The sequence below is a fragment of the Oryctolagus cuniculus genome, chromosome 2 (assembly GCF_051225735.1).
Source record: "Oryctolagus cuniculus isolate XC-2025 breed Fujian yellow rabbit chromosome 2, ASM5122573v1, whole genome shotgun sequence".
Lineage (NCBI taxonomy): Eukaryota > Metazoa > Chordata > Mammalia > Lagomorpha > Leporidae > Oryctolagus > Oryctolagus cuniculus.
Window position 1 is genome coordinate 36,106,602 of NC_142868.1, and position 576,716 is coordinate 36,683,317.

The window sequence follows — 576,716 nt, forward strand, 5'->3', positions numbered from 1 at the left end:
CATAATTTCTCAGCTTCCTGTAACAATTTCCTTGCTATTTCTTCAGCCCTGTCTGCATCCTGGGCCCAAAGCCAATACCACATATTTCAGGAATTTGTTTTGGTACCAATTTCTGTGAAGGTTTGATATCGCCGCACAACAAACCGCCCCAAAACTCATGCCTTAAAACAATCATTTTGGATGATCACTCTGTCCGTGGGTTGGTTGGGGTTCGGCTGATAAGCTGGGTGGCTCAGTTCAGAACATGGTGACATCACTGGCTCTGCTTGTCACTGTAAGCCAGCGGGTTTGTCAGAGTGGCCCCTTTCCATGTATCTCACCTCTCCCTTCAACCTGTGGTTAAGTCGGGACACATTCTTCTGGCAAAGGTGCAAGAAGGCAAGTGGAAATCCATGCTGCTTAAGTCCTTGGCTCAGAACTGACCCACTGTCACTTCTGACCCCATGCTGTTGGCAAAAGCAAGTCACGTGATCAAGCCTGAAGCAAGGGGACCCATGATAAAGCCATGACAAAGGTGTGGATGCCTGGAGGCTAAAACATTGGGAAAACATTTCATTCTCGAATTCCTTCCAGGAATCGCTTCTATGTGTGGCCCTAGCTTCTAAAATGTCCCCTCGAGAATGTTTGCATCATTGTCTTCTTTCTCCATGTGATTAATTAGACTAAGGGGCAGAAGAGCAGGGGTCGTATCACTGTTGTGCCTCCAGAGTCCAGACAGTGCCTGATACACAGTAGATGTTTAATAAAGGCACGTTGAACATGCAAATGACTAGATAAAGGAATGATACTTTCCTGATGGATAGCTCTGCAAGTTAGATCTCTTGGGACTAGGAAGGCAGTGTTGATCTGGAATCCCACTCTCTGTGGGATATCTTCTTAGGAAGAGAAAAGCTTTACCTCTGTGTTTGGACTTCCTGGGAGCAAACCGATGCTTAAGCATTTGGAATGCACCATAAATCGAAAAAGACTAATCAAAGGAAACAAAATGAACCGAGGGAAATTGTTGGGAGGGAAGAGCTTATGAAATACCTGTGGGGGTTCTCACGCTACTCGCTTTTCTCATACTCTTCCTTTAACAGGGACGCGTGAGGGAGTTCTCAGTGGCTGTCCCCGGGGTGCTCAGTCTGTCATTGCCTGCGTTTTGTAATCATAGCCAAGAATCAGTTGGGGAGGGGACAGGGGTGCAGTGAAACCTCCCTGAAGAATCTTGGCAGGCGTGTGACAGCCTCAGGGAACCTCGTGGGACGGTCTGACGGCGGCTGGGCCTGTTTGCACCTTCCTCCTGTCTGTTTGCAGGCTGGCTACCGCTGCACATCATAGCGGCACTGTTTGTCCCCTTCAGGACCCACTTTTCTGCTCTGCTCTTTCGGAGTTTTATTTTTTACTTCTGTTTGTTTTGTGTGTGTGTTTTGCTTTTTTTTTTTTTTATTTATATAAGGTGAACAAATGTCATGTAGTTCATATATACAGATTTAGGAGCATAGTGATACTTTCCTCCCTGTGCACCCACCCTCCTGTCGCCATCCTTTCCTATTCTTTTAATTTCTACAGTGACATACTTTCAGTTTATTTTATAATCGTAAGATTAACCCTCCACTAAGAATTTAACAAAGGGCCAGCGCTGTGGCGTAGTAGGCTAAGCCTCCATCTTGGCGCTGTCATCCCATGTAGACACCAGTTTGCTCTCCACTAATGGCCTGGGAAAGCAGTGGAAGACGGCCCAAGTGCTTGGGCCCCTGCACCTGTGTGGAAGACCCCGAACAAGCTCCTGGCTCCTGGCTCCAATTGGCCCAGCTCTGGCCATTGCAACCATTTGGGGAGTGAACCAGTGGATGGAAGACCTTTCTCTCTGTCTCTCCCTCTCTCTGTAACTCTGCCTCTCAAATAAATAAGTAAAATCTTTTTTAAAAAAAGAATTAAACAGTAGTTTTTTTGTCTGTTCTACTTAATATGACTGGTTTAATTCTGTAATTAATACACAGTTATTCTTAAGTGTTGAAAATTAACTGAAATGTGATCCCTGTTAAACATAAGAGTGGGAATAAGAGAGGGAAGAGATGTATAATTTGGGACATGCTCAAGCTGACTTGCCCCAAATGGTAGAGTTAGAAACATACCAGGGGATTCCAATTCAATCCCATCAAGGTGGCATGTACCAATGCCATCTCACTATTCCAAGTGATCAATTTCAGTTCACAATTGATCATAATGAAAGGACTAAGAGTCAAAGGGAGCACATAAACAAGTCTAGTACCTGCTAACACTAACCGATGGAATAAATAAAGGGGAGAGTGATCCAACATGGGAAGTGAGATACTCAGCAGACTCATAGAATGGCAGATGTCCTAAATAGCACTCTGGCCTCAGAATCAGCCCTAAAGGCATTCGGATCTGGCTGAAAAGCCCATGAGAGTATTTCAGGCATGGAAAGCCAAGACACTCTGGCAAAAGATCTCTGCGAGTGAGATCCCAGTGGAAAGAACAGGTCTTCAAAGAAGGAGGTACCTTTCTCTGAAGGGAGGAGAGAACCTCCACTTTGACTATGACCTTGTCTAAACAAGATAAGAATCGGAGATCTCAGAGGGCTTCCATAGCCTTGGAAACTCATGACTGGAGCATAGGGAGACTACTGATGCCATAGACAGGAGTGTCAATTGGTAAAGTCAACAACAGGAGTCACTGTGCACTTACTCCTCATGTAGGATCTCTGTCCTTAATGTGCTGTGCATTGAGATTTAATGCTATAACGAGTACTCAAACAATATATTTCACTTTGTGTTTCCATGGGGGTGCAAACTGTTGAAATCTTTACTTAATGTATACTAAACTGATCCTCTGTAAAAAAAAAAAAAAAAAAAAGAAAAAAGAAATTATCAACTCCCAACTTGACTCTCACTGGGATTAAACATGATAATAGGTCTGATCTGATTTCATCATCACTTAAAAAAAATCATCTATTATTTTTCACTTTATGTTTCTGTGTGAGAGCAAACTGTTGAAATCCTTACTTAATGTATACTAAGCTGATCTTCTGTATATTAAGATAATCAAAAATGAATCTTGATGTGAATGGAAGGGGAGAGGGAGTGGGAAAGGGGAGGGTAGTGGGTGGGAGGGACGGTATGTGGGGGAAGCCATTGTAATCCATAAATCGTACTTTGGAAATTTATATTCATTAAATAAAAGTTAAAAAAAAGAATTAAACAAATATTAGAAAGAAAACACTGTTCCTCAACAGTAGAGAAAAATAAATCTGTAAACAATAATCAATTCCCAAAATGTCAATTTCACTCATATACTTTTTTTTTGTATTCTGTTAGTTACCACAGATCACAGATCAGGGAAAACGTAAGGTATTTGTCTTTTTTTTTTTTTTTTTTTTCATGGAGAGTTATAGACAGCAGTGAGAGAGAGAGACAGAGAGAAAGGTCTTCCTTCTGTTGGTTCACCCCCCAAATGTCCGCTACGGCTGGTGCTGTGCCGATCCGAAGCCAGGAGCCAGGTGCTTCTTCCTGGTCTCCCATGCGGGTGCAGGAGCCCAAGCACTTGGGCCATCCTCCACTGCCCTCTCGGGCTACAGCAGAGAGCTGGACTGGAAGAGGAGCAACTGGGACTAGAACCTGGGGCCCATAAGGGATGCTGGTGCTGCAGGCGGGGATTAACCAAGTGAGCCATGGTGCCAGCCCCATGTATTTGTCTTCTTGGGACTGGTTTATTTCATTAAGTATAATGGCTTCCAGTTGCATTCATTTTGTTTCAAAAGACTGGATTTCATTAATTTTTATGGCTGAGTAGTATTCTGTAGTGTATATATATGTATATATATGACTTTTTCTTAACCCACTCATTGTATCTTAGCTATTGTGAACTGAGCTGAGGTAGGGTACAGATATCTCTTTCATATTGCTGATTTCATCCTCCTTGGATAAATTCCCAGGAGTGGTATGGCTGTGTCATATGGTAGATCCGTTTTCAGATTTCTGAGGAATCTCCATGCTGTCTTTCACAATGACTGTTGTAGTTTGCATTCCCACCAACAGTGGATTAGGGTAATTTTTTCCCCCACATCTTCACCAGCATTTATTGTTTGTTGATTTCTGTATGAGAGCCATTCTAATTGGGGTGAGGTGAAACCTCATTGTGGTTTTGATTTGCATTTCCCTGTTGGTTAGTGATCCTGAGCATTTTTTCATGGGTCTGTTGGCCATTTGAATTTCCTCTTTTGAAAAATGCCTGTTTAAGTCCTTTGCCCATTTCATAACTGGGCTGTTTGTTTTGTTATTGTTGAATTTCTTGAGCTCTTCGTAGATTCTGGATATTAATCTTTTATCAGTTTCATAGTTTACAAATATTTTCTCCCATTCTGTCGGTTGCCTCTTCACTTTGTTGAATGTTTATTTTTAAATTTACTTATTGAAGAGTTAGAAGGATGGGAGAGAGAGAGAGAGAGGTTTTCCCATTTGCTTTTTCACTCCCCAAATGTCTGTAATGGCTAGGGCTTGGTTCACTCCCAAATGGCCTCAACAGCCAAACTTAGGTTTGTTCCTGTGACATGTTTTAATTTAGTGTCTGCCAGGTGCCAGGATGGTTAATCCATCTTCTGGACCCTGATGAACAAGACAGAAAAAAATCAAACAAGGGCAGCATTTGGTGCAGCAATTAATTCCTGCTCATGTGCCCTCTGGGAAGCAGCAGATAACAGCTCAAGTACTTGGGTCCCTGATCCCAAGTGGGAGACTTGATATCTGGGCTCTTGGCTCAGGCCTGGCCCACCCCTGGCTGTTTGCAAGCATTTGGGGAGCGAACCAGTGGATGGAAATCTCTCTCACTGTTTCTGTTTCTTTGCTTTTAAAGTAAAGTGAAAATAAATAAATTTCACAAATGGCTAAAATGGTAAATTTGATGTTGTGATTAAAGTAGTTATGTGTATTTTACCACATAAAGAAAGAAAAGGGAAGGAAGGCTGGAAGGAAGAAAGAAAAGAAAGATGCTGAGGTACAACAGGGATAACCTGCTCCTTGGCTGCTCTGCTTCCAATCCAGCTTCCTGCTAATGCATCCTGGGAGGCAGCAGATGATGGCCCAAGTACTTGGGTCCCTGCACCCAGGTGGGAGATCTGGATGGAATATCTGGTTCCTGGCTTCTGCCTGGCCCAGCTCTGGCTTTTGGGGGCCATTGGGGGAGCGAAACAAAAAAATAGAAGACTTCCTTTCCTTCCTTCCTTCCTTCCTTCCTTCCTTCCTTCCTTCCTTCCTTCCTTCCTTCCTTCCTTCCTTCCTTTCTCTTTCTGTCTGTCTGTGTGTCTGTCTGTGTCTGCTGCTCTTTCAAGTAGATGGAATTGCAGAGAGCTCTGGATGGTGCCTCCTGCGAGCTGGGAGCCGAGCCAGGGTGATCTGCCCTCCTCCTACCCCCGTGTGCAGGCCGCCCAGAGCTCTTCCACGGACCTGAGGTCTGGGCCCAGGGGCGGGTGTAAAGTCAATGTGGAAACAGCCTCTGGCCGCCGCCCTGCGCTTGTGTTCCTTCCCGTGTCAGCGCAGCTGGAACTCAAGAGCCGGGGTCTCCGCTCCGCAGAGGCCCAGCTTTCCAGAGTCAGGAGGTTGGAGGGTGATGAGAAGTCGTTAATCTCGGGCAGTGACTTTTTCCCGCCGAAGTGAAGAAATGCTCATTTGCTACCCAGACGAGGGAGCGGAGCACTCTTCCAGGTGGTCGGGCCGGGCCGGATAAGGGCTGTCGGCGGGAGCACCTGACGAGTGCGAGTGAAGGGAGGAGGGACTTGGGGGTCAAGGGTGGGCCCTTGGCCTTCCCAGAGATCACAGCCACGCCCCGGAGGTGGTCCCTGAAACCACAGGCTAGGGGGCCGCTGGCTTTCACAGTCCCCGGTTCTCCTTCAAGACGCGATGCACATTGTGAGGGTTAGAATGAGGAGGGGTTTGGAGGAAACAGCCTCTTGGTATAAAGCATCAAGCCTGAGATCCAAGTTGTCCACCATCCATGGAGAAGGCAGCTCCTCCTTCAGGCTTGAGGGCTGCACTTCAAGCACAGGGCCTCTGCCTCAGTGGGTGCCAAGTTCTAGACCAAGTGTTGCCCCTAAGGACTCTCTAGGACTGAGGAGAGTTTTTGTTTTGTTTGAGAGGCAGAGGGAGAGATGGTGAGAGAGAGACAGGCATTCCTAATAGCTAGCACACTCCCCAGATGTCTGCAGCTTCTAGGACTGGGAAGGGCCAGAGCCAGGGCCTGGAACTGTGTGGGTCTCACCCATGGGTGACAGGAACCCAACCACGTGCTTCCTAGGGCTGCACTGGCAGGAGGCTGGAGTCAGGAGCCGAGGCGGAGCTTGGGCCCAGTTACTCAGACACAGGACACGGGCGTCTTAACCACAGGCCCATGCCTGCCCCTGAAGAGAGTTTTGATGACAGATCACACAGTCTGAGAGTGCAAGATACTCCCACTGTCACGGCAGCTTGTTCCCAGGTTTATGCGTATTTTATTTAACCAGTCCTACCTAGCAGGCCCTTCCCTAAGTGCGTTACACATTCCAACTCTCTCTCTCTCTCTCTCTTTTTTTTTTTTTTTTTTTACAGGCAGAGTGGACAGAGAGAGAGAGAGAGAGAGAAAGGTCTTCCTTTGCCATTGGTTCACCCTCCAATGGCCGCCGCGCTGCAGCCGGTGCACCAAACTGATCCGAAGGCAGGAGCCAGGTGCTTCTCCTGGTCTCCCATGGGGTGCAGGGCCCAAGCACTTGGGCCATCCTCCACTGCACTCCCTGGCCACAGCAGAGAGCTGGCCTGGAAGAGGGGCAACCAGGACAGAATCCGGCGCCCCGACCAGGACTAGAACCCGGTGTGCCGGCGCCGCTAGGCGGAGGATTAGCCTATTGAGCCGCGGTGCCAGCCCTCCTATAAATCTCTTAACAGCCTTTGGAGGAACCTGTCCCATTGTACAGATAAAGAAGCAGAGGCACAGAGGTAAGTGACTTGCCCAAGGAGACCCAGCTTGAAAGAAGAGGCAGGGCCGGGCCGGCTTGTGTCAAATCTGTTCTCCCAATCAGCAGGCTGTGCTGCTTTCCATGATTACAACTGGGCATAACAAGGAAAAACACATGGAAAGGCCAACAGAGGTCCTTCTGTGGCTCTGTCTTGGAGAATTGCAACGTTGGTGCCACCTGCCGTGTGCACTGGGAATTACAACAGCAGCTGCACAACCGGCTCACGTTTCTGAGGCTCAACATGCCCTACGTCCTCCTTAGAAAAAGGGTGCCAGGCACATTTGGATTTGGTCACTTTATGTGAGCAAAGACCTAAGCATCTTGGAATGGGTGAGTTGTATAAGGACACTTTGAAAAGCCCATGAATGGGGCAGACATTTGGCACCGTGCTTACAATGCTGGTTGGGATGCCCACATCCCATAGGGGAGTGCCTGGGCTTAAGCCTTGGCACTGCTTCCTAATTCCAGTTTCCTTTTAGTGCTCACTCTGGGGGGCAGTTGGCTCAAGTGGTTGGGTTCCTGCCACCCACATGAGACACCCAGATTGAGTTCCCAGCTCCTGTCTTCAGCCTGGCCTACCTCTGGCCTTTTGGGGGAGTGAACTAGGAGATGGGAGTTCTCTCTGTCTGTGTCTGACTCGCAAATACAAATCAGTAATTAAAAAAAAAATTCATGGTGGTCAGCATTGTGATGTAACATTGGCATCCTGTATGAATGCCAGTTCAAATCCTGGCGGCTTCACTTCTGACTCAGTTCCCTGCTGACATGCCTGGGAAATCAGCAGAAGATGACGCAAGTGCTTGGATCCCTGAACTGACATGCGGGACCCAGATGGAGTTCCAGGCTCCTGGCTGTGGCCTGGTCTAGCCTCAGCTGTTGTGGCCATTTGGGGAGGGAACCAGCAGATGGAAGTTCTCTGTAACTCTGCCTTCCAAATACACACATACATACACACATACATACATACATAATCTTTAACCAAAATAAAAGGTAAAAACTTCATGGAAAACATGGTGTTAAAAGATAGGTCTATTTTGGTGCAAAAAATTCTGAAATCCACGCATAGATTTTCGTTATACGCATTTTTCCATGAATGTTTTGAAGTTGCTCCTGTCTGCAGGGATGCCTGGCATGGGACTAGCACAAACGTGCAACGTGAACCCCCAGATGGCAAATATGTGATTAATGCTCAGAATGCGCAAAGGAATTCCTCGATTTCTTGCAAAAGGGGATTCGTGATGAAAAGAAGACAAGTTTGTGAGCTAGAAGCCCAGCAGTGCTGTGAGGATATGACTTTATCCTTCCAAGCCTGGCATGGCGAATGGAGCAGATGACACTTTCTTAGAGGGTGTTTGCACAGACTAGAAGAGGTAGTTTATGACTGCATGGGTCAGTCAACTGAGAGAGATGACATTCTCAGAACAATCAGGACGTGTGTTCTGGGATGGAAACATTTCCTTAAGAGTCCAAGAAGCTTTCTCCTAGCTGGGTGATGTAGCAGAAGGACCAGGGACATAGGAGCTAGCCGGTGCAGGTTCAACTCCTAGCTCCATTACCTCCTGATGACCTTGAAGCATCACCTAAGCTTCCTAAATTCAGTTTTTTCTAATTATTGGTAGATTAGTACTGGTATATTAATCTCCTTGGAATTGCAAAATTTTACAGTACATAGAGGATGTTAAACAATGGTAGCTTTCTTCAGCCCCACAGATATGCCAGTAAGAGTTAATATCCATCTCACAAGCTTTGCAACAGACAAGCATCTATCCCAGTCTCCGTTACACCTACTGCTGCTGCTGTTTGGCCAAAGCCAGAAGGCAGTCACAAACCGTGGCCAGATTCTCCATTTCCCCTACTGTCAAAGTCACTCTTACATGTCCTTGGCAAACACTTAACCTTTGTACTGTAAAAGGGTGCCTGAATTTTGAAGAGGATAAAGTTTTGTCCAAGGAAGTCTCTCCCATCTTTCTCTCCATAGAATCACTTCTTGATGATATTCTCCAGTTTTGACCCAACTGTGGGGGTACTTTTGTTTCAAGAATCACTAGTGGATCCATTGATGGGTTTAAAATGGGGTCTGCGAACCCCCAAAGTGTTTTCCATTTAACCCATCCTCCTCCATTAAGGGGAAGCAACACTGTTCCTAGAGAAGATGGGGCAGAAATGTTGCTGCATTTGGGCCTGAGTTTATGTCTGCCAAAGCGTAGAAGGCAGAGGTCATTGGACTTTCTCTGCTCTCTTTAATACAGAAGTTGTAGCAGTAAAAATGTTTTGTGCAGTTTCTTTCCCCGATGTGTTTGTTTTTGCTCTCGAGGGAGGAAGTCCCGAGTCTTTGGCCCAGTAGACCCCAACCCTGGACTTGCCCACAGAGCAGGTAAACTTGCCTTTTCTGGGAGACCTCTGTCCTTGAAACCCTTAACTCAGTGATGAATGTTGTCATTAAAAGTCCACAGCCCAACAGAGGCCCTGCTGGACCCTGAGTTATTGAGTCTCCTGCCTCTGTGATGATGATCAGGTAGGTGGCTTGGGGTGAGCCTGTGGACTTCTCTCTCTCCTGAGAACAGCCTGGTCCAACATGCATGAGCACCAGATGGGCCATGTAAAGAGATTGCTTCTTTTTTAGCTTCTAGAGGATCTTAATTTGCGGCTTTTAAAGTAATTTGGCCCCAAACGACCACCGTAGACTGATTGACTCTCTTGGGCATTCGTTTCCCATAAATCCAGCCCAGCTTAGGTGAGCCTTGGCTTGGACTGGAAAGGGAATTTGTTTAGTTATGCTGGGCTGTAGGCACTAAATTGGGCTGTATTGTCACTTCTCTTGGTAATATAAACAAAGCCCACAGACTGCTCAGCCCTCGTCGCTGACTGTAATCGGTCAAGTCTGCCTGCTGTGCTATAACTCAGAAGGAAAAAGTCCGATAACTTAGTCTGAGCTTCACCTTTCATGAGCCATCAGTTCATCCATCACCCGTGACATAAAAAGGGCTTCATTCCCACAGCGTTCACCCCAGAAGATTTTTCCCGGTGTTAAGTTCTTAAAAATAGCATCTGTGCTGAGGACATTATTCTCCAAAATTTTACACAAGTGCCAATGATTCTAGTAAATCAGGCTTGCAGGGTAATTCCTCAGGGCTCCTTCTGTTTATTTAGGCCAGAGTGAATATTCAGGAAAGTCATATATCGCAGGTCAACCTTTTATTGCTCCACCCAGCCTACGCTGTGTTCTACACCTTGAACAGTGTTGACGGGACTCTGGGTGCAGGTTCACCTGCTTGTCATTTAGAACACTGATCATGTGACACTCACTTATTGAGCACGTACTCAGGGCCAGAAATGGAGTCAGATATGGGGACTATAGCAGGGAAGAGGTGCTTGGGCTTCTGAGGTTCAGATTTGTATGGAGAAGACGCTGTAAGCAACCACGTTAAATGACTATGAATAGGTAATGGAACCGGGAAGGAAATAGCCAGGATGATGTAATCAATAATAATGAAGAGAGGGGAGGACAAGGAAGTGTCTCTGAGAGAAGACGTTCATTTCTGCCGAGCCTGAGGGATAAGGGGCCAGCTGGGCCAGAGGAGAGCTGGGACGCCAGCAGAGGACCCCGGCGTCATCTTGGGACTGTTGGATGACAATTGCTCATAGTGTCCTTATCCACTGGATTTTTAGAAACCTGAACTTTTGCCTCCCTTAAAACTTTGCTTGAAACTAGTGAGTTGTGTTGTTTTGAGATTCAAGATGTCATCCTAAGAAAGCCAGCGGCTTTCCTTCAGACGACCCCCTCCGTAGACCCCCTGCTGGGGCCTGCAGCCCTGGGAGAGCACCAGGAAGGAGCTTTGTTGCTATGGGTCTCCCGGTGGAGAAATTACTTCCTGGTTGTAAATGAGTCACCAGGGGGACTTGGTTTTCCTTGCCGAGGTCAGGCGTGCTGTGCAGCGCCTTGGTTCCCAACCTCGGGAGAGCGTCATTTGTTAGGTTTTGTGATGACCTCACCCCCTGACAGAGCTACAAGGCATATGTGCTGGTTGGAAATATTTAACTGGATATAAAATTCATTTCACTTTGAGGACTTTTGAGAAATTGATGAAACCCCAGATGTTGCAGAACTGTTGTTAGGAACTGAATCATACAGTGAGCCGTGCGTTCCGAGAGCACAGCTAAGTTTCTTTAAGATGCTTCCGTTGCTCGGGACGGCAGGCAATCTAATGATGTGAAACAAGGCAGAAAAAGGTGGAGGCTTCCATCCGGAGCTCTCTTTGGGTAAACTGGTGGATGCTTGCCTTAACTTTTGAGATGTCTGGTTCCAGAGTTTCACACCACCACACCTGGATCGCACCCAGAGCTGCTGCTCTTCGAGGACGGCAGTGGCTGCCCCAGAGCCCTTTTCCTCCGTCCATGGACCTGGTGTTGCAGGATGTCCTCTTCCACTCCTTCCTGAAGCCTGTCCTGGAGATGCACTGTGACATTTTTCAAAAGATGTTGAAGTCCTGACCCCCCACCAGTTGTGCATGTGCCCTTCTTTGGAAAGAGCGTCTTTGCAGATGATCAAGTTCAGATGAGATGATTAGGCTGGGCCCTAACCCAGTAGGACGGAGTTCTTAGAGTTGGCAGAGCACATCTGGCCCAGCTGCGACACTTACAATTAGTCCTACATTGGAGTGCATGGGTTTGATACCCGGTTCCAGCTTCTTGCTAATGAATTAACAGAACAAAATGTTTCAACGAACTGTTGAAATCAATGCCTAGTTTTTTCATAAAGCGTGTTTTCCGTAAACTCACTATGCATTTTCTCAATGAATACAGTGGAAACACTTATCCCTTTCTTTATCCTGGTGCAGAGGGACTAGAACTGCAAAGTCTCTGTTGTTACCCTCATAGTCATTTTCACTATTTATTCTATTTCAAGTTCTGTATTAAATGTGTTACACCCATTATTTCATTTATTCCTTAATGTTGCTCCCCCTCTTCGTGGAGGAACGACACAGGACCCTGCGCTGTTCTTTTGTCTGCTCGGCCCTTCCCGGGTTTGCTGCTGGTTCTTCCCGGGTTGGCTGCCGTCCCTCCACCTCCGTGGAGGGGCGGGCCCCCTGCCACTTTCCCCACTTCCGCGGGGGAGCGGCACACCACCAGCCGGCTCTCTCGGGGGCTGCTCAGATGTTCCTCAGGTGTTCCTCTTAGATGTTCCTGGTGCATGTTGTCTCTCTCCTCCTTTATAGTTCTCTTCCACCAATCCCAATTCTGCTACCCACACGCCGAGTACGCTGCTCTCCTCCAATCAGGAGCAGGATCAGCTCCTGCAGGTCATCACTCAAGTTGGCGAGAGGCAGCTGTGTAGAAGTTGTTTACTCCCTTCTCAGTGCCATATTGTGGGAGAGCAGATGCATAGAATAAGTCTTAATTACAGTAACTTAGTCTAGTCCGAGTTGCTCCCCACACTTAAAAGGTAGATATCAATATACACATTTTACAGGAGAGTAAATTGAGATCACCCAGTTGATGGGACTTGGGTTTTAACTGTTACACTAGGGGACTCAGGACCTTGGTGTAGGGGCTTTTGATGGACTGAACACTATTAGACATTCAGAGGTAGAGCTTCTTCTAGTAATCACTATTTTCAATTTGAGACATATATATGTGATTATTTTTAACTTTTGTATATGAGAGGAAACAGGAAATATTTGTCTATGTTTGATCTTCACATAAGATCTTTAGTTCCATCCATTTTGCTCCAAAGTTAAGATTTCTTTTTCTTTTCTTTCTTTTTTTTTTTTTTGACAGGCAGAGTGGACAGTGAGAGAGAGAGACAGAGAGAAAGGTCTTCCTTTGCCGTTGGTTCACCCTCCAATGGCCGCCGCGGCGGCGTGCTGCAGCCAGCACACCACGCTGATCCGATGGCGGGAGCCAGGTACTTATCCTGGTCTCCCATGGGGTGCAGGGCCTAAGCACTTGGGCCATCCTCCACTGCACTCCCTGGCCACAGCAGAGAGCTGGCCTGGAAGAGGGACAACCGGGACAGAATCCGGCGCCCCAACCGGGACTAGAACTCGGTGTGCCGGCGCCGCAAGGCGGAGGATTAGCTTAGTGAGCCGCGGCGCTGGCCTCCAAAGTTAAGATTTCATTCTTTTAGTACTCCATTGTGTATACATTTTCTGTGTCCATCCATTCGGTGAGTACTAGAGGCAGGGAAGGGTAGTGAGATGGTGAAGGTAAAATTGGGCACTAAAACACGATGTTTCGCAGTTTGGTGGGGTGACTGTGGGTCCTGATGATGTATGATATTCTGTGTAAAGAACACAGCTGAGGAGCTGGCAGAAGCCAGATGCAGAGAAAGAAAAGGAAATGGAAAGCTTAGTTGCCTGGCATGGTCAGTTTAAGCTGTGGATATGTGTTAAAATGTGGCATTGTACTGCTTCAAAATGTGCAAGTGGTACATGTTAATCCAAAATTTAAAAATAAATTTAGGGGCTAGTATTGTGGCACTGTGGGTTAAGCTGCAGCTTGCTATGCCAGCTTTCCCTAGCAGAGTGCTGATTTGAGTCCTGGCTTCTCTGCTACCAATCTAGCTTCCTTCTAATGTGTACCTTGGGAGATGGTTTAAGTAGCTGGTCTGTGACATCCATGCAGGAGCGTTAGATTGAGTTCTGGGCTCCTAACTTTGGCCAGGTCCAGTTCCAGCTATTGGGGGTAATCCAGGGAGTGAATCAGTGGATGGGAGAGCTCTATCGTCCTTTCAAATAGCTAAATAAAAATCTAAAATATATACCAAGGTATCAGTAGGGCTACTTGATCACAGACTAGCAGGGTGAGACCTAAATTGAGGGGAAAATAATAAATGAGAGGGGACAGTACTGTGGCATAATGGGTAAAGCCGCTGCCTGCAGTGCTGGCTTCCCATATGGACGCTAGTTCAAGTCCTGGCTGTTCTACTTCCAATCTAGCTCTCTGCTATGGCTTGGGAAAGCAGTAGAAGATGGCCCAAGTACTAGGGTCCCTGCACCCACAGGGAGGACCTGGAAGAAGCTCCTGGCTCCTGGCTTCTGATCAGCTCCAGCTGCTGTGGCCATTTGGGGAGTGAACCCACAGATGAAAGATCACTCTCTGCCTCTGCCTCTCTGTGACTATGCCTTTGAAATAAATAAATAAATGTACTTTAAAATACTGAGAGGGAGAAAAACTTTATATTTTATTACAAGTGAATACTTTTATAAGTTAAAAGTAGGGATGATGATAGAAAATTTCCAAGAAATCAAATAACCACACTTCTGGGACTGATGCCGATGGGCCTCTCCACTCCCTCTTCTTGCTGTAAACAATTTATTCAGCATAAGGAACATAGAATAAAATGGTATGTAGAGTATACATTTAAAAAAATTCCTTAACTTCAGAAAATTATAATACAAAATCATGTATAAACTAGTTTATTTATTTTAAACATTTATTTATTTATTTGAAAGAGTGACAAAGAGAGAAGAGAAAGACAGAGAGAGAGAGAGGTCTTCCATCCATTGGTTCACTCCCCAGATGGCCAAGTCTAGGCCACGCCAAAGCCAGGAGCCAGGAGCTTCCTCCAAGTCTCCTATGCAGGTGCAAGGGCTCAAGCACTTGGGCCATCCTCTGCTGCTTTCCCAGGTGCATTAGGGTGCTGGATCAGAAGTGGAGCAACCAGGACATGAACTGGTGTCCATATGGGATGTCAGCATCACAGGAGGAGGTCTTACCCTCTACACAACAGCACTGGCCCCATACTGATGTATTAAAAAGTTACTTTAGTGCCAATGTTGTGGCATACTGGGTAAAGCCACCTAGAGAATTGGTGTTTGAAATGTAGATACTGGGCTGCACCTGGGAGATCGTGGAAGATTGTCAGGCAGAAGGGGTGGGGACCTCCACCTGGCAGGTTATCAGGTAGAAGGAGGCAGGGCAGGGCAGGATGTGAATACCAGGCTGCCCCTGAAACACCATTGGGATGACCTTGAGATGCAGCATATGCTGGACATAGATGTCTTCTCTTTAGGCCTTTATGTCACACACACATAAGCTCATAACTGACTTCCTACCTAACATTCCCCCCTCAAGAGGCAATACCCAAAATTCTTCTTTGGGATTATGGATGGAGTTCCGTTTTCTGTAACTTCTTCAAAGCTGGCATATGGGCGTCAAGGGGGGGTTGGGTATTTCCTCTTGCTATCTGTCTTATGGTGTGCAACAGTGGCCTTGGAAAGGCTGTGCTGCTCAGTCCAGAGGACTGCTCAGGTCATCCCATGGAATGGGCTGGAAGCCTTGTCTGACGACCACTTAGAGTTCGACAGCTTTTAGTCTGTTGGAGACAAAAATGAACAAGGGCATTAAAAACACATGGTCCAAAGAGAAGCATCAAGATTACAGAAGTTATTGGGCCAAGGAGAGGAAATAGCCAGGATTTCCGTGACCAGATGTCAGGCCAGAAATCCCAGCCCTGCTTGGCCTGGTCCTGGAGCTGTTTGGCTTTGTCCAGGAAGAGTATGAATTTGGATTTGTACCTGTCTAGTCTGATTGACCCAGAGACAACATTCTTCCTGGAACATGGCACAGATACCCCCTGGAGCAGCAATTTGCATGTCCAATATTTCTTTCTTTCATAACCTTTTGTGACTTCCACACACCCTCTTCAACTTACTTGAAACATTCCATCATTTCCATTGCAGTCTAGAGTAAACTAGCCATCCGGATTCTTACAAACCATATCCTTTCCTTATTTAAAAAGCTCTTTCCTTTTTAACCCTTTTTACCAACAACACTCCTTCCTTCTAAACCTTTCTTACCAAGCACACAATTCTATTCTTGTGATGTTTTCCATAGAGCCTGGTTGGCTCTTTCTACCTTACCGGAAGACTGAGGTCTCCATGCAGAGTGAAGGTGCCTTGCAAATCCCTTGTGTGATCTAGAGCTCTGGTTAAGGCAATCAGTTCTGCTAATGAGCAAAAGTTCCTGAGGGCAGAGCACGCTTCAATAATGTGCCATGCTGTAACTGTTGCATACCCTGAGAAGCAGGTCCTGTCTGACAAAACTGTTTCTGTCTGTGAACCAAACCTCATCTCGTTAGTCAGGGGGCTGTCTCTTGGGTCCCTTCTGCTGGCATAGATCAAGTCTATAGTCTCAGTACAGGAGTGGAGGGGACCACTTTCCCCTGAAACTGGCATTAAAGTAGCCGGGTTTAGAGTAGAGCAATGTCTTATTTTTACCTGAGGGTTTTCTAGAAGGAGAACCTGATACATTAGTATCCTGCTACCTGTGAGCCAGTGAGAGCCCTTTTGCTCTAATAGAGAATTTATTTTATGTGAGGTATAAAGGGCGATATTTTGCCCCAATGTCATTTTAGATACCTCCTCTGTCAGCAAGGCAGTTGCTGCTATCATCCTTAGGCAGTTGAGGCCATCCTTGTGCAACCATGTCTAAGGTTTTAGAAAGGTAGCCCACAGGTTGCTTAACAGGTCCCAGATCCTGAGTTGACACTCCTAAGGTGACTCCTTGCCTCCCAGTGAAGTACAGCTGGGAGGGTCTCTCTGGGTTTGGCAGTCCTAGCACAGGGGCTTTAGTCATACATTCTTTAGATGAGCAAAGGCTGTGGTTTGCTCTTTCCCCCAAAGGAGGGGGCTCTGGTTTGGCTGCCTGTCGAGAGCCTGGTTTAGGAACTGTGCTGTTTCCCTATATCTAGGAACCTGTAACCTGATAGAGAAAAGCTGGGACTGCCTGAAGTTTGCAGAAGTAGGAATTTGCTGTATGGCCCATATCCTCTCTGGGGCTGGTTTTCTCTCCCCAGGAGTGAGGATAAGGGTTAAATAATTAACAATCTAATGGACTGGCTATGCTTTTTTTCCTCTGGATATCTAGTAGCTAATTTTGCTAGGAAGTTAAGCCAATGTACAAGACTAGAGTCTCAGGCTGGGAAAAGAGACAAACCAACAAATCATTTACATTTAACCATCTGCATTATGGATTGTTGTGCACCCCCCTCAAGAGATAGGCCCTTTAAGTCCTCAGTGAGGACCCGTACAAATAGGTGCAGGACTATCTGAGTTAGCTGTTACTGAAAGCCCTGTTTTTAGGAACTGGCAGAGAGGGCTTTCTAAGCTTAATACTATTGGATAGACTTTTAGGGCCTGGCTGGGTGTGTGAGGCCCAGACCTATCCATGGGGTGCTGGAAGAGAATTGAAAGGGATACAAATCTCCTTTAAGGGAGGCACCCTGTTGACTTACATTACATGGCTGGACTAGGAGGAGAGCTGATTAGGAGACTGATAGAAATAGGCAAATTGCATGTCACTGACCCTAGGCCATCCCCTCAATAGCAGTGGCTGGAGCTGGAAGCTGGGCAGAGGCTGGGCAGAGCCAAAGGCTTTTTAGCTCGGGGCCACAGGGTCTGTGGTTCTGAACCAGGAGTCCTTCGACACCCAGGGCAATTCCGTGTCCAGTGGCCTTGCTCTTGGCAGAGCTGACAGAAGGCAGTTGCTGTCACAACAGCTGCTTGCCCAATGCCCTGGCTCCTTATATCAGCAAATTTGGGGTGCACTGGCCTTGCTGGGTCTTCTTGATGGCAGATCACTGTGTAAAGCAGCCATTGATTGGCCTGTTGCCTATCCTCTGCTGCTAGCTTGCTCCTCGTTCTCCTGGTCTCTAATAAAGTAGACCATGGAGGCAGCCTCTATGATGCCAGTCAAGGGGGTGCTCAACCCAGCCCTGATTTCTGAAGCTTTCTTCTAATATCAGGGGCGGCTTGAGTTAGGAACCTATCCCCTAATATGGCATTTCCTACAGCAGAATCAGGATCTAAATCAGTATACTTATCAAGACCCTCTTTGAGCCTTTCTAGAAAGGCAGCTGGATTTTCCTGTGGCCCCTGTTCTATCATTGATAGCTTGTTAAAGTTCTTCGGTCTTGCCTTACTGGCTGCCCTTAGACCTGCTAAAGGACAAGCCAGCATGTGGTCCCTACTTTTTCTTCCCTCAGGGGTATTATAGTTCCATGAAGGTTCCTTAATTGGGATTGCTGCCTCCAAGATTGGGTGTCCCTCATCCTGTCTATGCAAGGCGTTTGCATAATCATTGGCATGCTGGGACACCATTTGCTTTTCCCCATGAGTTAGGGTAGTATTTAGAAATTTTTCAAATATTTTGCTGAGGGCAGATAAAACCCTTGAGGTTGATAGGAGACAATGGAAAGGACATAGAAATGGGGGTCAGGAAATCTGAGTCTGGTTTTCTGCCTCCTTTGAAGCTGTTCTAAAAGGTGATGCCATTGATGGAGGCAGAAAGTACAGGAGGAAGAAGAATGGTGCACCCCCACAAGCAGTGTGTCTACACTTCCCTGTCATTTCCATTTGAGGGCAAGTTGTGCTCCTTGAGTTAACGACACTGAAGGAGTTTGTGGTAACATTTGACTGACTCACTCTTTAAAATTTGTTTTAAATTTACTTTTTCATTTTGTTTGAAAGGCACACACACAGGGACCTTCCATCCACTAGTTCACCCCCAAAATGCTCTCAGTAGCCAAGGTTAGGTCAGGCTGAAGCCAAGAGCCAGGAACTCCCATCTGGGTCTCCCACATGGGTGGCATGGATCCAAGTGGGCGGCGCATCTGCTGCCTCCCAAGTGTTCATTAGCAGCAAGCTGGATCAGAAGTGGAGTAGCCAAGACTCGAACCTAGCACTCTGATTTGAGATCTGAATGTCTCAAGCCGCGACCTAAATGTTGCACCAAATGCTTGCCCCTCTGCTCTTGTGCTCAGTCAGTGATAATCAGAGAAAAATATAATGATTCCCTCAATAATTATACCCATCGCCAGTTACCACGGAACCAATGCCCATTCCTGTGTGTTTGTGGTGGTTTTAGTACTCAGCAGCCTCGGATCACTTTTTTTTTTTTTAAAGATACATTTTTATTTTTTGAAAGACAGAGTTACAGAGAGAGCTAGAGCTAGAGCTAGAGCTAGAGCTAGAGCTAGAGCTAGAGCTAAAGAGAGAGAGAGAGGTCTTTCATCCACAGGTTTACTCCCCAAATGACCACAATGGCCAGAGCTTAGCTGATCCGAAGCCAGGAGCCAGGAGCTTCTTCTGGGTCTCCCACGTGGGTCCAAGAACTTGGGCCATCTTCTACTGCTTTCCCAGGCCATAGCAGAGAGCTGGGTCATAAGAGGAGCAGCCAGGACTCGAACTGGTGACTGTACGGGATGTCGGCACTGCAGGCCAGGGCTTTAGCCCACTGTGCCACAGCGCCAGCCCAGATCACTTGGGTTTTGATGAGGACTCTGACCTGATTGAGGCCTTCTGAGTAGAAAGCATGTGGTAGCTTCTGATATATTGGTCTCAGTCAGGACTGAGATCATCAGTCCATCGGTTTTGCCTCCTCCTGATAATGAAGGCTGAGATTTAAAGTCTAAATTATGTTGGAGCGTGCGCCATGGCTCACTGTGTTAATCCTCCACTTGCAGCGCCGGCATCCCATTTGGGCTCCGGGTTCTAGTCCTGGTTGCTCCTCTTCCAGTCCAGCTCTGTGCTGTGGCCCGGGAGGGCAGTGGAGGATGGCCCAAGTGCTTGGGCCCTGCACCCACATGGGAGACTAGGAGAAGCACCTGGCTCCTGGCTTTGGATCAGCCCAGCACTCCGGCCGTGGCAGCCATTTGGGGGGTGAACCAACGGAAGGAAGACCTTTCTCTCTGTCTCTCTCCCACTGTCAAACTTTGCCTGTCAAAAATAAATAAATAAATAAATAAATAAAGTCTAAATTATTTTTCTCCAAGTCATGCTTGGGAAATCTATGCAGGCATATGCATAGTTGTTGAAAATAAATGCTGCCCAGCTTTGCTCATGATTAAGCGTCCAAGTCCTCAGTGACAATGGTAAAGTTCCCAAATCCACCACTGGGCCAGTAATGACCCAAAGTCCAGCAGAAATATCCTTTTATATTTGTTTTCAGTGTCAAAAATTCTTTGGAGTTGGCAAGTGTGATGCTGATGAGAAGGGCTGGTAGGGTCCTTTTTTTTTTTTAAGATTTTTATTTATTTATTTAACAGATAGAGTTACAGACAGTGAGAGAGAGAGACAGAGAGAAAGCTCTTCCTTCCTTTGGTTCACTCCCCAAATGGCCGCTATGGCCGGTGCTGCGCCGATCCGAAGCCAGGAGCCGGGTGCTTCTTCCTGGTCTCCCATGCAGGTGCAGGGCCCAAGCACTTGGGCCATCCTCCACTGCCTTCCCGGGCCACAGCAGAGAGCTGGACTGGAAGAGGAGCAACTGGGACTAGAACCCGGCACCCATATGGGATGCCGGTGCCGCAGGTGGAGGATTAACCTACTGTGACACCATGCTGGCCCCTAGTAGGTACCTACACAGTTCACTGCAGTGTGGTTTGTGATCTGGGCTTGTGATCTGGCTTGTGATCTGGCCATTTCTTGGCCCGCTCTGGCGCCAGCAGATTGTACAGAATTTCAGAGTCAACAGTACTGCTAACAATGGCAAAAGCCCAAATTGGGCTGACAGAAAATAAAAAAGCTCAAAGCCCGCAGTAGGATGCAGATATTATGATTGCTCTGAGGGAGGGGTAATGGGGGCATGTGCTAAGACCATGATGTTGAAAGAGTACACAAAATTCTCTTATTTCTTCTCTCTGGAAGTCAGATGGCTGTATCTTATAGTCTTGTTCCTTTTTTCTGATCTTGCCCCAAGAGCCTGTTCCAATACTACAGTGTGCTCCCTAAACAGGGTACAAGGGTAGAAGGAGACTATAGCTGGAATGATGTTCACAGGAGTTTTAGTCCTGCCTAACACTTATGAGCTGTGTGACTTTGAGCCACTTATTTGCAAAATGGGAGAGATGTTATCCAACATCCCACGTGGTTATTATGGGTATCAAATGAAATTATGTATGAGAAATGCTTTTAAAATGGAAAGCACTGAACAAGTACCACTTGCTGTTGCTGCTGTACTTGCAATGAAAAATGGTTCTATGCACAGTTCAACCTCCTGTCCATGGTTTTACATCTGTAGATTCAACCAACCTGAAAAAAAAATTGCATCTGTACTGAACAGGTTCAGAATTTTATATCATTATTCCATACAGTATAACAACTACTTATATATCATTTACATTGTAGTAAGTATTATAAGTAATCTGGAGATGATTTAAACTATACAGGAAGATGTGCATACATTATATGCAAACACTACCCCATTTTATATAAAGAACTTGAGCGTGCACAGATTTGGGTCCCTGGGGATGTTCTGTAACTAATTTCCCCTGGATACCAAGGGGCAACTGTACATCAATCCCATTGGCTTTCTTGACCTCTCCTTTGGAACCACTAACTGCTGGTAGCCACTGCAAGGTGTGTCCAAGCCCAGACAGAATCTCGTCATCACCTGCCACAGAAACAGTGTGAGAGCCCTCGGGCCCTCATGGACACATTTGTAGTTGAGTTTCTGGGCTTCGCATCAAGTTGAGAACTCATGTCAAAAGACCTGTGCTTGACCAAACTGCTTTTTCTCGCTCTTTCCAGTACCTAAAAAGGATCATATAGTCCTAATTAGGCCTAGAGAGGCCCACAAAAGAAGCTTGTTTCCAAGAGCTTTGGATTTATGGACTGAAAACTGTAGGCTACTGTGTATTTTAATATATTCAGAGAGACAATTAAGATAACTTTAGTTATGGTTTTCAAAAACAGTCTGGGCAGCGTTCAACTGAACATATAGCCCTTTGCTGTCAAAAACCAAACCAAAATGACATTTTTGGAATCAACTCACTCTCTTAAAAGCAACCAGCCATCTGAAAACACTCAATGAATTGGAATAAAGTTGTACAAAGTTTTGTGATCCTCAGGAGAGGAACAAAAGTTTGGAAGACAGGTTCTCTGCCAAACTGCAGACCTAGAAATTCATGAGGAAGGGGGTTCAGTGGCCTCCCATGCGTGAAAAAAATGCTCAGTTTCACTGAACCGAAAATGTCGTTGAAGCAACAACAAAATGTCATTAACAGAGACAAAATCCCAGCTATCAAGGTCGGCCAGGATCTGAAGAATTGGGCTTGCATCTACCCTGTGGGGGCTAATGTCGATTGGTATAACCTTTGTGGATAGCGTTTTGGCAAGATCTGAAGTGAAACTTAAATTTGTAACTTTGTTTTCAGAAATTTGTTCTAAGATATTTATCATAGATTAAAAAAATGATGAATGAGGGTGTTCATTGTAATTTTAGCGACCGTCCATAAAGAAAGTTGGAAAAACCTGAACTCTCAGCAAAGGAGGTGTATATTGGGGCATAATATGCCTATAAAATGAAAATGTTATGCAGCCATTAAATTTTCTCGTTTTGAAATTTCCTTAATGATTTGAAGATTCTAGCTCTAGAACGTTAGTTATAAAGACGCATACAAAACTGCACAGAGAATGCTTATCTGGGAAATCTGTGTGCTGACAAAGAGTGAAAGAGAGTGTAATAAAATGTCAATGATAGTTACCATTGTATGGTATTCTGTTTTTTTTAAAGTTTTTTTTTTGTTTGTTTGTTTGAAAAAGCAGAGTGACAAACCGAAAGAAGTAGAGGAATGAGAGAGAGGCAGAGAGAGAGAGAGATTCCATCCTCTGGTTCACTCACTGAGTGGCTACAATGACCAGGGCTGGGCCAGATCAAAGCCAGGATTCAGGAAGTCCATCTGGATTTCCACATGGATAGTGGCAGGAGCCCAAGGATTTGGACCATCTTCTGCTTTCTCAGGTGCATTAGCAGGGAGCTGGATCACAAATAGATCAAGCTGGGACTCGAACCAGCGTTTCCAATACAGGATGCCGGTGTTGCAGGTGGTAGCTTAAGGTGTTGCACCACAACCCTGGCCCTCATTGTGTGCTATTCTATTTTCTTCTTTGTATATTTTTGTATTTTGAAAATTAGATATAATTAACATATATAATTATTTTAACAATGAGTAAAATGGAATTCTAAAAAGAGTAAATATTGGGTGTCCTCCCAAAGCTTTCAACTGAGCCAGCTTTGACTGAAAATGGAGGCCCTGATGCCCAGCAGGGAGTTCAGGTCCCTTGCACCCCTGCTCCTTTCTCCCAGAGATTCCAGCTGGAGCAGGAGAGGCCTCATCACTGGGAGCACACAGGAAGTCGTGGTCTGTCAACCATCAACCATCAGAGTGTTCTGCAGGAAGCATAAGAATTTAAAAAAGTCTTCTTAGAATATTTCTGTTCTTTTTCAGGTTTTCACATTTTCCCTCCCCTTAGTTTAAGTTCTGTTAAGCGTTATCTTTACATTCTGCTCAATTGATAATCTGAAAATGAAGATGAAGAGAGTGAAGCAGTCAGAGCTTTGCCAATAAAGTGAGTTAAAATGGCACGTGGAAGGCATGGATTGAAACCATTTTGATTTAGGTTTCAGAAGGAGCTGTGTATTTTCAGGGCTTAGAGGCACACTGCTGAGTCTACTTGTTTCTAGTTTTGCTGATTTAAAAAAAAAAGGTTTCTCCTTCTGATCAAGTCTGATCAAATCTTGTGCGTTTCCTCTAAAAGAGCTGGTTGACATCTCTGCTGGGTGTCGGCTGTTTGACCTTTGAGACACACTTTGCATCCCTGACCCTACTTCCTATCCAAGACTATTATGGGCTGCATCTGTAGTCCTTGCCCTCTGATTTTGCGCCCCTGAATCTGGTGCCTGGAGGCACAAGCAGGAGAAGGGGAAAGAACTTAAAGTATTTACCCCCTGGCTCATTGCCTGTGTCTATCGCTGTGTCTGGATTCCAGACACAGTGACTGTGACTGGTTCCACGCCCTCCCCTGCAAGGTGAGCGAAGTTGTTAGCAGTGGCTCTCAGTTGGTGCTGGGGTCCTGGATGCTTTCATATCTCTTGTTGCTTCCTCTTAAACCAGCACAAGCCTTTTAAATAGTGCTTTTTATCAAACTCTCTTCCATCTCTCCTTTTGAATTTGCCATCTCTTTCCTATGAAGACCTCGAACTTTAAGACACCTTTTTTTTTAAAATGCAGTTTCATTCTGTGTTGTGACTATTCATGACAATATTCTGATGCCACACTTTGCAGATTCTTTGTACAAATATTGTGGTGAGTAGAAGAGATTGGGGTACCCCACAGTGTGACAATGATCAGATTGTAAGACCTTAAGTTCTTTAACAGTGGATCTTAGAAACTGAGATTTACAAAAAAAACCAATGTGTCAACAAAGGTATGCTGTAACAAAGAACTGAATTTTGCACTACAAATAAATGAGCAAGAGTAGTTGATTTTATAGTAATGCCATTTTTACTCACAGACACCCCAGTATGCTTTCTTGAGACACAGGAATAGTGGCTAGGGAGTTCCAGCAAAAGCATCAGAAATTGCAATGTGTATGACTCCTTATCTGTGTGCCAGTCCACAGGAATGGCCTGGGAGAATGTCCCGCATGGGACAGCATCCATCTTTTAAAAAAAAATTAAATTTTTAATATTGATAGTTTTATTTTTATTTATTTAATTTTTATTTCTTTACATTCTTTATTTTGAAAGATACACACCTATACCTCAGTACATAATGTCTGTCAGTTACTTGGCATATGTCAAAATAAAATAGCTTCTAAAATAATTTTCTCTCTTCTCTCCTTTCATAATATGATTTCAGTCACTATTTCTTTTTTTCTTTTTTATAGAAAGCTTTAGTTTAATAAATATGAATTTCATAAGTACAACTTTGGGATTATAGCGGTTCTTCCCCCCATACCCGTCCTCCCACCCCCAAACTATCCCACTTCCTACTCCCTCTCCCATCCCATTCTTCATTAAGATTCACTTTTAATTATATTTATATACAAAAGATCAACTCTATATTAAGTAAATATTTCAACAGTTTGCACCCACATAGACATGCCAAATTAAAGTACTGTTTGAAGACTAGTTTTACCGTTAATTCTCATAGTACAACACATTGAGGACAGAGGTCCTACATGGGGAACAAGTGCACAGTGACACAGCACCCATCTTACACGTACTGGAGGAAAAAGGCGGAGAATGCTGTAGTTTTGGATAAGACAGCAATGTGTTAAGCATATTCCTTTGACTCAGCAGCACTTGCCACTCAATTTTCTCAACAGTTTGTGTAATAATACAATTATTGTTGTTATTAATATTTTTATTAAATTCCACCAATAAATGCCTTAGTTGCATCATCTTATTTCTTATTAAAAAGCTTTTTTTAAAAAAAGTTTATTTATATTTATTTGAAAAGCACAGAGAGAGAGAGACAGAGAGATATTCCATCAGTTGACTCACTCCTCAAATGCCTGCAACAGCTGGGGCTGGGCCAGGACAAAGCCAGGAACCAGGAGTCAGGAACTTCATGTGGCAGAGACCCATGTCCTTGGGTGATCATTAGCTACTTTCCAGTGTGCACTTTAACAGGAAGTTGGATCAAAAGTAGAGCCAAGGTTTGAGCCTGGCACTTGATCTGGGATACAGGTATCCCAGGCAGCGACTTGACCACTCCTCCAAATGACCATACCCCATTTGTACCAACTCAGAGTGGTTCATGAATAGGCTGAAAGAGAGAACAGCTGTTTAGTGCGTTACATATTTTCATCAAGGAATACTTTTTTTGGTCTCTTGGGATGAACATGAACCAGGTGATCAATATACATTCCACTGCTTCTTCCTGAGACCACGACTAACAGAAAAAAAGAAAATTCAGCTCTCTCCTCTGGTCAGTTTAACTCAAACTTCTAAATCTTGAAGATACTGAGATGAATGAAATAGTTCTGCTGTTCCAGGAATCTGAAGCCTAGTTGGTAGGCAGAGATACCCACAAGTAAGGATAGAATTATAATAAAATGTAATTAAAATTATAATAGCAATGTGCTTAAAATTGATGGAAAATGGAAAAGGGGACAATTCTTTGAGAGTTAGAGGGATCTCATGAAAAATTAGGTGCCCAGGTGACAGTTAAGCTCGATCCTGAGGAGAGTCTAGGAGTTCAACAGTAAAAGTGGTGGAGGAAGAGGTGTAACGGCAAACCCTCGTAGCGGTCTTCTCATTCTTGCCAAAGGCTTGAAGTATCCAACTGTTTTAGGTCCCCCTTGCTTTTTAGCTTGTACTGCCTACAATCTGTCTAGATCTTTCATTCAGTCCTCTTTGAGTGTAAAGAATTAAAGTGCTGTTGGAGAAGATGCATCAGGTAAAAGGACTGCTGGCTGGCTTGTAGTAAAGTCCAACCAGTGATCTTGTTATCAGTAGCACCGTGTACCACCCTTGTGAGGAAACCAACCAGAGACCCCGAGTCTGAAATCACACAGATACATAGGTCTGTCTGCCTCTAACCTGGTTGTGCAAAGCACCCTGGAGACAACTATCTATCAGAGATTCCTGTAGAGTTCAGATCATGAAAGTATGAGGGAGATATTCGGAAAGGAGAATTTATAGTAGGGATTTATGAACTCAATACTATTACTCATAAGCATACTGTATTATATCAGACCAAGTGGAGGAAAGTGGATTTAGAAGATTGTCTAAGATGTCACAAAGATTGATAGAGTTTACTTGATGGGGAAAAACAGACCAGTTAAATCTGATTTCAGATTTTTCAGTATGTGAGTTCTGTAACTTCTTATCTTTGCCCCTAGACATGTGTGAATTCTTTCTTGCTAAGACCTGAAGCCTTATTCACCACTGTCTTATGTCATCTTGTTTTCAAGCCTAGACCTGCTATTGTCTCCCCTTTTCAATATGGTCAATAGAAATACAGTCAGATCCTGACTAAGGGACACAGAACCAGGAAAGAGACAACAGAACGGGCATGGGCAAGAAGACTGCAGATTACTTTTTATTTAGCGGCAGAGATCAAATGTCTGGATCAGGTTGACTTCAAAAAGCAACTGGAAATAGCAACAAGAATGGTACAGTACCTAAGTATACATTTAACAACAAATGTGCAGATTTTATATGGAGAAAAATAAAACTTTAAAACGCTCCTGAAAGACATAAAAGTAGACGAAGTGGACATAAAAAGTAGACAAACAAATGGAACGACATCCCTGTTCTTCGACAGGTTGACTTAGTGTCCTATGTATCATAAAGATACCAATGCTTCTTGTGTTAATGCAGTCCCCACAAGCTACCAACCAACCTTGTTCTGGTGCCAAACTGATACTAAAGTTCATACAGGAACACAATCAGACATTCAAGAGCAGTTGGAAAAACACTGGAGCAAAAGAGCCACTTACCAGTGAAAGCCTCTAGCATTCAGAGTGTCATCCTGTACGTGATGCACAATCAGACCAAACTGATTAGAATAAACAGCCCAAAAGCAGGCCCTAATGTTGTGGCAATTGCATACATGATAAAGGTGGTGTCTCCAATCACTGGGGCAAAAGCATTAGTAAATGGTGTGAGGACCACCAGATAACAAGATATAAAAATAAACTGTAAACTAAACCCACTAGGATTAAGAGAAAATATGGATGTCTTTCTCTATAGTGTAAGTGTGAGGCAATGCTTTCTAAATGCAACTCAAAATCCAGATGTAACAAAAGACAAGACTCATAATTTGAACTACCTAAAAATGGAACATAGTAGCATTGAGGGGGAAAAATCATTGCAGAGGTGGGCATTGTGGTACAGAAGCTTAAGCCACCACCTGGGAACCTGCATCCCATACTGGAAAGCCTGGGATCAAGCCCTCTCTCTATCTCAACTTCTGATCCAGCTAGTGCACATGAGAAGTGGCAGATGATAATCCAAGTACTTGAGTCCCTGCCAACCTTGTGGGAGGCTTTGCTGGAGTTCTTGGCTCCTGGCTTTGGTCTTTGCCTATCCCTAGCTGCTGTGGGCATTTGGGAAGTGAACCAGCAGATGGAAGATCTCTCTCTCTCTCTCTGTCTCCGTGTGTGTGTGTGTGTGTGTGTGTGTGTGTGTGTTCCTCCCTCTCTGTCATTATGCCTTCAAGTAAATAAATTAAAAAATTGAAAAAAATCATGGCAAAGTCATCAGGGAACTGAAAACTGAAAAAAATTTTGCAACATAGGTCACGGTTAAAGGGCCATTTTAACATCTAATATGTTGAAGTTGATGTGATGGGGGAGGTGAGAATGCTTCTGGAGCTTTTTCCTAGCTTATCATTCAGTCTTCACCTTGGCTATTCTATGGAGGCCACTGTAATTAGCTTGCTGTTTTGCTCTTCTGAATCAATGTTTCACGGTCACTTTGCTGTTAGTTTTTGCTAACTTGTACTTTCACTCCCTAGGACTTGCTTGATTTATAAGTGTTTTCCCCGTTCACATTCTGCCCTGGGCCTTGCACCTGGTGTTTCCCCAAGGCCAGCAGCAATGACTGGTTTGCTGGACTCTTACTGCACTGAGGGTTCCCGGTGGGACAGCTCCTGTGTGGGTGGCAGGAGCTCAGGGAAGGGGGTTGGATCCAGGAGATCCCCTTAGCAGAGATTAATCCAAGGCAAAAACCACTTAGTTTATAGTCATGGGGATTTCCAGGTGTTATTATTACAGACAGAGGGCCTTTTATTGTGTCCCAACAGGAATGGGGGTTTTCAAAGTTTTCAAAGAAGGGGGTAAAACAAATAAGTCTTAGCTTATGGATATCTAAACTGAATCTTCATTTTCATCTTTATTATTTGAGGAATCATACTTGAGTGCACACAGACTAAATTTCATTATCTTCAAATTCATTAAAGTGTCATGAATGGACAGCAGGAAATAATGATGTTCTGGAGTGAGGGAATGTTCTGGAACATTAAGGGAATAGTGCCCAAACTGCCTCTCAGGCTCCTTCCTCCCGCTGTGTCACTGGGGAGCAGCTGCTACCAGAGATTCATGTATACATGGGGACAGATGGATGCATTTCCTGAAGTACATTCTTGTGGAAATTTGATCTGGATTTTGAACTAGATCCATTCACATTTGGCCTGTAAATGCTTCTATAACAGCATTTTGTCCTAATGAGGACTTTTTGCTCTTTGAAAGCCTTTCTTCATCACTCGTCTTGTTTGATCTCCATGTGGTACGAGAAACAGGATCAGATATTGCTGTTCCCATTTTGCAGATGAGATCCCAGGAACTGAGAAAGATTAAGAGGTGGGGAGATGGCCAAAGGTAGGACTCTGGATTCAAAACCAAGGCACCTGGGATAGATGCAACCTGGCCATTAGCCAGATAAGGTGTCTTGAGCAAGCAAATTACATGAAGCTTCCGAACTTCCACTCTAGCTTCAATTAAATGAGAAGTTTGTCCAAGATGGTCCCTGGGGGGCCTCCAGAGTTGCTGTTGTAGGCTTTGACTACTTGCCCGACTTCACCAGGAATTCCTCAGTAGATCTACAGCAGTATACCAGACCCCTGAGCTGAAAAATCCTCCCCTTGTGCCCCGCACAGTGCAGAACCAAGACTCACTTGAGATGAGGGTAGATATTTTCCTTCTGCAGGCTACAGATGTAAGGAGTGGGCTTTCTTGTCTGATTACAAGAAATTTCTTAAGTTCATTTTATTTTCTGTTAATTTTCAAATCTTCTATTGGCATTTCTTCATTAATATATTCCAGCTTTATTGAAGTGTATTTACATACCATAAAAATTACCCAATGCAACTGGGTGAATTCAACACTTCAATTTGTAGAGTTCTACAACCATCATCACAATCCAGGTTTTGGATCTTTTCTTTCTTTTCCAAAAAGTTTTTTCGTGCCCATTTCCTTCAGGTGCCATCTCTGCCTCTGGCCCCAGGGAGCCCAGTTCTGCTTTCTGTCTCCATCACTTTTCTGGATATCTCATATACAGCACTTCATATGATATGTAGTCTTTTCCATTGGATTCTTAAAGTTAGCACAGTGTGTTTAAGGTTCATCCATATTGTAGCGTGTGTCAACACTTTATTCCTTTTTATGGTCCAACAATACTCTATTGTATGGATATACTGTATTTGGTTTATCTGGGTATCAATTTATGGTTAGATGTTTGTTTTTGTCCTGCACATTTTAGCTGTTATGATGTACACTGCTAAAACATTTAAGTACACATAATTTCTCCTGGGTAAATTTTTTTTTTTATTTGACAGGTAGAGTTATAGACAGTGAGAGAGAAACAGAGAGAAAGGTCTTCCCTCTGTTGGTTCACCCCCCAAATGGCCGCTACAGCTGGCACGCTGCACCGATCCAAAGCCAGGATCCTCCTGGTCTCCCATACGGGTGCAGGAGCTCAAGCACTTGGGCCATCCTCCACTGCCCTCCCAGGCCACAGCAGAGAGCTGGACCGGAAGAGGAGCAACCAGGACTAGAATCCGGTGCCCATACGGGATGCCAGCGCCGAAGGCGGAGGATTAACCAATTGAGCCACGGCACTGGCCCCAAATTCTTTTTTTTTTTTTTTTCAAGATTTATTTATTTATTTGAAAGTCAGAGTTACACAGAAAGAGGAGAAGCAGAGAGACAGAGATCTTCCTCTGATGGTTCACTCTCCAGTTGGTCACAACGGCTGGAGCTGCACCGATCCAAAGCCAGGAGCCAGGAGCCAGGAACTTCTTCACCCATGTGGGTGCCAGGGCCAAAGGACTTGGGCCATCCTCCACTGCTCTCCCAGACCACAGCAGAGAGCTGAATGATAAGTGGAGCCAGGTCTCGAACCGACGCCCACATGGGATGCTGGCCCTTCAGTCTAGGGTGTTAACCCACTGCGCCACAGTGCCAGTCCCCTGGGTAAATTCTTAAGAGTAGAAATGCAGACTTGTTTTCTTTCTTTTTAAGTATTATTAACTAATTAATTAGTTAATTTAAAAACTGAGGGAGAGAGAGAGAAAGAGAGAGAAGACTTGGGTCATCTGCTGATTCACTACCCAAATGCCCACAATGGTTGGGGGTGGACTAGAACTGAAGGCAGGAGCCAGGAACCCAGTCTGGGTCTACTACTTGGACGGGTGTCAGGGACCCAACTAGTTTAGCCATCATCAGTGCCTCAGGGTCTGCATTGGCAGGAAGTTGGAGGCAGGAGCCGGAGTTGGGACTTAAAGCCAAGTACTTGGAAGTAAAACATCTAGGCAGCTAGGCATCTGGGCTAAACACCTGCCCCCAGGGTTGCTTTCTTAAAGTCTTATGCAGTGAGGCCGGCGCTGTGGCATAGTGGGTAAAGCTGCTGCCTGCAGTGCCAACATCCCATATGGGCTCTGGTTCGAGTCCCAGCTGCTCCACTTCCAGTCCAACTTTCTGCTATGGCCTGGGAAAGCAGTGGAAGATGGCCCAAGACCTTGGACCCTGTACCCGCGTGGGAGACCCAGAAGAAGCTCCCAGCTCCTGGCTTCGGACTGGTGCAGCTCCAGCCTTTGTGGCCATTTGGGGAGTGAACCAGCAGATGAAAGACCTGTGTGTGTGTGTGTGTGTCTTTCTCTGCCTATGAATCTAACTCTGCATTTCAAGTAAATAAATAAATAAATAAATCTTTTAAAAAAAGGTCTTATGCAGTGTTTGAAACTCTGCGTTTTACATAGAAAAATATGTGGGATAGTAAATGTGTAATCTGTGTTAATAAGCTTTCTTGTCATGTTTTGTAGCTTTTAAAAAAGCTACCTTAGGGCAAGAATCTACAGTTTATAATCATATAGAACAAGGATCTGTCGTGGTCTGAATTGTGTTCCCTCCCTCCAAACTCGTAGGTAATACCCCCAATACCTCAGAATGTGGCTGTATTTGGAAATTCGCCCTTTGAAGAGTTAATCAAGGTTAAATGAGGTCATTGGGCGGGCCCTAGTCCAGTAGAACTGGTGTCCTCATTTGAAGAGGAAGAGACCTGAGCGGTGTATGCGCACACAGGCAAGACCATTCGAGGACACAGCAGGAAGGCAGCCACCTGCAAGCCAAGGAGAGAGGCCTCAGGAGAAACCAGCTGGCCACACCCTGATCTTGGACTTCAGCCCCAGAATTGTGAGAAACGAATATTTGTTGTTTAAGCTCCTAGACTGGTATTTTGTGATGGCAATCCTAGTTTAAGAAATTTGCTTTTCCATGCCCTTGACAGAGTGTTCGATCATATTGATCCCCTCCACACGTGGCACTTACTGTTCAGTTGGCCAAATCCTCTGCTGTCTTTCGTGGATCCTTCTGCAGCTGCCTTTATTCTGTTCCCTTCACGTGGGTGGCCTTCTCCCTGCAGTAGTTCATGGTCGCATCTCTAATTACTCCCACAGCAGCCCCAAGACACTTCCTCTGCAAACACCTCCTTCCTCTTGGCAAGGATGCTCCTCCACCCTCCCTCCCCAGCCATCTATTTATCTGTGCATTTCTGTAGCCCGGGCTCTTCCATCCGGTCTGCCAGCCATTGAGTGCAGCTCATCCCTCATGCTAGGCTAAGAATCCTCTGGCCACGGCCAGTGAGGTGCGGATGTGTTGTCCTCCTAAGCTATGCTCTGGCTCAATGTTTAGTACAAAGTTAAAATTGTTTTAATTAAATTAAAAAAAAAAAACCAGCAACTCAAAATATCAAAATATTTTAAAAGTTTCAGAACTTGGGGAATAGAATGCCAAAAGTGAAATAGTGGGTAGAAAAGGCTTGGCTACAAATGCAAGAGCAGCAGAGAGAACACACACTGGGAAGTCACTGCTGGTGACCACCTGCCAAGTCACTTCCTGGCTCCAAACCTCAGCTTTCTTACCCCTGGGTAAAAGAGTTCATACAGCAAAGGGCTGCTTTATGACTAACATTACATATTTCCGTGGCTGTGAGTTCCGCGGGATTCCTCTTTTTTGAAGTGCCTGCCTGATTATATGGCTGGCAGAAGACATTCGAAGTCTAAATTACACTGCAAGTCAAAAAAATAAGCATAAAGCAAGTTGAGTTTCTGTTTTCCATGTAGAGCTCTTTCCAGCGTAGGGAATTTAGAAGTGCTACTCAATGTCTTCTGGGTGTCCAAACCCTCAAAAGGGAAAAAAGTTTCAGGAAGTCAAGTCACTCATCTTTGACAATGAACAGTTTTAAAGTAATGCATTCACTCACACATAAGCACACATGACGGATCTTCAAAAAGTTTATGGAAAATGCATGTTATGAAAAAGCTTTGCATGGATTTCAACTTTTTTTTGCACCAAAATAAACTTACCTTTTACTTCCTTTTTTCATGAACTTTTGGAAGTGCCCTCATGTGATTACACACACTAGCTCAGAATCACAGAGCGTTATTTTCCAATCAGCCTCCACCGGGAGAATGGGTTGTATGGGAATTACTCTATAAAGCAAAATGCAAAAATTCCCCAAATGACAAGAAAAAATGAGCTTGTGTGGTAAACAACCCCAGAAGGGGCAAATACTTCTGCATAAATGGTCTTTGACTTTCTTGGCTAGAATTTTCACTTCTCCTTTGGGGTTTTCTTTAACTGTTTCTTTCACCCTCCCTACCACACACAGTCTCCAGGGATTTGTAGATCTTTGTTTCTTTAGGCTGAGACATAGACACAAACACTGTTCTTTTCCTCCTCTCATTCAGCAAAATTTTGAAAAAAAAAAAAAAAAAAGGCTGGGAGAAACCAAGGAGGGGGAGAGGGGAAGAAGGGTTCATGAGCACCCGGTCTGAGCATCAGTGTGCAAGTCTCTGATCAGAGGCTGCTTGCTCATCCAGACCCCAGGCTGGCTGGTACTACGCTGCAGGCAGGCCCGTAGAACCTGGCACTTTTCTCCCTACTCCTGCCTGCTGCCATCTGGAACACCACCTCCTGGGTGAGAGATCAGTCCACCTAATTATCCAGAACCATTAATGGCAGAGAAAGGCCAATTGTGTGGTCTTCAGGAAGTTCGCTAATCTTCTGGGACCTCCTATTTGACTGTGTTTTCACTTCTAGTTATAAGCTCTTGTTTCATTCACTGAGCATCAATAGTTGATCCTTCTCGAGCCTATCAACTTGTTTCTTATTTCCATCCCAGGTTAGAAGTTCTAGCTCATCAGTGATGGAAAGGAGCAGATTTCCAGCCATGATGGTCACAAAAACTTGACTTCCTTTTCCCCTTACCCTGCTTTTCTTCCTCCTCTTAGATCTGATGGAAAAGACCTCTTTGGTAGAGTAGAACATCTGGGATTTTATTAGTACAATAGCACATTGACTTGCAAATAAATACATAGTCATTATTAGCAGAGGACAAGCTGGGCTGGCTTAGTAGACAGTGCTGGTGATTCTCCCGCATCTGCAAGAATGGGTCCCAAACCAGCAGCTTCAGCATCTCCTGGGGGCTTGTGGGACAGGCCAGATCTCAGGATCCGCCTCAGACCACTCAGTCAAAAGCTCAGGACATAACACTGTTTTATTTATAATTTTTTTAAATTAAAAAATTTCTTTTTATTTACTTGGAAATCAGAGAGAGAGAGAGAGAGAGAGAGCGAGCAGACATACAGCTTTCATCTGCTGGTTCACTCCCCAAATGCCACCAACAGCCAAGGCGGCTGGGCCTGGCTAAAGTTAGGAGCTCAGAATTCAATTTAGATCTCCCATCTGGGTGGTAGGAACCATCACCTGCTGTCTCAGAGTGAGCATTAGCAGAGAGCTGGAATAGAAAGCAGAGCCAGAACTCCAACCCAGGTACCCCCACATGGGATCCGGACATTCCAAGCAGCATCTTAACTGCTATGCTAAACACAAGCCCCAACACTCTGTTCTAATAAGCCCTCCAGAACTTTCTGATGCCTGATCTGGTTATACAGAATCAGTTCTTCTCCCTCTCTTCTCTCTCTCATAGTGATAGAACACTGATTTATTCAAGGCAGCAATGTTCCCAGCTGAAAGACATCTCTTCTTTGCCTTGCAGATGGGATTGGCCAATGGGGTGTGAGCAGAAGTCAGTAGTTGAGGCTTCTGGAGAATCTCATTGGCTGACTCCACTAGTGGGAAGATCCTTATTTTCTTTGCCCTCTTCCTTCTATTCCCTGTGAGGAACCAAAGGCCCAGCAGCCAACTTGGACCAAGAGGTGACCTGGAGGATTGTCTCCGTCTTGTGCAGCTGTAACAGGATACCTGAGTCTGGGTAATTGTAAAGACCAGAGATCTGTTTCTTACAGTTCTGGAGTCTGGACAGTCCAAGCTCAAGGGGTCCACAGGTGGCAGCAGCCTTCCTGCTGTCTCACCCCTTGGTGAAAGACAGAGGGAGAAAAAGCACATGTGAGAGAGAGGAAGAGGGGAAGGCAATAGATCCCTTTGTTTGCTCTGGAATCCACTCCCTCAATAACTAGCCTCACCTGACATATGGCGTTAGTCCTTTCATGAGGCCAGAACCCTCAAGGCCTCATCACCATGGAAAGGTTCCGCCTCTCAACATTGTTGTACCAGGGACTCAGCCACTGACATATGAACTCTGAGGGCAACGCACAAGCTGTAGTGAGGATGGAAGAGACAAACTGAGGACAGTGGATTTAGAAATTGAAGGAGGCCAGTGCCGGGGCTCACTAGGCTAATCATCCGCCTTGTGGCGCCGGCACACCGGGTTCTAGTCCCGGTCAGGGCGCCGGATTCTGTCCTGGTTGCCCCTCTTCCAGGCCAGCTCTCTGCTGTGGCCAGGGAGTGCAGTGGAGGATGGCCCAAGTGCTTGGGTCCTGCACCCCATGGGAGACCAGGAGAAGTACCTGGCTCCTGCCATTGGATCAGGCGTGATGCGCTGGCCGCAGCGCGTCGGCCGCGGCGGCCATTGGAGGGTGAACCAACGGCAAAGGAAGACCTTTCTCTCTGTCTCTCTCTCTCACTGTCCTCTCTGCCTGTCAAAAGAAAAAAAAGAAAAAAAAAAAAAAGAAATTGAAGGAGACTTGGTCCCTCATAAGGTGCACTCTTTTTATCAGTCCTGGACCTCCTTCCGAAAGCTTCTTTATTAAAACAAAGAGAGAGAAAGAGAGAGAAATAGATCTCTGTCTTATTTAAGCCATTGTGAGATTTTATGTTCCATGCAGTTAAAACCAATCCTAATACATTTTGTAAGTACTCTATCTGGAAAAACTTTTAGAGCTAAAAGCCTATTCCTGCAACACATGATGACAGTGGGTATCATTCTTCAGGGCAAGACGTTTACCTGAAGAAAGGCTGAGGGGGGCAAAAGACAGAAAGGACAATGGAGAGAATCATGGCTGCAGGGGTGAGACCAGAGTCACAGTGTCAATCTGACGCCCATCCAGGAGGGGTCCTTCATGGACTGATAAGTTTACTCTGTAACAAGCAAACAAAAAGTTCTCACCATCCTCTGGCCTTTGTTTGTGTCAGCTAATAATAAAAGTTGGGGGAGTAGGCATTTGGCATAGTGGTTAAGATGCTGCTTGGGACACCCGTATGCCATATCAGAGTGCCTATGTTCAAGTCCCAGTGCTGCTCCTGATTCCAGTTTCCTGCTAATGTGTACCCTGTGAGGTAGTAGGTGATGGCTTAAGTAGCAAGAACTCTACCACCTGTGAGAGACCTGGAATTATATATATATAAAATATACCTCTATCCTAGGGATTGCGATGGGGCAATAGATATATGCTGTAAAGTTTGCTTTTGAGAAACTCAAGACTAAAATAAAAGAATATAAATATATGCCCAGTAAGAGAAAAATCCTTGTATTCTATAGTTGCTCAGAGACTTGTTTTCAAAGAGTTTAATATTTTTTTCTTTTTTCTTCTAGGCTAAGGGCAGTGCTCTAGCTTGCTAAGGTTGATCTCCAGGGTTTCCCATGAATGACTTATGAGTTATTTTATGAGGGTGGTTAACAAAAGTGGCTAGATGTGAGCGCTCTGTGTTGGACGGCTGATTCGATCTATGATCCAAGTCAATTTCCTTCATTAAGGAAATAATCCAGGGATTGTTTCATTTTGTCCTTCTAAGTTTTCCTTGGGGTGGCTTCTCCCGCACCTGACCTCAGAAATAGCCCTCCTTAGAGCTCTTGCTGAAGTGAACTCAGGGCAGGAAAGAGCTCCTCTAAACAGCTTGGTGCATTGGGCCCCTCTGGAGAGAATAGTCATTCCTTCAGTCACTAAACAAATGTTTATTGAGTGCCTCTTACTTGGCAGGTGTTATCCTCAGAGCTGTGAATTGAACTGGCAAGGTCCAGACCTGCTTTCAGAGTTCACAGTCAGAGTAGAGAGACAGATGAGAAAAAAAGCAAAGACAAAGGACAAGGGAAATTAAGGAAAATGGCACAAAATGTCACATGGGCCATGAAGGAAACACACAGGATGCTAACAGAAAAGCCAGGGTGAGGGGCACAGATCTTGTATGGCTGCCAGGAAGGGCTACCGGAGGAGGCAACGTTTGAGTTGAAGCTTAAAGATGGAGAAGGAGCCACGTTGGGAGCTGGTGTTTAGGGGAAAGTTAGGGAGTCCCAGGGAGCGAAAGAAAGACAGTGCGCAGGGGTCGTGGGGAGGGGTTGTGGGAGGGCAGCAGGGAGAGTGGCTTTCACCGTGGAAGCCTGAATGTTAAGCACCGGCTGTCCCCGGCAGTAGGGCTGCTGCCTAAGCAGTTAGGTAAATTGCTGGAAGGCTGGGAGTTGCATCTGATTTGTTTTTCTCCAGCCCCCTGTACTTTCCCCTTTCAATTTGGTTTCAGGTAAGCTGATTAAAACTTGTTGAAGGATCTTGAAGAGCACACATGGGTAACAAAGGATGAAAAAGATAATCGGAGATGAAGAGAGAAGGCAGGCCAGGATAACTGGCACCAGGAGGCTCATAGCTTCCGTCTTAGAGAAATCACAACACTCAGCCTTTGAAAGTAGACAAGGTATAAATCTTATTTTATGATTTTACTTTTTAAAAGCTCAATTTATAAAGTAAGCAATTAAAGTGTTCAAATTGAAAAGCCAAAGTAAATCACAATTATGTATCAGATCTTTTAAAAAAAATAAGGCTTATTTATTTATTTAAAAGGCAGAGTTTATAGAGAGAGTAAGAGAAAGACCCTCCATTCACTGGTTTGCTCCCCAAATGGCCACAGTGGCCCTGAGCTGGTCTGGTCTGAAGCCAGGAACCACAAGCTTCCTTTGGGTCTCCCAAGTGAATGCAAGGACCCAAGGATTTGGGCCATCTTGCGCTGCTTTCCCAGCCACATTAGCAGGGAGCTGGATCAGAAGTGGAACAGCCAGGACTCGAACCAGCACTCCTATGGGATGCTGGCATTGTGGGTGGCAGCTTTACTGGCTACACCACAATGCTTGGCCCCACGTGTCGGCTCTTAATCAACTTAGATATTTTTCCCTCTCCCTCAAAATGAAGCCTCCACTGGAATCCCAGCAACAAGATTGCCCTCCATAGAATTGGAGACAGAAAGGGGTCTTATCACATGATGTCCCCTCAGCGTGAATCTTGAAAAGGTCCAGCATAAAGCCATGCATAAATGCACATACATTTCGGAGAAGTTCTCAAATCGATTCCAGCAGTACGAGAAAGGAAGTTATCATGAAAAGGGAATCTTCCCTTAAGTGAGATACTCAGCAGACTCATAGAATGGCAGATGTCCTAAATAGCACTCTGGCCTCAGAATCAGCCCTAAAGGCATTCGGATCTGGCTGAAAAGCCCATGAGAGTATTTCAGGCATGGAAAGCCAAGACACTCTGGCAAAAAGATCTCTGTGAGTGAGATCCCAGTGGAAAGAACAGGTCTTCAAAGAAGGAGGTACCTTTCTCTGAAGGGAGGAGAGAACCTCCACTTTGACTATGACCTTGTCTAAACAAGATAAGAGTCGGAGAACTCAAGGGGCTTCCATAGCCTTGGAAACTCATGACTGGTGCATAGGGAGATTACTGATGCCATAAACAGGAGTGTCAATTTGTAAAGTCAACAACAGGAGTCACTGTGCACTTACTCCTCATGTAGGATCTCTGTCCTTAATGTGCTGTACATTGAGGCTTAATGCTATAACGAGTACTCAAACAGTATATTTCACTTTGTGTTTCTATGGGGGTGCAAACTGTTGAAATCTTTACTTAATGTATACTAAACTGATCTTCTGTAAAAAAAAAAAAAAAAAAGAAATTATCAATTCCCAACTTGACTCTCACTGGGATTAAACATGACAATAGGTCTGATCTGATTTCATCATCATTTAAAAAAAATCATCTATTATTTTTCACTTTATGTTTCTGTGTGGGAGCAAACTGTTGAAATCCTTACTTAATGTATACTAAGCTGATCTTCTGTATATTAAGATAATCGAAAATGAATCTTGATGTGAATGGAAGGGGAGAGGGAGTGGGAAAGGGGAGGGTTGTGGGTGGGAGGGACGGTATGGGGGGGAAGCCATTGTGATCCATAAGTCGTACTTTGGAAATTTATATTCATTAAATAAAAGTTAAAAAAAAAAAAGGGAATCTTCCCTTGATTGATGGCAAGATGCCAGTCGCGTGACTTGTCAAATCTGAAAACAAACAGTGCAAGTCCTCTCTGAAAGGTTATGATGTCGTGAATTCAAATTGCCAGGGGCAGATGCAAGGCCTAGGTGGAAGAGGAGAGCATTCCACCATTGGCCCAGGAGGGGAAGAAGTAAGGCTTTCTACTCCAGTCTAGCCTTATCCAGCTGCTGACTGCCCAGATGCAAATACAGGAAGGAAATTGCAAACCGTCCCTTTCCACACCCAGTCTCCCCTGTGGTTGTTAATACCAGACAACAGCCCAGGGAGGACCAGCGTGACTCAAGTGAGAATCAGGGATTCCCCAAGCCCTGCCTTTCTATGTCTTTCCACCAGGATCAAGCTGGAGGCTGGCCGGCCGGCAGAATCCTGTCACCTGCAGCATTGCAAGATCCTCTTGACTTAAATTTCTAAAAGTCCTTTTAATCAAGCCAAATTCTCAAAAGCTGCACACTTAGACTATATTGGCTTCCACTGCACTGTTCTAATTAAACTGTTTTAATTAAATTTCTCACCATCTTAAAGTATGTGTTCTGGGAGTCAGATTTAATTTGATTTCTTAAAATAGTATGATGTTGGCCGGCGCCGCGGCTCACTAGGCTAATCCTCCGCCTTGCGGCGCCGGCACACCGGGTTCTAGTCCCGGTCGGGGCGCCGGATTCTGTCCCGGTTGCCCCTCTTCCAGGCCAGCTCTCTGCTATGGCCCGGGAGTGCAGTGGAGGATGGCCCAAGTGCTTGGGCCCTGCACCCCATGGGAGACCAGGAGAAGCACCTGGCTCCTGCCTTCCGATCAGCGTGGTGCGCCGGCCGCAGCATGCTGGCCGCAGCGCGCTGGCTGCGGTGGCCATTGGAGGGTGAACCAAGGGCAAAGGAAGACCTTTCTCTCTGTCTCTCTCTCTCACTGTCACTCTGCCTGTCAAAAAAAAAAAAAAATAGTATGATGTTGAGGAAATTCATACCTGTGTCATTAAGTGTGTTTGTAGACGGTTCACCCTGCAGTCTGATGAGGAGGAGACTTTTCCTTCATTTTTAGCTCACAAGTATAGGTTATGTAACTTGCTGCTCTAGTATTTTATTTTATTTTTTAAAATTTTGTGTATTTTAAAGGGGGAGAGAGAGAGAGAGAGCAAGAGAGAGCATCTACTTGCTGGTATACTCCCCAAATGTCTGCAATAGCCATGGGTGGGCCAAGCTGAAGACAGGAGCTGATCTGGGTCTCCTGTGTAGGTGGCAGGAGCCTTCACCTGTTACCTCCCACCATCTGCATTGGCAAGAAGCTGAAATCAGTAGCAGAGCTTGGACTGGAAACGAGGCACTCTGATAAGGGATGTGTAGGTATCACAAGTAACATGTTAACTACTGGGCCAAGCACCTGCCCCTGCTACAGCTTCATTTAAAGATTTATTTTTATTTATTTGAAAGGCAGAGTCGGCCGGCACCGTGGCTCAATAGGCTAATCCTCCGCCTTGCGGCGCCAGCACACCGGGTTCTAGTCCCGGTCGGGGTGCCGGATTCTGTCCCGGTTGCCCCTCTTCCAGGCCAGCTCTCTGCTATGGCCCGGGAGTGCAGTGGAGGATGGCCCAAGTGCTTGGGCCCTGCACCCCATGGGAGACCAGAATAAATACCTGGCTCCTGGCTTCGGATCAGTGCGATGAGCTGGCTGCAGCGCGCCGGCCACGGCGGCCATTAGAGGGTGAACCAACGGCAAAAAGGAAGACCTTTCTCTCTGTCTCTCTCTCTCACTGTCCACTCTGCCTGTCAAAAAAAAAAAAAAAAAAAAAAAAAAGTTAAAAAAAAAAAGAAAGGCAGAGTCACAGAGAAAGGGGCGGGGGGAGAGACAGACATTCACTGGTTCACTCTCCAAATGGCCACCAAGACCAGGGCTGGGCTAGGCCAAAGCCAGGAGCCAGGAGCTTTTTCTGGGTCCCCCACATGGGTACAGGGGCCTAAGGACTTGGGCCATCTTCCACTGCTTTCCCAGGCGCATTAGCAGGGAACTGGATCAGGAGTGGAGGAGCTGAGATTTGAACCACTGCCCATATGGGATGTTGACATCACAGGTGACAGCTTGACCATTATGCCACAATGCCAGCCCCTGCTCCAGCTTCAATAGGAGGAAACGCCAAAAGAAAGCCAAAGAAAGAAGAAGGGGGAGGAAAAGGAGACAGAAGAAAGGGTAGGGATGAGGAAGAGGCTGGAGATGGGAAAGATGGAGGAGAAAGAGAAGGGCCAGGAATGGAAAAGAACCCAAAAGACCAAAGGGACTACGGAGGGAGAAAAAGAGTGGGGAAACCAAGTTAGGCTCAGACACGAAGCACTGAAAACTTTTCCACCACTTTCTTGGTTTTGTCTGTAGGCTGAGCATCTTGTAGTAGGATTGTCTGCTAACGGCTTAGATGTTCCCAGCCTTACAGCCATAGTATGACACTGGGTCATATTTCAATGTCTAGATCTGGGAGGGTGGGAGCTATTGTCATGCTCTCCATTGTTTCCCCGTATGTGTTTGACTTCTTATAGTCTTCATTTGGCTCTTTTAGCTCAGCAGCCCTGGTGGCAGGAAACACCATTCTTTCAATATCCATCTTGTAGCTCCAGAGATATATTTTAGTTGACCTTCCTTGGGAATCCAGAAACAACAGCTCCCACGCCATTGCAAACAATGAGGACACTGATTAGTCTGGGAGGTTGTGGGGAGTAAAATGAATTGAGTTGTATAGTATCAGAGAATGGAGGATGAAAAGTGTTGGCTGCTAGCAGTAGACAACATGGGAAGTTCTAACCAGGAAGGAGCCAGGATAAAAGGGTGGATGCTGACGAAAGTCATTTCAGCAGAAATGTGCATATTTTATTAGAGGGAGAAATAGTTGCATGTCCCTATGCAAAAAAATGAAGCTTGACCCATGCATCTCACTTTATACACAAATTAACTACAAATGTAAAACCTAAGGCTAACATTTCTGGAGGAAAACACAGGAAAAAACTTATATGGCCTTGTGTTATGCAGATTTCTTAATCATGACACCAAAAATAAGAACAGAAGAAAAAGAAAAATTGATACTAAACTTTTGTCAAATTAAAAAATGCTCAATTTCACTAATCATCAGAGAAATGCAAATCAAAACCACAATGAGATATCATCACACACCAGTTAGAATGGCTATAATCAAAAAGCTGGCAAGATTTCAGAACAAGGGGAAACTTCACATACTGTTGGGAGGAATGTAAATTAGTACAGCCATTGGGGAAAGAAGTATGTAGAAATAGATCTAGTGTATGGTCCAGCAGTCCCACTACTGAATATATTTCTGAATGAAATGAAATTAATTACATTGAAGAGATACCTGCATGCCCATGTTTATTGTAGCATTGCTCACAATAGCCAAGACATGGAATTCAACTAGGTGTTCATCCCTGGATGAGTGGATAAATAAAATGTGGAACAATGTATACAATGGTATATTACTCAGCCATAAAAAAGAATGAAATCTTGTCATTCCTGGCAACATGGGTAAGCCTGGAGGACACTGTGTTGAGTGAAACAAGTCAGGAGCAGAAAGACAAATACTGCATGTTCTCACTCATATGTGGAAGCCAAACTATTGATTTTATAAAAGTAGCAAGAAGAATAGTAGGTACCAGAGACTGGGGAGCTGGGGCAGGGGGAGAGGTGGGTAACAGGGACAGGAGGAAGAGCTTCTGTTGTCTGTAGTGCAGCAGGATAACTATGATTGGCCATAATTAAGCTAGTGGAGAGGATTTTTATCTTCCCAATACAAATAATTGATAAATGTTTGAGGTGATATGTATCCAATTACTCTGCTTTGATGTGTAAACACATTGTAAACATGTATTCAAATATCACACCAAATCTCCAAAATACATATAATTATTAAGTGCCAATAACAAATATAAACATGTTAAGAAAATATATAATTTGAAGCTAAAATAATTAATACAGTATAATACTAGCTTATAAATGGACAAACTAATCAATTGAATTTAAAAATATAAAAATAATACTCCCAAATATAGTAAGGTTTAGTGAAGATGTTATGAATAATTTATTATATCACAATGAGATAATTTGGTATCCATCTGGAAAAAGTGGATTATTACTTCACATATAACTTCAAAATAATTCTAGATAAATCAGAGTTTAACAAACAAAAACAATAGCAACAACCCCAAATATAATAGAAAATTATACACAAAATATGTATGCACAGCTTATACATACACACATGTATGATAAGGCGTAAATGAAAGACATTCACTCATAATAAAAATAACAGTGACAAAGATCATTTTGCTTGTTGACATTTGTAGTTCTGGAAAGTTGAATATATTTAGTTATTTATATGCTAGGTATACTTTGGCTTACCAGCTTCCAAAATGTATTCTGTGGAACTTTAGCCATACAAGATGCCCTGAGAAAAGAGGGTTTCAGAACAAGATAAAATATGAAATCTATTAAGAAAAAAACCTTCTGCTTTACAAAAGATACTGCTAAGAGAATGAAAAACAAGTCAGTCACAGACTTTGAGATAGTACTGCTTTTGCAAAATAAATATCTGACAAAAGACTGGAACTCATAATATATACAAAGTTCTCAAAACTCAAAAAGAAAAAAATAAGCAATAAAAATGGTAAAAGATTTATCGAACACTTTACCAAGGAGACATAAAGATATTAAATTGATAAATATGTTCATCATCATTAATCATTGGGGGAATGCAAATTAAAACCAAAGTGGGAAACTGCTACACATCTATCAGAATGTCATAAAAGAAAAAAAGTGAGAAAAATCCCAACAATAAATCTGCCGATGAAGAAAAGGAGCAATTGAAATGCTCATCCATTTCTGGTATCCATGTGAAATAGTCTGGTCACTTTGGGGGACAGTTTGACATTTTTGGTTTTGGAAGGAGAGAAACATAAGGCATCAAGATCCACTGTGCAACTGCAGGAACAGTGAATGGCTGGCTGAGGAACAAATAAATATAAGACTCACAGAAGTAAAAATTGATGGGACTTGTTGGTTGGTTGGTTGGTAGTGATGATGAAGGAGAAAAAAATAGGAGTTAGATTAAATTATTGTTTGGCAGATATTCACCCCTTTCTTCTTCTTTCCTGGGGGAAGAGAGACATGAATTTTCTTGTCTTGCTGATCCTGGGGATGGCTTTGTGACTAGTTCCAGATGGAGGCTTTTTAGGTACACTCCTGAACCTTCCATCCTGTGCCATGAGAGGAGCGTGCTCCAGGGAGGGAGCTGTTATTTCTTTACTCTGGGTCCAAAAATGATCTGTGGAGTAGATCTAAATCCAATTGAAAATGCAGATGAACCCAGCTCATCCCAGATGAGATCAACAGAGCTGAAACTCACTGGCAGACCCAGTGAATAAATGCTTTTTATAAACTGTTGAAATTTGGGGATGTTTGTTACATAGATTATTACAGAAGAAATCAGACTAATACAGAAAGATTGGGATCAGGAATTATAACTTGGATTACCGAGGGGAAATAGAGAGTTGGAAAAGAGAAAAAAAGCAAATCTGGGGCACAAGAAGAACAGTATGTTTTTGTTTTGCTTTGCTCCGCTTTAGTTCGCCATGACTTAGCAGTGATTGGATAGAGTCCTTATCTCAGATTTTTGCTGGGCCGCTGTCAGCCTTTCAAAGTGCTGACATAGTATACTTTGGTCAGCCCTGTGTCTCTGGGGCCCAGCACAGTATGTGACACCTCACAGGCATGCAACAAATGTTGGTTAAGTAAATGAGTAAGAGAAATGTGAGATGATAGGGTTTTTAGGAGGACGTTTTCTAAACAGAAACATGAATCAGAACTCAGGTGAAAGCACTGAGCTTAGATCATGGACTCAGGGTGAAGAAGATGGCTGAAGCTGGGAAAGGCTGTGCGTCTGGAAGAAGTGTAGGGACTGAGTAGCAAAAGGTCAAGACAGCCCCTGGAGTGGTGTAGCATTAGAGTTCGGGAGGATTAAGAGGGGGTTGTGGAGGAGACAGAAGGAGAATGATTGAAGAGGAAGGAGGAGAGGTAGGACCTTGTAGGGTCATGCAAGCCAAGGGAGGAAGGACTGGGTTTCCAGAAGGAGGGAAGCGGCAATGGGATCGATTGCAGTAGAAGGTTCAAGAAGAATGAGACTGGGTGAACTTAGGGATAAATGCTTTCCACCATGTGTGAAATTTCTGTGAGCATCAGACAGAAAATAAAGAGAGGTAGTTGAAACAGAAAACAGAAATGAATCAGCTGTAGGGTCAGGCCTCTGTTGATTTAAGGCACCAAACGTAACTGAGAGCAAACTTAGGTTTCTAGGGTCACTGTCAAGAAAATGTCATATGAAACTTCATAAGCAAAAATTATTTTGGAAATAGAAAATAACTGATGCTGTCACCTTACTCAAAAACTCTGTGTACTTTCTTTTTCATTCTTTTCCCTTGGGAAACTAAGAAAGCAGATACGGAGAATTCTAGCATGGAAGAGATATATTTTTGTCAAAGTCAAGTACTTGGAAAGCAGAGGATATCTAGGCTAGGTTAACAGTGCATTAATTCACAACAGCAACAGCCTTTATAAATAAATAATAGCTGTATATCAAGAAGAACTCCTGACACAAACTAGAACTTAGATAACAAGTTGATAGTGCAGAAATAAAATTTGTTAGTGAAAATGAACCTGGGATTCCACTTTAAATAAGAATGATTTAGTTGGTCAAATGAAGTAATTAACCCAAGAGTGATTATGGAGTCTAAGGGATTCATTTATTTGATAGGGTAAGAGGACAAGGTTCACTGAATTTTGTGATAGATGCTAAGGAAGTGATAAGAATGCCTGTGTTTGCAAGCAAACTGATACCCTACTGTCTTAGTGAGCTGCCAACTTTAGATATACAACCAGAAGACTCTGGGAAAGGATGCTGTTGAAACAACAGTGAGAAATCTAACAGCATAATAAGTACCACAGGGAGAGAGGAGTGAGAAGTAGTGATAGTTTAAAGTTCAATTATAATAAAATTATTAGTAACTTAATAGTAATAGGGAAGGAAACAAAACAGTAACTCCTTAAAATGATTGCCTAAAATATCCCAGAAGAGTAATATAAAATGCCCATTTGTTTTTTGGCTTCTTATCATCCATATAAATGATGGACTATCAAAGCAACAGCAAATCCATTAATCAAGACTGTAAACAATTAAAATCTTTCTCCAGATCCGGGAAAGCATCAGAATTATCAAGACGGTGCCAAAAAAAGAAACATAAATTTCAGCCAGCTCTTTGGATCTGGGAAGTGTTTAGGCTACCCAGCCAAAAAGTCAGAGAGCAAAAAGTCTAAACTAAGCTGATAACGACTGATCATTAATTAGAACTGAAGCCAACTATCTCACTCGAGAGAAATATCTTGGCTACTCAGCTAAGAGCCAGAAAGCCAAGGGTCCAAGTTGGGTTCAGGATAATTAATCATAAGCAGAGCCACTGCCCAGAAACCCCTAGCAGTGAAGGGGTGCCTTTGAGAAGAAGCAGCCCCAAAATAATCTGCAGGAATACTTCTGGGGGGAAGTGAAGCAAAGATGGAGAAGCTCTATCCTCTTTGCTTAGAGCCTCAGACCTAAGACTGGAGCCCCTGGGATTAATCACACAGAACAGATCCTAGCATTAGGAGATGAACTGCGCATCTGATAACTTGCCTTTACTGTCATGATTTAAAAAGAGAGAGAGAGAACGAGACTCTGGTCCTTGAATACCCTTGAAATAGGAAGAAGAAGGTACTGCTAGAGCTAGAGCACGAGAGTAATAATTGAGCTTATTTAAATAAAAGGTGTTCAAAGGGGAATTAAATGTTGATGACACCAAAAATCAGTCACCAAATGGAACATGAAAAATGACAGTGCCTATGGGAAATGACTACTTATGGATAGTTTAGAGGAGATTTGAGAATTGGATGCCATTTATAAGTTTATGCCTACTGATATTCAAATTTATTTCTGCATCCATAAAAACATTTTTCTATCTAATCAGAGAAGGCACTAAGTGCCTTTTTATGCATACATCCATTTTTCTTATAATAATATAGTTTTTCGCAGATTCTAGACTGCACATTATTTTCACGTTTTGACATCTTTGAAGTCAGAATGTATAATAAAAATCAATGACATGTCATGGCATAACCGGAAGTATTTCTATTATTGGTTTCTAAAATCATGACTTTCTTATAATTGATGCCATTTAGATGCGATGTAGTTAGTTCACAAACAGCTCTCACTTATTCAGTAGTTACTGTCACGGGGTCAGGTTGTGCCACTGGGTACAGCAGAACATAGGAGTTGCTAAGGTGAAAATGCAGGTAAGCACCATCGGGGGAGAGACCAATGGGTGACTCAGGTCTACAACAAGGTACAACACTTCCACCAGGCTGAGTTGGTACCAGGTTCACTTAGAGCAAGAAGAGAGAGTGTGTGTACATGATCAGTTCCTTGCAATGTGGCAGTCCTGCATGGCTAGCAGATCCATTCCACATTTCTATTTGAAATACAGAGAGCTGGGGGTGTGCCTGAGGGCTGTGGAAGCTTGCATGGCTAAGTAGTTCCAAGAAAGGTTTGCATGTGCCAGACACAAAGGCAACAGGGATGTACTGGCTGTGCTCCGAGCTCTTCGCATGCAATGTGCTTGTGCTTGACAGTGCGTCTTGTATCAAGCTCAAGGCCCTCCTTGGGATCAGATGGGAGGCATCTGGCTACTTTGTGCTAACGACTCATTAAAGCCTTCTGTCAACACAAGAGTGAGGTTGGCACTGTTTCGTCTTCCCCATTCCACAGATAAGGAAATTGAGACTCAAGGGTAAGTAGCCTGCCCGAGGTCACACTGCTATTAAGTGTGGAGGCCAGGATCCAAACTCGGGCCCATTGTGCTTCAGAGCTCATGCAGTCAATCAGTGCACTCACATCGTTTCCTCTTCCAAGCAGATAGTCTTTGGAGAAGAAAGGATATTGGTGATTTATTTGGACAGAATGAGAGAAGAGAAGATGGAGGAGAACAGAGAAAACTTATTTTGAGCAAGAGGAGAGTCACAGGTAAGGAGGATGCTCACTATTGAACTGTTTTTTTTTTTTTTCTTTAAGATTTTGAAAGGCAGATTTGGAGAGAGAGAGAGAGACTTCCATCCACTGGTTCACTCCCCAAATGGCTGCAATAGCTGGAGCTGGGCCGATCCGAAGCCAGGAGCCAGGAGCTTCTTTTGGGTTTCCCACCTAGGTGCAGGAGTCCAAGGACTTGGGCCATCTTCTTTTTTTTTTTTTTTTCTTTCACATTTTAAGCTTTATTTAGTGAGAAAGATGCATAGAAGAGTGAGAGCTTTATTAAGGGAGAGAGGTAAATCTGGGTTCATACTGAGCACCAGGAACCAGCCACGTGGAGGAGCATCTAGGCCAGGAAGCCTAGGGCAGGTGGCCTGAAGGCCACATGTCCTGGAGGTGCAGGGCTACAGCAAGCCCCCTCCTGGAAAGAGGCCAGGGCTGAAGAGAAGGGCCGGACACACCGTGTCCCAGGCTTTCAACCCACCTCCAAAGGGGAGCAGTCAATCAATCCGATTGGCTGGTGGGCACCCAGGTGTGGGACTTGGGCCATCTTCTACTGCTTTCCAGAGAGCTGGATTGGAAGTGGAACAGCCAGGACTTGAACCGGTGCCTGTATGGGATGCCAGCACTGCAGGTGGAGGCTTTACCTGTTATACCACAGCACCGGCCCCCACTATTGAGCTTTGATACCATCTACAATTGAGGGTGTTCATTCCAAAAAGATGACTTTGTGGATGGTGGTATCAGTATCTCCAAGCCCACCCCTTCTATGTCCTTCTATATAGGCCTCAGGAACCTGAATGAATAAGTCCCAGGGGTTCAGACAGTGTGTAATAAAACTGGTGTCCCTTTTGCTGCTACCAATAGTTGCATGTTTTATTCCTGAAAAAGATGATTAAAATCCTCAGTGTCTTAATCACCCGAAGAAGGAATCTCACAAACACTATATGGAAATCTGAACTCTGAACTCTGTGTGTGTATGATGTAGAGTGAGTATGTGTGTGTGTTTAGAGCTACATTCCATTTTAAAAACTGCAAGACATAATTACTTGGGTAAACTTTGAACATGTGTGATACTTCACGAATACCAGTCTGATATATCTAGGGCATGTTTACATATTTTAAAACATATTAGGGTAATTTCCATTGGAAAAGAATGTGTATTTCCCCCAAATTCTATGTAAATGGCAATTTTGAATGCATAAGTACATTTTTGGTTAAAGGGAGCATCATCATTTAATATATTACTGGAGATATACACAGATGTTGTTTATATTTGTGTCTTATGTAAATTGCCTTTCAGTGGAGAAGAAGTGTATACATGAGATTTAAATTTGTTATTTTTCACATATTTCGTTTTTGTGGTTTGTTTATATTTCACAGACAGCAAATATAGGAAAGCAAATAGAGACTAGCATATTGTGTCAGACTTTCTGATCTTTCTAAATTAAATGACCTGAATTGGTAGCCTTTAGAAATGCTGAGAAATTATGGAACAATTTGGGCAGAGTGTATCTTCCATGAGCTCCATGTATACCAGTTTCATCAGCAATCTGCCTGTTGAATGTTCCTTGCATGCACAGGCATTCTGCCATCCTTTCTTGGTTCATGATGGCTCCTCAGACCCCATTCCCATTTCAGAACATTCTTTCATGGCCTCATCCTATCGGAATCTGTGGGTGAGCAGATTTGCTCTCTGTGGGGCCCCTTACTTCTTCCAACTTTAGGTTACGGCAAGCCGTCTTTGACGTGTGGCTATGTCACTCCGATCCCTGTCTTCATGGCTTGGTCTCACCTCTTCTGGCTGTATAATCTCCTTCGTCTTGTTTTCCCCAAAATGTTTTCACCTGCTCATTACTGATCCAACTTACTAGTACACAGCATATATATATAAAAGAAGAGAGACAAAATCATACCTCCCAATAAAACATTTCTCACTGTCCAGAGAGTAGTGGCCTCTTCAGTTTGCTATGGTGAGCTTATAGTGACCTTGATACAACATAGGCAATCATGTCATGTGCAAGTCCTTAGAGACCCAGCTTGGTTCTTCTCCAAGGTCTCCTCTTGGAGTTTTACCTGATTTTATTACCGATTCTCATCCTAATCTATTGAACAATAGGACAGTTTTGGAACTCTTGATCCTGAAAGTCTTGGGAGAAGACATAGAGAGGAAAGGAATCAGGCACACTCAGCACAATGGCAGAGAAAAGCAGCGAGGGAACAGCAGGTCTCTGCCTCTCCCTTACAAGACTCTTGTGATTGGATTAGGTGCCGACTCAGCTAATTCACGACGATGTCCGCATGTCAGGATCCTCAGGAACTGAATGCATCTCCCCCCAGACTCATATTAAAACTCTAATCTCCATTGTGATGGTATTTTGAAGTGGGACCTTTGGGAGATAATTAGGGTTAGACGAGACCATCAAGGTGAGGTTAGTGCCCCTAAAAAGAGAGAAAGAGGGGAGCCGGCACTGTGGCGTAGTGGGTAAAGCAGCCACCCACAATGCTGGCATCCCATACGGATGCTGTTTCAAGTCCCAGCTGCTCTATTTCCAATCCAGCTTTCTGCTATAGCCTAGGAGAGCAGTAGAAGATGGTCCAAGGCCTTGGGCGCCTGCATCTGTTTGGGAGACCTGGAAGAAGCTCCTGGCTTCGGATCGATGCAGCTCCGGCCATTGCAGCCATCTGGGGAGTGAACCAGTGGATAGAAGACCTCTCTTTCTCTCTCTCTCTGCCACTGCCTCTCTGTAACTCTGCCTTCCAAATATAAGTAAATCTTAAAAAAAAAAAAAAAAAAAGAGCAAGAGAGAGAGAAAGAGGAAGAATACATTGAGAAGGTGGTTATTGGCAACTAGGAAGATAGATCCCTCATCAGACACCAACTCTGCCAGCACTTTGACCTTGGACTTCCAACTTTCAAAATGATGAGAAGTAAATGTTTAAGCCAGCCAGTATATGGTATTTTGTCACAGTAGCCCAAATGAAGACAAGCCTTGATCATATCTACAAAGACTATTTTTTCTTATGAGATACAGTACAGGTTCCAGGGATTAGGACTGGGTATCTTTGGGTGGCTGTTTTTCAACCTACTTTGCTATCGGTTCACCTAACCACTTTCAAATTTTACGTTTTCCATGAAGAAAAGAAGTGGGAAAAGCACTAATCTAGGAACCAGAAGAGCTAAGCTCTGTTTTAACTTAGAACTTAGAACTAACTAGCTGTGTTAACCCCGAGCCTTTCACTTCTTTGGCCTTCCATATCCTAGACTGTGAAATAGATGAGCTAGATGAGATTTTGTCAATAGGACTGCCTTGGTATTTTGGATGAGATAAGCCTTTGTTGTAAAGGACTTTAGTACTCTTAGGATGCCTGACCCTAAGTGCCAATATGGATCCCAGTCAATGTGACAGTCCCCACCCACGTTTCCCAGTGTCCTGGGGTTGGGGGAGCCAATATTTCTCAAACTGAGAGCCACTGGAATAGAACATCTCTAAGATCCTATTACTAAAAAGTGATATATTTATTGATGGTATTTCTCCAGTTTTAGAAATCATACATCATGCCTATTAAAACATATTGAAAAATGGTTTAAGTATCAACAAGAAAGAAAACCGGGGCCAGTCTTGGAGTGCAGCAGGTTAATCCAACACATGCAATGCTGTCATCCCATAAGGCACTGGTTTGAGACCCAGTTGCTTCACTTCCAGTTCAGCTTCCTGATAATGTGCCTGAGAAAGTAGCAGAAGATGGGCCGAGTGCTTGGTCCCCTGCACCTACGCGGGAGACCTGGAGGAAGCTCCTAGCTCCTGGCTTCAGCCTGGCCCAGTCCTGGCTGTTGTGACCAACTAGGGAATACACCGGCAGATAGAAGATCTCTTACTCTGTCTCTCCCTCTTTCTCTTTGTAACTCTGCCTTACAGAAAAATAAATCTTTAAAGGAAAGAAAACCACCCATGATAATTGCTGTAAGCATTTAGATGTTATCTCTACAGTCTTTTTTCATACATTTCTTTATGATTTAAGATTCGAATTGGAGTTTGCATTCTGTTTCATAATTTGCTTGTCCCTCTAAATAATGTCATGAGTATTCTTTCATATGAGAAAATTTTCTTTCATGAGATGATTTTTAATGAAACTTAACACTTCACATCAGTCATTGACATAAAGCATTGTAAGCCACACCATCCTGACCCATGTAAAACTATGCATTTTTTTCTTGTTTTTTTTTTTTCATAGAATATTTTTGGTAGCAAAGTATGTTCTACATTTTTTTTAAGATCATAAAATCCCTGAGAGAATATGCTGGGAAACTGATCATTTCAATCAATTAAATGTTGAACATTATAAAATAATAAATACTTCCTCTCTAAATGGACACTCTTTCCCCTATTCTGTTCTATCCTGAAGGTGAAGATATCAGTCTCAATAGTGACTAACCATAACGATAATTAATATTTAAGAGTTTGACATATATTAACTCCTCAAATCCTAACAGTAAGTGTATGAGGCAGGTGCTTTTAAGTGGAAACTGAAGCATAGAGAGACCAAGTAACTGCCTACATCCACAGAGCTTTTATGTGTCAGAGACAGCTTAGGTAGGGTAGCTCCTCATGTCTGTACTCTTAAGCACAATACTGTATTGACTCATAGAAGGGCACAAAGGAGAAATGGGGGTGGTGTAGAAGAAGCCCTGCTATCTTGAAAACTCTCTCTCTCTCTCTCTTTCTCTCCCTCTCCTCTCTCTCTCTCTGTTCTAGAGTTAAGTCAGTCTGCGTCATAGGGGAGATGGGTTAACCCTGGCTTGCTTTCCAGTGGAAATTCTTTAGGCTACACTGGGTTAGACAAGATCGACAAAGAATGCTCTTAAATGTCTATCCTAGAACATTATTTTTCCTGAGGAAAGTGGATAAATATGCTTTACTGGTTAGGTATGGAGTCTTGTGTGCAGACCTGAGTTATCTGGCACCTTTGCTTCTGAATTGCTGTTGTTGACGTTTTGGTACCCTCTAAAGATTATCACCCCAGGCGCCATGCAGCTGGTTGGCAGTTAGTCTGACCCTGTTTAGAAGCTGGGGCACAGTGGTATTTCCTTGACTGCCTGTAGCATCTGTTCAGGAATGGTCATTTTTCCTTCCTGCGTCATCAGCTGTTGATGGATATGAGGGGTGACATTTTCCAAACCAGAGGAATGATCAGATCAGATTTATTTAAATGCTGATAAAATGACTCAAAATAGGAATAATTTACATATGGACTCAACTCTTGGCTCTAGCTGCTGATCCCAGCTTCCTACTGATACAGACCCTGGGAGGTAGCAGTGATAAGTAGCTGGGTTCCTGCTTACCATGTGGGAGTCCTGGATTGAGTTTCTAGGCTGTTGCAACCCTGACTGTTGTGGGCGTCTGGGAAGTGAACCACTAAATAGGAGTTCTCTGTCTCTCAAATAAATAAATGAATAAATAAAATCTAAAAATTTTATTCATGTCATTGTATGAGGTATTTCAATAAGTCATAGAAAATGAATTTAAAAGATAAGTTTATTTTAATGCAAAAATTGAAAATCCATACATGATATTCTCATAGCGTGCATTTTTGTTGAATATTTCAAAATCCCTTTTATGTAATTTAAATATTATTCATGAATAATTATTTATGCAATAATTATTGAGAGATTCCAAATGCCTGGCATGTTTCTCTGTGTGAGACCATGTTAAATAAACAAATGAGCTGGGGTGCTGTGCTGTAGTGGGCTAAGCCTCTGCCTATGGTTCAGACATCCCATATGGGTGCCAGTTCTGGTCCCAGCTGCTCCTCTTCCAATCCAGCTCTCTGCTTATGGCCTGGGAAAGCAGTGGAGGATGGCCCAAGTGCTTGGGCTCCTGTGCCCAGGTGGGAGACCCAGAAGAAGCTCCTGACTCCTGGCTTTGGATCGACTCAGCTCTGGCCATTGCAGCCATTTGGGAATGAACCAGCAGATGGAAGATCTTTCTCTCTGTCTCTCCCTCTGTCTGTAACTCTACCTCTCAAACAAGTAAGTAAAGAAACTTTAAAAAAAAATGAGCTAAAGAAACATTCTAAGTTCTGCTCTCTTGGTGTTTACCCTCTAGAAAAGAAGCCAGACCAAAACCAGACAAATACAAGCTAGCCTCTCAGGTAGTGATGGCATCAGGAAGGAAAATGAAGTGGTGGCAAGAGGACTGAATGGATTGGGATAGGGACTAAGGAGATAGTCTATATGGGTAGGATGGCTGTGCCATGTGAACAGAGCCTGGGAGGGATAAGCCACACATACATCTGAGGTCTAAGGAAAGAGATTTCCAGGCTGTGGGAAGGGCATGAGTTAGGTGTGACCTAGAAAGCCAGAGTGACCCAAAAGGAATGGGTAAGGAGCAAAGTGAACAGAAATGAGACTAGAAATGAAGACAGAGGAAGATCGTGCAGGACCCAAACATGTCTAAAGCAGGATAGAAAATAGTGATGGATTTGGGGTAGGATGAGATATGATTTGATATTTGATTTTTGTGTTCAAGACCCATAATGGTGCCATGTGGGCGGTGGATTGTAGGATGACAGGGCTTCCATCACCTGGTTCACTCCTCAAAATGTCTGCAACAGCTGGGGCCAAAGCTGGAAGCCAAGAATGCAATCCAGTTCTCTCATATAGGCAGCAGGAACCCAATTACTTGAGCCATCACCTGCAGCCTCCTGGGGTACACGGTAACAGAAAGCTGGAAGTGGTAGTGGAGCGAGAACCCAAGTACAGGTACTCCGACAAGGGCTGTGGGTGTCAAGTAGCAACTTAAACACCAGGCCAAATGCCTGCCTCTGTTAAGCTTTTGATCTAAGTAAATCACTCTGCAAATATCTAGTATTTAGCAGGATGATTCTAATTTTATTTCATCGGAATGAAGGAATGCTAAGAATTTTAAAGGAGTACCTTGTTTGGTTTGGCCCACAAAATCATTGTGGAAAAAGAGATCTAGTATTGCCAAATCTGATTTTAGGCTTACTAAAGTGATTAGCTCAATGGATTTCCCATAGTTCCCTAAAATGTCGAACTATGACACTATTTTTGCTGCAGTACAATTGTGGGAAATTCTTGACTTAGGAATAGAATATGCATGCCAAACTTCTTAAATTAAGGTTTGATTGGTCATCAGGTTTATTTATCTTAATAATAGTGTGGTTCTTGGCACATAGTAACTGCTTAATATAATTGAATGAAAGAACATGGATAATCTCAACATTAAAATACTAAAGAGACGAGCAATATCCAAGAATTCACCAACAGATGGCATCATGCTGTTTCCTATATGAGCTTCCACAGTGACAATGTTAATACAACATTCAGTTTTTAATTTCAAGTGCTGTTTAAAGGTAGGAAAATATTTTGCTACTTCAAATTTTATAATTGAATTACTAAAACATGTTCATATGTACTATTCAGTACAAATGTCTAAATTATTACTCTAAGTTAGCCCCTTTCCTTAAGTCAGATTTTAAAGGAAAGGAAATGAGTGGTAAAGGAGAAAATAGACACAGGCCATCATTATTAAAGAACTTGTATGAGAGCAGTGTTTGGTCTAGTAGTTAAGATGCCAGTTGGGATGCACTCATATTGAAGTACCTGGGTTTGATTCTCAGGTCCAATTCTTTTTTTTTTTTTTTAAAGATTTTATTTATTTACTTGAGAGGTAGAGTTACAGACACTGAGAGGGAGAGACAGAGAGAAAGGTCTTCCTTCCGTTGATTCACTCCCCAAATGGCCACAACTGCCGGAGCTGTGGCGATCTGAAGCCAGGAGCCAGGCGCTTCTTCCCAAGCACTTGGGCCATCCTCCACTGCCTTCCCAGGTCACAGCAGAGAGCTGGATTGGAAGAGGGGCAGCCGGGACTAGAACCCGTGCCCATTTGGGATGCCGGCAGAGGATTAACCTGCTGCACCACAGTGCCGGCCCTAGGTCCAACTCTTGATTCTAGCTTCCTGCTGATGCAGGCACTGGGAGGCAGCAGGTAACATCACCCACATGGGAGATGTGGGTTGAGTTCCCAGCTCATATTTTGGTCTGGTCCAGTCCTGGCTGTTGTGCGCATTTCAGAAGTTAAGCAGCAGACAGGAATTCTGTCTGTCTGTCTGTCTCTGTCTCTGCCTTGCAAATAAATGTTTAAAATGTTTGTGAATACTAAGATGCTGAGGTGCTAATTCATTCTCCCTAAGAAATTAATATCCTTCAGTGGCAGTAAAAACAAAGATGTTTTGCACACAGTAAGGTACTGGCATGACGCTTCAGAGGGTAAATGCTGCATTTTGCAGTTGCAGTGTGTCAGACTTAAAGTGACAAAGACTGACTTCAACACACAGTGCGCTAAAAAGCAATCGACCCAATATGGTCTGCACATACCAAGTGGAAAATACTCACTGACGTGCTGTATGTCAGCTCTGCTCCCACAGTCACAGCCATTGCTTTACTTTCTGCAGAACTGGTTGTAATGTTCACCATTTCCTTCACCAATGATTTCCATGCAGCTCTGAGAGTGGACAGATGTATTTTCAGACAACAGTGTGGTGAAAAGGCCATAGCTTAGTAGCATCTGTGGACATGGAGGTCATAAACAGGACAGACAGAAGAGACAAGAGCAATGACAGGAACAATCTCATAGTACTCATCATTTCCCTAAAATTTGAGAAGAGTGGTTGCTGCCACAATATGCTTGTGCACATGTACACACACATACATCACATCACATCACATCACATCACATCACATCACATCATCACATCACATCACATCATCACATCACATCTGAAGAAGTCTCCACCTCAGATGTAGCTACATCCTGCAGATAAGTGCAAGAGGTCAAAGGTAAGAAAACAGGTGCTTTTGAGTTACCTGGGTCCTACTGGTACAGCAAACCAGGTTCCTAATGCTCAGCCTGCTCTCTACTCCTCTGTGAGTCTGATGGCTGAGGTTTCATGAAGAGACAAGCAGGACTAGTCTGGCCCTTCTGGAAGGTTAGTAAGATCCAACCAGGGTCTGGTACATTAGATATAGCAAATATCTTACTAGTGAGGTTAGCAGTGAGTTTCTTGAAAATCATACCACTATAATTTTCAAGTATATGCACATAAATTATGAAATATTTATTTTCAAAATTTGTATTTGTTTGAAATAGGAGAGGGGTATTTGAAGTGGACAGGAGAGGAGAGGAGAGGAGAGGAGAGAAGAGGAGAAGGGAAGGGAGGGGAGGGGAGGGGAGGGAAGAAGAGAGAGAATCTCATCTGCTGAATTATTCCCTAAATGTTCTGCAATGGCCAGAACTCTGAGCCAAAGCCAGAAGTTGAGAACTTAATCCAGGTCTCGCATGTGGGTTGGCAGGAACCCAGCTGCTTGAACCATTCCCACTGTTTTCCAGGGCCCATTAGCCGGAAGATGGAGTCAGGAGCTGGAAAGAAGATGGAACCCTGACACTCTGATGTAGAATGCAGTTGCTTAACCTCTACATCAAATGCCTGTCCAAATGACTAAATATTTGTGTCACATGTTAGATAGTCTCTCCAATAACTCTATGGTCTCTTCTACACAGCAGTGCACCCCTCGATCTTTTTTAGATTTCTTCCATCCTTCTGTAATTGTGGACTCACCCAGGACTTAGTCTCCAGGCTACACACTCTGCCTATGTAACTCCACCATTGGCTTACTTACTACCTGGAAGGTGTTAGACTCCTTTCTTGAGCTCCAGACTCCCTTCTCTGCTGTCTGCACCTCTCTTCCTGAATGTTCCTTTATGTCTCAAATGCAGCGTATCGGGGGGAAGACCCACCTTCTTAGCCTCATCCCAAACCTGCTACTCTTCTCCATTCATCTTTGGTGTGCATGCATATAGAAGGTTTTCAGTGTAATAGTTGATATCCAACAAAAGAACAAGTTATGTAACTGAAGAAGTGCAAAAGGCCTTGTGAAGCCACCACTGAACTTTTACACGAGCCCATGAATCAATACGAGTGCATCTGGGCAGAACTGCACTCTTGCAGCCTCTTAGCTTTCTCATAGTGTATTCATTTTCTGTTGCTGCAGTAACAAATTGCCACAAATCTAGCAAGCTTAACACAGTGCACATTTATTATCTTAGGTTTCTGGAGTCAGAGGGCTGTATGTGTCTCCCGGGGACTCCAGGGAAGAAGCCATTTCCTTGCCTTTTCTGCCTTTGGGAGGCTTAACCATTCCTTGGCTCATTGTCCTTCCTCCATCTTCAAAGCCAGCAGCACAACATCTTCCAACCTCTCTTTCTGGAATCTTTGCTTCCATCACCCTATCTCTTGTCTGACAAGTCTTTCTCATTCTTATAAGGATCCCTGTGATGACAGTGGGCTCACACATATATCCAGGATGGCGTTTGCATCTCAAGATTCTTACCTGAATTAATCTGCGAAGTCCCTTTTGCCATGGTAAGGTAATATATATATATATACAGTTTCTGAGGATTTGGGCCTGGATGTCTTTGGATATCTGTACATGAATGACAGTCCTAAACTGTGTTGTGATTTCTTCATTTAAGATAGCATCAACAAACACATTGTATCCTAAACATTTTATTATTAAATTGTTGATTTAGAACAACAGTGTTCTGTTTGATCTAGAATTTCATAAAAATAGGAAAGTATATTTGAGTTTTCAGTTATATTTTACTTAATATTATGATTTTAAGTTTCACCCAAGTTATATGTAATTCATTTATTTTTATTACTTTAATGCTTTTTGTTTTTACTATACTTAAAATTATTCTTCCATTCTGTAGTTGATGCAAATAGTGTTACTATGAACATTTTTGTCTCCTGGTGCAAGAATGTGCATGGGTTTCTTTACAGTTTATATTTAGGAATGGGGTATCTAGATTATAGGATTTATTTTGGGGTAAAATAATGGTAAATAATTGTTGAAATTATTTTACATTCCCACCAAAAGTGAATAAATATTACAGGTAAGTTTTTTAAAGAGTATTCATATTCTTGAAAGTGCTTTAAAAATTTTGTTTATTTTCATTTTATTTGAAAGGCAGAGGGGTATAGAGACAGACGGAGAGAGATCGTCCTTTAGCTGGTTTACTACCCAGATGCCCACGCCATCCATGCCAAAGCCAGGAGCCAGAATCTCAGTCTGGGTTTCTCACCTGGGTGGCAGGGACCCAAGAGCTTGAGCCATCACCTGTGCCTTCCAGATGTGCATTAGCAGGAAGCTGGGATCAGAAGCAGAGGAGCTGGGATTCAACCCCAACACTTTGGTATGGGATATGGGCATCCTAAGTGGTGACTTAACTACTGTACCAAATACCCACCCAAAGGCTAGAATTTCTCTTTAACTCTGCCAGCAACCAATATGGCGAGTCTTGAAGGGCATTTCCTCATGCTTTTGACCAGAAATTTTCTAGTTTACTTGTAAGCATGAGCATCTTTTTCTGATCTTGGTCTACTGTGAAACCTCTTTAGTTTGCCCCTTACAGGACTTCTTATCTAATCAGCAGATTAATCCTTTGTTGATTGGATGCACTATGAATAAACTCTGCCAGGTTATGGCTTGCCCTGTTATTTGCTTTATTACGTCTGGGATAGCACAGAGGGTCACACTGTGAAATCAGACTCGCATGAATCAGAGAAGTGCCCTTATTAGCTTTGCTAAAAAATTAAGGCGCCTGTGAAGCAGGGGCGCTGTGGACCCTCGGTGTTGCTTTTCAGATTCTTGCAATACCGGCTGACTCTGGGTTCAGATTAATACACGATGTCTCAAAGCCACGAGTGAGAGTCACACCTCCCATCCAGAAGGTCCATCCATGCACTGTAAATTCATAGATCTCATGTTTATCCAGCATGATTGATTTTAGGTTACTAGATAGATCCTGCTAAAAAGCATCCCATAGGTAAAGACTGTTCCATTCACAAATGTCATCATTTTCCCCAGATGTCTATCAGTAGCATGTAAACAAGATTAGAGCGTGTTCTTTCTTTCATTAGGTCTTTGCTCCCCGTTCCCCAGTGCAGGGCAGGAATTACAGCCCAAGTGCAGAACCATTTCTTTTTTCTTTTTTTTTAATTTAATTCTTTAAAATTTATTTTTAAGGAATACAAATTTCATAAGTACAACTTTCCGAATATGGTTAGTCTTCCCACCATAGCAGCCCTCCCTCCCACACGCTCACCCCTCCTCATCCCCCCTCCGCCTTACCAGTCCCATTTTCCATTAAGATTCATTTCAGGTAACTTTGTACACAGAAGACCAAGTCTGTACTAAGTAAAGATTTCAATAATTTGCACACACACACACACACACACAAACTATTTGAGAACTGGTTTTACTGTTAACTCTCAATACAACTCGTTGAGGACAGAGGTCCTGCATGGGGAGTTAGTGCACAGTGACTATTGTTAACAATTAAAACTCTTATGTATGATATCAGTGACCACCCGAGGCTCTTGAAATGAGATGCCTAGGCTATGGAAGACTTTAGAACCACTTATTTTCCATTGTCCATGATATGTGTGGTGTAAGGTAAGAATCAGTTTATTTTTTCTCCATATGGAAGACCAGCACATTTATTGAAATTTTTTTTCGCAGACTATAATCAATATGATACTTAGTCTTCAAAATATGCAGCATGTGGGGCTTACTTTATGAATTGCTATGTGACCAAGTTTTGAAATATGTGTTGGAGAAAATTATTTTTTAAAAAAATAATGGTTTTATTTTTAAATTGACATTAAAATTGTATATAACTATGGAGATAGAGCATGATGTTTTGAAATATGTGTACAATAGGAAATGACTAGAGCAAACTAATTAACATATGTTACCTCACCCGCTTATGATTTTTTTTGTGGTGTGAGGACTACAAATCTTCTCTCTCAGCAGTTTCCAAGTATATGATACACTGTTATCATCTGCAGTCACTGTGTTGTACAATAGATCTCTTGAAGTTTGTGTATTCTTTTTTTTTAAGATTTATTTATTTGAAAGTCAGAGTTACACAGAGAGAGGAGACGCAGAGAGGGAGAGAGAGAGAGAGAGAGAGAGAGAGGTGTCTTCCATCCACTGATTCACTCCTCAATTGGCCGCAATAGCCAAGCTACGCCGATCCGAAGACAGGGACCAGGAGCTTCTTCCAGGTCTCCCACTTGGGTGCAGGGGCCCAAGGACTTGGGCCATCTTCTACTGCTTTTGCAGGCCATAATAGAGAGCTGGATGGGAAGTGGAGTAGCTGGGACTTGAACGGGCACCCATATGGGGTGCAGGCACTGCAGGCAGCAGCTTTATCCCCTACACCACAGCGCTGGCACCGAAGTTTGTGTATTCTTTAACTGCTAGAGGTAGGGTTCTGTAATTGTCTAATAAATCAACTGATCATTTTATATTCAATTTTTACTTCATGAATCTTCACGAGGACTTATTGTGTTCTTGGATTATAAATAATTGTTTAGATTTATTTAAATCTTAAAATATGTTGAATGTGAATGTAATATTAATGTGCATGGGTTTATTTTTATATCCAGGGTAGAATTTTGGGCTCTTAGGTAAATTACAGAGTCAAATAGTAGCCCATGGTAAGTTACTTTGCCTAGTAGTTAAGACGATGATTAAGATCACGTGCCATGTTGGAGTGCCTGGACTTCTGGTGGCTTCTGACTCCTGCCAGTGCAGACCCTAGGAGGCAGCAGGTGATGGCTCAGGTAACTGGGTTCCAGCTACCCATGTGGGGGATCCAGATTGAGTTCCCAGCTTCTAGCTTAGGCCTGGCCCTAGCTGTTGTGGTATTTCAGAAGTGAGCCAGTAAATGGGTGCACTTTCTTTCTCTCTCCCTTTCCCTCTCTCTCTCCCCTACACACTTCAAAATAAATAAATACTAGAAAGCACATTCCTAGGTATTTTGAGGATTGCCTTGTTTTCTTGACTTTTTTTCTTGCAATTGATTATTGGTGTATGGAAAGCCAACTAACTTTGGTATCTTGGTTTTATACCCTACAACTTTAAAAAAAAAAAAAAGATTTATTTTATTTATTTGAAAGCGTTACAGAGAGAGGTAGAGCCAGAGAGAGAGAGTCTTCCATCCACTGGTTCACTCCCCAAATGACTGCAACATCTGGAACTGAGTTGATCCGAAGCCAGGAGCCAGGAGCTTCTTCCGGATCTCTCATGCAGGTGCAGGGGCCCAAGGACTTGGGCCAACTTCTACTTCTTTCCCAGGCTATAACAGAGAACTGGGTAGGAAGTGGAGCAGCCAGGACTTGAACCGGCGTCCATGTGTGATGCTGGCGTTGCAGGCTGGGACTTTAACCTGCTGTGACACAGCGCCGGCCCCTTATACCCTACAACTTTTCTGAAGTGTTACTTATCAGTCCTAAACTTTTTTTCTTTGCTAAATCTTCAGGGTTTCTTTTTTTTTTTAAATGAACTCTGTTGCTATTCTTTAGTCAGTATGTTGAAATATTATTATTCAAATTTAGCAAGTATTAGTAATATGGACAAAATGCATGTCTTAACCCCTTTCCTGAAAGCTAAAATCAGATTAGGGCATTTTAACTCCAGTCACTTAATTTTCTTCTTTTTCCATGATATCTTGATGTTTCCTTATTTTATTTTTTATTTCTTAATTTTTTCCCAGAATGGCTTTAAATTCGCAAAATAAAAGTTGTGTGGAATGAGTTTTAATATAGCCTACATGCAGCTTTTTCTGTTGTTAATATCTTACGTTAGTATGTCATATCAAGCAGCCCCAACTTTTGAAATACAGTATTTGCGGACTACAGAATTATGGCTCTCTCTCTGTATCACTGAGATTGCATTTTTCTGTGCCTTGTCTTTCGTTATTGCCATTGAGAAGCTGCCTCTTCGTCACTTATGATTCTCCTTGCAGGTTCTCTGTTTTCGTCTCTCTGCCCACTTTTCAGCTCACCTGTTTTTACTTTATGTTCTACAGCACTATTCCTGCATGTATTAACATGAGTTTCTGTTTATTTATTCTGCTTGCTACATGTCGTATTTTCCATTCATGTGAACTTTGAAATTCTCATCTTTTATATACTTTTTCCTGTTCATCATTTCTAGTTTTTCTTTCTGCAACTCAAAATGGGCTGTATAAGATCTCTCACTCTACCTTCAATATCTCTGAATTTTTGGTTCATATTTTCAACTTATCCCTCTATCCTACATTCTGAAAAAGTTTTTTTTAAAGTTTTATTTATTTATTTATTTGAAAGAGTTACAGAAAGAGAGAAGGAGAGACAGAAAGGTCTACCATCTGCTGGTTCACTCCCCAGGTGGCCACAACTTTCAGAGCTGGGCGGATCTGAAGCCAGGAGCTTCTTCTGGGTCTCCCATGTGGGTGCAGGGGCCCAAGCACTTGGACCATCTTCCACTGCTTTCCCAGGCCATAGTGGAGATCCAGATTGGAAGAGGAGCAGCTGGGACACGTACTGGAATCCATATGGGATGCCAGCGCTGCAGGTGGAGGCTTAGCCTATTATGCCACAGTGCCAGCCTCCTGAAAACTGTTTTAAAATGCGTCTTCCATTTTCTTTCTTCCAATTTCTCTCTTCATCTGTGTCTAATCCACTATATAAGTAACACATTTTATATATTTTTTATTTCAACAATTATAATCTTAGTTTTAGAAAGTTATATTTGGGCCGGTGCCGCGGCTCACTAGACTAATCCTCCACTTGCGGCGCCGGCACACCGGGTTCTAGTCCCGGTCCGGGTGCCAGATTCTGTCCCGGTTGCTCCTCTTCCAGTCCAGCTCTCTGCTGTGGCCCGGGAAGGCAGTGGAGGATGGCCCAGGTCCTTGGGCCCTGCACCCCATGGGAGACCAGGAGGAAGCACCTGGTTCCTGGCTTCGGATTGGCGCAGCATGGCGGTTATAACAGCCACTTGGGGGGTGAACCAACAGAAGGAAGACCTTTCTCTCTGTCTCTCTCTCTTGCTGTCTAACTCTGCCTGTCAAAAAAAAGTTATATTTGATTATTTGTTACATTTACCTGGTAATTCTTAATATGCTTTGCTCTTCTTACATGCCCATTTTTTGGTCCAACCTTCCTTTTGTTAAGCCCAAAATATGTAACTTTTTAATATTCTGTATCAGATAACTCCAAATTCCAAAGTCTTGGGAGACTAAATTTATATTTTGTTATGCCCACTGTCTCTCACTTATGTCATCCTTCCTCAGTGTATCTGTTTAAAAGCTTGAGGCATCACCATACCAGATTTCAAGACATATTACAGGGCAGTTATAATCAAAACAGCCTGGTACTGGCACAAAAATAGATATACAGACCAACAGAACAGGATAAAAACTCCAGAAATCAACCCACACATCTAAAACCAACTTATCTTTGACAATGGAGCTAAAATCAATCCTTGAAGAAAGGAGAGTCTCTTTAACATATGGTGCAGGAAAAATTGGATCTATGTATGCAGAAGTATAAAACAAGACCCCTACCTTACTATATCTTATACAAAAATCAATTCAAAATGCATCAAGGATCTGAACTAGGACTTGATACCATCAAATTACCAGAGAGGAACATTGGGGAAGCTCCGTAACACATTGGCATAGGCAAAGACTTCTTAGAAAAGACCTCAGAAACACAGGTGACCAATGCTAAAATAGACAAATGAGATTACAGTAAGCCAAGAAACTCCTGCCCTGCAAAAGAAATAATCAGCAAAGAGGCAACCGACCGAAAGTATTTGCAAACTATGACACTGATAAAGAATCAATATCCAGAATCTATGAGGAGCTCAAGAAACTGAACAACAACAACAACAAAAACAATGCAGTTAAGAAATGGGCAAAGGACTTGGACAGGCATTTTTCAAAAGAGAAAACTCAAATGGCCAACTGACACATGAAAAAATGATCAGGATCACTAGTCATCAGGAAAATGCAAATCAAAACCACAATGAGGTTTCACCTCACCCCAGTTATAATGGCTCTCATACAGAAATCAGCCAACAATAAATGCTGGTGGGTTGTGAAAAAAGGGTACCCTAATCCACGTTGGTGGGAATGTAAACTGTTGCAGTCATTATGGAAGACAGTATGGAGAGACCTCAGAAAGCTGAAAATAGATCTACCACGACCCAGCCATCTCACTCCTGGGAATTTACCCAAGGGAAATGCAATCAGCAGATGAAAGAGTTATATGTACTCCTATGTTTACTGCAGCTCAATTTGCAATAGCTAAGGTATGGAATCCACCCAGATGCCCATCAACTGATGACTAGATAAAGAAATTTTGGTATATATACACTACGGAATAGTATTCAGCTATAAAAAAAGAATAAAATCCGTCTTTTGCAACAAAATGGATGCAACTGGAAACCATTATACTTACTGAAATAAGTCAGTCCCAAAAAGACAAATACCATATGTTTTCTTTGATCTGTGGTAACTAATTGAGTACCTAAAATGTAATGTATAGGAGTGAAATTGACATTTTGAGCTTTGGTGATTGTTTACAGCCGTAAACAGTGGTTGTTCTTTTTTTTTTTTTCTCCTTCTTTCTTGCTATTTGTTGAACTCTTTACTTAGTGTGGGGTTAATCTTATGCTTATAAAGTAAACTGTGGCATAGTGAGTAAAGCCACCACCTGCAGTGCCAGCATCCCATATGGGCACCGGTTTGAGTCCTGGCTGCTCCACTTCCAATCCAGCTCTCTGCTATGGCCTGGGAAAGCAGTAGAAGATGGCCCAAGTCCTTGGGCCCCTGTACCCATGTGGAAAGACCCAGAGGAAGCTCCAGGCTTTTGGCTTTGGATCAGCGCGGCTCTGACCATTGTGGCCATCTGGGGAGTGAACCAGCAGATGGAAGATCTCTCTGTCTGCCTCTCCTCCCTCTATGTAACTCTGACTTTCAAATAAAATAAATAAATCTTTTAAAAAAGGAAAGTAGGTCATTGTAAAAATTAAGTGTGGGATTAGGAGAGAGAAGAAGAGGAAGGGTGGGAGTATGGACGGGAGGGAGGGTGGGGTGGGAAGTATCCCTTATGTTCCTAAATCTGTATACATGAAATGCATGAAATTTGTATAATTTAAACAAAATTTTAAGAAGAGGAAAAAAAGCGTTTGTTTATCTTTGATTGTGAGTTCATTTTTGTTTGAAAGCTTGAATTCTAAGAAGATACATATTTGCCTTTTTCACTTGCCAGGGGTCTAAAGTACCTGTGACAATTTAGCCCTTCCCCGTTTTTTTTTTTTTTTTTTTTTTCCTGGCCTGTTGTGAGAGAGTCAGGACTTCTGGGTAAGTTTTACATGTGTTTACTGCTAACATTTTCTTTTTTTTTTTTTTAATTTTTTTTTAATTTTTATTTTTTTTATTTTTTGACAGGCAGAGTGGACAGTGAGAGAGAGAGACAGAGAGAAAGGTCTTCCTTTGCCGTTGGTTCACCCTCCAATGGCCGCCTTGGCCAGCGCGCTGCGGCCGGCACACCGCGCTGATCCGATGGCAGGAGCCAGGATCCAGGTGCTTTTCCTGGTCTCCCATGGGGTGCAGGGCCCAAGCACCTGGGCCATCCTCCACTGCACTCCCTGGCCACAGCAGAGAGCTGGCCTGGAAGAGGGGCAGCCGGGACAGAATCCGGCGCCCCAACCGGGACTAGAACCCGGTGTGCCGGCGCCGCTAGGCGGAGGATTAGCCTAGTGAGCCGCGGCGCCGGCCCTACTGCTAACATTTTCTTTCCTTTTTGAGCATTGTCCTTCAGCCTGAGATCCCAGTAATGATGGAAAAGTTTGTTTTTGTGTATTTTTTTGTTTGTGTGTAGTGGAGAACTTTGCGGAGAATTTAGCACTCTGCAAAGGACATGAGCTTGCATTTTCTTTCCCAGGAAAGACCACTAAATAGACATGGATGCTATCCTAAAAACCTTGCAAACACATCCTCCTAAGTCTTTCTAGGTCTGGTGTGAGGGGTTTATCTTAAATTGCTCAAAATCGCCCATCAGTTCCATTTCTCAGACTCCATATCTCTAATGTCGCCTCTAGAAAACACTAGGCTGGCCGCATCGTGCCATTTCCCTGATAAACATTATGACAAGTCCCCAGCATGCTCTGCAGGTCTCCATCACTTTCCCTCTTGCTTCCCGGGTGTCCTGATGCACTCCTTGCTCCAGTATCACCAACTTCATGGCCTTGTCAGTGTGTTTTCTGCCCTCTTCCAGGACAAAGTAATTTCTCACTAGCTATAAGTTATTGTATTGTTTTGCTCAGAAGTCTGTTCATTTTTTTTTCCGTAAGTAATGAATCTGCTGCAGAGGCCAATTATTTTTAACCTACAATATTTAGTGAGAGCCAAATATTACACAAGTGGGAATGAAAGAAGAAATCCCCAAAGTCAATTTTAATATACTGTATAACCAATCTACTGCTGAAAAAAAGTTAATTGCAGAAAGAACTATCCAAGGATGAAATCATAATTAGGTTGTGATCTTTGAAATCTGAGCTTTTCAATAATAATAATAAAAAAAAGGTATCATGGGATGACACTTCCTCCAGCAGTAACACATCTACACTGTCAGCCAGGCTAAGGTGTGGGTTATGCTTGGTGCGAGGAGGTTGTTGGCGATGCCTAATTCCTTAGCCTGACTGCACATCTATCAAGTGACGTAAAAACTGCATGAAGGCCTGAGCTCCCCATGTAGAAGCTAATCAGTATATTAAATTTGAAACCATGTTGAGTTAATTGGACAAAACCAAGAAAGATTATTTATTGAGAAAAATCTATCAGCTGGAGTTTTTGTTACCACATCAATAAGACAACCCATTGATTGGTTATTTCCTTGTTGTTAGCATTGTGCTGCAGCCTCAATGAATAGACAATTTGGGGGATGGACTGAGACCCTGAAGTGGATGACAACATGAGTGCAGGCTTGGGCCAATGACCTTGGATAACTCTACTTGTGTTCTAAGTTTCTCACATGGTTGATGTGATGATTAAACAAGTGAACATACAGCAAACATCTACCATTGTATTTATTCTTAAAGACCTTCCACACTCAAGAGTATAATGTAAAATTAACTGCCATTTTATGACCTTTATATTCAGAAAAATCATTTTTCCTAACCTGTAGAAACAACTTGAATAGAAGCAAATAAAAATGTGGTCATAAAATTACCTTTAGTGAATCAAGAACTCCAATGTTCACTAATTGTCACCATTTTATATGAAGTTCTCTTAAAGGGTGTTTCTTGTGTGAATAATTTATTTTTCTTTCTTATAATGAAACCTCTAAGGTCTAGCTATACCTTCAAAATATTGGAATATTTTCATTCAATTAATTTAAATTATGTAATGTGAAAATGAATGATGGCCAGGAGTCAGGGACGGTGTAATTCTGGTGAGGATTTATATTTCACACATTGTTTATTTAGTTAGAATTTTCTTTGGGTAATAAAAATAGTGTTATATAGAAGTTTGTGGTATCTAACCTCACACATACTGCCATGAATGACTCTTCCAAATCCTATACACGGTGCGACAGTGACAAGCCCTGCAGAAGGCAACTTTACGGCAAAGCTTGGCTAGTCCAGATCCACTGGGAATGAGTTGTTGTGTAGGTTCCAGATAGCTGTTTTAAAATAGAAAAATAATTAATATTTTAATGACTTGTATTGGAATGTTTTTTCAACTTCAATATGTTTTAATTAAAACTTTTTAATCGATATTTGGAAGACAGGGAAAGAGTGGTAGCCACCAAGAAACAGAGAGAGACCTTCCAATCACTGACTCACTCCCCAAATGCCTGCAGCAACTGGGGATGGACCAGGCCAAAGCCAGGAGCTGGGAACTCATTCTGAGTCTCCCATACCAGTGCTACTTGAGCCATCATTGCCTGCTGCCTCCCAATGTACACCTTACCAAGAATCCGGAATCAGGAGTGGAGCCAGGAGTTGAACCAAGGCATGCTCAATGAGATATGGGCTTCCCAATGACATCTTAACTGCTATGCCTAATGCATGTCCCAGATTTATTATTATTATTATTATTATTATATTAATTTATTTTTTGAAAGGCAGACCCCAGAGAGAGAAGGAGGGACAGAGAAAGATCTTCCATTTGCTGGTTCACTCCCCAAAGGCCACAACAGCTGGGCCTGGGACAGGTCAAAGCAAGGAGCCAGGAGCTTCTTCCAGGTCTCCCACATGGGTGCAGAGGCCCAAGGACCTGGGCCATCTGAAGTGGAGCAGCTGGGACTCAAACCAGCGTCCATATGGGATGCTGCCACAGGTGGCGGCCCAACTCCCTACACCAGTGCCAGCCCTCCAGATTTTTAATTGATTCAGTAATCACATATATTTATAGGGTACAGTGTGACAATTTAATACATGTCTATAATACAATGTGAATGATAAAGTCAGGGTAAATGATTAAACATTTATCATTTCTTTGTGTTGGGAACATTCGGAATCCTTTCTACTAGCTATTTTGAAATAAACAGTTGTTGGGGCAGGCGTTGTGGTGCAGCAGGGAAAGCCACCGCCTGCAATGCTGGTGTCCCGTATGGGCGCCAGTTTGAGTCCCGGCTGCTCCGCTTCCAATCCAGCTCCCTGCCTGGGAAAAGCAGCAGAAGATGGCCCACGTGCTTTGCCCTGCCACCAGTGTGGGAGACCTAGAAGAGCCTCCTGCCTCCTGCTTTGCCTGGCCCAGGCCTGGCTGCTGCAGCCATCTGGGGAGTGAACCAGCAGATGGAAGATCTCTCTCTGTCTCTCCTTGTCTCTCTGTAACTTTTTCAAATAAATAAATATTTAAAAAAGGAATATACAGTTGCCAATCGTAGTTATCCTACTGTGTCCTATAGAATGTTAGAATGATTCCATCTATGATTGGAACATTATCTAATTGTATCATGTATTTGGTTTTTTCTTAAATGGATCGTATATGGAACTTTCCTGAATGACTCATGATGTATGCCTCTATGGCCTAGATACTTAGGAATCAGAGCTGGATCTCAGTATTTAAATATCCATAAATACAGCTTCATTGGAACCCAGCCATGTCTGTGCATGTGTATATATGTGGTCAAGCAGTTAAATATTATTTATTTTAAAGGTAGAGGGACAGAGAGAGGCAGACATACACACACAAACACACAGAGAAGAGCTCCCATGACCTGGTTCACTCTCCAAATGCCCACAATGGCTAGGACTGGGCCAGGAGGCAGGTGTTCAATCCAGGTCTCTCACATGGGTGGCAGGAACCCAACTGCTTGAGCCATCAGTACTGTCTCCCAGGGTCCTCACTGGGAGGAAGTTGGAGCCAGGAATCAAACCTCAGGACTCTGATGTGGAGTGTGGGCATCTTACCAGGGGCCTTAACTCCTAGGTCAAAGGCCCTCCACCTGGCACCAAGCATTTTTTAAAAAAGCATGTTTCAAGCTGATACCACATGTAATAATTATGAACACAAACTACTGTTTGAAAAGGATAGTATTTGGATGATTATGTCAATAATTTTCACAATGCAGATCAAGGTTTTAACCTTCTCCCAGTCAACCAAGGGCGTTCATTTACCTCAAGGTATTCAGAATTTGTTGAAATAGGAGAAAAGAAGGAAAGGGTTGATACCCAGGTTTTGCCTACCAATATGAGGTGTTTTTGTTTGTTAGCTTAAATTCATACAAACACAATGGTCTTGAGACTTTTAAGAATTTTCTAAACTTCTTAAGTAAATCATTTCTGACGCCCCTGGAATGTGAGGTCTTCTCTTGCCCGAGAGTGGAGCAAGCTGTTCCCCGCCCTACCCCTTATTCCCGAGGGAAGGCCAGGGACAAACAGCTCTGATAAACGAACTGTGCACCAGCTCAATGATAACTCCAACAAAAAAGCTTTAGACGAGAAGAGCCTGAGTCTCTTAATTAACCACTTAAATTCTAAGCACTAGTCCTACTCATCTCTCCTACACAGGCATGCCTAGCTAGGTAGGAACAAAATATCAGTTAAGAAAATAGAGTCCTGGCCTGCGCCTCGGCTCAGTAGGCTAATCCTCTGCCTGCGGCGCCGGCACACCGGGTTCTAGTCCTGGTCGGGGTGCTGGTTCTGTCCCGGTTGCTCCTCTTCCAGTCATGCTCTCTGCTGTGGCCCGGGGAGGGCAGTGAAGGATGGCCCAAGTGCTTGGGCCCTGCACCCCATGGGAGACCAGGAGAAGCACCTGGCTCCTGCCTTCGGAACAGCGCAGCGCGCCAGCCGTGGTGGCCATTTGGGGGGTGAACCAACGGAAGGAAGACCTTTCTCTCTGTCTCTCTCTCTCACTGTCTAACTCTGCCTGTCAAAAAAAAAAAAAAAAAAGAAAAGAAAAGAAAATATAGTCCTTTTCTTAGAATATATGAAGAGTAATGTGCTGTTTTTTACTTTTCTTCTATATTCAATCATGTGAAGCAGTTTTCTTTTAAGCAGTGACTTCCAAATGTCTTGATCGTACCCCTGAGTAAAACATATATTTTACATCATTATCAAGAACATTTCTAGTTATGCATGTGCTTGAAATAAGATGTCATGAAATGGGCAGGGTGTTTGGCCAAGTGATTAAGATGTCCTCATCCCAAGAACCTAGCTTTCAGTCCCAAGTCTGCTTCTGGCTCCAGCTTCCTGCCACGGCAGCAGTGATGGCTCAAGTAATTGGGTTTCTGTCAACCATGTGGGAAACCTCTACTAAGTTCCTGGTGGCTTCAGGCCTGGCCCAGCTGCTTTGGGCATTTGGAGAGTGAACTAGTGGATGGGAAATATCCCTCTCATTCTGTCTGTCTGTCTCTATGTGTGTGTGTGCGTGTGTAAACAAATAAATACATAACCACCCTTTACAAGTCAGGAGATAAAATTACCTTTACTCTGTATGATGTACTGTGTATTTTCTGTGCTTAAAAAAAGGTCACTCACATGCAACTAAATTTATTTCATGACCCACGTGATACTCCATGACTGATAACTTGAAATATACTTCCCTAAAGGCCTAATGAGGCGAATAAAACCTTTGTCCCTTCATGGTATAGCTCCAGATGCTGCACTTTCACATCGTTCTGTTTTGATAGCTCTACTAACCCCACAGTTGCAGGAAGCAATCAATTATTAAGGCTATCTCCATAATATTTATAGTAGAAGTTAAGATGCTTTCAGTTGCATTTTATCAAAACCCAATCCAAACTTAAAGTGAAAAGTATGGTCTCGTGTAACAGGGAAAACCAGGATAATGTTAACTTCAAGCATAGCTGTATACAGGGACTAAGATGTTTTTATTTCTTCTCTCACCTCTGTGCGTTGTCTTATTTTCATTGAGACCTACTCTACTAGGTAGGGATCATGTCCCTGACTCTCCCAAACAAGAATCCCCACAGTTCACAATGTAAAGGGGTGAAAAGTGCTGCTCCCTCTCACTGTCCAGATGAAATCTCATGGAAGCATTCTGATTGGCCATGCTCTAGTCATGTACTCCCCCTTGAACCCATCACAAAGTCCAGATACATAAAGGAACTTTGCTTCATTATGATCTCATGCTCAGCCCTTGACCTGGAATGCAACAGCAGATTGACAGTACCTCCAGGCCCACATGGAAGGGGGAAAGTGAGCTAGTTATCAAAATAAGGGAGGGTGCATTTTGCTCAGACCAGTAGAAAAATCAAGGGAGATAGATAGGTAGACAAATTGATAGTGGTACATATAGAAAGATAAGCCTTGTGTGGAAGTATAAATAACTCTCTTATCAATCAAGTCAATGTAGTACCAGACTTTGTGACATTCTATACCCTTTTAGGAAGAAAAGGGGAGGAATGTGGCAGATAAACTAAAATAGTGAATCCTGGCTTTTGATATGCTAAATTGGTATAACATTGCAGGCAGCTTCAACAGTGGTTGCTCCTTCAAGGCAGAATCAAGTAAAGAAGCTGAGAACGATGCCAAGGACAACTTTTCTTTTTGTCTTTGATTACAAAAAGTATGTTAAAGAAATATAATCTGCAATGCACAATTCTGATAGGACAAAGGGCATGTGAGTACCAGGTAGTAAGTGCTATGATAGCCATTTACGAGGATAACACTAACAACCATTTGCTGTAGGAGTGAATAACATTGAGTCCATTTTCCATACTGCATAGTTGATTGTGTCTCTTACATCCAAGCTCTTCGGCTGATGCCTTCAAATAACTCACAGCAGGTGTTCTTAAACCAAGGTCAAGTATGGATCCTGTATTTCTGAGACAGAGGAAACTTAGTTGACCCACAGGGGTAGAAATCAAGATCTTTGCCTCATTGGTCCCTTACGGTACCCTGGAGCTAACTAAACACAGACCATTTGAGAAGGAAAAAAAATTAAATAAAAGATACCTTTGACAGCAATTATATAGCAGCTTTTGAAAGAATTCCATATGATTCACAAACTTTCAAGGTAGTTTTTCAAAACATTCTCTTCTGGCTGGTAAAGGTGAGAGGGGAGTAAGAAGACAGAAATGAGACAAGAACCCTCTGTTTTCTTTCTCTCCTAAAAGCCTTTCCTTCATCGGAGGAACACATGGCCGCCGAGCAGCAGCTTGCCATTTTTCCAGGGTCAGTTCACTTTTCGTGCTGCTCTAAACCCTGCTGAAAGCCAGCTCCTTGGGGAGCCCCGGCTGTTGGGGCTGGCCCCTCTTCAGTCTGCACGCACTCAGAAAGAAATGCCCCTTGCTGAGAAGGCAGTGGTGTTGGGGGAGAATCCATCTACTGTCAAGGAAGTTTCAATTAAATGTGGATGCCAATTAATTTAATTTATATTTCTGCATGAAAAATGTCATTCCATTATACATGCACTGGAAGGATGCCAGGAGCCCAGGTTAATAAATTACATCTCTACTGACATCATATAGAATCACAAACTAATCGGATACTTATTAAATGCCCACCTGTGCTTGGGGCTATACCTTGCAGAAATCCAGTTGAAATAAGGTCTGTCCAGTAGGGCCTGTGCCTACCCTGTGATCATCTGACACACACCCTTGTCCTCCTCTTCTCCTAGCTTTAGGCCTGTCTCCTGGGAGCTACTCTAAAAATGAATAATCAATATTCAATTACCAGTGGTTCTGAACGGCTTCACTGGATAAATCAGGGAGTGGACATTGAGGAAGTATACATAATCTCCACTTAATCAGGGAATTGGTCTGTTCCAGTTAACAAGTTCCCTGCCATGATTGTTCTACAATGGATTCATATCAGCTGGTGGAGGGATGAAGGTGATGAAGCTCCTACTATGTGCCAGACTTGCTGTGTGTTTGATTTAGAAACCTTATGAAATCTGTCAAGGTGGGGATTATTCTCTCACCCTGCTCCACCCCTGTTTTATTTTTATTTATTTACTTATTTTAAAAGATTTGTTTATTTGAAAGGCAAAGTGTCAGACAGAGACACATACACAGAGAGAGAGAGAGGGAGAGACAGAGAGAACTTCTATCCACTGGTTACAGTATACACTAATGAAAAGGAGGTCAAACCAATGGAGGAACAGTCACCCTAACACAAAATTACAATGCGTTGTGTTAAGTGCTATGGAATTACCAAGGGAAGGCATTCATTTTGTCATTTATGCACTCATTCATCTGTTCCCTCTAGGAATACTTACAGGGTCTCCATGATGTGCTAGGCAGCAGCCCATTCTGACCTTGGTGAGCCAGGGCAGGAATTGACAAGGAAGCCACAAGTCTGAGTCTGTCCTCCCACTCTGCCACCTGTCTTGCCATCCCTGACTCCATCTTGCACTGTGGGGGCCTTTCATAAACTCTGTGTTTGGACTCGCCAGCATGCGTGTACAAGTCTCCAATTATCTTTTCCTAGAACTTCTTATAATCAAAAAGAGGTTTCTGTAGATGCTAGAAACAATTTGTGGCCTGTTTGATTAGGGAGTGCTGGGATCCAGGGTCCAGAGAGTGGAACAGAAAAGGAGGAAACAGGCTTTGAACAGGCAGAGCTGTTTGGCTTCATTCCCGCCTTCTCCTGTGGCTGGGGACAAAGGCAGCGGAAGGCCACAGGGGCTCAGAGTTTGGGCCTCAAACCTGTAGCTTTGGCATCATCTGGGAGTTTTTAGAAATGCAGAATCCTAGGCCCCATTACAGATCCTGTGAGTCAAAATATGTATTTTGGGGCAGGCATTGTGTGGGAGTGGGTTAGGCTACTGTTTGGTATGTCGGCATCCCATATAGCAGTGCACAAGATCAAGTCCACCTCCACTCCAATCCAGCTTCCTGCTAATGCACCTTCAAGGCAGCAGATGATGACCCGGTGCTTGGGTTCCCGCCACCCAGGTGGAAGATCCTGATGGGGTGGGTTCCTAGCTCCTGGCTTTGGCCTGGCCCAGCCTTGGCTGCTGAGGGCATTTGGAAAGTGAACCAGCAGATGCGCAGTCTCTGTCCATCATCAGCCTTTCAAATGTAAAAACAAAAGTAACTCGACAAAACCATCACACACGCAATACAAATTCTTTAACAAGACCCCAAGTGGTTTGTGAGCACACTACTGTTTGAGAAACTGCTCTGAGAGGCCTACACGAACCTTTTATTCTAAGTGGAGAAACTTTGGCTGCCTAAGGCTTAGAGCAGGAGGAATGGCCTGGCTTGCCTAGGTTGGACAGCACAATTTTGGGTACTTTGCTACTCCCTAGTTGTGACCATGTGCCAAAGCCAGCTTAAGAGAAAAATACCTTTTGAGTAACTCAGATTGACTGGGGCCTGAAGTAAGAAATTTACCGTGAGTGATCCAAGGACAAGAATTGCATTAAGTAACAGGCAAAATAATTGAAGGAAATCAAGTGATAACAAATCATTCCAGCAAAGGAGCTTGAAGAACTGTTGAGAAAAAATTTTTTTTTTTTTTTGGTTTTCTGTTTTGTTTCTGGGCCCAATGCAAATGAGTGTTGGGGTTGGTTTGTTTGTTTAAGTTCATACAAATACCATGATCTTGAGGCTCCATGGCCAAAGTTAATTGTTCTTTTTACTCCCTTTCCTTAGTCCATTTAAGTTCCCGACCCTTTCTGACACATCCTTGTTGTTCTATTTCTCTTCAATTCTTTGCTTCTGCTTTTCTCAAATTATTCACTCTGCCCCAAAGACTATAGAACAAAGAGAGAAGTGAGCAGGGCAAGTTTTAAAAATATGGTACATAGCACAGAGGGTGACTATAGAGCACAGTAATGTATATTATATTCTGTGTAAAAAACTGGGAGAGAGGTTCCAAGCACACACAAAAAGGATATGGACAGTCTGGTAGCCTGATTTGATTGGTTTGGGCTGTGTATATGTATTAAAGTACTGTACTGAATCACATAAAACTGTCCAAGCGTTACATAATAATAAAAACACTTTTGAAACAATGTAAGAAAAAAAAATTTGAAAGGTGTTTATAGGACCATATAATACGTAAGTATGTAGGTCTGATTGCTTTTTATTTGCAAACAACTCCCCATATGGCACCTGATGCGCATTGTGGAATTGTACATTTATCACTGTGGTTCTTTTATTCTGACTTCGTTCAGGCACTATGCATAAGTGCTGGGCTCAGGGCACAGCCACAGCCTGGGAAGATGGGCTGTTTTCCTCTGTACTGCTTCCCTTCTGAAGAAATCACAGCCATTTTGGATGGCAGCAAATATATAACAATTAAAGTATAGGTCAGAGCTTCTTTCATGTTGCCATCACATTGATCCCATTGATTAGTTACAAAAAGAGCCTTTCACTATGTAACCGTTACACATATGTAAACACAGAGTATGTAAAATGTAAAAATACCGGCATTGCAATTTTGCAAGTTCCTGTGACCCAGTTGTAATGATCAACAGGGCCCTGGCTTTGCTGTTTCCTCTACCCCCGTTCCTCATCTCTGGTGCTTTCTCTCTCTTCTTTTTCCCTCACCTCCCCTCACCGGTGTTTATTAAAGCAAATCCCAGACATCATATCATTTAATGCATTTCCTACAGAATTTCCTGCAGGCAAGGCCACGGGAGAGGGTAGCCTGGGGAAATGATCTCTTAGCATTGTGCTCTTCACCAAAATATGGAATTTGTGTTACTGAGATAAGGAAAAAGATAGAATTTCTAAAACGTCTACAGAATACGCCAGATTGTATAGATTGGATTTTCCATCTCTGCATGTCTGCCCCTTGAGTCTTTGAAAGGGGTCTCCGAGGGCTTTTTAAGTCTTCTTCCTTTACTACTAATTAGTGACGCAAGCACAGAAAGTTCGGATGCTTATAAACTAGTGCATATTCCCTCACTGTTGGCAAAGAGCATTCTCAGAGCATGTTTGAAGGTAAAGTTCAAGGAGAGCTTCCATGATAAGAAATCAAACACGTATCTTCCTCCTGTGTGACCCCATCCCCCCTCTAAACACACACACACACACACACACACACACAGCTGATTATTGTACAGTTTTAAAGCAACTTTAGACCAGGACCTAGATGGGAAAGCAAGGCACACAGATGTTTTCATGTTCATACACGTCAGATCTATGGAGTATCAAGTAATTTGGAGGTTTGATATTTTCCACTAGTAAATATCATCCAACCGAATTCGGGTAAAATGCCCTTTGAGTAAGTCGCATAGACAGGGGCTTTGAATGGGGGAATTAATTATAGCCGGTGTCTCAAGGAAAAGAATCCCACCGTGGCAGGGAGAATGTAATTAATGGGAGGTAAGCGGCAACAAATCACTCCCTAAAATATTAATGCTATCAAAGAACAGCTGGGTAATGAGAGAAACTTGACCCTTGGGGACTGCAGAGGCTGCTGCCGCAGAACTCGATGTACTTGTGATGTAATGAAATTCCTCTCCATGTTAACAACAATAACACTAAGAGGTGTGGTTCTGGGAAAGTTATTAGCAGTAAATATGTCTTTGTAGTTTTAGCATCTTATTGTAATTATTCCATCTCACCTTTGCTGTGATTCCAAATTACTTTTCCCCTTCAGTGCTTAGGATATATTTACAACACTAATAACACTCCTAAAAACAAACTAGGGTAAAAAAAAAAAAAACTCATTAAGCGTGGCAAGAACACTTTTTTTTTTTTTTTTGGTAAATAAAGACCCAGTACCTAAAAAATTTCTGCAAAACAATTTTCTATGTGTTTAAATTCTTTAAAGCAATATAAAGTGTCCCAAGAGTTGTTGGTTGATTTAAAAAGAAAAGCCCTAACTTAATTTTATTTTACTGAATAGCTTTTTAATGTCCCAAGAAACATCTATTTCTAAGAGAATAAAGTTAAATATTTACAGTCCTACTGAACATGTTAAATGTGTTGGACATTTAGTATTACAGGGCTATAAACCAAAGGATAATCCCAGTATTTAAAAATTAGAAGTCAGAAGTAATTATTTAGTTGGAGTACACTTTAGCTTAGATTTTGTAAAAGCAGCCGTTTTATTCGGAGGGTTTTTTTTTTTTCTCTTTTTTTAAAAAGTATCTAGAACAGACTGGACCATCGCGAAGCTGCAGGTGCGACAGACACGCATGCTGGCATCGCTAGTGCAGAGCCCATTTGGTTTCACTCACTTTGCCAGCATCTGCATGAGGGACACGGGTACTCAGCGTGTTTGACAAATAGACGGAGCCACGCCGAACACATTCACACATCCCCATAAACGATGAGAGGAAGCTCAGGGTGCAGTAAAAATAAATTCTTGAGTTTGGCCCAGGTTTCACATAACACCAGCTCATAAGGCACTTACGCCGCTAAAGGAGCAGTGCCCCTGCAAATAGCACACGGGGGACACATCATTTAAAGAAATGTGTTTCTTTGCCCGAACAGAAGTTCAGATCTGCTCAATTATCATTCATTTTGTTCTTTTATGTCCTTTGCGGGCGCGAACCGCGAAGTCACGCCCTCTGAGTTCGGGCGCGCGAGCCTCGGCTGGCGAAGGGGAGCGGAGGCGCTCAGCCTAGGGCGGGCGAGGGGGCGAGGGGGTGTGAACGTGGGAATACCGGCCCTTTCTCCCGGGAACCGCGGCGACGCAGGTGGAAACTCAGTGCTAACGTTGGCGACCCGTAAATATCGTGTTGTGAGTCCCAAACCCCGAGAATCGGTGTCCCAGGAACGAAGAGAGAGAAGATCCGACAAACTTCAGTCACCGCGCCGACGCGCGTGGACACACGTGGAACCCCGCAGCCTGACCTCTGCGCGCGCTTGTCTGGGCTGGGTGAGGGCTGGGGTGTGTGCGGGGGAGGGCCCGGTCCCGCAGGTTTAGCGTCGGGTCCTGGGGGAGCGCGATGGGCGGGGGTGGCAGGGGTAGGCGGCGGACCGCGCGCGAACCAGAGTGCGCAGAGGCCCCGCAGCGCGCGCCGCGCCCGCTGTGATTAGCTCCAACCGCGACACCCGGGAGGGCGGACTCTCTCTTCACCCTCGTCGTCTCCTCCTCCCTCTTCTCCCTCTTCCTTTTTAAGGGACGCCTCGCTGGCAGAGCTGTCAGCAGCCGGGAGGCCGTTTGCACTTGGCCGCGGCCAGGCTGACTCCGGCTCCCGTGACAGGCAAGGGCGGGGGCTGGGCAGCCGCACGTGGGGGACAAATTCTGCCTCCTCGGGGCTCCTCTCGGGACCCGGCTACAGCCACAAGTCGGGACGCCTTGTGGTCCTGGACTTGGCAGCCCCCGCCCGACGCGATGGCTCCCGTGAGGAGTGGGGAGGGAGGTGGCCGGGGGATCCGCGCGCCCCTCGCGTGATGAGCCTGGCAAAGGGCGGCAGCAGCAGCAGCCTCTGCCAGCACCTCCCGTGGTCCCTCGCCAACTCGCTCCCGCGCACCATGCAGACCCCCGGCCTGCCGAGCCCTCAGCGCAGCCCCTGTCGCCTCTCCGGCCACCGCTAGCCTCCGCGGGAGCGGTCCGCCGCCCGTGCCGTGCCCCAAGGGAGGCGGAACTGCGGTGCCGGGAGTCCCAGCTCAGCCCTTCGCTCTCCAGCTGCGTGCGTCCCCTTCCCCGCCGCCCAGGCTTCCAGCGGCGATGGGGGCGCTGCTGGCGCTCTGCCTCCTGGGCTGGCTGCGCTGGGGCCCGGCGGGTGCCCAGCAGTCCGGCGAGTACTGCCACGGCTGGGTGGACGTGCAGGGCAACTATCACGAGGGCTTCCAATGCCCGGAGGACTTCGACACATTGGACGCCACCATCTGCTGCGGCTCCTGCGCGCTCCGCTACTGCTGCGCCGCGGCCGACGCCAGGCTGGAGCAAGGCGGTTGCACGAACGACCGCGGCGAGCTGGAGCACCCGGGCATCACCGCGCGTAAGTGCCAAGCCCTGGGGAGAAGTCCCGCGCAGACACGCCGCGGGCGTCCGAGTGCTCCCGGGCGGGATGAGCAGGCCTCCCAGGGTCTGTGCGCAGAGTGCACGCAGCAGCCAGGTGTGGGGGAATCAAGGGAGGAGTGGGTGGTCGCGTTTTCGGGTCAGGGGGCCTTGTTCCTTTGCAGTCCCTCTTCCCGCCACAGGCGGTCCCCGCGAGTCCGCGCCAGTGAAAGTTGGCTAGGGACAGCGAGCACCGGGAGTTTGCACCTGATGGTCCTGGGGAGGACGCTGGAGGTCCGGGGAGAAGGGCCGTCGGGGTAGCACTAGACTACGCGCGGCTTTCGGGGCGGCGAGGGGCCACCGTGGTGCCAAGGGAGGGGCAGCGCGACTGTGGGCCCGCTGCGCTAAGCAACTTCAACCTTTCTTCCTCTCTTTTTCTTTTCTTTCTCCTCCCTCCCTCTCTCCTTCCTTCCTTCCTTCCTTCCTTCCTTCCTTCCTTCCTTCCTTCCTTCCTTCCTTCCTTCCTTCCTTCCTCCCTCCCTTCCTCCCTCCCTCCCTCCCTCCTTCCTTTTCTCCCACCGTCCCTGTAGCATTTTTAAGCCGCTGCTCCACTCTCCCGACTTCCTTTCATTTCTCTGCATCGATTTACTCTCCCCTGCCCACCCCCTATTGTCACGCCTTTCAGCAACACCCAGGACTTGGAGGTTGAGATTTAGAAACCGGGGTCGAAGGGGCTTCCCCGCCCCCTATTCTCACGTCGGAAAACATGGGTCAAATTTCCGCTCACTTCAGAGGGGAATAAATCACGACCCCAGCAGAGGAAATTTACACCTTGGAAAAAAAAAAAAATGTTTCCACCTGAATCGGACCGTCAGGGGAACCCCTCAGCGCTCCAGGCGACGGCTTTACGGTCCGGAAACCCGAGAAGCGGGCGGAGCCCGGAGCGGGGCGGCGCGGGGAGGGGGGCGAGGGAGGGTCGCAGGGGCCGCAGCCCGACGCCGGCCGGGGAGGGTCCCGGGGAAGGCTGGCGGCCTCGCTGAGGAGGCCCTCCTCCCCAGTTGCTGCCCTCGAGGAAAGCCGAGCCTGCCCTATGCGGGTCCACCAGGCTCTCAAGGGAGTGAATTGCGGGAGTCTGGGGGTCCAATCTGGAGGATTTGGAGAGTGGTTTCTGGAGAAAAGGTGCTCAGCGGAAAGTAGGGGACTCCGGTGGCTCTGCCCTGTTAGAAAACCGCAGCGGCTCCGCCTGGGTCGGTGGGCAGCGCGTTCCTCCCCGCAGAGGGGAGCTGCCGGGTTTGCAGCCGGACTCCCTCCGGGGCCTCCCCTCTCTCCGAGGCGGGAGAGACAGCAGGGAAGAGGAGCGGTTTCCCTCTCCCCGAGGCTGGGATCAGGCGCCCAGAGGGTCTGTCGCTTGCCAAGGGTGTAACCTTGGGCAAGTTTCTTCGCTGGCCCGGGCCTGCTTGTTGATGAGATGAGTGTGTGAGTGCTTGGCGGGGCGCGCCGTGAGGGCCGGCAGTCACCTCCCTTGCCTTGCTCCCCAGGGCCGTTAACCGCGGGAGAGTGGGTGGCCGGCAAGGGCTTAGACCCGGGAGTCCCCCGAGGTTGTAGGCTACCTGTCAGCCGCTGGCTGTGTTTTTGGAAAAGTCAAAAACCCATGGGTAAGCCAGCTTAGCGTGTCCTTTTAACAGGTTCTCCGTGGCACTTGAGTCAGATCATGAAAGAGCCAGGTGCACAGTAGGGCTGAGTCAATGCAGCTTTTCTCTTCTCCCTGAGCTGGAGGCTGCATCCCATCGTGGCTCTATCAGAAGGGGAGAGACATGGAGAACTGAACCGGGTCGGGGTGGGGGTGGGAAATGTCTGTCTAGTAGAGAAAGGGAAATGCTCTCAGCTGTGGGAGCCTGGGCTGCCGACACCAAGAACTCTCTGCAGTTCAGCCTGGCTTTCCCAGACTGTGGGTGTGCAGGCAGAGACAGAGGCATGGCAGGTGGAACAGGCATCCCAAATCGTGCTCAAAGAAGGAAGGAAGAGCTGACAATTTATGATGCAACAGGAGACACAGTGAATTGGAGCCTCTGTGGCTTTCCTTATGTTGTTATTTTTAGAGTCTTTTAAAACCCTGGAGGGGGATCTCTAACAAGGCCTGAGTGTCCGGGCTTGGCTTGGAGATCTTGGACAGGAGATGGATGGCCAGCCTGAGAGATGGGTCAAAACCCCAGGTGCCCCACCATGACAAAACTACTAAACTCCCGGATTCAGTCCCATAGTTATAGTAACCCCCTCCAGGGCATGAACAAGAGGACAGATTCTGTGCCTTTCTGACTTCCAGATGTGTGGTGTGGTGGCTAATTGCTAACAGAGGCTACAGTGTCAGTTTGCTTCCTCCCTGCTAGCGTAGTGAGAATATTCTGTCATCACAGCTTGTACTTCCGAGGTTAGCAGTAATAGGCTCTGAAAAGTTGAGCTGATGACAGTGGTAATACTGAGCCTCCTCCTCCCTCCCCTCAGTTGCCCAGGCAGAGCCCAGGCTTGGGAGACCCTGATGCAAACACTTGTGTGTCTGTTTTTGCCTTGTAGAGCCGGTCTACGTCCCCTTCCTCATCGTCGGCTCCATCTTCATTGCATTCATCATCCTGGGCTCTTTAGTGGCTATCTATTGTTGCACCTGTTTGAGACCCAAGGAGCCCTCGCAGCAGCCAATCCGCTTCTCACTCCGCAGCTATCAGACAGAGACCCTGCCCATGATCTTGACCTCCACGAGCCTCAGGACACCTTCCAGACAGTCCAGCACAGCCACCAGCTCCAGCTCCACAGGTGGCTCCATCCGCAGATTCTCCTTCGCCAGGGCGGAGCCCAGCTGCCTGGTGCCCTCACCTCCCCCGCCTTACACCACAGGCCACCCAATCCACCTGACACAGCCATCCGGTTTCCTGGTGTCACCTCAGTATTTCGCTTACCCCCTTCAGCAGGAGCCCCCGCTGCCTGGGAAGAGCTGTCCAGACTTCAGCTCCAGTTGACAGGTCATGGCCATGAATCCAGCATGTAGTAAAGTGGCAGACAGGTAGAGTGATGCTTCCAATGTCAAGTGCTTTGCTGAAGAAATTTCTCATGTAACTGACCAACGTCATGGCGGAAAGTGGTAAGAAAACACAGCGCTTTCTAGTCTTGAGGTTCCTGGCTACAATCACAGGATGTCTGGCTTGGCAGATGTTGTGACTATTACATTTCAACCCATGCTACTTCTATTCAAAATATGCAACAGTTTGACTTTGAAGTTACAAATTGACTGAAAATGTTTTACTCGACAATTTAGCAGCATAGTGCTTAGGAAAGGGCTACATGATCCTTTTTCACATCAGTTGTTTATGGAGTTATAATACAAATATACATAAATGAGTAAAGAAAAATACCTAATTGTGATTATCAAAGGATCAGTTAAAAATTAACTATGAAGTAAACTTGAGAAGTCAGTGAATAACCTATTTATATCTTTTGGAGTAACCTAATAATATTAGCATGTTGGGAACATTAACTTTTTAAATTAACTAAATTTTGTTTCAAATATTAAAGTTTTCTTTCAATAATTCAAAGTTTCAGTAACCACAGGAGGAGCTTCAAGTTTTATGCATTCTTATATATTCATTCATTGCAACACAGTTTCTATGTAAAGTCATTTCCCCAACCCACCTGAGGGAATATTTATTGCAGACTTTTTGTTCAGCAACATTTAGTGTTTAAATGAAAGTTGGACAGTTGGGTCTTAAAACATTTATTTGTAAAATGAGTTATGTACAAATGTAAAAATTGGTAATTTAATGTATTTACTACACTGACAGTACTAATTATTTAGTAGTCACACTGTAATTTCTCTGTTAATGATAATGGTGGAGATCAAAGTCCAGCTATTGGTGTAATCATCTAATATTACCTATCTCAAGGGCCACTGAATTTCATGCCCTATGATAATGTATGTATTTGGGCAAATATCCTGCTGGGTTAGAATAAATAAAATATGTTTTTATGAACTCTATTTGAATTTCAAATCAAAGCACTTCATTTTATCTCTTTAGTGATACTGTTTGTTATTCAATAAAAAGAAATGTCTTTACCTCATATCTTGAGATTAATTTTTTGTCTCCAGCAGGGCTTAGGAGAGCAGCAGAGGAATCGCCATTTTCAAGCTGGCTGAGGGTTGTACGCAGCCCTTGCACAAGTCCTTTGGCCCATAGAGTTTTAGCAAAGCGACACTGCTTGGAAGAGTCTGGATTTCTGGCTTGTGACATGCAGAAGGGTGGCATGGTGTGTCCTTCTCTGCCATGGGGTCAAGCCAACCCTCTGCAGACAGGGCACCGCCTGCCGCTGGCTGGCTTCCTGCTGGCCTTCCCCTGCCTGGCCCACCTGGCCCCTGCAGCGTGGTCTGGGAGTGCAGGTTTACACGAATTCGTACTATCACATGTCTCCCTCAGTGGTTCTTTCTGAGCACAACCGGGCAAAGGTTGAACTTGGATCTCAGAGAGTTGCATGGCCCTGCTTTGTTTTCCACATGAGGAAACAAGTTCAAAGATTTGCTCAGTCTAATGGCTCTGACTTCCAGTCTCTTGCTTTCCTGCACGTCCACACGGGGCCTTGTTCCCAGGTATCTCAAATTACTCCAGATAATTCAGGAAGGAAATGGTGGGGTGAGAGGGTGGCCACACTCCTATACCATCAGACTGATTTCATCTGTTTGCTGTGTACTGCTTGTTCTTTCAGTTTTAAGTTCACCTTTATTGAGCTCTTATAATGGGCTGAGCACTCTTCTAATTATTTACATGTACTAACTTATCCCCCAAACAACCTCAGCAGGGTGGGATTATAATTCCTATTGTACAGATTTGGAAATTGAGGCAGAGAGAAATAGGTCCCACAGTTAGTCCCTCCTGGAGTTGGTACGCAAAAACAGAATCAAACATCAAGAGGAAACTCTTGCTTTGAGATTCTGACCTCTCTGTACACAAAATCCACTGCAGAGGACGAGTGTGAGTTAAAGCCTCCAAGGCAGTGATTCTCAGCCCTGCCGACCCAAGGAGCTCTCCTTGGAACAAACATTCTGTGACATCCTTTAACTCTCCTAAAATGAAACTCACAACCTAACACATAATTATAATAGTGTTGGTAAATAGAAAGGAGCAAGAAAAGGAAAGTAACTTGTTTCAAAATCGAACAACTCGAGCAGACTCAAAGAGCTCAGAGGCTAACTCCTTGTGCAGAGTCACAGGGGTGTAGCAGCTCCGAATCCATCACTGCAGGTGTGTGAGATGGGCAGCTCAACACTGTTGCCCTGCTGCTGTTACTGTGACTTTTCAAACAAAGCAAAGGTTGAACCTCCTTTGACTTTCATAATAGTTGTATACCTGGGAAATTCGGTATATATGAAGATGAGTATGTTCTTTATAGGTACAATGGGATTAATTTTGTATGCCAATAGGAATGGTGGGACATTCCAAAGTCCTGGTCCTGGACATAGAGCCTTTATTGTGCAGGTTGCTTCAATCATTGCAGTATCTCTGTAATAACCAAGTTCCACCCAGTGAATGCCAGTAGCACACCCACCTCTGTCCTCAAGCATTCTAATACCACAGGTGTCCCCCTGCAGTTCCACAGTGTCCTCCAGAGGGTGGAACCACACCCAGTAGAACCATCAGGTTCAGCCGGTTTCTTCTGTGACTGTACTTTTGCCAACCGTTTGGAGAGCAGTTATGTCCACCAGGCTGATGAACACTAAGGAATTCATAGAGAGCTCACATCTGCAGATTTCCCTTCCTTAGTAGGATGTCCCAGTCTGTTAACTGGCCATATATCATTTAAAATTAGGGAGATAATGCTACCTCATTAGACATCCAGTGATACTGAATCACATCACATTCTTACGTACTTGGTGGCATAGTGCATGTCTTTGACCTTCTATCTAGAAGCTACATAGCTGGTGATATTATTATTCACAATCTTAGGGTAACAAGGCCATCCTGTGACAGAATTCCAGATGCGTCCTATTCAACCAGCTTTTTTGGAACAACACCTGTGAGGCACTGTAATAGGGCTTGAGAATCCCAAGATAAATGATAAGCTGCACCTCTAACTCAAGGAGCCACTATTTCACAGGGACTTGTGGTAAATGGTATAGGTGCTTTATGAAAGAATCTTGTTACCTTTTGGGCTCTCTAGGAACTCACAGTCAGACAAGGGAGGAGGAACTCATAAACCAACACTTGAACTGCCTTGAGCTAACTGTGATGGTTGCAGGGGAGTACAGCATGCCCAGGCAGCATGGACAAAGGGCGTTCATGCAGCCTGGAAGGGTTAAATTTGGACTTGAGCCTTGAGATATGCCTGGAATTTGAATGAAGGAGTCCAGGGGTGGTTGGGGAGAGGGGAGGAGGAAGAGGTAGAGGAAGAGAACATGGATGGAAATAAGGGGATGCGCATATTACAGAAGTATCCATGGGCATGAAACAACAAGAATATTCTGGAAAGTAGACACAGAATCTAAAAGACGAGTGAGGGTGGAGAGATCCTGAATGCTAGGTTGGTGGCTGAGAAATGCACCAGTTGCAAGACAGACCTTGAAGGGTTTTACAGAGGGCAGTGGCTTTATCACGTCTTCATCTTGGGAAGATTAGACAGCAGGGGTCAACACAAATCACTTGGTTTTCCACAGGGATATTCACCGTAACCTGCCACAACACCAGATTGCAGCAAACACTTCAATGCTTTTGTTACTTTCACACACACACAAACATAAAAGTGAGCCTCAACATCTTCAAACCATGGTTATTGTTAACAGTGAAAGCTCTATACCCTAAAAGATGCTTATGTCAATAATGAATAACATTTATTAAGCCCATGTATATTCTGAGTGCTTTATGGATTGTACTGTTTCATCTTCACAACCCTGAAACAGGGGCTATCCTGCCTGTTTTGCAGATGAAATCAAGACAGGAAGGTTAATCACCACGTCCAAGGGCAGATAATAGTAGGAGAGCCCAGATTGGAACCCAGGCAGTCTGCTTTGAAACTACAATTTTTATGACATTAGGCTTAGAAGGCCTACATTTTTCAGGAAAATATATCCATCCTAATTTCAGAAAATCTGTGGGAGAGGCTTTCTGCTGTGGCCCGGGAGGGCAGTGGAGGATGGCCCAAGTGCTTGGGCCCTGCACCCGCATGGGAGACCAGGAGAAGCACCTGGCTCCTGGCTTCGGATCGGTGCAGCGTGCCGGTTGTAGCAGCCATTTGGGGGTGAACCAATGGAAGGAAGACCTTTCTCTCTGTCTCTCTGTCTACTGTCTAACTCTGCCTATCAAAAAAAAAAAAAAAAAAAAAGAAAAAGAAAGAAAATCTGTGGGAGGAACATTAATTGTGTAATATTACATCCTACAAATATCAGGGGTTTGAAATAAGTAAAGTTTGTGCTATATTATGAGCACACAGAATACAAAAAAAGCTTGAATAGAGGTACTAGATGATAAATGTTTCTCTCCATACGCATGTGAGACACAGGGCACAAAAGGTTGGTTTAGCTTTTAATTAATTTATTTGAAAGGCAGAGAGACAGAAAATTTCTGTTGACTTGTTCAGTCCTCAAATGCCCACAACAGCTGGGGCTGGGCCCACGTAGGTGACAGGAACCCTATTTCTCGAATCATCACTGCTCCTAGGTGTATTAGCAGGAAGCTGGAATCCTAAAAGGGCCAGACCTCAAACCCAGGCACTCTGATGTGGTTTGTGGGCATTGTAAGCCAGTGTCTCAACTGGTGCCTCAAATGTCTACCCTTAGCATGGATTTTGAGCTTTTGAGTTTTCTGGCTCTGTCTCTTAAAAGAGGAGTAGCTTTTGAGTATTCCTCTCTTTCTCCCCCTCCCTCTTTTTGAAAAAAAAAAAAAAAAAATTTTATTTATTTGAAAGGCAGAGTTACAGAGGGAGGGAGGGAGAGCGAGCGAGTGAGCGGGAGTGAGCTTCCATCTGCTGGTTCACTCCCCAAATGGCTGCAATGGCCAGGGCTGGGCCATACCGAAGCCAGGAGCCAGAGCTTCTTCTGGGTCTCCCACATGGGTCAGGGGTCCAACCACTTGGGCCATTTTCTGCTGCTTTTCCCAAGCTATAAGTAGGGAGCTGGATTGGAAGCAGAGCAGCCAGGACTTGAACTGTCACCAACATGGGATTCTGGCGTCTCAGCTGGTGGTTTAACCTGCTACGCCACAAGGTCAACCCCTTGGCTATTTTCTTAACTGCCTTTTTCAAAAAAATTTATTTGCATGCATTTCACAAACACAACATTGGAAACATAGTAATTTTTCCCACTGTACTTGCCCTCCTCCCACCCACTCTCCCACCCCTCCTCTCCTCCTCCCCCCCCCCTTTTTTTTTTACCAAGATTCATTTTCATTGAACTTTATATACAGAGGATTAACTCTATTCTAGGTAATGACTTCGCTGCATTTATCTGTTTTCTCATCTGTAAAGTGGAGCTATTAGGAGCACCTTACTGCTCAGGGTTGTCCTGAGAAGTGAGAGGCATCCTCTCAAGTAATTAACATTCCAGTGGCGAGGGAACTGTGCAACACATCAGCACTAAATAGCGGGGAGCAGATGGAATATTCTAGAATAAAAATGAAAGGTCCAGTACTGTGGAAGGCAGATGTGTCAGTCAGGAGCAGGGAACAGAGAAAATGGCCAACAGTTTGATGCTCTTGGTAACCACAGTTCCCCTTTGATACCGAGGTTGGCCAACTTCCCATTATTGCCCGGGGTAGGGCTGCCTCCCACCATGTTGGGAACTCATGTCTATAAATTTGTTTTACTACTTGCTTTAAAAAAACATTTAAAATGGTAAGTTTGCTTTAACATGGTTATGCATTCGAAAGACAACGGATTGGATTTTTAAACGTCCAAATGGAGAGATTGTTTCTTCTTTTTTTCCTACCTCTTTATTCTTTGTTAGTGTTTCTTTTAGCTACTCCTTAGGATGGAGAATTTACTAGATTGACTTAAATCCATAGGACATTTTCCCTATAAAATGAAATAACCAAAAAGATTTCTGAAAGTATACTCAAAGGTACTTTCAAAAGTTAGTGGAAATATGAAATTAAGATAAATTTATTTTGCTGCAAAAATTTTGAAATCTATGAATAGTTTTTTTCCTAAAATACATTTTTCATTTTGAAACCCCTTCATATGGTCACAACTGAAAATCTGATACATTTCATTGAGTTGGGATCACTTTTTCTGCATAACCTAAAAGGTTTATTTAGTATATATACAGGAAAAATAAGCCCTTCTAGTCATGTTAAACTACTAAGGGAGCAAACATTTTTATTTGTGCATGGTTATTTTAAACTTTCAATGAAACATTTGTTATTAATGAAATTATTCTGACAGGGAATTCTTACTTGAATCACTAGTTACATTTTATACTTGAAAGTCGTAAGAACTGAATGGTAAAAAATATTGGATATTTTCCAGCTATTTTTATTAGCTTACTTGTGCCACTGTCCAGGTAAGAAAGACCCTTCTTTGTTAAAATGAAGTGGTTGTGTGGTACTGAAATGGAGCTTTAGGTTCGAGATGTGATATGCTTGTAAAAACAGTAAGTGGGGATGACATTGAATTTATGGGAATACACGTGTTTCAAGTTTGCCGTTTCCTTCTGGTAGCATCGGAAGGCACCTTCTGACTACAGGGTCAGTGTAGACACCGTGTTTATTTGAAAGGGAATAGGGCTGAATGTGTATAGTACTTAATAGAATTCACAGATAGCTTTTCTGTGGGTTGTTTTGCTATGGTTTTGCACAGAGACTCATGCCCAATGGTTGACCCTGAGAAGACGGTGGGAGGACACGGAACTCTAGACAGCTAAGCAAGCGTGGTCTCCATCTAATAAGATCAGAGACTCCTCAGTTGCTCCACACACACACACACACACACACACACCCACCCATAGGATGCTTGTTTGTGAAACAGCTAGTGTTCTCATTTCTGATGTCTCCTTTACTTTAACCTCATGTGTTCAGTTTTAGGATTTACTTCTTTCAAATGTTAAACTCGGCCACTATCATAAATTAGTGAAATAAGACTCCCAAAAGACAAGTGTTTCTCTGATTTGTGGTAGCCTATATAGAGTACAAAAAACACCCTTACTGAGTCCGAATGAAGCTGACGTCTTGTGATTTTTGTGATTTGAGGATTGTTTAGAACACTCTGCATTCCTATGCAGCAGTGGTCTTTCAGCTTTTTACTTGTGGATCAGTTCATTTAGAGGAGCATTAATAGCCTGTGTTACAAAGTAAACTGAAAGTGTGAATCGCAAAAATTAAAAGAAAAAAAGATGGGGGGGGGAGGGCGGAGGGAGGGAGGAGAGTATGGTTATACTCTCAGAATCAAAGCTATGAAATACATGAAGTCTGTTCTCTTTATATCAATAAATGAAAAATATAAAAAAAATCAAGAAATTCATCCACCATGAGAGGATGGAGCCATGAATTAGCTGTTTACTTGACAAGCTGATTTAAATACATAATGGGGACAATCCTGGCGGGGAGGGGCTGCTGACAGAAGAGTCAAAATGCAATGATTTTATAATAGAAGTTCATCACTCACCAAAACTACTTCTCTTACGAGATTAGGGCTAACACACTTCATCTCATATTTCACGGAGCTGGATTAAAACAAAGTGATATTTTGCATATCACTGGAGTTGTAAACAAAATGTATTATAAGCCATTAGATGGAAGTACCTTCCTAGACGGTAGTTACTATGGATTCGGGGGTTTTATAAAGCAATATAATTTCTAAAACTAGCAATCAAAACTTCAACACTTTTCTTTATGTAATGGTAAATTTTATTTCATTTTAATAACAATTAGAGGACAAAATGTTTGAAATCTGTTGTTTAAAACATGCACATTCACAAAAGGCCAATGACACGTAACACTGCATAGAAATGAATGTTACTCAACTTTAATAACTATTTATAAAACACAGTGCACTGAACATCAAGATAAACAAACCTGAGAGAACGACGATGATCACAGATTCCCCACTCATGCAGTGTCACAATCTCTACAGCAGTTTCAGCAGGAATGGTTTCACGTGGAGCCGAGAACACTAATTTGTACTGAAAACTGCAGTTTTCCATGGTAGCTGCCTTCCAGGGCTGCCTCTTTTTATTTTAACCATATAAATTAGAAAATGTGAAAAATGAAACTTGAAATAGTTAAGCAACAGTTTTTTTTTTTTTTAAAAAACTGCATTTATGGCTTCTATTCTAGAACCAATGAACATAAAAGTATTTATTTACTTAATATCTTACTCACATATCTGCAAGAGCCGACTTCAACTAGAGAGAGCTGCTGTTAATTCAAAGTAAGCAAATAGGAGATGTAGGTTTTTACTACTTAAGGGAGATTTATTTGCTGAGAAGTTTTGTGAGCTTTGTTAAGAAAAGTTCTTAGAGGTGAGTTAAACAAAAGATTCGATTAAATTTGTTCAATTTTGTGTGTAAAATAATCTATTTATGAAAAAAGTTGTGTAGGGGACCAATTAATTTGTCCACTGACCACTAAATTCCAGGTAGGCAATGATAGAATTTTATAAGGCAGAAATAAACATTAAGATTTACAGCAATAGCCATGCATTGGCCTGGATCACTTTAAATATTAATTCATGCAAACCATAAACCTATCAAAAACACAGCTGCTCTCATACAGAAAATAAATCATGATGAAAATGGAAAACATTTATTTCATTTCCTTCAAAATCTAACTTACATTCCATTTTAATAGCTGTTGAAGGTTAATTAAAATGCAGCAAAGTATAACCAAGCTCCACAACTGACTACAGTTTTTTTAATGTGAGAAAAATCAGACTATGTTCTCTTTAAGAGGCATTATAGAAATTTTCATCCTTAAAAAGCATTTCTTATAGGCACTGAACTGTATGGTGTTACGGTAAGTAATTCACCAAAAGAATTCCATGATGATGTGGATGGGCTGGTCATTTCTTGATAAATTTTATAGATGATTATTTATAAGATTTTAGATTTACTTAATGAAATAGGTTTACAAACTAGGAACTATCAAAGGACAACTGCATGAAAATAAACACCAATGACTATTAAGCTTTTTAGTAATTATGAGTTATAAATAAAAATTATGAAATATACATCTATGACTTTCTACCTAGCACTCATTTCCTGAATGAACCTTTTAAATGACAGGTTGTAAGTATTGGACAATGCACACAAGGTAGAATAAATTATACCATGATTTTCATGTTGGCTATTTACAGTGTTGAACTGCAAAATGAAAATATAAAATTAATAGTCAGAATAAATGCTGATTGATATCTTAGAATTCATTTTTCCCCCTGGAAATTCAGAGACATCTTCGAGTCCAGTCCATGACTACACATACATGTAAGTGGCTCGCCTGTTTAGCAGAGTACACATTCACCTGACTTCATCAGAAAAGGTTTCCCAGCCACGCTGCTCACGCCGGCTCACAGCACAGCACAGAGTGGAGACGGGAGGACCAGAAGTTCTTCTGTCACTTGAAACCTACTACGTTCTTGAGAAGCACTGTTTTCCTGGGAATAACTGCTACAATATAGAGTCTGTCTGGGTGTGAGCCATCAATACATTTTTCTAAGTCTATATAAAATGTTTAGAAAGTCTTTGCTTGGTACTGGACTGTGTGCTATTTGACGTTAAAGAAGCAACTCCCCCCCCTTTCAATGTTAAAAGGATGAGGATTTTGTACTATAAGTAGTATTTTCTGAATTGTAAACACTGTAAAACAACTGTGTTAGCATCTGCCCGAGTCTCTGTAGGGACTTTTAAGTGAAGAGTGTTGTCCTTTATTTCAGAAAATACATGTTCAAAGTCATTTCCACTGCTCATTTGAATCCTAGTAAAACTATGTGAGTTTTTTTTTTCCATTAAGGAAGTTTAAAAATATCAGAGCATTTTTCTGTAATTTAACATTATAAAGTCAATGCAATTGCAATGATGTATTTTAAATTTTTACCAAGGAGGTCATGCCCCACTTCCTACCCTGACCCAAGAAGCAAAGAGGTTGACTTAATTCCGATAATTCAAAAATAGGACCTCAGGACAAAAAGGCCTAAATGAGGCCCATTTCACATTTGAGTTCACAATGTCATGCACTAAATTATCACCCAGCAGGAATCTTACATTCCCCCAGTTCAAGATCAAAATAGAACTTTGCTTCCATGTTTTAGTCAGAAAATCCAGTTCTTCTCTGTTTGTAACACTTTGATACTCAAGTCTTGGAGGCAGTGGTCACTGGTCCCCTGGAGGGAAAGGGACACAGCCCTTCTCTGGGACTGCTGTGCAATGTTTCTGCGAGGGGTGCCCTTCAGTCTTGCTTTCTGAGTTTCGTGGTTTGACCTCAGCTCTCACCACTGGGAGGCCCCGGAAAGGCCACCCTGAATGTCCCTTCAGAGGACGGCTTTGGAGTCTTAATGACGACCTTGGACTCTACACCTGTGGTCTTACTAGATGTTATGATTCACGACTCTCTCACCCTGAGTCCTGCACAGGAAGGGTCTGGGAAGAGGAGGATGTGAACCCCTTGTTCCCTGTAGGTTAGAATTATGTCTGTATGTTATAACCTCTTATTTGTTGAAAACGTAGAGGCACACTGGGAGCTAAATAACTGAAAATACAGAGAAGGAAATGATATACACCCTAATTCTAAATCTAGATTGAGCAAAAAGGCAAAAAGAATGGGAGATGATTAAACTCAAGGGGTGATTCGGACAATCTCCTTTCTTTTCAGTTCTTGCTGATTTTCTTTTTCTTTTCTTTTTTTTTTTTTTAAGAGGAAGTTTACCTATTTTGCTGGTTAAGTCCACTTAAAGGCAAACAGGCTTCTGAAGGAAAGGCAAACAGTTTGCTTAAGCCTCCAAAATGTATCTGAAAACTAGAATTCTTTTTTTCCTTTTTAATTGAAAGCATTACTTTAAAAATAGTGTAGAAAGCTGGTTGTGGTTTTTAAATAGCCCATCATCATTTACTGTTGGTAGCAAAAGAGGCATTTCCAGGAGATGTCTGGGAAATGCTGAAAATAAACTGAACACACATCTTCATACATCTGAATGGAATCTACTTCTGAAAAGTGTTCTTTGGAAAGTTACAGGCTGAGTAAGATAAGTGTTTTTAAAATGGGGAAAATGCACTGGTTTGTCCCAACAATCAGCCTGTGACTCATTTTAGGAACTGCTTGCTAAGTGAATTGTGAAATAATTTTGAGTCTTAAGTACTGGAACAGTGACCGGAACACTAAGTATGCTACACAGGACAGCAGGCATCCCCAGCCGTAAGAACCAAGACGGTTACAAGGGCCGAGCCTATGCACATGACAGAAGCCCATGCACTCACCCGACACATTACCCAACACCTACACAGAAGCTTTGGAAAGCCCACATAAATAGGGAAGCCTGTTTTTTTCTTTTTAAGGGGGGAAAACTTGAAGACAAAATGACATTACTCAATCTACAGCAGAAGCCAAATTTTCAAGAAAAATCTAAAAAGTGAAGAAATCTCATCAGAAGTGACAGAGACATTAACACAAGTTTGAAGATAAGTATTGTTAACAACAGAGTCACATTTACACTTGTGCCCTCTAGCAAGTCAACAAGACAGACAACAAAGAAGCATTTGTAAGGCCAAAGGTGCAACATCACAGATTTGAGTAGCAAATGCCTTGAGACAGTCATTTTGCAAATCACTCTTACATTGGAAAAGTCAAGCATGCAGATCTCACAGCAGAACTGGAAGTAAACTTTCTCTTAAATTTCTGGGCAGATGACTACTGGATGAGAAATACACTTACTGAACTTCTTTGGCAAACATTTATCAAGACAATGTTTGACACGAACACTTATTAATGCCTTGTTGCGAGATGCTCAGTAAGGTGAGTCCGTTCCTTAATGCTGGTTTGTTTCAGCATGCCCTGCCATCTACGCCTGGATGTCGAGTCCCTGTTAACTTCACACCACTTCGGAGTTGTTTTAATGGTTGGTCACCACGTGGCAGAGCCAGTAAACTGATAGTCATAGTCCCAGAGTTAACGGCATAAGAACGCTGACCTATTGCAAGATACAAGATCATTTTCAATTGCTGTTTACAAAGACTTAGCAAATACTTTAAAAAATCTGAGAGAGATGGTGTTACAGTCTAGTCGCACAGTGCTTATGTCTATGATGTACACGAATCTGAGGCTCCAGCTGTGAGAGGAGCTCAGATCCACCTTTCCTCCCCGTGGGCCAGGCTGGAAGTGGTCAGCAGACTGCGGTGTTGACCTGTAGCTCTCCTAAGAGGCGGAGCAGGGCCTGCCCCCTGCCCCTTGTCATCACCACTCTTCGGGCCTCTGTTTCGTGGTATCATATGCTCTAATCACTTCGGACTGTGAAACGATCCCATTCTCATCTTGAGAGAAAGCGTACCCATCTGCAGTGAATGACAACACGGATCATCATCACGAAGTTGCCAGGAATCACTGTTAGTCCAATTTTTGAACATTTTCTTTTTTTAAAATTTACCATTTTAACTATTTAAAAATATTTATTTCCTTAATTTATTTGAAAGGCGGGGGCAGGGAGAGGGAGTAAGGGGGAGGGAGGAAAGGAGTGGGAGTGGGAGTGGGAGTGGGAGTGGGAGTGGGAGAGGGAGAGGGAGAGGGAGAGGGAGAGGGAGAGGGAGAGGGAGAGGGAGAGGGACTTCCATCTGCTGGTTCACTCTTCAAATGCAGACAACAGCCAGAGCTGAGCCAGGCTAAAGCCAGGAGCTTAACCCTGAGTCTTCCACATGGGTGGCAGGAACTCAAGTACTTAAGTCATCACCTGCCTCCTCTCAGGGCGAACGTTAGCAGGAAGCAGGAATCGGGTAGAGACAGGACTCGAACTTGGCTCTCTGATACAGGATATGGGTGTCACTAGCACTGTCCTAATTGCTGTGCCAAATGTCTGTCCCTTGAGGACTTTTTTCCTAACCCGAAGAGCTCAAGCATGTGTTTCACCTTCAAAGGCACAGACACTGATTTATCACGTCTGGTAAAGACAGATTCAAGCTGAAGATGAACTGTGGGATGATCGTAGGCTGTGCTTTTGCGTCTACGAATTCTGCTCCCTGGAAGACTGAGCAGACACTCTCCAGCCCCTTAATCCTCAGTCTCTGAAGTTCAACTCCCCTAACTTTTACTCCACCACCATGAGAGAGGGTGAGGGAGTGAAGTGGGCACGTGCATTTCCATACAGGTCAGGTGCATGAGAGGGAAGGCCAAGGACCCATGGGTGAGGGGAGGACTTCGGCAAGCAGTTGATTTAATCATTCCATAGTGTCTGCACACATCACTGCCTCACACTGCGCCACATAACCCATACACTTATTATTTGATGATTAAAAAGATGCAGGAGGGGGAAATGAAAGCAAGCAGCTGCTAATGGGGGCAAAGCAGTCTCCATCCCTCACTCGACATCCTCCTGGCTCACGACATCTGCAGATAAACTCAGAGATGCCGCAACGTGGGTGGACAGGGCGTGGGGATAAGAAATGACCCCCAAGGGGATCACATTTCTAGAAAAGGCCTCTTGAAATATAACAAGAAAAAGCATTAAGCATGAGGATATCTAAATGAAAGTAAATCACAGATGGAAACAACATGAAACAAAAGCTACATTACAAATACAAATTTACTACGGGGCTTTATATATTATATTCTCCTTTAGATCCTTGAAATGCTAAGAGGGCAAAATGCCTAATAATTTCTCACAAGTCTAAATATTCATAAATATTTTTGAAGGGGAAAATATATGTCTCCTTGTGCTGCTTAAAAGCTGAAGAGACTCTTGGAAAGTTATTCAAGTAGAAAAGATAACAACACAGTGGTAGCTCTTAAGAGAAGATTTACTTTACTGGTTCTTTTTAAGATTTAAGGAAGCAAAGAATGTGAAAATATTATTGCTTTTCTTTAAGCAAGATTTTAAAATGCTCTTTTTCATTAAAAGCAAGATGATTGTGCCCGGTGGATTCTAACCATGTTAGTTACATCACATGTTGCAAACATGGAAAATCTGTTTTAAGTGTTAATTTTAAATGGTTAAATATCCCCAAGTCAAAATGCTACTCTGATAGATGCTATGATACATAATGGCAGATAATCTATCTAAAATAAACACTCGAATACTCACGGAGCAGGTTTTGTTGCAGCGACTCAGACCGGTACAGGTTCACGTGGTTCTTCTTAAAGACGTTCTTGAGCAGCTGTGCTCTCTCGGTGAGGCTGCGGAGCAGGTGCAAACGTGAGAAAGGAATCCTTAGCTCGGCAGAGCCCGAGTGTGCCCACAGGACCACCAGAGAGAGTCAGACTTAAACAAAAGATCGCTCGAGACCTCTGTGGCCTTTCGCTTCTTTTTATTCTATTTTCTCAAATAGCAAATGAGATTTCAAATATTTTCGACAGGTCATTTTTCCTATAGCAAAGGAGGAGCATTGTCCTAATAATCCAATAAAAAGTTGGATTTCTCACCCCCTACTTATATTTAAGTCAAATGAAGATACAGAACCTGCACAATACAATTAATAAAAAAAAGAAATCACTTGATAGTATTAGTTTCTAAAAACTTGGTTGACATACTACATGGATTCTAAGCATGGCATTTGTAGAGTTAAAAATTAGATCATTACTATATGCTTTTCATATTTTAGATGTATTTTGGTGCCAAATGGTATTTTCTGTTATGTTAAAGAAATCTTAAAAGCTACAAGAAGAAAATTTTATAGATTTTTTATTAGAAAAATTTCATTACTGCTCTAATATGGCATAAAAGTATTTCTTAGTTTCATTTTAAAATAAAGAACATTTTCAGAATATAATTATAACAGGTAAATAACAAGGAAAAATATTTATTCATTCTCCAAAGATACAAATCTATATAATTAATTGTGCAATTGCTAGAAGCACACTGTAAACAATAATCATCTTTTTGCCCACTGTACATAGGATTGTGTCTTACGTAGTAGGAACTCAAATATTTGTTGAATTAATAAATTTGAGTAATTCTGAAATGTACTTATAAGCCCTAGGATCAATAATCCTAATCATGCCACTTCCCTATTGCTTTGCTTTGCTACAAAGAACGTAATAAGCATGAGGAGCAAATAAGTCATCCACATGTGTTGCAGCAAATGTTTATGCAATTTTGTTTTAATAACTGGAACTGATTCAGTTGAAAAGTTTCCATCTTATGCTTTTCTCACTATAAAAGCTTTAGTGAAGTTGCTGTAAATTGTTAGTTCTATATTTTGCCAATTTTTGGAGTCTCTGAAATGAAACAATCTTTATCATATACAAAAAAAGGGTCGTCCAAATGAATTCACTGCGTAAATGAACTACACAAACATTTAGGCAGAAACTGAAGGGAAAATATTTATAACTGCTGACATGTGCAGTAATCTTCCACACATTTTTTTAAAGCCTAGGGATGGTAACTAGTACTTATTAGGCATATTTTATTGTCATAGGGAATAAGCTACATTAAGGCGAGAAAATGAATCTAAGATTCCAGTGGTTCTGCAACGAGATGTAAAACTTATTTCTGACAGTGAGATAAACAGATAAGGGGAATGTGAAGGGACCCTTTTGACCAAGTCACTTTTCTTTCCCCATTCTTCTCTAAATGATCTAACATTACAGACCCCCGGGGCCCTGAGGGATACTAAAGTATGTAACTGCTTTGGGGAAGTCTGCAGCCTGAGTGGCAGGTGGTCTGATTTAGTTAGCAGGGCTTCAGCGGACGGGGTGCTGGGCAGTCCCTGGTGCTCAGAGCTGGAATGACTGCAGAAGACAAGCAGAGGGCAATGCATCCCTGTGCAGCCTCTCCCCCCCCCCCCCACATTTTCCAGGTTTCAGGCCCACCTCCCTAATGCCTGGCACTTCAATATTACTACACTCAGTGTGAAGAAGGCAGACAGAAGGATTTTATCTTTCCTATTATGAGAATTGAAATTGTCTAACTTTGTTCTGTAATGGTTCTTATAAGGCTCTCTCTCACTTAGCTATTACATCTAGTTAATGTCTGTGTGTGTGCCCGTGTGTGTGTGTGCACGTGTGTGCGCGTGCGCACTGTGAAACAATAAGAAAGTCTCTTTCTTGGTACAAAGTAGCACACTACACAGCAGAGTACAGGCTCTGGCATCTTCTTTGGTCTGACTCTGAGTCTGCTGCGTGCTAGCCTCTCAGCTGGGTCACCATAGGCAAACCTCTCTCTGTCGTCTCCTATGTAATAGGAGGACAGTACTCAACTCCGGGGCAGACTGCGAGTTCGAGCAGTTGTTAGCACGAGTGACACACCAAATGCTGGTCCCTCCTACTAGTATCCCCCAGAGTCTAAGGAATCCAACTATAACAGAGATCACCACAAAACAAAAGGTACTTTGCAAGAGTCACTTTTTAAAAGTTGCTAGTAAGCCTTTACAATTTTTATTTATATGAGATGGCGGGAAGGAGAGAGAGAGGGAGAGAGAAGGAGGGGGGAAGGGTGAAGGGGAAGGGAGAGAGGGAGGGGGGTGAGAGGGAAAAGGACAGAGAGGAGAGGGAGAGGGAGAGACAGTGAGGGAGAAGAGACGGGGAGAAAAGGGGAGAGGGAGACAGACAGACAGACAGACTCGAATCCTCTGGTTCACTGCTCAAACGGTTGCAGCAGCTGGGACTGGGCCAGGATGAAGCTAGAAAGCAGGGACTCAGTCCAGGTCTCCCACAAGGGTGACATGGCCCAAATACTGGAGCGATTACTTGCTGCCTCCTACGGTGCTCACAGGAAGGATGCCACAGTCAAGAGCGGATCTGGGACTTGGATTCAGGCACTCTGGCATGTGGGCATTCCATGCAGCGTCCTAATTACTGGCCAAACATCCACCCCAGATCATTTTGATGCCTTAGTTTATATTCAATCTGACCTCAATGCAAGATGCCTATTGCTACACGTGAGTTTGAATTTGTAATGCCCTCCTCCCATCTACTTAGTAAGAAAACTACTAGGTCTTCTGTTGTGGAGGCCTTGTTTTTCCTTAGCTACTTTGAACTTTTTGCTTTTGTCTTGGTAGAGCAAAGTCCCTGCTTCAGAATACAAATAGCACTCACGGGAGAGTACTTAACAAATAATAAGTGATAGTGTAGTTGTATTTCTATAGACTTTTCCTATCTTTGGGGAACTACTCATCATTTCAAAATGTATGCAATTTTGTGTACTGATGTTTATGGATACTGATATTACAAGTCATATTCCAAAGTATACTGGTAACATTAACATTAAAAGTTGTTTCTTTTTAAACATCTTAACACAGTGTCAGAAGAAAAACAAAACTATGATATCTTCTTAATAAAACCACACCTTATTCGCAATTCTTGCCTAGCAGTTTTACAGAATCTTGTACAGTCTTTCATTTATATACCCAGCTATGCAAATTCTGAGTTTGTTTAATGCAGTTACACAATAACTAGCCCTTAAATATTTCTTCCTTATTTCTAAACCCACCAAAATATTGCAACTTAGATATTTGGTGGAGGTGAGTAAAAAGAGATTGTGTTTAAAAATAATATCTCATTTATAAAAACCCATTTACAGATCCAGAATGTGTTAGAATGTGTTAAAATACGGTATTTTCAGTGATCTTTGAAGAGTGGTAAATTTGCATTTGCCTGCATATTGGGCTGGGTAAGTTATTTTGGTGGGTGCATTTAACTGAATCTATAGAAAGTAAAGAACCACTAACTTATGGGATGTTTAATGTGTAGCATGCGATGGCTGTTCTGTACTAGGTAGTGGTGGTGGCAGGATGATAAAAGAACACATCAGGCCTGATCTCTATACTGAAGGGGATCACAGTTCATCGTTCTGTCACTTGTCTACCAATATTGGACAGAACCATTATTTCAGTACTAAGAAAAGACTGGGGGAAAACATTTGATATAGTCCTCTGTCCTCAACTCCCCACTAAGGTAGTTATGCGATACTGATATAAAATTCAGAGTGAAAATTGAGAAACATAATTTCTTGTCCATTAGATTTGGGTCAATGTTAAAACTGCTTTTCATGACGATGAGCAACGCCAGGAAAAGCCGAGAGGGAGCATCGTCACCACCTGCATGGCCGCATTATCAGACACCCCATGTCCTGCTCTCTTCTTTCCTACTGAGGCCATGGGTCAAACAAGAGGACTGGCCTCACAGTCTAGACTCAGATTGTGTTGAGGAATGGTGATGAAGATATGCTGCTAACATCTGTGGTGAGGAATACAAATTATGAGAATTACCATATTTGCCTGTCTATAAGATGCATCACTTCCCATACATGCCAGTGAAACCCCAAAGCAACTGCCATGCTTCCAATGAACCCACAGTATCCATAATTTCATTTTTAAAAATATTTGTGTTTTTGAATTCACATGTTTTTGGTCTTGTTTTAGAAATAGTAATTACTTATATATGTAATACTAGATGGGGTTGGGAAACCCATATTCAAAAAAACTCAATATATCTGCCACAAAATGTATAAATCTTTACAATGTGAAATATGTAAACACTATAATTGTCCTTACAGTTATTGGACAAATGGTTCTTGTTTTCTTGCCAATGTTTCACTCAAACATAGAGAGAATAAATTTTTGAATTTCAGATTTTGGAACTGTTATGGTACTGTTCCCTAGTGTTGGAGTTTGTCCACATAAAAATTAGGGAAAGAACAGGGTTTTACTTCTCATGACTACTTTTCTCAGTTAAAAATAAGAAGTCACTGGCTACATGGCTGATTTGGAGTAAGGTTTGGGTTATTTTTCCAACATTTTAGACTTAAATTGATTCCTACTATAATCCATGGCTCAGAGCGATATATTTAGACTGAAGAAATGTACTTTTCCTCCTAAAGCTTTATGGAATGTATCTAATTATATGGATACTACAAGCACTATACTATTTATACTAAAAATGACTATTTTAAGCAAGTTGTTTTAATTTTTTGCGAATGGAAAAATATGTAAATACACAATGCTTACAATGTAAGTTACTCTGACACATACATTTTATATATAACTTGAGCTTAACAGTACTTAGTAAAGACTAAAAAAATTGGAGCTGATCAAATCACATGACTTTTCTTAAGTAAAGAACTTCATCATTCTACAACAAATGAGTGAACAATTGCTTGCTTGACACTGCCTAATTTGGGACGTATAGCTTAAGTAATTCTGTTTTAGGTCCACTGCCAACAAACCAACCATCCTTCCAGCTGCCCTTTCATTCATGCCTTAGTTCATTTCCTTGACCACTCAATACATATTTAACAAATGCTTGGGGTTGGGTTGCAATATGATTAAAACATAGCCTACCCTTAGCTGGTAGGGAAACCACAGCACACACAGTAAACAAACACATTAGGATGCAACGCAATAAATGCAACAACAGAAGTTTACCTAAGGTAAACAGATAATGGGTTAAGAATTCATTCACTTTACATGTGGGAAGTAGGAGAAATTGCATTTTATACTGGGTTTTGCAAAGAGTAATGTAAGAGGAATACCAGGTAAGAAGGGAATGGCATGGATGAAGACTGGGAGGCATCCAGTAACATGGTGTTTTTGAACCGAAGGACATCTGAGAGGGCTGGAATGTACACACTGCAGGTTCTCTCCTCTTGACGATGCAGGTAAAATGTACTAACCTTTTGAAATTTGAATCACCCTCATTCTCCAAGATTCCTAAAATAATGCTGGCAGTAAAATCAACCTGACAATTCTTTAACTGCCTTTGAGTGTAATTACTTGAGCATGGAAACGTGCACACCCAGTTGCTATCTTCCTCTTCTCTCAGCTCCTTTCTCTCCCCAGCCCTCCAGCTGTGATCCAGCAGGCAGTCATCATGGTTACCCGGCTTACTGGCTGTCTGATCACACCAGTGGGCAACAAGGGCCACGGAACGTGTGCTGTCCCAGGGGTTTCGGTGAGCAGCGTTGAGCCAATAGCGCACTTGTCCCTGAGCACTTGGAAAAAGCTGAATAGCTACTTTAGGCAACTGAGCTAGGCAGCAGCAGGGAATTTGATGCATTTTTCTACAGAGAAGTTGGAAGTCATTTATGGTGGAATTCACTTCTTTTCTTTTTAGGTTCTTGGACTGATTTTGCTTTATGGAAGAAGCTACATAGATTGCAGCTGCCCTCAATGTTTATGACCTGCATGCAGTCCTCATAATGAACCCTCGGACTGATGAACATTGTTGAGGTTACTACAAAGCAGACAAGCGAGTTTCCCATGCAAGGGCTTGCTGTAGGGTTTTAAGACATACTTATAAACAGGAGACATTTCCTCGAAGGATAGTAGTACTATTATCAGTGGCTTTTCACTAGTGAATGTTGATAAACAATTTTGTGAGCTGGAACTCATAGCACACTCTTTTTGCCAGGAGAGAGAAACAGATAAAAAAAACACTGACAAACTGCTGGAGTTGGGCAATGGAACAGATATTTTCATACTATGAACTCTGTAATGCTTTTACATATTTAGTATTAAGATTTGTTTATTTGAGATGCAGAGCAGGAAGAGAGAGAGAAATATCTTCCTCTGCTGGTTCACTCCCCAGATGGTCACAATGGCCAGGGCTGGGCCAGGCCAGAGCCAGGAGCCAGGAGCCCCATCTGGGTCTCCCACAAGGGTGGCAGGGACCCAAGCATTTGGAACATCAGCTGCTGCTTTCTGAGGTGCGTTAGCAGGGAGCTGGTTTGGAAGCAGAGGAGCCAGGCCCAACCGGTACAACAGTACCGGACGCCAGCATCTCAAGTGGGAGCTTCCCGCATTGTGCTACGGCGCTGGTCCCCACCATGACGGGCATTTTTCAGTGATGGGGAAGATGGAGGGAAGAGAATGCCTACCACCTCAAAAGCAGGTTTTATCATTCCCATTGAATACACAGGAACATCAGTTTAGGGAGGTGGCTGTGAAATACCACATTCTTGAAAAAGCAGCCAAAGGAGGCAGAAGCTCTGGATCAACTGTCATGGCTCAAGGTCAAGCTCTGTTACTTCCACTCTTGGGGATTTAGTCTAAGTCAGGGGTGGGAACCTTTTTTTCTGCCAAGGGTCCTTTGGATATTTACACCACCATTTGTAAGCCATACAACGTTAACAACCTAACAAGGAGCCTGCTATAGATTTAATGAGTTTCGAGTCCCACCTGTGGTTGCCTTGGCAGGGCCAGAGCCAGTGATTTCACAGGCCTTACCTTGGCCCTGGGGCAGGACACGCCCCATCCCGGCTTTCAGTCCTACTCATCCCATCTGGGAAAAAACAGCGATGATCAGTCTGGACAGGGTCTCAGTGAGACAGGGCATATGAAAAGTGGGTGAAGCTCCTGGCCCAGAGTGAGGGCTCACACAGGTCAGTGCTGCAGAGAGGCACACACTGGTGTGTGAACGGGAGCTGAAGGTCAAGGTCTCCGCCTGGGTTCCCAGTCTGACACCTACTCCACTGCGCCAACCTGAGTATCACCAGTGAACTGTGATTAGGGTGACATATACCTGGGGAAAACATTTCCTGTGGGTTAGACAAATCTTTAGGTCACTTTAGTATGATAAAAGAGAAAAAAACAGAACAAGTCTCTGTCACTATCATGTTTTTTCTTTTTTAAATTATGGACTGCTTTCAAATATTTTAAATTCTTTTTAGAAGGCTTTATGAGTTTATTAAATTTGATTAGCTTTCTAATTTTTTTTTGGAGGTGGAGGAATGGTGGTGGTGAGGAAGGAAACTTGGAAGACACTTGGTATACGATATACATTTAGGTCAGTTCCTAATAATGTGCTAAATCATAATAACCATAGGGTGATCTGCTATACGGCTAACTATGATTTTGATGACACATTATTTTAGATGCTGTTTCAAGCTAAGAGTCTTTTCATTCCCTTTTAACTTAATAATGATATTTATGACAATCCTTTGTTTAATGCTCATGGAGCACAGGCAATATGCTCTGTGTTTTGTGATATTTTATTCACTTCTTACAACCAACCATGAAGTAGGCATTATCACCTCCATTTTATTGAGGGAGAAATGGAGCCCAGTAGCATTAAGCCGCTTGGCTGAGGTTATACATCACTTAGTGATAGAATATCTCAGATTCCCAAATCTGTCAACAACATTGACAGCCGCATGTCAGCTAATAAATGCAAATTTTATTGTTTACTTCCAAACACCAGTAGAAGACAACCTTAAAGTTCACTTGGAAAAGAACTATTCAGTGTGTTTTACCTTTTCCCCAGCACAACGGCTCCTGGGTCTTGAGATTTCGCCTCCAGTTCCTGAACTTCATCTACTAACGTCTTAAAAGCGGTCCTCTTGATACTGCAGGAAACATAAAAGGGATTTGCACGGAAACACTTGCGTGAACTGAGCTCTGGGTTATTATCAGGCTGTCCGTAAGCACAAAAGTGACCAGAGCCCAAGCAGTTTTCCAACAGAATCTAAGACGTGACAGTAGGTTTGAGCACCAATATAATGACAGGGACACTAATCTTAAAAGAATAAATGGTTTAGGTTTATAATATTACAACTCATAGTTACTAAATAAACATCATAGAATGACCTCTAATGGAACATTTTTTGGTAGAAAGAGATAAAATTCTAAATTCATAATCCTTAAGAAAAAACAGTACAGTTTTCATTTCTTCCATATTCTATTTTACATGTATCTAGAAACAGGCAAGCAATTTATTTTTGCAACTATTAATAAAGATGTATTTGGAGATAGCAGAATTTTTTTTTCTTCTACTCTGTATGGGTTTTCAAGATAATTTCTAAAAAAAAAATGAATTCCTTAGTGTAATTTTTCTCCCATGCAATGAATGCAGTTCTTGGGGTTTTAATTGAGACAACTTGCTTTATTTTTCATTTGGTCTTTTAAATAATTTAGTTTTCTGGTTCTTGAATCACTCTTTTTTTCTTTATTTGTGTAAAATTAAGTAACACGTACTTTCCATGAACTTCGAAAACTTCATGGAAAAATCTGTATTTTGAAAAATTATAGATGGATTTAAAATTTTGCTTGCATTGAAATAAATTTATCTTTTAATTCCAAAAAAAATAAAAAAGTAATATTACTAGTTTCTATTCTGCCAACTCGACATGCTTGAGTTGGTGTTACAACTAGTGAAATCCAGGATTAACATGCACCTACGGCTTTTGGTATGTAGCCGAGTACATACTTACACCTTGTATGCCACATCAAGAAGCAAAGACGCCACAGGAATGAACAACAAACCCGTCCAAAAGACTCCGGAGCTAAACAACATGGCTGCCTGCAAAAGTCAGCACAAACAATGTTATTTTAAAATCCAAGAAGTGCATTATTTATGTTTAGTTTTCCAATGACTTTTAAGTAAAATAATGTTAAGACTATAATTCTGTAAAAGAATATATAATAAATCTGAATCAAACTTACGAAACATTTGGAATTCAAAGCAAAATGTGTTAAAAAGTACACTTAGTAAATATTTTTCCCTCAGGTTCCTGTCATAGCAAAGTTTTGTCATGTCCCCAGTCTTTTCATATTTTCATGTGAAATTTTCATAATTGTGGTCATGAATACATGGAGTAATAAACCTTGACTTTCTTTTACAACTTGGAAAATCAAAGTCAATCTTTTTTAATAAACTGAAAATATACTCTGGATTAAATTTCTTTATAATAATAAGATAATATAAAATAAATACTAGTTAGGAACTAAATTTACTTTTTCTGGAAAGTGAAAAAATTACTTTTGCAAAAATTACTGGATATTAAAAATCATCCAGATAAATCATGACTATACCATAATCAAGTTAGGATATTTATGAAAATAATAATCTGATTATTTTTATCTAAGGTAGGAGGAATCTTAATTTTTGTTCAGTGATTTATATAACCTGTATTTATATATACCTGTTATTGCTAAGGTCAAACTAAATATTTTATATAAAACCTAAATAAAAGCATATTAAAACCAACAATACTTTGTACTGAATTCCAAGTTGCTGTATCAGAGCCTTTTGGTTTGGAAAAAAACAATCCTATAAATTTAAAAAGTAATAAGTTCTATTTGTTGCTTGCAATTATAATAAAAAATAGTTTTGTAACAGATTACAGCGTAAAATGAATAGTGTTATAGAATAAAGGAATAGTGTTGTAAAATTAAACCAAAAGAAGGATTTGGTTTCGCTTTTTTGCTAAGAGTAAATTTACACCACCCAAGTCCATAAATGCATTGTTACGCTCCTGCTATAACACAGCCTGCAACACATGCACATCTGCATCCTACACACAGCACATTTCTTCCTTTCTTTTCACATTGTTTTAAACTAGATAAAGTTTGGGAATTGAAAATGATACGCAGGTCAATTTTCCTAGGCAGTTTCACAATTACACAAAACTAGTCCTAATAAGCAATCAAACACAACAGTTACCAGTTTTAAATTAAAGTTCTGATTACCTATTTATTTGGACTCTCAACTGAGCACCAGGAACTGCTTATGGGTTTTCCAACATTGGCTCATCGATACCGACTGTGGGTTCAAGGTTGCTAAGGGTATTTTGCTCCTTAGGATTGAGGAGTTCTGACTACATTTAAAATACAAACATGCTATTATGAAACGATTTTCCCCAAACAAATTTTGCACATGGTTTCTGTGGATAGCACCCATATCATAGACACCAAAAAGATGAAAAATATTCACATAAAAGTCACTTTATTTAATAAGCAAAACATGATCTTCCTCATGTTTGCTGACATCCTCAATAGTGAAAACCAACACCGACTGTGTAATAGGAAATGTCCATCAAGGCAGTGGGTTTTGTTTCCATTGAAGCAAGATTTCTAGTAAGGTAATAACAGAAAAAAACCACATTTCTCTTTCCTTCTAGGGGAAAAGGTAAGATAAGATTCCAAGGCATGTATGGAAAATACCACATTTGCTTGGCTTAATTTTCATATATTTTAATTTGGGAGGCCAGAGAAGAAAGATTTATTCTTGTCCTCGCCGCCACCTTGTGTTAAATGTCCCCGGTGGAAAAGGCAAAAGTGGTGGAGAGACTGGAGGCTGCTAATTCTGGGCATTGTGATGCTAACGATGAAAGGAGAAGCAAGTGGCGCCCACTATTCAGTGCCCCAGCCTTTGGCTTTACAAATGAACAACACGCATTGAGGGGAAAAAAGTTTTCTGCGTCATATCTGAAAGCCTGTCAGATTTTTTTTTCTTTTGCAGAGTTAATCCAAACCTAAAAGATTTAAAGCCGACATTCGCATTAAAGACAGAGAGTCTCTTTGTATTTTTTGGATGAAGAGGGGGGAAAAAATAAAATCCCACAGAGGTATTTCCTTCCTTTCTGTACAAGAAAGCTGGCCTCCTCTTGCAGAAACCAGTTTTGTCTCTAACTTTTCACATTCTGCACTTGCAGGCAGGTCAGCTGGGAAAAGGCGAACCACCCGCAGACAATGGTGGTCACAGGGGCGGCCAGTGCAGGGCTGGGCTGGGCTCCCTCCCAGAGCGGTTTGCAAATTGCTCCTAGAGTGGGAGACTGCGGGGCCAAGCCAAGTGGGCCCGGCCGCCCCTCCTCAGGGGCCGCCTGTGAAACCTAATGGAATCTGCCACAAAAGTGGCTCCCGGGGGACTTGAGATGGGATCAACGCAGGGAGCTGCAAAGCTGGCAAACCAGAGGGCACAGCCCCGTGTGGGGAACAAGCAACTGCTTGTCTCTGCAGGGCGATGCTGGCTCCATGAGGCTTCAGAACTAAACCACTGCCTGAAACGCAACTTGCGGCTGAGGAATTGTTCTGCAATTTCCATGCGACCTTGTAGAGAAAGAATGTTTGAGAAAATAAGAGCTGGTGTGCTTTGGCTAAGCCAACGGACCTGCCTGGATAAGAGGGTCTTGCCTCCTGACCCACAGTGCGGGGATTGGTCTGCACTACATTCCCACACCAGAGAGGAGCAATTTCTCACCTCCAACGTACCCAAGTCCAGTCTTGTAGGAGACAGAATTCAAAATGCCATCCGCCTATTTATCTTTGGTGATGTGGATCTTAAGTTGAATACTACTTTTATTCTACAAATGAGAGTGGTGTGGCATAACCTTTACTCTTAGATAATATACAGACACTATCTGAAAAAGAGGGTCCCTTGGGGACTCTACGCTGTCACTGCCCCCCAACTGGAGCAGGTCTGGTGATAAAGGGCCCTGGAGGTGGCCTGTTCTACCCTTCCGGCCGTCAGACTCCACCCAAGTGATTCCTCTGTCCTGGCTGCCTGGGCTGGGACATGGATTGTAAGCATTAAACTTGATAATGTTGAGAAAGTGGCTGAAGTGGCTGCTTTTATTATTAACACGGATTCTGAACAAATTTTCCTTTCTGGTTCTTCAAGTGATTTCCCCAGGAGCTTCAAGAAAGGACCTTTTATCATAATATCAAATTAAGCTGTAAGTCAGCTTATACTTTTCATGGTTTGCATCATAGTAATAGCACAATCTATGCCTGTCTCATCCAGTAGTTGAAATGCAATTGTGAAACAAGCTGAAGTAACTAATCATGAATGAAGTGCCCTTCGTGTCAATTTGCTAATTTAGGAAATGGAGATAAATTATTTTTTTCATAGAAATTATTATCCATGGCACAGGCATAATATATTACTTTGGAAAGGGAAAATTATTCAAAAAAACAGCGCTACAAAATTTGGTTAGTTATTTTTTGGGAGCAGAGTGAAGTAAGAGAAATTAAATTTTAAAAGGGTTAAGAGTTAACATCAGCAACAACAAACCAAGAAGTGATTATTTGTTAAGGGTCTGAATAAAGCTTTATATAAGGGTTTTTTTAAAGCTCAAAAATGGTGAAAAAACTACAAAAGGAAATACTGTAGAGAACTCACAGGCATGAAGAACGTCCACATGTTCAAAAAGAACACAACTGAAAAATTAAATGGGAAACAAGACATTGGGAAAAATAAGTGCTATCAACACATGAAATTCTGTGTTAATGTCAGATCATAAGAACTGCCTATTTCTCTTCATAGGGACAGCTGAGATCCCAAAAGGCAAGCCAAAGATCTGGGAAGGAATTCACAAGAGCAGCAGTACGTAGTCAAGAACATGAAAAAAAGCCTGAGGCTCACTGCAGTCCTAGAAACACCGCTACATTAGATCAATCAGAAAATGCACCATCACAGCTGTTGGGAGGCGTGGTGGGACAGGTACTTGTAACCATTTATATTCCCATCAGTGACAAAGTACTCGGCAATATTCACTCAGGACTCAAATTCCTGTTAATTTGATCCTTCAACTTCTGAACTATGTGATAAAGTTACATGAAGTTTTGCTTATTGTTAGCATCTCATGAAACTGCTCTGTGGCCGCGCCCCCTGAGGGTACCCTCTCTCCCTCCCCAAAGAAGGGCCCCTGGCCTGAGGTTTAGTTACAGTGCAAAGCTCAGCAGCCCTCTTGGAGAGCCACAGCATGGAGAAGCACAGGCAAGGCTTCCTGAAACCAAAGTGCAGAACCATACTAAAAAGTTTTTTTTAAAGAAAATATTGACTTATTTATTGGAAAGGTTGGGGGAGCTCAATCTTCAATCTGCTGGTTAACTGGGGCCAGTGTTGTGGCATAGCAGATTAAGCTGCCACCTGAGAAGCCGGCATCCCACTAAATCACTTCTGATCCAGCTCCCTGCTAATGGCCTGGGAAAGCTGCAGAGGACGGCCCAGGTACCTGGGTCCCTGCACCCAGGTGGGAGACCTGGAAGAAGCTCCTAGCTTCTGGCTTTGACCTGGCCCTGTCCTGGCCATTGCAGCCACTTGGGGAGTGAACCAGCAGATGGAAGAGCTCTCTGTCTCTCCCTCCCCACCCCTTCCTCTCCCACTCCCTCTCTAAATTTGCCTTTCAAATAAATAAATAAATAAATAAGACCTAAAAAAAAAAAAAAAAAAGTCTGCTTGTTCACTTCCCAAATAGCCACAACATCCAGAGCCGGGCCAGGCTGAAGCCAGGAGCCAGGAGCCAGGAATTCTAGCTGTGTCTTCCATATGAAGTGGAGGGAGGCAGGGGCCCAAACACTTGGGCCATCATGCAGTGTCTTCCTAGGCCTATTAGCAGGAAGCTGGATCAGAAGCAGAACAGCCAGGCACTCTGATTCAGGATGCTGGCATTGCATGGGCGGCTTAACCTGCTGTGACACAACACTGGCCCCCTAAAGAGTTTTTTAACCCAAGGTATTAACTCTAAGGAATGCAAATGTTCATTGTCACTGTGGGTTCTTTCACCAACAAAGTATCAACCAAAGCTAACAGGACAGCTGTAGCTGGTTAAGGAAAGGCATAACCATGAGAGAGTACTTCCTAAGCTCTTAAAGATGCTGTTCTCAGAGTGTAATGGTTAGAAAATGGAGCTTTAGAAGAGCCCTGACGAAAGGGGAAGGGAAAGTACTCTGGCATTTTCTCAGGAGCCTGGGCTGCTGTATAACCCCCCTATTATCACCTATGCAGGGATCAGCCACAAATCCCCACCTTGGCTTAGGTCTCTTGCTTCTACAAGGGTACTTCAAAAAGTGTTTACTTTGGTGCTAAAATTTCAAAATCCATGCACAGATTTTTCATAATATGCATTTCCTATGATCTTTTTCAGACCCCTCCTCTTCAGTCACAGACTACCCAGCAGCACAACGGAATCTTGTACAGGGTTCCCACATCCACCACATCCCAAATTGTCTTCCCCTAGAGCCTGCTCTTCCTCTGCACCAGCCATGCAGGGAAGCAGCAGCAGCAGCAGCTGCCCAAGCAGGCCCTGGCCACATGCCTGAATCGCCTCTTCATACCACATGCACACTACACCACCAGGTTCACTGGGCTTTGGGATCTTTGTACCGACCCACCTCTTGACAACCACCCTGCCATCGTCCTAGTCTTGCATGTCCTCCTGCAATGGCCTCCTTGTTGGACTGACTCCACTACTGCTGTGTTTCTAGCTATTCACAACGCACTCACTGGGACATTTTCACAGTGCAGATTTAATCTGAGCACTTCCTGGATTCGATGCTACCAATGGTTTCACTTCACTATGATGACAGAAAACAAAATCTTTAACATGATCTCAATACTGACCCTGACTTCTGACTGCTTCTCCAATACCATCTCTCAAGCCAGCTTGCATCTCTAGGTACACACTGGTCCCCATTCCTAGGTGACCATGCTTGCTCTTGCACGTGGGCCCTTGCATCTGTGACTCCCACTTCAATGTTCACTTCAGATGTCACTGCCTTCCTTGAATAGGGTCAACTGACCCTACTTTGGGCTTCCGTTATTTTGGAACTTGGCACTTGTTTTCTAGCTACTCCTCTGTCTTCCTGTTAGACTAAAATCTCTGGAAGGGGAAGAAATATATCTTGACTAATTTTCACAACTAAAGCACTTAACCACCAAGCAGATGTTCAATAAATAATTGTTGGATAAATAAGCTCTTACAACCTAGTGTTTGGAGAGATTAAGTCAAAACCACGAGAGCCCTGGGACTCTGTTTGTGAGCTGTGCCGGTTAGTTTGCTTCATTTTCTTATGTTCTGGCATGGAGTTAGTGCTAGATATTTATGTGTTTTGGAGAGATGGGAGAAGAGGATGATCCAACTTCCTAACCATATTTTTCCAAAACACTTTTTTTTCCTGTTAACAAAAGTGGAGTCATATGCATAAAAAGTGAAGTATGCTAAACTATCTCTGCCCTTTCCCCCAGTCGACAGACATTTCAGTGAATCCAAGGGAAGATGTCTTGGTAGTAATATGTTCGGTTTTTGTTTTAGTTTTAAGGGGTGGCAAAGAAGGGATGTAGAATGGGCAGGCAAAGAAGGCAGGCTTCATACCAGCATTAATGAAGATTTTTATTACTATCCAGCATGAATACTTCACTATATTCAATGAAAGGAAGCAGAACAAGAAACCCCAGTCTTCCTCAACACAGCAAAAATACACTTTAATCTTTCAGCTGTTCTGGCCAGAAAATACAGAGGTCACCCTTTATCTCCTCCCTTTCTCTCAAACTGCACATTCAATCCACTGGGCGATCTTATCTGCCCTACTTGAAAAATTCACACGGGAATGTTCATAGCAGTGCTATTCACAATAACCAGAGGGGAAAGCAACATCAGCAGATGGGGGTAAGCACGGCGCGGTACATGCATGTGATGGAACACCAGCCTTAGAAAGGAAGGGCATTTTGACACGTGCTGCAACAGAGCTGAACCTTGAGGACAGCACGCTAAGGGAAGTAAGTCGGACACAAAGGGACACATATTGTGCGATTCTACTTGTACACAGTGCCTACAACAGTCAAGTTCAGGGAAAATAGAACGGCAGGAGCCAGAAGCCGGGTGCAGGGTGGGGTGTGGGTAAGAGGACAGGAATGAACTGTTTTGTGGGTGTGGAGCTTCAGCTGTGAGGAAGAAGTTCTGGAGATGGAGAGCGAAGATGACTGTACAACACTGAATGCAACGAATGCCACCCAATCACATGCTTAAAAATTGCTAACGTGCTACATTTGTCAGGTATGTTCTACCACGGTAAATACTTTAAGTAAAACATGACTAAGGACTACCTGTCTTGCCCACTTCTGCCATGCCCAAATCCAGAATGTTCCCACCTCACACTTTCCACTGTGCCTTCTCTCCAGAGCCTGTGATGACAGCCTTCTGTGCGGGCCTCTTGCCTTGGTCCCTGTTTCCTCTACACTACACCCAGAGCAATCATGTAACAGTGACACGATGACTCTCCAGTCACTCTCCAGGGACCTGGAGGAAGAGTGCGCATCGTCACCATGGCTCCCAGCCCTGCCTCCCGGCCCCTTGTCTCAGCCTCTTGGGAGGCTTCCTCTCTCCTCCTTCCCTCGCCGCCTTCCTCTGCTCTGCCACTCTGTCCTCTGCAGGCTCTCCACAAATTTTCCATCTGGAATTCTCTTCCTGCAGGAAGCCACAGGTCCTGCTCGTGAACTGTCAGGCTTTTGCTCAGAGGTCATCTTTCCAGAGGGCCCTCATGACTCGCTCCCTGCTCCCCTCCAGTAAAACCGTACTGGTCACACCCAGTCCTGCCCGCCCACCCCACCCTAGCACTTGCTGCCACCACACGGTCTGCTGTATGCTTGTTTTTCTGGGTTTCTTCTCAAGATAATAAGCTCTGGAGGGCAGGATTTTTCTTTCTTGTCCACAGCTGTGTCCCCAGCAACTAGAAAGAGGCTCTGACATGTCTATGTTGAAAAGAATCAATTGCTGAACCAGAAAAGTATATAAATTAAGAGTTGGAAAAGACTAATAGTGATTATCTTTAGGTAAAGGGCTGGTTTTCCTTCTTTCCCCCTATTCTCCAAAGTTTAGTCAATGGCTCTAAATTACGTTATGAACAGATTTTTATTATGAATTTTAATGTTAAAGAAGAAAAAACAAAATCCAAGTCAGGCATTGTGGTGCCAGGGGCAGAGTGGCTGCGGCCTCAGATGCCTCTGTCCCACATGAGAGTGCCCAGCTGGAGTTTTGTTTACTCCGTGCTTCTGAGCCAACTTCCTGCTAATGCCCCTGGGAGGCAGCAGATGATGGCCCAGGTACTTGAATTTGTGTCATCCACATGGGAGACCTGGATGGAGTTCTTGGTCCCCAGCTCTCCTCTGTCACTCCGCCTTTCAAACCAATCAATAAAAATATTTTTTAAAAAGCAGAAATATTAACTTTCATTGACATCAGAAAGAGTCAAAACAATCATGTAAAACCATTATTCTGAGTCAGACTCTGAGCTCTTTTGCTCCATTTAAATTATTTTCCTAGGCTAGATGACAGTCACGATGAGAAAACATATTTAAAAAGATTTTTGCTCCTTGAATTTACCCTTCACTAGCAGGGAAGAGCTGACAATTCAGTAGTGATTCTCCTAGTTGTAGAATGATATGCTTATTTGTTCAATTCATTTTTAAAGTATTTCTCTACTTTTGTCAATTTTTCAAGTTTCCTTCCTATTAACCATACACATGTCTGACCAAAGTTCTTCTTATTCTTGCTGTCAATGGACACTTTCATGTTTTTTTGGTGTAGGAGTGCTAGTTTGTCTTTGAAGATTTAGGGCTTTTCTAAGGGAGTTAACAAACTAGAGGAAACCCCAAAAGCAAACCTATCATGTGTTTCCCAGGATTTGGACTCATAATGAGCAAGCTGGACCCACGTGGTTGTTTCTGGCTACAATTCCAGTGAAACACCCTGGTGGAGCTACTCTTCAGAGGTGGTTTGCACAAGGGTCTTCAGAAAATACTATGAAATACTTTATGAAAATACTATGCATATACTAGGAAAACACTGTGCCTAATACTATACTATGCATGGCTTTCAAATTTTCTTGTACTCTAACAAGTTTATCTTTTAATTTGATTTCCATGAAGTTTTAAGTTATATGTACTATAAGTGATGATTCCCCAATACTTTGCAAGCCCCATGTTTTTGGTTTTTAAAACTATTTTCCATGTCAGGAGATCACTAAATGTTTCCAGTTTCCTCCTGTGTCTCAGTTAATCTTTCTGCTCTCATGAGCAAGTACCTTTTCATTAAATCATCACCATCCAAAAAAAATAAAAAAATTCAGTGCTCAACTTAAAGTTCACAGACATTGTTCCTTTTCATGCAGATTTTCAAGATTTTCCCAAACAAATACGGCTCTTTGCTCCCTGCTGCTCTTCAATGTTCCTTTTTTTTCTCCCTACACTCTATTAGGTAGATATTTATTTGGAAAAGACAGACTTGGTGTTACTCTGCCCCAATTTCAGTGCCATCTCCTCCAATCTTGGTTACCTATGGGGGACTTTAATCTTGGCATTTCCTTTCTAAGTCATCCAATCTCAGTGGACTGAAAAGATCTGATTCTCTGAATCTGAGACACAAAGATATCCTTTGTAACCTGCTGAAATCTACAACTTTAACATATAGATTTTTATGGCAAAATAGAAACAGAATGCTAAGTGCCCATTCCCGGCAATGCTACCACGGATTTGTTGGGGCTTCACACCAGCTCACCAAAATCAACCCTTTCAGAGTGAAAAGTTGCATTATTTGAATTTAAACTTGAGAACACTTCTGAGAGTGTCATTGTGTTCCTGGCCCTTGAAACACCCTGGTGTGACACTGCAAAGGCCTCTAAGTGGTTTGACCCTTTCCCAGGGGCCCGTGCTGTCTGAATCCATTAGGTCCTTGGCCATGGGGTTAACATCAGGGTGCACAAGCATCTCTGGGCCAGCACTAAGTGGAGAATTTGCCTCCTGGCACTTAGACAAATTCCAAGCTCATAAGAACTTTGGCTTGAAGATGTGAACTTCCACTAAGATTCTACAGTGGTCGTGTGCCTCGGCGAGTCTGGCACAACACCTCCGTCTGAGGAACCCTAAGGAAGATGCCAGTGCCAAGACAGCTTTGATGTCTCTTGTTTTAGCTGAAAACACTTCTTGCAAAGTACCAAATATATGATGTGTATTCATGTCAGAATATACTTTTTCATGATTTATTTATCACTACCATTACCAATCATTTCTTCTGACCCAAATATTTATTCTATAGCCCAGAAACATTTTGGAATACTGTGTATTCCACAAGGAAGAGCTATTTACCACAGCTGAAAGTTAACAGTGTCAGTGACATTCAGATAACTTTCGGTGACCTAATCTTTGTCTATTTCTAGCTCCAAACATTTTCTGTTTTAGCAACACCAAATATTTCTTTGCTTGGGTTGTCCTCTACTCAGAATGTTGTTCTCATATTTGGCTTTCTGGACATCTCAGGTAACAGCAGGAGGGAGAAAGCTTCCCGAACAATGGCCTGGGGGTCAAGCGCACTTCCTTCTCTTAGCACCTGTGCTCCTGACCACAGTGGATAGCATCATGAATTCTAATTATCTCTGTTTATTCCACGAGACATATGCTCCTCAAAATGGACTTTAGACTTTTGATCTGCTGACACCCAGCATAGGCCCTGTCTCAGCTGAACTGAGCTGTATAGGCTCTTAAACAGGGTGAATTACCACTACTTTCTCCATAAAAATAGGGCAGAACACCCAGAGAATAAGGAGAGAGAAGGGTGTTTCGGATAAACCCCAATATGTTTGCAATTATTTCCAGCAGCTCTTGATTACTCAGAGACAAAGAAAACCTTGGCTTGGGTAATCCCAAACAAACAAAACAAATCTTAGAAACTATGCTAATTAGATACCAGTCCACAGCATTTAGGAGTCCCTTCCCCCTGGACGTTCCCAGGGGGTGGTGAGGGCTGAAGGAAGGGTGCTGCCAGTGGGATTCAGAATCAACATTCGGTCTAACAGGAGGCAATGAGAAATCTTTGTGTCCTCACTCTCTGGCAAGGGGAGCAGTGAAACAAAGGATTATAAAAGAGTTCAGAGGAAAAGAAGAAGAGCTAGTTGGGGTTGGGATCAATCAGAAATTAGTTTTTTTTCCAAGAATAGTGACCTTTGACTCTCAATGTATACTGAGAGGCAAACAGGCAAAAGAAAATAATCTTTCTAAAAAGGCATCAAGTGCGCTAGGAAATGTGTGCTTCTGAAACATTATTTTCTAGAAATATAGTTCCCAGAATAGTAAAAATAATTAAGAACAGAAAGTGTGTTGTTTCATTTTATTTTAATCTTCTTTAGTATGCTATTTAAAAACTTAAAAGTGACAGAAAAATGAGGACAGAATTAGCAACAAAATATTTTTTTATTATGAGAAATACAATTTTAAAATGTTATGATTAAGTTGTATAGAAAAAGTACATTATCTCAATGCTCAATATATTTGCTTGTCATATCATTCCTACAAGTTTTTATAATTCTATAATGCTTCTGTATTTCATCTTTTTATTTATTTATTTGAAAGTCAGAGTTACGCAGAGAGGAGAGGCAGAGAGAGAGAGAGAGAGAGGTCTTCCATCCACTGGTTCACTCCCCTGTTGGCTGCAACGACTGGAGCTGCACCGATCCAAAGCCAGGAGCCAGGAGCTTCTTCCGGGTCTCCCACATGGGTGCAGGGGACCAAGGACTTGGGCCATCTTCTACTGCTTTCCCAGGCCATAGCAGAGAGCTGGATTGGAAGTGGAGCAGCCAGGACTAGAACTAGCAACCATATGGGATGCTGGCACTTTAGGCCAGGGCGTTAACCCGCTGCACCACAGCACCGCCCCCCTGTATTTCATCTTTTTAAAAACCATCTCATTGGGGCTGGTGCCATGGTGCAGTATTTTAATCCTCCCCTGTGGCACCAGCATCACATATGGGCGCCAGTTCTAGTCCCAGTTGCTCTTCTTCCTATCCAGCATTCTGCTGATGGCCTGGGAAAGCAGAAGGAGATGGCCCAAGTCCTTGGGTCTCTGCACCCATGTGGGAGACCCAGAAGAAGCTCTTGGCTCCCGGCTTTGGATTGGTGCAGCTCTGGCTGTTGTGGCAAGTTGGGGAGTAAACCAGTGGATGGAAGACCTGTCTCTCTCTCTCTCCCTCTGTCTGTAACTCTACCTCTCAAATAAATAAATAAAATCTTAAAAAATTTTAAAAAAATCTCATAAAGTATTGATTGATTATTAGTAATTCAATCTGTAATACACAATGACCTGTATCTCAATACTAAAGGAAATGATTTTTCAAAAACAGTTTTATTTGAAAGGCAGAGAGACAAGTGGGGAGGGAAGGAAGGAGAAAGAGATATCTTTCATCTACTAGTTTACCTCCTGAATTCCTGCAACAGCTAGGGCTGGGCCAGGCTGAAGACAGAAGCCTGGAACTCCATCTAGCTATCCCATATGGATGGCAGGGATCCAAATACTTTGGGCCAGCACCTGCTGCCTTCCAGATACATTAGTAGGGAAGCTGGACTGAAAGCAGAGGTGAGACTTGAACCCAGGCAGTTGGCTATGGGATGCTGATGTTCCAAGAGAAGGCTTAAACACCCCCCACTACATGCTGTTTAAACATTTCAAAACTTCAGAAAGCACTTGGCTATATACATGAGAAGACTTTAAAAAGTTCATGGACAAGAAGGATTAAAAGGTAAAAATACAAAATAGACATGGGGCCAATGTTGTGGCACAGAGGTAAAACTACTAATGCTTGTGACACCGGCATCCCATATGGGTGCTGATTCACATCCCAGCTGCTCCACTTCCAATCCAGCTCCCTGCTAATGTCCCTGGAAACGCAGCAGCAGATGGCCCACGTGCTTGGGCTGCTGCATTCCCTGGGAGATCTGGGTGGAGTTCCTGGCTCCCAGCTTCAGCCCGGCTCAATGCTGTACATTTCAGCCGTCTAGGAAGTAAACCAGTGGACGGAAGACCTCTCTTTTTCTGTCTCTCCTGCTCTCTAACACTGACTTCCCAATAAATACAATTAATAAAAATGTAAACCATACCTTCAACACAAGTTCCATCAAGGTCAAGACACGCTTGTAAGCAATGGCACCAGATATTTATTCCATCTCTAAGAACTGAGGGTACTGGGAATCCAGCCACACCCCATTTTTTATTATTATTAATTAGAGAGAAAAATGGGTGCCTTCTGAAGACATTTTAAACATTAGGAAACCAAAAGAAGCCAGAAAAAGCCAAAGTGGATGCCTCATGGTTTCTCATTGAAACTTATAAAACTGTCACTGGTTGCTGAGAGGAAAGATCAGGAGCATTGTGGTGAAGGAATCTGGGGAGAAGCTTTCCTGGGTGTCTGTCTCTGAAGCTCTGGCTCACTTTCTTAAAATACTCTCCTGGTAGGTAGATGCATTGCTCTTTGGACCTCCAGAATGTCAACACGCAAAATGCCCTCAGCATCTCCAGAAATGACTGTCATGACCTTTGCTCCTGACTGGTCCACTTTTGCTTTGACTGGACCAATTCCACCTCTTGTTTTGATTGTGGTTTGTTTTCAGGATTGTATTAGCAAAGTCATTTTTTATCTCCTGTTATGATTCTTCTGAGCAATGCATCAGAGTCTTGATCCGATTTGTTTAAAATCCCTATTGAAAGCTATGCTATTAACTACAGCTGATCTGGGTGCAATGCTTCTGACAGCTAGTGAGCAGAAAGTTTGCTCCACTTTCAGTTTTCAGGCACATTTGTGTATCGAGGTGCCTAACGTGTTGGCTACTCTTTTTGCTATTAACTGTTGGTCCTCTTCAATTAGGGCATGGACAAGATTAATTTTTTCAAACTGATGTGGATGGTCTGCATTGAAGGATCCATCTTCAACACTGTCACATCTCTTCTTAAAATCAGTTATCCATTTGGAAACTGTTATTTATTTGAGACACTATCCCCATAAACTTAAACATTTTTTATTTGAGAGAGAGAGTGAGAAAAATATTTCAGCTGGTTCACTTTCCAAGTGCTTACAACAACTCAGGCTGAGCCAGGCTGAAGCCAGGAGCCAGGTCTCCCACAGTGGGATCAGGGACCTACCACTTAGGCTATCACTTGTGTCTCCCAGGGCATTAGCAGGAAGCTGGAATCAGGAGAAGCAAAGCCAGGACTTCAACCGAGGCACTGTGATATAGGATACAGCCATCCCAAGTGGCATCCTAAGTGCTGTACCAAACACCTGCCCCCCAACCCCCATAACCTTTTCATAAAGCATCAGTGATTTCACCATTCTTCCACCCAAGCTTTGCCAGAAATTTGATGTTTGTTCTTGCTTCAATTTTAGAATTCATGTTGCACTGATAAGGGCTCTTTTCAGACTGATGTCTTCTCCTTCTCATTGCCTCAAATTAGATCCTATTCAGACATGTTATAATAAGTCAGAACAAGTTTATTTTGGTGCAAAAATTTTTGAAATCTGTGCACAGTTTTTCATAATATACAATTCCCATGAACTCTTTGAAGATTTCTTGTATAAAAGCTGAAATGTGTCTTATATAGAGAAATTATTGACTTCCATGGCTGAGACTTGTAGTTACTCCCCAGTCTATCCCTTTTCCTATCTTCTTTAGATGAAATGGCATTGATCCTTGCCTATAAACCAGCTCAAAGAGTATATTCCTCTGGCGCTCTTTTTGCACCTAGTTGGGGATTTTGTTTATGTTTTGGCCAATGTGATCTGATTTGGAAAGGACGGAGCCTTACAGAGGAAGGGCTCATCTTTCTTCCTTCTCTTCTTGGCTGGAAGGTTGGTAATGCAGCAAGACAGAAGACACTGGTCTCTCATGACTGTGCAGCTGCTATGCCAGCTGTGGAATGCCTGTCTCCCACTTGACTCTTAGATGGGAATGAAGTGAAGTTTTTATTTTGGTCAGCCCATAGTTAATACATAGCTACTCTTCTCCCCTGACACTAGGAAAATACACCATCACCATAAAATAACTTAGTTTGGATGGTATACGGTAGGGAGCTTAAGTGATAACTTAGAATAATGCAGCTTTGGACTACTCAGACCCTTTTATCTTACTATATCACAGAACACAAGCATTATGCCTGTTATGAGCGTTTTGGAAACAGATGGCACAGTACCATCCATAGTTTCTTTTGTATTTCTGGTAGAATCGCTGGCAGGCAATTCAAACACAAAGTGTGGTCATCCCATGAGCTAGCATGCAGGCTCTGCAGAGGAGCCACCCTCTATTCACCTTGCTGAACCTAACTCATAGCGGGTGCTCTTTCCAGCCCTCTTCATTGAAGCCACACTGGCCTTTTCTTTGAACGGAAAGGCTCACTCCTATCTTAGAACGTGTGCACCTGCTGTTTCTTGAATCTGAGTAGTTCTTCAGACAACAGGTGAACGTGCATCATTTAAGTTTCATCTTAATTGTCCTGTCTTCACAAAGACCTTCCCAGAACTCCCATTACAGCTGTCTCCTTTCATACTACTCTTTTTCCTGTCACTTTGTAAAATTATCTTTACTCATTTGTCATTTAGTAGCTGGTTACCTGGTTTAGTGACTGTTTCTCTTTTCCATCCCCTGGTCTTCTTAATCTGAATTGCAATGGGGATGCTGCTCAATTAACGTGGATCAGTGCTGGGCACTGATTAAAACCTTGACACACATTTGTGGAGTCAATGAATGACTGTGATGATGAATTGACTCTACGGGAGAACAGCTGAAGCTCTGTCATATCAAGAGCAGGCTTTGCTCAGCTTTCTTGCCCACCCCACTGCTATACCATCTGGGCACATCATGACATCTGTCACATCTATGGACATCAATGCTCCCTTCTAGCAATGAGACCCTAAGGGCCAGAACCAATTCCACTCATCACTGCATCCTCTAGTGCCCAACATAGAGCCTGGCACATGTTAGATACTCAATATACATTTGGTGCACACTGTAGGAAAGGATGTTCTGCCCTTGGGGCCTAACATTGTGGCACAGTGGGTAAAGCTGCCACCTGTGATGCCAGCATGCCATATGGGTGCCGGTTTGAGTCCCGGCTGCTTCACTTCCAATCCATCTCCCTGCTAATGGCCTGGATAAACAGTGGAAGATGGCCCAAGTACTTGAGCCCCTGCCACCCACGTGGAAGACCTGAATGAAGCCCTTGGCTCCTGGCTTTGGCCTGGCCCAGCCCTAACCACTGTGGCCATCTGGGGAGTGAACCAGTGGATGGAAGACCTCTCTCTCTCTCTCTCTTTCCCCCTGTAACTCTGCCTTTCAAATTGTCGCTCCCCCTCTTCGTGGAGGAACGACACAGGACCCTGCGCTGTTCTTTCGTCCGCTCGGCCCTCCCCGGGTTTGCTGCTGGTTCTTCCCGGGTTGGCCACCATCCCTTCCACCTCCGTGGAAGGGCAGCTCCCCCCGGCCGCACTCCCCACTTCCGCAGGGGAGCGGCACACCGCCGGCCGGCTTTCTCAGGGGCTGCACGGGTTCCCTTAGATGTTCCCCATAGATGTTCCCGATGCATGCCGTCTCTCTCCTCCTTTATAGTCCTCCTCCGCCAATCCCAACTCGGCTGCCCACACGCCGAGTACGCTGCTCTCCTCCAATCAGCAGCAAGTCCTACAGTTTATTAGTTGAACTGGAGGCAGCTGCGCGGAAGCTGTTTACTTCTCTCCCAGCGCCATATTGTGGGAGAGCAGATGCATAGAATAAGTCTTAATTCGAGTAACTTAGTCTAGTCCAGATTGCTCCCCACAGATCCCCCTTTCTTTTTATTTTTTTGGCGTTGATACGCGCCTGTCTTCGGTGTCCTGCGGCACACACTCTGCTCTACTTGCTAGAGTTGCCACAGGCTCTTACAAGTCCTATCAGGCAGACCGAATCCGGGTCCTCTCTTCGCCATGTTGTGAGGAGGTTTTTAGGCGCTGATGCGTGCCTGTGTTCGGTGCCCTGCAGCGCATGCTCTGCTCTGCCTGCAGGGGCTTACAAGCTCTATCAGGCAAACCGAATCCAAGCCTTCTCATTGCCTTATTGTGGGGGAGACTTATTAGTGTTGGTTCGTGCCTATCTTCGGTGACCTGCAGCTCATACTCTGGTCGAGCTGCTTGCTGGCGCTTACCGCCTTAAATCAGGCAGACTGAATCCAAGCCTCCTAATTGTTGCATTGTGGGGAAGCCTTACTGATGTTAATTCGTGCCTGTCTTCGGTGACCTGCGGCGCATAAGCTGCTAGCCGCCCAGGTGCTCATCGCCTCACTCAATCAGGCAGACCGAATCCAAACTTTCTCATTGCCATGTTGAGGGGAGGCCTTTCTATTTCTCTATTTCTCTATCTCCGGGCATTCCTATTTCTCCCATTTTATTTCTATCTCCCAGCATTCTTATTTCTCTCATTTTATTTCTAAACTTCTATTTCTCTTATCCCTGCAGCTTCCCGGCGCCTCGCGCTGCCGGCAGCTTCACGGCTCCGCGCAGCTTCAGCCCGCGCCTCATCTGCGCGGCTCGGCTTTGCGCGGCTTGGCTTCGTGCGCTCCGCGGTCTCGCACTTAACCCTTTCGCGTCTGAACCACGGCCTCGCCAGCCCCGTTCCCTATCTACTTGTGCCCCGCACGCTCTCTCTGCACGCGGCGGCTTCCGCGAGTAACACAGCGTAGCTTACGTGTCCGCCACTAGCATTCAATCTAAGTTCCCCGGGCTAGCCTGGCGAATTCAACCCAGCATACGTCTCCGCCCCACGGTTTGGCTTCCCGTCCTTTGCTCCCCGGGCTAATCAGACGGATCCCAACCAGGCTCACGTTTCAGCTTCTGGTTTCAACTTTTCGCCCCCCATTCCCGGGCTAACTTGAGAATCCCAAAGTGGCTTTCGTATCCGCCTCGGCCTGCCCCCCGCGGCTTCAATTTCCCTAACACTTTTCTCTACCCGGTATATTTCCCCAAGCTTTCCTCCAACAATACTCCTCCCTCATTTCTCCTGGCCTCTCCCCACAGTCCGCATCCGAGTCTGTTTGTTCTAGCTTTCACTTTCGCTTTCGACCTTAGAGATTTCTCCCAGCTTCCCCCCGTAGTCCGTATCCGAGTCTATGCCTAGGCTTTCAATAGCTTCTTCCGGCACCCTTTTTCGTCCGGCTTTTCCCTAGGCTGTTTGCTAGTCTCTCTCTCCGGTAATTTCCCACTTCTTCCCGTTTCTTCCCTCTTAAGTTTGCTATCCGTCCTAGGTTTCCTATCCGAGCTAGGTTTCCTAATCCGAGTCACGGCACCATTATGTCGCTCCCCCTCTTCGTGGAGGAGCGACACTAAACCCTGCGCTGTTCTTTCGTCCGCTCGGCCCTCCCCGGGTTTGCTGCTGGTTCTTCCCGGGTTGGCCACCATCCCTTCCACCTCCGTGGAAGGGCAGCTCCCACCGGCCGCACTCCCCACTTCCGCAGGGGAGCGGCACACTGCCGGCCGGCTTTCTCAGGGGCTGCACGGGTTCCCTTAGATGTTCCCCATAGATGTTCCCGATGCATGCCGTCTCTCTCCTCCTTTATAGTCCTCCTCCGCCAATCCCAACTCGGCTGCCCACACGCCGAGTACGCTGCTCTCCTCCAATCAGTAGCAAGTCCTACAGTTTATTAGTTGAACTGGAGGCAGCTGCGCGGAAGCTGTTTACTTCTCTCCCAGCGCCATATTGTGGGAGAGCAGATGCATAGAATAAGTCTTAATTCGAGTAACTTAGTCTAGTCCGGATTGCTCCCCACACAAATAAATAAATCTTAAAAAAAAAAAAAAAAAAAAGATGCTCTGTCCACAAAAAAGCAATGTTGGTTCTCGTAGTGACTCTAAAGAGACCGCTGACTTTAAAATGTGTGCAAATGTCCTGATTCATGTTTACATTTGTCGTATCACATCCCTCTTACGTCTCAGCATTTTTCTATAGGCTTCTCTTTACAACGTGGGCTTGGGAGTGGCTGTCAGCCTGCTTCTTTAAGAACTGTGAAGTCTACCTGTCTCATTTACTGTCAGGGGCAGGAGGACTGCTACCAACGGCATGTTTTATGGGCTGGGCTTCCGATCTTGGCTCACTGGCTCATTGCAGGACATCTGATAGAGGTTAGGGCAGCTGTTCCCTCTAGGCTACCTGGCTAAATGCAGTCATCGTGGCTGAAACTCCATCCTATCCTAACACTGCCCCACCCCATGCACAAAGGCTGGTCTTAGGACCAATAAATTATTACATGCTATTTAGGTAACTAGAAGTGGATCCATTGATAAAGACTATTTTAACCAGGAAATTTCTTATATGAAAAGTCATTTATGATATTGGATAAAATAGGAAACAGCACTGCTTAGGAAAAAAGAAATCACATCACAAATGCAGTTTATTAATGCCTTTGCTACGGGGGGTGACTCCAAAGGGTTCGACAAAGATTTTTATTGTTTCTCAGACAGACTTTACCAACCTCAATCAAGAGATCTGAAATTCTGTAAAACACATGCTCGCTCCCTCGCTTCAATTTCCTTCAGTAGTTTTATGGATCCCTGAGGCCAGGGCGAGCAGAAACAGATGGCGCTTGGAGGTCTTTACGGTATGTGTCTGCAATGCCACGACGAATTCGAAAGTTTTGCTGATACTAAGCTTCTGGTATTAATCCTGACATGAAATGATCTTTGATTTAGCTTGTTTTTTATTTTTTAATCTAGTTTATTAATCATATTGGCTGAAAGATTTTCTTCTGGAAATTAAAAAAAAAAAAAATACCCAGGACCCTCACTCAGACGAGGCGGACAAGCAAGCCGGCATGTGTTTATTCAACATAGCCATTTTCCCCAGGGCCTACCCTGCCTCATAAATTGTTGTAGTGGTGTGAAAAAATACAAGTCAGGTCTGAAAGAAAGTTCTCCTCTTAAATCACAACCATATTTGTGAGAGGGGAGGAAGCTCGTCACACTCTTTATTTTCCTTTCCTAAATAATTTCTGGTTGTATTTTCCAATGAATCGTCTGTCTCCCCTTCATACAGCCCTCTCCTCCCTCTCCCTATTTGAACAGTTAAATAGCGCAGTAATTTGTGGCACAGGGATACTTGTTAATCGTTCCGATTTGGATCATTATTGTGGGCAGAGATGTAGAATCACTGTAATGGAAACAAAGTGAAAAACTCTAGGAAGGAATGTTTTCCAAATGGGAACGCCCTGCCCACCAACGGCGGCGGGAACCACGGAGCCTGGCTGTGGCTGTAGCAATTGCAGTATACACCACGATCCCAGTCCTGGAGGGACCAGCTTTCTGCTAACTTCAGGCCAGCACAGTGAGTTGGAGTAAAGGTGGGGAAGCCACCCGGAGGTATGGACAGAGCCCCTGATCTGTGACAAACACGGTGGAAGACAGCAGCTGAAGATGGAAATAAGTGTATGTAGATAATGGACTGGTAACTTTACCAACCAGACGGAAATGGGTACTTTGCTTGACCACACTGACACTAAAAATGCTTTAAACCTTGAAGACTGATCAGGCTGGGAGAAAAGCCATCGTGGAGGGGGAAAGAGAGGTGAGAGAAGAAACACAAAAGGAACAGACAGCAGCGGATCAGGGGCAGACTCGACTCGGCTCAAGTACTTGTTAAATTTGCGTGTTACAGATACTTGCAACTTGTGTGACCTCTAGAAACTGACTTCACCATTGTGCGGCTGAGAGCTGTGGAACAGGACCTACCTCCCGGTGCAGCTGTGAATGCTAAGTGAACGAACACATGAACAGTGTCTCTAACACTCACTGCCACGGCTGGTCTTCAGTCAATGGGGTCCTACTCTAGCTGAGCCGCAGCCTACCTTCTCTGCCCATATGGGATGACTGGGTTTTCTATTTCATGTTTAAATATGACAGATACTACTCATGCTAATATTGTTATTAAGAGGCAAGAAGCTAAGATACGAAATGAGATGGAACCTCTGTAAATGTAGTCAAGGGAATTAGTTGGGTGTTGTAAATAATAAAAAAAATGGCCATTTTTAAAAAAATGGGTTTTAATTTTTATTTAAGAGGGAGAGGATGCATGAGATTGAGAGCACACATGTACGCACTCCCATCTTCTGGTTCACTTCCCAGATGTCTGCAACAGCCAGAAATGGATTATCCTGAAGCCAGGAACTCAATCTGGGTCTCCCACATGAGTGCAGGAACCCAGCTACTTGAACCTGAAGCCAGGGACTCAAGCCAGGACTCCCACATAGGTGTAGGAACCCAATTACTTGAGCCATCACCTGCTGCCTTCCAGGGTGTGCATTAGCAGGAAGCCAGAGTCAGGAGCTCGAGGCAACCATCAAATCTGGGTATTTTGATGAGGGACACAGGGATCACAACCAATGACCCAACTGCCAGGCCAAATGCCTGCCCCTCAGGACACATGTGCAAAGAGATGGGAGCACTTGTACATTTGTCTACCATACAGAGATTGATCAGGGCCCTAGGTAAGCTGGGAAATAGCAGAACAGTCGAATTCCAGGAAAATGGCTGCTAGTCCACAAGAGAGAAAGGAAAAGCAATGGGTCCTACAGAGAAGGTATTGAATTGCCCAGGCTGTTATTGGAAACTAGTGAGGTTTCCAAAGAAATCTGCCTGGAATTCTCTAGCTCCCTGGCTATTGTTCTGCTTACCACAAAGGTCTGCAACGTGGATTTACTCAATACAAGGAGACCTGGAATCAAAACAGTGCCCAAGGAACACACAGTGGGTGCACAGTAAGTGCTGCTTCTCTTCCCTCCTCTTCTAGGTGAGGATTTTCTTTCAACATGCGAGAAACAGTTTTGTCTTCAGACGAGGACTGCAGAGATGAACCAGGAGGACTATGAAATCTTGATCTACTTGTGAATCTGCGTCAGGCTGAATATAGCAACGTGGACTTGTACCTGTTAAGTTGCCTAATCTGTATAATTTACACCCAGAAATCTTGTTAACTAGGGCAAAACAGTTTGCTCCCTTTCAGCGCTGAAGCTGTTGCTCCTAGGAGAACAGAGTTGAGAAAGAACCTGAGAATACAGTTAAGGAAGAGTCTAAGAGAATCTCCATCTTAGGGACAAGAGGCCACCCTCAGAGGCACAGAATAGATAAAGCACTGCGCAAGTGTTGCTGGTGGCAAGAGCCCATGCCCAGCCAACAGAGGAAGGACTAGCGAAATGCAACCAGCATCCCGCTGTGCCATGGGAAGCCTTTACATTCAGGGCAGAGAGCAGCATGGAAGACCAGCCATCTAAGTAAGTAGCAGAGATTAAATTGGACTATTAGTGGGATATCAGACAAGGTATTGAGCTTCTCTCTGCCTCAACTTCCTCTTCTGTAAAATGGTTTTTTGAACCAGTTTACTGTGAGGATCAAGTGAGTTAATGACAAGCACATCTTCCTGATGCCCAGGGCAATTTCCTTGTCTTCTCCGTCCTCACATCCACACTGTCAGGACGTCCTGGTGGCTTTACCTCCAAGCTACCTTCAGAACCTGACCAGGCTTCACACTGCTGCTCTCCTGGCCCAAGACGCCACACCGCCTCTGAGTTTATTGCAAAAATCCAAGTGCTTTGCCACACAACAGAGTCCCATGGAGGAGGTGTGAGTCTGATCATGACACGTCTCTCTGAGGCCCCTCTGCTGTTTATCTGACCATGAGCAGAAGCTCCGAGGCTCTGTGGGACACCCAAGTGGTTCCCCCCGCCTGCTGGACCCTGCTCTTTGGCACTTACATCCCTCCATAGGTCTCACTTAGTTACTTGGTCAGTCTCCTTCCACCAGAACAGTGAGCTGAAGGCGGGCATGTGGAATTCTGCCTACTTTGTTCAGTACTGAATCCCCCAACCCGGGAACAGGGCTTGCCATCTGGAAGGACCTCAACAAATGGTTTCAAATGTACACAAAGTACTTAGAGAAGTTCCTGGGATGTGCCTTAGGTACGATCACTGTGACTGTTCTTCCCAGATATGCTGTCTTCCTGAGTAACTCCTCTACTCATTCCATGCCCCCATGAAGCCACACGGCCCCCACTCTCTAGGAAACCTCCTGCGGCAGTGCGGAAGAGACTGGGGCTGCTATTTTCAGTCTACTTCACTTCTACGCTGCACCATTCTGGATGTCCTTATTAAGCTTCTAGGCAACCAAACATCCTTACAGACATAATTAGTAAATTATTTAGTTTTGGAGGAATTACTGCCAAATCAATACAGGAAAGCAGTGGATCCACAGATACGTTGTCTGGATTAGACCCTTGCGACTTGTTAATGGTGGTGACAGAGTTACCTGCTCTCCACATTGGAAATCCTGTGGCATAGCAAGTTCTGGGGGCTGCCTTGGCTATGTTTCATTATGTGGATCACATAAAACATGTCAATGCAGTGGATTTACACTTATTTATAAGCATTTATCCTTACATTAGTTTTACAACAATACAGTACTACATAACATATATGTAACATATATTACAATAACATATTGCTCTGAGAGTTAATAGATGAATAAGTGAACTTCATTTAATATGGATGGCCAATTATATACATATATACATTTTACATATACATACACACACACATAATTCAAAAACTTTGTGGAAAGTGGAATTCAAAGATAAGCTTGTGGTGGGCATTTTACCTAGTGGTAAGTGGGAAGATGCGTGCATCCCATATTGGAGTACCTAGGGTGGTATTTTACATACAAATTCCAGTTCCCAATTCTAGCTTCCTGCTAATGTAGACACTGGGAAGCAGCAGATGGTGGCTCAAGTAGTTGGGTCCCTGCCACCTACATGGAAGACCTGGATTGAATTCCTGGCTCTCAGCTTTTGCCTGGTCCAGCCCTGACTCTTGCCGGCATTTGGAGAGTGAACCAGTGTATGGGAGTTCTCTGTTTATTGTCTGCTTCTGTCTCTCTGCCTCTCAAATAATATAAAAATAGTTTGATACAAAAGTTCTTTAAATTCATGCATAGTTTCTTCATAATGTGCATTTCCATGAAGTTTTTTAAGACCCCTCACAGCACAGATCCAAATACTGCACACAGATCAATTTGTCATATATGTAAATATGTGTGTATGTGTATGGTTATATATGTGTGTATCTATGTGTGCACCTGCTAATACTCTTAACTGAAACATAGAATTTTAAGGGTAAAAGATCATAAACCTAAGGGTAGTCACTTCTTTCTACAACTGATGGGGTTGTAAACCTATTGATTCTACAACAGAAACAAAAATGTTAGAAACTATTACCATACTTCCCAAGAAACTGTAAATGGAAATGATCTGTCCTCAAGAATTTGAGGGACATTCTTAGTAAACTCTTATTTTGGAGTTCTTTTGAGGCTTATTTACACACACACTTCCCAAAATGCTTTGCAAGCACTAAAGTACTACACAAATGTAAAGTATTATTATTTCCTGTGAATAAGTTAAAAGATACATTCCAAGACAAGGTTATAAAGTTTACAGCTCTTTAAATTCATTCTTCAGATTTTCAATGGAACACCAGCTATTTAAACACTACTTTCAAAGTAGTACTAGTAGTAGTAATAATAAAACAACAAGAAACAGAGCCTCTGTTAGCACTTTCCACTATACATGAAGTGAGCAGAAATGTGATGGAGTACTGACATTCATTTCACTTTGAATTAAACACAGCATCACCACAAGTCCCAAGAGGTAGTATTAAGTTTTGTGTTTGGGTAATACTGGGAATTCTACAGGCAAGGGTAGAATTATATTTGGTTGGCAAAAAGCCAGTTCAACTTCACACTTGTCCTAAAAGTAGGTGGTCAAAAAATCTGCTCTTGTCATCAGACCTATTGACATAGTTGCTTAAACTATCTGGGTTTCAAAATCTTTTGTGCTATTCATTTTAAAGATAAAATAAACCTTAAGAAATGAGATAAAATGAGGCAAAGATTCATGTCTAATGAAAAAGACATTAGGCAGAATTCACCTTGGGGAAAAGTCAGCTCAATCAGGCAGAGCACATCAAATAAAAACAAAGAATGAAACTGGGTTTTCCAAATGTTTTCATCTGATAGTTGATGCGCGCTCTCTCTCTCTCTCTCTCTCTCTCACACACACACACACACACTCTCTCTCTCTCTCACACACACACACACACACACACACACACTTCTCTCTCTCTCTCTCACACACACACACACTCTCTCTCTCTCTCTCTCACACACACACACACATAATCAGCTCTCCGTATCACCGGGTTTGGCATCCAAAGATTCAACCAACAGCAGATTGTACTACACACATGCAGACTTTCCCCCATCGTCATTATTCCCTAAGCCACACAATATAACAATTATTTACAGAGCATTTACACTGCATTAGGTATTATAAGTAATCTGGAACAAATTTGAAGTCTATGGGAAGTTGTGTAGGTGGTATGTGAACACACCTTCATTTTGTGAGACTTGACTGTCCTCAGAGTTGGGCATTCTCAAGGTGTCCTGGAACCAATCTCCCCAGGACACTCAGGGACAAGTGTGTATATATGTGTGTATTTATTTATTCTTTGATTTTATTTCTTCAGGACAAAAGGACCCAAAAATCAAGGTAAGGAGGAGATGCACTCACAGCTCTCTCTCTGTTCCCTCTAAAATTCCTGCTGTGAATTTTCTAGAATTCACAGTACATGTTTCAAAAGAAGCCTTCACTTTTGGTGAATGGAAGTCCATGCTCCCTGATTTGTCTGGTTTTGTTGTAATAGTATATAATGCCTCTCTAATAAATGTAACCACAAACATTTTTAAAAATGTGTCTGCACTCTGCTAATTTATAAAAAGCAGGATGCTGTCAGATAAAATTTCATGAAAATGATCTATAAACCAGACTGTCTAAAGTGAAAGGTACTCAGGCGGTACTTAGGGGCAACAAATACATGGAAAGCACTGGCAAGGCTTCCAGTGACTGTGGTGAAACAATGGCTGCAACGGAGCTCACATTCCCTGGATTTGCAAGCGACTGTGAGGTCACAGGAAATCCCGAAATGCTTTCCACATTTTCTTTTATACATTTTATGTCAAATTTCCTGCAATTGAAATCACAAACCAGCCTACTGCTGGAATCTCTTCTGAAGGCAAGGCGATCTTGTGACACTCCCCCATGAGCACCCAATAACTCAATTCCTGCAAGTGTAACAAGAGACTACCAATGGACTGCGTGCGATAAGGCTGAACCGTCAGATGCTCTAATTCTGCCAAAATGAAAACCAAACCTATGTCTTCAAGAGAGCATGGAAAGTGCACTTCGTCCTGTGACAGCAGGCTTCTCTGTAGTGTAAGAGATAACAGAAGGCAGAAACTCACCGTTCCCTAGTGTTCTCATGCAGAGTGTATTTGAGGGTTTACAGTCCGATTCTGAAATGGCATCTTCCCTACAAGTATTCTTATGTGACTCAACCCTGGACCACCACATTTTATTGTCCCAGCTATATTTAAGAAAGAATAAGTAAAATGTTCAGGTTTAAACTATTCTCTCAAGATTTATCACTCCCCCCGGTGGAATCTGAAAACAGCTTTTATATGGTCAAGCACGATGCTGCTGTAAAGCAACAACATGGAAACTCATGGCAGCTGATTACAGTTTCTAATGAGCACTCATCTCCAACGTGGTGCTGGACCACGAGGTACAGGCGTACATTACCTCTCCCGACATGTCTGGGGCCATCGGGACGGCCGGCCACAGTGATGAGTAGATCCCAAAAAACACCACCCAGAGCGCGATGCTGCCCCAGATCGCTATGTGGCTGAACTGTGGAGGAGAAAATATCTGTCAAAGGCCTCTTGGTGGACTGAGGACACTAATCCTAGTGGAACACCCACGGAATCCCTCTTTATTTATTAGACTCATAAAAGCATTATCCACAGGATTTTCTGCATAATCTCTGTAGAATTCTGTAATTGCGTGTGCATTTTTAAAGACAAACTAGGTCTTTTATTAAGTGCCAATCTCTTCCACAATGGTTAGAGTGTTTGTGGTTCTGGAATTTACAACTAAGTCTTCTTTCTCTGTCTCCTTAGATGATTCTCTCCTCTTATTTTTATCTTTTGTGTCTCCCAATTCCTTTAAGCCTACTTTAGTTTTGCTATGCATGCTCTCATTAAAAGATTTTAGACACCTGGGAAAATATTATCTCTATGCCGATGATTGCCAACTCCGAATTTCTTGTGCCAATCTTTACCCTGAGCATTAAACTTCTTTTTGTTTGCTGGGTCTCTATACCTGGATGTGGACATACTGCAAAACAACCATCTCTAAAAATGAAACTTGTTTTATCCAGACTGGGTATTTATAAGTATATGAGGACAAAACTTTTGCTAATATTGTTAGTCTTCAGAATGAGTTTTCAACGAATTTTTTGAAGAATGCCAGTCCTGGGCCATCTCTAAAAAGAGATTTGTAGTCAAGTAAGTTTGAAGGTCTTCCTATCTCCTGGGATATTCACAACATATAATAACATATTAAAGGCTCTGAGAAGTCCTGTAGTAATAAACTTTAAGTTTGTTTAACCCTGTACTTTTGCACTAAAATCTCCATTTAACACTCTTCCACCCCCAGTACCCTATAATTAATGACTTGTGGACTACGATAAAGGGACAAATTAATTTAGGATAAAAAAGAACCAAAAATTTGGATAGAACGTATAAGCAAATGTGATATTTCCTGGTCATGATTAAGAATACTCTTACCCAGGTCCAATATGATGTCTCTAATCCAGCTTTCAAACACACCGTTATCACCACAAACTGAAACAGAAGAGAAAAGTGTTACTTTATTTCATAAATATTATAGTTGATCAAATGACTGAAGGATACATATATAAAGAACAGGCAGCTTTGAATGAAGCTGTGGGAGCAGTGGATTATTCTCTGCTTGCTCAGTGTGGCCAACAAGCACAGAAGCAGGTGGGTTGGCTGGGAGGTCCCATCACGCCTGGGAGCACTAACTGCCCACTCACAGCATGGCACTCCCACCGCCCTCTGGGCTTCTCCTCATCTTAGCGTGAGTCCATCCATGAAGCCCCTGACTCTGCGTCAGCCTGCTTTTTGTACAATTCATGAATAGTAGCAGAAAGCCTGTGTCTGCATTCACTTGGCTTTTCAAGCTTGCTTCAACTTTATTTTAAACCATCTTTCAAAGGATAAGTCCAACTTTCTGAATTTCAAAGATATATTATAAAATAATTGAATATTTAGAAATCTCAATGCTCCAGAACCTTACTTAGTGGATACCCTGCCAAGTAGACTAGGAATCTCTCACTCCTGTATGATACACACACTCACTGGCGACTGTGCTAGCGATTCTGAAAGAGGGGGCAGGGACTGGCTGGGCTTCTCTATGCTTCCTGACTGGTGAAATGCACCTGCTTTGTGGTTAGACTATCTGTGTGCAAGACTCTATCACGTATTAGCTCTCTCTGTTAACAAACAAGCTATTTCACCTCTCTGTGCCTCAGCTCCTTCTTCTGTAAGCTGGGACCGATACAGTTTACCAACATCACACAGTGGTTACTTTACTTGTTTATTGTTCAAGAACACAATGCTGGACAGAAGACACCGGAAGAGTGCTTAGCACTGCAGCATTACCTCTTGTGGTCTATTTATAACTAATGATAAACTTCTAACTAATGTTAGTAGTCAAGGGATCTCTGGGCACTTTCAGTGGTCTCTGGAGATGGAAATCTGATGTTTGCTTAGCACGTCTACATCAGTAGACGTCTGACATGCCCAGTCCTACTTCCAGGCAGTTTAAGAGTCTGCACCCTGTATTTGCTGAGACACTGCCCAGTGAGGTTGTAAACTTATGTTCAAGTGAGATGGCTGAGATTTCTCAGCAGGATATCCAGTGGTAAGTCTGGGTTCTTATCTGCAGAAATAAAACTGGTATTAAAATGTAAATACTAATTACCACAAACTATATAAAAATTTCTAAAATAAGAGATGCACTTTAACATAAAATTAAATAAAAAGGCCCCCCTGAGACCTGAGTCCCATAAAGTGTGCATAGGATACCTTGGTGATGTATGCTGTGGCTTATTTCTACCTGTTATGCTAGGATTTACTTCCTCTGTTTTTGTATTTATGCTATGTGAGAGCTATCAGCTATCAGCTCCTCAAACATAGTTCTACTTTTCTTTTACTACTTCAGTAGGTTGATGTCAAAGGAAAAACGAGTCGCAGATTTGCCAAAACCTTAATCCTCTGACACTTAATGGCCTTAATTTCCTATCATTCAGATCCATTTGGCCAAGTGATTAAGACACTGGTGACTCCTGCCTGGGTTTGATGACTGATTCTGCTCCCAACTCCAGTTTCCCATTAATGCAGACTCTGGGAGGCAGCAGCAATGGCCTGAGTAGTTGGGTCCCTGCCATGAACATGACAGGCCTGGAATGAGTTCACAGTTTAGATCCAGGCCCCACCCTGACCACAGCGGGCATCTGGGGAGTGACCCAGCAGGTGGGAGATCTCTGTATTTCTCTCTCTCTTTCTTGCTGTCTCTATGCCTCTCAAATAAATTGACAAAAAAAAAAAAAAAAAAAAAAAAAAAAAAAAAAAAAGCCCAAACTGAAAAACCCACTTGATATTGCTACAGCGTATTACAGTTTTTCTATCAGTTGAGTTGGCCATACCGATAGCCGCTCGCGATTTAGAACAATTTTCTTCCTACCCAGGCTGTAGTGAGGCACAGGAGGGGGAGGGAGAACACCGGTCTGACAATTCAAAGGTGAGAGTTAGAGTAAGTTTTTATCAGAAACCAAATGTGTGACCTCAGGCATCAGAATTCACACAGTGCTTTTGACTTCTCAGGGAAAATGGTTTGCAAACATTTTCAGGTCTTTAATGTTGGTGAGGAACGCTTGAATATCTGGAGATTATCATGGTGCTCAGTGCAGTGACCCCGCAGTGGGCCCAGGCCTCGTGTGGGATAAATGCATCTAAGGCTGAAGGTTCTCTTTTTAATTACCAGGAAGCCTCTGGAACCATTACTGGCCACACATTCAAGATTAGATTGATAATATTTGTCATCAAGTCAGAAAAGCGAGAAAATACTCATAATGGTGGTAACGTAAAACTTAGGGGGAAAGGGAAAAGGAAAAATAAAAGGGAAAACAGGGCAATAAAAGAGGGAATATTGAAAACAACACTAACTCACGTCCTTTAAAAGTCAGTAAATCTAAAGGGTATTTTAAAAACCTTAACAGTCAAAACATCTTATTTCATTCTTAAAGGGAACTGTAAGCAACCCTTAAATCAAGAAATACACACACTGAAATCGGAAAACAACACGAGCAGAAATGAAGGGCTTTGACTTGTGTGCAGTGGGGTAGGCATCGTGCACTCACAGTGTAAACAAAGTTGCCCAGCAGTAGATAATCGGAGGTTTTCCCATTTCCAAACACAGTACCTGTATGAGAAGAAGAGAGGCTGTCAGAGAGCAAAATGGCAGGATGCTCTCAGAACCCCAAGATAAATCAACTTTCAAATATTGAACAAAAAAGGTAAGCCAGGGACATTCAGTGGAGCAGTGAGGTTGATTTGAAAAATGCTGCAAGAAGCTGCACAAGTTTCCATAAAGACAGGATATAAACTGCAGAAAACTCCTAAGAGCCAACACGAAGAAGGAAATCAGACTGCTAATCAGTTCTTCTTTCCCAAGATTACAAACAAAAATCAAACTAGTTATTCCAGCAAAACTTAAATATATGGCCTTTACGACAACAGAAGCTATTCTGAACTCTAATAGAGAACTGTGCTAACTTTGTGAGGATGAGGTGTTAGGATCCTTCTTGCAATTTCTCCATAAAATCACTGGAACTGAACCAAAAAGGGATTCATAAAACCAACTCACAGAGGGCCAAGAGCACCAAGCGGAGTTCAAAAACTGAGTCTTCAGATGAAAGAAGCGACAGCTAGCAAACAAAAATGTCTTTTACTGATAAAAAGTAAAAGTAACTGAATAAATGATTGGCACTGTAGAAATACTTCAAATTCCATGTTTTGTGTAGCATGGCATTTTATTTATGCACATGTACAAGAACATTTATTCAAATTCTAATCTGTAAGTGCAATATACAGATATGTTAGAATAAAGGACAGGATGAGATAGGGAGAGTGGTGGTGGGGAGCTCTGGGAGCACACGCAGGCTGAGTTCTGTCACAAGCTGTGTCATCCTGGGTTATTTATAATGAGTCCCCATGGAACCCAGTTTCTTTACCTAACAGAGGGAGTGCAACTACCTGCCTTTGGAACGGTTTGGAGGTTAAGGTGAGGAGACATATAAAGCACCACGCACGGTGTCCGGTGCACGGCCGGTGCAGCACACGACTCTGGTAAATCATTCATTCTCACACTGTCTGGTCTCTGCATCTCTTATGCTGAAAAATCACTGAAGATCCCCAAATGCTTTTGCGTACATGGTTTATTTCTATCAATATTTACCAAATTAGAAATTAAAACAAAAACAAAAAATGTCCTGATTTATCTAAAAATAACAGTAATAAATCCAAGAGATGGTAACATAAACAACATGTTTTAGGAGAAATAGCTATTTTCCCAAATAAAAAAAAAGCTAGTGAGAAAATTGGCATTGTTTTACATTTTTACAATCTCCTTAATGTCTGGTTTAATAGAAAGCAGCTGGATTCTCATATGTTGCTTTGCCTCACATACAAGTGTATGAGGGAAATCTAGCTTCACAGAGACATGAAATTATAAAGGAGGGGAGGGTATTCTTTGATATATCAAAACTCTAGCAGTTTCTTCAAGATGAGAGTACTCTCTTAAAAGTCTTGCCAGTGTGGAACCTGAATCTATTAATGAACATTTTGTATCTGATTACATCAAAATCCACTGGCCTGCTTTGCACTTGATCTTTTCCCGGTGTAAGATTCTGTAACCTCCTCCAAGTAAGTAGTTCAGCTCACAACTCAAGCAACCCTCAGGACACTGTTCCTGGAGACGGCCACTGCCTCACGATAAGCAGAAGTGCTTTATGCACACTCCCCCTTTTGTCAAGCGGAAAATTCTGAATGTGCAAACCAAGCTTCAAGATTTCATAAAAGCATTAGTTTTATGGCTTTTTCAAGGACTTTCCTAAGGGAAAAGGGCAGGCAGCAGTGACGAATACAAGGACTACTGGTACAGCAGTTACCTGCAAATTCCTTTCAAACCCCATGATTGCCAAGGTGGTTTGGATGTTTGCTGGATTGAGCTATTTTTAACATTAAGTTTATTTTTTTTTCTGATTTAGAATGGGGAAATAGTAGTTTAAGAGACTTGATATGCCCTGCCGCCTAAACCTACATTGATTTTGTATTTTGAAAATAAACTTTAATTGGAGAATGTGACTAAGGCCCAGGGTATCCTGAATTATACCCTGGACTTCAATATCCCTCTTCTCCAAAAACTGAAATAAATACAAATGTCCATCAACTGATGGACGGATAAACACAAGGTGGTATATATGTATGGTAGAATATTATTCAGCCTAGAAAAGCAATGAAATACTGATTCCATGCTGCAACATGGGTGAACCAAGGTCACTTGTGACATAATTGCATTTATATGAAATGTTCAGAATAGGAAAATCCACAGAAATAGAAAATTCAGTGTTTGCCAAAGGCTAAGGTGGGGGGAGGGTGGGGAAAACTAAGGAGTGATTACTAATAGGTATGGGTGTCTTTTTTACAGATAAAAAATTACTTGCTAGTTTACTTCAGAGTCACACACACCTACCCACCCACAGTGCTTCCTGTCTACTGATTCACTCCCCAAATCCCACAACAGCTCTGTGTCAGGCTGGGGGCTGAAGCTGGGTGGCAGAAACCAAACCCCCTGCAGTGTCACCACAGCCTCTGAGGGTGTGCATTAGCAGGAAGCTGGAGCTGGATTGGGAATTGAATCCAGGCACTCCTAACTGATGGCTTAACTCCTAGGTCACTAACTGCACTGATACAGGCTTTCTTTATAGGGTGGTGAAAATGTTCTGGCTTTAGATATTGGTGACATTTGCACAATTCTGTGAGTATCCTGAAAACCCTTGAGTTGTATAGGCTAAAAGGGTGAATTTTATGGTGTGTAAATTATATCTCAAAAACAGACAAACTCATTGTATTTATCCTGGCCCACTGGGTCAATACTCTTATATTTAGATGTTCTAACCACACTCATTCCCATGACCTAGAACCTGAGAAATATTTGCTGCTATAATTTACTGAGTAATTGCTGCACACAGGAGATTTAAATCTCTGCTAGGACATGACCTACGTCTTCTCTGTAATTCACGTGCTCTTGGAATTCATGCACAGTTTACCGAGTGCCTAAGCGCAGAGAGGCGCTGTTGTAAGCCCTGCAAATACAACTCAGCTGACCCACTCCTCACCCTGCTGGAGCTCTGGTCCCAACAGAGGCGGCGGCCAGCACGAAGGAAATGGACGCAGTGCACCCTGACAGGCAATTGCGTGAGGACACAGGAGGAGGACAAGGGCACAGAGCGCAAGGGTGAGTGTGGCAGGTGTTGGTGGCTCTGTGGGATGAGTGATCTTGAAGGGCCCTTCTGAGCAGAGCCCGGAGGGAGGGGACCACCTGGGGAAGACTGAGGAGGGGTACAGTGGTGGGGGCTTTGTTCTAAATGTTCTTTGTGGGTTTCTGGGGAAAGAGGCACCTGGCTTGATTTACGTTTTCCAAGGATGGCTCTGGCTACTGCAGGTGGGCCTGAGCTGGCCAGCAGCACTCTCTGCTGTGGGCACAGTGGGCCTGGCCTATACTCAGGAGAAGATGGACAGTCCCTCGGGCGGAGCGTGTGTCATGTCTGTTAATTACTGCAGTTCTGGAGCAGAGGCATTGAATGGTTGAGAGTTCTCCCCAAGATCTCAAGGCCAGGTCTGCTCTGGGACACAGTAGCCCAATCGCAAGTGTTGCAGGGGGCTGGTCTCGAAGGTGGCTGTGGGATCATTTTTATGTGTGTAGGAAATAAACCACAATCCTGTCTCTCGAAGCGGACAGAATAAAATCACTCCCACAGAATGAGCAGAGAAAAAGTTTACCCGCCGAGATGAACATAAAACCATTAGAAATCTCATCCAGAACAGCAGCACAAGCACACTTGAAAATGCTAGCCTGTCTGATTAGGTCCAGTATAAAGCACTCAGTACATGCCTCCCAGGTATAATAAAGAGACTACATAAAACATTAGCACTTATTGTCTTCCAGCTATCCATCAACAGAGAGGGGGGGAAGGGCCTTAAAATTTAACTCTCTGCAAGTATGGAAAACATGGGAGGGAAAGAAGAAAGGCTTTGCATATATTAAATCACTTTGCTCCCAAAGGAATAATAAAAGTCTTTAAAGTGTGTACAGCATTGGGATGCATGCATTTTAGGTTTAGGAAAATATCGTAAAATGAAACACTGACATTGCTGTAATTTTTAGCATATATTGACAATGAGTTATTTTTCTAAAAAAGTAAAAAGTCACCTCTTACCATTCATATCCTTTCTACTTACCATACTGAAGGGCTTTTAGTGGAAACCAAAACAGAATAACTGAGTGGAAGAGGCCATTTAAACAATGAACCCAGAAAACCTGAGGGAAAACAAAAATCCATGAGAACCATGTGCGATAAACTAGCGCTGTGAACTCTGCCCTTGCTTTTTATCTATGAGCTAGATTCACAAAACGTGTTTCTGTCGGGCCACCACTGTGAATTAATAGAATTGACAGACACTTTCTGCCTCTTAGACTTTCATGGGTCATTTATTTATTTTTATGTTTCTCAAAATGTTTTTTCAGCTTCACTTTAATTTTTTTGCCCGCTTTTTACAAACCAAGTTTCAAGCGTTTAAATTTCTGCCTGAAAAACAGAAATTCTTCAAGTGAGACTATTTTCATAATTCCAGAAGAATGGCTTTTAAGAAGATTGTAATTTGGGGAAATCTCTTTCTCTTATGTGAAATGCAACTGCAAACTTTTCTATGGTAAAGATCTCATACTTTTCTCTCTCTCCATACATAGAAACAAATACACATACATTTTATTTAAAATGGTAAGTATAACATTTCAGTGTGTAGTCATTATAGCATTGTGAATGTGACTGAATTCTTTTCTGAACACTGCTAAATATCAAGTTTCCTAACCTATAACATCACTGAATAGTTACTACTTTTTATGTCTGCTGTATTTTAAGAACGAGTATCAATGGTAGTTTCTTTGTAACATGGAAGTAAAAGATTAAGTTATAGAAAAAACTGTTTAGAATTCTTGTGGCCTTCTGAACAGTTGCAGTTTTGTCATTTAAAAGTGCTTCCTGCAAACAACACTGATGCTAAATCAAATTGGCATGTATTAATAGTTTTAAGCTGTTCAAACAACAGAAATTAAGTTGCCTGCCTCCCAAAATTTTCCACTGTGATCTCAATCTCCTTTGTTAGTTCACCCAGCCACACTGGATTGTATGATCCAATTTACGCTCCAATACATTACACATTTGAACTTGTGTTACTCATTAACCTTTGTCTCTTCTCCTCACTATGTCATTAACACAAGTTTTTATTTGACAGAAAGCACAGGTGGGTGCAAGAAAAATTAGTTCTACTTTTCCATTTTCCTGACCAATACTTATTGTCACATGCTAATCCTTTAACCCCGGTCGTGACCTCGGAGCCTCCGACCCTTTTTACCATAACAAACGTAAGCATCCTCATTCAAGGCAACAAGGCTTCTCCACTGTGGACCCACAGCAACTGCTGTGTACACAACTACGCATTTTGTAGTCATTTGTCCCTGCATTTGAAAACACTTTATGGGAGTTAATCACAGAATTCTCACAGAAAATCGAAAGATCCTACAAAAAACGGCCAGCAACTTGTGTATGCAAACCAAAAATATTCAAATAGATATGGCAACTGTATAACCTATTTGGGTTGATGTGGTGAGTTTGGTAAAAGTATAGACTAAGCCGATAGTCAAATACTTCTGCAGCAACAAAGGATACAAAGGATGATGTATCCACAGTGAAACTAGCTACCACCAGCTACACCTTTTTCCTGGCCACAAAATCGTGTCCAAGTTCCCATGTACAAAGGGCACAAAAGGATGTAGCTTTGCAGAATGACTTTCGGTAATCCCATGAGAAATAAGTTATGTTGTTAAGCAAGAGTGAGATGGCCAAGTTTGTGGCTGGGAAGTTAACTCTTGAGATGGTAGCACAGAATCTGAGCTGGGGCAGATGGGGGCCTGTGGTCGATGCCACTGCCTGAGTTGATGAGAATTACTGTGCTTTCCTAGCTCACAGGTTACCTTTCAGGGAAGTAAGAGCTCCTGTTTCTTGTATCCGCCCTGATTGTGGCTTCCCGTCATTTGCAAATGTCCACTACAGGCAGCAAAAAGCATTATAGCAATGCAGTGGGGATTAAATACAAACTGGATGTCATAAATAAATTTTAAAAGTCCCAAATAAAACATTCAAAAATGAAATCATAGATAAAACTTATTACAAACAGTGACAGCTTTAAAAGAGACTATTAGAGACACTTTCCAGAACTAGTGTGTTCTTTTATTTACTGACTTCAATGATTTTAAACAGTGCCATCCAGTTGTATGTGAGAGCACAAATGTACACACACACAGCATGTTTGTGAAGATCAAATCTCAGAATAACCTCTGGGCTATAAATTTAGCTCTACCATTGATGGTGTGAGGTTAGAGGTGCCAAGACACCTGCTTCACTTTATTTCCTTGGCCAGAGAATAACCATCACTGGAGAGCAATATGAATTAATAAGCATTAAAAATATCCTGTATTAACTATCTGAAACTCAAGACACTGAATTAAAGTTATATCTAATTGTCAGTAACATGCTAATAAAAACGGACTCTATTAAATGAAAATAATTCTGTGAAGATGGATTGTATTTGTTGCTTTTATAATATGAACCACAAAATTTTTATTTTTAAAATGGCGCCAACATTGATTGTTACAATCTCAATTTTTCCTTCCTCACTTTCACTAAACAGAAATCTGAAATACCAATGAATACCAATGGAAATACTTCAGAACATGAAGATACTTTAAAAATTTCATGGAAAAATAGTAATTTAAAGATAAATTAATTTTTGTCCACAAAATTTTTGAAATCCAAAATAAATCATCTTTTAATTCTATTTTCTGTGAACTTTTTTTTTATAGTATTTCGTGTATATTAGCAGGATAGTAAACTATGCAGAAAATGATACCTTTTATTGGTTGTTGTTGCTGGGATGGATCACAAGAGATGACAATAGCCTATGGCTTCTTATGCAGAACGTAAACCCAGAAGGTGATTTTTAGATAAAATACTGAGTATTTTATCTTATATTTTTAGTTTCATGGCTTGGGAATACTGGGTATCATGATTAAGTGACTTACTTCCCAGAGACTATAATTTTAATGTCTGGTACCATCAATCTAAAATTCTAATGAGGACGAAGTTATTTCACAGACTGAGAATGAGTAGACTGATACAATGACGCCCACCCCTTTACATGTGTGAAGCCGGCCCCTGTCAGCCCTGGAAGGCTGGCCCCATGAAGAGTGATCTTTTCCCCACAACACGGCCGAGACAGAAGCCAGAGGACAAAAAAGACCACGGCTTCTGTGTGCTAGACCGGCATACTGCTCCCTACAAACTCTCATGAACTATGCTGATGTCTGAATTTCATGTCACAAAATAGCCAAACCAAACCAACTAACCAAACCCCTTCCTAGCCATATCAGAACATAAGAAATAATTGGCCATGGCTGGCACCCTGGCGTTAGCCGAGACTGGCATCTCCTTGCCTTTGGAAAACGAGATGCCCCAAGGAATAACAGCAGGAAATCAGCCCACATGGAACATGCACCAGGGAACTGTGCCCTACCTTGGTGTTGAAGTCCAGGGCATTCTGAGACGTTTTGTATAACTCAGGGTACTTCAACATGTTCTCCTTCCTGCACGACCTCTCAAATATTCCAAGAGTTAAGGGAGGCATTGCTGTAAACATCTAAATGGACAAATTGGTCGGTAAGGCCAGCAGCCAGACACAGGTTGAACCCTTATCCCAAATATTCAATAAAACAGGAATTATCAAATATCAGAAACTTACCACATTATAGAGACCTATACACCATCTTTCAAAGAGGATCTGTCCAGAGAAACCATTAACAAAGGCAAACCAGATCTAGGAAGAAAACAGTCCAAAATTCCCCAAATTAGAGCACAAGACCAGAAATGCAGTGCTTAGAATTTCTTCCTATGCAACCATACGCAGCAGCAGCAAGCCTGTTTTCTAGATTCTGTTGAAAATGGCATCGCTTAGCTCCTCTTTTTAATTTCAAGGCATGCTTGCATAAGATATCTGTTGCTTATGTCATAACTGGTTCTGCTTGGAGGAAGGATCAAAACAGAACTATATGAATAGGCCATCAGATTTTTAAAAATAAATATAATCTTGTTTCTAAAATCATTGTGACTAATATAGGAGGGTACTTTAAAGTACTTGTGGAAAAATGGAAAAGATAAGCTTATTGGGGTGCACAAACTTCTGAAATGCATGCATAGGTTTTTCACAGTATTCATTCCTATGAACTTTTTGAAGACCTGTTGTGTTTCTATGCCATTAAGTTTTTGGCTTTAATTTCCTTCTTTTTTTTCCCCCCCAAAGAAACCTTTTATTTAATGAACACAAATTTCTTAAGTACAACTTTTTAATTCCCTTCAAAAATGCTTATTTGGACACAATTGAAAAGTATTTTAAAATTACAATGGTAACACTTGTTTATTTAGGAAATAATTTTCTGCAATAATACAGTCACTGCTTTCTTCCCTGTTGGTTGCTCGCCTTCACAGAGTTCAGTTAAAAACATCTGCAAATTTAACTTAGGGGAAACCTGTTGCTTATAGTGTCCTTGCTTGCCCTTTCCTCTTTACCATCTGTAACTTGCATTTTCTTAAGTTGCTATATATCCTTGAAAATACTAAAGGATACACTCTACAGTGCAGATAACACTATTTTGGACATTTACTCCACTTCCAGTTTTTGTTAGGCAATTCTGAACTGAAATCCTACATATCTTTTTTATCCCTAGGATGAATTCTTTGAGTAGAATTAAGGGATCAAAGTACATGAGTTTTTAGTTTTTAAAGTTCTTAATAATTACTGTTATCGAAAAGTTCAATTTGAATTTATAAATTAAAAATATTTCTAACAGATTTTAATAAAATCAAATCTTTAGCTACTAGTGCACAATGTTCTTATATAATTTCCAATTCATTTTAAATCAGAAACTTTAACTTTGGAAACAAAATTAGGGGGCAATAGAGAGAAGTTTTTCTCCATCATGTATAAAAATATGGAAAATTAAAGTGCTTACCAGTAAATCAACAGTACATATATACTTTTTTTTTTAAAAAGCAGACCTAAATTATATTAAAAATTAAGTTGACCTGGGAGGATAAAAAACCCAGTTACATAAACACAAAAACAAAGCATAATTACAACTACAAAAAACTAGGAGAGCAGTCCTGACATGCAGCTCACAAGCAAGTTCATCAATGGCATTTGCAGGGACTTTGCCACACTTCACGTTTCATTTAACCTCATTACAGAACCATGCATTGCTACAAATTCACCATTTATCAATATGTACCCAGGCTGGCCTCCCCATGGACAGTCTGTGGACCCACACTGGTCTTCCACTGCATAGTGCAAAGGGATGTTTGAGTGAATATAAAAACGAGTGTCTGACTCATGAGACGGAAGAGGAAGCAAGGCCAACAGCAGCACAGGAGAAATGGGAGGGCTCTCACACCCGGGCAACAACAGCAGCAAAGACACAGGAATCTGAGGCAAATCCACAATTCTTACTTGCTTTGCTATATGTATTTACAGAAAAAATTGTAACATTTGCCCTTAGCCAAGTCTTCTGTGCATGCAAGCCTTACGAGAACTTGGCATTTTTATGGAAGCTCAGCGTAGTCTGTCTTTCTTGCGAGTATAACACAAGTTGGTAAAACAGACTGTAACGCTCTCTATTGTGTTTTTGCATCTGGCCTTTTAGAGATGTGGACTTTATAAATATGTTTGTGAAACTCCGGGTGATGGTAGTATTTTCCCTGAAGGCAACTGTGATCTACCGTAGCAAAACATTTTAATAAGCTCTTTCAGATTTCGTAGGGTATAATGGAAATACAGGGCTTTTTTTTTTTTAACACAAACTTTCAATTATGGCCTCCTTAGTCTATGAAGATACTGGGTAATCTTAATGGGTCTGAAGACAGCGGAGGCTCTCTGATATTACATTCATCTAATGGGCATGACTTGAATCAAAGGCTATATTTCTAAATGCATTTGCACTCATCATACTGTGAGATATGAGAAGTTAATGTTAATAAATTTGTATGAGTAAAGATTTTTAAATGTGAACATCCCCCTGGATTCTTTGTGCATAATATTCGGTCTGATTCAAAGTCTACTATGAACTTCAAATTTAAGACCTTCCCACAAATCAAGGAATCTTTACAGAAAATTTCAGTTTCAAAAGAATGTGCAAATAGGCCAACTTAGCTGAGTTCAGAGTTTAAGGTCATAAATTGATTGCATTATGGCAAAAATTTATAGGAAAGTTAACTTTCTTTGCTATTTTATTTTGTTACTGAAATGTAGGTAAACATGCTTATAGAAATTTACTTCTTGCATTTAATACAGTTAACAGTTGAGCTTCTTTTTCAACAAGAGGAAGATATCAGCAGATAAGAACAGAAGCTTTCAATACAATACCCTACATATTCACTGAAATATTTTGGTATTCAAGTTTGCATATTTTAAAGGAGAAAGGAGGGTCCTGATCAGTGAAGTCTCCTGGCAGAGGGCTGTCAGGGGTCAATCTGACATCTAAAGTTATATTATATATATTATATTATGTATCTTACAAACAGATCCCGGGCTAAATAAAACAACACCTACATTACCATAAGCACATCAAAATCCCTCCAGAAAACAGTCAAAACCAAAGATGCAGAAAGAAAACATTAGTCTCTCTGGGGGTGTCTAGATTATTTAAATTCACAGAGAATCCATCTCTCAGCACAATTTACTGGGAAAGCATCAACCTGTTGACTTTACTCAAGCTTCTAGAAATTAAAAACATGACATTGTGTTGGGATCTTCCCATCAAAACTGGATGTGACTAACTGTTTGAAAGAAAAGGTCTTATTTGCCAGGAAGGAGTCAGATATTTCAGAAGAAAAAAAAGTCTCTTTAGAAAGAGCCAATAATTTAAATGAATACCTAGAGCTGCTGCTAGCAGTATAAAGTCAGAGTTTTACAGACCACCTGCCAGATCTGTATGTATTTGTTTGCCTGTAACTTATGGCAATGAAATAGCCAGATAGCGAGATTCCTGGCAATACAATGATGGGAAAGCAGGTTGTGTAGATAATCTATAAAACCCATAGTGTCCAAGACTGTTCCTTTAGCAGCAAAGAAACCTCAGACCTGCTTCTCCTGGTATTATTTTCTACATTCCACCTCCCAGCAGAGGCGTGGCAGCTAAAGCCTCACAGACATTTTCCTGATGGAGCATTTCTGCATATTAAACAGCAGCTTACAAACAGTCAATGAGTCCTCTGCTCCCACGCCTGATCAGCACAAAAAACTGAAAGGAGAGATTGGAGACTGGCAGTTGTCCTCACTAGAGACATTCAATGATGTGTTTTCTGTCTATTCATTCACAGTATTGGCATAAGCCATTAACATCTGCAGAACTTGTTTTAGCTGGCAAAAGTCGGGTATCTGGGAATTGATTTAAAAGGTCAATTTGTTTCCAAGACAGTTGAATTATATTCCAAATACATTTCCATAGAGTGCTAAAAGAAAAATAAAAATGAGATTTCCAGTAATGTTTAGAATTCACTTCCTTTTTGACGTGTAAAGAATTTGATCAGTGTTAAGCATCTCATGAAGGGGCTTGAAGTTCAGAGCCAAGTGAAAGTCAGGCCTAATCAACCACAAATCACATACTTCTGGATTTGAAACAGAACGTGCAGATTTAGTTTTGATTTGAGTTTAATATATTTTATTTTCCCCATTGGTACATAAATCTTGCCCATTTTATTGTTGGTTGCCAACTCATCTAGGTTTTAAATGTGGCAAGTTGACTACTCTCATTTCATTTTTATACAATTATGCTTTTATAAGCAGATTTTAAACTTCTGGTATCTTCAAAAGTCTATGCAAATAAACTGCGTGAGTTAGCATTCCTTTGAATGTCTGGGTTTGGGATGAGAACACGTCATTAGAAAAACCAGACACATAGAGAGGACTGAGAATCAAAGAAAGTATCTTAGAAAAGAATCATAAATTGATATGTATCACAAATAATTTATTTGTTGGAGCTTATAAGCTATTTTGAAAGCAAATTTTCCTTCAAACATGACCACTTCAGGTCAAATTTAGCAATATTCAAGTTCATGGATATTTCCAAATATTTGGTTATTTTTTTCTAATTACAGATTTTTTAATGACCAATAAATGAAACTGCCCATAACACTTCAAAATAAAGTTTGCATTTTATTAACATGACTCATCACGAGAACTGTGCTTAGTCATTCATTTTTACAAGGAGATAAGCATTTGGACAGAGGCAGAGAAAATAACTGACCCAAACATACAAAAGCCCGTTACTAATGTGTCAACACGGGTAGATGTGGAATCTTTTTTTTTTTTTTTTGGTTATAGTACTACTTTGCTGGTATAAAGTAGGAGATATTATCTCTATGTAGTAAATGGGTAGGTCCTGTGTTTTCTGAAAGATGTGCAGAAAGAGTCAGTAAGAGGGCAAGATGCACTGACAGATTTATGGTAGCCTCTGGCTATGGGGGGCTCTTGAATGCTTGACGTCTAACTAGTCCAAACGGGGATGTTCTGTAAATGTAAAACACACACCAGATTCTGAGCACCCAACAAAAGAATCGAAAGTATCTCACTAATTTTTATATACTGATTACATGTTAAAATAATACTTTTCATATGTTGAACTATATCAAAATCAAATTAAAACCAATTTGGGTTTTACTTTTTGCATTCTGCTAATGTGGCTTCTGGAATATCTGTGATTTGTGTGGCTTCTATTGTATTTCTCTTGGCAAGCTCCCACAGGACAGGAACTACACTGGATTTCCTTTGTAGTTGCTGGATTAAGCCTGGTGCCTAAATCCCTGCAGGTGCTTCAGTTCTTTTAGAAGTGGCATTCCTCACCCAGGTTTTCATTTCTAAAATGATGTTATGTTGTCAGTGTCATCCATGACATTTCAGTCAATGACATATTACATATATGATGGTAGTGTGAAAGATATCACCCAGTGACATCATAGCCATCTTAGTTGATGAAAATACTATACTTCATGATGTTTGCACAATGAGGAAATTACCTAACACATTTCTCAGAACATGTCCCTGTTAAGCAACACACAACTGTATTTGATACACAAAAAGGATGACAGACACCCCTTGCTATGCAGGCCCAGGGAACAAATATTCTGAAATTATTACACAAAGTTCTCATTATCTGAATTCATGACACTCATCAAACTAAGAAATCCAAACAGACCTGGATAGCAAGGGCAACTTCTCCTGTAACTGAGCCCTCCATTTTGAAACACAGGCAAATTATCAGATCACCAGTACTGGCAACAGCACGGGTATACCCTTTTAGATCCACGCCTTCACTTCCCCCCAGAACTACAAGCACAAGCCCCAGCTTTGTGTCTACTGCTGTCTTGCTTTTCTTTCTAAATACAGTTTTCCAAATGTTTATTAGCCCTCAACAGCATACTACTTTTTTTCATAGGATTTTGAGCTTCACAGAAATGCAGCAGTTTGCAGTCTTTTAAAAACTGAAAACATTATTTCATGAACAATTCTAATTCAACATATCTTACCAAAGCAACATGACAATTTTGGCCAGAATTTAAACATCCATGGCCCATAAACTGTTTGCTCTGACACAGTAGGAAGTCATAAAAAGTTAAGTGGATAAATGAATTATTATTAATTAAAACACTGAGAAGGCCGGCGCCGCGGCTCACCGGGTTCTAGTCCCGGTCGGGGCGCCGGATTCTGTCCCGGTTGCCCCTCTTCCAGGCCAGCTCTCTGCTGTGGCCAGGGAGTGCAGTGGAGGATGGCCCAAGTGCTTGGGCCCTGCACCCCATGGGAGACCAGGAGAAGCACCTGGCTCCTGCCATTGGATCAGCGCAGCGCGCTGGCCGCGGCGGCCATTGGAGGGTGAACCAACGGCAAAAGGAAGACCTTTCTCTCTGTCTCTCTCTCTCACTGTCCACTCTGCATGTCAAAAAATAAAAATAAAAAAGAATTAAAAAAAAAACACTGAGAAAATATCTTCAGAAAGAAAACTTCTTTAAATATATAGGTAAATGGTAAGTATTTTATATTTAACCTGCTATTACCTCGATAATGTAGAGGACAATGTTCTTGTAGAAGCAATACAAGATGCACTTGGAGACTCGATTATAGTTCCAGGCACCATGAACCATCAATAAATTCTTCAAATACTTGAACTAAAAAAAGAGAGGGAAAAGTTAGTGTCTCCTCTTTGTAACGGTGGCTGATGGAGAGGAATGGTATGTCTTGCAGACACTACCTGAGCGATGGAGTAATCAGAGGAATTGGCTGCCTGCAGGCCTTCATTGCCACTTATCCCTACTCCAACATGCGCTGTCTGTATCATGCTCACATCATTTGCTCCATCACCGATTGCAAGTGTTATGACTTTCACTTGTTTCTTCACCATATCCACAACTTCAGATTTTTGAAGAGGAGAAACCCTTAAATTAGAACAGGTTATCAATGATCTGTTTTTTGAAAAGTCATTGTCTTGAAGGATAAAAAAGCAAAAGATCCAAATGCATGGTCCTCTGAATGACCATAATGGAGAAGTCTTAGGTTTACAAATATTTAGTTCTCTGTTAATCAGGTTCTCACTTTAAGGGAAACTAGGGGTGGGGGGGTTGGGGGACATGTCTGAAAAGCTAACCCCTAGCTGACAGCTAGAACACATAATGCTTTGTTGAACAGCAAACATTTGAGTTCAGAAATTCCATTACTTCCCTAAACAACATCAGAATTTCTAGTTCTTTATATTTGAATGAAAAAGGTCATACAGGTTGTTGCATGGTAGTTCAAACACTAACATAGTGCCTGGAAATAAAAGTGTTGAGTTTTTGCATCTTGTCTTTTTGTCCTATACACTCAAAACAACTTAAAAATCAAGTTAATAGTGGAAACTGGATATCCTTTGTCCTGTTCTCAGATACCATGGTGAATCTCTACCAAAGTAAACAGCAAGAACTTGGTTATTATTTATTTATTATTATTCAAATAGTCAAGTATAAATCAAGCAACTGTTTATACAGATGAGTCAGAACAGAAAATACCAGAATCTGTACTAAAATCAAATTTCATATTAAATTTGAAGTAAATTTTCTCAGATTTTAAGGATACTTTTAAGAAATAAACCCCAAGATAATGATAGAAAGGTTCAAAGACAGGTATTGCATAATTACCTAATGTTTCCCACACTAAATTGGATATTATACAGAAAGACAGGGAACTGGTAGTGTGGCCTGGTGGGTTAAGCTGCTGCTAGGCATCCCATATGGGCACTGGTTTGAGTACTGGCTGTTCCACTTCTGACCTAGCTCCCTGCTAATGAGGCTGGGAAAGCAGCAGAAGAAAAATCAAGTGCTTGGGTCCCTGCCACTGTTGTGGGAGACCCAGATGGAGTTCTAGGCTCTTGGCTTCAGCCTTGCCCAGCCCTAGCTGTTGCAGCTATTTGGGGACTGAAACAGCAGATGGAATCTCTCTCTCTCTCTCTGTGCCCCTACCCATCACTCTCCTGGTCAAATAAATAAATAGATATTTTTTCTTTAAAAAAAAAGATTTTTATTTATTTGAAAGGCAGAGTTACAAAGAGGCAGAGGCAGAGGCAGAGGCAGAGAGAGAGAGAGAGAGAGAGAGAGAGAGAGAGAGGTCTTTCATCTGCTGGTTCACTTCCCAAATGGCTGCAATGGTTGGAGCTGGGCTGATCCAAAGCCAGGAGTCAAGAGCTTCTTTTGTGTCTCCCCCATGGGTGCAGGGGCCCAAGGACTTGGCCCATCTTCCACTGCTTTCCCAGACCACAGCAGAGAGCTGGATCAGACTGATCTTCTGTATATAAAGAGAATAGAAAATGAATCTTGATGTGAATGGAAGGGGAGAGGGAGTGGATAAGGGGAGGGTTGCGGGTGGGAGGGACGTTATGGGGGGGAAGCCATTGTAATCCATATTCTGTACTTTGGAAATTTATATTCATTAAATAAAAGTTAAAAAAAAAAAGAAGTGGAGCAGCTGAGATGTGAACTGGTGCCCACAAGGGATGTGGGCACTGGAGGCAGTGTCTTTACCAGCTACCCTACAGTGCTGGCCCCTGTAAATTAAAATCTTAAAACAACAACAACAAAAAGACAGGAATATCAAACCAGAATTGGTCTAGTAGTTATATAGTAATTAAACAATAGAAAAAAACATACACAAGGTTAATAGACAAGAAAAATCTCACTCTTTATAAAATGTAAATCGAATAGATACGTAATAAATATCTGTTGAAAAATCTGGTCAATCATGTATTATCTATTTACAAATGAAGGCCATTACCCTGAAAGAATGGATATATTTTTGCCCAGTCTCCTGATTATTTCTGTGGGAAACATTCCAGCCGTAATACTCTGCACAAACATGTGCCTTCAGGAGCCCTCTCTGCCTTCTGAATGGCTCCAGCCAGAATAACCCTGGCTTTTATTTCAAGTTTGAGAATCATTGCATCAGACAGTGAGTTTGCTTGCATAGTCAATGAGACTTCTCTGCTCTGTATTCTTGGTGCCTGATCCAGAATGGGCACTCAATCAATGGTTGCTATAGGAAAGAATTATTTTTAATTTTTTCTTTGGATTTCCTTTCAGTGTCTGGCAATAGTACAAAATGACACAACTGTGAACTCAGCAAAGGAATGAATATCAGCCTACTAATGGGCTATTTCAATGTTAGCCCCCATTTTTCTTTGAAACAATTTTCATATTTTATTTAGTGTTTCTTAGCAGGCTAATAGAAATTGGTGAGCCCACTGGCTCCAGGTCAGTGTTTAAATAAGGACTACAGCTGATATTTAGTCAACGTCTAAGAATAATGCTAAGAAATGATCTAGAAGGCAAATGGGAAATGGGCATGAAAAGAGAAGCATTTGAAAACATTGAACAAATTCCCTTTAACAGGCTAACAGGTGAAATCACACCATAGGAACAACGGGACTAGGAAACTGGAAGACTTTCTTCATAAGCTGAACTTTTCTCCAGATTGTCTTTCTTTTTATGGCCGTATTGTCACCTCTTAAAGGGCTACTCCTTCCCTCGTCAAAGTCTACTTATGTTGGTGACTTTTGTATACTTGTACAATTTTCTTAACAGCCTAGAACAACCTTCCCACATGAGTTAATTTGCCCTGGTATCCATCAAAAACCACATTTCCATAGCTGAGAATATCTAAAGCTGAACCAGTAATGATCTAATGTATAATGTGGAAACATCATAAAGAGTTGTTTTCTTCCCCCTCTTGCGGGTTTGCATCAAGATTTAAATTTTTCACAATTTTTTTCTTCTCTTCCATTGTTGCCTATTCTTCTTTGGGAGAAGAGAAATCTATGAAAAAATACTAAGTATCTAGTAAATGTCTGGTTTTCTTTCCTGTGGCTCCACAAACAGAGGGTGGTCCTTCGCGATACAACCTAGAAGTACACTGAGTGCAATATGCTTTTCCGATATTATTTTGGCTGTGGACTCTGCATATGTTATTCATTATTTTTCTTATTTGCTATGTAGTAACTCTTACTGCCCTGTGAACATTAGATCAGAGCACCGGAAATTTTTACCATTTAAATGAAGGAGCATATAGGTGGTCCATCTTATATGAGCCTTGTTTTGCACCCTTTTAATGGGATTAGCTACATGAACTGCCTTTCTAAATGGAATATAGATAAAGATTATATGTACATGGATACATACAGACAAAAATAATACTTTAAGAGACTTGTTATGGGTAGCCAAAAGGAGTACAATAATTTCTTCTACTGGACTGTGTTTTAGGGTTAACAACCTAAAAAATTATCATACAGATGCTTAAAATTATACCAATAATAATATATTATCTCAAAGATTTACAGGGTGAACTTAAAAGTTACTTTAATGTTGCCTTTAGAAGGCAAATCTAGAAACATGGGGGAACCCAGTATTTCTTAATTATCCTGCGTGTTTTATATAGTAACCAAGCTGAGGTATTTGCTAAGCTTGAGGTCTGCTCGTGGTGTATTTAGAGGTCAGGATTATTAGTGGGGGATCTGCTGTACTTTCTTTTGCAATAAACTTCCTAAGATTTCTCCTGTGAATATCAATTTATTCCCTATGGAGCCATATTCTGCTGACTAATAAAACAATAACAAAAAGAGAAAAATCGAACTTATGAGATCTTACTTGATTCTTAACTAAAATTTGTTAGGTTCATTTGAAAAGTTTTAAATTGAGAAGGAATTAAACGACAACTGAAAAAAAATCTGTATTACATGTACCAAAAATACATAAATATTAAAACTCTTCTAGAAATTCATCAGGAATTTACTACCAGAATGAAAACAGCAGCTTACATAAGAAATCCTAAAAAACGATCCTTAACATATGGTACACAATGAAACATTCAACCACTTCTAGGTTAAGAGAATTGTGCTATTCAAATGACTGATGAGTGAGCGCTCTCCTCGCCTCCAAAACCAACATTTGTTGATACCCTGTGCAGTCACAGGCATCAAAGAGACCTTACAATATAGGGTCTCAGTCTGCAGAAATACTGGTCTAACACAGGCAGCTTTTCCACTGGACAGAAAAGGAAAATAATTCTAAGACACATTTTCTTTCTGCAGTGTAGTTTAGATACAAAATTTCTGTTTTGTGGAATTTATAGATAATTTATAGTTATAGGTAAACTACTACTGCCTCTAATTTCAATGGTTCAGATAATATTTTAAGCAGAGATTGTTTATAATGGTAGTATGTATTTAAATATGAATTATGTCTATGTGTGCACAGATACTCCCAACTACTAACTAGCCAATATACCTTACAAAAGGCACTAGAAAAACCCTGTTCATATTAGAAGTTATGATAGTGTGCACACTAGAGAACTTATATCTACATTGCTGGTGCTCATTTTCTTTTAAAAAATTCTCTAGCTATATTGAAACTAGCACAATACCCAACATAGGAGCAGGTATAAAAATAGTAGTGGAACTGAATAAATGACACTTTTATAGGAAAGAAAAAAATCATCTCATTGTCCCATGATACTAACATTACAATTCTTACTCATTTCTGACTGTTCACTTTTAGGCAGCAAATTTGTTTGATCTGCTCTGTCCCTAGAATAAAAGAGGAGTTCTGTAAAGGATATTAGATTTTCTAGACTTTCTCCCCTGGATAGTAAAGACAGGCAAAAAATTGCTAGGTGCAGAAGGAAACATCCACTTCTTCCATGGAAAGTGTGTATATTCGGCATGTACTAGAGCCGGATGACTTACCTGCACGTCATGATTATTTTCACCGTTAAGCTAGCTCTAAGCAACAGATGTTAAAAGCTCTTGAGAACAAAGAGCAAAAAAAAAGTGGAACAATGCCTAAAAATATTAATTTGGATTGCTTAAAAGATGTTTCATATAGTGGAGGACCTGACTTAGGGTAAGGGTAATGAAAATGGAAAGAAAGGACACAGTGGAGGGTGCAAGGGTCTGAAGAAAGGCAGTTTCAAAGACAGCTCGGAGGTTGTCAACTTGGGAGCTGGAGGCTGTGGTCCAACTATAAACAGGAGGAGTATCACGGCAGTTCTAGACACTCAGATGCAGAGAGCAGTGGGACAGCCTCGTGGAACCGCTTACGTATCCTGACTGAAAAGCCAGAATTGAGCCTGGAGAAGCACGTGGAGCTAAGGATGTGCAATTAGGTGCCATTCATTCATCAAGTAACGGATTCAGTACTTACTAATCCTCTAATATGTGATGAGATTTCTATGGAAGAATATAAGGAGGAGAAATTAGATCTCAGGACCCTCCTTTTCCCCCTAAACATTATCCTAAAAAATATTTTAATTATATGTATTAAGGGGTACAGTGTGATAACTCAATGGATGTATTCAATGGACAGTGATCGTTTGTTTTGTCAGCATTTCTAACTTAGACATTAAAAAAATTTGATTAACAATTGCACATATCCAAGGGATACAGTGTGATATTTCAACAAAAGTATACAATGTGTACCAATAAAATCAAAGCTACCAATATATGCTTCTCCCTGTCAACACTCTATGTCTTCGAATACTACTGATGACTTTTTATTGAGCTGCTGTCCCAGGAGTTCACTAGCAAGAGGCTCTACGACAGCAGTCTCTCTGCAGAGTGCTGCTCTAAGGAGAGAGGAGTGGTACAGAGACATTGCTCCTTCATGGAACAAAGCCCAGCTTCCCCTCTCTGCCCGGGACTGGTGTGCTCCCCACTGGGAAGTGCCTGTTGTCAAGAAGGCCTACAACACTTTCCTCCCATCTCTGACCTTTCATGGCTTTGCTCTCAGAGTGGTAAGACCTACGCTCCACCTCTTCCCATTCCTAGTATCCGACTGGAGTCCACAGCCTGGGGCTCTCTTCCCTAGACTCATGACTCAGGGTACATAAGGAAAGACTGGAAGCAAATCAGCTCACCCTTCCTTCCCTCCCTGCTCCATGATTTCCTATTTAAAAAAGTTCTTTCCTATGTGGATTGGTTTCTCCAACAAACCTCCTCTGATATTAGGGGGCTGGTGTGGTGGGGCAGTAGGTTAAGCCATGTTTGGGATGCCCACATTCTATATCAGTGTTGGTTCAAATCCTGGCTGCTCTGCTTCTGATCCAGCTTCCTGCTAATTGTGCCTGGGAAGACAGAGGAAGATGGCCCAAGTGCTTGGGCCCCTGCTACCCATGTGAGAGATTTTGATGGAGTTCCTGGCTCCTAGATTCAGCCTGGCTCAGCTGTGGCTGTTGTGGCCATTTGGGGAGTGAACCAATGGATGGAAAATCTTTCTCTCTTCTCTCTTTCAAAAATACCCAGTGGAAGACAGAACAACTGGTAGCACAAGCTATTTTTTTTTTTAATATTTCTTTATTTATTTGAATGGGAGGGACAGGGAGAGAGAGAGATATCAATCTTCTGTCTGCTGGTTCACTCCCCTAATGGCTACAATAGTCATGGCTAGGCTAGGTTGAAGGTAGGAGCTTAGAGCTCCATCCTGGTTTCCCTTGTGGGAGGCAGGGGCCCAAGTACTTGTGCTATTCTCTGCTGCCTTCCCAGTATGTTAGCAGGGAGCTGGATTGGAAGAGCAGCAGCCAGGACTTCAAGCATTGCTCTAATATGTGATGTCAGTATTGCAGGCAGCTGCTTAGCTCATGGTGCCACAATGCCAGCCCCCAGCACAAGCTGCTGATAGAAACTGACACACAATCCTGAAGAGGCTTGGAGTTAGCAAAGGAAGCCAGTAAACTTTTGGGTCACAAATATCAACACAATCTGTAGAAACCTGAGGGGGAGACAGGAAGTGGTGACTACCTGTCAGAAGCTAAGTGGCAGGGACCACGAATAGATGGGGAAAGCTTCCTGGCTGGACCTTTCCCTCTCCCTGGCACCTTGTGTGGGGCCAGGAAGACCAGTGTGATGGGGGTGAGAAAGGACTGGATGGTACTAAGGAACTCTCCTCTCACCACAACTATGAAGTTTGGCTTGGGCTTAGAACTCACGAAAACTCCAAGTCCCCAAATAACACCTTTATAAAACACACAAAACACTTTAATTACAAGAGTACACCCTAGCACTCTAAAGCTAAGAGTACTGGAAAAATTTCTACTTTATGTCTTAGAACAGGAAAGCCTGAACTTTCTGGTCAACCTATGGACAAAGAGCCAGCCAGTAACACGGGTATGCTGGCTGACCCTTATATGCTACCTAAGCCAAGGAATTTCTCCAGACTATGTTGAAAATGTGGATTCATTCACTTAAATTCAGTCCTGCCTCCAGGTAGGACCAAGCTTTCATCCTTCCCCTAAAAGATGCTAATCCCTACTAGGGCCAATGGAGAAAAATGGTTTCATGGAGAAAACTTTTAAGACAAATGAGGAACAGGAGTACAAAAAGATACAATGGCTCACAAGAAAGTAGGACTAGTAGAACTATACATATTGAGATTGAAAAAAAGCATGGCAAAGAACCTTGGACACCTACAGGAGAACACTAGAAGCCAATTATGATGGATGGGGAACCAGATGAAAATAGTCTTAAAATATGACTGCGAGGGGCCAGCATTGTGGCACAGCAGGCTAAGCTGCTGCCTGTGATGCCAGCATCCCATATGAGCACTGGTTTGAGTCCTGGTTGCTCCTCTTCCAATCCAATTCCATGCTAATACACCTGGGAAGGCAGCTGATGATGGCCTAAGTGCTTGAGCCCCTGCTACCCATGTAGGGAGACCCAGATGGAATTCCTAGCTTCTGGGTTTGGCCTGGCCCAGCCCTGACCATTGTGACCATTTTGGGAATAAACCAGTAGGTGGAGGATCTCTCTCTGTCTCTTCCTCTCTCTCTAACCATGCCTTTCAAATAATAGGAGACCAGGATAAGTACCTGGCTCCTGCCATCGGATCAGCACGGTGCGCCGGCTGCAGCGCGCCGGCCGTGGCAGCCATTGAAGGGTGAACCAATGGCAAAGGAAGACCTTTCTCTCTGTCTCTCTCACTGTCCACTCTGCCTGTCAAAAAAAAAAAAAAAAGTAACAGAATTACGGGGCTGGTGATGTGGCGCAGTGCGTTAAAGCCCTTGCCTGACGCGCTGGCATCCCATATGGGCACCGGTTCTAGTCCCGGCTACTCCTTTTCGATCCAGCTCTCTGCTGTGGCCTGGGATAGCAGTGGAGGATGGCCCAAGTCCTTGGGCCCCTGCACCCACATGGAAGACCAGGAAGAAACTCCTGGCTCCTGGCTTCGGAATGGCACAGCTCCAGCTGTCATATGTGTTCAAAGTTGCATATTACCTTTTGTGCAAAATGCCCATCTAGAGAGAAATGTTTTTATATATATGTTTATATGGTCCTCCTACCAGAAATACTTAATTAGGCCATATAAAAGAAAATCAGGGGGCCAGTACTGTGGTGTAGTAGGCTAATCTCTGTCCGTGGCACTGGCATCCTATATGGGCACCAGTTCGTGTCCCAGCTGCTCCTCTTCTGATCCAGCACTCTGCTAATGGCTTGGGAAAGCATGCACCTGAGGAAGCAGCTGGCAATGGCCCAAATGCTTGGGCCCCTGCATCCACATGGGAGATCCAGATGAAGCTCCTGGCTTCTTCCTCCAGCCTAGCCCAGTTCCTGCCATTGTGGCCATTTGGGGAGTGACCCAGCGGATGGAAGGTCGGTCTCTCTCTCTCTCTCTCTCTTTGTGTATCTCCTTTTCTCTGTAACTCTGCCTTTCAAATAAAAGAAATAGATCTGTTTTTAGAAAATGAAGACATATAGCCAGAGAATTGAAGTGGTTTGTCACTCAGCTCCTAAGAGCTAGAGCCTAGATTCTGGTAGGATTGGCCCCTGGGCCTGAGGGCCACAGCTCCTGTGGCATTGCAAGCAGAGGGGGAAGCAGGGGCTTGTTTAAGAAGTGGCCATGGGAGAACTTGTTCACTGTGTAGCAAAGAATAACATAAGACCCCTCCTCCTTCACACTGCATCAAAATAAATTCCATACAGATAAAGACCTATTTGGAAAGTTGTAAAGTTAACAGAAGAAAATTGTGAGGGACATCCTCATTATCCAAAAAGCATAGAGCATAGGAATTGTTTTTAAGTGTATGAATGGAATTTGGCTATGTTGAAGACAAGGATTTCTGTGCAAGGGAGAACTCCCCAGGCCGTATTAATAAGGGAGACAGGCTAGAAAACATGTGTCTTATATAATAATAAACAAAGAATCAATATCCAGAGTCTATCCACATAAAGCAGAAGAAAAGACAGGAAAGCCAGCAGAGTGTTCAGCAACATTACCAGTGACTTTACAGAGGTCTGATATATTCAGTTGTTACCATTCACACACACACACACACATACAGCAATTACTGTTTTTTTTTTTTTTTTTTGAATATTTGTGTAGCTACCTCATGAAGGCAGGGACTATTTTTTTCTGTTGTTCACTGTCCTCTTTCTAGCAATTGCAAAGGTACCACACATATAGTAGATTCTTGAAAAAAATCTGTTGAATGAAATAAGTTGAGTAAATAAGTATGAGTAAATGAATGAACTTTAAAAGCAGAAATTGAGAAGTACTCATATGAAGAGAAACTCAATCTTCTTAGTAATCAGAAACATGAAAATCAAAACAAGGTACCATTTTACCAGCATCAAATTGGCCAAGTTATAAATTCAGGAATGCTAAGTGTTGGTGTTAAGGTAAGGAAACAGCATCCGTTTTGCATGGCTCTGGGAGAATACATCACTTAGCTGTTTTGGAGCAATTTGACAACTCTTATACTGAAATGAAAAATACATAGATTCCATTCAAACATTCCCATTCCTCATTCTCATTCTCATTCTCTCTGCGTATTTCCTAGAAGACTCTCGCATGTGTACATGGAGAGAATATTCACTGTAGCACTTTCCCTGGTAACAGAGATCCAGAGATTAGCTCTGTGACTATCACTACGGGAAGGGGTAAATTAAATAATGTATATGTATTAGTATTATAGCCAGCAATGGTCAGAAAAAATAATTTTTCATATGTTGACATAGATACCTCTCAAAAACATGTAAAAGGAAATGGAAAAAGACACTGGAATATCATTATAAACAGATGCGTATCCTTCAATACAATATAAATATAGTAATTTTTTTATGGATACACACATTTACAGGTAAAGTATGGAGGGTGGATGGGAACATATTAAGTACTTGACAATGTTTTCTGAGGGTGGAGGAAAGAGAAGGATCGGAGACAACAAAATGTATAAAAATACACAATAATCAAAGCAGCAGCTGCTGTAGGTCAAGGCTCTGGGATGACCTGTGCTTGGGGCGGTGGCTGCTGCACACACCCTCCTGTCTGATACCTTGCAGTTCACCTCCCCTAGAACTGCAGGGAGACACTGTGTCTGAGAGTTGCTGATGGTCCTGGGTTCCTCATTTCTCTCCTGCTGTGATATGTAAGTAACTACTGACAATTTTCAAACACACTGGCTTCTGGAAATATCTACTCATATTTTAAAGGTTTTCCTTAGATTCAAAGGCACAGGGAAATTTAACGGGGCCAACAGACACTGCAGCTGTATCACAGAAAGAATTTCCATCTTTTTTTGGGGGGAGTCAGAGAGAAAGGGACACAAATCAGAAAAGGAAAGGACCAGTCTGGCAGTTACCCTTCAAGGAAGAGAATGGAAGCGCATCAGCGGCTCAGGAAAGCTCTCTGAGAACCAGCTCCCCCCGTGGAGGCTACAGATGGGTGGGCAACTACGGCCCAGGGATAAATCCAGGCCGCAGGCGGTTTTCCTACCTACAGCCTTCCTAGAACATGGCCACATCTGTTAACTGCATATCATGTAGAGTTGCTTCTGAGCTAGGGGCGCTGTCGGAGTGGCTGTGACAGAGGCTGCAGAGTGGGCAAAGCCCAAGGTACTTTCTATCTGGTCCTCTGTAGGGAAAATGTGCCCACACCTCCTCCACAGAACACTCCCTTCCTGCTGGAGGATGTTACCTGGACCAACTCCTCCTGCACGCCGCCACTTAGAACCTGAGAAACACCTACCTCCTGCCTCTGTGGCCTTGGTAATGTGCCTTCCCCCCGGATGTTTTCCCCTTTCTCTTCTCTCCATGCCCTACTCTCCTACCTGTGTGGTTCAAAACTTCAAACCTTTCTTTAACTTGCCTTAAGTGGGTGGCCAGACAGGCTTATTAAAAAGAAGATACTCACTGGAAACCATCATGGGTTCATGAGAACCAGTTACACCAAACTAACTCCGCTTCACGTGGTTTGCCACACAATAGGGTCAATAGCTGGACAGACAGGGAAGTGCCACAGCTCCTGTATGTCATGTCTACAGCAAATCAGCACTGCAAAGCGATCTTCTAGATTTTCATGTGACTGAATGCTGATTTATTTATTCAGGGAGGTCTTTAGTGGGAAGCTACAGAGCACCATATTAAAAATCACTGAAGAGAAAAGAATCGTTAAGAATTTGAAAGTAGTTGTGAAAGATATATATGCTTATTTGAAGTTAGCAAAACACAAAATAGAAACAGAATAAAATGAATAGTGATAAAAATCAAGGATGTATGATAACTAAAGGGCACCCAAGGACACTCTGGGGTGCTGGTGGCATTTGGGTGCTTGATATAGGAATGGACGCACTCAGAAAACTCACTGAGCTGTGTACTTTCATTCTACATACTTTTCCAGAATCACATAATCTGCAGTTCTGACTGGGGTGTGAGAACATGTACAAGTACTGGGGAGGGTAGTTTAGCTACAAGGAGTCACGTGTGCTTGTGAGTCTGTAGCCTTTATATTTCTCTCATGTTTTTAAATCTTTTTCTATCAACCAAGGACTTCCCTGGTGGGTCCCCTCAGAATTGGCTACTACACCATGGTATAGCCATGCTGTTCCGTCATCACCACTTAGTAGATGTGGAATAACAGAAGAGATGGGCAGGGCTGGGCAGATGATTATTATGTGAAAGCAAAACATGGGCATTTTATGAAGTCATAAAATGTATCCAGAGTGTCCTCTCCCAGGCACACAAGTATGAAAGAAGTACTCTCATTATTTCCAACATCTTATTCAGATTTCCTTGGAAGCGAGCATAGAGTTGATATTCATTAACAGTTTGCAAGTCTTTTCAAAGCTAAACATCTGCATGGCATCCGATGATGTTCACAATTTTTTTCTTTAAAGGAATGTCTGTTGTGCATTTATTAGCTTCATTTATGCTTTATGGTTACCTTTTAAGTAAACCATTTATGCAGAGAAATCCTTAATGCTACGGACAATCCTGACATCTTCGAGGGCTAGCTCTGCCTTCACTCTCTATTTCATATACTTATGCTGTGACAGAAATATTCACAGCGTCCCCTTAGGCCTCTTCTTGGAGGACCCCTTGATCGGCACTGGGTGAAAGGTTTCTCTTGGAATGCCACTCCCAAGCGACAACACGCACTGAAGTCAAGTGCTTTTTTATACATCATAGGGCGAATGGCCTAAAAGGGGGCTAAGCTTTGATTAGAGATGTTGCAAGTGGGGAAAAATGCTTACTTCAATTTAACTTCTGCTTTCAGAAGACATGAGTACATAAATTATGTAGAAGAACGGTGATTACTAGACAGTCTAAAAGCTGGAGGCTCTAAGCCAATTTTCAACCAACTGTCACAGAACATAAGTTTCAAAATATGTTTAAACTAAACTGACAACTGCAGAAAAAATGTAAAATTCTTTGAAGGCTTGGTTATGTGAACTGATGAGGACCTCAGAAACCACATGCTAGTTAATGCACAGCAATACTTCACTGTAACATTCCCACTCCCTTCTGGAGGGAATATTAAAAGGGGTAGTACAGATGCTTCCCCAAATTAAGATCTTCTAAGTGGAAGAAAGACTATTTCCAGCACAGAGTGGGCAACAGAAGTAAGTTCATCCAAAATCTAAAAGGGCTCTGCATGATCCTCTGGCCCAAATGGCTTCTAGCTGGGACGAGATAATCCCGGAAAGGTGTCTGTGCCTGTGTATTTCCACTTTCTTTATCAGAGCAGCTCTACTCTCAGCTGCTCTGCATCTAGGTGCCCTGGAGGACTGGAATTACTGCTTGTATTCCAACCTCTTTATAGCTCACAAAGCCAAGACCAGGGAGATTGCACTATGGATCCAAAGTGCCAGAAAGATAGAGGTAGAACAAGCGTTCTGTGAATTCCCCGCTAAAATGCCATCGTACCAGTTACAGAGACTGTAGAATCTCAATTGTCCTAAAGCATTGGTAATTAAGATCAGGAATTATCTATCTGGCACAGTTACTTCTCAGGACAGCTCTCGCTTTCACCTATGTCACAAATTCCCATGATTCTTAGAGCAAGCTTTTTCCACCCCCTACCTATCCGAGGAATAGGAGTCGCTGAACACCCTAAGATGGTGCATGCACTTCTACATGTTTGTATCCATGTGTATTTCTTTTGGAGATGATCTGCAGATTTTACCTCTTCTTCAGAAATATCTGCGATCAGAGTCAGTGCACTTGAGCAAGGGAATAAAAAGGAGGAACCACAACAAAAGATCACTTAGGTTTATAACCGAAAAACTTTTCAGAAACTACCTCTGAACTAGAAGCATGTTTCCCATTCCATGACTCGGCTAAAGTGCACAAAGGTAAAAGCAAAAGATCCACAGTATTTGTGAACATTCAGTCCCTGCTAGACAGACAGAGATTTCATTCTAGTTCATGGATTTCACATACTTTGAGAAAAATTGAGGTAAGACATACAACCTACACCCTGGGAACCGAAACCACGGCTCTGAAGACCCAAACAATTTGGGGTGAGGGGATTAGTTCTGTCTCTGAACCTTCCCTTCAGAAAACAGTGGTGAGTGAGAGACTTGCTGACAACTGACGGAGAACAACTGCTTCTTTCCATTCAGCTGGAGACTCCTGAGGGAAAAAAACTCATCTTCATAACTGTGCCAATTAGGCAGACCCTAAACACTGCCTTTGCCTCTGCCGCTGATAACGTGGGGGAAGGGTGGCTGATGTAATCCTGAAGCTGGAGTGGATGCGGAGCCTCATGACCCCTGACGGGCAAGCTTCCCCTTCTCCATGCGCCCTAGCTGCGCCAAAAGAGGAGAATGCAGAGGAAGACCAGCCCAGAATTATCTTTCTGTGCACGGAATGACAAGCGAGAGACTGGAAAATAGTTCACATTGGAGGGAAAACCCCAAGAAACCAGCATGAACATAAATGAGTCTGGACAACAATTCTGCACTGTATTTTGAAATAATATTCGGTATTTATCTGGAGCATCCATCTTGTAATGGAGTGAAATTGAGAATTTCCTGAGGCTGGGAGACTGTAATCATCTGAGAAACGTGGAGTGACACTTGGGTTTAATTGTAAGGAATGATACCCAGATTGGCCCATCTAGCCCTCTGCAGAGCTAGAAGCACTATCATGGAAATTACACCTCGAGGTCAGTGAGGGGAATGACAAGATGTTGTGCGCCAGCAGTTTAAATGCCAGGGGGCACCAGGCCAAGAAGGTGCAGCAGTGGCACTGATGCAATTCTAGGCTTAGGCCAATTCTCACGGCAAGCCGGAAGCTGAACACAGACCAGGAGGGAAAAGACAGAGTATGAAGTTCATTAGAAGAAAAAAAACAGAGGAAAGATGTTTTACTAAAAAAAAAAAAAAAAAAAAATCCAAATACCCTAAAACCCTAAATAAAACTCCGTGTCTGTGGAGGGACTTCCCAGCCCTGCAGCGTGCATAAAGCTGAGCCCAGGGAGCATGGGGCCACACACGTCTTTATGTGCTCCGTTCCGGAGCCGAGCTGCACGTGCACGGCAGAACGCGCTTCCCTCCCTGTGGCCCGGGGCCTGGAGGAGCTCCGAGGGCCATGTGACGTGTGAGCTTCCAGAACGTGGATCTCGGGAGGGAATTTCACAAGCACACAACATACTTGTTCTCCCTCGACTCTGCTTTCTAGTTTTTCTCTCCCTCTGCTCTTGTTTAATTTTGTGGTTCAACTTTTTGAAGAATGGTGGGAGGTACTGCATGAGGCAATGCTCGGAGAATGAGACTCAGCTGCAAGGATTGCGTGATGCAAGCTGGCCCCCCACGTCTTTCAAACTCGCTGTGATTCTGCTTGCTGCGGAGACACAGGAAGCAAGTTCTACTCATCCTCGCATGTGCCGTGTCTGTGCCCGGCGCACAGCAGGCTCGGCACACGTGCTGAGTCAGGGGAACTGGCTGCTTTATCTAAACAGTTCTGCGTTCTTTTCTGCGGTTTGTTTCCGAACGGGAGCCAACAGTCACATCGCTTATGTGCTTTTGAGCAATCGCTTGTTGATCCTTATGAGCCCATTAGTGAAAGTTGTTTAATGACCGAATTTGGCACAAAATTATCCTGATGGGAGAGTGTCAGAGCAGATTAGTAAGACTGTGTCAAGATACCAGCAAGGAACTGAGAAAAGTCACTGTGTAAGCAGATTTGTAAAAGTATGAGGACAACAAAATAAAATGAGTCAAAAATAATTTCCAGCTCTTTCTTCAGGGGTAAGCAAAGAGCCTGATTATTGCTAACATCACACATCTATACTGTGTATGATCCAAGAGCTTTATACAATTATTTATTAATACGTGCCACAGAGAAGAAAAAGAAATTTTATGACTAAAATAAGTAGATTCCTGGGAATAATAAGCAACTCTTAATTCTCTGAGTAAGATATAGTTTTATAGGCTGTATGTAAATGATACTTACTAAGCATGGTTTAAGTTATGTTTCAGAAATTACATTTCAATAAAAATTTAGGAAACAATTACAAAGCATCATTTATAAGTTCAGAAATAACATCATATTCAGGATATTTACATGAATAAACTCTCTACCCCCCAAACAGCTTAGGACGCATAACATTGCTTTATTAGAGAGGATATTTTTAAAGAAAACAAATAAAAGCAAATATAACAGTTTTGAAGATAGTGTCAGAAGCACAGATTCAGAGAAATTCTTCAGACATCCTAAGAACATTGTTTCTCCTAGGTAAGGAAAGCAACATGAGAAAATGCTACCCTGAACCTAGTCTAACGAGCTGGTAAGACTCCATATGCAGATGACAAAGAGAAATCCTTGGATTTCATGGTGATCAGAAGGGAGGAGACTGGGCACAGTCAGGGACATGCCTTGGACTTTAGAAAGGCAGAGTGTAAGCAATTCAGACAAAGAGCTGGGGAGGCTCCCTCAACAAGAAAGTTGGGAGCGAATGGAGCTAAGCAGTCTACAAAAACACAGTCCTATGGGTCAGGTCTTGAGAACCCAAAACTGATTTTAATTTAGGATAAAGGCAATAGTATAACTCAGAGGGCAAGGGACTGAGTATGGTCAACAAATAACCCTCAGAAAAATGTCCAGCTGCTTGGAAAATGATTCAATTTACATCTCCCGTCATGCCATTTCCCCAAAATAAGTCCTCACAGTAGGATCAAACATTTAAGTGTAGAAAACAGAACCATTTCAGGAATAGCCACAGATAAAAATGCAAGTAAACAACTGACTATTGATGCAGTAATGGAAAGGAACCTGTCATTCAGATTCAGAACAGTACTTACTCACGATGGTTAGGACTCTCAAAAACTTGAATAAATTCTATCCCAGTTCCTGAACTTTTACTCTTGAGTGAATGAATGAATAAGTAACCCAGCATTTACAAATTCTGGATAAGATGACTTCAAGGACACTGAAAAACCAAGAACTTCAAATCACGTCCCTCTTTACAGAAATCTGACAGTGTCAGGAGAACTTACCTGCAACAAATGACAGCTTTGCAAGACAAAGCTAAGTCCAGGAAATACTGTCTTACTCCGAAGGTTAAGGCATACTTGAGGGTTTTCCCATCAATTATAAGAGCAAAGTCATTCTCTTTCCGAAGAGCATCACCAAGAGTAGTGCAGTGACGACTGAGGGTTTCCCTTGTGCCCTGCAATATGAAACAAATGCCATCAACATTCACTCCCTCTGTTCTACTGAGATGCCTTAAGGATGGTTGGCGGCTACAGTTAGCTACACTGAACGCTTTTTATGCTTCCAATCGTTTCCACACACTTACACTCGTTTCATTCTCACAACAGCCCCTCAGGGGGACTGGACAAGCGTTATCAGAAAAGCTTCATGGAAGTGACATATCTGTTGCCAGCAGGGCTGGGACCAGACTACAAGTCACCTACTCCTTGGCTGGCTTGGTAGACTTGGCTCATTATCCTGACCACACAATTACAAGACTGAAAAAAAAATCTTCACTAAATTATCTTGTTAAGAAAAAAAAATCATTCTAATTTATGAACTAGTCAGAATTTCTTTGCCATGAGTCAAAAGAAAAAGTTGGGGGAAATATAACTTAAATAATTTATGGATATTCGTTTGAAACTACTCAACACCATTGGAATATAATTCCTGGTAACGGAGAGGAAGAAATGCAGGACCTGTAATCTCTTTCCCTTCATGAACTGACTTCTATAACTTTAATCATGATTTCATGATGCTGTATTTTAGTTGAGGATGGTGACATGTGGCTTGGTAATCTTGATGGAACAAATAAAAGAACCCCTTCCGCCAATAAATAGTTCACTTTCAGGCACAATAAAAACCTTTCGTGTCAAGGAAAGGTTTTTGTTCACTTCAGCCACACAGAAGGGACGTATTTGTCTCCTTCTTTCAACAACTGTTTTCCCAGCTCTTCAAAAGCAAAAGGTTTCAGGACATTCAGTTTTTCTCCCCAAATCCTACAGACTCTTCCGCGACTTAGGGAGCCAACGTCCCGCTTCTCAAGAGCCCTAGCGTCGTGAAGAAGCATAAGCCTGGCCCTGCACAAGGAAACATGAGGAACCGTTCCCTTCCTAGTAGGTTTTTGTGGTAGGTGCTAAGCTTGCCATTATCCAGATACTACTTACGACATACATTTACATAAGAGAATACAGCCACAACAGAAATACACTTATATATCAATTTTTATGTCATTCATGGGAGTATAATATAGTTCTGATTTAAAGATGCTGTTTAAACATTTTGCATTTATTTCACAAAGAGGGAAGCAAGGGCATAGGTAATTAACATTTTATATTGGGGATTTTTGAAGTTATTTCTGCATTTCACATTCTTCTCTGGAATTTCAGAATCTGTTTATCAAATATCAGAATTATGTCGTATTGTAAAGTAGGAGTGACCAACTGTCCCAGTCCTGGAATCCACGTAGCAGTTCCTCCACTGCCGTCTATACCCAGTGACACAGAAGACCACCAAACAGCAGCATTCTTTGCAAAATTTTCTGTTCACACTTTACATTGGAGTAAGTAGCTGTTTTAATTTACAGTCCTCACACTCCCATTTCCTGCTGGAAATTGTTGGCCCAAGAGGAATTAACAGGAGGTGAAAAATGTCAGTAAATTTTTGCAGGCAAAATTTACTAATGACAATCTGGAGTAGATTAACTTGATTGTCTTAAGGTAATTTCATACAGATTAAATGGACAAATTAGTCTATGAATTGATAAAAATAAAAATTATACAATATTTAGCATGTACTGCACTCCAGGCAGAGTTTCAAGGGCTATACATACAGAGCCAACATTGAAACTATCATCTACTACTACGCTGAGCTGGAGGCAATACTGTTAACTCCATTCCGCAGATGAGAAGGAACACATGGGTACAAGGGCTGGTGTGTGGTGCCCTGTGTTAAACTGTTTCTTGTGATACCAGCTTCCCATCCCAAATCAGAGTGCTGGTTTGAGTCCTGCCTACTTTGCTTGCAGTGTAGCTTCCTGTTCCTATGCCTGGGAAGGCAGTGAAAGAGTGCCTGAGTCCTTGTCACCCTGTGGGAGACCGGGATGGAGTTCCTGACTCCTGGCTTCAGCCTAGTGAAGCCCTGGCATTTACAGCCATTCAGGCAGTGAACCAAGCGATGAAAGACTGATGGAAGACTTCTTTCTCTTTCCTTGTCTCCTTCTGTTGTTCTGCCTTTTAAAATAAATCAATACATCCTAAAAGATATTGAATGAGATATCAACATTCAAACTTGTATATACAATGTCATGACTGTAAAAAATAAGGAATACATGGCTGCTATGGTCACTATGGTACTGTTATAAAGATACACACAAGCCAATGTAAAAATACAGAGAATTCAGAGATAAATCCAAGTATTTACAGTCAACTAATTTTCAACAAAGGCAGCATATACATTGGATATAGAACAGTCAACTAATGGTGTGGGGAAAGCCAGGCATGCACACGTGGAGAGAGGACTGGATCTGTCTCTCACCACAGGCAAACATCAGCCAAAAGTGGCTCACACACCTGAAATGTAAAAAGTGAAATTTTGAAGCTACTAGAAGAAAATATATAGAAAATGCTTAGGACATTCATCTGGGCAAAGATTATTTGGATCAGACCCCAAAGGCACAGACAAAAAAAGCAAAAATTGACAAATGGGATTATATCAAACTAGAAAGCTTCTGTACAACAAAAGAAACAATCACACTACAGAATGGGAGAAAATAATTGCAAACTGCTCATTCAACAAGGGGTTAATTTCCAGCACACACACACACACACACACACACACACCTCAAACAACTCAACAACAAAAAACCCAAAACCAAAACCAAAACTAAGCCAAAAATAAGGCTAGCAATCTGATTAAAAAAAGTCAATGACCTAAATAGACATTTCTCAAAAGAGGACATACAAGTAGCCAACATAGAATATGAAAACCACAATGAGATATCATCTCACCTCAGTTAGAATGGCTGTTAACAAAAAGATAAAAAATAACAAATGCTGGTAAGGATGCAGAGAGAGAACTCTTATATTCTGTTGGTGGGAATGCAAATCAGTACATCCATCATAGAAAGCAGTACAGAAGTTCCTCAGAGACTAGAAATAAAATTGCCGTCTGATCCAGCAATCCCACTACTGGGAACATAGCTAATGGCAATAAAACTAGTATGTGGAGAAGAGCTCATACTTCCATACTCACTATAGCACTGTTCCCAATAGCTAAGATACGGAGTCAAGCTGGGTGTTCATTAATAAAGAAACTGCTAGGGACTGGTGCTGTGGCACAGCGGGTAAAGCTGCCACCTGCAGTGCCGGCATCCCATATGGGCACCAGTTTGAGTCCCGGCTGCTCCACTTCCAATCCAGCTCTCTGCTGTGGCCTGGGTAAGCAGTGGCAGATGGTCCAAGTCCTTGGGCCCCTGCACCTGCATGGGAGGACCTGGAGGAAGCTCCTGGCTCCTGGCTTCGATAGGTGCAGCTCCAGCTGTTGCAGCCAATTGGGGAGTGAACCAGCGGATAGATGACTTCTCTCTGCCTCTCCTTCTCTTTCTGTGTTAACTCTTTCAAATAAATAAATAAATAAATTAAAAAAAAAATAAACTATGGGCTGGTGTTGTGGCTCACTTGGCTAATCTTCCGCCTGTGGCGCCAGAATCCCATATGGGCCCTGGGTTCTAGTCCTGGTTGCCCCTCTTCCAGTCCAGCTCTCTGCTGTGGCCTGGGAAGGCAGTGGAGGATGGCCCAAGTGCTTGGGCACCTGCACCCGCATGGGAGACCAGGAAGAAGCGCCTGGCTCCTGGCTTCAGATCGGCGTAGCTCCGGCCGTAGCGGCCATTTGGGGGGTGAACCAACAGAAGGAAGCCCTTTCTCTCTGTCTCTTCCTCTCACTGTCTGTAACTTACCTCTTAAATAAATAAATAAAAATCTTTAAAAAAATAAAAAAGAATACTTCAAAATAGTTAAAAGAATTTTGAATGTTCCTAACACATGTCTGAGGTGACAGATATGCCAAATGCCACGATCTGATCATTACACATCATATACACATATTGAAATGTCACACTGTGCCCCATAATTAGGTATGGTTACTATTTGTCAATTTAGAAATATATAAAATATGTACATTTATATATATTTTATGTAACATATAAATATATATATATATTTTAAAAAAGAACACACTAAAAGCTCAAAAAGATTTTAAAAAACTACATGGCTTCTAAGTTAGTGAATTGAAATTCAGAATTAAATTTCTGTGCTAGCTCGTGTTTCTTTGCATAATCCAGAAGAAACCAAACTTTAGACAGTACGAGACACAGTGGATATACATGGCACGCCCACTCCGTTTGCTTGTTTCCCTGGAGCCATCATCATCTGTCTCTCATCTCGTCTTTGCCGCCAACAGAGATTTCTCTTTATAAAACACAAATCATAGCTCTTCTTGCTTTACAGTCATTTTGAGGCTTTCTTCTCCTAGCATGACAAAGTCCAAACTCCTTTAAGTGACACTGAGGGCTTTCCACAACCCAAGCCCAGTAAGTCTCCCCTCCCGGAGCCCATCCCACTCAACACAGCTGCATTTCCGTCTCTCTGCAATGCTCTTTCCCCCAGGGGACAGTCCCTGCCTACCACCAGGCCTCCCAGGCTGATCCGTGCCACCATGTGTAGCTGCCTTGGAGCTAGAAAGCCCCTGCTCCCTTGAGAGGAGAGACCACATTAACCTGTTTCCCAGCAACAGAGGCAGGGCTTGCAATTACAGATGCCCAGAAAATACATATTTATTCAGTGAGAGCACTGATAAATTCTGATTTCATTCTACTGGCAGCATTCTACTTCCTTCTTATTATCACTTTGGATCTCTCTCTCTCTCACACACACACACGTGTGTGCACACAGAGGAGAGAGAGAGAGACCAGTTTTCTCTTCTCTGTTCCCTATTTGTTCTAGGGAGCAAATAATCCACTACTTCAACAGTCTTTCAAACAAAGGCACTGCTCACTAACACGCCTCTGTATTTTTTAACCAATTGTCTAAGTGACTTCTGGGCTGAAAACCTGAAATGAAACCTGAGATGGACCTCAGGATCTGAAAGATCAGCTTCAAAGCAGGAGGGAAAGTGAACTGCCCTCATTCCCCACTCTGTGGGGTGCAGTTGTGTGCTCCCCACTCTCCCTTCTGTCTCAGGCCTGCGCAAACACCTCAACATCTGTTAAAAACTCTATTTGTGGCATCCGCACCCCTGGGTTTCCTTGGTGATTATCACAGATCTTCAGCAAATCTGAATGTGTCAGGAGACAGCCGGGGTGTTCTAGAAGGTGAGCGTGAACCTTCCCCGCAGGGAACTCTGGTCAGCCCACCGTGGGTGCGAGGCGACGACCAGAATCCTGCAGGCGTGTTCTGATTTCAGTTTATAGTTTTCTTTGGTAGGCAACCTCTGTTGCTGGCTGGGTGCTGTTATAAGTTATATTTTTTCCTTATTTGCTGTGGGGAGTATTTCAAAATTCTTTTATTTATGAAAGTTTATTGGCTTCTCCCCTAAGCCTGGGAACCCTACTTTATGGCCATATTGCACTGAAGCTTATCTCCTGTAGCTAAAGATAAATTTATTACTATATTAGCTATTGCTTTGTTTTCTCTTTGGCTACCGAAGGGGGAAATGTTTAAACATTTAAACTCAGTGAGTTGTGAGAGTGAAAAGGCATAAGCGAGACGCTAAATCAGAGGGCGGATCAAAGAGCGCGGAGCACAGCACCATACAAGGTTCATAGCTCCTTCTCCTGTAGGTTTTAACTCGTGGGCTGAAAGGAACATCAGGGACACTCAGAGGTAAAGGTGATTTGCAGGGGAGAGGGGAGAGGGGAGAGGGGAGAGGGGAGAGGCCTAGTCCAGCTAGGTAAGGAGGGAGCATGCTCTTCCTGTGGCCATCTTGGTCACCATCAACTAGACTCCCCCTGCACAGGGGCGCTGCTCCTGGCCGAGCCCGCTCTGGAAGCCCCTGGTCCGCAGCCTCCTACCTGTCAGACTGACCACGCAGGCCACCACTAATACCAGGTCTCCACTTCAGCGCTGGTGACACAGAAACAAAAAAAAATGACCTTGCTGTGAGGTGAGGGCCGGCTCCTCCTCCGCAGCTCTCTTATTACTTGGGTGCCCTTGCTTGATGACAGAGACTTTGATCCATGCCTAGTGGATTCCACTTTGGCCACAGGCTACTCCAGACCTTTTCTTCTCTCCTCAAGATTCCAAATTTGGCCCTATTAGGTCAGCAAGCATCCACCTGGTTCACTGAGAACACTCAGAAACAGGCACAGAGAGAGACCTCCTGTTTGCTGGTTCATTCCCTGAGTGCTGGGAGCCTGGAACTAAATTTAGGTCTCCCATGTGGGTGGCAGGGAACCAATCACTGAGCCATCTCTGCTGCCCTCCATGGTGCGTGTGAGTGAGAAGCTGGTGTCAGAAGCTGAAGCTAGGACCTGAACCCAGGCACTCCAACGTGGAGCACAGGCATCTTAATTGGCATTGTTTTTTTATTCTTTAAATATTTATTTATACAAAAGGAAGAATGATGAGGGGTGATATCTATCTAGCTATCTCTCCACTGGTTCACTCCTCAAATGGCTGCAACAGCCAGGTGTGAGTCAGCCCAAAGCCAGGATGCCAGGAACTCTATCTTGGCCTCCCACATGAGAGGCAGGGGCCCAAGTACTTGGGCCATCATCTGCTGCCCTACCAGGCACATTAGCAGGACAGCCTGATCAGGAATTGAGCAGGTGGGATATGAACAGGTGCTTTGATACCGGATGACAGCACTGCAAGTGATGGCTTAACCAGCTGCACCACAACACTGGCCCTTAATGAACATTTAACTGCTAGGCCAAATACCACAACACCCCCAAATCCTGAGTGGAGGAACCACTGATTTCTCCTCTTGTCTCTTTCCCCCTCATTTGTGTTTGCATCTTTATTCCCCCACCATAGGCAGTATTCTTCCCCCCTTCAGTCCTACACACAAGGTCATACTTTTCTTAGCTACTTAGTGATCATGCCAGGTTGTATAATAGTGGGCAAGGGAGAAGTAAACAATATTTATTTGGCTATAAAACACATGCTTGGAAAAGCAAGAAAGAACAACAGAAGAAACATGCATGGCAGACAACTTGGCCATGTAGAATTCCTTGCAAAAATAATGGTGACCAGAAACTTTAAAGGAATCCCTTTTGAATCTTTAGACCACAGCCAGGCCATACAGATATGTTCACGAAACACCCTCAAATAAAATAAAATGACACACAGTAACCTTCAAGAAATCAGAGACCAGCAGTTTTATGGCAATCTTTTTCACTACTTTTACATGACCTGTAGCAAGGAAACTCTTAATAAAAATCACAAAGGGTGCCCTACACAATGAAATCTGAGGCAGCTTTGCAGAGAAATACATTGAAACCCTGATTTATTTGGAAGATATCACAGCACACACATCGCCATTTTCATTGTGGCAAAACTCTGGTTGGAAAAGTCAGAAGAGCCCGCAGGCCAGATTTTCAGGGAACAAGCTAGGCCACCTAAGAACTATGTTTCTGATGGCCCAAGATGTAATGTTGCAGATAGCACCTGCATAAAAGTGGCTCTTTTCAGCTTCTAGTCCTTTTTTTTTTTTTTTTTTCCCCTGATTCCTTTCAGGAAAGAGTCTTGGTTAGGAACAAATCCAAGGAACACCCTAGTAGAGAACGTGGAAATATCCCCAAGGAAAGGAAAGGAAAAGTCTATAGCTTCCGGCAAGAGGCCTGGCTGGCCATCGGTTCACAGGGTGGAGATGAGGTGAGCATTATGGAAAACAGGTCCAACAAGCAACACCTGACAGCTGTGGCGTCCACACCTTTCCTGGGGCCACAGTTAATTACTTGCAGTGACAGTAAATAATGCGTGATCACTCACTTATCTCAATCAGCAAGGCTAAAGCCAAACATAAAAAGTAAAGGAAAAAAGCCTCCCTATGTGGATTTATTCATAGTCATGTTTGGGTTCCATACAAACAAGTGCCTGGCTTTAGACTTATTCCTAAGAATCTGTTAAATGTGTACAGGTTAAATGGTAAGCTTATGTTATAAGGTAGATTCTACATCCAAAAAGGAAAACATTAACATTTTTTCTTTAAAACTCATTTTAATTTGAAAGGCAGAGACTGAGAGACAGAGACAAAGACCTTTCATCCACCTACTGTTTTACTCTCCACATGCCTACAACAGCTGGGACTGGGCCAGGTTGAAACCAGGAACTTAATCTGGGTCTCTCATGTGGATAGCAATTGAGCTATTACCTATTGCCTCCAGGGGTGCACACCAGCGGGAAGTTGGAATCCGAAGCAGAGCCAGACTCGAACACTGCTATGGGATGTGGGCATTCCCACGCTGTGTTGTAACTACTGTACCAAACACCTGCTCCAATATATACAAATTCTGAATTATAGTGTGACACAAGATAAATATTTAACAGTGTACTTTCTGTTACAGAATGAATGCATTCTCCTCAAATTCATATGTCGAAATCCCAACTCCTACTATGAAGGCAGCAGAAGGTGCAGCCTTTGGGCGGTCACTGAATCAGGAGGGTGCAGAGCCCAGGCATGGGATGGGGGTTCTCAGAGCAGAGATGCTGGAGCACCCCCTTCCGCTTCTGCACGTCAAGAGGAGTCTGTGAGCCACAGTGAGTTCCATCGCCTCTGGAACTGGGCGACACAGATGTTTGCTGTGTAAGCCACTCAGACCAAGGTAACTCTGTTTCAGCAGCCAGACTGAACTAAGACAATTTTGTGGTCCTTGGATTTGTTCTTTTGCTTCATGAATTCACCACCAGTTAGAATATACCCATTCACTCAGTCTTGAAAGAAAACAACTTTCACCATTGTCAGAACGCATTTACATTTAGGAAGCCTCCACTTCCTACTATAGTATCAGCAACACAGCTTTCTGTTTTCACTTTTTTTTTTTTTTAGGTTTATTTATTTATTTGAAAGAGTTACGCACACAGAGAAGGAGAGGCACAGAGAAAGAGAGAGAGGCCTTCCGTCTGCTGGTTCACTCCCCAGTTGGCTGCAATGGCCGGAGCTGAGCCGATCTAAAGCCAGGAACCAGGAGCTGCTTCTGGGTCTCCCATGCAGGTGCAGGGGCCCAAGGACTTGGGCCATCTTCTACTGCTTTCCCAGGCCATAGCAGAGAGCTGGATTGGAAGTGTAGCAGCTGGAACTCAAACCGGTGCCCATATGGGATGCCAGTACTGCAGGTGGCGGCTTTATCAGCTATGCCACAGCACTGGCCCCTCACCTAACTTTCCTTAAAAATAGCAACATGCAACAGAATGTTACAAACTCGCTGTAGGAATCTGGATGAACCAAGAACTTGAGGAAGCATTAGCTTTTTCCTACGTTTGACATAATCCTTTCTAGGACTCTCAGCCTCTTCTAGAACTATGATCCGACTGGAAGAAGAGAACTAACTGGCTCAAGGCTGGGCCACTGTGCAAAACAACTCCAATACTTGCTGGCAGATGTGCAAGGACCAATTGTGCAGACACTAGTCATACATATACACAGGATGCACAAATGAGCAGCCAGGTAAATGTGGGGCAGGACAAAGTTGAGGCTGACCCGAGGGGGTGCACACGATGCGTTGGAACCCTGGGTAACCCTTGCCACAAATGATGCTTACACATACCCTAGGGTTCAGAACTCAAGGTCTGTCTCCACTGCAGGGAGCTGTGCACTGTACGGTAAAGACAAGGTGATTAAACATTTTTCTTCTTTTTTGAAAAGGAAAATTTAAATATTTTGGAAAAAACCCTTAATGAAGGGCCAAAATTAAATGAAAAATAAACAATGGTTTCAACCACTGACTTAAGAGCCCAAGAACTCCAGAACTCTTCTGGACCAGGTAGCTAGAAAAGGCTCAACTTTCTGGACAGGACTGCATCACACATTTTAGGATACAGTGTCATGGCTAAGTCCATTCCACGGTCTACCAGGGGTATACTTGTCCGTGTATTCTTGTCTACCATCTCAGGATTTGATTTATATTTTTTTGGCTGGCTGACTCTGGAAGGCCATAATGTGGTATCAGAAAGGCTTGAGCTGAATCCTTGCTCTGTCACTTACTAGCTCTCTCCTGAGGCAGGCTGGTTCTTGGAATCACAGTTGTCTCATTAATTAGACTGGGAGGCAAAAAAATCTTTAATTTTGATAAGGATCTACTTATCTACTTAAGTTATCTACTTAAAATCTATAGAAGTTAAATTGAAAGTCAACTAAGAGAGCACACAAGGGCACTTCAAAAAGTCTGTGGAGGGGGCCAGCACTGTTACACAACAGGTTAAAGTAGCCGAAGTTTCAGCATCTCATACAGGTGCTGGTTCAAGTCCCGGCCACTCCACTTTCAATGCAACTCCCTGCTAATGCGCCTGGGAAGGCAACTGATGACCCAAGTTCTTGGGCTCCTGACAACCACATGGGAGACCTAGAAGAAGCTTCTGGTTCCTGGCTTTGGCCTGGCCCAGCCCTGGTCATTGTGGCCATTTGGGGAGTAAACCACTGGATAGAAGACCTCTCTCTGTTTTTCCTTCTCTCTCTCCCTCAACTAACTGAATAAATACTTAAAAAGAAAAAGTTTGTGGAAAAATGGAATTAAAAGGTTATTTTGTGGCAAAAATTTTTGAAGCCCATATATAGGTTTTCAAAATATGAATTTTTCACATACTTTTTGAAGACCCTTCACATACACTAATTTCAAATTTTTTACACCATAAGAAAGTGATTTTTTTAATTCTCATTTTCTGTGAACTTTCTGGAGAACTCTTATACATAAGAACCTTAAAATAACACCTATTTTATTAGCTGTTTTGGTGGTTTGCGGCCCCACCTAATCATCATTTAAGACATGAGGTTTTTACAAATTTATGGTCAAATAATGTTTCATTATTTCTCTGCTTTTACACTCTCCAAATGTTCACACCCTAAAATTGCAAATTAACGGAACATTCCAAGAACATTCTTAAATAATGCATTATGACCATATGAAGTATGGACGATGTTAGCACGTTCTTAAAGAGTGAGTTATGACTCCCATAATAACAACACGGGTAAACCTTTGGGTATTACTAATTTTTCTACAATGTGTTACTGATTCAGTGGAACACTGGACATTCCATATACTCCCATGCAATGCATATATCAACTCTTCCTCCAGTTAGTTAGGTAGTAGTAAAGGAAAGCTGTTGGGCATAGCAGTTAAGAATGTCTTGGCGCAAGTCTTGGCTCCACTCCTCATTGTAGCTTCATGCTAATGCACACATCCTGGGAGGCAGTGGTGATGACGCAAGTGGTTGGGTCCTTGCCACCCATGTGGAAGAACTGGATTGAATTCCAGGCTCCTGGCTTCAGCCTGGCCCAGTGGCAGCTATTATAGATACTTGGGGGAGTCAACCAGTGGATGGAATATCTTTGTCTATCTGTGTCTGTTTTTCAAACAAACAAAATTTTAAATATAAAGAACAAATGCCAGAGTAGGAAGAAACCACATTTACATACAATTGATATGCTTAGTATTCATATTCCACTCAAAATCACTTGTTCTCTGTGAGTAGCTTTTCTTCAAAAAGCTGTGATGTTTTTAAGCTCCTAGCCTAAATACTAGCATACAACTCTTAAAAACATACACATTTGGAACCCATCCGATATAAAGCAATTTTTCTAAAATGGGTACGGTCAGGCAGAAGGTGAATTCATTAAAAACATATGGTCACGGAGGTCCTTCTAAAACAGCTTAGTGGCAGGCAGTCAAATGAACATGTTTAATCAATACATATTGCTAAAAATACTGGGGAAAGGGAAAGGGAAGAAAACAGAATTCTCTGCTTTGTTGATACCCAGATATGGGTTTTTCAGGTCGAGAGTAGATATAAAACACAGTAATTGAGGAAATGGCCCAGTCTCCCAGAAGGGACATGCCATCGGAGGAAGGTCAAGGGTCAAAATGGAAGCGGGTAAGAGGAGGAAGTTGCAACCCTGGATAAATTGCTTTTGGCTCTCAGTAGAGGTTTGGGATTTGGGACTATGATGGGTTCCATCAGGCAAATAACTCCTAGTGAGGTGTCTAGTCTCACTTAAGGTACAACAGAGAGGCAGAGAAGTGTTGAATCTGTGTCCAGTTTAGGTTTCAGGTTGGGGTGGGAGCCTATACCAGAGAAAGACAAATCCAGGGGAAGGAAGGAAGAGTGAGGCAGGGGATATAATTATATAATTTAAATAGTTTTGTGGATCAAGGCTTTTATCAACAACCCTGCTTCTGGTAATTATTTTAAACCACTACTGAAAGCCTCCTGAACATTTATTTTGAACTTGGTATTAAATATTCTCCATCTGTGAGTCAAATGCAGGAGGAAGTGCTGTATCTGGGAGGAGCTGCCCCAGCAGACATCCAAGCACTCCTGTTGCCTCCCATTCAGCCAGGAGTAGGCTGCCCAGATCATACAGCTGCCTTGCTAAATCCAAGCAAATTACCAAATCAATGGTTTAGGGAAGGTAAGAACCAGGGCTTGTGAGAAATTGTTACCTATAAACAAGGAGAAAGTAACAGTGGGTCCATTTTCTTAATGATTTGAATTAATCACCACAGGACCCAAAGTGTGGAGGACCTCAACTGCTTAAGCCATAGCAGGTTAAGCCACTGCCTGTAATGCTGGCATCCCGAGCCTCTTGCTAATGTGCCTGGGAAAACAGTGAAAATATGCTCCAAGTGCTTGGGCCCCTGTACTAACATGGGAGATCTGAAAGTAGCTCCTGGCTCTTTGCCTTAGCCTATCTTAGCTTCTGCCATTGTGGCCATTTGGGGAGTGAACAGTGGATAGAAAGACCTCTCTCTCCCTCCCTCCCTTGCTTCCTCTCTCTCTCTCTCAAAGGTAAATTGATTTTGGTGCCCCAAAATTTTGAGATCCATGCATATGAAGGGTCTTCCAAAAGTTCATGAAAAATGCATGTTATGAAAATGGCATGCATAGTTTTAAAATATTTGTGGCAACAAAATAAAACTTATCTTTGAAGCTCACTTTCCACATACTTGCTGAAGTACTCTTGTATACATTCAATAAAATCTTATATACAATTTTTGTTTTGGTAAAACTGAATATAAAGTCTGCCTTCAAGTCTACAAATGCCAAGTGCCCAAACCTCTCCATGTTCTAGGGTAGCATGGCTCATTCAGCTACTCTAAGGCCCTAGTGATGAATGGGAGGGGAGGTTAACCAAGTTAGAAAGTTTGGGATATGCCTCAGGGAATGCTTCCTTCTATGACTGAGTAGCTGCTGTCGCTAGAGAAGGTGTGGTCATTTAAAAACAAAACCACAAACAAGTAGAACATCAGCTCTGGACTTGGAGCAACTGAGCTGTGAATTTAGGGTCTGACACTTGCTACCTATGGGGACGCCAAGTCTCCATCTGTAATGAGACAATCAGCACCAGCCCTACAGGAATGGAGGATTACGCATGGAGTTACTCACAGGAAGGTTCCTACAAAACTGTTGTTTCATGGTCACTCTGGCTTACCAAAGGTATGGGGGGCAGAGAGGCAAAGATGGCCCCCAGCATGGCTTGCTTCCATCAGAAATATCAACAAGCTTCTTAGGGAATGGCAAAGGGGCAGACTGATTAGAAAGCATTTACTTCTAATTCTAGGTCTTAGGGAGCTCTTGGGAGAGTTCAGACGTTTTGCCGAAAGCAAGGCAGAGAATATTCAGGCCCACATGGAGGAAGAATTTGTCAAAACAGAAACACTATGCATGTATGAACAGTATCACTTAGGGTTTTGCACACAAGCCGGGCTCACTGAACTTTGTTTTAAAGAAGGGGACACATTTAGTTCTTTGAGACCAAACAATGGTTTGTTCAACCACACACTTTGGCTTGCAGCAGACTCTGCCTTAAACCAAGCGAAAGGAGAACAGATTATTTGTTTATATGTTATTTTCATTTTTTTGCCATGTTTACATTTTTCCTAACCCATTTCTTTCAAATGCAATGAAGCTGGCTTTCTTCACTGACAGCTACTTGGAATAAGCCCTGTGCCAACAGTATTTGAACAGTCTTCCTCCAGTGGGATATCTTAGGAAAGTATCCTTGCTTCTGATAGGGATACATTAACACCTCAAAAGTTAAACTAAGCTCTTAAAATTTCAAGCCAAAGAGCTGAAACAGCTTTGCTAATGGTAAAAGAAAATTGACAGTGTTAAAGCGCCAACACTGGCACAGGAGGAAAAGTCAGAGTGGTTTAAAACCTGCCTAAACTATTTTTCAAAGCAATACAAAATATATTGTATTAGACTCAGGGGACATATCAAAACAAAACCTGAAGTAGCCCAAATTCTCTTTTTTCCCCTTTTTTCTGGAGTCAAGTCAATAACTTGCTTATTCTGGATTTCTTTCAGAAGCTATTCAACAGTGGCTGGTTCCCAAAACAATGAGGTTTGTCTGCATAATACATATAAGTTGAGCTTAAAAGGGTCCAGATGACAATTTCAGCATTTATGCCCTGAAAGTCCATAATTTATAGCTAAAACTTACATGGTATTAGGAAGTCAAATTCAGCTAGAAAATATTAGCAATTCCATAAAGGGTTTTCTTTTACCACAGTGTTGAAAAATATATATTCTAATGCTTGTTAACTTAATATTCAATGTGGCTAACAAGTCATTTTCTGTAAAAAATATCAGTGAGGGGAAACATTGGTATCCATATTCAGACCCATGGCTGGTTCGGGGTCATATTCGCAAATTAAGCAGAAAAATTTAGGTAATTTAAGAGCAGAGCAGTTGTTTAAAGTCATCATTCAGAGCAGCTGGCAATGAAGACCTGTTCTCCCAAGGAATTACAATGCTAAAAGGAATAATAATGGTGATGATCTTAATAACAATTGATGTTTCTTCAGTGCCTACTACATGCCTGGCATTGCTTCTTAGTATTTACAGACACTACTATACTGAGTCCTCACCACACCATTCTATGGCATGGATATTTTCAGGACTCTTGTTTCACAAACATAGCAGCTAAGGGCAAGAAATCCTTACTTATCTAATGCATTCTGGAATCAAATGACTTAGGTCTCCACTTAGCTTTCTGTGTCTGGTCAAGTTACCCTTTCTAGGTTTCTCATCCATACAATGGACATAAGAATATCTGTCTACTAGTACTTTCAGGTGCACATGTGATTGTCCCTGCAGACTCCATGGTGGAGTACCTGGTGCAAAATAAGCACCTAATACAGGTAAGCTATTGATTTGGTTGTGACTGCAATAGCGATGCACAGACTCCTGCAGAGACAGCAGAGTTCCCTTCCCACAGAGCCAGAAAGTTGCACTTTCCTGCGGGATTGCTACCCTGTTGGCCATGCGGGGTGTGTGTGTGTGTGTGTGTGTGTGTGTGTGTGTGTGTGGCTCCCGAGCAGGCAACAGCAAAGACAATCCAGGAACACTGTGTCCTAGGATCAGTGGGCAGGTTACACTTGGGAACACTCGGAGGCTTTGACTTTAAGTGGAAGAAATTTATTTCTCCAAACATCATTCCTGTTAATTTGATAGTGTGTAGTGGATATTTTCCCTCCTTACTCTCCTTATTTCCTAGGAAAACCAGGCAGTAGAAAGGAGGAGGAAAAGCAGTATGAATGGATTTAAGATCTTGCTCTACCTCCTGACAGATCCCACAACTCCTCACACACAAAGATGCTAGGAAAGGCGGGGCCAAGTGTAAGGGGACGTCAATAAAGATTCAAGAAGGATATTTTGGCACCTATGAGAAATCTGTTTCTTTAAGTCATGCGGTTAGCACTGTAAGAAATTATGGCCTGCCCCACCCGCATTGGACTTGACAGATGAAAATGTGGTGAAACCCTGAACTATCTCAATGACATGTCTCCATAATTTTTCTACTGTGTAGAAGAAACTTAGATCAAATCAACCTGAAAAATATTTTGAGTTGTCTGAAAGTATTTCTAGAAGATTTATCTATTTATTTGAAAGGCAGAGTTACAGAGAGGTGGAGGCAGAGGCAGAGGCAGAGTGAGTGTGAGTAAGAGGGAGTGGGAGGGAGGGAGAGGGGGAGGTATATTCCATCCGCTGGTTCACTCTCAAACCTGTGTCCATATAGGATACCTGTACTGCAGGCAGCAGCTTTACCTGCTATGCCACAGTGCTGGCCCCAGATGTCTCCAGTTTTAATAAACTTAAAACATATTACATTATGACAAAGCGAAAGATAAAGAAGACATGGATAAAAGATCCCTGGCTGCAGGTAATTAAGTAGAAGGAGTTTCTACTTAACAAAGTCTGAGTGTATTTCTTTGGTACTGCTGTGGAGTTAGGGCAGAAGTGCAGTATACTCTCCATGCTGGCAGCTTGAAATTCCTGCCTTTTCAGATACTCAAGGAAATTTCTCAGATCAAGAGTCTAATCAGAACTCATAATAAAGTGGCTCAAAGTAGCATGACAAAACATTATCAAAATTATCTCTTCATTACAAATACATAATAAGTTTTGATTAACTTGAGATAATTCTTTTTTTTTTTTTATCTTTTATTTAATGAATATAAATTTCCAAAGTACGACTCATGGGTTACAATGGCTTCCCCTCCCATACCGTCCCTCCCACCAACAACCCTCCCCTTTCCCACTCCCTCTCCCCTTCCATTCACATCAAGATTCATTTTCGATTATCTTAATATACAGAAGATCAGCTTAGTATACCTTAAGTAAGTATTTCAACAGTTTGCTCCCACACAGAAACATAAAGTGAAAAATAATAGATGATTTTTTTTAAATGATGATGAAATCAGATCAGACCTATTGTCATGTTTAATCCCAGTGAGAGTCAAGTTGGGAATTGAAAATTTCTTTCTTTCTTTCTTTCTTTTTTTTTTTTTTTTTTTTTTTTACAGAAGATCAGTTTAGTGTACATTAAGTAAAGATTTCAGTCGTTTGCACCCCCATAGAAACACAAAGTGAAATATACTGTTTGAGTACTCGTTATAGCATTAAGCCTCAGTGTACAGCATGTTAAGGACCGAGATCCTACATGAGGAGTAAGTGCACAGTGACTCCTGTTGTTGACTTTACCAATTGACACTCCTGTTTATGGCATCAGTAATCTCCCTATGCACCAGTTATGAGTTTCCAAGGCTATGGAAGCCCCTTGAGTTCTCCGACTCTTATCTTGTTTAGACACGGTCATAGTCAAAGTGGAGGTTCTCTCCTCCCTTCAGAGAAAGGCACCTCCCTCTTTGAAGACCTGTTCTTTCCACTGGGATCTCACTCACAGAGATCTTTTTGCCAGAGTGTCTTGGCTTTCCATGCCTGAAATACTAACTTGAGATAATTCTTAATGTCACTTGCCCATAAGATTCTTACTAAGTTGAAATAAACAAACCCAGCCTTTCTGCTGCTGGGGCCAGAACACGATACCCGAGGCACGGTGCCTTGGCCTGCGGAAGGAAAAGGATACCAAAAGCAAGATCTTTCTGATCTTCTTCTGCCTTTCTTTTCCCTGCTCCTTTTTCCCCCACAAGACAATCCACAGAATTTACATTCCTCTTTTTCAAGATGGATCATAGAACCTAGAACCGCATTCTCCCAAAGCCAGTCATAAAGCTGAGAAATACAACTCTAGGGGCTGGCGTTGTGGTATAGCAAGTAAAGCCACCGCTTAGAATGCCGGCATCTCATTGTGGGCAATGGTGGGTGTCCCGGCTGCTTCACTTCCCATCCAGCTCCCTGCTAATGGCTTGGAAAATGCAGCAGAAGATGGCTCAAGTGCTTGGGACCCTGCCACCCATGTGGGAGACTGGATGAAGCTCCTGGCCCCTGGCTTTGGCCGGGCTCAGCCCTGGCCATTGGAGCAACTTGAGCAGTGAACCAGTGGATGGAAGCTCTGAGTCACAGCAACTCTGACTTTCAACTAAATAAACAAATCAACAAATGAATAATCTTACAACTCCAACTTTCCCCTTTCTCTGTACGAGCTGGCCATACAGAAATTCTCCAACCCGTGTTGTCTGACAGATTCTAAGGCTCTCATTCCGGAGGGGATCCTGTCTGATCTGCAGGAAGGAGGGCCACGCAGAGAGGCTCAGCAGAATCTGGACAGGCCTATCCGAGTTTCCCCTCCCAGTCTATTACCATTAGGTCATACTCTTTTCATCCAGTTACATTTCTACACAGCTGTTGAACCTAAACATAAAAAGTTTTCCCAGGATGCTTGCATCTGCATTTCTCAAGGCTCTTGGGTAATATAAAGTTTTGATGAAATAAAGCTGATATGCATTTCTCTTGTTAATCTTTTATCACAGGCTTATTGACCATGACCTTTATGATGGGTGAGAAAAGGCATTGATACAGTGGAAACAGGCAAGAAGCTGAGTGGAACAGAGGAGCTGAAAGATTTTTCATAATTTCTGCACAGCCCTGCATTATAACTCCACACCTTCTCTGTCAATCCAGTATGCCCACTTTCCCATGATGCACTTGTTTCTACACCAGGAAGGAAAAGATCCATGATGGTCAGGTGCAAGTTAAACTCTATGTGGAGGTGCCATAATCCCAGAAAGACTCAAACACACCAAACCCAACCTAAACTCCTCCCCTGTATTCAATTAGGGAACCAATCCCTCTCCATAAAAGAGACTGTTACACAGGTGATTGGCCCTGTTTGCTTTTGGCTTCTGGCTCTTGCTGGTTCCTGTTCCTTCTCTGGCCTCCTCCCATACTCTCTCCTCACAGGCAACCTCTGGCCTACTCACGATGGGTATTGCTCAGTGTGGGTGGCCCACACGCATATGTGAATGTATATTCACCCTCTCATTTTAAATAAACCAATAAATCCTGCTCTAATTTGTGCACCCTACTTATGCCTCTGCTTTGAATTCTTATCTCTGTGAAGGCAAGAACTTGGAATATGAAAACTGGGACACATATTCCCATAACAGCATCACACCTTTGCAGCCCTACACCTGAAGAGACTTTCCTGTTGACACTGACAAGAGCCTGGCAGGTAACTGGGTGAGAACACCCAGCTCTGCTTAGCAGAGAGGCTGCCCTGGCTGTGAAAGGCATTGGGAATGAAGAGGCAGAACACCTGTTCCACCTTGGCTCAGGAGAGCAAGGGTCCCATTCTGTTCCTGTGTATTTTCAATCGGAGTCTGGTTTCATGTGTTTCTTTACAAATTGTTAGAAATGCTGAAGAATAATATTTTTGAGGACAATCATACTGAAATTTGAAAAGCGAAGATGAAAAATCTTAATGGTATTTTTTGGGTGATGACTGAGATGATGGGAAGACAAAGGTTTCTACTGCCCTGCTCACCCAGAGAAATGATTTTCTTGATATTTTAAGAGCCTCAAATAGGTACTTTATAAAAAGTCAACATGAGAAAAAAATATGGCATTTAACAATATTAGGAACAACAGTTTGGTGGAAAATCTGAACATTTATTTCATAGTAATATGTCTCAGTTGGACATATATGATAACATGTTAGTTATAATTTAGAAACTTAGAAAAAAATTGAAAGATGAAAAATCTTTTATATCACAAGTAATAATGCAAAACAACCTGCAGACTACTGAAATCTTCTTTCTAGAAAATGTCACAATATTTGCTTTTCACATATGCTGTGCTAGCCATCCCAACTCTATAGTCAAAGGTAACGTTCTTATTTTACAGGCAGTAAAGCTGTGGCTCAGAAATGTTGACTTCGTGAGTACACTTTTAAAAATATGTGAAAAATGGAATTAAAAGATGCTCATTTTGGTGCAAAGAAATTTTGAAATCATCCATAGTTTTTCATAACACACATTTTCTATGACCTTTTTCTGAAGACTACTCATAAACATGGATTTCAAAATAAACTTATACTTTAATTTCATTCTTCCACAAACTTTCTGAAGTACTCTCATAATTTGCTGAGGATACTACAGTTGAGAGGAGTAGAACTGCGCTTTTAACCACTGTGATATTTTACAGAGAAACCAGAGTACACTCATTAAAACCGCTGCTTGACAAAACACAATTTATTTCCTAAGACATTTTGTTCCAAAGTTTATTATGCAAATGTGTTGCTGGAATGATAATCCAATATATTCTTAATACCTTTCAGTAGAATTTGAACACTGATAGGATACTTTTCTTTTCCACCTCAATGAAACAATAAATAATGATTTACCCACAGGCATGCTAGAACATCTCATGATTTGCCTGACATGCTAGCCCTGGATTTTATGACAGACGATCCAGATCGGAAGGAGCTATGCAAAGTGATGTTTCCTTTTCCTGCTGAGAAACAAATGAGCACACCCCAGTGGGTCTGACCCTAAACAACCAGCCTTGTAAAGTCACCACTTAACTCCCTGGGAGAAAAACAATCCCTAAACAGCAGTGCTAGGATGCTTGGCCATCCGGAGCTGGACAAATTAGTGTTCCTCCTTTCAGCACCATGTTTGCCTGTGATCTTCTACACCACCCTGTCACTCAAATGGTCAAGGAGATTTTTAACTACTTTTTAATTTTTTTAAATTTATTTTTGGAAGCTTTATTTAATAAATACACATTTCATACATATAGCTTTTGGATTATAGCCATTCTTCTCCCCATACCCACACTGCTACCTCCACTTCCTTCCCACCTCCTATTCCCTCTCCCATCTCAGTCTTCATTAAGATTCATTTTTAATTATCTTTATATACAGAAGATCAACTCTATATTAAGTAAAGATTTCAACAGTTTGCACCCACACAGATACACGAAGTATAAAATACTGTTTGAGTACTAGTTTTACCATTAATTCTCACAGTACAACTCATTAAGGACAGAGGACCTACATGAGGAGCAAATGCACAGTGACTCCTGTTGTTGATTTAACAATTGACACTTTTATTTATGACATCACTGATTACTCGAGGCTCTTGTCACGAGTTGCCAAGGCTAGGGAAGCCTCTTGAGTTCACAAACTCTAACATTATTTAGACAGGGCCATAAGCAAAGTGGAAGTTCTCTCCTCCCTCCAGAGAAAGGTACCTCCTTCTTTGATGGCCCCTTCTTTCCACTGGGATCTCATTCACAGAGATCTTTCATGTAGGTCATTTTTTTGCCACAGTGTCTTGGCTTTCCCAGCCTGAAATGCTCTCATGGGCTTTTCAGACAGATCCCAATGCCGTAAGGGCTGATTCTGAGGACAGAGTGCTGTTTAGGGTTGTTTGTCATTCTGTGAGTCTGCCCCACTTCCCATGTTGGATTGTTCTCTCCTTTTAAAAATTCTATCAGTTAGTATTAGCAGAGACTTGGTTTCATTTATGTGATCCCTTTGACCCTTAATCCATATTTGCATGGTGAAAATTTTCTTTAAAATTTTTATTTAATGAATATAAATTTCCAAAGTACAGAATATGGATTACAATGGCTTCCCCCCATAACGTCCCTCCCACCCGCAACCCTCCCCTTATCCACTCCCTCTCCCCTTCCATTCACATCAAGATTCATTTTCGATTCTCTTTATATACAGAAGATCAGTTGAGCATACATTAAGTAAAGATTTCAACAGTTTGCTCCCACACAGAAACATAAAGTGAAAAATACTGTTTGAGTACTAGTTATAGCATTAAATCTCAATGTACAGCACACTAAGGACAAAGATCCTACATGGGGAGTAAGTGCACAGTGACTCCTGTTGTTGACTTAACAAATTGACACTCCTGTCTATGGCATCAGTAGTCTCCCTAGGCTCTTGTCATGAGCTGCCAAGGCTATGGAAGCCCCCTGAGTTCACTGACTCTGATCATATTTAGACAAGGCCATGGTCAAAGTGGAAGTTCTCTCCTCCCTTCAGAGAAAGGTACCTCCTTCTTTGATGACCCATTCTTTCCACTGGGATCTCACTCGTGGAGATCTTTCATTTAGGTTTTTTTTTTTCCCCCCCCAGAGTGTTTGGCTTTCCATGCCTGAAATACTCTCATGGGCATTTCAGCCAGATCCACATGCCTTAAGGGCTGATTATGAGGCCAGAGTGCTTTTAGGACATTTGCCATTCTATGGGTCTGCTGTGTATCTCACTTCCCATGTTGGATCATTCTCTCCCTTTTTGCTTCTATCAGCTAGTATTTGCAGACACTATTCTTGTTTATGTGATCCCTTTGGTTCTTAGTCTTATCATTACGATCAATTGTGAACAGAAATTGATCACTGGGACTAGTGAGATGGGATTGGTACATGCCACCTCGATGGGATTGAATTTGAATCCCCTGGTATGTTTCTAACTCTACCGTTTGAGGTAAGTCAGCTTGAATACTGTAATCAATACACAATTCTTCTTAAGTGCTGAAACTTAACTGAAAAATGATCACTGTAAAATATAAGAGTGGGAATAAGAGAGGGAAGAGATGTGCAATTCGGGACATGCTCAAGCTGACTTACCTCAAGCATGGTGAAAATTTAAAAAAAATTAAAAAACTATTTGAGAGGCAGAGAGGGGGCACAGGGGAAGGGGAGAGTAAGAGCTTGCCTTCTCTCTCTCTCTGCTGGTTCACTCACCAGTGCTCCTGATGTCAGTCCAGGTATTCTACATGTAGAGGTCAGTAGGAGCCCAACTACTTGGGCCATCCCTGCTGCTGCTGGCAGGAAGCTGGAATCAGGAGGCAGAGCTGGAATCCAGGCACTCTGGGGTGGGCTAAGGGTATCCTAATCATTAGGACAAATTGTCTGTCCCAACAACCTTTTTTATACATCTCAGATATGACTGTTTACCATCAAATTTAAAGCCGATGTATTTTCTTTTAAAACATAAGCCCTTAGTGTAAAATCACAAATATTGTGGTACTTACTATGTGCTAGGTGTTTCGCTGGGCACGGGGAGAGAATGGTAAGCTGGAACATGGGGACACAGTCTCTGTTTTCACTAAAACCGAGTATTCACTTGGAACTCTTATTCATGTTTGCTCCAGTACAAAGGAAACCTTTGAGGTGCTTACTAATTTTGAGTTACTACCTTAGGAACACTAAAATGAAAATAAATACCACTGTACTAAACAATACACTGACACAGTACACTGCATATTTTTGGTATTTCATTCCTCTTATTTTTCCTGAGATTATTCCTTGCACTGCTTGATAAGCTCTTCAAGAACTTGCTTATTCAGGAACTGGAAAAAATGATTGAATAGAATAAAAGAAAAGGAACAATGCTACCGCACGCTACAAGGTGAAAGCCTAAGTTGAGATGAAATGGATGCACGTCACAAGCTCCTCTTGATGCAGTGTCAGCATCACAGGTCCTATGCTTGACTTCATCCAAGTGGAAGAAAAACCTTGCACCACGTTTAACTCATGCTACCGACAGAGGCACAAACACCATCAGGGAGGGTGGTGTTCAGAACACCGTGAGTAACCGTAGCGATGCGCTAGACCCACCCTGGATGGCTCATTTCCAGGACCACGGGGCACAAGTCTGGATTTCATTCACACTCACTTCTTTTTACTTTTTTATTCCATCCCTTGCCTACCCACCCTTCTAAACCTGCCTATGCACAACAGTGCCCTCACATTCTACCTCTTAAAGCCCAGTGCCTTTGAATGTGTTCCTCTTGCTTTGGAAGCACATTCTCAAATCTGGCCCAGCCTTCCCCCTAGATTAGATTTTTGGTTTTAACTCGATACTTTCACTATAGGTAACTGATAAACACTGCGCCACCATTAGAAAAAAATTAGGTCAATATGTATATACATTTACAGAACAATTGCTAAGCTGTATTAAGTGAGAAAAACAAAGTAAGCAGTGTATATAATATGCAATGATTTGTTTATGTCAACAAAGATACACCAACCCCTCTGAAAGGCAGAACAGCTCTGGATGGAAACACAGGAACTAGAACTAGTGGCCATCTCTAGGGGTGTAGAACAGGTAGTTCAGATAGAATAGAAGGATATTTAGATTCTACCATTGGTTCTTCTCCTTTTTCATAACTTAAATTTTATATGTTATTATATTCATGCAGACAATACTGAAAAAACCTTCTTATGTTCAAGTTTCATTTCCTTTTTTTATGCACTGAATATGCCTGGAATTTGAAAATTACTTGCAATAGCTTTTTCCACTTGTATGCTCCCTCCCTCCACTTAGCTAAATGGCACTTACTTTATGCTGTCCTAAAAGTCACAATGCCTTCACAGCAAACTACCTACCTTACTACATGTCTGCTTTCCCCTACTGCTTTTGGTTTTTGTACTGTTTATACACATTTTACTTCCCTTATTATCTGTGAGTTTTTAGAGTGCAGCACTTAGTCATAATTTTTTCCCTAGAACAACTTGGATGTAATAACCCAACATTAATAGGAGGGAGCAGTGGAGAATGGAGGCCACAGTGAGTTATGCTGCAGACCCCTGGTTTCTAGTTTATGGTGGGTTCTCGGTGCTTAGCAGAGGGGCTGATGAATGACTATGAAGGTAAAACTTCCCACCACGGCTGGGGTTCTTTTGGTTTGTGGTTCACAGAAAGCACCCCCGTAATAAAGAAAGGTGTAAACAACCCCTATGATTACAAAATCATCTATGAGGGGTCTTACAGCAAAAACATGGGTTTCCATTTAATTCAATTTCTTTCTGCCAATGCTTTGACTCACCCTGGTATTATATTTGTGAGGCTACAGGCAGCTCAAAGATTTCCCAAGAAAGGGAAAAGAGCCTTAAGAATCGTTTGAAGGATGAATATTTATAAAATCATTAGTCCAATCTAAAAATCTGAAGTTGAATGCTTCTTAACTGCACTTTCTCCTCCACAGCTGACTCCTAAACAAATGCCTCATCATTCACCTCCACACCAGCCCATCTACACGTCTGGTCTCTCAGCGTCACCAACACCCCAAATTGCCAGGTTTTCTCTGCTCTGCGTCACAGTGACTATTTCAAGCAGTTGTATAATCACCTCCCCTGTTCTGTCTTCCACCTTAAATTACAAACAGTCACCTCTAAAATATTTACAGTTCATCTGACCTACATGCTATTTTCTTAACTTCTGTTTACACTGGATTCCTAACCAGTCTTTCCCCTCTTCCAACATAGAACACTAAGTGATCAGAGCCATGAAAAATACACCCTAGGAATTTAGATTTCATCTTCAAAGTTAGGACATTAAAAGAAAAGTATTTCCTATCAGGAATGATTATTTTGTGTTGTTCAATCAGTTTCCCTATCTACCTACCTATCCTCAATCATATATCATCTACCTACCTACCTATCCTAGATCATGTATCACCTATCTACTTATCCTAGATCATGTATCACCTATCTACCTATCCTAGATCATGTATCACCTATCTGTCTACCTATCCTAGATCATGTATCACCTATCTCTATCTGAGAGGCAGAGAGAGATAGACAGCGAGCTTTCATCTGTCAGTTCACACCCCAGATTTCCACAACAGGTGAGATGGGGGCCAGGCTGAAAGAAGCTGAGAGCTGAGAATCTCAATCCAGGTCTCCCATGTGGACATGTCAGTGTCCTTGAGCCATCACCTGCTGCCTCTCGGGGTCCACAGTTAGTAGGATGCTGGAGTCAGGAGCCAGAGCTGGCAATCAGACTCAGATAAATTGGGTGATACAGGTGTCTTAACCTGTTTAATTAATTGTTAGGTCTAATACCACAACCATATTTTTAAAGAAGCAACATACATATATATATATATATATATATATATAACAAATATAATATATATCTGCTTATATAAAAATATATTATATATAAATATAATACATAAAATATATTATATCTGCTTTATATAAAAAGCAGATATAATGGGCTCAACATGGAGCTGCATCCCATATGGGCACTTGTTCATATCCTAGCTCTTCCACTTCCTATCCAGCTCCGTGCTAATGGCTTGGGAGAAGCAGCAGAGGATGGTCCAACTGTTTGGGCCCCTGCTACTCAACATGGGAGACCTGGATAGAGCTCTGGCTTTGGCTTAGACCATCCCTAGCTGTTGCAGCCATCTGGGGAGTGAGTTAGGGAATGGAAGATCTCTCTCTCTTCTCTCCCTCTCTGTAACTCTTTCAAAATCAATCTTAAAAATAAATTGTTCAACCTTCAAAACGGTCAGCTGTGAATAAGCTACAGTCATTCAGCAATGCCTGGACACAGTGCTTTCATAAAGCAACCTTTGCCACCTCCCCAAAATTAAGTTAATCATTTAGAATTTGTTTCCATCTGTCATAGACACAAAGCTTGAATAAATGTACATTAATGTGGTTCAGAGCAGAGTACTTTGTGTTAAAGCAGAACAATAGTGATAAGGAGCCCTTCAGCTTCAGGAAGATAAAATATTTTCATAGCTATATGAATACATAATAAAATACAAGATGATTAACTTATTAAAAGAATTTTTAAAGATCATTATTTTACTTACATCCAATGAGCCTTCATTTATAACAATCATTCCCATGTTCTTCTTCAGAAGTTTGCAGGAGTGTCCTGTGTCCAAACATACAGTAAATCTATTGATACAATTTTTCCACAGAGAAGAGGCAATGACACTAAAGTACTGCTACCATCAGAATATTGGCAGTCAGCTGTTTTCCAGGTTTATAGGCGTTAAAAAGGAAATGCTCTTCCTTGAGACTGGAGGGATATGAAACAAGGACAACATCTGGCCTGTGAAGGCCGTCTTGATACACAAGTGTGGGGAGTGCTGGGGGGAAGAATTCCCAATGACCTGAGCTCTGAATGGCTGTGAACACCCTTCCTAACGACCAGCGTGAAGGGCAAAAGCTGGTGCACCTTTGCTCCCAGAGGAGGCTGCAGGTGGATAGACTGCCTGGCCTTGAATCCACTGACACCACATTTCCTTGGCCTGGACAGCGATGGCGTCCTCCCCTTTCCTGCCCTTCTTGCTTTGTTGTATCTGCAGCAGGGCAAAAGCACTCCCTGTTGAACCTACCTTTGACTGTTCTGTACCTGCTTGCTGTAGCTGAGCATAGCCAGGCAGCTCTCACTAAAGAAACAATACGATCCCATTCAAGATACCATCTACACTCACTCCCACTGAGGTCTCATTCCAGCTCACGGTTTCAAACATCTAAATGTTGACCATTCTGAAACTTGTATCTCTCACTCAGACCTCTCTCCCAGACTCCTGACTCTTATCCAAGGGCCTACTGAACATCAGACACTCAGGTATACAGCAGGCATCCCAAACTTAGCACACGAAGGAATCAGGTCCCTGACCTTTCCCCTAGAAACCACACTATCTCTTCGGGCTTCTCTCTGGTAAAGGCAACTCTCTCCTGCCTCTGAGGCACAGTGATTCCTGTCTTCCTTGGACACCCTACGTCTAATCTATCAGTCCATTTTGTTGGTTCTACTTTGAAAACACATGGAGTACTGAACCACTTCTTCCTGTCTCCACCCAACATTTTCCCTAGATTAATGCCACAGCCTCCTCACTGGTCTCCCTGCTTCATCAGACACTAAATTTGCTGGTGTTTTGACCTTGGACTTCACAGCTTCCAGAACTGTGAGATGTAAGCTTCTGCTGTTTCTAAGCCACTTAGTTTATGGTATTTTATTATAGAAGCCCAAAAGGACTAGGCCAAGGACTTAGGCAAGAGGACTGGTGTCCTTCTAAGAACAGGAAAACACCAGGAACGCCCATGCTGGGTGGAAAGGCGGGGGGAGGACAGGGTCAGGAGGTGGCTGTGTGCAAGCCAGCAAGAGGCCTTACCAGAAATTAACCCTACAGGCACCTTGGTCTTAGACCTGGATTTCCAGAGCTATGAGAAAATAAAAGTTGTTGAAGCCACCCAGTCTGTGGTATTCTGTTATGATGGCCCAAGCTGATACAATCTGTTCCCCCAAAATTTACTCATCTGTAGAATGAGTGTGAATTGGCAACTTCTTCCTTCCTTTCTCAGAAATAACCTTTGGTCATAAGAACAAGTGGAGTACACAAGCCTGCCACGAGTCCAAACTCCGGATTTGCACAATCAGTTGTGCAAAAGCTATCTGCATGTGTCCCTGATGGAGGGAGGGAGGGAGGAAGGCTGTCAGCAGATGCAGGGTGAGAGAGGGCATTTAGTGGTTGCAAGAGCTAAGTTGCGACTGTATATAAAATCACTGAAATGTCAGAGGAGTTTTGGGGCCATAAGTAAACACATTAGCCTAAAATGCTCATTAGTAGAAATCCAAAATCTTGAAATATCAAATCTTTCAAGTCTTGATATGTCTCAAACTTATCTTCTAAAATATATCAAATTGTTAAGAAGTACCAAGATATAAGTTAAGTGATTTACCAATGTTAATGGCAGTTTCTTGCTTGTCCCCTGTAAGGATCCAAATTTTGATGTCTGCTTTCATTAGGGTTTCTATGGTTTCAGGCACTTGATCTTGCAATTTATCCTCAATGGCCGTAGCTCCAAGTAGCTGAAGATTCTGGAGAAAATGAGTAGTAAAAGCTTTAATAAAAAAACAAGTTCAGATTCTTGAAGAACAAAAAATGGAAGTACATGTCTGTGTTAAAATCAAGAGATTAAATGATAATTAATGGACCTAATCCCAGAGATTTCTCTCTTAGGGATCTTCAACTTCATCCAGTTCTTTTTGCAGGACACTGAGATTTCCTGAGGCTTTCAGCCATCACTCCTCTCTGAAAAATGTAACTGATTCTAAAAACTACACATTGTTGGGGTGGGGAGGAGGCAGCAAGAAAACTCAGTTAAAAAGGAGTAGGCAGCTGCTAAAAACAAATCAAGAAGAATCCATAGAAGATTACCACAGTGAAACAGCAATCTTGCTGACCTATTTGGAAAAAAGTAAGGCTACAGGCTACTATTATTAAATTGTAGTGTAACACAGTGTCAGGAAATGCACACACGATAGAATTAGAAATAGTGAAGGAGAAAGCAGTACACCAAGAGGCAGCATCAGTCTCTGTAAGAAACAGCAGCTCCAGTTTCCCACACTGTTCCCTAATTTTTTAAGAAACCTTTTATTTAATGAATACAAATTTCCTAATTACAACTTTAGGAACATGGTGGTTCTTCCCCTCCATGCCCACTGTCTCACCCCCACTCTCATCTCACCTCCTCCTCCCTCTCCCATCCCATTCTTCATTAAGATTCATTTTTAATTAACTTTATATACAGAAGACCAACTCTATACTAAGTAAAGATTTCAACAATTTGTACTGTCCATTACACACAAATTATAAAAAATTGGTTGAGAACAACTTTAACAATTAACTTTTTTTTTTTTTTTTTTTTTTGGACAGGCAGAGTGGACAGTGAGAGAGAGACAGACAGACAAAGGTCTTCCTTTTCCGTTGGTTCACCCCCAATGGCTGCTGCGGCCGGTGCACCGTGCTGATCTGAAGCCAGGAGACAGGTGCTTCTTCTGGTCTCCCATGCGGGTGCAGGGCCCAAGGAATTGGGCCATCCTCCACTGCACTCCCGGGCCACAGCAGAGAGCTGGACTGGAAGAGGGGCAACCGGGATAGAATCTGGCACCCTGACCTGGACTAGAACCTGGTGTGCCGGTGCTGCAGGCGGAGGATTAGCCTATTGAGCCGTGGCACCGGCCAACTCTTATAGTACAAATATAATATAGTCCTGTATGGGGAATAAGTGCACAGCGACTCCTGTTGTTAATTTAACAGTTAACACTCTTATGTATGACATCAGTGATCACCCAAGGCTCTTGACATGAACTGCTAAGCCTATGGAAGCCTTCTGAGTCCACGATCTCCATCAGTGTTCAGAAAGAACCATAAGCAAAGTGGAAGTTCTCTCCTCCCTTCAGAGAAAAGTAGTAGTGAAGTAGGCAGCTATGGACATTAGAATGGTGACGCAACCATATTCAACTCATTCCTCAGATCTTTCTCAATATCTTAAAGTGGATGTCACCAGTATGTTATGACAACTATGCAGAAATCAAGAATCAGGACGTAATATCAACTGTGTCTATCTCTTCTTTGAAAAGCAAATGTGTCCCAAGGCCCTCAGCATATTTCCATAAATGGTAACTGTCCAGACTGTATTACATGGCTATCCCTAACTATTAGTATTTAGCTTTCTCAGCCTCCACAGTGGAGGCATCCAGGCAAAAGGGGGATGGGATTGAGAATGAAATCAGCCAGTCAATATTCTCTGCAACAACAGGCACATATCGGGCATGCATATGCATAGAGTTTGCAGGCATTTATAGAAGTATGTATGTCTATAAATAGATACACCCACACATTCTCCCACTGCCTTGCCTAATGAAACCTGGCTCACCCCATGAAGCCAAACTCAAAAGGTATTCCTTTTAAAGGTTTCCTTTACTTCTTAGAACAGGTTTTCCCCTTCACTGTGCTTTGATAGAACTTTGCTCATCTTTACACATCTTATTATATTGAGATTAGCTGTTTCAATGGAAGAATGGTAGGACTGCTCAAAAACAGGATGTATGTCTTGTTCATTTTTATATTTCTATATTATTAGGAGTCAGCAATCAGTTTGTTTCTTATGTGGGCAAATGACAAGCAAAACAAAAGAAAAATCCAAGTGTTAGAAAATATTTACTGCAATTTAGATCGTTTTCAGCATCTTCCAAATAATGTGGACAGAGATGAGGTACACTTAATGCATGACTCCTTAGTATGCAAAACACAAAACAGGAAGGCGACTTTCCTTCTTTAAGAAGACAGTATACTTTATTACCTTTAATGGGAAGCAGATTTGAAATCTTTCGTAATCTCATGAATAATTTTCATCAGGAAAGAAAAGGAAGAATAATTCAGCATCAATGATGCCAGCATTAAAAAATGCTGTATTTCCATGTTTAGACCATGATTCTATTAATTCTTTCAATTACTTTTAGGTCACTTCCAGTTAAGCCATTCTGGTTTATATCCCATCAGGATGTAGCTGTGTTCAAATTAAAAATATTTTACAGAAGGCATCATAAGGGTTTTTAATGATCATGGAGATAGTTCAATAATATAAATTATCAAATTTTTCTAAGCAAAAAAATTTTTTTGGTAATATGTTTCACAAAACACTGGGTAACTAGATAATGTGAGAGCTATAATGTTAGAAATATACACGCAAATATGCCTGTATACTTTCTGGCTTTAAGGATAAAAATAATCTCAGAAAGTAGAATGTACATTCCCACACACATACCTATAAAAGTAAAATGACCTTACTGAGGAGATCACATTTAAATCATATGTGAAAGAAGGAAAACATCTGTTTTTATGTAGATTAAAGGGAAAACATTTAACAAACCAGCCAAAAATAACATGTGGGTTCTTCAAAAAGTTCGAGGAAAATGGTACTAAAAGTTAAGTTTATTCTGTGCGAAATTTTTAAATTATTCTACTAGAGGTCTTCAAGAAATCTCCTGAAAAAATGTGTATCATGAGAAAAACTATGCATGAATTTCAAGTTGCTTGCACTAAAAGAAATGTTTTAATACCATGTTCCTAGAACTTTTTAAAGTGTTCTTGCCAAAGACCAAAGACTGTAGTGCCAGGAAGGTATGCTGAGAAAAGTTATAAATAGGTTAACATGAAGTGTGTTGGTAGCTATGCTAACAGGAATTTCTAGGATGCTGGCATTGTGGCAAGTAGGTTAAGCCTCTGCCTGTGTGATCCCAGCATCCTATATGAGCGTTGGTTCCAGTCTTGGCTGCACCACTTCTGATCCAGCTTCCTGCTGAATAAAAGCAATGGAAGATGGCCCAAGTCCTTGGGTCCCTGCCACCCATGTGGGAGACCTGGATGGAGTTCCAGGCTCCTGGTTTTAGTCTAGTGCAGCCCCGCTGTTGCAGACATTTGGGGAATTAATCAGCAGATGGAAGATCTCTCTCTCCCTCCCTCTCCCTCTCTCTCTTGTAACTCTTTCAAATAAATCTTTAAAAAAGGGTAATAAAACATTTCTGGATATCTAGGAAAACTGCGATGGGTCCACTTTGATGTCTATTAAGGAAACATTGCACTCCACAAGCTGTTAACTTTCCCTTTATCCTCAGCGCTCCCTGAGAACTTCCTAATGTTAGTGGAAGGCTCTGCAGACTCCTTTCCTCTTGCCCTGGTGTCATTTATTGTAAGATTAGGATCTTGACTGATTGGTTGTTCTGCCTTTGGAAATTAATATCTTCAGCTACAGAATGGTCATTAGAAAAAAAGATTTGAACTATGCGTGCTTTTCCCGATGCTAACCCAAGAGTGAGTAGGCTGTAATCAATTTCATCCCAAATATGTATTACCTTACACAGATGGCCTCTAATGGGCACTATGGGAATTACATATTCAGCAAGCGCTGAAACGTGATAAAATTCCCATGGTATTTGCAGAACTGAAAAAATCCAATGACTAATTTTACTTTCAAAATGTCATCATGCCAAAAGTTATAAAGGTTTTAGGTTGATGATTCTTTGACATAATATTAGTTATCACTGAAAAATCATGAAATAATATTTATTCACTTAGAAAAGCCCACAAAAAGCTAATTTTCTCTTTCAGATGTTTTCAGGGAATGCAGAAGTTTAAAAAAGGCATATAAACATAAAATTTCAACTCCAGTGAAGATAAGATGTTTCACATAAAAGTACTTAAAAATTTCATGTAGGGCCAGGTAAAATGTATTATGGCAGATCTGGGTATTGTGTTTTTTTTCCAGTACATGTTTATTTTACTAAATAATAAATCTTAGCACAACCTATTTCTATATTAGCAAAATTTTGTGTTTAGATGGTACCTTTTTAAAAATTTGTGTTATGTTCCCAAGTAAGTATAATAATCTTAGTGATATCAATTTAGGCTTAAGATTACAATAAGGACTACTTGGTAGGGGTTTCCTTAAGACAAATAAAGAAACAATATTGATAAAGCAAGATTTTACCACTGGTGTAAATATGACAAAAGACTAGGAATATTTAGTAGATCTTACTTCAATATGACGTAAGATATGATTAGGAAGGTGAAAAACCATCTAACATTTCCTGAGCAGGCTGAGCTATGATGGCAAGAACAAAACACCAAGAATCAATGCAGACCCAACAGGAGCGAATGGGACGTAAAACTGAGATGAAATAAAAGTGAGAATTTTACACAAATCATTTGTCTCTGTTCTTTAGTTGTTTTCTTTTTTAACATTTATTTACTTGAAAAGCAGAATAACAGGAAGAAAAGGAGAGCTCTTTCATCCATTGGTTTCGTCTCCAAATGCTTGTAACAGCCAGGGTTGGAGCAGGCTGAAACCAGGAGACAGGAACTCCATCTGGGTCTTCTTCGTGGGTGGCAGGGACCCATGTACTTGGGCCACCATCTGCTACCGCCCATGTGCATTAGCAGGAAGCTGGATTGGGTGCAGAGCTGGGACTCATCCCAGGTACCCTGAAATGGGATTTGGGCACCACAATGCTTGCCCTTGTTCTTAAATCTTTAATAACATGAGTACTTTGTTTCCACGAGTGGGTCTCAGCCTCAGTCCTGAGCCACCCCACCAAGTGTACTTAATTCCCTCTTCCTCCTTGCAGGCCTCAGATTCACATTTTGGGATTAGCTCCTTTACAAGTACACATGCATGCCTACTTTTCATTAATTCATTCACAAATACACACTGAGTAGGCAATTCTGGGCAAGAATTCAGGGCTACAATAGTGGGTTCCTTCCTGAATGGGATGTGCCTCTCAGTAGGAATGAGAGACCCTTCCTTTGGATGTCCTCCTGTCTTGTTACCAACTGCACCTCCTCATCTTTGACTCTGACTCTCTTCAAGCCCAAGCAACGAAGAAAGGCTCAGGAATCTAGAGTGGTGCTTTGCAACTCCAGCACCACCAGACACCTGTAGGGCCTCTCACTCACAGTGTCTCACTGGATAGGTATTAAGGGGAGCTTGGAAATGTGCAGTGTTTACAATGCTGCTGGTTTGAGTACTGCTGATCTAGAACAGGGTTGGCAACCTTTTTCTGCAAAAGGACAAATGGTAGATATTTTAAGGTTTGAGTGTCATAATTCTCGGGGCCAAGTACTCGATTTTGTTGTTAGAACTTGAAAACAGAGAAAATAGGCAAACAAATGGAAGTGGCCTTGTTCCAATAAAACTTTATTTACAAAAATACGTAGTGGGTGGATTTTGCCCTTGGGCTGCCTGCAGACCCCTGCTGAAGAATCCCTGTGAGCATCCCATCTATGCACCTGGATCCACCCTGATTGGTTGCTCTGGATAATTCTTTGTCTGACTCCCGCCCTTCTGCATTTATTCTCTTTATTCTTCTTGTAATCCCAAATTACAAAGAAAGCCTATTTAGTATGACACAGGATTATCATCAGAGTGAGATAGAGCTGATAATTACATCATTATACCCTACCTTTAAAATGTTATGTGAGTTACTGTACATGATACACTATAGGTGTACTTTCATATAGACTCAAAGGAAAAACATAGGAAAGACGTATCTTCATCTGATGGCTCAAAAAAACCTATCCAACATGAGTTAAAAGTTGGCCTTGAATCTTAATGAATTTAAGATTTAGCCACACAATCACGAGAGGTGGAGGGAATAAAAGAGGAGACAATATCAAACAGAAGAAATCACAAGCAATTAGCACAGCCAGTAGGATGATGTTTGGAATACCTGCATCCTACATTGGAATGCCTGGGTTCAAGACCTAGTTCTGCTCCCAGTTCCAACTCCCTGCCAACATACACCCTTGGGGGTAAGAGATGGCCCAAGTAACTGGGTTCCTGTCATCCACATGGGAGACCAGGATTAAGGTCCCAGTTTCTCACTTCTGCCTGACCCAGCCCTGGCTGTTGTAGGCATTTGCAGACTTAACTAGCAGATGGGAGATCCCTCCCTGATTGCCTTTCAAGAGAAAGAAAAAAAAAAAAGAAAGAAAAGGAAAGAAATGAGAGAAAGGACAGTCACCTGTGCAAAGACAGAGGCATGAAAAAGGATATGTTAGAGAAATTGCCATTTATTCAATATGGAAATCCCAAGTGAGGTGAGGTGAGGTGTGGTGATGGGGAATGTGAGGCTGGGAATGAAGCAGAAGGGTCTGTGTGTTATGCTGAGTGTAGGAGGAACAAAGAACATCTGGTATGGGGCCAGCACTGTGGCACAGCAGGTTAATGCCCTGGCCTGAAGCACCAGCATCCCATATGGGCGCCGGTTCTAGTCCTGGCTGTTCCTCTTCCCATCCAGCTCTCTGCTATGGCCTGGTAAAACAGTAGAAGATGGCCCAAGTGCTTGGGCCCCTGCATCCATGTGGAAGACCTAAAGAAGTGCTTGGCTCCTGGCTTTGGATCAGCGCAGCTCCGGCCGTTGCAGCCATCTGGGGAGTGAACCAATGGATGGAAGACCTCTCTCTCTCTGTCTCTACCTCTGTAACTCTGTCTTTCAAATAAATAAATCTTAAAAAAAAAAAATCTGGTGAAGGATTTTCAACAGGGGGGAGGGGAAGATCAGATTTATAGTCCAGCAAGGTCACCAGGGAACAACTGGAGATGGGCAGGAAGAACGGTGGATACAAGACTAGTTAAGAGGCCACAGCAGTCATCCTCTTCTTTGGCTTCACGTATGGTCAAAGCTGGGGTTTGTGCCATGGGATTCTCATTCCACAGTGCTAGTTCTCAAAGACAGCTGAGGTCCTCTCTCCTCCATCCCACTGGGCAGCATTCACACTCATGCTGTTTCTTCTCAACGTCTTTAAGCACACAATGATGTGGTTTTATTTAACAGAAGGACGCCGCCTTTCTTTCATTTTGATCTGGACTATAGTACTAAGAGCATTAAACCATTTGGATGACTCATTTGCCTGTCTGTGGAGAAATTACGCAACTGGTTAATTTTTCCAAGGCCGAGAAACAGGTTTTTAACTTAGTGCTTTTCGAACTGTAGAAATCACATTTGAAAATCACAAAGCCAAGAGCTTGGCAAATAAGGCCAGAATTCACACACCCAGCTGAAAGGAATCAGGATTTGAGATGCGATTGGGTGTAACTTGCAAAAATAACACATCCATCTTATCTGAGTCAGGAGACAGCAATACTCAATGTGGAAAGTCTACCACAAAGAGCTTTGAAGAAGGAATTTCTCATGCCAGAAACAGGAGCATGTGATTACAGACCAACGAGATTCTTCAGTATTCTAAATAAGAAGATCCTGAAGATGCATTGAGAAAATAATGAAAAACAGTTTCTCACCCTCTTTTTAAGGAATACAAAGTGCCTCTCAAAGGGCACACAGAGGCTGCCTCATTTACTAAGTTGACAAGCCCCACACACGTCAATGCTCTCCCCATTCCAAATGCTGATCTAGTGATTATGCAACTCCGCACTTGATTACATTTTATGTTTCAAGTCTGCAATATTCTACACACATTGCCGCCTACTTCTAAACCAAGTCAGCAGCACAACATATGGATTATTAACATAGGATTTGGAACTAAGACAGAACTGGGATTTGAATCCCTGCCCTGCCAACCACCGGATATGCACCCTTCAGCAAAGTAACTTACCTTACCTAAGAATCAGTTTCCACAACAGCAAGATAAGCTTAACCACGTTGACGTAACAGGGCTGTTCTGTGGGTGAAATTAGATCAGTAGTCCCAAACATCTTTTGAGTAGTAAATTAGGAAAAAAAGTTGAGTACCTACGTATGGCATAGCTATATTTTTGTATGACCTATTTAGTCTGTTAACAATAAATTACATACATTATAAAATGCAAAACCAGAAGCTATAGGAAGGATGGGATAAACAGAAGTTCTAAGATTTTCTTGCTTACCCCAGTGGATCATCCTGTGCACCCCATTTTAAAGGCCCATGAACTAATCAAGGCAATCAGTAGAAGACTCAGGGTTTAGTAAATGCAGAAAAAGTGGCAGATTTTATTAATAGATGAGCCAAGTGCAAATGCTCTTAAGCAAACAGTTAAACAGGAAACTACTGGAATTTTAAACCACGAAATCACCAGTACATCATGTAAATTTTCATCTAGTTTTTAGACAAATGAAAGTGATATTTGCAGCTACTAAGAATAGATTCGGTAGTTTTATCTGAAAAAGCGTTCCATTCTAATACAGAAGTTACTGTGAACTTGGCAGTCAGACATGCTCAAGAAAAGTCCTGTTTTCTATTAAGTTTTATATTTCTCTGGGAATCTGAAAACCATTAGTTACCACACGGTGCAAAGGCGCTAACCTGTTGTTTTTAGTCACATTGAGTGGAATGGTTGGTCTGCACTACACCACACCAAGGTCGACTTCTAACATCTCAGAAATGTCCACTATATTTTGGGGAGCAGTAAAGGAAGTAATGTAAAAAAAACCATCATGTCTTCACTGTCTTTAGTGTGTAACTCAGTGCCCAGGGCACTAAACCCTGTCTGGAATGACAGCTTTGGTTTTCAGGTTATTGCCTACCTTCCCTCACCGAAGCAAAAACAGATTCTTCTGTCCCTCTCCCCTGCTCTGCACCTAGAACAGCTCTGTCATGCAGCCTGGCTCAGACAGCAACTGTTCAGTCTTTCCATCTATGTCCTTCTCCTATTTACATATAACCAACTTGAACACAGGCTTTTTAAATGAATGAGTCTAACCTTCTAAACAATGCGTTTTGTAAAATTATTAGCTCTGTTTTTCACATATCCTTAAATTAATCTTTTTTTTTTTTTTTGACAGGCAGAGTGGACAGTGAGAGAGAGAGACAGAGAGAAAGGTCTTCCTTTGCCGTTGGTTCAAGCCACAATGGCCGCTACGGCCAGCGCACTGTGCTGATCCAAAGCCAGGAGCCAGGTGCTTCTCCTTGTCTCCCATGCGGGTGCAGGGCCCAAGCACTTGGGCCATTCTCCACTGCTCCCGGGCCACAGCAGAGAGCTGGACCGGAAGAGGAGCGACCGGGACAGATTCTGGCGCCCCGACCAGGACTAGAACCCGGTGTGCTGGCGCTGCAGGTAGAGGATTAGACTATTGAGCCGGTGCTGGCCTTAAATTAATCTTAAGTGACAACAGATTTGACATCAATATGTTTGCTGCATGGAAAGCATGAAGTATATTCATTACCGGGGCAGGCTTTTCTTAAGCAAGTGCTTATGAAGCTCCAGCTTCTGAATAAATGATTGCGCTGGCGCTACGGCATCTCATCTGGGCACGGGTTTGAGACATGGTTGCTCCATTTCTGATCCAGCTCTCTGCTGATGACCTGGGATAGCAGTAGAAAATGGCTCCAGTGCTTGGGCCCCTGCATCCATATAGGAGACCTGGAAGAAGCTTCTGGCTCCTGGCTTCAGATCAGCCCAGCTCCAGCTGTTGTGGCCATTTGGGGAGTGAACCAGCAGATGAAAGACCCCTCTCTGTCTCTAAATCTGCCTCTCAAGTAAATAAATCAATTTAAAAAAATGAATGATTTAATAGAATAACTCATTCATTCATCAACTATTTATGAAATGATTACCAATAAGCCAAACACTTGAGACAGTGATGAACATAACACACACAATTTCTCCTCTCATGAAGTTTTAAGCCAGTGTAGTATATACATTAATCACACAACATTGCTATCTCATCAAAGGAGAGCTAGATTAGATGATGCTAACATCACAGTGTTCTGATTTTACTGTTAAACTCAGAAATGGTCCCCAACCTTTAATCTGTTTTTTGAAAAAGACAGATAAGAGTTTGATACATTTTCAATTTTTTAAAACCATATTTCTCAATCCATGCTTCATAACAAAAGAACAATTTCATCACCAGAGAAATATTGCTTTAATCAATGCTCAATCTAGACAGATATTGGATCTTGTACTATTTTCTATAATGCTCTAGATAAACGATTTGCTTTTGTAACACAGAAGCTATTAGTAGGTAATCTATGCACTGCTAAAGATATAATTGGATTTTTCTATTGAAGCAAATAGATAGACAAAATTTTCAAAAGACTGTGTTTCCCACCAAGGCACATCATCATAGTTTAACCAATGGTTTAATTATAAAATAACTAAGAAAGTAACATCAGAGACCTCTGTTCTATTCATTTTCAAAGGAATCCAGCAGCACAGGAGAATATGAAGCAAAAATAATTTATGTGCCTTAGAAATATGTTGGAATAAAATTAAAGCGACAGATCAAAGATGAGAAATTTTAGAATGACACATAAAGCTTCATAATTACTCAGTCGTTGGTAATTCTTCCTGAGCAACTGCAAATACATGCAATTGTTTTATTTTAAAACTCTAATTTAAAAAAATGTAGACTAACATTATAAGTAGTTTCATAACCTAAAATTACGAATCCAAATATGTTGTCATTTAAAATAAAAAGGTCAAGGAAGACAAAACAAACAGGTCAAGATTGTCATCTCAAGAAATGAGACAACTGTAAACTCTCTCAAGAGGTGATGAACAAAGACCAGCAGGTGCACCATCCACAAGACCCAGACTGAAGCTGCAATTCTTCTCAAAGTGGGTCAGGACAACTGATGGATTCGGCATGGTTCAATGGTTCCTTCTGCAGTCTATCTACCTGAAGTTTCTGGTTCCTGAACAAGCCAGGTCTTCTATGTCACCTTTTGGTCCATATTTAGTAACAGATTGTTAAAAAGATGAATCAGTGGTTGATCCTTGATGTAACTCATATAATTAGAATTAATTTTAAAATATCCTCAAAAGTTCACCATATAAATGTGCCAGAGCATAAAGGGTACAGTTTTATAGCAGAGATGACTCTAGTTTATAGTTGGATTCCAAAGGCCCAAATGCTTCCCCTAATAGTAATTGCCCATAGGGAAAACAACATCCAGAGGCCTTCTGCAAACCTCCCAGGTCTTTCCTCCTTTAGGGTCCCTGGGGAAGCTGAAGGTAGTGCATCCTTGTGCTCAGGTGTGCTGGGAAGAAAAGCAACAAAGCACTGAGCCAAAGGAGAATCGTATGTATCTTCCTGGATGTTCTTGGACTATAGGATGTTTTTTCCAGCTTATACCAGGAGTTATCATGTCCAAAGGGGTAAAGCTTTAACTGAATTTAAAAAATGGAATTACTGCTAATTTGAGCCAAACATTGGAGTGATCAGAGAGCGAGTGAGCAGGGTTTAAAAGCCCAATCTTAGCTGTATTGTAAAGTCTTCACTTATTTTGTAACATATTAAAAATATTTGTGTTTCCAGGAAAAGTTCTATAAATCTTTCACATTTTAGAGTCTTTATTGTAACACTACCATCAGTATGTCAATGGCATTTGGTGTCGCCAGGTCCAGTGTGCTCAGACACAGCTAGTACATGAGCACAATGATGCTCTGATCTTTTGAGAAGCACATTTTACAAAAAGTTCACACATAGATGTGGTAATATACAGCTTCCAGTCTGTGCTTGGTGGAGCCGTGAAGAGCCCCTCACAGACCACCATGAGGGCAAAGTGGGGGCCAAGAGAGAGCCAGTTAGGGGCTCCTGTCTGCACCAGCACTGTAACCAGGGCAGTTTTGCTTCTACGTTATGTATATCATGAGTCAAGCAATGTTTTGTTTGAAAAATCAGCTTTGTCTGCTTTAAAAAGAAAAGATTTGAAAACCACACTCCATTGAAAAAATTCACTGTCATGTTCTAAGTCCAGTATTATGGCCTACATAAAAATAGACTTCAATCACATAAAAAAACAGGCTCAGTGACAGTAGTGGAGAAAGAAGCCAAAACAGATGAACCCTACGACCGTGGCAATGAAATTTAAAGTCAGGGCAGCACACAGCAGCTTCTGCGGTCCGATCAGTTGAAATCTGCCTCACTGGGGTAGCCGTAAAGCAGTCAACCGCAGCTTCTGCTGAACACTGACTCCAGCTGATTTTTACCATAGACGCTCAGACAAGGAATTAAGTGCTATCACCCGGGCTTTGGAGATATAAAAACGCCGGCTCCTCGAAGGATCGGACTTGGCAGAAGCACTGGCTGAGCAATCGCTCAGGCACAGAGACTGCTGTGTCAGTCTATTCTGTTTCTCTCAAAACACTTCTGCTATATTCCACCTTGGTGAATTCATCTTTTGAGGCCCATTTCAAAAGTTAGCACCAAGTGTGTGGGTCACTCCCCTGGCTCCACCCGATTTCTTCACCTAACAATCTATTCAGACCCTGCACCCAGAGGGCCGTGGGCTGGTCTTCCTCATCTGCTTGTGCACCCCTGATAGTACTAACCATGTAGAGAAAGTTACTTAAATGAATCATTGAATGAAACTCTGGTTTTGGGAGTAGGGATGAACACAGAAACCCAGTCCTGAGACAGGTGTTTGACAGAGCAGCTAAGACACGGCTCAGGACACCTGCATCCCACATTGGACTGCCTACGGTCAAGTCCTGGTTCTGCACACCCTGGGAGACCGCAGGTGATGGCTCAAGCACTTGGGTTCCTGCCACCCATGCAGGAGACCTGGATTGAGTTCCGGTCTTCCAGCTTCAGCCTGGCCAAGCCCTCACCACCATGAGCATTGCGGCCTGAACCATTGGATGGGAGATTAGTTTCTCTCTGTCACTCTGTCTTTTAAATAAAAAATAAAGTACAAAAAGAAACAAAAGAAAACCAGTGCTTATTAGGAATAGACTGATTGAATAAGGGACCCAACTTTTCCCCCTTTCTGCGTTTAGATTTTTCAACAGAGGTTAGAGAACATGGCTTTCCTTTCTCATGTGTTTAATTCAAGAGGCAGTCATAACAGAGATTTCTGCATTTGTACACTTAAAAAAATACATACATTTTTAATTGATTTCCCTAGGCAACTTAAATTTCAATGTAACTCATGATCGCCATCTGCTGACAAAAGGCTGAACTTGTATTTCAGTTAAAAGCTAGAATTCACAAGGTTTTTTTTAAAGATATCAAAAAACAAAAATATAAAGCTGTTAATTATAGAAAATCTATAAACTCTAGGACACTCAGAGTAACAATGCTATCTATACACACTAAACATCCAGAATTTTCTCTACTTTGTTTCAAGTGGATACAGTATGTTCAGAATCCATTTTCAAAAATGTTTGTCCCTCTATATTAATTCTATCTGATCAGCATCAATATTTTGCTCAAGCTGTATATTAAAGGAGAAAAAGAATCATCTCCACTTGATCTTAGCCAAAAGGCCGAGAAGCGATAAAAAAAATCTCTAAACAAAGAAAGAATATAAAAACTGTTAGAAGAATAATAAAATTAAAAATCAGTATTAATTAAAAATTAGTGCTTTGGTTGGAAATCTTGAAAGACATTATGCTTACAGCTTCAGATTACTTTATTTCACCACATAATACCCCCAAAACATAGTCATTTATAAATGTGTTAGAACACACAAAGTGTGCACGAGCAAGAGAGAGAGAGAGAGAGATTCAGTATGTCAGCTGATAACAAGCTCCTTGCTGTGTGCACATCTGTAAACCTGGCAGGTGGGATGTGTCATGTTGGAAGATACCGCACGCACGATTTCATGTATTCTTAGATGTGATAAAAATTAAGTTCAAATATAAGGGGAAATACCTTGATATCCACATATCTACAGTTATCTGATTATATAATCTGTAACCATGTGGCTATCTCCTGCTTATAAAACAATACAAGTGATAGATAATATATAATATGGAAAACAGACCATGTTCCCTAACATGATTAGAATCTATTGAGGAGACACGACAGTAATATCTAGGGTTACAAATGGCAGCTGTATGTGACACAGAAAACCACCTGCAGTGAGAACAGGATATTATCCTGGGTTACACCAGGGAGGGCGCACGTGGAGCAGAGGGAACAGTCTGGGAGGTGTCAGCAGTGCTGCCACCCGTCAAAACAGGAAGAACCATGAAGAACATTGCTTGACAGAGAGGAAGAAGGAAAACCATTGTCAGCCATTACTTAGCTGGAGGCAAGACCAAGTGATCTGCGTCTATAACAAGCTAGTTTGACTCTGTGCTGTGCAAACATGAAGGAGGCAGGTAATGGCAGCATTATTTAATGGAGAATTAAGGGACAGAATGAAGACATTTAGGTGCTTCAGAGCACAAACACTGCATGAGAGTGAGAATTCCAGTCCACTTTTGTAGGAAGTGCATAATCATGGCCAAATTATTAACCATTCTGTTGCCTTGATTTCTTCACCTGTAACACAGGGCTAATAATGTCACAAAGGGCTGGGGCGAGGATTCCACATAAGTTAACAGATGAAAAGGCTGTGTAGGAACAGCACCTGCACACACTAAGGACTACACAAAACCATTTGCCACTCTTAAGGAAGCAAGACTTCTTGCTATGCATACCACATCCATCACATGTACTCATCACTTTCAGGCTGAATAGCCTAGTTCATTTGTAAAATGAAGACATTTTTAGTTGTGAGTGAATGATAGAAGTGTGTGAGGTTAGCACAATGAGTGGCTGGGGGTAAGCACCGGCCTGCTCTTTTTTTTTTTATTTTTTATTTTTTATGTTTTGACAGGCAGAGTGGACAGTGAGAGAGAGAGACAGAGAGAAAGGTCTTCCTTTTGCCATTGGTTCAACCTCCAATGGCCACTGCGGCCGGCGCACTGCGCTGATCCGATGGCAGGAGCCAGGTACTTATCCTGGTCTCCCATGGGGTGCAGGGCCCAAAGACTTGGGCCATCCTCCACTGCACTCCCTGGCCACAGCAGAGAGCTGGCCTGGAAGAGGGGCAACCGGGACAGAATCCGGTGCCCCGGCCGGGACTAGAACCTGGTGTGCCGGCGCCGTAAGGCGGAGGATTAGCCTAGTGAGCCGTGGCGCCGGCCCGGCCTGCTCTCTTACCTGTCATTTATCATGGGCTACTGATTCACACAAGCTGTGTCATTATGATGCTATTTTATATCACACGCTATTCATATTTGTTAGTCTCAGGCACACATGTGCTGCTGTGAGCTCGCTTCACGTCCTTAGTGATACTGAAGCAACACACGGAAGATGCTGGCAAGAACATGGCCAGACTGGCCAGACCTTGCTCCCAAAGTGTGAAAAGAGAGAAGAGCTATGCAAAGCAGTGTCTCATCCCAAAGACTCTGAACCCACATTAAGATCTCTGAACGCTCAGGCAATGAGATGAAATTCAACAGGTAAATACATGTCAAGATATCTTGGTTGTTTTTATTCCATTGGTTCCTTAAGTAAAGACTGACGCTTTCTGGAAATGAAACTGTGTAGGATCGAGAGAGCAGTCCACGCACCTTCTCAATGAGCTCGTAGCTCTCTTCAAGCTTGAGCAGTCTGTTCTGCACAGAGGTAGACGCTCGCTGGTACACGGTGCGCCACTCCTGAAAGTCGCTCTCCGAAATCTCGGCCACAGCGAAACACAGAGTTCTGAGCCCTGAAAAAGAGCACACCCCCCACCCCAACACCCCAGAGAAGATCTGATGCAGAAGACAGCAGTGTCCAGTTTTGGTGAACAAAATATCATCTTGAAAAGACTAACTGTATCCTGACAACATGCTGACACATGCTGGTCACCGTTCCTCCACCCCCCTTCTCTGTCGGCTGGCCTTGCATCTCCTTTAAGACTCGGCTCTCATGATCGCTGCTTTGAAGCTACCTCAACCTCCCCTCCTCCAGGATCCCTTAGGCAGAAACGCTCAAACACTTAAGTGTGGGACAAACAGTGTTTCACACTTTTCATTGTGGGTCTCCTCGATTCCATTAAAGCTCCTGGAGTGCAGGGACCCACGGTTCTTCATGTGCACACCTCCAGTGCCATGCACAGTGGCTGACTCCTAACAGCGGCTGTGTAGATGTTCAGGGAGGAAGGAAGGGAGAGAGTTCAGTGGGGTGTACTGGGGCTGGAGGAACCTTCCTCCTACTGTGACCCCTGATGGTATTTATTGCTGCTCATTACCACTGTAACTTTGTGTAAAAAAAAAAAGTCTTAGTTGAGAGTTAATAGCAAAAAAGGATAGCCATCAGGTGGGCCCTGGGAAAGTGGTCAAGGCTGATGCTGCAGGTGATGCCCAGCGCTCAGAGTTGTAACTCATTTCACCTTTAGAGAAAAGGAGATGGACTGGAAGAAGGATAAGGCAAGAGCATTATTCAGCCATGCAAGGAGGCAGTTAGCTCATATCCTAAGTGTATGGTAGGACCAGGCTCTATTCTTGTGGTTGCAACTCAAATAATAAGTGCTTGCACAAAAACGTCAGGTTTAACAAGCAAACAGCATAGGACATAAAATACCCAGAGGACTCTACTTTCCAAGAAAGCAGGAAGGTTATCTGTTGCCAGATCACTGAGAATGGAACTTGGGTCTTGGGGCTGTAGGAGGGGATGTTTTTCTCTCTTGGCAACTTGGCTGGGCTGCCATAGAGTACAAGAATCATTTAACCCGGAGCCAGAAACAACAGGGTGGAGGCCGGGGCTGCGCCAGTTCAAATCTGTCTGAGGGCTGGAGTGCCTTCACCATCTTATAGAGGAGAAATCTGTCCCCTGACCTCCACAAAGGAACACATAGCCTGTGCTGAATGCTGGGTAGGCTGCCCCACGACTGCCAGTTAAGGCAGGGCCTTCGGGAATGCGAATGCCATGGACATGCGTGTGTGTATGCTCCTGCATCTTGGAGAATTGGGAGAAGTTTCTTAGTATCTTTGCTTTTCAAAGTTTAGCTGTTTGTTTTTGTCTAGAGTTTTTCAAAAACATTCCTATCTTTTCTCAGCCTGGACTAAGAGGAAGAGGAAGGAGTTGGAGGTCTGGACGGGGGCCACTGGTGACATTCCAGCCGAAGGCCACAGGAGTGAAAAGGCAGTTGGGAGAGCAGGCCCCAGCTGTGACCACTGCTGTCAAGTCTGGAGATAAGACCAGACATTCCTGCAGTAACTGCCCCTAATGCTTCACAAGTCCCGCTGCCTTCCATCTTATCTGACCCTCTCTGCAGACCATGTGCTGCCTGGTCTCGGTGTGGTGGGCACTTTGCGAGGACGGGGGGCAGCACTAAGCTTGGTTACCAGGGTTCACAGGCCACACACACAGTGTGTGGAAGGGACTTGTTAAAACGTCTTGAGTTGTAACTAGATGTAGTAACTATTTCCATAAGTTTTCAATACAAAGTCTTGAGTTAAAACTAAATTCAGTAACATTTTTAATAGCTCTATAAGTTTATTTATTTCTTCTCTTACTCAGCCTAGAACATTTCAGCTCTTTGACTCTTGCTTCTTTTGCTAAAGAACTGTTTGAGAGGTAAAGTAGTTATTATTTATTTATTGGACAGAAAGAGAGACATACACATACACAGGGAGAGGGAGATGGAGAAAGGGAGAGAGAGAAGAGTGGCTAGGTCCAGCCAAACTCAGGAGCCTGGAACTCAATCCAGATCTCTCATGTGGCTGGTAGAGTGATCACTGCTGCCTCCCAGGGGCTGCATCAGCAGGAGTCAGGAGTCAGGCGCTGGAGCTGAGAGCTGAACATAGGCACTCTGATATGGGATGTGGGCATCTTAACTGCTAGGCCAAATGCCTGCCCTCTCTTTTTACTTAATCATACTGTATTGCTATTACACTCACCTTCTGTAGCAAACTGTTCCAAATGTTTTAAAGTGATTTCTTTGTACTTTGAAGTCTCTGCCAGTCGCTCATAAATTACAGTGTCCTGGAAAGTAGACAGAAGGTACAATGTACTTAAGCAAGCATTCTGAGTTTAATGCAGTTGATGCTGGCAACATTACTGGCTGCAAGTCAGTATAAAAACAAGCAATCGCTTTTAGCACTGGTTTTGTTTGTCTACTAACACTGCTTCCTCACTGACAGCTCAGACACAGAGAGCCTCCTGTACATGAAGGTTCTTCATCCATGCAGTCAGCCAACCTTGGAGCATAAGAGAAGGGAGGCCTCTGATGGCCGCATCTGTACTGTACACACACAGACTTCGTTTTTGGTCTCTATTCCCTGCGTCATACAGTAGAACAACCATTTACATGGCATTTACAGTGGACTAGGTATTAGAGGTGATCTAGAGAGGAATGAAAGTATACGGGAGGATGTGCCTGCGTTACATGCACTTAGCCCCCATTTTATATAAGGGACCTGAGCATCTGCGGATTCCGGGGTCCTGGCGGCGCCCTGGATCGGTCCCCTGCAGACCTCAAGGGACAATGGTAAAGTTCTAGACCTGCTTCTTTCCAAGCACACCTCTACCACTCCAGTGTTCACAACCTCATTCTAGCAACACCTCGCTCACTTCCCACAGGCAGCAAGATTGCCCCCATCCCTGAAGGTTTTTTTTTTCTCCTTTTTACACTTTTTTTATGTATTTTTAGTTTTTATTATAAAGAAAAAAGATTTCACATTATTTCATAGACACAATTCTCAAAAGCTAAGCATACTTCCCTCCCTGGCTCAGTCTCCATTCCTCCCTTCCTCCCCTTTTTTGCCAACAACATACTTCCAATTTATAAGCACAGGCTTAATGCACCAGAAACCATAATGTTCAATAAGTAAAAAGTAGAAAGATCACTGTTCCACAGGAAATAGACAAGCTTATAGACAATAACCAAATCATAAAGTATCAGTTTCATACTTTTTTTTTAATTTTGTATTAGGTATCACATACCAGAGTTGCAGGATTCAAGAGTTGCTACAAAGGGGCACAGTCCAGAGACTGTTTCAAGAAACAGGTTGGGGAGCTCGACTGGACAAAGCCCAGGATCTTGTGGCCCTGCTGCAGTACCTGTCAGGACTTTACAATGCCAGCGTGCACAGGGGATCCCTAGGGAGTGTAACAGCATTGGGGCACAGAACCTTCTAGGGCTTAGAGTGTCTTTATGGGATTTCTGCTCAGACTTCAAGAAGTACAGGACTAAATCTGGTATAGTGGGGAGAACCTGGGGCAAACTTCAAAACTGTCCGAAATGGCAGAATATTTCTCTGGGTGTCACTTCAGCTTTAAGACTCAGTTTACTTTATCTGTAAAATTCGACTACTGGATTATTTTTAAAGTCCCTTTAACTTTGGCTTTACGAGCCACTTATGTTTCTCTAGTTTTTGCACCTCTGTCATTTGCTTGCTGCTTCTTTAGTTGCTCTCCAGCTTTGGTTTAATGTTTTTACGAGTTTTACTATTTAGTTCTTGATGGTTTTATTAGACCAGGAAACAATAAATCATTTACCTGCAATTTCTTTCTCAGTGGTATAACCCATTTTGGGAACCCTAGTCTCAGGGCTGAGATCTGGAAGGAGACTAATGGTGTATGATTTAGAACCCTTGAGAGAAACAGAACTTAGTGACCTCAAACCAGATGGAATATTCCAGGCCTCAACTACGAATTTCTTTTCATTTTTTCAGTGGCAGAATCAGAAGGGGGCAAAGCAGAAGGAAATGATCATTTCCCCTCATGGCACCTTCCTGAGATTGAAATGTGTAACTTATGAATTCTAGTGTTTTTCCAGAAGCTCATGAGATTGTCAGTGAAATTCAAATAGGTCACTTTACCATCAAGAAAACTCTTCCTTAAATTTAAAATCAGGAAAACAAAAGTGATAAGTAACATGGTTAGGAAGAATAAATCCTGCAGTGTATCCAAACCTTGGTGGAAGATACTGATACTTGGAACCCAGGAAACTAATTCCCCACCTTTCCCCTCAGCACGGAGAAAGGCAGGAGCAGAATGTGGCCTCCGCATTACGCAGTGCTTCCAGATGAGGATCTCAGTGGGCCATGTTACAAGTGAAAAACAAATACACACCTATCCTTTTACACCCATCCTGCCACTGCTTTATTCGGAGGGTTAAAGCAGGAATTCGGCACACTGCCAGGTACCGAGAGAGGTATCTTCCCAGGACCTGAAGCACAAGCATGCCCTAGGAGAGCACCTGCAGCCTCTGGGGTCACACGCAGGGAAAATCCTTGCCAGAGCTACTTATCTGGTGTCCAGGTCCTGTGTAAGGGAAACCAGACAGCCAGGACTGCTGCTGTGGGAGCTGCATGGCAGAGTAGACTCACAAGTAAAGAGCCTTGGGTTTCAAAGAAGCTTAGCCTCATGATTAATCATCCTCTTTGGGGAGTTTTCATTCAAAAAGCTAAATTTTCCTATTCCTCTTTTAGACTGAGGTTCTCTATGCCTTGGTAGGTGTTAGAAATTTTGTTAATAAGAAGATAGCAGTGGAGAAAAAAGAACAGCAATCAATATTGGAATTATCTGGGAAATCTTGATATAAATTAGTCTATTTCCATCAAGGAATTTGCTCTTGCTGTCAAGTGAAACAGCAAGGCAGGGCTGACCTGCTATAGGAAGCCTGGGCCCCTTTGCACAGGGACACCTGCCAAAGACATGAGGCACACCCAGATTTACACCCAAGTACCACAAGGATTTTCTGTGTGTGTGTGTGCAGTTCAGAATGATCTGCACTCTGCCTCTGAGGTGGTACTGAGCTGCTAAAAATAGCTACCTTCAGATGTGGTTGGTTTGTCATGGTATAGAATTTAAGAGATACCCAGTTTGAACTTTTCATCACTCTAAGGCTCCAACAGTATTACCCTTATTAGCCAAGTTTCTAATTCTTCCTCTGGTATGTAAGTTTTTTAGCAGGAGTCTTACTTTCTTGAATAAATTTTTACTCACATAAATGTAACTTCCTGGGGCCAGCGCTGTGGCTCGGCGGGTTGAAGCCCTGGCCTGAAGCGCTGGCATCCCATATGGGCGCTGGTTCTAGTCCTGGCTGCTCCTCTTCCCATCCAGCTCTCTGCTATGGCCTGGGAAAGCAGTGGAAGAGGGCCCAAGTCCTTGGGACCCTGCACCCACATGGGAGACCTGGAGGAAGCTCCTGGCTTCAGATCGGCGCAGCTCTGGCCGTTGCGGCCATCTGGGGAGTGAACCAGTGGATGGAAGACCTTTCTCTCTGTCTCTACCTCTCTCTGTACCTCTGTCTTTCAAATAAATAAAATCTTAAAAAAAATGTAACTTCCTAAGTTGCTTATTTTCATGGATATAAAGGGAATATTGAGTACTTCTTTTTTTTTTTAAATTTAAAAATTGGGGCTGGTGCTGTGGCATGGCGGGTGGGGCTACTACCTGCAGTGCCGGCATCCCATATGGGCTCTGATTCGAGTCCTGGTTGCTCCTGTCTGTCTCTCTGCTGTGGCCTGGGAAAGTGGTGGAGGATGGCCCAAGCCCTTGGGCCCTAGTACCCATGTTGGAGACCTGGAGGAAGGTCCTGGCTCCTGGCTTCGGCTTGCCACAACTCCGGCCATTGTGGCCGATTGGGGAGTGGGCCAGCGGATGGAGGACCTCTCTCTCTCTGCCTCTCCTTCTCTCTCTGTGTAGCTCTTTCAAGTAAAATAATAAATCTTTAAAAAAAATTAAAAATTAATAAAGCAATTCAACTTTATCGTAGAAAATTCGGAAAGATCAGAAAAAAATAAGTCGTCCATACACACATACCTACAGACATATGCACACACACAGGGTCATTATATTGTGATGTGGTCAAGTCAGCACTGTATTCCAGATCACTAACTCTGTCTCTACCCCTTCAATTGTGTATAATATAAAATTTATCCCATTTCTTGATCTAAAAAATTTATATTTAATTTATAAGTTAAATTATATAATTATGTAATTTATCTTACATGTATCTTTATATTCCCTCCTAATTTCTTTTTGATTAAAAATAGTTGGAATTTATATATTTGTCTTTTTTTTTTCCACCTCTAAACATCCTCTGTGAGACTGGTCTATACAGCCGAAATAATCTTGAGTCAATCCATTTCCATTTGTTGACGTTGCTCATTACCACCCTTGGTATGAAATTTTCTTGTGTGCCTCCAAGCTTTGCTCCTTCTGAGCCCCTCTTTGCACGCATGCCAATCTCGTGGCTTTGCACGTGTACAACCCCTGCAGCGGTTGGCATGAGCTTTCCTCAGCCTCTTTCCATAACTGGGGAAGCTCGCCACTGTCAGGCATCGGAGCAGGGAGGCTGGCTCCCATAAGCATTTTACAAGCAGAACTGTTTGCTCACATACTCCCACAGAAGCCAAATTCCAGCCAATCCTGCATGCTCCCCACCCCACCTGGCTCAAGAACTTCAAGGAATCTCTCTGGTTTTCCATTTGATCTACAAAGACATTTATCTTGCTTTTGAGCCAGGATTTTATCTTTCAAATTTCTCTTTATACTATCTCCATTGTTGCCATGTTTTGGATTAGAGAAGGTACATCAAAGTAGGAACACACTGGGCTATCTTGACTGGACAATGTTAATGATGAATTCTCAGTGCACTCTGCTTAGGTTTTCTGCTGTTCTTATCACCTGCTGATCACTCTACCATGGACTCAACAGTTTAAGTTCTCCAAACTTCAATGTCCCTTCCTGGTTCTCTACTTCCCTTTTATACACACTACTTTCTTCACATAAGATCTCTTCAATCCCTTGCTTTTAATTTCCAATCACATATGTGAATAAATAAAACTAAACACCCTGGACTCCTTCCCCTGTGAAATCCAGGCATCCCTGCCTGATGGCCCGGATGTAGATCCCAAGTTTCTATTTTGGTAAGTGGTCCTAGATAGTTGACTCAGTTAGGCAAGAGAAATCCAATAATAATCCTAGATAATCTTTCCCTTCACCCCCATGCAATCAATTACTAAGTTCTAAATCTTTTTCCTATCGTCTTCTCTGCAACTGTACTGGTTCATTCCTACCAACTGTTGCCTGGTCTTTGTTAATGGCCTGAACTGGTAGCTAGCTCTCTGTATACATCTTTTTTGAGCTTTAAATCCTGTTCCCAAATGACAAGGAAAAAAAAGCACAAATTCTTGAGCATGAAAAAAAAAATGACCTGACTCACATCCATATTTCCAGGCAAACTGGAAGTAGTTTCCAAACTTTCCTTGCTGTTTTACATATTAATGTCTCTTTACTACTTAACCACATTTCATAGCTAATTTGGGAGTGACAGGAAACAATGGAATAAGTTAATAAATGCAAGCTATCTCTGCAGCTATTAAAAAAAGAAGTTTGGTGTTTTTTGCATTCAAGGCTTTTCCTCCCCAAAGTTTCTAGCTACAAAACTATTCAAAGCTAAAAAAGGAAGTGTGTGCTTTGGGTGTTGTAAACTGAACATACACCAACCACTTCAAGTGAGAGGTCTTAAAGGCTCCTCATTAGTCCCTTATCACTGCATATTACCTCCAGGATGTGAAAAATTTTCTTTACAATATACCCTTATGCTGTAAGGGCACACACACACACACACACACACGCATATATACACATTTCCATGGCTGGTTAAGCTCCTGACAAGTCTTAGGTGTTATGCTTATATCTCCAAAAATTCAGTTCAAAGTCCAGGGATAAAAATATATATAAATAATAAATGCTGGATGTTTGAATCTATAAGAATACAAAACCAAAAGAATTCTAAAACTAATTCATACGACATCATGAACTAATTCTAACAAAATATTTGAAAACTAAGGGTTCATTCAAGTTTCATTTCAATGCTTTCAAAGCAAAGGTTGAACATTCTCAATATGAATTTAAAAAGTAGACTTGGACTTCTTAAATTCAGTTTCCAAATGATAAAGCCAGGTTGTTAATTATAGTTAAATTGGAAAAGTACAAGTTGATGAGTTTATAAACTAGTGACTGGGAAAGTGCAATTCAGAAGGAAAACATCGACTGATTTTAATGTCAAAGGCGTTAATTAGTAATTTCTCATTTTTCCATGAATGTAAACATATTTTAACTAGGAAAGTTCAATTAGAATGACATATTATTGTTTCTGTCAATATAACCTGCCAATCTTCCAAAGCCAACCAGTAGTCAGAAATTCTGTTATAATTATAACAACGCAAGACAAATAGCAATCACCAAATGAAAAAATGATAGCAGTCATTGTGATCCAATTCCCTCCATCTCCCAATTCTGTGGTCTTTTAAAAAATAGATTCCAACTGGAGTGGATCACTATATATCATAAACTTTTAAGATACTTTCTTAATTGAGTTGTTTCTAACATAGTTTATATAACATAAACCTCAAATATTATGTATAAATATTGAATTATAAAAATAACCTAGGCCAAACATTTTCTGAGCACCAAATTTACCCACAGAAGGAATTCTACATTTCACCAGGACAGTATTACTATAAAACTCCAACAGAAGTGGGTGTCAGCAGCTTCATGCTAAACATCTGTGTTACGTTTCCATAGCAGAATGCCTACCACATACACGGTAAATCATTATAAATCAAAACTTTTAAAAATAAAAATAAAAACTTACAGCTCCTTTGCAGTAAAGTCGTAACTTCCCGGATGGAGTGCGAACAATCACTGACATTCTTTTCCTGGCGCTGAAAGAAAGGTTTTCCATAAAGTGTCATCACACAGAGGATGCACATATATGTGTTTGTCATGCTTCACATCTTTTAATACTCACAGTGAAGAAATAAATTGGGCCAAATTATGAACCTTATTCTTTCACACCCATAGACTATGCCCTTGGGATACAGTTGAAAATTACGCTGTGTTCTTTAAGGCACCATTGACTGCCCTGGAGGAGTTATTTCCAAAATAGCTCCCAAAAAATCTGCAAGAGTGAGTACCCAACAGACTGGAGTCCTAGTTTAATATTCTGAGGTTTGAAAACATATTTAATTAAGCCAGTATCTTAGAAGATAAATTGTATGTTACAGTTTTTATAAAAAGCAGAATACTCATCAATTTTAAGTCCATACCAAGTCACACAGAAAGACAAATACTAGTGCTTTAAAACAACTTACTGGGGCCAGTGCTGGGCCACAGTGGGTTAAGCCACTGCCTGCAATGCTGGCATCTCATAAGGTACCCTGATCTACCAGCTCCTTGCTAATGCTCCTGGGAAAGCAGTGGAGGATGGCCTAAGAGCTTGGGCTCCTACACCTATGTTCCAGGCTCTGGGTCTGGCCCAGCCCAATCTGTTGCAGCCATATGGGGAATGAACCAACAAATGATGATTTCTCTCTCTGAATCAGTGGATGGAATATCTCTCCCTCTTTCTCTCTCATTCAGCCACTGAAGTAAATAAATCCATTAAAAAAAAAAACCTTAGGTTCCCACAACCATTGTTTTCAATCATTAATAGCTAACCACTGGCATCATAGATGCACACACACACACACAAAACCCCCAAAACCTGAGCTACACTGATGGGCACAGACCTCTTAACATGGAGTTGGTGACTTAAGCAGTTTAATAAAAACTGAGTCCAAAGTACAACCTCCCTCAACACATTGTTACAGAGGCAGCTAACAACAGTGAACACAATGAACCAGTACAGCATCCTATAGAACTCATTCAAGAGTGTATGGGCATTCTTGGCAGAACTGAATGCATCTTTATTTCACCATACAGTACACCACTGCTAAAAGAAAAGGAAATGAATTCAATTAAGAGAGGCAGTCATGCTAATGTAGCCAATGGCCAGAAGTTTCTTTTAGAGGCATTTAGAAATATCTAAGTTCTCTGTTTCTACATCCATAACCACTATGATATTACTGCCCTATTCTCTACTCCACTCTTGTACTTTAGGAATATATTTATTTGAGCCTCCTTTATTGTTCCTATCATAGCCTTTCTTGTTTCACGCCCCTCTTAATCCAGCTTTGATAATGTTGTCCCAAACTCATCCAGTTCCTTTATCTTCTCCTGGTAAGATCCCCCAATCCTGGGTGAGCTGGAGCCCTCTTCTTTATTTAAAAAATTTTTATTTGCATATATTTATTTGAGAGGCAGAGAGACAGAGTTAGACAGAGGTAGAGAGACCTTCCATTTGTGGGTTCACTCCACAATTGGCTCCATCAGGTGAGATCAGGCCAAGGTCAGGAGACTGGAACCCAATCCAGGTCTCCCATATAAGGGCAAGGACCCATGTAACTGAACCAGCACCTGCTGCTTCCCAGGGTGTACACCGGCAGGAAGATGGAATTAGTGGCACATCAGAGTAAGTTGACATTGCTAGAGAAAAGGCACCCAGCCACAGAGATTAGAAAATATGTGATATGCAACACCAACTTGGTGCTTTGTACAGCTAATGACTAATGAGTCCATACATCTCTCTAAGCAGCCTGCTCTCTCACCCTTTACAGGATTATGGGATACTTTCTCCATTCTCCCAATCTCCTACATTCCCCCCGCCCAACTCTGGATCCTCTGAATTTTTGCAATTTACATTGATGGAAGCCTCAGGTAAGAAATCCCTTTTCTTTCTGCTATTGTATCCTACGTGTCAGAGTGGGCATTTAGTCCACTGGTGAGGATGCCTCTGTCCCATATTGAATTACATGAGTTTGATGCTTAGAGCCAGCTCCTGACTTCAGCTTCCTGCTAATTATGGACTAGTGGGCAATGCGGATGGCTACAACTGGGTTCCTGCCCTCCCCATGGGAGACCTGGTTTGAGTTCCTGGTTTCCAGCTTCAATTCCAGCCCAGCCCTGGACATTGCAGGCATTTGGGGAGTGAACCAGCAAATGGCAGCACACGTTCTCTCTCCCTTTCCCCTTATGTTATTTCTCAAATAAATAAAATTTTTAAAAAGACCCTCTATGTGTAGCTACATGGGCAGCATCTTTTTTTTTTTTTTCCTGTTACAGTGGAGGAAATGTTTCTTGGGTTCTCACTGGCCTTCCTTCCACTTGTCTTTGAGCACTCTTTCATTCCCCTTTCTCATTAACTTCACTCCAAAAGTCACACTGATCTGTCCTGAATCTGCATCTCTCCTTCTGTGAAGGATGGACCTATTAATCTGTGTGCACCGAGCTCTAGTTTCTCCCCTATGAAACTCACCCCAACCACGCCCTCTCCACCAAGCCACATCTCCTTTCAAGTCTTTCCTCACTCCTCCTCAGGGCTTAATTTCTCCAATCCATCATTATACAAAGTCTCTACTTACTGCCTGTTCATTCCTAATCTTTGCCAACTCACTTCTTTCCTCTCCCTTCCAACCAATGGCCACATCTAGCATAACCTGCACAGTCTCTGGCACAGATGGCTACCCTCTCCCTACCCCACTTCCCTTGGCTCTGTGGTATCTGGCATCCCCTCTCTGTCCTCTACGTTTCTAGCAACGGAGTGGTCTCCTTTGCGGATTCCTTTCAAATCTAATCAAACCTTACAAATTAAGAGTTGCTCATGGCTCAGTTGCCAGCTTTCCACTTTCCCTTCACTTAAAATTTTATTTCCAGGAAATTTCATCCATTTTCATGGCTTTAAATATCATTCACAGAGCAATGACTACAAAACTGGCACTTCAGCCATCAGTCTCCCTTTTTATGATTCAGGTACTTATATCCAACTGCCTATCTGCCTCTTCTACTTGTATATCGTGCAGGCATCTAAAATCCAGCAATCCCAGACATCTACTCTTACTCCACTTCTGTCCTCTATGTAAAGTCGTACTTCCATCTGCCCGGTTATATATGCCAGGAACCCTAACTCTTCCCTGCTTCCCCCCTCCATATTCATTCCTCAAAGTTTCATAGAAATCCCTCCAAAGACATGTGGATTCATCAACTCCCCTGTAATTTCACTGTTCTCATCCTCATGTAAACCCCTTTTAAAGATTTTATTTTATTTGAGAGGTAGAGTTACAGACAGTGAGAGGGAGAGACAGAGAGAAAGGTCATCCTTCCACTGGTCCATTCCCCAAATGGCCGCAACTGAACCGGTCCGAAGCCAGGAGCCAGGTGCTTCTTCCCGGTCTCCCACGTGGGTGCAGGGGCCCAGGGACTTGGGCCATCTTCTACTGCTTTTCCAGACCATAGCAGAGAGCTGGATTGGAAGTAGAGCAGCCGGGACTAGAACCGGCATCCATATGGGAATGTGGCACTGCAGGCAGAGGATTAACCTACTATGCCACAGCGCCGGCCCCTCCAGAGAGTATTTTAACAGCACCAGATTCACTTTTCCTAGTTCCTTTCTTAAACTCATTTGCCTCACAGCATCCTGGAAGAACCAAAACTCCTGACTGCTTTATTTTTCTTCATGACACTTAAGATAGTACTTTCCAAGTGTGTGTTTAAAAAACATATACAAATACCAATGAATATACTATTTATAATATATCAGATATAATACAAGTTGGCTTATAAGAAACAATCATTGTTGTTGACACAATGTACTTTGGGAATACTCTACTCTAGTTCATCTTGCAGCTTCTTACTTATTCTCTTTAGAGACTTTCGGACCACAGAGGGAAAGAAGACAGGATTTACCTAATAAATTGGACAGACCTCATTATGTTTTTGTTATTAACTATGGGACTGTGGTCACTACCAAGCAAGACAGAAACCAAGGGGATGGCGCTCTGGTGTAGCGGGTAAAGCCACCGCCTGCAATGCCAGCATCCCATATGTGTTCCAGTTCGAGTTCTGGCTACTCCACTTCTGATCCAGCTCTCTGCTATGGTCTGGGAAAGCAGAAGATGGCCCAAGTCCTTGGGCCCCTGCCCCCACACCCGTGTGGAAGACTTGGAGGAAGATCCTGGCTCCAGGCTTCTGATCATTGCAGCTCCAGCCATTGTGGCCAGCTGGAGAGTGAACCAGTGGCTGGAAGACCTCTCTCTCTCTCTCTCTCTCTGCCTCTCCTTCTCTCTCTGTGTAACTATTTCAAATACATTTAAAAAAAAAAAAAAAGACAGCAATCAAAGGTGGCATAGAAAAGGAAGTGCCTCTCCAAGGCAGTGTACATATGTGCCTTCTTCCATGGAGAGAGTTCCAGGAAAAAAAAAAAAAAAGATGGGTACATATTTCCTTGGAGAGCGGCACTACTTCCTAATGGACTTGACACTGAAAGTCTCCTGTGACTGGTGATGCAATCTTTAAAGATCATGCTATGAGAAGGTCGGCTGGCTGGAAAACTACACAGTCATGTGGGAGTGAAAAACCAAAACCTCACTGACTGTAGCTGAGGGCCTCTATTATTTGGCCTTAAGGAGTAAAGTAAGTAGGATAACCACTTTGTTTTCTGTTCTTTCCTACTGGATGGTAACTGGTCTTATGCAAGGATACTCAAAATGTTTCTAGAAAAGGAATTAAAAGATAAGCTTATTTTAGCATGACAATTTTGAAACCTATGCTTGCATTTCTTTACTTTTTTTTTTTTTTGACAGGCAGAGTGGACAGTGAGAGAGACAGACAGAGAGAAAGGTCTTCCTTTTTTCCGTTGGTTCACCCCTCAATGGCTGCTGTGGGCGGCGCATAGTGCTGAGCCAAAGCCAGGAGCCAGGTGCTTCTCCTGGTCTCCCATGCAGGTGCAGGGCCCAAGGACTTGGGCCATCCTCCACTGCACTCCCGGGCCACAGCAGAGGGCTGGACTGGAAGAGGAGCAACCAGGACAGAATCCAGCACCCCGACCAGGACTAGAACCCGGGGTGCTGGCACCGCAGGGGGAGGATTAGCCTAGTGAGCCGTGGCGCCAGCTGTATGCTCTCATTTCTAACACAAAGATGGATATAGTTCTCCAAATCTCAAAGATAATCAGATACAACAAGTACATAGTAAGAATCAGTGCTTCCCAATTCATCTCTACTCCACATAAACCTTGGTGCCTCTAACTATGTTTTCAGATCATTAGCCATAGACTCCTGGTCCTATACAGAAGTCTTCTGAATCAGAGAGTGGTGTTTCAGAAAGATTTCTGAACTTTCATGAGGACTCACAGATTGCAACACTTTGTGAAAACTGTCATGATTTATCCACATACATTGCAGTTAAAAACATACTGAAGATTTTAACATTTTTTCTGAAAAAACTTAAATAAAAACAAAGCACACTTTCTAGTTATTTAAGAGAGAAAAAATAAACAAGGGAGAAAATTATCATATCTATACAAATCGTAGAGTAGGTGTTTTACCTGGTGAACTCCAGGACATTGAGTAATTCGTATCTTTCTTCCTGCCCCAGCTATGAAGAAATGGAATATATGAGTACATATAGTTGGAAATCACTTAGGCTTCTTGGACATATATACTGGCCATAAAGTTTTATTATAAAAATGTCAACATGAACAGAAGAGAACTTACTAACTTTCAGGTTAATTAAGATATAGGAAACAGAAAGTCCAGAACAGGAGAAAACCAAAAGGAAATCCAAGTACCACAGAGGCAGACTTCAGAGCAAAACCAGCCCAGACAGAGAATGGAGGGCTTCGCCACCGGCCAGATTATCTGGAACGGCTGGACTGAGAGCACTAGGGAGGTATGGGGAACAATTAGTAACAGAAAGAAAATGAAGCTATTAAAAGAATACTGAGGTATTTACCTTAAGGAAATAAAGGGGAAAATTTTTATTTAGGAAGTAATTTTGTGTCAGGAAACACAAAATTAAAAAAAAGAAAATAATTACTGCCTACAACAATATTCACCTATAAATGCTATAGATACAATATAAATATTAAGTGATTCTTAAATGAGATATAATTTACATATAATAAAATGCAGAGACCTTCGATGTATAGTTCAATAAAAATCATATAGTTTGACAAAGGTATACTGTGTATACCCACCACCCAATCAAGATGTGGAACACCCCATCAACATCTCTGTGTGCTTCTCCCATCAATCTCCCTGCCCTGAGGCACCACTGTCGTGGTTTCTATCACCATAAACCACTTCTCAGCTGCATATAAATGAAGTGAAACGGGATGCACTGTTATGTCTCAGGCATTTATTCTGCTCAACATAATGCTTTTGAGATTCATCAATCAATAACTCATTTTTATTGTTTAGATACTTCATGGTAGAAATATCTCACGATTTGTGATTGGTTTTCTATTGATGGGCATTTGGCTAATTCCAGTTTTTGGCAGTTATGACTAAAGCTGCTGTGAACAGTTCTCCACCAGTCTTTTTGTGGACGTAAACTTTCACTCCTGTGGGATAACTAGTGTACAGTCATTGCGGGCAGATGTAAGTTCCCTTTCAAGAGAAAATATTAGAAGCTTTTCTGAATGGACTGTGTACTCTACTCAACTACTAGAAATATGTGATTGCTCCACTTGTCCTATACTCTAATATCTGGAGGTGACAATGTTTGTAACGTCAGCCTTCTTGGTGAGTGTGTAGGGGGATCTTTTTGTGTTTTTAAATCTGCATTTCCTCAATGACTAACAATTTTTTTATGTCATTCACATATCTTATTTTGTGAAAACTCAGGTTAACTTTTTGGAGCCTAATTTTGGAGCCTGTGGAAGCCTGCTGGGACCAGAACTTCTCAAAGGCAGCTATGTCTAGAAGACTGTGGTGCAAGGCCATTTTTTGCCGCCTATAAGCGAGGTCTCTTTTGCTGGCTATAAGCGTGCTCTCCAAAGGGTGCACACAGAGGCTCTTAAAATTGCAAATGTCTATGTTCAAGATGAAACTGAATTCTACTTGGGCAAGGCATGTGCCCATGTGTACAAAGAACAACACAGTGACTCCTGGTGGCAAACCTGAGTAACCTGGGGAAGGGTCCCCCGTGCTCAGGGAAACGGTGGCATGCTTCATGCAGAATTCCGAGACAACCCTGCTGCAAACACCGTTCGATACAGAACCCATGTGATACTTGTACCCCTCAAGGCTTTAAACTACTGAAAAGTAAATAAAAAGAAATGGAACCATTTTCTTTGAAAAGAAAGTTGGCCCTAATACTTGCTTAACCCAACACTGAAATAGAGTAATATTGAGAATATGGGGTGGGTTAAGCAAAAGGGAGCAGGTTCAGGAGAGATACCCCCTCAATGCGCAACACAGAAATTCAACAGACAGACCTAAAACTGATGAATGAAACACAGATCAAGAATCGTGCATTTTTTTTTAAATAAGACATGTATAAATGACTAAGGAAATGGCCAAAAAGACAGAAAATGGTTGCTTCTGGGATGGGGGCTTCTATTTCAAATAAGCCTACTGGTTCCTTTTTGAATCTAGGCATGTGTATTACTTTGGTTAAAATGAAACTTAAAAAAAATAACTTACTGAATCTATAATCACTGAGTCAGGTGTTCTTCCAGTGAAAACAAAATTCAATTGCTTGGCTGCTCTGACCAACGCACCCTCATCTGTTTCAGGAAAACAAGTGAAAGCAAATATATAATGGGAAAAATTATTCCAAATACAATAGAAAGATATTTATTTAATGCAGTTTTGTTTAAATTCTTTTTATTCTATCTTCTGTTACTGAAGCCCATTTCTTTTTCAATTACATGGTAATGCTGAAGGAATGAAGAAACAATCTTACATGCCTGAGACACGTAGATGTCAGAGTAGTATTTGCGAACATTAAGTCTGTTAGTCATTCCTTCCTAAGGATAATGTAACTGTGCTGCTTTGTCCAGCATATTCTCTATAAAATCTTTCTAAAATGCCTTGTTTTATTCTTTTCCACCAAAAAGTTAAATATAGATAACTAATACTACCAATTGAGGAATTCACATATGTTTAAATGCTTTATATATATGTTTCATACATGTTAATTACTTCTGTCATGGCAGTGTATAAAACTTTCCTTTGCTGAGGTGGGTATGGAATAAGAAAACATTTACTTAGTTCCTGTTTGCATGGTTTCTAGTCTAAACATATGAGAAGTAACATTTCTTAGGCTTTCTAGGAATTTGGCATAATCTACAAGTCACAGGTACTAACTAGTTTAGAATGTGGTTTAGAAGCATTTGCATGTAACAAATTTCTCCAAAGTTTTTTCCTTCTTTCCTAAAATTTTACAATGGTCAAATTGATAATCTACCCAACTTCATACAGAAAATATTTAAAACTAAGCCTAAATATTAAATAAGTGTAATTATATTGATACGTGTACTAACAAATATTTTATTAAATTCCTTTAAATACGTCAAACTTTCCTCACTCAACAAAAAGCTCCATATCATTTTCAAAGGGTAAGCCAAACTGTGTTCTGAAGCCACAGATGAGGGTGCCTCAAAAAATTCATGGGAAATGTAGCTACAAGACAAGTTTGTTTTCATACAAAAAACCTTTGCAAGCCGTGCACAGTTGTTTTGCAATGCACAGTTCCATGAACTTACTGAAGATCACATACACACTCATTATTTTTAGGTGAACAGATCTTCCTTTTCCAGTATGCCTGCCTTCACACACAGTTTATGACTGACAGCTTATGTTTAATTATTTACAAGGAAGAGAAAAATTACGCTTAAATAAAATATCCCTTTTTCCACTTGTGTGAATTTTATTATTCAAATTCCTATATAACTTATGTTCCACGCCAGCAATTACACATACAAATCTATGTATTTAAACATATGTTTTTCATCTGGAAAGTCAAAGTTTTTCTAATAAAACATTTTTAAATCTAAAAGTCATAATCAATTTGGCTATCTTACTTTTTCAAATTAAATCGAATTTTTCTAGCAGTCCTGAATGTTGCAACGATTTTCCCCAGAAACATATTTCACAATTGCTTTCTTTGTACCTGGAGATGCTGCTTGATAAATAATCTTCTCCCCCTCACGCTCAGGGACTGCTGTGTGACACACTGCCATCATTGTGAGAAATTCACAGATGATAGGTGCAGTTGGCTGAGAAACACACATTAGTTTAGCCTTTTCATGTAAATGTTTTGACATCAATGATAACAATATTACATCATGTACAACTATTAAGAACGTAGCTGTTAGAAATTGGGATATGGGGTAATAGCCAACTCAGAAGCAAAAATCAGTTATGAAGAAAACATTTTTACTCAAATTATTCATTTGTGTACTTTCTCATTCACTTTTTCAACATTTATACAATCATGAATACATGCTGGACAAGTAAAAAGAATTTTGTAGCAACAGATATTGATAATTATTAAAAATGATCATGAAAGTAAAAAATATATAAACCTGAAAGACAATTCAGAGTAACATTCATTAGTTTTCATTCATTACTAAACAGATATTAGTTTTATGCTGCTTACATGGTTATTTTGGAGATTTTCCAGCAAGGATGAGTCACTAAATGTTTTTTCATCTCCAAACTGTGAGCTCTGCCTAGGGGTAAAAAAATGAAGCAAACTTGGTTCACTTATATACAAGTCTTCTGATGTATTTATAACTTGATTTTAAAGTAAATTGTTTTACCTGCAAACTTTTAGTCAATCAAACACAATTTAAACAAAAAGTTTTTAATTGTAATTTTTATAGGTTACAAAGAATCTCATCAAGGTCCACGTGTCAAATATCAAGACCTTCATATTTTAAAGTCAGAACCCTTGAGAAGAATGAATAGTGAAAGAGAATAGAATTTGAAACAACAGAACACATGAAGTATTGTCAATGAAATATTTCTCCCAAAAGTCAAAGAAGCTTAAACATTTATAATAAAATACATCTTAATTTGCATGCAATAATTTAGTCTGTTACTTCTCAGAAGTATAATAAAATATATATTTCTTAGCATGCAATAATTAGTATTCTCAAAATATCACCTGTAGGCAGTTGAACACATCATCATCATTACTACTATGGCTCTGGTTTCAAAGACGGAGGAAAAAAACCTAAAAACTTTTAAATGATTTATCAATGGGTAGACAGAAAAAAATTAAATTTCTCCTCCAATTGTTATCATTTATTAAAAATAGATTATCGCTTTGAACTTTATAAAAATTTTTATTATTAAAACACATTCATTGGGGACAGTATTGTGGTGCAGCAGGTTAAGCTGCTGCCTAAAATGGCATCTCTTATGAGCACTGGTTTGATTTCTGGCTGCTCTACCTCCAATCAAGCTCCCTATTAATATACCTGGGAAAGCACAGGTGATGGTCCAAGTACTTGGGCCCATGCCACTCATGCGGCAGACCCAGACTGAGTTCCAGGCTCCTGGCTTCAGCCTGGCCCTGCCCTGGCAATTGTGGCCATTTGGGGTGTGTACTGGGAGACAGAAGATCTCTCTCTAACTCTGCCTTTTAAATAAATAAAATCTTTTTTTTTTTCCTTTTTTTTTTTTTTTTGGACAGGCAGAGTAGACAGAGACAGAGACAGAGAAAGGTCTTCCTTTTCCGTTGGTTCACCCCCAATGGCCGCCACGGCCAGCGCACCATGCTGATCCGAAGCCAGGAGCCAAGTGCTTCTCCTGGTCTCCCATGTGGGTGCAGGGCCCAAGCACTTGGGCCATCCTCCACTGCCTTCCCGGGCCACAGCAGAGAGCTGGACTGGAAGAGGAGCAACCGGAACAGAATCTGGCACCCTGGCCGGGACTAGAACCTGGGGTGCTGGCGCCGCAGGTGGAGGATTAGCCTATTGAGCCGCAGTGCTGGCCATAAATAAAATCTTGAAAGTATTTATTAATAGTTCATAGTTATACTACCTTACTTATTTGTACTACACTTGATCATAGCCAAAAGGCCGAGAAGCGATACCTTATTTATTTGCTAGATAAACTGATATGTCAAAGATATTAACAGTAACATTTTGTATGAGGAAGTCTATTTCATTCCACAGACTTCCAGACTAAAAGCCTTAATAAACCTAAACATGCCTTATTAATCTCATCAGTAACTTTCATTTCATAAATCAGTTAACATAACTGACACAACTTTCAAATGTTTTTATAATTGAGAAATTCTAGATATGCAATTGAAATATTTACATGAACATCTTCCACTTTCTGTTCCCCAATGAAGGTTTCCACAAATGATGATGATAAATATAAGAATTCTCCCAAAAAGTAGCTTCTTTTCCAAGATCATAAAAAAACATAAGTCATCCTCTAATCAGACAGCTGGGCTTGGTGAACTAGGAATGGAGCTCCCACCACCACACTCAGCAATCTCATGGAGCAGTTACTTGTCATAAAAATAAACAAATAAAGCTAGGAAGCTCATGTCATTAAAAATAAGAACCAGCTGTATTAAAAGTAAAAACAATAAACTGTCAGTTGACAAAAGTGCACGAATTTAAAAACTATTTACATATAAAATATAAGCCAACATCAGCACTTATCAAAATTTTCATAGAAATTTCTAAGTGGCACATTGTTCACAAAGAGACAGAGACATTGTGGTGTTTCCCAAGAAGCAATAAGGCAGGGCATGTGACTGTTAAGCAGAGGAACAATGAACATGGAAGCCCACAAAGCCATAACATTATAGCTTCTTGAGCGGCTGGGTCTAGCGGTTGAGGTGTCCATGTCCCACATCCGAGTGCCTGAGTTCAATTCCTGGCTCTAGCCCCTGACCCTAGCTACCTGCTAATGCAGAGAGACCCTGGGAGACTGGGGTGATGACTCACGTTATTGGGTTCCTAGTACCCATGTGGGAGACCTGGATGGAGGCTCCTGGCTTTGGCTCAATCCAGTCCCTGCCACTGCTGGCATTAAAGGAATGAATCAACAGATGAGAACTTTCTTGTTCTCTTTTCTGCTTCTCAAATACAGAAATAAAATATTCAAAAAAGCTATGATACATTGCAAGTAATTACTTTCTGATAATTATTCTTCAAAAATGAAGAATCCGACAGCAAAAACATCAAGAGAAAATCCATTAAGTTATGACTGAATTAGTAATAGTAGCCTGCATACATTATAGTACAGATCACAAAATTTTTAAAACTCAAGGTTCTTGTCTATATGACAGCCATCAGAAAAAAGGAAAATGAAAATTGGATCCATACTTTCCACTTTAAACCAAAATAAACTCCAAATGGATCAAAAATTTAATAAAAGTATTAAAGATATAGGGAAATTGAAAGAAATCATTTGGGAGTGAAAAAGGTATCATATATAAGGGTCTTTACACCAGACACAGAAAGACAAATACTGCATGTTCTCCCTTATATGTGGGAGCTGAAATTAAAGAAAAGAAAAAAAAATCAAAAGCAAAAAACCAAGAAGTAAAGAAAGGCCTGTGTGTATCAGTACTGCTGCAAAAAAGTTTTGTGAAACTTCGCTTTATATCTTTGTCAAACCAATGGTTAAGAATGTTACGCTACTATAGTTTTAATGATCTGCAATTACTTAAAAATTTATTGTATACGGTGAAACGGTCATTTTTCCATTCAATCATTGTTTATAACTGTTCCCTATATTCCCATTAAACTAGGATCTTTTATCTTTCTTCTTGTTAAACTTCTTATTTGGTGAAGCCCTTTTACTGTAATATAAATTTAAACTATGTTATCTCAAAAACTAAGAAAGGAAAGAAAGGGAGGGAGGAAGGGAGGGAAAGTAGAGAGGGAAAAGGAGGGTGGGAAGGAATATCATTATAGTCTTAGAATTATATCTAAGGCCCATGAGAGTCTCACAGGCATGGAAAGCCATGACATGGTGGCAAAGACAATCTATATGAAAGATCCTGGTGAACAAGACCCCAGCAGAAGGAACAGGCCATCAAGGAGGGAGGCGCCTTTCTCGGAAGGGAGGGAGGTGCCTTTCTCGGAAGGGAGGAAGGAACCTCCACTGTGATACGGCCTTGACTAAACAAGTTCAGAGTTGGTGAACTCAAGGGGCTTCCATAGCCTAGACAGCTCATGGCAAGAGACTCGGGTGACTGCTGACTTCATCAATAAGAGTGCCAATTGTTAAATCAACAACGGGAGTCACTGGGCACATGCTCCCCACGTAGGATCTCTGTCCTTAATGTGTTTTACTATGAAACTTAAAAACAACACTACTAGTCAAACAATACACTATACCTTGTGCGGTTGTGTGAGGGCAGCCTGTTGAAATCCTTGCTTAGTGTATACTAAGTTGATCTTCTGTATATGAAGGTAATTGAAAATGAAACTCGATGAAGGGCGGGATGGGAGAGGGAGTGGGAGAGGGGAGGGCCACGGGAGGGAGGGAGGTTGGAGGGGGAAGCCATAATAATACAAAAGCTGCACTTTGTAAATTCACATTTATTAAATAAAAAAAAGAAATAAAAAAAGCCACTCTTCCTAATAAATTCCATTCTAACAAAAAAAAAAAAAAGAATTATATCTATGAACAATATTGAATCTGTCAAAAACATTTTTTAAAAAGTTCATGGAAGAAAGAATCTAAAGATAAGCTTATTTTGGTGAAAAAAAGTTGAATGTAAATGAGGTGTTTTTTGTAAAGTTTATGTAGAATACATACTATGAAAAAAATGTGAAGTAAAAATCTTTTGTACCAAAACAGACATCTTTTAATTCCATTTTCTATGAACTCTTTGAAGAACCCTCATGTAACTTAGAAAACAAAATAGTTAAATCTTACCAAATAAGTAATTCTGCATGGAAAAAGCTACTGCAAGCAAAGTGAGAGTCAAATGACAAGCTGGGAAATAACATTTCCAACTTATAAAGATTAATTCCCATGACTTAAAAGGAACTCATACAATTCAATTAAAATAATGATAGTACAGTAGAAAATGAACAACTTTTATAAACACAGTTCAACAGAAGGAGCACAAATGGCTTTACATGTATAGTCCATCTTACAAAAAGAGAAGTGAAATATAAACTTATCAATATAATGAAACTAAACTTTGACAATCTGTGTTGCTTTGCAAACAGTGAAGACATATTACTGGTGAGACCGTAACTTGGTATAATTTCTAAAGTGCAACTGAGGCAATAATTCAAATCCTATGACCTTGTTATTCTAGCTGTAGGAATTTATAGAATTTACCTAGTACAAAATGCTTCATGTACAAATGTTCTTTGTAGCACATGTACATGTTTTTGTAGCACTTTTTTTTTTTTTTTTTTACAGGCAGAGTGGACAGAGACAGAGACAGAGACAGGTCTTCCTTTTCCGATGGTTCACCCTCCAGTGGCCACTGCAGCCAGTACGCTGCGGCCAGTGCACCGTGCAGATCTGAAGCCAGGAGCCAGGTGCTTCTCCTGGTCTCCCATGTGGGTGCAGGGCCCAAGCACTTGGGCCATCCTCCACTGCATTCCCGGGCCACAGCAGAGAGCTGGCCTGGAAGAGGAGCAATCGGGACAGAATCTGGTGCCCTGGCCGGGACTAGAACCCGGGGTGCCGGCGCCGCAGGTGGAGGATTAGCCTATTGAGCCGCGGCGCCGGCCTGTAGCACATTTTAAATGGCAAAAGATCAGAAATTATCCAAAACTCTATTGGTATGTTGCTTAAAAAATTCGTGGTGTATTTGCATATTAAAATATTATATACAGGAGCCAGCACTGTGGCATAGTGGGTAAAGCTGCCACCTGCAACACTGGCAAGGTGCTGGTTTGAGTCCCAGATGCTCTACTTTGGATCAAGCTCCCTGATAATGGCCTGGGAAAGCATCATAAGATGGCTCAAGTGCTTGGGCCCTTGCCATCCACATGGGAGACCCACAAGAAGCTCCTGGCTCCTGGCTTTGGATCCAGCCAGCTCCAGCCATTACGGCCATTTGGGGAATGAACCAGCGGATGAAAGATTGATATTGATCTCTGTCTCTCCCTTTCTCTGTAATTCTGCCTCTCAAATCAATAAATAAATCTTAAAAACAAGAATATTATATACGAAAAAGTCAGCTCTTTATGGGATATGGACAAATCTTAAGCATTATTGTTAACTGAAAAGCCAGTACAAAACAGTGTGAACAATATGCTTCACTTTTTGTAAAAATATGAGAGGGTCCAGTGCTGTGGCATAGTGGGGAAAGCTACCGCTTGCAGTGCCAGCCTCCCATATGGACACTAGTTTCAGTCCCGACTGCTCCACTAATAATCCTGCTCTTTGCTATGGTATAGGAAAGCAGTAGCAGATGGTCCAAGTCCTTAGGCCCCTGCACCTATGCAGAGACCTGGAAGAAGCTCCTGGCTCCTGACGCAGCTCCGGCCGTTGCGGCCATTCTGGGGAGTGAACCAGTGGATGGAAGACCTCTCCTCCCTCCCTCCTTCCCTCCCTCTGCCTCTGCCTCTGCCTCTCTAACTCTGCTTTTTTCTTTTCTTATGCTAAGATTTTATTTATTTGAGAGGTAGAGTTACAGATAGTGAGAGGGAGAGACAAGAGAGAAAGGTCTTCCATCCGTTGGTTCACTCCCCAAATGGCCACAGTGGCTGGAGCTACGCTGATCTGAAGCCAGGAGCCAGGAGCTCCTTGGTCTCCCATGCAGGTGCAGGGGCCTAAGGACTTGGGCCATGTTCTATGGCTTTCCCAGGCCATAGCAGAGAGCTAGACTGGAAGAGGAGCAGCAGGGACTAGAACTGGTGCCTATATGGGATGCCGGTGCCGCAGGCAGAGCCACTGCACCGGCCCCAATTCTGCCTTTCAAATAAATAAATATTTTTAAAAAACGAGAAAAAAATAAACATGTATATATTTATAGAATATATCTGGAGGGATACCCCTGGCCTGCGTTATATTGGTTGTGTTCAGGAAGGGAATTGTTAAGACTGGGAAGGGGGAAAACTTTGTCCTTTTTACACCTTTGGAATTTGTAACACTGACAAGCATTACGAACTTAAAAAGATCAAATTTAAATTCAATACAAGCATAAAGTCTATGTCAGTCTCCTGAAATATATGCAAGATGTCAATGGAATTAAAAGGTCTGGTTAGTTTTCAGCTTCTAGAATGTGATGATGCGGGGCTCCAAGACTCAGTGGCTCGCAGGCACCGGATGCAGGCAGCTCCGTAGCTTGAGAAGGAGTCATTCCAGCTCTGTGACTTGATCAGCACGGTCGAACCTTTCCTCTTTCCTCTTGGAAGAAGCAGGTTTGACGGGCACTTCAAGAACGCTGCTCACAGCTCCTGTCCTGCCTTCACCTCTGTCCCATGCTGGCCTTAGCTTTTCTCCTGCCCTCCACATTCCCCTGACATTCCTCACGGACAGCGGGAAGGGAACATTTCCTTTGCCTTCTTTGCAGAAGTCCAGCTTAGGGCTGGTGAGAAGCCTCCAGTGTTGTGTGGAACTCGTGAGCTGCCAGGCGGCAGGCCCTCAACATGTGTCTATGGCTCCGGGGAGTACGCTTTCTGTTGTCCACTTTGCTGTCCAAGTGTGTCAGGTTAATCTTCCTCTGGGTGCAAAGCTACAGAATTTTAAAGCAGATCTCGATTTCTTCTTCAGTTGCTATAAACAAAAGGAACCAAGGGGGACCACTGGGCAGAGGGAGTTCTAGCATTGAGGCAGCGATGCAAAGGCAAGCACAGGCAATGCTCTCGGGCTGGAACTGCATAGAAACCCTTGTGTGAGGGTTATCATTCATGTAATCCATGAGATCTGGACCAAGCGTGGGTTATGCGCACACTCTACCACCTGAAGGTGCGTAAGGATTATTTTGTGCAACTGTTTCATGCCGTGGAGAAACCCAACACTCTGAGCACTCATCATTCCTTTATATTTAAAAATTTAAAATTATTTATTTTCAAGGGAGAAAGAAAAGGGAAAGGGGGAAGAGAGTGAGCGAGTGCGCTCCCATTTGTTTGTTCACTCCCCACATGCCAGCAGCAACTTGAGCTGAAGCTGGGAGCTCGGAACTCAGTCTAGGTTTCCCACATAAGTGGCAGGAACCCAATTAATTGACACCTTAGTGCTGCTTCCCAGGGTCCGCATTTGCAGAACAGGGTCAGGAATCAAACCCAGGTATTATTATACGGGATGCAGGCATCCCTGTAGGCTGAATGTTCATTTCTATGATTTAAAAAAAAAAAAACTATCATAATTGTGATACCAGAGTAGAGGTACGGGTTTCTTTTTCTCTCTCAGGCACTGAAACTGATGAAACACATCAGGTCTCTGTCTTCAGCCTCTTCTATTTTCAAGGCCAGGTGAACACAGGCCATTGACACATGCTTAATGGAATGCTTCACAAAGGACTTTGGTAGAAAAGAACCATGGGAACAACACCTGCCTGGTAGCCACCTGCAGTAGGCAGAAGGGTTTGCTGGCCACCTGGATGAGCTCAGAGCCCACCCAGTGGAGGTCAGACTGTTGAGCCTGCTGCAGGAGGCAGCTGCGGAAGGTGATGAGCACCGTGGGCTACAGCCTGGGCCCCATCAGCACCTGTGTGTCCCAGGAGACGTCTCCCTAACTCCTGAGCCTGAGGGAGCCACCGCTGCCATGGGGGCTTACGATACTTTTTTTTTTTTTTTTTAATCATCTGTACTGCCTTTCAATGGCACTATTAGTTCTGAATCAAAATTCTTTGGAAGGTGATTTAATTTTTTGAAACAAATTTGATATTCAGAATCAAGTTGAGTCAAGTCCAAGAATATGAACAAGGGATTGATTTCAATAAACATTTTTGCTAGAAATTATTTTGGCCAAAATGATAAGGTCCAGTTTCCCATGTGACTCAAAGTATTTCTGAAGGCAGTTACAGAAGCGGAGTCCCAAAACCATTCTGTGAAACTGCTGCATCACTGGAACAAACAATTACCTGACAGGATGACTGCTTTAGAGACTAACACTAATTTGGATGTGTTAGATCTCATTATTGCAGTACAATCACACTGGAAGACTGTTTTAGTAAGCCTAGCTTTTGCAGAATACATACCATTTATTCCACATATAATTATAACCCAGAATGAAATGAGACAACAAATAAGACCAGAAAACAGAATCCGGCATTGTGGTGTACTAGGTTGGGCCACTGTCTACAATGCTGGCATCCCATATGGACACCGCTTCAAGACCCAGCTGCTCTACTTCTGATCCTGCTCCCTGCTAATGTGCCTGGAGAAAGCAGTGGAAAATGGCCCAGCTATTTGGGCCCCTGCCACTCACATAGGAGAACTGGTAGAAGTTCTTGGCACTGGCCTGGCCCAATCCATTGGTACCATATGGGGAGTGAACCAGTGGATTAAAGATATTTCTCTTTCTCTCTCTCTTTCTCCTTCTCTGTGTGTAGCTCTTTGAAATTAAAAAAAAAATTTAAATAAGACCATAAAACAGAAAAAATTCCATCTAATGAAATCGTGCTACTAGAAACCACATTGAATGACTAAGTACAACACACTTGATAGTAATCCTTCTGGAGAATCTCCCTCATTAGTGCAGACTTAAAAAAATCAGAAAGAATAATGTGAAAAAAACAGAAAAATGGCAATGGAATTACAGTTTCGGAAAATAAGCATATCTCATGGCTACATGGGATACTGAGAATAAACAGACCTTTTTTTTCAATCACCCAAAATTATCAATTTAGAGAATGGCACATTTTTAATAGAAGTGAATTAAACGGTGAGGTGATATGTTAGCTTATGGTTATTGGCAAGAGCAAGAAAACAGTTTTGAAGTGGCTAATGGTTAAGGATAACTTTATCTTGGTAAACTACTTACATATTTAAGAGTATAAAGCTATAGCCATCATCCAATTATTTTTAATGTCAACAGAATATGCTTAAAAGAGTTAATACATTATAGGTTTCCCTTCAAACTGGTCTAAATGTAAATACGTAATCTTTCAAAATAAATAAATAGTAATTTACAAATATTTAAATGCTCAATATTATGTGTTCTTTTTACTTGCTATTTTTCTCATGAGTACTGGTTTAAGTAGGGTAATAAAATAAATAAATATAGATGGTGAATTTTATATATGGGAACCAACGAACTTTACACTGAAAGGTGAAAATGCTAAGCAGCCAGACTGGAATGCACTTTCAGAATCTGGATTTATGTGGTATCTGCACTCTACTCCTGAAGACCAGCAGCCTGAAGACACAGTCAGAGGCCGAAAGCACAGGATCCAACCAGGGTCACATGTGATCTTGGTTTCACTGGCAATATGAAACTAATGAATAAGGTTGGCAAGTAGAAAACATGAATTTGCAAAGTTATGCACCCCTGTGTTAACTTTCCTTAAGTCAGTCAGTTAAGCTCCTCATGCATCTCCTGCTCTGTTCAATAGCATAAGAAATTTACTGAAATAAATTCCAGGTTGAAAAATACTAAATTCAACAGAGAAAAAAATAAATGGCTTCAAAACTGCAAAGGTACCTTGTGCTCTAAAAGCAGATATTCTTCAAAGTTCTTAAAGTAGGATGCACTCACTGTCGCCAGCACATATTTTATAATCAGATTGATGGAGGTTTTAATTCTGGCTCCAACATTAACTAGTTGTATTCTTTGGGGAAAATGCTTATTAGCTTCTGCCTAAATTTTACCAAGTTTCAAATGCCAACTATGTCATGACTATTAAGCGAGAGCCGTAAGATTTAATATGCACTTTTGGATTACTGTGGTCAGATCTGTTCCAAGTGTTTTAAAAACAGAACTCATTTAATCTTTACAACCTCCAGAAGATGTGGTTAACATTATTATTCTTCTTTCTCCAGGGAGGTAAGCAACTTGTTCAAGGGTACCAGTAGGCCCAGAATACGGATTTCAGTGGTCAGAATCTAAAGCCCAGAATCTTGCCCACTCCAGGTGACCCAGGATACCACATGACCCAGGACACAGCAGAAGCTCAAGAAGTATTTGCTCCTTCATCTTCACAGGCCCAAGGCAATTACTTTATAAGAGGAGAATTGAAGTGTATATTTAAAAATAGAGTTCACTTTGTTATAAAGGTAGCAAAAGCATTCCCTAGTGTTTCACTTTGAAAATCATGAATATCTTAGTTTATATGTAAATGCAAGTGGAAACAACTTATGAAAAAGCTGGCATTTTTTACTTGGAGTTACTTAGCTTGGATTATCAGTATTATGTTTTCCACAAAGGGTATTTTATAAAAGCAAATTATTAAAATAGGTAAAATAACATCCCCTCTTTTCAACAATGATAAAGGTCATGAAATAACTTTTATTGAAAGAATATTTGAAGTGATTTGCGTGAACATTATTAACATTTTGACTCAACTGTAAGAAAAAAAATATAGTGAAGGTAATTTTCTTCTCTTAGGAAGAACTCAGTTATCTTTCCTAGAGAAAATGTGTATCAATTCTCCACCAATGAGCACTGTTCACAGTGAACAGAATTATGTTAATATTACAGGAAAGCAAGAATAACAGCAACACATACACGTTCCCCAAGTTACAATGATTCAACATAAAGTTTCCAACTTCACGATGGATTTATAGGAATGTAAGTCAGGGAGCAGCTGCAGGCAAAATTTCAACCACATTCTCATGGAATTAATAAAGGTGAATATATACTACATTAAATTGGAATTATCTAGCAACAGTTAATGATTCACCACATTTAAGAAATACTGAAATTTATTTAGTTGTGTGTGGGTGTCAAAACATATGACGCCCCAAGCAACGAACATGTGATGACTCATCAGCTGCCACACAAACTAAACAGCTGCTTCTGCCACTAACCCTGGGCATGAGGTTTCCTCAGAAAATCCTTACCATATTGAGATAAATTCCAGGTTGAATAATATTAAGAAATGCTACTGGACTTCAATAGCTACTAGAAATATGACTAAATCATAAAACACATTTGCAATCAAAAAATAAAAATGTAACCACCTATAAAGCCTAAATATTTTCTAAAGTCATCCACATTAAAGGAACCCATTTTCTCAAACTTTGTTTGCTATCAAATCATGGTGAATTATAGAAATATCAAGCTAAAATTATTCAATTCTGGATGAAAATGTGAATCTTTGGAAGAGGGGATATTTAAGGTAAAGTAAAACAAACCAAACCCTCCAGCAGTATAAAGTTAAACCTGCAAAATTCTGTGTTAAACAAATCTAAAATTAATCTTGTTACTATGACCTCTAGTCCCTGGTAGCACAGTCTTCCAGCATTTCTCCAACATTTCATTTAAAAATAGTCATTTTGTAGTCTCCAAAAAGACTTATTAAAATAATAAAAGCAAATGTAAAAGGAAAATTCCATTACTTGGCTTTGTTTCAGTAGCATCTTTCTGCAGCTCTGCAGGGTACATAAATAGTGACAGAAGGTGGCAGTGCTGAGCTAAAAAAACCATAAAGCACCAGGTGCTGTAACTGAAATCTTAGGTAGTTCACAGCCCAGAGAGGCTGGAGTAGATCATTATAGACTTTATCATAAATAAATGATAGGAAACTCCAGCGAGCTTAACCCTTACAATAAATGTTTATGAAATGTGCATAAAGGTTACTCAATAGAAACTCAGAGATATTGAATGCATTTCGAGAAATACGTGATTTACAGCACTGTCACCCAACGTGGTCAGCAAGGCTTTTTCAGAAGCAGTGAAATGTGTCTGACAAAATAACAGGACGTGAACCTTTTAAAGAGATCAGTGAGACAGAAAGATGCATGCGGCTTACCATTCATCAGGAGAGCAGCCATAATCCTCAGGCTCGGGGACATGGCTTCCGGGAGCAGGAGAGGGACAGAGAGAGGGGAAGCAATCACGGGAAAGCAGGAGACACAAAGCCACAAGTGAGGGAAGGACTAGAAGATGGGGCCTCCGCAAAGTTAAGAAAATGAACTTTTAGCTGAATCTGAAAGAGTGGCAGTTAGTGCAGTTAGTAGAACATGATTTATGGAAACTAAGCAGGTTTACAAAAGTATCCTGTACCTGGGTAGTCAACTTGCCTTTTTATCACAGAATGTACTGATTTTACATACAGAATTCAAGATTTGGTAGGAAATATACAAGCACATGCTAAAGCCAATGGACAATTAATCATATAACCACATAGGTTATACATAAAAATGTTCTAATCCAACATGCATGCTAATACCTAGGAACAAATTATGACACTGATAAAATCTTTCAAATATGATTTAGAAGTAACTTCGGCCACCATGAGAGGATGGCTCCTTTAACAGTTAGTACATTAAAGTAAAAGCTAACTGCATTGCTATAATTAAATTGAACTACATTTAAAAAGATGAACTGATACTCAAAAATCTTTACCTAAGCATATTTTACCCATTAGAGTATTCTATATCTTGATAGGAAACATATTCATCGGTACTTTCTTTAATTTCACCCATCAACTCATTTCAGCACCAGGAAAGTCTGATGTATTCATTTCAAGCGGTCAGTCATGTATTTAGCCGTAAGAGGCCTGTAATACATGACAGAGCAAATTTCCTTGCTCCTATTTCTTTGATTATATATGATCATTCAATTGTTTTCCACTAAATAACATTTATTAGATAAAGGTGGGGTTTAAAAATGCAGAGTTAAGTACAAACGTAAAATCACTGTTATTTCTTAAAAATACATAATAAACTTTGTTGAAAATTTGTGAGATTCTTTTACTCCCTAAATGTCCATGCCACTCATTGTCCTTTTATCAATCTGGCCATCACATGGACCTCATCATCCCACTTTCAAAACATTAAAATGTCTCCAGCACGTCACTCCCATCACAAGGGAGACCATCCCTTTTTCCTCATTATTCTCTTCCCTTCCAAAGAAAGGGCTTTTGTATGTGCTTAAGAGGAAGAGTTAACTAAGCCTCTGCAGGCCGGACTCGCAGAGAAGGAGCTGGCTTGCTACAAAGCTCTGTGGAAACTGGCTGCAGCCCAGTCACTCTGATCAGCCTCCAGGGTGAGATCCCGCCTCTGGACTGCGGGAGGGCTTAGTACTACCCAAGCAGCAAATGCTATGCCAACATTCTGCCAAGTTGCACTGGTATTTTGCTCTAGCCCCTGATCTCATACCAAGGGAGAGGCCGATGCTTCCTAAATCATGTCGCTTATAAGTCCCAGAGTTCAAGGGTCAGAATGTCTCTCCCCAAGTCTGCTGTAGCCCTGACAAAATGCTGAAAGATATCCAGTGCGATGAGCTGCAGTGGCTGACGCACTGTGCCTGCTCCTGTCCCTGTGAGTTTCCTTGTGAGAGCTGTTTCAGCAGTTTTCATGTCTATGTGCTATATGCGTGATTTGCCCTTGGAGATTTCAGTGCTATTATATCTGCCTGGTAAATGCTTTGCTTAATCAAATTCTTTTTACATCTCAGCTCAAGGAGCGTTTTCTTAGGGAGCATTTCTTGACCTTCTTGATGAGACCAAATCTCCCACCAGAAACTGACACAGACTGTTGGACTCTGTTGGGATTTTAAATCTGTCTGTCTGATTACCTTATTAGCATCCACTGATCCCTACTTAGACTAAAAATTTTAGGAGAGTGGGAACCATGTGAACTTTTACTGATTACTGGATCTCCATCATCTAACAAAGTATCACTTACTGAGAAGGATACCAATCTATGTTTGTTGAGGTATGTGGATAAATAAGTGGATGATATTTATTAGCATTTACCATCAGTCATGGTAAATCGTTGTGGTAACTTGCTTGCTGTAATCTGGACCATGAGACTAAGTGTTGCAATAACTGTGAGGTTTCTCATGGTGAATCTCCCCAGGGTTAGGGAAGTAGGCTGTCCTTTCAGCATCTTGCTATATTGTCAGTGAATCTATTCATGTACCACATTCACATATAGAGATTGCATAAGAACAGTCATTCTTCTTAAAAGGGAAAATGTAAATGATATGTTTCAAATACTAATACCTTGCCCACACACACTTAGTGATGCTTAAAGAGTTTCTTTCTTAAAGCCTCAGAGATTGGTAAGCCTCATTCAGTTCAATCTATCAGCAAGGTCTAAATTATTGAAAAAGATGACTTGTAGGACTGTATCCCAGAATCTTCACTGCTTTAAGAATCCAAACTGCCAAACATAAAAGCTTCTTACATATTCCTGGTATGCAAGTAACTGTGAAACACTTGACTTCTTCTTACAGGATATGATTTGCTAAAATGAAATTTTGATCATAAATGTTTGACAATGGAACTTCTAGCTTGTAATAATTTAAATTTATAAATGTTATTACAATTCATTTACATTTAACTACTATTGTCTCATAGGAAGATCTAATGAAACAGTTTAATACAGTTGAAATGTAACACAAAGTTGATCTCTACAAATCATCATCATTGGCAACTATGTGCAAATCTTTTTGTTTGCCTATCATGAATTGAAAAGGGCAATCCTTGGTGCAGAGGTTAAATTAAATGAGAGAAAATTCACTAAAATTAAAATTTGAAGCATTATTTTAAGTGTTAAATATTATCTTCTTACAAAATAAAGAACACACAGAACTAGCTAATAGACTGCACTATCAGGAGGCTTGTCCTTCTAGTTGATAAAAAGCAACAGGATTCACCCTTGACTCTCTAGAGGAAAACAGCTCTATCTTACCTCTTAGAAATGCTGCAGAACAATCAGCTCTGACCCCGTACTCTAAAGGCATTTATCTGTTGGTGTATAAACACTGCCTTACCCTCTCCTGTTCTGTTTTCGTGGGGCAGGCACAGAGAAACACTTCTCTTTCTTTTGCTGGAACTGAAGGTGCATGAACATAATAATTCCCCATATTAGATTATCCAACACTGCAGTGGGGCAAATGAGTGGCTGTTAGGCTCCTATAACCCACGGGAAGTCCCCTCCAAAAGGTGGTTGACAGTAATTGCTCTCTCCCATCTCTGCCCCTGGAGACTGGCTGGACTCAAGCAGCAATATGGTGCTTTGCACTGCACACATAAGTGCAATCAGGAGACCCCATTTCTCCAGAGCCTTCACACACCCAAAACTCTATAGTGCCTGAAATCCAACGTCCCCTAGGATGTGTCAGGTGGGGAGGTTGAGCAAGCATTCCGTCAGGGTCAAGGTAGCCTACAAGCACATGCACAAACAATGCAATTACTGGGAGCAGTTTAGCAACTAGCTTTACTCCACACAGTTTCCAGTATTCTTGAAAACATGACACAACATCCGAAGAGGAAACCTTTCTGTTTACACGGTCGAACTTTGCAAACAAAGAATTTTTGTTTCCTATTTCTAAACACGTCAGAGCTTCATATCTGAAGAAGGATCTTTGAGACTGCCTGGTCTCCCCCCTCATTTTAAGGAATCGGTAATATCTGAAAAGGAATTGCTAGAGCCACATGAATCTGAGACAAAGCCAGACTCGTGCCTTGTGACAGCACTGCGTCATCAATGTTACTTCCCCAAGAGGAAATTGGTTTCACTGGCAACTTAACGTAAATCCTTTGATCAAACCCACCCAATCTTCTCAGGACCATCAATGATGACTTCACCAACAGACATAGGAAGATCACTGATGTTTAGAATGCCTGCCTAGGATTTATTTAAGAGCCTGTTCCAAGAATGAGGAAAGACCGGATAAAATGCAGAAGGAAGAGACTAGATCTCGTTTCAGCTTTCCGTTCTGATAATTTCACAAGCCCTAACTACCAATTGGAAGAACTTGTTTATTCAATTGGAAACTAGACAGAGGAAAAAAAAAACAAAACCAGGATGTCAGTTATTAAACAGGCAACCCTAGAAATAATATTTGTGAATAAATGTAGAATCTGTGTAAAAACAAACATCAAAATCTGAAATAAATGTATAATAGACAATCTCCAGGATTACAATAGACCTTTTCTCTTCTCTTCTGGAATACCTGTGGGTGGAACAGGTAAGCACAAGATGTCAAAATGTATGGCAACTCTCCTGCTCTGGAGAGTGGGGTGGGGGGAAGGCATTGGCAGATTTTCAGATAAAGAGGAAGATGCAAAATAACATCCAGCCCTGGAAACCATAGCAGGCTTCCTAAATCCACTGTCTGCCTTCACATTCCATCACCTGTCTTTGTAAACTTTATTTTCATACAGAGTTTGAAGTGATTTTTAGTCATACTCTCTCCAAACACAAGGAACAAGGAGATCTGCCTCTGTCTATTTTCTCTGCAGACACTGTATGTAGCAGTACTCATCTACTTCTGGAATTTTCCACGAAATTTATTATTTATAATTTTAACCAAGGCATTTTTGAAATTCAACCTTGCTTTTTTTAATAGTGCTGTACTGCATTAAGAGAGAGGGTGAATGGGTGTGAGCCAGAGAACCAAAGCACATGTCCATGCTTGTGTGATCAGGAGGTCGATGCTTAGTGGACTCACTTGTGAATAAGGCTAATGGCAAATCTGACAGCTGCCCAGTGGTCAATCCATCAGGAGGGTGTTTCACTCCTTTATATCATGTCCTATCTAGAGAACATAGAAACTGATTTTCTCACATGGCTCTGTGAGTACTTCATAGAGAAGGCTTCTGAAGGGTGCAGACAAGCACTCCTGGAAGTAGGAGTATGTTGGGGGGGGGGGGTACAGAGCATGCCCATTCTGAAGGCCAGGACAACCTGGGAAATGCTGTGGTAGTATTCCTTAGCCTTCAGGGCTAAGAATTCCAGGTCCCTAACTCCTCCCTGTCATCAGAATTTTAGACTGCTCTTTGACTGCAGAGAGGAACAATGACAGAAGTAAACAAAAAATAAACAAAACAAAACAAAAACCGGCAAAGGGACAACTGTGAGAAAAACAATCTTTTGGCTTGAATGCTGCCCAAAGCCTGACTGCGTGTTCTTACCACATCCAAGCTGTACTCTCAACTTTATGGCAGTGCAAAGGGAAATAGAAACAAAACAGAGACCTGCAGCAACACCCCAGGCAGTGAGAAATTACTGGTCAGTGCACCCATCTCATGTCATTCGCAGAGAAAACAAGACCAAAATACAGACTATAAAGTATACAAACATCCTGGAATGAAAAAGCTGCTTTCCGGATTCAAAAAGCCCCGAACACAGCAAACATCTTCTACCAAGAATTCCCCAATGTACCAAACTGTCCACACTAATTAAATGTGTGTTTCATATTCTAATTAAAGGAAAAAAACACTCACCCATAAGCAACTCCTGCTATGGTACACTTCTTAAATTGCATTACGTTGCATGTCAAGGTGCCAGTTTTGTCAGAAAATATGTATTTAACCTAAAAAATTTAAAATTCTACTTAATATTTCAGAAGTTTTTTATGATGGACAAAAACTCCCCTATATTACACTTTTTAAGCAACTGTGTTACATTACAGGGTACAATGAATGCTATTAATTCACTGACTACTTTCTGCAATTCATCAAGGGATATATTTAGCATCTTTTTTTAAGTGTTTTAGTAATAAATTATTTCATATATGGGTACTAAAGGCTACTGTGATATTAGGAAAACCAGACATATAGAACTATTCCTTAGTGTGCTCTGAATTCCTACTAGAAAAGCCACTGCCACACTTAATATTTATAGAGCATAAAACATTTCTCAGTACTTCTCAACATAGCAAGCAATTGTAGAACTGGCAAAAGCTCATGTAATTAACTTCATACAACACTGGAGTTTGTAAGAAAAAGGATAATTCTGGCCTGTTTTTTTTTTTTTTTTTTTTTTGAAAAGAAAAGAGTTAGAAAATGGCAGTGGTACAAAAAAGAAAAATCTTTTTTTTCAGCTAGCATATGCAAACAGATTACAAAATATACAAATGCATGTGAATAATGTAGTTTGAATTATAAATCTAAAATTTCTATTAGACTAGGTTCAAACAGCTTCATTGATGAACTTTTCCTTCCAGATTGAAAGCTCTGAGCAATTCACCATGTTTATAACTCAGTCAGTAGTCTATCTGCTAATAACACTACATTATGAAGGACATTCCTAGGCTTCTGTGCTACTTAACCTTGAGAGCAAAGTCTAGTTTAAATGGCTTTTAAAACTTCACTAAAAATGAAAGTTGTAACACATATTAAATATATTATGGCAGTTACTCAAGTAATGGAAAATTAGGATCTGTCAATTCAACTGAAGCTGCCACAGAGGGCAGAAACTACACCAAATCTGATTTCTATTAACTCAACATAGATGAGCAAGAAATTGAGTTTACCTGGCCAAGTTCCTCATTCAGATTAGATGTTCGGGCCATGGCAGCTGTGTCTGTGGGTTCATAGTGCATGTCAAGATCCTTTAAAAATTTAAATAAATCAGTGACTATAACTGGTAATAAGGAAAAATGTGAAAAACTTAGACAACAATTATTACCTTCATTCATTCTTTAATAAATCCCTGTTTAACTAGTGATATATTTATATATATAAAACCACCCATATTTCTTGCCATCCTTATACTATTTCATTTAATTCCCAGAAAAGTATTCAATACAGAATATTATCTTTCACCAATGGGGTAGAATAGTATGGTAGTTAGAGCCTGTCCCTGGAGTTAGGTAATCCAGGTTTATGATCTTACCACCGTGTTTGGTGTGGGTCACCTGCTGTAAGGCTGAAACAAGGTAGCACTCATAAAGCACTTTTACAGTGTTATCCAGAAGTTAAGTGCTTAATGATATGAGCTAAAAAACAAGTAGACATTGCTCAAGTAATTAGGTCTTGAAACCCCTGCAAAAATTACCTGAGAGCCTATCAATTTGTACTTCGTAAGCAAAGGTTCTTGCACTGTAGATACTCAAAAGCAAAACAAATACATCTCTTAAAAGCCAAACAAAAATGTTTTTGTATTTATCTGTACATGCCTGAGGTTTGACTATATCATCCTACATAATTAGTATTTTCTAGTCAATATTTTATTGACAAGTCAAGGTTGTATTTTATGGACGTTTACAATATCAAATGATAAAGGCAAAAATCTAAATCCTAGCTAATCTCTCCCATGTTTGTTTTGTGAACTAATCAATATCACTTTTGGAAATGGTTATTGAGTTTTTTGTGCCTTGTTTTTAGAGAGAGATGAACTAACTGGGCCATGTTCAGTAAAGAATTAGAATGATTAGAATGGGGAGACAGCTGGAAATCTCATGAAGGAAACGGGGGATGTTTACTTATGGAGAAGAAAGTAGAACAAGCAACATGCAGGGGAGTTCAAATTTTGCAAGACTATCATTGAGCAACAAGATGAAACATTTTCATAATGCATCCATTGGGCAGACCAGCATCAAAGGGAAACAGTTACTAATCTCATTTTCACACAAGAGAGAAGCTGCATCATAAGGGAAGACTAGAATATAAAATCTGTGTATATCACAGAGCTGGTTAAAAAGCATAAACCTACAAATAATTATATAGTTACTTGAAGTGAGTACAAGGGTACTTCAAAATGCTCAGGGAAAACATGTATTATGAAAAAGATCTATGAGTTTCAAAAGCTTTTTGACAAAATAAACTTATCTTTTAATTTCACTTCCACATTTTTGAAGTATTACTTTCAAAAAATTTATTTAAAAATTTTTAAGGTGAACAAATTTCATGTATTTCATTTATTAAGTTTAGGAACACAGTGAAACTTCCCACCCTACCCTCCCTCCAGCCCATGCTCCCACCCTGTCTCCTCCTTGCTCTTATTCCCTCTCTTAATTTTTACAATGATCTGAAGTATTATTTTTGGAAATGCAAAGGAAATGGGGCCAGCATTGTGGCACAGCAGGTAAAGCTGCCACCTGTGATGCCAGCATTCCATTTGGTTGCTGGTTAGAGTCCTGGCTGTTCCACTTCCTATCCAGCTAATGTGCCTGGCAAAACAGTGGAGAAGGCCCAAGTGATCATGCCCCTGTACCCACATGGAGTCCTGGAAGAAGTTCCTGTTTTAGGATCAGGCAAGCGCTGGCCTCTGGGGCCATCTGGGGAGTGAACCAATAGATTGGAGATCTCTGTCTCTCCCTCTCTCTCTGTAACTCTGCCTCTCAAATAAATAAATAAATTTTTTAAAAATAAAAGAAAATGTGAAGGAAAAAACAAAGTGATTGACTAGTTATTTGACATTTATAATAAATTCCCTTAATATCTCTATAAATAAGACCCCTTTGATGTTTTAATTGTATCTGTACACATTTCATTACATAGTTTTTTCTTTTCTTTTCTTTTTTTTTTTTTTACAGGTAGAGTTAGACAGCGAGAGAGAGAGACAAAGAAAAGGGTTTTCCTTTTTCCGTTGGTTCACCCCCTCAAATGGCCGCTATGGCTGGTGTGTTGCTGCCGGCGCGTTGCGACGATCCAAAGCCAGGAGCCAGGTGCTTCCTCCTGGTCTCCCATGGGGTGCAGGGCCCAAGGACCTGGGCCATCCTCCACTGCACTCCCGGGCCACAGCAGAGAGCTGGACTGGAAGAGGGGCAACCGGGACAGAATCCAGTGCTCATATGGGATGCCGGCGCCGCAGGCGGAGGATTAACCTAGTGAGCTGCAGCGCCAGCCTCGTTACATATTTTTCAACAATATATCTCCTATAGGCAGCTTATTTTAGATTTCTAAGTTATACTAACCTTTTATCAATGAGTTAAGAGATTGACAGTAAATAATTCATAAGAAAATGAATAGCTGCAAAAGTATCACCAGTTATATTTAAAAAAACTGAAGATTGTTCAGATCAAAAATTTAAAAATGATTTTAGAAGCACCAAAAATAGCATCAAAATTTCTCAAAAAAATTGAAAAAGGAAAAGTTTCTGGAAGATCAGATCTAAAGATTTATTTAATTTACATAAGTTCAGTAATTTTAACTTTGATGAGAATAAAGCTGTAAGAACATATTTTATTTAAAAAATTTAGGGAGCATGTCTAACACACTTTTAAAAATACTTAAGAAAAAATTAAGAAGAGAAATTCCATGTTTGGTCAAAACTTGTATATCATCTGGAAAAATATACTATAAAGATGAATAAACATGACAATCTAGTTGTTAGCAGTAGCAAATGCAGTATTTTTGTGTAGTGCTTGACTGTTCATGAAGTTCTAGGCTATGTCAAGAAATTCCTTGATCCACACAAACACTATGAGATATTGGGAAGGAATGATTTATCACCTCTATGTTAGTGTCCATAAAATAAGTTTCAAGAAATGACTTGGCAAAGTTCACACACCAGTAAGTTATAATACTGGAACTGCAATCCAGGTGTTTTGATTTTGTGGTTCTCTTCTAGCTCAGGAAACTTTTCCCTAAGATATCTGATCAGTATGAGTGTGATTTTGAGATGAGAGATTTTGTGATAATTATATTAGGCTTAAAAATGTCATCCTGTACTCAATTAAAGGTAGATTTTTTTTTTTTTCCTGAGAAATCTAAAGACTCTATTAGGGCTGGCACTGTGGCATAGTAGGCTAAGTCTCCACTTGCGGCAGCAGCATCCCATATGGTGCCAGTTCAGTTAGTGTCCTGGCTGCTCCTCTTCTGATCCAGCTCTCTACTATGGCCTGGGAAAGGAGTGGATGATGGCTCAAGTCTTTGGGCCCCTGCATCCATGTGGGAGTCCCAGAAGAAGCTCCTGGCTCCTAGCTTCGAATTGGCCCATCTCTGGCTGTTGGGGTCATTTGGGGAGTGAACCAGTGGATAGAAGGCCTTTCTTTTTCTCTCCCTCCCTCCGTCTGTAACTCTGCCTCTGAAATAAATAAGTAAAATACACATACATGCACACACACACACGTGCAAGTACATGCTTAAGGTGATGATAAACTTTAGTAATTCACACTTACCCAATTTATGAAGTACGCCTGGGTAAATTTCACCACTTCTAATGTAACCAACAAGCTGATAGGAATGAGGTTGTTGAAAAGGATAATGAAGGTCAAGAAATTCAGTCCAAAATTATTAGCGCCACCATCTGTTGGGGAAGTTGGGAAATATGTCATTTGCAGTTTTATAATTGATTTGCACCAACAAGAAACTGAGCATAATAGCAATTTTCTATTACAGGCATTCGTAGATAATTTGAGAGGAACACTTTGCTAATAACATGTTAACTGTCAAAAATACCCTTTGAGATATAATTGCATTTCTTGTATTCAGTACAATGTTAATCCTATTAAGAGCTGCATAATAGTACTTGTGGTGAAAATACTATCAAGCATTTTGAATCCCGTTCTAATCAGGAAGTTCAGAGACATTAGGGATAGGGCTTAGGTTTTTCAAAGGTAAAATCTCAGTTGCATAGAGCTACTTTTATATGAATTTTTACTAAATTAAACTATGCTTTAAAAGTAAACCAATGATTGCTTCTTGATCTTTTGCCTAAAATCAAATGTAAGAGCAAACCAAGGAAACAGAAGTAGCAAAAACAATGCACACTGTGTGAGTACTATTGGGGCCTATATAAGTTATTCTCCTGGGTAGGTTTAACTCTTCTTTCTTAATAATGAATATGGCTGGTGCTGTGGCATAGTGGGTAAAGCCACAACCTACAATGCTGAAATCCCATGTGAGTGCCAGTTTGAGTCCTACTTCTGATCCAGCTCCTGGCTAAGGTGCCTGGAAAAGTAGTGGAGGATGGCCCAAGTGCTTGGGCCCTTGCACTCATGTGGGAGACCTAGAAGAAACTCCTGGCTTCTGGTTTTGGCCTGGACCAGCCCCAGCTGTTGTGGGCATTTGGGGAGTGAAACAGCAGATAGAAGATCTCCCTTTGTCTCTCTCTCTTTCTGTCTGTAACTTTGCCTTTCAAATAAATACAATAAATGTTTTAATTTTTTTTAAATGAAAGAAACAGCTCTGTGAGATATACTGTAAATTATATGAAGAAACAAACTGATGGTAGTAGTAACAGTTTTAATGTTGGAATCACAGATCAGTAACTATAAAAACAACTGGGAAAGTTAGATAAATGACAAAAATTTCAAAAATTCGTTTTTGTTACAATATTTTCATAGAATTTGTTTGCATACTTTTGGAAATTAAGTATTTATTGGCTAAGTACTCATCAAATGGAAATGCAAATGTACTTCCTAAAAACATTACATAGCATTAGCACCACCACAGTAAAAGGATAAATGCTCCAAAGGGAAGCTGTTTACCAGTACCTTACCATGACAGGACGATTGTCACCAGAGGAACCACTGCCTTATCGGAGGTCCAGTGGAATTACATTCAGCTGAAATAGTTTTTAAACATGAAAACTGCTTTTTGGTGCTTTATATGTATGTGTATATGTGTGTTGTGTAATTATTCCATTATATATTTAATATATGCAGCTAGACCCTCCATATATTCATTCTATTTCCTTTAATAGTCAAGCATCTATGTTAAAATATTTTTAAAGAATAGTTTTCATGTATATATATCATGTAAATGGCTATACTAAATATTTTATACCACTAGGGAGTGCTCATTTTATTATTAAGGAGTCTGAAATTTTACAGGCTCTAAAGTTTTGTTCATTTTAGTTGAAATCTCATTGAAAAATAAAGATTAAATGCCCATTTATCTTTGGCAATATGTTTTTTTCTTTTCTTTTTAGAACTACATAACAGGTTTGGCATTGTGGTATAACGGGTTAAGCTGCCTGCAATGCTAGCATCCCATGTAAGTGTCAGTTTGATTCCCAGCTTCTCCACTTCCAATCCAGCTTCCTGCTAATATGCCTGGGAAAGCAGCACAAGAGGGCCCAAGTCCGTGGGCTCCTACCATCAACACGGGAGACCTAGATGAAGCTCCTGTCTCCTAATTTGGCCTGGTCCAGCCCTGGCCATTGTGGCCATTTGGGGAGAGAACCAGCAGAAAGAAGCTCTCTCTCTGTAACTACCTTTCAAATAAAGTAAGCATTTTTTCACAAAAGGAATATGTAACATAAATAAGATCAATTGTGAGGCAAACACGTTTTAATGAAAGAAAAAAAGAAGTGCAGTGAGCACTTTGCTGCTTACAGTTTAGGTTGAGATACCAGTCCTTTCCAGAATGCCTTCGATTCCAAATGGCTGAGCCCACAGAACAGACAAGAGACATGGCAATTAAGATACAAAATAGAATCAAAATCTGCACATTTGTGATCCGTTCCACATTTGAGAGCTTAAGCGGTGGACTTGTCGAGTTCTGCAAAAAGAAACATGATGAGCTATGAAGAAAGATGTATACAAACAATTTGGTGATGTGTACTTAGCAGCTGATGAGGGTGACAAAGACACAACTCATTATCTTGACGTAAGACTGATGCATGCAAATTTTGCAAAAACTCAAGACAAAGATAATGAGGTGTAGGTTGTTAACCACCTCTTCTTCTCAAGGCCTGTATGCCCCCAAACCTTCTCCTAGGAAGTAAAAAAGAAGAAAGAAGAGAAGGAAAGAACATTCCTTTTGCAGACACAGCTTTTGCCTCATGGCAGGTAAGATGAACAATGTCTTACTGGGCTAGGTAAGACAACAGGGTAGTCTAGAAGCAACCAGTCAGTGTCTCAGCTCAGTAGGAAAGACAGAGAAGGCCTGTGCACCTGCAACCAGACATCTGGAAGTTTCAAAGTATGAAGACAATGTCTAAAGGATCCCTTACAAATTTCCGGTGGCATTTAGCAATTATTTTATTGAACACAGCAGCAATTCCAATAGTCCTGGTTATCCAGAAGAACACAGGTAAGTTTCCTCAGTTGTATCTGATGATTCGAATGATAATGCTAGATCTGTACTAACCAAGGCATCCATATACAGATAATTAAATCGGTCTAAACCAATATAAAAGATTTACAGAATTTGTAGACATGGCTAGAGGTGGAATAATTAAGTTGCCTGTTGACAGGTAACAGCTTTATGCTTGTGGGATGTAAAAGGCATTAGTCCATATGAAACGTCTGCATTTGTAACTTAAAACTGAGTTTCCTCTACTCATCTAACCACTGAACACTGAGAGTATTACAACATTAGGAAGGAGCATCAGCAGGCAAGTGTAAATGTTAGTGCTAATATTAGAGTTGATGGCAAAAATAGCCCAAAACCTAAATGCTATGACAAATGATCATTTGATTCATGAGTTATCCCCTTTTATGAAAAAAGTATAAGTAAATTTTAATTATTTTTATAAAAAATAAATACATTTGGTCACTGGAGTAAAATAAAATTATAGGGCACATACTTCAATGCAGACCACTGTTATACATAAGGTATTTTAATAATCATGGAAATTACTGAAGAATTAAATGAAATAAGTAGTAAATGCTGCTGATGAACCAACACACACAGTCATTGGCAGGCTTGCATCAGGGAGCCTGTGAGGAAACTTTCCAGTGATCCCTTATTTTAGAGAGATGTTAAGACTTCACCCATCAGAGTACCAGATTATGGATTAATGGGATGGGGGAGGTCACTAACCTGTGACAGTCAGTCTGCAATGTTTGGAACTAGTATATAGAGAGCTATAAAGAATTTACAAAAGACTTAGGTACAAAGGCTTCATTGATAAAAATCCCACCTGCATCAGCTTGGTGTCATGTCCAGTGTAGACAACTATTCCATGAACCCACTGTGTATTTCTCAGCTGAGCACCTCGAAGGAGAATCTGATCTGCGCCCAGGGGAACAGTGCTAGGACAGAATACATTGAAGTTAGAGATGATGCTTAAAAGTTCGATAGCCGGCACAGTGTTCTAGAAGGATTTATTATTAAAATGACCCTTGTCATTTGCTTTATTTTTCGTAATAGAAATAGTTGAAAGCAAATGTTTAAGTTGCTTCTCCATAACATCAAAATGACCAAATTTCCTTATCTGCAGTGGCCTGAATCCTGTTTCCCCAATATTCATATGTTGAAGCTCTCACCCACAAAATGATGATATTTGCAGATAGCACCTTGGGGAAGTAATTAGGTTTGGAAGAGGGCATGAGGCTGGAGTGCTTAAGATGGGGTTAGTGACATTAGAAGAGACAGCAGAGAGCTTGCTGTGTCTCATGAGGACACAGCAAGAAGGCAACTTTTCCAGACAAAAAAGAAAAGCAGCCTTCACCAGACCCTGACAACACTGACACCACGATCTCACATTTCCAGACTTAAGAACTATGAGACAAAAACATTCTAATGTTAAATCACCAGGTCTATGGTATTTTGTTTTGGCAGCCTGAGCAAACGGATACACTATTTGAAAAAAGACGCAATGTTTTACAATCCAGAGAATAATTCTCAAACCTATTTATGACTTTAAATGAATAAAGAAGCTGATTTGGGTTCCTTGTTTTTCTTATAATGTTTCATTATGTATTTGTTTATTATTTTTTCCCAAAAAACCTTTTGAGGAATATAAACCATGCATTTCATAATTTTAAGAATATAGTGATTCTTCCATCATACTTGCTCTCCCACCTACACTCCTACCCCTCTTCCTCCTTCCTCTCCTACTCCTATTCCCTTTTTTATTTTTTACTAAGATCTTTTTTTCAATTAACTTTATACACATAGGAATTAACTCTATACTAAGTAAAGAATTCAATAAATTGTATGAAGAAAAAAATATTCCTCAACAGTCGAGATAAGTGCTGTTCAAAGTCACTGCTCTCAAAGTGTCAATTTCACTTCTACAGATTACCTTTTAGGTGCTCTATTAGTTATCACAGGTCAGAGAGAACATATGGTATTTGTCCTTTTGGGACTGGCTTATTTCACTAAGCAGAATGTTTTCCAGTTGCATCCATTTTTTTATTTTTATTTTTTGACAGGCAGAGTGGACAGTGAGAGAGACAGAGAGAAAGGTCTTCCTTTGCCGTTGGTTCACCCTCCAATGGCCGCCGCGGCCAGCGCGCTGCGGCCGGCACACCACGCTGATCCGATGGCAGGAGCCAGGTACTTATCCTGGTCTCCCATGGGGTGCAGGGCCCAAGCACTTGGGCCATCCTCCACTGCACTTCCTGGCCACAGCAGAGAGCTGGCCTGGAAGAGGGGCAACTGGGACAGAATCCGGCGCCCCGACCGGGACTAGAACCCGGTGTGCCAGTGCCGCAAGGCAGAGGATTAGCCTAGTGAGCCGCGGCGCTGGCCCAGTTGCATCCATTGTATTGCAAAAGACAGCATTTTATTATTTTTTTTTACTGCTATGTATATATAGTATATATATATATATATATATAACAATTTCTTTACCCAATCTTAAGTTGATGGACGTGTGGGTTGATGCCATATCTTAGCTATTGTGAATTCAGTTGCAATGAACATAGGGGTACAGATAACTCTTTCATATGCTAATTTCATTTCCCCTGGGTAAATTCCTAGAAGTAGGATGGCTGGGTCATATGGTCTATATTCAGATTTCTAAGCTATCTCCATACTGTCTTCTATAGTGGCTTTCCCAGTTTACATTCTCACCATCAGTAGATTAGGGTACCTTCTACCCCCCATCCTCTCCAGCATTTGTTGTTTGTTGATTTCTATTTGAAAGCCATCCTAACATGGGTGAGGTGAAGCCTCATTGTGGTTTTGATTTGCATTTCCATGATACATAGTGATCCTGAGCTTTTTTTGTTGTGTCTGTTGGTCATATGAATTTCCTCTCTTGAAATATGCCTGTTTAAGTCCTTTGCCCATTTCCTGGCTGGGTTGTTTGTTTTGCTGTTGTTGAGTTTCTTGATCTCTTTATATATTCTGGTTATTAATCCATTATCAGTTAACAGTTTGCAAATAATTTCTCCCATTATGTTGATTGCCTCTTCACTTTGCTGAGTGTTTCTTTTGTAGGGCAGAAGTTTCTCAATTTGATGTAATCCCATTTGTCAATTTTGGCTTTGACTGCCTATGTCTCTGAGATGTTTTTTTGAGAACTCTGACTATGCCAATGTCTTACAGGATTTCCTCAATGTTGGTCTCTAATAATTTGATGGTATTGGGTCACAGATTTAGGTCCTTAGTCCATTTTGAGTGGACTTTTGTGTGGGATGTAAGGTATGGGTCTTGCTTCATACTTTTGTAAGTGGAGATCCAGTTTTCCCAGCACCATTTGTTGAAGAGAATCCTCACTCCAGGGACTGATTTTTAGCTCCTTTGTCAATGGTAAGTTGCTTGTAGATGTGTGGGTTGATTTCTGGCATTTTATTCTGTTCCATTGGTCTATCCATCTGTTTTTGTACCAGTACCAGGCTGTTTTAATAATACCTGCCCTGTAATAGGTCTTCAAATCTGGTATTGTGATGTTTCTGGCTTTGTTTTTGTTTTTGTTGTATAACATAGCTTTAGCTATCTGGGGTCTCCCATATTTCCATAAGAACTTCAGCATAATTTTTTCTAGATCTGAGAAGAATATCTTTGGTATTTTGATTGGTATCACATTTAATCTGTAAATGGCTGTTGGTAATATGGACATTTTGATAATATTGATTCTTCCAATCCATGAATATGAAAGATTTTTCCATTTTTTGTGTCTTCTATTTTTCTTTATTGCTTTGTAATTCTCATTGTAGAGATCTTTGACATTCTTGGTTAGATTTATACCAAGGTATTTCATTTCTTTGTGGCTAGTGAATGGGTATGATCTTAGTAGTTCTTTTTCAGCTTGGCATTGTCTGTGTATACAAAGGCTATTGATTTTTGTGTGTTGATTTTATATCTTGCCACTTTACCAAACTCTTCTATGAGCTCCAATAGTCTATAGTGGAGTCTCTGGAATCCTATATTATATATATAATCCTATATATTATATATATATAATCCTATATATTATATATATATATAATCATGTCATCTGCAAATAGGAATAGTTTGACTTCCTCCTTCCCAATTTGTTTCCCTTTGATTTTTTTCTTGCTTAATGGCTCTGGCTAAAACTTCTAGAATTATGCTGAATAGCAGTGGTGAGAGTGGGCCTACGTGTCTGGTTCCAGATCTCAGTGGGAATGTTTCTAACTTCCTCACTCAGTAGGATGCTGGCTATGGGTTTGAATAAACTGCCTTTGAGGAATGTTCCTTCTATTCCCAATTGGCTTTAAAATTTTCATCATGAAAGGGCATTATATTTTATCAAATGCTTTCTCTGCATCTACTGAGATAATCATACGGTTTTTGTTCTTCAATTTGTTAATATGATGTGTCAACACTGATCAATTCATGAATGTTGAACCATCTCTGCATACCTGGGATAAATACCATGTGGTCTGGTAGACAGATGGTCTTTCTGAAGTGCTATTGGGTTTAATTGGCTAGTATTTTGTTGAGGATTTTTGTGTCTATGTTCATCAGTGAAATTGATCTGTAGTTCTCTATCTGTTGTATCTTTTTCTGATTTAGGTATTACGGTGATACTGGCTTCACAGAAGGAGTCTTGGGAGGATTCCCTCCCTTTCAATTGTTTCAAATAGCTTGAGAAGAATTGGAGTTAGTTCTTCTTTAATTGTCTGGTAAAATTCAGCAGTGAAGCCACTCAGTCCTGGACTTTTCTTTGCTGGGAAGATCTTCATTACTGATTCAATTTGTCTTGGTTATTGGTCTGTTTAGGTATTCTACATCTTCATAGTTCAATTTAGGTAGGTTGTATGTTTCCAATAATCTATTTCTCCTAGGTTTCCCAATTTGTTGGCATACAGCCCTTTGTAGTAATTCCTGACTTTTTTTTTTTTAATTTCTGTGGTGTCTGTTGTTACATTTTCTTTTTCTTCTCTAATTTTATTGAGTTGGGTCTTCTCCCTCTTTTTTTTTTTTGTAAGTTGGACCAACAGTGTGTGAATTTTATTTTTTTTAAAAAACCTGTTTTTCTTTTCACTGTTCTTACATTTTTTGTTTCAATATTGTTTATTTCTTTTCTAATTTTAATTATTTATCGTCTACTAGTTTTGAGTTTGGTATGTTGTTGTTTTTCTGTGTCCTTGAGATGCATCAATAGCTCATTTATTTAGTGGCTTTCCAATTTCATGATGTAGGCACCAATTTCTATAAACTTTCCTCTTAACACTGCTTTTGCTGTGTCCTATAAGTTTGATATGTTGTATTGTCATCTTCATTTGTTTCCAGACATTTTTTAATTTCTATTTTGATTTCTTCAGTGATCCACTGTAAATTCAGGAGCATATTTTTCAGTCTCCATGTGTTTACATATGTTCTAGAGATTCTTGAGTGTTGGTTTCCAGCTTCGTTCCATTGTGGTCAGAGAAGATGCACAGTTTATGATTTAAATTTTGTTTTGAATTTGCAGAGACTTGCTTTATGTCTTAGCATGTGGTCTATTCTAGAAAAAGTTCCATGTACTGCTGAGAATAATGTATATTCTGCATCTATAGGAAAAGTTCTGTAGATAGCCATTAGGTCCATTTGGTCTATAGTGTTGATTAACTCTGTTTTTTCCTTGCTTACTTTCTGTCTGGTTGATCTGTCCATTGCTGAAAGTGGAGTACTGAAGTCCCTGATTATTATTGTATTGGAGTCTATGTCTCCCTTCATATCCATTAACATTTCTTTTAAATAGCCAGGTGACCTGTAATTAGCTATATATATGTTTACAAGTCACATCTTCCTGTTGAATTGATCCCTTAATCCTTACATCATGCCCTTCTTTGTCTCTTTTAACAGTTTTTGTTTTAAAGTCTATTTTGTCTGATATTAACATGGCTACACCAGCTCTTTTTAGATTTTTGTTAGCATGGATTATTTTTTTCCATCCTTTCACTTTCAGTGTGCATGTATCTTTGTTGGTGAGATGTGTTTCTTGTAGGCAGCAAACAGATGGGCTGTATTTTTTAATTCATTCAGCTGGTCTGTATCTTTTACCTGGTATACCTTCATTTCTAATATTTTCTCTGATTTCTCTTTAAAATCTCAATTTCGTGAGAAAATTTTCATTCATGTCATGTACAAATTTATTTAGTTCATGGATTTGCTTCTGATTACTTATAGTAGTCCTACAATCAATTTTTTGAATTCTGTTTCTGGCATTTTGTCATTCTTTTCATGTCCACATTCTAGTATTGAAGTGTTGTGTTCTTTTGGGGACGTCACGTTGTTTTCTTTATTCTTGTTTCTTGAATTGGCGCATTTATTTTTAGGTGTTTGTGGTGATAATTGTTGGTCCCACCCCACCCCATGTGATGGCTTTTATTTTTGAACTATGCTCTCTGTGGCTTAGTGGAGTAGCAGCTCTTTCAGTGAATACCACAGGCATGTGCTGGGTGTGGTCAGGAAGTTCTGTTCAGTGCTCCAGGGTGAGAGGAGTGTCCAAGGTGACACCCAAGATGGGAGTGGTAAATCTCTTTTTTTTTTAATCAGAGAGGAGGCTTGTTCTGCTCTGTTGTCATAGTCTCATGCTCACCTCCTTTCTTCAAAAGAGATAAATGCCTAGGCGCTAGTCCAAGTGGGTACAATTTTCATCTGTGTTGCGACAAGAACCACAAAAGGATCCACACAGTCCTCATTGTGAACAAGGATTCTGCAGCAATGACCCTTACCAGAGAATCAGGGAACCCAAGTGTGTGGAGCTGCCCACAGTGACTGCTCAAAGTCCCAGCCACACCTTTGCCCTCGCACACAGCATGGTGTTTTCATAGTCCAGGCACACAGTACTCCCACAGTCATGAACTCCTAACCCCCTGCAATTCTCCCAGCCAGACTCAGGTTTCTCCTCTTGCCTGGTTGGTGGCACAGCTGTTATATAAGTCCTAAATGGCACTTGCCCTCTCTTGGCTAGTTACAGGACACTGGTGCTGGGTGGTCAGGGAGAGAGAAACATGACTCCATTTTTCCCCTCTAGGTTGGCTCTCATTTCTGGTGGACTTCTGGGGACTAGGAATTTCAAAAGTCAGTAGCAGCTTGGGTCTTGGACCTTTTTTCAGAAACTACGCAAATTCTACCGGCTCAGGTGAAATCAACCCACGTGGGTATGTGATAGCGCCTGAGTGAATCCTTAGGAAACAGTATATTCCAACTTAGAGAAAGAATAAAGCAACTGGATCTCATTCTTAAGGCACAACAGGATGCCTTCAGAATCCAACTGGATGAGAGCTTATCTCAGTCCTGCAGCTAAGTATAGTTTGGGGGCTAAAAATCCAAGCTCATGAAGCCACATGTGGATAGGGTGTGCGTCAACACATGGCAGATAGCAGCACATGGTGGGGGTGCATGTGAGTGGGCAGTAGAGCTTGTTAAAGAGGGAAAACATGGTGTGTCCTCAGTTTATAAAAACCTGTGTCAGGGATAATGAATCTGGTGAGATCTAATCTACTCCTTGAGATGAGCACTAATCTCTATCAAGCGTGGTGTAACCATGACCCAGTTAACCCCCCTAGACCCTGTCTCTTAAAGGTTCTACCATCTCTTTTTTTTTTTTTTTTTTGACAGGCAGAGTGGACAGTGAGAGAGAGAGACAGAGAGATAGGTCTTCCTTTGCCGTTTGTTCACCCTCCAATGGCAGCCATGGCCAGCGCACCGCGCTGATCCGATGGCAGGAGCCAGGTGCTTCTCCTGGTCTCCCATGCGGGTGAAGGGCCCAAGGACCTGGGCCATCCTCCATTGTACTCCCGGGCCACAGCAGAGAGCTGGCTTGGAAGAGGAGCAACCGGGACAGAATCCGGAGCCCTGACTGGGACTAGAACCCGGTGTGCCGGCGCCGCAAGGCAGAGGATTAGCCTAGTGAGCCACAGCGCCGGCCTTCTACCATCTCTTAACACTGTTAAACTGGGGACCAGGCCTCCAGCACACAAACCTTTGAGACAATAAACCACAGCAGATCCTCTCTTATAGATTTCTTATTATTTGGAGTACACTTCAGAGTTGGGAGAGACCTTGTGCAAGGCAAAGTTTCACGAAACTTCTGAGAAGTCACTGGATGATGCTCTAGGGCACATGAATGCCAACTGTTCCTTATCTATTCAATGAGGTCTAACATAGCAATTGTCAATGGATCAACTGGAATTAAGTGCAAACTCTTATAAAGAAAAACAGATTACTTTTTAATTATAAGGACTCAAGAAGACTTCATTATTTATTAAGTTCTTTTTTTAAATCACAGTTGGAATTGCAAATCCTTGGCATTAGACAGTGACCCTTATCCTTAAAGGGATCAAATTATACTAACTCCAAAGGGTCTCTAAGAGCTCCAGGGGGGTAATCCCTGTCAAAAGACAAAGATCTTAAAAATCTGTTTCCATCTTTCATCTAAAGCATATTATACAAATTCTATCTGCACCCTAAATCCTGGCAGCAACATACAAAGTTTCGCTTTCACAGAAGGATTTTCTTGGCATCAGTTTGATGAGGAACTGATCAGAAATGGAAGCTGGCCAGCTAGGAATGTCAGACTACAGAAACACTAGTTGTATGGATGGCCAAATCTATCATTAGTCTATGACCATATGTTCACGGAAAGATCACTCTGTGCAAATTTTAGAACAACATATAATTACAGGAAAGTATTTGGTGGATCTGAGTGAGGATGAACAGTTCAGGGTATACTTCAAATATGCTTTAGAATTCAAATACTCTAATATGAATGATACAATTACAAAAACAATGACAGCACAAATAACATTCTCTCAGGCTAGTGGGTTGAATTAGCGCATTTAATTGATGCTTAGATGGACACTACAAATGGCTAGGATATAAGGCATACTGTGAAGCAGAGGAAGTAGGGAAAGTAGAGAAGGCAGGAGGAAACAAACAAGAAGGGAGGCAGCAAAGACTACACACTTGCTGCTAGGTTATACCCCATTTCTTTGTTACTCTTTGCAATAAAACTCCTTAAAAAAGAAGTCTATAGGTACTTGCTGTTTTCTTTTTTTTTTAAAGGTCTATTTATTATTTGAAAGGCAAAGTTACACAGAGAGAAAAGGAGAGGTAGAGAGAGAGAGCTTCTATCTGCTGGTTTACCCCCTAAGTGGCCCCAGTGGGCAGCTTGAAGCCAGGAGCTTCTTCCAGGTTTCCCACAGGGGTGCAGGGGCCCAAACACTTGGATCATATCTGCTGTGTTCCCAGGTGCCTTATCAGAGAGCTGCACTGGAAGTGCAGCAGCTGGGACTTGAACAGGCACCCATATGGGATGCTGGTGTTGCAGGCTCTGGTACTTGCTATTTTCAACCCCTATCTTTTCATTATCTCACACTCTTATCGGGGTCTACCTGTTTGAATTAAACTCAATGATTACTGGCTAATTCCAAATACAATCCTCAGCTTCACTTGACCATCACCAACATCTGATTTAGCTTAGTCCCTTCATCTCAGCCTTGGTAGTACCTTCATTAGGTCTTGGTTTCCACCTTGTGAACACTGAGTCTCAGTCTCTTCCACTCCTTCTTCCTCTTTTCCCAACCTTTTAATGTTGAAGAGTCCAAGGACAGTCCTTGGGTCCCTCATTTTACTGCCTATATTCTCATTTTCATTAGTTTCCTTCAGTCTATAGCTTCAGATATCTATGCCAATCATTCTCAGATTACCTCACAAACCCAGGCTTCTATCTCAAACTTCACATATGTATTTAACTGTCTCCTTGATATTTTTTTGGACATCATAGACTTAGGAAGTCCAAAACTGGACTGTTGATCTTCTCCCCTCAAGACACCCCAATGGGTCCCCATTTCAATCAGATTAACAGCCTCACACTGGCATACAACACTGTATATACTCTTCCTCTATTTCTCTTTCTTGATCACACCACTCTAACAATCACTGCCAGCACCTCCTCAACTTTAAGTGCTTGTAATGAGCGGAGGGCATCTGGCCTGGTGGTTAAAACGCCTACATCCCACACCAGAGTTCCTGGGGGTTCAAGTGCATCTCTGTTTCATATTTCAGCTCCCTGCCAGTTTGAATCCTAGATGGCACCAGATGATGGTCCAAGTACTTGAGTCCATACTACCCCCATGGGAGATGAAGATTGGATTCCTAGCTCCTGGCTTTGGCATGAACCAGCTCAGGGTATTGCAGGCATTTGGGGAGTCAACCAGCAGATGAAAGATTTTTGTCTATCTGACTCTCAAATAATAAAAAAGAAAAAGAAAAAGAAAAAAAATCATATAATGAAATAACTGACAATTTGTAGTGACTCTTCCTTCTATCTGGAATCCTCTCCCCTGCAGATCTCCAATGGCTAATTCCTCACCTCCTACTTAGTGTTACTCAAATGTTACCTTTTCACTGTGGCTGGCCATAACCACCCTTCCTAAAATAGGTTTTGTCCCAAGACTCGCAATTTCCCTTACTCTGTGGTATATTTTTCCCAAAGTATTTATCACTTTATAACTTAGTACAGAAGTTTCTTATTTATAATTTTATTGTTTTTCTTACCTCACTCCCTGCAAGAAATTAAGCTCACAAAGGGCTATAGTCTGAATGGTTTGGTCCCCTGCCACATAAAACAGGATCATTTATGGGGAATGAGCCCTTATCAGCACCAAATCTGCTGGTGCCTTGATCTTGAACTTTCCAGCCTCCAGAACTGTGAGCAACAAATTCCTGTTGCTTGTAAGTCAGCCATTCTGAGTCATTTGGAGATAGCAGCCTGCATGGAGTAAGATACAGGGCAGGGGCATTCAGCTATGCTGTTACTGTTTCTTTCTTGCACCTGCAAGTGACCCAGCCCACTAGATGCTTGTTGAATGAATGAGGTAAGAGTAAGGAAAACAGAGAGCAAGGCAAGAAGCAGTTAATAACAAAGGATGGTTCTAGATGATAACCAGGCTTAGAAAAGAGTGTGGTAGAACTGCATAGAAATAAACAACAAGAGTCACTGTGCACTAACTTCCCAGGCAGGACCTCTCTCCCCAGAGAGTTGCATCATGAGACTTAATAGTAAAACTTGTTCTCAAGAATCACTTCCTTTTTGTGTCTTAAATGGAGGATATTATTATGTCTCATGAGTTATAGTTCTAAGAGCTTACAAAAGATGTATCACTCTTGGGTTCTTCTTTAAAGATAATTAAGTTTCTAAAAGGAAGGGGGAGGAAGCAAGGGAAAAGAGGAAGGGGTAAAAAAGCGGAATCACCTTTGAGAAGCAACAGCACTGCACAGCCCTTGTCTAGACTGTTGAGGAACAGTTTTCTTATTTTGTTTTTTTCTTTTTCTTTCTCAGACTAAACAGGGGAGGGAGGAGGGAGAGGGGTGGGAGGACGGTGGGAAGAATTACATTTCTAATGTTGTATTTATGAGATACATACAAATAATAATAATAATAATAAAAGGACTGTATAGAAGACAAGAAATTATCCAGTAACACGTAATCCAAGGACACAGTCTGAAGTCCCTGGGCACCTATAGATCACAGGAAAGAATGCAGGCCATGCAGACTGGACAGCCAGGCCTATGCTGTAAGTCTTTTGACCAAATAAATAGCCACAGGTTATTTACCCACTAAATAATGTGCCAAATGTCTAGAATATCCTTATGAAACATCCAATACTCATGTTGGCAGGAACCCTGGAGAAACCGTCAGCATTACCACACATATAAGATTAAGATCTAATATTTTCACAAAAGGACTTGGTAGAATATGGAAAAGCATTCAAAAGTGGAATTTGAGGACCAAAATTAGAAAACAATTTATACTCAGACTTGGATGACACCGAGATACACACTGCCACCCAATGAGTTCTGTGATTTTATGAAGACTGATGTTACATACCCATGTCCATCAAGCCGGATGTTTCCAACAAAGTCATAGAGATGTCTGTTTGGACTTTCACACTCAATTCTGCCAGAAATTCTCATCAAACTGTCAATGTCTTTGATATCTGAGGTTGCTGGCAATCCCTGTTTAGAAATATTTAAATAAGCAAAGGATATATTAAATAAGTTGTGTCAGGGGAAGAGTAGAAATTCAGAATTCATCCAAGTCTTAAGATCTAAGAGATCCCTCTGTTTTACAAGCAATTCTCACCCCTTACTCAGTACTCTTAATTAAGGGATACCTTCCTGCCCAATTTTAGCACAAGAATAGAATAGCTTCTATGAAAGACCAAAGGGACTACAGATTGCCACTTATAAACCTGCACTTACTATCCTTTCAGCGGAGATAATTTGAAGTCAGTCCTCCAAAAACCATTTGCTTTCAAAATTAAAAAGAATATTTAGCACTATATAGTCTATCTACTGAATCTAAAAACATGGATGAAAACAGAACAGAATCTATGTTCAAAGAGAGTAGTTTTCTTCCTTCCTTCCTTTCTTTTTTAAGACACCTAAGAAGGGAAACTCATAGAGTCCCTCCTGCTAAGTGCTGGCTCTCAGCACTCTGAGTTCGGGTTCTTGTTGGTGATCTGCTTCCACCCCAACCCAGTCATTCCACATTTTCATCATTCACCTGGAACCCACAAACCCACATTTTTTAAAAAGCCTCATTTAAAACTTTAGAAATAACAATCTTACAATTGTTTTCTACTAGGGATGATGTGAAAAAAAATATGGAAATTTACACTATTTCCCTAGATGAATGAGAATGTTAGAACAGCAATGGAAACTACAGCTTTTCAAAATAGCAATGCCAAAGAATCTTTTTGGGCTAGGTGAACAGGGCAAATAAATCTGCTAACAGATGTCAAGGCATAGTAATTATTACCATCATTATTAATGACCAAAAATATTACAAGTATTATCTATATGATGGACTACACTCAATCAGGCAAGTAAGTCTGAGTCTTCTTTTTTTTTTTTTAACTTTTATTTAATGAATATAAATTTCCAAAGTACGATTTATGGATTACAATGGCTTCCCCCACATACCGTCCCTCCCACCCACAACCCTCCCCTTTCCCACTCCCTCTCCCCTTCCATTCGCATCAAGATTCATTTTCGATTATCTTAATATACAGAAGATCAGCTTAGTATACATTAAGTAAGGATTTCAACAGTTTGCTCCCACACAGAAACATAAAGTGAAAAATAATAGATGATTTTTTTTTAAATGATGATGAAATCAGATCAGACCTATTGTCATGTTTAATCCCAGTGAGAGTCAAGTTGGGAGTTGATAACTAACAATATCAGCTTATGAGACTTCTACATAGTGGCTCAATGACAAAATCCTGACAACTGGACAGAAATCAGTTCAACTCAAGAGAGTAACACCAAAAAACAAGTTCTTAATTCCATGTAATAAACCAGCAATGATTACATAAACCTCTATTACCTCTTACCTGTCTAATTTTCAAGTTTGTTTCACCATCTAAGTTGGAAGTTTCAATGTAACACATGGCCTGGGGCTCACTGTTGTTTAGAATGGAGAAGCACAAAGATTTAGTCGGAGAAGGAAAGATAATAGTAACAACTTACTTAACTGTTCAGACTCACCAGGAGCTTTCTTTTCTAGAAGCACCCATAGTCACCTAGCTTCTTGTTGATTTTCATTTTAACAGCAAGATGCTGGGAGACAGAACCCATGCATGACAATTCATGGATCAGCTTTTCAGCCAGAGGGACCCAAAAGCAATTCCCTGATAGCCACCAGTAATGATTTTTAAGATAATGTACATGAATAATTTGTCACCTTATATTTAAACTGATAACCCATATAGATGGAGATGACTGTATTTGATATGTAAACCAATTTTGTGTCCAGATGTATCTTATCTCAAAAATGTCAAGTGAGATTGCATGCTCAGGGGGCACATGTAAATTGGTTAAGGAAGTAGTTGATTAGACAGTTCCAGATTGCCACTTACAAACCTGCACTTACTATCCTTTCAGCTATGAAGACTAGGATCAATTTTAAAAGTTATATGAATAGATTTCCCAACGATAATGGATACATACTTTTCTTCTATATTATTAGTTCCTGCTCTATTTCTTCAAGTTGCTTGAGATTCATATTTACTTTTAATTAATATGCATTTAGAGTACAGTATATTTCAACACACGTATACAGTGTAAATTCACCAAATTAGGCAATCAACATTCCATTTCTTTATTTTCTGTAATTTTGAGGCCACCAGCTCTACTGTTCCCATTCTTCACAGTTTAGAATAACACTGTTGTGGACTACAGTCACCCCATTGCATTGTGAAGTACCAGAATGAATTACTGCTATCTGATTTTGCTTGGGTCCTCCTATCCAACCCCACCTGTTTCCTTCCCCCAGCCTTCCCAGCCACCTGAGATTCCTGTGGCAGCAAAAACTAAAACCAAAATCAGACAAATTGGCCATATTCCTCCTTGATCTGAACCTAGATGATCCACTTTATGGGTCCCAACCACAATGTTTGGTAAAATCTGATGTGCACCGACTGCTGGAAGTCTGTGTTATCCACTTTGATCATCGGTGCCATACCTGGGACAGTGTAATGTCCTTCCCATTCATACACTGACTTTACTGTCCCAGAAACTAGATGCACAGGAGTTTGTAGCCCAGCCGCATTCATTTGATCCTCAACTCTAAGGAAAAGCATTCTGAGGTTAAATCAATTGCCTTAGCACTTGGTTATGCAAGCTTAATTTACTACATGACTGATATGATGTACTCAAAGCTAGAGAGAAAACATTTTGTAAATCTCAAGCATCTGGAATTTTCTAATCAACTCCCAATTTGTACATGTGCAAAACAGACTATTTCAAATTTCAAAGTGAGCATTTGGTTCAATTTTGTGGCTGGAAGGTTTTTGAAATTCTTTTTTTTTTTTTTAAACACATGGACATTAATAAATTATTTTACAGATACATCTTGAAGGAACTTTGCAAGTTCTTCAATTTACTCTATGGCTTTCTTTCACAGAGACTGCCACTTTCCCCCAACTATTAGGGAAAAGTTTTGTTTCAGAATAAGGGTCACAATACTAATTTGTCTCTGGCAGCTGCTCCAAATTTGTAATTTACTTATATATGTGTTTAAAACACAAATGGTTTATGGAATTATAAAATACATCTTCTGATAATATAGATGATAAACAAAATGTTAAATGACAATGTTGATTCCATATTCTGGCAGTAAAATGCATTAAAATTTTACTGATCAATATACTTATCCAAGGCTAGTCTCATACTAATAACATTCTACCTGTTTTTCCTCATAAAGCAACTTTCCTTAGATTTTAAATAGCTAGAAAGTGAGGAAGTGTCAATGGCTGACTTCTCTTAGAAGTGGGGCAAATAAAACATGTATCCAAATTCAGAACATTCTTAATAATCACTTAAGACAGCTATGACTGAAGCAGTTCTTACAGTGCTCTGAAAAGGCAGCAAGAAGTCTCAGATAAGGAATCATGCTAGATCATAAATATTTCAGCAAATTATGATGACATCCAAAACACAAATCATAGTCAGAGAGGCAAAGCAGGCTTTTTGATTAGTAAGTGGAAAAATGAAACAAGATGCATATCACAATACAGACACTAGTACACAGCTGAAGTTTATCACAGGAACGTGCACTTTGTCACTAGTTACAAGTGGGATAAAAACTGATCCCGAAGCATGCAGTACAAAGTGTGGCACAACCAGCTTTGTGCAGGGGGTCCTCTGTAAACCCTATACAAGCCCAAATTACAGTCACAATCACTGGGAGGGTTCTATAGAACACATAGCAAATTTACAATATGTGAAGACAAGTCTGTTTAAAATCTAATTCATCTTCAATGACTACTCCATGAAAACCTTAATATTCAAAATGATATCCTGGAGAGGTAATAAAATTAGGCCTCACTATTCAGGCACTTTGTCACATAGGAATGTATATTCATGACACACAGGAAATTTGGATCTACCTTTCCTGGCATGTCTCTTAGACTCCTATTGAAAACAACAGGAGTTAAGTCTGCCCAACCAAGAGGCAATCATCATCCAACATAGTACTCACAAAATGTCTTTAAAACACTGTGACATGTCCATTACCAAGAAGTGCCAGAAAGTTCGTGTTTTAAAGAAACAGTCACAGAACAGAACCATATTTGGGTGCAACTGCTCTCAGTTTAGGGTGAGGACCCACATACACATCCTGTACAGCTCATGGTTCTAACCTGGAGGACAGACTGATGAGATCTGCTGGGAGATGCTCCCCATTGGTCACTTTCACTATTTCCCCCACTGCCACCTACACGTCCCAGTTTAAAATAATTAAAGTGGGGAAAAAATGAATAACATAGAAAGAAACAAACAAATGGACAAAAGAGACAGAGATTTTAAAATTATTATAGAAAATAATACATGTTAACAAAAAAGGTTTAATGCCAATTTTTCAAAATTTATTTTGATCAGGTCTGAAAGTATAATATCCAATATTTAAGAATTATTATTTGCCTTTAAGTGTAATTTTTAAATTTTTAATGCACAACTGAATTTTTAAGTTTCCTCACAAGCATCTCTTATCAAATGAAATATTTTTAAGAGACAGCTACTTTATTTTATTTTTTTTTTACAGGCAGAGTGGACAGTGAGAGAGAGAGACAGAGAGAAAGGTCTTCCTTTGCCGTTGGTTCACCCTCCAATGGCTGCCGAGCTGCGGCCGGCGCACCGCGCTGATCCGATGGCAGGAGCCAGGTACTTCTCCTGGTCTCCCAAGGGGTGCAGGGCCCAAGCACTTGGGCCATCCTCCACTGCACTCCCTGGCCACAGCAGAGAGCTGGCCTGGAAGAGGGGCAACCAGGACAGAATCCGGCGCCCCGACCGGGACTAGAACCCGGTGTGCCGGCGCCGCAAGGCGGAGGATTAGCCTAGTGAGCCTTGGCGCCGGCCAGCTACTTTATCTTATAGAGTTAATTTATCCAATTGCTCAACCTCATAACATCTACTGTATGCCTACTCATACCATGAAAAAAAAGGGAAAGAATTGTGGAATTTATTTCTGAGATTGAAAAACAAAACATACCATGCTAGTGCTCCCTTGCTCAATAAAAACGTAACTTTGTTAAAAATGTTCTGATTCCAAGGGCTGGCACTGTGGCGTACGGGTTAACTTGCTGCCAGCAGCGCCGGCGTCTCATATGGGCTCTGGTTCCAGTCCTGGCTGCTCCACTTCCAATCCAGTTTCCGGTTACTGCGCCTGGGAAAGCAGCGGAAGATGGCCCAAGTGCTTAGGAGACTCGGAAGAAGCTCCAGGCTCCTGGCTTCAGCCTGGCCCAGCCCCAGCTGTTGTGGCCACTTAGGGAGTGAACCAGCATATGGAAGACCTCTCTTCCTCTAACTGTGCCTTTCAAATAAATAAATAAAAACTTTATTAACTTTAACACAAAGCTGCAAAGGGCCAAACTGCAGCCTTTGGAGTTATTTAATACTTAATCAAGTAGGTAGAGCATTGTTTTATGTGGGTGAGCCTTTGAATCCACAGAGAATTTTTCAGAGTATATGAAGTAGACAAGCCATGAATCTATGTGGATTTAATAGACTGTGTTGTTTTATTCTATTTTTTATTTGAAAGGCAGAGTTACAGAGAGGCAGATGCAGAGAGAGAGAGAGAAAGAGGTTCTCCATCCTGTTTTATTCTCCCTTCAATACCTAAATATATTAATTGCTATATGCTAAAATTTAAGTTCATTGCAAAATGAAAGCTAACAGGGAACACAGTAACTTTCAACCATGTTCATGCTTTAATTCAAACTACCTCACAGAAGATGCACTATTAATAGTTTAAAAAATGGAAATCAAAATATAGTTATTTATTATTACTGCTAAATGGTGAGTATTTTACAGGTGAAAAATCCCTATGTATTTATTTTGACAATGGATGGTATGGAAAATATATTAGGGTCAGTCATAAGCTAAAGGTCAGTGGTTAAAAATAAGTACAAAATTTCTTTCTGTTAAATAATGATAAAATTATTATCTATTCCTTAAAGTTAATGTACATTCAAAATAACTAAGTAAATGGAAAAACATTTTGAAAAAGATAACTGAAAGTTGGCATCCACTATTTAGGTAAAATCAGTGAAACAAAATATTTGTAAAGTATCATACTCTTTGGAGGAATTTGATCACTGTATATGTTATATACTGTTCAGATCCATCAATATTGACATCCATCAGTAAATGTCTTTAATATTTAGAAAATATTCTTGTAAAAATTCTGTAAAGTCTGAGAAACATAAGCATGTGGCTTGCACGTTCCTAGGATTCAAGAGGCACAGATGCCGAATACTGGGAAAATTCTCAACTCAGAAGTCTGAAGTAAGGGCAAGACTGTCAATTATCACATTCTGGAGCAAACAAAAACAAACATTGTAATTAATGGTTCGGCATATTCAGCCTTCTCTTTTGACAATATCTCTAAGAGTTTAATCAGGAAAACATCAGTGCTTCCTTAAATCGCTAGAAAGCATTATGACCATTTGTAAATTTCTTGCATAAATGCAGCATTTTGAGGGTCAATCATCCTGAGTACAACAAAATGCATCTTACTCTATCAAGCACTCTAAAGCTTTTCAATTTAAACAAAAAGAAGAACTGGAGAATAATAGAGTTTGCTCAGTTAGTCCACCTTCCTCAATGAAAAAAATGCTAAGCCAAAGTTTGAGATATTAAATAGTTTGTTCAAAATCACTGACCCAGGACAAGAATCCTGGTTGTCTGCCTCTGAAGCAGAGTTCTATCCAGAATCTGATAACATCCAAAATCTGAGACAATGACAATAAACTCATGCTTAAACTAACTCTCATATAAACACTTAGCTTTGGTTCAGTTTTAGAAACATACCTAATAAAAGTTACAATGCAAAGAAACTAATCATAGAAAGGTTGATTATAAGATATCACTGTTAATTTTCCTGAAAAAACAAATAAACACATACCTATAGGTATGTGGCAGAAAATGCTAATCAAAAATATGGAAATAAAACTACTTACAGTTACTTCAACTGCTTGTAGACTTCATCTATAAATATCTAGATAACTCTTATTTGCTCAATTAGGTGTCACTAACATGTCATGAACCTAATCACTTTAAATCATGACCTGATTAAATAGATTTTGAAAAAAAGACATTGTTCATATTTTCATGTGGATTTTACAAATAAAACTGTCCAAGGAAATGATGATAAACAACCTCTAAAATCTTAAAAATATTTCTTCATAATTTATATTAGGAATAGTTTTACAGTTTTTAAACCTAAAACCATTTGAAAGTCACATTCTTTAAAGGGTAATGGTGACGTTTGTTCTGAACACTAATTCACACCTATCTTAAATATGAATAAACAAAAGTTTTCTAAATTCAATAACAGAAGGAACTTAAAAAGAAAGCACTTTATTTTTTGTTGGAAGAGTATGGCTTTTTAAAAGGAATGATGACAAAAAAGAAATTACTCATCCACTTTCCTATATACTTTGCCATAAGGATTAAGAAACTCTGCATGGGGTTGGTGCTGTGGCATAGTGAAAAGCCACTGTCTGCAATGTTGGCATGCCATATGGGCACTGGTTCAAGTCCCCGCTGCTCCACTTCTGATCTAGCTCCCTGCCAATGTGCCTGGGAAAGCAGCAGAAAATGGTCCAAGTGCTTGGGCCCTTGCACCCACGTGGGAGACCTGGAAGAAGCTCTTTGCTCCTGGCTTCAGATCAGCCCAACTTTGGATATTACAGCCATTTGGAGGGGTGAACCAGTGGATGAAAGATCTTGCCCTCTGTCTCTTTCTCTGTAATTTTGCCTTCCAAACAAACAAATAAATCTTTAAAAAAGAGAGAAAGAAACTCTGCAGGGATATTTGAATGCATTATAAAGGTATTTATGATGAAAAAGGATCAAAAGAAAAAAATCAATAGAACTCAATTCATGTTTTATATAAAATAAATGACAGGAAATCTTAAAAAGAGTTAGTGGTCTGTGCAAAATGGTCTGGATACACACAGAAGGAGAGCAGACTGTCAATTGTAATTATAAGTTGAATTATTTAGTACCTATCACTTATTCTATATGGCAAACATGAAAGAGCTCTTTAAGTCCAATTACTTTTAAGTGCTTAATTAAAAATCATTGCAGAGGTTTAAAGTTCTTCGTTTATTCCTTATTTCCTTGGAGAAATCACAAGGTCGATGCAGGGTAGAGAAACCATCCTCTACACTGTTTGAGCATCAGAAGGTATCTCTACCTTGATGAGAGAAGTACAGTGTCAGCAGGTATATACTCTTTGCCTTTTATTATAACTATATCTCCAACATTTACCTGAAAGAAAACTGGGAATCGGTTAATTATCTGCATTGAAAGATAGTTACAAATATACAACCCATTGTATTAAAGCATAGAATACAGTAAAAAATGGTTATCGGCAAATATGAAACACTTATCTGCACAAAATGGCATAAAATTACCTAGTAGTGAGGCCAGGGATGGGGGAGATCTTTTAAAAAAATGAATGCTGTATCTGCGTTTTATCGGCCATAAAACTTATCCTAATAAAGTTCTTTCATCCATTCTACCTGCGTAGTTGACATCTCAACTTCTCATATTCTTTTGTTTTGACATAATCATAAAAGGAAGAATTTACAAATTGAAATCTTTATATACTTTAAAAATAAACAGCCTCATCTCTTTATAATACTACTAGTTAACATATTTCTGATCATGGCATGAACAAAAATTAAAGATGCAGTAAGGTCAGAAGCTGGCTGATGCAAATGAAGTGCCAATTTGTCACACAGCTTTGCGGTAAACAGTACAACTCCAACTAAGGAATAACTAGCTCAACTGACTTGGCCAAGTCACCGCAAGAGCTACTCTTTTTTTTTTTTTTTTTTTTTTTTTTTGACAGGCAGAGTGGACAGTGAGAGAGAGAGAGAGAGAGAGAGAGAGAGAGAGAGAGAGAGAGAAAGGTCTTCCTTTTGCCGTTGGTTCACCCTCCAATGGCCGCCGCGGCAGGCGCATCACGCTGATCTGAAGCCAGGAGCCAGGTGCTTCTCCTGGTCTCCCATGGGGGTGCAGGGCCCAAGGACTTGGGCCATCCTCCACTGCACTCCCGGGCCACAGCAGAGGGAAGAGCCACTCTTGTTATATCATGAAGTTTGCCTTGTCTCTTAGCAGACAAATGAACCTAAAAGCAAGTTTCAATACTTTGTAGAGAAAAGCCTTTCTGTTCATCCCTTGTGATACTTTTTCTTGAACTCTAAAGTAACACTTTATTGGGGGGGGGGGTAAAGCAAATAACGTTCTTACTGGGAATCACAATAAGAAATACTGCAAAGGGCACCTGCTGTGTTATGCTTTCTATACCAGGAAGAATAAGTAGGAAAGTGGAGAAGGGTAGGAAGGAAAGCGTCTTCTTGTTTATCATGTGTGTACTGGTTATCCATGTAGGGAAGCTCTGGATGCCTTAACTGAAAAAAGATTCTGTTCAATTGAAATCTGAAATATGGACTATGCCTGAAATTGGAAAATTGTCAGGGGCCTTGGAATCAAACATCTCCTATTTCACAAAAAGGACAAATAGAAAAACCGAGAAACTGTATATGTCAATGTAAATTAGTCCTTAAAAGAATGTGTTGTGAGTGTACACTGGTGGGGCCCACTAACAGTAAGATAAGAGACTGTCGGCAAATACGACACTTAGGAGACTGCTACCGAGGTTAGCATTTAATTATTCTTTAGTCACCTCCTGTGTTCATGCTTCTGCTTCAATTAAACTATATCCTTCATAAAATCAGGGTCACCTGTGTCTATATCATGGTGTAGCACGTAACAGACTTCACAATGCCTAATGGATTGCATTGGTTTCCAACACCTTTATCCACTATGATACAAAATAAGGGCCAGAGATTACTAAACTGTAGAAAATACTGACACCTTATCTGTCATAATCATGCCTGGGCCTGTGAAAATCAAAGGCTGGTGCTGTGGCATGGTGAGCTGAGCCTCCGCCTGCAGCACCAGCATCCCAAATGGGTGCTGGTCTGTGTCCAGGCTGCTCCACTGCTGATCCAGCTCTCTGCTAACGTATGGCCTGGGAAAGCAGCAGCAGATGGCCCAAGTGCCTGGGCCCCTGCAGCCATCTGGGAGACCTGGAAGGAGCTCCTGGCTTCAGACCACCTCAGTTGTGGCCATTTGGGGAATGGACCAGTGCAAGACCTTTCTCTCTGTCTTTCCCCCCTCTCTCTGTAACTCTACCTCTCAAATAAATAAATAAAATCTAAAAAAAAAAAAAAAAAAAAACAAACAAAAAAAAACAAAGCCAAGGGCTCACTAATTGCTCAAGTAGTTCATTGCGCATTATTGTGTGGGAAGAGACAACTTCCTTCCAGGATGCCTACATTTGGATCAAATCTCAAAAGAAACATCAGCATCTCTCATTTTTTTGGGTTCTGAGCTCCTAAGATAACACTCTCCCTTCCAGCCTGATATATATATGAGTGGTACAGACAGAAGAAAACACTAAGATAGCAAAAGTGTTTTGACAACATATTCCACGGGAGGGATGTTATGATGAAGCAGGTGTACTCCCCAAATTACTAAAGATTAGGAAATATTTAGGGATTTATGTTCACAATCTTGAGCCTTCTCAAGTCACTAACATTAGCAACTATGATTATGTGAAAAGATAAAATTATCAAACTGTAACAGATGGATTTAAAAATGAAATTGTCTCTGTCCAATTCTAGAGTCTAGAATATTTATATTTTTTATCAAGGGAATTTTGGAGACAGAACGTCTTAATCTAGAGAAATACATTTCATATTAGGAATTGTCATGCACTAAAGCAGTTTTCAAGGGAGACCTTTACACAGGCATTCAGTTCCCATGCCATGCTTCTCTGCTAGCCAGAAGAGTGCATTGATTGCAAGACTTCAGCCAGACACTGCACCTGCGCATTGTGTCAGCTGCATCTCAAGGCGAACAACTGGCCTTTGTGGTGAGGGCAAGGAAGCCAGCTGCTTATCTTTCAAGAGTGGAGGTGCAGTTTCTGTATAGGGCTTTGGTACAGCGACACTTTTAAAAACTGGACAATTTAATCTCTTAAGGAAAGGGCTTTGGGCCAATAGCTGGAAGGATGAACCATTCATGCTTGAGTGTTGAAGTCTGCCATCTGTGAATGACCAAATCACAATGTGCAAATCTGGAGGTCCTCTGAGGACCATCTGAAAAGAACTATGTATGGTAGCCACAAATTAAGGAACGCAGAGAATAAAGGAAGCCTGAGGGAAAGCCCATTTCTATTAAGGTTTCTACCAGCTTGGCATGTGGATGACACTGTTTGGGTTTACTGATTTTCACAACACAAAATATTATGCAAGCCAAAGATAAGCCCTGTTACTCAATGTGGCTAACCCAACAAGTATCCCTGCTTTTTATTTTTTTTTGTCTTGTCTGTTTGTTCAATAAACCATTCTTACATACCTGGCATCTCAGCATACGATGCTGCTGCTCTTTTTGCCTCTGATTCTATCTTGTTACATAGGAACCTTTATATGCCTGGGTTGCTGCTGTGAGATCACTGATTGGTACACACACTCAGTAAAGATTTGTTGAATGAATATCATAGATCTTCTTCTGAGCTGCTATAGCATAGGAAATTATACCTTCACTTGTCACAAAGTATGACTATAAAATGTCATAACATTATAAAATAATTTCTCTGTTGGATATCTATGTATTCTAATTTTTCACAAACATAAATAATGCTACAGTAAGCATCCTTTTTTGATATAAAAAGCCAAACTGCTAATCATAATAGCAAATGAATAACATATTCTATAAAGATAAAAATCGGAAATACTGGGGTCAGTGCTATGGCATAGAAGGTTTAGCCTCTGCCTGCAGTGTCAGCAACCATATGGACGCAGGTTGAAGTCCTGAATGCTCCACTTACAATCCAGCTCCCTGCTAATGGCCTGGGAAAGCAGTGAAAGACGACCTAAGTGCTTGGGCCCCTGCACTCAGAAGAAGCTCCTGGCCCAGCCCCAGCAGATGCGGCCATCTGGGGAGTGAACAAGTGGATGGAAGATCTCACCCTCTTTCTCTCTCTCTCTCTCTCCTTCTCTGTATCTCTGCCTGTCAAATAAATAAATAAACCTTTAAAAATATCTGAAATACATTTAATATATAGCAAGTGATACTTTAATGTTTAAATCTGCAACTTGTATTATTAAATTCAATACTATACTGACTCTGCTTCTTTTTGCTTATTGTCAATTTTATGTGTTATTTATTTTCTAATGGTTTTAATTATTTGTCATATTTAGTGCAAATATTTCACATACCCTGCCTACTTATTTGTGAATCTTTATTTTGTATTAATTTTAAAGTTTATGCAATCAAATTCTATAGATCTGAAGATATTACCCTTCTCCAAATATTTATTAAAGTCTTTATTCTATTTGCATGTTTTTCAAACATATCCCAACACTTAACTCTTTCAGTCAGTTGGGATTTATTTTGGCATATACTGTAACACATATAAACTAAATATTCAGGTATTATTTCTTTTACTTTTATTTATTTTTTATTTTTTGACAGGCAGAGTGGACAGTGAGAGAGAGAGAGAGAGAGAGAAAGGTTTTCCTTTGCCGTTGGTTCACCCTCCAATGGCTGCCGTGCTGCGGCCGGCACACCGCGCTGATCCGATGGCAGGAGCCAGGTACTTCTCCTGGTCTCCCAAGGGGTGCAGGGCCCAAGCACTTGGGCCATCCTCCACTGCACTCCCTGGCCACAGCAGAGAGCTGGCCTGGAAGAGGGGCAACCGGGACAGAATCCGGCACCCCGACCGGGACTAGAACCCGGTGTGCCGGTGCCGCAAGGCGGAGGATTAGTCTAGTGAGCCTTGGCGCCGGCCAGGTATTATTTCTTAGAATTGCTAATCTGTAATCTCAGCATGAATAATGAACCCTTTTACTAGTTAATTTTGTGTACTTTATTACATATTAAATGGACTTTATTTAAGGATATTCTATTTTATTCTACTCCAATATATACCATGTTATTTATCAATATCTATTTTTGTGGCAGATTCACATTATATTTTAGTAACTTTTGCTTTGCACTTTGCTTAGTTACATTGTAGATTGTTCATTTTTCCAAAAACATTCTTCCATTTTCTCAGCTTTACTTTGAAAATCAATTTATTAAATTCTTGAGGGAAAATGTCAAGTTCCCTGAAGTTATATTACATGAATAATTTTGAGCTATTTTATTTTTAATTTTTCTTATATATTTCTGTGACTCTTTAATATCTAAAGTAAGAATGCTCATAATAAAGGTCATGCAAATATTTTATTTGTAAGCATTCCACATGCTGCTGGGAATGAGACTTTGTTTGCACTATTATTTCCTAATTCTATATTGCCAACATAAAATAACTTCAGCTTATTTTGGCTTACTGACTTTGGTCACACTGTAAATTTTCTCCCTGCATATTTCAAAATTAGATATCCAGGTTAAACACGGCACTGATCTCCAAGATGACTGAAAATGTTATCATTAAGGATAATCATGGCTTGTGATTTAAATTTTTCCATCAAACACTGAAAACGTAAGATTTACAATAATCCAGGTAGATTAGCACAATTTTAAAATAATGATTATTTATTAGGAAAATAAGATATTCTAAAGGTTAATTTTAGAGTAAAGTGGTAGGCGCTCACCTCTTGACTTTATAACTGCTTATTTTCAAGGCAGAGGATAAGAATTTGATATATTAATTTGTTAGGATGTGCACTGACAACCATAGTAAAGAAATTTATCATACTGGGTTATATTCTACCGATATCCTTTCTTAACTGCTTAATTCCACAAATGCCAGCCAGACAACAGCATAAAATAAATGATTTTTTGTTTATTTTTCTCTTCTAAAAATGAAATGAGTATCACAGAAATAAACAAAAGAATAATGAAGGTATTTTCCTCTTTGTTGCTCTTATGTCAAGACAAAAGAAGAGAGAGGGTGAATTTTTCAACAATCCAGAAGAGATGTCAGTCTTTGTTCTAACCACTGACTTAAAGCCAACAAAAATGCAATTAATCCCTGATGGAGAGGGGACTTTTGTCCCTGGATGGATAGAGGATACAGTGATGAATCAAGGCATGGAATTAAACAGAACACTGTTTGTCTGTGAGACACACTGTATGACCTAGCAACCCCCAGAAGCAAAGGCCCCTCGGTAGAGTGGCTTGGCCTCCAAAAATTCCTTTACCAAGTTACAGAGGTTATCTTCCTCCAGAATTAGGGGAGACCTGATCATAACTGCTTACCTTTTGAAAGCGAGGGCTGAAAAGCCTGGCCGCCTGGGTGGCATTTGTTAAATCATCACTCACTCACTAATTGCCATGAGGCTCTGTAGAGGTCCCACGGGCAAGTGACCCTCTGATGTCATAGAACTGATGTCCATGTCATCAGAAGACTTTTCTCAAGAAAGGAATCAGCATTATGTAAATGTGATTCTTCTCAATAAATGCATTTGAGGTGAAATCTACAAATGTGAAACATCAGAACTCTGACGTTTATTTTTACTTGGACAGTAGATGATTAAATCAAAAATTGGAACACAAAACAATTCATGGTTAAATAAAATCTATGAAAACAGTACTCAAAATATACTATGAAGGAAATAAAAATTACCAGTTATTAATTTTCAAAATAATAGTCTTTTTAGAATATTGCAGAAATATTAAATGGATGTGACTAAAAAACCATGTATGTTCATATTAATTACTAAACAGCTTTCCTATTAGTGCAATTCTTCACATTTGTTTATAATCATATAATACACCAAAAGTACATCTACTAGAGTACACACCTCTACATATTCTGGGATAAAACAAAAATCAATACATACCTTTTCCCAGTGAACAATTTCCCAAGCACCATTTCTCAAAACTGTAAAGACAAAAGGTGACATTTTGAAGAACTTTCAAAAACTACTGTGAAAGGCTATCTCTGATGCAATGATCATTTTAAATTAGTAGCTTCCAGGTAGTACTTTTCACAGGTTTAACTGTTCATTATGATAGTAAAGATATGTAAATTATGTAAACGATTAGAGACAACCAATGTACACTTTAGTTCCCACAAACACCTCACTGGTGTTACCAGGGCTTTCTCCAGCACACAGAAGAATTAATGAGTTTGTCTGGAGCGGAAAGCCACAACCAAGTGAAAAAGGGAGTGACAAGCTTCCAGACATCTCAGACGAAACAACAATAGCAATGCTTCTATAAAAGCATCACAAGCACAAAGTCATCTAACTGGTTAGTAAAAAAAATTTTTTTTTTTGACAGGTAGAGTGGACAGAGAGAGAGAGAGACAGAGAGAGAAAGGTCTTCCTTTTGCCATTGGTTCACTCTCCAATGGCCGCCGCGGCCGGCGTGCTGCGGCCGGCGCACCGCGCTGATCCGATGGCAGGAGCCAGCTACTTATCCTGGTCTCCCATGGGGTGCAGGGCCCAAGGACTTGGGCCATCCTCCACTGCACTCCCTGGCCACAGCAGAGAGCTGGCTTGGAAGAGGGGCAACCGGGACAGAATCCGGCGCCCCGACCGGGACTAGAATGGTTCATAAAATTTTAACACATGGAGTCAACAGAGAATCTGCACATTTATATCTGTAATGACACAGAAAGCAAAATTATGCATATTTTACTTATGGAAAAAAGTGAAACGGTGACAGTTCTTATATTCTGATAAACAAGTAGGTATTTCTGAGGGCTTCCTGACAGCAGTAGTTATTCCATACACTGCTGCTCCTGTATGTGTCTGTGGCATACTGAATACACCATGAACACTAAAAAATTACACAAAAAAACAGGAAAAGGAAGAATGTGAGTAGACACCACAGCTCTTAAAAGAAGAAGTCAAAGCCCACTGACCAATCCAGACAGTAAATTCCAAGAGGGCAATGTTAATATTTGCTTCAACATTATGTCCTGGAAACAGCACAGTACCTGGCACAAAGTAGACCCTCAGCAAATATTTACAAAATGAAAACTTAAAGGCACAAAAATATTAGTTTGTTTCTTTTGATGCTAGGAAAGAAAAAGTCTAGGATTTCTGGAAAAAGAAAGACACCATTATTTCCCAAACATTAAAGGGCAAATCAAATGTGAATTACATACCAACAGGTTTTGAAACCAGTATTATAATATGAATTACTTTAATCTAAATATAATACAGTGTTTTGTTTCAAAATTCCATAAGTACAGGGGTTGTATCTTACTGATTTTTTTTAGTGGCAGACTTTAAAAAACTATTTATTTTTATTTATTTGAAAGACAGAGACAGACAGATGGAGATGTTTCAATGGTTCACTCCCCAAATGCCCACAACAGCTAGGAATTGAGAACTCAAGCTGGATCTCCCATGTGGGAGGCAGGGACCTAAGCAAGTTCTTGAGCTCTCACTTGCTGCCTCCCCTGTATACATCAGCAAGAGGCTGGAACAGAAGCCTAATTGGGACTTGAACACAGGCACTCCAATATGAGATGCGGGTATCCCAAGTGGCTTACTATTGCCTGCACCCAATGCCCATCCCTGAATTATTTATTTCTAGGATCTTGCAGTGCTCTTGGAAAGAAGACATTGAAATGCCTTTAAAAATTTCTGAATATAAGCAAGAATGAATATTTCACAGTACATTTTGGTGACACAATTTCAAGTTGAAGAGCTAAAACTGTACTTTGAGTACAATATCTGTAACTATACGAATAAGTCAAAGTTCCAGTTTTAGCAGTACTCAAACATGCAGGGGTCAAGGCATATAAAACCAGAGTATCTTAAAACATAAAACTCTAATGCCTGCCAAGTCAAGCTGCTGTTATTAATCAGTGGGCTCCTTGATGATCCCATGGCTCAGAGTAAAACAGACAATGTTTAAAGTACGTCTCTGTTGGTGCTTAGCAATCTCTTCCTCAAAATCAGTTAGGACAGATAAAGAACAAACGGGAACTTTAACTTCCCTTTAATCACTTAACCCAGGGGCTACAACATAACAAGTACTCAACAAAGAGCCAGCAAAGTGCCATTCATGCTAACTATACTCAAGATTAACTGACAGTGACATGATTGTACTATAAATTTATATTTATTGGTGTGGTGGAATGAGGAGGTGAAAAGGTCATGCCAAGATGGCCGCTGAGGTGAAAAGGTCATGCCAAGATGGCCACTGACAACAGAAACTGCCTGGCAACAGGCCGTGACTGGATGGCTTCGGAAACCACAAGACAACAAAGCCTGACAGCAGGCCGTGACTGGATGGTTTCAGAAACTGCCTGGCAATAAGAGCCTGACTGGCAACAGGCTGTGATTGGATGGCTTTGGAAACTGCCTGGCAACAGGCTGTGGTTGGTTAGGGCATAGACCGCCCTTTGACCAGATTGGCTGCCTTGGCTATATAAGCAGCTGTAGCAACTGAAATAAACGAGTCTGCCTGCTGCTCACTTCAGGCCTGCTTTCACCTGACTCCCAGGGTCTAAGTGGTAAATCTGCGCCTCTTGCCCGCACGAAACTCCTCCTCTCAGGAACGAATCCTCTCAGAAGAAATCAAAATCAACAAATTGGGACTGGTGCTGTGGTGTAGTAGGCTAAAGCCTCTGCCTGTGGTGCTGGCATCCCATATGGGCACAGTTCGTGGCCCCGCTGCTCCTCCTCTGATCTAGCTCCCTGCTTATGGCCTGAGAAGGCAACATAAGATGGCCTAAGTGCTTGAGCCTACTGCATGTGTGTGGGATACCTTGAAGAAGCTCCTGGCTCCTGTTTTCAGATCCGATGGCCGTTATGGCCACTTCAGGAGTGAACCAGAGGATGGAAGACCTCTGTCTCTCCAGCTGTCTGTAATTTTGTCTCTCAAATAAATAAATCTTTTTTTAAAAGTTTACATTAATTAATTTTTATTAAGATTTATTTTATTTCTTTGAAAGAGTTAGAAAGAAAGGCAGAGGCAGAGAGAGATGTCTTCCATTCGATGGTTCACTCCCCAGATGTCTGCAACAGCTGGAGCTGGGCCGATCCGAAGCCAGGAGCCAGGAGCTTCTTCCGGGTCTCCCATGTGGGTGCAGGGGCCCAAGGACTTGGGCCACCTTTTACTGCTTTCACAGGCCACAGCAGAGAGCTGGATTGGAAGAGGAGCAGGTGGGACTAGAACCGGCGCTCATATGGGATGCCGGCGCTTCAGGCCAGGGCTTTAACCCACTGGTCCACAGTGCTGACCCCTACATAGTTTAAATTAGAGAAACATTGTTTAATAGTGTTTACTATTCTTTACTGCCATTTATTTTCTTCTGTTCCTATCTTGTATTAGTAAACATTCTTCCAACTGCAATACTTTTTTAAAAACAAGTGCCCAATATTTTTAAAATTAAGAGCTTTCACTCAAAAATAACAGCTTTAGGTTAGACAGGATGAATAGATCAGAGACTTGAAAACTGAGGAGGGAGTAGATTGTAAATATTTTCATCACAAAATGTTAAGTACATGAGGTTATGAACATGTCAGCTTGATTTAATAATTTCACAACATATACCTATCAAAACTTCACATTATATACCATAAATACATGCAATTTATATTTGCTGAAAAAGAATGACAGCAAGAATCATAACATGTTGAGTAATAAGAAAGAGTCTATGAGCAATATCAACCAAAAAGAAAAACAGAAAATTAAGTCTTGTAATTTATCTGGAAAACTCAGGTTAGGCAACTTTGCCGTCAAGTCCCACATGGTGGTTTGTGGCTGGGATAGAGCCAAAGGCTACCTGTTCACATGGGCTCACTAGTTCACTACTGTATTCGTGGTTTCCTACCATCTTACACCCAGCATATTCTCTTATTTAGGACATTTGCTTGACCCATGCTCATGATGCTATCATTTTTTTTTTTTAATTTGACAGGTAGAGTTATAGACAGTAGAGAGAGAGAGAGAGAGAGAGAAGACAGAGAGAAAGGTCTCCCTTCCGTTGGTTCACTCCCCAAATGGCCACTATGGCCGGCGCTGCGCTGATCCGAAGCCAGGAGCCAGGTGCTTCCTCCTGGTCTCCCATGGGGTGCAGGGCCCAAGCACTTGGGCCATCCTCCACTGCACTCCCGGGCCACAGCAGAGAGCTGGACTGGAAGAGGAGCGACCGGGACTAGTACCCGGCGCCTGTATGGGATGCAGGCGCCGCAGGCGGAGGATTAACCAAGTGAACCACAGCGCTGGCCCCAGATGCTATCATTTTTTAACAGAAGCATTACTATATTTGTTATAAACATAACTTACAACAAAATAAACAGATCTCAAGTGTTCCGCTGGATGAGTTTTGAGAACTGCAAATCCCGCTGTGTACCCTACTCAGAACAAGATCGAGAACTCCAGAAACATCCCTTATGCCTCTTTCCAAGCCACCTCCCCTCCCCCCAGGCAAGTTCAGTCAATGCAGAGTAGTCCTACATTTCACGTACAGGGAATCTGATGGTATGTATGACTTACACATTCAAGCAGCATTTCAAAGATGATATTTAAAAGATTTTTCTTCCCCTCATTAAATCAACACAGAACCATGCTGCATTGATTTCTGGACTCCAGATTATTCTAATTTACATATTTCCACGCTACTATATACCATCTTGATAGTATAACAATTAAAGTCTTAGAATTAGGTAGTATAAGTCTTTCAACTTTGGTTTTTTTTCACTATTATTTTGACAATTCTAAGTCATTTGCACTTCCATAAAAATTTTAGAATCCAACTGTCTTAGAATAGAACACACACACACACACACACACAAACTTCCTGGAATTTAATTTGAGGCTCAAGTTATCTTCTTTTTTTAATTTATTTACTTTTTAATTTTTTTGACAGGCAGAGTTACACAGTGAGATAGAGAGACAGAAAGAAAGGTCTTCCTTCCGCTGGTTCACCCCCAAATGGCTGCTACAGCCAGCGCGCTGTGCCGATCCGAAGCCAGGAGCCAGGTGCTTCTTCCTGATCTCCCATGTGGGTGCAGGGCCCAAGCACTTGGGCTATCCTCCACTGCCTTCCTGGGCCACAGCAGAGAGCTGGACTGGAAGAGAAGCAACCGGGACAGAATCCGGCGTCCCGAATGGGACTAGACCCCGGGTGCCGGCGCGCTGCAGGCAGAGGATTAGCCTAGTGAGCTGCGGCACTGGCCTCAAGCTATCTTTCAATTCATGGACAAATTATATCTGTCCATTTATTTATGTCTCTATTAATTTATCTCAGGTATGTGTCATAGGTTTTAGTAAATGGATCTTTCATTAGCTTTATTTCTTGATATTGGATGTTTATTTCTTATTATTAAAAATGGTATTTTTAATTGGTTTTTGGTAGTATACAGAATTGCATTAAACTTACCTATAGTGATTTTGACTTCTTGTAACTTTATTAAACTCACTTGCTAGTTTGAGTACATTCCTTTTTTAAATATTTGTTTTTATTTGAAAGGTAGAGTTACAAAGAGAGAGAGAAAGAGAGAGACTGTCCATCTGCTGGTTCACCCCCAAATGGCCACAACAGCCAGGGCTGGGACAGGCTGAAGCCAGGAGCCAGGAGCTTCATGTGGGTCTCCTATGTGGGTACAGGATTTGGGTCATCCTCTGCTGCTTTCCCAGGTGCATAAGCAAGGAGTTAGATTGGAAGTGGAGCATCCAGGACTCAGACTGGTGTACATATGGTATGCCAGCTTTGCAGGCAGCAGCTTAACCCATTTATGCTATAATACTGGCCTTTTGATATGGTTTTTTATACTGCCTTTTTGAAGCAGCTTTTTCTAAGCAATATAATTTCTATTTTGTTTTTGCTACCAATGCTATGTTATTATCTGGGGCAGTTTTATTGCTCATATGCTTCACTGTTTATATCTTTATTTTTAAATGCTTTCTACTAGTATAGTAGAAAAAAAGTCTTTGAAAATCTGGAATAATTTTTACTACCAAAAATGTCCTATTTATGTTGAGATGCCCCAAGCATCTCAAATTCTGCTAATATTTAAAATCTCCTTCACTATCACCAAGACCAGCATTCCCAGTTCAAGCAACCATCATCTCACAACTCAAGATATGTGTTAGCCCCAACATTAATTTCCTGAACTCATTATTGATCTTTTTAAAATTTAGTTTCCACAAGGTAGATATAATGATTTTACAGATATGTTATGTAACAGTTCATACACACCACACACACATAATGAGGTCACCTCTTGTTCAAGCCTCTTCAACTGGCTCCCCTATTCTCATAAAATAATTCCAATACATTCACAGGGTCTTTTGCACAGGTCCTGCCTACTCCCTATCATCCCCTCTTGCCACTTCCCCTGCAACCCTATTCCCAACATTCTTTATGGTGAAAGTGCCACACTTAGTTTTGCCTCAAATCCTTTGCTCATGCTTCAATAACTGGAATACTCTTTTTCTTTTCTTTTTCTTTTTTGACAGGCAGAGTGGACAGTGAGAGAGAGAGAGAGAGACAAAGAGAAAGGTCTTCCTTTTGCCGTTGGTTCACCCTCCAATGGCCGCCGCGGCCGGCGCACCATGCTGATCCAAAGCCAGGAGCCAGGTTCTTTTCCTGGTCTCCCATGTGGGTTCAGGGCCCAAGGACTTGGGCCATCCTCCACTGCACTCCCTGGCCACAGCAGAGAGCTGGCCTGGAAGAGGGGCAACCGGGACAGAATCCGGCGCCCCGACCGGGACTAGAACCCGGTGTGCCGGTGCCGCAGGCGGAGGATTAGCCTAGTGAGCCGAGGCGCCGGCCTCGGAATACTCTTTCCACTCATCTTCTGTATCTGTACATATTCTTCATATCTTAGTTTTTTAAAAGATTATTTATTTGAATGGCAGAGTGACATACACACTCACAGAGAGAGAGAGAGAGAGAGAGAGAGAGAGAGAGAGAATCCTGCTACCACTGACTCACTTCCCAAATGCATCCAAGAGCCAGGATTAGGCCAGGGCAAAACTAGGACCCAAGAAATCCATTCAGGTCTCCCATGTGGGTGGCAGGGACCCAGACATTTGGGTCATCAACTGCTGTCTTCCTAGATGCATTAGCAGGAAGTTGGATCAGAAGTGGAGGGCAGGGATTTGAACGGGCACTCTGATACTGGATGTCAGCATCCCAGGCATGTAACTTGCTGCACAACTCCAGTTCCCAGATCTCAGCTTTAATACCACTCCTTTTTAAAAAAGAATTATTTACTTATTTTGAAAGTCAGAGTTACAGAGAGAGAGGAAGAGACAAAGAGAGAGGGATCATCCATTCACTGGTTTACTTTTTAGATGGCTGCAACAGCCAGGGCTGAGCCAGGCTGGAGCCAGGAGCCAGGAGCCAGAAGCTTCTTCTGCGTCTCCCACATTGGTGGCAGGGACCCAAGCACTTGGTCCATCTTCTGCTGCTTTTCCCAGGGCATTACCAGAGACTGGATCAGAAGTGGAGCAGCTGGGAATGAACCGGCACCCATATGGGGTGCTACCACTGCAGATGGTGGCTTAACCCACTGCACCAGGCTTCCAGTCCTATACTATCACTTTTGTAGGGGGCATTTTGTTGACACCCTGGATTTAGGTAATGGTAATTATGTGATTACTCTTAGGAAAAGGGTGCATAATTCTGCACATGCTGATAACCATTGAGCTATGTGGTATATATCAAAATGGTATACTTGGTGATATGTGGATTATAATTGAGTAAAAACAGCTATATAAGAAGAGCCCAATGAACTACTAAACAGTTGCTTTTAATAGACTTGCTTCTCAGTTTTATAAGTTACTCAGATGATTTCCAGGGTAAGCAGTTGGAAAAGGTTATGTAACCACGAGGTGCACTAATATGATATCAGCTCAAGTTCACCCCTTCCAGCTCTGTAATTTAAACTAGCCCTCCTTGACCAGCTGATACTTTGCAGATGTTTGCTAGTTCACATCTAAAAATAGCCCTGTGACCCACTCTACCGGGCTCCACTGAACACAAGTGTTACGGCATGCTTCTCAGTTTCAATAGACCATGTCAGAAAATTGTCCCTCCAACAATGATGGAGAAGACAGCAGCACTTTCATGGACAAACACTGAAAATTGTCCTCCAAATGCACATCCCATCTCTATTCTCTGCACCTGCTCACTTCCTTTCAACCTTATATACCTCCAGGTATATGATACATTCTTTTACTTTCCACCCAAACATTACCTCTTAACATAGTATTGAAGAGATGCATTGCAAAATGTGTCCTGCTGGGGCTGGCACTGTGGCTCAGAGGGTTAAAACTGTGGCCGACAGCGCTGGCATCCCATATGGCCCTGGTTCAACTATAGGCTTTTCTACTTGTGATCCAGGCCTGCGAAAGCATTGGAGGATGGCCCAAGTGCCTACTGTTGCCCCTGCACCCATGTAGAAGACTGAGAAGAAGCTCCTGGCTCCTGGTTTCAGTATGACCCAGTCCTAGCCATTGCAGCCATCTGGGAGGTGAAACAGCAATGGAAAATCTCTGTCCTTCTCTGCCTTTCAAATTAATTAATTAATTAATTAATTTTTTAAAAATGTGCTCTGCTTCAAAAATTGACACGTTTAGCAAACTATTAAGTACATAATCAGTTAACAGTGTTTTCTATCAAACTACAAAATTACATGTTTCCAGCTTTCTCAAAGGAAGGAATATTAACTGTTATACCCACATACTCATTTCCTCTAGACAAACATAACATCCTTATATTTTCTTTCCTTATAAAAATTTACTTCTCTACAACATGATTTTCCACTTAACAGATCTTAAATACTTCAAAAGGGCAAAGCATAGAGATTAAACTCATTTTTGAAAAATACTCCAATGCATGATATGTCAATTACAAGGAGTGGAATAAATGAATGGACTCAAAAAACTACACAGGATGCATTCACAAAAGGCTTTAATCACTGGTAAGGATGTGCTACAGCAGGAAAATAAAAGTCCAGGAAAGCACCAGGGGTGTGAGCAATTTCTAGGTACTTGCCAGGGTCTTTTTCTCATTCACCCAGTATGTGGATTTGAAACTTCCATGATATGGACAAGAAATCCTTGTGTTGGAGAGGCTTGGACTGGTTTCTCACGTGGTCTTTTAAGCACTCTTTATAGTTAATTATCCAGTCTGTGTAACTAGTTTCACTAGGTAAGACATGAATTTATATATACCCTAGAAGTAAGTAGAGAAACCAGTCTGTACCTCCAGGGGAGTTTCAAACTTTAAACAGCATCTTATAAATAAATCACCAGCTAGTTCATCTTGTCCTTATCTTGGCCTGGGCTTAGCATCACACTTCCAGGTGTTGCAGAGATAAGCATAGAGCTATCCAGCCCAGCACATGTGGCTATTTTACATGACAGCTGCATCGTCATGCAGTCAGCTCTCCTCCCCCTGAAGGAAAGTTCAATCTCTGTCCCTAATGAGTTGTACTATGAGAATCGACTGCAAATTTTGCTCCCAAACTGTACTCTATATGTTGTATGTGTGCATGGGTGCCAACTGTTGAAGTCTATGCTTAGCATGGAGTTGGTCCTCTGGTATGTAAAGTCAAACTAAAAATGAGCCATAATGAAGAAGATGGGAGAGGGAATGGGAGGTGGGATGAGAGTTGGTGGGGGGAGGGTGGGTATGGGGGAAAGAACTACTGTATTCCTAAAGTTGTATCTATGAAAAATATACTCATTAAATAAAAAATTAAAAAAAAAAAGAAAGTTCAAGTTCCACTTTCAAAACACTGATGTATAGTCACACAATTGTATCCTGTAAGAGAGAATCCTAAAAAGAATGCTATTGACTCCACGGTATTTTCATCTGTACTTTTATCAGATACAGTCAGATTAACTCCCTAAGAACCTACAATAAAACATAATCTCACTAGCAATGTATTCACAGGACTAGAAACCCAGACAAGCACAAATTGTTAACATTCACTTGAATTCTGTCAATGTCGTGAATATTTGGTATGTATTCTGAAGGCTGCAGCACTTGGATTAGGCAAGGAGTAAATTACCTTTATGTTCCTGTACTGAGTTAGAATCCTAAGTAAACAGAGTGAGATATCGGGAAATTTCACAAAATCTTGCTACTCAATACTTGTTGCATGGGTCTGCCATAACTGTAATGTTTGAAGCTTGTTAGAAATGAGGACACGATTCTATTCCTACCCTCATTTATTCTCTTCTTGAAATACAAAACAAGAAGACAGCAAGAAGGGAAGGGATTACACAGTTAGAAACTTGAGGTTAGACCCACCTTATGATACAGAGAGCAACACAGAATTCCAGTGAAGTTAAAAATCAACTCACAACAGTGAAAAAAACTGTACAAATCAAGACTTGAACACTGGCTAGATACAAGTCAATCACGTTGACTTGCTTTTGAAACATCCGAGCCTTAGAACAATTAAAATAAACACTACCACATGTAGTATGCTGGTGATTGAAATAGCAACCTCGCTATTTTTAATCAGTGGCCTCCTCTGACCCAGCTCCCACCAGGTTTAGAGAAAGCAAGTAGCAATGTCACGTCCTTTGTGGAGGCTTGGTTTTCTTGGACAAAAGGAGCAGAGCCTCTTCTCTGGGTCTAGAGCATGAGGGCAGACTTGAGTCACCAAGTACCGGACTAGGGATGCCCGTGAAGAGAGTGAGGTAGGATAGAAAGGCCAGAAGGGCAGGTGTAGGGTACCTCAACAGCTCACTCTTGGAACGGCAAAACTCCTCCACTTCTCTGCTTTTTCATCCCTACACACCTGCTACAGTTTCCTCACACCTTTAATTACTCTGACAGTATGCATGGGAAGACTTCAAACAAATACTTCACATTTAACCTGTTTTTGCTTAGCAGGATACTAGTTAACAGCTTTGTTGCAATAAGTTTCTTTTTTGAGATGAAAGAGAAGCTTGTCACCCCCACCCCCAAACCCGAATCAGATGGTCTGCCACAGGGGATGCGACTGCAGTGCTGTTCCACAGCAACCAAGTTAATTCACCCGTGGGCAACAGAGAAAGTCATTCACAGGGACGACGGCGCCACCAACGTCACAGAGGACCCAGAGAGTGTAGCAAAGGCAGGGCGCCGCAGGGAGGGTGGGAATGCAGCCGAGTTAAGCTTTGAGCTGGGCAAAGAAGGAACACCAACAGATCCACACGAAAGGATGCATGCGTACGCTAGGTGGACGCCTACTTCCAAAGACAGTTTTAGGGCACAATCCTCATTGTGGTACACAGACTGACACGGCACAAAAGCCTTCTGTATAAACTCACCTGCAAAAGTCAGACAGAACCACCACGTGCGTGGCCAAACCACAAGTGTCAGAAAACTTCCTGACACTCATTCCACTAGGTTATACAGAGTGGTATCTAATCGGCTTATACGGCCTCTATCAACTCATCTATAAAACTTTTAGTGATGGCCTTGAACATGGGGCCCCTCGCCAGCAGCTCCAGCAGCGTTGAGAAGCCCCTTCCCCTCCAGGAGCAGGGAGCCCACCAGGGGATTCTGACGTACAAACTGTGTGTGTGTGTGTGCATGTCTGACGTGATCAGAATATAGCGCCCAGCAATTCCCTCTTCTCAAAATGCTTTCCCTTATTCCTGCTCAGAGTCATGAATCATTTACTTTTCTCTTAATTGAGAAATTTCTTCAAAGAAAAATCTCTCTCCACGGTATCACCAATGAATCATTCCACAATCCCTTGCAATCTGGCTTCAATTTTCACAGTTCCATAAACATTCTTCAGTTAAGAACTGGAACTCTAGTTAGGAAAAATTAAGAATTTAAGTGCCAGATTAAGTGGGCGCCTTGGTCCTGGTCCTCTTTTTATTTTATTTTACTTATTTTTTTAATTTGAAAGGCAGAGAAAGAGACTGAGAAAGACTCAGAGAGCTCTCCCATCCCCTGGTTCATTCCCTAAATGTTCATAACAGCCAGTGCTGGACCAGGCTGAATCCAGGAGCTAGGAATTCAATCCAGGTTTCCTATGAGGGTGGCAAAGTTACCACCTGCAGCCTCTCAGAGTGAGCACTTGAGGAAGCCGGAGTGGACAGTGGAGCTGGGACTCAAACCCAGGCCCTCTGATATGGAATGCAGGTACCCAGACAGTGGTCTAACCACTGCACAAAATGCTACCCTTGCTCCTCTTCTAAGCAGCAGCGCTGGGTAATGAGTTTGCCCTCCTTCCCCAAGTCCCATTGGATCCACCCACTGTCTGCTTCCCTTTGCATTCCCATTGTCTCCACCCTTACCCTCCTCCCTAATTAATCAAAACTCAGTTTCTCTCTGTGCCTCTCCCAGGCCCTCCCCACACTGACGGACCATCCACACTCTCTAGGATGGCCTCCAAGCTTCACACCCTGACTTTCAAAAGCTTCCTAACGGTGACCCTAACTTGCCTTCTTGTCCCTGCTTCTTTTGCTCCCTGACATGTATTCTGTGCTCTTGCCAACACTCTCTAGGATGGCCTCCAAGCTTCACACCCTGACTTTCAAAAGCTTCCTAACGGTGACCCTAACTTGCCTTCCTGTCCCTGCTTCTTTTGCTCCCTGACATGTATTCTGTGCTCTTGCCAAATAGACCGTTTGCTCATCCCAGAACACATCTCAACACATCTCATGTCTTCTCAGTTCTAACGTATTGTTTCTATGAGGGTGGTTTTTTTTTTTGGACAGGCAGAGTGGACAGTGAGAGAGAGAGAGAGAAAGGTCTTCCTTTTGCCCTTGGTTCACCCTCCAATGACTGCCGCGGCAGGCGCGCTGCGGCCGGTGCACTGCACTGTGCTGATCTGATGGCAGGAGCCAGGTACTTATCCTGGTCTCCCATGGGGTACAGGGCCCAAGGACATGGGCCATCCTCCACTGCACTCCATGGCCACAGCAGAGAGCTGGCCTGGAAGAGGGGCAACTGGGACAGAATCCGGCGCCCCGACTGGGACTAGAACTCGGTGTGCCGGCGCCGCAGGCAGAGGAATAGCCTAGTGAGCCGTGGCACCGGCCTCTATGAGGGTTCTTAAAAACTTTGTGGGGGCCGGCTCCGTGGCTTACTTGGTTAATCCTCCGCCTAGGGCACCAGCATCCCATATGGGCACTGGGTTCTAGTCCCGGTTGCTCCTCTTCAAGTCCAGCTCTCTGCTGTGGCCTGGGAGTGCAGTGGAGGATGGCCCAGGTGCTTGGGCCCTGCACCCGCATGGGAGACCAGGAGGAAGCACCTGGCTCCTGGCTTCGGCTCAGCGTAGCTCTGGCCGTAGTGGCCATCTGGGGGGTGAACCAGCGGAAGAAGACCTTTCTCTCTGTCTCTCTCTCACTGTCTAACCCTATCTGTCAAATAAAAAAAGTTTGTGGAAAAATGGAATGAAAAGACAAGTTTAATTTGGGCCAAAATTTTGTGATTCATGCACCCTTTTCCCCCAAAACACAGCTTCCACATACCTTTTGAAGCATCCTCAATTAGTTCTCCCTCCTGGGTCACCCACAGGTACCACCCCAACCTCTCTGCTTCTGAACTTCCACTCACCCTTCATGAACCTCTCACAGGACACTTCTGAATCCTCATCGTCCTCATTTGGCCTTTCATCCCTCTTCCCCCTCCCTTGCATTACTCTATCAGTCTGTATCGTATCTTCCCTATCTAATTATAAGTTCCTGTAGGGCAAGAATGAAGAGACTTCTCAGCATTTTCTGCACAGGGTCTTACACAAGGAAATGTTCAATAGAGACTTTCTGAAGTGAAAGAACAAGTGTTTTAACTTTGAATCACACCTGCTTTCTCCAGGAAATCTTGAAAAGCAATTTATTTGGGTTTTGGTAAAAACATGGGAGGAAAATACCCTTGATACTGGAATACCTGCTTTAAATTAAAAAAAAAATAATAACGAAAGACAAAGTGAGTGAGGCATGCACATGTAGGAAATGAAACCAAGAGCAAAGCCAAAAGCCAAGCCCCAAATCAGGCCTTTTTCACTATAATTTCCTAAATTTCCCCAGTGGGTTTTGCTCTTTTGTGTGCAGCTTTTATTTATGGGACAACAGAAAAGATGGTATTTTCCCATAAATAAATTTCTCCCTTCCGTCTCAAGCTAGTGCGGAACATAACTAATCAGTTCAATGTATACAATCCTGTTCTTGCAGTAATTTGAAAGTGCCAAAAGGGTATGTTATGTTAAAAATTGAGTTCAAATAATGAAGAAATGGAGAAAATGAAGATACTGAACATGTTTTAGGCATCTGGAGTCATTTAGTCCTTGTATCCGTTCAATGCCAGGATCACGGAAACAGTACTAAGAACCCTTCATTGAGAAGCTGATGCACTTTTTAAAAAAGATTAATTTATTTAGAAAGGCGGAGTTACAGAGAGAAGGGGAGGGGGAGGGGGAAGGAGAAGGGGAAAGGGAGGGAGGGGACAGGGGAGAGGGAGGGGGAGAGAAAGAGAATGAATTTTCCATCCACTGGTTCACTCTTCAGCTGGCCACAATGGCCAGCACTGTGCCAGGCTGAAGCCAGGAGCCTGGAGCTTTATCCCAGTCACCTGATAGCTTTACTTGCTGTGCCGCAAGGCTGGCTCCCCGACACACTGTAACGTGTGGCAGGGTATGGTGAATCAGGTGGGGGACCTCCAGGAAGACAAAAAGGCAGTGCACTCTTCTTTTCAATACATAAGGAAGGTGATGCTATTTTAAGTCCCTTAGCATGAAACACTCCATTGCACAGCACTGACATAAATTTAACCAGATGGACTCAGCCCTGTTAGTAGATTATTTCAGACTTAACACTCTGCAACACATTCAACCCACACTAAACTCAACACTTTTGCCCATGGACTTTTAAAGGTGAAATGATTTACTTGAGGAATACACATGGGGAAGCAGAATCGTTAATGGCTATCAGCCACAACCAACCCACTCAGTTCTCAATGTAGTTATGTAGAGCAGCCCAATGTAGTTATGGGGGCCTACCCATAACAGGTGGAGGGGAGTACACTTATTATTTGGAGCTCTGTACCTAGTTTAAAAGAATTTCATGTTGCCTTTTCTAAAAATTACTACATAGCAACACTGCCTCATTAAACTAACAAGTATTCTCATGTAGTAGACTACCTACTACCATAACAAAACAAAGTGTTACACAACCTAACTGTAGTCATGCTGGCCCTCCTTCAACTACAGCATCAAGCCAGGGGATGGATAGGGTGCCAGACACCAAGGTCCTATCTCCCACACCTGCACAAGGTACCCATATCACCCCTCAGGAAATATATCCAAAACTGGGGCTTTTGAAAAGCACATCCATTCACTAGGAGGCATTTAAAAAACTTCCCCAACAGGTAGCTTCTGCACGGGAATGCCACGCTTTCCAGGGCCTTGCCTTTGTGATGTTATGTGGAACTGTCATTCCACTTGCAGTTTTGGCAGGCTAGTTGTAACAGCATCTTATAAAAAAATAGAGCCGGCGCCGCGGCTCACTAGGCTAATCCTCCGCCTAGCGGCGCCGGCACACCGGGTTCTAGTCCCGGTCGGGGCGCCGGATTCTGTCCCGGTTGCCCCTCTTCCAGGCCAGCCCTCTGCTGTGGCCCGGGAGTGCAGTGGAGGATGGCCCAGGTGCTTGGGCCCTGCACCCCATGGGAGACCAGGAAAAGCACCTGGCTCCTGGCTCCTGCCATTGGATCGGTGCGGTGCGCCGGCCGCAGCGCGCCGGCCGCGGCGGCCATTGGAGGGTGAACCAACGGCAAAAGGAAGACCTTTCTCTCTGTCTCTCTCTCTCACTGTCCACTCTGCCTGTCAAAAAAAAAAAAAAAAAAAAAAAAAAAAAAAAAAAAAAAACAAACAAACAAAAAAAAATAGGAAAGCATGTACTTGCAATTTGAAAAGAGAATGAATGTAACCACCCAAAAAATTCTTACGAGGGCTGGCTTTCATTTACATAGAATAGCAATAACAAACTTATAATTTACAAGTTTCCACAGACATAAATTTGTCAAAACAACCCAGTTCAGGAAAAACAATGCAAGGTTGTCTCTAATGTATGTGTAGACACTCAGAGGAGGGTATGTTATGTCAAAAATTGAGTTCAAACAAAGAAAAAAATAGAGACAATGAAGAACTGCAAGAAGGAAAACTGGTGCATTCTGAATATGGCAGTGGGAAGAGGCCACAGCACTGTGTTCACCAGAGGCAGAGAAAGGTTACAATGGTGAATTCAGGACTTTGACATGGGAGGCAGAGAAGAGGCGAGGACTTTGACACATTAGTATTTCATCAGGGCCTTTTGATACTTCTTTATCTATACTCAGGAATTTGTCTGGAGTATAGTTGGTTCACCATTCACTTTCTCTGCATGTTTAGTGTATCTGTTAAGACAAGACCCCAGGCTGAGAGATACTGGGCACACAAATACGGAAAACAGTTAGGCCTGCCCTTTGCAGTGTTCTTATCTGGTCTATACAAGCCATCACACCCAAAAACAGGAGCAAAGAGAGGCAGCCACAATTCTTTGGGAGGAGTAGACAAAACTCACCAAGGCTCATAAACACCCCTAGGCTTCCCAGCATCTATGTACTCTGCATCCCCACTGCAACTAGGTTCTTGGAAACCAATATACTATTTTGCATCTGCCAGGCCACTGTACCATATACCTAACCCAGTTAGAAATCTCCAGGGCAAGAATTGGCTTGTTTCCCACAATGGTGGTGGTGACAGGCTCAAGGGTAAAGCCTATGTGTGAAGTTCTGAGTGAGGTCCAAAATCCAAAATTTGACCTATGATTGAATTTGGTAATTGGTGAGAATGAGGCACCAGGCAGGCACTAGTCTATAGTTAAATGGCTGAGAATACTGGAAATGAAATTAGTAATTTATATTCCTGAAACTGCTAGGAAAATGAATGACAGAGGAAGAAAGCTACTCTGTAATGCCTCATGGAAAATCAGGAAAGAAAATACTTGTTTCTTTAAGAAGAGAGAAGGTTACTATTTGAATGAGGGAAAGATATCTTTTCTACATTTTGTGGTCTTGGTAAACATCCAGAAAAATGAAAATTTAAGTAATACTTCAAATGCCTTTCAAAAAGTAATTACCTGTCAAAAATACCCCTCTTCCCACTCCTACACACCCATGGCTGCCTCAATTCAGGAAAGCAAATTGAATTTCATTCTGGTCTAATGACAACAGATGGTTTTCCTATTAAGCAGTTGACTTATCTGATGGCAAACAGTATCCTACTCAAACGTTTTTATTATTTCCTATCAACTGCGGAGCAAGAGGACAGTCTAAACCCAAATCAGGCAAAGGAACAAAAGATACTATTCTCAGAGAACAATTGTGAACGTTAACCTAAAAAACATAAAAGCCATAATTTTTTCACAATGTTATTTTCAAGTATTCTTCTGACTACAACTTGAAGTTTTTTTAGATGTTAAGCTGTAATGCTTTATTTATTTATTTTTTTTTGCTTTCAAACTTTTATTTAATGAATATAAATTTCCAAAGTACAGCTTATGGATTACAATGGCTCTTCCCCCCCATAACGTCCCTCCCACCTACAACCCTCCCCTTTCCCACTCCCTCTCCCCTTCCATTCACATCAAGATTCATTTTCAATTCTCTTTATATACAGAAGATCAGTTGAGCATACATTAAGTAAAGATTTCAACAGTTTGCTCCCACACAGAAACATAAAGTGAAAAATACTGTTTGAGTACTAGTTATAGCATTAAATCTCAATGTACAGCACACTAAGGACAGAGATCCTACATGAGGAGTAAGTGCACAGTGACTCCTGTTGTTGACTTAACAAATTGACACTCTTGTTTATGGCATCAGTAATCACCCTAGGCTCTTGTCATGAGCTGCCAAGGCTATGGAAGCCCCCTGAGTTCACTGACTCTGATCATATTTAGACAAGGCCATGGTCAAAGTGGAAGTTCTCTCCTCCCTTCAGAGAAAGGTACCTCCTTCTTTGATGACCCATTCTTTCCACTGGGATCTCACTCGCAGAGATCTTTCATTTAGTTGTTCCCCCCCCCCCCCCCCAGAGTGTCTTGGCTTTCCATGCCTGAAATAGTCTCATGGGCTCTTCAGCTGGATCCGCATGCCTTAAGGGCTGATTCTGAGGCCAGAGTGCTGTTTAGGACATCTGCCATTCTATGGGTCTGCTGTTGATGTACAATGTAATACTTTATCCATTTTAGTATTTTTTTTTGTTGTTCTAGTACCATTGGTTGAACTCTGTAATACTTTATTTTTGAAAGAAGGTTTAAACATACTTCCCCCCACCATCATTTTTAATCATAAAGCTAATCCTGTTAACCTATGAAGGAAATTGGAAAACCATGATTGGTAGCCAAGAACAAGTATTTGCTCTGAATGTTAATGAAAGGGAGTATTTTTTGGAAGTTGGTGTGTACCTAGAAACTCGGAGCACCTGTCAGTATGCGGAATAGTGGCCTCAGATCATCCAGGCTATAACAGTCACATCTCAACTGCACTGCCTGACATTGCAGTTTAGGACTGAAAATAAGTAACTGCCAGTCCTTATAGCAGGATCCTTCTGCTATAAAATATAGTATAAGTTACAGAAAAAAACATGTATTTTTGTTTCAGAAACTGCTACTGAATATTCTGAGTAGTATGGCAACAAGTGAAAAAACTTCACATTGCCAAAAAAAACAGGAATTGACGTATCTGGGTTTCTATCCCCTTTCATTTCCCATGGTGTCCCATCACATCTAAGCTCCTGGAACAGCTGTGTTTCTGGGCTTCTAACAGCTCAATACCCTGATTCATTCTGTTCCCTGTCCTTAAGCTGCAACCTTCATCCTCTTCCTGGCAGATAAACCTTCGACAACTACTCAGTATACTAAAGTTCAGTTGAAATCCCTTTGGCTTAGCATTCAAGTCCCTTGAAAATCTGACCCTAGTCCACCCTTTTTTCACTTTATTTGAGAGGCACAGAGAAGAGAAAAAGGAATGGGGAAGAGAAGGAGACAGAGCACAGACATGAGACAGTGCTCCCATTCATTGGCTCATTCCCCAAATGCCAACAAGGGCTAGGGCTGGCCGGGCTAAAACCAGGATCTGGGAACTCAGGCAGGTTTCCCACATGGGTGACAGGGACCCAACCACTTCAGCCATATTTGTTGGCATACAGATATTTTAACCAGCATCTTTTCAAACATTTATTAATGTTAATTTTGTTTGCAAAGTAGAGAAATACAGAGAGATCTTTCATCTGTTGCTTCACTCCTCAAATACCTGTAACAGCCTAGGTTGGGCCAAGTGCCAAAGTCAGGAGCCAGGAACTCAATCCAGGCCTTTCATATGGCTAGCAATGACCTATGTACTTGACCCATCACCTGCTATCTCCCAGGGTGCACATTAGGAAGAAGTGAAATTGAAAGTGTAGCAGCTGGGAATCGAATCAGCCACACCAATATGGAATGCAGGTGCCCCGTGGGTAACTGACCTCCCACGCCTACTGCTTAACCAGTGTCTTTCCCACTGCGCCAAACACCCGCAACAGCCTACCTCATAAGTCATGTGCTTGCTTCCCTCTGAGAGGAATCTCTTTTCTGTGCACGCTCTGATAATGGTTTAACAAAGCCTTCTTACTCTGTGGTTCAGAGTGACCTCTTCCTCCGGTCCCTTTCAGCCCACACGTAAATGTCTTCCCCACTCCTTTCTTCTCACCCAAAGCCCTCCTCAGACTCAAGATCACCACACAATTCTCTCCTATTTTGAAGTTCTCCGGCATCTGACATGGGAAACACGATTTAGAGCAAAAAATCTAACAAGACTGAAATAGTGTAGCCTAAACCCTTTGACTTCTATACGTGATAATTTCTTACCTTGTGCTTCCAAGGGTCTTTTTATATACATAACTGAACAACTAAGCTGTAACTTTCTTTTTTGTATTTACCATAATAATTTTGGTAAATATTTTGTAAATTTCTCAGATTAGTACATGCACCTTCCTCAACTTATAAAGATGGACAGGTAAGGCCTCTGATGAGAGTTGGTTGATATCAAACTGCTCTTTCATTGTGTTTCCCCTTCATGCTCTAAACACAAAACCCTCTTGTTCTGCCTTTTTTTTTTTTTTTTTTTTTTGTATTGTAGGTTATGTATTAACAATGGGTCTGATCATACTGTTTAAAGTTCCTGCTTTTTAGGACATGGCTGTACACACATGGAAGGGACCCAGAGCATAGAACCTCATCACACAGCCTAGACACATGCGGAAGAAGGAAAACCCAGTTGGTGAAACCAGAGGCCACAGCAGTGCTGGAAGCTGGGTGTACTAGAGACCCTTCAGAAACGAGAGGTCCCTTAAACACAGAAATCTGCAACCGGAAGCCAATCTTTCCACACTGGCCTGATTCAGGACTTGCTCTGCCAGGTTTTTCTGCACACCAGTTTTCTCCTATGTAATCTATAAAGCTTTCTCCAAGCCCTCAGTCAGGGAGGCAGATTTAAGAGAGATTTTTTTGACTCCTTACTTACAAGTAATAATAATAAAACCTTTTCCTCCTCAAAGGACGAGCCTCACAGAGCATGGCTTGGAGTGGCAGGCAGAGACCCTCTAATGGTAAGAAAGCAGCCAGGCATTCCGATAGGGCCCCATAATAATATGAGCAATATGAAAACATGATTTCCAATGACCAGGCAATGGTGGCAGGCATCCCTGATCCTTGTCACATCACAGAACCTCAGAGCGAGATGACACCCTCAGAGGGGCAAGCTTAGAGATAGGACAGGAAGTCTGCTTTGCATGTTTCAAAGTATTGTTTAAAAATCAGAGTGCACAATGGCTTATTGGGTTGTCATGGAGGTCATTTTGTTTTTGGCTGTGTCAAAACGAGACCCGTAGCAAAAGAGCTACGCCCAATGCCAGGCCCTCCCCAGAAGCTGGCCTTGTGTCCGTCATTTTCTTTATTTCTAGGGCATATGTCACCTGCATGTATAGTGAACTCAGAGTGCTTCCAACACACTTTTCACCCACGTAACATTTTATCTGATTATTTCCTATGCATCTTTTCCAGAGTGACACCTACAGATCAAAAAGAAAATAAAGGCACACCACAGCGCTTAATGTTGTCAACATAACTGCAGATTTTGTAGGCAGCACCTGGGAGCACATCGCTATACAGCACTTAAAACACTGCCTTTCAGAAGTAGTAGCACTGTAAACCACTTGAATGTGAGTTTCAGTGCCATAGAATAAATGCTACAAAGCAAGAATCAATTTACCCTGGAACAAAAAGTTAAGATATACACAGTATTCTCAGTTGAATTACATTCCATCCAAGTGAAGTGTGTATGGGACTATCAATATCATTGGCAAATACGATAAATAAGATGTAAAATTCCTACCTTGGGTCTGTTTCTTGTTCACTGCATTATCAGCTTTATGTCGTTTCTAAAATTTAAAAGCAAAAAGAACAACTGTGAAAAAGTGAATGAGATAATAAAATAGCACCCTTAACAAAAGAGAGATTTCCTTTAACTTGGGTTTCTAGCCATTGACACTCATATCAATGTTATAAACATGCTTCAGAGGGGATGTGGGGATGGTGGAATGTGAAGAATCAGGGGGCACTTGGGAACTTAAACTTGAGAGCACCATGTGCAGTCTCTGCACACAGAACCCCCTTCTGGGGACACTGATTTGTGATGCTCAAAATATTAAAATTTAATCTACTAGGGAAGCTTCAACTTTTACTCTTTAGCTTAAATAATTCATTTGAAAAAGACTACTCAAGAGAATTATCTATAATAACTACCTTTTAATAATAGTATTGAAATATTTTCACCTTCTTATGAAACTCATCTTCTAATTAAGCCGAGTACACCCTCTATAATTTAAAGATGTGCTGCAGTCTGTCAGTGATTAGAATGAAATTATTTTCCCATTTGCATATAGCCTCTTCTCTTTATTGCTCTCCAACAGGCTACCCACCACTTGCAGCCATGAAATTATAGGATCCCATTCTCCTTCCTCCTCAAAGCATCTACAAAACTAAACGGTGAGCAGGTGAGTTAAAGTCTGAGGCTAGGTGGGTCAGTTTGAAGAGCCGCACAAGTTAAGGTTTCCATAGCAGTAAGAAAAAGAAACCAGGGTTCAGGGGAAAGGTGAGAATTGGAGTGACCAGAGGAAAACTATCTTCTCTACAGTTCATCTAGAGGTTTTCCATAGCTTCCGTCTAAACTTACAGCATCGAGTCTAACAAACACACCAGACTTCATTAACGTTGCAGAAATGTGCTGTGTGCAAGTAACTCTCTGCTCAAAAATGCTACCACATCAAGCCCAAGATCAAAATTAGCTGTGCATACCTATTACAGGAGTTGGAACACATGTAAAATAAGTGAGTTCCCAAGTTTTCCATTTGAGAAAGAAACATGGTTTTCAGAATCACAGTACACGTGTGAAAAACTCTCGAAGAGAAAGGGCTGGCATGGTGGATTAGCAACACTTCTCCAAGAGTCACCAGCACCCGAGAGCAGTGGAACAACAGCTGGCAGCCTGAATTCTGTCCTGAACAATCAGCCATGGAACTGCACAAGATGCAAATACAGCACCCAAAATGCCTCTGTGTGGAAGAAGCACTGAAAATGACTTCTGCCACATCCGTGTGCAGAAACACACTGCAATTCTTTCTTAGTATGAAATGTTAATAAGAGTATTATTGTAGACTTTTAATAGGCCTACTATTGCTTCTAAAAGCACAACTTGCTAGAAAATATTATTGAGTTTTCAGTTATGTTAAATTTGTAGTATCTGTATACGATATTTTATAATTGTAAAACTAAAATATTTATTATCTTTTATTAATAAAGATGGCAAGAAAATTAAAAAGTAATCTAAAATAAATGTTGGTACAAAATAATGATCCAAGGTAAATTTAGATATTCAAAGCAGAACAGATATTTACAAGATAATGCACAGCTATGACAAACTGGTTAGATTTGCAACTGAAGGAGACAGATAAAAGCTAATTAGTGAAACATTCCTCTTCAAATAGGAAATTCAATCTTAGTGAAACCTAAAGCTACCCTGTACATGACTTTCCACCTGCAGAGAATTCTCGCACAGGAGCAGCTCTTTCTTCAACCTTCCCATCACAGAATAAATTAGGTTACTTGTCAAGAAATAAGTGCACTGGATATAAGGATGGACCTAGATTTTCAGCTTGGGACTACAAAAAGATAGCATCTAACCTCTGTATCATAATTCCTTCTGAAACTAACAGTTCACAAGAATAAAGTTATTCTCTGATTTCAACTATTCCTACTGTCTTACAATCAATTCATTTAGTGTCACTGGGAGCTGATCAATTATTTAACATGTATTATCAACATTTGATTGACAGTACATCAATATGTTGCATTTTATAAAGAGTGGCACGAACTTTAGACACTTAACGAGGCAATGCTGACCACTCATTCATTCTGGAAGCCATCCCCTTCCTAGGCATTCCTTCTTACATCATTGCCCAGGTTTCTCACTTGTACATTGACCCCAGCATCTCCTCTGCTTGCCTGCTATTCAGTGAAGGGATTTGTCAACATGGACCCCCTGGCACTCCTCACTCTTTACTCCACATCCTTCTCTAAGTTCAACTCTTTCATACCCGCAGTGTCAATGATAAGCCATCCATAAATATGGACCAGACAAGATTCCATCTGACCCCCAAACAGTTTTCTCTAGTTTCTCCCTTGACATCTCTCCTGGATGGTCTGAAAGGCATCTCAAACTGTGACCACAAGGCAGCCTACAACCCCAGTCCCCAAGATTCGGTCCTTGTCTCACATACAACCATCTTTCTATGGTTCTCTCACTCCTACTCAACCTCTTTATTTATGTATTTACTAAAAGCACTCACTTATGTGTCAGGCCCTATTACTACTGCAGAGGTTATAACAATGAACAAGACACAAAAACCTCTTGCTCTCATGGGACTTACATTCTAGTGACTGGAATCATGAATCATGAATAAAATAAGTAGGTTATATAGCATGTTAGGTGGCGTTAATGCTTGTCATACATGTCAAATTAATTTTTATATTTTCCATATCCTTCCTAACATTTAGTCTAATATATCTTCCTACTGTACACTATTTACTAGAATACTCTTCCAAATAGTCTGTTTTCCTCCCAATCTATTAGCCAAAAGGATATTTGGATGAAGACAGTCAAGATGACATTTACTCACTGCTCACCATACACTAGACACTATTCTAAAGATTTCATGTGTGTTACTTATTATTATCTTAATAGTCCAGTGTGATTATTAATGTTTATCTTCTCTACTAGACTGTCAGCTCCACTGTAGCTACTTTTACTCACTAACATATTCCCAGGATTGGTTCCTGCAGGTTATAGTCTTGATCTTTCCTGTAAGAAATTAACATTTGACAAGATGTAGCTTTTAAAAAAAGAGTTCTCCATAAACAAGAGTGTCAATTTGTTAAGTCAACAACAGGAGTCACTGTGCACTTACTCCTCATGTAGGATCTTTGTCCTTAGTGTGCTTTCCAATGTGAAGTAATGCTATAACTAGTACTCAAACAGTATTTTTCACTTTATGTTTCTGTGTGGGAGCAAACTGTTGAAATCTTTACTTAATGTATGCTAAACTGATCTTCTGTATATAAAGAGAAATGAAAATGAATCTTGATGTGAATGGAAGGGGAGAGGGAGTGGGAAAGGGGAGGGTTGCGGGTGGGAGGGACGTTATGGGGGGAAAGCCATTGTAATCCATAAGCTGTACTTTGGAAATCTATATTCATTAAATAAAAGTTAAAAAAAAAAGAGTTCTCCATCAATTTCAGAATATTTTAAAGTAGTGTGCATGCCATATGTTATATGCACATAAAAACAGGAAATCATTAGGCTAAGATGTCCAAACCACCAAAATGTACAGTGGTGGACAAGTTTTCAGTATCTCACCTGAAGGCAATTCTTATTTTTAAAGGTTTCAGGATAAAATACTGTCAGTTGTTTAACAGAATATAGAAGTGGTTGACTAGACTGTAAGTTGTGTTTTTTCACTGATCTACAGGTGCAAACACTACCTGTCTTCACCAACAATGAGTTCTCTACTTCCATGGACGTTGAGACAACATCTCCCCTTTGCCATTAGTTCTAACTGGGCTATAAGCAGATGCAGTATGAACCATCTGTAGGTCAAAACACAGAAGTGGGGTCTCCATTCCCTCTCCCCTTCCCTGTTATGATGGTCACCAACGTTCAACACAGCGGAACCTTATTCAGAAGGCATTCCTGACTGCACGGAGCAGGGGCACCTCCTGCCCTCCACCCCAACAACCACCTGCAGTGTCTTTGAGTGAGTGAAAAATAACGTATTAAGCCACTTACATGGGGACATGACTACTGCTGCAGCAAAGTTTAACAAATCCTAATACATATTTTTATGAACGCCTGATGCCTTAGACTTTAGATATTTATGTTGCATGAATGAAGATACGTCTATTTTCACTATTGATAAAGATAGCTCTTTGTCTACTATCTAAACTATTATTTGATTTTTCTACCCTTCCTACGGAATAACAGTTCAAGTGCTCTATCATTTATAGTTTGTTATAAACTTCTTATTGAACAACTCTTATAACTTGTAGTCAATTTCTTAACACTGGAAAACCGCTTCATATGACACCTAATAACACTAGGAGTGCATCCTTCATGGACTGGTTGAATAGCTACTTTCTAGTAGTATTCCACTGTATTATGTTAATAAGGTTTTTTGTAAAAATAAACTTCTTGGATAAAATTTTATTTCTCATGTATTTTCAAAGACAAGGGTCCTAGAAATCATAGCTTGAGTGCATATAACTTTGTCAGGGATTAAAAAAAGCAGGGGATGTGGATGTGGATGGGGGAAAGGTTAGAGATTATAGGGCAGCTCTGGGGCCCAAGTGCCTTGTTGGAATCTGGCAGCTCCAGTTACCAGCTGTGTGACCTTGGACAGTTGCCTCACCCCTAGCCTCCTCCTCATCTGTAAAATGGGGATAAAGGGCTGTAAAAGGATTTAACAAATGTAAAGGACATAGACTAATAAGTACATGGAACTTAAACTCCCATAATGTGGACAGAGTAAGCAGCTCTGAATGGAAGGGATTCTGATTCCACCACTTTCTTGGACAAGTTACATAACCAGCTAAGCCTCAGAATCCTTACCTTCAACTGGGGTTAAAATCCACTTCACAAAATCATGGAGAAAATTAAATGAGAAAAATATTTGCCAAACAATAACACAATGGATAGTAACTAACAGGTGCGCAGTGAAAATTAGGTTAACAACAGAAATAAAAAAAGAGTATATAAAGAACAGAAAGAGACAAAGTTATTGTGAAAACCAGTCCTTACGAGAAGTGTAAAATCTAGCTATAATTTAAAGAATGACAAATGTGTGAGCAGCAGGATAGGAAAAAAGTCAAATTTCTCAGCTAGTGGTTCTATCAAGCATGTCATTTCCACACACACACACACACACACACACACACACACACCACCTCTGCATCTACTCTTAGATACTGGCATGCTTTGTAGACTGATCTAAATGTTAAACGAGCCCCGTTCTAATAGGTCTAGTGAAGCTATGTCTCATGTCTTCTTAATGAGGTCCCGGTTTGATTCTCTACAAAAGTAATGTTAATGTTTGTGAACCTTTAAATTGGAGCTTTCTAAAGAGTTTCTCAGCTTTTTCTGGCCTTACTATCTCACTTCCCAAAGGCCTGAGAGAAGGTCATTTCAGAAAGCCAAAGAGGAAAATATATTAAAAGGATAGGGAAAAGAAAAAGAAAAACAAATATAACAAAACATTGACTTTCTCAAGCTAGACTTTAAGAATAGGTAAGATAGAGGGGGAAAAGTCTAAATTTATTTTGGTGAATTTATTTTATAAAGGAGAAACCGACTTCCCCTTTTTTCTACCACTAGAGAATGATAAAAATAGCAAAACTGTTGCTACTTGCTTTTAAAAGAAAAGAAAGCAAATAAGACAAAATAAGAAAAAACAAAGAAAAAAGGAATCAAAGGCACTTGATAAGGTAAAACCTATGGTATATAAATTTAAAATGAAAAAATTTTTTTACATACAGATAACTGGGCGGTTATTTCATTTAACTTAAAACAATGCTCAAGTATAGTTTCTTCTCCATGTCAACTACTGTATTTTAATTAATGTGTTCTGACTAAACTATAAATGTAACAGAACACTGTAATAAGCATTCCTCAAAATTAATCTCATAGAAATCAACAGCAGTTATTCTCAGGAGTAAGAATGTATTCTATGCATTTGCATATTTAATGAGCATTGTAAATAGTCTCTACCAACAATTACATAACTTAAGAAACAAATATTTTCAAATGTATAGAAAAACAATTACTTACAAAAAGAGTTAAATACTTACAATATCTTCTATTATCTCTTTGATAGCTGCCACAGCTAAAATAAATAGGAGAGGAACCAGTGTTGTGTAGCGACCCGTTGGTGATACATCAGGTATTTGCTATTTGAAGAAAAACAAGCGAGAGAAATCCAATGAGAACTAGAGAGAGGGTATGGTCAATTTAAAAACAACAAAGACAAAGTGCTTTCTAAAACGTACCTCAGTGATTTTACCACTTTGGCAGACTAACACTGGTGAGGCAATTTGCTTGATTTTAATAAGTAGCTGGAAGAGCATGTTACTTAGCTCCATGATTGGCTGGTAAATATACGGGAATAACACCCACAGTTGGGGATTGGTGAAATAAATGATAAATAGTGTATCTACAGACTAAAATGTCATAGAGCCATTTAAAATGATGTTTTGGAAGCAGAGAGAACACCTGGGTAAATGCTCACAAAGTGTTAAAGGAAGAAGGCAGATCAGAAAATGATATGTACTCCATGTTCCCTCTTTTCTTATAAACTAAAATAATAAACAATGCTTTGGAGGGAAAAGAGAGAGCTGAATGATACACATCCAGATTTTTAGAGTAGCTACCTCTGGTGATGCAATAATGAGTTTTACATTTTTTTCTTCATGCTTTGTTGTGTTTCTAAATTCTTTTTTTTTTACAATGAACATATGCTACTTTTTATAACCTTAGACTTTTTTTTGATTGCAACAAACTCAAATATGACAAACACAGGATTTAAAATGCTGATTCTTGCTTTCCAAGGTTCAGAATCGACCATCTGACTGCTGTGAAAATACATTATTTTAAGAAATTCCAGTCGGCGCCGCGGCTCACTAGGCTAATCCTCTGCCTTGTGGCGCCGGCACATTGGGTTCTAGTCCCGGTCGGGGCACCGGATTCTGTCCCGGTTGCCCCTCTTCCAGGCCAGCTCTCTGCTGTGGCCTGGGAGTGCAGTGGAGGATGGCCCAAGTGCTTGGGCCCTGCACCACATGGGAGACCAGGAGAAGTGCCTGGCTCCTGCCATTGGATCAGCGCGGTACGCCGGCCGTGGCGGCCATTGGAGGGTGAACCAACAGCAAAAGGAAGACCTTTCTCTCTGTCTCTCTCTCTGTCCACTCTGTCAAAAAAATTAAAAAAAAAAAAGAAATTCCACCCTCCTTTGCCACCCAAAATGAGTATTTGCCACATCAAATCTGTAGATCTCTTTAAGTAAGCTGATAAACATGACTCAAACAGCTTGAGGAGCAGCAGCATTCTGATCCTGCCTGCAGGAGTTGGAACTGTCCTCAATAGTCAGCTTCTCCCTCTGTACTTGTATAATCCTCAGGGACTGGCTACTGAGTTAACCAAAGCATTTGTTAGTACCTGAACATGTACTGAACAAAGGGTTTATGATGTGACTTTACCTGCAGCAGTGCAATAAAGAGAAAAAATGAATTAGCAGCTCTTCTGAACTGAGAGTAGAGAAATCTTGGAAGGAATGTTATTATGTTGTATTTTGCAGTGCTAGAAAACAAAAAATGAGAAGTAGCATAAGACTCAAATACTCTGCAATCAGCACCCACGTTTACAAAGTTCTGCTACCATCACATAAAAAAATGACCCTGTGAACATCTGCCTACTGTTTCAACTGGGAGAATACTGCAAAGGGTCATTGACTTAAATGAAAAAGAGTAAAAGGAACTGGCAAAATAAATAGTAAAGGGTGAAAACCATGGGTTTCATTTTCTATAGAATACCTTTTGTCCTCTTTCTCCAATTATCCTACTCAACCTAACTAGGAGTAGCTTACAAAGAACAACTACAGGTAAACTAATATATACACAATAGAAAACAAAACCTTGCAGAAACAAAACAAAAAAACAAAAAAATCAGCAATTTGAGCTGCACCAGACACACTATACATGCCCTTCCTCAGTAACTTCAGGGAAATGGGGAGTTTCTGGAATTCTGCCTGAATTTTCTTCATGGCCATCCTAGAAAACTTGGCTAGGACTTCGCATTGAACACACCAGATAGGCCCACCACCAAATCAAACAGCGTGAGGAGACTCACGCCACCTTCTCCAAATGGAGAAATGCTGCTCTGGAATTTGAAGCTGTAAATAGGATTTTTAAAAGGATACTTCTCAAGTCTGGAATTCTGCCACTGCAGGGACACTGGGCTAGCCCTGGGCTTGCTCCTGTGGTTCCAGAGGCCACTTGGTGACCAGTGCTTACAGGGGTTCTTTGCACAGCGCTGACAGCAGGAGACAATGACAGGGCGGAGAAGTAACCTCACCCTCCATTCCTGAACACCAACCAGACCTTACAGCACCAACAACACCCACTATTCAAAGACTGTTTAACAGAAAGAAGCTTTTGGTGCAAAATTGCAATGGCCTGTTCTAAAAGGATAAAAGGTGTTATATAAAATGATTCTATCACAGGTTTTACCATAAACAGCTTTCATTATTCAGACTTCAGGCATAGAATTGGTAGAGGATGGGTACTTATCCTGTCTGCCTCTTCCTTTATGATTTCCTATTCTGGGGAAGCAGTGCATTCACACTGGTGCCTAGGAACTCTCAAATATTAGCTGAGCACACTGAAGGCTCTTTGCAAGCATTCATTTCTCTTTGGCTTCTTGAGCTCTGCTGTGATGGCTGCTCCTGTGGCCTTTGGTAGTTTCTACCTGACATGGTTGTTGCAGAATTTTGTCAGCTGAGGCTGGTTGATGAATATAGTCCGTATTTCTTCCTGGTCAGCCAACGAGGTCTTCTCTGAAACATCATCTGTCTTCTCATAACCTTAAAAAGAGACAGTTTCTTATGGACTAGGAAGTTTTCATTATCCAGACCAAACACACAATTCATAGCTACTTTTTTTTTTTTAAACTTTTATTTAATGCATATAATTTTCCAAAGTACGACTTATGGATTACAATGGCTTCCCCCCCATACCGTCCCTCCCACCCACAACCCTCCCCTTTCCCACTCCCTCTCCCCTTCCATTCACATCAAGATTCATTTTCATTTCTCTTTATATACAGAAGATCAGCTTAGTATACATTAAGTATGGATTTCAACAGTTTGCTCCCACACAGAAACATAAAGTGAAAAATAATAGATGATTTTTTAAATGATGATGAAATCAGAGCAGACCTATTGTCATGTTTAATCCCAGTGAGAGTCAAGTTGGGAATTGATAATTTCTTTTTTTTTTTTTTTTTTTTTTTACAGAGGCTTTTAAATAAGTTATTATTTTTAGCTTTAAAGTTGAACAATTTTTAGCATTTTGCCACATTCACTTCATATGTAGACATTGTGTACATACACATATATACTTTTTCTTGAAAATGGAGATGTTATTATCACAAAGTAAGGGATTTGTCATGATCATAATGGGAGAAGAAAGGTATACCATCATGTATGTGGTATGATTCAGGAAGCAATATTTAAATGATATGCCAAATGATACACCATCCACACAATTATTATACTCTATATATTTACTTCCACATGTTAGAGTAAACATGATAATTTGTCTTTCTGGGTCTGGATGAACTATTCTTAAATGTAAAATATATTAAAAGCTCATTCTTTCCTTTATTGATGTTACTTCTTTAATAATAAAAACTAAAATCCTCACACCAAACATTTCCACTAGGGTTAAAGGCAGCATTTGCTGGCGATGGAGACACCGACCCATTTCAAAAGCACTGACACCAATTTTCACTCGTCTTTCCCCTGTAGATTTCAATTATTTTCTCTCTTTACAGAAAGACATTCAAAAGTAACAAATAATTTTAAACTGATTTACTTTAAAGTTTTAGACAAAACTAATGTGAAAAAGGCAGCTGAAAATAAATTCAAAAATTTAAACATACACACTTAATGCTTTTCTCTTTTGTTTTTCTTTTTGGATGAGCACAGTAAAAGATAAATATTCATGTTTTAGCAGAAAACCACCACAACAATTGATCTAACTCAACATGGTCATATAATCTTTCTTCCAGTTAGAATTTATGTTTCCAAGTGAATTTTAAATTTTTAAGAGCACTTCAAATCATCTCACAATAATTGGAATAATTCAATAGATAAAACCAAATACCCTATTGCAGTGTTGACAATACTCCTTAGAAGTACATATAAACAAAAATTAAACTGCTTTTTATACCTTTTTATGTGAATTAAATGAGATTGGATTAAAACAATCCCTCATTCCTTTGCTATGAAGGGACACCAACAGTACTCATATCTCAAAAACCAAATTTTCCTCTCTTTCCTGCCTTGCCAAGTCCATATCCTCCCTGAAGAACTGCAGACACAAGCTCTCTTAAGTGTTCTATGAGGTGAAAGGGAGCTTCTCTGTGTCACCACAGTCGTTGGCACCTGCCCTCTCCCCAGCAAAACACTTACCAGAAGGTTCTCTCGCTGCCCATTTATGAGTCACTCTCCCCCTACCAGAATAGGCACCCCCTGGGGCCATGGACGGTGTGTTACTCATTTTCCTAACACTGGTACCAACAACTGGCAGGTACTTGATAAACAACATTGGTCAGATAAACACACAGCAAATGACAAAGGAGTGGTTAGTTGTTTTTTTTTTTTTTTTTTTTTTTTTTTTTGAGGGCAAGCAAAAGTTTCTCCGCCCACTGATAAAGATACTAATGACCGCTTTTTTGTTTTAGCTAAGACCTGGAACCAACCTAAATGCCCATCAACGATAGACTGGATAAAGAAATTATGGGATATGTACTCTTTAGAATACTATACCGCAGTAAGAAACAACGAAATCCAGTCATTTGCAACAAAATGGAGGAATCTGGAACACATCATGCTGAGTGAAATAAGCCAGTCCCAAAGGGACAAATACCATATGTTCTCCCTGATCGGTGACGACTGACTGAACACCAAGAGGGAAACCTGTTGGAGTGAGGTGGACACTATGGGAAATGGTGGCTTGATCAGCATAGCCCTGACTGTTAATGAACAACTTAATACATTATCCCTCTTAGTAGTTTTTTTTATCTGTTCTACTTAATATGACTGGTTTAGATCTGTAATTGATGCACAGTTATTCTTAAGTGTTGAAAATTAACTGAAATGTGATCCCTGTTGAACATGGTGGTGGGAATGGGAGAGGGAAGAGATGTATAATTTGGGACATGCGCAGGCTGACTTGCCCCAAGTGGTGGAGTTGGAAGCATACCAGGGGATTCCAATTCAATCCCATCGAGGTGGCATGTACCAATGCCATCTCACTGTTCCAGGTGATCAGTTTCAGTTCACAGTTGGTCATGGTGAAGGGACTGGGAGTCAAAGGGAACACATAGACAAGTCTAGTACCTGCTAACGCTAACCGATGGAGTAAATAAAGGGGAGAGTGATCCAACATGGGAAGTGAGATACTCAGCAGACTCATAGAATGGCAGATGTCCTAAATAGCACTCTGGCCTCAGAATCAGCCCTAAAGGCATTCGGAGCTGCCTGAAAAGCTCATGAGAGTATTTCAGGCATGGAAAGCCAAGACACTCTGGCAAAAGATCTCTGTGAGTGAGATCCCAGTGGAAAGAACAGGTCATCAAAGAAGGAGGTACCTTTCTCTGAAGGGAGGAGAGAACCTCCACTTTGACTATGACCTTGTCTAAACAAGATAAGAGTCGGAGAACTCAGAGGGCTTCCATAGCCTTGGAAACTCATGACTGGAGCATAGGGAGATTACTGATGCCATAGACAGGAGTGTCAATTGGTAAAGTCAACAACAGGAGTCACTGTGCACTTACTCCTCATGTAGGATCTCTATCCTTAATGTGCTGTACATTGAGATTTAATGCTATAACGAGTACTCAAACAATATATTTCACTTTGTGTTTCTATGGGGGTGCAAACTGTTGAAATCCTTACTTAATGCATACTAAACTGATCCTCTGTAAAAAAAAAAAGAAAAGAAAAAAAAAAAAAGAAATTATCAATTCCCAACTTGACTCTCACTGGGATTAAACATGACAATAGGTCTGCTCTGATTTCATCATCATTTAAAAAAATCATCTATTATTTTTCACTTTATGTCTCTGTGTGGGAGCAAACTGTTGAAATCCATACTTAATGTATACTAAGCTGATCTTCTGTATATTAAGATAATCGAACATGAATCATGATGTGAATGGAAGGGGAGAGGGAGTGGGAAAGGGGAGGGTTGTGGGTGGGAGGGACGGTATGGGGGGGAAGCCATTGTAATCCATAAGTCGTACTTTGGAAAATTATATGCATTAAATAAAAGTTTAAAAAAAAAAAAAAAGATACTAATGACACCCAAGTGCTGCTAACAAACTGTACAGGAAAAGCCTGACTGTGAGGTGTGGTTTCTGTATGAAACCAGAATCATTGAGCTGTGCTACAAAGGAGGGGAGCATGAGCACAGGGCCCAGGCACAGTGTCAAGAGTGCAGGCAGCACAAACATGGGAGACAGAAGGCAAGAGAGAGATGGGTGAGACACCATGTTGAAGCAGCATACCTTACACTTTAGTTATGCAACTGGTAGAGTATGGATGCTTACTCTTTCTGCCCCTTCCTATCTCCAGATTCTTAACATTTCTTTACTGAAGGGTGGACATTCGGTGCAGCAGTTAAGATGCTGCTTGGGATGCAGGCACTCCATATTGGAGTGCCTTGGTTTCGGTGTCAGCTCTGCTTCCAATTTCAGCTTCCTGCTAAGGTGCACCCTGAGAGGCAGCAGGTGATGGTCCAGTTACCTGGGTCCTTGCCACCCATGTGGGAGACCTAGATTGAGTTCTAGACTCCTGGCTTCAGCCTGAGCCAGGTCCAGTTGTTGCAGGCATTTGGCAACTGGATGGAAGACTCTCCCTCTTTTGCTCCCTGCCTTTCAGATAAGTAAAAATGAATAATTTTTAAAAAATCCTTTCTTTTTGGATAGAAGATGACCTATTCATACTGAAGTCACGGAGGACTTCCTGCCTTGGGGAAGAAGCCTGGAGTTTGTCATCTTGTGCTTGGCTGTGAGCCAAGGCAGATCCCTCAGGTAGGAGAGATACAGGATGAGAGCACATTTTATCCTTACTGCGCTGGAGGTCACATGGTTCCGAATTAGGGCCTGCCCTACCCGTTTCGTAGTTCTAGACACAGGAACAGCTTTGCCCACAGTCACACAGTAAGGATTGCTCACCGCCACAACATGTTTTAGATACAATGCCAGCTTTTCTCTCTAGTGTTGTGTCATCAAAATTTTGCATATGGATTATCAAATAGAGGGAAAGCGATGTTAAAAATTCTTAAAAATCCTTCATTAGATCTTGTTTAACAAGAGCACACACAGCAGAGTGCACTGTTTCTGGTACCTGGATTTGCACAGAGAGCCCCAGGAAGATCTGCTCTTCACCCTCCCCTGAGCAGTGTCCTCACATCGTCTGTTTTTGGACTTTTGAGGGCTTGACTGTTGGATGTTCTCAGCTACAAATTAGATGTTACAGAGGCTTGTCACCATAATAGTGCCATTTACATTAGGGTTTCAAATGCCAGAGGCAATTGGACATCTATCTCACTCTAATTATAATTCCTATTTATGAATTTCCATGGAGCAAAAGACCCTCCTGGGACAAAAGGGTTTGGAATCTATCCCTTCCCTTAATCGGAAATCAGTGTAATGAAAACTTTCTAATGGATAAGTAGGGCCTGAGTCGAGGTCAAATAAGGGACCTGTAAGGGAAAAAAATCATCAAAATGAGGGAAAGACTCTAGGCAGATGATTTGTTCAAGAGTGGGGCCATTAAAGAGGCTGCATGATTCTATGCACTGCATATTGCCAATGCTATAGGCTGTGCTCACCCAGGCATTATAGAACAACTTTGGAAAGGTGATGGTGTTCATGAAGCTGAATGTATGGAACAGACCCCTTGGAGCTTGGCAACGCCCTGACCAGGTGTGGTACTGAGGGAGGGAAATCTGTGTTGAAAGCAGGGAGTGAGGGCCGGTGCCGCGGCTCACTAGGCTAATCCTCCGCCTTGTGGCGCTGGCACACCGGGTTCTAGTCCCGGTCAGGGCGCCGGATTCTGTCCCGGTTGCCCCTCTTCCAAGCCAGTTCTCTGCTGTGGCCCGGGAGTGCAGTGGAGGATGGCCCAAGTGCTTGGGCCCTGCACCCCATGGGATACCAGGAGAAGTACCTGGCTCCTGCCATCAGATCAGCGCGGTGCGCCGGCCGCGGCGGCCATTGGAGGGTGAACCAACGGCAAAGGAAGACCTTTCTCTCTGTCTCTCTCTCTCACTGTCCACTCTGCCTGTCAAAAATAAAAAATAAAAAAATAAAAAAGAAAGCAAGGAGTGAGGTCCTGAGGCAGTGGGAGCTGATGGGCACCCCACCCCCAGCTCCGCAGCGCTGTCAGAGACATGGAGATCCCACAGGTCTTGGAGACCCACTCCTGTGATCTCTGAAGGCCAGAGAATGCATGTTTCATGTTGAGTTATGCACCTGATTCCCCGCTCACTCCTAGCAGGTGGCAACAAGCTAGCTGGGTGCTGGCATAGTGACCCCAGAGGTCTTCAGAAATACTGAAGTGAAAGTACCCAGGAAAATGATCAGTTTTCTTGTTAACTTGGAAGGTGAGAGTTTGTAACTATTAAAATGTGACTCGTCAATGAACTTGCCTTACATAGGATACTAGGTAGATTATATCTGGATGCATAGGTAACCCATCATTCCAGACTGTTTCTGTATAGAAGAGAAAAAAACAAAAGGCTCTTCTGTGACTATCTGAATTAATGCCACAACACTTTGGAAAATGTAGGTAGCAATTTTTATCTCACACTTCCGGGTTAGAGGTTCAAACACATTCCCTATATTCAATTCAACAGCTAATCAATACACCAGGCAACTCTACTTTTCTGCCTCTATTTTGAAAAATTATTTCTTTTGGAAATCACCATCTTACCCACTTGGTGACCACATAAACAGCTTCACTGGGCTTCTGCTATATCGCAGTAGCAGAGGGCATCAAGGACACATTCCTACCACTGTGCCCCTTAGGGGGCACAGGTGTCATTCCTTCCCTCATGTGGTTCCAGCCTTTTTCCTTTCCTTTTTTTTAAGAAGGGGAGCTCTGTCCCTTAGGATTCATTAATGATGTAGAGGGCTTACTCACATAAGTGATTAAAATTTACCAGTAGTTCCTAATCCACCTGTCTCGACTCCTAAGGATTACTAGAGCCGAGTCACCTTTATGTCATGCCCTCCCAGAAAGCAGCGGTGGGGGGAAGGCCATGGATCTAGAAATACTTGCAGCTCTCACTGAGTCTCCCTGGCAGGTGAGGTTTTCACAGTCTTCTTTGCCCTTAAGTCATACTAAGGATGTGAAGTTCACTTAGAGAAAGAAACTCGTCTTAACCACATTTTCTGTAGTTCTGCAGCTTTTCCTAGCACAATATTGTACAGAGAGGGCACAGAATACTTACATATTTAATGGAAATGGACCCCAAATCATTCTGCTGACAGCTTCTGTGATCTCAATGAACCATCCTCTCTGGGTTGGTAGTGAGGTTGCCCAGGCTAAACTCTAAAGCTCACCATGGGAGAGATTCAAACCCACATCAACTATGGTCAACTAAAGAATATTTGTAAGTATCAAAGCTAAGAATAAAACATGTCCTTAGGTAGTTACTCTCATAAAGCATAAATTTCCTAATCCATAAAATAGAAATGTTATCTGTCTTCCTCCTTGAATAGTAGGTATTACATGAGAGAATATATATTTCATATACATACACAAACACTTGTACATTTGGCTTTAAACTTTTTATTCACTTAATTTATTTGAGAGACAGAGAGATCTCCCACCAATTGGTTCTCTCTTCAAATGTCCACGATATCCACGGAACTAGAAACTGAGCCATGTATACCACGATGTCCACAATATCCAGGGAGCTAGGAACTGAACAATGTCTACCACGTGGGAAGCAGGAACCCAGGTACTCGAGCCATCACCTGCTGCCTCCCAGGGTGCCCATTGGTAGGAAGCTGGAATTTGGAGCACAACTGAGACTCGAACCCAGGCATTCTTATATGAGATGCCAGCATCCCAAGCAACATCTTAACTATTAAGCCAGACACCAAACCCTCAGGGTGATAATTTTTCCCTTATCGTGTAACTGTCAGTTTACTTGCTTGCCCTGTTACATTGAAAGTTACTTGAGTTAAATTTCTGGTTCACAGAAAGCTTTCAATGTCTGATGAATTAAGAAACAAGCAAAAACAGAGAAGCAACGTACCAAGAATGGACCACACCCTTAAAAGTAGACACAGGTTATCCAAGCACGGAACACTAATGTATAAATCCAAACTACCACCAGTCTGTGTATGATGAGAAATACATGGCCACAGGAACTAGAGCACTGAGGGACACAATCAGTCGGGCTGTGCCAGGCTGGCGTACACAGAAAGTCAAAAGACCAAGTAGAAGTGTGGCTGGTGAGCACCAGCCCAACACAAGCTCCAGTGTTGAGATAAAACAACTGAGTCTCAGGGCCGGCGCTGTGGCTCAGCGGGTTAACGCCCTGGCCTGAAGCACCGGCATCCCTTATGGGCACCGGTTCTAGTCCCGGCTGCTCCTCTTCCGATCCAACTCTCTGCTATGGCCTGGGACAGCAGTAGAAGATGGCCCAAGTCCTTGGGCTGCTGAACCCACATGGGAGACCCAGAAGAAGCTCCTGGCTTTGGATAGGTGCAGCTCTGGCCGTTGCGGCCATCTGGGGAGTAAGTCAGTGGGTGGAAGACCTCTCTCTCTCTCTACCTCTCTGTAATTCTGCCTGTCAAATAAATAAAATAAATCTTTTAAAAAAAAAAAAGAACAAGAGTCTCATAGCATCAAGCTGGCTCAGCCTGATGTGCCCAACCCCATAAAAGGTGCAGATGTAACTGGAGGACCAAAAGCTTCAGTCCTTTGGAATGCATTGGCAGTGGGGGGCATGATATTTCTCTCTCACACAAAGCTGAGAATGTGCTGCCAATGCTCAAGGCTATGATTCACTCCTTCTCCAACCATCTTTGTCATCGCTGTCATTTCATCTTCCAGTGGGGTTACCATCAAACCTTGCAGGTGACTTTGCTCCTGCCACACGTTGATCTTAAAGAACCAAGAATGCACACTCATTTCCCATATTTCCAGGTTCCTGGGGGCATCTCAACATGGCACATAATGTTTTTAATGACACCAGATACATCCTCCTATGCCGTAAGAATAATGCAGACATTCACTCCAGTATCCCCAGAGCTCAGCTAGACACTTGACAGCCACTAAAAGCATCATTAGTCTTAAACAAAAGCTCCAGAGAGCAAATTGGCAGGCACATTTTGCACACCCATCCCCTTAAGGACTGCAGTAGGCAAAGCGCCTTCCCTACACCCGTAGATTTCCACGGCGGCTTCTGAAACGCCTCCACGTATCTCACTGTTGCGCTCTCCAAGATCTGCAATGCCTTAAAACTGGCCAGAATGAAAACCGTCTCTCAGAATTGATGATTCTGGTTCAGCTTTGATTGAAACTAGCAAGGCAAAAACATCTCCTTAAGTATGCCAAATGGATTAGAAAATGATTCAGTAATTCAGAATTTTGGCTATATCAAAAATTGTATATTTAGTGCTTATAATGTCCTGGTCTCTGCCATTTTCTCTCCAGCAGAAAGGCAGTTTTATCTTTTGAGGAGCAGTTTATTACAACTAATGTTAGGATTACTTAGTATCTTCTCAGCATACACTAAACCAGGAAATTTACTAGGTCAAATTTTGCATTCTTAATTATAAAATCACCAAATGCTATTTCTAGACTTCATAAGAATGAAGAATTTCAGGATACTGAAATAGTCACCAATCACTTTTAACTGCTAAATAAGCTAATAAGGGGACAGTACTTTGTATTACAGAATAAAAATATGTTAGCAACAGCCTCTTGATGCCCATTTTCAGATTCCAGCAATCATTTTCATTATGGAGAAAACATAGGAGGCTGGTGGGTCATCAGCCCAATTACGACTCTGAAGTGAACACATGTTCATCTTCCCCTAACGCTGTTTGATCATTAAACCCACTTAGTACCTAGGAGGTGAACTCTGGTTCTTCTATCAATTACTTATATGACCCTACACAAACCACTCCATCTCTGGAGGTTATTCTTTTCTCTTGTAGAATGAGAAAGCGAGGCTAATGATCTGATGTTCCCTTTCAGCTCTAAAATCCTGTAAAATTAGTACCCGCTAGGCACCACGCAGAAAAAAAGTCAATAGCTCATTTGTTCAGAAGAGCTGAGAAATTTAAAAAACAAAATAAAAAATCTCCCTGCTTGATCCTTTATCAAGATGCTTTGCATGAACACTCAGTCTTCCCTAATCTGCAGCCAACATTCCATCATGAAGTCAAACAGTGCTTTGTGATTCGTGTAATACAATTTGCATTTTTGAAAGATCAACACTGATGATAATCTGTGCAACCACAAACTGGACCTACTGACCAGTGACCATTGGGTTACTGAATACATCAGCATAGTTTTCTTTCCTCACGCTGCCCAGTTCCACCATCACATGCTTATACACATGTGCAAACTAGAATAGAGAAGAAAAAATGCTCAACAGTTATTTAAGTGGAAGTTTTTGACTCCCTTCTACAATGACCACGGAAGTATCATTTCTGAAACTTTCCATTCTTCATCGTAAATATCATGATCCAATCAGTTAGATCCATAGTCCATTACTTTATCTATTCCTTCATTCCTTCAATATACTTAAGTGCCTGCTATGTTTTGGGTACTTCTTAAAATGCTATAGAAACAACAGAAAATAAGATAAGGTCCTGCCTCTCAGAGACTTATTTTCTAGGGCAGAGCAAGGTAATTTCAGATAATGGTAAGAGTAAGGAAGAAAACAAAGCAAGTAACTGACAGATCCACAGACGGACTCTGCTCCAGTTTCATCATCTACATTACGAGACAATGAGCATTCCTCACCCCAAAGGGTGGTTGTGAAGATCCAGTGAGGCAGCAGACATTCAGAACAATGCCTGGTGAGGCAACATTCAGAACTGTGCTAGCTATGCTGGCTGCTGTGGATGCTGTTACTACAGCAGCTGTTGCTTTCTACAGACAGGTTGGAGAAGACCTCTCAAGGAGATGCTGAGTTGAGATCCCCACAATACCCAAGGATAGATGAAGAACAACAAAATCTCAACAGCGGATGCAGGAACGAAGTCTCAGAAGGAAGAATGGGACTGACATTTCCAGGAACACAAGGACCAGTAATAATCAGGGGAGTTAAAAACAAAATAAGGAAGGATCTGATTGGGAAAAACAATAAGCAACCATGATTTATATTCTTTGCACGGTAGGAATCCAATGCAAGGTGTTAGCAGAAAGATTGTTCTGAGACTGTGGGGTAACCCAGGTGAATGGTGCCAGGGCCTGTGTCAGACTGCAGTGAGGAAGATGACAAAAAGTGGATGGGCACATGATGCATTTGGGAGGCAGAGCTGTCATGGCCCCAGTAGCCTTTTTGTGTCTCCCATTATATGGTGCCACTTACACCTGCCATCTGATGGTACTCAAAGCAAAAGCCCGAGGGATAAAAGAAATGTAGGGCTTTTTTCTTAACCTCATCCAAAATCTTTTATTTTGCTTATATGATAAATTTATGGTACTTTGGCTTAACTAGGTTAAATAGAATATATAGTTCAATTAACTTCATCACTTTAATGAAGGATTTAAAATATAATAAATGATCAATCATTTAATGAATAGATTTTTCTTTTTATGGCCAAAAACTCCATCCTTAGATAGCCACAACTTTTCTTTTATAACATAGCAATCGTATTTAACATATAGAACACATGTGCGGACACTGTAGCACAGCTGGTAAAGCAATGCCAGAATCCCATATTGAAGTGGTGCTTCGAGTCTCAGCTATTCCACTTATAAACCAGTTCCCTGTGAATGATCTGGAGAAGCAGTGGATTATGCACAAGTGCTTGAATTCCTGTCACCCACATGGGAGACCAGGATGGAGTTCCTGGCTCCTGGCTTAATTCTGGTTGGGCTCTGGCTGTTAATAGTCATTTGGGGGAGTGAACTAGCAGATGGAAGATACCCTCTCTTTCAAATAAATAAATTTGAAAATAAAATACAGAACATACTCAAATGCTACAAATATTCATTCCTATCATAACACTGTTTCACCCCTCCATGTGTTTGCCTTTACCTGGAAATGTGAGTTAAAACTTAGAAGAAGTTCTTACATAACTGTTTCGATAATGCTCATATTTTTTGGTGTTTTTCATAGTCAAGATATAAATTACAGTCAATAAATAGGTCAGATCCTTTCAAATATTTAAATTCTTTTAAAAGTATGTGAAAAACTTATTATCAAATTTAGTTGAGCTTTCCTAAGAGAAACAGGTGACTTATTCCCACCTTAATAATCAGTTTCAATTTGACTCTTGTACACTTAACACAGCATGGATTTCTTTCTCAGCATCATAGAACCATAGCATGTCAGAGAGAGAAATGACCTGGGGGGGAGTACTAATTCATCCCCTCCATTTCATAGGTGAGGCAGCTAAGGCTCAAAGGTGCGGTGGTTTGTCCAAGCTTATAGGTAGCTAATTAGTGGCAGAGCCCTGACTGGGACATAGTTTAAAGGTGAAACATGTCACCAACCTGCTTCTCCTGGGAGGTGTCAAAGTTTATTTTTTTCAACTATTCTTTCCATTATGCCCTAGCTTTCATTGCATATTAGGTGACACTTTATAATTGATACAGCAGGACAATTTTAAATATCTATTTCTTCAAATTGGTCAATACTACACTAGTATTTGGGTGGTAAGATTCTGTTTTGAAGTCTAAAGCTTGCAGGTATGAAATACAGATTTTTGGGATTTACTACATTCTTATGTATCATATAACATTTAAAGCACTATATAAGTATATTTTACAGTTTTGTCTAAGTAACAAATTTTGCATTTTTTATTTGATGTAATAAAAGCTTTAATGTAATTTCTGTTAGATTTTGCATTTTTTCTTAGTTAAACTTTAACCTGACAGAGTGAATGATTCTTATGTTATTGTATTAGTATTGTGAATAATTGTGAAATGTTTTGAGACAGAGTACTATATTCGTGAATATAATGTTATGACTGTTTATTATTTAGTAGAAATCTTTCCATCAGTATGGAAAACCAAGAAAACTGTTTTCTGCTGTATAATCTGGCATTCATCATAGATTAAAGCTTATTTTTCTGTGAATAAAACTTATTCAATAAAGTACTATTCTTTAAAATGAAAAAAAAATACAGAACATACTCAAGGAAGGCATTACAGAGTCACATCTAAGAGTGAAAGGGATCTTTCAGGACGATCAGTTAAGAGGTATGGTTACTTTAGACAAACTAACTTCTAGCTGCCTACACTACTACATGGGTCTTGTGAAGATTACATGAGATAACACATGTGTAAAGCACTCAGGGCAGTGCCTGGCTGCTTAAACACCTGGGAAAATTCTACCCAATATCTTATGGTGAAATCAGAAAGGCAGACTGTGGGACAAAGTAACAGGCTTTGTAGAAACAACTGTGTTCAATTCGGATTATGGCACTTCTGCCTAACAAATTATTTTATTGTCTTTGTCTCAGATTCCTGCCTCATAAAATAGAGTTAACATTAGAATGTTGTTTTTCTAGCAATGTAGTATGATACATATCACAGTTCCTAGCATTCTATCCTCCCTGGAAATTAAAAAGTTAATCTCTTCAGACTTTTTGGCATAGGAAAAACAAAAATCTTAAAACACTAATGCAGGTATTAACACTTAAAATTTTTGGATTTTATTTAATTAAATTGTGACCAATGTGAGTCAATGTAGACAGTAAAATAATGAATTTTGCCATACATTTTATAAAACAATACTAAATAAGTACTTGTTTTCCCACAAATTGTCATCTCTAGAGGGATTATGCAACAGAAATGCAGGGGAGGGTAAGTAGGAGAGAACAAGATTCAACATTATCGGGTTGCCTGGTAATGCGGTTATAGAACCATTATCTTCTTGCAGGCTCAACTTTATTGTAATTATAAGTTCTTCTGTAACTGGAATCAGAATATGCATTGCATTGTCTCCTAAACATATTCAGGAGAGTCCAACTATATAACCTTTTACTCAGTGGCTTCCAATATTAATTAGACCATATAAATTGCTCAATTCTGTTGACCTATATTGAGGTTATTAAACAATCATGCTTGCAACAGTCATAGAAACTAATAAAATAACATGAACAGGAAAAGTAGCCAGAGACTTTACAGGAACAACTGTAGAACTTGCTGGCATTAAAGTTAGGTGTGACTTAATAGGAAATTATGAGCATTACCCACCATCTTTTTCAAAGGCTTAATACACTTTAATTTTATTTTTGGGGAAAAATAATAATTAAAAGTCACCATTTAATAAATATTTATATGCATATAATTTCTTTTATGTTTAAACTTTAGATCAAAATAATCTTTGGCTGAATAATTGAGATGGTTTTATTTATTTTGCTTTAGTAGCATCTAACTAGATAGAAAGATAATTAGAAATACAGAGGCAGCTATGCAGCTACAAGGGAGAGTTGAGATTCCATGTTCTGCATTGTTGGAGCAGAATGGTCATTTCAAATGTTTGATTGTGAGCCTGATGGCAACTGTTCAAAGAGAAGAGAGAGAGCACAAAAGAAAAGAGCCACCACTCTGGAAGCAACAAACTAACTGTGTGCTTTAGGAGTTAAGACTTTCTATACTGTGTTCTTAGATAGGGCGCCAAAGAAATCAAATACCTTTAAAAATATGGGAACTAAACAGACACTGTTCAGCAATACCTTTCATATTTTTAGACCAAGTTAGCAGTAGCTAGAGGGAAAATGAAATTTCCAATTACATTACTATACCATCCCCGGACTTAGTGTTCATTTGGGCTCTGTGCGGTGGACATCTGCTGCTCTCTCCAGCTCAGCATCTGTTTCTCCTGGAAGCAGCCCATGGCTTTCCTCTGGAGAACTCCCCTCCCCCAGCAGGCAGTCTTTAGGGACCACTCCATCAAGATACAGCATCCCTTTTAGACTTAACTGTGAGCACGTGGCTCACCCAAAGCCAAGGGGAGTCCATCTTTCCTCTGGAAAGAGGAAAGGGCCTTGCATAGAGAGCACTGATCCTGTGGCACCTTGAAGTGACTGTGCCCAGCTGCCCTGGGTCCTCCTTGACCATTCTGCAAAGCTTCCCATTTGATCCCAAGGACTACTCCACCTTCCGAAGTATTCATGGATTCCACATTATGGAATTTTAGCAGAGGCATTTCAGTGCTCTGCGAGAAGCCATGTCCAGTCCCAACCGCCATTTACCATAGGTGGACACTGACACTCACTGGGCCTTGGCCATCCCTCGGGAAGTGAGCCCCATTCCCTGTGTCTCCACTGCTAGCTGGCTTTTCTGCTCTGCTTGGAATGACAGCCTGGAACCACAGTGCAACCAACTTGCTCAAGGGATCACTGGGCTTCTTGGAACCTCCCCAACAGGCCCTACTTGCTAGATCAGGTTTCCTCTGAGGCTGACACCTTCCCTAACCAAGCTCAAGTCAGGTGTGTTCCAGGTAATGGGGGGGGGGGGTTGCACCAGAGGAACTTGCACAATCGCCAAAAAATTTTCCACATCCTTAGCTTCCTGCCTATTACCCCTTGTTCATGTAATCGTGATCCCAGCTCATTACCTCCAAGTCCATCTCAGTTATAACAAAACACTGTAATAAAGGGACACCCCTGATCAGGCGAGACACAGGTACTGACTTCAAAGAAACTGATTATTTTTCAACAAAAGGGTTTACATTTTATTTTTTTTCACATATAAAATCACTTTCTAAAATAATTTTTCCAAAAATGAGGAAGATGAATAAACTTTCTTCTTATGGGACTTGCTCATGGTTAGAGAGCCAGTGAGCACTAGGACCAGGGCTTGAACACTCACAGATGCACTCCTTCATTCTTTCAACAACCAAGCTTGATGTCACTTCTCCCTCCAACTCTATTTTTCCTCTCCTGGGCTTATTTCTTAAAAGATTTATTTCTTTATTTGAAAGGTATGGAGGAATGGAGGGAGGGTGGGGGAGAGAGAGAGGGAAAGAGGGAAAGAGGGAAAGAGGGAGAGAGAGAGAGAGAGAGAGAGAGAGAGAGAGTCAGAGAGTCTTCCACCTCCTGGTTTACTTCCTCAGGTGACCACAGCAGCCAAGGCTGGGTGGCATTAGGCAGCAGAACTCCATGTGGGTCTCCCACGTGGGTGGCATGAGCTCAACCACTTGGACCATCTTCTGCTGCCTTCTCAGGCGCGTTGACAGGAAGCTGGATTGGAAGTGGGAGTATCTGGGACTTGAATCTGTAATCCAATATGAGATGCCAGCACCACAAGTAATGGCTCAGCTTGCTGCGCCTCAGCTCTTGCCCCTCCTGGATCTATTCTATCTCAACAGTTTTTACACATCAGATCTCCCCCTTCCCTCACAGCCTTATTGTATGATGGAAAAACTGCATTGGTTTTTAAGCCAATAACCATTTTTTACCTCATCAGAAGTGTCTCTTTAGTACAACACCTTGTTTCCTATGAGGACTGGTCACTACCACATGGTTTTCTTTAAGTGCCTTTGTGGGAACTGATCTAAAAATAAAAAAGTGTGAAAACATATCAACAGCATTTCTTGTCTACAACAGGAAAAAAATTAATGGCTTAACACTTTCTGAACTTGTGCTCAACTGCAGCAAACTCCCTCCAAAAGTAGCACTATGAATTCTAAGTGGTAGACACTGAAAAAAAAAAAAAAGTGTTCCTGACGTTCAGAAAGAGACTGTCCTGAAGCCACACTACATAGAATCTATGCCTGGTGCTGGGCCTCACACATAGTAGGCACTCCATCTCCTAGGCAGCCAGTCTTGGATATTAACCTAGAAAAAGAATCATTTTGGGCATGTTGAGATTCTTGGAAATAGTAATAAAAGATTTATTAATGCCAAATCATTCCTTAATACCAAAGGAAGGCAAACAAAAAGGGAAAGAATTTGATGATGTGGCCTTGGAATATCACATAGGCCACTTGTTCTTTAAAAGAGTTAAAGGGTATCTAGAAGCAGACTGTCATAGCAACAGGAGTTTCAACTATAGGACATCTATGAGAAATCTCCTAGAGGTCTTAGGTAGCTAAATGCATCCTTGCCTTGCCATCAAGTTTATCTCTGAGAAGACACAGAAACAGGGGCTAGCATTGTGTGTGGCAGGTTAAGCCACTTCCTGCAAGACCAACATCCTATATGGGTACCATTGGTTCAGGTCCTGGCTGCTCCAGGTCTAATCTAGTTTCCCTGATAATGCACCTTGGAAAGCAGCAGAGGATGGCCCCTGCTGCTCACAAATGAGACTCGGATAGAGATCCAGACTCTTGGCTTCAGCCTGGTCCAGCCCTGACCATTGCAGCCATTTGGGGAGCAAACCAGTAGATGAAAAATCAATCACTCTCTCTCTCTCTCTCTCTTTCTCCCCCTTTCTTCCTCTCTCCATTTCTCCCTCTCCCTTTATAATTCTACTTTTCAAATAAAGAAATAATTCTTTTAAAATAGAAAATACAGAGGCAAAGGATTAATACTATGGACTGAACTCTAATAGATACAAAAGTGTTAGTAGTCATGACACCCTCAGAAAACAACTGCACTAAAGAGCTCTTGGCAGTCCAAGAGAGGAATGCCAGGCCAATTCAGACACATATTCCAGACTTCAGCAGACACATTCAAGTTATTATGAAAACTAGAAAAAAGGCAGATATCAGGATAGCTGAGTGAGCAACATGCTAACTGTGAAAAGCTCTGATGAGCAGGAAGAGGGAAGTGCACATAAAGAGACTACTGCTACTGGCTGGGAAGCCCTGGGGCAAGCAAAGGAGAAACAAAGATCATGGGGAAGGTGGGACACAGGCTCACATGTCCAAAACTGAATAATATCAGGTGCACAGACATCTGAGAGTAGACAAAAGGTGTTTTACAAAATGCTAGTAGCCACCAAAATCATGGCTCCCTTTCATTTGCAATGCAATGAACTGAAGAGCAAGGCATGTTGCCTGCCATAGATGATGTGATGTTAACAGATATTAAAAAGCCTGGCTCTGACATCTCCTTCTTTAAACTGGAAAGGTTAGAACAAACATGAGTTGGAGGAACCAAAGCAAAAGAGAAAGTAGAGCATTATTAAGAAAAAAAAAAAAAAGCCAGCATATAGCTGCTCTAAGTGAATTCATATTTTATATCATTATGTATATATTATAGAATATATATGGTATACTCTAAAAAAATTAAAGAGAGAAAATTTATAGGGAGGTAGTGACCACTAGAGACCAGTGAGCCCCCACAGAATCACCTCTTCTCCTTTTCTTTTTTAAAACACTTTTTCTTCAAATTTATTTATTTAGAGGCAGAGAGAGAAGAACAGGGACAGGGACGGAAAGAGGAAGAGATCTTCTATCTGCTGGTTCATTCCTCTAGTGCTTGCAACTGTCAGGGCTGGGGAAGGCAGAAACTGGATGGCCAGAGCCATAACCAGGTCTCCAATGTGGGTGGCAGGAATTCAATTACTTGAGCCATCTCCTACTGCCTCCCATGGTACACATTAGCAGGAAGGTGAAATTAGGAGCTGGAGCCAGGCATGTACTAAATCCAAGTACTCTGATATGGGTTGTGGGACTCTTAACCAGCACCTGAACTGAAGGGTCAAACACCTGCTTCCCTTCTCTTGCTTTTTAAAAAAATACCCTTGGAGTCCAGATTTCAGGAAAGCTTTTAGCTGGGTCCTATGGTTATAAAACAGAGACTTGTGATTCCATGATTATTTAACAATGTGGTTCCCAACTTTTCAATAGACATATGGAGGAGAGCTCACACGGGGTTATCAACAGTGGTCCCTCGCTGCCTATGAGCCCTTCTGCAAGTCTGTCCTGGACCATGCTTGGTTCCTGCTCCTCCTTCCTTTCCTGGCCTGATACCCAGATACAAGGGCCCCCGACCAGCCAGGGCTGTCAGATTCCCTCTTGGGGATGGGCTTGCCAATGAGGTATACAGTGAGCAGACTCAGCACAGAGCAGGGAGTGCAATGGAGAGTGAGGCTGAAGTAGGAAAGCCAGGGTAGGAAGTGGGAAAATGAGGTGTACAGAACCAAAAACAGGGCAATGTGGCCAGAGAAAGAGACCCCAAGATCCAGTTCCAAGAGGCTGAGCTGTGACACAGGAGGATCCCCTAACACAGACGTGCATAACTGAGGGAGAGCTCTGGAGCCAGCCTTCCTGGGTTCCACTCACAGGATAAGAACACACACGACATGGCAAAGGTGCAGGTCCCACGAAAGAAGCAGAGTCCAGAAGACTGAGAGAGGGTGAGACCACTGAAGGCCCAACACGAAGGCCTAAAAAGCCAACTGTGCAGATCCAGTATGGGGGATATCTGGCCCAGAAACACATGCACAAAATAAATGTTTTTACTGCTTTTATTGTTTTCTTAGCAGGAGCTAAGAATGCAATGAGCAGTCTGAAAAGGAGGCACACTCCCTTCACTGAGAGGTGATCCAACAAGGGCTTGATAATCAATGTTGGCAGGCTGTATAGGGCCCTGCCTTATACTAAATGACTTCTAAGCTTCCTTTCCAACGTTAGAATTTCAGGATCCCTTTTTTGTTTTGTTATTTTTGTTACTTTATCTGAGAGGCAGCCAGACAACAGACAGCCCCCATCCATTAGTTCATACCCCAAATACTCACAGTGGCCTAAGGGCCAAAGCTGGGAATTGAGAAGTCAAACCAGGTCTCCCATGTGGGTGGCAGGGACCCAGTTATTTGTGTTGTCACTGCTGTCTTCCAGGGTCTGTGTTAGTGGGAAGTTGGAGGCAGGAGCTAGAGCCACGTATGAAATCCAGGTGCCCCAATATGGACAGGGCATTTTAATCACTAGGCTAAGCAACCACCCTGATCTTATTTTTTTCAGGAAGACTTTTAAAAAAATGGAATTACAGGATCATCTGAGAACTACTGATATGGAACCAGGGCAGGAAGCAAGCTTTCATGATTCTGTTCACAGAAGGCCACTGTAGAATTACTTGCCATAAATGCTTGTAGGACGGTTAACCCCACTGACTTCAGCGACAATGTGCTCACAGGACGATACAACTGAATTATAATTCTGAAGGAGCTTAAAAAGTCTTGGAAAGAATATTAACAAACAACTACAAAAGTCAATCTGGATTTCAACTGCTTTAATTTTTAGAGGCTATTGTGCATTTTATAACACAAAAACAGGCAGATACATGACTGGCTCCAACAGCCTAGTCCTCATTTTATTAAAATAAGCACAAACACTCAAATGTCATTTTGCTGTAGCATTATTCTCAGAATGAGTCACCAGAGTCTGATTGGCACCTGCTTCTTACCTCCATTGTGACTGCAAGACAGAAAACAATAATTCACCTTTATTTTTTCACAAAGTCTCAATCATCAAAAACACTGAGTGAAGAAGCTAAAAGTCACCTGCCAATTATGACTTTGGTGGGGATGCAGTGCAGCACCCACAGCAACATAAACTGCCCCAAGCAAGAACTACCACTTTTTACTACACAGAGCCAGATACCACCTAGAATAAGATAAGGTGTGACACTTGCATTTGCCTATGGATGACAAACAGAATCACAACCTGACATGCAAAACATCTAACAAGTCCTTTGAACACATCTAGAAAAATTGGTAACCCACAAAGGCATGCCCGAGAATTACCACGCCCTGACATGACCCTGAGAATGGGTGTGGCTCCGGGCTGGCTTGTCTGCCGTAAGCACCGTGGGCAGCATTAAAGAACCCACCGAGACTGGTTAGACAAGATGGGCTCAAAGATCTAAGAGACATTTGCACAGCGGCAAGTAAGGCATGACTGGCATCCTTCAGTTTGTCAGGATGTGGCTAAAAAAGCACACAGACGTCTCACTAAACAGATTAAACCAGGATGTGTGAATGACAGCTGGTGGGCTGCTACGTCTTAAAAGACCCAGCACAATGCTCAGTGACATTAAAGCGACGACACCTACACATGAGCAAGATTGTCATCAGCCTACCCAATTCACAGGTAGAACAAGAATGCTAAGAGGTTGGATAGAATGAAGGTTTAAGAACCTCCTCACACAATGGTTTTTACCTCTAGATGCTACCACCACCATTGAGAAACATGAAATTAGTCCTGCAGAGATACTGGCTTACCTGCAGCCGTTGATAGGCAAGGTGCAGTGGGCCTCTGTCTGACAATAAGAAAACGCCGTGAGATTTCAAAAACACTCCAGCATTTGAAAGACTCGGCTTCCAAAATGTGAACAGCTTGATCTGATACCACTCACTCACCAGATGCAGACTCAGAAAACATTTGTTCAGCTCCTACTTTATAACAAGTGCTTTCATTTAATATCGTCGCTCTGGACAATGTCTCTGCAGTTTGGAGCACCTCAACAGCCAAAAGAACACAAGATGACGTGAAAGACTGTTCTCATCAAGTCTGAGGATCGGGCAGAGTCCTGGCAATAGAACCATGAATCCCAAGCAGACTCAGATGCCTAAGATTCCAAGCACTGGGGAAGAGGGAAGGCACTAAGACAGGTTCACTGGAGTTCTAAAGAATATTCAGAAGAAAGAAGACAGTAGAAGGAGAGGACGGAAATCTTGACATTTGGATTTTAGAATAAATGCAACAATATTCTTCCTAAGGGAATAAAAGAATGTCTACAAACATAAATTCTTTGGCACATGGGGGCTTCTCACTGTTTTCTAAGACCAAGGTTTGGTTTAGAGTCCTTCATCCCACTGTTCTTTATCTTAGCAAATGAAACCATCATTTAAGAAATGTTTATTTATGTACATCTACTTGGAAGGCAGAGAGAGAGAGAGAGAGAATGAATGAATCTTCCAATCTCTTCTTCACTTCCCAAACACCTACAACATCCAGGACTGGGCCAGGCCAAAGCCAGGAGCCCAGAACTCCATCAGGATCTCCCACATGGGTGGCAAGGGTCCAAGCACTTGAGCCATCATCCACTGCCTCCAAGGATGCATTAGCAGGAAGCTGCACTGGCAACAGGGTAGTCAGTACTCAAACCAGCACTCTGATGTGGGATGTAGGCACCCCAAGATGCAGTTTAACCTGCCACACCACAGTGCCCATCCCAACAGCATCATTTGAGGCTCAGGGCCCAACGCTTTATTGTTCCTTCCTCTGTTCTTTAGCATTCCACAGTTAGTATCCTTAATCTGACCATTTCTTCACGTACACTGATACCTGGTAGATCAAGTCACCATCATTTTTCCTCATTTCATCTTATACCCCCAAGATGAAATTAGGATCTCTGGGAGCTTGGATCCCAGGGTCAGCATGCTGAAAGCTTCTTGGGAGGTTCCCATGTGCAGCCAGGCTTGTCTCCCCACTATCCAACAGGCAGATGACTCATTATCATTTTACCCAAGAAAACTGGGAATCTCAGGTTAAGTGATTTGTTCAAGGTCAAAGAGCTTGAAAAGCATAGAGCCCAGATATGACTCCAGGCCTACATGAAGCTTCAAGTGCCTTATTTGCATTTCTCTCCAAGTCAGTTTTTATTTATAGGGCATTAGCTTAAGATAGTAGAGAGGAGACAGCACTAAATGAGTTATTGTTTCAAGTGTTGTTATGCTACAAATAAATGCATTCAACTCATTCTACTTGTTAAGTGGTTACTTTGTCAAATAGTCTGGTACCAAATGGACTGAAATCACAAGAAGTATAAACAATTAAGATGGCTATTCCATTAGTTTGCTTCAGTATAATTTTAAAAAATGAAAAGGACAATTACAGTCAAACATATAGAAAAAGGGCACCCTCTAGAACAGTTCCAACTAAAGGCCTTGGTATTCAGTCTTAGTCCAAATTAAAATACACAAGAGAGTGGTTCACCAACCACAAGGATAAATTCTGTAGGGAAAGTCACTTAGTGACATCAGAGGACATTCAACTTGGTATCTGGGGAAATTAAGAGCCAGATCTCTCTCCCTTGGTCCCCAGTTGCTAATTATATTCACTTGGAAGTCAACAAAAGGCCAACTCCTGTAATGATTCTTTTTCTAGACTTTAAACAAAAAGGAATAAATAGCCATTTGGGGTTAGACTGAGCCAAGAATTCAGAGCTCTACCAGGTTAAATTCTTGCTTTTTAAAAAGATTTCCATCTGTTAAGTATAAGTCATGTTATCACCTAATAAAGAAAAGTCTAGATGCAGAAACGAGGATAGACAAGGACTACAAAATTAAAAAAAAAAAAAAAAACTCACATGAGATTGGCTACAATATACTCAATCTAAGGCACTGGGATGTTTGTTAATTCTTAGAGCTTCAGATGTTTGTCTGCACCATCAGCAGTGGCATCTTGAAGCCAGAGTGCAGTATTCGTCCAGTTGGCAACAGAGAAGCCACACTTGGCCAAATTAAGAGCCTCAAAAATGAGCTTCATCTCAGCAACCAGGGGAGGTGGGCAAACTGGGACTTAGGGTGCATCTTTACATTCAGTACATGAACCTGCAAAAGACAGCTTCATGTCATGGGAGGATAAATCAGTAACTGTAAAAATACAGATGACAAGGCACTCCTTGGAAATAAAATTGCCTCTCAGGTTTCATGGGCTTTTTACTAAATTGTTCTGTTATTCTTTCCTAACTGCAAATGACTAAACATGTGGGCTACAAATATGGAATAAATAAAGTTATTAATAGCTACCACATACTAAAAGTAAGCAGGTTAGCAAAAACTGGTAAGGACATTGCAGCAAAGCTCATACTCAACAAGTTCCCAGAGAAGATCTAACATCAGCTAAAAATAAACTCAATGTGTTGTGCTCTACAATTGGTTGTACTGAATTGAACATTCAATTTGGAATTTTAAAGAAAATCTTTAATATCTAATAACTGTGTGTCATCACACAAACTTGACTATTTCTGAGAGGGGAGGGACATTAAGTTAATCCATTAAGTTCTTGGGTGACAGACAAAAAATTTACCAAAAATAGTTTATGCTTATGATTTCCTGGCTTGCAACCTATGTGGTTCTATACAATCTAGACTCCATCCTCTGCGAGCAAGTTTAAGGATCTAGGCCAGTGTTTTTCAACACTGAATACATAAGAATTACCTTGTTATATATCCCCATGGTCAACACTGTCTGATTCCATTGGTCTGGGATGAATCCAAGCCATCAGTATTGTCTAGAAGCTGACCATTTGATTTACTGTGCAGCCAGCCTTGAGCACCATTGAGATACACAATATGGCAATAAAGCAATCTGCATTTCACAAGCCTCCCACTGCACTGTCTACACTGGGCAGTTTGCATCAGAAATGGCAGACAGAGTCCTTTTTCTTCATGTCATTTCTTTAACAGCTACCCACAACGATGAGAAAGGAAAGTTGAGCAAGTCCATCTGAAAACATTCATCACAACCCTTCAGGCTTGGATGGTGGATGGAACCCGACTCAAATTTAAAGTGTAAAGCAGCACATCAAATTTTGGTAACATTTTACATGGAGACCTGCTGCATTTCTTTGATCAGAGACAGGATGTGGCCTAGACTAGGGTGGAAAAAAAGAGGAGAGTGAGGCTGCCTGGAAGGGTCACAGCCACTGTGGCAGAGTGCAAGGTCCAGGAGCAAAGGTCATGGGTAATGGAAGCCTTCAGAACCAAAGATCTCCTATATGGGGCAACACATTTGTTCAGATGGGCTGGCCAGGGGCAACAGTGGGGAGAGTGCAAACAAATGGCATTCAGAAGCCGGGGCAGGCTTGGCTAAGGGCATAGCATCAGAATTGTTCACAGTTGCAGAGAGCCCTAGGGGCCAAGCTAGGGTCAGAGACCAGACCGCAGCAGCAAGGCAAGGGTCCCCAGCACTGCAGCTTTATGAGATGCTGTACCAGACACTCAGGATCAGGGAAATGGGCGCAGGTTGCTCAGGCCATGTCCTTAGAATCTTAAGCCAGAACTCTTTAAATGTCTCCTACATAGAAAGTTTTCAGGAGTGCAGTATGGCTAAATCTATCTGGGGATGAGGGAGGGACAAGGGGAAAAGATGACCTGCAGATCAGCTTTCGATAAAAGGAGATTTCTTTTACAACAAGTTAGCTTTGCCTTAGGACCACAGTTAACCACAGGAACCTAAGTTATTCTAATCTAGATCAATGTCCAAACCAATCATCTCTCCGACTCACCCCTGTATACTACTCACTGTTTGCTGGCCTCACTCATGAAAGTCAATCTTGCAATCTAAGCAATTTGGTTCACTAAGTGGAGTTTCCTGGGCCAGAACCCAGGCTTTGGCCTTCTTATTAACAGTAACCTGATACTATCAAGCACTGCCCAGGTGGACTAAGATCAGTCATCTCCTTCAAAGATAGCTCGCCCGAAATGATGAACAGAGACTCAATTTAAAAGACAGTCTTGGAGAACAGACATTTAGCCTAGTGCTTATGACACCCATCTCCCATACAGAGTTCAATGCCCAGCTCCAGCTCTTGACTCCCACTTTATGCTAATGCACATTCTAGGAGGCAGTGGTGATGGCTCAAGTAACTGGGTCCCTGCCTCCTACTTGGGAGACCTGTACTGAGTTTCTAGCTCCTGGCTTTAGCCTGGTCCAGCTGTGGTTGTTGTAAGCATTGGGGGAGTGAACCAGTGGATAGGAGTTGTCTCACTCACTCTCTCTCAAATAATTAAATAAATAAGCATTTCCCTTTGCCATGTAAGTCAGAGGTGTAAATAATCCATGAAATCAAATTCTGTAGTCTCTTTAGACCACATAGGTGATGATGACATACAGCACAAAGTCATATCTATTTCACATCAAAATATATATATGAATGAGAAAAACAGGAGGGTAGAGGAGGATAGTTTTGTTTATCAAAACTATTAAAAAAGGGATTTCCTTTTTTAGTGTAAACAACACAACAGATGCAAAAGATGTAGCTACATAAAATCCCTAAATAGCCACTAGGACCATATGAAAGCAGTATTATCTAAGCACCAACATCATGCGTGAGGACACACATGACTGCCTTCTGTTGGAAGAGGGATGCTAAAGGCTTAACTCTACTCGAGGGATGTATATCCACACATCTATTTTTAATAAGCTTCTTTGAGCCATGGGTTTCTGTTATAAAATTTTATGTTCTGAAAAATTCCAGTAAATCCTAACACGTAGCCACAGGCTAGAGGTGTAATCTCAGCTCTGTTGACCAGATTGGTAGCCATGAGATGCACACAAAATAGGACTGTACAAATTGAGATGTTCTGCAAATACAAAATACCTGCCAGATTTAGAAAATGTAGTGCAAAAAATAAATGCAAATGATTTAATATAAAATTTTATACCAATAACATAGAAACAATAGTATTTTGAATATATTTGGTTAAATAAAATACACAGTCTCACTGATGTATGTTGTTTATACAATGTTTATGTTAATATATTTACTATTCAACTGATATTAAGTACATTTCTAAAGTTAATTTCATTGATTTTCTTTTTGCATTTTAAATGTGGCTACTAGAATATTTTAAATGACATGATTCTAGCACTTGTTGCTCAATTTTTCTTAGTGCTGACATGAGCTATGAATGCTAATGTGATATATGTAGATTCCATGGAAACATTAACTAAACTCTATTGGCCAAAACTCTGGCCTCACTTCAATAGAAAGAATTAAAAAGAGTAATAGCGGGCTGGCGCCGTGGCTCACTTGGTTAATCCTCCACCTGTGGTGCTGGCATCCCACATGGGCGCTGGATGCTCTTCCCAGTTGCTCCTCTTCCAGTCCAGCTCTCTGCTGTGGCCTAGGAGGGCAGTGGAGGATGGTCCAGGTGCTTGGGCCACGGCACCTGCATGGGAGACCAGGAGGAAGCAACTGGCTCCTGGCTTCAGATCGGCCCAGTGAGCCGGCCGTAGTGGCCATTTGGGGGGTAAACCAATGGAAGGAAGACCTTTCTCTCTGTCTCTCTAACTGCCTGTCAAATAAAAAAATAAAAAGAGTAATAGCTTGACTAGGGTGTAAGGGCTATTATATGCAACCTTGAAGGTGCTAAGTTGGTGCCAGAGTCCACAATACTTCAGCAGACAAAAATGAACCACTCTAGCTAAAAAATTAGTTTAATCAACAGATAGCCAAATATAATTAATTGGAGATGTCATTGAAAAATTCTTTAAGGAAGGGCACTATGTAATGATTAAGGGATCAATTCAACAGGAAGATAAAACTATTATAAATGTATATGCACCTAATTACAGGGCACTTTGCTATTTAAAAGAAATGTTAAGGGATCTAAAGCAAGAAATAGACTCAAATAATAGTAATGGGTGACTTCAGTACCCCACTTTCAGCAATTGACAGGTCAACCAGACAGAAAATCAGCAAGGAAACAGCAGAGTTAATCAACACTATAGACCAAATGGACCTAATAGATATCTACAGAACTTTTCATTCTACAGTTGCAGAATACACATTCTTCTCAGTAGTGCATGGAACTTTCTCTAGGATTGACCACATACTAGGCCATAGAGCAAGTCTAAACAAATAAAAAAAAAAAAAAAAAAAAAAACCTGAAATCATACCATGCATCTTCTCGACCACAATGCAATGAAGCTGTAAATCAGCAACTCAGGAATCTCTAGAACATATGCAAATATATGAAAACATACGGAGACTGAACAATATGCTCCTGAATGAACAGTGGGTCACTGAAGAAAACAGGAATCAATACCACAATGAGGTTTCACCTTACTCCAGTTAGAATGGCTTTCATACAGAAATCAACAAACAAATGCTGGTGAGGATGTGGGGAAAAAGGTACCCTAATCCACTGTAGTGGGAATGTAAACTGGTAAAACAACTATGGAAGACAGTATGGAGATACCTCAGAAATCTGAAGACAGACTTACCATATAATCCATTTATCTGACTTCTGGTAATTGACCTAATGGAAATGAAATCAGCAAATAAAAGAGCTATCTGCACCCTATGTTTATTACAGCTCAGTTCACAATAGCTAAGACATGAAATTAGCCTAAATGACAATCAACTGAAGACTGCATAAAGAAATTATGGGATATGTACTCTATGGAATACTACACAGTGGTAAAAAAAAATGAAATCTGGTCATCTGTAACAAAATGGATGACTCTGGAAAGCATCATACTTAGTGAAATAAGTCAGTTTCAAAGGGTCAAATACCATGTTCTCCCTGCTCTGTGATAAGTAATAGAGTACCTAAAAGGAAATCTGTAGAAATGAAATTGACACTTTGAGAAGCAATGACTTGAACAGCCCTTCTCTTGACTGTCAAGGAACAGATTTTTTTCTTCTTCTTCATACTATTTGTTGAACTCCTTACTTAACAGAGAGTTAATCACATGTGAATAAAGTCAATTGGGGATGGAACTCATTAAAAAATAAGAGTGGGAATAAGAGAGGGAGGAGAAAGTTTTTTAACTGTAAAGTTGTATAGTTCTCCATTCATGCCTATAGACTTATTTCTAAGGGTACATTTTAAAAACTTGGCATGGGACCCTAAATCCCATTAAGCTGGATGGTAAAAATGCCATCTAAAGTGTTAAAGTGACATATTAAGTGTTAAGTGATCATACAGATAGGATTAAGTTTAAAGGGATCATATAAATAAGATCAAGTGTCTGGTAATAATAATAGATAAAATTAAAAAGGAGAGAATGTTCCAACATGAGAAGCAGTCCACACAGCAGATTCATAGAATGAAAATCACTTTAAATAGCACTCTGATCTCAGAATCAGCCCTTCAGGCAATCTCATCTGGCTGAAAAGTCATGAGACCATTTCAGGCATGGAAAGCTAAGACATTGTGGCAAAAAAAATAAATAAATAAAAAAATAAAAAAATAAAATAAAATCCTACACGAAGGATCTCTGTGACTGAGACCCAGTGGAAAGAAGTGGCCATCAAAGAAGGAGGTACTTTTCTCTGAAGGGAAGAGAGAACTTCCACTTTGCTTATGGCCTTGACTAATTATGGATGGAGACTGTGGATTCAAAAGGCTCCCATGGTCTTAGCAGCTAATGTCCAGAGCCTTGGGTGATCACTGACATCATACAGAAGAGCATTAATTGTTAAATTAACAACAGGGTCACTGTGCACTTACTTCCCATGCAGGGCCTCTGTCCTCAATGAGTTATATTATGAGAATTAACTGTAATACTTATTTTCAAATAGATCTGTGTGTGTGTGTGCACAAGTTGTTGAAATCTTTACTTAATATAGAGTTGGTCTTCTGTGTATAAAGTTAATTGAAAATGAATCTTAATGGAGAATGGGACTGGGAATGAGAGAGGGGGAAGCAGGTGGGGTGGCAGTGAGGGTATGGTGGGAAGAATCACTACATTCCTCAAGTTGCACTTTTGAAATTTGTACTCCTTAAATAAAAGGTTTCTTTGGGGGAAGAAAAAAACAAAAGTACTTGATGAGGTACAATGTGACTTAAAAACCTACAGAGATAAAAATGAAGTAAAAGCTGTTTAAAATAAGAGAAAATCAAACCGATGATTAGTTTATAAATCTATGGTTTTCACTGCCTTCGAGTTTACAATCACAAATAAGAACATATAATTTAAAAAAACGATCCCATTCACAATATTTTCAGAAAGTATATATCATCTAGGAACAAATCACTTAAATGGGAGGATTTATATTAAGACAAGTCTCCTGGGGCCAGTGTTGTGGCACAGCGGGTAAAGCACCTGCCTCCAAGGCTAGCATCCCATATGGGCTCTGGTTTGAGTCCCAGCTCTCCACTTCTGATCCAGCACCCTGCTAATGGGCTGGGAAAAGCAGTGGAAAATGGCACAAGTGCTTGGGCCCTGCCGCACATATGGGGGACCCCGAAGAAGCCCCTGGTTCCTTGCTTTGGACTAGCCCAGCCCCAGCCATTTGTGGCAACCTCGGGAGTAAAGAAGAGAAGAGCTCTCTCTGTAACTGACTTTCAGATTAATAAATACATCTTTTTTTTTTTTTGAAAAAAAGAAAACTCTCCCCAGTACATGAAAGAAAATATCAATAAAGTGAGAGAGAAACTAAGCAACATGACTCACAATAAACATGGTGTCAATTCACTCATTATAAATTTGTAAACTTAACACAAATCAAACAAGTATCATACCACATGTTTTAGCTTGACTCAATAATGTATTCATAAGTTCAGGTGGAAAAAATAAACATGTGAAGAAAAATTTAGTTTAAAAAAAGCAAGAAGAGGACAGCTATGAGGATTCTTTAAATTTAAGTAGCAATAAAAGAATTTGATATCAGAGGCCAAAAGAGAGAAGTGGGTAGAGTCAAAATGAGAGAATGACTCCTCCCACAAAAACACAGATGGATGAATATGTAAAGAAGTACCTAAAATCAGCTTTGGAAGAAAGGATTATTAAATCTATGGTTATTATATTGGGTGGGTAATAATTTGAGGAAAAATTGGATCTTGACCTTATATCTTACGAAAAATAAATCCCATTGGACTTACATATAACTAACTGCTTAAAATGAACCTTAAAAAATAAGAATTTAAGTGAAAATCTATTGTATCTTTAAAAAGGTATGACATTGAAGCAGAATCTTAAGGAAAACACTAAAATATTATACTTCATAAAAATTAACTTAAAGACAGGAAAACACTATAAGGTTGAAAGATAAACTACAAATAGGGGAAAGAGTATGTTTAATGTATAAGGTCTTAAAATCCAATACGAATTTCACAAAAGAACATGAATCAAATAAATGAGAAAAAAATCACCAAATTTACCAAAATGTGTTCAATCTAATAATAAGGCAATGTAAACTTAAATATTTATTTTTTGCATTGTACAAAGGGACTTCAAAAAGTTCATGGAAAATGGAAGTTTATTTTGGTACAAAAATTTCTGAGATCAATGCATTCAAGGAGGCTTCAATATATTCATGGAAATGAATGTTGTGAAAATAGCATGCACAGATTTAAAAAAATTTTATTTGGAAATAAATTTATCCTTCAATTTAATTTTCAAACAAAATATCTGAAGTACTCTTGTATACTCATGAGGATTAAAAAAGAATGCTACCCAATGTTGGAGAAAGGATGGAGAAATAGGCATTCTTGATCGCCTTCAATGGAGTGTGAGCTGATCTTTCCAGCAATTTTGAAATATGTATCAACAGGGGCCAGCATTTTGGTATAGCCAGTAAAGCTGCCGCCTGGGACACCAGCATCCCATATGGGTACCAGTTCGAGCCCCAGCTGCTCCACTTCCCATCCAGCTCCCTGCTAATGCACCTGGGAAAGCAGTGGAGGATGGCCCAAGTGCTTGGGCTGCTGCACCCTGTGGGAAATCCAGAAGAAGCTCCTGACTTTTGGCTTCGTCCTGGCCCAGCCTGGCCATTACAGCCATTTGGGGAATCTCTCTCTCTCTCTCTCTCTCTCCTTCCCTCCCTCCCTCCCTCCCTCTTTCTGTCTGTAACTCTGTCTTTCAAATAATTTTTTTTTAGAAAAAGATATATCAATTGTCACAAAAAGCGTAAAAAAGATGCTTATTCAAGTGTTGTCTGTTAAAAAACAGACTGAAATGACCTAAATGCCCACCCAGAGGATTCCTTTGTAATTTATATACTTACATAATCTAAACTGTCATAACATTAATGATATTGATCTGCACATTCTACAAATAATTATTGAGCCTCTAATAGGTGACAGGTACTCAGGATAATAAGTACAGATAGTAACTACAACAAAAATCACTCTCTTAGTGAAGTATATACAAATCTGTATTAGATTGGAACAGAACTCCATGAAATATTAATATGTAAGAAAAAAAGTTAAAAATAAGAGAGTATATATTCTTAATATATATGAAATATGTTTATCCTTAAATAAATATGCATTTCCTTTTCTGGAAAAGAGTTGCACTTAAATGTAACATTTTATACGTATGTATATATAAAGTTCATGTAAAATTTTTTAATCACAATGTGATTATAGTTGGATGGCAGTTGGTGATATTTTTCCTACTTCTGTGAAATGTTTTTGCAATGTGAGGTTTTCCAATGAGCAGGTTGTAGTTCTACAATAAAAGAACACAGTTAAGCTCTTCCATTAAAAAACAAAATTCCCTGCCTTTTGGGAGCTTACTATCCAGAGAGTAAGATCATTGAAAAGTCTAGGGTCCAGTAAGTAGTGAAGAATGATGGTTAAAGCTGTAGCTTGTCACAACACTTGCATTCTAATGGAACTCTGTGAATATAGACCCACACAGCAAACACTGCACTAGCTTCAAAAGATCCTCTGACCTAGGAAGCCTTCCTATGGCTGTACTGTAGGCACATGCCTTAATTTTCACTGCTTTTGAAATCACAGAATGAAAAGAGAAATGAATTCTATAAATATCTTTTAATTCCATCCCTAGAATTACACTAATGATACATATTTTGAAATTTTCAAATATTGGTTTTGTTATGTGTCATCACATTCACTCTCACATAGTGTCACTTCAGTACAAACTCAAACTCATCTCCGCATTTCCTGTGGGTTCTCCTTCATTCACCACAACCTTTTGTTCCACAACCCAAGTAGCTGGTACACAGCAGGTACATAACACATGATTGCTAAAGGAACAAAGTTGTCTCTTACCTGGACAACTGAAATAGCCTCCTAAAAGTTTTCCTTTAACAATGGTTTAAAAATTTTTTAAAAAATTAATATACATTGATTCTAAGGATCACAGCAATTTTGTGATAATTACTTAAAACAAAATTCTCGTCAGTTCTCACATTAACATATCAATACAAATCTCAATACAATATCAATACAATCTCTCTCTCTCTCTCTCTCTCTCCTTCCCTCCCTCCCTCCCTCCCTCTTTCTGTCTGTAGTTCACAGATATAATTCTAAGAATATAGTGATACTTCCCTTCTTCCCTCTCTCCTTCCCTCTCTTTCCCACCCTTCCTCCCTTCCTTCATTTTTTATAACAAATTTCAATTTACATTATAATCAAAGGTTTAGTTCTCCCCTAAATAAAGAATTCAACAAGTAAAAGTTAGAAAGTATCATATTTCATTGAGAACATGCAAAGGCTATAAAAATTTAAAAAAAATAATACTTTCAAGGCAGAGAGATAGAGATCAATCTTTTATCTCCTGGTATCTTCAACCTGCAATAGCTAGGGCTGGGCCAGGCTGAAGCTTGGAGCGTGAAACTCAATCTAGGTCTCCTGCTTGGGTGGCAAGAACCCAACTATTTGGGCCATCATCTGCTGCCTCCCAGGGTGTGTATTAGCAAGAAGCCGTACTGAAGCAGAGTTGCCGAGACTGGAAAAAGGCACTCTGGTATCTGATGGGGGTATCTCAAACTGCAATTTAACCACTCTGCCTATCCAGAAATTACTTTTGTTGTTCCTTTTTAAAATCTTTTTGGTAAATGAAACAAAGTATTCTATGTAGTTACAAACATTTTAGAGTTGCCATTTGATAAAACAATCTCCAAAGCTACTCCTTAATTTATCATTTAGTGCAAGTTTTATATGATCAAATGAATGTTCTTACATTTTACCATTATAACATTCAGCAGAACATGACGCAGACCACTGGTAGATAGCTTTTTGCATGTCCATTTCTTTAGTCTTGAGTAATTTAATGCTTATTATTTTGTAGAGTAGGGGTGGCAGGAAAGTTCCTATTTCATTCAAGCCAGGGCCTCTGGCAATCTAAGGACCTGTGACTGAGCCTGTTGCCTGCCCAATGACTGTTCTTGCTTTTTCTCTTTAGTAACACAACACTGAGCAATGTGCCCAGCTGGAAAAGTCCGTTTCCCAGTTTCCCTTGCAGATGGAGGCTCATGCAAAATAAGCATTATTCTGCGTGTGGTACTTTCAGAAAAATCACCTCTCTCTCACACTGTCATTTTTTCCTGCTTCAAATGCTTGCATGATGACTGGCACCCCAGCCACCATGCTGTGACTTTATAGAAGTCACACACTTAAGATGGTGAAGCGGTACCCCTTCTGACTTTGTGTAACAGGCACAACTGAGCCTGACAGTGTACTGCTGTACTGGTTTTGCAGATGAAAAACTGTTTCATGAAGGCCACCATCATTTCAGTGTCTTTGTTTCTGCAATATCATAAACATTAAAATTCTATATTTCTGCTGGACAATTGCTGCTGCTGTTGCTTCTTTTTTTTTTTTTTTTTTTTTGACAGGCAGAGTGGACAGTGAGAGAGAGAGACAGAGAGAGAAAGGTCTTCCTTTGCCGCTGGTTCACCCTCCAATGGCCGCCGCTGCAGCCGGCGCACCGCGCTGATCCTGGCAGGAGCCAGGAGCCAGGTGCTTTTCCTGGTCTCCCATGGGGTGCAGGGCCCAAGCACCTGGGCCATCCTCCACTGCACTCCCTGGCCATAGCAGAGAGCTGGCCTGGAAGAGGGGCAACCGGGACAGAATCCGGCGCCCCAACCAGGACTAGAACCCGGTGTGCCGGCGCCGCAAGGTGGAGGATTAGCCTATTGAGCCACGGCGCCGGCTTGTTGCTTCTTTTAACCCACCTCTGTCTTGCCCTATACTCATGACAGCTAAATGCTACAGTGTGACATTTGTGGCTTCAATTCCTACTATTTTCTCTTGCACTGTTCCTTTAATCTTGCAGACTCTCTCCTGCCTTGGACCTTTGATTTGGCTGTGCCCTCTGCTGGGGACATCTTAGCCCCACATCCCCAGGTGGCTTAATCCCCTCACCTCTTTCATGTCAACTTGTCAATGAAGGCTGACCTAAACAACCAGCTCAGAATTACCATCCAACTACCAATCATACACATCTATTTTCTCTTTATTTTCCCCACAGCACTTACCACAATAACAAATTATAAAAGTGGTTTTATTTTTTCTGCTTGCTTTGTCTCCTGCATCACTAGAATGTAAGCAGGCTCCTCCTGTCCTGGTCACTAACACAGCCCAAGAACTAGGAACATAACTTGTAGGAGTTCAGTTAGAATTTCTCTCATTCTTCCTATTTTCATTGTGTCATTCTAACACAAATCCTAATCTTTTTATTGTAAGAATTACCAGTGGAGTTGTTCGAGGGTACCTCTCCCCCAGAAGCATGCAACATACTTCCAGACTTATCTAAGATGCATCTTTTGGGATGGCACTCCTTTAAATGATTTGGCTCCCAGCTGACCCTGTCAGATATTATACACTGGTGTCATTCTCAAATGAGAAATTAGATTACATGAACTCTGAGATGCTGCACCAATATTCCATTCTGCATCCAAATGACTCATCCTGGCATTAACAATGCTCTGTGATCTAACAGCACTCTATCTAAACTTAAATCTTATTCCTTCCACATTTCCCTCTGCTCTGGCTAATTTCATTAAGAACTCTGAAACAAGCCATGTTCACTGTCACCATTTTTTCATATTTTTACCCTCCACCTTCAACACTCTTCTGGCTGCTGAATCAATGAATTCTTCAGAATCTTGCTGCTCAAACTGGGATGCAGGGGCCAGCATCGTCTATCACCCATCACTACCTGCGAAATGGTCAGACGTGGAACAACTCCAGGCCTATCCCAGACATCCTGAATCAGAAACTCAGAATTTGCGCTTAACAAGAGATTGGTGTGTGCCTTAGAGTTTGAGAAGCAGTGCATAAGAAACTCAATCATACAGCACTCGCTCGTGCTCACAAATAAACGTGCACTGAATTCTTGATCTTTCGTAGGATGCATGCCCACCCATAAGCAAGCATGATGTTCAGTTAACAAAAAACACCCCCTCTTAGGCTATTTATTTCTTATTTCATCTAAGTCCTTTCTGCCCAATGTGCTTGTAAACAACTGACAGGCAGGATAGTCCCTGTGTTTGGCCAATCTGAAAGTAGGGAACAGAAGCCCATTCAAGTCACTTCAAGGGAAACAAACAAAACAGCTTATTTTAACACTACTTGGGAACTGGGAGCAGAGAACTCAAGAGGGAGGGCTCCAAGGTCTGGCCACGCTTCCCCATCGTCTGTGTACCCCTCCATTCCATTCTTTCCCGTCTGTTCAGTTTCTGTTTCCTTCTATCAGCAGCATTTGCATGAACTATTATTATCATCCATTCTCTTCTCTACCAGCCAATTCACTTCTTCCTCTTTCTGCTTCGATTTTCACTCTAAGTCTCTAACCTTAATACTCTCAGGAGAGATATGCCCAGCACAGAAAATCTTTGTAGCCAAACCACAAGATTACAAGTGTCTGAGTCACTTATGCACCAGCTGCCTCTGGGTGAGGAGCTTATGCAGTTTCAATCAGCTGAGGCCAAGGGGGCTGCAGCTCCAAACAAGGCCCTAGGCCGCAGAAGCTGTCAGAGGAGCATATTTCTAGAGAAAGAAAGGTGTGGGAGGACAGGCAATGAGGCACATGGCCATCTCACAGGGTTATTATTTTGTCTTTACCACAGTCTCAAATGTTGAGCACCTAATAAACTGAAATCAACCAATATGAGAGGGAAAAGTCATTTGCCAAGCAGCAATATGATCCTGGAAGCCCAGGGAATACAAAGATTAAATAAGAAGCAGTCTCTGTTTTCGCAGTGCTCTTTGTCCAAATGTATCACTTCACTAGGTGCTCGACCTTGGGCAAGCTACTAAACCATTCAGGGTCACAGCTACCTCAACTCTCAGATGGTACTCCACCTGAAGCAACATCCAGCAGTGTGGTAAGATTCTATAAGGTCATCTTTGCGGGAGTGCTTAAAAAAATGCAAACACCCAGCAAAAACAACATTGCAGCCTTTCAACTTTAAAATCTCATGTGCCACAGGTTTTGCGTTGCTTTTAGAATGTTTCTCTTGCTCCAGCTTCCAACAGTGTATGACCCACTAATCATTATTTAAAACACCAACTACAACCATTATATTTTCAATGACATCAACTTTTATCATTACATTTTCTTTACTCTGATGATTCAAAAGGTGATTAGCCGAATTCATTCATTTCACTCAGAAGTGTAAAAAAAGAAAACTTTCGTGTGTGCATTTTTAATATTACCCACTCAACTACAGATCTAAAACTGTAATATCCTTTATAAATATTTTGCAGAGATTACAAATGACAGTATTTCTCTGTAGGACACAGGTCAGTTTTGACTCAGTGTGACCTTTTCCCTAGAGTTGCATTTCCTATTCTCTAAATGTTAGATCAGAGAATTCTAGATATTAGCACACTGGACCCCAGTTCTCCATGGGGACCTTGAGGAAAGATAATAAAATGGTCTGTCTCAAAACCGAGAACCCCATTCACCTGGCTCCTGTATCCTTTTCCTAAAACCACTTTATCACCTGCTTCTCACTGAAAGGTGGGGGTGGGAAGAAGTGATGATGGTGAGGTGGACTAATTCTTAAACACCTGCTACTCCAACTTCTTGCAGAATTCAAGCACAGGTTTCAGGGAGAGAAAAGGGAAAACAAAACTGGAAATACATGTAGCCTTGACTTTGCCCAGAGCACAATCGAATCATATTTGCGGAGTTGTCTGCCTCGTGCCAGGTAGGCCAGGACGACGGGCACCACTAGCCCACGCCCTCGGGCACCCGGTGCTCGGTGCCTAGAAGCATAGCCGTTCAACAGCTGGTCCTGGGATCCAAAACACAAGCTTCCACCTGGCCAAAAAGTGCTCAGCTGCAACAAAGTGCAGGTTTCATGCTAAAGCCAAAACATAAAGGAAACCTCAACTGGGTGCGACTTCTCCGTAGGAGGTAGAACTGCAGAGACACCGTAACGCACGGTCCTCACCGAGTACCCCCACCCCAGCCAAAGCTCCCCACGCTCTGAGAAGCGCAGGACCCCGCAGCTGCGATAGGCAAGCTGGCTTCCCCCGGGGGGCTTCCATGGGGGGGGGGGCGGCGGGCTGGGATCTGATCACCAGGATGGGAAGCTGAGTGGAGACCCCGAGGTCTGCCCGTCAGTGGACAAGGGGGTGGACAGGGCGAGGGCGCTCGGTGATGGGCACCGAGCAGTCAGCAGGCTGCTGGTACAAGAAAGCTTTGGGGTTCCCGCCCACGACTCCAATTTGGGACCTCGGGAACCCCGAAAACGGGCAGCGAGTGCATCAGAGGCGGGTCTGCGGGGGACCGGGCACGCAGTCAGACTGCCTGGAGGAGGCGGTGGGACGGGCGTGCTCTCCGACACACACTCACACAGACACACGCAGCCGCACGCTCGACCTAGGCTGGCCCCGAATCGGCCCCGGGCGGCGGCGGCGGCCACTCACCCTCAGCGCGAGAGCGGATCTCCGACACCGTCCTTCGCATGGTGGGCATCGCCGCGGCGGCGGCCGCAGGTGGCTCCTTAGCCGCGACTCTGCACCTGTCGCGGCGCCACGCGCGGGCGTTCAGCCGCCACCGGGGCCCGGCCGCCTACCCAGGGCAGCGACCCTCGCGCGCAGCCCCTGCCCGCGGACGCGAGGGGGAGGAAGAGGCGGCGGAGGCGAGGGTGGCGGCTCCCGCAGAGCTGGGCGAGCTCGCTCCCTGCAGCCGCGGTGGGGGCGGCTCGGCGAGGGGCGGAGCTCGGGCGCTCGCGCCGGGGGCGGGGCTTCGGGGCGCGCGCTTACTCGCTCCCGCGGCCCCGGGGCGAGGAGTGCGGGAGAGGCCTCCTCGGCCCCGCCCCACTCTGGACCGTACCACTTCTGGGGAGGGGGGGAGATCTGCCACAGCCTCTTCAGCTGGTCGGCAGCCTCGCTCCGCCCCGCGGCTCCTGCCTCACCGGTTCTCTTCCCAAGTCCAGTCTGACTCTCCCAAGTCTTGACCTGCCGCCCTGGGCTGCGGCGTCCTCACGTTTCGTCTCCCGCTCCCCTCCGGCGTTTAATAGCAATGGAGCCGCCTGTCGTGTAGAAAGAAGTGTGGGAGGTGGGTGGCAGGCGAAGGGGAAAGGGTTTTGGGACCTCAAGGGTCTGGGTCCTGCCGCCGCAGAGAGCGGGACGGCGTGCTCGGCGCGCAGTTCTAGCTTCTGCGCACGCCCGGCCGGACTGGTGACCAGAGCCGCACTGGCCCCCTGCTTGTCCGCTAGCAACAGGCTGAGCGGCCGGGACCGTCCGGGAGCGGGCGCTCCACCTGCCCCTGGGGCCTGGGGCCGGCCTGTGAGCGGGACCAGTGCATCCTAGCAGTTCGTGTTTTGCGGGCTGGTAAAGCCCTGAAATGGCAGTAAGATCAGCTACTGGCCCAGCGGGTCAAAAAAAAAAATGCCTTTTTTGTTGTTTGGGGTTTTTGTTTTTAGACAAAGCTGCAGAAAGTTCCGCTCAGTATTATCTGAAATGGGCCTAGGGGTTCTTAGCGTAAAATCTAGAAATATATTGAACTTTAATATGCCCCAGGTCCTAGAGACCCTCCTTAGCTCATGGCATTTTATTTTGTGTACTGAGGTCTATGCTACTAAGTTATCAGAACAAGCACAGACAGCAGTTTTTGTTTATTGCTGATTTGCCCATCACGTGCAGATAAAAGGTTTTGTGTAGATTCTGATGGGCCCTTGAACTGGCGAGAGACGAATAAATTAGGAGCAATTCGCTGCCTCTCCCTCCGTGTGCGCATCCTCTGGCAAAGCCCTTACATGGAGGCCTTTTATTTGAGCTCCTTGCTTGTGCTGAGAGGTTTGACTAGAGAAGTGATTGTTCTCCACCCTCATGAAAAACAAACAAAAAAATGAAACAAAATCTGCTCACGGCAGGTTATCTCCATTTGTGGTGTTTCCTCTGCGCCCCGGAGGTAGCACTTGCTAATCAGAACCCTGCCCAGCCTCACTGCTCAGCCAGATCAGTGCATATTCATGAAGAGTTCACTCTCTTGGGCCCTGATTCAGAGGCTGAAGACAAAGCAGATGGAGTCCCAGTGTTCTTGGAACATCTCGGGTCGTGTCTGTCTCGGTGATGGTCGTGATTTTCGCGGATGGTCTTCTAAAAGTGAAAAATGGACACGGACTTTTCAGCTCTGTCATCACCGCTGTTTTGATTTCTGACAAGTGCCAGGATTTTCTTGTGTAGACTTCCTCTGGCTTGATGACCATGGGTCTGAAACAAATTAAAGGGCTAAGTTCAGCAAGGGGGAAAATCCATCTCCTTAAAGTGAGCAGAAACTGGAGTACAGTGCTTTCCTAATTAATGTATAAGCTATTATTTTATATAACACCAGAGCTGGCTTTTACTCAAAATCAGTGCATGACAGCATGACAGTATTTGATTGGTGAAGTTTCACCTTTGATTCCTGATGAGTCCTAGATTGGAGGTCAGTTTTCTACTTATGAAGAATAAAGGTGATCCTGAGTGCTTTTAGGAACCTGTCAACAAAATTGATAACACATGTGACTCATACAGGAAATGCCATTCATACAGAGATATGATGCAGTCTATAGCTTGCGGCTTGTCCTTTCCCACATTATATGATCACTTTTTCCATCATGGCAGGACTACCCCCAATGACTTCATTTCTGAGAAACCATTCATTCCTAATTGCTAGAAATCACGGGTTTTTATTGCCTCAGGAACTTTATTGCCCAGTAAGTACTGCGTTGATCTGCATCCGCTTAATTTCGAAGCTCTCAGATCTTTTCACCTTCCATTGTTTGAGAGGCTCAGTGTGCCAGTCCCTGGCCGGGAACTCTGGCTCCAGCAACATGACCTTGTCACAGAATCTGTAGTGTAATTCAGATGTCAGCAAGATTGTTTCAAAACCTTCAGGTCCTGTGCCTACTGATGGACTTAGAAGGAAGGGGGTTATTCGAGGACAGCTTCTCAAGGAAGAGGGTTATTCAAAGAGTTTTTGCAATGACTGGGTCTTATGATCCTCCATAAAATATACACAGAATGCACGGCATGTGTGAGGTGCTGAGCCGGAGTGCTGGGTGAGGAAGGTACTTCATGGAAGCCTAGCAGCAGTGCAACAAGATGGCGCCCACTTCATACCAAGTGGACAACAGCAGCAACTACAAACTGAGAGCCGGCAGCTCTTCCTAGAGCTGGATCCTGGAGTGGCAGTTAAGCCCATTGAAACGAGAGCTCTCTTTCCAGGTAAGGAGACCTACCACGGAGGAAATACTCAATAATGCTAAGGAATATTTAAGGTCCTTGGAGTACTCAATAATGTTAGTTAAGGAATATTTAAGGTACTTGGAGTGATGGAAGAACATATGTGTGTGTGTTTGGGGGAAAGGAAGAGATCTATTTGGTTACAGTAAAGATTCTCACAGGAATCCATGGGTGGACTCTAAAGGTGCCAGCTCTGGGAGGATCTCTGCATGCTAAAGTCCTCCCCCTCCATTTATTTCCTTTTTTTCTTATGAGGTGGCTAAATGAATGGTGTCAAAAGTCTCGATAGGCCCACTTTTAAGCACTTTTATATATCTTCCCTTGAATTTCCCCATAAAATTTTTTCAACTTTACCAATAAAATCATATAATGAATATTACATGGCAAATGTTTGCCACATTCTCTTAACTGTATCACGTAGGAATTAATGGAAAAGTGTGTTCTTGGCTTTCCTTTTGAATTAGGATAGCTTGTGTTGTTGAGTAATTTGGGAAAATAAAAGCATGTGTAAACACATGCACTCTGTTCTGTTGCTGTATAAGATGTAGACATCAATAGAACTTGATGGAGCCAAGGACCCAAGTTCAGACTTCACATAAGTCAGAGTGAGCATCAGATACCCAGAGTAAGATGCATGACAATTGCTGTGGTCTGTTTAAGGAAAAGAGTGCAGATTGGTGCCTTCTCACACAGGGCAACAAAATCCAAGGAGAATGCAGAAAAGGGAAAGGAGACAATACAAACTCGCAGCCAGACCAAATTTATTCAGAGAAAATAAACCTGCAGAGGTCAACTAACTGCCAGCATGTACATAGACCTAATACATGCCAGAGGCCCAGACCCCAGCAGGCTGGGCCTTTTTATATCCTAGATGGGCTAGGGATGGGATGGGGGGCAGTAGGCAGAGATGAGCTCCACCATACTGGTTCAAATTTGGCCCACTGGCTTCCAAACCTGGGGAAGAATGTAGGGGATGGGGTGGGAATAATACAGGGCGTGAGCTGGAACTGGTCTCCTGAAAGAAGGCACGGGTAACAAGAACCTGAAATGGCTGAGGCTTATGTCCTTGTTCCATCAGACCGAGTGGTTCCCCAACATTCTCGTGTTGGAAACTTAATCTCCAGTGCAACAGTGTTAGGAGTTGGGGCCTAATAAGAGGTCATCAGGTCACCTTATGAACAGATTAAGGTTGCAACTAGATTAATGACATTTTTTTTTTGTAGAGTTGGGCTTCTTATAAAAGCAAATTTAGACCCCTCTTTCCCTCTTACTATCTCCTGTCCTGTCTTTCCATGTGATATCCTCCATCATTAAGACTCAGCAAGAAGTCCCTCAGCAGACGCTGGAACCTTGACATTGGCCTCTAGATTATAAGAAATCAGTCTGTTCTTTGTACAGTACATAGTCTCAGGTATTGGGTTATGGCAGTGGAAAATGGACTAAGACTATAGTTGAAATTACAATGAAAGAAATAAAAAAAGGACCCAGAGGAAGTCACTGCTAGGGCCCAAGCAAATAAGAAATCCAGTTTTCATGCCAAGTCAACTAGGCGGGAGAATGAATAATCTTCCAACACATGATGCTAAAACTCCTACATATCCACATGCCAAAGAATGTAATTGGACCCCTACCTCACACTATCTATAAAAATTAATTCAAAGCAGTTCAAAGATGCAAATATAAAAGATAACTAAAACTTTTAGGAGAAAAATAGAAGTAAATCTTTGTGGATGTTAATGATGGTTCTTACATAAGACACAAAACACAAACAACAAAAAAATACAAAAACTGGACACCATCAAAATTAAAACCTTTTATACCTCAAAGGGCACTATCAAGAAAGTGAAAAAATAACTCAGAGTTGTAGAAAACTTGTAAATCATATATCTGATGAGTGATTTATAACTAGAGTAAAAGAAGAACTATCATGATTCAATGATAAAAAATTAAATAACAAAATATATAAATGGAAAAAGGGTCTGAGTAGTTATTTCTCCAAAGAAGATATGTGGGTGGCCCATCAGCAAATGATAAGATGCTCAGCATTACTGGCAACTAAAGGATGCAAATCAAAATGAAGTGATACCACTTCATACCCAGTAGCATAGTTATAGCTATATAAGTGTTAGAGAAGATCTGGAGAACTTAGAGCAGAGCTGATGGGAATGTAATGGTGCAACTGCTTTGGGAAGTACTCAAACAGTTAAACATAGAGTTATCTAAGAGAAATAAAAACAGATTTCCACATCGAAACTTGTACATAAATGTTCAGAACAGTGTAATAGCCAAAAATGTGAAACAACCCAAATATTCACCTACTGGATGATAAATAAAATGATCTATCCATATATTAGAATATTATTGTACAATAAAAAGAAATACTAACACAGGTACAACATAGATGACTTTAAAAGCATTATGATAATTCAGAGAGACCAGTCACCAAGAATCATGTATTATATAGTTCAAAATAGGCAAATCTGCAGAGACAAAAAATGGGTTAGTAATTACCAAGGACTGGGGGTGGGATGGGAACATTGGGGAATGCCAGCTGATAGGTGTGGGGGCAAAATTCTAATGTCAGTTTAGGTGTTGGAAATAGAACTCTGAATATGCTAAAGAATTGTAAGTTTTAATTGGGTGAATTGCATGTTCTATGAGTAATGATTAACAATTTTTTAAAAATAAGTCTCCAGAGAAGTCAGCCACAAAATTGTCAGGTCCCAAAAGTCAATAAAAAAAGTCAGAGGCTATTTCTATGTTTGTGAGATTGCATTTGATGATTACCTGATGTTGCCTGAGTTTGTTGTTTGATACCACTAGTGTTTATGGATTGATCTCCTTTAGGAGAAACATGTAGTCAAGCAGACAAGAAAGGTTTGCTCACTAGTTTATCAATGCAGTACAGCCAGAGGTGCTTTGGGAGCTCATGGCCTGAAGATAGAGGCCACCTGAGAACCCTATTTTTAACTGAGACTGAGGGATGGAAAATTGATTACACCCAAAATACAGAGGCTACATAGTGCTGGCCACTGTGAATTCTTTTGCTGAAGCACAAAAGAAATGGATAAATTAATTTAAACTTTAGATAATTACACCTTCAAATTTAAATTCGAACTTGAGGTATAACTTAAAATTCTATCAAATTGCAAAGATACCTGGTTATTATAAGAAGATGCTTATTATCTGTGGGATATAATTGGTGTTATATTAATTCAATGTGTAGTGTATGGTTATGATTTTTATACTGTAGGCTTGCACTTTCTTTTCTCCATTCTACTGTGTCTTAATTGATTTATTTTAGTCACCATCCTCATTTACATACATGTCCAATAAGCCAACAGATTTTTAAGCTCTATTACCAATATATATCTTCATCTATCCACTTTTCTTCATCTCCACCTCTACCACACTTGTGCAAGCCACCATCATTTCTCACTTGCAACAGCTTTCTGACTGGTCTCCCTGCCTTTCTGTCTTCCATTCATCTTATAGGAGTCATAGGTATTGGTATCAACTTAAAACACAAACTAGTTTATGCTATTTCTTTAAATTTTAAAAATTTATTTGAGGAGAGACAGAGGGATGGAGGGAGGGGAAAGAATGGAGTAGGGGAGAGAGACAGAGATTGACTTTCTCTCTGCTAGTTCATTCCCCACATGCTAGGGATCCAGGGACTCAACCTAGGTCTCCCATGTCAGTGGCGGGGACCCAATTAGTTCAACCATCACCTGCTGCCTCCTAGGGCCTACATATGCAGGAAACTGGAATCAGAGGAGTGGAGCCAGAACTTGAATCCAAGCACTCTGACATGTGATGCAGGCATCACATCCTGGTTTATGTTATTTTTAAAGACTTTTCAGGGGCTTCTCAATAGCACTTAGAATGAAATAATAATCCTTTCAGATCTGATTCTTGCCTGTCTTTAGGCTTATCTCTTTTTACCTCCTCATTTATCCACTTGGCGAGATTTTCCCCACCTCATCCCCCAGCTAACATCCCCCACTTTACCCAGTGACTGCCACCACCTCTTTGCCTTATTCTATTTGTCTCATAGGACAGATCACTATCTGAAGTTCTCTTAATTTGTTATGTTTGTGATAAATAGGTCTTGCTCTGCTTGTATTGCTTATTGCAGCTTTTCCAACTGTAAGAACAGTGCCTGTCATATGGTACAGGATCCATAAATATTGTTGGATGAATGAATGAATGCCCTGAAGAATGTGTGTGTTGTGAATGATCTAGGTGTCTCAGCTTGGGAAAGAGTAGAAGGATAGGTTGCATTCCACCTGAAGAGGTAATAAGTTATTTCCTCCATAAGGGTACATATTGGGGTATATTTGTCAAATATTTTCATGAAATAATTAGAGCATACTTGCATTGGAATAATTTATATCAGAAAAATCTTGTACTACAAATATTAATGTTAAAAGTAAGTGATCAAATTTTAAATACAAACCAATTTCAATCAAAAGGTTCAAATCTGTCACTGAAAAATCCAGTCACTTATTATTCCTCATAATGATAATTGTTTTTCTCTCATGCCCCTATTGTCTTTCTGTTTTCAAACACCTTATGAAGATTTTAATTCAGTTACAATGTCTTACAACATTATCTTCTCAATAGCATTTTTAACAGCAAAATAAAATACTTTTTTTTTTTCAATAATTGAAAACAGTTGGCTCCTACTTAAACAAAACTGGAGTTTTAAAATGTTGAGAGAATTCTTGACAGGCATTGAGAAAGATTAAGTACCTTCAATGTATTTAAAATAGAGTTCAATTTACACACAATCTTTCAGGAGAAATATCTGTTGAGTATTTTATTTAAAAGGTAAAAGTAGCCAGCACTGTGGCTCACTAGGCTAATCCTCTGCCTGTGGCACCGGTACTCCGGGTTCTAGTCCCAGTTGCCCCTCTTCCAGACCAGCTCTCTGCTGTGGCCTGGGAGTGCAGTGGAGGATGACCCAAGTGCTTGGGCCCTGCACCCGCATGGGAGACCAGGAGGAAGCTCCTGGCTTTGGATTGGCGCAGCGCGCTGGCCATAGCGGCCATTTCGGGGGGTGAACCAATGGAAGGAAGACCTTTCTCTCTGTTTCTCTCTCTCACTGTCTAACTCTGCCTGTCAAAATAAGTAAATAAAGTAAAAGCATAGTCTTTCATATCTAATGTTGGTATCTTAAATTCAATAGCATTATATCAAATTGATAAATGAGATTCTGATTAAAGTGTGATTTTATACTTTAATATTTTCCTCTGTAGCAGCACCAGGAAGCCAAAAATTAATAGTTAATTAGGTATTGGCATTGTGGTGTAGCACCTGCAGTGTTGGCATCCCATATGAGTGCTAGTTCAAGTCCTGGCTGCTCCACTTCCAATCCAGCTCTCTGCTATAGTCTGGGAAAGCAACAGAAGATGGCCCAAGTCCTTGGGCCCCTGCACCCGTGTCAGAGACCCGGAAGAAGCTCCTGGCTCCTGGCTTCGGATTGGGCTATTGCGGCCATCTGGGAAGTGAACCAGCAGATGGAAGACCTCTATCTTTCTGCCTCTGCTTCTTTGTAACTGCCTTTCAAATAAATAAATAAACCTTAAAGAAAAATAATTAGAAGTGATATTTGCTTTTTTAAAAAAAGATCACCCAATATTTCAGTAATGCTGGATTCTCTTTATTATTGTAAAATATTTCTTGAATTTATAATGATACAATTTACTGCTTCCATAGATTTTGACATTTTAAAAAGCAGCTTTCTTGAGGTGCAATTGATATAAAATAAATGTCATGTGTCTATAGAATTTGTTAATGTATACTTTTGAAACTGTCCTCACACTTTAAGGTAATACACATATCCATCTCCTCCAAAGTGCTCTTGCTTCATGATATCATACCTGTGAGCCCAGATGCATTTTCTATATTCATTTGTTTACTGAGTGCCTCCATGTTCTGGTGTTCTAGGTGTTGAGCTGAGTATCCGAGATTGAGCACTCAGCTGAAACACACAGAATCCAGAAGCTTACAGAGCTTAGCTTGCATCAGGAGAACAAGTGTGAGTCAAATAGTAATGTAAATAAGTGTAATATCACAACTCTATATCATACTCTGTGGGAAAAGTAGTATATACCTATGTATAGTGATTGCATCCTAGACTGTTTCTGGGCTTTCACACCTATTTCTGATACTCTTCAAAGTTGCTTATATGAGTATGGGCTGAAAGCATGCACTGAACACTTTGTTTCTACAGCATGTTTTGGTTTTTATATTAAAAATAGGGTGATACATGGAAAGGATAGCTAGCAATGAAGATAAATAAATTATATTTTTTTCTTGTTGTTGAACACAAAGTTAAAATCAAGAATGAAAAGAAACTCCTAAGAAAATCTCTTTTTTGCTTCTCATGTCACATTAGGTGCTATTTCAGGGAGGAGAAGTGGCAATATTGAGAAAAAAATATTGAGAGGGAAAAAAAACTCAACATGTTTTATGAAAAACTGAACAATCAGTAAATGAGATACATATGAGTATCAAAGACAGTTTTTTTAATTTCATAACTTCTATTTTAGAAAGAATGCCAAGCGTAAATAAGATGGTTTCCTGATTAATTGAAATAAACCATATCTTTCAAATATGAGTATTTGCCAGTTGTGTTTGGACCTCTTGGATGATATATTCCCTGCTCAGAGGTTCATAATTCATTGCAGTGTTTAGTAGATTTATTGGAAAATCACAATGTTGTTTTTTTTTTCCTCTGACCCCAAAAAATCTCAGAAACAACATTTGTTGGAGAGATCATTTATCACTGTAGCTTCTTGCCAACTTTGAACTCTGAGGAAATCCACTAAATGAGAAAGAGAATCAATACCTAATCCAGGATTACATTTAGGTCCTTACCCTCTACGAAAAGAGACTGACGTGGGGTGTGTGTGTGTGTGTGTGTGTGTGTGCATTTTTAAAGAGAAGATATTAAGGAAGTAAAGTCATGTTTGTGGAAGCAAAAGGCTGGAGGTGAAATCATGGTGATCCAGAGCCAAGTTCAGGAGCAAACACTGTCCCTCTTGTGTAGATCTGCTCATCTGTGAGGCTCTAGATGAACGCTCCTTTCCCCTGTTATATTCTCCTGCCTGTTTTATAGCTGGTATGGACTTGAGAACCGACCTTAACCTGTTTAATCAGAACCTCCTTTCTCCTGTCCCTGAATCCATGGTACTCTGACTCCCACTTGCCTCCCAGGCCTGGGATAAACTCTGAGGGTTTATGCAAGCAGCAGATAGCAGCTGCTGCCTTTAAAGTTTTTCATGCCCACTGGTTCAAGTCTATAACCAATTTTGGTCCTTGTTGATTTCCCTTGACTTCTTCTATTTCTAAAAAATGACAAGGAGACCTATAGTTTGGGGAAGACTGAGAAAAAATTTGAATAAGTACACAGGAACCAAATTATGGAGGATCATGCAAACTAGCCTAGGTGACAGGAGTGAATGTCCTTGGGTGAAAGAAAATCATTGTGAACCCTGGGACATAGGATGCAACTGTGTTTTAAAAAGATTCTTGTGGAGGTAACAGGATACAGAACATGGACTGGAGATAAAGAGACCAGGTTGGAGATGACAAAGATCTGTTCAGTTAATGGAGGAAATGATGACTAAGAAAAATTAAGCTTGAATGTCATATGAGGTATTTTGGGGTTGTATTTTAGGGGCCAGGACAACTAAAGGACAGTGGTATGTTTACCTGCAGAAAAACAGAATTATTTTCCTTTTGTAGTCATAGTGATTGTGTGTGTGTGTGTGTGTGTGTGTATGTAGGGGGTTTGTCAAAAAGTTCAAGGAAAATGTGTATTATAAAAAAAAAACTATGCATGAATTTCAAAATTATTTTGAATCAATTTTTTTTACAATTTTTATTTATTTGAGAGAGAAAGAGAGCAAGCTCTCTTTTCTGTTGGTTTACTCCCCAAATGACCACAACAGCCAGGGCTGGGCCAGGCTGAGGCTAGGAGTCTAAATTCCATCCAGGTTTCCCACTTGAGTGGCAGGGACCAAGTACCTATTACTTCCCAGAGTGTGCATCAACAGGAAGTGGAATTAGAAACAGAAACAGAACTTGAACCCAGGCACTCCGGTATGGGATATGGGCATCCCAAGAGGCAGCGTCACCTCTGCACCAAATGCCTGTTCCTAAGTTTATCTTTTAATTCCATTTTTATATGAACTTTTTGAAGTACTCTTGCAGAAGTATTTGAATTTTCTAGCTGTTGGCTTAGTTTTCCATTGAATCAGAAATTCAGACATCAAGGATGGAAGATTACCTTTATTACTCCCCTTGAATTAAAGACCTCATAGGTGTCAACTCTGAAGAAAACTGGGATCCAAAGATCTGTGTTTAGGTGTTAGTTTTGGCACTTTTCTTGTGTTTTCTTGGGAACTTCATTAAAATGCCGTTCTGAATCTTGGGTTGTTTTAGGTGACATGCAGGCCCTGCATCCAAACTGCAAGATTCTGATGCAGGACCCAACACTTACTAAAGCTTTAGGTGAGTTACCACCTCCTCTGGGCTTCAAAGCCCATTTGTAAAATGAGGAGCATTACTATGACTGTATATAGGAATATTGTTGGCAGTACATGAAATAGTTTACTACAATGTACTATTCACATTTTAGCTGCCCTCATTTTAATTTAGTGCATTTAACATCTTTTCTTACTCTGTGAGTGAATAAAATTAGATGATTTTAGGGAATAGAGACATTTTCCTTATAATGTCTTTAAAACATTTAAATTTTTGGCCGGTGCCTTGGCTCACTTAGCTAATTCTCTGCCTCTGTTGCCGGCACCCCAGGTTCTAGTCCCAGTTGGGGCGCCGGATTCTGTCCCAGTTGCTCCTCTTCCAGTCCAGCTCTCTGCTGTGGCCCAGGAAGGCAGTGGAGGATAGCCCAAGTGCTTGGGCCCTGCACCCACGTGGGAGACCAGGAGGAAGCACCTGGCTCCTGGCTTCGTATCGGTGCAGCACGCCGGCCATAATGGCCATTTGGGGAGTGAACCAATGGAAAGGGAGACCTTTCTCTCTGTCTCTGTCTCTCTCACTGTCTAACTCTGCCTGTCAAAATAAATAAATAAAATATTTAAATTTGTCTTATAATTTCTTCTTTGTAGTCTTAAACAAGTTTATTTGTACGACAAATAGCGTAAATGTTGGATATGTAAGTTTAATTCAGAATTCTATTAGTTCCAAGAAAAGTATTTTAAGAAAGCTCATTAGTAAAATTATTAAAATGTTAAAAACAAATATGCCTCTCTGCATCATTTAGAATAAGGTTCAATTGCACCTAACAGAGAACCACTAAAATAACAGTGATTATATTATGTGGAGTTTTGTTTCTATCTCATCAGAGTGTGAAGACAGGCTCCACGCTGTCATCAGAGATCCAGAGCCTTCCCGTTCTGCTCTGCAATGCTGAAACATAAGTTCTGTCCTCAAAGCTGAAGGAATAAAGCTTTAGGGGTAGAAAGAGACCCGGCACACTGAGCCAGATTCTTTCAAGCATCCATTCCTAAAGTCTGGCATAGAAGCTATGCCCTTATCTTATTGGCTTGTCACATGACCACACAGAGCTGAAAAGAAAGCTAGGGCATTTAGCTTCTTACTCAGCCAGCGATGTGTCCAGATGAACTTCGGGATTTGATACCAATACGGAAGGGAAGAATGAGCTTGCAGGTGGCAGCCTGTATCCTCTGCCGTACTTACGCATAAGTCTCAGAAGTCATTCTCAGGGTCACGTTATGAACATCCTCAGCTGTTCGTGGACACAGGAATGAAACTGTTTTTCTTTTCCAGTTTTGAAATATGTATAAGAAAAAAGGAAGAGTTTGCTTCATCTTAAAAATAGGCATGAGCAAATAGGTTTTTAAATTCTTGGGGCTTAGCAAAGAGCTTATTAAATGCTAACTGACTTCAGTATTGACTGTAGTAGAAAACAGAGGCAGAAATAATTTTAATAAGGTTGTACCTTATTAAAGTGACTTCCTTGTTAAAAACAGAATCTTGGGGGTAAAAACAATGGATGAAGCAAAAACAGAAAGATCCTTTAAGATTTTTTTTTCTGTTTCACTAGGAAAGGGAAAAATTTAAACAGATTTCTGAAGAAAGAAGCTATAAAGCTATAAAATGGCGTTTTGGGGACATTAATCCCTTAGCTGTGTCCAAACCACATTGTGAGGGACAAGACTCACCTGGAGACAACTTTGTTGATGGGAGTTTCCTGTACCCTAGAAGGTGGATCCTCAAAATATTATCCCAGTAAAACTGTCTTAAAAAGTTAATATTAAGTTTATTAAATTTATGTGCACAATAGTTCTTCCTTAGGCTCTGAAATTTTTTCTAATCATTTTATTCTACTTATAAATGTAGCAGATTTTAAGAATTACTTTTAGGGATGTGTTTGATTAATGCTTGATTCTATTTATAAACCTTAATTCCTTTAATATTTTAAACTACAATGATGAACTTAATAAATTTTCTTTCTTGGTAATTTAGTCATCCAAAAAAAAAAAAAAACCTTTTAAGAACTTTAAAAAAGGTTTATTTATTTGAAAGGCAGAGCATCAGAGAAAGAGAGAGATCTTCCACCCATTGGTTTACTCTCTAAATGGACCTGAACTGGCACTTTGATATGGGATGCCAACAGGGCAAGCAGCAGCTTAAACCACTGTGCCACAGTGTCTCCTTCTAGGAATTCAAATAACTATTACAATAGGATAAAGTTAACATAAAAAATGCCTTAGGATTACTTAAATCTTCTAATTTTTTAAAATATTTTTTTAACTTTTATTTAATGAATATAAATTTCCAAAGTACAACTTATGGATTACAATGGCTCCCCCCCCATAACTTCCCTCCCACCGCAACCCTCCCCTTTCCCTCTCCTTCCCCCCTTCCATTCACATCAAGATTCATTTTCAATTCTCTTTATATACAGAAGATCAGTTTAGCATACATTAAGTAAAGATTTCAACAGTTTGCTCCCACACAGAAACATCAAGTGAAAAATACTGTTTGAGTACTAGTTATAGCATTAAATCTCAATGTACAGCACACTAAGGACAGAGATCCTACATGAGGAGTAAGTACACAGTGACTCCTGTTGTTGAATTAACAAATTGACACTCTTGTTTATGGCATCATTAATCACCCTAGGCTCTTGTCATGAGCTGCCAAGGCTATGGAAACCTTTTGAGTTCACCAACTCTGATCATATTTAGACAAGGTCGTGGTCAAAGTTGAAGTTCTCTCCTCCCTTCAGAGAAAGGTACCTCCTTCTTTGATGACCTGTTCTTTTCACGGAGATCTTTCATGTAGGGTTTTTTTTTTTCTAATATTAATGTATTTTGATATGAAATTTTTAATATAAATCAATTAGTCCCATCAATTTAATTTGGAATCACACAAATGATATACTTTATATTTATCCTAAATACATGATTATTTGTGAATCATACTAAAAATATTAGCATTACAGGTGTGATTTACTTAATCACATACTTGTATAACTTATTTTTCTAGGTTTAAATGTACTAATTCTCTTGGGAAATTTTGGAGTCTATACATTCAGCTGCCTGAGGTTGAATATTAGCCAGAACTATCATAAGAGATTGCAGAGACCAATGTATTTCACTAGTATTGTGGTGTGGATACCCATTACTTATTTAGTATGAATGCAGAGTTACAGAGAGAGAGGAAGAGAGAGAGATCAATCTTCCATCCACTGATTCAGTCTCCAGATGGATGCAAGAGTCAGTGCTGGGCCAGGTAGAAGCCAGGAGCTTCATCCAGGTCTCCCATGTGGGTGGCAGGAGCCCAAGCACTTGAGTCATCTTCTACTTTCTCCAGGTCATTAGCAGGGAACTAGATCAGAAGTGGAGTAGGCGGGACATGAGCCGGTGCCCATATCGGATGCCAGCATTGTACATGGAGCCCTAATCTACTGTGCCACAATGCCAGCACCCTAGTGTTACATTTTTATTTAAACTAACATTGCAATTACACTCTGTGTATTGTTTGTTTTCCTCTTTTTTTTCCCAAGTCTATTTCTAACTTGTCCACTTGGTTCTTCTCAGCTTTGTCCTGCAACTGTGTCCATGGTGGCCTAGGCTGAGTGTTGATGGAGGAGGGAAGAAACCACAAGTCCCATTACTCCCTAGTTTCTCCAATTCCCAGAACACAACCATAAAAACCACTTGAAATGTACTTCATTGAGAATGTTAGGAGTTGGTGAAAGGAATTATATAAAATGGAAAATAAAAGGACTTTTTTTGTAAATTGATTACATTTACAAAAGCTTTTCTACTGAATAGCTTATCTCATACCTTTGTTACCAAAGACATTGAGACAGTTTGTTCTGTGGACCTTACATAATCCTCTTCTGTTCTGTAGGAAGCTTAGTTCCTGCATGAGATCAAATGCATTAAGCTTAACAAAAATATGATTACCATGCCTAGGAATTTATATTAGTTACTGAATATTATCACATGTAGTAAAAGCTTGAGGTGCTCTTAGTGATTCTTTGCAGGTAGTTGATATAAAGCTGGGGAAAATGTTCTTGCTGTAGTAAAATTCAATACAGGTATAAATATACAGTGATAGTGAAAGAAAACATTGTGCTCTGACTATAACAAATCTGATTGCTTTTAGGTTTTCTCTATAAATAAGACAATGGAGAAATTTCAAAAACAAAATGTAGGTTTTCCTCTGTAATGTCTTTTTCTATAACATAGTAGATACACGTGCTGAAATTTCCATTCTGCCCAAAACCTGGCTCAGTGAATATTCCATCCAAAACAATAAGAGGAAAAGCTAGTCTCACATTCTCTCAATTTTGTTTTAGATTGTTTTCTGGCATTGGGAAGTAGATAGTTTTTTTGTTGCCATCGTTATTTTTTGTTTTCCTTATCACAGTGTCTTAAAAATACTGGTGATTGAGGGTGTTCAAACAGTGAGTGAATTACTTCTATTGGTCACCTTGAAAACACATAAAGAATTTGGCAGGCATTCAAAGGCTGGAGATGAAACAAGTTAAGGGTAAAATTGATCTGTCTTGCAGCTTTCTGGCCAACAGACCGCCTCCTTTTGTTGCAGCTGTGGAGTCTGAGCTCTCTTCTTTTGACACTGAGAAATTTTGAAAGCCCTGACAAATGCCCAATAAAATCTATGAAGCAAGGGTTAAAGAACCTGCTTGCTCCTATGCAGACATGGGCATCCGGGCAGTTCAGGCATATTCAGTACAGATCAGACAAGGCAGTCTGCCTCCCTTGAGCTCTGTTCTCTTATTTCCTAATAGTACATTCAACTGTCTGAGCATCTGACTCAGACATAGCAGAGATACTGTTGCTGCTAGAGGGTAACTGTTTGTTCTGTTATCCTGGCATGTCCTTGCACTGGGAAAATTAGAAGCTGGGGGAACTCAAATAATTTTCCCATCAGGTGCATTTCTCACCAACTCTTCCTGGCTGTATTTCTTCCTCCCATTTTAGAGGGAATAGTCATCCCACTTTTCAGGCTAACAAGTTGTCTATGGAATCAGTTGGATGTACTTAATGCATACAGAAGAGGTGCTTATGGAGCAGTTAGGAGAAATAAGAGTAAAGATGTTTCCTTTTTCTGGTACCTTGGATAATGAGATATTCTGTGTGGGTGTCTTTTTCTAGACAACTGAAATCTTTGCCTTAAACATCAAAATTTGTTTTAAACTTTGAAGAATGATGTAGGATAGTGGTTAAGCACACAGACTCTAAGATTGTATCTCAGTTCTGACTCTTGTTTTCTAGCTTTGTAATGTTGGGCACTTTACCTAGCCTCTCTAGCCTAGTTTCCTAAGATTAAAAGTGATTAAATTAATTTATATGTGAAGCATTTAGAACAATGACAAATACATATTTAGTGTCTTAAAAGAATTATTATTGTTAACCACTCATAGGTAAATATTACTATAACATTGTACCCATGTTGTTTTCTTTTATAGAATATATTAAGCATTGAATACTTAGTGCCTTCATTCATAGAGAAATAATATAGTTGTGACTTAAGGGAGCATTATGATGATGTTGATGATTAAATAGTGGCTAATGTTATTTATTGATCATGTTTCATAAGTTTTATTGATTAATCTAGGCAATAAACCCACGTGATTGGTATACTTATAAGTAGGCTTAGAGGATGGAAGTACTTGGCCAACGTCACACAGCTAGATGTAGCAGATTTGAGATGTAGATCCCAGGCTGTGTACTCTTGGCCACCTCATGTCACCACCTGATGGGTAGGACTCCTTGTCTCCATCCCAGTGGTTCTCAGATCTGCATGTGCTTCAGATCACTTGGAGGGAGGGCTTGTTGGAGCACAGATTTCTGGCCTCCACCTGAGAGCCTTGGGTTGTGTGATCCTGGTATGGAGGCTGAGAATTGGCATTACAAGTTGCCATGTGGTGCTGACGCATACAAAAGCGAACCATCATCTTACACTAAATGATTCTGGACTTTGTTTAGTACCATTTTTTTATTATCTCTTTCCTGTCAGCTGTCACTTGTTGTAATCAATGTGTTCTTTTTGCTTTTAAACACTTACACACATTCCGCCAATGAAAACTCTCTAGCCCACCTTGTATGGTACTGAGTTTGTGGATTTTCTGACAGAAAATGCTGTTAGTTTTTCCTATACTTGCAACTCAGTAACTTGATGCATTTGGTTCATAAAGTCTCACTAGGAGCTTTATTTATTTCTTTAAATATGGTTTCTTTTTATTTTAATGAATGAAAAATATTAACTAGATCAATGAATTTAGAATCTCCATAATGTGCATCTTTTCCTCCTTTCTAAGATTATTCTGCAACAGAGCATAAAAAAATCTAGGAGACCACTCTGACTTGGCTTTTTTTGTCTCTTCAAATAGGACTCTATTTCCAAAGAGTTAGTGTTTTTATATCTACCTACTTGTTTCACATCTATTTCTTCTATCCCTGCCTTTTATCAATATAGTTTTCAAATATTGGATAGGCCATGAAATGGTCACAGAATTAGGTCAAGAATAATTTTTTTCTTGGTAAGACTTTAACTTTTTTCTACAGTAGAATGGTAGATCTTCAATTTCTCAGCTGCTCCTCTTTAGCTTAACAATGAAAGAAACAGAAATTTCCCATCTGTAGCCTCTTCTGATGTGATGGATTTGTCACTCTATTACATTATAGATAATTTTTTTCATGTGCAGTTCTGAGAGAAACACCAATGTAATGGGGATCCATCTTTTCTCTTTTGATCTCTTGCATTGCTTTTTTGGATGTTTACTAGTAAGATAATGTAAAAGAAACCTTAAACGTAGCCCAAGTCATAATTCTAGACCAAACTTCTTGTTTTTAAAGATTCTCATTCCCTTATATTGTTTCTTATTGTGAATCCATATTTTTTCTCTGTGTTGCTAAATACCTTAACATAGTCACCTTCTATACCATCTACTACCAAGTCCACTCTGTAAGATGGGTCCACCTTCACTGAAGGAAATAATTACTTAGAGGATAATTAATACACTCACGGTAGAGTAGGTATTTAGTCTAGCCCTTAAGATGTTCGTGTCCCACGCTCGCCTGATGTTTTTGATTCCTGTTTCCAGTTCATGACCCCAGCTTTCTGACAATGCAGATCCTAGAAGCAGCGGTGATGGTTCAAGTTACTGAGTTTCTACCAACCATGTGGGAGATTCAGATTGGGTTCCTGACTCCTGGTTCTGGCCTCAGTTCATCACCATCTGAAGAAGGCATTTGGGAAGTAAAACAACAGATGGCCATTCTCTTTGTCTCTCTATCTATATCTATCTCTGTCTGTCTCTCTGCCTCCAAAATTTCAGAAAAGTGATTCTAAGTTCAAAGAAAGAAAATGGGGAATTATTCATGGCTGCTAAGATAGCCAGAAACAGTGTCTACCACCAAAATACAACTGGCCTCTTTGGCCTGAGTCACTTTCATGGATTCTTGAATTTAATATGAATGTGTAATTTTAATCAAGAGCATTGCAAGATCAAATCCCATTTGATTGAATCACAGAATATTTGATCATAAAAAGCCCCTCTTGCTGCCCTATTATAGCCACAGTTAGGTTTACGTATTCAATTCTAGTTAAGACCTTCTGCCGAGCATTCTTTCCCTGGTAACCTAGTATCAGGGCACTTTCTGTTTTACATGCATGATGAAATTCAGGCTTTGTCACTTACTAGATATGACTTCCAACAAGATATTATTCCTTCTGTGCTTCAGTTTCTTTACCTAGATAGTGGGAGATATTAATTATATTTCTCTCAGAGGTGTTATGAAGATCAAATTAGTTAGCAAATATAATGTCTTTGGAACAGTACTGGGTTTAATAAGAAAGTAAACATTAGATAATATAATTGAAATAATTTAGAAAACATTAAAAGTTGAAATTTTCATGCAATATTAGCAAAACTTGTAAGATGACTGGAGTCTATTAGAGATTTTTATTGCAAAAACTATAAGATATTTATAAATACTTTATATTAATAATTTAATATATGCTAAGTATAAGACTTAAAGTAGAGAGCTGCTATGTTTATATGCTCAGATTCCCATGCCACAATGAGCCCAACTCTTCTAAATTATAAATAAATTGAATTCCAAGCAAAATACCAGTGAGTAGTTTTTCCACAAAACTTGATGAGCTGATCCCAAAACACCTATGGAAGAGTAAAGATCCAAGAATAACCAAGATAAAGAACAGGGTTGAGGAAATTGCCCTACCAGATATGAATACTCAGAAATAAACTAGAAGGTTCATGGGGCAGAAAAGAGTTCTGTAGGAAATTTTATAAAAAAAATAACATTATAAATCAGGGAGTAAATAAACACTGGGATTGGGGGCAAATGTCCACTCATAATTTAAAATTAAAATAATCTATACAGAAGTAAAGATGAACAGAAAATATAAATAAACTTTTTTTAAATTAAAAAAAATTTTTTTTGACAGGCAGAGTGGATAGTGTGAGAGAGAGACAGAGAGAGAGGTCTTCCTTTGCTATTGGTTCACCCTCCAATGGCCGCCGCGGCCGGCACGCTGCTGCCAGTGCATCGCACTGATCCGAAGCCAAGAGCCAGGTGCTTCTCCTGGTCTGCCATGCAGTTGCAGGGCCCAAGCACTTGGGCCATCCTCCACTGCACTCCCGGGCCACAGCAGAGAGCTGGCTTGGAAGAGGGGCAACCAGGACAGAATCCGGCACCCCGACCGGGACTAGAACCCAGGGTGCTGGCGCCGCAGGTGGAGGATTAGCCTATTGAGCCGCAGCACTGGCCAAAATAAACATATTTTGAAAAAGAAATGAAAATTTGTAGCCCCAAGTCATGATAATGAGGGGGCAGTGTTGGAAGAAGAGGAAAAATGGCAATGGAAAAGTCCAAATGAGCTTTAGTTATGCTGACATTGATTTTTTTAAAAAAGGTTTAGGAACAACTATGAATAGTGGAATATGGTTGTTTACTTTCTCAGTCACTATATTTTTGTGTTTTTAGAATGTCCCAACATGAAAAATTTTAAATTAAAAATAAAATGACAACTTTTTATTTGAGGAAGACATTTTTGTTATTTTAAAAACTGAATGAGGACCTTTCATATCAAAGTATTTGAAGGCCCCTGCTCTTATCACAGTAGTGTTTATATCAGAAAAGGCCAGACCATTCTAGATCTGAGCAGCATCTCAAAGGGGACAACCGGGTAATTGGAGGAGAAGATTTGGAAGAGGACCCAGGCAGGAGCATTGCTAGATTCACTACTGCCTGGGTGTTTCATGGTTGGTCTTGTGAAAGGAGTTCATGTAAGAACTCTCATCACAGTATATGCTTTCTTTAATGTATTCAGCCAAAGGAATGTGTACAGATTCAGGATCTCATGTTTTTTCTGCTCTGTGCCTGACTCTGAGCATTCAACACTGCTAAACAAGATACTGACTCTTCAGGTTGGTCTCTAATGGGAAAGACATAGTTTGATATAATAATTATTCAATTACATATGACATTATAAAATCTGTGGTATAAAAGAGAAAATGGTTGTGGATTGACACTTTAGTTATTTGGGATTTTCTATATGTATAATCAAATTAAGTTAATAAAATTCTTTAAAGTTAACATCGATTGTGTGATAGTTATCAATTTGTTGCTTCTCATCTCCAATTCTGCCCAACATGGCCCTATATACAATTGTGAGTAAAGAGTGTTGTATATTTTCTGGGAGAATTTGTGATTCTTCAAAAATTATCACCAATAAGAAAAACAGAAGGTGATTCTCTTCCCAATACTTTTTTCTAGATTTAACACAAATTCTCTGTGATGAACTGAATACATGATCCTTAAAGATGTACAGATCCTAATCCCTGGAACCTGTGAATTCAACTTTATTTACAAATAGGGTCTTCGTGGATGTCATTATATTAGGATGAGTCTATACTGGATTAGAATGGGCTCTAGATCCAATGTGATTTTTATCCTTATAAGAGGAAATTTTCATGGAAAACCTCCAAATATTTGGAAGCTAAGCAACACTCTCAAAATAAGCAGTATATTCCTAAATAATCATAGGGGATATCTTAAGGGAAATGAAGAAAGTGAATGAAATGAAATGAAAATGTGAAATTTATGGAACACAGTAACAGGGAAATTTATAGCACTTAATGCATACATTAAAGAAGAGGAAGTCTCAAATTGAGAAACAGCTCCCACCTCGGGAGCCTAGAAGCAAGAAGAGCAAAATAAACCCAAATCAAGCAGACAGAAAGAAAACCAAGACTCACTGGAATTTAAAATAGTAAAGAAAGTCAACAGAATATTTTAAAAGCTGGATCTTAGAAAAGGTTAATAAAATTGAAGAGTTCTAGGAAAACTATCAAGGGAAAAAAGAGAAGAAGAAAAATCATCAATATCAGGAATGAGATAAGATAAATATAGAGAATTCATAAATGAAAAAGATAATGACAATACCAAAAATAATTCTACACACATAAATTGGAGAATCTAAATAAAATAGACAAATTTCCTGAAAAACACAAGCTACCACAGCCCATTCTATATGAAATAAATAATTTGAATAACTCTATGACTATTTATAAGTTGAAATTATAATTTATGAACTCCTCCATGGGACCAGCATTGTGGTGGAGTGGATTAAGCTGCTTCCTGCACTGGCATCCCATAGCAGAGTGCCAGTTCAAGTCCTGCAACTTTGCTTTTGATCTAGTTTCCTGCTAATACTCTTAGGCAGTTAGCGGAAGATGACCTAAACACTTGGACCCTTGCCACCCATTGGGGAGACCAAGATGGAGTTTCTGGTTCCTGCCTTCAGACTGGCCCAGCACCAGCTGTTGTGGCCATTTGGGTGGTGAACCATTGGATGAAGATTTTTCACTCCCACTCACTCTCTTGCTCTCACTTGCTGTCTGCCTCTTCCTCTCTTTTTATTGCTGTGACTTTTAAACACATACATACATCCATACATCTTAAAAAAAGAGAAATCTCTAGGCCCAGATGGTTCCCCTGGAGAATTCTACTAACCATTTAAAGAAGATTTTTTTCCTTTTTTTAAAAAATTTTATTTAAGTTTTACAGTTTCATTTATTTCATATATACAGATTTAGGAACATACTGACACTTCCACCTCCCCCTCCCTGCCCTTGCCACCCATGCTCCAATCTTTCCTCCTCCTCTCTCACATTCCCACTCTTAATTTTTACAAATATATATTTTTAGTTTACTTAATGATCCTATAGTTAACCCTACACTAAGTAAAAGAGTTCAACAAATAGTATGAAGAAAGAAACAAAACAAAACAAAACTGTTCCTCAACAGAAGAGACAAGGGCTGTAAACAATCATCAAATCTCAAAATGTCTATTTAAAGAAGAATAAACACCAATTCTACACAATCTCTTCCATAAGAGACTAGAGAGCATACATTTTAACCTGTTTTGTAAAGCTAGTGTTACCTTGATACAAAAACAAAAGGCCAAACACAGAAAATATTCCTTATGAATATACATGCAAAGATCATTAATAAAATATTAGTAAATAGAGGGGCTGGCATGGTGGCACAGCAGGTTAAGTTGCTTTCTGGTATGGCAACATCCCATATGAACCCTTTTTCAAATCCTTGAAAACACCTCCACTTCTGATGAAACTCCCTGCTAATGGCCTGAGAAAGCAGCAGAAGACGGCTCAAATGCGTGGGTCCCTAGCATCCACATGGGAGACCAGTTGGATTTCCGCCTCCTGACTTTGACCTGGCCCAGCCTTGGCAATTGTGGCCATCTGGGAAGTGAACCAGAGGGTGAAAGATATCTCTTTCTCTCTGTGTCTCTCTCCCTCTCTTTCTCTGTAACTGCTTTTCAAGCAAATAAAAATAAATAAATCTCAAAAAATTATTAGTAAATGGAATTCATCACTATATAAAAGATATCATACTCCATAACCAAGAGAGATGTATTCCAGAAATGCAATAAATGATTTAGAATTCCAATGAATAGCTTTATTTTTAAAAATTATTTGAGCACAGAATAATTTTGGAATAAAACGTAGGGCTATGAAACAACTTTGCATTTATTTATTTTCTTTATTTAAACATAGACTGTACTTGGAAGTATATAAAATACATCATGCTGTTTAGTTATTGTGTGAACTGCACACACTCAGGAATATATGGTGTTGATTCTAGTTTCTTTTACGAGTCACACAATTTCATCTTAGAAAAACTCATAACAATTTTGTATGTGAAATTTTTTCATACAAAGAAATATGACATTGTTTTCAGAATGAATAGCTAAAATAAGCATTGCTTTGGCTTTTAAAAATCATTTTTTCATACATCTTCACATCTACAAATACAACTTTTGTTGAATCATTGGCTATTGAACACCAGGTGATCAAGCATTGTCGATTTCAAAAGTCCCTTTAATCTAAGCACTGTTTTTCTACTCTCCCTTTGAAAGAAGTTATGAAAAATGAAAGGACATGCCATGTTCTTTTATCCAATATGAAACTAATAAATCTCTAGGAAATTATTTTTAATATTTTACTGAGAATCTTATTGCAATCAAGATCAAAGCAGCTTGCTGGTTGCTGCAGAATTTACTGTGCCAATAACAAAGATTAACTTTATTGTCATGTGTGCCTCTGCAGACATTATTTCTAGAAGTTTCCATGTACTTTGTGGTAAGGTTACCTTAAAAACACCTCAATGATTATACCAAAGACACAGTTAACCTGAGTGTTATTTATTTTCAGTGGTAGGAAGTATAAACAAAACTAGAATAAGAAAAGCAAACGAAGAGTGCAGAGACACCAAGAGTAACATAAAACCCCACAAATTTTAAATATTAAAAGTTATATTTAGTTTATCAAAGCTGGGCTATTCTTTACATTTATCCAGAGATGAGTACAATATCAGTAGGCAAAAACGTGTAATGATTTAGTACTGTGTATAAAAATAATAGTGGCATTCATGCTGATAATACTGCTGTGGTTTTTATCCTTATGCAGACTCAGTAGTGAGCACATTTGTCATATGAAACATTTGGATTTTTATTTCATTTCCCTTTATATAAAAATACCCTAATACACAGAGCTCATTAATTTATCTTCAACTGATGTATAAATTATTGAGATCATCTTGATTTGCCAAATAAATTGAATATGGAGATGAGATCTCAACAGGCGATGTTTGTTAATATCTCTGAAAGCTTTCTACATTTTTATTTTGTGCCTAAAAAGTATGAAGAGGGAATTACAGAATTTCTGATTTAGTAAGAACAAGCTTAACAAGCCAGGGTTAAGCTTTAAGATTCTTTCATTTTAGTTCACCTTTTGATACCCCATACGAGTGTGTTTTGATTCACATTTATATTTTCAGCTGTCAGTTCATCCCCTTAATTCTTTGATTTTGCCTTTTTATTTAAGAAAAGAACTGTCCTTAATGAATTACTGAGTTTTTTTTTTAACTTTTATTTAATGAATATAAATTTCCAAAGTACGATTTATGGATTACAATGGCTTCCCCCCCATACCGTCCCTCCCACCCACTACCCTCCCCTTTCCCACTCCCTCTCCCCTTCCATTCACATCAAGCTTCATTTGAAATTATCTTATTATACAGAAGATCAGCTTAGTATACATTAAGTAAGGATTTCAACAGTTTGCTCCCACACAGAAACATAAAGTGAAAAATAATAGATGATTTTTTTTTAAATGATGATGAAATCAGATCAGACCTATTGTCATGTTTAATCCCAGTGAGAGTCAAGTTGGGAGTTGATAATTTCTTTCTTTCTTTCTTTCTTTCTTTCTTTTTTTTTTTTTTTTTTTTTTTTTTTTTTACAGAGGATCGGTTTAGTATACATTAAGTAAAGATTTCCACAGTTTGCACCCCCATAGAAACACAAAGTGAAATATATTGTTTGGGTACTCGTTATAGCATTAAATCTCAATACACAGCACATTAAGGACAGAGATCCTACATGAGGAGTAAGTGCACAGTGACTCCTGTTGTTGACTTTACCAATTGACACTCCTGTCTATGGCATCAGTAATCTCCCTATGCTCCAGTCATGAGTTTCCAAGGCTATGGAAGCCCTCTGAGTTCTCCGATTCTTATCTTGTTTAGACAAGGTCATAGTCAAAGTGGAGGTTCTCTCCTCCCTTCAGAGAAAGGTACCTCCTTCTTTGAAGACCTGTTCTTTCCACTGGGATCTCACTCACAGAGATCTTTTGCCAGAGTGTCTTGGCTTTCCATGCCTGAAATACTCTCATGGGCTTTTCAGCCAGATCTGAATGCCTTTAGGGCTGATTCTGAGGCCAGAGTGCTATTTAGGACATCTGCCATTCTATGAGTCTGCTGAGTATCTCACTTCCCACGTTGGATCACTCTCCCCTTTATTTATTCCATCGGTTAGTGTTAGCAGGTATCATGTATTGCTTTTCCCATTCTCTTGATATTTACAAAGACATTTTCTAGAAAATAATATTCTGAGATTGCTGGCAAATAGTTCAGGCATATGTAAAGATATAGATCATTAACAAATTGGAAACAGTGGATATATAATGATACCAAGTGTTAGTGAAGATGTGGGGGGAGATTTGGTATTAAACATGAATTCATGTTGATATGAAGATAAATTGGTCTTAGCACATTGGGGAACAATTTGGAAATACCTTGTAAAATTTAGGGTATACACACCTTATCATCTCACTATTCCACATCTCAATCCTAGGAAAAGCAAGGTACTTGTACACAGAGAAATTCTTTAAGCAGGTTTGTAACAAGAGAAATAATTCACTTAACAATGAATAAATAGGGGCCAGCGCTATGGCGCAGCACGTTAATGCCCTGGCCTGAAGTGCTGGCAATCCCATATGGGCGCCGGTTCAAGACCCAGATGCTCTACTTTTGATCCAGCTCTCTGCTGTGGCCTGGGAAAGCAGGCCACATGGGAGACCCACATGGGAGACCCAGAAGAAGCTCCTGGCTCTCTGGCTTCGGATCCGCGCAGCTCTGACCATTGCAGCCATCAGGGGAGTGAACCAGTGGATGGAAGACCTCTCTGCCTCTCCTTCTCTCTCTGTGTAACTCTGACTTTCAAATAAATAAATAAATAAATCTTTTTAAAAAAAATAATGAGTAAATAGACAAACTATGGTTTATTCAAGCCAGTACTTTAAGATTTATAAGGAATGATACAGACATATGTGAGTTAAATGCTTAATTTTTGAAACACGCAATTGTGGATTAAAAATGTCACAAGGATTCTTACGCTATAATACATGTATGTAAATTTAAAAAGTAGTACTTTTCATGGATGTTACCATACATAATAAAAGCATAAACATCCCTGAGAATAGTACCATCCAATTTTATGGGAGTGATTACCTCTGGGAAGGAAATATTGGATATATAGATGTGCCTATAGCATTTCATCTTTTTTTTAGCGAAGGAAAATATTAATCTGTGCTTAAACTTTTTTTTAAGATTTATTTGGAAGGCAGAGTTAGAGAGAGGGAGAGAGAGTGATCTTTTATCCACTCGTTCATTTCCCAGATGGCCACAAACAGCCTGCCAGGCTGAAGTCAGAAGCCAGCATCTCCATCCGGGTCTCTCACATGGGTGGCAGAGGCCCAAGCACTCTGGCCGTCTTCCACTGCTTTCCCAGCAGTGTCTGAAGTGGAGCAGCCAGAACTCGAACCAGGCTCTTGTGGGATGCCAGAGTTCCAGGAGGCAGCTTAACCTGCTATGCCACAGTGCCAGCCCCATTAATACAGTATTGTAACATTGTCTCATCTACATGTGTCTTTCACATTGTATTATGTGTTTAAGTGGCTTCATAGTTAAAAAAATAAAAAAGTCATAGTCGAAAGTGCCAAATTCAACCAGTGGAATGTAATAGCTCTCATAATTGGTAAAATTAAAGTATGGGAATTGAAAAGGGTTTCTTCAAAGCTGGCAAGGAGAGTAGCTGGAAGAATTAATGAGCAAAAAGTGAACTTTGAAAATAGACCAAAATAAATTGCCATTCTAATATGAACTTAACCTATTCTGATAATCTTATTTAAAGAAAATGAAAAATTAATTTTCACAGTGCTTATATTTCTCAGCCATAAAATAATATTACATAAAATTTAATAAAGATTTATTATGTTCATGTTCTGCTAATCTATGAATTTTCTCATATGATTCTCACAATATCTCTAAGAAGTAGGCATTATAATAAACCACATTTGAAGATAGACTGAGTACTTTCCCTATTCGTATGGTAGAGTTAGTGTATTGCTAGCAAGATTACCCATTAGAATAATTTAAAAGAACAGTAAATTAATAAGTAAATAAATGAAATACCAAATTTTATAGTGGCCCACACACTGAGTTGCTACCTATACAGATTGAAATTATCTTAAGGAACATTAACTTTATATATTAACAGGCCCTATAACATTCCATTTAAGCATTAAATTGAACAATGTTTCCTTTTGGTTCAGTGTTAGAAGTTTTTAAAAACCAGTTTTTTAAAAATTATTTGAAAAGAGACTGACAAAAAGAGATAAAAGGTAGGAGGGAGGGATGGAGAGAGGGAGAGATTTTCCATTCACTGGTTTACTTGTTCACTCCCCAAATGGCAGCAATGATCCAGGCTGGGCAAGGCCAAAGCCAGGATCTTGGAACTCTGTCCAGGTCTTCCGCATGGGTGGTGGCCCAAGCACTTTGGCCATCTTCTGCTGCTTTCCCAGGTGCATTAGAGGGAGCTGGATTGGAAGTGGAACAGGCAGAACTTGAACTTGAACTCTGGTATGGGGATGCCTGCAAAACAAGCAGTGACCTAACCTCTTAACCTGCTATACCAGTATGCTGGTCCCCAAAACTAGTTTTCTGAGTGTATAAACCTGAATTTATATTAACAGGCAGCTATCAGAATAGAAAAGATATGGCCACTTCTATATTTCTTTCCAGCTCAAAAAATTCTGTGTTGATATAATTAGATTGATTAGATACTAATTCTACTTTTGAAAAATAATAGTCATTTTGTTCAGCAATAGAAAATTGTTCATTTGAGCATTTAAAATATTTTCAAATTAGGAAGTTGTGTAGGTAGAGTTTTGATTTAATAAAATCAAAGGAGAAAGATTGCCTAAAATACTTTTCAAATACATTTATTTCTCTCAGATAATAATTTACTGAGAATTGAATGAGATTTTGTACAATCCCAAAAAAGTTAACTCTCTGAAGCCATTTGGAAGAGGGCTAATTTGTTTTATTACATTAACTACAGTTAAATAATTGAACCTTCAATTGCTCCAATAGGCAGTTATTATTTTCCGTGCTCTGAACTATACTACTTTTAAAACATTTTTATTTGATATGCAAGTTTCATGAATTTCAAATATGCAGATTTAGAAACAAAGTGATTCTTCCCACCCTACCCTTCCTTCCTCCCACACTCCATTCCCATTTTCCTTCTCTCCTATTCAGACTCTTAATTTTTTTTATGAAGATCTATTTTCAGTTTACTTTATATTCATAAATTTGACCCTACATGAAGTAAAGAGTTCAACAAATAGTATGGAAGAAAAATACCACTGTTCCTCAACAGTAGAGATAAGGGCTTTAAACAGTCATTGAAGCTTATAGGGCTCATTTCCCTGCAATACATTACATTTTAGGTACTCTGTTAGTTATCCCAGTTCAGGGAAAATACATGATATTGTCTTTTAGGAACTGGCTTTTTTCACTAAGTATAATGGTTTCCAGTTGCATCCAATCTGTTACAAAAGACAGAATTTCATTAGTTTTTACAGCTGAGTAGTATCCATTGTGTTTGTGTTATGTGTTTATGTATATAATACATATATATATATATGTATATAGCATATTTTATCCAGTCATCAGTTGAAGGATGCCTGGGTTGATTCCATATCTTAGCTATTATGTATTGAGCTGATATACCCATGGGTTACAGATAACTCTTTCATATGCTTATTTCATTTCTTTTGGGTAAATTCCCAGGAGTAGGATGGCTGGATTGTATGGTAGGTCTATATTCAGATTTCTGAGGCATCTCCATACTGTCTTCCATAGTGGCTGTGTCGATTTACAGTCTCACTAACAGTGGATTAGGGTACCTTTTCCCCACATCCTCACTAGCATTTGTTGTTTGATGATTTCTGCATGAAAGCCATTCTAACTGGAGTGAGGTGAAACCTCGTGGAATTGATCTGCATTTCCCTGATGGCTAGTGATCCTGAGCATTTTTTATGTGTCTGTTGGCCATATGCATTTCCTCTCTTGAAAAATGTCTGTTCAAGTCCTATGTCCATTTCTTAATGGGATTGCTTGTTTTGTTATTGTTGAGTTTTTTGAGCTCTTTATAGTTCCTGGATATTAACCCTTTATCAGTTTTATAGTTTGCAATTATTTTCTCCCATTTTGTCAATTGCCTCTTCACTTTGCTGAGTGTTTCTTTTGTAGTGCAGAAGCTTCTCAATTTGATGTAATCCCATTTGTCAATTTTGGCTTTGATTACCTGTGCTTCTGGGGTTTTTTCCAAGAGGTCTTTGCCTATGCCAATATCTTGCAGTTTCCCCAACGTTGTCTAATAATTCGATGGTATTGAGTCATAAATTTAGGTCTTTGATCCAGTTTGGATTTTTTTGTAAAGTGTAAGGTAGGGGTTTTGTTTCATACTTCTGCATGTGGAAATCAAGTTTTCCCAGCCCCATTTGTTGAGGATTGTCCTTTCTCCAGGGATTAATTTTAGCTCCTTTGTTAAAGATAAGTTTGTTGTAGATACATGGATTGATTTATGGAGTTTCTATTCTATTCCATTGGTGAACATATCTGTTTTTATGCCAGTATCAGGCTGTTTCGATTATAACTGCCCTGTAGTATATCTTGAAGTATGGTTTGTGATGCCTGTAGGTTTGAGAGAGTTTTTATATTTTCAGACACAGGACAGGAATAAAGGGAGGTGGGCATTTTCCAGCTAAAGAAAAAAGATGTACAAGTGACAACAGGGTGGTGAAACAGCACCCCCAAGGTAATGTGTCACTCCGGGAGGCAGCAGACCAGTTTTCTTACTGTATTGCCATTGGCAGAGTGTGCACATTTTTCAATTTGAACATCGATAGCAATAACTCCCAGTGTGTGCTCTCTAAATCAATGGCATCACAATCAATTGGGATCTTGGAAACACACATTCTTGGATCCTACCACAGATTTACTGAATTAGCAACTCTGGGGTGGGGGTAAGCCTTCCCAGTGACTGTGATTCAACAAAAGTTTCAGAACCACCATTTAATTGTCAGAACAGCCATATGAGTTAAGCATTATTATCTTAGTTTTACACAACAGAAATCTGAGAAGTGTCAAGTTACTGATAAATATTACATTCAATTTCACACAACTGAAATGGCAAAATTGAGATGAAAATTCATCGTTATGAATCTCTAAAATCTATATTCCATGCTGCTTCCAGAAAAATTTAACTTTTAGCTGAATTTAATCTTCTATTTAATTTAGGCATTGTCTCCATGGTGGTTATCATATAATATCATCTAACATGATATATATTTAATTTGTCTCTAATATAGCATTCATTTTTAACTTTTATTTTGTTTCTCTTTTTTGAATTGACACATAAAATTGTATATACTTATGGGGTACAATGTGATCTTTCAATACATGCATACATTGTGCAATACTCAAATGAAATGTGACTATCTCTTCAAACATTTTTTGCTTCTTTGTGGTAAAAACATTCAGAATCCTTTCTTCCACATTTTTTGAAATATACACTATCATTATCTACAGCCACCCTACTGTGCAATAGAACACCAAAATTTACATTTCCTATCTAACTATAACTCAGTACCCTCGCCTTTAATCAGCCTTTCTCCAGACTTCCCTTCCCCTTACTCTCCTCTGCTTCTGATAGCCATGCTTATACTTTCAACTTTTATGAGATCAACTTTTTTAGACTCCACAGATAAGTAACATTATGTTATGTTTGTCTTGCTGTGCCTGGTTTATTTTGTATTAGCATAAAGACCTCCAGTGCTATCTGTGCTATCACAAATCACAATATATCACTTTTTTTTTAAATGGTATTTCATTGTGTATACATGCCACATTTTCTTTATCCACTCATCAGTTGATGGACATTTAGACTGTTGCATTTCTTGGCTGGTGTGAATCACATGGAGTCAGAGTTTTGTTCCACAGACTGATTTCATTTTCTTGGCTTATGCACTCAGTAGTGGCATTGCTGGATCACATGGTAGTTAGATTTTTAGGTATTTGGGAAAATTTCCGTATTGTTTTCCATAATGGCTGTAATTAATACACTACTTAAATTATGTAAGAGGTATATAGGGGAGGCAAAAATCTACCCAGCTGGGTCAGAGAAATAAGTTGGTATAACACAAATTAACAAGAAAAAGCATGAAGGTTATTTAATGCTAGTTTTATATGGCACAGGAGCTCCCACAAGCAAATGAAGATCTAAAGAGGCATTTTGAGTCAATCAGTTACATATGGAATTGGAATTAAAGAATACTGATATATTTATCTGTATTATTTATGAAATAATAAATGTTAATGTAATAGTAAACTGAAATATATTTAGACAGACGAGCTTGGGCTTGTGGAGTTAATTGGGTTTAGAGGATAAGGGTTAGCCTGATAGGCTTGCTTGTACAGATTCAACTTTCTATCTTTAATGATAATGTTGCTTTCCTTCTGGTATAGGGAGGAAAACTTACACATAAGAGTTATAGCTCACATTCTATTAAGAAACACTATGAAGACCAGAGTGATCCTCTCGAATCTGCTGTTTTTTAAGTGATTTCCATTCATAATAGTCAATACGCCAGAGCATTGTATTTTGGAATGACATGCCCTTAACTCCTCCAGGAACCACTTTCTACATGGAACTCCCTGGAGGAGCTTCCAGATAAGCTTGCTCCCTCTGCTTTCCTCTTTATTTATGTTTTCCCCACAATTTATCTTGAAAAGTTTCAAAGCTACAGAAGTTGAAAAAATAATTCAATAATCCAAAGAAAAGTCCTTTAACTAGAGTTTACCAGTTAATATGTTGTCATACTGCGTTCTCTCTCTCCTTCTCTATGTGTATGTGTATGTATATGTATGTATGTTTGTGTGTTACACACACACTTTCCTGAACTGTTTGAAAGTAAGTTGGGGAGCAGACGGTGTGGCGTGGTGGGTAAAGCTGCCATCTGCAGTGCCGGCATCCCATATGGGCACTGGTTTGAGTCCCAGCGGCTCTGCTTCCAATCCAGCTCTCTGCTATAGCCTGGGAAAGCAGTAGAAGATGGTCCAAGTCCTTGGGCTGCTGCACCTGTGTGGGAGACACAAAGGAAGCTCCTGGCTCCTGGCTTCGAATAAGCACAGCTCCAGCTGTTGAGGCCAACTGTGTAGTAAACCAGCGGATGGAAGACCCCTCTCTCTCTCTCTGCCTCTGTCTCTCTGTAACTCTGCCTTTCAAATAAATAAATAAATCTTTTTTAAAAAAGAAAATAAAGTTGCAGGTGCTGTAGCAACTCAGTTCTAAATAATTAAGCATGCATCTCTATGAACAACAGCTTCTTTTACATAACCACAATAATAATAGTATGTCCCCAAAATTTGTTGATTCAGTAATACCATGAAATATGCAGTTTATATTCAAATTCCCCTAATTATTAAAGAAAACATCCTATGCTTTTTTTTTTTTTCAATTCAAGATCCAATAACAGTCATGCAATTTTACCATCAAGTCTTGTCAACCTCCTTTATCTAGAACAGTCCTCTGGGATTTTTCATTTGTTGTTAATCCTCGTGCCTTTGACATCTTTCTAGTGTGGGATAGTTGCCTCAGGGTCTCAGGGAATGTCCCACTTCCCTCTTGTAGATTTCTTGTTGCATCACACTAGGAGGCACGTGGCATCTGCTTGTGCCATTATCAGTAATGGACAGTTTCTCCATTTAGTTAGGTGGTGTCTATTAGAGTTCTGCAATCTAAAAGTATACTCTCCCTTTTTAAATCAAAAAATAGTCAGTGGGATGATATTTTGAAGCCATAGGACTATCCTATTAACCAATGCATTTTCACTCTGTGGTCACAGCATCCAGTTAGGATTCTTGGTTGAATCACAAACCATATAGAAGCTTACAAAATGATTTTTTCCCAATTCTATTATGTCTGTATATTTACTAACTGGAATTCTTCTGTAAGAAAGACCTTCCCCAACATTTATCCCTCTCCTCCTCTTCTTTATTTTTTGTCTGAAGTTAAAAAAGCTATTATTTTTTCAGATTTATTGTATTAATTTGAAAGGCAGAGTTATAGAAGGAGGGAGGGAGGGAGGGAGAGAGAGAGAGAGAGAAACAGAGAGATCTTCCATCCACTGGTTCATTCCCCAAATGGCTGCAAGGGCCAGGGTTAGGCTGGGCTGCAGCCAGTAGCCTGGAACTCCATCTGGGTTTCCCACATGTGTAACAGCAGCACCTAGTACTTGGGCTATCTCCTGCTGCTCTCCTAGGTGCATTAGCAGAGAGCTGAATTGGAAGTGGAACAGCTGGTACTTGAGCCAGTGTTCATATAGGCCAATGGTATTGCAGGAGGCAGTTTAATCCTGTATGCTACAATGCTGGCCTCAGTTTTTAATTTTTTTTAGGATTTGTTTATTATTTTATTTTAAAGTCAGAGTTACACAGAGAGAGAAGGAAAGGCAGAGAGAGAGAGAGAGAGAGAGAGAGAGAGAGAGATCTTCCATCTGCTGGTTCACTCGCCAGCTGGCCAAAATGGCTGGAGCTGAGCTGATCCGAAGCCAGGAGTCAGGAGCTTCTTCTGGGTTTCCCACATGGGTTCAGGGGCCCAAGGACTTGGGCCATCTTCTGCTGCTTTCCCAGGCCATAGCAGAGAGCTGGATCGGAAGTGGAGCAGCCAGGACATGAACTGGCACCCATATGGGATGCCGGCACTTGCAGGCAGTGGCTGTACCCACTACGCCACAGTGCCGGCCCCTCTCTTATAGTTTTTGAAGCAGAACACCAACATAAAAATTTGATGGATAATGCTAGCTCTATGGTCACTGGACCTATTCCTAAATTGAAAAAAAGAGAAAAGAGAAACTCAGATGATTTGTACTCTAAATAAGATGGTTTAAGGGCTGGTGCAGCGGCTCACTAGGTTAATCCTCTGCCTGTGGTGCTGGCACCCCAGGTTCTAGTCCTGGTCGAGGTGCTGGATTCTGTCCCGGTTGTTCCTCTTCCAGTCCAGCTCTCTGCTGTGGCCCAGGGAGTGCAGTGGAGGATGGCCCAGGTGCTTGGGCCCTGCACCCGCATGGGAGACCAGGAGGAAGCACCTGGCTTCTGGCTTCGGATCGGCGCAGCATGCCAGTCGCAACATGCTGGCGTGGTGGCCACTTGGGGGTGAATCAACGGAAAAAGGAAGACCTTTCTCTCTGTCTCTCTCTCTCTCACTGTCTAACTCTGCCTGTCAAAAAAAAAAAAAAAAAAAAAAAAAAAAAAAAAAAAAGGGTTCAGCTTATTCCTGTTCTAGTCTATATCACTCCCAAGAATTTTTTTTTTGAGATATTTTTTAGTAAAGTAGAGGAAGGCTAGACAGGCAAAATCTTTTAGATTTGATTTTTTTTCATATTGTAATTATAGCTTGCTTTTATCAGGATTCTTGGATTTTGGATCATAGACTTGATCTCAGGTAGACTTTCATTCAGCCAACTTTCAGAAGCATTTTACGTGCATGAAAATATGCATGTATTATATTAATATGATTTACATATTCACATATAATTTAATTTTTATGATAAAAGGATCTTTATACTTTCTTTGATAATATGAGTTATCAGGTTTTAATAGTTGCTAAGGTGAAAAGAGAAGTGATGAAGGTTCAGGTAATCTGTTTTCTTTCTTGAGTATAAATGATAAATCATAACAGAAACAAGTTTTAGAATTGTGCTAAATTAGCACAAGGAGTTGTGAAGAAGCTAATTTTGTGTTAAGTGACTGAATTGGGATTAAAAGTAGTAAGTTACACTCATTATATGAAAATGACTCAAATCATTATTAAAAAGATACTTTTTGGATAAGAAATACCATTAGAGAATTCAGTCATTAAAAATAGTTACCTTATGATCACTTAGACCTCTTCTTTTAAATTGATATTATACTTATCTGAAAAATGTGTATAGGAAAATAAACAATTTGAGCAAAGTTATTTAGAATCATATATAAAAATGGAGATGAAGCAGAATTAAAGCTGCTAAATGTAATAATTTTCCAGCTATGCTCTTTTGTGTTCTCTTGAGAACTGTGCCTTTATTAGTGCTGGAAGAGCTAAAAAAAAAAAAAATCAGTGGCTGAGGAAGTGGATCAGATATTAGCAGTGCATTTGCAAAACTTCAAAACAAATCTTCGGTTGCTTTAAAAATAGCTCCCAAAAATTGTGTCCTCAATTTTCCCCTAATTCTTCCATAAAAGCAGGTGGATGTGTGGGAATACCTGTCCTGGGTAGCTCATGCAGGCAGAGGTAACTCTTCAGTTTGCTTGCCTCAAAAGCACTTGAGGCCGACCACCTTGATCTTTCTGGTGCAAGCAGGGCCTCCATGGACACAGGTTATGCACTGCATCATGTTTCCGGGCTAAGGGGCAAACAGAGGGCACTGGCTACTAAGCCATGGACTAAGATGAGATGCTTCCCAAGGATCCAGAAGCTTCAGTATAGAGAAAAGAGAGTCATTCTATAATTTGCAGAAAGACCACATAGTGGCTAGGTTAACTATGACCTAACCGACAGTATTTGTACCACTTGGAGGTAGGTCTATTCCAGAAAAAGAGGTGTGGGAGGTTGGTGAACCCTATCCTTCTTGAATAAAATGACAGGTATAGATTATTTATTGTAATTTTTATCCTTCCTGATCCCTCCAAAAGATGAAACTGTTTTCTCAAAGGCTTTTCCAGAAAAAAAAAAGTGTTTACGTTTAAAGAAATATTTGTAGTTTTTATGCGGAGAAATACATTATTAGTGAAATTTTTAAAAAGATTTATTTATTTATTTGAGGGACAGTTACAGACTCAGAGAGGGAGAGACAGAGAAAAAGGTTTTACATCTGCTGGTTCATTTCCCAAATGGCTGTATTGGCTGGATTTAGCTGATCTGAAGCCAGGAGCCAGAAACTTTTTTCGCATCTCCCAATGGGTAGACTTGGACCATCTTCCACTGGTTTCCCAGGCCTTTAGCAGGGAGCTAGATCAGAAGTGAAGCAGCTGGGATTTGTACCAGTGTCCAAATGGGATGCTGGCACTGCAGGCAGAAGCTTAGCCCTCTATGTCACATCTGGCCCCTAGTGGAATCTTAACTTGGGGACTTCTACTTTAGTTTTAGTTCTCAAGTTACTAAGATTTCAACAAAACAACTTTAAAATATCCTTTATGGTATGTATTAAATGACCTTAAATTTTTCTTATTCTTTTTTTACTATCTGGAATTGAACCAGGACATCTTGCAATAATCAATGGCTTTAGAGGGACCACAAAAACTTAACCAGCAACAGTTAAGGGACCAAAAAAGGCTTACAAAAAACTTGAAAGAAACATGTACTGCAATTTTCTTTTTTTCTTCCATTGCTGACTATTTGATTATTACTAATATGCTGATTCCCAATGTTACTTCTTAATTTTTTTAGAACCTTTGAAAAATCTTCTCTTTGAAAGCAAGGCAAAGCAACGGTTAACCTGCCTATTCTATTTTTAGCTAGACTTCAGGATTTTCATCAGGAATTAGACAATGTGTAAATTTATAGTACAGTTACCATTCTGCTCAGGGTGATTGTTGATGATAGCAATCTTCCATGAATATTGCAGTGAAATTAATTGTCTTTGGATCTCTTATGGAGGAAACTGAGGAATAAAGAAGATCCATTGAAAACCGGCATTCCGATGTATTTTGCCTTGCCTGTTGAACTAAATTTCTGTTGTTTTTCTTACATGTATGTGACTTACAGTATTTTAAGGTAAGGTCATTTATTCCTAATCAAGTTCCCAACGGCTGTGCCTGTTCTACTCCCCTTCCCCACCACTCGTACCCTCCCCACTCAAAGGTCTCCTTACCACATCAGATGGGCCAGATGGTTTATTCTCTTTAACTCGTAAGTTGCTACCATGGAAACATGCCTAAATTCTATGTCTGTTTGTAGTTTTTATTATGATCCGCACCCCTGAGGCAAATGCTAGCGTAAATAACAGTAATCTTTGTGAAATTAGTTTTGCTTTGAGTACTTTCTCTCTAGAACTGAGGCACAGAGAGATGACTTCCTTCTCTGCTCACGTCTGGTTGGCAGAATGTTTTCCTGGTTATAAGGAAATATTCAATACATTGCAGTCTGGGCCAATTGCCAGATTTGTCTTGCCTTTGGAAAGCTTTCTAATTGATTTTTCAAAGTAGCTGTATTTGAAATTTTTTTTTTATAATTTAGGGGGCTAAGTTAATTCTCCAAAGTACACTACAAAATAACAATTTAGCAATTTCACTGTTTTCTTATTGAGTCAGAAGAAAGCCTATGACTGTGGAAATTTCCAGATAACAGGGTTGGAGAATTCAAAGAGGAGAGAAACAACCGACTGATATTTTTGAGGTATTGGGGTTGTTTTTGAATTCTGATGTTGACTCCTATTTTAGGGTCCTTTAATTATGTGTGTATTTTTCCATAGTACTAGATTTTTTATGGCCTACTTCCTTTTCTAATACTGGTGGGAACATAGAACAGTGGTATCTTTTTGATTTTTGTAACATTTAGGATTCGAATGCGAGTGCAGAAAGCACAGAGTGGCTGAAAGAAGGTAAACATTTATTTGTTTATAATAAACAGAAATAGAAGTAGGCCGTCCATAACTTATACAGAGACATAATAACTGTGAGGTACCCGGGTTCATTCTATCATCTCCCTGCCATCCTAGTATATGGCTTCCAACTAAGATGGCACCAACTGCACTCAGCCAGCAAGCAGGGGTGGTGTGTAGGCCTCCCTTTAGTGAGGAACTTCTACTAAAGCTTGAAGATATCATTTTGCTTATATTTTATTGGCAAGACTTTGGTCACATGGCCAAGCAGGCTGTAAGGGAGACTGAAATTAAATTTTATTTTAGGCAACTGTGTTCCCAACTTAAAAACTGGTGGTTCTATTATTAAAAAAGTAGGGGGAAATGAATCCAGGGGCACAATTAGCACTTTCTGCATAACCTTTTAATAGTTTTCTCTCAATCAATATTGAGAAGGGCCATTGTCAACTTGTATACTTTTTAAAATTTTCTTTTAAAATTTATTTTAGTTCTACTAGTTTCATGTATTTCATGTATACGGATTTGGGAACATAGTGATATTTCCCACCTTACCCTCCCTCCCGCCCATGCTCCAAACCCTCTCCCATTCCCACTTTTAATTTTTACAAAGATCTATTTTTATTTTACCTGATGTTCATAAGTAAGTAAAGTAAAAGAGTAAGTAAGTAAAAGAGTAAGTAAGTAAAAGAGTTCAACAAATAGTATGAAGAAAAAATAACCACTGTTCCTCAATAGAAGAGACAAGGACTGCAAACAATCAATGAATTTCAAAATGGCTATTTCACATTTTAGGTACTTATTAGTTACATTGGATCAGGGAAAACATATGATATCAGTCTTCCTGGGTCTGGCTTATTTCACCAACTATAATGGTTTCTAGTTACATCCATCTTGTTGCAAAAGACAGGATTTCATTTTTTTTTTTTTTTGGACAGCTGTGTAGTACTCCATAGTGTATATATAGCATATTTTCTTTAACCAGTAAATAGCTGATGGACATCTGGGCTGATTCCATATCTTAGCTATTGTGAACTGTGCTGCACTAACATGAGAATACGATAAATCTTTCATATGCTGATTTTCTTTGGTTTGGGTAAATTTCCAGGAGTGGAAGCCTGGATCATATGGTAGGTAATACTCAGATTTATTTATTTGAAAGGCAGAGTTACAGAGAGGCAGAGGCAGAGGCAGAGACAGAAAATTTTCCATCCACTAGTTCACTCCCCAGATGGCTGCAGTAGCCAGAGCTATACCAATCTGAAGTCAGGAGTGAGGGACTTCATCTGGGTCTCCCATGTGGGTGTATGGGCCCAAGGACTTGGACCATCTTTCACTGGTTTCCCAGGCCACAGCAGAGAGCTGGATCAGAAGTTGAGCAGCAGGGTCTTGAACCAGTGCCCATATGGGATGCCGGCTTTGCAGGTGGTGTTTCTACCTGCTACTCCACAGCACCGGTCCCCCCACCCACCCTTAGTTTTAATATGATATATTATCAACTTCATTCATTTCTAGAAATTTTTTTATTTTTCTTTTGATTTCTTCTATGACCCACTTTTCATTCAGGAGCACGTTCTTCAGTCTCCATGTGTTTGCTTATGATCTAGAGATCCTTTAGTTGCTGATTTCCAGATTTATTTCATTGTGGTCAGAGAAGATACATGGTATGATTTTGATTTTTTTTTTGAATTTGCTGACACTAGCTTTATGACCTAGCATATGGTCTTTCTAGAGAATGTTCTATGCACTGATGAGTATAATGTGTATTCGGTAACTGTGGGGTGAAAATTTCTGTAGATATCAGTCTAAGTGTTGATTAGCTTGATGTTTTTGTTTTGACTGTCTATTTGATATGTCCGTTGACGAAAGTGGGGTGTTGATGTCCTCATTATTATTGTATTGGAGTCTATGTCTCCCTTTAGATCCCTTAGCATTTCTTTTAAATAGCCAGGTACCCTGTAATTGTGTGTGTATACATTTATTGTAGTCACATTGTCCTGTTGAACTGATCCCTGAATCATTACCTAGTGTCTTTCTTCATCTCTTTTAACAATTTTTTTAGATTATTTTATTTATTTGAAAGACAGAGTTACAGAGAAACATAGAGACAGAGAGAGACAATGGCCCTTCTCAATATTGATAAGTCCCTAGAGAAAACATCTGCTTGCTCATTCCCCAAATTGCTGCATTGGCCAGAGCTGAGCCAATCTGAAGCCAGGAGCCAGGAGCTTCTTCTGGGTCTCCCATGTGTTTGCAGGAGCCCAAACACTTGGGACATCCTCTGCTGCTTTCCCAGGCATGTTAGCAGGGAGCTGGATTGGAAGTGGAGAAGCTGGAACTTGAACCATTCCCCATATGGAATGCCAGCACAGCAGGCTGGGGTTTTAACCTGCTTCACCACAGCACCAGCCCCTCTTTAACACTTTTTGTGTTAAAGTCTGTTTTATCTGATATTAGAATGGCTACACCAGCCCATTTTTGCTTTCTAGTAGCATGGAATATCATTTTCTATCCCTTCAGTTTCAGGCTCTATGCATCTTTGTTGGTGAGATGTGTTTCTCGTAGGCAGTAAATAGATAGATCTTGTTTTTAATCTACAAGGCCTGTATGCATATTTTAACTGGAGAGTTGAGGTCATTTACATTCAAGGTGACTATTGCTAAGTAACGACTTAGCCCTGCCATTTTCCATAAATATTCCTATTGTTTACTTTGGATTTCTTTTATACTTTCACTGGGTGATTTTCTGCCTTCACATTCTTTCTTAATGATGGCCATCTTTCTGTGTTTTTGTGTGTAGCACATCCATTAAGCATCTTTTGAAAGGCTGAATGAGTGGTGAAATTCTTTCAATTTCTGTTATGGAAGGTCTTTATTTCACCTTCATTCATAAATGAGAGCTTTTCAGGGTACAGAATTTTGGGTTGACAGTTTTTTTTTCTCCTAAGACTTGCACTATATTTTGCCATTCTCTTCTAGCCTGTATGGTTTCTGATGAGATGTCAGTTGTGAGTCTAATTGTAGATCCCCTGAAAGTAATCTGACATTTCTCTCATGTACATTTTAGAATTCTTCGTTTGTATTTTACTGTGGAGAGTTTGACTACAATGTGTGGTAGTGAAGATCTTTTCTGGTCACATCTGTTAGGAGTTCTATGTGCTTCTTTTACTTGGACATCCCTTTCTTTCTCCAAACTGAGGAAGTGTTCTGTAATTACTTCACTAAATAAGCCTTCTAGTCCATTCTCTCTTTCCCTACCTTTAGGAACTCCTAAGACCCATATGTTGGGTCATTTGGTAGTATCCCAAAAAATCTCCAACACTGTTTTTAAGTTTTCTAATTTCTTCTTCTCCTTCCTCCTCCTCCTCTTCTTCTTCTCTTTCTTCTATTTCTTCTCCTTCTCCTCCTTCTCCTCCTTCTCCTCCTCCTCCTCCTTCTCTTCCTCCTCCTCCTCCTCCTCCTCCTCCTCCTCCTCCTCCTCCTCCTCCTTCTTCTTCTTCTTCTTGTCTGAAAGATTTGTCTTCTAGCTAGGATATTCTTTCTTCTGCCTTACAAGGTCTGTTGTTAAGGCTTTCCACTGTGTCTTTTTTTTAATCTACTATATTCTTCATTTCTAATACATTTAGATTTCTCTTTAAAAGTCTCAATTTCATGGGAAAAATTTTCGTTCATGTCTTGTGGTTTTCATTAGTTTGTGGATTTGCTTCTGATTGCCTTTGAATAATCCTATGATTAATGTTTCAAATTCTGTTTCCTGCATTTCATCAATCTCTTTATTTTCACATTATGATATTGAAATGTTGCTGTGTTCCTTTGTGAGGGTCATGGTGTCTTCTTTATTCTTGTTTCTTGAATTTTTGCACTTACATTTAGGCATTTGTGGAGTTATAGTGTTCTTTTTCCCTCTGATGGCTTTTATCTTTGAGCTGTACCTCTGTGGCTTAGTGGAATTCCTGTACTTTAAGTGAAAACCAAGAAGTGTGTGGTGTGTGTGGCCAGGGAGTTCTGGTCAGTGCTCCAGGGTGGGGTGAGTATCCAGGGTGACACTCATGTTGGGCATGGTAGATCTCCTCTTGTTAACAGAAGCAGGGGGGATCTTCACCTCTGTTGGTATGATTACCCCTCACTTCCTCTCCTTCAAGATGAGCAATGCCTGGGTGTATTCAATATTCATCTATGCTGCTCTATGAACTACACAAATGATCTGCCCAGTTCTCACTGTTCCAGCTTCAATGACCTGCCCCCAGACAACCAAAGAGCTCCAATTGTGTGGATCCACCCCCATGATTGCCCAGAGACCTAGATATACCCTGCACCTTTTTTTTTTTTTTTTTTTTTGACAGGCAGAGTGGACAGTGAGAGAGAGAGACAGAGAGAGAGAAAGGTCTTCCTTTGCCGTTGGTTCACCCTCCAATGGCCGCCGCTGCAGCCGGCGCACCGCGCTGATCCGATGGCAGGAGCCAGGATCCAGGTGCTTTTCCTGGTCTCCCACGGGGTGCAGGGCCCAAGCACCTGGGCCATCCTCCACTGCACTCCCTGGCCATAGCAGAGAGCTGGCCTGGAAGAGGGGCAACCGGGACAGAATCCGGCGCCCCGACCGGGACTAGAACCCGGTGTGCCGGCGCCGCAAGGTGGAGGATTAGCCTATTGAGCCACGGCGCCGGCTCTGCACCTTTTTATGCAATCACCAAGTCCTTAAGTTCTCAGCACACAAGGCACCCAAAATTGCTGGGTACAGAAGTTCCACTCTGCCCTGCCAGCCTGCCCAGTCTACAGAGGTGCAGATGTTCCGTGAGCCAGCTTTGACTAGGTGTCTTAATCTCGGGAACCCGTGGTCCACTGGGAGGCTGGGGATGCCTCGAAGTCCTAAATGGGTGCCTAGCTACCTGTAGCTCCTCCCAGTGAGGCTCAAAGTCAGTGAGGACTGTGGCGTTTTCCCTCCACTATTATCTCTGGATCACACTTGGACACAAGAGCCACTGGCCACATGTTGCTCTCTCTCTGCCACTGCTGCTAGCACTATTGAGAAGATGGCATCCTGTCTTAGCCTGTTGCTGTGTGTTCACACAAAAGCTTCTGCAGCTGTCACCCAAACCGAAAATGGCGCCTGTCCTTTCTCAGCTGGGCTATAGGAACTGTTGTGGGGAGGTTGGGTTGAGATTATCATGTTCCCTTTACTTCCACTGGGTCAGCAGGCAACCACTAGCCCCTAGGGCTCCAGTGCGGACTCACTCCAAGTTTTCCCTCCAGCTATATCACCATGGTTGCTACATTCTTGTCTCACCTCCATCTCCAATCTGCTGCCCATTCCAGCTCTTGGCTGCTGCAGTTGTATGTTCTGTTCATGTTCGTGCTGTGCGTCTACACCCTTCATACAGGTACAGGTCCATGGTGTTCCTCTTCCTCTTGTAAGATTTCCAGTGCAGTTTTCTTTCCATGTTTCCCCCCTGAGAATGCACTTTCTATACTTTATTTTTACTCTCTATCCCTAGCCTAGCGCAGTATGTTGTTCCCTAATCTGCCATCTTGCTAAATACCAACAAATTCTCTTTATTAACTTGATCTATTTTCTAGAATGATGAAGTACATTTTGCTAATGACACTTATTCATTTATTTTTAAAAAAGATTTGCGTATTTATTTGAAAGAGTTACAGAAAGAGTGAGAGACATCTTCCATCCACTGTTTCACTCTCCTGATGGCCGCAGTAGCCAGGGCTTGGCAAGGCTAAAGCCAGAAGCTTCATCTGTATCTCCCATGTGGGTGGCATGGGCCCAAACACTTGATCATCCTGGGCTGCTTTTCCAAGGTACATTAACAGAGAGCTGGATCAGAAGTATAACAGCCAGGATATGAACCAGGATCCATATGGGAAGCTGGCATCATGAGCAATGGCTTTAACTGCTACACCATAAGGCTAGCCCTGCTTAATGACACTATTTTTAAACTATATGAAAGGAAGACATCTTTCTTAAATGGTATAAGAAAAATAGTGCATAGGTCTATACACTGGTGTTTCTCATTTGTGTTATTTTGGCACAAAAATGGATCAGAAACTTTCACAGATGTGTTGCAATCTTTTGTCAGTGAGCAAACTTATAATTTCTCGTAGCTCATCATACATCTAGTCATTCAGTGTCGATAGGACATCATGCTGAGTAAGTCCCTAGAGGCTGTATACAAAGACCAATATTGGGGTGGCTCTCTCTGTTGGAGATCCAGGTTCTATCTGGAGGATCTATTATCCTCAACATGGGGCTTCTTCCCCCATCACTCCCCACATTCCAGCCTGTAAGGAAGGAATATAAAGGGGAAGGGGAATGCTTATTCCACTTCACCAGTGGGATCTAAAAATAGGTAGATAATTTTTATTTTTTTAACAAAAGTTTATCTTGGGTGGGTTTTTTGTTTCAGCAGGTTAAGCTGCTGCTTGGGATTCCTGCTATCCCATATCAGAGTGCTTGAGATGGAGTCCTACTGTTGCAGTTGATTTCTCAACAGTGTTGCAGTGGATTCATTTCTGAGAGGAGGGGCGTGGTGGGGGCAAGAGGCACGGAGTCACCACACAGACCCCGGGAGTCAGGTGAAAGTGGGCTTGAGGCAAGCAGCCCGCAAACTCATTTATTTCAGTTGGTACAACATCTTATATAGCCAAGACCAGCCAATCTGGTCAATGGGCGGTCTATGCCCCAACCAATCACAGCCTGTTGCCAGGCAGTTTCCAAAGCCATCCAATCACAGCCTGTTGCCAGGCAGGCTCCGTTTGCCATGTGGGTTTCAAAGCCATCCAATCACAGCCTGTTGCCAGGCAGGCTCTGTTGCCAGATGGGTTTCAAAGCCATTCCTGAGTAACTGACGCTCGCTTGCCAGCAGCCACCTTGGCATGGCCTTCTCATTCACCACATCCTACCTCTGTTTCCCATTCAGTTTCTTGCTCAGGTACCTGGGAGACAGCCAATGGTAACACATATATATATAAGGGGGCCCAGATGGAGTTCCTGGCTCATCTCTCTCTCTCTCTCTCTCTCTCTCTCTCTCTCTCTCTTATTAGCCACCATTGCTATCTCCTAGAATGTGTGTTAGCAGGAAGCTAGAATTAGTTGTTTTGGTCATTATACAAAAACACTAATCAAAATAACATATTGTCAATGTATATTGTTATATTTATTGGCACCAGAAATATTTTTGTAGAAGAACATTCAAATGTGATGAGACATTTGTTTTGTGTTTGGATGCCCTCACAGTACAGTCATTACTATTTTGAGCCTACAGGAAAATAAAAGCCCTTTCCTCTCCCACCCTGTGAATTTACACATGCATGTCCTACAGGCACTTCAAACTCAACCCATTTTGTAATCTCCTCCTCTAATGCTTCCCAGTGCAGATAAAGGCACACTTTTTTTTTTTTTTTTTTGACAGGCAGAGTGGACAGTGAAAGAGACAAAGAGAAAGGTCTTCCTTTGCCGTTGGTTCACTCTCCAATGGCCGCCGCGGCCAGCGCGCTGTGGCCGGCACACCGCGCCTATCCAAAGGCAGGAGCCAGGTGCTTCTCCTGGTCTCTCATGGGGTGCAGGGCACAAGCACTTGGGTCATCCTCCACTGCACTCCCTGGCCACAGCAGAGAGCTGGCCTGAAAGAGGGGCAACTGGGACAGAATCCGGCGCCCCGACCGGGACTAGAACCCTGTGTGCCGGCACTGCAAGGCGGAGGATTAGCCTACTAGCCACGGCACCGGCCTAAAGGCACACTTTGTAACCTCTGTGGCTACAAGCCTCAGTATCCTTGCTGATGTTTGCTAATTTGTTTTGCAAATGTTACTGGAATCAATTCTCTTGCTTTGGTTGGCAATGCCTCTGCTTTCAGGGTTGGGTGGGCCTTCTCTCCTCTGTACATTGAGAACAGCTTCTAGTTCTTGCCACCAATCTCCGATCTATCCACTCTCTGCATGGGTATGAGTTATCTTTCTAAGTTACAAATCACAAACTTTGCTCCGTCTGCTCTTAATTCTCTTGTGGCTTCCCTTTGCCCTTGGAAAGAGTTCAAACTAATTCAAAGCTGGACACAAGAGGGTCTCCATCCGAGTTTCTTTTCCCAACTCCTGTCATTCCTACACATGAGACCTCTGTTTTTTCACCAGGTAAATGGCTTACCAGCTCAAAAATTTACATATCCTTTGCTTTGGGCTGTTTTACCCATAAACAACCCTTTCTCTCGAATTTCATAATCTAAATGCTAATCTCAGATCTAATTATCTTTGGCTCTGGAAAGCTTTCCTTATTTATTTGGTCAAGCATCATATTCTGTACTCTATGCTCCAGTTGTGTTTGTGCACACATTTATCATAGCTCAGATTACTTTGTAAGTTGTTTTAAGATGCTGTATTCCTGGTGAGACAGTACAGTTAAATTTTAATGGGGACCAACGTGGTAATCTGTTTTTGTAGATGCAGAATATTACCTCATACCAGATTTGCTATTAGTTCTAGGAGAACAATTTAAATAGTTTCTCTTAGTTGTACAAGTACAGCATGCACAGTGGTTCACCCTGATCCCTATACTATCCTTCATTAGGTAGAAATTATCCTGGGGAAGAGTGAGATTTGTTTGCAGAGAGGCCAAGGAATCAGCTCAGAAGATGGGTTGAGATGCCATCCTTTTCCCTTCTAAGCTTTAATGCTATATTTTTCCTGATGGTTTAAGAAGATCTTGATGTGGCTTCCTGTCACAAAAGCTCATGAAAACTCTGAAGGGCACTCACTGTGGGGAAGGCAGATTTGACTCGTGTCTCAAACTCACTGCTCGTGGGGACCAGCTGTTTCTCACAGAGCTTCTGTATGAACTAGAAATTTCTCTGACCTGCCATCCTAGTGTGGTGGAACTGTGAGTACAATGAGAGGACATGGGACTTTGGGAGCCTAAGCATGAGGTGTCAACACAGCCTCTGCCAGTAACTGGTGTAGCTGCCAAAAACAAGAGCCCACTTTCAGTAGTGACACAAGGTGGGAGCACAGAAGTCATGAACATTAGAAACTGAGGCTCACCAGTGCCCTAATTAAACTGCCCCATTTTGTCTTGTGAACTATACATGCTCTTCCTTAACACTAAGTACCCACTTTATGAGCCCAGACTTCTCCTTGGGTAGGAGCCTAGTGAACTCTGGGATGGGGTAAGGGCAATCAGATTATTTAGAATGTGGCCATATTTGCACTCCAAGCTGGTTAGGCAGCTTTTCCAGGTTGCACTTGGCTGTGTCTGAATATTGTAATGTGGAGCCCTTGGGGATTAAACTTTATGTCTCACTGGTGATGAGAGCAGCTAATTGAAGAGTATAAATATTTGAATTGAATCACATCTACATGTTTATAACTGTACTTATAAAATTTGTAGCATTTTGGAGTTTTGAATAACAAGGTGTTTTGCATTTGTATGTATACTTGCAGAAAATATGGGCTGTCTAGAATAAAACTAGAAGCAGTTTGGCCCCTGCTCTTTGGGGTATCAAGCCACAGATATTACTAAATATTGTCATTAGTGTTACAATAAAACTCATAGTTATACAGCAGTGCTATGTTTTAGAAAATTATTTTGTCAAGTTAGGCTGGCTCAGAAGAAAAATTCCCCACAAAATCATTCTCTGGTTTACAAGTTTTGTAAATTTGCTTTGTCTTGCTCTGTTACGTGGAAATCAGTTACCCTTCACTGCAACTTAAAATATCACTTTTCTTGTTTAGAGAGGAGGTTCTGAAGGATACCCTATGATTGGAGCATGTTTATGCTGGCCACCTATAATTTAAATACATAAAATACTCCCTGGGCTTTGTGCTGGCTCAGAGTTTTTTTCTCAAGTCTTCAAAGAGCCTTTTGTGCCAGTTCTACAAGGTTTGCATTATAAGTTCCCATTCTCCATTGTTGTCTGTTTACATGAAAGAAGACTTAGTGAATTGCTTGAGTTTCACTTTTCATACCATATGTGAAACCATGTGTTTGATATTCTAAAGGGAAATAGATGTAAATATGTAGCAGTTTTATGGAAACTTTATAAGCATTTATGTTAAAGAAAATACAAGGGTATTTTTGGTAAGGAAAACAGTGTTTATCCATGTATCTATGTATGTATGAGTGAGCATATATTTGCATCTACCTAGCTAATCAATCAATAATCTTCTAACTAACCAATGCTGTGCTAGTAAATGTTTAACAGATCCCCCAGGGAGAAAAAAGCTCTAGATTATAAACTGTCCATTTCTGTAGCATAAATTTCCCACCCTGGCCCATTTCAAGTTACCAGTGTGATATCATTGAACACAAAGTTGGAAAGTAATATAGAAGATAACACTTTTATATAGCTATCATAGATATAAATAATTTCAAGAGCATTGACAATAGTAAAATAACTAGGATATGACCAGTTTTTGGTGTATATGCTCTTTGTTTCAGTGTAATTTATTTGATTATAATGTATTTTATATCATTTGCCTTTTAATAAGGTCTGTGTTTGGGAAAAATTGTGAAATTCCTGAAAATTTAGCAGTTGGTTTCTGCAAGTTGGGATAAGCTAGCTATAACACAACACTTTATTAATCTATCAACTTCTCACTACTTCTTTCCTCTTTCCCCTGTGGCCCAAGAGATCTTTGCTTAGTGAACTTCATGGTAGATATAGATAAACTTGTCTGAAAGGAGAAATAGGACAAAATTGCTGACTGTAATAAAGGATGGAAGGTGTTGTGTGTGGAACAGATGAGTGCTAAGTTTGCAGAGAGGTGTTAGCTTGCCTTGTGGTAGAGGGCTAGTGAAGACCACATCTCCTCCTTTCTCTGTGAAAGCCATGGGGAAGATGTACACATTTTAGTTATTTAATGCAAAACTGAGCTATTCAAATTTGAAATTGTGTGATTATTAGTACTCTCTTCTGTAATAAAAATTTAAAATATAATATGATGTTGCATTTATTTGTTTAAGGTAATTACATTACAACTTGCCATGGAGAATGATTGGAGTCTTCAGGAATGTGATTGTTGCATAGTGGCCATTTTGGGGGTGAGCCTTCTCTCACTGTCTAACTCTGCCTGTCAAAAAAAAAAATCCAAATTTAGGAAGCATAGATAGCATGGCACTTCAGAGTACAGGTTCCATAGACCAATTCTCAAAGTTCAATTACAGTGGATTGCCATCAGGTACTTGATGCAAGACATGTTTTTTACCTCTTGTCTGAAATATTGAGTGATATGCACATTGATTAATATAGTGCTTTAGTGAGCATGCATTCTTTCTGGAGGGGGAAATAATGTGTTCTGCATGAAAATTGAGGTAGAGCAAAAATAAACTATATACGCTAGGTTTTAAGAGATATTTGAAAATAATGTACCTAAAACTGCAAACAAAAATCATATTGAAGTACAGATCCATATGTTAAAATCCAAATTTAGGGGCTGGCGCCGTGGCTCACTAGGCTAATCTTCCACCTACGGCGCCGGTACTCCGGGTTCTAGTCCCGGTTGGGGCACCGGATTCTGTCTTGGTTGCTCCTCTTCCAGTCCAGCTCTCTGCTGTGAACTGGGAAGGCGGTGGAGGATGGCCCAAGTGCTTGGGCCCTGCATCCACATGGGATACCAGGAGGAAGCACCTGGCTCCTGGTTTCGGATCAGCGCAGCGTGCCGGCCATAGCGGCTATTTCGGGGGTGGAAGGAAGACCTTTCTCTCTGTCTCTCTCTCTCTCTCTCTCACTGTCTAACTCTGCCTGTCAAAAAAAAAAAAATCCAAATTTAGGAAGCATAGATAGCATGGCACTTTAGAGTATAGGTTCCATAGACCAATTCTCAAAGTTTAATTACAGACACCACCATTATTTGTTTGACTTTGGGCATTGCTATGGCTGGGATGTGGTTTGTGGCTCGAGTTTTCCTGCATTGGATGCTCAGCCCCCACTGCAGTAATTTTGAGAAATTGTGGGACCTTTGAAAGATGGAATCTAATGGGAGGTTGTTAGGTCATTGGGGTTCTGCCTTTCAAAGGGATTGGGTAGTTCTTGTGGGACCTTGGAAAATTCTAGTGAGAACATTGTTATAAAAAAGAGCAGCCTGACCCTTTCTCAGCCTTTCTGGCTTCTTGCTTGTTTTGTGATCACTCTCTTTCACATGTGCTGTCAACATTATGCTCTCTATATGACATAACCAAGGGGACCAAGCTGATTGATGCCAGGACCATGCCCTTGATACTCCAGCACTATGAGTTAGTTCAGCCCATTTTTTTTTATAAATTACTCAACCTGAGATATTTTGTTTTAGAAACATCAAATGAACTAATACAAACAAATTATCTAACATCCTTTTGTTTTAGTTTTCTTGGCTATAAAACAGGAAGTTTAGTATCAATGTTTTCCAACTTATGATTGATTTATGATGGTACAAAAGTGATACACATTCAGTAGAAAGCATGCTGTACTTCAAATTTTAAATTTTGAATTTTGGTGTTTTCCAATGCTAGTGGTCTGCAGTATGATTCTCCCATCATGCTGGCCAGCAGCAGCAGCAACTCTTAGTCAGTCCCATGGCTATAAAGGAAAACAATGGGCACTCTGCAGTGTGCTGCGTTGCACAGCTGTGATACTTGGAAGTTTAGGGGTGCTAAGTGCATTTTGAACTTAGGGTATTTTCAGCTTACATTGGTTTATCACAATCCCATTATAAGTCCAGGAGCATCTGCAATACATATTGCATTGTTCTGAAGATTAAATAAGTTATATGCATAGAACTTAGAATAATTCCTGCCACAGTACAAGCTCTAGAGATAGTTATTATTTTAATTGATTTAATGACTTAGGACCATTATTAATTAGAACATAATACATTTTAATATTATGTATGGTAGGTTTCTGAGCAGTTCTAATAAGGACCATCTTCTTTATTTGAGTTCTGGACCAATTGAAATACAAGAAACAACAGCGATAGAGGAACCAAACTATTACCTTTCTGGATGGTAATGCTGATACAGCACAATGTGCCTCCATCTGTAGGCAAGTGGGTCTGCTAACCTAGAAATTTAGAATTAGGCTGACTTTGCCTGCCGAAATCAGCCCTTGGAAGCTGCAAGTGTCCTTTGCAGAGCTGAATCATTTTACTTCATGGGCAGAGAAAATACTACCTGGAAAGAAAGGGGAAAGAAAGAGGCTGGACCCCACTCACCTGCTTTCTCCTTCCACAGTGAACCATCAAGTCAGGTTATTGCTCTGTGTGTTGGGAAGTAGGTCCAGACCAGAGCAAAGCCCAAGAGAGCCCATTCACACAGGAGGAAATCCCAGGAAAGGAAATTCCTTCCCCTCAGTGTCACTCTTCAGCCAGAAACACAGAAGCTAATTCTGGTTTTCTTTAATGGAGGGAATTTAATTTGATGATTCAGGCCTCAAAGGAGCTGAGGTGTCTAGCTGGGGACGGTGAGTTAGGAGGTAACTCAAGAGTTGAATAGCAGCAGAAAGGCATTTTCCTCCTTAAACAAAGCAAGGATGTGCTGCTACCTGAGCCCAGGGCCTGCAGTCGTAACCAAGGCTGGAACCACAGAGATCCTGCATGGCAGAGAGGCAGGGTGCCGAACATCCTGGCGCTTCCTCCTCTAGCCCTCCGTCTCTCTCCAGGGTCTCCACTGGATGCTCTCATCTGGCAACCCATTGACAGGGAAACCTGGAAAACAGCTTGCAGCAGCCAGCCCCACTGCTATAGAAAGCAGAGAGGCCAGGGTGAGGGACAGATTGTGGGAAACAGGGTCAGGAAGTACATGTGCACATGCCCCCCACCCCCACACCTTCTGTTTCATGCTTCTCTGCTTTTGAACTCTATGTACCATGTAGATCAAAGCACTTTTTTAGATATGACTTCCTCTTTCTTTTTCTTTCCTTCTCTTTCCTTCTCTTTCCTTCTTTCTTCCTTTCTTCCTTCCTCCCTCCCTCCCTCCCTTCCTTCCTTCCTTCCTTTCTTTCTTTCTTTCTTTCTTTCTTTCTTTCTTTCTTTCTTTCTTTCTTTCTTTCTTTCTTTCTTTCTTTCTTTCTTTCTTTCTTTCTTTCTTTCTTTTTCCCTTCCTTCTTTCCTTCCTTCTTTCCTTCCTTCCTTCCTTCCTTCCTTCCTTCCTTCCTTCCTTCCTTCCTTCCTTCCTTCCTTCTTTTCTTCCTCTCCTCTCCTCTCCTCTCCTCTCCTCTCCTTTCATTCATTCAGTATGATTTTAGCATTGCTCAGAGATATTTTCTATGGGAGTAAATTGAAGAAGTTGAAAATCAATATGCAATTTGACTCTTCTGAAAAATTCTGGCTAGTACTCTCTGTAACACATCTAGATAATGGATTTTCAAACCACTCTCTGATGGTGTCAGATTATTGCCTAAATTCTTAATATTTTTTGTCCTTTAAAAATACACTCAGATAAAAGTCTATGATCAGTCTAACTTGATAAAAGTTACATGATACTGACTCTACCTATTCAACTTCTATACAGCAGCCTGAGTTCCTCCATGAAGTTTTCCTAAGTCATTGCAGTCTACACTGACTCTATTGCATATATTTTCCATTATTTTCTTGAGCAATCATTTTATTTGTGTAATCCTGTGTATCAGTATTCTTAAGAACTGGCACTATGATTTTTATTTTTAAAGACTTTATTTATTTGAGAGGTAGAGTTATAAACAGAGAGAGGAAGAGACAGAGAGGTCTTCTATCCACTCATTCACTCCCCAAATGGCTGCAACAGCCAGAGCTGAGCCAATCCACAGCCTGGAGCAAGGAGCTTCTTCCGGGTCTCCCATGTGGGTGCAGGGACCCAGGCATTTGGGCCATCTTCCGCTGCTTTCCCAGGCCACAGCAGAGAGCTGGATTGGAAGAGGAGCAGCTGGCACTAGAACTGGTGCCCATGGCACTGTTTTATTAAAAATCTATCAAATTTCCCAAGAAGTTAGCTGGTTAACACCAAAATCTGTGGATCTAGTTCAAATGTCCATTTTTATACCATTGCTGAGCAAAATTTTCTTGAGAGTATTTCATTTTCATACTTCTCTGTTTCTCAACCATTTTTGGATCTTCTGAACAAAAATGATTAAAGAGATGGAAGCCGCTGGCGCCGCGGCTCACTAGGCTAATCCTCTGCCTAGCGGCACCGGCACACCGGGTTCTAGTCCCGGTCGGGGCGCCGGATTCTGTCCCAGTTGCCCCTCTTCCAGGCCAGCTCTCTGCTGTGGCCAGGGAGTGCAGTGGAGGATGGCCCAGGTGCTTGGGCCCTGCACCCCATGGGAGATCAGGAAAAGCACCTGGCTCCTGGCTCCTGCCATCGGATCAGCGCGGTGCGCCGGCCATTGGAGGGTGAACCAACGGCAAAGGAAGACCTTTCTCTCTGTCTCTCTCTCTCACGTCCACTCTGCCTGTCAAAAAAAAAAAAAAAAAAAATGAGATGGAAGCCCCGGATTGTATTTACTATCCAGAGAATTGTGAGGCTACCACTGAGGTCTTCCCAGTCAAGGTCTGATCCCTCTGTAGTAGAGAGGTAAAGAGTCAGATGGTCTGGGATGGGATCCTGATCAAAAAGGAAACAGACAATTATGTAAACTCTACATGCCTTGGTTTCCAGGGTGCCTAAGTCCGAGGGATGGTAAAATGTCACTGGATCTCCAGCAAAGATGAAGAAATGTGATTGCTGGAATTCTTTTGCGGAAGTCTTGGATTTTAATGGAAGGTGTGATTAATTAGGAACTTGGATTGGGATGTGATATACCCAAGGGGCTTGTTTAAGGGATGATAGGGCTCAGGGAACTACAAAGATTTTGCTTTGCTGATGTGAGTTTGGGTCCTCTTAGGGTTTTAGGGAAAAGCCTCAGTACTTTCTGTGGTTGATATTTCTCCATTCCTCCCCAGGGCACCACTGAACCACAGCGTTCCCTCTAAAAGAACATCAAGTGGTATTTGCCTTGTTTGGGGCACCAATGCATCAACTCGTGTGGTGCATGGGAGTAATGTGTAGATTAGTAAAATGGGGGAACTTGTAAGTTTTATTATTCGGGGAATTTTATATAAAATTATTATAAAGTTATTAATTAGATAACAGAAAGTGTCAAAAGAGAATTCTGAGGTATCCAGTATGTTATGGCTTCATGAAGTATCTAGGGATGGATGAACAAGAGGAACAAACAGGAATTTCTGAAACCTAGAGTCCCAGAAGACACACTCTGTACAGCTGATGCTTCCACACCTGAGCGAAGGGGAGCCCTGCTCAGCTGCTTCTGTGTTTCACCTTGTAGGAGGAGCAATGCTGTACATTGAAAGTTCATGTCCCCCACATTCATATGTTGAATTCCAATTTCCAATACGGTGATATTTAGAGTTGGGGCCTTCAGGAAGTGATCAGGTCACGAACGGGACTAGTGCTTTTCTGAAAGCAACTCAAGACAGCTTCCTTGTCCCTTCTGTCAAGTGAGGTTGGTCTGTGAGCCAGAAAGTGCTCCCTTCCCAGACACCAGATCTACTGGGGTCTTGACCTTGGACTTCCCAGTCTGCAGAACTGTTACAAATAAATATCTGCTGTCTATAAGTACCAAGTACCCAGTCTGTGGTACTTGGAGTATCCCAAATGGACTAATACAGGTCTGAAAGGGGGTGCCTGCCACTGGGATGGACCTGCTGGGGTTGGTCTTCAAGTGTTGGAAAAACTGTCAACTGGGAGGAGCTGCTGCCACAGGAAGAAATTGTTGCCCTGGAGGTTGCTGGTGATGCCCACAGAACAGGAAGCAGATAGGAAAGAGCAAGTCTTTTCTTCCTCCAGCTCTGCAACATCTCCCTAGGGCCCCTGTTAACAGGAGCACGCTGCCAATTCCCAGCATCTACAGGGAAAAATTGAGTATTTAAAAGGGTGAGTTTGGAGCTAAGGCATAGTTGTTTAATGACGAGGACATAAAAAGGGTGAAACATAGCTTTGTAGTAGATATTGGTGACTGTGAGAAAATATGATATAGAATGTCTTCTGTCTGCCACAGGAAATACAGCATGCTTTGTACAAAGCCCTCTGGATATGACCTGTCTCTGCCATCAAAGAGGAGAGAAGGAGACTAACTTACAGGGTGATAAATAGTCCAACACAATTATGATCAACTTACCAGGGGAACATGGGGGAGAACCAATCCAATAGGCAGTAAATCTAATATTCTCCAACATATTAATTAGGCGCTATATATGTAGCTTCATTATGTGAAAACAGAAAGGCATTACTATCTATTTCAGTTTAAAGGTAATTGGTAAAGGTAGTGTGGCACTGCTTTGACTGTTTTCCTTGGGTTTTCTCCAAATTAATCCTCCCAAATTTGTCAAACTGATGCAATCTGTTTTATTTCTTCTTTTATTTTTGATTTCAAAGAATTCTGCTGCTGTCAAATTCAGGATACTTCTTCATTTAAGGAAAAAGTTATAAATTTATTTTGTTGAGTATTATCTTTTTAGTGTGGTGCAGAATAAGAAAATAGTTAATGTTTCTTGAATAATCTTGGTAGGAATAATGTTCCAGTGATATTTTCAAGGGTATCCAGGAATTTACTTTCATTTGTTAAGACAGACTACAAGTACTTGCTTTGTTCATGCTGTGTAAACTATACTTCACTAAATTCTGAGGGAGTATAAATTGAATAATATGTGATGTGGCAGACACATCTTGTGGCTCACTCATCAGCCTTTCCCCTGGTTTTTCCAACAGAACTTGGACTTGGTTTAGTACTGGGGAGCAGCAAGGGTTGCCCTGGAATAATTATATTTGGCTTAAGACAGTTAACAATAGTTCTGTTCCCCTTTACAATAGTTTAGGGTACATTTTGTGAGCAATTCTGATTAATTTATTGTAAGAAGAATATTGCTTTGGACTTCTGGGAACCAGTTTCTTCCCTAAAAATGTGGATAAAATGTCCTGTTGGACATTGTTCTCTGAGAATATGGTATTGAGAGACAGAGGGCAGCTCTCTGAAACCCCTTTGATGGCAGCTCCAAAAATCACAGAGATTCCAACAGATTCATCACCTTTAAAGAGACTAAAATGGCATTCATTTTCACTTGAGATAATAACACCTTTATTGTTTAGCCATATTTAGTAGAGTTATGTGTTCATTGAAACCAAAACAACCCTATATTATATAAATGGTCTCTCTGCCTTACAGTCTTTTGGAAGACATTATTATACAAATCTTTACTTTTTTTTATGTGTTCTGGTAAGTGAGTAGATGGCACATAGATTATCCTGGCAGACAAGCGGGAGCTTCAAGGAGGAGATATCATATAGATATAGGGTATATAGATCAAGACTATCTTGCCCAATGAGGGATCCTGTCTCCTTTCAAGAGAACCATCTTCATGGTCATCCAATAGACTAGGGAACCTTCTCATTCCTAGAATATGTCTTCAGCTCTGCTGTGCCTATTGGAGACATCCTAGGTATGTCTTTTCTTTCTTTCTTTCTTTTTTTTTTTTTTTTTTTTTGACAGGCAGAGTGGACAGTGAGAGAGAGAGACAGAGAGAAAGGTCTTCCTTTTGCCATTGGTTCACCCTCTAATGGCCGCCGCGGCCAGCGCACTGCACTGATCCGATGGCAGGAGCCAGGTGCTTCTCCTGGTCTCCCATGGGGTGCAGGGCCCAAGTACTCGGGCCATCCTCCACTGCACTCCCTGGTCATAGCAGAGAGCTGGCCTGGAAGAGGGGCAACCGGGACAGAATCCGGCGCCCCGACTGGGACTAGAACCCGGTGTGCCAGTGCCGCAAGGCGGAGGATTAGCCTAGGGATCCGTGGCGCCGGCCGGTATGTCTTCTTCTGAATCACCAACCTACTGCTGAAAGTAAGACTTTTAAGGGAAGTGCTGAGAAGTGATTTATGTCTTGCCATCACTCAGCATCTTTTTTATGCACACAAATACTGAATTTTGGAGTATGTTTGAAAGTGCCATACCTTGCTTGTCAGGGAAGATGTTTCCTGGATATGTCTGATCTGACATTAATGCCATAGTAAATGATTGCTTTAGTCCCTTGCTCTGTATTCCCCCTCTCTCAACCACCATAAATTTTAATAACTAAAATAATTCTAAAAACCAAATCAATAAATGACATGACTGGAAAATTTATGAGACTGCAGATACATAGAAACTGAAGAAAATACTCAACTTAATTAAGATAAATATAAAGAATTTTTATTTTCTGTTTATCAAATTTACAAAGATTTAAAGATAATAATTCTGGGGACTTACAAGAGTTGGTGATATAGACAGCCTCAAGTTTTGCTTGAGGAGATAACATCTTCTTATATACATGTAAAATCTCCTTATATTCATGTGTTCTTCCTGATTAGGAAGAATTACAGCAAGATATATTATATTCTTAAAAACATTCATAAACTTTAGCTCAGCTAGTTTACTTCTAAAAATTGATTCAAAAAAATAATACTGAACATAGAAAGATCATTATGTATAAAGCTGCTTGTTGCAGCGTTATTTACAAGTAATGAACAGTTAGAAGACAATTATTTAATTTTAGGGAGGGTGGGAATATATTTTAGTAGAACCTCACAATGGATACAAATATAAAAATTATAAAATATAAAAACTATGACTATACAACATATTCCAAGTAAAAGCTATTATTTCAATATTAATAGAAATTAGATAAAAAGTTACTATGGGAAATATTATTACATATTAGCATGAAAAAATTCTATAAAAAGGGAGAAAATATAAGGTTTTAGCAATGCTTTCCTCCAAATATAAGTGATTAATGTTTTCTTTTATGTATTTTTTGCATTTCCTAAATTTTCTATATTGAACATGTATTAACCTAATAGTCACAAAAGAAATAAACAATTCAAGAAAAAAAATGAGTTAAACACTTTTAAAGACCACTTAGCTTCTATTCTTTACTGAGTATATGCCAGCTGCTTTTATGTTTCATCTTCTAAAACAAATCAAGATACTACAGTACTACAGTGTCAGGCTTTTTAGGTCTCTAGGATTCAAAGGTTCAATGAAATACAAAGGAATTTGCTGCAGTTTTTGCTCTTTTTCCCATTGTCATCATGACAATGCATTTATAACAGGCAATTTTCTGTTCTTTGGAAAACTAGGAACACCGTATTAGAAACAGATTTCTGTCTGATGTCGCAGAACAATTCTTGCTGTTCCCACAGTGATGCTGTGTTGGCACATATCTTTTTGATTTGTCTTTTCTTTGTACAGTTTGATTTTCTTATTTCTTGTAAAATTTACACTTCTGCAGAAGACTAAGTATATACAGAATGCCTGTTACCTGTGGGGCAATGAGTGAACAACTAGGAAATGAATAGAAGGAAAAAAAAATCAAGAGCCCGGGAGCATACTCTTAAGTCTCATTCATTTTGAAGATTGCTCCAGTGCTTCAGGGCTATGTCTGAATAATTATATGCTTCTAGCTTATAGTATCTCATATGCACATGTATTTCTTAAGGCAAATGTAATATAGCACTCTGGTCATATTTCAAGGTTGAATGTATAAACATTTTATGATCTTATTTCCTGAGTTTAAAATAACACACTCATTAAATAATATGTGTGTGTGTGTGTGTGTGTGTGTGTGTGTGTGTTGGGGTCTGTATTAGTTTTCTATTGCTGCCAAAGCAGATTATCATCACCTTAAGGGCTTAAAAATGCAAATTTATTACCTTGTTATTCTGGTCAGAGGTACAACATGGGTTCTACTGGGTAAATATCAAGGAGTCAGCAGGCCTGTGACCCCTTCTGGAGGCTCTAGGGAAGAATCCATTTTCCTGCCTTGCCCAGCTTTTCAGAGGTTGCGAGCCTCCCTTCACTCATGGTTGGGTCATGTCTTCCCACCTTGAACTGGTCAGTGGCGTCTTCCTCATGTGGCTTCACTTGGACACACTGACTCCTCTGCATTCTCTTCCACAGTGAAGGACTTTGGGATCATATTGGGCCTTCCCCGGGCAGCTGCAGATCATCTCTGTATGTTAAGGTGAACTACTAGTAACCTTAGTTCTATCTACAGCTCTAAGAACCCTTTGCCATGTAACTTGCCACATTCAAGATTCTAGTGATCACGACATAGATATCTTGGATGAGGCATTATGCTGCCTGCTGCAGGGGAGTTCCAGAAAACATAGAAATATGTGAATGAAACCTTTAACTCAATCACTTAAAATAACTGCTGTTTACATTTTTGCACATGTTTTCCTTTATAACTTTGTGAAATCATGACCCAAATTGACTTAAATATGTAATGCAGACTCTAAACGTTTTTTTGACAAGATAATATATATTCATATAATTCAAATACATAAAAATATTAGTTAGAAAATCTCCTTCCTTTCCACCCTTAATAATTGTTTTTTAGTGGTTTCTGGTGTGTTCTTGCACATTTCTTTACATTGACACACATACGATAGCATTGCTATTCCTTGTCCCTTTCCTAATTCCATGGTGAAAGTGGGCACAGGATAGTAATAATGGCTAATGTTTTTTGAATATTTACCACGCACTAGACTGCAAAGATACTGTTATTATCTTAATTTTTAAGTTGCAGAATCTGAGATATGAGAAGTGAAGTCATTTACCTGTAGTCAATCATCTGGTAAATTAAATGGTGCGATTTGAACCCATATCGTCTGACTTCAGAGCCCGTGCTTGAACACTATGATGAATATATTTATTAATTCAGAGATTTGGTTAAAATCTTCTTAATCTCTAAAAATCCTTTTCATAAAATGACCACATCACTGTGTCTGCCCTAAAGTGTCATGTGTTACTGGAGGGCTGGGTCTGATACCATGACTTAGCTAAACAAAACTATACCTGATAGCTATTCTTCTTTTCTCCCTTGCCTGGTACCCAGTAGAGCTGACAAAGCAAGAACTCACTCTCAAAGCCCCATGGAGCCATGAGTGGCTATGATTCAGTGCTGGGTAAAAAGCCCTGCTTCAATTGTGCGTCACTAGAAATGTTCTGGGAAATTTTGGGGAAAACTATTTTCTTTCTGACAACACATATGAGGTAGAAAACTTCTCACTCCTCTGATCCTTTGCTTCACTTTGAACATGGCCAAAGGAAGATAGAACACACACAGACACACACACACACACACATTCAGAGCTAAGGCAGGTTTCTTGCAACATGCCAGGGAAGCTAAGGAAATTTCAGAAGTTGTGACATTACACGTGACATTATGCTGCCAAACCAGGGAGCATTTATCACCAGACTTTTTTAAAGAAAACAGTAAATGGTGTTATACTTGAAGCTTCTGTTAGGTTTCTATTATAGCCAAACACAGTCTAATGAATATATAATAGCACTACTGAAGAGAAAGCATCTGGAGTATGCTGGAAAATCATGTCCCTTCCTCTTAAGAGGGATATAGAAAAATTACAGTAGTGTGAGAGAGGGGTTTTAAAACCTTGTTATAGGAACTGGAAGGGATTATCCCAAGAAGGATGATGAAGGGGAAATATAATGTATCACATCCTTGAAGGGCTCTCTGGCAGATTGAAAACATGGTCACAAATTCCTCCCATCCCTGTGTGCATATTACTTTGTAATGAGACATTTCAGTTCTCCCACTTAGTGGTGAGCCATCCCATTGAATCTCCATTTGGCCGTGTGTCTTAGTTTCCAGGGACTACCATAACAAATTACCACAAATTTGGTGAGTTAAAGCTTTAGAAATGTGTTCAGTTATCATTCTGGAGTCAAGAAATCTTAAATCAAGGCCCTGGCTGGGTCAGGCTCCCTGGGAAGGCTCTAGGGAAGAATATGGTCCATGCCTTTCTCTTAGTTTCTGGTGTTGTCTACAGTCCTTGGATTTCCTTGGCTGGGAGACATACCTTGAAATCTCTGCCTCAGGCATTGCACAGTGTTCTCCCTGTGTGTTTCTATGTCTTGTCTCCTTTTCTCATAAGGACTCTTGCCATACGGAACAAAATACCCACACTATCCCAGTATGGCCTCACCTTAACTTAACTGACATCTGAGACAACTTTATTTTCAAATGAGCTCACATTCTGAGGTGCTGGGAAGGACATGAACTGGGGGTTGAGGGGTGGGTACTATCTAACCTAGTACATCATGTGATTTGTTTTGAGCAATAGGATATTAGGGAACACAGCACATCTTAAGCTTGAAAGCGTTGCTCTTTGGATCCTTGAGCCCACCAGGTGGCAATGTCCAGGCTGGCTTACCGGGGAATGGGAGGCCATGGGAAGCAAAGACAAACTGTCCCAGCTGAGAACACCCTAGCATCACCAGACTGACATGTGAATCAGGTCATTCTAGACCATCCAGTCACAACTGAACTGGCAAGATTGGAAGTATCATCTAGCTAACACACAAAATCATGAGAAACAATAAATGTTTGGGATGACATTTTATGTAGCAAAGGTAACTCGTTGGCTCCAGTATAGAAAAAAGTTTTTCTTTGTGGTGGTTCTTGCCAACTTTGAAATGCTGTGATTTTAGGCTTGATTGATTTTCTGAAGTTACAGAGAGCCATGTTTCAGTTGCATGTCACTAGGAATTCTAGTAACTAGATCTGTCAAACAGTAAACCTAGCGACCACCTGAGGGGAGTACTGAAAGGGTAGATGTGTTTGGGAAACTGAATTAGAACCTTAATTTCTATTTTACATCTAAGACTTCAGTGAAAAAGAAGTTTTAGAGTTTTAGAAATAGGAAATAAAATCTTGATGATTTAATATATTTTTAATGCATTGTTTATGCCAGAAATTTTCCAAAGACCAAAAATGACTAAGCATAAACTATAAAATTCATAATATCTTCTGACATTACTATACATACTCTTCATAAATTGAGCCTTGAAGTATGAATTGGAAGTGAGCATTGATTTTGAGGTTTACCACTGCCATCTCTATTTCGTTTTGTCTCCTGTAGTTCGCAGGTCTTGAAGCACGTTGGTTTTTGCCAACTGGTTCATCAGAATACTATAAAATTTAGGATTGGGCCAGCTCTGAAGGTTGTCAACTAAAGCCAGAGCTAGGGTCACTGGGCAACCCTCTGGGATTATGTCATTCATCTCTTAACATAACACCAAAAGGATGGCATTGAAAATATCCTAGGAGAAATGCGCAACCTGACAGAATAAATCACTTGGTATGGCTTCTAAGAAGACCGGGCAGGGATGGGCATGGTTGTGCAGCTGGTTAAGCTGCTGTTTGGGACACCTGCATCCTACATTGGAGTGCCTCGGATTGAGTCTGGCCTCTGCTTCTGATCCAGCTACTTGATAATGTGCACCCTGGGAGGCAGCAGATGTTGGCTCAAATATTTGTGTCCCTGCCACACATGTGGAAGACTTAGGTGGAGTTCCAGGCTCCTGGCTTTTGCCTGGCCTAGCCCTGGCTGTTGCAGGTATTTGGTGGAGTGAACCAGCAGATGTAAGACCTTTCTCTTTTTGCCTTTCAAATAAATAAAAATAAATAGCAGCTTAAAAAACAGCAGAGTTGGGGTGGAACATTTCCTGGTTGTGTTATGTTGAATATGATTGTCTTACCTAAAATACAGAGGGGATTTAATTCATATATATGATAGTTTTTCCCCAATGATAGTTCCTTGTCAGTGTTACTGCTAGCTCTGTCCCTGTCCCTAGGGAGGAATCAGAATAACAAGGACAAGCTTTGAGGGTAAAGGAAAGAGAAAGTTTATTCTATTGATAGATGCAGAGGTAGCAGACACATGTCATAAGAACTACTGTCCTGCTGAAGGAGGGTGCTTTGGAGTTTTTAAGAAAGTTACAAGGAAGCTGGAGTAGGAGTAAGAGGGACAAAGGATAGGGATAGCTGCATGCTGGTCTCCGCCTGGATAGAAACGAACAGGTTGGAGTCAGAGTTAATATCTAGTCCAATTATATGTTCAGCTCAGATCCAAGTTCCAGGTTTTTGACAATGCCATACTCTTCAAGGAATGTTTATGATGGCCAAGTGGGCTTCAATGCTTTCTGCCCTGTGTTTGGAATTCCCTTAAATGAAACTCCGCAAGAATGAAACACCGGCATCAAGGTGTTATCTGATAATAACTTGTGGCCCCCTCCCAATTCAGTGAGTTAAGCTAAGGGAGGGAGCCTAAGAGACTGGGGCCTGATGGTATCTAGCATTGTAGTCACCATTTAGGGACGTGGTTTCATCAGAATTTAGCTATAATAAGATTTTCTATGTTATCTCATGCAAGTCAAAAACTTATTTAAGCCCTAGTTTCTTAAAGGAATTGGTCTTATATTATCTTTAAACTTTTATCTAAGGATAAAATTCTAATACTGCTTAGAGACGATAACATTAGACATTAAATTGAGGACTTACAAATTCCCTAATTCATTTATATTTCATTTGGATGTTAAAACTATAATTGATTGAATTCATCCTGCATGTCTGGCACCAAGAACAAACTTGATGTCCATTGTCATCTGTATTCATCACAATGACCATGTTATTCAGATGAAAAATTTGGAGGCTCTGAATGGTCAACCTACCCAAGACTTAAAACTAGCAAGTAGATTTCTGTGTGTCATCTTCTCATTTTAAAAACAGACCTTTAGGCCGGCGCCGCGGCTCAATAGGCTAATCCTCTGCCTTGCGGCAACGGCACACCGGGTTCTTGTCCCGGTCGGGGCGCCGGATTCTGTCCCGGTTGCCCCTCTTCCAGGCCAGCTCTCTGCTGTGGCCAGGGAGTGCAGTGGAGGATGGCCCAAGTGCTTGGGCCCTGCACCCCATGGGAGACCAGGAGAAGCACCTGGCTCCTGCCATTGGATCAGCGTGGTGCGCCGGCCGCAGCATGCTGGCCGCGGTGGCCATTGGAAGGTGAACCAATGGCAAAGGAAAACCTTTCTCTCTGTCTCTCCCTCTCACTGTCCACTCTGCCTGGCCAAAAAAACAAACAAACAAACAAAAAAAAACAAACAAACAAACAACAAAAAAAACCAGACCTTTAGGCCACTGCCGCGGCTCACTAGGCTAATCCTCCGCCTGCGGCGCCGGCACCCCAGTTTCTAGTGCCGGTTGGGGTGCCAGATTCTGTCCCGGTTGCTCCTCTTCCAGTCCAGCTCTCTGCTGTGGCCCAGGAAGGCAGTGGAGGATGGCCCAAGTGCTTGAGCCCTGTATCTGCATGGGATACCAGGAGGAAGCACCTGGCTCTTGGCTTTGGATCAGCGCAGCGGGCTGACCATAGCAGCCATTTCGGGGGTGAACCAATGGAAAAAAGAAGACCTTTATCTCTCTCTCTCTCTCTCTTACTGTCTAACTCTGCCTGTCCAAAAAAAAAAAAAAAAAAAAAAAAGACCTTTAGTTATCCTACTTATAGCCTAGCAATATTGTTTAAATGAACAGTTATAGGCAAAGACAACACAGAAACTAGCACTCTAAAATATTTTAATTTCTGTAGTTTAAGAATATTTCTGTGTCAGCAATGTTGTCTGCATTCATGTACAAGTAAATTTGAATCTATACGAATGGTTAGATTACACTTGAACTACCCTACCAAGAGTCAACAGTCATCTGAGGTAGTTATCTGGTATTTTAAGTGTCATTACTAAAATTTATATCAGTTGGCATAAAATGGTATAACAGTTTTCTCTTGATGAATATGTGCTGATTGGCATACGTGACTGATCTTGTGATTGCCTGGGTCCTGTTGCTTTTGCACTAATTCAGCCACGTAACATCAGTTGTGGTGTGGGGGCTGTTTCAGAACTTGGCTCCCTGACCTGCACCCCTCTGATTCATGGAGGATCCTGTCTCCGTATCCAACTTCAGGGCTGATTGATTCTGCTTTTAGAATAGCATTGTATTTGGAGGAGAATGAAGCTATCAAGCAAGTTATGAGTCAGGCTACCTGGAAGCAGAGAGTAGCCCTTTCCTTGGAGCTACAAAAAATACTATTAACCCTTTAAACATTCGGCATATTAAAGCCAAAGCTGGCTTTCATAGTCATATGCCATGTGGCAACCAAGCTGTAGTAATTAGCTATCTCCCACCTACCACTGAATGCTGAAATCCTTTTTTTTTTTTTTTTTTTTTTTTTTTATAGGCAGAGTTGACAGTGAGAGAGAGACAGAGAAAGGTCTTCCTTTTTCCGTTGGTTCACCCCCTAATGGCCGCTGTGGCCGATGCGCTGCAGTGGGCACACCTCGGTGATACAAAGCCAGGAGCCAGGTGCTTCTCCTGGTCTCACATGCGGGTGCAGGGCCCAAGCACTTGGGACATTCTCCACTGCCTTCCTGGCCACAGCAGAGAGCTGGACTGGAAGATGAGCAACCGGGACAGAATCCGGTAATCCGGTGCCCCGACCGGGACTAGAACCCAGGGTGCCAGCGCCGCAGGCGGAGGATTAGCCTAGTTAGCTGCAGCGCCGCCCTGAATGCTGAAATCTAATGCTAAAGAACTTGACAATTGCTCCCTAGCAAAGTTGACTTAGTGCAGTCAAATGAAAAACTGACCATGAAGACATTGTCTTAGTCCACTACTGTAACAAAGTACTTGGGGTTGGGTATTTATAAAGCACAAAAATTCATTTCCTCATAGTTCTAGAGGCGTGAAGTTTAAAGGCATCTGGGAAGGATCTTCTTGCTGTGTCAGTCCATGCTGAAAGGCAGAGGAGGGGAGAAAGGGAATGGGGGTTGAGAGAGTGGGATGGGATGAACTCACTCTTTATGACAAACCCACTCCTATGGTAACAGCATTAATTCACCCATAAAAGTGGAGTCTCCATAGCCTACTTCTTTTTCTCAATTTATTTTATTTGTTTATGTAAGGGGAACAGATTTAATGTATTTCATATATACAGTTTTAAGAACATAATGATACTTCCCACTCTCCTTCCTCACTCCCACCTTTCCACTCCCTTTCTTTGTTATTTTTTAAAAAATTTTTGTGATGGCATACTTTCAATTTACTTTATAATCACAAGTTTAATTCTCCACTGAGTAAAAAAGTCAACAAGTATTAAGCAGAAATGCTACTGTTCCTCAGGAGTATAGACAGTAGCTATAAATAATAATCAGATGTCAAGATGTCAGTTTCACTTATACACATTACATAAAGTCTCACCTCTTAATACAGTGGAAATTTAAAACAAATCATGGAAAATTGAATTAAAAGATAATTTATTTTGGCACAAAAATTTGAAATCCCTGTATAATTTTTCATAATACACATTTTCTGTGAATTTTTTGACATCCTCCTGAATTTTTTAAAAATATGCACACAATACTGTTACAATGACAGCTGAATAGTAACATGGATTTTGGAGGGGCCAAACATTCAAACCATAGCAGATATATATATGGAATAAAGATACGAGAAGGAATTTAGAGATCCATGCCAATTTTATTCATTCCACGTTCCCTCTACTGAGCTTATCACTTCTTCTCATATTTCTTTGGGTAATAGAATCTTCAGCATAACTTTTTTTTTTTTTTTTTTGACAGGCAGAGTGGACAGTGAGAGGGAGAGACAGAGAGACAGAGAGAAAGGTCTTCCTTTGCCGTTGATTCACCCTCCAATGGCTGCCGTGGCCAGCGCGCTTTAGCCGGCACACCGCACTGATCCAATGGCAGGAGCCAGGTACTTCTCCTGGTCTCCCATGGGGTGCAGGGCCCAAGGACTTGGGCCATCCTCCACTGCACTCCCTGGCCACAGCAGAGAGCTGGCCTGGAAGAGGGGCAACCGGGACAGAATCCAGCGCCCCGACCGGGACTAGAACCCGGTGTGCCTGTGCCGCAAGGCGGAGGATTAGTCTAGTGAGCCGCGGCGCCGGCCATAATTTACACTTAATAACCTTTGCTTTGCCATCTAATGTGGCTATGTGGTTATTCCTCTGCTGTGAACTTATAACTGTATATCATAGAAATGAAAGCACTAATTACAACAGCAAAGAAGGAGAATCAATCTAGATGTCCATCAATGAATGAATGGATAAAGAAAATGTGATATATATACACCAGGGAATGTTAGCCATAAAATAGAAGGAAATCTTGACATTTTCAACAAAATGGACAACACTGAAGATCATTATGCTAAGTGAAATAATCCCAACACAGAAAAGCAAATGCCAAATGGATTTTCTTGTATATGTGGAAGTTTCATATGTACATATGTTTTATATATACATAAATGTAGTAATAATAAATATAATCATATATGTATATATAAATGTGTAGATGTTGATATATTTTTATAAATGCTGTCTTCACTGAATTTTATACCTTACCTAATAATATACCCTTATTTCCTTATTTTATATTTGTCATGAATCCCACGTTATGTGATATTAATATATTCACTCTTTGTTTTAAAAAAGTATATATTTATATATAATATACCTGAAGTGAATATGGCAAATATTAAAAATTATTAAATCTGTGTATTTTTACTGAGCTCTTTTTATATTTTCCTGTATCTGAAATATTTTATATAATAAAAGCCCATTTTTTGTTCAAGAATAAGAGAAGACATATACTTCAAAAAATAAGAAAAACCAAATACAGGAAGGTCATGAATTTGCTCCATTGCCATAATTGATTGATTTAGTTCCCAGACAACAGAATTTGTGGAAAAAAATCATCTTCAATCATTTTAAGGAACCCTCTGTTTAGGAAACCCAGGAAATGTGGAGACTGTCTCTGTGGGGAGCAACTGGGAGCAACTCGGACTAGACTAAGTTACTGGAATTAAGACTTATTCTATGCCCCTGCTCTCCCACAATATGGCGCTGAGAAGGGAGTAACCAGCTTCTATACAGCTGCCTCTCGCCAACTTGATTGACTGAGCTGCAGGAGCTGATCTTGCTCCTGATTGGAGGAGAGCAGCGTACTCGGCGTGTGGGTAGCAGAGTTGGGATTGGTGGAAGAGGACTATAAAGGAGGAGAGAGACAACATGCACCAGGAACATCTATCTGAAGGAACACCTGTGCAGCCCCCAAGAGAGCCGGCCGGCGGTGTGCCACTCCCCCGCGGAAGTGGGGAATGTGGCAGGGGGAACCGCCCTTCCACGGAGGTGGAAGGGTCGGTAGACAACCCGGGAAGAACCAGCAGCAAACCCGGGAAGGGCCGAGCAGACAAAAGAACAGCGCAGGGTCCTGTGTCGTTCTTCCACGAAGAGGGGGAGCGACATGTCTCTAGTGTTTTTCATCGTCACAACTTAGCTGTTCCTTGTTCCCTTGAAGGTCAGGAGATCCATTACTGAAAGTTGCAATCTTATTCTGCTCTGTCCCTATCTTGGCAATGAATCCCTTTTGCTGCATACTAGGTATCTATGTGAACCTAACTCCTAAAGGTTCTGCTAAACCCCAGGGCATTGCTGAAATATGGGTAGTGGACACAGGTCCCTATTGCTCCTGCAAATGCTACCTCCTTCCAGCCCTACATTGTTTGGGAAACCTACCCTCCCTGCCGTGGGCACTCTTTTCCTACCTAGTTATCAGGGTCTCTCTCAGATAATTAGTTAGACCTTTGTACTAAGCTCTCAATACGAGGGCTTGTTCATTTTCTTTAGTGCAAAAGAAACCCAGTCCTATATAATTCCTGATCCAAGTGGTTCTTGCAGAAGAGACAAGGTGTGTGGATGGGAGAAAAAGGTTTTCTTTCTTTCTTTCTTTCTTTCTTTCTTTCTTTCTTTCTTTCTTTCTTTCTTTCTTTCTTTCTTTCTTTCTTTCTTTCTTTCTTTTTTAAGGTTTATTTATTTATTTGAGAGGCAGAGTTACAGAGAGAGAGAAAGACAAAGAGAGGCCTTTCAACTGCTGGTTCACTCCCTAAATGGCTGCAACAGCTGGAGCTCGACTGATCCAAAGCCAGGAGCCAGGAGCTTCTTTTGGGTCTCCCACATGGGTGTAGGGGCCCAAGCACTTGGACCATCTTCCACTGCTTTCCCAGGGCATTAGCAGGCAGCTCTATCAGGAGTAGAGCAGCTAGGACTCTAAGCAGCTCCCATACAGGATGCCGAAGGTGGAGGCTTAACCTACTATGTCAAAGCACCGGACCCAATTTTTTTTTTTCTTATTTTCGAATTCTTTACAGTGGTCATTACAAACATTACTCTTTTAAGAAAGTATTCAACCATACATACAATGCCATCCAAAGACAAATTTACCTGTCTTCAATTTATTTGATATTTGGTGTTATCCATGTTCCTATCCATTGTAACAACAAGTCTGCCAAAAACTCAACCAAATTATCCAAATTTTTCTTTGTCTTAGAAGGTATCAGCAATATAGTTTCTAAAGTCAGAAAAGTCCTAAATTCCTGAACTTGATTTTTCAACTTGAACCATAATTTGATCGTACCCTAATCCTTGGCCTTGCTATTTTTCTCTTTATCTCCTGATTTGCAGAGACAACTCTCCTGACTTGGTCTTTGTCAACTGCAGTCTTTTTTTTTTTTTTTTTTTTTTTTGACAGGCAGAGTTAGAGAGAGAGAGAGAGAGAGAGAGAAAGGTCTTCCTTTTTCCGTTGGTTCACCCCCCAAGTGGCCGCTAGAGCCGGCATGTTGCGCTGATCCGAAGCCAGGAGCCAGGTGCTTCCTCCTGGTATCCCATGCAGGTGCAGGACCCAAGCACTTGGGCCATCCTCCACTGCCGTCCTGGGCCACAGCAGAGAGCTGGACTGGAAGAGGAGCAACCGGGACAGAATCTGGTGCCCCAACCGGCACTAGAACCCGGGGGTGCCAGCGCCGCAGGCGGAGGATTAGCTTAGTGAGCCTCAGCGCCAGCCAATTGCATTCTTTTTTTTAAAGAAATATTTATTTATTTACTTGAAAGTCCAGGTTACACACAGAGAGAAGGAGAGGCAGACAGAGAGAGAGGTCTTCCATCTGCTGGTTCACTCCTCAGTTGCCTGCAACGGCTGGAGCTGTGCCTATCCAAAGCCAGGAAACAGGAGCTTCTTTCGGGTCTCCCACGTGGGTACAGGGGCTCAAGCACTTGGGCCATCGTCTACTGCTTTCCCATGCCACAGCAGAGAGCCAGATCGGAAGAGGGGCAGCTGGGACTCAAACCAGCAGCCATATGGGATGCTGGCACTGCAGGTGGTGGCTTTACCCACTATGCCATAGTGCCGGCCCCTGTCAATTGCATTCTTTCTGACTGCAGGTGAATTCCTTTTCTTTTTTATATAAATGATGCTTATCCTTCTAGTTATAGCCCATGCCCCTCCTCCTGTAACGTGGTCTACTATTGATCATGCTTATGGTAGTTTCCCTCTTGAGTGCTGACCTTGGCATTCATTTGATATATGATTTCATACCATCTTGCACACTTATTATTTCACAGATATATGCTCTATCTTTTAAACTAGATTATAATTTTCCAGGAAAGTAACACAGAATTAGACAGTACATAGTATTTATTCTTTTTTTTTTCCTTAAGATTTATTTATTTGTATGCTTGAATTACAGAGAGACAGAGAGAGATCTTCTATCTGCTGTGTTCACTCCCCAAATGATAGCAATGGCCAGGGTTGGGGCAGGATGAATCCAGGAGCTTGAGACTCCATCTGGGCCTCTCAGAAGGGTGACAGGGGCCCAAGCATTTGACCCATCTCCTGCTTCTTTCCCTGGTAAATTAGCAGTGATTGGATTGGAAGTGAAGCAGCTGGGATTTGAACTGGTGCTCACATAGGTTTCTGGAATTGCAGACAGTGGCTTAAGCCACTGCACCACAATACCAACCTCCACATAGTGCTTCTCTCATATACTTTTAGCAGGCTATACTGCATTGCTAAACATATAACTAGATAAATGGATAATTGAGATTTAATTGTACTGTTCCCTAACCACATGTACACCATATGGGGAAACAGGCAACAACTCCATGCTTACATGTTTGTTTATCATGAAAGGACAACCAAAGCCTTCTTGGTAGCTATTACTTAGCACTTATGGGCATTACAGATCATACAGACTGACAGAGAAAAAAAGAGAGACTTAAAGACAATGAGATATACAAAATCACCATTGAAGTAAGTGGCAAATAAAAAAATCATTTAGTGTGAAGTTGTAAAAGATAGACATTTGAATTTATTTGAGTATGTAATTTAAATTCTCATCGTTTAATCCTAATTTATGCAGGTATTAATTCTACTGGAAGGGGCAGTGAGTGAGGGAGTTAATTTGCTTTCAAATCATCAATGCCACATTTTCTCCGTTTACCTATGAATTCTATTGTACTTGTTGACAGTCACTGCTTCTAGGAGCCATTTTGTTGTTGTGTTGGAACTGGGTCTGCTCCTTCTCTCTCTCAGGGAAGATATTGCAAATCATCGTCACATATTCCCAAAGACCCAGTTCAGACACTGCCTCCTCTGTGGAATCTTCGAAGCCTTATTCCTTTTTCTCTCCCTTATCTACCCCAGTATATGTCCATTTCTTTTCTCTGTCCCACTTTTGGTACTTTAGTTCATCTCATGGAATTTATACTTTGTGGCCTTTTAAAAAAGTTTTCTTAAATTATTTGCATGTTTTACACTTACTGACATAAGGATTTATTGAGTGATTGGATTGAATGAGTATTTAAAGGCTATCTTAGGGTAGCTAGGGTCCCTGGGTTTCATTTAGAGCTGTTGGTGGATGTTGGATGTGCCAACCACTAGTACCGAGAAACCCATACACATGTGCTTTCAGATTAAACCACTACTACACAATAATATGATATTCCGTAACCTTTGATCCACTGAGGAAAAAGGGGAATTCTCTCAAGGGTGTTGGGACCTACAATCCCAACTCCCTGGCAGAAGCCTGTACATGTTAATATAGCATAGGTAACAGGCTGACTTGGGAAGCTAAACGTGCAATGGGAAACTGGTAGTTCTTTTCTGTTTAGCCAAGTGTGTCCCACACAATGTCTGGCAGGATCAGTGAGATCAGAGGCATCTTCCTTGTGGCTTGAGCCACCTGGATGTTCTCCATTTTAGGAGCCTTAATAGGTGACATGTGTGCCCTGCTGCTTCACTATCCACTCCATGCCAACTAAGAAATACATTGTTTAAAGTTCAAATCACTACTTAACCCCACGCAAAATAGTTTACAGATGAATCACACATTTCTGATAGTGTATGAATTCATGCTTATATGTCAGAGACATTTTATAAGCAATCTGCAGTTATTAATATATGAGGGACTTCAAAAGTTTCACAGAAAATGGAATTAAGATATATGTTTATTTTTTGTGCAAAAAATTTCAAAATGCATGTAAATGAGTGGTCTTCAAAAATTTGTAGGAAATGGGTAATGTATATTCTGAAACTTTTTTAAAGTTCCCTGACATTTCATTTGTGCATAATTTCATTAAGTAGGTACTACTGTTATTGCCATTTTGCCTAAGAGGAAGGTGAGACAGAAGAATCAAATGATTTGTACAAGGTCACATAGTAAGTGTGACTTGAACACAGACATTGTTCCAGTATCCAAGTACCACTGTGTTGTACAGTTGGTTTTCCTGGTGTGTAAGGCTGGGGAAAGCAGAACACATGGATATTCTGGTATTTCATTCAATTATAGAGTAATTTCTACCTATGAGATTCCTTGATTTGTGTGGTCATGTCTCCTACTAATTTTCAAAATGGATTAGGAACTGGGAGCTGGGGTTTCAATTCTTATGTGTGGTTCATTGGCTCACAGATCTATAAATCATTCCTTATATAACTAAGAAAATGCATATACCTCCTGTTCTTTACATTTTATCTATGTGGGGCCAACAAATGGAAACGTTAACATCCCTCTTAAGTGTTCTTTTATTGCCACAAATGTTGGATACATTGGACTGTGCTGCCTACTCTTTAAACCAGCAACACACACACACACACTCACACACACATATACACACACACACACACAGAGAGAGAGACAGAGAGAGAGAGAGAGAGAGAGAGATTGTTCTTGTCATTGACAGTCATTGTCAGCAGAAAATCTGAAATGATGTAGAGCTCCTTGATGACAATGACTAACTTATTCTATTACCTAAATTTTGAATTTTTAAATATGTCTCCCCAAATTTTATCTGTTTCAAAAATCACAAAGGAAAACGGGAAAGAAATCAAGAATTCAGAAAAGTAAGAACTATTTTGCTAAGTGATAACCAGAAGATAAAGAACTTCCAATACTGTAGGACAATTATCTGTAACTACATAGTCTTCCCAACTACATTCATCTTTAATGAGTACGAGGTTGTAACATTGTTCAACTATAAATGACAAAGAACTTTGAACAGGAAGAGCTTCCCCAATAAAAGTATATGTCATTTTAGGTCTAATGTATGATTTTGAAATGGAAAAAAGTATTTTATCAGGAGAATAGCAGTTTATTGCCACTAGAAAGATGTTGAACAATCTGAAAGAATCATGAGTGTATGTGAGGCACAGATCAAGAATTGGGTTGTCCCTAATGTCATGTGCATTCCTTTTTCTCCACAGTGTTTGTACATGGTTGATATTAATCAGTACGCATTTTTAATGCATGCATGAATGATTTATTAAAATGAAATAGAGCTATACAAATTTGACACATCAAGTTCCTTCTTCTTATTTGATGATTTTTTTCCTTTTTTTGTGTATGTCCTGGATAATTCATTATTTGTACCATATGAGTAAATTATCTTAATTCTTGGTACCTGTTTTTACTCTCCAAATTCACATACTGAAATCCTAACCTACTCTACTACAGATTGTGGTCATGTTTAGAAAGAGGGCTCTTGAAGATATAATTAGTTAAGATGTGGTAATACATAAAATGACTGATACCCTTACAAAAAGGAAACAATTGGTCACAATCACATACACAGGGAGAATGCCATGTGATCGTGAAGGCAGAGATCAGGGTGATATTTCTACAAGCTCAGGAGTGCAATACTGCAACAAACCACCAGAATTAGCTGGAGCAGAGAACAGATTTCTTTCTCACAGGCACAGAAGGAGCATTTTCAATACCTCTAGCTTTCAGCCTCCATGGTTGTGAGAAAAATTTTGTTAAAAGTTTTACTTAAATTACACAAATTTCAACTATTTCATATATAAAGATTTAGGAACATAGAGATACTTCTCACCCTACCCTCCCTCCTGCCTACGCTCCAATCCTTCTTCCTCCTCTGTCTCCCATTCCCACTCTTAATTTTTATAAAGATCAACTTTCAGTTTACTTAATGATCATAAAGTTAACCATTACTAGGTAAAATATTTCAAAAATAGTAAGAAGAAGAAAAACACTATTCCCCAATGGAAGAGACAATGTCTGTAAACAATTATCTTTTCAAAATGTCCGTTTAATTCCAATATATTACATTTTAGGTACTCTATCAGTTACCCAAGATGAGGGAAAACATATGATATCTATATTTCTGGGAATAGTTTACTTCACTAAGTATAATGGTTTCTTGTTGCAAGACAGAATTTCATTTTTTTACTGAGTAAAACTCCATAGTGTATTTATACATAATTTCTTTATCTTGTCAACAGTTGATGGGATTCTGGGCTCATTCTATATGTTAGCTATTGTGAATTGTGCTGAAATGAACATGGGGTACAGATAACACTTTCATATGCTGATTTCATTTGGTTTGGGTAAATTCCCAGGAGTGGGATGGCTGGATCATATGGTAGGTCTATATTCAGATTTGGGAGGTATCTCCATACTGTCTTCCAGAGTGGCTGAGCCAGTTTGTATTCCTACCAACAGTGTAATAGGGTACTCTCTTCCCCACTTCCTTGCCAGCATTTGCTGTTTGTTGATTTCTGTATGAGAGCCACTCTAACTTGAGTGAGGTGAAACCTCACTGTGGTTTGATTTACATTTCCCTAATGGGTAGTGATCCTGAGCACTTTTTCTAGTGTCCATTGGCCATTTGAATTTCCCTTCTTGAAGTATATGTTCAAGTCCTTTGCCCACTCCTTAAGTGGATTTTGTTGTTGTTGTTGTTGAATCTCTTGAGCTCTTTATAGATTCTGGATGTTAACCCTTTATCAGTTACATAGTTTTCAAAAATACTTTCTCCTATTCTGTTGGTTGCCTCTTCATTTTGCTGAGTGTATCTTTTGAAGTGCAGATACGAGAAAGCTTGATGAAATCCCATTTGTCAATTTTGGCTTTGATTCCCTGTGCTTCTGGGGTCTTTTCCAAGAAGTCTTTGCCTATGCCAAGGTCTTGCAGAGTTTCCCCAATGTTCTCTAGTAATTTGATAGTATCAGGTTGTAGTTTTAGGTCTTTGTTCCATTTTGAGTGGATTTTTGTGTAACGTGTTAAGGTAGGGGTCTTGCTTCATATTTCTGCATGTGGAGTCCAGTTTCCCTAGCACCATTTGTTAAAGAGACTGTCCTTTCTTCAGGGGTTGATTTTAGCTCTTTTGTCAAAAACAGGTTGATTGTAGATGCATGGAATGATTTCTGAAGTTTCTGTTCTGTTCTATTGGTCTACATGTCTGTTTTTGTGCCAGTACCAGGCTGTTTGATTATAACTCTCCTGTAGTATGTCCTGAAATCTGGTATTGTGATTCCTCTGGCTTTGTTTTTGTTGCATAAGATTGATTAGCTATTTGGGGTCTCTTGTCTTTTCATTTGAATTTTTAGCATATTTTTCCTAGATCTGGGAAGAATGTGAGACAATATTTTGGTTGTTTAAGACATGGCAGTTTGTGGTACTTTGTTATGGCAGCCCTAGCTAATTAATACTATTCCTGTCACTTATAAAAAGGAGAATAGATACATGTTGAGGTGGAATAAAGCAAGGATTTTATTTTTTCTGGGGCATCATCTGGTTATAGAATTACTTAACTACCATGGATTTTAAAAGATTTAATCTAGTGCAGTGCATATGCTTGGTACTGGATGCTATTGAGGAACTTAGGGTGAGTGGTAAAGAGGCATTTTTATTTCCTTTGTAATATTTGTTCTAAAATTTTCTAGTATTATGTATTTTCTTAGCATGTTCATATAAACCTAGATACACTGAATACCTAGTAATTTAATTCATAATTATTTAGCCTATTGAAAATAGAAACATTGGCTGGTAATGTGCTTTTTTTCTTTCTTCCCAGAAATCTAGTATTTAATATTTTTAAATAAGCATGAAGGTTTTCATGCACTCCAAAGTTTAACCATACAAATGATTTGCACCTGAAATGTGGTATGTCAGGTCAAGGGCCTGGGGAATCTGAAGAACAAATAGTACACTACAAACTGGTTTTTAAAAGTGTTCTGAGAACACTTCGTTTTTAGAGGGTTATGGTCACTGAGCATAGACCTCACAAGAGTTCTTGAGATTTCTTAGCTGTTCAAAACATAAACCCACCCTTCGCATTGTACTTCCTAAAAAGAAGGATGTGAGCATTAAAAGGCTTTGGTACAATTGAAAATGGTCTGTCCAGAATGGAAATAAACAGAAATATATTTCCTTGATGCATGTTTAAGGCCTCAATGTTTAGCGTTAAAAAATGATAAAGTTCCTGGCTTTGTGACTTTTGACTCCTGAGCTCTTTGTTGGAATTTAGTTAATTAATATTGCTCGCAGTGGTTAACTATCAAATCACTCCATAGGGAGCAATGCATATTCAAGATTTTCCTTTATTTTTTAAAGATTTATTTATCCATTTGAAAGGCAGAATTAAGGGAGAGGCAGAGAGAGAGAGAGAGGTCTTCCATCGTTGGTTCACTCCCCAAATGGCTGCAGCAGTTGGAGCTGGGCTGATCTAAAGCTAGGAACCAGGGGCTGGTGCTGTGGTACAATGGGTTAAAGCCCTGGCCTGAAGCACCAGCATCCCGTACAGGCACTGGTTCTAGTCCCGGCTGCTCCTCTTCTGATCCAGCTCTCTGCTATGACCTGGGGAAGCAGTAGAAGATGGCCCAAGTCCTTGGGCCCCTGCACCCACGTGGGAGACCAGGAAGAAGCTCCTGGCTCCTGGCTTCAGATTGGCTCAGCCCCCTGCCTTTGTGGCCATCTGGGGAGTGAACCAGCGGATGGAAGACCTCTCTGTCTCACCTCTCTCTGTAACTCTGTAACTCTGTATTTCAAATAAATAAAATAAATCTTTTTTTAAAAAAAGCTAGGAACCAGGAGCTTCTTCCAGGTCTCCCACATGGGCGCAGGGGCCCAAGTACTTGGACTGTCTTTAGCTGCTTTCCCAGGAGCACTAACAGGGAGCTGGATTGGAAGTAGGGCAACCAGGTTTTGAACCGGCATCCATATGGGATGCCAGCACAGCAGGTGGAAGCTTAACCTACAATGTCAGTGCCGGCTCCTCAAGATTTTATAATAAACAGATATTTACTATATACTTTCTGCATTAGGTTTCTAATTTTAAGTTTTAATTTATTTGGTTTGTGTACTAGCAGATAATATCAAATGAACATAGAATACACTACAATATTTTAAAAATCAGGTCTATTGAATGTATTTTTCCCCTGTGGTCCTGCTATTCCTTAAATAATCATATACTGATTAAATATTTTTTGCACATGTTTTACTATGTGCAACCTATTCCAAGGGAAGAGGCAGAGTACAGTAAAGAATTTCATTTGCTATTTTAAGGGTATTTCTAAGAAGAAATTAAAAATAAAGAGAAATGAATATGGCTAGAAGCCATGGTTTAACAGAATTATATAAACACTGTGGAAGTAGATTTCAGAATAGGGAGTTTCTGAGTCAGAGTGGTTAAAAAAGATTCCATGGAAAAGATGAGATTGAGCCATCAGTAGGTAACAAAGAGGAGGAAAGAGGGCATAGAGGCAAAGCAGGCATTGAGAATGATGGCCATACAAGTTTCATGATAAAGAACAGATTGAAAGAGGCAGGTTTTTTTTGAATGCCTGCATGAAATGAGAAGGCTGATCCTCAGTTATCACAACTTGAAGGACGGCTTGGCAGATGCCCACAGGAGAGGCGGGAAGAGGAGAAACCTCAAACGAAAAGATACTGCACAAGGTGTATGGCTTTGAAGGTCTGATCCCAGGCGGTGATCAAGGTGGATTTAAAAGGATTTAGTGATGTTAGAAATGAAAATATCTTTAGTGATTAAAATATAGATGGTTGGAGGAAGAACCAAGGAAGAATGATTATATGGGAATGCATTGAAGTTTATGGAAAATAGAATAAAATTGAATTAAAAGGTAAGTTTATTTTTGTGCAAAATATTTTTGAAATGCATGCATAGTATTTTCATGACACACATTCTCCATGAACTTTTTGAAGATTCTTCATAGAATGACTGTGGTTTAAGAATCGAAGCTACCTGATTTACCTGAAACTAAACAGCCTTCAAACAATTCCTTGTAATTTTGTTTAATAATCTCTGATGACTGACATATACATCAGAAGAAAATTGTTACGAAAGATTTCTTTTTTAAATTTTATTTAAGGTACACAAATTTCATGAGCATAGTGATACTTCACACCAACCCTCCTTCCCTCTACACTCCTACCCTTCATCCTCCTCCCTCTCATATTCCACTCAATTTTTACTAAGATCTATTTCCTGTTTACTTAATACCATAAGAATAACCCTACCCTAAGTAAAGAGTTCAAAAAATAGTATGAAGAAAAAACACTGTTCCTCAATATTCGAGACAAAGGTTATTAAAAATCATCAAATCTCCAACTGTAAATTTCACTCTAATACATTACATTTTGGATACTCTATTAGTTATCACAGATCAGGGAAATAATATGGTATTTGTCTTTTAGGGACTGGCTTATTAACTAAGTACAATCATTTCCAGTTGCATACATTTTGCTGCAAAAGAGGGAATGTTCTTTTTTCCCCACTGAGTAGTATTCCATAGTTTACATATAAAATAATTTCTTTATCCAGTCATCAGTTGATGGACATCTGGGTTGATTCCATTTCAGCTGTTGTGAGTTGAGGGCAATAAACAAGGTGGTATAAATCACTTTTTCACATGCTGATTTAATTTCATTTGGGTAAATCCCAAGGAGTGGGATGTCTGGATAATATGGTAGATTCAGATTTCTGAGGCATCTCCATACCATTTTCTACAATGGCTGCACCAGTTCACATTCCCAGTAACAATGGATTAGGGTGTGTTTTTCTCCATGTCTTTGCCAGCATTTATGGATTGTTGATTTCTATATGAGAGCCTTCCTTTTCTCATATTTTCTTTTTTAAAATTTTATTTGTTATACAGGTTTCTGTATTTCATACATACAGATTTTTTTTGACAGGCAGAGTGGACAGTGAGAGAGAGAGACAGAGAGAAAGGTCTTCCTTTTGCCATTGGTTCACCCTCCAATGGCCGCCGCAGCCGGCGTGCTGCGCTGCGGGCGCACCGCATTGATCCGATGGCAGGAGCCAGGTGCTTCTCCTGGTCTCCCATGGGGTGCAGGGCCCAAGTACTTGGGCCATCCTCCACTGCACTCCCTGGCCACAGCAGAGAGCTGGCCTGGAAGAGGGGCAACCAGGACAGAATCTGGCGCCCCGACCGGGACTAGAACCCGGTGTGCCAGCGCCACAAGGCAGAGGATTAGCCTAGAGCCATGGCGCCGGCTTCATACATACAGATTTAGGAACATACATTAGGTGACACATCCCACCCTACCCTTTCTCTCACCCTCTCTACAGTCCTTCTTCCTCCTCCCTCTCCCATCCCTAATTTTTGCAAAGATATATTTTCAGTTTAGTTAATGATCGTGAGGTTCATCCTACACTAAGTAAAAGAGTTCAACAAATAATATGAAGAAAAAACCCACTATTTCTCAATAGAAGAGACAAGGGCTCTAAACAACCATCAAATCTCAAAATGTCCATTTCATTCTAATATACTACATTTTAGGTACTTTTTAAGTTACATTGGATCAAGGAAAACATATGGTATCTGTCTTTTTGGGACTGGTTTATTTCACTAATTATAATGGTTTCCAGTTGCATCCATTTTGTGCAAAAGACAATATTCCTTCCTTCCTTCCTTCCTCTCTCTCTCTCTCTTTTTCTTTTCTTTATTCTCTTTTCTTTCTTCTTTCTTCAACTGAGTATCACTCCTTAGTGTGTATACACCATATTTTCTTTTTCCAGTCATCAGTTGATGTACATCTGGGATTATCCTATACCTTGGCTATTGTGAATTGTGTTGCAATGGACATGGGGTACAGATAACTCTTTCATATGCTGATTTCTTCTGGTTTGGGTAAATTCCCAGGAGTGGGATGGCTGGATCATATGGTAGGTCTATATTCAGATTTGGGAGGTATCTCCATACTGTCCTCCACAGTATCTGAAACAGTTTACATTCCTACTAACAGTGGACTAGGGTACTCTTTTCCCTACTTCCTTGCCAGCATTTGTTGTTTGTTGATTTCTGTATGAGAGCCACTCTAACTGGGTTGAAGTGAAACCTCATTGTGATTTGATTTGTATTTCCCTGATGGCTAGTGATCCTGGACATTTTTTTCAAGTGTATGTTGGCCATTTTAATTTCCTTTCTTGAAAAATTCCTGTTAAATTCCTTTGTCCATTTATTAACTAGATTTTTTTTGCTTTTGTTGAATACTTATAAATAATTTTGGAAATTAACTCATTGCAGGTTGTGTAGTTTCCAAATATTTTCTCCCATTCTGTTGTTGCCTCTTCACTTTGGTGAGTGTTTATTTTGCAGTGCAGAAGCTTCCCAGTTTGATGTAATCCCATTTGTCAATTTTGGTTTTGATTGCCTGTGTTTCTGGAATCTTTTCCAAGAATCATTTGCCTGTGCCAACATCTTGCAGAGTTTCCCCAATATTCTTTAGTAATTTGATGGTATCAGGTTATAGATTTAGTTATTTGATCCATTTTGAATGGATTTTTTTTATAAGGTGTAAGGCAGAGATCTAGTTTCTTACTTATGCCTGTGTAATCCGGTTATTCCAACACCATTTGTTGAAGAGACTGTCTTTGCTCCAGGGATTGATTTTAGCTCCTTTATCAAAGTTATATTGGTTGTAGATGCATGGATTGATTTCTGGAGTTTCTATTTTGTTTCTTTGGTCTACATGTCTGGTTTTTTTTTTTTTTTTATTATTATAACTGCCCTATAGTATATCTTGAAGTCTGGTATTATGGTACCTCTGGCTTCATTTTTATTGTATAAGATTGCTTTAGCTATTTGGAGTCTCTTGTGTTTCCATGTGAATTTTAGATGAGAAGAATATCATTTGTATTTTGATTGGGATTGCAACAAAACTGTAGAGTGCTTTCAGTATTATGGACATTTTGATGATATTGGTTATTTCAATCCATGAACATCGAAGATTTTTCCATTTTTTGGTATCTTCTTCTATTTTGTTCTTTAATGTTTTGTAAGTCTAATTGTAGAGATCTTTGACATCGTGGTTAAATTTTTTTCCAAGACATTTGATTTTTTGGAGCTATTGTGAATGTGATTGATCTTAGAAGTTCATTCTCAGCCTTGGAATTGTCTGTGTATAAAAGGTGTTGATTTTTTGGTATTGATTTTATATCCTGCTACTTTACCAAACTCTTCTATGAGTTCTAATAGTCTCTTCTTGGAGTCTTTTCGATCTCCTATATACAGAATCATATCATCTGAAAATAGGGATAATTTGACTTCCTCCTTTCCAATTTGTATCCCTTTGATTTATTTTCTTGCCTATGTGTACATATTGTATTGTATTATATTGTATTATTATTGTATGTATTGTATTGTAAGTATTATATTGTATTATTATTGAATGTATTCTATTAGTTACATAAGATCAGGGGAAATACATGATATCTTTCTTTTTGGGATTGACTACATATAATGGATTCTAGTTTCAACCATCTTGTAGCAAGAGACAGGATTTCTTTCTTTCTTTTTTTTATAGCTGAGTAGTAGTCCAAAGTGTATATAGACCATTATTTCTTTATCCATTCAACAGCTGATGGACATCTGGGTTGGTTCCATATCTTTGCTATCGTGACTTGTGCTACATTGATTATGGGATACAAGTAACTCTCTCATATACTGATTTATCTCCTTTGTCAAAGTTTAGCTTGTTTTAGATTCATTGATTGATTTATGGGATTTCTATTCTGTTCCAGTGGCTTACATGTCTATTTTTATGCCATCAACCAGGCTCTTTTGATTGTAACTGCCATTTTATATGTCTTGAAATCTGGTATTAAGCTTTCTCTGGATTTGTTTTTGTTGTTTAAGATTGCTTTAGCTATTTGGGGTCTCTTGTGTGAATTTTAGCATCATTTCTTTAAGATCTAAGATACATGTCATTAGTATTTTGATTGGGACCACATTGAATCTGTAAATTTCTTTTGGCAGTAATGATATTTTGATTATATTAAGTATTCCAATCCATGAACATGGAAGATTCTTCCATTTTTTTGTGTCTTCATTTCTTTCTCTCTTCAATGTTTTGTAATTTTCATCATAGAGATCTTTGACCTCCTTGGTCTAGTTTATTCTAAGGTATTTACATATGTTTTTGTGCCTATTGTCAATGGTAATGATCACAAGTTCTATCTCAGCCATAGCATTGTCTGTATATACAAAGGCTATTGATTTTTGTGTGTTGACTTTTATAAACAGCAACATTACCAAACTATCTTATGAGTTTCAATAGTATTAAGTTGTTTATTTTCATCTTCATTCCATTATGGTCAGAAAAGATGCATGGTTTGATTTCAGTTTTTTTTTTTTTTAATTTGCTGAGACTTGCTTTATGTTCCAGCATACAGTCAATCCTAGAAAAAGTTCCATGCACTGATGAAAAGAAAGTGTGTTCTGCAACTGTGGGATGAAAAGTTCTATAGATGTCAGACCTATAGTGTAGATTAGCTATGTTGTTCTGTTCTTAATATTTTGTCTAGTTGCTCTGTCCTTTGATGAAAGTGGGGTGTTGAAGTCCCCAATTATTATTGTACTGGAGTCCATGTCTTCTTTTAGAAACATTAACAATGCTTTTAAATAGCCAAATGTTCTAGCATTCAGTGCATATACATGTTCTATAGTCACGATTTTCTGTGAATTTATCTGTTAATCGCTACATACTGCCCTTCTTTGTTTAACATTTTTTATGCTAGAATCTATTTTGTCTGATATCAGAATGGTTACTCTTGCTCTTTTTTCCTTTTCTGTTAGCATGTAATATCTTTTTTGTTGTTGCTGTTTAATTTTTTAAACTTTTATTTAATAAATATAAATTTCCAAAGTACAGCTTTTGGATTACAGTGGCTCCCCCACTAATAACTTCCCTCCCACCTGCAACCCTCCCATGTCCCGCTAAATCTCCCATCCCATTCATATCAAGATTCATTTTCAATTCTCTTTATATACAGAAGATCAATTTAGTATACATTAAGTAACGATTTCAACCGTTTGCACCCACACAGAAACACAAAGTATAAAGTACTGTTTGATTACTAGTTATACCATTGATTCACATAGTACAACACATTAAGGACAGAGATCCTACATGGGGAGTAAGTGCACAGTGACTCCTGTTGTTGATTTAACAATTAATACTCTTGTTTATGGCATCAGTAATCACCCTAGGCTCTTGTCATGAGTTGCCAAGGCTATGGAAGCCTCTTGAGTTCACCAACTCCGATCTTATTTAGACAAGGTCACAGTCAAAGTGGAAGTTCTCTCCTCCCTTCAGAGAAAGGTATCTCCTTCTTTGATGGCCCATTCTTTCTGCTGGGATCTCATTCACAGAGATCTATCATTTCAGTGTTGTGCTTTTTGTGTTTTTTTTTTTTTTTTTTTTTTTTTTGCCAGAGTGTCTTGGCTTTCCATGCCTGAGAAACTCTCATGGGCTTTTTAGCCAGATCTGAATGCCTTAAGGGCTGATTCTGAGGCCAGAGTGCTGTTCAGGGCATCTGCCATTCTATGAGTCTGCTGTGTATCCCTCTTCCCATGTTGGAACATTCTCTCCTTTTTAATTCTATCAGTTAGTATTAGCAGACACTAGTCTTTTTTTTTTTTTTTTAAATCTTTTATTTAATGAATATAAATTTCCAAAGTACGACTCATGTGTTACAATGGCTTCCCCCCCAATACCGTCCCTCCCACCCACAACCCTCCCCTTTCCCACTCCCTCTCCCCTTCCATTCACATCAAGATTCATTTTCGATTATCTTAATATACAGAAGATCAGCTTAGTATACCTTAAGTATTTCAACAGTTTGCTCCCACACAGAAACATAAAGTGAAAAATAATAGATGATTTTTTTTAAATGATGATGAAATCAGATCAGACCTATTGTCATGTTTAATCCCAGTGAGAGTCAAGTTGGGAATTGATAATTTCTTCTTTTTTTTTTTTACAGAAGATCAGTTTAGTGTACATTAAGTAAAGATTTCAGTCGTTTGCACCCCCATAGAAACACAAAGTGAAATATACTGTTTGAGTACTCGTTATAGCATTAAGCCTCAGTGTACAGCACGTTAAGGACAGAGATCCTACATGAGGAGTAAGTGCACAGTGACTCCTGTTGTTGACTTTACCAATTGACACTCCTGTTTATGGCATCAGTAATCTCCCTATGCACCAGTTATGAGTTTCCAAGGCTATGGAAGCCCCTTGAATTCTCCGACTCTTATCTTGTTTAGACACGGTCATAGTCAAAGTGGAGGTTCTCTCCTCCCTTCAGAGAAAGGCACCTCCCTCTTTGAAGACCTGTTCTTTCCACTGGGATCTCACTCACAGAGATCTTTTTGCCAGAGTGTCTTGGCTTTCCATGCCTGAAATACTCTCATGGGCTTTTCAGCCAGATCCGAGTGCCTTTAGGGCTGATTCTGAGGCCAGAGTGCTATTTAGGACATCTGCCCTTCTATGAGTCTGCTGAGTATCTCACTTCCCATGTTGGATCACTCTCCCCTTTATTTATTTTATCGGTTGGTGTTAGCAGATACTAGACTTGTTTATGTGCTCCCTTTGACTCTTAGTCCTTTCATTATGATCAATTGTGAACTGAAATTGATCACTTGGAGTAGTGAGATGGCATTGGCACATGCCACCTTGATGGGATTGAATTGGAATCCCCTGGTATGTTTCCAACTCTACCAATTGGGGCAAGTCAGCCCGAGCATGCCCCAAAGTATACATCTCTTCCCTCTCTTATTCCCACTCTTATGTTTAACAGGGATCACATTTCAGTTAATTTTCAACACTTAAGAATAACTGTGTGATAATTACAGAATTAAACCAGTATTAGCAGACACTAGTCTTGTTTATATGATCCCTTTGACTCTTAATCCTATCATGATGATCAATTGTGAACTGAAACTGATCACTTTGAGTAGTGAGATGGTCTTGGTACATTCCACCTTGATGGGATTGAATTGAAATCCCCTGGCACGTTTCTAACTCTACCGTTTGGGCCAAGTCTGATTGAGCATGTGCCAAACTGTACATCTCCTCCATCTTTTATTCCCACTCTCATATTTAACAGGCATCAATTTTCAGTTAAATTTAAACACCTAAGAATAATTCTGTGTTAATTGAAGAGTTCAACCAATATTATTAAGTAGAACAAAAAAATACTAAAAGGGATAAAGTATTAACTTGTTCCTCGACAGTCAGGAGAAGGGCTGATCAAGTCATTGTTTCTCATAGTGTCCATTTCACTTCCACAGGTTTCCTTTTTGGTGCTCGGTTAGTTGTCGCCAATCAGGGAGAACATATGATATTTGTGCCTTTGAGACTGGCTTATTTCTCTCAGCATGATGTTTTCCAGATTCCTCCATTTTGTTGCAAATGACTGGATTTCAGTATTTTTATTGCTGTATAGTATTCTATAGAGTACATGCCCCATAGTTTCTTTATCCAGTCTACTGTTGATAGGCATTTAGGTTGATTCCAGGTCTTAGCTATTGTGAATTGAGCTGCAATAAACATTAAGGTGCAGACTGCTTTTTTGTTTGCCAATTTAATTTCCTTTGGGTAAATTCTAAGAAGTGGGATGGCTGGGTTGTATGGTAGGGTTATATTCAGGTTTCTGAGGAATCTCCAGACTGACTTCCATAGTGGCTTCACCAGTTTGCATTCCCACCAACAGTGGGTTAGTGTCCCTTTTTCCCCACATCCTTGCCAGCATCTATTGTTGGTCGATTTCTGAATGTGAGCCTTTCTAACTGGGGTGAGGTGAAACCTCATTGTGGTTTTGATTTGCATTTCCCTGATTGCTAATGATCTTGAACATTTTTTCATGTGTCTGTTGGCCATTTGGATTTCCTCTTTTGAAAAACGTCTATTGAGGTCCTTGGCCCATCTCTTAAGTGGGTTGTTGGTTTTGTTGTTGTGGAGTTTCTTGATCTCTTTCTAAATTCTTTTTATTAACTCTTTATCTATTGCATAGTTTGCAAATATTTTTTCCCATTCTGTTGGTTGCCCTCTTCACTCTCCTGACTGTTTCTTTTGCAGTACAGAAACTTCTCAATTTGATGCAATCCCAATAGTTGATTTTGGCTTTGACTGCCTGTGCTTCTGGGGTCTTTTCCAAGAAGTCTTTGCCTGTTCCTATATCTTGCAGGGTCTCTCCAATGTTGTTTAATAATTTGATGGTGTCGGGTCATAGATTTTGATCTTTAATCCATGTTGAGTGGATTTTTGCATAAGGTGAAAAGTAGGTGTCTTGCTTCATGCTTCTGCATGTGGAAATCCAATTTTCCCAGCACCATTTATTGAATAGACTGTCCTTACTCCAGGGATTGGTTTTGGATCCTTGATCAAATATGAGTTGGCTGTAGATGTTTGGATTGATTTCTGGTGTTTCCATTCTGTTCCATTGGTCTATCCATCTGTTTCTGTACCAGTACCATGCTGTTTTGATTACCACTGCCCTGTAGTATGTCCTGAAATCTGGTATTGTGATGCCTCTGGCTTTGTTTTTGTTGTACAAGATTGCTTTAGCTATTCGAGGTCTCTTGTGCCTCCATATGAATTTCAGCATCATTTTTTCTAGATCTGAGAGGACTGTCTTTGGTATTTTGATTGGTATCGCATTGAATCTACAAATTGCTTTTGGGAGAATGGACATTTTGATGATATTGATTCTTCCAATCCATGAGCATAGAAGATTTTTCCATATTTTGGTATCCTCTTCTATTTGTTTCTTTAAGATTTTGTAATTCTCATTGTAGAGTTCTTTAATGTCCTTGGTTAAGTTTATTTCAAGGTATTTGATTGTTTTTTTGTGGCTATTATGAATGGGATTGATCTTAGAAGTTCTTTCTCAGCCATGGCATTGCCTGTGTGTACAAAGGCTGTTGACTTTTGTTTATTGATTTTATATCCTGCTACTTTGCCAAACTGTTCTATGAATTCCAGTAGTCTCTTTTTAGTGTTCTTTGGATCCCCTAAATAAAGAATCATATCATTTGCAAAAAGGGATAGTTTGACTTCTTCCTTCCCAATTTGTATTCCTTTAATTTCTTTTTCTTGCCTAATGGCTCTGGCTAAAACTAGCATGGAGTATCTTTTTTCATCCTTTCACTTTCAGTCTGTGAGTATCTTTGTTGGTGAGGTGTGTATTTTATATGAAGCTATAGATGGGTCTTTTTTTGAATACATTCAATCAGTCTGTATTTTTAATTGAGAATTTAGGCCATTTACAATCAAGATTTTATTTTAAGTAATGACTTGACCCTGCCAGTTTTGCATAAATATTCCTATTGTTTTGTTTTGGATTTCCTTTTGTTTTTACTAAGGTATTTTCAGTCTTAATATTCTTTCATAATGATACAGTCTTTCTCTGTTTCTGTTTGTAGCACATCGTTAAGCATCATTTCTAATGCTGGATGAGTGAAACAAATTCTTTCAGTTTCTTGTTTTGGAGGCCCTTTACTTCCTTTCGTTCATAAGTGAATTGTAGGGTATGGTATTCTGAGTTGACAGTTTTTTTTCTCTTAAAACTTGGAATATTCTTTCCTAGCCTGTAGGGTTTATGATTAGAAGTCAGATGTGAGTCTAATTGGAGCTCCTCTAAATGTAATCTGGTATTTCTCTCATGCACATTTTAGAATCTTTTCTTTGTGTTTTACGTTTGAATATAATGTGTCGTGGTGAAGATTTTTTTCTACTCATAGGAGTTCTATGTGCCTTCTATTTTTGAATATCGTTTTTCTTTTTCCAACTTTGGGATATTTTCTATAATTATTTAACTGAATAGGCCTTCTAATCTGTTCTGTTTTTCCATATCTTCAGGAACTCCCAAGACCTGTAGGTTGGGTCATTTGATAGAATCCCATAAATCTTGAATGCTGTTTATTATTTTTCTAATTTGTACTTCTTTTTTTGGTCTGACACTATAAGTTCCAAAGATTTGTCTTCTAACTTGGATATTCTTTCTTCTCCCATATCTGGGATGTTGTTAAGGCTTTCTACTGTATTTTTTATTGACATATTAATTTTCATTTCTAATATTTCAGTTTGATTTCTCTTCAATATCTCTATTATGGAAAAATTTTTCATCCATGCCATGTATGCATTTCCTTAATTCATGAATTTGCTTCTCATTGCTTTTGAGTAATGTTATGATCAGTATTTTGAATTCCTTTTTAGGCATTTCCTCAATGTCTTTGTCTTCATATTCCAATACTAAAGTTTTGTGTTTTTTGGTGGAGTCATGTTGTCTTCCTTCTTCATGTTTCTCACGTCGCTACATTTCTTTTTAGGCATTCTTGAAACCACTTGTTGGTTTTCTCTTCTGATGGCTTTAACCTTTGAAATATGCCTCTGTGGTTTTATGGAGTTTCTGCTCTGTCGTAGGTATTCAGAAGGTATGCTGAGTGGGACCAAGGCTCTCCAGTCAGTGCTTGGGTATGGTGCAAGAGTACAGAATGAAATCCAAGTTGGGCATTTTAGATCTCTTTTGTCAGCATGGAGGAGTATATGATCAGGTCAGCTGGTGTGACCCTGCCTCTCTCTTCTCTGTCAAGGTGATCAATGCCCATAGTGAACCCACAGTGACTATACACCCCACCCACTCATTTAAAAGAACCACACAAAAGATTTATGCAGTCCTCAGTGTAAGCCCAGAACCCTCTGCCTCAACCCACCCCAGGCCTTAGGGAATTCTGAGCATCTGAAACCAGACACAGTGATTACCTACAAATCTAGGTACACACCACACAGTCACAGAACTCCCATAGTCATAGCACACAGGTCTCCCACTGTCACAGGGAGCAGGAAATCCATTCTTAGCCCCTTGAGTCTACTCCATCCATGGAGAGAGCTGAGGCATTCCCAGATCCAGCTACCTGTTGTCGCACCTTTGCAGTTTGAGTATAGGCACCGGTGTTATAGATAGAGGGGAGGAGATTCACTCACAGCCTTAAGTGTTTGTCCTGCCCTCTGCCAACACTTCAGGCAAGACTCAAAATAAGTCAGGAGCATGAGTTTATCCCTCAGGTAAAATCCCCTAGGTAAAATCGTTAGGTAAAATTATGAATGCATTGCCTCTAGCATCCTGTACTCACGTTTTAAGATGATGCTTCCTCTCTGCTATTTGCTGGGAGCCCTTGTTGGGGGATGGGAAGCAGGAAATATGTTCTTGTTTCATGGGTTTATGTGGGCACCCTGCCCCCCGCACTAGTGCTCCAGGCTGGACTCAAAGTCCATTTGTCCTTAAGGTTCTCCTTCAGGCAATATCACCAATAACATGGGCTACCACAGTCTCCTCTCATTTCTCTTTAAGAAGATGATGTCTCCTCCTGGTGCAGATTCTGATTCTGGATGAAGCTTAACAGAAGCACTGCTCTATTGTTCACTGCCAAGTATGGTGGTCTGCAGGAGTGGGGGATGGGAAGGAAGCAAGGCAGCTTCCCTGCTCCAAGCCCAGCAGTTGCTTAAGTCCCCGGGCAGCTCCCCAGGATGAAGTAAAAGTCAATGGGTGACTGTGGAATTCCTTCTCAGCTAAAACTGTGAGTAGGGGGCACAGAGTCATTTCTTCCAACCTTTCCGTGGTATGATGGTGGCTAATAGCCAACAGCTGGCTATAGTGCATGGCTGACTGCAGTAGTTCCTCTGTCTTCTGTCTTATCTCATGGAGTCTTTCTTGTTTTTTCAGTTCTTCATACAATTTTCTGTCAGACAAGTCCCTGGAAACATGGTCCTTCCTTTTTTCTTTTCATATCCCAGAGCAACTAAAGTTAGTGTGGCTACATCCTTTGCAGCCATCTTGGATCTCTCACATTCTGATATTCCAAATGAAATACTAGGTATCAAACATTTAGATATTAAACAATAATTCAATGTTCAAATAAAATTTAACCCAAGAATGCATTAGGGTCTCAACATAAGAAAATTTATCAATAGAACTTGCCTTATTAATGTGATTATTTTAATTGATGTAGCAAAAGCTTTTGATAAATTTGAATACCTATTTGTTAAGTGAATTATATTGTATGCATAGAAATATGTTAAAAGCTAGTAGAGCTTTGCTAATGTATTATATTCTAGGAATGTAGGACATGGTTAGAGTTTTTAATGTGTTGATCTCTCTCTCTCTTTTTTTTTTTTTAAATTCCTGTCCTTTTTATTGAAGTTGCCCTTCCGCCCCCAGAAGTCCATTAAGGAAGGCAGCAAGAATTTTTACTGAAGCACAAAATTACTGGGCAGAAAATGGTCAAAAGAAAGGATGGATTTTAGCTTTAGTTTCTCAAATAGCCTAAGGCGGGGTACAATGCGAATAATGGAAATAAGAATAAAAATGCTATTAAATCAATCCATAAAGCTTCAGTTGTCTGGATAAGTTTGTTGTTTCATTTCTTACACATAAATCTCTAAAACTTTTAATTTTTCATGTAAGAATAGAAGTTTTGGTAAAGGTCCTTCTGTTTCAGATCTTAAATTCCCAGGCATAATCACAGTTAACACTGTAGCTGATCACCAATATGTATTATGTGGGGGAGACAAAACAAAATAAAACATAATCATCATAGCCTCACATCCTGTTTTTATCTAAGAATCATTGCCACCACTAATAATTTTCCTCTTCAGAGTCCATGATCTTTGCTGTTTGGGGATCACAAATTGTTTGTCATCAGACAGGTTTGAGGAGATGTTTGAGTTTATAGGGAGTGGCTTGATTGTATGATCTGGAGAGAGTGATGGTCAAAGGTGTTAAAGATAGAGCACATCTGTGGGTCACCAGTTACTTGGAATACACCTTATTACTATATGGCTAGGGAAACAACATTTACATGTAAGACAGAGGAATAGCTGGATGGAAACAATGCTGAAACAAACTTTGTGGTCCTATTTGTATGGTCAATTAATATACAGAGAAAGAGAGAGCGCCTGTGATCATGAGGTCTTACATAATGATCACTATGATCTTCTCTTCATGTGTATCTTGCTTTCTATTTTACAAAATGTGGTTATAATCTTTTCACCATTATTTCTCACGGAAAACTTGGATGGAAAACAGGAACAAAGTTGTCTAAATTTGACATATGTGGAAGTTCAGTATCAGAGTGTTTGAGTGATTTAACCTTAGTCTCTTGGGTACTGAGTGGCAGAACCAGTAATGATCCTTGCATTGGAATATTGACATGGGTGTCTATGAGATTATTATGTGTTCCAATTATCTATCTCAATGTCTTTCTGTTCCACATACGTAGTCTCTCTTAAGGGAACTACATGACAAACAACCCCACCCTCTTGTCAAGATGGCCTTGGAATGGAAAGCCAAGACACTCTGGCAAAAAAAAAAAAAAAAAAATCTAAATGAAAGATCTCTGTGAGTGAGATCCCAGTGGAAAGAACAGGTCTTCAAAGAAGGAGGTACCTTTCTCTGAAGGGAGGAGAGAACCTCCACTTTGACTATGACCTTGTCTAAACAAGATAAGAGTCGGAGAACTCAAGGGGCTTCCATAGCCTTGGAAACTCATGACTGGTGCATAGGGAGATTACTGATGCCATAAACAGGAGTGTCAATTTGTAAAGTCAACAACAGGAGTCACTGTGCACTTACTCCTCATGTAGGATCTCTGTCCTTAATGTGCTGTACATTGAGACTTAATGCTATAACGAGTACTCAAACAATATATTTCACTTTGTGTTTCTATGGGGGTGCAAACTGTTGAAATCTTTACTTAATGTATACTAAACTGATCTTCTGTAAAAAAAAAAAAAGAAGAAATTATCAATTCCCAACTTGACTCTCACTGGGATTAAACATGACAATAGGTCTGATCTGATTTCATCATCATTTAAAAAATCATCTATTATTTTTCACTTTATGTTTCTGTGTGGGAGCAAACTGTTGAAATCTTTACTTATTATATGCTAAACTGATCTTCTGTAGATAAAGAGAATCGAAAATGAATCTTGATGTGAATGGAAGGGGAGAGGGAGTGGGAGAGGGGAGGGTTGTGGGTGGGAGGGACGTTATGGGGGGGAAGCCATTGTAATCCATAAGCCGTACTTTGGAAATTTATATTCATTAAATAAAAGTTAAAAAAAAAAAGATGGCCTTGGAGTGACATCCCTGGTACTTGAGGACTTGGGACAAAGAGGGGACATTTTTATTTTCTGAATGAAAGAAGCTATAATGGTTAAACCTCTATAACACTTGGCATTGTCTGAAATAAAGCACCCTGTGTGCTGAGGACTAGAGGAAGTAGTCACCAGAGAAATAGCTGGGGAGGAACCATACATTTAATAGTCAGTAAAGGCAAGAGACAGAGTGTGAAATTCTATGGTGTTCCAATTTTTGGTTCCAGTGATGCTATAGGTCTAGTTGTATGCTACTCTTCCTACAAATCAGTTGCTCAACTTTTCTTGTATTATAGTTAAGGTGAATTCTTCCAGTAATCTCCCTTAGTATTTAAGCATTAGATAAGGACATTTTTACAAGGAATAAATACAGCTTTGTATTTTGTGTATCTAGAAATTGTATAAATAGGAATTTTCTCTGATGAGGCTTTCATACCCCATCCGTCTATTGTAAATTCTGACATGTGATTCTTTTGATAAAAATTATTCTTCTCTATCTCATCACTTTCCCCTTAGTTACTGAGAATCTAGCAGACCATATATGTAAATTTCACTTCTTATCCTAGTGAGTCTTGTGTTTAAGACATAATACAAACCTTCCCAGGTTCTCTTCCATGCATGACTCTTAACCAATTTATTGGAGTCATTCACATACCTAATAAATTCTGGATTGGAAATAATTCTTACTCATCAACAGTTAACCACCCTGCCTCTAGCTTTTGCAGTTTGTCAAGTACAAGTCAGATTCCAGACTACTCAGTATTCCATCCTGAGAACTTACATAATAAGTTTTTGAAGTGATACCAATGAAGCTCCTCTAATGAGTTTTTGGGTGTGATGGGGGCATATCAACCCTCTGCATTAGTGGAAACTCATTAGCAGAGTCCTTTCAGAATAAATCATGTTCAAAGTTTCCCTTCCCATTGAATGAATCAAGTATTTAACCCACTTTTCCTTTTTGAACTATACCACATGGAAGAAAAATTGCTAATGAGGGCAAGTTTCTGTCCATAAAAATATTATGGAAAATAAATGAAGGAGAAATAATAAGATACAATAAATTAAGGAGGAATATTAGGATTCAATTATCACTTTTTTGAAAGCTTAATGTTGTAGTTAATCTAGGAAATTATCATTCATACCTGATTTCACCACAAAAAGAGAAACAGCTAGATATTATATAGCAAGGTGGAAGTATATACTACCACCTCTGAGTATTCTTGCCACAAATTTTATTGTGAATCAGATCAAGCCACTAAATTTAGCTACCAGCTTATAGGAAATACCAGTAACAGAAGAACATGTTAAAAGACACTACAGGAAAGTAGTCATATTAAGGACCAGAATATAGAAAACATTAAAAACAAGTGAAAATCTTATGAGAATAAGAAACACAATCAAATATAATATGTGGTTTTGTTTGGATCATGATTATACTTTAAATAAGATGTACAAGATAATCAGAGGCATTTGAACATTTTCTGTTTGGTAATATTAAATACCTTTTAGAATTTTATGTGTGATAAGGAATGACATTGTTAGTATTTTAGATGTGATAATGACATTATGGCTGTTTTTGGAAAAATGGTTTTTAAAGCTATATAAAGAAGTATTTGTGGTTAAATTGATACCAACATCTTGGGTTTGCATCAAACTAATGTTGAGGAACTTGAAACTAAGAAAATTCTTGCATACCTAATGATAAAATTATTCTGTTGCAGTTAAGAAATAAATGAACAGAAATAAAGGATTTGTCAAAGAAGAGTTAAGAGCCCAGTTTTATTGTTCTGTGAGGGCCATGTAAAAGGATAATCAGAGATAAGCTTAGAAAGGTTAGTTAGGTCTACAGTTCTATTTTTTTTTTTTTGCCAGTATCAAGACTGTCTTGAAAGTTGGTATTGTGATATTCCTTAGGTTTCGTTTTTGTTGTGAAAGATTGTTTTAATATTTAGGGTCTCTTACGTTTTATATAAATTTTAGCATTCCTTTTTCTAGATCTGAGAAGGATGTCATGGTATTTTGGTTGAGATTCCACTGAATCTGTAAATTGCTTTCAGTGGTGTATACATTTTGATGATATTGATTATTCCAATCCATGAACCTGGAAGATTAATACATTTTAGTTTTTCTTCTCCTATTTATTTCTTTAATGTTTTGTAATTTTCATCATGGATATCTTTGACCTCTCCTTGATTAAATTTATTCAAGGTATTTACTTTTTGTAGCTATTGTGAATGGGATCGGTCTTAGAAGTTCTTTCTCTGCCATGGCATTGTTTGTGTATACAAAAGCTATTGATTTTTCTGTGTTAATTTGCAAACAGGGACATTTTGACTTCTTCCTTTCCAATTTGTATCCCTTTGATTTCTTTTTCTTACTTAATGGCTCTGGCTAAAACTTCCAGGACTATATTGAATAGCAATGGTGAGAGTGGGCATCTTTGTGTGATTCTGGATCTTAGAGGGAATCTTCCAGCTTTTCTCCATTCAATAATGCTGGCTGTGGGTCTGTCATAAATTGCCTTGATTGTGTTGAGGAATGTTCCTTCCATACCCAAATTGCTTAACATTTTCATCATGAAGTGATGTATCTTATCAAATGCTTTCTTTGCATCTATTGAGATATAATCATATGGTTTTTGTTCTTCACATTGTTAATGTGATGTATCACATTTATTTGTGAATGTTAAACCATCCCTGCATACCAGGGATAAATCCCACTTGGTCTGGGTGAATGATCTTTCTGATTGTTTTTCAGTTCAATTAGCTAATATTTTGTTGTAGATTTTTGTATTTGTGTTCATCAGGGATGTTGGTCTGTAGTTCTCTTTATTTCTTGATCTTTTCCTGGTTTTGGAATTAAGGTGATGCTGGCCTCATAGAAAGAGTTTGGGAGGATTCCCTCTCTTTCAGTTGTTTTGAATAGCTTGAGATGAATTGGAATTACTTCTTCTTTAAAAGACTGGTAGAAATCAACAGTGAAGCCATCTGGTCCTGAGCTTTTCTTTGTTTGGAGAGTCTTTATTATTGATTGCATCTCTGTCCTGGTTATTATTCAATTTAGGTTTTTTATGTCTACATGACTTAATTTTGGTAGATTGTATGTGTCCAGGAATCTATCCATACTTTCTAGATTTTCCAATTTGTTGGAATATAGCTCTTAGTAGTTCCCAGTGATTTTTTTTATTTCTGTGGTATCCATTACTACATTTCCTTTTTTAACTCTGATTTTATTAATTTGTGTCTTCTCCCTCTATTTTTGGTTAGTTTGGACAACGGTGGATCAATTTTGTTTATTTTTTCAAAGAGCCAGCTCTTCATGTCATTGATATTTTATATTTTTTGTTTCAATTTTGTTTATGTCTTCTCTAATTTCAATGATTTCTTTCCTCCTACTAATTTTCCATTTGGTTTGTTGTTGTTTCTCTAGGTCCTTGAGATGCATTGATGGCTCATTAATTTTTATGCCTTTGATTTCTTGATGTAGGCATCAATTTGAGAGTAGTGTTTGCGGGGGAGGAGGACACTTGTGTGTGCCTGGCAACTGGTGGTGAGAAGGAGCCATTTTGATACCAGCAGTGCCTGCAAGTATGCATCCAGTAACCAGCAGGGTGCAGGCACTGTTTTGACATTATTAACAGCTGTGGCAGCTTTTTGACTGTGTGTGATCCAGGGATTTTACCAGAGGAAAAAAAAAATCTGCATTCCCTACTGACTTTGAATCTGGCAGAGAGGATGATGGGGTTGGACACAAATGTAAGACTGTGACTTGCCCCTAGCCTCTCAACATATCATAGGCTCTGGAGCTTAAACCTCACAGACAGAGCGCCTACAGGCAGCTAGATCTGAGAATGTCTCTGCCCCTCTGTGGACGGGACAGGCTAGTAGAGCAAAATGGATCTTCTGCACCCTGTGATTGTAGGAGCCTTGCATGCTGAGTCTGTGGGAACTCTGTTTCTGTATGGAAGGGTGCAGGGTGTACCTGGGTGTCTGACAATCACTGTGGTGCCAGAATCTCAGAGCTCCTACATTGCCTGTGTTGGGTCATTGTAGCAGGATCCGCGCTCATACAAGGACTGCACAGGTCCTTTGTGTGTTTCATATGGCAGCAGGAGTGAGTGCTGTACCCACTCTGGGATATTCCAGGGCATTAATCACCTTGGAATAAAGGAGGTGAGGGTGTGATTATACCAACAGAGGTGATCATATCCTGCCCCTGCTGACAATAGGGGAGATCTACCATGTCCAACTTCGGTTTCACCCTGGATAACTGTCTCACCCTGGAGCCCTGACCAGAGCTCACTGGCCACACTCAGGATACACAGCTCTGGGTATTCACTAAACCATAGTATAAAGATAAAAACCATCACAGGGGGAATAAAAGAATCAACAAGTGTCACCACAAATGCGTAATAGTAAATACAGCAATTCAAGAAACAAGTATAAGGGAGACAACATGACTCCCTCAAAGATACACAACAACACTTCAATATTAGAATATGAAGACAAAGATAATGATGAAATGCCTGAAAAGGAATTCAAAAGAATAATCATAGGATTACTCAGAAGCAATGAGAAGCAAATTCATGTGTTAAAAAGATCTATACATTACATGGAAGAAGAGTTTTCCCATGAGGTTGAGAATTTGAAATCAAAAAGAAATTTTAGAAATGAAAAATTCAATACATCAAATAAAAATACAGTTGAAAGCATTAATAACAGACTTGCTGAGGCAGAAGAATATCTTACTAGAAAATCTATCTTTGAAAATTTCTCATACCAAAAAGAAAAAAGGAGAAGAAATTAGAAAACTTAAAAACAGTGTTGAAGATTTATGGGATACTATCAAACAACCCAACATATGGGTCTTAGGAGTTCCTGAAGGTCTTGGGTTAGAAGGCCTATACAGTGAGATATTTACATTACAGAAAATATTTCTAATTTGTATAAAGAAAGGGATGTCCAAATACACAAGGCTCATAGAACTCCTAATATGCATGCCAGAAAAGATCTCCACCACAATACATTGTAGTAAAACTTTCAACAATAAAGCATAAGGAATATATTCTAAAATATGCACAGGAAAAATGCCAGATTATTTTCAGAGGGTCTCCAATCCTCTGACTAGCAGCTGATTTCTCATCAGAATTCCTATACGTTAGGAGAGAATGGAGGAATATTTTCCAAGTCTTAAAAAAAAAAAGCAGCCAACCCAGAATACTGTACCCTGCAGAGATCTCATTTGTGAATGAAGGTGAAATCAAGACCTTCCTAACAAACAGAAATTGAAAGAACTTGTCGCCACTCATCCAGCTTTACAAATGATGCTTAAGGATGTGGTACATACAGAAACACAGAAAGATAGTCATCATTATACAAGAATGTGAAAGCAGAAAATCTCCCAGTAAAAGTACAAAGGAAATGCAAAGCAAACAATAGGCATATTTATGGAGCAGTAGTAAGGCAAAGAAGTCACTTATCAGTAATCTTGAATGTAAGTGGCCTAAATTCTCCAATTGAAAGATACAGCCTGGCTGAGTGGACTAAAATATAAGACCCATTTTTTTGCTGCTACAAGAAACACACCTCACCAACAAAGATACACACCGACTGTGAGTGAAAGGATAGAAAAAGATGTATTCCATGGCAATGGATAGCAAAAATGAGCAGGTGTTGCCATCCTAATATCAGGCAAAACAGACTTTAATGCAAAAACTGTTAAAAGAGACAAAGAAGGGCACTGGGTAATGATTGATAGATACATTCAACAGGCAGATGTGACTATTATGCCAGGGTGCTGGCTATTTTAAAGAAATGTTAATGGATCTAAAGGGAGACATAGACTCCAGTACAATAGTAATGGTGGACTTCAACACCCCACTTTCATCAATTGACAGATCAACTAGACAGAAAATCATTAAGAAACAACAGAGCTAATCTACACTATGGACCAAATGGACCTGATATCTACAGAACCTTTCATCCTAAAGTTGCAAAATACACATTCTTTTAATCAGTGCGTGGAACTTTTTCTATAATACACTATATGCTAGGTTATAAAGCAAGTCTCAGCAAATTCAAAAAAATTGAAATCATATTATGCATCTTTTCTTACCATGATAGATTGAAGCTTGGAATTCACAACTTAAAAATCTCTAGAACATATGCAAACAAGTGAAGACTGAACCACATGCTCCTGACTGAACAGTGGGTCATAGAAGAAATCAAAATGGAAATAAAAAATTCCTGGAAGTGAGTGATGACAATATAACATATCAAAACTTACAGGATACAGCAAAAGCAATATTAATATTAGTTTCTTGATGGCTCCTGTGGTTTGGATATGGCTAGAGTGGTCTACCAAGTGGTCACAAAATGGGAGCTTGGTCCCCATTGTTCTGGTATTGAGAGCTGGTAGGATCTTTTTTTTTTTTTAAAGATTTATTTATTTATTTGAGAGGTAGAGTTACACAGAGAGAGAGACTGAGAGAAAGGTCTTCCATATGGTGCTTCACTTACTAAATGGCTGCAACTGCTGGAGCTGGGCCAGTCAGAAGCCAGGAGCCAAGCACTTTAGCTGGGTGTAGGGGCCCAAGCACTTGGGCCATATTCCACTGCTTTCCCAGGCTATAGCAGAGAGCTGGATCAGAAGAGGTGCAGTCAGGACTAGAATGAACCAGCACCCCTATAGAATGCTGGCACTGTAGGCAGAGGCTTAGCCTGCTATGTCACAGCCCTGACACTGGTAGGATATTTACTAGGCAATATTTAAGGGGATGTCAGAAGGCTAGCTCTACTTCACTCTGGCTTCTTGTCTCACCATGGAGGGTTTTGCTTTCACACACACTCCTGCCATTGTGGTCATTGCCATGAGATAATGTAGGCAAGGAAGCCCTTGTGTGTGCTAGCATGGTGTTGTTTTGACTTTCAGCCTCTACAAGTATTAACTGAAGAAACTCTTTAGAAATGCACAGTCCTAGATATTTTGTTACAAGAGTGAAAAATGTACTAATACAGTAATGATATGAGTGCTTTTTCCTATAATTTAATTTTGGTCATCTGGATGATAAGGGTTGAGTCTTAAAGCCTTAGAGAATCAAGTAATACATTCTTCAGTGAAATGTGCAGAGCAGAGTTGAACCCATTAAAATTCCTAGTGTTATTGATTTCCAGGTCAGATTTAAATTCTTTGTGGTGCTTTGTTTTTGCAGTTTCCTCAATTTAATACTTTTTGAATCTATTGTATTATATATCATTTCCAGAACTATTTTCTTCCAAAGTGCAGTGCTGAATTGTGTCTTGTTTTGCAATATATTTTTGAAAACTGGGCTTTTGTGGAAAATTGCCTGAACAGTGATTAATAATAAACAGAATACATTTTGTAACAGTATGAAAATTATCTAAAAAGTCACTTCTTTCAGTCGTAGGTGGCTCTGCTGCAATGTTCTCTGAGTTCAAAACAACTAATTTGAAATTTTAGCTTTCTGTAATTGCATGTTTCCTGTCTTTAGGGTAATGACTTTGGGAAGATATCATCAAAGCAAATATAGAATGTTTGTTGTCTCTCTTGAATTAAAAATATTTCATTACATTTACTATCAAATCTATTTTACTAACTGAAGTAATAGGGTATAGAAGCAGTTAGTGACCTATACCTGGAGTTACCCATACCCATAGATTTAAACTGAACAGTGTGCTTTCCAGCTTCAAAACTGACAGAAATTTATTAGGTTTCATGACATGAGTAATGCAGCAAGGTTACAAGATTCACACAAGTGTCCTTGGTTGAGTTTGTAGAAGTTTAATATGGGATAGGACTTCTTATTCAATTGATTTGTTCATTTCAAATGAAGGAAATTGAGGCAAATGGGGCAGGAAAAAAGAAATATAAAAGGCTGAACCGGAGCGTGGTCTATGCTGGAGAACATAGCTTCCATCTGATCCCATGCGGAAGATGTGATGGAGAGGTCACATGACAAGACCACTCCCACCCCATGAGAGTGAATCACTGGTTGCAGTCTTCCCTGAGGAAGTCTGGGGTAGTGGTCGTGGCCTCCCAGTAAGGTTGCTTCTGTTTGTGTGAGGATAGTGATCCAGGGTCAGGAATATCTGTGATCCATTATCAACCCCCACTCAGAGTAGCTGAAGGAGGTTACTCCTCCCTGACTACGTGGTATGACTGGCACACCCACAGCATCCTCTACTTCCTTTTTTTTAAAAAAATTTTTTGACAGGCAGAGTGGACAGTGAGAGAGAGAGACAGAGAGAAAGGTCTTCCTTTTGCCATTGTTTCACCCTCCAATGGCTGCTGCGCCCCGCGTGCTGTGGCTGGCGCATCGCGCTGATCCAAAGGCAGGAGCCAGGTGCTTCTCCTGGTCTCCCATGGGATGCAGGGCCCAGGGACCTGGGCCATCCTCACTGCACTCCCGGGCCACAGCAGAGAGCTGGCCTGGAAGAGGGGCAACTGAGACAGAATCCGGCGCCCCGACCGTGGCTAGAACCTGGTGTGCCGGAGCCGCAAGGCGGAGGATTAGCCTAGTGAGCCGTGGCGCCGGCCAACATCCTCTACTTTCCACCTTTGATCCTAGGTACACACGCATCAGGTACAGCTTGTCCAGAATTCTCACTGATCACAGCATTTGGAAAACTCCCAAGAGGGATCCTGGGGGTGAAATCCAGCTGATGCTGTGCTATAACTAATACTTCTCATTTCCTGGCTCCATTACAGATTCCAACTCCCTTCCTGCTAAACTCTGGGTTCTCTACAGAGTGACATAGACCTAGCTTTTATCTCCGAGGAGTGTGAGCCTTTATCAGCTGTAGTTGCTGTAGTTTCCCACTCACAGTTACCTGGGGAATGAAAGTAGCAGAGGACCACCTGGGCACTCGACATATTCCTCCCTGCCTCTAACTGCAGTTACAGCACCTAATGATGATGAGAGTCAGTCCTCCCTGTCGGTACCATGAAAGCTTTCTTTGCTTGCTGATCCACGGGCATAGGATCCCAAAGTGAACAGCAGCACTGTTAGTTTTAAATTTAGTGGGACTCTTATTGGTTCCTGGATGGAGTGATTTTATAGAACCTAAAATCGTGGGGACAGGATATACATTTCTCCAAGTGGCTCCTGCAAGTGATGGTGTGTGGGGCTACTTCTACCTTAATCACTTCTCTGCCAGACCTATCTATTCTACCTGTTATGGACATAACCCTATGTAATTGCTATTAGATTAGGGTAAACACTGAATTCTAAATTATAGGGCCCTATTATTTCAAACTGCTATCCCAGCTGCACCTTCAAGGGTCTTATATGTGGCCAGCAGCTTAGACAGCACAGTATGAGGTAGGAGCCATGGATGCCATAGTCACAAGACCACTGCCACTTCCCCTTTGTTGAACAGCAGGGACCCGGCTTCTTGGTAACACTGGGCAGGATCCCATGATGGCAAATTAGACATTCTGTGAGCACTTGGTAGTAGTACTAGCTGAGGAGTGTGAGTGGGAAAGGCAAAATCATTCCAGGACTATGGGCCAAGCAAGATGAAACACAGCCCTTTCTAGTCTAGTCGCCTCACTGAAAGGTGATACCGTATCAGGGGCTCAGTGTTGGTCTCTACTGCTGGCAGCGAAATGTGGGGCAGTGGCAACAGCAAGATCAGCTTTGGGGAGAGAGAACCCATGCTTATGGGCCCACGCAAAGATCCATTTTTACTACCATGGCTGCTGTAGTTCACGGCTGTTTTTCCCAGGCACCAGGGAAGCTGAAGACAGGGGCTGGTTGACTGAGTCATGCTGTCCATTGGTTGTTGGATGCCCCTCCTGAAGTGGATTCTCTCTAGTAGAAATCTGCTAGGGTCCTCACCTTACTTAAAAAAATTTTTAGGTGTATTTCTTTCTCAGTGATTGTTTAGGTACTGCAGTGGACATATGTAGCTGTGATAACAATGTCCTGGAAATAACAATTTGTCACTACAAGAAATATGTGGAAATGTTACTTTCATTTAGGTCCATTAATTCTCCCTAATTTGAAAACTTATTTCCTTTAAACACATTGAGCTGCACATCAGATCATATTATAATTTATGCTCATCAACCATCAAACATGTTTAAAAAGTTCTTGAGGAGAAGGATGGTCTATTGTGTTTCCCCCTCTTTCTACCTGTCACCTTATTATTTTTCCTTTTACTTCCTGTTTGGAGAATTTTCTTTAGCCATTTTTCAAGAGTAAGTTTTCTGGTGATAGTTTTTAATTTTTTTTATTTATTAGTTTTCCCTTGATAATGCCTTTGTTTTTCCTTATAAGCAAAAGATTTTTGCCAGACATACATTTTGGGAGTAAAAGTTGTTTTATTTTCTTTCAACACTTGAAAAATGTGTTGTTTAATCTAATATCAACCATTATTCCTGAATATTAAGAGAATTAAACTCCCCAGCAGTAAAGTTTAATGATAGAATTGCAGTTTAAAAATCAGTTTAGACTGGAAATTGAAAAGACAGGGCACAACTTTATTGCTTTTATCCTGGAGATAATATTTCTTTTTGAACGAGTGCAAACACACCTGAAAGCTTTTTCTCTTTTGCCTGCTCTCAGTGGTGGTTTGTCACCTATCGGCTGTTTCTTGGTCTCCTGAGCCATTCAGAGAAAGATGCAGCTTTTTGAGGGCAAGAAGCATGAAAACATGAACTAACAGCTCAGTGCACATGAGCAGCCTACTGTGGCTACACAGAAGACGGCAGTTGTATGAAAACAAAAAGCCGTTTTGAGAAGACATGGTAGGGTAGAGAGTTTGGAATGAGGGATATATAGCTTTGAATCAAATCTTTGTCATTTAATCAATGTCCAATCCTTGGTGAGTTACTTCCCCATGTCTCAGTTTCTCCTGATAAATAGATAAAATTGTGAGGTTTAAAAAGAGAAACACAGACTACCTAGCATGTGATAGGCGCTCAGTAACATTCTTTCTTTTTTCTCCCCCCTCCCCCATTTTGATGCTGAAGCAATTCAAAGGATAGAGGAAACCTAGCAGAAAGGGTATTTGGTTCTATTTAGAAAATCACAGTAAACCGGCAGTTAAGAGCTTAGCTCCCAGAAGACTAGTTCTGGATTAGGACAGGCCAAAGAACAATTTCATAGCCTTTTGCAGATTCATACCTCTGTTATTCCCAGCCACAGTGAAAATACACAGGATACATCTGCTTGCCCGATATGGCAATCAGCCTACAAAAAGGTCTACATCTAACCACGCTTCCCTCAGTTTCTTACAGGAGCCTACAAACAATAGTAGCAAGTAGCCAAGCAGTTAAATAGCAGAGCTAAGTCAGTTTCAGGTCTGCTGGTTACCACGACACTGGTTCTGGCAGAAGCACAGAGGCGTGAGAAAGAAAGAAGCCTTACTTTCCCAAAAGTTAAGATCTAATAGAAAAAGTGTAAGTTGAATAATTTGTCTCAAGTTATGATGTTATGAATTTTGCAATTCATAGAGTTATTGTTATAATTTATTTAGTTTACTAGTTTAGGTATTTTATAAAGATAAATATAGAGAATGTGTATCAGTCTGGGTCAAGCCAGGAGAGAGGAATTACACAATAATTTGAAGTGGGAAACTTCATGTACAGAATTATTAACTAGAATAGGAGGTTGGATTATTGAGTATTTGGGTAGTAATAAGTAAGGAGAACTCTACAGGATGCAAGATGCCATGTTTAAGAGGCAGCCAGTACTCCCAGGCCTCAAGAAGGGTACTCACAGGGGAGCCCGACTCTGCTGCTTTTCTCCAGACTCAGATAAGAACCTTTATGGAAAACGTGCAGTACTCACCACTGTCAGGGAAGTTGCTGTAATGCTGCCCTGGAAATTTGCTGGACATTGCCCTCTAGGGTTCCAGGAAATGTTGTCAATGAGGAGATGTCTCTCCTGAAACAGTTCTACAAAATTCCCCCAGGTGCAGCTGGCCCCTATGCACAGCAGAGCATGGGGCTGCAAAAGCAGTGAGTGTTAGAGGAGGCTGGAGATGTAGAGATGTAGAAGCTGTGGTTCCTTTTTTTTTTTTTTTTTTGGACAGGCAGAGTGGACAGTGAGAGAGAGACAGAGAGAAAGGTCTTCCTTTTCCATTGGTTCACCCCACAATGGCCGCCGCGGCCAGTGCACTGCAGCCGGCGCACCGTGCTGATCCAAAGCCAGGAGCCAGGTGCTTCTCTTGGTCTCCCATGTGGGTGCAGGGCTCAAGCACTTGGGCCATCCTCCACTGCACTCCCGGGCCACAGCAGAGTGCTGGACTGGAAGAGGAGCAACCGGGACAGAATCCGGCACCCCAACTGGGACTAGAACCCGGGGTGCTGCCGCCGCAGGTGGAGGATTAGCCTATTGAGCCGCGGTGCTGGCCAAAGCTGTGGTTCTTGAAGGATCCTGTGCCTGGAGAATTAGTAAACACTGAAGCAGCCTGGAGCTGGAGCAGCTGTGAGTGCTGAAGCAGTCTGGTGGATTTGCCAATTGAAGTAATCATAACCAGCAAACAAAACTCTCTCCTCCTGCAATGTTTCATTGGCCCTCAGTTGACAATGTTTGACATTGTGTGAGTGACAATGGAAAATTTTGGGAGGGCCCAAATACGCTGTCACAGGAGAAAAGGGAGGATTTGGAGTTAAGCATCAATAAACTTAAGACTGGTACATGCGTGGAGAATTCATGGCTGGAGATTTGACAAGAATGACTATAAATCTTACAAAAATTGGCTCTGTGTTCAAACCTGAAGCCAATGTATCAATGCCTCCTGGTGGTATTATATTTAAATTGCCTTTCAAAACTTTGCATGAGTTAGAAACATCTTTTCTGACCAATATTATGTGACATAAGGTATGAAATTGTAGCAGACCTAATACTCTACAACCAGAGTCCTTAAATTATTATTACATTAAAGAAAAAAACATGATTCTAGTTATAGTTAGAAGTACTAGATATTATTTTATACATTGGAATGCAGTTTGATTTGAATCAAGATCAGGAGGTCAAATGTTATTCAATGCAATTGCTTAGGTGATCCCTGTTTAAGACCCTCAACAAATCAGTGAGCAAGCAACAGGAGATTCAGTCTGGTTCTAGACTTGCAAAAGGGGTTAGCTACATGGCTTCTAGAATATGCTTCTGACCATAGTAATTGAAAGGCTGCTAACCATGTGAAAAGGTCAGTAGGACTGATGTATATTAATAATGGAGTTTATTTAGAAGTAGGTGCAATATATAATTTTTGCTGGATTTGTATAAATTTAGATTTTATACATTTTTAAACTTATTTTCCTTACTTTCATGTGAAATTTGGAATTTTTGACAGTATATTTCTTTTGGAAATTCTTCTTTCCTTTTCTTCTTCTTTTTTTTTTAAAGATTTGTTTATTTTATTTGAAAGACAGAGTTAGAGAGAAAGAGAGAGAGATATCTTCCATCCTCTGGTTCACCCCCCAAATGGCCACAATGGGTGGAGCTGGGCCAGTCTAAAGGCAGGAATCAGGAGCTTCTTCTAGGTCTCCCATGTGGGAGTAAGAACTTGAGCTGTCTTCCGCTGCCTTCCCAGGTGCATTAGCAGGGAGCTGAATCAGAAGTGGAGTGGCTGGGACACGACTGGCACCCATATGGGACACCAGCACTAGAGGCAGCAGCTTTACCTACCACACCCGTCTTCTTTCCTTTTCTTACATGGCCCTGCTTATTTTCCTCTTCTGCACTGTCTTCTCTGGAGATTTTTGGTAAGTATCAGCATTCCTCAGAGTTCTTGCCTTGATTCTCTTTGTCACTCTGTATTTTCTTTCTAGCGTGCAGTATACCTTCATACTTAAATGCATAGGGCTTCAAGTTGGAGAATTATTCAATATTAACTGCTCAACTTCCTATTTTGTAGTCTTGAGAAGCATGCTATCTCCAGTCTCAATTTGTTCTTCTATAAAAAGTAAGGTACTTGATCTCACTTCCCTGAATTGTTGAGATGTTGAAGTGAGATAATATTTAAAATCCTTACAATTGTGCATGGCACATAGGAAGTGTCAAATAAATTGTACTAGTGGTTATTCATTTTGTCAACTTCAAATTTATATGCTTACAATTCTATATCTTCAGGTAAACATTTTCAATTGGGCTTCAAAACTCTATATGCAACAGTGGTTGTCAAATGTCGATTTGCAGTTTGTTGCAACTTAGCTATGGACTAATGCTAGTACAAGAGAAATAGGAAAAAAGATACTTTAGTTGAGTTTTAAAATAAAGGAAAATTTATTTAATTTAATAGATTGTCTTTTATATTAAGAGTCACTTAATTTTGGGTATTGAAATATCCTTTTATAAAAATGAAATGTTAATATTTTTGTTTTGCTTTGTGTTTTAAATATCCTGACTGAGCAAAATCAAAAGTTGGCAGTCTTAAACTTGTTCCTCAAATTTTTTTGGAAATTTTGCTGCTTTATGAAGCCGTAGTGCTTCATAAAGGAAACTCTGATCAGCTGCATATCACTTAACTAAACACTGCAAATTTAACACTGTAAAGTTTATATTTCTTATCTCCCCTCCTACACACGAAGCCCGACTTGTTTTTACTCCTGATTCTAAAGGATAGCATAACCATGCATCCCAGGTGGTTGTCAGGAATCTGTGAATCATCTTGAAAGCTTTCTCAATGCTGTTACCCTTACGTTCAGTTGACTATTAAATCTTTCAGTCTTGTCTCCTGAAATTTCATGATTTATATCTATTCTCACTGTAATTATAATTATTTATTGGACTTGTTTCCTATCTACCTTCAGATTCACATTTCAATTTCTTATTCTTGGTTGCCAGAATGATCTTTTACTTTTTTGCGTAAAACCCCCCAAGGCCTTCTTATCACATTTTACAAGTCTATTTATTTATTTATTTATTTGAGAGAGGGGATATCTTTTATCTACTGTTTATCTACTGTTTTACTCCCCCAGTTGTGTACAACATCCAGGATCCAGGAACTCTTTCCACATGTGGGTGGCAGGGGCCCAAGTACTTGCAGCACATTACTGTGGGAAATTGGATCAGAGTGGAAGAGGAACTCAACCCAGGGCATGCTGATATAGGTTGCTGTGTACCAAGCAGTGGCTTGACCTTCTCTCCCTATTATATTTGGAGTTAATCTTTTCATGATGGCCCACAAGCCCCTCCTCCATCTGCTACTTCCTCTTCTTAAGAATTTCTTATGCCTACTTGCTTCTCTATTGTCTTGGAATCTTTGCACATCCAGTTCCGTCTGCTGGTAAATAACCTTCTCTCCTCATATAGACAATTCCCATTAGTCCTTCAAGATTCAGTTCAAGTGTTCTGTCATCACAAGCCTTTCAAGTCATGCCCATCTGCCCATCTGAGGTTTCTCATCTCTCTTCTCAGTCAATGACAAAGTGGTACATTTTTGTTTTGTTTTGTGTTTTTTTTTTTTTGCTAGATAACTAGGTTTTCTTTTTATCTTGGAATCTGTTGGTGGGAATTTTGGGTTTCTTTTTTATCTTGGGATCTATTGGTGAGAAATTTGTCTTCTACTGCAGCATTTCAATGCTTATTATAGTCCCCTGAGATATTACAGTGACCAGTAAATCTTAATGCCATGAATACAAGCTTAATATTATCAAGTTAGTGGTTCTGTTAGACCATATTTCTGCTATCAAGACCCCTGCAGTTCAAAGTGTTAACAAAAAATGATAGGCTATAGTCACAGTGTTTATTTTATTTTTAAAGATTTATTATATTTATTTGAAAGGAAGAGTGACAGAAGAGGAAATAGACGGAGAGGGAGAAAGAGGGAGAGAGAATGGTTGGGAGAGAGAGGGAGTGGGAGTGGAAGGGAGGGTGGGAAAGAGAGAGGAAGGGGGGGAGAGGGAGAGGAGGGAGAGAGAGAGAGAAGGAGGTGGAGAGAGAAAGAGGGAGAGAGAATGAATGAATCGTCCTTCCACTGGTTTACTTGCTCCCCAAATGGCTACAAAAGCCAGGGCTGGGCCAGGCTGAAGCCAGAAGCTTGGAATTCCATTTGGGTCTCCCACATGGATGTCAGGGACCCAAGTACTTCGTCATCTGATGCCTTCCTGTGTGTGTTAGCAGGAAGCTGGGTTGGAAGCAGGGTAGCTCAGAATGCAGGCAACCCAAGCTGTGGCTTAACCTGTCCCCAAACGCCTATTCAGTCATTGTGCTTTATAACTTTTCTGTATACAGAGGTAGTTGAATGGGATGTACAAAAATAGTATTTGGTGTCTTAGCACATTTTTATGTGGTTTACTTTCATTATTGTTTAATGTGGCTGAGGGTATGATTTGGGGTTCAGCAAAGGAAATAGGCTGCCTGCTATCTAGCATAACTACATATACCTAGACTAGGATTTGCTGTGTGCATGAAATGTGCCCTCTCCTTTCAGGTACTCAAGCAGTCTCCTATGCCATGTATAGTAATAACAAGAAATATATATATATATATATATATATATATACACACAAACACATACATATAAAAATATATTTTTATTATATCAAATGAGGTCATCTGATCCAATAGCCTATCTTACTAAGTCCTAAAATTGTAATGATAATTCAGTATTTTCCTAACAGGTAATATATCCTTTATATTATACCTCAAGAGTCAGAGGGCACCCAGAGCAGAAACCATTGCTTATCTGTAGTCATATGTCTTGTCCAGGGGAACATTCAAGAGAGAAGAACCTCCCTCAACCCTTAGAAAAAACAATTAAGTTTGAAAGGCTTGTATTATCTGGCCGGCGCCACGGCTCACTAGGCTAATCCTCCACCTTGCGGCGCCGGCACCCCGGGTTCTAGTCCCGGTCGGGGCGCCAGATTCTGTCCCGGTTGCCCCTCTTCCAGGCCAGCTCTTTGCTGTGGCCCGGGAGTGCAGTGAGGATGGCCCAAGTGCTTGGGCACTGCACCCCATGGGAGACCAGGAGAAGTACCTGGCTCCTGCCATCGGATCGGCGCGGTGCGCCGGTTGCAGCACGCCGGCCGCGGCGGCCATTGGAGGGTGAACCAACGGCAAAAAGGAAGACCTTTCTCTCTGTGTCTCTCTCTCACTATCCACTCTGCCTGTCAAAAAAAAAAAAAAAGATAAAAAAAAAAGAAAGGCTTGTATTATCTAACTCTGATCAATGCTTAAATTTGCTTGTAATTAATGACATCATTTATGTTCTTCCTGGTATGGAAATGCTCTAGAACTGTTTTCGTCAGAGCATGTAGATCTGCATTAATTAACACCTACCTGAGCATCTGGGACAATTAATTCTTTCACATTACAAAGCATCTGTAGGAGGCAGTAAGTCTAGTTCATCAGGTCAATGATGGGACATCCTTCTGTTCCTTAGCATGTTTAATTTTCACCCTTTTTGTAGCAGCATGGTGGCAAGATGGCTACCTGTTGTTCTGAGCATCATTATGACACATAATCTCCAAAAGAGGGAGGGGAACACAACGGAGCATTACATCGAGATTGGTGACACCAGCCATGCGATTTCACCCCACATTATCAGTATTGGGGATTTTACTCCACCTTATCAACCCATACATATTGGGCTTCTGTTAGCAAGAAAGTATGGAGAAAATTGCATTGGATAGGCAACTAACATTGTCTATTAAATACAATCCTTTTCTTTTAACTATATGAAAGGTAACATATAGTTCTGGAAGTTCTAGCTAGAGCTATTAACAAGAAAAAGAAATTAAAGGGATACAAATTAGGAAGGAAGAACTCAAACTATCCCTCTTCGCAGATGATATGATTCTTTATTTAGGGGACCCAAAGAACTCTACTAAGAGACTATTGGAACTCATAGAAGAGTTTGGCAAAGTAGCAGGGTATAAAATCAATGCACAAAAATCAACAGCCTTTGTATACACAGACAATGCCATGGCTGAGGAAGAACTTCTAAGATCAATCCCATTCACAATAGCTACAAAAACAATCAAATACCTTGGAATAAACTTAACCAAAGACGTTAAAGATCTCTACGATGAAAATTACAAAACCTTAAAGAAAGAAATAGAAGAGGATACCAAGAAATGGAAAAATTTTCCATGCTCATGGATTGGAAGAATCAATATCATCAAAATGTCCATTCTCCCAAAAGCAATTTATAGATTCAATGCAATACCAATCAAGATACTGAAGACCTTCTTCTCAGATCTGGAAAAAATGGTGCTGAAATTTATATGGAGACACAGGAGACCTCGAATAGCTAAAGCAATCTTGTACAACAAAAACAAAGCTGGAGGCATCACAATACCAGATTTCAGGACATACTACAGGGCAGTTGTAATTAAAACAGCATGGTACTGGTACAGAAACAGATGGATAGACCAATGGAACAGAATTGAAACACCAGAAATCAACCCAAACATCTACAGCCAACTCATATTTGATCAAGGATCCAAAACCAATCCCTGGAGTAAGGACAGTCTATTCAATAAATGGTGCTGAGAAAATTGGATTTCCATGTGCAGAATCATGAAGCAAGACCCCTACCTTACACCTTACACAAAAATCCACTCAACATGGATTAAAGACTTAAATCTACGACCTGACACCATCAAATTATTAGAGAGCATTGGAAAAACCCTGCAAGATATAGGTACCGGCAATGACTTCTTGGAAAACACCCCAGAAGCACAGGCAGTCAAAGCCAAAATTAACTTTTGGGATTGCATCAAGTTGAAGTTTCTGTACTGCAAAAGAAACAGTCAGGAGAGTGAAGAGACAACCGACAGAATGGGAAAATATATTTGCAAACTATGCAACTGATAAAGGGTTGATAACCAGAATCTACAAAGAAATCAAGAAACTCCACAACATCAAAACAAACAACCCACTGAAGAGATGGGCCAAGGACCTCAATAGACATTTTTCAAAAGAGGAAATCCAAATGGCCAACAGGCACATGAAAAAATGTTCAAGATCACTAGCAATCAGGGAAATGCAAATCAAAACCACAATGAGGTTCCACCTCACCCCAGTTAGAAAGGCTCACATTCAGAAATCTACCAACAATAGATGCTGGAGAGGATGTGGGGAAAAAGGGACACTAACCCACTGTTGGTGGGAATGCAAACTGGTTAAGCCACTATGGAAGTCAGTCTGGAGATTCCTCAGAAACCTGAATATAACCCTACCATTCAACCCAGCCATCCCACTCCTTGGAATTTACCCAAAGGAAATTAAATTGGCAAACAAACAAGCTGTCTGCACATTAGTGTTTATTGCAGCTCAATTCACAATAGCTAAGACCTGGAACCAACCTAAATGCCCATCAACAGTAGACTGGATAAAAAAATTATAGGACATGTACTCTATAGAATACTATACAGCAGTCAAAAACAACGAAACCCAGTCATTTGCAACAAGATGGAGGAATTTGGAAAACATCATGCTGAGTGAATTAAGCCAGTCCCAAAGGGACAAATATCATATGTTCTCCCTGATTGGCGACAACCAACTGAGCACCAAAGGGGAAACTTGTTGAAGTGAAATGGACACTATGAGAAACAGTGACTTGATCAGCTCTTGTCCTGATGGTTGATGTACAATGTAATACTTTATCCATTTTAGTATTTTTTTTGTTCTAGTACAATTGGTTGAACTCTGTAATTAACACACAATTATTCTTAGGTGTTTAAATTTTAACTGAAAAGTGATCCCTGTTAGGAATTTGGAAAACATTATGTTGAGTGAAATAAGCCAATCCCAAAGGGACAAATACCACTTGTTCTCCTTGATAGGTGACAACTAACTGAGCTCCAAAAAGGAAACCTGTTAAAGTGAAATGAACACTATGAGAAACGGTGACTTGATCAGCCCTCACCCTGACTGTTGATGAGCAACTTGATATGTTATCCCTCTTAGTATTTTTTTTTTTGTTTGTTCTACTTAATACTTTTGGTTGAATACTGTAATCAATACACAATTCTTCTCAAGTGCTGAAACTTAACTGAAAAGTGATCACTGTTAAATATAAGAGTGGGAATAAGAGAAGAAAGAGATGTGCAATTCGGGACATGCTCAAGCTGACTTACCTCAAATGGTAGAGTTAGAAACATACCAGGGGATTCCAATTCAATCCCATCAAGGTGGCGTGTACCAATGCCATCTCCCTAGTCCCAGTGATCAATTTCTGTTCACAATTGATCATAATGATAGGACTAAGAACCAAAGGGATCACATAAACAAGAATAGTGTCTGCAAATACTAGCTGATAGAATCAAAAAGGGAGAGAATGATCCAACATGGGAAGTGAGATACACAGCAGACCCATAGAATGGCAAATGTCCTAACAGCACTCTGGCCTCATAATCAGCCCTTAAGGCATGCAGATCAGGCTGAAATGCCCATGAGAGTATTTCAGGTATGGAAAGCCAAGACACTCTGGGGGAAAAAAAATAAACCTAAATGAAAGATCTCCGTGAGTGAGATCCCAGTGGAAAGAATGGGTCATCAAAGAAGGAGGTACCTTTCTCTGAAGGGAGGAGAGAACTTCCACTTTGACCATGGCCTTGTCTAAATATGATCAGAGTCAGTGAACTCAGGGGGCTTCCATAGCCTTGGCAGCTCATGACAAGAGCCTAGGGTGATTACTGATGCCATAAACAAGAGTGTCAATTTGTTAAGTCAACAACAGGAGTCACTGTGCACTTACTCCTCATGTAGGATCTTTGTCCCTAGTGTGCTGTACATTGAGATTTAATGCTATAACTAGTACTCAAACAGTATTTTTCACTTGATGTTTCTGTGTGGGAGCAAACTGTTGAAATCTTTACTTAATGTATGCTAAACTGATCTACTGTATATAAAGAGAATAGAAAATGAATGTTGATGTGAATGGAAGGGGAGAGGGAGTGGATAAGGGGAGGGTTGCAGCTTGGAGGGACGTTATGGGGGGGAAGCCATTGTAATCCATATTCTGTACTTTGGAAATTTATATTCATTAAATAAAAGTTTTAAAATAAGAAAATTAAAAAAAAAGAAAGGTAACAGTTTTACATAAAAGCTTCTCCTTGGAGGTTTACTTCACTGTATCTGCATACAGATCAGCATTCTCTCTTTTCATCCCACTTTGCTGACTTAGCCTTCCCTTCTCTTGACCCCTCTCCCTCACCACCCAGTGCATTTGAATAAATTATACCATATGTTTATTACTGCATGTGAGTCAGAATGATATTAAACTTATAGATATTATCATATTTTCCTTACAAAAGTTTCATAATTCAACCAAATAAGTATTAATGGAACATGAACAGTAACTACAGATTGTGAATAAAAAGTTGCTCAAAGCCACCAGAAAATGTTTTGAACAACATGAAAAGTCTTATCTAGCTTATAAATTAAATCAGTGAAATGCATCTAATATCTTTCTCTGGAAAAAAGAAAAAGTCACCTGCTAATAACATTTAATCATGTTCTTAGAGATTGACAACAATGGACAATGAGATGTCATTTTTCCCCTCTAAAATTTGAGCAACTTAATGCAATCATATCCCACAGAAAAATGCATTGCCTTATGATATTTTAAAGTAGTGTGATCTGTCATTTACCTTTTGCCTTCTCTTTTTCTTAGTTGGGAATATTGCAGTGGCTGCATATATATATATAAAAGAATGGAACTCAGTGGAGAATAATTAATCTTTGTGTAGCAGGACACTTAAAATTAAAAAATGATGAGTGGAAAAACCCAGCACAGAGGGGAAAGATGAGATAAGTGTCTCAAACACCCAGGCATGGAGAAGATCCAGCACTTTGCAGGGAGCCACAGCCAGACTTTGTAACAGGAGAGGAAGTCATCTGGAAAAAGACATTTCTCACACACTGGCTGTAAGTCAATCTCCCAGCTAAGAGCATTGGGTAAAACAGCCCTTGCCAGTCTCTCATTTCTATGAATGTACTACGATTCTAGCAAGAGAATCATTCTTTTGTTTAGTGGTTTCCCACCTGCTGCTCACATGCAACTAAAGGCAGCTTCTTTTTGCCCACCAAGTTGCGCTTACTGAGTCCCATATGTCTCCTTGGTGGACAAAAGCGATCATTAATTCCGTAAGTCCCCCAAGGTGCAGATAAATAAGACATAAAGCTGAGCTGTGATCATTAAAATGTAGGTCATTTAAAACTCTGCAAGGACAGCAGAAATCTTGAGGAGATTAAGAAATAGAAGGAAATAAAAAGAGCTAAACCCAAGTACTCAAATGACAAAAAGGAAGGAGGGATTTTCAGGAAATGAAGGATTAAAAAGCCAATTGTTAGGGCCAGCGCTGTGGTATAGCAGGTTGAGCCTCTGCCTTTGGAGTCAACATCCCCTATGGGTGCTGGTTCCTGTCCTGGCTGCTCCTCTTCTGATCCAGCTCTCTGCTAATGTCCTGGGAAAGCAGAGGAAGATGGCCTAAGTGCTTGGGCCCCTGCACCCACTTGGGAGATCCTGAGGAAGCTTGGGCTCCTTGCTTCAGACTGGTCCAGCTCCAAACATTGCAGCCATTTGGGGAGTGAACTAGAGGATGGAAGACCTCTCTCTCTGTCTCTCCCTCTCTCTGTAACTCTGCCTCTCAAATAAATAAATAAATAAATAAAGATTTTATAAAATCCAATTATTTTACACATAAGAGCAAAGTAAGAGGAAAGAACAGTGCTGACTGGCAAAAAGCAGATTACAGTTTTGACCTCACCAACTACTAATGTAATTTTTTTTTTTTTTTTGGACAGGCAGAGTAGACAGTGAGAGAGAGAGAGAGAAAGGTCTTCCTTTGCCGTTGATTCACCCTCCAATGGCTGCCGCGGCCAGCGCGCTTTGGCCGGCACACCGCACTGATCCGATGGCAGGAGCCAGGTACTTCTCCTGGTCTCCCATGGGGTGCAGGGCCCAAGGACCTGGGCCATCCTCCACTGCCTTCCCGGGCCACAGCAGAGAGCTGGCCTGGAAGAGGGGCAACCGGGACAGAATCCGGCGCCCCGACCGGGACTAGAACCCGGGGTGCCGGCGCCGCAAGGCGGAGGATTAGCTTAGTGAGCCGTGGCACCGGCCTACTAATGTAATTTAATAAAAATTAGCATAATATGACTTAGTGAAGTTCATCACTCCTAAAAGAAACCCAATATTCACTAGTAGTCACTCATTGCACTGTTCTAGTCTCTTTTGAAATAATTGTTTCCTTTCCTTTTCCATCATTCTACCAAAATATTTTGGAGTTCAGCTAAAAATTCTCATAAAATATGTAACATCTGAAATTATGGTGATAAATAAAATTCATTTTGTTATCATTATTTGTAATAATCCAGTTGATATTTTACAGACACTACCAGGTAGTTGCTGTCATAGAATACTGTTGAATGCTGTGTTTCCCTTTCTCACAACTAGTGACAACATTTTATACATTGAGCAAGTTTTGTTAATTTGTATGTACCAAAGATGAAATGACTTTGCATTGACCTGAAATATCTTGCACCTCGTAGCATACAAGACGGATCAGTTTGAGTCATCACCATCACCATCTATTTACTTTTCTAAGGAGCAATTTCAGAATGCAATTATTTGTTACCAGAATGCTCTGAGATACCACATCCATGAATATTGGAATCTATCTAGAGTATACTTTTGGTATAGTACCAAACAAACAGTCATTCTTTTTTTCTGTTTGTCCTGCTTGGGAGATCAAGGAAGCATATTGAAGGAAATAAAACTGTAGGTGAATTTTGAAAGAGACATCATTGTAGATAAGTGGCAGTTGGAGATCATTCTTGGTAGAGAAATGATATGAATAAGTGGTGCTGAGGAAGTGTAATGTATGTAATGTTCATTGTTGTTTGAAAGACTATGCAGTTGTATGTTATAAGTAAGGGGAAGCATAAGTCAGGAGATCAGAGTTCACTTTTTTAGAAATTTCTATACAGCCACTCTTCTTGGGAAAGAGCACCCATTTTACTGAGTAATGACAAAGAAAAATTAAAACAGCCTTCAAGATGGATTCTACTGTGAATTTTTGTTCTTCTTAAAACTATTCCCACTCTCATTACCAAAAAAATCTTACTCTTGTTTATCTGGTCAATTTCCTGTACAATTCTCTATAACAATCATTACAAATATCTCCTCTTTTCTCTTAACTCTGACCCAACTAATATTATTTCTGCCAGGTATACCCTCATTCTCATACAATGATGGAAGACCATAAAAAATTTAATTTATTAAATGAGAATACCATTAAATTCCTTCCAACTTGTAAGCATCTACCCTTCATCCTTTTAATGGCTTGAAAGTCATTTCTCCTCTCTAGGCCTTGTCTTATCCTCTCTCCTCTAGGTCTCTTCCTGGGCTAGATATTTTCCATTTGCCCCTGTGTCTACTTTCCTATATTTCCTCCTGCTGTGAGTCCTAGGACACTGATCCATAGACCTGCACAAAGACTTCTTCACTCTCTCACATTAGTTTGGATTGGACCAATGAAAGTCACCACTGTTTAATCAAAGGCAGGTGAGAGGTGAGGTCAAGATATTTGTCGGCGTAGTCCTTCCTCTGTGGAAGGTTGGCAGTGGCTGCATTCCTCTGTCAGAGGCTGCAGCACTTACATCAGGAAGTTGGCTGATACAACAGCAGATCTCAAAGGGTTTTGGTAACCATAGCCTTCCTTATCAAGCCTCGTGGGGTTTCCTGTTGCTGAACACAGGAGTGCTTCCCCATATTTGGGTTTCTTTCCCATAATTCTGTCATTTTGTATGTAGATTGTTCATTAACTCACTTCACTTGCCTCTTCCTGGGTTGCTGCTACTTGACAAGATCCTGACTCATATGTTCCCGCTTTACTTCCTGAGCAACCACTCTCACTCGTGAAAAATGATTCTCAACTTGGAAATAAGGCCAACGGTGAACAGAATTCTTTTATTGTCCTATGAGGTCATTGCTTCACTGGGGTACTCAAGGATTACCTACAGGAATGTATTTTGTTCAGCTCACAGTTTACTACATATTAGAGATCCCAGACTTAGTACAGTCACATGCTAATTTACTCATTTTTGTCATATAGAGAATCACATAATTTCTGTCCAACTTTCTCACAGGATGATAACATCAAAGATTTCAGGTTTTTGTTTTGCAGAATATTATTCAGCTCCTTATTAATGTACACATCTTATCCTCACATTCCTTTATTATTAAATTACTTATAAATAAATCACTGATTTATATCACTGCAGTTGATCTTAAGGTTTTCCTGGCTCATTAATGAATGAATTAAATGGTGTCTTTGATACATGTTCATTTTATATTTACATGAGAATCGATTTTTTCTTTCTGAAAAGCCTCCTTTAGTACAGGTTTTGATTATTTCATTTTTCTTATCCCTACAGCTTTAATCTTTCTGTATCTATTGGTTCATTCCCTTATGATTTAATCATACTCAAATCTCTCCCACCATTAGAAAGCCAATGAGCAAACATGCCTCCATGCCTCCTTTGCTTCCATGCATACTTTATACTTCCTGAAAGAGTAGTTACATACACATGCATTGTACTTTTTTATTTTTCTGTTTGTTTTTTTCTATTACATGATTTCTTCCTCCATGATTGCAATGTAAGTACTCACAACAAGACAATTAAAGACCTCCTTATTCAATGGAAAAACACTTTAAAATCTCTTTTAAAAGATTCATTTATTTATTTAAAAGTCAGCATTAACAGAGAGAGAGGGAGAGACAGAGACAGATATTTCATCCATTGGTTCATTCCTTAGATGACCAGAATGGCCAGAGCTTGGCCAGGCAGAAGCCAGGAGCCAGGAGCCAGGGGCCAGGAGCCAGAAGCTTCTTCTAGGTCTTCCATATAGTTGGAAGGTCCCCAAACACTTGGGAAATCTGCTGCTGCTTTTCCCAAGCCATTAGCAGGGAGATGATCAGAAGTAGAGCAGCTGGGTTTACATACTCAGGCAGCGGGTTTATACACTATAGCACAATGCTGGCTCCCAAAATACTTTAAATTATTGAGTTCACCATAGCATTTGTCTCTTATCTCTCTTTTTTCTATTCATCTCTTTTTACTCTCATGGTATCCTGCATACTTGATTCTCTTTCTTCCTTCTGGTTGTAGGTTTAAATCTTTTTATGTCTTTCAAAAGTGGATATGCCTCGGGTTCTTGCCTGAACCTCCCCCTCAACCCCTCGCCCACCTCATCTTCCATATACTTCACACATGATTCTCTTTGCTTTCAAAATTTCACAACTCCACATACAGTTTGGCTTTGTGCCACAGTCCTAGCTATCTCAAAAGCACCAGCTCCGTATAACCAACTGTTACTGATGTCTTGAACGTCCTAAAACTTCTCAGCCTCCATATAGCTATAAAAGAACTCAATACTTCCTTATTCACTTTTGTTGCTATTCTGTGCTTCCTAAGAGAGTGGATAGTGCCACCATTACATGATTGTTCAATATAGAAATCTGGACACATCTCTTGAATTCCTCTACATTACCACATATCCAATGAGAATCTGAATTCTAACTTTTAAATATTCCTGAAGTCTATTGTTTGCAATCTAATTCCTACTTTTTGGGTCAGGCCACAATCATTCAACTATCTCCTAATTAGCCTCCCTAGCCCCACTTTTACTTGTTCCCTGTCATTTATTGAAAACACAAGTATAATCATATCCCTCCCTTTAAATTTTTAAGACCTCCTATTTTCTTTGGATCTGGCCAGTGATGCATAAAGCTATTTTTCCTCTAATGCTGCCTTATGCTATGGTCATCATCTTCCTGTTTCATTGACCAGCTTTTGCTTCAGACATAGAAGGTAAGAATAGTGTCCAAGTGACATCCAAGCATTGAGCTACATAGAAATAGGCTTGCTATATATTTCCTGAAAAATGAAAGGTGAAGTGGTAGGAAAAATATAATTTATTTGCAAATTTTGATCGCTAATTTAAGCATATATATATATATAATAGTCACTTTGTTGGGAAAAATAGTCCTTTGTAGGCCACTTGATACATGGCTTGCAGGGTATGCAGGAATGTAAGGACCTGACTGACCTTTTAGAGTTGTTTATGCAGTTAGCAATCATGAAATATGATGTAACATCTCTCCATGCCTCCAGAGTAGAGCAGGTTTGCTCCCTCCTTTCTATAAAAGCTGTGGATTCCCAAGTATTAGTGTCCTCAGCTGGGATGTAGATACTCTGGAGGTGTAGCATTCACATGAGCCTCTCCAAGTTTCCCTCATGAGATTTGGGGGCAAGAGGGGCCACTGCAAATATGCTGATGCTCCTGCTGCTTGCTGTTTGTAGCTAATAAAACTCAGAGTTTTATCTCTTTGGCCAGTATTCAGGGAAGAAGAACAAGCTAACATTATCTTGTAAATCAAATCAGACTTGAGAGTTTTGTATTTTTAAGGTAATTGTGTTGTTCCCAAATAATTTTGAGAAACTTGATAAAATTCCACTTTTGTCCTGTATAGAGAACTGAAAATCAGATAGCTCAAGTCAGTAATGCATCTGGTAGACACATTATTTTGAAATGATTTTGATGGGTTTTCTCAATAATGATAGATCAGCATTCAAACATTTTTTCTTCTTTCATAATCATGAGACCTAAAAGTTAGGTTATTCTCAGGGGCATGTGAAGAATATAGAGGAATGCATTTTTTTTTTTTTTTTTATTTCAAAAGCATCGGCTGGCGCCACGGCTCACTAGGCTAATCCTCCGCCTTGCGGCACAGGCACACCGGGTTCTAATCCCAGTCGGGGCGCCGGATTCTCTCCCGGTTGCCCCTCTTCCAGGCCAGCTCTCTGCTGTGGCACGGGAGTGCAGTGAAGGATGGCCCAAGTCCTTGGGCCCTGCACCCCATGGGAGACCAGGAGAAGTACCTGGCTCCTGCCATTGGATCAGCGCAGTGTGCTGGCCGCAGCATGCCGGCCATGGCGGCCATTGGAGGGTGAACCAACGGCAAAGGAAGACCTTTCTCTCTGTCTCTCTCTCTCTCACTGTCCACTCTGCCTGTCAAATATATATATATAAATTTCAAAAGCACTTTGGCACTTGTAATGGATTGGTACAATCACAAGAATATGTTTCATCAAATCATTGTAGGAGTATCTGAAAGAATAGTTGAACATGGACCTGAATGAGAAAGCACAAAATCAAACTCAATTTTTCTTTCTTTACCTAGCAACCTTTTATTTCAGGTATAAGGATTTCATATATTTCATTTGTATAAATTTAGGAACATAGAGATCCTTCCCACCCTATCTTACCTTCCACCTTCACTCCCACCCTTCTTCCTCCTCCCTTTCCTATTCTCATTCTTATTTTTTACAAAGATCTCTTTTCAATTAACATTATATACATAAGAATAACCCTACTTTAAATAAGAGTTCCAACAAATAGTATAAATAGAAAAAACTGTTCCTCGACATTTGAGACAAGGGCTGTTCAAAATCATTGCATCTAAAAGTGTCAGTTTCACTTCTGTAGATTACCTTTTAGGTACTCTGTTAGTTAACACATCAGGGAAAACATGTTACTTGTCTTTTTGGGACTGGCTTATTTCACTAATAATGTTTTCCAGTTGTATCCATTTTGTCACAAAAGACAGGATTTCATTTTTTTTTTTTTACCATGATGTAGTATTCCATGAATGTACCTATACCATAATTTCTTTATCCAATCTTCAGTGGATAGACATCAGGGGTGATTTCATATCTTATCTATTGTGAATTGAGCGGCAATGAACATGAGACGGGACTCTTTCATATGTGGATTTCATTTCCTTTGGGTAAATTCCCAGAAGTGGGATGGCTGGGTCACATGGCAGGTCCATATTCAAATTTCTGAGGTATCTCCATACTGTCTTTCACAGTGGCTGTACCAGTTTACATTTCCACCAGTGGAGGATTAGGGTACTTTTCTCCCACATCCTCACCAGCATTTATTGTTTGTTGATTTCTATATGAAAGCCATTCTAATTGGAGTGAGGTGAAACCTCATTGTGGTTTTGATTTGCATTTCCCTGATGGCTAGTGATCCTGAGCATCTTTTCATGTGTTGGCAATTTGAATTTCTCCTTTTGAAAAAATGCCCGTTCAAGGCTTTTGCTCATTTCTTAACTGGTTTGGTTGCTGCATTTTTGTTGACTTTCTTGAGCTCTTTATAGATTTTGGATATTAATCCTTTTTCAGTTGCACAGTTTGCAAATATTTTCTCCCATTCTGTTGATTGTCTCTTTTCTTTGGTGAGTGTTTCTTTTGCAGTACAGAAACTTCTCAATTTGATGTAATTCCATGTGTGAATCAATTTTGGCTTGATTACCTGTGCTTCTGGGATCTTTTCCAAGACATCTCTGCCTATGCTAATATCTTGCAGGGTTACCCCAATGTTCTCTAATAATTTGATGGTATCAGGTTATAGATTTAGGTCTTTGATCCATTTTGAGTGGATTTTTGTGTAAGGTGAAAGGTAGGGTTCTTGTTTCATATTTCTGCATGTGGAATCCAGTTTTTCTAGCAGCATTTGTGAAAGAGAATTTCATTGTTCCAGGAATTGATTTTAGCTCCTTTGTCAAAGATAAGTTGGTTGTAGATGCATGGATTGATTCTTGAATTTTTGTTCTGTTCTATTGGTGTACCCATCTGTTTTTTGCCAGTTTTTATTTTAACTGACCTGTATTATATCTTGGAATCTGGTATTGTGATGCCTCTGGCTTTGTTTTTGTTTTGTATGATTGCTTTAGCTCTTCAAGGTTTCTTGTGTTTCCATGTGAATATCAGCATCTTTTTTTTTTTTTCTAGATCTGAGAAGAATATCACTGGTATTCTGATGGGGTTTGCATTGAATCTGTAAAGTGCTTTAGGTAGTATGGGTGGCATGATGATATTGATTTTTTCAAATCTTGATCACGGAAAATTTTTCCATTTTTGTGTCTTCTGTGTCTTTCTGTACTATTTGTAAGTTTCATCATAGATGTCTTTGACATCCTTGGTTAAATTTATTCCAAGGTGTTTATTTTTTTTTTTTATTTTTTTTTGGTAGCTGTTGTGAATGAGACTGATCTTAGATGCTCTTTCTCAGCTGTGACATTGTCTGTGTATACAAAGGCTATTTACTTTTATGTGTCAATTTTATATCCTGCCACTTTACCAAACTCTTTTTCTTTAAATTTTTAAAAATATTTTATTTATTTGAGAGGTAGTTTCAGAGACAAAGGTCTTCCATCTGCTGCTTCACTCCCCAGATGGCTGTAATGGCTGGAGCTGGGCTTATCTGAAGCCAGGAGTCAGGAGCTTTTTCCAGGTCTCCCACATGGATGCAGGGGCCCAAGCATTTGGGCCATCCCCTACTGCTTTCCTAGGCTATAGCAGAGAGCTGGATTGTCAAAGGAGCAGCCAGGACTAGAACCAGCCGCCCATATCGGTTGCTGGTGCTGTAGGCGGAGACTTAGCCTGCTACAGCACAGCACCGCTCCCCAAACTCTTTTATGAGTTCCAGTAGTCTCTTTGTGGAGTCTTTTGGATCTTCTCTCTATATAGAATCATGTAATCTGCAAATAGGGATAATCTGACTTCCTCCTTTCCAATTTGTATCCCTTTGGCTTTTTCTCCCAGTTTTTCATTAACTCATTCTGTAAACAATAAGCATCTGTAATTTCCAGACACCATTCTTGAAAATAAAAATATTGAAATAAAAGACAAGGTCACTGAGCTCTTGTAGAAATTATAGCTGTTGGGGAGATCAACATGGAAATCTTTTTAATATGATATTATAATAACTTGGATTGAAAATTAGAACACTTCTATATAAAAGTGCCCAATGCCTATGAATAGTCACACATAGGTACTTTTTTCCACTCTCTAGGAAGCAGTACTGCTACATGTTTGCTAGATTTGGAGGATACCTGCTATGAGATGGATGTGGTTTGCCCATTAGAGGTTCATATGCTGCAGGCTTGCCTTCCAGTGTGGTGGTGGTGATTGAATTTTTAAAAAGTTAGGCCTGGCCGGTGCTGCGGCTCACTAGGCTAATCCTCCGCCTTGCGGCGCCGGCACCCCGGGTTCTAGTCCCGGTCGGGGCGCCGGATTCTGTCCCGGTTGCCCCTCTTCCAGGCCAGCTCTCTGCTGTGGCCAGGGAGTGCAGTGGAGGATGGCCCAGGTGCTTGGGCCCTGCACCCCATGGGAGACCAGGAGAAGTACCTGGCTCCTGCCATTGGATCAGCGCGGTGCACTGGCCACAGCGCACAGGCCGCGGCAGCCATTGGAGGGTGAACCAACGGCAAAAGAAGACCTTTCTCTCTGTCTCTCTCTCTCACTGTCCACTCTGCCTGTCAAAAAAAAAAAAAAAAAAGTTAGGCCTAATGGGAGATAATTAGACCATGGGACTGTTCTCATGAAGGGATTATGCTGGTCTCATGGAATGAGTTAGTTTCCATGACAGAGAATGGGCTGTTTTTCAAAAACAAGAGCCTGACCGCTCTCCAGCTCCCGGCTTCTTGTCTCACCAAGTGATCTCGCTTACATTGGCTTCTGCCATTCTGATGTCATCTGCCATGAGGCCTTCATCAAATCCAAGCATATGCCAGTTCCATGCTTTTGAATCTTCGGAACTTTGAAATAAATAGACCTCTTTTCTTTGTAGAGTATCCAGTTTCAGATATTTTGTCAAACCAACAGAAATTGGACCAATACAAAATATTTCTGAATATTTTAAATAAAACATAATAAATGATATTAAATATATAATATGCTATAAGGTTGAATATTTTATTTTCCAGAAACCCTTAAACTCTTATCTCTAATTGTGTGTGTGTGTGTGTGTGTGTATGAGTTAAAAAATGATAACCATCAGGGATCCTAAATTTGAATTCTACTTTATTGTCCAAAGAATCTAGAAAGAGAATATATAATTTGCATAACAAACCATCTGTGTTTTCCTGAGTCTTCATAATAAAAAAGTGAATATTCATATTCAGTTGTAATCACTGAGAACACCTACATGTAAATGCTTCTGTTTCATTACTGTTGTAATATTCAGATAATAAATTCATGAAGAATCAAATTTTCCTGGACCTGGCAGGGTTTGAAATGTTTCCATGCATTATACTTGCATGTTGGAATTTCAAAGTCCTGCTGTTAATTTGATGATGATACATATCTCATATTGGAATGAAATGTTCAATGAATGAGTACAATAGCAAGACTAAATGTATTTTCCTTAAAACAAAGTTTTACATGGAGGAGTCTTTCTTCTGCCAACCAGCAGATCTGTGGAACATAATTTCTGAGGGACAAATGACTATTGTCTTCCCCAGCTAAGGGTGACTCCAAATAAAATGTGCCTCAAAACATGAGCATGGTGAAACTGTAGTTTTCCCTCTCCATACCCATATACAATTGCTTATCCCTGCCTGATGTGGCCCTGGCCAGTGAGATCAGAGCAGGGCAGGTGAGTGAGGATTCCTAGAAAGCTAAAGCTTTACCAAGAGGGGACAGGCCCAACTGAAGTGCCAGGTCAGGCTTGTTCTTTACCTTGTTCCAGTCACATTCTTCCTTCCCTGTTCTGCACATTCAGGAGCTACCCAGAGAGCACAGGATGACAGTGATGAGAAGAAAGTCCATGTGGAGAAGACACTAGAACAAAAAGACAGAAGTTTCTGAATCCTCGGGAGTGAAATTGAGGAGTGAGTAAATACCAACTACTACCTTCTGTGAAAAAAAAAAAAAAGAAACTATTATTTAAGCTATGGTTAGTTATATTTTCCTTATTTGAAGCTAAACTCAACTGAAAAATTAGGAAATACTTCATCTCCCTTTCTAAGTGAGCATTAAACTTTTGTGAGTGGCTGGTGTTGTGGCCTACCTGGTTAAGCTGCTGTGATGCCAGCATTGCATACTGGACCACACGTGGTACTGTCAGCTGCTCCCTTCCAATTCAGCACCCTGCTAAGTTTCCTGGGAAGGCAGCAGATGATGACCCAAGTACTTAGGACCTTGCCATGCATGTGAGAGACATGGAGAGGGTTATAGGCTCCCATCTTTGGCCTGGATATGTGATCATTTAGGGAAATGAACCAGTGGATGGAAGAACTCTTTATGGCTCCTTCTCTCTGTGTCACTCTGCCTTTTTTTTTTTTTTTTAAAGATTTATTTATTTATTTGAAAGAGTGACACAGAGAGAGGAGAAGCAGTGAGAGAGAGGTCCTCCATCCACTGGTTCACTCCCCAGATGGCTGCAACGGATGGAGCTGTGCCGATCCAAAGCCAGGAGCCAGGAGCCTCTTCCGTGTCTCCCTTGCAGTTGCAGGGGTCCAAGGACGTGGGCCATCCTCTACCGCTTTCCCAGGCCACAGCAGAGAGCTGGACAGGAAGTGGAGCAGCGGGGACTAGACCCGGCACCCATATGGGATGCTGGTGCTTCAGGCCAGGGTGTTAACCTGCTGCGCCGCAGTGCTGGCCCCGTCACTCTGCTTTTAAAATAAATAAGTAAAGAAATAAGTAAATCTTTAAAGAAACTCTTTTATTGAGACCCATAGGTTACAGGAAATGTCCAGCCCATAACTTACTGTCCTGTGACTCTTTAGGAATGAACTTTAACATTCCTGATTACTCATATAGGGGCAATAATCAACCCAACTTTATAGGTTGAAACAGTAATTGCTTAAAAATTTTGAATAAGGGATACTATTCTTTGAATGCCATGTGTTTCTTTTTCATCCTTCCATTTTTTATCTCCCTCTAGTTTCTCAGTCTCTGTTGTTTACTCTTCTGTTTATAGCCGTTATCCTTTCTTTTTGTTCCTAACCTGGAAAAAGTGTAGGCTTCCTACATTCTTGAAATATCTTCCATTTCCTATTACAATAAAAACTGATGAGTAGGACATTTTAATTTATAGATTTATAATTCTGTGTGGCTCCAAAGACAATTTATATATTCATACTTTGTAACTTTCTTCTTAAAATATATTTTTTAAAATTTTTGGCAGAGTGGACAGTGAGAGAGAGAGACTGAGAGAAAGGTCTTCCTTTTTCCGTTGTTCACCCCCCAACAGCCGCTGTGGCTGGTGCGCTGTGGCCCGCGCACCGTGCTGACCCGAAGCCAGGAGCCAGGTGTTTGTCCTGGTCTCCCATGCGGGTGCAGGGCCCAAGCACTTGGGCCATCCTTCACTGCACTCCTGGGCCATAGCAGAGAGCTGGCCTGGAAGAGGAGCAACCGGGACAGAATCTGGCACCCTGACCGGGACTAGAACCTGGTGTGCCGGTGCCGCAGGCAGAGGATTAGCCTATTGAGCCGCGGTGCTGGCCATTAAAATATTTTTATTTAATTTATTTGAAAGGCAGAGAGACAGACAGACACGCACACACATACACACACAAAGAGAGGGCTTGACCAGTTTGAAGCCTGGAGCCTGAAACTCAATCCGACTCTCTTACATGGATGACCATGACCCTAGCAATTGAGTTATCATTTATGACCTCTCAGGCTGCCTGTTAGCAGGAAGCTGGAATGGAAAGTGGAGTTGGGATTTGAACTCAGGCACTCTGATATGGGATGCAGATATCCCAAGCAGCAGCTTAACAACAACACTAAAAACCCAACCTTGGACATAATATTTTTTTTTAAGGAAAAAACTACTTACAATAATATTTAAGGTTGCTTCTGTGAAATTTGATATTTTTCCTCTTTGAAAGATAGATGAATTGTAATCCTTTGGGAATGACTTATACAAAGCAGAAATAAAAATTGAGAAGCAGATACAAATCAATGGATGTGTCTCCAAGTGTAGAGGAAACTTATTTCAAACCTGGAGATTTGAGGACTTGATGTCATCTTGAACTTGTCATTTGTTCCTTCATCCAAGAGATGGAATGGCCAGCTGTGAAGAATTATGTTTTCCTTTATTGCCCTGGGGTATAAGTGATTAAGATATAATTCATTATTGTCATTCTTATCAGAATCACAGCCCTAGTGTCTGTCTAATTCCAGCTGAGATATGGCATCACCAGAACCAAAGGGAATGAATGGAAGGTGAGTTGAGTGATGCCTTTTCTCTGCTGTGAACATCAAGGTTATCTTGCTCCAAAACTTACTGAAAATGTAAAATCTTTCTCTTTTCTTATGGTGTTCTCAGCTGGTTTCCTTGCTGTCTTAGCAACACAATCCCATAGGAAGTCTTCACGTATTTAGTAAAAGGTTTGTGTTGGTTAAGGTCATGGAGATGTCTGTGTGGAAGAAGTGTATGGTGGTAAATGAGAAGACAGTCAGATGGTCTAATTTCTGAGGGCTTACCAAGAAAAGAGGTGAGGTGGACACAAATAGTTTTTTTTTTCTGGGCAGGAAGTCCACTTTATGTACTATCCATAGTCAATGCTTTGAAAATAGTATTTAAGAAAGATAATGTATTATAGGTGTCTGGGTTTTTAGGATCATTCCTTTATTCTATATAATATTGCTCAGGTATTTCTAGAGCCCAATATTAAGTTTTGGGGTTCAAAATTTAAAAGGGGTGGGCATTTGGCTTTTGATTGGAATGTTCATATCTGATATCTAGATTTGAGTCCTAGTCTGCTTCTAATTCCAGTGTTGGGAAGGTGACAGAGGTTCAAGTGGTTGAGTCTCTGTCACTTATGAGGGAGACCTGGGTTAACTTCCTGGCTCCTGGCTTTCACCTGGTCTAGGCTTCTCTGTTGTGAGCATTTGGGGAGTTATTCAGTAGATGGGAGATCTGTTCTCTCTTTCTCTGTATCTTTCTTCTTTTCAAATTAATAAGTAAAAATATAAATGAAAGAATCTAGAGACCTTAGAAAGACTTCAAAGGAACATTTTAAGAAAAAAGAGAGGACTTTTTAATAAATATTTAAGATGGTAGGCTTTAAATATGAATCATCATGTTATTTTTGGCCATGAGGAAGAGATGAAAATTTATTTCATAAAAATGTAATATTCTCCACGAATACTGATTACACAATAAATACAAATATATGAAGGGTCTTCAAAAATTTTATGGAAAATGCATATTATAAAAGGCTGTACTCATTAGTCCAAGTGATCAATTTCAGTTCACAATTGATCACACTGATAGGTCTAAGAGTTAAAGGGATCACACAAACAAAACTAGTGTCTGCGAATACTAACTGATAGAATAAAAAAGGGAGAGAATGATCCAACATGGGAAGTGGGATACACAGCAGACTCATAGAATGGCAGATGTCCTAAATAGCACTCTGGCCTCAGAATCAGCCCTTAAGGCATTCAGATCTGGCTGAAGAGCCCATGAGAGTATTTTAGGCATGGAAAGCCAAGACACTCTGGCAAAAAAAAAAAAAAAAAAAAAAAAAAAAAGACTAAATGAAAGATCTCTGCGAGTGAGATCCCAGTAGAAAGAATGGGCCATCAAAGAAGTAGGTACCTTTCTACCTTTCTCTGAAGGGAGGAGAGAACTTCCACTTTGACTATGACATTGTCTGAATAAGATCGAAGTCAGCGAACTCAAGAGGCTTCCATAGCCTTGGAAACTCAGGACTACAGCCTAGGGAGATTACTGATGCCATAAACAAGAGTGTCAAATTGTTAAGTCAACAACAGGAGTCACTGTGTACTTACTCCTCATGTGGGATCTCTGTCCTTAATGTGTTGTCCAATGTGAATTAATGCTATAACTAGTACTGAAACAGTATTTTACACTTTATGTTCTGTGTGGGTGCAAACTGATGAAGTCTTTACTTAGTATATACTAAATCGATTTTCTGTATATAAAGAGAATTGAAAATGAATCTTGATGTGAATGGAATGGGAGAGGGAGCAGGAGATGGGAGGGGTTCAGGTAGGAGGGAAGTTATTTGGGGGGGAAGCCATTGTAATCCACAAACTGTACTTTGGAAAATTATATTTACTAAATAAACGTTAAAGAAAAAGCTGTACATGGGGGCCAGTGTTGAAGTGTAACTGGTAAAGCTACTGCCTGTATATCCGGCACCCCATATGGGTACTGATTTGTATCCTCACTTCTCTACTTCCAATCTAACTCCCTGATAATGTGTCTGGGAAAGCAGTAGGAGATGGCGAAAATGTCTGAGCAATGGCCACTCACTTGGGAGACCTGGATGAAGTTCCTGTCTCCTGGTTCAGTTTGACCCAACACTGGCAGTTGTAGCCATTTGGGGAGTAAACCAGTGGATGGAAGATCTCTCTCTCTCTCTCTCTCTCTCTCTCTCTCTCACCATAACTCTGCATTTAAAAATAAACAGGTAAATATTTTTAAAAAAGCTGTTCATGGATTTCAAAAATTTTTGTACCAAATAAACATATCTTTTAATTCCATTTTCCATGAGACTTTTGAACTTCTCTCACACTTTAATAGCTGAGAAGTTTAACTAAGCCTTTTACTAAGAAAAGTCTGCCATTTCTTTAAAGTTTAACATTAAAAAAATAGAATGCAAAGCAGGGTACAATTCCTTATTTACATTATCATTACCAAAAGTATTTCCTTCCTGCAAATTTGAGAGCTCCATGAGGGTGAGGTTGTGTCTATTTTGTTGGCTGTTTTATCCTCCATTTTAGGCCTATGGACTCCTAGTAGGGACTCAGTGAATACATTTTCCTTTGAAATTGAATTGCATGTGGCTGGATGTTGCAAATGTTCAGTTTTTCAAGTATTTATGTAAACCAAATTGTCAGATATTCCAAGTCAATTCAAAAGCAGAAGAGAATGTTCCTTAATCTTTTTTTTAGGGAGAAAGGAATCCCTTTCCAGTACTTTTGGAGTCAGGATGGCCAAAAAACATGTATCCAGTCTTTCACTCTTGGCTAATATGGGACTCTGGTCTTTATCACGGAACCACAAACTCTTCCTTGGAATCTTTCTGCATACAGTTTCAGAGTTGTCTATCACCACAAAATTGGAATTGGCATACTCCTTTCATCCTAATTGCCATTTCTACTTTGTCTCAGGAAACAACATATATACCTTACTCTAACAGAATAAGTGTGTATTAACTGATAATACTACAATAAAATAAGTTTCTGCATGAGCATGACCTAATGGCAATGGTTTGGGACAAATTATTTAGTATTTCAGATTCAGCCACCATCACTTGGAGTTTTTAAACTGCAAGAAGCTAAATGGTTTGGTGAAGAATTTGCATTCTAAATGAAGCTTGATTTTGACAAAGCAAACATACATGAGAAGTATTCATGTGTCTGGATGTGTCTCAAGTTATAGTCCTTAAGCCACTTAACTAGTTTCCAGCCAGAAAAAGCAGCTCATTTTCCAAAGTATTGAGGGGGTTCAGGCTCAATCTAATAAATCACATAATAGAGTTCATCTTAAATTGTAGAGAATGACCTTATATAATGAATTTGAGGTTCAGCAGCAAGATAATCAGTATCATTTTCTCTAACAAGCAGGCACCTTTAATTAAGTATTGCTGCTCTACCATTAGGGGTCATTTTTCCATTTTGAGCTTTCATAAAGGTGAAAGTGCCAGTTTTAATAAATCTAGCACCAGAGGGTATAATCTGGCCATGTGAATATCGTCAAAGTGATTAAAGATACTTTTTCAGAAACAGCTTAGATAGTGAACATCCATGATTAATTTTTCTATGTACACTGGAGTCTTGGTTTCTTTGCAAGCAAAACTGAATAGTATCTCCTATTTTTTTAAAGATTTATTTTATTATCTATTTGAAAGTCAAAGTTACACAGAGAAAGGAGAGGGAGAAGGAGAGGGGGAAGGGAGGGGGAGTTTTGCAGTTAATTCTCACAGTACAACTCATTAAGGACAGAGTTTCTACATGAGGAGTAAGTGCACAATGACTTCTGTTGTTAATTTAACAATTAAAACTCTTATTTATGACATCAGTAATCACCGAGGCATTTGCCATGAGCTGCCAAGGCTATGGAAGCCTTTTGTGACCATAAACTTTGTCAATATTTAGACAAGGCCATAAGCAAAGTGGACATTCCCTCCCCCCTTCAGAGAAAAGTACTTCCTTCTTTGATGGCTCCTTTCTACTGGGATCTCACTTATAGAGATCCTCCATGTAGGATATTTTTTTGGTATAATGTCTTGTCTTTCCATGCCTGAAATACTCTCATAGGCTTTTCAGCCACATCTGAATGCCTTAAGGGCTGATTCTGAGGTCAGCATGTTACTTAAAGCAATTGTCATTCTATGAGTCTGCTGTGTGTACTGCTTCCCATGTTGGACATTCCCTCCTTTTTAATTCTGTCTATTATTATTACCAGACTCTTGGTGCTATTTATATGATCTCTTTAACACTTAATCCTATCTATATGTGTGGGGAGCAACTCGGACTAGACTAAGTTACTGGAATTAAGACTTATTCTATGCATCTGCTCTCCCACAATATGGAGCTGGGAGAGGAGTAAACAACTTCTACACAGCTGCCTCCAGTTCGACCAAAAACCTGCAGGAGCTGATCCTGCTCCTGATTGGAGGAGAGCAGCGTGCTCGGCATGTGGGTAGCAGAGTTGGGATTGGTGGAAGAGGACTATAAAGGAGGAGAGAGACAACATGCACCAGGAACATCTAAGGGGAACACCAGGAACATCTGGATAACATCTGAGCAGCCCCCGAGAGAGCCGGCCGGCGGTGTGCCGCTCCCCCGCGGAAGTGGGGAAAGTGGCAGGGGGAGCCGCCCCTCCACGGAGGTGGAGGGATCGGCAGCCAACCCGGGAGGGGTTAGCAGCAAACCTGGGAAGGGCCGAGCAGACAAAAGAACAGCGCAGGGTCTAGTGTCGTTCCTCCATGAAGAGGGGGAGTGACAATATGTTAACTTTAACACTTGAGATGGCATTTTAACACCAATTTTAATGGGATTTGGAGTACCATGATAAGTTTTTAAACTGTATCCTTAGAAGTAAGTCCATAGGAATGCATGCAAAACTGTACAGCATTACAGTTACAAACTTCCTCCTCCCTCTTTTATTCCCCCTCTTATTTTTTACTGAGATTTATTTTCAGTTGACTTTATATACATATGATTAACTCTATGTTAAATAAAGAATTAAACATATAGTATGGAGAAGGAAAAAATAAAAAATAAATAAAAAAGCTGTTCCTCGACAGTCAAGATGAGGGCTGTTCAAGTCATTGTTTATCAAAGTGTCAATGTCACTTCTATAGCTTTCATGTTAGATGTGCTATTTGTTCTCACAGATCAGGAAGAACATATAGTATTTGTCCCTTTGGGATTGGTTTATTTCACTAAGTATGAAGTTTTCCAGATTGATCCATTTTGTTGTAAATGACCAAATTTCATTTTTTACTGCTGTGTAGTATTCCACAGTGTACATATCCCATAATTCCAGTCTTTGGTTGGTGGGCATTTAGGTTCATTCCATGTCTTAGCTATTTTGAATTGAGTGTCAATAAACATGGAGGTGCAGAAAGCTCTTTTGTTTATAGATTTCATTTCTCTTGGATAATTTCCCAGGAGTGGATTGGCTGGGTCATATGGTAGGTCTATATTCAGATTTTTGAGGTACCTCCATACTGTCTTCTATAGTGACTTTACCAGCTTACATTCCCACCAACAGTGGATTAGGGTATCTTTTTCCCCATATGCTCTCCAGCATTTGTTGTTTGTTGATTTCTCTATGAGAACCATTCTAACTGGGGTGAAGTGAAACCTCATTGTGGTTTTGATTTGCACTTCTCTGACAGCTAGTGATCCTGAATATTTTTTCATGTGTCTGTTGGCCATTTGGATTTCCTCTTTTGAAAAATGTCTGTTTTTATGCCTTGGGAAAGAGATATTTCAAGATTAGGTTGAAAACTTTTGTTGCCAGAAAACAAGTATACTTAGAAATTTTCTGACATGGTATTGACAAGACTCAGCAGCCAACATACAAAGAGGTTCCATTGGTCAAGTTGTGACAATTCTGCAAGAAAAAGTAAACAAAAATTTTAATTGATTAAAATAACAGAATGTAGAATAAGCTATTATTTATAATGATGCTTCAAAGAAAACAATACTTAATTTTTTTCTTTGTATAAATTCCTATATTCAGGCTAATTTCTTTAGAGTTTCAGGCATCCTATGCATAGAATGATCCCATCCCATGTGCCAAGACTTTTAAACTTCCCTCTGAATACCTTCAAATAACTGAATAGAATTTTCTCTAATGATGTTCTAGATCCTCAAATCATTACTTCTGAATTGACTGAGGATATTCTAGTTTTCATTCTTCTGTTAATTTTTTCAATATATAGAAAGTCAGGTAACACAAAGTGTTAAAAACAAAATCAAAAACCTGTTGAATGAAGGACTTGTTCTGCTCTAGAGTAGGGATAATGCTCTTTAAAAAATTTGTTGCTTTGTTAGATTATGGCAGAGGATTTTGAAAATGTTATTTGCTCCTAAATACACATTTTTCCCTTTTTTAGAGATTTATTTATTTATTGGAAAGACAGAGGGAGAGGGAGAGGGAGAGGGAGAGAGAGAGAGAGAGAGACCATCTGCTGGTTTACTCTCCAGATGGCCACAATGGCTAGAGCTGTGCCCTTCTAAAGCCAGGAGCCAGGAGCTTCTTCGAGGTCTCCCAAGAGGGTGCAGGGGCCCAAGGACTTGGGCCATCTTCTACTGCTTTCCAGGACACAGCAGAGAGCTGGATTGGAAGTGGAGCAGCCGGGACTCAAACCGGCACCCATATGGGATACCAGCACTGCAGACCTCGGCTTTACCTGCTATACCACAGAGCCAGCTTCTCCTAAATACACATTTCAAAGTGATGCATTTGTATTTCATTTTGTCTTTCATGAAAAACTGGCTGTATCTTGGAGTGAATGGTAACTGCTCCAAGCAAGCTCCACGCATTGCTATGGCTTCCTTCTACTCCTTACATATGGGACAGGTGCCCATTATTACAACCCAATCTTTAGAAAGCTGTGAAGCTAAGTTTCCAGACCTGTTTGCTCCTTCTCTTTCTCAGCTAGCACAAATAAGAAATTTCAGTTCATTTTCCAAGCAGCTCAGTGAATATAGGCTCTTCAAAAACTTCATGAAAAATGCATATTATGAAAAATTACTATGAGAAACAGTGACTTGATCAGCTCTTGTCCTGACGGTTGATGTACAATGTACTACTTTATCCATTTTAGTATTTTTTTTGTTCTAGTACCATTGGTTGAACTCTGTAATTGACACACAATTATTCTTAGGTGTTTAAATTTTAACTGAAATGTGATGCCTGTTAGGAATTTGGAAAACATTATGCTGAGTGAAATAAACCAATCCCAAAGGGACAAACACCACTTGTTCTTCTTGATAGGTGACAACTAACTGAGCACCAAAAAGGAAACCTGTTAAAGTGAAATGAACACTATGAGAAACGGTGACTTGATCAGCCCTCACCCTGACTGTTGATGAGCAACTTGATATGTTATCCCTGTTAGTTTTTTTTTTTTGTTTGTTCTACTTAATACTTTTGGTTGAATACTGTAATCAATACACAATTCTTCTTAAGTGCTGAAACTTAACTGAAAAGTGATCGCTGTTAAATCTAAGAGTGGAAATAAGAGAGGGAAGAGATGTGCAATTTGGGACATGCTCAAGCTGACTTACCTCAAACGGTAGAGTTAGAAACATACCAGGGGATTCCAATTCAATCCCATCGAGGTGGCATGTACCAATGCCATCTCACTAGTCCCAGTGATCAATTTCTGTTCACAATTGATCATAATGATAGGACTAAGAACCAAAGGGATCACATAAACAAGAATAGTGTCTGCAAATACTAGCTGATAGAATCAAAAAGGGAGAGAATGATCCAACATGGGAAGTGAGATACACAGCAGACCCATAGAATGGCAGATGTCCTAAACAGCACTCTGGCCTCAGAATCAGCCCTTAAGGCATGCGGATCTGGCTGAAAAGCCCATGAGAGAATTTCAGGCATGGAAAGCCAAGGCACTCTGGAAAAAAAAAAAAAAAAAAAAAAAAAACCTAAATGAAAGATCTCCACGAGTGAGATCCCAGTGGAAAGAACGGGTCATCAAAGAAGGAGGTATCTTTCTCTGAAGGGAGGAAAGAACTTCCACTTTGACCATGGCATTGTCTAAAAATGATCAGAGTCAGTGAACTCAGGGGGCTTCCATAGCCTTGGCAGCTCATGACAAGAGCCTAGGGTGATTACTGAGGCCATAAACAAGAGTGTCAATTTGTGAAGTCAACAACAGGAGTCACTGTGCACTTACTCCTCATGTAGGATCTCTGTCCTTAATGTGCTGTACATTGAGATTTAATGCTATAACTAGTACTCAAACAGTATTTTTCACTTTATGTTTCTGTGTGGGAGCAAACTGTTGAAATCTTTACTTAATGTGTGCTAAACTGTCCTTCTGTATATAAAGAGAAACGAAAATGAATCTTGATGTGAATGGAAGGGGAGAGGGAGTGGGAAAGGAGAGGGTTGTGGGTGGGAGGGACGTTATGGGGGGGGAAGCCATTGTAATCCATAAGCTGTACTTTGGAAATTTATATTCATTAAATAAAAGTTAAAAACAAAGCTCAATAAAAAAGAAAAATTAATGAATTGAATTTTGCACCAAAATAAACTTTTATAAACATAACACATCTGAACAGAAACTAATTTGAGGTACTAATTAGGATAACATCAGTTTGAAATGAGCTCTATCAGAAAACATGAATTTTGTAAAATTGAAGCAAGAACAAACATCGAATTAATGTTTTACAAAAAAATTTGATGCTTTTGGTAAGCCATTGATTGATGCTTTGCAAAATTTTTTTACCTACAATTCCCCATAGAAAACATCAATTACAAGTGGATAATTTGTTTTAAGAAGGGATAAGATAATGTTGAAGATGAAGCCAACAGTGATAGACCATCCACATAAATTTACTAAGAAAAATGAATCTTGTTCATGCTGTAATTGAAGAAGGCTAATGATTAACAGCAGGGACAACAGCCAGCACTGCTATTAGGAAAGTTAGGCTTATCGGGTTCCCATGCCTCTCCCTCATATAATGCCTCTATGGCCTTGGTAACCAGCAGATCTGGAATTGACAGTGACTTCTGGCCACTATTGTCTGTAGGCTCAGTAAGAAGCTGAGAAGGCGTGATTAGAAGTGGACCTCTTCTGTCTCTAGGCTGCTGCCACAAGCAATGGAGGTATTCCTGTGTATTTTTCACTGCTGCTGCAAATGAAAGAGGTATGAATCTGCCAAAGGCTCTGAAATTGTTCTTTGGCCTGTCGAAATCCAGACTAGACTCCCAGGAGCTAAACTTCTGAATTAAAATTGGTATTGTCATCAAGATTCTACTCCCACCAAAATGGAATCTTTCACACTGCTGAAGGGTGGGATTCAGGGGTGTCTAATCATAAGTGTGTGTGGTACCTGGTGACTGAGGCCTTGTCAGCCTGGGCACCCTCCCAGGAGAGGGCTGGAGTGGATGACTTGCCCAGTAGTGTAGAGAATGCATTACATGACCTTGGAGGAAACTTTAGATAAAAATGATATTCAGATGGTGGCTGGAGCTGCGGACTGGATCCTTCTGATGGCTTTCCCAGCAGAATATAATGATGGATGGCAGGTGGTGTCTCAGAGTCAAGGAAGATTGGCCTGTAGGTCATCTGGGAAGATGTCAGAGAGGGTCATAGGATGCAGGGAGATACATTCTACACCCTGGAAGAGGGATTGCCACTCCCTGAGTGGCATCCAACACTGGAGATGATCCACTGATTATAGTGGGTGTGTCTTCTAGTAATGAGGACAACCTTGAGCCTCTCATGTTATTCAGGGCCCATTTGGTGGCCCCTCAGAAGATAAAGACCAGCAATCAAGGGCTCTTCTGGGACAGCCGCAAGTTCTCACCCTGTCTCCCCACTGCCCATGTTGTTGAGCTTTCAGTGTTCTGCCTGTACACGGAGGCAGAGCTAGTGGATCTGGAAGCTTTAAACAGAATCCTCCTGAGTCTTTTGCAGCTTGACAGCTTTGGCTATGAGGTATAAGGATGGCTGTAATTTTGATCTTGGGGCTAGAAATGGACAAACAGCATCTCTGACTGTGTACTTAGCCCTGTATCAGAGGCTCCAGACTGCCCATCACATGGTAGTGACTCCCTCTCTTTTGGATTGGTTTATGGCTGATGCTTTATTGATGTGGCCTAATGCTAGAGAATTATTTAGGGCTGTCAATAAGTGGCAGATAAATGCTGAGTTACAACAAGTACTACAGGAGCTGGGCACGCACATTGCCATCTTATAATGTTGGGATTCATGGGCCAGAAGAGGAAGTTTTCTCCACGGGAACTTGGATTTTGTGTTGTGGACCTGCTTCCTCCATCTGCTCCTTGATGAATATACTCAACCTGTGTGTGGGACAGCCTATCAATGTGAGTACTCATACTGTTGCTGATTTGGGAGAGGGTGCGACAGTGTGCTCACAGAAGGGGCATAAGCCTTGACCTGAGAGAAGAGAGAAGTGATAGGACCAATTAAGGTCACTGGAACCCAGATGTGGGTCAAGCTCTTGGCAGCAGGAGCAGACAGGGAAAAGCTTGATGGACAGACTAATGAGATTGTTGGAATTTTGGCAGCAACTGTAACAATCCAACCACTTAAGAAGCCTAATTTGAGCAAAGCACCCAGGCAGACACCCGTGCTTTGAGCAGTGTGGCTGCAGGATTTCCTGAGGGACACAGAGATGTGTGAAGTGGCCACTGATGACAATTAGGCATTTAAATTTGACTAGTGGGGATGGGTGGGGTCCAAAGGCTGGAAGTAGAACTTGCTATTCACTGGTCCCCTCTAATGTTTAGAGGGTGTTGGCAGTGGTTGAATAGGGGCTGAATGTACATTGTTGCATGGCCCCCTGTAGCCATAGATGATGAGGAGGACATTATTCAGGTAAAAGCAATAAACCTGCATTTGGGAATAGGGGATCCACCACCCCAGTGATACACTGTGTATGTATTCTCCCATACCTTAGTATTATAGTAGGGAAATTCTGCCTGTAAGTGCATGTAGTTAAAGCAGTGCTGAGAGTGTTTTAGATCTGGCTTATGCTTTCTTTTCTTTTGATGTATCTCCTGAGAGCCAAAACTAGTTTACCTTCACTTGAGAGGAATGACAGTCAACCTTCACTGGTCTTCCAAAAGCCTGCCTACATAGCCCCACCTTGTGTCATGGTTTGGTAGTAACACACTTGATGCGGTGGCCTGTGCCTCAAGCCATGCAGATCTTTGATTACATAGATGATGGAATTTTAGCCTGTGAATTTGGAAGTAACTATGGCTACTTTGCTGAGCCATCTAAAATCACGTGGATGAGTGATTAATGAATCCAAAATACAGTGACTGGAACACTCTGTCAAATTCTTGGGAGTTGTTTGGTCAGCTAAGACTAAGATCATCACCGAAGCAATGATATATGGGGTTCAGTCCTTTTTTTTGCCCCAACAAGTGTAAATAAGTTACCAGACTTTGTAGGATATTAGTGTATTTATCCTGCAGCTGGCACAATTCTGAGGACTTTATACCCTTTGGTAAAGAAGGCCATCAGGTGGGAATGGGACATGCAATAGAAAGAGGCCTTCAGAGCACCTTAGCAGAACGTGCAAACCACCCAGACCCTCAATGTGTTTGATCCATCCTGCCAGTGTGAGCTGGATATTCATGTCACTATGGAAGGGTTTGACTGGGGCTTTTGGTAGTGGCATGAAAGGCTGAGGCAGACTACTGGGTTTTGGTCCCAACTGTGAAAGGAGTAAAGACGTGGTACTCCTTCACTGAAAGTCAGTTTGCCACAGTGTATGCTGTCTTCATGGCTACTGAAAGCATAATGGGTACCACCCCATCACTGAGTGTACCTCCTACAATATTATTGGCTGGATACAAGACATGGCAGTAAAATCACTGTGTGATAGCACAGATGCCCACATTGACCGAGTGGGGAGCCTACATGAAGCAACAGGAAGTTTTATTTATTTTATTTTATTTAAGGTATATACGTTTCTTCTAATTCAAACATACAGATTTAGTAAAATAGTGATACTTCCTACCTGACACTCCCTCCCTCCTACCATCCAACCCATCTTCCTCCTCCCTCTCCTATTCCCACTCTTAATTTTTTACTAAGATCTATTTTTAGTTTAGTTTAGACTTATAAGGTCAACCCTACACTAAGTAAAGAATTAAAGAAATAGTATGAAGAAAAAAAACACTGATCCTCAACAGTAGAGACTAGGGTTATAAACTTGGTCATCAAAACTCAAAATGACCATTTCACTCTATTACATTACATTTTAGGTTCTCTATCAGTTACTCCAAATCAGGTAAAACATATGATATCCATCTTTTCGGAACTAGCTTATTTCACTAGATATAATGGTTTCCAGTTGCATGCATTTTGCTGCAAAAAGACAGGATTTCATGTTTTTACTGCTGTGTAGTATTCCATGGTGTACATATACCATAATTTCTTTATCCAGTCTTTGGTTGACAAATATCTGGATTGATTTCATATCTTAGTTATTGTGAATTGAGCTGTAATAAAGATGGGGGAATAGATAACTCTTTCATATGCTGCTTTCATTTCCTCAAGTAAATTTCCAGGAGTGGGATGGCTGGATGATATGGTAGGTCTATATTCGGATTTCTATTTTATCTCCATACCATCTACCATAGTGGCTAGACTAGTTTACATTCTCACCAACAGCAGATTAGGCTATCTTTTTCCCCACATACTTGCCAGCATTTATGGTTTGTTGATTTCTGTATAAGAGCCATTATAACTGTGGTGAGGCAAAACCTCATTGTGGTTTTGATTTGCATTTCCCTGATGGTTAATGAACCTGAACGTTTTTTCATGTGTCTGTTGGTCATTTGAATTTCCTATCTTGAAAAATGCCTATTCAAGTCCTTTGTCCATTTCTTAACTGGATTGTTTTGTTATTGATGAATTTCTTGAGCTCCTTATAGATTTTGGATATTAACCCTGTATCAGTCACATAGTTTGCAAATATTTTTTCCTATTCTGTCAATTGCCTCTTCACTTTGCTGAGTGTTTCTTTTGCATTGCAGAAGCTTCTCAGCTTGATGTAATCCTGTTTGTCAATTTTGGCTTTGATTACCTGTGCTTCTGGGATCTGTTCCAAGAAGTCTTTGCCTATGCTAATGTCTTACAGAATTTCCCCAATATTCTGTAGAAACTTGAGGGTATCAGGTCATAGATTTAGATCTTGACCCGTTTTGTGTGCACTTTTTTTAAAGTGTAAGGTAGGGATTTTGTTTCATGCTTTTTCATGTGGAGATCTAGTTTTCCCAGAACCATTTGTTAAAGACACTGTCATTTCTTCAGGGATTGATTTTAGCTCCTTTGTCAAAGATAAGTTGGTTGTGGATGCATGGATTAATTTCTGGAGTTTCTTTTCTGTTCCATTGGTCTAGACATCTTTTTTTTTTTGCCAGTACCATGCTGTTTTGATCATAGCTGTCCTGTAGTGTATCTTGGAATCTGGTATTATGATACCTCTGGATTTGTTTTTGTTAGATATGATTACTTTAAGTATTTGAGGTTTTTTATGTTTCCATATGAATTTTATCATTATTTTTTCTAGATATGAGAAGGATATCATTGGTATTTTGATTGGGATGACATTGAATCTATAATAGTATGGACATTTTGATAATGTTGATTCTTATAATCCATGAACATGAAAGATTTTTCTACTTTTTGTGTCTTTTACTTCTTTCTTTAATGTTTTTAATTTTCATCATAAAAATCTTTGAAATCCTTGGTTAAATTTATTCCAAAGTATTTAATACTTTTAGCTATTTTGAATGGGATTGATCTTAGGAGTTCTTTCTTGGCCATGACATTGTCTGGCTATTAATTTTTTTTTTAACTTTTATTTAGTAAACATAAATTTCCAAAGTACAGTTTATGGATTACAATGGCTTCCCCCCCATAACGTCCCTCCCACCCAAACAATCTCCCATCTCCTGCTACCTCCTCCATTCCATTCACATCAATATTCATTTTCAATTCTCTTTATATACAGAAGATCAATTTAGTATATACTAAGTAAAGACTTCATCAGTTTGCACCCACACAGAGCATAAAGTGTAAAATACTGTTTCAGTACTAGTTATAGCATTAATTCACATTGGACAACACATTAAGGACAGAGATCCCACATGAGGAGTAAGTACACAGTGACTCCTGTTGTTGACTTAACAATTTGACACTCTTGTTTATGGCATCAGTAATCTCCCTAGGCTGTAGTCCTGAGTTTCCAAGGCTATGGAAGCCTCTTGACTTTGCTGACTTTAATCTTATTTGACAATGTCATAGTCAAAGTGGAAGTTCTCTCCTCTCTTCAGAGGAAGGTACCTCCTTCTTTGATGGCCTGTTCTTTCTACTGGGATCTCACTCGCAGAGATCTTTCATTTAGGTCCTCTTTTTTTTTTTTTTGCCAGAGTGTCTTGGCTTTCCATGCCTAAAATACTCTCATGGACTCTTCAGCCATATCCGAATGCGTTAAGGGCTGATTCTGAGGCCAGAGTCCTGTTTGGGACCTCTGCCATTCTATGAGTCTGCTGTGTATCCCACTTCCCATGTTGGATCGTTCTCTTCCTTTTTTATTCTATCAGTTAGTATTAGCAGACACTAGTCTTGTTTGTGTGATCCCTTTGACTCTTAGAACTATCAGTGTGATCAATTGTGAACTGAAATTGATCCCTTGGACTAGTGAGATTGCATTGGTACATGCCACCTTGATTGGATTGCATTGGAATCCCCTGGCACATTTCTAACTCCACTACTTGGGGCAAGTTCTATTCAGCATGTCCCAAAGTGTACATAATTTTATATCCTGCCAGTTTACCACATTCTTTGATGAGTTCCAATTGTCTCTCAGTGGAGTCTTTTGGATCCCCTATATAGAGAATCATGTAATCTGCAAATAGGGATAGTTTCCCTTCCTGCTTTACAATTTGTATTCTTTGATTTCTTTTTCTTGCCTAATGGTTCTGGCTAAAACTTAAAGGGCTATATTAAAAGCAGTGGTGAGAGTGAGCATCCTTGCCTGCTTCCGGATCTTAGTGGGAATGGTTCCAGCATTTCCCCATTCAATAAAATGCTGGTAAAGGGTTTGCAATATATTGCCTTGATTATTTTGAAGAATGTTGCTTCTATACCCAATTTGCTTAAGGTTTTCTTCTTGAAAGGATGTTATGTTTTATCAAATGCTTTCTTTGCATCTATTGAGATAATCAAATGGTTTTTGTTCTTCAGTTTGTTAATGTGATGTATTATATTTATTGATTTGTGAATGTTGTACCATTCTTGCATGCCAGGGATAAATTCTACTTTTTCTGCGTGAATGATCTTTCTGATTTATTGCTGGATTCAATTAGTTAGTATTTTGTTGAGGATTTTTGCATTTATGTTGATCAGGGATGTTGGTCTATAGTTCAGTGTCACCAACAGGGAGTTTTTTTTTTAATCTTGACCCAAGATGTTATCTTGTTTTTTTTTTTTTCATTTTAATTATATGTTTGAACATAATTTATATCATTCTTTCTTAATACAATTTTTAGGAAAATTACCTCATTAATTATCTTTATACAATTCTATGTATTTTAACAACATATTCCAAATGTTTTAATTCATAGCTACACTTATGTATTTTTAAAATCTCTGCCTTATCCAATTAGTTCTATTTTTGGCTGTTTTAGAAATATTTTTCTTTTTTTTCCAGAAACCTTTTATTTAAGGTATACAGACTTCATGCATTTCATAAAAATAACTTTAAGAACATACCCCTCTCTTATTCACATTCTTCTTTTTTTTACTAAGATCTATTTTCAATTAACTTTATAAACAGAAGATTAACTCTGTACTAAGTAAAGATTTCAACAAATAATATGAAAAAAATGCTCCTCAACAGTTTTTTGAATTTTCTTTGATTACTTCTATGACCCACTGTTATTTCAGGAGCGTGCTGTTCAGTCTCCATGTGTTGGCATATGTTCTAGAGGCTCTCAGGTTCTTGATCTCCGGCTTCATTCCATTGTGGTCAGAGAAGATGCATGGTATAATTTTGATGCCTTTGAATTTGTTGAGACTTGCTTTGTGGCCTGGCCTATGTTCTATCTCAGAGAAAGTTCTATGCACTGGTGAGAAGAATATATATTCTGCAACTGTTGTATGAAAACTTCTGTAGATATTTTAGGTGATTTGGTTGATAGTGTCAATCAACTGTTCTTTCCTTGCTGATTTTCTGTCTGCTTGATCTGTTCATTGCTGAAAGTGGGGTATTGAAGTTCCACATTACTATTGTATTGGAGTCTATGTCTCCATTTAGATCCATCAACAGTTTTTTTTAAAGATTTATTTATTTATTTGAGAGTCAGAGTTACACAGAGAGAGGAGAGGTAGAGAGAGAGAGAGAGAGGTCTTCCATCCACTGGTTCACTCCCCAGTTGGCCGCAATGGCTGGATCTGTGCCAATCCAAAGCCAGGAGCCAGGAGCTTCTTCCGGGTCTCCCATGTGGGTGCAGGGGCCCTAGGGTTTGGGCCATCTTCTGCTTTCCCAGCCATAGCAAAGAACTGGATCAGAAGTGTAGCAGCCAGGTCTTGAACTGGCTCCCATATGGATGCTGGCACTGCAGGTGATGGCTTTACTCAACATTTCTTTTAAATAGCCATATGCCCTGAATTAGGTGCATATATATTTATTATAGTCACATCTATCTGTTGAATTGATCCCTTAATCATTGCACAGTGCCATTTTTCTATTTCAACAATTTTCATGTTAAAGTCCATTTTGTTTGATATTAGGATGGCTACATAAGCTCTTTGTTGGTTTATGTTAGCATGGAATATCTTTTTCCATCCTTTCACTTTCAGTCTGCTTGCAAGATAAATTTTGTCTGTGTTCTTTGAGAGACTGTGGAACTCATTTACAAACTTTGTAATACAGGATTGAGCCAAGATATGAGGTATTGACTGGAAGCTACATGCACCATACCACCCACAAGCAACCAGAATTACTGAACATTATGATGGTCTATTGAAGCAAGGCCTGAAAAAGGAAACTGACTCCAGCTTCCTGTGGGATGGACCAAGAGACTGTAGACTTTGTTACAGTTGTGGAATAAATGGCCTTGGGCAGAATACTGGGTCCTGGAGGCTTTGCTGTATTACTCAGCAGGGCCCACTCAAATGTAGGTATAAAACACTGATATTGAAATCAGGCTTTTGAAGACAAAACAGTATGTTGTTTCCTGTTTTTGTGGCCCTTGAGCAAGGGGAGCATGCTAACTGTCAGTGGCCATGGAAAATATGAAAAGCCAACAATACCTGGTTAGCTTTGCTATTGCTGAAGGGAGCAGAAATAGAATGTGAGTTGGATGCAGCACTAAGGGAGACAGCCACCTTTTCCCCAGTGGTCAAGGTGCATTACCCACACAAGGAAGAGAACACTACCTTGCTTTAGGGTATATTTGTTTATGGCTAATGCTACCCTCTCCATTATCCCTACATATATAAATACCCAATAAAAGCTATGCCCCACTATTTCTGATATTAATAGGCCTGGGTGACCCTTTTACATCTGTTATTTCAATATAAATTCCTTGTTTGTATTTTACCTTATGGTCAAGACTTGCCATTGTTGGCAACATTAATTTCTATTGCCCTTAGCCTGGTGGCTGCAAATATCCTGGTGGACTGGGCACAAATCTTCACAATGTAACTATCCAGTCAACTTTCTGGTATGCATTGGGTTATCTATCAGCTGTGCAACCAGGCTGCCTTGGAATATAACTACAGCCACTGAGCAGAACTTGACTTTCTTGGAAAGCTGAAGTTCTTCTGACTTGTTATGAAACCACATCTGGACCCATGTGAAGACTTTAGCATTAAGTTCCCATATGTGTGTGTGTGTGTGTGTGTGTGTGTGTATAAATAAAGAGAAAATTAAACTGTTCTTGCAGTTTTTCCTGTTAGAAAGCACCCATTGTTTGATGTTTATGATGATAATTTAGGGTACTCTAGGAGTCACTGAACTTCTGTGCCTACTTTGCAGAGCATGAATATTTATTTAATTTGAAATAAAGCTGAGCAAGATAAGTTTTATCTGTGTTCTTTGTTTTCAGTTTGTATTTGGTGGGATTTGCATCTAGGCAGTGTTGCTGTTTCTTCTTATACTAAAGGAAAGTAGAATGTCTAAATCTGCCAGATGATATATTCATTGAATTATTATGATTTTTTATTTATGCAAAGTTAGTTGAAAATGAACTCACAGGTTCCTGTCATTTCTACAGTTCAGTTTCCCAACTAACTTTATGATTTTACCTTAAATATTTTTTACAGAAAGCTTTTATTTAATAAATATAAATTTCATAAATACAACTTTTGCATTATAGTGGTTATTCCCCCATACCTGCCCTCCCACCTGCAACCATTCCCATCTCCTACTCCTTCTCCCATCCCATTATTCATTAAGATTCATTTTTAATTATCTTTATATACAAAAGATCTGCTTAGTATATACTAAGTAAAGATTTCAACAATTTGCACCCACTCAGACACACAAAGTATAAAATACTGTCTGAAGATTAGTTTTACCATTAATTCACACAGTACAGCACAGCACAGCACATTAAGGACAGAGGTTGTACATGGGGAGCAAGTGCACAGTGACTCCCATTGTTGATTTAACAATTGACACTCTTTTTATGATGTCAGTGATCACCTCTGGCTCTTCTCATGAATTATCAAGGCTATGGGAGCCTCTTGAGTCCACAAACTGACATTAACTGACATTATTTAGACAGGGCCATAAGAAAAGTGGAAGTTCTCTCCTCCCTTCAGAGAAAGGCACCTTCTTCTTTGATGGCCCCTTTTTCCACTGGGATTTCACTCACTAAGATCTTTCATGTAGGCCATTTTTTGCACATTGTCTTGGATTTCAATGCCTGAAATGCTCTCATGGGCTTTTTATCCAGAACTGAATGCCTTAAGGGCTGATTCTGAGGCTAGAGTGCTATTTAGTGCATTTGTCATTCTATGAGTCTGCTGTGTGGCCTGCTTCTCATGTTGGATCATTCTCTCCTTTTTAATTCTATCTATAATTATTATTAGCAGACACTTGGTCTTATTTATGTGATCCCTTTGACACTTAATCCTATATTTATGATCAGTTATAAACTTAAACTGATCACTTTAAGTAGTAAGATGGCATTGGTATCTGCCAACTTAATGGGATTTGGAGTCCCATGGCAAGTTTTAGCTTTACCCTTATGGGTAAGTTCAAAGGAACATATGCTGAACTGTACCTCTCCCCCCTCTCTATTTCCACTCTTATTTTTAACAGGGATCAATTTCCAATTAGATTTAAACACCTAGGAATATTTCTGTGTTTAGTAAAGACTTCAACCAATGGTATTAACGAGAAAAAAATAGTAAAAATATAAAATAGTAAGCTGTTCCTCGACAGTCAAGATGAGGGCTGATCAAGTCATTGCTTCTCATAGTGTCAGTTTCAATTCTACAAGGTTCCTATTAGGTGCTCACTTAGGTGAGACTGATCAGGGAGAACATATGATATTTGTCTCTTGGGGATTGGCTTATTTCACTTAGCATAATGTTTTCCAGATTCCTCCATTTTGTTGCAAATGACCAGATTTCATTTTTTCTTTACTGCTGTATAGTATTCCATAGAGTACATATCCCATAATTTCTTTATCCAGTCTTCTGTTGATGGGCATTTAGGTTGATCCAATGTCTTAGCTATTGTGAACTGAGCTGCAATAAACATTGAGGTGCAGATAGCTCTTTTATTTGCCAATTCAATTTCCCTCGGGTAAATTCTGAAGAGTGGGATGGCCGGGTCATATTTTACCTTAAATCTTTTTTTTTAAATTTTCAACAGGCAGAGTTAGACAGTGAGAGAGGGAGACACAGAGAGAGTTATAGACAGTGAGAGAGAGACAGAAAGTTCTTCCTTCTGTTGGTTCACTCTCCTAATGGTTGCCACGGCCAGCACTTTGCCGATTCAAAGCCAGGAGCTGGGTGCTTCCTCCTGGTCTCCCATGTGTGTGCAGGGGCCCAAGCACTTGGGCCATCCTCCACTGCCTTCCTGGGCCATAGCAGAGAGCTGGACTGGAAGAGGAACAACCGGGACTAGCACCCCATGCCCCAACTGGGACTAGAACCCGGAGTGCTGGTGCCACAGGCGGAAGATTAGCCATTTGAGTCATGGCACCGGCCTACCTTAAATCTTAAAAGAATTTTTAAATTATCACTTGAGAAATAATTTCCATTTTTATTTTTTGAAGGTAGAAGTTATATGAACTAATAGGTGATCTTGGGTTAGTACAACTGTAAGCTGGAGATGAGAAACTCTACATTTTGATACTGAACACTTACAACCACTTGTATGACAATACAATTTATTGGATTGGTGAATGGGCTTTGAATTTTGTACTTCCATGTCTTGGTACATAAGTCAATGTTCTTTCATTACAAAAAATAAATATTGGCTAACTTAAACAAAAAGGAAATTTGATATCAGATGCCAAGGTATAACAAATTTGAAAGTTGGAGAGCCATATCTTGAAATTGATAGATACCAATAGTTTTTTTTTTTTTTTTTTTTTTTTTGACAGGCAGAGTGGACAGTGAGAGAGAGAGAGACAGAGAGAAAGGTCTTCCTTTTGCTGTTGGTTCACCCCACAATGGCCTCTGTGGCCGGCATGCTGCGGCTGGCGCACCACACTGATCTGAAGCCAGGAGCCAGGTGCCTCCTCCTGGTCTCCCATGCGGGTGCAGGGCCCAAGCACTTGGGCCATCCTCCACTGCCTTCCCGGGCCACAGATACCAATAGTTTTGAAAAGTGAAAAGAAACAAGAACAAAGGAAAGCTTTTGATACAGAAGCCGTCAGATGAAGGTGCTGCTTCTTAATGAATGGGGTATCATCACCTTTTTAAGAAGTGTTGTGCAAATTCTGTAAGAGCCAAAGTCCAAGAAAAGAGCGTTTGTCTAAATGCTTTCCCAGTACCAGTCTACTGGAAAAAAAGAGCTGGCCCTTCAACTTTTAGGATATAAGTGATTATTTTACCACTTAGTAAGACTATTATTATTGAATGAGATATGTTTTCCCAAAGGGGGAATTGGAATACTACAAGAAAGGGACAATGCATACTGGGGACCAATAAATAACAAATACACATTATGTTCATTACCAATGAGGCCATTGACAGTTGCTTAAGCTTTCCAAGGCTCAGTTTCCTTGTTATAAGGTGATGATAATAATAATTCTCATTTTCTTAGATTACTATGAGTGTTAAATAAGATAATGTATAGAAAATCCCAGGTACATAACAGTGATTCAATAAATATTGGCTATCATCAATATTATTTTTATAGTTTCTATAGTTCTTTTACATACATTTACTTTGTTGAATCCTCACAATATCTTGTTTTGTTAGATAACTATAATAGATTTCGTTACTCTTGCTTTAAGAATGGAAAACTTGAACTTAGGAAGAGTTGCCCAAAGTGTTGTTTTGAATCCTATGTACGTCTTTCTATGGCATTTTGTCTGTTGCTGCATATCATTAATCTCAGGAAAAAGGACAAAGAGCAGTGCTGAGACAGAATTATCTTTCCGAGAAATAGTCAGATCTAGATGAAATTGAGAGAAAACTCCTCCAGCAACAGGATCATTTGCTCACTGCTTGACTGCAGGTTAGTCTGACGTTTGTGCATATATCCTAGAAGCTGATGAAACATACACAGTAATGTTGCAGTGCAATTCTGTGATTTTCTGGTTTTGAAGATACTCAGATTTGTAAAGCTGTGTTTGAAAGTGCAGATTGATACTGTTAGCCTGTTAACAAATTGTGAGAGTACAGAAAAGCAACCATCACACACCATGGAATTTTCCAAAGCAATTCAGTCTTGTCTGTGTGGGTAGGCCTGCATGTGTTTTCCCTTTCAGCTTGACACCTAGACACCTACACTTAGGGGTGGGCCAGGCTGTTTGAGAGCAAGCATGGTTTTGGGAGCTGATGGTTTTCCTATCTCTGCAAGGTGACATCTCTGCCGTGATGTCTATGAAGCTGCTTTCAGAAACCAACAGTAAGCTTGCTAGCACTGTGGTCTGTCTCTTTTGGGTTCCCTCTAGAACAAGAAAGCTGATGTATTCTTGTAGTAAACAGTTGGCATTCTCCAACTGTGTTATGAAAACAAGCAAGAAAGGGATCAGAAAGCTGAGAGAACATATTTTATTTCTTTAGGGAATTATTGACTGATTTATCCTGGTTTTTGTTTCTTTCTTAAAGAATATGGAGTGTGATTTTTGAAAAACTTTGCCCATGTTATTTAATTTCTGTTAAGACCTCCAGGCTTCCCACGTGTCCAGCATTTCCTTTGGGCTTCCTCTTTGCTGCCTTCCCTGCAAATTCTTAAGGCTGTGCCCCCTGTGAGACTGTGGACTCCATGAGAATTATAGACCATATTGTATCCATTTTTTGGCATTCTTTAGTACTATTCAAAGTGCACTCTGTGGACCAACAGCATTGATACCACCAGGGAGCTTATCAGAAATACTGTCAGACCCTTCTCCACACTTACTGTGCCTGAATATACAGGTTAACAAGATCCCCAGGTGCTTCATGTTCACACTTAAAATCGAGCAACATTGCTATCAGCACTGTTTGCACAAAGTGTTTTAAAGAGTAATGAGGATAATGAGGCACATAAGGTAGCTAATTATCATTTACGGAAGCTCTTCCAGACTCTAGTAACCTCAGAATCCTAGAAACCACAGAAACTCGATACTTCTGAAAGCATGTGAAGTTGGCAGGATCAGAATACACCTGCTCAATTCAGAAAAAAGAAAATGGATGTATGCACTTACTCCTCATGTAGGATCTTTGTCCTTAGTGTGCTGTACATTGAGATTTAATGCTATAACTAGTACTCAAACAGTATTTTTCACTTTATGTTTCTTTTTTGGAGCAAACTGTTGAAATCTTTACTTAATGTATGCTAAACTGATCTTCTGTATATAAAGAGAAACGAAAATGAATCTTGATGTGAATGGAAGGGGAGAGGGAGTGGGAAAGGGGAGGGTTGCGGGTGCGAGGGACGTTATGGGGGGGGGAAGCCATTGTAATCCATAAGCTGTACTTTGGAAATTTATATTCATTAAATAAAAGTTTGAAAGCAAAAAAAAACAAGCAAACAAACAAACAAACAAAAAAAAACAGATCATGTAGTGAGGTGAGGTGAAGCTAGAAAGTCCCCACATCACCAAGCTGGGTTCTTTGAGGCCATGATAATGAGCCGCAAGGAGCAATGGGTGTTCTGAGGAACTAGCGCAGGTGTCTTTCCCGCTCCACCCTAACCTCAACTAACTCATGCACTTTGATATGATCATCAAGTTTTCTACTCATGCTTTATTTTCCAAAAAATGTCATGCCACAAAATATATACAGGTTGTGGTTTGTGTTCCTATTACAAAATACCTGAGACTCGCTAACTTATAAAGGATAAAAGGATATTTTTCACAGTTCAAGAGATTGGATACCTAAGATCCTGGTCCTCTCAGGTTTGGGTGTCTGATGAGAGCTGAAGCCTCTGCAGAGGAGGAATGCTGTGTCCTCACATGTTAGAAAACAGAAGGACAAGATAAGTAAGTGCTCCTTATACGAGTCTCAGGGACATCACATTAAAGGAGCCTTCATGACCAAATCAACTCTTAGAGGCCCCCACCTCATCAGAAGGTCACATTGGCCACTGATTTGCAATTCCTTAATTTTAGAGGGGACACATTCAAACCATAAAAATTCATGAAAAAATAAGCAAAAAACCACCCCTACACACTTAAACACTTTACAAAGTAGCATATTATAACATTACAAAAACTGGGGTTAATCACTGTTAATGTGGTCCATGTACAATACAGTAATAGATTTTTTACAATTTTAACTAAAGGAGGATAACAAGTGACTTTAATAGTAGAAGTCTGCCGTAGTCTTTTCAGTTTCTCAAGTTTCTTCTGTAGGAGTTGGCTATTTTGTTTATGTGAAGGTTTCATTCTGATGGTGATTAAAATGATATAAACTCAAATTTGTGTTCTAAGAAGTTATATTAGTTGAGTTCTGTTTGATATTTACTTACTGCATGCTTTGTGACCAGCACTGAGGTATGAGCTGGATGAGCAAACATATATTGGGCATGGTTTGTGCTTGCAAGGAACCTGTGGATGGACAGACAAACGCACCATTTTTATAAAAGATTATATTTATTTATTTGAGAGGTAGAGTTACAGAGAAAGGGAGAGACAAAGATCTTCCATCCACTGATTCACTTCGAAATGGCTGAGCCAATACAAAGCCAGGAGCCAGGAGCTTCTTCTGGGACTCCCATGTGGGTGCAGGGACCCAAGCACTTGGGCCATCTCTCACTGCTTTTCCAGGCCATTAGCTGGATTGGAAGATGAGCAGCTGGGACAAGAACTGCTGCCCATATGGGATACCAGTGCCACAGGCAGAGGCTTAGCCTACTATGCCGCCCTAAACACAATATTTTTTAAAAAATTATTTATTTGAGAGGGAGGGAGGGATTGAAGGAGGGAAGAGTGTGGGGAGCAATTGAGACTAGACTAAGTTACTGGAATTAAGACTTATTCTATGCATCTGCTCTCCCACAATATGGCGCTGAGAGGGAGCAAACAACCTCTTCGCAGCTGCCTCATCAGTTTGATAAGCTGCAGGAGCTGATCCTGCTCCTGATTGGAGGAGAGCAGCGTGCTCGGAATGTGGGTAGCAGAGTTAGGATTGGTGGAAGAGGACTATAAAGGAGGAGAGAGACAACATGCACCAGGAACATCTGAAGGAACATCTGAGCAGCCCCCGAGCAGCCCCCGAGAGAGCCGGCCGGCGGTGTGCCGCTCCTCCGTGGAAGCGGGGAAAGCAGCGGGGGATGCCGCCTCCGTGGAGGGGCCGGCAGCTAACCCGGGACGGCATCGTTCCTCTGCGAGTGAGGGACCGGCAGCTAACCTGGGAAGAGCCGAGCAGACAAAAGAACAGCGCAGGGTTTAGTGTCGTTCCTCCGTGAATGGGGGATCGACAGGAGAGGGGGAGGGGGAGGGGGAGAATTTTATGTGATGGATCACTCCATATGCTCACAACAGGTCTGGGTCTGACAGAATTCAGGAGATCGGAGCTCAGTCTCCCATGTGTGTGACAGGGACCCAACTCTGTGAACCACTACCTGCTGCCTCCATGGTGTTCATTAGAAGAAGTAGGGCTGTAACTCAAACCTAGACACTCCAGTATTGAATACAGATATCCTAGGCAGCATCATAACTGCTAGGACAAATGCTTGCCCCTCAGCAGGCCAGTTCATGACAATAATTTAAGAGGCACAATACAATATACTTGGGGTTCTAGGGGTGTCTCAGGAGAAGGGCATGATATGGTTGGAGAACTCAGGAAGGTTGTGCTTTGGAGGTAGTCTGAGTATTATGTTTTGAATGAGCACAGGAAGTTATGGAATAGAAAAGGACACTGGAACCATATCCTAAGAAGTTACAGTGATGCTAAAAATACCAATGGTGTGAAACAGAATGACTTGTTTTGGGAGCATTGCCAAGTACAAAGTATAAAGTAGGAAATGCAGACGATGAATCTGGAGAGAAAAGCTAGAGTCTCAATATTGAAGTATATGGAAAATATTGTCCAAATTTGCCATGCCTAAGTTATCTATAGAGAAGTGACACTACACAAATTTTTAAATACTTTGGAATAAATTTGAGTATGTGAAAGATATCTACAATAAAAATTATAAAACATTAATGAAGGAAAGAGAACAAGCCAAAAATATATAAAGGAACAATCTTCCATGTTCATGGATTGGAAGAATTAATATCATCAAAATGTCCATACTACTCACAGAAATTTGCAGACCCAATGTGATCCCAATCAAAATACTAACAAAATTCTTCACAGACCTAGAAAAAAAATCCTAAAATTCATATGGAAATAAAAAAGACCCCAAATTGCCAAATCAATCTTAAACAATAAAAGCAAAAGCAGAGATATCATAACTCTAGTCTTTAAGACATACTAGAAGACTGTTATAATTTTTTTAAAAAAGCCTGGTGCTGGCAAAAAAAATTAGACATATAGAACAATTAAATGGAATAGAAACCCCAGAAATAATCTGTGTATCTACAGCCAACCAACCTCTGACAAATGAGCCCAAAATTATTCCTTTGAGAAAGAACAGCCTCATCAAATAATAGTGTTGGTAAAAGTGGATTTCCACATGTGGAAGTTTGAAATGAAATCCCTACCTTACACACTGTACAAAGAAACAATTAATAATGGAGCAAGGATCTAAACCTATTACCTGAAGCCTTCAAATTACTAGACCTAGGGGAAGCACCACAAGGATTGGGTTAGGCAAAAGCTTGCATATGACTTCAGAATCACAAAACAATAAAGGCAAAAATGGATAAATGAGATTACAGAAAGCCAAGAAACACCTGCACAGCAAAGGAAACAATCAAAAAAGTGAAGAGGCTCCCAACAGATTGGGAGAAAATATTTACAAACTATGTATCTAATATAATATTAATTTCCAGTTTATAGGCCATTTTGGGGGTGAACCAATGGAAGGAAGACCTTTCTCTCTGTCTCTCTCTCACTAACTCTACCTGTCCAAAAAAAAAAAAAAAAAAGAATTGTGTTTATAAACTATCTTGAATCTATTCCCCTTGTATTAATATCACATTAACATGAGAACAAGAAGGGTTTATGAAAAATTTACATTATCTTTTAATTCCATTTCCATGAACTTTTAGACATTCTTTTTGAGAAATTTTAACAGATTTCATAGATATAATTCAAAGAAGATAACTATACTTACCCCCCTTTCCTTCTCTCAATCCCCCTCCTCATTCCTTTCTTTTTTCTTCTTTATTTTTTGTAAAAACATTGCCATGAATTTTTGAAGCCATCTTGTATGTGTTATTACTGACTGAATTCTCCAAATAAACCACATGTATTCAATCTGAAAAAAAATGACACCATAAATTTAACTTTTCAAAACAGAAAAAAAAAATCCATTGGCTGAAAAGAGAATAGCACTAATTCTCAACCTTACTGTGAAGGTGTTTGCTGTTTGTCATTAATCTGTACTGAAGTTCCTCAATGTAAGAGTAGCTTATGAAGTTGCACTGCTGTTACATAATGTTTCAGTTAGATATGATTAAATTCTGCAGATCTATGATCATAATTTATGCATGAAAATTGCTGAGAGAGCTCTTAAATGTTGTCACCAGAAAAAAAGTTACTTACAAGAGATGATGAGTATGTTAACACATTTATTTGATCGTTTCATGATATATGAATATATCAAAACATCATATTGTTAATTATAAATATACACACTTTTATTTTTCAGTTATACTTTAACAAAACTGATGGAAAGAAGAAAACACACAAATCAATAAAATGATAAATAAAACAACATTTCCCAAAGGGGGAAATATATGGGCAACAACACCAAAATTATTTCTTAAAGAAAAGAGATCAGGAATGGATGGATGTGCAGAAGGCTCCAGTGGAAAGTAATGATTTCTTACCCAAATACTAGACCTAATTGTTCCTTTAGCTCTAGAGAAACACTCCCTGTCAATGGCTGAAGAGGTAGAATTCTATTATGAAAGGATTTTCAACAGCATAGCAAGTGCGTATAATTAAAATTCTCCCAGGTCTTTCTCAAAGGAATTTGCCATCTTTTACTTGGATAAACAAAGACTAGGGAAAAGAGAATATTTCAATCTTTTGTGTGCTCCCTTTGGAGTTAAATACAGAAACTACAGATAACGTGATATGAATTGATACTGAAGCTAGAAACCCAAAATGTCATCATGGTCTCCTTCAGAGCAGGGATGACTAGAAGGGTGAGTGCCAGAAAATAGGCTAGAAACAGCTAAGGTGTTTGCTTAGAGAAATGAAAGAAGGAACATTAGAGGGTAAGAGGGAAGTATGGAAGGAGGCATAGAGATGATCTATGTTGGTGGGTAAATAGTGTGAGGATATTTGTACTTCATGTTATTGCTCTCCAGAGAATATTAATAAAATAAAATACCTCTGTAACATTGAATAACTGAACAGGATAACAGGATGGATTGGCAAGGAGATGCTAGAGTCCATCTATTTCCCAGTAGCTTAACTTAACTATTGCAGTGCTTACACATGGGTACATGAAAGAAACATCCATGGTTGCAGAGATATTATCTATGCGTGGGTCTACTTGAATAGATTCCCTCTCCCTAAGCTAATAAACTACTTCTATTACTGAATGTTCAACTTGTCATCACTGCCAAACCCTTAGTATGACATCATCATTCTAGGAGACCAACCATCCATACATGGTGACAAGTTGATTACGTCAGAACACTCTTTTCTTAGAAAAGGCAACATTTTTTTTATCTTGACTTGGATTAGCATACATTCTGGGTACATTTTGATGTTTCCTGTCTGTAGTGCCTTAGCCAGTACCAATACCAACAACTCCAGTTATTTTAAGCCACCAGTTTTGGGATGACATGTTAGGGAGCGATAGATAACAGCAACAGTTTTATTACTTGGAAGTGGGATGCTGCCATTTACAAATAACTAGAAACAAATGGACAAGATGGTAGGTAAACCTGAGGAGATTGTTAATAAGGTCTTAAAGGACATGAAGGTCATGCTAGCAATTGTTAACTTCAAGTAGGCTATTGGCAAGGGATTAAAGAAGGAGTAAGGAAAATGTTAGTGGAAGCTGGAAGAAAACAGACTCAGAGAGAAGGAATTTCAGCACAACTCTTGAAGTAATGTGGAAAATGGAAAATATATCCGATGAATCCAATGATCAAATTATGGAGATTTTAAGCAGACCTTTGAAAATGCCATCTGGCTTCATCTCACTATGTATTATAATGCAAATAGAAATGGAAAAATAAACAGTTCAATTTTAAACATAATTTAGAGGAAAGATAAAGTATGAAGGATTTTCTGAATCTGAAGTAAAACTTTTGCATTCCTGTCATCTTCACATGAAAATTTGCAAACTATGAAAGGTCATCAGTTCAGGTATCAAATCCAGAGAATTGACGGAAAAAAGTAATGGTCTAAAGAAAAATTCAAAGATATGGTTTAGGATTCTTTTCTTAAGATGAATAAGAAGGGTTTTCTCCAAAAACCTTGATTCTGTTGTGGATTCTGGTGGAGGAAACAGAAAATAAGCAAACATATACTATTCAATGTGAGGAGAGCTCAGAGAAAAGCAAGCATGAGGTTCCAGGTGAGCAAAAAGAGGGACTCTTCACCCTGACTTGACAGAGGAAAACATTCTGACAGTCTTTCCAAAATGAGATAGGCCTAGGCTGAGCATTGACAAACACATTGGTACTCAGGAATGGGGGTCAAGTGGATGGGTGAGGAGACAATTCCAAGCAGAGAAAGCACGTGACTTTACAGTGAACCCCTCAGACACGCCCCCAAAGGAGACCTGGCGCCCTCTCAGCATATCTTCCAGTGGTTTTCCCATTTCATAGGAACATATGGGATGAATAAGTTCAAAGATTCTTTCTTTCTTAGAAATAGTTTTATTATGGAATGGTCAAAACATGTACATAAGTAGGGAGAGTGGTATAATGACCCCATAGGTAGTATCACTCAACTTCAAAAGAATCACTCATTGCTAATCTTGGTTTACTTGTTTACCCCATCTTCCAATTGGATTGTTTTAAAGCAAATCTGAGACATACATAATTTCATATGCAAACACTTTAATGTTATCTCTCATAGGCTTTTTTCCCTTAGTAGTCACAATACATTTATCACACACACACACACACACATTAATGCTAATTCTTAAAGTTGATGCTTCCCTTTGAAAAAGCTAGAATGATGATGCTGGGTTCTTCTGGGAAATAGATGGACTCTAGATCACTTTAGATCATGCTAATGTAGGAAAAAATTATTCAGTCTTACTTGTCCTTGCTTGAAAATCCCTCCTCCCCCAGCCCCCACCTTTTTTGGGAAACAGGTTGGCTTCCCTTTTTATAGCTGTTTATTAATAGGTTATGGAAAATTCTGTCCCCAACACCCCAGGAGAGTGAAAAAACACAAGGATTGGAAGATGCTGTGAGCTCGATTTTGTTTTGAGTAAAGTATTAAAAGATATTGGGGAGTTCCCCCCATTTTCTTCAGAAAAATTGTGCAGTTACAAGAGAACTTCAAAAAGTTTCTGGAGAGATGGAATTCAAAGATAAGTTTGTTTGGTGTTAAGACATTTTGAAATGCATGCATAGTTATTCATAATATATATTTTGTCATGTACTTTATGAAGATTTCATGTAAGTATGGATTTCAAAATTCAGTGCCAGCAAAATAAAATTATGTTTTAATTCCAATTTCCATGAACCTTTTGAAGTTTGCACATATATCTAGAGGGATCTAGTTACTCATTTCAGGCAAGTTCTCTGTGCCCTGCTCTTCATGTTGGATGATCTCAGCCACCCCTAGCTGGAGGTTTGGAGTTGATCTGGATGGAGGAAACTTCTCTTACCTTTAGGGGAAAGGAACACAATTCAGTGTTGTTAGAATTGTAAATAATATGAAATAAGAAGAAAGGATAAACGGAGTCAGAGCTGGTACTATAATATCTTGGGACTGCTATTTAAGTATGAATTTATAATCAAATATCATATTGTCTTGAAATGGGATCTATATGGTTGAAGCTCCAATTCGGCTGAACCCAGAATACATATGCAAAAACTTGAAGACTTGAGAGCTTGGCATGTTCTGAGATCTACAAAGACTGTAGTAAATCATAAGGCTGGTAAAACAGGTGTTGGAGAAAGTTGGTGCGCATCAAACAATAAGCAAAGAAGAATTATTAAAGTATTTTAAGGAATACACTGAAATGATCAGATTTGTTTTGGGGTGGGACGTGTAGGAGGGCTCAGAGGTCAATAGGAGAGCATTATTTCAGTACAAATTAGAGCTGACTAGTGCATGAACTAAAGTAATAGTGGTGAGGACCATTATTATGCACATGGTGGAAAGATGTTTGCACATTGAATTCATGGTACTGGGAGGCCAAATAGACAGGAAATAGAGAAGAAGGGGTAAGGGATGGCTATTAGGCTTGTGTCTTGGAAGATTTTGGTGTGCAGATTTCCAACTTCAGTGTTTCTTGGCTGATGGGCAAACTCTACTGATGGGCAAACTCTAATAGTCAGAGTCCATTGCTACCCTAAACCCTGTTCGATATTGCAACAGTAGCATTTTTTTCTATTTTTTCACATTTTTTTTTCATTTTTTTAAAAAAACTTTTAATTAGTAAATATAATTTTCCAAAGTACAGTTTATGGATTACAATGGCTCCACCCCCCCAATAACTTCCCTCCCACCCGCACCCCTCCCATCTCCCGCTCCCTCTCCCACTCCCATTCCATTCACATCAATTCATTTTCAATTCTCTTTATATACAGAAGATCAATTTAGTATATATTAAGTAAAGATTTCATCAGTTTGCACCCACACAGAACATAAAGTGTAAACTACTGTTTCAGTACTAGTTATAGCATGAATTCACATTGGACAACACATTAAGGACAGAGATCCCACATGAGGAGTAAGTACACAGTGACTCCAGTTGTTGACTTAACAATTTGACACTCTTGTTTATGGCATCAGAAATCTCCCTAGGCTCTTGTCATGAGTTTCCAAGGCTATGGAAGCCTCTTGAGTTTGATCTTATTTAGACAAGGTCTTAGTCAAAGTGGAAGTTCTCTCCTCCCTTCAGAGAATGGTACCTCCTTCTTTGATGGCCCATTCTTTCTACTGGGATCTCACTCACAGAGATCTTTCATTTAGGTGTATGTTTGTTTGTTTGTTTGTTTTTTGCCAGAGTGTCTTGGCTTTCCATGCCTAAAATACTCTCATGGACTCTTCAGCCAGATCTGAGTGACTTAAGGGCTGTTTCTGAGGCCAGAGTCCTGTTTAGGACATTTGCCATTCTATGAGTTTGCTGTGTACCCCGCTTCCCATGTTGGATCATTCTCTCCCTTTTTTATTCTATCAGTTAGTATTCGCAGACACTAGTCTTGTTTGTGTGATCCCTTTGCATTTTTACATTAATTTATTTATTTGAGTGGCAGTGTTTACAGAGAGAGAGAGGTCTTCCATCCACTGGCTCACTACTCAAAAAGTCACAATGGCCAGAGCTGTGCCAATCTGAAGCCAGGAGACAGGAGTTTCCTCTGAGTCTCCCATGTGGGTGTAGGGGCCCAAGCACTTGGGCCATCCTCCACTGCCTTCCCAGGACATTAGCAGAGAGCTGGATCTGAAGAGGAGCAACTGGGACAAGAACTGGTACCCATATGGGATGCTGGTACTGCTCACAGAGGCTTAACCTAGTATGCTACAGCACCAGCCCCAACAGTACTGTTTCTGAGGTCATGGCTTAGGCTGTAAAATTAATTGACGAAGTCAAGCAGTCTGTACTGGAACAAGTAGCTTATTTGTCCAATGTGACCTCTCATTTGCACAGACAATAGTCCCCAAGTTCACACGTTCTATGGAAACACTTCATATTCCCTAATGCTTTATTTTTATCTGTTTTCAGACAGAAACAAGGCTCTGTTTTGTCTTTTCAAGTTCTGGAGTCTATTTGACTATATTTAATATTAAGGTTATAATCACAAAATCCTGTGTCCTAGTATTGACAATTTATTAAAATCCATAAAACTATCCTGGGAAATAAATATCATTTTTGAGCTGTTTTCCTCCTGGCTAAATATGAGGAAGCAGAAGAATATTCAATAATGGATTATTCTGAGGCCAGAATTTCAACAGGCTAAGTGAGCCCTATGTTTGTTTCCATGTGAAGACTGATTCCTATTTTACTCAGGGGCAAGCAGATGTGGAGGCAGAGTCTTTTGTTCTTTTCAGAATCATTTATACCAGCTTTAATAAGCTAGAGGATTTACATTATCCACCTGTTTTTCCCATGATATAGTTCTTCCCTATATAGCACATATTCCTACACCTAATTGCAAAGGTTAGTCACATGATATAGTTAGAAGGAAAGCAATGCAATGACTACAGTTATCTAGAAAAGAAGCACATTTTCTACCTCTGTATCTAATGTCTAATCCCATTTTATATTCTTCCAATAATGCATTGGCAAAAGGAGTCAATATACTTGGGGTAAAACTACTGAATGTCAAAAATGCAAAATCCAAGAAATTTTTGGATGATTTTTATAGTATTTTGTCAAATCTTAATCACATTTGAAATTATTATGTGTACCAAAGTAAGTTTTGCATAATTTATTTCATTCTATAACATTTTGGCTCTGGCACTGAAGGTTGATTTACTGTTCTATCAGTTATTTAATTAGAATGAATTATTCATAGTTTTTCCTGATGAATGACCTAATTATTATGCTAATCATAATAATCTAAGTCTTCAATGTTTTCTAAGCATCCTGCCTAATGGGGTTATTAAATACGTGTATAATTATGGTCTTATAAAAATTCAGAAACATGCTTTGACAGACATTTACTTAGACTTTCAAAAACATTAAATGTAAGATATCTTTTGCCTTGAACTCAGCTAATTTCTTGAATGTCATTTTCTCCCTAATAAAAAACTGTGAGCCAATATAATAAATAAAGTCACAGCCACCTTCATCAGTATTACTAAGTAGTGAACAGAATTTTTATATGTAGTTTTGCTTTTGCTGACTTTGGCTTCAACAAGTAAACTTCCTTCATGATACAGAGATTCTTTTAAAGGCAAAAGGAATGAACTGACTGATATTTATTATAATGTCATCATATTTTAATAGTTGATGTCAGAAGCAATTATGCTGTGGGTTAACTTACTGTTCAAAGCTGGGGCATCTTTCCCTTACTTCTGTATTGACTGTAAATCCTCCACTCCAAATCAATACATTTGGATGTTTCTCTAACAGCACAGACTTATCTTGGCTCTAATTGCTGGAGAGTGGTGAATATGATATAACTCTGATACCTCCTCCCAACTCTTGTTAAAGATTGTTCCTCCTTTTCACTGGGATAGAAAGAAGGAGAGGGAAAGAGATCTTCATTGCTTTTAATTGATCAGCAGCGATGCCCACTTTCTTGCTGCTCTTTTGGCTAACAGGAACTTGTAACCAATGCCCTCTTTATGGTTGATGACCACATACTAATTTTTCCCCTCTCATATATGAGGGTACATTAAAAAGTTTGTGGAAAATGCGTGGTATGAAAAAAGCTATGCATAGCGTTCAGTTATTTTTGTGCCCAAATAAACATCTTTTAATTCCATTTTTTTCATAAACATTTGGAGTATCCTGAGTTTTGAGGAGAGTTTTATGGGATGATGACACAGCGTTGGTCATTATCTTTGAGGTTCAAGTTATGAACCTTCTCCTTGTATTCCCTCTCAGTGATGGCACAAACAAGCCATCTCTCTCAGCTTCCTGTTGCAGGTGAACTGCACTCTTGGGTGTTTGAATTAGGTCCTGCCAAGGTGGCCGTAGCCCAGCTGTCTTCACCATGGGCTCCACAATCTATAGAGACTCTCACATCATTGCTAGGGATGTAATAAACAGCCATGCACAAGTCATCGTGGATCATGTAAGTACTTCTTTTGGATACCTATCCAGGTGCAAAATTCCTGGGTTATGTGTTATTTATACTTATTTTGACTAATGCCATATTGCTATCCAGAACTTCTACACCAGTGTATACTTGCACTGTAGGACAGAAAGTCCTGTACATGCATATCCTTGCCAATGGTTGGCATTATGCAGCTTTCTAAATTTTGCCAGGTCATAATATCTTATTTTAATTTGTGCTTCTGCAGTTGCCAGTTATTCTGACTGGTCATTCCTTTTGTCAGTATCTTGGATTTCTTTTTGTATAAAATGTGTATTCACTTTTTTTTTTTTTTTTTGCTAAATCTTCTGTTTTGGGCTGTTGGCTTTCATGACAGATTTATGAGAGTTTCTTTTATATTTTAAACACTAATCCCTTGTTGGTTTTGTACTTTGCAATTTTCTTCTATTATCAGATATACGTTATGTATTGGTCATATCTTTTATTGATTGTCAATTTTTCATTTGGATGTAAACCATTTAATTGTTTTTCTTCTTGGTGTTTGCAAGGATTTGTTTAAACAGTCCTTTCCTTTACCACGTCTGTAGCTTTCCACGTTATATTCTGTTAGTGTTTTAGTTTATCCATTAATGTTTACTCTTTCTACAGGCTCTTTGGTTTGCAGGGTTAAGTTTCTCAAATCATTTTGTAAATAATTCATTGTTCCCCCATCAATTTGTGGTGCTGCCTTTATTTTATATAGAGTGTCCCATATTCATGGTTTGTCCTTGCGTTCTCTCCTGTGTTCCTCTAACAACATCATAATTTTAAAAACAATTGTGTTTTTAAAGTCTGATTAATATCTGGAAGGGTACCCCTCTTTATGCTTCCCCCCAGGATTGATTCTCTTCCATTAAGTTATAGCATAAATTTATTTAATTCTTGAACAAATTGCACCTGGAAATGGAATTGATATTATTCTGCATATATAGAATAATCAAGGAGAATGAATATCTTTGTAATGTTGTCATCTTACCTAAGAGAACAGAGTAGAAGGTCTGTTTCATTTTGCAAATCACATAACATATTCTAATATGATGTTTGTATTTTTTTAAAGATTTATTTATTTATTTGAAAGGCAGAGCAAAACAGAAAGAGGGAAGGATCTATGCAGAGAGAGAGGGAAATGTTCCATTTGCTGGCTCATTCTCCTAATGGCCATATAATCAGGTCTGGGCAAGGCAGAAGCCAGGAGTCAGGAATTCCAGCCAGGTCTCCCATGTGAGTGGCAGTGATCCAAGTACTGGGGCTATCTTCTGGCTTCCCAGGCACATCAGCAGGAAGCTGAATTGGTAGCAGAGTAGGTAGAACTTGAACTGGCACTCTGATACAGGATGTCGATTATAGGCAGTGGCTTAACACGCTGGGCCACAATGCTGGCCCATAATATGACCTTTCATTAGAGTTTCTATGTCTTTCTATAAAGTTATTGTGTGTTCTTGGTGAAGTTTTATGTATATTATAGTTTTCTTTTTTTGTTATTGTTGTATTCTCTAGTTGATTATTGCTGGGGCAAATAAAAGGTGTCATAGTCAGCTAAACTTCAGAAGTTTCTTATTTCATTTTTATTTCTGATTTATTAGGTGGTGTTCTGTATTTTTATTAGAAGATAATTAGGCAAATAATGATTATTTTCCTCTCATTAGTTTTCTTTCTGTTTAGTGTTGATAAGACTTCTTGTACTATATTAATCATTCATAGTGATATTGGGTATTAGCCCATATTTTAAAGGGCATGGCATCTATGTTTTTCTGGGAAGTGTGGCACTTACTAGAAGGTTTGGTATATAATACTTACTCAATTTTAGGAAGTTTCTTTCACAGTTTACCAATATTTTTTCAAAGAAATAGATTCATAGTTTACAAGGCCTCTGCATCATTTAAATAATATTTTTTCCTTCATTCTACTAATGAGATGAATTACATTGATGGATTTTATGTTATACAACTATTTTTTGTGTTTCTGGGATTAACCTCACCTGAACATATTATACACTTTTTTTTAATGAACTGTTGGATTCAGATAGCTAATTGCATGAACTTAAGTTATAGAATCATTTTAGGCCTAGATATCTTATCAGTAAAATGGAGATAACTGTGAAAGAGTTATTGTTCAATTATTCATGTTCAGAATGTGATGCACAATAAAGCCTATCAACATATTTATTAGAATAACATTTTTGCAATTAAGTGAGCTCCTATTTTTCCATTTTTGTGTTCTGATTTTGATAACATAGTTAGTCTAACCTCCAAAGCGAACTGGCCACCTCTGGACTTTTGAAAGCAAAAACTTTTTTTTTTTTTTTTTTTTTTTTTGACAGGCAGAGTGGACAGTGAGAGAGAGAGAGAGACAGACATTTGAGCAAAGGGAGCATTTACCATCTTATCAGGGAGTTTTTTTTTTTTTTATATTTCCCTTCCTTGAAAAGTACAACAGTAAGTATTACTGCATTAGTTTCCCATGGCTGCTATCAAAAATTTCCACAATCAAGGTGGCTCAAAAGAACAGAACTTTATTCTTTCACAATTCTGGGGACTGGAAGCATGAAATAAAGGTGTTGGCAGGGGTATGTTCCATCTGAAGGCTTCAGTGAAGATTTCTTGGATTCTCTCCTAGCTCCTGGTGGTGGTGGTGGAAGGTTCTTTGTCATTTAGCTGCAACAATGCAGTTTCTGCTTCTGTGTGTATATGCCTCTATGTACCCATGTGACAGCAGTTAGATTTGGGGCCTGCTCTAATACAATATTATCCTATTTTAATGTAACTAATTACACCTGCAAAATTCCCATTTTCAAATAAGACCACATTCTGAGTTTCTGAATAGACATGAATCTTTGGGATACTACTCAACTTGGTACAATAATCGGAAGATTGCTGCACATTTTCTATATCTCCAGAACCAGCTTATCCTGGAACTGCCCTCTCTCCCTTATCTTATTGGCTTCTTCAAGAGTATTTTTACTGCATATCTTAGTGTAGTAAGCCATATGGGGTCTTTAATACCCATGAATATTTTTAATTTGCCCTCATATTTGATTTATAATTCACTTCAATAGAAAATTCTAAGTGGATTAATTTTTATTACCTGAAATATGATTGTGCTTTTAAAATATTTATCTATATATTTATTTGAAAATAAGAATTACAGAGAAAGGGAGAGAGACACAGACAGAGACATTTTCCATCTGCTGGTTCACTCCCCAAGTAGCCATATGGCCAAGGCTGAGCCAAGCTCAAGCCAGGATCTAGGAGCTTCATTCACGTCTCTCATGTGGGTCGCAGGGGCCCATGTATTTGGGCCATCTTCTGCAACTTTTCTCAAGCCATTAACAGGGAGCTATATTGAAAGTAGAGTGGCCAGAACATGAACTGGTGCCTATACAGATGCTGGTGTTGCAGGCAGTGGTTTTACATGCTACTCAACAACACCAGCCCCAGTTGTGCTAACTTTTTAAAAAGACTTAGATTTTTTTTTTTGAGCAGTTTTAATTTCACAGGAAAATTGAGAGAAAGGTATAGAGATAGCCTGTGTGCTCTTTACTCCCACATACACATGTCCTTTCCCAATATTAACATGCACCAATAGAGTGGTACATTTATTATAATTGATGGACCTACATTGTCTATCATTATCACCGATCATTGGTTTACATTCAGATTCACTCTTGGTGTTATGCTTGCTTTGGGTTTGAAAAAAGTATAATGACATGCATACCATTACAGTGTTGCACAAAGTAGTTTCAAGTAGTTTCACAGACCTAGAAATCCTCTGTGCTCTAGCAGTTCACCTCTTTCTCCCACTAATTTTGGACAACCTGTGATCTTGCTACTGTCTAGTTTACTTTTTCAAAAACATCATATAATTGGCATCACATATGTAGCCTTTTTGTCTTAGTAATATACATTTAAGTTTCCTGCATGTCTCTTCATGGCTTAATAACCCATTTTTTAAGAGTGCTAAACGGTGTTCCATTGTCTAGCTGAATCACAATTTATTTACCCATTCAACTACAGATAGATATCTTGGTTGCTTCCAAATTTTGTTAATTATGAATAAAGCTATTAGAAAAATTTGTATGCAGATTTTTAGATGAATATAACTGTTCAGTTCATTTGAGTAACTACCAAGGAACACTGCTGAATATGGTAAGAGTATATTTCATTTGTAGGACACTGTCAAACTGTTTTCCAAAGTGGCTGCACCGCTATGCATTCTCAGTAGCAGTGAAGGAGAGTTTGTTGTTCCACATCCTCACTAACAAGCAAGAGTTGGCAGCACGACAGATTTTAGCCGTTCTAATAGGTATATACTGTTGCTTTAATTTGAATTTTCCTGTGACGTATGATATAGAGTATCTTTTTATACACTTATTTCCCATCTGTATATTATGTTTTATGAAGTATTGAATAGTTTTTGGATTTTTAAAAAATTTCTGTTGTTTTCCTATTTCTGAATTTTAAATGTTTTTTGTGTAGTTTGGACAATGGTCATTTATTAGTTATGTTTGCAAGTATTCTCTCTCTGTCTATGACTTCTACTTTTATCCTCTTGATAGTGTATTTTTCAGCACAGAAGACTATAATTTAATGGATTCCAATTATCTGTTCTTTTTTTGTAGACTATGCCTTTGGAGTCATATTTAAATTTTCATCACTGAAGCATAGGTCATTTATATTTTCTCCTGTTATTTTCTAGGAGTGTTATAGATGATCATTCTACATGTAGTCTGTGATTTCCTTGAGTGACATTTTGTAACGGGTGTAATCACTGAGTCTAGATCCAAGTATTATTGTTACTATTTTTATTTTGAATTTAGATATCCAGTTTTTCCAGTACTATTTGTTGAAAAGACTCCCATTTTCTCCAATGAATTGCCTTTGCTCCTTTGTCAGAGATTAGTTGATTACATTGATATGGGTCTTTTTCTGGATTCTATTCTGTTCCATTTATTTGTTTATTCTTTTGCTAATACCACGGTGTAAGTAGTATTTTTTTATAATTTTTTTTAAAAAAATTTTATTTGACAGGTAGGGTTACAGAAAGTGAGAGAGACAGAAAGAAAGGTCTTCCTTCCATTGGTTCACCCCCAAATGGCCACGATAGTCGGAGCTACGCCAATCCAAAGCCAGGAGCCAGGTGCCTCCTCCTGGTTTTCCATGCGGGTGCAGGGCCCAAGCACTTGGGCCATCCTCCACTGCCTTCCCAGGCCACAGCAGAAGCTGGACTGGAAGAGGAGCAACCGGTACTAGAACCGGTGCTGCAGGCGGAGGATTAACCTAGTATGCCACGGCGCCAGCCCCCCTGTAAGTAGTCTTGAAGTGTCAGTCCTCCAAATTTTTTCTTCCTGTTCAACATTATGCTGGCTATTCTAGGTCTTTTGCCTCTTCATATAAACTTTATATGGGTCATTTTGTTGTTTTCCACACAATAACTTGCTGGGATTTTTATTGGAATTCTGTTGAATCCATAGATCAAGTTGGAAAGAAGTAAAATCTTGAAAATATCAGTCTTCCTATCCATGAGCGAAAAATAGCTCTCCATTTATTTAACTCTTTGATTTTTTTTAATCAGAGTTTTTGTTGTGCTGACTTTTGCGTTCAGTATTGTTGTTGAAAGATTATCAGTCTGAGTAGGTTGTAAATAACAGACATTTATTTCTCATAATTCTGGAATCTGAGAAATCTAGTATTCAGGCAGTAGCATTTTTGGTGTCACATGAAGATTTACTTACTAATTCATAGAGGGACCATTTCATCTCTGTGTCTTTAGGTGGAGGAAGGAAGCTCTCCATGTCCTCTGTATAAGACTGCTAATCTTATTCATGAGGGTTGTACCTTCATGACATAATTACCCCTGAATTCCCATACTTAAGTGTTTTAGGGATTTCTCAAATATTCAGTTTGTAGCAATAATTTGTGAGCTTATGAATCCTTTCCATCTGAGGCCTTTCTTCCTGAAAAAATATATTTTGTTTCTTAAAATATTCATTTTTGGGTATTTTTTCTTTTTTTTTTTTTTTTTTTACTTCTAGGAACTCTGTTATCTATGTGTTATCCACGTGCTACCATAGTATACATACAAGTGTACTTCCAAAAGTTCATAGGGGCTGACATTGTTGCATAGAGGGTAAAGTCGATGCCTGGGATGCCAGCATCCCATATGGGTGCTGGTTGTGTCTAGGCTGCTCACTTCTGATCCAGCTCACTGCAGATGTCCTGGGAGAAGCAGCAGCAATGGCCCAAGTGGTTGGGTCCCTGCTACCCAGGTGGAATATCTAGATGAAGCTCCTGACTCATTCAGTCTTGCCCAGAGTTGGCTGCTGTAGCCATTTTGGGAGTGAACCAGTAGATGGAAAATCAATCAATCAATCTCTCTCTCTCTCTCTCTCTCTCTTTCCCTCCCTCCCTCTCCCCTCTCTCTCTTTCTCTGTCTTTCCCTCTTTCTCTGTAATTTTGACTTTTGAATAGATAATATTTTTTAAAAATTTCACAGAAAGTGGAACTAAAAGTTAAGTTATCTTTGGTATAAAAATGTTGAAATCCATGTACATGTGGGGTCTTCAAAAAGTTTATGGAAGGGCCTGGTGCCATGGCGCAGTAGGTTAATCCCCTGCCGGTGGCACTGGCATCCCATATGGGTGCCAGTTCTAGTCCCAGCTATTCATTTCCAATCTAGCTCTCTGCTATGGCTTGAGAAAGCAGTAGAAGATGGCCCAAGTCCTGGGGCCCCCACACCCACGTGGGAGACCCGGAAGAAGTGCCTGGCTCCTGGCTTCAGATTGGCACAGCTCCAGCCATTGTGGCCATTTGGGGAGTGAACCAATGGAGGGAAGACCTTTCTCTCTGTCTCTCCCTCTCACTGTTTGTAACTCTACCTCTCAGGTAAAATAAATAAAAACTTAAAAGATAAAAAAGTTTATGGAAAATGCTTATTTTGGATAGAGATCTTCTATCTACTGGTTCACTCTCCAAATGGCTGCTGTAGCTGGGGCTAGGCCAGACCAAAGCCAAGGGCCAGGAATCCCATCTGTGACTCTCAAATAAATGACAGGGAATCAACATTTGAGCTGTCATCTACTGCGTCCCAGGCACATTAGCAGGCAGCTAGATTGGAAACAGAGTAGCCAAGATTTGAACCATAATCCAGTGCCTGCCCCCTCTTATATTTTTCATATCTAATATTTCTATTTGGTTCTTCATCATAATATCTCAGTTGGTTTCATATTACTAATAACATCTTCCCTGTCTTCTTTTATTTTGAATTCTTGGCCCATCTTTGCAATAGTTCTGCCTCAGATAATTTATGTGGTTCAATTTTTTGTTGTTTTTGTTTTATGCAGTAGTTAGAATTCTCAGGTCCAATTTTTGCATTTTGACCCTTGGACTCATTCCTTTGGGTCTACTAACATGTGTGAGGCAGGGCCAAAGACTAGACCCTAATTCTTTTTTAATTTTTTTATTTATTCATTTGAAAGTCAGAGTTACACAGAAAGAGAAGAGGCAGAGAAGAGAGAGAGGTCTTCCATCTGAAGGTTAATTCCCCAATTGACAGCAACGGAAGCAGGAGCCAGGAGCTTCCTCTGGGCCTCCCACACAGGTGCAGGGGCCCAAGGACTCGGGCCATCTTTTACCGCTTTCCCAGGCCATAGCAGAGAGCAAGATCAGAAGTGGAGCAGCCGGGTCCCAAACCAGCAGCCATATGGGATGCTGGCGCTTCAGGCCAGGGCGTTAATCCACTGTGCCACAGCGCTGGCCCCAGTAGTTCTCAATTCTTTCACATGAAAAGGACCAGCATCATCATTTAAATCTGATCCAATCCATCTGGATCTTACAACATTCAGCAACTAAAATAAGTATAATAAGAAGGCAATGTTGGTGAAATATATAATACATGTTGGCAGCACTTGCCTCATTACAATTCACCTGTTTGCTTCTCCAGTTTCTTGCTTCTTTTGAAAGCTGTGGATTTTTCTTTTGCATTTCTGCTTAGCAGATTTCTCAGTCCCAACTCTGTTGGGTTTGACAGACACAGTTGCAGAGAGAGCAGAGTAAGAGCAGAAGAAACATGTACAGTCTGGCCCCGCAGTGACTGCTGTCTGCCACATCTCCTTTGACTTCTATGCACTTGCTGCTCAGTGGTCAGGGCTGGGTCAGGCCATGGGTGCTCTCCCATGTGAGTGCAGGGTCCCAAGTACTTGGGCCATCTTACACTGCTTTCCCAGGCACATTAGCAGGAGCTCACTCTCCAGCGCTGTTGCAGAGGCTCTTGGCTGCTGGAGTCTCGGGCCATGGGTGCCCACGCCCTCCACATAGGTCCACCGTGTCTCTCTAATTATGAAAGAGTTTCCTCTGCTGTTTTTTCCCGAACTCTTCCCTGAGACTACGCTATTTCCATTTTTATTAAACTGTCTTCTCCTGGACTAGATCAGTAAGCTCCCTCCCTATTCCACCATCTTGGAACTGCTTAGACCCAAATTCACAATTATCTTATTAAACTTAAAGAGGGGAAGATATCTCTACACACCAAAATACTACTGGTGATAGCACTCTCATTTGCTTTCATGCCACCAAGAAGCTCAGAGTTTCACCTTTAAATTAATAGAGAAGCAGCTTTTCAAAATAGCAGTATTTTTAGATTGAAAACCACCAGTTTACTCGTTATAGCATTAAGCCTCAGTGTACAGCACGTTAAGGACAGAGATCCTACATGAGGAGTAAGTGCACAGTGACTCCTGTTGTTGACTTTACCAATTGACACTCCTGTTTATGGCATCAGTAATCTCCCTATGCACCAGTTATGAGTTTCCAAGGCTATGGAAGCCCCTTGAGTTCTCCGACTCTTATCTTGTTTAGACACGGTCATAGTCAAAGTGGAGGTTCTCTCCTCCCTTCAGAGAAAGGCACCTCCCTCTTTGAAGACCTGTTCTTTCCACTGGGATCTCACTCACAGAGATCTTTTTGCCAGAGTGTCTTGGCTTTCCATGCCTGAAATACTCTCATGGGCTTTTCAGCTAGATCCGAGTGCCTTTAGGGCTGATTCTGAGGCCAGAGTGCTATTTAGGACATCCGCCATTCTATGAGTCTGCTGAGTATCTCACTTCCCATGTTGGATCACTCTCCCCTTTATTTATTCTATCGGTTGGTGTTAGCAGATACTAGACTTGTTTATGTGCTCCCTTTGACTCTTAGTCCTTTCATTATGATCAATTGTGAACTGAAATTGATCACTTGGAGTAGTGAGATGGCATTGGCACATGCCACCTTGATGGGATTGAATTGGAATCCCCTGGTATGTTTCCAACTCTACCAATTGGGGCAAGTCAGCCCGAGCATGCCCCAAATTATACATCTCTTCCTTCTCTTATTCCCACTCTTATGTTTAACAGGGATCACATTTCAGTTAATTTTCAACACTTAAGAATAACTGTGTGATAATTATATTTCACTTTGTGTTTCTATGGGGGTGCAAACGACTGAAATCTTTACTTAATGTACACTAAACTGATCTTCTGTAAAAAAAAAAAAAAAAAAAAGAAAGAAAGAAAGAAATTATCAATTCCCAACTTGACTCTCACTGGGATTAAACATGACAATAGGTCTGATCTGATTTCATCATCATTTAAAAAAAATCATCTATTATTTTTCACTTTATGTTTCTGTGTGGGAGCAAACTGTTGAAATACTTACTTAAGGTATACTAAGCTGATCTTCTGTATATTAAGATAATCGAAAATGAATCTTGATGTGAATGGAAGGGGAGAGGGAGTGGGAAAGGGGAGGGTTGTGGGTGGGAGGGACGGTATGGGGGGGGAAGCCATTGTAACACATGAGTCGTACTTTGGAAATTTATATTCATTAAATAAAAGATTAAAAAAAAAAAAAAGAAAACCACCAGTTTAGAATTTAAAGAGACAAGAAATAAAGAAGTTAATTTCCCACTTTACAAATGTAGCTTAGGTAATTTCACCTACTCTTCAATCTCATCAGGGCTATTTGAATTAATGTTGTTAATTTTGATAGCAAAAGGCTAGAATATGGTTATCCTAGACCAATGTAGGACAGGGAAGCAAGAGTCTACCTAGAACATTCTCTCATCATTTTATTGCCAGTTTTGGCTTTCATTGGCCTCAAGCTATCATAAAACATCTGCCTCTCAAAACTACTCCAGTTAAAAAAAAAAGCTTCTGGTTCCCTAGGGTTATCATGAATCTTATGTTTTGTATGTGTTACTTCTTGTAATCTATGCTTATCTCTTAGTTTCTATTCTAGGTTTGGGTCAAGGAACCCAGCAGTCCATACTATTTTGCCATCTGTTCTGGAGCTAGGAGACTGTGGTTATTCTTTGTATTTGGTAATGTGCTGATTTGGCTTAGTAGTAATGACAAGCCCTGGGAGCATTTAGACTCAGAGAACTTTCCAAATTTGGCACCTTCCCAATGCTGTGACAAAGGACATAGACATGGCTGATTGTTCTGCTGTGATTTGACTGGGGGCCTTGTTATTAACTAGCTTCCAATGAAATTTTAAAAGAAAAGGTTATTTTTTCACAGTGGCATTTGAGAAATTATTCTACAGGAAGTGGTATATACTTGTCCTTTCACTTGACAGAGAATACAAAGTACTTGGCTTGTTCATGACTCTGTAAACACATCTCAGTGAAAGAAAAGCTGATGTTTTAAATTTGTTGACAGTCCTTACTAAATTTACTTACTTGAATTCGTTAGCTCAAATCAAATGTGTCCAGTAACTTCAATTAATTATAATATTAGTTATATAAGTAGACTGGAAACAAATCAGTCATTAAATTATGATATCTTTCTGAAGTGATTTAATTTTATTATTTTGCTTTGTTTAGACCAACTGAATTTATATAAAACACTGATCATCATGGCCACTAACAGTTAACAAGTAAAATGTATTACTTCACAGAGACTGCCACACTTTTAGTTGAAAATATGTGATGCATTTGCATTTTACCCAGGCCTAATGCCTCTCAAGTACAAATATTAAGGTTCTTCCTTTCATGTCATGTTGATTCCTGGCCATCAAGGACTTGGCCAGGGTTGGGGGGGACTTTGTGATTTTCCTGGATCATTATAAAAGGGATGTGTTCACCTGAGGGTTAGCAAAGTCTCAGCTACAAATGGACAACACAATGGTAATATGCAAACTATTGCCAAGTGACCATTCTCATCAGTACTATAATGCCCTTAGCCGAAGAGAAATGGGATCAGTGTGGACTGAACAATGTGATGGAAAGGGAGATTAACATGAAACAAGATTGAAGAGATGGGGAGGAGCCTTGTGGGATCCACTGAAGGAATTTGGATATTAGTCTAAAGGTAATGCGAAGGACAACCAGTTTAATAGCACTTATCATCTAAAATATTCAAAATGATTATCTCTTGCCATCACATAAATATTTTCATTTCTTAAAGACCCTGTTCCAATAATTATGACTCCTTCTGCTGAATCAGTCTTACCATTTTAAAATTCAGGATCAGGACAGAATGCAACTGAATAAAAAAGAAAAACACACAGAACTGACTTCTCTGAGCAGATAGATTGTGGAGAGGCAAGTAGGGATAGCAGCTGGGAGGGTATTTGATAGCCCAAATAGAAGATAATGTTACTATGTGTACCAGGCTCTGCAATGTTACAAGTTCCCTGAGTGTGAATGTATACACACACACACACACACACACACATATGTTCATATCAGTGCTATCCTATGGAACATTGGACATCATAGAAATGTTTCTGCAGTGACCAATATAGTAGCCTCTTGCCACATATGGCTACTGAGCACTTGAAATGTTATTAGTAAGACAACACAAATGAACTCAACTTTGATAAATTAAACATTAAATAGCTACCTGTGCCTGGTGGGTTCCGTTTTGGAAAATGAAGATCTATAGGCTTCTCTCTTTCCCAAGCAGCTTCCTGGTGCTGGAGATCAGCTGGGTTCAGTTTTCTCTCACTAATGACTGCTTCTCTCTCCGTGGTTCCCACAGTCAGGACAGGTCTCAGGACAAACGGGCTAGTAGTAGGGTCATGCCCTGTTGTGTTTGATCTTGCTGTTCTTTCTCAGTTGAGAGTAACTCTCAGTGTCCCCAGGGCTTGAATGATTTGAAGCCTTGCTCTTTGCCATGTATTGTTACAGCATAAACGGAACACCATTTCCCTGTGTGCCTTCCCTTTTTAAACTTAAAGACTCCTTTTTGGGTCTCAATAAAATAAAATTCTTGCAAATCAGTGACTTTGACTTTCAAAGCTATTGCCTCTGATGACTTCAAGAATCTGTTTTTGAACATTAAAACGGAAAATCCCTAAAGATCGCTTCTCTTTGCTTTCATGTTTCAAAAATTCTAATTCCTCAAGGAGATAAGCACTCCTCTCACTGTCTCTGCAATGGTTTACGTATAATGTACTCTCTGAAAAGTGTGAAATTGAATATTTCTTAATAAATTATTACAAAGGGAAAGCAAGAGAACTCATACAGGCTACAATACTACCTCTGTAAAGATGCCCATCACTGTGATGGGAGGTGAAACTGAAGGGACTGAGAGTGGAGCTGAGAGATGTGGATGAGGTCACAGAGCCGCCTTATTGACTTCCAGTGACTGACAGAAGGCACTGGACCACGTGTTCCTCTTCCATGCTTAAGTCCAGGAAAGCTTATTTATGAACTCACTGAATACAGCATGAAACTTGAACAAAACTGTGAAGGAAGTATGTGAAGATTGTTTTAATCCCTTATCCTCTGCTTTGAATGGCTCAGACCCCATGTTCCATTTTCCTGGAGTTTTTATAATTCTCATTCCCATGGTCCTTGGTTTGGAAGAATTTAGAGTCTATCTGGGAGCTGGGAACTAAGCAATAAATATTCAAAAATATAAATATTCCAAGAGTCATAAAGAAAAGAAAGTGCTATCAGAGAGATCTCATGGAGCTCAGATGAGAGGATAAATGCAAAGTGATATCTATCTATGTGTCTATCACATGGAAGTTGAGCAGGGCTTGGACAAACAGGGTGCGACAAGGGCGATGACAAATAACAAAGGAGAATTTGCTCCAGGAAGACTGAATGAAGGGAAAAATGCAATTGGAGAGGAGGCCAAGAGCACAGGATTGAGTAGAAAGTTGGATTATTCCTCTAGGCAAAGTGGCAAGACCACTGAAGGATGTTACGGAGATGGTAGGTATCTAACAGGATACATTAACATTTCATAAAGATCACTCTGACTTCTTTGTGGAGAAGAGGATGGCGGGTGGAGGAGGAGTGAAGGAGGTGAACAAGCACCAAGAAGGCCACAGAATGAATAAAGGCAGAGAGGGTCATTAGTCTGACTAGAGTACAGACCAGGGGAAGAGAGAGCCGGACACATTCATGGCATATTTTTGAGAAGAAAATTTTAAGCTTGGCCCCACTGACATTTTGGGCCAGATAATTCTTTTTCGTGGGGGTTGCTCTGTTCATTGTATTCTGTTAAGCAGCACCCTTGGCCTCTTCCTCTGGTGGTAGCACTCCTTCCCCTCCCACCTCCCACATCAAATTGTGAAAACACAAAATATCTGGAGATATTTCCAAATAGCCCTTGGACAGCAAAATTCTCTCCAATTTAAAACCTCTGCATTTCACAGTAATGACCAATAGAGTATATGTAGGGGGTGGGTGATGGAGGGTGTCTTGAGTGATAATTATTTGAACAAGTAGGTGAGGAGGTGATTTATGGAAATGCAATGACAAGAATATTTGAGGTATATGTGTGAGTGTCTAGAGTTCATCTTTAGCATGGTAAATCTGGATGCCTTGATGACTTCAGGGGAAGGTATCAACGAGATAGTTGAATGCAGCAAGAGTTCTTGGCTACAAATACAGAGGAAGAGCTGTGGGGTTTAGGTTTGATCATTGATGAAGAGAATGCATATGAGAATAGAAGAGGCCTGGAGACTGCGCACAGAGGGATTTAATATTTACAACAACCAGGAGAATATGTCATTGAAAGAGGGAAACATCTAGCATGTTCCAAGAAGGGTGGTAAACTAAACTGAATGTGGCTAACAGTTGTAGCTACTGAAAAATTGATGAGCATTCACGAAATTTGGCAAAAACAGAGGTAACTGTAAAACTTAGTTGAAGGCTAGAGAAACTTTAGTGGAACAGCATTGGCTGAAGTCATATGAGGTTGGTTGGAATGAGAATGGAAAGTTGGAAGACCACACTTGCAGATAGCTATTTTGGAATTTTTCAATGAAGTGGGGAAATTGAACTTAACTAGAGAGATAGGAAGTCACAGGAGCCTTAATAAAGGAGGACAGATATTAAACTATGATTAGAGGCTGCTAGAAAAGGAACCAGTAAAGAAAGAAAGAGGTTGGAGATAAGATGAGAAAATAATAACAGATTCATCCAACTCCTCTAGTATGCATGCCACTTTTGGTTTTTATCATGAAGAAGACAATTATTTTCATTTAATGGAGAGAATATTATTGATGATGATGAATATTAACATTTATTGAGGATATATTGTGTTACAGTTTTCTCAGATGATTTAATTATCCCTACAAACTTGTAATATACATCTGGTTACTATAATTGAGGAATTAAAAAAAAAAGTTTATATAGGTTAAGTCACTTGTTTGAATGACAGACTTAGAATGTACTGCAACTCACTCTAGGACCTGCTAACTCGCCTTACCCCAGCACATAAGCTGTTAACAGAAGCAGAATCAAGAGTCAAGTAAACTGTCCTCTCCAATCATTGTGAAAATACAAGAGCTGTTGGAGGTTATCTTAAAGTTTTAGGACCACCTTGAATGAAGGTTACCTCTCACAGTGAAATACTATGTGGTTCCCTGTATTTGACTTTATGCTGAAATGATGACTGGTATACTGCCATCTTGATTAGTTAATTAACTAATGAAAAATTTAAGGAAGGCTCAAAGACTAACAGGGATGTGGTCTGGGCTCAGAGAAGATGGACTGATCTTTGAGTGGAAAGAGCTATCAGCAATGCCTAAATCTTGGACTGGATTCCTTCCTTGTCAAGCACCCTTTTCGGGACATGAGGCTAATATGTTTCCTGCCTGGGCTCACAGCTTCTGCTTGCCACACCTGCTGTGAATTATTGTTATAGCCCTCTAGTGGCTGGTCCAAAGTCCCTGGATAGGTTGGTGATTGGGATAGAAGGAAATGCCATTGGTCCTTTGACCCTGGACTTTTTTTTTTTTTTTTTTAATAATTCTAGCATTATTTCTAAATCCTGGTTATGTTTTACCAAGCATACAATTCCTGACATTTGATCCTGGTGTTAACCAGGATCTCACCTATCTTGACTTCCAGTTTTCTTTCCAATAATATCCATGAAGGAGCTCTTTGTGTATGTGTGTGTATGTGTACACATACATAGTGTGTATGTGTATGCACTCATGTATAAAAGCATTAGGTTGTATTTGTGGCTTAAGAGTGCCTTCCTTACATCCAAAGCCTGTTATGGCAAAATATAACCTCTGGCCATTTTCTGAGGAGAAGCAAAAACAAGCAAACAAAAAGACAATTCAAAGTTTTACCTGGACAGGCAAATTTATAGCACTGCCTTTTTATCTTACAGTCTTCCTTGATCACGTTTTTTTTCGTTTTCCAGGTGATGACACATAAATAAATTAGCTTTTCCACCTCAACTGTCTCTTGTAGCAAGGATGTAAGTTTTCTTGTCAAGGTGAATAAAGAGGGAGGCAGGAACCCACAGAGAGTGGAGAAATGGGAGCTGTATGGTGCAATTTATCTAGATGGGCTTGACACATTCCGTTTAATGTTAACAAAAAAAAAGGAGAGGAAGAAGAAAAAGAAAAATGCTTCAAAGTGAATTTGAAAAAGCAACTCTGGCTCAAATGGTTAGTGTACAGAAGTACTTGAGTCACCATATTTTAGAACCTAATATCCTAACTTTTAAGTATTTCTGACTCCATTAATATGAAAATGTAGCCATCGTTGCCCAGAGGTGAAGTCCTTCCTGTTTTTTCAGTTAATTGGAAGTAATCTCAGATTCTAGATCAGAAGAAAGAACAGGCAAAATGAGGGAAGTGCTTGAAGCCTATTGGGTAGGTGACCTCACGAAGTTCCCCATGTCTTATTAGCTGGAAGTTGTCAATACCTACAGAAGTAGTTGTGTGCACACAACCAGCCCTTGGACTTTGCAGTTACATTTCTAGATTTGTTTATTAGCATCGAAAGGAAATGATCTGGTCGAACAGTCAGAGTCCAGGTAACAGGGCAGGCTTGTCCCCTCCTGTGGCAGCTCTTGAGTACTGCAACAACCCTTCAGCCTGGCACTCAGGCAATAAAGGCATGAAGATTTGAGTTCCCAGAGAAAGCATTTTTGTTTGTTTGGGTGGGTGGTAAAGCCTGATGATATAGGAAATAATAAGTAGGATGTTTATAAGATTTGATGTTTATAAAAATTCAGCACTTATGAAAATACCTGGTGGCAATGAGTAAAATAGTGCACATAAGAGAGGGAAGAGATGTATAATTTGGGACATGCTCAAGCTGACTTGCCCCAAATGGTAGAGTTAGAAACAGACCAGGGGATTCCAATTCAATCCCATCAAGGTGGCATATACCAATGCCATCTCACTATTCCAAGTGATCAATTTCAGTTCACAATTGATCATAATGAAAGGACTAAGAGTCAAAGGGAGCACATAAACAAGTCTAGTACCTGCTAACACTAACCCATAGAATAAATAAGGGGGAGAGTGATCCAACATGGGAAGTGAGATACTCAGCAGACTCATAGAATGGCAGATGTCCTAAATAGCACTCTGGCCTCATAATCAGCCCTAAAGGCATTTGGATCAGGCTGAAAAGCCCATGAGAGTATTTCAGGCATGGAAAGCCAAGACACGCTGGCAAAAGATCTCTGTGAGTGAGATCCCAGTGGAAAGAACAGGTCTTCAAAGAAGGAGGTACCTTTCTCTGAAGGGAGGAGAGAACCTCCACTTTGACTATGACCTTGTCTAAACAAGATAAGAATCGGAGAACTCAGAGAGCTTCCATAGCCTTGGAAACTCATGACTGGAGCATAGGGAGATTACTGATGCCATAGACAGGAGTGTCAATTGGTAAAGTCAACAACAGGAGTCACTGTGCACTTACTCCTCATGTAGGATCACTGTCCTTAATGTGCTGTGCATTGAGATTTAATGCTATAACGAGTACTCAAATAATATATTTCACTTTGTGTTTCTATGGGGGTGCAAACTGTTGAAATCTTTACTTAATGTATACTAAACTGATCCTCTGTAAAAAAAAAAAAAAAAAAAAAAAAAAAGAAATTATCAACTCCCAACTTGACTCTCACTGGGATTAATCATGACAATAGGTCTGATCTGATTTCATCATCATTTAAAAAAAATCATCTATTATTTTTCACTTTATGTTTCTGTGTGGGAGCAAACTGCTGAAATCCTTACTTAATGTATACTAAGCTGATCTTCTGTATATTAAGATAATCGAAAATGAATCTTGATGTGAATGGAAGGGGAGAGGGAGTGGGAAAGGGGAGGGTTGTGGGTGGGAGGGACGGTATGGGGGGGAAGCCATTGTAATCCATAAATCGTACTTTGGAAATTTATATTCATTAAATAAAAGTTAAAAAAATAGTGCAGCATATAACATACTGATCATCCTTTCATTTTGAATCAAGAATTCACAGTGTCATAAGCATTTTGCTTATCCATGAAACTCATGATTGAATCAATAGTGGAGTCAGTACTATCATGTGGCTCTCCAATGCCAGCCAAGTGGCTGACAGTAATATTTTTTGAATGCTTTTAGAGAACCCAGAGGATTGTTGACCAGAAACACAATCCAGCAATATTAGCTTCCTTCTGACATGTCAGGATTGCCGGTGACTTTTTGTTTTCCCAAAGGTTCTTTCTGATCTTAGAGGCAGCACTGGATGAGCTGTGAACAAGATTCCAGCATCTGAGATTTGCACTGAGTTCGACTGACATTTCTTTTAAGACTTTAAAGTATCGTCAATTACAAGAGGCTTCCTGGTCCCACAGCAGTCAGAGCCCTCAGACGAGGCAAACATGCTTAGTACATGTGCGATTTGAAGGACTGGACTTTTCGAACTAGCCATCCAATTTTGGAAAGAATAAAAGGAAGTTATATAGATATGAAAAGATAAGGAATATACTTTATAAAATGAAAATATGATTTATAAAAGGAAAAACATTTCTATAATTTGAGTTCAAGCTGAGCCTTCTGGTTTAAAAAGTCATTAACTTTGATAGCGATTTTGTAGTGCTATTGTAAAGTTTCCCATTGCTTTTCTGATCTTCAACACAGAGTGCCATTCCACTTCATCTCTATTTATTCAGTGATAACATTTGATTAAGTCATGAAACTAGATTCTTGTCTCAGGAGGTTCGTTAACTTGGGTGTTTCAGGTCTCAACTGTTCACGTATTATCTGTTTATGCAATTAACTGTTGCTACCAATTTTGCTTCAAACTTTGGACACACTAGAATACAAAGTTGTTAGGAATGTTGATGTTGATTTTGAATGCGGTGTTTACATTCTCAGTGGTGGTGTGGAAAGAACACTGGTTTAGAGTTTGACACTTGTAGTGATGAAACGTCCATTTTCTTACAACAGGACAATTTTTAATCATTATGGATTCTCATGTTGAATGACTATACATTGGGAAGAAAAATGTTTAATTTCTGTGCATTCATTTATTCACTTTTCAACTATTAACTAAGTAGCTACTTTGAGAGGTACTATTCTCAATCTTTGATTAAGATGGACAGAATTCCTAATCTCATAGACTTTGTCTTTTAGCTGGAGAAAGGCAGGCAATAAATAATTACATCAGTCAGTTCTGACAGTCTTGAGTGTTACACAGGATTTCAATTAGATAATGTAACAGAATGCTTTGGCTGAGAGGGGTAACCCTCCAGGAGACAGGGTGATCAGAGATGTGACATTCAGATTTACCTGAGTGATGAAACAGCACTCACCTCGTGAGGGATCAGGGCAAACATGTCCCAAACACAGGGAACAGCAAATGCGAAGGCTAAATGAGGTTGGAAGGAGCTTGGTGTGTGTGAGGAACTGAGAAAAGGCTGGCCCTAGAGAAAGGCAAAGGCGAGACCATGCAATGTGTTTAGTCATAGCAAGGATTTGGATATTCTCTAAGTACAGTGGAAATCACTGGAGACATGTAAGAAGTGTAATTCCGTGGTTTGGTTTGCATTTTAAGAACTTATTTTGCTGTGTAGAAAACGGACTATCAGATACATGTTAAGAATGGAAACAGGAAGAACTGTCAGGAGGCCACGGCTCTTTTACAGGTAAGAGATGATGGTGGTTGGACGTGGAGATTATAAATGGATTTGGGATATATTTTGGAGGTAGAAAGGATAAGATTTGCTAGTGGGCTGAGCATGAGGGATATGAGAAAGGGGAAATTCCCAAATAAATCCTAGGTTTTTGATTTGATGAGAATCAAATGGAGGAGATGTTGGGGAGAAACTGTTAGGGCAAAGAAAGGAAGAATTCTATTTCAGATATGTTAAGTTTAAGTTGTGTTTTGGATCCAAATAGAGATAACAAATAGGTATCTGTGAGTGCAATGTCAGGTGTAGTATGCAAGCAGAAGGTTAGGGCAAGGGTCTGGGCTGGAGATGTAAATTGGGGTATCTTTTGAAGACACTTGGAGCCATGAGACTAGGAGAGATGGCTACAGAATAAAAAAATAGAGAACAGGTGAGGATCTGGGACTCTTGCTAAAGTTTCAAATGCTTAGATGCCCTATTGAAAAATATTAAGCTGAAGAGCTGGAAAAGAAGTAGGTTTCAGATGGAAAAGCAGACAAAAATGTTGATGTGTTGATGTGGGAGGAGTTAACTGTATTTGTTGCCGCTGAGTGTAAAATATGCTGACAGAGAAGTAGCCTTTAGATTTGTGCTTGTGATTGAAAACAAGAGGACTTCTAAGAGCACTTTTGTCTGGGAACAAAAGCCAAACTAGAGTGGTTGTTACGAGCATTGTAATCCACGCAAGTGTCTGGGATGCAGTATGTGCTTAATATATGGTAGCTGTCATTGAGAAAGAATAATTTGGAGCCAGGTTTTGTAGGTTGCCTGTGGCAGCTAATCTCCTGGCATTCTCCCCCGCCCCCCAGCATTTCTTTTTCTTGGTAAACCTCTCCCTAAAAACTCGCTCATGTTTTCCACCCTTCCATATGTCTAGGGATGAACCATTGTCAATCTGGGTCACTCCTGGTGATCTCTTTTCCCTTGCAAGTGACTAGCTTTGGCAAAGATATGTGATCCAATCCTGACCAATGGTATCTGAGGAGCAATCTGGTGAGGGATTCTTGGAATGCTTTCTTTTGATAATGAAAAGATATTCATGAGAAGAAATGCCTCTCTCCTTCACTGACTATAATCACATATATTCAGTATACCTGGAATTGCTGTAGTCATGTGTATGTGACAGAGAGGAAATATCATGGACAGGGTGCGAATGGTAGAGTTGAAAATGTGGAAAGTCATTCATTGATCCAGATCTCAGTCTTGTGGGGGTACTAAGACATAGCCTTTATACTGATGCTTCTCTGGATATGAATCCTACAGCTCTTTGCATGATGCTGACAGTTAAAATTACCTAGTGGCAGGCATTGTTCGAGACTTTATTTACTATTTTATAGATAAGTAAATAGTGATCAAAGGAACCTAAGTGATTTGACTAGGGACATGTAGCTAGGAGTAGAAATTCAGACCTAGGTGCTCTAGACGGCATCTTAACCTTACATCTCTATAGGTTATATTAAATAAGACATCTGCAAATACAGATATGCTTGTTTGATACCTGTATTAAACACTATTTTAGGCCAGCGCCGCAGCTCACTAGGCTAATCCTCCTCCTGCGGTGCCTGCACACCGGGTTCTAGTCCCGGTCGGGTGCCGGATTCTGTTCCGGTTGCTCCTCTTCCAGTCCAGCTCTCTGTTGTAGCCCGCGAGTGCAGTGGAGGATGGCCCAGGTCCCTGGGCCCTGCACTCACAAGGGAGACCAGGAGAAGCACCTGGTTCCTGTCATCGGATCAGCGCGGTGCGCCGGCTGCAGCACACCAACCACAGAGGCCATTGGGGGGGTGAACCAACGGGAAAAAGGAAGACCTTTCTCTCTCTCTCTCTCACTTTCCATTCTGCCTGTCAAAAAAACACATTATTTTAGATAATTAGACATTATGATAACTGATTTGGGGCTTGGAAATTCTAAGCCTGTTTCAGTGAAAGTGTGTATGGCATGTGACAATGTTTTTACTGTACATACCAGAATTTTATGCTTGGGAATAGTAAATTATGGAAAATTTAAATATTTTGACTCAAATGACTGGATTTTAAATACAGTTCGATTTCATTCCTAAGTCACGCTCTTAATTAAGAATGAATACATTAAATTTTAATTATTTCCAGCATAAATCTGGAGGGATAGCTAGCATTCAAATGGCATAATGTCAACATAATAGTTTGTGCATAGGAAAATGGGGATCAATTAGTGATAGCTTTTCTTTGAATTGGAAATTACAGTTAATTTTTGTTCTCTTTAATATATCATTATTTTTGCAAGAAACACAAATGATGTTTTTATAAAACATGTTTTTTTGTTTATAGATCTGGTGGTAAGATGCTGGGTGAATTTATCAAGAATTACTTTGCCACCAACCACTGAGCCACTGGACAGTTGTTCCTTCCTTTTTGTCTTCCATTGAAAAGCTTCTTCTATGGCTTTGGGTGAGGAGACATTCAGTTCCACTTCTCTGTGTGCTCAGTTCATCCACAAAGGGCATCTTCCTATGAGTCCTGAACATCTTCTTTCCATCTCTATGGGCAAAACCAAGTAAATAGATGTTTCATGTCCTTGCCTCTCTGCTCTTAAAAAATTTCTAAAGATAAACAGAAACCAATTACCTAACTATTTTGTCTTGGATTGATTGGTACATTAAATAACTGGAAGTGGTGTTTTCTCTTTTCATCTTCTGTAGATAAAGTAGGCATGTGTGTTGGATTCTTGGAGTTCCTTTCCTATTCACTCCAGCTAATGCCACATACTCAACCACAGAACATTGTTTGATTACTTAGTAAATAATCCCAGTCACCTCTTAGGTTTCTACTTCATCAGTGTTTGTATAGCAAACAGAACCTTGATAAGACTCAGGTTGATTGTGAAATGGATTTCCTGCATATATTGCTAACAAGTTTCCTTCCTGACAGTTGTTTTATTGTGCAGGTTTATATGCTTTTCAAAATTTGCATTTTGCCTCCTTCATATAAAATTTGGAAAAGAATTTACAGGATGCTGTTAGTAATACTGAAAATTATAGGCCGGCGCCGCAGCTCACTAGGCTAATCCTCCGCCTTGCGGCGCCGGCACACCGGGTTCTAGTCCCGGTCGGGGCGATGGATTCTGTCCCGGTTGCCCCTCTTCCAGGCCAGCTCTCTGCTGTGGCCAGGGAGTGGAGTGGAGGATGGCCCAAGTGCTTGGGCCCTGCACCCCATGGGAGACCAGGAAAAGCACCTGGCTCCTGCCATCAGATCAGCGCGGTGCGCGGGCCGCAGCGCGCCGGCGTGGCGGCCATTGGAGGGTGAAACAACGGCAAAGGAAGACCTTTCTCTCTGTCTCTCTCTCTCACTGTCCACTCTGTCAAAAAAAAAAAAAAAAAAAAAAAAAAAAGGAAAATAAGAAAATTATAGGTGGCCAAGTTGAAACCAATATACTTTTTTGAAGAAGTCAGGAGAAAAGCTTATAACTTAAGTATTCCAGCCAGGAAATGATAACCCTTCTTATGATAAGAGTTGAAGTACTGTCACATTCAAATGACTAACTTTATTATGAGAGGACTTTAAAATTCCATGATGTGTTCCAAAATCTGAATTACAAAGCAAATATTTGATGGATGACATCATCCCTCACTGCTATGTGCCCCCTCAGATTTATGCTTTATTGAACCTATGCACAAATATTTTTTAAAGTGAAATTCAATCCCTTCTAACATATTGACTATTTTTTTATTATCAGTGAATTGTCAGTTTGCACAATACTGCTTTTTGCTTCCTCTCTGGCCACAGGGTGGGGAGTGCTTTCTTCTCTCTTTCTCCCCCTGCTGTTATCCCTAAACCATTCTCAAGGTGACATGGTCAGCAGAGGAAACTAAAAATTGACTCCAACAACGTTGATTGGTTAATCCTACTCATAAGTAATGACCTGGTTCTTCACCCTTCAGAAAAGAAGGAAAAGACAGGCACTCCATCTTACAAGGGTGGTGGTATGACGATGTGTCCAGTGAAGGGAATTTAGCTCAGAAGTTTATACAAATTCTCTTTATAACTTGCAAGTAGAGAATTGAAGTCTTTATACAGTCAAGAATACTAGTGAAGCGGAAGGTGTTTGGCACAGTGGTTAAATCACCACTTAAAATGCCTGCATCCTGAATCAGAGTTGCTGGTTTGAGTCCTGGCTTCTCTGCCTCTGCTTCCAACATCCTGCTAATGTGCAGGATCGCACGTGGAAGGCAGCAAGTGATGGCTCAGATGCCTTGAAGGACTTAGGTCCCTGCTACCCAGGTGAAGACTCAGGTGATTCTGGGGCCTCAGCTCTGGCCCTTGTGGGCAAGTGGGGAGTGAAGCAGGGATGGAAGGTCTCTCTTATCTCTATTTACCTTTCTCTGACTCTTACTCTTGGTGTTTAAAACAAAATGATAAGAAATAAAATTTAAATAAATAAATAAATAAATACCTAAGGGAAAAAATAGGCACATATCTATATTATTCTTCCACAAAATTTCCACCATTTGATTTTTTGGTGCATTCTCTTTCAATTATTTTATGTGTATAAACATACAAATATGTATGCACATAACTGTAAATTTATTTGTGGTATAGTTTTGTTTCCTTTTTTGCATTATGCTATCCTATAAATATTTTAATATTTCACTAGCAAATATTTGGAAACATTAAGTGTTTCCATGACCACATGATATTCCATTGTACAGAATATAAAATTTAAAATGAATCAATTTATTTAACCATTTCTATATTTTAAGGCATTTGGGCATTCACTTTTTTCCCATTATAAATAATATTACATAATTTAGATCTTGAATTTTTTAAAGACTTATATATTTATTTGAAAGGCAGAGTGACAGAGAGAGAGGGAGAGACAGAGAGAGATAGGTATCTTCCATCTGCTGGTTCACTTCCTTAATGGCTGCAATAGCCGGGGCTGGGCTAATCTGAAGCCAGGAGCCAGGAGCTTTGTCTGAGTCTCCCATGTGGGTGCAGGGGCCCAATCACTTGGACCATTTTCCTCTGTGTTCTCAGGTGGATTAGCAGAGTGCTGCAGATGGTGGCTTAACCAGCTGTTCCATAGTGCTGGCCCCCGATCTTGGATTGCATAGCTAGCCAGGCACAGTGGAGCGTCCCCAGTAAGAGGTTAATTGCTGGTTTCTGATTGACTAAGATCATTTACACTGAGTTGGGATTGGGTTTGCTTAGGCAGGAACAGAGGAAATTGGTGCTACTTGTCTCATGGCTTCTAAATTAATTATTTTAATAATAAAAATACTAGATAGATGGTGGTCATATTATTTAGTTGGTAGTCAAAGTCAATATTGTTTCTTGTGTTTTCTGGCCACTTGTATTTTTATTTTGTAAAGATCCTATTTATGTACTTATTTTTCAGGAGTTCATTGACAAAAGAGTTCCTACACTGTTTTCCTAATATCCTGTTACAGTATTTTCTCTTGAAGGAAGATAGACTGAGAACTGATTAAATCAGACTTAACATTTCATCATGGCTCCTAAAATCTGTAGACTGCATTTAAGAAATACAGTGCTGCACTGTGAAATGTTGCTTCCCCTGGCTTCAGCAAGCAATACGTAGACAAGAATATGTACTTCTTTTGTCATTTATAAAGAAAGATAATGGAAAAGTCAAGTTATGGTATAATAAGAAATACAGCAAATGCATTTCATTACAGATCTTGGAGGACTATGTAACTATTTCTTTCAATTACAGAATCAATTGTGAATTTGACATTTTGTGATGAAAACGACAGAAATGCTGCCACTGGTTACTAGTTTTGGGGAAAATGTGTTTACTGTGTAATTAATGGAGACAAGCCATTACTGAGAACAAAAAATGAAATCAAATGAAATAAGCATACATGGCAATTGTTGGTGTGTGTTTGTGTGTGTGCAATAGTATGAGTCATTTTATTTTGGATTAAAATAGCACTCTTTGACAATTCTAGTGTGAACCTTTATATCCAGTCTACTAAGGCATTAAGCATCTTCACTAAGAAGTATTAGCTGTGACTTTAACACAGTCATTAAAATTAGCCTGAGTCGAAAGCCAAAACATTTAAATCAGGAAAATAGGCACAGATTTACAGGTCTACGGAATGCACATGAAAGGAAATTGGCTCACCAAATTCTTATTCTAATTGGGTGAGTGCACAATTGCACTGAAATTATGGTTAGCAAAGAGGAAAACCTATGGAATGGAAAAGGACCAACTAAATCAGGCTATTAACAAAACTAGTTATAGCTAGGTTATTAACAATAGAAATAACCAATGCTGACACGTGTTCTGTGGTCATGCACAGGACACTTCACAAACAAGTCTTCATTGAATCACAGTAATCCATTATGGTAGGTGTTATGATTTTCACAGAAGCCCTTCTTTATTGAGAGGCACAGCTGCTATTCAGATTCATGTCTCTTTTCAACGCTTGTTCTCATTCACCTGAGGATACTTCCTTAGCCTTGCTCCTCTGTCCATTTCACCCATCCACCCATTCATTCATGCCTTATGTATCAAAATAATTGTGATATTTTCACTATGTGCTATGCCCTGTGTTACATAATAATAAAGTAGCAAATCTGATACACATTGCATTCATTGAACTTACAGTTGATCAGAGATACTGAGAATTATAGAAGTGATCATAATAATCAAATAGATTTTATGAAGTACCTAGAAAATGTCAGGCCCATGTCTAGCATTTGCTTTGCCATCTCTATAATTTTTCCAGCGATGTTTTTCTGTGCAATTGACATCTTCACTTTGCATACATGGAAATTGCAACTCAGATGTGTTTGATAATTTGTACAAATATCAATCAGTTGTGAAGTGTTGGATCTAGGATTTCAGCCTCAGCCTGGAGGATGTTTTACTACCTCATTAGCACTCCACACTGCCTCATACAATGCTTCAGTTATTTAATGGGTTTTTCACCAGAAACAAATCCCAGTGCCACCACCTTCTGCTTTTTTTTTTCTTGTCACTGCTATGTTGTTATTCTCCTTTTAGGTCACATCCTTTGCCAGAATGTCATATTCAGAACAAATAGGACTATTTTTGTACAAAGAGTGCTGATGTGCTGATTCTCTCTAATAGCCTTTACCTTTCACTTCCCACCAGAAACACACCACACACACACACACACACACACACACACACATTTTGGCTTTAGGGGCGTGCATTAGCTGAACTCATATTCAACCTATTAATTAAACAGTTTCAGGGAAAGTCAGACTATGTAGCTTTTTTGCTATTTAAGGCACATGTATACAAATCCAAGGCAATTTTTCAACTGTGACTGCATTAGCCATATTGCATCTATATCAGTCTTCTTTTTGGCTTCCTCATAATCTTTGGTGGTGGGACACAGCTTAGAAACCTCTTTCCAAATCATTTCAATCACTCTTGTAAATGTGTCATAACCATATGCTAGCTCTGGCAAAGTGATAAATCTCTCCTCTGCTATAAACTGTATGTTCAGACTGCGGGAATGTCTGCCTATGGAATATGTGGGCTAATCGAAGCAGCTCTCTATATCCTGTGAGATCTTTGGAGACTTTGAAAAGATTTTAACATATAGTATATTAATAAAACAAATAACGCAGATACCTTAAGAATCCCTACTTTGGATGGCCTTTCCAGGCCATACGGTTGACCTACCTCATGGTAAGCCCAATGTTGGAGGTGGTGCCTTGGGAAGGTTTTAGGTGATCCTTTTGATAAGGGGGGTGATTTGGCTATGGAACATTGTACACAAGGGAGACGAGCTGAATGAGGAAGGGAACTTGATGTTTGGACATCTGAGAACTTCCCAATTTCACCAGCTACATAATTTTAAAAGTAGCACATATTAAGTAAGCCCTTATTTTAGGCATGTCATTCCCAAGTTGCAAAAGGCAATGAAAGGAAGAGCTTGGATTAGAACCTGAGTGTGTCTGGCTCTCGGCCTATTCATCTGACTTAAAGTCCATGCATTGGACTGCAAAGGAAGGACAGAACCAAGTTTCTGACAGCCCCTTAGTGTGTATGCTATTTTCAATGTCATCGTTCTTTGTTTCCTTGAATTTACCTACCTCATCGTAATCCTGTGTTCCCTCTTTCCCAATCCTGTTATACAACGCACAGTGGACACACTTTGCTCACCATTTCACTGAGTCCTCCCTATATTTAAATGAAAGACTAACTTTAATCTTAATTAAAGTGAATTTAGGAATTTAGGAAAAGTCTACAAAAGTAGAGTATCCCTTGAAATAGCTGTGACGATTTTATTCTTCCAGCTTCATTAAGATAATATGCTAGGAATAATTTTTTAAAGATTTATTTTATTTATTTGAAAGAGTTAAGAGAGAGGTAGAGACAGAGAGACACAGAGAGAGGAGAAGCAGTGAGAGAGAGGTCCTCCATCCACTGGTTCACTCCCCAGATGGCCACAACGGCTGGAGCTGTGCCGATCTGAAGCCAGGAGCCAGGAGCTTCTTCTGGGTCTCCCACATGTGTTCAGGGGCCCAAGAACCTGGGCCATCTTCTACTGCTATCCCAGGCTGTAGCAGAGAGCTGGATTGGAAGAGGAGCTGCCGGGAATAGAACTGACGGCCATATGGGATGCCGGCGCTTCAGGCCAGGGTGTTAACTCGCTGTGCCACAGCACCGGCCCCAACTAGGAATAATTTTCAATATATGTCAATTATATTTGCTGCTTGTATATAAATTTGTATTCTTTTAATATCTTTCATGCTAATCCAAATAACCATTGAAAAAGAAAGTTTACACTACTTATTTTCCCTGTGAATGCTTTCTGTTTCTTATTTAATTACTATTGTATTTTAATAAGGCATTACTGCAAATTTAAGAATTTTATGGCATCATATTTTAAAGCTAGAGCAACCTTAAATTTCAATTAGAGTGCCATCAATTCATTTTATTCCTAATTAGATTTGAAAATTAAAGCCTATAATTTGGATCTGATTCATTTGGGAAATATTTATGCCTTTATAATATCCAGGACATATGTTCAATTCTTCATTTTAGAACTTCTGTCAATGTCAGTTACCATTGATTAGTAACTTCTGAATTCAGCTTCTCTCATCAATATAGGCCTCCCTTGCAATTCTTTGAAAGAAACTTTATTTTATGCAGGTTACATGTAGCAAGTGAGAAGGAAGCATGATTTAATGTTTTTGATTTGAGGTAGAGAATATTTCAGAATATAACTAGGTTTCTCAAATGTCTGATTAAAACGATATCACTTACAGGATGGATATGTGTGTTTTCAAAATTCAGGTGTTGGAATCTTAACCTCCTAGGTCTCAGTATTAGAGAGTGAGACTTTTGAAAGGTAGTTAGGTCATGACAGTGGAGCCCTTATGGGTAGGATTAGTGGTCCTATAATAGCAAATAGCAAGCTGTCCTCCTCCCCCAACACACAAAAAAGGATTTCAACTATGAGCCAGAGAATGAGCTCTCACTAAACAATGACGCTGCTAGCTCCTTGATTTTTGGATCTCCCAGCCTTCAAAACCATGAGAAATCAATTTGTGTTGGTTATTAGTCACCCTGTGATATTTCACTATAGAAGCCTAAAAAGACTAAGATATACTTAAGACACAAAGGCAGTTAGAGGATTTTTTCTTTTTTTTTTTTGGGGGGGGGGATAGGCAGTTAGACAGTGAGAGAGAGAGAGACAGAGAGAAAGGTCTTCCTTCCATTGGTTCACCCCCCCCAAATGGCCGCTACAGCCGGTGCGCTGTGCTGACCCGAAGCCAGGAGCCAGGTGCTTCCTCCTGGTCTCCCATGCGGGTGCAGGGGCCCCAGCACTTGGGCCATCCTCCACTGCCTTCCCGGGCCACAGCAGAGAGCTGGACTGGAAGAAGAGTAACAGGGAAGAACCGGTGCCCCGACTGGGACTAGAACCCGGGGTGCTGGCGCCGCAGGTGGAGGATTAGCATAGTGAGCCATGGCACTGGCTAGAGGATTTCTTTATTATTTATTTGAAAAGCAGAGTCACACACACACACACACACACACACACAGAGTGAGAGAGAAGGAGGGAAAGAGAGAGACAGAGAGAGAGATGGAGAGAAACAGAGAGAAAGCAAGAGAGAGAGGGAGATCATCCATTCACTGGGTCACTCCCCAAATGGCTGCAACAGCCAGGGCTGGCCCAGGAGGAAGCCAGGAGCCAGGAACCACATGCAGGTCTCCAACATGGGTGGAAGGGGCCCAACCACCTGGGCCATCTTTTGCTGCTTTCCAAGACATATTAGCAGGGATCTAGATCGGAAATCTAGAAGCTGGGACACAAACCAGTGTTCAAATATGGGATTCTGGTGTCACCAGTGCAGCTTAACCTGCTTAGTCACATACTGGACTCTGCAAGTGTTTGTTGAATGAGGTATAATATAAAAGTGCTGTCATAAAATACTTTATATATGTGTACCTCATAATTCTTAACCTCAGAATTTCTACTTAACAATAGTAATATTTTGAACTCAGGCCTCACCCACTAAGTAACAAGAAGCGCACATCAAGGACTTCACTCTCTACCCTGGAGGATATGTGCGTTTTCTACATGTGCTCTGAACACTCTTTCTAGGTAGAACACAGTGGAAAACTATTCCATTGAGGAGATAAAGAAACATGTACTTAGCAATGGGAGCACTTACTGAGTATTGCTGACAAAGCGTACTAGACACAGAGACCACACATAGTTCTTTTTTTTTAAAGATTTATGTATCTATTTTTTTATTTTGTTTTAACTTTTATTTAATGAATATAAATTTCCATATTGATTACAGTGGCTTCCCCCCCATAACATCCCTCCAACCCGCAACCCTTCCCTTATCCACTCCCTCTCCCCTTCCATTCATATCAAGATACATTTTCGATTCTCTTTATATACAGAAGATCAGTTTAGCATACATGAAGTAAAGATTTCAACAGTTTGCTCCCACACAGAAACATAAAGTGAAAAATACTGTTTGAGTACTAGTTATAGCATTAAATCTCAATGTACAGCACACTAAGGACAAAGATCCTACATGAGGAGTAAGTGCACAGTGACTCCTGTTGTTGACTTAACAAATTGACACTCTTGTTTATGGCATCAATAATCACCCTAGGCTCTTGTCATGAGCTGCCAAGGCTATGGAAGCCCCCTGAGTTCACTGACTCTGATCTTTTTTAGACAAGGCCATGGTCAAAGTGGAAGTTCTCTCCTCCCTTCAGAGAAAGGTACCTCCTTCTTTGATGACCCATTCTTTCCACTGGGATCTCACTTGTGGAGATCTTTCATTTAGGTTTCTTTTTTTCCCCCAGAGTGTCTTGGCTTTCCATGCCTGAAATACTCTCATGGCCATTTCAGCCGGATCTGCATGCCTTAAGGGCTGATTCTGAGGCCAGAGTGCTGTTTAGGACATTTGCCATTCTATGGGTCTGCTGTGTATCTCACTTCCCATGTTGGACCATTCTCTCCCTTTTTGATTCTATCAGTTTATAGTATTTGCAGACACTATTCTTGTTTATGTGATCCCTTTGGTTCTTAGTCCTATCATTACGATCAATTGTGAACAGAAATTGATCACTGGGACTAGTGAGATGGCATTGGTACATGCCACCTCGATGGGATTGAATTGGAATCCCCTGGTATGTTTCTAACTCTACTGTTTGAGGTAAGTCAGCTTGAGCATGTCCCGAATTGCACATCTCTTCCCTCTCTTATTCCCACTCTTATATTTAACAGTGATCACTTTTCAGTTAAGTTTCAGCACTTAAGAAGAATTGTGTATTGATTACAGTATTCAACCAAAAGTATTAAGTAGAACAAACAAAAAAAAATACTAAGAGGGATAACATATCAAGTTGCTCGTCAACAGTCAGGGTGAGGGCTGATCAAGTCACCGTTTCTCCTAGTGTTCCTTTCACTTTAACAGGTTTCCTTTTTGGTGCTCAGTTAGTTGTCACCTATCAAGGAGAACAAGTGGTGTTTGTCCCTTTGGGATTGGCTTATTTCATTCAGTATAATGTTTTCAAATTCCTAACAGGGATCACTTTTCAGTTAAAATTTAAACACCTAAGAATAATTGTGTGTTAATTACAGAGTTCAACCAATGGTACTAGAGCAAAAAAATACTAAAATGGATTTTTGCATCTATGTTCATCAGGGATATTGGTCTGTAATTCTCTTTGAGTGCTGCATCTTTTTCTGGCTTAGGAATTAAGGTGATGCTCGCTTCATAGTAAGAATTTGGGAGGATTCCCTCTTTTTCGATTGTTCTGAATAGTTTGAGAAGAATTGGAGTTAGTTCTTCTTTAAATGTCTGGTAGAATTCAGCAGTGAATCCATCTGGTCCTGGGCTTTTCTTTGTTGGGAGGGCCTTTATTACTGTTTCAATTTCTGTCTCAGTTATGGGTCTGTTTAGGTTTTCGATGTCTTCCTGGTTCAATTTAGGTAGGTTGCATGTGTCCAGGAATCTGTCCATTTCTGATAGGTTTCCCTGTTTGCTGGCATACAAGTCCTTGTAGTAATTTCTGATGATTCTTTTTATTTCTGTGGTGTCTGTTGTTACATTTCCTTTTTCATCTCTGATTTTATTGATTTGGGTCTTTTCTCTTCTTTTTTTAGTTAGTTGGGCCAATGGGGTGTCAATTTTGTTTATTTTTTCAAAAAACCAGCTCCTCATTTGGCTGATTTTTTGTAATGTTTTTCTTGATTCAATCCTGTTGATTTCTTCTCTGATTTTAATTATTTTTCTTCTCCTACTGGATTTGGGTCTGGTTTGCTGCAGTTGTTCTAGATCCTTGAGATGCATTGAAAGCTCATCTATTTGGTGCCTTTCCAGTTTCTTGATGTAGGCACCTATTGATATAAACTTTCCTCTTAACACTGCTTTTGCTGCGTCCCATAAGTTTTGGTATGTTGTGCTGTTATCCTCATTTACTTCCAGAAAATTTTTGATTTCTTGTTTAATTTCTTCTATGACCCATTGTTCATTCAGGAGCATGTTGTTCAATCTCCATGTGTTTGCATATGCTCTAGGGATTCCTGAGTTGCTAATTTCCAAATTCATTCCTTTATGGTCTGAGAAGCTGCATGGTATGATTCTAATTCTTTTGAATTTGCTGAGACTTGCTTTATGGTCTAGTATGTGGTCAGTCCTAGAGAAGGTTCCATGTACTGCTGAGAAGAATGTAAAGTCTTTAGATGTAGGATTGAAAGTTCTGTAGATATCTGTTAGATCCATTTGGGCAATAGTGTCGATTAAATCTGCTGTTAAATCTGCTGTTTCCTTGTTGATCTTCTGTCTGGATTATCTATCTATTTCTAAGAGTGGAGTATTGAAGTCCCCCAGTACTATTGTATTGGAATCTAAGTCTCCCTTTAAGTCCCTTAACATATCTTTTAAATAGACTGGTGCCCTGTAATTAGGTGCATAAACATTGATAATTGTTATATCTTCTTGTTGTATTGATCCTTTAATCATTATATAGTGTCCCTCTTTGTCTCTCTTAATAGTTTTTGTGGTAAAGTTTATGTTGTCTGATATTAAGATGGCTACGCCTGCTCTTTTTTCATTTCTGTTGGCATGGTATATCTTTTTCCAGCCTTTCACTTTCAGTCTGTATGGATCCTTGTTGGAAAGATGTGTTTCTTGTAAGCAGCAAATAGATGGGTTTTGTTCCTTAACCCAATCAGCCAATCGGTGTCTTTTAACTGGACAGTTCAGGCCATTCACGTTCAATGTGACTAATGATAAGTGGTAACTTTGCCCTGCCATTTGCCAAAGATAAGTTCTAATATATGCTTTGAATTCCCTGTGATCTTTTGCTGTGAGCTTTCCTTCCTTGGTTTCCTTCCTTTACCTTCTTTCATATTGATGACCGTGTTTCTTTGTTTCTGTGTGTAACACATCTTTAAGCATCTTTTGCAGGGCTGGACGAGTGTCGACAAATTCTTTCAATTTCTGTTTGCTATGAAAAGTCTTTATTTCACCTTCATTCACAAATGATAGCTTTGCAGGATATAATATTCTGGGCTGGCAGTTGTTCTCTCTTAGTACCTGGGCTATATCTCGCCATTCCCTCCTAGCTTGTAGGGTTTCTGATGAGAAGTCAGCTGTGAGTCTGATTGGAGATCCTCTGAGAGTAATCTGACGTTTCTCTCTTGCACATTTTAGGATCTTTTCTTTATGTTTCACTGTGGTGAGTTTAATTACAATGTGTCGTGGTGAGGATCTCTTTTGGTCGTGTTTATTAGGGGTTCTGTGAGCTTCCTGTACTAGGATTTCTCTGTCCTTCTCCAAACCTGGGAAATTTTCTGCTAATATCTCACTAAAAAGGCCTTCTAATCCTTTCTCCCTCTCCATGCCTTCAGGAACTCCTAGAACCCGAATGTTGGTTTTTTTAATAGTATCCTGAAGATTCCTGACAATATGTTTTAGATTTCTAATTTCCTCTTCTTTTCTTTGGTCTGACTGTATCCTTTCCTGTTCTCTGTCTTCTAAGTCTGATATTCTCTCTTCTGCTTCACCCATTCTGTTCGTAAGGCTCTCTATTGTGTTTTTCATTTGATCTATTGAATTCTTCACTTCATTATGATTTCTCGTCACTATCACAGTTTCCTGTTGTACTAGTTGTTTCTTTTCATTTTGATTCCTCCTTAATATTTCATTTTCACGAGAGAGATTTTCTATCTTGTCCATTAAGGATTTCTGTAGTTCAAGAATTTGTTTTTGAGAACTTCTTAATGTTCTTATCAATTTTTTGAGATCTGCTTCTTGCATTTCTTCTAACTCATTATCTTCATAATCTTGAATTGGGGTGTCTTTTTCATTTGGGGGTGTCATGGTTACTTCCTTGTTTTTATTGCCTCGGTTTTTGCGTTTGTTATTTGGCATATTTGAGATATTTGGTTTCTTCACTGTGGTGCTTTTTCTTGTTATACTATGACTCTAGATTAAGTGGACTGTCTGTTTTTGATGGAGCCTTAGAGGCTTGAGATGGGTGTGGCCTGAGAGCTCTGTTTGGTGTGCCAAAGGTGACACTCCCAGGTTAGGGGTGGTAAACCTCTCTCTCTCTTTCTTTTTTTGATTCAAAAGGGAAGTAATTCTGCACAGCTGAACGAAGTTGGAGGTAGTTAGCAGGCAAATGATATACCCACAGGAGCCAGAGATCAGAAGCTCTTTCCCAAGGACCACACAGGGAATCTGTTCTGCCCTCAGGGTGGGCTCAGATTCTCCTTCAGTCTCCCACTGGGTTGCCAAAGTTATGGAATTGTAGCATCTCTGGAGAGTACTCACGTGAATTCCGTGAGTTCTCTCCCCCACCGTCTCTTTTTTCACAGTCTCAGTTCAGTAGCACCACAAATTTACTAGGTCCTAATCTCCTGTTAATTCGCCCCGCCCAGAGTCAGGTTTTTCTGCTAGGCTCAGGGCCGGTGCAGACCTGAGGTCGCTCTGCTTATGACGTATGTCCAAGATGGCGCCTGCTCTTTGTCTTGCTCGCCCTTGAGAGGTGAGCGGAGAGAGAGAAACCTGTGTCTGTACCAGTCACCTTTTTTTTTTTTTTCTCTCTCTCTCTTCCAGTTAGCCTGGTGAACTTTTTCCCCCCGGGGGTCATTCCCTCTAGTCTCCTCTCTCCACTTGCCTGCTGGTGTCTCGGGCTATTGAGGTTCGGCTCACCTCGCGTTCCAGCGCTGGTGTGTTGAGTCTGCCGCTGGTGTCCTGAACTGTGGGCTCCCACGCTCTCCACGCAGGTCCACTGTGAATCACGCGTTCCAGAAGAGTTTCTTCTGCTGTTTCCTCCCCTACTCTTCCTTGAATCTGCAGTATCTCCACTTTTATTAAACTGTCTCTCCCCGTACTATCAGTGTGCTCCCTTCCTATTCCACCATCTTGCCTCCTCAAGATTTATGTATCTATTTTAAAGTCAGAGTTACACAAAGAGAGAAGGAAAGGCAGAGAGAGAGAGAGAGAGAGAGAGAGAGAGTGAGTCTTCCATCCACTGGTTCACTCCCTAGTTGGCTGCAATGGCCAGAGCTGCGCTGAACCAAAGGCAGGAGCCAGGAGCTGGGAGCTTCCTCTGGGCCTTCCCATGAGAGTGCAGGGGCCCAAGGGCTTGGGCCATCTTCCACTGCTTTTCTAGGCTACAGCAGAGAGGTGGATCAGAAGTGGAGTAGCCGGGACCTGAACCGTTGCCTATATAGGATGTCCACAATGCGGGTGGCAGCTTTACCAGCTACACCACAGTGACGGCCCCCACAGGTAGTTCTTTTCCTCTGATTCCCAATGGCCTATGGTTCTCCTTTAGATTTTTTTAAAGGGCATCATTCTACCCTCTGCAGGAGTAGCAGATAATGAAAGGTAGGATTAGCCAGAAACTGGGAACAAGTAGAAGCAGGTACAGAAGCTGGGATCTAGGTTGCTAGAAATCAAGTGAAAACTGGTGAAGAGTGGTCAAGGTAAAGAGATGGTCCTAAAGCCCAAAGATTCAGTCCTATACAAGGTTGTCCAGCAGGCACAGAGGTAGGGCCTGTCCATGGCAAGACTGGGAGGTATGCAGAGGTTGTGATGTCTATTTTTTGTTAAACTTCCTTATCCTGCCCACTCTGGGACTGTTGTCTTGGGTCTTCTGATCTCCTCTTTCCCTACAGAGCTTCCCTGCTCAGAATCTAAACTTTGGGGAACTGGTTCCAGATGATCTAATGACCAGTATTTGCCAAGGGACCAGTTAGTGCTACAGTATAGTGTGTCACCTTTTCCAAGTTAAGTCCATGAAACATACTGACTCCTCTGGAAGAGAGGAATTTCATGCAGATCAGAAAGGAACAATTGGAGTAATTTGATCTTTGCTGTTTCCAAAATCTCATGTCATCAAAGATGTCTCTAAATTGTTCACCATTCAGAAAAGGGATTTAACCACAGAATCATAGGATTTTATAGGTAAAGAAGGATTATCATAGTAATTATTTCTTAATCTCTTAATGGTTTCTAGTACATGCTGTCTACCATGGGTGCTCACATAGTGTTTGCTGATGAACATCATTGAAATGGAAATAAAAATTTCTGTCCTATAATGACATCTACTGTCACTATTTGTGACGTGCACAAAATGTAATTGATGAAACTCATAGTTGAAACTTGAAAGTGACTTTTTATAGATGTCATGGGTCTAAATTGTTATAAGGCATTGGCATGTCAATCTGTTGAATTCTAATCCAGATGGCTTGGGTGAAGAATTTTCAGAGCAGGCTGTTTCTATGAATGAGAGAAATAAATTGGCTAGTGCAAGGTTTTAAGGGTGATGAGCCCTTTGCTATCAGGCCTCTAAAATTCCTCCCCTGTATTTTTTTGCCTGAAATCTCATGAATAGAAGCTCCATATTTTTCTTTAACGCTTCGTTTCCTCACAGAAATAAGTTCATCTGGGGAACTATTAGGAAAATATCCATGCTGGGACCTACATTGAGAGCATCTGTTTGTGACTCTGGATTGGAGCCCAGGTATTTGTATTTTTTAAAACCTGCCTGAATGATTTTCATGTGCAGGTAGAGTTGATGAACACTGCCTTAGTGGGACACTGTCTTAATCCATTTTGTATTGCTGTAACTCAATTCTTTTTTTTTTTTTTTTGACAGGCAGAGTGGACAGTGAGAGAGAGAGACAGAGAGAAAGGTCTTCCTTTGCCGTTGGTTCACCCTCCAATGGCCGCCGCGGCCGGCGCGCTGCGGCCGGCGCACCGCGCTGATCCGAAGGCAGGAGCCAGGAGCCAGGTGCTTTTCCTGGTCTCCCATAGGGTGCAGGGCCCAAGCACCTGGGCCATCCTCCACTGCACTCCTGGGCCACAGCAGAGAGCTGGCCTGGAAGAGGGGCAACCGGGACAGAATCCGGTGCCCCGACTGGGACTAGAACCTGGTGTGCCGGCGCCGCAAGGTGGAGGATTAGCCTAGTGAGCCGCGGCGCCGGCCTGTAACTCAATTCTTACCACTGGGTAATGTATAAAGAAAAGAAGTTTGCTTTGCTCAGAATTCTAGTGGCCAGAAATTTCCAACAGCATTGTGCCAGTGTCTGTCAAAGGCCCCTTGGGCGCATCATAAGAGGGAGGGTGGCATCATATGGTGGGGATACATGGAAGAGTCGTGATTGCAAAAGTCGATGAGCTTGCTTGGTGAAAGAGGAAGCAAAAGACCAGCGAGGGGCCAGGCTTGCCCTTTGTTAACAACCCTGTCTCCAAGGAACTGATACACTTCTGCTAGACTCAACCTGTATTGTGAGAGAGAATTGATCCCTTCAGGAGAGCTGTCATGACGTAGGCACCTCCCACTAGGCCCCGTCCCTTAAAGATCACACCTTCTTTCGGTACTGTCACAAAGAGGACCAAGCCTCTGGAACAAGAGCTTCGGGGGGAGGGGGCACTCAAACCACATCCAGACAACAGCAGGCACTGAATTGTATTCACTTAAATCAAATATCTACTGGAGAGGAAAGAGGAATTGAGCAGGCAGCCATGGAGTGACTTAGAATGGGAGCCATGGGGCTCCCAGACACAGGCACTGTCTAGGTTACAGTGTTCGAAGTCCGGGCCTTGTTAGTATTAACTGCAAACAATGAGGAAGTGACAAGTAGCACCTTCTCTTTCCTCCCTTTCCTTCCTGTGGCAGTGGGTCAGGGGCCCTGTGCAACAGCACGCACACTGATTTGAGGGCTGAGAGAGAGGTTTTAAGATACTGGTGCTCTGCAAACTCAACAGAGAGAATGCGTGGTCTCTTCTTTCTCCATGACTGCCCAAAGATCCACGGTGGCATGAAAATGAGTCAGGATAGTTACAACCTGTGGCCAGTTGCCAAGGAAGCTTTTGAACTTGATATTTCCAGCTTTGGAACGAATCTGGAAAGGTACTACAACGTGGACAAACCTCAAAGTTGGTTCAGATGTTAAATGTATCTCTGTGTCAGAATATCATGTGATGAACACCAATGAGAAGAATTTTCTCTCCTGGTTATAAAAACTTTACTTTTTCTTCACCTAGATATGCTTCAAGTTTTTCAAAGGAAGACTTTTCAAAGAAAATAAGTCAACTAAAACTGGGGCAAAGGTGTTAACATCATTTTAGATTGCTTTCAAGACCTTAAAATATTTCTTCCTCAGAAGCAAACAGTGAGGCCTCTGATCAAACTGGCTTCCTAACATTGCTTTAGGTTTCTTCAAGGTGAATTTTCTGTATATGTGACAAAACTGAAGTTTCTGGGCTACTCAGTGGCACCACTCCCATCCAAAGAGACCCTGGAAGGAAGGACCCTGGCAATGAGTTCTAGTGGCCATGGGATTTGTGGAATTTAACACAGATGGAGGTTATTCATCCTCGATGGGGTGTGCCATTAGAGGGACTTAATGCATTTTGGAATCCGGCTAAAGGATTTATAAACAAGTTTGTCTAGCTTGAAGATACTTCAGGGTATGCCCAAGTTATTTCCAGTTATTATACAAACAGCTTTCAGGAAAACTTCAAGGTCTATGGGATTCATTCGGCATCATGACCTAAGGTGCAGTATCATGATATAAACCTGGCTGGAGGACCCAGAGAGACAAATATCACGTGTTCTCCTTTACACATGGGAGCTAAAATTTAAAAACAAACAAAAAGAAATGTGTATCAGTATTGCTGCAAAAAAAGTTTTGTGGAACTTTGTTTTACACATTTGTCAAACCAATGTTTATAAGAATGATCAGTGATTATTTTAAAATTTACTGTATATGGGTGAAATGGTCAGTTTTCCATTCTATTATTGTTTATAGCTGTTGCCCATATTCCCATTAAACTAGAGTCTTTTTGCTTTTTACTTGTTAAACTTCTTATTTGATGAAGTATTAAGCCTTTTTACTGTAATGAAGGTTAAAGTATGTTATCTCAAAAACTAAAAAAAGAAAGAGAGAAGGAAGGAGGATGAGAGGAGGGAAGGAACATATCATTACACTCTTAGAATTATATCTGGGGGCCGGCGCTGTGGCACAGTGGGTTAATGCCCTGGCCTGAAGCTCTGGCATCCCACATGGGCGCCAGTTTGAAACCTGGATGCTCCACTTCTGATCCAGCTCTCTGCTGTGGCCTGGGAAAGCAGTGGAGGATGGCCCAAGTGCTTGGGCCCCTGCACCCACATGGGAGACCCAGAAGAAGCTCTTTCCTCCTGGCTTCGGATCGGCGCAGCTCCAGCCGTTGTGGCCAATTGGGGAGTGAACCATCGGATGGAAGACCTCTCTCTCTCTTCCTCTCCTCTCTCTGTGTAACCCTGACTTTCAAATGAATAAATAAATAAATCTTTTTTAAAAAATAATTATATCTGCAAACCACATTGAATCTCCTAAAAACTAATTGAAAATTAAAATTAAGCCAGCACCGTGGCTCACTAGGCTATTCCTCCGCCTGCAGCGCCGGCACACCGGGTTCTAGTCCCGGTCGGGGCGCCGGATTCTGTCCCAGTTGCTCCTCTTCCAGTCCAGCTCTCTGCTGTGGCCCGGGAAGGCAGTGGAGGATGGCCCAAGTGCTTGAGCCCTGCACCCGCATGGGAGACCAGGAAGAAGCCCCTGGCTCCTGGTTTCAGATCGGCACAGCGCGCCAGCTGTAGCGGCCATTGGGGGGTGAACCAACGGCAAAGGAAGACCTTTCTCTCTGTCTCTCTCTCTCTCACTGTCCACTCTGCCTGTCAAAAAATAATAAAAATAAAAAAAATAAAAGAGAAAAACCTGACAATAGAAGAACGTCAGTAAGAGAAATGAAACAAAGCTTGAAATGTATGGAGCTAGAAACTACTCTATGGAAACTTTCCCAATTATCAGACATGTCAAGTCAGTAATATTTCATTGTTTATGGTTATTAAATGAAGTGGAATTTACAAAAAAAATTCCTGTTTATAGGACACACACCTATAGCAGTATGACCTACTGATGCTATTGCATATTTTATGTGTTCTAAGGTATTAGGGAAGCTGATGTGTCTTGGCTTAATGAAGTTTGACAGTTTTAAAGTAAATGGCAGATAACATTGTCTTCAATAAAGTGAAAAAGTCAACTATGCCAAAGGAAAAGCTGAATTGTTCTGCTAATCTCTGTATTTGGAAAATGTTTCAAAACTATTATATGATGAGCACACAGCCAAAATATATAGGGCAAAGGTGGCATTATTAGAGATATGTCTAGTAGAATGAAAGCTTATTATTTTTCTGAATTTTGCAATGTTATGTTTTCTAAAATATATAGTTTATAATGATTTCTTCTCATTCTAAATAAATAGGTCATTCATTTACTGGTTCACTCCCAAATGGCTGTAACAGCCAGGGCTGGCCCAGGCTGAAGTCAGGAGCCAGGAGTTTCGTCTGTCTCCCACATGGGTGAGGGGGCCCAAGCACTTCGGTCATCTTCCACTGCTTTTCCTAGGCCATTAGCAGGGAGCTGGATTGGTAGTGGAGCAGTCGGGACTTAGAACTGATGCCTGTATGGGATGCTGGTGTGGGAGGCAGCAGCTTTACCTTCTATGCCACAAAGCCAGTCTCAATAAATAGTGCTTTTAATCTTTTATTCTAAATTTAGTATTTACTAAACAAGGAGCTTCCAAATTGCCATGTAGTGTACACAGGCCATAGACTGACACACCAAAGGGAATTTTAGCCCTTGAACAGATACCTTTCCACTTGCTTAAGAGTCAGAAAAGCTAGATTTTCTTCTGAATTCTGCCGTCTATCAGCCAAGTGGTCAGATCCAATTCTCTGAGCGAGGGAAAAAGGAGTTCTAGAAATGCCATCTATTAGACTTACAGTAGTAAAATACCAGGATTCTGCAAGTGCTTTGTATCTCATTACTTCTATAGGAGGTTTGTGACATTGGAGGATGCTAAGAGGAGTGGCAAGATGAATGAGCACCTTGGAGTTTAAACCTAGACCAATCTGCCTTTACGGACTGTGATTTTTGCCGTGATATATAGATATAAGACTCCCAAGTTTTTCATTTGTAAACTGAAAAAAAATTATATATTATATACATATATATATATATATACATATATATTACTTCCCATCAAATGAGGGTGCCTGTGAGAGTGGACTTCATATATTGTTCTATATATATAAAATATTTATGATCTGCAGTTCTGAATGCAGCTCACATATTTGGGGCATTAAATTTTTTAGCATTAACAGCTCTGAGATATGGCAGGAAACAGGAATATTTAAGTGCCTTCTACAGGTAGTTATCAGTCTTTTGTGCTGCTTGGGGTTAGCTGTTTCTGGTTTGGACTCCAACGGGAATGTGTCTTTTCTTACTGTGGATGTAGTAACTTCACACCAGGGCAGAGAACAGACGTGCACAGTAATAATCACAGCAGTAAAAGGAGACAAACAGCTTAGAGCTGAGTTTGAAGAAAGAAATGACCCTTAAAACAGATAATATTGGGGAAAATCATCTTCTGCCAAAAGCAATTATTAATGATTTATTTAAATGAACCTTGTTTAGGTTGTATAAGTGAAGTTTTCAAATCCAAATTAATTAATTACCACTTTGTGGTAACTACTGACATACAAATTAATTAATTACCACTTACTGCATGATTGACATTCTGAAAACTGTAAAGAGGGCCAGTGCTGTGGTGCAGTGGGTTTAAAGCCCCGGCCAGCAGTGCTGGCATCCCACATGGGCTCCAGTTTGAGTCCTGGCTGCCCACTTCTTATCCAGCTCCCTGCTAATGTTCCTGGTAAAGCAGTGGAGGATGGCCCAAGTGGGCCCCTGCACCCACGTAGGAGACTTGGAAGAAGCTCTTGGCTCCTGGCTTCAGATTGGCTCAGCTCTGGCTGTTGCAGCCATTTGGGGAGTGAACCAGTGGATGGAAGACCTCTCTCTCTCTGTCTCTCTACCTCTCTCTGTAACAGTCTTTCAAATAAATAAAAATAAATCTTAAAAGAAAACCAAAGAATTGTAGAGTTCCAAAATAATATGTTAAAAGTTTTATTGGTTCAGATGTGAAGTCACTACCAGAATTTAGAAATAGATAAATCCATACTGAATAAAAATAGCCTATTTTCTTGGCCAGATTGAATAGGAATATTAGTTCTGTATTGAGAAGACAGTTTTAGTTTATGCAGGAGTGTAATCTCAGAAGACTTTTATAAAGTCATGTATGTTAATGTTTAAGTTAACTGTATTTGGTTAGATTTTTCACTTCACACTATGAAATTAATAGCACTTAATCACAATTTTCTTTTGCTTTAAGCAATATGAATTTAAAAATTATTTTAGGTGTTTTCATAGTTAGCCACTTGAATTAGGTGGATCATACCTCATTATTGTAGCTAAGATTCTGGCTTCTGGAAAAGATGAAATTTAGCTTATTACTGAATATGCTACATGTAAGGCTAAGCTGAGATAAAGAACTTGGTAGGCAAGTTAGTTTGACATACATTCAACCTGAAAATTTAAAAAGATCTTTAAAATTTTTGTATAGTGGTAATGGGATAAATAAATATCATTTTATTAACACTACCTGAAATATGTGTCAGACTACTTATTTTTCTCTAATTCTTATCTCCTCATTTTGTTTTATAATTTTCTGATTTACAAGCAGTGTGGAAATATAGAATTCCGAGACAACTTCTTATAAGGCATAGCATAATGTTTCCAGTGCTGTAAACTGAATTACTGATTCCCCACAAGTAGATATTAGCTGGCTTTTTTGGCATTCAACTCACTGAAGTTATATTTTGGTAGGGAGAGAAAATACTCAATAAGATAGCACAATGCATGAAGGGGAGCTTTGGATTTTGTCTAGATTTGATGCACTTTAATGAGTGAGTCAATGCCAGTGATGCTTTATTATCCTCTAGAAATCAGCACTCCAAGCAGCCACCTGGCTACTCTGCTCATTAATCCAGCTCAAGATAAAGATTACATATTTCATTTTCTTCCTTGTCTGAATCTCCTCTTCTAAATTATGTTTTGCTTGGTTCTGATTTAAATCTCTGTTTACATTTCTGTTGTTTTATTGCATGTGTTTCTGCTGTAAGTCATATTAAATCTTTTGTGGACTATGATAAGATATAGAACAAATAATATTGGCTGTTTAAATCCATCATGCATTTTGTTTTTGTTTTTATCTCTTTCATCTATTCCAAAGTTATTAGAATTCTGATGAGATGGTGGCCTGAATCCACAACTTTGTTGCTCTGACATTCACCCTCAACCCAAACTCAACCACCAACTACATCTCCTTTAAGGAACAGGTGCTTTACAAAGATTTCTGAAATGTAAAAAAAAAAATTCAAAAAATTGATATGTTGAATGAGGGCCAAATTAGTTACTATAGAAATAAAAATTATTAGCCCAGAGGGCCAAGTGGCACACATATTTCAAAACACTGGAAAAATAAAAGAGAATGAAATCATAAGGGGATAGACCTGGGATTTGAATGACAGCATCAGGAGTTCTAAAATGTATATAGAAAAGATTCAAATAGAAAAAACATAAAGAAGGAAAGATAATTAAAATAATAATTGGGTAAAATTACACTGGGTTACAAAAGAGACATCCAAGGAGAATCAAGATAGATGAACAGAGAAAAAACTTGCTGATTTTGACCATGGAAAGATAACAAAAAAAGGAAGTAATTGCATTCCAAGGGACAATTGGAGAGAATTTTGCAGTGGAAATTCTATAGAAAGAAGAGAGATGCCTTGGAGCAGTAGGACAGCACACTCATGTAGCTGCAAGGACACTGCCATTGACTCTTGCAGTCAGTGGCTGGAGGGGAGCCATCTTCTTGGAGCAAGGTGAGAGAAATCTGTGGCAGCCTGTGTCACTGGTAATGTTGTCCGAGGGAGAACCTTGAGGACAATACTGACTTTGAGTCAGTCCTGAAGCACTAGCTGGGGCCGGGGAACACATTGCTTTCTTCTCCCCCAACAAAAGCACTCAATGACTAGCAGGAAGGAAACACTATCTTAATAAGGTGTGCATAGGCTGCTGTGGACCTGTGTTCCTAGTACATTTTATTAGAGGGATAAATCTGTGGTCCCTACTGACTTGGAGTCTGACTTGAAAGATTGGCAGGGGGAGGGTACCCATTTAGGCCTATGAAATGCTTTCTACCCCTCACTCTATCAAGGAACCCAGAATCAATTTGCCAAGATGGAGCACAAACCAACTTTTATCTGGCAGGCAGTTGGCACTGGGAATGACACAGCTCTCTCCATGGATAGGAAAAGTCTCACAGGGCTGAGAGTGTATCTCCTGCTCCCTGTGACAATGGGATTCTAGTGTGCTGTGATTGTGGTAATTCTGTGACTGTGCAATAGTATGTGGAGTGTGGAGGGATCTTTGGCACTATTTCTGTCTTCAGAGGCTCAGTGTCCCCTGAGTGCCTGGGATCGGTCATCACAGAATGTTCCATGCTCACACTAGAAGCACACAGATACTTTGTGTGGTTCATGCACCTCCATGGGTGGGGTATGTGGTTGCTGTGGGTTCACCTTGGGCAGTTGGTTCACTTTGGCAGAGAAAGGCTCTGGATATGATCATGACAGCCAAAGTGATTCTACCTTCCCCCCTACTGATGATATAGATGAGCTACCACACCCAACTTGGGTGTCACCCTAGACTCTTGCCCCACCTTTGGCAACTGGCCAGAGATCCCTGACCCCACCCAGCATATGCCTCTGGATAACTGCTGAAGGAGCAGACACTCCACTAAGCCACAGAGACACATTTCAAAGATAAAAGCCTTCAGAGGAGAAAACAAAGTGTTTCCACAAATGCCTAAAAATAAATGTGGAAATACAAGACAAATGAACAAGGTAGTCAGGATGACCTCCCAAAAGCAATATAATAGCAATTCAGTATTCTAATGTAGAGATGAAAAGACTGATGAAACGCCTAAAAAGGAATTCAAAAGAATTATCAAAGGATTACTCAAAAACACAGAGAAGCAAATATATGAGTTAAATAAATACATAAATGGCATGGGTGAGAAATTCTGCTGAGAGATAGAAATATTGATGAGAAATCAAACTGAAATACTAGAAATGATTTCAACATGTCAAAAACATAATGGAAAGCCTTGATAACAGATTGGTGAGGCAAAAGAAAGAATATCTGAGCTGGAAGACAAATCTTTGCAGATACCTAGTCAACAAAAAAATGAAGAAGAAAATTAGAAAAAACTGAAAGTCGTGTTTGAGATTTATAGGATACTATCAAACAACTGAACATGTGTCTTAGGAGTTCTTGAAGGTGTGGGAACAGATAATAGATTAGAAAACGTATTCAGTGATGTGATAGTAGAAAAATTCCCTAATTTGGAGAAAGATAGGGACATATAAGTACCTTAAATATATAAAAATCCTAATGAATGTGATTTGGAAAGCAGTCTTCAACACAACACACTATAGTCAAATTGATAAAGGTAAGGGATAAAGAAACGTTCCTAAAATGTGCATGTGAGAAATGCCAAATTACTTCAAAGGATGTCCAATTGGACTGACAACTGATTTTTCCTGATTTCTCATCAGAAATCCCACAGCCTAGAAAAGAATGGAGAGACATAGTCCACACCCTAAAAGAAAAAAGAAAAAACCTGTCAATCCAGAATACTGTACCCAGCAAAGATCTCACTTATAAATGAAGGTGAAATAAAGATCTTCCAAAATAAATAGAATTTGAAAGAAATTTTTACCACTTTTCCAGCCTTACATATAATACTTAAGGATGTGTACACATAGAAACAGAGATAGTCAGCATTATGAAAGAATTTGAAGGTAGAAAAATCTCCTAGTAAAAGTAAAAAGTAAATCCAAAATAGACAATAGAAATACTTATGGAATAGTGGCAGGACCAAGTGGTTACTTATCAATAGTTACCTTGAATGTACATGGTCTAAATTCTCTAATTAAAAGATACAAACTAGCTGAATGGATTAAAAAACAAGGCCCATCTATTTGCTGTCTAAAAGAAACAAACCTCACCAGCAAAGATACACATAGACTGAAAGTGAAAGGATGGAAAAAAGTATTCCATACAAACCAAAAGCAAAATTAGCAGGAGTAGCCATTCTAATAGCAGATAAAATAGACCTTAATAAAAAATATTAAAATAGGAAAAGAAAGTCATTATGTAATGGTTAGGGATCAATTCAATAGGAAGATGTGATTATAATAAATGTATACACACCCAATGTCAGGGTACCTGGCTATTTAAAACAAATGTTAATGGATCTAAAGGGAGATATAGGCACCAATACAATAACAATGGAGGAGTTCAACACACCACTTTTATTGATGGACAGATCAACTGGACAAAAAAAAAAAAATCAACAAAGGAATGAGGATTGGAACATTGACGAGAGCGAATGTAGGGTGGGAAATGTTACTCTGTACCTAAAGTTGTATATACGAAATATATGAAACTCATGTAACTTAAATAAAATTTTAAAAAATTTAAAAATCAACAAAGAAACAGCAGATCTAATCTACACAATTGACCAAATGGACCTCATTGATAACTTACAGAGCATTTCATCCCATAGCTGCAGAATACGCACTGTTTTCAGCAGTTCATGGAACTCTCCCTATGATAGACTATATGCTAAGCCATAAAGCAAGTCTCAACAAAAATTCAAAGGAATTGAAATCATACCATGTATTTTTTCTGACCACAATGTAATGAAGCTAGAATCAACATACAAATACGTGGAAATTGAAGAACATGCTCCTGAACAAAAAGTAGGTCATAGAACAAATCAAAAATGAAATTAAAAATTCATACAAATGAATGAATATGACAGCATGACATATCAAAATTTAATGGATACAGCAAAAATTCAATGTTTAGAGGAATGTTAATAGAAATTAATGCCTTCATTAAGAAATTGGCAGGGCATCAAATAAATTATCTAACAATGCATCTCAAAGGACTAGGAAAACAAGAATAAACCAAACCCAAAATTAGTAAGAGGAAAAAAATAATAAATACTAGAGAGGAAATAACCAAAATTGAAACAAAAAAAATTATATAAAAGATCAAGAAAAGGAGCTAGTTTAAAAAATAGAGTTTGGGGCTGGCGCTGCAGCTCAACAGGCTAATCCTCCGCCTGCGGCACCAGCACCCCGGGTTCCAGTCCCAGTCGGGGTGCCAGGTTCTGTCCTGGTTGCTCCTCTTCTAGTCCAGCTCTCTGCTGTGGCCTGGGAGTGCAGTGGAGGATGGCCCAAATTCTTGGGCCCTAAACCCGCATGGGAGACCAGGAAAAGCACCTGGCTCCTGGCTTCAGATCAGCGCAGTGCACCGGCCGCAGTGCGCCGGCCACAGCGGCCATTGTGGGGTGAACCAATGGCAAAGGAAGACCTTTCTCTCTGTCTCTCTCTCTCACTGTCCACTCTGCCTGTCCAAAAAAAAATAGAGTTTGGCAAAGTTTGAGGATATAAAATCCACACACAAAAATCAAGAGCTTTTGTATACACAAATAATGCCATGGGCTGAGAAAGAACTTGTAAGATCAGTCCCTTTCACAGTAGCTACAAGAAAATTAAATACCTTTGGATAAATTTAATCAAGGAGGAGAAAGATCTCTACAGTGGAAATTACAAAACATTAAAGAAAGAATTAGAAGAAGACAAAAAACAAAAATAAACTTTCATTTTCATATACTGGAAGAATTCATATGATCAAATTTCCCATATTACCCAAAGCAATTTACACATTCAATGCCATCCCAATCAAAATGCAAATGATGTTATGCTCCAATTTGGAATATAACCCTATAATTCCTATGGAATCACAAGAGAACTCAAATAGATAACGCAATCCTATCCAAAAATAAAACGAAGTATCACAATCCCAGATTTCAAGACATATTATAGAGTACCTATAATCAAAATATCCTAGTACTTGCACAAGAATAGACATGTTAACCAGTTGAACAGACTAGAGACACCAGAAATTAATACATGCATCTACAACCAACTAATTTTTGACAAATGAGCTACAATCCCTCCCTGGATAAAGGACAGTCTATTCAGTAAATGACATTGGAAAACTGGGATCTCTAAATGGGATCTAAAGCTAAGATCTGAAACCATTGAGTTACTAGAGGAAAACATAGGGTGAAACATTTTGCCTAGGTGAAGTATTCTTGGATAAGATGCCAGAATCATAGGCAGTAAAGACAAAACTTGACAAATGGGATTACACCAAGATAAGAAGCTTCTGCATGGCAAAGGAAACACTCAACAAAGTAAAGAGGCAACTGACAGAATGGGAGAAAATATTTGCAAATTACTTATCTAATAAGAGATTAAAATCCAGGACATTTAAGGAGCTCAATAAACTCAACAGCAGAACAAGAAATGCAGTTAAGAAATAGACTAAGGATATGAACAGGTGTTTTCAAAGGGTGAAATACAAATGACCAACAGACACATGAAAATATGTTCAAAATCACTAGCCACCAGGAAAATGCAAATCAAAACCACAATGAAATTTCACCTCACCCCAGAAATTTCATATAGAAATTAACAAACAATAAATGCTGGTGAGGATGTGGGGGAAAAGGTACCCTAAAACACCATTGGTGATAATGTAGACTAGTGCAACCATTTTGTAAGACATTATGGAATTTCCTCAGAAATCAGAAAATAGATCTACCATATGACCCTGCCATTCCACTCTTGGGAATTTACTCAAAGGAAATGAAATCAGCATATAAGAGACTTATCTGTACCCCATGTTTATTGCAACTCAACTCACAAAAGCTCAGATATGGAATCACCCAGATGTCCATTAACTGCATGGTGGAATACTACTCAACCATAAAAAGGAATCAAATCCTGTCTTTCACAACAAAATGGACACAACTGTATATTGTAATGCTTAGTGAAATAAGCCTATCTCAAAAAGACAAATGCCATATGTTTTCCCCAATTTGTGGTAATTTATATACAGGGGACACAAAAAATAACATATATGAGTGAAATTGACATTTTGAGATTTGATTATTGTTTATTGTCCTTGTCTAAACTCTTGAGGAATAGTAATTTTTTAACTTGCTAGTTGTTAAATTTTTATTTAGTGGAGGGTTAGGCTTGTAAATATAAAATAAATTTAAAGGATTCCATTTTAAAATTTAAAAAATAGGAAAAGAAGGTAGAGGGAATGTAGCAAGAAGGAGAAAGAGTAGGGTGGAAAGTATCATTATGATTTTAAAACTGTATATTTGAAGTATAACATTTAATCCCTTACATAAGTAAAAAAGTAAAAATGAAAGAGACTTCCATATTCAGACTGAAAGTGCCCAATAGGATTGATTTCTTTTTTTTTTTCAAATCAATAATCTTTTATTGCATTATTAAAATACCACAAGACACAATCTGGGTTCTTGTTTCTGCAGACGGATAACTTTTAGGTCTTATTCATCAGCCTGTTGAACTGTTCCTTTTTCAGAGACATAGATACCATCCAAAAATCTTATGATATCTTTATTTTTAACTGTTGTTGCCTGCTGAATCAAAGCAGCTGAATTTGAATAAGTTCAATGTCATTTCCTTCAAGCACTAATTCATCTTTCTGGGCTTGAGACACTGTACAGGCAACACCTGGCCTCATCCGAACCCTTCGGATGTACTTTTCACCCAAGAAATTTCTAATTTCAACAAGAGACCCATTCTCTTGAATAACCACGTTGATGGGGAAGTGAGCATACACAGACCTCATCTTGTAACGGAAGCCCAGTGTAACCCCCTTGATCATATTCTGTACATGACTACAGATCGTGCGAACAGTTGCCAGTTCCTTTCTATTTCCCCACCATTTGTCAGCCCGGAGCCTCTTCTTTTTCTTTCCCAGGAGACTGAGTTCCACATTGATGTGATTGAAGTCCCTCCGCAGGGTTCCTCTGGGCCCCTTCACAATGACTGTGCGCCCCTACAGACTGATGTCGACATTTTCTGGGATGTCGACCATCTGATTGCTGAGAATGGTCTTCATTCTCGCAGTAGATGCGGCAAAGCAGGATTGATTTCATGCCATTAACTTCATAGGTGAGGGGTAATGAGAGTAACAGTGGTGGATTCAGACATTTAATCCCATGCCTAATCTTGCTCCTTTGGGAATTACATTGTTTTTCTTCTTATCAGCTGTTCCCTGATAACATCATCATAGTCACTCTCCAAACTTTTTATATAACATGTCAGGTCTATTCCATTGTCTTCCACATTAACTATCATAATGGATGGGATATTTATGTGTAAGGACATCTGCCATCTAAGAGAATCTTTCCTGTTAAGTGAATTCTCTTGAACTGCTATGCACGCTGGTGTTTTTAAATGCATAAAATTGGCCTAAGAACTAGGTTTGCGCTTGTGAAATGTGAGAATGAGTTTCTTCGCAATTAGGGAGATTGAGTAAATCAGAGAAAACTTGGAAGGGAAGAGGTGAAATTATATGAAATATGGACTTGGAACAATGCAAAATATTCTATGTGAAGAAAATTCCCACAAAAGAATTATCCAAAGATAATTATAAAGATGTCTAATGTCTACCACTGCATTTGAAATTGTGTTTCTGTACCAGAAACTTCATGATATTGTTTCTCTCTCACATTCAGTAAAATCTATCATACTCATGATTATCACTGTATGCATTTTAAGTAGAAATAGATTTAATACATGAGAATTGGTGTTTAGGAAATAATGAGAGCGAAGGAAGAGGTCTAGATTGCACCTGTAGAAATGTCTTGAGGAAGATTCTGTAGCTGTCCCACTAGATGAGCCTCTGTCCCTGAAGCCTCCATTGGAGGTTTTTTGGACCTAAGAAACCACCACTGACACTAAATTCTCCCCACTCAGCCTGTGGAACTGAAGAACAGATGCTAGAATGCTGACATAGGAAGATCTTATATTTCCATGACCTTTCTTGACAGCAGTAAAAGTCAAGAGCTGCAGGAACATAGTGTTTACTATATTTCTGCCTTGATCTAATTTGCTTTCATATTGCAGCACTTAGAAGAAACTTTGCACAATAGCTAAGAGAGGCAATGCAAAGAATAAAGCACAGGGCTGATTTTCACAGGGACAATGAAGCAGGAACATAGAGAGCCAATGTGTGTCTGGTTGATAATTCATACACTGTAGAAATTAGGAGGAAACAGAAAGTCTGAGGAACAGAAAGATGATGATGCCAATCTGGGTTTACAAAAATATTTGGATGAATTAGATTTTCTTATATCTATATATATAATTGTATTTTAATTATTTTTATTTACATAAAGGGAATAAATTTTATTATTTCAAATATAACTTTTGTAAGAACATGATACTTCCAACCCTCTAAAATTATATATTTATTTATTTGAGACAGAGAAGGAGACACACAGAGACAAACATATAGAAATCTTCTGTTTCCTATTCCCTCCTCAAATGGCCAAAACAACCAGGACTGGGCTAAAATGAAGCCAGGGCTTTGGAACTCCATCCTGGTCTCTCACATAGGTGGCAGGGGCCTGGGGACTTGGGTCATTTTCTGCTTTTTCCCAGGCATGTTAGCAGAAATCTTGGATTTAAGCAGAGTAGTTGTGACTTGAACTAGCACTCTGATATGGAATGCTGTCATGGCAAGTGGCAGCTTAATTAGCTCTGCCACAATGCCAGCCCTGGCTTGGATGGTCTTGAGGTGATGTGGGGTGATTTATAGCTGAGGTGATGGGTCATGGCATGACCAGACTACTTCCTATATCTAATATCTAACATTGGGAATCCATAATGATCTCCTATTCCCTGAGTGTAAGAACTACAATTAAGCTCTAGAAAATCAACTCACTGAAAGACCTGAGTTGGTATTGAGATATATGAAACATATTAGCTATCCTGCTGTCAATACCTCTGAAACAAAGCTGGAGAATTCCACTTGCTGCAATATTGCAGAGCTGCTTATATTTAAATCTTGGTTACTAAAATCATGCAGGCTGTACACAGTGATGCAGGTTAAAATGATTATTTCATATTTATAGAAATGTATATGAATTTATTATAATGCAATTGGCTACGTGTGTGTGGCCTTATTGAGAAAACAGCAAGTGAACAGAAGATATTAGGAAAGGGAGTTTGATTATAAACTGCCTGTGTTTTAGATAGTGTAGGTGAGCTAATTAAACAGGAAGGTGGTATGGAGGAATTAGCTGAACCATTAGCCCCACTGAGGTAACTCAACCTTGGCACCTACATTTTATTTCATGTTGTTACAGTATTATGAAACTTAGGCTCTCATTTTTATGAGGAAAGGTCTGAAGAAAGCAAATGTAAGTGCACTGATGGTGTGCTAACTACTTCTATCTAGAGTGTGTGTGATATGGGTTGGGCTCCATTTCTCCAAAATTCATGTATTGAAGTCTCAACTCCCAGTTGCTTAGAATGAGACTGTGGTCATGTATCTGCAGACAGTGAACACCAGGGATTAGTAGCAATCACTAGCAGCTAGAGGAGGCATGGAAAAGATTCTCAACTCCAGGCTAGAGAAGGAACCAAATCTCCTGCCACTTTGCTCTCAGACTTTCAGCCTCCAGAAATCCGAGACAATGCATTTCTGTTGTTGGTGCCATTCAGTTTGTGATACTTTGTTATGGCAACATTAACTAATAAATAATAAATATAAGATTTTTAAGGCACATAAAGAATACAGAATTTATGCTGTCAGAATATAGAAGAATGACTATAAGGTCATAATGTATATTTTGCACATAGGGAACAATCAATCCAGCATGATCTTTCCAGGTGGTGGGAGCTGGGGCCACAAATTTCAGTATGACTGAACCAGCTGTAAGAAAATTCTATCATGCTATAAATCAATTTTAAGAATAATTTAAAAATATATATTTAGCCTCCTGGGACTGATATGAAAATTTTGACTAGAATAGGAATGTTTAGAAGAAAGCTTCACCAACCAACGGCAAAGGAAGACCTTCCTCTCTCTCTCTCTCACTGTCCACTCTGCTTGTCAAAAAAAAAAAAAAAGAAGAAGAAGAAGAAAGCTTCACAAAAAGAATGTGAGACTATTAGGAAAGGTGAATCAGGAGCAGAAGGTGTCATTAAGTATAGATGGACATACTATTTTACTTCAGATCTCAAATTGCCCTAGTGGCATCATAATATGAATATAATCAACTTCAGAGTAGCACTTAGAGTGAAAATTGCCTGGACTCTTGACACTTAGGCTTTCCTGTGATGTTGGGCCTGTTGTCAAGTTGATAGCGCAAGGAGCCTGATCAATATATCGGTTGGTGCATAGAGTCTGTCCTAGAAAAGTTATGAAGAATCCACACCACTAATTCTTTCTCCAAAGGACAAACATTCAGTCTCCTCACTTTCTATCTACAACCAAGTTCTATAGACAAAGCCATGCCTATAATATTTTGTAGTAAATTTGTGGTTTTGATCTCCAGTATAAAGGAAAGCTTCCTTATTCATTTTTAATCTCTAATAATTATAGTGGAAAGAAAGCCTTTTTTTCCCTGGAGGTTGCATACAACTGAATTTTGTGTACCTTTTCAAAAAATCTTCAAAAAGTTCATGAAATGCACATATTATGAAAAAGCTATGCACAGTTTTCAATTTTTTGTAAACAAACCAAACTTATCATTTAATTCCATTTCCACAAACTTTTTGAAGTATCCTTATGCAAAATAGATGTACAAATAGGTACATAACTAAACATACACATATATGAGTATATGCATATAAACGTATTTTCAAATTCACTTTAATATTTTACAAATGTTCATGATTTATAAGAAGGGAACAGCTTCAGAAATGATAAAGTATTTAAAATTTTATTGTCATATGAGAAAATTATGATTATGTTATTCCCATCTTTGGAGCTTTCTCATGCTAGCAAAACTTACCATTGAAGTGCAGTCAGTAGAGGCTATGTCTAAGGAGAAAATTATTATAATAGTCCACCATGGAGATTATTTTTTGTAAGTGTTCAAAATATCATTTGAAACATTATTAGCAGAGGGTGGGCTGTGACAGGATTTGGGAGCTGGGAATACTCTCTCACTTAGGTGGCAGGGACACAATTACTTGAGTCATCACCATTGCTTCCTAGCGTCTACATTAGCAGGAAGTTTGGGTCAAGAGCTGGAGCCAGGAATTGCACCCAGGTTCTCTGATGTGGGATTTGGGCTTCATAAGCATCAGGCTAAACTGCTTTCTATCTTTTTTTTTTTTTTTTTTTGCTTTTCCTTTTTGCTTGATTGTTTTCTTCAATTATGTTCTGATAGTTCTTTATGTGATCTGAATAAATGTACTTTGTCAGATATGAAACTCCCAACAATGGTTTAATCTTTTCATTCTTTTAAAGGTGCCTTTGGAAAGTATAATTTCATCATATTCATGAGTCCTATTTATTGATTATTATGTTATAGATTACAATTTTGATAACTTATACAATATATATTTGTCTAACTCAAGAGATTTTTTCTGTTTTATTTTAGAAAAATTTTAGAATTAGTTTTATATTTAAAGTTTATATCAATTATCCATTCTTAAGTTAATACTTGTATATGGTCCAAAGGTCTGCATGTATGGATTGAAGTTCATGGTATCTTTTGTATATGACTATCAAATGATTCAGTAATGTCTGCTGAAAAGAATTTTCTTTTTCCAATTAATTGTGTTTGAAACTCTGTGATAAATCAATTGAGTATGTATTGGTTTGCTTCGGGTTCTCTATTCTATTCCTTTGGCCAATTTGTCTATCTTGGAGTCAATATTTCTGTTTGGGTTGCTGTAGTTTTGTGAAAAATCTTGAAATAGGTAGAATAAATTTATTCTTCATTTTAAAGTTATTTAGAACATTCTAAATCCTTTGCATTTTCAAATGAATGTTAGAATCTCCTGTCAATGAATCAATGCAATGATTTAGGAAGAATGTCATCTTAACCATATTGAGAATTCTGGACCACATGAATTGGCATACCATCACTGTTAGTTATGGAATGTTTTATATTTATTCAATGTTAGGGCCTGCATATATTTTAACAGATAGTTCATAATTTCATGCTACAATAAATTGTATTTTAATTGCAATTGTCAATGGTTGCTGGTATACAGAAATATAATCGATAGTTTAAACATTCATCTTTTATCCTGAAACCTTGGAAACTCACTTAGCTAAGAGCTACCCAGAGTTTTTTTTTCCTAGATAATTATCAGAGCATGTGCAAATGGCTCATATGTGCATATGGTGGGAGGATTATGAAAATTTGAGATGGTCACTAATTATGTTTCTTGCTTAGACTGCTAGCGGTGTTATTACTAAGAAATTTTTGCAAGAAGAAATATTATTTTTTTTTTGACAGGCAGAGTGGATAGTGAGAGAGAAATACAGGGAGAAAGGTCTTCCTTTACCGTTGGTTCACCCTCCAATGGCCACTGAGGCCAGCACGCTACGGCTGGTGTACCACGCTGATCCGAAGCCAGGAGCCAGGTGCTTCTCCTGGTCTCCCATGCGGGTGCAGGGTCCAAGGACTTGGGCCATCCTCCACTGCACTCCTGGGCCACAGCAGAGAGCTGGACTGGAAGAGGGGCAACCGGGACAGAATCTGGTGCCCCGACCGGGACTAGAACCCAGGGTGCCGGCGCCTCAGGTGGAGGATTAGCCTATTGAGCTGCGATGCCAGCCAAGAAGAAATATTATTAAACATAATGTTGGATATGTTGAATTTGAGGCTCCCATGAGAATACAAATGGAAATTTTTTAAAGATTTTTTTTTATTTATTTGAAAGAAAGAGTTACAGAGAGAGGTAGAGTCAGAGAGAGAGAGATCTTCCATCTGCTGGTTCACTCCCCAGATGGCCACAAATGGCTGGAGCTGTGCTGATCTGAAGCCAGGAGCCAGGAGCCAGGAGCTTCTTCCCGGTCTGCCATGCAGGTGCAGGGTCCCAAGGACCTGGGCCATCTTCTACTACTTTCATAGGCCATGGCAGAGAGCTGGATCAGAAGAGGAGCAGCCAGTACTAGAACGGGCGCCCATATGGTATGCCGGCGCTTCAGGCCAGGGCTTTAACCTACCGTGCCACAGCGCCGGCCCCTACAAATGGAAATTTTTAACAGGCAGTCAGTTTCTTGCTCACAGGCCTATGGGATGCTGGCGCTTCAGGCCAGGGTGTTAACCCGCTGAGCCACAGCGCCGGCCCCATCAATGATATTCTTTTTATCTGTACCACAGCCTTTTGTTCCCATGCATAGCTACTTTACGTGAGAGCTTTAAAAACATGCCTTCGACTTTCATTCTACTTTAATGTTTTTCTCCTAAGAAAGTTATAGGCTGTGTGTGTGACACAATGAAAGTCAGTGAAGATGATCCATACACAAAGTGGTTCTCATTAACCAAAAGTTGGCCTTGTTTGTGATCTGCAGCATATGTGGTTAGATGCCAGCTGATCTCAAAATCATCATGTGTTGTAGGAACTGCTTCAGACTAGGGTCAGAGATTTATGAAGGCGGAGGTAGTAATCCTGAACTGAACAACATGAGACTGTTCTCAGGATGTCCGACTCTTGGGTCCTAAGGGGGTTACAATTTATAACCTTGAATACTTGGGACCTGGGCTGGTCAAATTCCCAGAAGGTAGACTTTGGTGTGTGTTTCATGGAGGAGGGTATAGAGGCTTCTCAAATCAGGCTTTGCCTCAGTTCACAGTCTGGTTGTCGTGTGGGCAGCAGGTCAGTTTCCATTTTAATACTGTGATATTTGTTCAGCTCTCAGGTTTCCTTTCCTCCTTCGTGTATTTACCTCCTCTGACTTGGTCTGTGAGCTGCACATGACACGGGTCAGCCTCAGCCTTCTGTCATTCAGCTGTGGCTGCTGGTGTTCCACTCATTTCATGTGCTGCCATTACATATTAGAGAGTAAACTAGGAGAGTCTAGTCATTAGACAGTAGAGGACAAGACAGGTTTGCTACTTAAAGCCACAAAAGCAATGCAAGCTTTGCTCTGATCACTGATTGGCTGGCTGCTTTTACTATGCAACTGGAGTTTTTCCTATTTCAAGTTCATTGCTTTGGTCCCTGCTGGTATGAGAATTTAATCCAGAATCCTTACATACTCCTATCATGGGACTTAGAACCTACCTTTCCCTCCTTACTATCCAGGCTGAACAGCAACTCCCATTTCCCCGGGCACGTGATGGGTTCTGTTCTGAAAGAATGATGGCTTGCAATCCTGACCCAGTCCCCTCACCCACCTCACCTTGGCCGTGTACTGAAAATGAACCTTGCCTGGATTCTTTTGCTGTTGTGCTTCACCTGCTCCAGCCATCATTACCTACAGGTGCTCATTTGAATGTTAAGTGAATTTGTCACACTCTCCTGGAGACTGATTTTACTGGGTTTTGTCCATTTTCTTCTTCTCTGAAGGTACCTCCTCCTAGTTCTTCTTTTTCGTGTCTTCTCTCCTCTCCTAATTAACCCCTTGTTTAATTAGCCTGAATGATGATACTCTTCTTCGGTCTTGACCTTTTCTTTGGCTTCTATAAGGCTTTCCATTATTCTCATCAATCCAAATAGAAGAACACAAGAGCTTTGCATTGCCATTTGAGAAGAGAAGAGGACAAATGCCTAAGTAAATTTTAAAGCCAGATGCTGTGGAGCCCAACAGGTGTGGAATAGAAAGGGAAATAATGGAAAAGCAGGTGTCCAGCATTGATCAGGAGAAGCTAACAAGAAATAGGATCCACAACACTACTTACAGTCTCAAGGGGCCTATATATTCCACAATTTACAGAACTGGGCAGTAAACAATACAAGCTTAAAACCTAATCTAAGGGTGTAAACGTGGTCTCACAGGCATTATTGAAACTTTGTAGCCTGGAACCGTGGTCATGGAACAATGTCTCCACTGCAAGCCAGTCTTGGTTTGGGTGGTGTCCCTAACTACCAATGTGACCCCCTTGATTTTCTCCTGAGAAAATTGATGCAACTGAATTTCCTTTCTTGATTTTCTTTGAGTTCTGACATTCTGTGATCATTTCCCACGGCTCAGTCATCAACACTGGAGCCACACATGGTGGGCCCAAACAGCTATTTCAGGATCTTTAAAGGTGTACCAGTGTCCAAGAAATGGAAGAAATGTTATAGTGGTTAGAAGATGATGGTACATGATACTAGTTGTGACATATTGGTCATTGTTGTGTAGGATTTAATTTCTCATTTCATAAGGATCATGGCATTTTGACATCCAGCTTCGACAGTGATAACACTATCCAGTGAATTTGTGCTTTCAATCTTCACTCTGGGGAATTCAATTTTCCACGTGATGCTCTAGAAGGTTCTTCTAAGAGATATCTGAGAGAAAATTTTATTTTGCACAGAGGATATTGGCGAGCCCAATTCATGAATACAGAAGCATCCAGGATAAGAAGTTTTTTGCATTTTCTAGAGATAGAAATAGGGACCTTATCTCACCAGGAGTATGAGAGCAAGAGGCGTCAAGGGAGGAGGGGATCATTCCGTGCTGACACCCTGATGTCTGTAAGGTAGAATGCACGGTGCAGTCAGGTTTGTATTTGAATCCCAATTCTGCCTTAATGATTTTAAATAGCTTAATGTCTCGTAATCTCTGTTTTCTCCTATGTAAATAGGAACAATATTATATAGACTTATTTTAAGACCTAAAAAAGTAACATGGAGCATCTTTTGTTACACAGAAAATATTACATGTCACTTTTATCATTGTTATTTATTTGTGAAGCACCCCAAATAGAGATTCTCTGTAGAGAATATATTCTCTGTAGAGAACTGGAATGAGTTTTTCACTTAACATTATACCATGTAAATTCTTTTCTTCATTTAGATTTCACTATTTAGTATTATAAAAGCTTTAAAATTTCTTAAAATTTGTTTAAGAGGCAGAAAGATATGGGGGCGGGGAGAGAGAGAGAAAAAGAAAGAAAGAGAGAAACAAGAGCATTCTAACTTTTGGCCTATTTCCTAAAGAGTCCTCAACAGCCATGGCTGGGCCAGGCCAAAGCAGAAATCTAGAAATTTATTCTGGTGACAGAGTCCCAATTACTTGATCCATTACCTGCTGCCTCCCGTGGTGTGTGCTAGGAAGAAGCTGGAATCCGTGATAGAGCCAGGATTTGAATCCCAGTCACTTCTATGTGGATGCAGGTTTAACCAACCACTTGTAGCTTAACTTGTAAGCCAAATGCCTTCCCCATAATATTCTAAAATTTGACTTCTGAAAAGTCACAACCTGTGTAGTTCACAAATAAAAGACAAGACTGTCTCAGCATTCAAAGAATAATAATATTCAAAGAAGCAAATAACTTAAATCATGTAAAACAGGCTGTGAAAATAAAATATTTTCATACCTTCCTAGTATGAGAACTTCTCCATTGCATATTCCAGATATGGTATTATTTGTAAGATAACAAACAGTTTCAGGGACATTTCTATTTAAGACATTTATCGAACAGTAAGTCATCATCAGAGACCTGGATTGACTTGGTTCCTGGCTTTGACCTGGCCCTATCCTGGCCACAGTGTTCACTTGGAGTAACTACCCGTTGTGAGCTGTTTCTTTGTCTCTGCCTGTCCACCTGTCTGTCTGTTTCCCTGCCTCTCAAATTTGATAGATTATTTTTATAAAGAAAGTGAGGAAAGCTAAGTGGCATATGTGGAGTATTAAGAACTTGATAACAAAATACTTGGGTAGATTTTGTAATCTAAAGGGAGGGGAGAATAATGAAAATAATAAATTGGAATTATATTTTATTTGTATGTATTGGAGGTCAATAAACATATGTTTGCAGCTGTTTTAAAAACCATGTTTTTAAATGAATGCATGTACTGCTATCGAGTTTTCTTTCCAGAAATGATAAAATTAAGTAAAGGAGTAATTTTTTTTCTTTAAATATGCAAGTGATTTTTAATCTATATTAGTTTTTACTGGAAAAAGTATGTCTTCAACATTTATTGAGAATTATACCGGCGCCGCGGCTCAATAGGCTAATCCTCCGCCTAACGGCGCCGGCACACCGGGTTCTAGTCCCGGTCGGGGCACCGGATTCTGTCCCGGTTGCCCCTCTTCCAGGCCAGCCCTCTGCTGTGGCCAGGGAGTGCAGTGGAGGATGGCCCAGGTGCTTGGGCCCTGCACCCCATGGGAGACCAGGAAAAGCACCTGGCTCCTGGCTCCTGCCATCGGATCAGCGCGGTGCGCCGGCCGCAGCGCGCCAGCCGCGGCGGCCATTGGAGGGTGAACCAACGGCAAAGGAAGACCTTTCTCTCTGTCTCTCTCTCTCACTGTCCACTCTGCCTGTCAAAAAAAAAAAAAAAAAAAAAAAAAAAAAAATTTATTGAGAATTATAACAGCATAAATTATTATTAATTTTTGGTAAAAGTTTTCTGTGACAATCTACATCTGTGTTAGGCAGCACATCTGCCTATTTCCATATTCATCTCTACTCTGTTCATTTCTGTCATACTGTTTGTCAAATATTCCTTTGTTTCTCAAATGTTTGTCCGAAGTTCCTTGAAGGCAGGGGCTTCAGCAGTCCTGAACCACACTGTTACACTGTCATATGCCCCATATATTGGGTGTGACGATCTGTTGAAAAAATGAACTGAGCCAGTGTCTTGGGTGTGGAGTGGGAGTGGCATGCATGCTCCCAGAGGGACCGTTTGTAACAGCCATGAGATTAGAATTCCCATTTTCATGGGACTTATTGGGAAAGGATATAATTAAGAACCCTATCAGGCCGGTGCCGTGGCTCGCTAGGCTAATCCTCCGCCTGTGGCGCCGGCATCCCATATGGGTGCTGGGTTCTAGTCCCGGTTGCTCCTCTTCCAGTCCAGCTCTCTGCTGTGGCCCAGGAGTGCAGTGGAGGATGGTGCAGGTCCTTGGGCCCTGCACCCACATGGGAGACCAGGAGGAGCCTGGCTCCTGGCTTCGGATCGGTGCAGCGTGCCGGCCGCAACGCGCCGGCTGTAGCAGCCACTTAGGGGGTGAACCAACGGAAAAAGGAAGACTTTTCTCTCTGTCTCTCTCTCTCTCATTGTCTAACTCTGCCTGGCCAAAAAACAAACAAAAAACAACAAAACAAAACAAAACAATAAAAAACACCCTATCAGAACAGCTTGGGTTGGTTAGGATTTATCTTCCAATCCTGTTGAGGTTGATGTGGTCTGAGACATAAATGAGTTCAGTGGTTCTCAGTAAGGGAAGCACTGCCCCCTGGGGGGCATTCTGGAAATTGTGGGCATAATTTTTGGTGGTTAAATGATTGGGTAAGTGGTTACTGGTGGGGTGTATTTCCACTGTCATTTAATCAAATTGGAAACAGGGATTTGGGATGTCTTGTCATGCATGGAAGGGCCTGTAGAGAAATAGATATCTTATATCCTTGGAAGTTTTCATATTATCTTAGGCTAAAAATGAATTCCATCTGATATAAAACCACAAAATATATATAGTTTTACTACACACATTATTTTCTAGGAAGTGCAATGACATGTCAATTGAGGGAAAAGTACAATATTTGGTTTTCATTGAAAATTTACCCAAAGGTATTCATCAGTTCAGAACATTCTGTCACTGACTGCAATGTTGGTAATGCAATTGAGTAGTTGACATGACACACCCATGTCAGTTTGCATCTGTGACAGTTTTCGTGTTTATTGGTAGTTTTAAGTATGAGTTCAGTGGTTCTCAGCAAGCATCCATTCAATACATATACCGTAAGTCAGGTTCAAGTGCTAATATAATGTAATGTATGTGGTGTATTAGTTTGCTTGGGCTCCCATCACAAAATGCTAAAGTCTTGATGGCTTAAACAAGAAGAATTTATTTTCTTGCAGTTCTGGAGGCTTGAAGGCCAAAGTCAAGGTGCCTGCAGGGCTAGTTTCTTCTAAGACTTCTTTCTTCAACTTGTTGATGGCCACATTTTTGCCAGGTTGCATGGTCATCTCTCTGTGTGCAAATGTCTGGTGTGTCTGTCTGGGTCATTACCTCTTTTTAGAGAACACCAATCATATTGGATCAGTGCCCATCACAAAGATCCCCCAAG

At 40.7% G+C, this 576,716-nt stretch overlaps 2 protein-coding genes, 1 long non-coding RNA gene and 1 pseudogene across 13 annotated transcripts; 2 read left to right on the forward strand and 2 right to left on the reverse strand.

Moving 5' to 3' along the window:
- The first annotated feature begins 79,485 nt into the window (after positions 1-79,485).
- Positions 79,486-84,767, forward strand: SHISA3 (shisa family member 3). The gene is made up of 2 exons (XM_002709408.6): positions 79,486-80,661; positions 83,232-84,767. Exons 1-2 carry the CDS (start codon positions 80,388-80,390, stop codon positions 83,669-83,671), a joined length of 714 nt encoding a protein of 237 aa, XP_002709454.1. The 5' UTR covers positions 79,486-80,387; the 3' UTR covers positions 83,672-84,767.
- Positions 84,768-91,508: 6,741 nt separating this feature from the next.
- Positions 91,509-352,146, reverse strand: ATP8A1 (ATPase phospholipid transporting 8A1). Of its 10 annotated transcripts, none has more exons than XM_070068174.2 (37): positions 351,854-352,146; positions 314,126-314,240; positions 312,859-312,958; positions 311,458-311,556; positions 305,396-305,441; positions 283,899-283,939; positions 277,229-277,302; positions 270,363-270,432; positions 268,853-268,980; positions 257,753-257,864; positions 256,221-256,386; positions 254,061-254,188; positions 250,470-250,547; positions 249,439-249,527; positions 244,009-244,053; positions 231,802-231,874; positions 231,313-231,418; positions 229,842-229,924; positions 227,741-227,790; positions 222,134-222,203; positions 215,421-215,505; positions 213,108-213,247; positions 197,218-197,356; positions 195,336-195,400; positions 168,832-169,004; positions 151,796-151,979; positions 151,602-151,712; positions 145,243-145,317; positions 145,018-145,140; positions 141,628-141,706; positions 137,466-137,527; positions 134,809-134,865; positions 133,763-133,870; positions 106,962-107,050; positions 106,005-106,097; positions 97,902-97,993; positions 91,509-96,162 (listed from the first exon to the last, which is right to left on the reverse strand). In XM_070068174.2, exons 1-37 carry the CDS (start codon positions 351,900-351,902, stop codon positions 96,065-96,067), a joined length of 3,495 nt encoding a protein of 1,164 aa, XP_069924275.1. In that variant the 5' UTR covers positions 351,903-352,146; the 3' UTR covers positions 91,509-96,064. The 10 variants fall into 10 exon arrangements, with proteins under 10 accessions (XP_069924275.1, XP_089183284.1, XP_089183290.1 ...); XM_089327158.1 differs by lacking the exon at positions 277,229-277,302 and adding an exon at positions 273,171-273,244 and having other exon boundaries at positions 351,854-352,122; XM_089327164.1 differs by lacking the exon at positions 244,009-244,053 and adding an exon at positions 273,171-273,244 and having other exon boundaries at positions 351,854-352,031.
- Positions 352,147-352,325: 179 nt separating this feature from the next.
- LOC149127733 (uncharacterized) lies at positions 352,326-360,256 on the forward strand. 2 transcript variants are annotated; one of them, XR_016229880.1, is made up of 3 exons: positions 352,326-352,487; positions 354,436-354,640; positions 359,920-360,256. It is a non-coding gene; the product is annotated as an uncharacterized LOC149127733 (long non-coding RNA). The 2 variants fall into 2 exon arrangements; XR_016229879.1 differs by having other exon boundaries at positions 352,355-352,487; positions 360,041-360,256.
- A 203,702-nt stretch (positions 360,257-563,958) lies between these two features.
- LOC100337878 (large ribosomal subunit protein uL6 pseudogene) lies at positions 563,959-564,654 on the reverse strand (annotated as a pseudogene).
- Between the last annotated feature and the right edge of the window lie 12,062 nt (positions 564,655-576,716).

Coding starts and splice junctions, on each gene's coding strand:
- SHISA3 (XM_002709408.6), top strand. CDS start 80,388: ATGGGGGCGCTGCTGGCGCTCTGCCTCCTGGGCTGGCTGCGCTGGGGC. Junction 80,662..83,231: donor GCACCCGGGCATCACCGCGC/GTAAGTGCCAAG, acceptor TTTGCCTTGTAG/AGCCGGTCTACGTCCCCTTC.
- ATP8A1 (XM_070068174.2), bottom strand. CDS start 351,902: ATGCCCACCATGCGAAGGACGGTGTCGGAGATCCGCTCTCGCGCTGAG. Junction 151,713..151,795: donor CTGATTACTCCATCGCTCAG/GTAGTGTCTGCA, acceptor CTCTTTTTTTAG/TTCAAGTATTTGAAGAATTT. Junction 133,871..134,808: donor AGACATCATATTGGACCTGG/GTAAGAGTATTC, acceptor TCTCCTCCACAG/TTCAGCCACATAGCGATCTG.